At 52.0% G+C, this 551,980-nt stretch overlaps 30 protein-coding genes, 1 long non-coding RNA gene and 1 other non-coding gene across 82 annotated transcripts in view; 11 read left to right on the forward strand and 21 right to left on the reverse strand.

Annotated features, from left to right (window-relative positions):
- Positions 1-1,627: 1,627 nt before the first annotated feature.
- On the reverse strand, positions 1,628-11,670 carry CKM (creatine kinase, M-type). The gene is made up of 8 exons (XM_055552419.1): positions 11,517-11,670; positions 9,014-9,227; positions 7,853-8,007; positions 7,380-7,512; positions 4,890-5,061; positions 3,266-3,389; positions 2,659-2,848; positions 1,628-2,153 (listed from the first exon to the last, which is right to left on the reverse strand). Exons 2-8 carry the CDS (start codon positions 9,204-9,206, stop codon positions 1,975-1,977), a joined length of 1,146 nt encoding a protein of 381 aa, XP_055408394.1. The 5' UTR covers positions 9,207-9,227; positions 11,517-11,670; the 3' UTR covers positions 1,628-1,974.
- A 7,482-nt stretch (positions 11,671-19,152) lies between these two features.
- Positions 19,153-28,575, forward strand: KLC3 (kinesin light chain 3). The gene is made up of 13 exons (XM_055551903.1): positions 19,153-20,032; positions 23,809-24,074; positions 24,594-24,824; positions 25,115-25,184; positions 25,633-25,852; positions 26,218-26,305; positions 26,383-26,484; positions 26,741-26,914; positions 27,526-27,616; positions 27,691-27,731; positions 27,816-27,922; positions 28,054-28,117; positions 28,358-28,575. Exons 2-13 carry the CDS (start codon positions 23,817-23,819, stop codon positions 28,427-28,429), a joined length of 1,518 nt encoding a protein of 505 aa, XP_055407878.1. The 5' UTR covers positions 19,153-20,032; positions 23,809-23,816; the 3' UTR covers positions 28,430-28,575.
- On the reverse strand, positions 28,200-44,521 carry ERCC2 (ERCC excision repair 2, TFIIH core complex helicase subunit). Of its 3 annotated transcripts, none has more exons than XM_055551901.1 (23): positions 44,400-44,521; positions 43,963-44,062; positions 42,128-42,205; positions 41,983-42,045; positions 41,686-41,799; positions 39,341-39,457; positions 39,142-39,258; positions 38,701-38,824; positions 38,514-38,610; positions 38,284-38,417; positions 38,024-38,192; positions 35,940-36,058; positions 33,562-33,631; positions 33,402-33,471; positions 33,207-33,308; positions 32,153-32,216; positions 31,533-31,654; positions 30,093-30,185; positions 29,923-29,995; positions 29,645-29,715; positions 29,401-29,544; positions 29,155-29,298; positions 28,200-28,782 (listed from the first exon to the last, which is right to left on the reverse strand). In XM_055551901.1, exons 1-23 carry the CDS (start codon positions 44,402-44,404, stop codon positions 28,690-28,692), a joined length of 2,283 nt encoding a protein of 760 aa, XP_055407876.1. In that variant the 5' UTR covers positions 44,405-44,521; the 3' UTR covers positions 28,200-28,689. The 3 variants fall into 3 exon arrangements, 2 of the variants coding, with proteins under 2 accessions (XP_055407876.1, XP_055407875.1); XM_055551900.1 differs by lacking the exon at positions 44,400-44,521 and adding an exon at positions 44,259-44,277; XR_008703904.1 differs by lacking the exons at positions 28,200-28,782; positions 44,400-44,521 and adding an exon at positions 44,259-44,369 and having other exon boundaries at positions 29,160-29,298; positions 29,645-29,833.
- A 6,664-nt stretch (positions 44,522-51,185) lies between these two features.
- Positions 51,186-61,355, reverse strand: PPP1R13L (protein phosphatase 1 regulatory subunit 13 like). The gene is made up of 12 exons (XM_055552705.1): positions 61,106-61,355; positions 60,861-61,006; positions 60,008-60,512; positions 59,802-59,900; positions 59,637-59,728; positions 58,891-59,341; positions 57,267-57,721; positions 54,943-55,074; positions 54,720-54,853; positions 54,461-54,627; positions 52,641-52,840; positions 51,186-51,778 (listed from the first exon to the last, which is right to left on the reverse strand). Exons 1-12 carry the CDS (start codon positions 61,158-61,160, stop codon positions 51,740-51,742), a joined length of 2,475 nt encoding a protein of 824 aa, XP_055408680.1. The 5' UTR covers positions 61,161-61,355; the 3' UTR covers positions 51,186-51,739.
- A 6,147-nt stretch (positions 61,356-67,502) lies between these two features.
- POLR1G (RNA polymerase I subunit G) lies at positions 67,503-70,221 on the forward strand. The gene is made up of 3 exons (XM_055551600.1): positions 67,503-67,709; positions 68,197-68,338; positions 68,512-70,221. Exons 1-3 carry the CDS (start codon positions 67,676-67,678, stop codon positions 69,974-69,976), a joined length of 1,641 nt encoding a protein of 546 aa, XP_055407575.1. The 5' UTR covers positions 67,503-67,675; the 3' UTR covers positions 69,977-70,221.
- Positions 70,055-119,979, reverse strand: ERCC1 (ERCC excision repair 1, endonuclease non-catalytic subunit). 5 transcript variants are annotated; one of them, XM_055551601.1, is made up of 12 exons: positions 119,691-119,979; positions 118,985-119,057; positions 90,658-90,797; positions 83,930-84,041; positions 82,444-82,659; positions 78,961-79,064; positions 78,006-78,105; positions 76,940-77,016; positions 72,039-72,138; positions 70,751-70,822; positions 70,452-70,520; positions 70,055-70,163 (listed from the first exon to the last, which is right to left on the reverse strand). In XM_055551601.1, exons 1-12 carry the CDS (start codon positions 119,828-119,830, stop codon positions 70,110-70,112), a joined length of 1,257 nt encoding a protein of 418 aa, XP_055407576.1. In that variant the 5' UTR covers positions 119,831-119,979; the 3' UTR covers positions 70,055-70,109. The 5 variants fall into 5 exon arrangements, with proteins under 5 accessions (XP_055407576.1, XP_055407577.1, XP_055407578.1 ...); XM_055551602.1 differs by lacking the exons at positions 90,658-90,797; positions 118,985-119,057; positions 119,691-119,979 and adding an exon at positions 84,537-84,691; XM_055551603.1 differs by lacking the exons at positions 90,658-90,797; positions 118,985-119,057; positions 119,691-119,979 and adding an exon at positions 84,396-84,531.
- A 198-nt stretch (positions 119,980-120,177) lies between these two features.
- On the forward strand, positions 120,178-127,493 carry FOSB (FosB proto-oncogene, AP-1 transcription factor subunit). 2 transcript variants are annotated; one of them, XM_055551607.1, is made up of 5 exons: positions 120,178-120,506; positions 122,434-122,754; positions 123,003-123,110; positions 124,118-124,282; positions 124,423-124,560. In XM_055551607.1, the coding sequence occupies exons 1-5, from the start codon at positions 120,381-120,383 to the stop codon at positions 124,423-124,425; spliced, it is 723 nt and encodes a 240-aa protein (XP_055407582.1). In that variant the 5' UTR covers positions 120,178-120,380; the 3' UTR covers positions 124,426-124,560. The 2 variants fall into 2 exon arrangements, with proteins under 2 accessions (XP_055407582.1, XP_055407581.1); XM_055551606.1 differs by having other exon boundaries at positions 124,118-127,493.
- Positions 127,494-129,356: 1,863 nt separating this feature from the next.
- TRNASTOP-UCA (transfer RNA opal suppressor (anticodon UCA)) lies at positions 129,357-129,443 on the reverse strand. The gene has a single exon. It is a non-coding gene; the product is annotated as a tRNA-Sec (tRNA).
- A 3,353-nt stretch (positions 129,444-132,796) lies between these two features.
- Positions 132,797-141,442, reverse strand: RTN2 (reticulon 2). Of its 2 annotated transcripts, XM_055552746.1 has the most exons (10): positions 141,290-141,442; positions 139,388-139,432; positions 138,794-139,264; positions 138,429-138,686; positions 135,802-136,009; positions 135,301-135,439; positions 135,080-135,149; positions 134,906-134,952; positions 133,574-133,632; positions 132,797-133,296 (listed from the first exon to the last, which is right to left on the reverse strand). In XM_055552746.1, exons 1-10 carry the CDS (start codon positions 141,321-141,323, stop codon positions 133,215-133,217), a joined length of 1,413 nt encoding a protein of 470 aa, XP_055408721.1. In that variant the 5' UTR covers positions 141,324-141,442; the 3' UTR covers positions 132,797-133,214. The 2 variants fall into 2 exon arrangements, with proteins under 2 accessions (XP_055408721.1, XP_055408722.1); XM_055552747.1 differs by lacking the exons at positions 138,429-138,686; positions 138,794-139,264; positions 139,388-139,432; positions 141,290-141,442 and adding an exon at positions 137,729-137,846.
- Positions 141,443-142,002: 560 nt separating this feature from the next.
- PPM1N (protein phosphatase, Mg2+/Mn2+ dependent 1N (putative)) lies at positions 142,003-147,131 on the forward strand. 3 transcript variants are annotated; one of them, XM_055551545.1, is made up of 5 exons: positions 142,003-143,495; positions 144,707-144,824; positions 144,922-145,006; positions 145,091-145,151; positions 146,691-147,131. In XM_055551545.1, the coding sequence occupies exons 1-5, from the start codon at positions 142,752-142,754 to the stop codon at positions 146,757-146,759; spliced, it is 1,077 nt and encodes a 358-aa protein (XP_055407520.1). In that variant the 5' UTR covers positions 142,003-142,751; the 3' UTR covers positions 146,760-147,131. The 3 variants fall into 3 exon arrangements, with proteins under 3 accessions (XP_055407520.1, XP_055407518.1, XP_055407519.1); XM_055551543.1 differs by having other exon boundaries at positions 142,024-143,666; positions 144,901-145,006; XM_055551544.1 differs by having other exon boundaries at positions 142,031-143,495; positions 144,901-145,006.
- Positions 147,132-150,277: 3,146 nt separating this feature from the next.
- On the forward strand, positions 150,278-163,303 carry VASP (vasodilator stimulated phosphoprotein). Of its 3 annotated transcripts, none has more exons than XM_055551104.1 (13): positions 150,278-150,632; positions 157,728-157,899; positions 157,984-158,149; positions 159,212-159,305; positions 159,796-159,845; positions 159,965-160,206; positions 160,345-160,445; positions 160,976-161,027; positions 161,192-161,225; positions 161,440-161,485; positions 161,637-161,727; positions 162,261-162,318; positions 162,446-163,303. In XM_055551104.1, the coding sequence occupies exons 1-13, from the start codon at positions 150,628-150,630 to the stop codon at positions 162,481-162,483; spliced, it is 1,149 nt and encodes a 382-aa protein (XP_055407079.1). In that variant the 5' UTR covers positions 150,278-150,627; the 3' UTR covers positions 162,484-163,303. The 3 variants fall into 3 exon arrangements, with proteins under 3 accessions (XP_055407079.1, XP_055407078.1, XP_055407077.1); XM_055551103.1 differs by having other exon boundaries at positions 160,348-160,445; positions 161,189-161,225; XM_055551102.1 differs by having other exon boundaries at positions 150,279-150,632; positions 161,189-161,225.
- Positions 163,304-164,146: 843 nt separating this feature from the next.
- On the reverse strand, positions 164,147-231,202 carry OPA3 (outer mitochondrial membrane lipid metabolism regulator OPA3). 3 transcript variants are annotated; one of them, XR_008703746.1, is made up of 3 exons: positions 230,209-231,177; positions 195,404-198,064; positions 193,639-194,110 (listed from the first exon to the last, which is right to left on the reverse strand). XR_008703746.1 is itself a non-coding variant. In XM_055551105.1 (2 exons), the coding sequence occupies exons 1-2, from the start codon at positions 230,633-230,635 to the stop codon at positions 164,585-164,587; spliced, it is 861 nt and encodes a 286-aa protein (XP_055407080.1). In that variant the 5' UTR covers positions 230,636-231,202; the 3' UTR covers positions 164,147-164,584. The 3 variants fall into 3 exon arrangements, 2 of the variants coding, with proteins under 2 accessions (XP_055407080.1, XP_055407081.1); XM_055551105.1 differs by lacking the exons at positions 193,639-194,110; positions 195,404-198,064 and adding an exon at positions 164,147-165,018 and having other exon boundaries at positions 230,209-231,202; XM_055551106.1 differs by lacking the exon at positions 193,639-194,110 and having other exon boundaries at positions 194,206-198,064.
- A 3,042-nt stretch (positions 231,203-234,244) lies between these two features.
- GPR4 (G protein-coupled receptor 4) lies at positions 234,245-235,700 on the reverse strand. The gene has a single exon (XM_055552580.1). It carries the CDS (start codon positions 235,473-235,475, stop codon positions 234,387-234,389), a length of 1,089 nt encoding a protein of 362 aa, XP_055408555.1. The 5' UTR covers positions 235,476-235,700; the 3' UTR covers positions 234,245-234,386.
- A 168-nt stretch (positions 235,701-235,868) lies between these two features.
- On the reverse strand, positions 235,869-274,621 carry EML2 (EMAP like 2). 3 transcript variants are annotated; one of them, XM_055552577.1, is made up of 21 exons: positions 274,422-274,621; positions 274,206-274,329; positions 273,917-274,024; positions 271,812-271,840; positions 271,481-271,613; positions 267,248-267,397; positions 266,432-266,501; positions 266,206-266,316; positions 264,856-264,951; positions 263,826-263,960; positions 262,939-263,038; positions 262,013-262,167; positions 261,564-261,689; positions 259,032-259,163; positions 256,585-256,652; positions 256,225-256,313; positions 255,893-255,990; positions 255,272-255,359; positions 254,738-254,833; positions 253,263-253,393; positions 252,548-252,961 (listed from the first exon to the last, which is right to left on the reverse strand). In XM_055552577.1, the coding sequence occupies exons 1-21, from the start codon at positions 274,612-274,614 to the stop codon at positions 252,836-252,838; spliced, it is 2,358 nt and encodes a 785-aa protein (XP_055408552.1). In that variant the 5' UTR covers positions 274,615-274,621; the 3' UTR covers positions 252,548-252,835. The 3 variants fall into 3 exon arrangements, with proteins under 3 accessions (XP_055408553.1, XP_055408552.1, XP_055408554.1); XM_055552578.1 differs by lacking the exons at positions 252,548-252,961; positions 253,263-253,393 and adding an exon at positions 235,869-236,333; XM_055552579.1 differs by lacking the exons at positions 273,917-274,024; positions 274,206-274,329; positions 274,422-274,621 and adding an exon at positions 272,376-272,446 and having other exon boundaries at positions 271,481-271,610.
- Positions 274,622-286,713: 12,092 nt separating this feature from the next.
- GIPR (gastric inhibitory polypeptide receptor) lies at positions 286,714-295,838 on the forward strand. Of its 2 annotated transcripts, XM_055551373.1 has the most exons (13): positions 286,714-286,929; positions 287,369-287,468; positions 287,959-288,066; positions 288,744-288,847; positions 289,677-289,780; positions 289,968-290,112; positions 291,560-291,719; positions 291,931-291,991; positions 292,326-292,395; positions 292,514-292,602; positions 292,682-292,820; positions 294,747-294,788; positions 294,882-295,838. In XM_055551373.1, exons 1-13 carry the CDS (start codon positions 286,858-286,860, stop codon positions 295,086-295,088), a joined length of 1,401 nt encoding a protein of 466 aa, XP_055407348.1. In that variant the 5' UTR covers positions 286,714-286,857; the 3' UTR covers positions 295,089-295,838. The 2 variants fall into 2 exon arrangements, with proteins under 2 accessions (XP_055407348.1, XP_055407347.1); XM_055551372.1 differs by having other exon boundaries at positions 294,747-295,838.
- Positions 295,839-298,919: 3,081 nt separating this feature from the next.
- Positions 298,920-301,840, reverse strand: SNRPD2 (small nuclear ribonucleoprotein D2 polypeptide). Its single transcript, XM_055551385.1, has 3 exons — positions 301,684-301,840; positions 300,132-300,311; positions 298,920-299,181 (listed from the first exon to the last, which is right to left on the reverse strand). Coding segments are annotated over exons 1-3 (357 nt in total). The 5' UTR covers positions 301,686-301,840; the 3' UTR covers positions 298,920-299,006.
- Positions 301,841-302,402: 562 nt separating this feature from the next.
- QPCTL (glutaminyl-peptide cyclotransferase like) lies at positions 302,403-310,285 on the forward strand. 4 transcript variants are annotated; one of them, XM_055551382.1, is made up of 8 exons: positions 302,403-302,473; positions 302,765-302,986; positions 303,459-303,602; positions 304,333-304,614; positions 306,247-306,399; positions 306,500-306,599; positions 307,127-307,243; positions 307,675-309,554. In XM_055551382.1, exons 2-8 carry the CDS (start codon positions 302,777-302,779, stop codon positions 307,818-307,820), a joined length of 1,152 nt encoding a protein of 383 aa, XP_055407357.1. In that variant the 5' UTR covers positions 302,403-302,473; positions 302,765-302,776; the 3' UTR covers positions 307,821-309,554. The 4 variants fall into 4 exon arrangements, with proteins under 4 accessions (XP_055407357.1, XP_055407359.1, XP_055407358.1 ...); XM_055551383.1 differs by lacking the exons at positions 302,403-302,473; positions 307,675-309,554 and adding an exon at positions 310,152-310,285 and having other exon boundaries at positions 302,578-302,986; XM_055551381.1 differs by lacking the exon at positions 302,403-302,473 and having other exon boundaries at positions 302,583-302,986.
- Positions 310,286-311,973: 1,688 nt separating this feature from the next.
- On the reverse strand, positions 311,974-327,549 carry FBXO46 (F-box protein 46). Of its 7 annotated transcripts, none has more exons than XM_055551378.1 (3): positions 327,442-327,549; positions 326,619-326,693; positions 311,974-314,918 (listed from the first exon to the last, which is right to left on the reverse strand). In XM_055551378.1, the coding sequence occupies exon 3, from the start codon at positions 314,839-314,841 to the stop codon at positions 313,024-313,026; it is 1,818 nt and encodes a 605-aa protein (XP_055407353.1). In that variant the 5' UTR covers positions 314,842-314,918; positions 326,619-326,693; positions 327,442-327,549; the 3' UTR covers positions 311,974-313,023. The 7 variants fall into 7 exon arrangements, 3 of the variants coding, with proteins under 3 accessions (XP_055407353.1, XP_055407354.1, XP_055407355.1); XM_055551379.1 differs by having other exon boundaries at positions 311,974-314,999; XR_008703795.1 differs by lacking the exon at positions 311,974-314,918 and adding an exon at positions 317,717-318,173.
- A 1,580-nt stretch (positions 327,550-329,129) lies between these two features.
- MEIOSIN (meiosis initiator) lies at positions 329,130-350,409 on the forward strand. Its single transcript, XM_055551175.1, has 14 exons — positions 329,130-329,449; positions 330,792-330,864; positions 335,970-336,060; positions 340,460-340,571; positions 341,807-341,941; positions 342,968-343,213; positions 344,868-344,976; positions 345,833-345,933; positions 346,641-346,796; positions 347,202-347,272; positions 348,201-348,365; positions 348,458-348,699; positions 349,550-349,639; positions 350,244-350,409. The coding sequence occupies exons 2-14, from the start codon at positions 330,794-330,796 to the stop codon at positions 350,407-350,409; spliced, it is 1,755 nt and encodes a 584-aa protein (XP_055407150.1). The 5' UTR covers positions 329,130-329,449; positions 330,792-330,793.
- Positions 350,215-355,169, reverse strand: SIX5 (SIX homeobox 5). The gene is made up of 3 exons (XM_055551484.1): positions 354,322-355,169; positions 352,554-353,350; positions 350,215-352,295 (listed from the first exon to the last, which is right to left on the reverse strand). Exons 1-3 carry the CDS (start codon positions 355,122-355,124, stop codon positions 351,679-351,681), a joined length of 2,217 nt encoding a protein of 738 aa, XP_055407459.1. The 5' UTR covers positions 355,125-355,169; the 3' UTR covers positions 350,215-351,678.
- LOC129630908 (uncharacterized) lies at positions 354,987-360,010 on the forward strand. The gene is made up of 4 exons (XR_008703808.1): positions 354,987-355,116; positions 355,379-355,452; positions 357,134-357,223; positions 357,937-360,010. It is a non-coding gene; the product is annotated as an uncharacterized LOC129630908 (long non-coding RNA).
- Positions 355,587-365,838, reverse strand: DMPK (DM1 protein kinase). 11 transcript variants are annotated; one of them, XM_055551486.1, is made up of 15 exons: positions 365,454-365,834; positions 363,222-363,313; positions 362,882-362,965; positions 362,696-362,791; positions 362,254-362,402; positions 362,033-362,126; positions 361,529-361,735; positions 361,199-361,447; positions 360,406-360,491; positions 358,982-359,090; positions 358,080-358,237; positions 357,894-357,991; positions 357,687-357,733; positions 357,279-357,364; positions 355,587-356,145 (listed from the first exon to the last, which is right to left on the reverse strand). In XM_055551486.1, exons 1-15 carry the CDS (start codon positions 365,611-365,613, stop codon positions 355,851-355,853), a joined length of 2,010 nt encoding a protein of 669 aa, XP_055407461.1. In that variant the 5' UTR covers positions 365,614-365,834; the 3' UTR covers positions 355,587-355,850. The 11 variants fall into 11 exon arrangements, with proteins under 11 accessions (XP_055407461.1, XP_055407460.1, XP_055407468.1 ...); XM_055551485.1 differs by having other exon boundaries at positions 361,184-361,447; positions 365,454-365,832; XM_055551490.1 differs by having other exon boundaries at positions 355,991-356,145; positions 357,279-357,368; positions 361,184-361,447; positions 365,454-365,827.
- Positions 365,839-367,353: 1,515 nt separating this feature from the next.
- Positions 367,354-373,908, reverse strand: DMWD (DM1 locus, WD repeat containing). Of its 2 annotated transcripts, XM_055551496.1 has the most exons (5): positions 373,432-373,908; positions 372,027-372,209; positions 368,734-370,002; positions 367,873-367,947; positions 367,354-367,512 (listed from the first exon to the last, which is right to left on the reverse strand). In XM_055551496.1, exons 1-5 carry the CDS (start codon positions 373,870-373,872, stop codon positions 367,465-367,467), a joined length of 2,016 nt encoding a protein of 671 aa, XP_055407471.1. In that variant the 5' UTR covers positions 373,873-373,908; the 3' UTR covers positions 367,354-367,464. The 2 variants fall into 2 exon arrangements, with proteins under 2 accessions (XP_055407471.1, XP_055407473.1); XM_055551498.1 differs by lacking the exon at positions 367,873-367,947 and having other exon boundaries at positions 373,432-373,907.
- Positions 373,909-375,848: 1,940 nt separating this feature from the next.
- RSPH6A (radial spoke head 6 homolog A) lies at positions 375,849-395,762 on the reverse strand. The gene is made up of 6 exons (XM_055552150.1): positions 395,104-395,762; positions 387,993-388,227; positions 382,311-383,075; positions 380,715-380,859; positions 379,826-379,943; positions 375,849-376,193 (listed from the first exon to the last, which is right to left on the reverse strand). Exons 1-6 carry the CDS (start codon positions 395,760-395,762, stop codon positions 375,956-375,958), a joined length of 2,160 nt encoding a protein of 719 aa, XP_055408125.1. The 3' UTR covers positions 375,849-375,955.
- Positions 395,763-396,106: 344 nt separating this feature from the next.
- Positions 396,107-429,402, reverse strand: SYMPK (symplekin scaffold protein). 5 transcript variants are annotated; one of them, XM_055552145.1, is made up of 28 exons: positions 429,222-429,402; positions 425,474-425,630; positions 425,217-425,341; positions 425,027-425,092; positions 423,707-423,760; positions 423,539-423,612; positions 421,553-421,679; positions 420,682-420,931; positions 419,187-419,357; positions 417,744-417,983; positions 415,848-416,002; positions 413,355-413,505; positions 411,991-412,195; positions 411,004-411,154; positions 409,822-410,057; positions 408,726-408,807; positions 408,459-408,572; positions 407,113-407,260; positions 405,890-406,050; positions 404,300-404,408; positions 403,875-403,975; positions 403,171-403,261; positions 402,005-402,106; positions 398,401-398,588; positions 397,320-397,496; positions 397,012-397,107; positions 396,500-396,826; positions 396,107-396,332 (listed from the first exon to the last, which is right to left on the reverse strand). In XM_055552145.1, exons 3-28 carry the CDS (start codon positions 425,319-425,321, stop codon positions 396,195-396,197), a joined length of 3,819 nt encoding a protein of 1,272 aa, XP_055408120.1. In that variant the 5' UTR covers positions 425,322-425,341; positions 425,474-425,630; positions 429,222-429,402; the 3' UTR covers positions 396,107-396,194. The 5 variants fall into 5 exon arrangements, with proteins under 5 accessions (XP_055408120.1, XP_055408121.1, XP_055408122.1 ...); XM_055552146.1 differs by having other exon boundaries at positions 425,217-425,380; XM_055552147.1 differs by having other exon boundaries at positions 425,217-425,392.
- Positions 429,403-430,283: 881 nt separating this feature from the next.
- FOXA3 (forkhead box A3) lies at positions 430,284-436,825 on the forward strand. The gene is made up of 2 exons (XM_055551176.1): positions 430,284-430,352; positions 435,137-436,825. Exons 1-2 carry the CDS (start codon positions 430,284-430,286, stop codon positions 436,121-436,123), a joined length of 1,056 nt encoding a protein of 351 aa, XP_055407151.1. The 3' UTR covers positions 436,124-436,825.
- A 6,879-nt stretch (positions 436,826-443,704) lies between these two features.
- On the reverse strand, positions 443,705-448,227 carry IRF2BP1 (interferon regulatory factor 2 binding protein 1). The gene has a single exon (XM_055552410.1). It carries the CDS (start codon positions 446,357-446,359, stop codon positions 444,605-444,607), a length of 1,755 nt encoding a protein of 584 aa, XP_055408385.1. The 5' UTR covers positions 446,360-448,227; the 3' UTR covers positions 443,705-444,604.
- A 38-nt stretch (positions 448,228-448,265) lies between these two features.
- MYPOP (Myb related transcription factor, partner of profilin) lies at positions 448,266-457,848 on the reverse strand. Of its 2 annotated transcripts, none has more exons than XM_055552412.1 (3): positions 457,654-457,848; positions 456,179-456,729; positions 448,266-450,711 (listed from the first exon to the last, which is right to left on the reverse strand). In XM_055552412.1, exons 2-3 carry the CDS (start codon positions 456,675-456,677, stop codon positions 450,002-450,004), a joined length of 1,209 nt encoding a protein of 402 aa, XP_055408387.1. In that variant the 5' UTR covers positions 456,678-456,729; positions 457,654-457,848; the 3' UTR covers positions 448,266-450,001. The 2 variants fall into 2 exon arrangements, with proteins under 2 accessions (XP_055408387.1, XP_055408386.1); XM_055552411.1 differs by lacking the exon at positions 457,654-457,848 and adding an exon at positions 457,487-457,562.
- A 6,390-nt stretch (positions 457,849-464,238) lies between these two features.
- NANOS2 (nanos C2HC-type zinc finger 2) lies at positions 464,239-465,684 on the reverse strand. The gene has a single exon (XM_055553427.1). The coding sequence runs from the start codon at positions 465,682-465,684 to the stop codon at positions 465,268-465,270; it is 417 nt and encodes a 138-aa protein (XP_055409402.1). The 3' UTR covers positions 464,239-465,267.
- A 21,834-nt stretch (positions 465,685-487,518) lies between these two features.
- Positions 487,519-514,270, reverse strand: NOVA2 (NOVA alternative splicing regulator 2). Its single transcript, XM_055551870.1, has 4 exons — positions 514,113-514,270; positions 503,435-503,578; positions 498,155-498,321; positions 487,519-489,274 (listed from the first exon to the last, which is right to left on the reverse strand). Exons 1-4 carry the CDS (start codon positions 514,195-514,197, stop codon positions 488,192-488,194), a joined length of 1,479 nt encoding a protein of 492 aa, XP_055407845.1. The 5' UTR covers positions 514,198-514,270; the 3' UTR covers positions 487,519-488,191.
- Positions 514,271-530,630: 16,360 nt separating this feature from the next.
- The window catches only part of CCDC61 (coiled-coil domain containing 61), a 22,121-nt gene continuing 771 nt past the window's right edge, over positions 530,631-551,980 (forward strand). Inside the window, exons 1-15 of one of the 9 annotated variants that reach the window (XR_008704011.1) lie at positions 530,648-530,924; positions 538,958-539,116; positions 539,368-539,450; positions 542,288-542,445; positions 543,020-543,181; positions 547,442-547,652; positions 547,731-547,813; positions 548,545-548,714; positions 548,831-548,906; positions 549,210-549,346; positions 549,421-549,499; positions 549,675-549,729; positions 550,452-550,530; positions 550,645-550,902; positions 551,237-551,349. Coding sequence is in view for 6 of the 9 variants with exons in the window: in XM_055552323.1 (XP_055408298.1) it covers positions 538,969-539,116; positions 539,368-539,450; positions 542,288-542,445; positions 543,020-543,181; positions 547,442-547,652; positions 547,731-547,813; positions 548,545-548,714; positions 548,831-548,906; positions 549,210-549,346; positions 549,421-549,499; positions 549,675-549,729; positions 550,452-550,530; positions 550,645-550,742 (1,539 nt within the window). In the remaining 3 variants the exon portion in view is untranslated. Of the gene's footprint in view, positions 530,925-533,187; positions 533,287-538,957; positions 539,117-539,367; positions 539,451-539,527; positions 539,700-542,287; positions 542,446-543,019; positions 543,182-547,441; positions 547,653-547,730; positions 547,814-548,544; positions 548,715-548,830; positions 548,907-549,209; positions 549,347-549,420; positions 549,730-550,451; positions 550,531-550,644; positions 550,942-551,236; positions 551,350-551,980 lie in introns of those variants that run through there. The other 8 variants (XM_055552323.1, XM_055552325.1, XM_055552326.1 and 5 more) reach the window with 8 other exon arrangements.
- The window catches only part of PGLYRP1 (peptidoglycan recognition protein 1), a 2,108-nt gene continuing 1,648 nt past the window's right edge, over positions 551,521-551,980 (reverse strand). The window contains exon 3 of the mRNA XM_055552329.1: positions 551,521-551,780. Coding sequence (XP_055408304.1) covers positions 551,599-551,780 — 182 coding nt within the window. The 3' untranslated portion in view covers positions 551,521-551,598. The remainder of the gene's footprint in view (positions 551,781-551,980) is intronic.

The following is a 551,980-nucleotide window of genomic DNA, read 5'->3' on the forward strand; positions in this document are numbered from 1 at the left end:
TCTCTTCCGTTCCCATAATCTCTCTGGGAACTCTTGGGGCCATCCCTAGACCTCAGTTTCCCTTCTGGAAAATGGAGAGATTGCTTGATCTCTAAGGGCCCTTTACCTGTGTGACTTAAGGATGGAAAAAATGTCTCCTCCAGGTCCCTGGCGGGCTCTGTCTTCCTAACTTTGCCTCACATTTTCTTCTAAAACCTTTGTCTCCTTGGGAGCCCACTTGCTACCCGCTTGATAATGAAAGCCTCATCCTATTGGGTCAAGTAGAAGTGGTTGACGTGGCTGACGCCCAATATGTGTTCACATGTTTCTTACCTTCCATTACCTGCTTCTCCCATTCCCAACCCCATGACCACTTCCTGTTCGTTCATGGAACCAAGCTGTCCAAAAGGCCCGTCCTCAAAGACTTCACAGGGATGCTGTGACCCAAGCTCCAGCTTGGAGGAGGAAACAGCCCGGGCAGACATTAGGGTGGGAATTGCACAGTGTAAGGAATGGAAAAGTGTATAGAGGAATCAGGAGAAAAGAACCGGGAAGAAGAGCCTTCGGCAGATGGTGTGCATTTGTTTGACCTTGAACAAGCACATGTAGGAGATGTGGGAGACCATGGCAGGTGCTTGAGCAAAGCAAGGGAAATTGAAAAGACTGGTAGCAGCTATAGAGGGCTGTGTATGTATGTGTGTATATACACACACACACATATGAATGTATATATATATATATATATATATATATATATATATATATATGGAGAAGGCAATGGCACCCCACTCCAGTACTCTTGCCTGGAGAATCCCATGGACGGAGGAGCCTGGTGGGCTGCAGTCCATGGGGTCGCTAAGAGTTGGACACGACTGAGCGACTTCACTTTCACTTTTCACTTTCATGCTTTGGAGAAGGAAATGGCAGCCCACTCCAGTGTTCTTGCCTGGAGAATCCCAGGGACGGGGGAGCCTGGTGGGCTGCCGTCTATGGGGTCGCACAGAGTCGGACACGACTGACGCGACTTAGCAGCAGCAGCAGCAGCATATATATATACATTCAGATCTGAAGTCAGATTGCACAGAAAGAGGGTCAGGAAAAAGCATCATGGAGTAGATAGTGATGAGATGCATGCAAGGTTTCAAACCAGAGGCCCCGAGGGCAAATTCAGATATTTCGTTTGACCTCCGTTTCTCCCTAGAATGGATCCTGTGTTTGAGATCTGAGCATGAGTGATTGGCAGCAGAGGTTGGGAAGGGCCCAAGCTCAGTGTGTGACACTAGACCACAACTCTCTGGATCGCAGATTCCCCATAGAGCCTTGTAATGTTTTAATTAGATGCTGTACCCTGAACTTGCCTCATTTTAGAGATGGGAAAAAATGAGAAGGGAATGGCTACCCACTCCAGTATTCTTGCCTGGAGAATTCCACGGACAGAGGAGCCTGGCGGGCTATACAGTTCATGGGGTCGCAAAGAGTCAGATACGGCTGAGCGACTAACGCTTTCACTTTAGAGGTGGGATAAAACGTGTAGCCCTAGGACATGCCTAGAGACACGACAAGCCACCTTGAGGTCACACAGTAGCCAACTGCTGGAGCTTTTTCCTCCTTCTCCCCCTTCAGTACTAATAACCATCAAACACAACGCTAAGGCCACCATGGCTTTTATTTGTTGCTTTGAGTAGAGAAAAAGCAACAGCTCCAGGTGAGCTCTATTAGCCAGAGCTCTCGATGGTGGGCGGAGCTTGGGGAAAAGAAGAGGAGACCGTAAGGGAGGTTTTTCATTGGCCAGAACCCAGAGACTGGAGCCCATTGGTTGGAACTCTGGTTGGAACTGGAACTAGATGGATGGCTAGAGCCCCAGGAGGACCAAACGTTTATAGGCTGGGCTCCAGGAGGAAGGGGCGGGGCAAAGGATGAAGGGGCGGGCCTCCGGTGGGCTGGGTCCTCCCTTGGGCTGGGGCTCCGGCAGTCGGCGGCGGGCTGGCTGTGCGCCTACTTCTGGGCGGGGATCATGTCGTCGATGGACTGGCCCTTCTCCAGCTTCTTCTCCATCTCCACCATGAGCTTCACACCATCCACCACCAGCTGCACCTGTTCTACCTCCGACGAGCCCAGCCGGTCGGCGTTGGACACGTCGAACACTGAGCCCACGGCAGCCGTGTCCACACCACCTGCGGGAGTAGGAGGCAGGGGCTAAGGAGCCAGCAGAAATGCTGGAGCGGGGCCTGGAACGCGGGCCGCAGTGCCAACCGCGCAGGCGGACGTACTGGGTGAATGCCTACTGTGTTAAATTCATGTAGTTTCCTGAGCGTCTGTCTATTCTCGGGCTGGTTTTAGGTACCTCACCCCTCAACCATCCAACACTGTGTGTAACGGAGTTGAGCTCAGGAGCCGGGCTGCCTGGGGTCGAATCCTGACCATCCTCCCCTTTACAGATGGAAAAGTGAGGCCCCTAGGCGCCCAGGGACATACACAGTGTATATTAACCATATAACCATGATGGTATATGGACTTCTCTGAGATAAGGCGTGCTGAAGCCTATTTTCAGAGGAAGAACTGAAACTCACAGAGGAGCAGCCCTTGCCGACCCCCAGAACCCGTGGGGATGCCGCCGCTCCCCTTCAGCCGCCGCTAAGGGACAGCCCTGGAAGCCGCAGGAGGGAACTTGGGCCGTACCTGTGCCTCGCTTCTGCAGGCGCAGGCGAGTGAGGATCTCCTCGAACTTGGGGTGCTTGCTCAAGTGCGCCAACTTGACATGCACGCCTCCACGCAGCCCGGTGCCCAGGTTAGATGGGCAGGTGAGCACGTAGCCCAGGTGCTCGTTCCACATGAACGGGTGGCCGGCTTTCTTGAATATCTCCTCAATCTGAGGTAGGGGGAGAGGACCCGCGATCAGCGCTGCGGGTGCCCCCAAATGCGCCCACAACCCGGGCAGGGATCCGAGGGACAGGGGGTAAGAATGTCGGTGGGGGTAGGACTCCGAGAAGGCGGGTCTGGAAAACCTGGAGGCACGCGATTCTTGGGGCAGGGGCCCGACCGCACAAGAGATGGCTGGATTCTGAGGGGGCGGGGCTTGAGGACGCCTTGAAGGCCGGTTCTTGTCCGCGGGGCTTGAGGATAGGGGTGGGGCCGGCCTTCCAAAGGGCGGGGCTTTGGAAAGCGAGACGGGAGCACCGGTGAGGGGAGTAGCTTAGGTTTAGGGAGGAGCCGGGTTCCGAGGGGCGGGACCCCGGCAAGCGGCTGGGGGGCGGTCACTTGGAGTCACGCAAGGGCAGGCACCCACCTTCTGCAGCCCCACGCAGAAGCGGCGGAAAACCTCCTTCATGTTGCCCCCTTTCTCCATGGAGATGACTCGGAGGTGGTCTTCCTCGTTCACCCACACCAGGAAGCTCTTGTTGTCATTGTGCCTAGCATCGGGCGCAGCAAAAGGTCAGGGAACCAGCTCCGCGGGACCCCCGTTCCCCTCCCTCTTGCAAACACACGTCCACCGCTAGGGGGCAATGGGCCTAAAGGGCACGAGGCCTGAGCGTCTCACAGTCTCAGGAGCTTACACTTTTAAATGTCACTGCTGCTGCTAAGTCGCTTCAGTCACGTCCGACTCTGTGCGACCCCATAGACGGCAGCCCACCAGGCTCCCCCGTCCCTGGGATTCTCCAGGCAAGAACACTGGAGTGGGCTGCCATTTCCTTCTCCAATGTATGAAAGTGAAAAGGGAAAGTGAAGTCGCTCAGTCGTGTCCAACTCTTAGCGACCCCATGGACTGCAGCCTACCAGGCTCCTCCGTCCATGGGGTTTTCCAGGCAAGAGTACTGGAGTGGGGTGCCATCGCCTTCTCCATTAAATATCACAGGACTCGTGAAATCTCGAATCGTGGGATCAGTGGCTTTTAGGGTCTTAATTCTTTGCACAATATTATAGACCGAGAATCAGAATTGATAAACCTTCCATGACATTGTGACATCGCAGAAGGAGTCTTAGACTGGAAAACTTTAGGATCCGGAAATGTTTGAAACCATTGAATCGCAAAATCTGACATTAGTGGAACCTGAAAACACTTAAAGTCTTACAACCTATACTCTCCAAACTGTTTGAAACCGAGGTTCTCAAAATCTTTTAAAACCTTTGACTATCAGAATCGAGGCAGGGACAGTTTCCCTGATAGGTCAGTTGGTAAAGAATACACCTGTAATGCAGGAGACCCTGGTTAGATTCCTGGGTCAGGAGGATCCACTGGAGAAGGTATAGGCTACCCACTCCAGTATTCCTGGGCTTCCCTTGTGGCTCAGCTGATAAAGAATCCGCCTACAATGTGGGAGACCTGGGGTTCTGTCCCTGGGTTGGGAAGATCCCTTGGAGCAGGGAAAAGCTACCCACTCTAGTATTCTGGCCTGGAGAATTCCAGTCCACAGGGTCACAAAGAGTCTGACACGACTGAGCAACTTTCACTTTCATCAGAATCGGGGATTAAAAAATTAATAGAAAGCCCAGCTAACAACAATAATTAGCAATAAATATCATGCCAATGGCCAGTATGGATACTTACTATATACCAGACACTTTCCCCAATACTTTGCATAAATTAATTCATTAATCCTCATAAGAACCCCAAGAGCTATGAATTATCATGATCCCATTTTATAGGTGGAGATTTGGTGCAGAGAAACATTAAATTACATGCCCAAGATCACACAGCTAGTAAATGGCAGCCCTGGGATTTGAACCTAGGGTGTCTGGTTCAGATCTGAGTTACAAGCTTCTTAAAATATGACATGCAGACCACAGGGAAGGCAGGAGTGGAGGGCAAGATCACCCTGGAGAATTGCTGTTATGGTCTTGACTCTGGTGGAGCGTCATGGGACGACTAGAGAAGGCAGGGCAGAAGGGGGGCATTGGGCAAGGGGCCTCACCAGATGCCACGGGCATCGGGCCAGTCTCGGGCCATGCCTGAAGCCAGCAGCAGCGGGGACACGGGCTTGTCGAACAGGAAGTGGTCATCGATGAGCTGCTGCTGCTCCTGCTCTGTCATGCTCTTCAGAGGGTAGTATTTCCCCTTGAACTCGCCCGTCAGGCTGTTGAGGGCTGGTGAGGGGCCACAGGAAGGAGGGGTCAACAGCCTGCCCTACAAGTGGGGTGCAGAGGCCCTGGGGACCCCACACTGCTGTCCCTCAGGGGCCTAGGCCTTGACCCTGCAGAGGTTCTAAAGGTGTCTAAGCCCCCCACCCCCCAAAAAAACATGCTCCTCCGCTGTCTGCCCAGGCCTGGGGACACCCACACTATGTGCTCAAGACCAAAAACGTGGATTCTCCCTTGCCTGCCACCAATTCTCACGTCCAGTCAGTCTACCTGCGGGCAGTAGTGTGCTGGTGCCCATCCTGCTGGCTGGTAGGACAGAGTCAGTCTCAGGAATCTGGGAGCCATCAGTAAATAATAATATTATAGTATAGTATATATAGTATTTGTGTATATTCATAGGTATTCATAATACACAGTATGTATTATGTGTTGGAGAAGGAAATGGCAACCCACTCCAGTATTCTTGCTGGTAAAATCTCATGGACAGAGGAGCCTGGCGGGCTACAGTCCATGGGTTTGCAAAGAGTCAGACATGACTGAGCAGTTGAACATACACACACACATGTATATTATGTATATACTACTACTAAGTTGCTTCAGTCGTGTCCGACTCTGTGCGACCCCAGAGACGGCAGCCCACCAGGCTCCCCTATCCCTGGGATTCTCCAGGCAAGAACACTAGAGTGGGTTGCCATTTCCTTCTCCAATGCATGAAAGTGAAAAGTGAAAGGAAGTCGCTCAGTCGTGTCCAACTCTTAGCGACCCCATGGACTGAGGCCCACCAAACTCCTGTGTCCATGGGATTTTCCAGGCAAGGGTGCTGGAGTGGGGTGCCATTGCCTTCTCCATATATTATGTATATAATAAATATATAATACATATATGCATTTGTATATATTCATATCTTCATAAGACATGACAAATATGTATTAGGTGTATAATGTATTTCTATAATACACATCTTGTAGAATATGTTATACATATTTGTATAATATACTATATAATATGTTCTATATCATATACTACATACTATGTTATATTGTTAAAAATAAATTACAAAAACAAATAAATAAACTATATTGTGTTGGCCAAAAAATTTGAGTTTTCCTATAACATCTTTCAGAATGAACTTTTTGGCCAACCCAGTATTTAAAGTGAAGGTGGTAAGTACTCAGAATTATCACTTGCTAATTACTTGACTACACTTACTATTTTCTATGTTCTTGAAGTCACCTGTTGTATCTGTATGGTGGAAATTCTACATAATGACATGCTACTGCACATCTCTTCCCATTACCTATCCCTGTATGATGTCACGTGGTTGGCTCAACATGGGCCTCTGTAGGAGAATTTACACCAGAGCAATTGGCAGTTGCTGGCAGCAAATCAAGGCTGCTGCTGCTTTTTTTTTTTTTTAGAGCCATTGTTAATCATTTAGCAGAATGACACTGCCTGCCAGCCCTAATGCTTCTACCTCCAAACACACCCATTCTTTCTCCCCATCCCACTGCTCCCCTCACTCCCCGGCCCCGCCTGGACCCCTGCAGTTGCCCTTCTCAGCCTCTCCCACCTCTGCCCACCGACTGTTCCCCACCAGGGGGATCCATGTAAGTCTGAACCTGTCCCTTCTCTACTCACCACTCTCCCACGGCGTCCTCTTCCCACAGGGTCAAAGCCAGAGTCCTCCCAGCAGCCCACAAAGCTCTGTACAACCTGGCCACCCCAACACCCCTCTGACCTCACTTCTTCCCCTCTCCCCATCACCCACTCAGCTCCAGCAACACTGGTCTCCTTGCTATTCCTCCAACATCCTTCCCACTCCAGGACCTTCGCACTTGCTGTTCACCTGCCTAGATTTCTTCCCCAGGTTGGCTCCTTCTTGTCAATCATGTCTCAACTCCTTTCCAACATAGCTACTCACAGTCATTCTGTGCCACAACCCTTGTTTCTTGGCTTCAGGGCATTTGGGGATGATCTTATTCTTCTGTTGGTTTCAGTGATTCCTCTTATCTCCCCACCAGGCTGACAGCTCTGTGAGAGCAGTGACCTTGGTCCATCTTATTCATCATGGGAACCCCGGCTCCCCACACAGGGCCAGAACAACCGTAAATGTTTGCTTGGTGGATAGATGGATGGATGAATAGATGGATGAAGGTCAGGACCCTGGTGCAGTTGGGTGTCAAATCTTGACAGCATCCCTTAGACCTCCCCCAGGGGTAATACTGCCAGCTGTCACTCACCAAGCACCCGTGATTATCAAGTTCTTGCAGTGTTTTGGCAAATGGGGGCACAAGGGGGTCCAGAGCTGGGGTGGGGGCTCTCACCTTCCACGGAGAGTTTCTCCACGGCCCGGCGCTCGCCGCGGGAGCAGTGGGGGGGCAGTGCATAGCCCTTGATGCTGCGGCCCGTGCGGACACGGCTGCTGAGCACGTAGTTGGGGTCCAGATCGTCTCCACCCTAGGGAACAGGTGGGAGTCAGGGCTTGGAGGACTATCCTGTGTGTCCTGCCCCCTCCCCACCAAAATCAAATCTCCCCCGCAGGCCCTCCCAGCTCTCTTGGGCTCTCAGCTGCTTCCTTTGGTTCTTCCCTCCCCACTGGCCTCTCTCCCCTTCCCTCCCTGACTCTGTCTCTCTTTCTCTCTCTCTCCCCACCTTGGCTGTCTTCTGTGTCTGCCTGTCCATCTCTTTTCCCATCTCCCTCTGTGTTTCTCTCCGTCTCTGTCTCCCTGTCTCTCTGGGTGTCTCCTCACGCCTCCTCCCCCTCCCCTCACCCCACCCTTCCCCTGGGGCAGCCGACCTTGAGGTTCTCATGGTTGAGGTCAGTCTTGTGCTTGTCAGTGGGTTTGAAGCCCCCGTGCCGGTCCTGGATGATGGGGTCAAAGAGGTCCTTAAAAACCGTATAGGACTCCTCATCACCAGCCACACAGCCCACGGTCATGATGAAGGGGTGACCTGGGGGGTCAGAGGGAGGTCAGAGGTGCTTGTCACCCACGGGGAAGACCTGGGCTCCTGGGTCCAGTGTAGACTGTGTGTGCACACATGGGTGTGTGTGTGCATGCGTGTGTACAAGCAAGGGATTTCACTGAGCACCGCGGGTCAGAACTGAGGAGGCTGAGGGTGGGTAGGAATCAGGAGAGAAGACTGGGGGAGATCGAGGGGGTATCTGGGGGTGGGTGGTGAGAAGAACGTTGAGTGCAGGGCAAAGGAGAAAGGAGAGTCTGGGGGGCGAATTGCTAAAAATATTACCACGTAGAATCCCCAAATCAAGGGATCGTCCCTTAAAAAAGTTCAGAACCTTAGAGACTCTCAACTCCCACCTATAAGAAGAGGCTTGAAAGACCCTCTTGGGCTTCCCTGGTGGTCCAGTGGTTAAGACTCAACACTTCCAATGCGGAGGGCCAGGGTTCAACCCCTGGTTGGAGAACTAAGATCCTGCATGCCTTGTAGCCAAAAACCAAAACAAAACACCTTCTTATTTCTCAAGTGGGGAAACAGAGGCCTGAAGAGAAAGGGCCTTTTCCCTCAGTCATGAGTTGGAGGCTGAGGCTGGAAGCTGGTCTCCTGCCCAGTTCCACCCGCCCTGGTGGGGTGTTCCTGGAGAAGGAACCCCCTGTCAGAGTCAGAGCGCCCACTCGGTGCCAGGAGCCACTCCACGTGCGTATGTTTTCCCAACCTGGGTGCCCATTTTTCAGGTGAGGAAACTGAGGCCTGGAAGATGCAATAGCTTCCCTCAGGGGAGTCTCACATGATACTCATACACATTTAGTGAGTGGTTTGCCACCTGCCAGACCCTGTCCCAGGCCCTCCCACATTCAGCAGCCCCATGAGTATGGTCCCCACTTTACAGATGGGAAAACTGAGGCTCAGGGAGGTGGGGCTGAGGCCTGGCAGGCAGCCTCCAGGCCACCCCCCTCCACACCGGCCCCACAGTCCCTGGGACGCTCCCCAGGAGGCTTACCAGGGTTGTCCACACCTGTCTGGATGACATCATCCAGAGTGAAGCCAGAGGGCGTCTCCTTGTCCCGCAGCTTCTTGTAAATCTCGAGGGTCAGCGCCTTGGCCATGTGGTTGTTGTGCTTGCTGAGGTCTGGGTATTCCTCCTCAGCCTTGAAGTTCAGCTTGTGCTTGTTGTGGGTGTTACCGAACGGCATGGTGGCGGTGGTGTGGGGGGCCTGGTGGGGAGGCGTGGAGGGGGAAGTTAGGTCACATCCATGGGGACCAGCAAGAGAGCAGAGCCAGGCTCTGGGGTCAGGCAGGCCTGAGGGCCAGTCCTGAGTCCTGGGCCGTGTGACTTGGAGCTAGAGGGATCTCTTCTCTGAGCCCCTGCATCTCAACAAGATGTATCATCAGTCTGGTGTTGGGATCTTAGCTCTGCCTGATCCTGCTGGTGACCCCAGGCTAATAACATTGCTAGAGACTCAGTTTCTCCAGCTGGAAAAATGGAGGGGAGAACCCCTCAAGCCTGTGATAAGACATGATAACTGATAGATAAGAGTGTAGGTTCTAGAATCAGGCAGCCTGGCTTTGAATCCCAGCTCTGCTGTGTGACCTTGGGCAAGTTACTTAACCTCTCTGTGCCTCAAAGTAATCACCTGTAAAATGCAGGTAGAAGAGCATTCATCTCATGGAGGTGTTGGAAGGATGCGATGAGTTCATTATGTGAAGCACTTAAAATCGTGCCTGACACACACTCATCACTATTTTGCTGAGGCTGCTGCTGCTGCTAAGTTGCTTCAGTCATGTCCAACTCTGTGACCCCATAGACGGCAGCCACCAGGCTCCCCCGTCCCTGGGATTCTCCAGGCAAGAACACTGCTATTGTTATTATTGTTGTTTGGAATAACGAGGAGCTGGTGAGGATGGAGGATGTTGCTGGGAATGAGTGTGCGAGCAGAGAAGGGACATTCTCTCTATGAAGATTCCTGGGTGCTCAGTCGAGGGAGGAGGGGCAGCGTGGGAGGGAGGGCTGGGTGCCCGCCCCCACCTCTGTGTGCTGGCACCTGTCCTGCAAGGCACAGTTAAGAACAGCTCAGCCTCTGAGGTCGACAGAGCTGGGTTCAAATCTCATCCGTGCCATCTCTGGGCTGTGTGACCCTAGGTCAACTGCTCAGTCTTTCTGAGCCTCTGTCTTCTGTGAACTGAACTGTTCCCATGGGGTTGCCAGGAGGATTCTTTGAGCTCCAGCACAAAGCCAGTTGAGCACAGGCCCTGGCATGGAGCTGGGGCCTTATAAAGAACCTGCCTGCCAATGCAGGAGATGTAAGAGATGAGATCTCAATCCTTGGATCAGGAAGATCTCCTGGAGGAGAAAATGGCAACCCCTTCCAGTATTCTTGCCTGGAGAATCCCTTGGACAGAAGAGCCTGGTGGGCTAACAGTCCATAGCGCCACAAAGAGTCTGAAGCAACTGCACACACACCTAGAGGGCTGGCTGCTGTGCTGTTATTACTTTTATTCACAAGACCCAGGAGGAGGGAGGACCCTTTGGTGGTGGTGGTAGGGACGAGATGCTCATTCCCAGCTCCAGGAATGGGAAGTGGGCAGGACGGTGGGAAGGAGATGGGCACGAGGGTGAGCTGAAGGCCGAGGCATCAGGCCAAGGGGGATGGAACCCACGAAAGCCTTTGGAGTTGATGTCCAGGGTGGGGATTTATTTTTAGAATCTGGCAGACTCCTCTCCCCACCCCCAGCTGCTACCCCACCCCCACATTCCAGGGGCTCGGCTTGCACCACGTCAGCAGGCCAGAGACAGGTGGGCCAGGGTGGCCGGGAGCACATGCATTCAGGCTTTGGGGCTCAAGGGCTTTCAGCCGAGAAAGCCCCCTTCAGAGCATGTCCCCACCTCCATCACTTCTGGGGGCAGGCCGGGAGAGGGCAGGGAAGCAAGGTGGGGGAGCCCAAGAGACACCAACAGACATTACCCAGAGCCCCTCATGCACACACCCGCATGCACCCCCAGGTCGCACAGGTAAATGGGCCCACACGTGCACACCTCCCAGCTCAGGGACACCGGCATACAGGGACTCATGCAGGAGCCACGGAAAGTCAGACAGACACAAGGTCACGCTGTGCAGAAGGCAAGGTCACCAAGGCAAAGCCCCTGACAGGTGATACACAGACACCTCCCACGGCTCACGGCGCCCAGTTCTGGCGACAGACCATCATGAACAAGGCCTGGCCCGCAGCCCCTTGCAGGGGGGCAACAGCTGGCCGCTGTCAAGGCTCCTTTCCATCCTGGGGTCTCCCCCCAGGACGCTTGCCCCAGCGATCACAAGGCATGGCCGGGAGTCAGGGGCTCCCAGGTGGAGGGGACTCTTTGACACAAGGACCACCTTGCCACACACTGACCTGCCTGCACGCGGGGTCATGTGGGGGGCAACATGCAAGGTCCCTTCTAGAGACAGCTCGACCTCTGGCCCCTATGAAAGACACCCCACTCTGGACCCTACCCCGCGCAATACCTGGCTGGGCGGTGCTGGAAGGGGCTGTCTGTATCCCGGAGGCGACACTGACCCAAAGGAAGGGCCTGCAGCCCTGGCCTTATATAGGGGGGGCCTGGGCTGTGTGATTGGCTGGGAGGGGCTGCCCCTTGGGAGCGGGCTGGAGGGCAGCTGAGCTCTTCACCTCACTGCCCAGGCATCGTGCCCACCCCGAACCCAGGCATGCCTCGCGCCCAGCCTATGGCCTTGTATGGGCTGCGCCAGGGTCTGGGCCCATATCCCCCCCGCCACCAAGCTGGTCCCCCGACCAAGTGCTGAGTCGGGCTGGCGGGGACAGCTGGAGCCCCGCCGGGGCCACGGGACAGTGTCAGGAAACGTCCCAGGCACGTAGAAGTCACCCTCCCCTGGCCCTCTGCTAGGCCACTGGCCTCCCCTGAGCCCCCAGTGGCCTTGACCCCAGCACACAGCAGGTCCTGAGCTCTGTCCCTGGGGAAACCTTGCAATGGCCCCTGGGGGTCAGGTCTTTGGTTTTCCTGCAGAGGAAAGGGCCCAGAGAGGCTGTGTGACTTGCCTGCTGTCACCCAGCTACAGGCAGTGTGTGACCAAGGCCGAGGCGGGAACAGGAGACGGCCTGACCCCAGAAGCCTGTACTAGGATGCACTTTCCTCCTCGGGAGTGCAAAGGAGGGAAACTGAGGCTGGGCCGAGCTAGGGCGGTTCTCACTCAAGGCCAGGTTGAAGGTGATGGTCACCCTTTCCACTCCAGTCCACCAGCCCAGTGACCCAGGGAGATTTCTGCTGTGGAGGGGACAGGGAGGGACAGCCTGCTGGGAAGGGAGTTTATTTTTAGAGCTCACTGCTCGCGATCTCCTCTGGGAGACCCGAGGTGCTGGGGCTGGGGGGGCGCGGGGGCAGGTGTTGGTGGGGTGAGGTCGCCACGTGTCTGGGTTAATTATAACCCAGTGTCTCGGGTGTCCCTTGGCCTCGCCTCCTTACAAGGGCAGCTGAGAGCTCAGGGAGGCCACCCCCAGCCATGGCAGAAGGGGGCTGGGCGGCGGCTCAGGTCAGGGACACGCTCAGATCCAGGTTCGATCAGGGACCACAAGGGCTGAGGAGGAGATCCTGCAGAAATGGGACATCACAGAGGGAACGGCGTCCTCGGCCTAGAAGACACCAAGAGTGCAGGATACAAGGATCAGGCAAGTCCAGGGAGCAGGAAACCAGGGAGCACCCAGCATTGAAACAAAGAAGAGAATGTTCCTTTCCCTCTGGAGTTCCTCCCTCCTCCTGGGTCTCCCCCCTCCCTTCTTCCTAGGCAGGGAGCACTGATCTAGGGAAAGGGGGGACCTTTCTGCCTCTCCCGATGTCCTGGTGGGAGGGGGGCTGTTTAGAAAACTTTTCTCCTTGGGGCCTAGTCCCTGATTGCTCCCCTCACTGTCCTGTCCCAGCAAGGTCAGTGTGTCAAAGCGCTCCTTCATAGTTAAGGAAACTGAGGCCCAGAGAACCTAAAAGGAACTGGTCTAGAATCGTTATGCATGTATCATGTCAACAATTATTTATTAAGCACTTACTGGGACCCAGCAGAAGATAACCCAAACCCCTGTCCTCATGGAGTTAATGTTTTAGTGAGGGTGAGCAAGTTGTTATACATTTTAATGTTGGGTACAATGGGGCTTTGAAGGAAAGAGACAGAGGGTAAAAGATGCAAGTGACAGGACACAGCGGAGGAGATCAGGTCAGACCTCTCTGGGGAGGTGACATCCATGCAGAGACCAGAGGGAGCCAGCCATGTGGGTATCTGGAAGGGGGACAGCAGGTGCAAAGGCCCTGAGGTGGGCGTGGCTTGGCATGTCAGAGAGACAGGGAGGAGGCTGGAGCAGATGGAGGGGAGAGTGGGAGGAAGAATGTGAGGTGGAGGGGGGCCAGGAGCAGATCTGTAGGGTCCTAGGGCTCCGATGGGAGTCCCTGAGGGTTGTGAGCAAAGGAGAGACAGGATCCAGCCACGTCACACACAGCCCAGCCCCCAGGGCCCCTAATAACCCCTTGTGTGACATCTGACATTCCTCTTGGACACACAGCATCCGAAGCCCTTTCTATATTGAGGGAGTTCTCCACCCTTTCACCACCTCTTTTGGAGAAGCCCAAATGTTAGAAACTCAGTTTCCCAGAATCCTTTGCGGCAATGGGTCGGTCATGTGACATGTGCTGAGCCAATCAAACCCTCCAGCAGGACTTTGCAGTCGTGTGACCTGGCTGAGCCAATCAAACTCTCCAGCAGGACCTCGCAGTCATAAGCCCTACCTCCTTTATCTTGAGTCTCTCAGAAACAGTTGGCCTTGGGGTTGGCCTTGGGGAGCGCTGTGACCCTTATCGTATAGCTTCCTCCCACCCCTTGAGCCCCTCAGCCTCCAAGGCTTGTCCCTCCCCCGTCCCATACCTCAGGACCTCCACATTCCTTCCTGCCCTAGCCTCCTCGCTGGTCTCCTGACCCAGTCTTGGCCCCTCCATCAACTTCCCTGCTGACCTCTTCTGCTCAGAACCTGCCATGGCTCCCCAGCGCTCGCAGGAGAAATGAGTGTTTGTTGACCAAGTAAATGATAGCCTTATCAATCAGTAGGAAACCCCTCCATCCAGCTTAGGCAGAAAGGGCTTTCCTACCAAATGCTTACAAAATTGTTACAAGGGCTGAAGGAACACCTCTTGCTCTCAGAACTATGCTTCCTCTGGGAAACTGGACATGCTAGAAGGAGGTTAGCGTGAAGGTTAAATGGCCTCTCCGCTTTCTGGGAAAGATTGAGGGTAGGAGGAGAAGGGGGCTATAGAGGATGAGATGGTTGGGTGGCATCACTGACTCGATGGACATGAGTTTGAGCAAACTCTAGGAGATAGTGAAGGACAGGGAAGCCTGGCGTGCTGCAGTCCGTGGGGGTCACGAAGAGTTGAACACGACTTAGCAACTGAACAACAATTAACTCTCATGGAGCACTCCTACATGTCAAGTACTAGGCTAACTGCTTGACATTTACCAACTCATTTGCCATTCTGAGCCTTACCAACAATAAGGCTCAGAGAGGTTAACTGACTTGTCCAAGGTCGCACAGCTGGGAAAGAGCAGAGCTGGGAATCCAACTGGCACAGGGCTGCTGAAAGTGGGTTCAGGGTTTGGTGAAGACAATTTCCAGGCTTCTCAGCAAGGTGAGACTATATTGTCAGCCCCAGAGTCCCTTTCTAGGTCTTCAGGCCCACATCCCCTTGCCCACTTCATCACCCTAGCAGTCTGACTTCAGGTTTCAATCACTGTATGTATATTAACCAGTTTTAGTTTTCCAACAGCACTATGAGGTAGGTCCTGAAAATTTTACACAGCAGGAAAGTGAAGCCAGAGAGTCTGAGTCACTTGCCCAAAATCACCCAGCTGGAAAGTAGCAGAAGCAGACTGAACAAGGTAGTCACTCCCTTCCTCACTTCACCTCTTTATGCTGAAGCCTCATTTTACAGAGAGTGGATGCTGAGGCTGCAAACGGGCCAGGGATTACAGATTTTCTTGCAGTATTCTCAGGAGGCAGAAGGTACAAGGGCACTTTATGGGTTCTCTCTTATAAGGGCACTAATCCCATTCATGAGAGCTCCACCCTCATGATCTAATCACATCATACTAATACCAAAGGCCCAACCTATTAATACCATCACCTTTGAAGGTTAGGATTTCAACGTATGAGAAAATACATTAAAATCATAGTTGTTTGTAGTTGTTTAGTCACGAAGTTGTATCGGACTCTTTTGCGACCCCATGGACTTTAGCCCACCAGGCTCCTCTGTCCATGGGATTCTCTAGGCAAGAATGCTTAAGTGGGTTGCCATTTCCTTCTCCAAGGGATCTTCCCAACCCAGGGATCAAGCCCAGGTCTCCTGCATTAGCAAGCGGATTCTCTACCACTGAGCCACCAGGGAAGCCCTTAGATCATAGTACCAAAGATATATTGCTAAAGTGAAAGTGTTAGTCGCTCAGTTGTGTCTGACTCTATGCAACCCCATAGACTTTAACCCCATGGACTTTAGTCAGCCAGGCTCCTCTGTCCATGGAATTCTCCAGGCAAGAACACTGGAGTGGGTAGCTATTCCCTTCTCCAGGGGATCTTCCTGACCCAGAGATCAAGCCAGGGTCTCCTGGATTGAAGACAGATTCTTTACCACTTGAATCACGAGGGAAGCCACCTAAGTGAGGGAAATTCTATAACCTATTACCACAAAAATACAGGGAAACAATCACCCCAAAATGCAGGAGCTTAAAAGCGGATGTAGGGCTGGCTGAGAGTTGGTTGATTTGGGCTGGGTGCAACTGGGAAGCTTTGTTCCATATCATTATGTTAAAAATGAGACAACAGGCTCAAAATGCTAAGACCCATGTCATAAAATCAAGACTTAATAACAGTTGTGGCTCTCCCGGAGATTGACTCTTAAACCAGCCATTCAGATCAGCTCCAGTTAGGTAATCTGCCCAGATAGGTGCCTGCCGTCCCTAAAGGAAAGTGACCTCACAATAACCAGTCTGCTTTTTTGCCTGCTTTGTTGCTCCAGGAACTTTCTTGTTCCTGCTCCCTTCCTCCTATAAGAGTCTTCCATTTTGTTTAGTTCCTCGAAGCTCCTTTCTGTCTGCTAGATTGAGTGCTGCTCGATTTGAATCGATTTTAGATAAATGCAATAAAATGTTAATATGCCTCAGTTTTTCTTTTAACAATATAGAGATGTTGTGGTAAGAGGGAACACGCAGGGGCTACGTCATGCCTCCACCTGGACACAAGAGGAAATCTTCAAAGCCCCTGAGATCTAAGCTCAGAACTGGGAGGACTGTTACTTGTGCCCCTCTGCGATCGGCCAAAGCAAGTCACCACACCCAAAGTCAAAGCCATCATTACCCTCCAGGGGTCAGGTTTTTCTCATTTGCGTTTTTCTTAAATGGTCACTCACGCTCAGTCCCACACAATTCATTTCTGTGGACTAGTTCAGGAGGATATTAGAAACTGGTAATCATGGCTACCAAAATCACTGCAGATGGTGATGGCAGCCATGAAATTAAAAGACGCTTACTCCTTGGAAGGAAAGTTATGATCAACCTAGACAGCATATTAAAAAGCAGAGACATTACTTTGCCAAAGGTCCGTCTAGTCAAGGCTATGGTTTTTCCAATAGTCATGTATGGATGTGAGTGTTGGACTGTGAAGAAAGCTGAGCACAGAAGAATTGATGCTTTTGAACTGTGGTGTTGGAGAAGACTCTTGAGAGTCCATTGGACTGCAAGGAGATCCAACCAGTCCACCCTAAAGGAGATCAGTCCTGAGTGTTCATTGGAAGGACTGCTGTTGAAGCTGAAACTCCAATACTTTGGCCACCTGATGCGAAGAGCTGACTCATCGGAAAAGACCCTGATGCTGGGAAAGATTGAGGGCAGGAGGAGAAGGGGACGACAGGGGATGAGATGGTTGGATGGCATCACCAAGTCAATGGAGATGAGTTTGGGTAAACTCCGGGAGTTGGAGATGGACAGGGAGGCCTGGCATCCTGTGGTCCATGGGGTCTCGAAGAGTCGGACATGACTGAGCGACTGAACTGAACTGAACTGAATCATGTCTGCTTCTTGGAAGAGTATCTGGGGATCAAGGAGAGACAAAGACCTACTTTTCACTCTGTAATCTTTTGTTCTCTCTGAGCATCCTTCTGACACCACTTTTTTTTTTCATTTTTATTTATTTATTGGGCTGCATCGGGTTTTTGTTGTGTCATGCAAGATTTTTCGTCGCAGTGCGAGGATTCTAGTTGTCTCACACGGGCTCAGTAGTTGTGGTGAGTAGGCTTGGTTGCCTTTTACAGGGATTACTCATTAATCCCCACATCAGCCTCACAAAATAGGTTACCCTTGTGAGTCCATTTCTACAGACCAGGACCGTGAGGACCAGAGAGCTTGGCTCCTGGCTCAGGGATTGCACAGCCAACAAATGACGGAGCAGGGATGTTCCCTAAACCATCTGACTCGGTGCACTGCTTTGGAGTGAGCGTGTGGCAGTTCCAGAACCAGTGAGCAGTGTCCTGAAGCCAGAACAATCGGGGACAAGGGCTCAGCTGCCCTCTTCCACCCTGTTTCCTAGACATACCTGGAGAAGTAAGAGCGTGAGTGTGAGTTTTATTTTCCACCAGCCAGTCAACAGCCACTGTCAGTGCCTTCTCTGGGTTCAGGCTGTGCTGGGGAATGTGCCTCGGCGCTGTCAACCTCCTGGTGTTCCAGTCACCGCGAGGGAGGGAGACATGTGATGACCTAGAGTGGGCAGGGTTGGAATGTGGGAGCCCAGACGGTCGCAGGAGCCCAGGAAGGTCGTATCCTCCAGCGAGAGGTCAGAGAGGGCTTCCTGCAGGAGGGAGCATCTGCATTGAGGCTCCGAGAACAAGGGAGCGGCGCCGTGGTCTGGTGCCTGGTCCGCGGGCCAACATCGCCCTCTGCTGGATATATACTATAGTGCAGTGACCGGGATACTGCAGGGTTTGGCAAAGCTGGCGATCATGCTAAAATCCTGTGCGCCTAGCTTTGGCCAATTTATGTTTCTAGGACTTGATTTATTGAGTAAGTCACTCAACAGGTATTTATTGAGCACCTACTTTGCACCAAGTTGTTCTAATGCTAAAGATAAAATGCTTACAACACAGAGCCCTGCCCTCAGGGAGCTGGCATTCTAAGGGTTGTTGTTCAGTCGCTCAGTCATGTCCGACTCTTTGAGACCCCATGAACTGCAGCACGCCAGGCTTTAGAATTGACTGCTTGGCTATCCTTGCAGTCCAAGGGACTCCCAAGAGTCTTCTCAAACACCACAGTTCAAAAGCATCGGTTGGTTCTTCAACGCTCAGCTTTATTGTCCAACTCTCACATCTATACATGACTACTGGAAAAACCATAGCTTTGAGTGTATGGACATTTGTTGGCAAAGTAATGTTTCTGCTTTTTAATATGCTGTCTAGGCTGGTCATAGCTTTTCTTCCAAGGAGCAAGCATCTTTTAAATTTCATGGCTGCAGTCACCATCTGCAGTGATTTTGGAGCCCAAGAAAATAAAGTCTGTCACTGTTTTCATTGTTTCCCCATCTAGTCACCATGAAGGGATGGGACCAGATGCCATGATCTTAGTTTTTTAAATGTTGAATTTTAAGCCAGCTTTTTTACTCTCCTCTTTCACTGTCATCAAGAGGCTTTTTAGTTCCTCTTCGTTTTCTACCATAAGGCTGGTGTCATCTGTGTATGTGAGGTTATTGATATTTCTTCCAGCAATCTTGATTCCGTCTTGTGCTTCATCCAGCCCAGCATTTTGCATGATGTACTCTGCATAAAAGTTAAATAAGCAGGGTGACAATATACAGCCTTGATGTACACTTTTCCCTGGGCGAGAACAATAAAGCATGTGTGCTGAGTTGCTTCAGTTGTGTCCAACTCTTTGTGACCCAAAGGACTGTAGCCTGCCAGACTTCTGTGTCCATGGGATTCTCCAGGCAAGAATACTGGAGTGGATTGCCATGCCCTCCTCTAGGGGATCTTCCCAAACCAGGGATCACACTCGCGTCTCTTATATCTCCTGCATAGGCAGGTGGTTTTTTTTTTTTTTTTTTTTTTTTTTGCGCCACTTGGAAAGCCAAACCAATAATATAACACCACAAAATCAGCAGCTAGTATTTGCTAAATGCTTCCAATCCATATATTAAGGCATTCAGTCCTTGTAGCTTTTGACTAATCTATTACAGATCAGGAAAACGGAGACAGAGAGGTTAAGTTACTGTCCAAAGCCTGCACAGCCAATAAATGGTGAAATAGGATGTGAACTCAGAGCCAGATTTTTAGCCTAGCCAATAACGTGATGTAACATCAGATCAGATCAGTTGCTCAGTCGTGTCCGACTCTTTGCGACCCCATGAATCGCAGCACGATGTAACATAACATAGTAATTATAATGTTACATAATTTTAAGTCCTGAAAAATTTTATTAACGAAATCAAGCAGATAAATGAGGTTGTCTTTCGGTGTATTTTAGAAGCGGCAAGGAAGGCCTCTCGGAGGAAACGGCCTTTGAAAAAGGACAAACGTCGAGATCTGTTTGGAGAGATTTCCAAAGCGGGCGCACAGCCGAGGCGAAGGGCCGGAGGCTGGCTTTGCAAGAAGGCCATCCGTCTGGGATGCAAAGTTTCTAAGATTCCGAGTTTCCAAGATTCTAGTTTCGCGGAGACTCGCATTTCCTGAGCGCCTGCAATCATCTCGGATTCGACGTGCCGCAGAGACTACCGGCTAAATGCGCGCACACGGCTCTGCTATTCCCGCAGCGCTGGGGCGGCTGGGCTTAACTTTCCAGGAGCGGTGGGCGGGGCCGGTCTCACCTGCGGGGCGGGGCTCCAGGCCGACCCGCCCCCCGGAGGAGCCGCCCGTGGCCGGAGACTCCGGGCGCAGCACCGGGCGGCGGGCGTGCGTGCGCAGCGCGGAGAAGCGGGACTTGGAGCCGTTCGCGGTCAGGTGGGCGCCGGGAGTGCGGGGTGGGAGTCCCGGGAGCCGAGAGGATGGAGGCGGGGGCAGAGAGTGTGGGCTGGGCCTGGCACACCCCTGGGACCGCTGGCCTGGAGACGGGGACGGGCCTTGGGGTCCCTGGACCCCCCCTGTCCCGCCCTAGGGCTCTCCCGGGTCTGGAGGCCCCGCTGGGGCCGCGCCCCCTCTCTCGGGGCGCAGGTAAACAGGCGCGAGGACGGGGCGGGGCCTGGGAGAGGGAGGGGGCCCTTGTGACGGCCCGGCCGGCTGGCAAGCTGGCGGGCTGTGAAACCGGGGTGCGCGGGGCTCAGCCAGCCGGCCAGGGGTAAGTTGTGTGGTTTGGGGAGCGGGCCATACACTCTCGCTGCAAGTGTATATGTGCGTGGATATTGGGCGTGAGTGTGCACGAGAGATGGTGTAAAAAGCTCAGGTGTGTGTGATGGTGTCAAACGGTGCATACAGATGTGAGTACAGGTTGGTACAGGAGATGGCCTGTCCGTTTAGCCCTGCGAGGGCACCAAAGGACCGTGTGAATGATGTGAAACTTTCAGTGGTGTGAAAATGTGGGCGACCTCTGATGGTGAGTCTGTAATGCTGTGTGTGTGTGTGTGTGTGTGTGTGTTTGGCAGAGAGTTGAACCGTTTATAGGATTAGGTATGTGACCAAGAAAATTGCATGGCCGTGGTTGTCTCTCTGATGGTAAGACTGGGGGGGAGTGGCAGGGAAGTGTGTTCTGTGGGGTACGGGATGGATGTGTGGAGTGTGACTGTGATTATCGTGGTCAGCTGTGTGCTTGTGCACACGGGGCTGAGCAGGTGAAGGGAAGTGTGCCGTTTGGAGGACGTGTGAGTGTGGGGGACGTGTGAGTGTGGGAGGCATGTCAAGGACACAGTCCGAGTGATGCATGGCTGTGGTCGAGGTGTGCGTGTCGCTGTGAGCGGTACTCTGAGGCCATGTCTAGAACAGTCGACTCAGCTGTTGGAGGTTGTGCTTGATGTTGTAGGAGGTTGTATACGTGAATAAGGGTCGTGGTTGTCAAGATGACTTAATGAACTGGCGTGGTTGTGAGTTTGATCGTTTATAGGACTTGAGTGTAAGGTGTGAAGCTGTTAATAACTCTGATGTGATATACGCACACACATGTACAGCGTACATGGAGATCGACGTGTGTGTGAACACACATACATGGGGAAAGAGGGAGATTCGGGGTGGGGAGCCTGCAGTGTGTAAAACCCCTGGGGTTACACACCTGTCCTTGCTCTGTGTCTGAGTGGATGTGATTGTGAGCATGTGTGCAGGTGCGAAAAGCACTGGGCTGCTTTCGGGGATGCCACGGCTGGAGTGAAGTCAGCCTGCGAGTCTGTGCACGAGAACATGGAACTCCGTGTGTCTCCACCGCCGTCTGTGCCGTAGGCACCCGCTTGTGAAGGTGTAAGAGCCAGCATCGGGTCATTTGCACATTCGCGTATGAAACTCTAGTGTGTGTGGCTGGGCAGGGGCGGTGGAGGAAGCGGGGAGGAATGATGACAGGTCCACTGCGAGTCCTGGGAGCCAGCAAGGGAGGGAGGCGTGGGATGGAGGGCTGGCTGCTGGCAGGATGCGGGGGTGTGGGAGAGGGCATGTGTCAGGGGCGCAAACGTTCAAGGAGACAGTCCGCATGGGAGTGACTTGGGATTTGGTTACCTTTTCGCAAGTGAAGAGGGGTGAGGGAGGAGATGTTTTATTTGTGTGTTGGCTTTTATTTTTTAAATTTTTATTGATTCACAGCATTGTGTTAGTTTCAGGTGTATAGCAGTGATTTGGTTGTATTTTATCTTTATTTTTCACATTGTTTTCCACTGTAAGTTATTATAATATATTGAGTATAGTTCCCTGTGCTATACAGTAGATTCTTGTTGGTTATTGATTTTACATATGTATATGTTAACCCCAAGCCCCTAATTTATCCCTCCCCTCCCTCTGCCCCCTTTGGTAACCATACGTTTGCTTTCTGTCTGGCGTTATATTTCTCTCTTTTATCGTTTTGTTTGTTTTGGGGCTGTGCTGGATCTTCCCTGCTGCGTGGGCTTCTCGTCGAGGTGGGTTCTCCTGTTGCAGAGTACAGGCTCTAGGCGCTTGGGTTCCATAGTCTCAGCTCCCCGGCTCTAAAGTGCACGCTCAGTAGTCGTGGTACACGGCTTTTTGCTCTGCGGCATATGGGATCTTCCCGGACCAGGAATTGAATCTGTGTCTCCTGCCTTCTCAGACGAATTATTTACCACTGAGCCTCCAGGGAAGCCCATGGCTTTTATTTCTGAAAGGAAAATGTACCTGTGTGTTGGCTTGTGTTTTTCAGAGGGGAGTGTATGTGTGTTGTTTATTTTCCTTTTTTTTTTTTTTAATGCTTCTTTATTTGTGTGGCTGTGCCGGGTCTCCATTGCAGCACCTGGGTTCATTAGTTGCAGCACGCGAGATCTAGTTCCCTGACCAGGGATTGAACCTGGGCCCCCCGCATTGGGAGAACGGAGTCTTAGCTACCAGGGAAGTCCCTACATATGCTGTTTCTGGAAGAAGAATATATGTGTGTGTGTGTGTGTGTGTGTGTGTGCCTGAGTTAGTGTGTTGTACTAGGTTGTATTTTGAAAAGAAAACGTGGATGTGAGTGGGTGTGTTGAGTTGTATTTTTAAAAGAAACTGTGTGTGTGTTGTATTTCTGAAAGGAGAATGTGTACTGTTGTATTTCTGAGATGGAGTGTGTGTAGAGGCATATTTCTGAGAGTGTGTCTTGTGTTATATTTGAAATAACGAAGAGCGTGTGTCATATATTCAAGGGGAGAATGTGTATAGCGTGGTTTTAAGACAGGAGGGTGTGTGTGTGCTGAGGTCTGTTTCTAAGAGGGGAGTGTGTGTGTGTCCCAGAGACATCGTCCCCAGAGTCGTTGACCTTGTCACCCCCATACAACCCCATGGGAGGGTCCCATGTGTGAGACCCTCCCCCCCCACCCATTAGCATCTGGGACTCAGACGCTCAGCTGTCACACAGCCCGTGTGACACCCCTGGGCCATGCCTTCCACACGTGTGTCCCTGCACGCTTTGGGCTGGCCGGGCCTGTCTGCAGTGGAGGGTGGAGCTGGTTTCCTCTGGTCTGTCAGCTCCTCGGGTCCCCAGGAGTCGCCACACGTGGGGACCCTCCCTGACCTCCCCAGTCCCCAGGCCTCCTCGGCTTCCTGCACCCCAGCCCGGTGGCCCTCTCCTCCGCCCCACCCCACCCCCAGTGGTCTGACTGGTTCCCAACAAAAACACCCCGAGAGTGAGCTCACGGAGGCTGCCGCCTCCACACGTTCCGCCCCACACGCCCAGCAGGGGAGGGCACCTCCGGTCCGGGTCACACAGCCGGACCGGCCGGGCCAGGGGATCCGGGGTCCTTGGGGTCAGGAGGGCTGACCAGGTGAGCTGAGGGCAGGTGGGCGGCCGTGGGATGGCTGCTTGGCCGCCTGGGTTAGTTCCACACGGGAAGGTTTGGGAGTTGTCCTCGGGGCCAGGCCCCGGGACTGAGGACAGGCAAAGGAGACCAGAAAGTTTCCAGCTGCGGGCTCGCCAGGATGGGTGTGGGACAGGTTGCTGGCTGCAGTGAGCAAAGCATGGAGGCAGAGGGCTGGCCGGGATGGGCGGATGGGGCGATGGCTGGGAGGGGACCTGTGGCCCAGCGATGCGGAGGCTGAGGGGTGGGCTTGCCCGGCCCCGGCCGTGACCACCAACCCCCCACCCTGGTCCCGGTCACCCCCAGGAGCAGCCATGTCCGTGCAGGTGGCGGCCCCAGGAGGCTTGGGGCTCGGCCCGGAGCGCCCAAGCCCCGAGGAGCTGGTGCGGCAGACGCGGCAGGTGGTGAAGGGGCTGGAGGCCCTGCGGGCAGAGCACCGGGGCCTGGCCGGGCACCTGGCGGAGGCCCTGGTGGCCCAGGGCCCGGCGGCTGGCCTGGAGCTGCTGGAAGAGAAGCAGCAGGTGGTGAGCCACTCGCTGGAGGCCATCGAGCTGGGGCTGGGCGAGGCCCAGGTAGGTATGAGGGGCGCACTGTCAGGGGGCATGGCTCAGGCCTGGGGGGTTGCCCAGGGGTGAGGGGCCAGGCGTGCTGGGGAGTGGTCTGGGCAAAGGGGGGCCTAGGGGCACCTGGCCCGGGACAGGGAGCCTCTAGTCCTGAGATGGGATCCCTAGCCTGCAGTTGTTGGGGGCGTTCCTTCTGTGGTGGCAGAGACTCCTGAACCAGGTGGGGTCCTTCCATAGAAGGGTGGGTCCTGGGCAGACTTGGGGGTTGCCTGGGTGGGATATGACGTGTCCCTGTGTGTCATCTGTGTGTCTGGGTGAAATGGGAGGGAGGGGTCCCCCCAGCAGGATCGAGGTGTGGCCCCGGGACTCGCCGAGCATCCCTGGAGCCACATCGGAGGGCTGCCTGTAACCTGGGCACCCTGGGGAGAAGGGGGTGCTCTGGCTGGATCTGAGGCCCTGGGCTGGGTCAGGGCCGTCTGGCAGGGTGGGGGCCAGGCCTCTGACTTGCCGCCCCCCCACCCCTGGCAGGTGCTGCTGGCGCTGTCGGCACACGTGGGCGCGCTGGAGGCGGAGAAGCAGCGGCTGCGAGCGCAGGCCCGGCGGCTGGCCCAGGAGAACGCGTGGCTGCGGGAGGAGCTGGAGGAGACGCAGCGGCGGCTGCGGGCCAGCGAGGAGGCCGTGGCCCAGCTGGAGGAGGAGAAGAGCCACCTGGAGTTCCTGGGGCAGCTGCGGCAGTACGACCCGCCCGCGGAGAGCCAGGTGCGGCCCGGCCGGCGAGACGGGGGCCCCCCAAAGGACCCCCTGACCCTCTGCAGAGCCCCCACCTTCAAAGGTTCCCTGGAACCTCTGAAGAACCCGCCACAAATCTCAGACCCACTGGAACTTACTTAGAAGCCCGCCCCACGCCCAGATGCCCCACAAAGCCCCAAGATGCTCCCAAGCCCTCAGGAGACCCCTGCCCACCACCTCCCTCAAGCCCTGGGGTTCAGGACCCCCGTCTCGGAATCAGACTCCCAAGCCCCGTGACACCCCACTTTCCTCCTCTGCAGCAGCCCGAGTCCCCCCCTCGCCGGGACAGCCTGGGTTCCCTGTTCCCCAGTGAGGAGGAGGAGCGGAGAGGTAGGTGCAGGCTCAGCCATGGAGGACCGGAGGCCAAGGCTGAGGAGGGGGCATCTGAGTCGCTGGACCCCGAGGTCTCTGGGGAGGATGGGGCAGGCCAGGGCCGGGTGTCAGGAGGGTGAAGCAGGTGGCTATGTGTGTGTGGCGGGGAGGTGGGGTGGGGGGGCGGTAACGGGGCAGGTGAGGCTGGAAAAGCTGGAAACCAGGCCTGTCATGGTGACCACAGCTCCAGGAACCAGGCGGCTCCCGTGCGTCCCATCCCACAGGCCAGGCCCCCTCCTACGGGCCAGTGAGATGCCTGGGATTCCCATCTCGGGAGTCAGTGCGGGGGCCTGCAGTCCCAGGGGCCAGCGAGGCAGCAGGGGCTTTGGCGGGGGCGTGTCCCCTGGTGTGTGGGCTGGGGGGACAGGAGGCCTGCAGTGACTCGGTGCCCCGCAAACACCCCCAGGTCCCGAGGCAGCGGGGGCCGCGGCGGCCCAGCAGGGTGGCTACGAGATCCCAGCCCGCCTCCGGACCCTGCACAACCTGGTGATCCAGTACGCGGGCCAGGGCCGCTACGAGGTGGCCGTGCCGCTGTGCCGCCAGGCCCTGGAAGACCTGGAGCGGAGCTCGGGCCACTGCCACCCCGACGTGGCCACCATGCTCAACATCCTGGCGCTGGTGTACCGGTGGGGGCCGCCGCCGCTGTAGGGCAGAGGGGGGACGTTGTTGGGCAGAAGTGGGGGGCCCTGGTGTCCTGCTCTACAGCACAGGGTACCTGCAGGGGTGGGGCGGAAGGGGACGGAGATCTGGGGAGACGAGGGAGACCCAGGCAGAGAGGAGTCGGCATGGGCAAGAAACCCCCAACAGAGTGGGGTGGAGGCCTGGGGCAGCAGAGGCTTGGCAGCCACCTGGGCATGCAGGGACCCTGTGCTAGATCTGGGAGGGGTGGGGACACCCATGCTCAGTTCAGCCAGGACCTGGCCTGCCGGCGTCAGTCCAGCCCAGGGCCCCGGCCCTGGCCTAACCACCTCCCCCCGGGGCTGCTCCACAGAGACCAGAACAAGTACAAAGAGGCCACAGACCTGCTCCATGACGCCCTGCAGATCCGGGAGCAGACGCTGGGCCCCGAGCACCCTGCGGTGAGTCGGGGCCCGGGAGGGAGGGCGGAGGGCTGTGGGCTGGGCGCCCCTCCCCTGACCCCCTCCCCACCCTCCAGGTGGCCGCCACCCTCAACAACCTGGCCGTCCTCTACGGGAAGCGCGGGCGTTACCGGGAGGCGGAGCCCCTGTGCCAGCGTGCCCTGGAGATCCGGGAGAAGGTACTCCCCGTCCCACACAGCCCTTCCCCTCTGACTCTGTGGCTTTTGCTTGACCCTGATTTGTTCTTGTGACCCCGGACCTTTTGTGCCCTTCCCATGTGATGTTGTGAACCTAGAAACAATTTGAACCTAGAGTTCCCAGTCCCCTGACTCACCACCCTTGACTCCAGCTACCAACTCATGAGCCTCGTCATGACGGCTGCTGGCAACACGTGGCCCGCCAACCCCAGATGACTTGTGACCCCATGACCCCTAGGTTCTGGGCACTGACCACCCGGATGTGGCCAAGCAGCTCAACAACCTGGCCCTGCTCTGCCAGAACCAGGGCAAGTTCGAGGAGGTGGAGCGGCACTACGCCCGGGCCCTGAGCATTTACGAGGCCCTGGGCGGACCCCACGACCCCAACGTGGCCAAGACCAAGAACAACCTGGTGAGGGCACCTGGGGGTGCAGCGGTCTCAGTCCTGGGGCCCCAGCACTGGGCGGGCACCCATCGTTTGACGGGGCCTTGCCCTGCAGAGAACAGGGGCCCCATCTCTGCCCAGCCCTTGAGGGTGCCCCATGGGGCTGGGCTTCCACAACATTGAGGCTCCCCAGCTCAGAGGACGTGGAAGGGTCGGGAAACTGGCAGGTTGGTGGGGGCCAGAGAACAGCTCCGGGCAGAAAGACGGCCGGAGACACTGGCCGGGAGCAGAGAGCGTTTGTTGAGCCAGGCCCCCTTCTCAGGACTTTCCCTGGACTGTTTCCTCAAGGGCCCTGTGAGGGAGGTGCTCCCACTGCCCCATTGTGCAGATGAGGAAACTGAGGCACAGAGAGGGCTGTCACCAGCTCAAGATGGACTGGGGAGCAGGCCCCTGCTCAGAGCCAGCAGGTCACCTGCCCTGTGGGAAGCAGTGGGCTCAGGCTCCAAGCCCACTCTGCGGTCGGCCGGGGGCCTGGAGTGCGGGGTGAGGCTGGGCTGCTTCCTGGGGGGGCCAGGAAGGAGGTGCCGGGTGCGGCGCCTAGATGAGCCAGGATCACCCAGGCCATGCCCTCCCCGCAGGCCTCAGCCTACCTGAAGCAGAACAAGTACCAGCAGGCGGAAGAGCTGTACAAAGAGATCCTCCACAGGGAGGCCCTGCCCGCCCCGCTTGGTGAGCCCCTGGCCCCTCCCCTGCCCCGGGGGCTGCTCAGCGCCCCCCTCCACAATGTCCCCATCTGTCCCCAGGAGCCCCCAACACAGGCACCACCAGTGACGCACAGCAACAGGTGAGGAGGGCTTTGTGCGGGCTCCCGGGGGAAGGGGGCCCGGGGGCAGGGGAGGCTGACCGGTGTCCCTGGCGCCCTCCCCAGACCCTTCGTCGGAGCAGCTCCTTCTCTAAGCTCCGGGAGTCCATCCGGCGCGGAAGCGAGAAGCTGGTCTCCCGGCTCCGAGGCGAAGGAGCGGCGGGGGCGGCCGGGTGAGTCCGCCCCTCTCCCCATCCTGCTTGAGGACCGTGCGTGGCTCCCGCCTCCCCTGCGACAGTCAGGCCCGGTGCCCGAGTCTCCCAGGGTGGGAGCCAGACTCACTGCCGCGCCCCGTTCTGGGCAGGATGAAGAGGGCCATGTCGCTCAGCATGCTGAACACGGATGGCTCGAGGGCGCCCGAGAACCAGGTGAGGGGACCCCTCGATCGGGTGGGACAGGCCCAGAGGCCAGGGGGATGGTCAGGCTGGCATTGGAATGGACCCCCAGACATGAGCACGATGGGTTTTATTTGGGTAGATGCAGGGGGATGGAGGGGTTGGAGTGGGGTAGGGACAGGAAGATGGGCAGACAAGCAGGCCGGTGGCGTAGCCCCGCTGGGCTGGGGCAGCCCTGTGTCCCGCCCTCACCCGCCCCATGCCTGTCCCCAGTTCCCCAGGCAGCACCTGAGCGAGGCCTCGCGGACCCTCAGCGCCAGCACCCATGACCTGGGCCCCCGCTAGAGGCGACAGGACCACGTGGCTGCAGCTTCTCAGGAGGAGCAGGAGGGGTGGGCGAGGGGAGGGAGTCCTCTCCTCTCCCTGATGGCTCCCCTTGGCTTGGGCCTCCCTGAGCTCCGCTCCTGAGATTAAAGGCTGTAGATCTGGCAGCTAGAAGGTCTGCCTGAGGTGTCCTATGGGGACCTCCAGGGCCCTCCCGGAGGCCCCTCTGAGCACCGGGACTGAGGCCGGCTAAGACTCAGGCGTCACGGCCCCGCCTGGTGCTACAGCTGCTGGGCAATCTGCTCGATCCTCCGCAGCGTCTCCTCTGACTCCAGCTGCTCCAGGCTGAGCAGGGACAGGCCCAGCTGGTCCTCCTGGGAGTGAGGAGAGGGGGTGTCAGCTGGCCCCCATCCCCCTACAGGGCTCGGTAGTGACAGGAGGCGCCACCCGGGGGCCCAGGACAGGATGCTTGAATTTGAAATGCCCGGTTAACTCGGAGCATCCCATCCCTGTGAACGGAAGACGGGCCCAGGGAGGGAGGTGGAAGAGCGCCAGGTCTGAGCCAGAGAGGGCTGGCCTTCCATAGCCCCTACGAGGAGCTCGGGGCACTGCCAGGGACACAGTGGCATCAGGAGCCCTCAGCTCTCCCCCAGCTGCCAGGCAGGGGGTGGCACGCACACAAACCTCCCTGGCTGGGGCAGGGGCTCAGGGAGAAAGCCCAGGGGTCTTCCTGGAAGAGGGCTCACCCGGTGGAAGGGCTGTGCCATCTGCCTCAGGAAGTACTTGGCGACCTGGACGCCCTCGTCGACGGTCAGGTTGAGGTTGGCGTCCGTGAGGTGCTCCTGGATCCAGCGGGGTAGCTTCCCCCGCTTGTCAGCCCGAGCAAACCGCTGGTGGTGGTGGTGGGGGTGTCAGGACCCTGGTGGGGGAGCCCAGGCACCCGCAGCCTGGCCCTCCCCCTCTGGCTGGCGGGGGCCCTGAACCTGCCCCACCTTGTCGGCAAAGACCATCAGGCCATAGTCCGTCTTGCCCCTGATGGCCCGACCCACACACTGGGCAGCGTGGCGCATGGCATCAAAGGTGAGAAAGTCATTCTCACGAATCTGGAACTGGTCCCGAAGGTATTCCAACCGTGCCTGTGGGTGCAGAGATGGGGGCCAGGGCCCTTCCTTGCACTAGCCCCAGGGGAGGCCTTCACGTCTGTCCGCCCACCCGCCCGCCCCCAACGAGGCTCACCTTGAGAATGCGGCTCTGGGTGTACACGTAGGGCACCCCGAACATGATGACGGCCCGCCCGTAGTGGTGCACTGCAGGGCGAGGGGAGGCGAGAGAGGGCTGACTGCACGGGGCCCAGGAGCTCTTGCCGTCGGAGGGGGTCCCCAAGGGCCCTGCTGGGCGCCCAGGGATGGAGGGAAGGGGAGGCCCCTGTGTGTGCAAGATGGTGGGCGGTGGGTGAGGTCCCCTAGGGGAACAGAAATGGCCACACAGGGGCAGGGAGGGCCGAGTACACTCACCAAAGTCGATTCCCTCAGACACCTTGCCTCGGGCCACCGAGAGCAGGATGGCCCCGCGGCCGTTTTCGCAGGCCTGGGGAGGCAAGGCCAGGACACAGACGCGTCACCAGGGAGCTGTGCCGCCTCTGGCCCCTCTCTGCCCGGACTCCCCTTGTCCCCACAGTATCCACCTCCTGGTACTTCTCCAGGGCGACGCTGGTCTCAGCCCCATCCTGGGTCTCGATGAAGAGCAGCTTGTTCCTCTGGATGTTCTCCAGGATGCCCTTCGGGGAGGACACGGGGAGGTAGGGATGTGGGCGGTGGACGGTGGGTTCAAGGACGGGGGTGTCCTGCTTAAACTCAGCTCTGCCACCACCTACCCTGCGACAGGCCACCCCTGTCCCCTGGGGACCGGGGGAGGGTGGTGGCAGGGTTCAGCCTCACTTCTTTGGAAAACCCCGTGATCCCAGGAGGGAACCAATCCCCATCTTTTGGACAAGTGGGCAGGCACGTGGCCCGGGTGACCAATCAGGATGCTCCACCCCCAGCTTGTGATTGGTGGGGAGGCTGATGTAGGCCAGGCAGAGCCAATCAGAGGCTGCCTTGAGCGTTCACATTTGACACTGAAATAGACTCATGGTTCTGATCAAGGACAGATGCGAGACAGACCAGAGAGAGAACACAGAGACCTGTCACTGTGCCACTCAGTGTGCTGGGGGGAGCTCTTCAGTAAATGGGTCTGGAGCAACAGATTTCCAAATGGGAAAAAAACGAACCTCGACTTACATCCTACACAAAGATGAACCTGCGGTACCTCACAGAGCTTAGACGTGAAACTTAAGACTACAAAACTTCTAGACGGAAACACAGGAGACCATCTTTGTGACCCTAGGGTAGACAGAGGTTTCTTAACTAGGACACAAAAGACACTGAGGACGTGGGGCGCAAGAGGCTGACACTGTGCGGAAAGAGCCTGAGGACGACGTCTCGTCCTCGTGCATGACGTTCCCACACACTCCCTGGTGCTCACATTAGCCGCGTTCACTTGTCTCACCCCAAAGAAGCGCTTGCTCTAACTTACCCGAGAGCGGGGCTCATGGTACAGAAACATATCCTATCAGGGGCCCAGTGCCCAGCTGTGGTGAGCCCCATCTCCAGAATGCCCCATGACCTCGCCCACACACTCCCCAGAAGGGACTCCTCCAGGCTCTTCGCCCCAGTCTCTGTTCAGCCTTAATTCTCCGGAACCTTCCTCTAACAGCACAGCACCCCACTACAGTCACACCTGCTACCCAGGGTCTCCACACCACGCCGTACGAGCTGGAGGAACAGCTGGGGGTAACCCCCCCCCAAAAGAGCACAGAGGGAAGCAGGAACCCCTCAGGTGGGGTGTGGTCAGCCCTCCTGAGGGGCACGCCTCTGAGGAAGGGGCACAGTGAGGCCGCTGATGTCCTAGTTCTTAACCTGGATTTGGGGGCACAGTGAACATAGTTCTTTAAACTGTTCTCTGTGTTTTATACACTGTCTTGTCACTTACAATACACGTCACCATTTAAAACAAGAGGAAAGAAGCCAACAGGAACAAGCCAAGAGCTCAGAGGGTCCGAGCGTGGGGCCGGAGGCGGGCGTACCTGCTCGTACCAGGAGGCCACGGTGCTCTCCATGTATTGGTAGCTGGTGAAGAAGGCCACGATACCGTCAGGGACCACGGCGGACATCTCCAGCAGGAGATTTCCATAGTTCCGGATCACCGCTATGAGGGATCAGAGGTCAGACCGTCTCCTGGCCTGGGTTCTCCTCCTCACTCCCCATCAGAGCTTTCTTGTCTGAAACCTGGGGTTCCTAGAAACCCCACTGCCAGCTATTCACACGCATCCCAATTCTCCTTCCAGACTCATGGGAGGACTGCCCCTTGACCCACCAAAGTTAGGTGTGGCCATGTGACCTGCCACGGCCAGTGAAGAAAGGGCCATGTCACTTCCAGGTGAGGAGCTTTACGAGCCAGTACACAACCCACCAGGACCCCTCCCGTCCCATCTCGCCAGCGCAGTGATGTGTCCGATGGCAGAGGTTCCCAGAAGGGAGAGATTCATGGCAGGCCCCCACCAACCCACAACGGCACGTAGCTTAGGCAAGAAGTAACCTGTGTGAAGCCACTTTGATTTGTTACTGCATCCATGACCCGGCTCATGCTGACCGACCCACCTCCCCTCTTGGGACCCACACAAACCACCCCCTGTGGGAACCATACCAATATCTTCCCGGGTCTCAAACTTGGAACTGATGGCCACCTGGTCATTGCCACGGCCGATGATCTGGAGAGAACGTGAGGTCGTGATGAGCACACGGGCAGCAGCCACCCCAGTGTGTGCCCGCGGGCTGTGGGCTAGCGCTGCTGTGTGCTTTTTATAGACACAGTGTCACCGAGTGAACCCTCAGCTACCCTCTTATCTGCGGGGTGCAGACGAGTCACCTCAGGCTCACAGAGGGCGAGTTGCCCGCCCAAGGTCACCCGGCAGATAGACAAGAGAGATGGAACTGACCCCAGGTCTGTCCGTGCGTCTCCCCAGCAAGGACCCCCTAGTCTGCCCCAGCCTCCAGCCAGGCGGTTCCAGGAAGCTGCCCCTCACGCCACCGGCAAAATCACAGAAGCACCGTGTGGCGGAGGGTCCTTACCAGCCACAAGCCCTTAAGGGCAGCTCCGAAAGCCAAAACACTCAGGAACTCCGGGTGCTCAAGTCTGGCACAAACTCATTTGGTAGCAAGAGTTGCCCCGCACAGAGCCTGTTCAGCGTGCTGATGGATCTCCCTTGGTCTGATTCATCAGAATGTTTGCTCAAATATGATTTTCACTAGAGGGATTTGCTGAGACCCCTTGCGAGTGTTTAAAGTCTGGAAAATTCTCAACTCTAAAACACATCTGCCCAGCAACTTCAGAAATGCCCAGGACTGAAGGCCCATGTTATGAGGTTCATTTTACAGAGAAGAGGACCGAGGCCGAGTGGCAGGGTCACTCAGCAAGGTCACTGCCAGATGACGGGCCAGGTAAAACCCCATTAACCAAGTAGCAGGCCCTGGGCCACGAAAGCCTGTCACACTCACTGTCTCATTGAATCCCCTCAGCCACCCTGGGAGACCAGAGAGGGGGTGTTCCCATTTCACAGATGAAAAAAACTGAGACTCGGGGAGTCAAACTCAAGCCCAGGCTCGTCAGAACGCAGAATCCGTGCCCTCAGCTGCCTGAGCAGTGGAGAGGAAGGGCGGCCCTCGCTCCCACCACCCTCCCGGCCACTTCCCCCACGCACCATGGGGCAGAGGCAGACCCGGGCCAACGTCATGCTGAAGGTTGCCATGGTGACAGGGTGGAAGTCCAGGATCTTGGGGTAGATGTCCAGTGGGGACAGTGTCTACAGCGGGGACAGCAGAGGGATCTCAGCAGGACTGGGTAGGAATCAGGAGCCCCCCGAGGAGGGCTGGAGCCCAGAAGGGAGGGTCCTCACCCCGGATGTGATGATGACGGACTGGAAGCGCTCAAACACAGGTTTAATGGCCAGTGAGGCGTCCATGCAGCTGTGGGGAGCAGACCAGGGTGGTTAGGGCCAGGCTGTGGGGGCCAGGCCCCTGTGGTCCGCTGATATCCCCCCTGGGGTGGGATCTCACCTGAAGTGCAGGATGGGGTTGGCAATGGTCGGGGTCCTGTCATCGAAGGGCTCGATGATGATAGTGAAACCTATAGGGGGTGGGCGGGACTCCTTGAGGGCCAGTCATGACCCCGCCCACTCGGCCACGCCCCCCTTCTCCCTCCACTCGTCCCCCTCCCCTCACGTTCCTCAGTGAATGGCACCAGCCATCAGAAGCCCAAAGCTACAACCCAGGCCCCTGAGTCCAATATACACTCCAACCTGCCTGCCCCTCCCTTGGGCCAACACCTGTGTGAATGTTCACAGAGGATCCTGAGCCGGGCACCAAAGGCTCATCCCTCACCCTCTGAGGCCCACGGGGGCCCACCACGCCCCTCCAGCCAAAGCCTCCAGCCTTCTCCCACCAGCTTTCTGTCTAAGCGGTCAGGAGGCCAGTCAGCTCTGCTCCAAAGTCCAGCTGCCCTCTGACCGCTTCCCCTGCCCTGCCCAGACCGGCCGCCATCACCCCCTGCCTGTCCCACCGCAGTCGCTCCTCATCCCCACTCCCTTCACAGAGGCCAGAGGATCCTTGCACTCAAGTCAGGTCACATCTCTCCCTGCTCAGAAGCCCCCAGGACTCCCCATGTCCCTCCCAGGGTCCAGAACTGTCGGGGGGATCCTGCCATCCCGACCTCCTTCCCTCTGTGCTCACGGGCTTCCTGCTTGACTTTCAAAACCACCAGGGCCACACACACAAAAGAACAATCCCACCAGAGTCATTCCATCCCAGGGCCTTTGCACTTGCCCCACTATGGAAAGCTTCCTGAGGGGGGCTGGCTCCTGGTCATTCAGAACCCAGCTCAAATGTCAGCTCCTCAGGAAAGCCGCCCCGGTCACCACAGACACTGTGTGCGTGCTCCAACACAGTGACCTTTTCATTTCTTGTGAAAACTATCACTTTCTGGAATTATCTTCCTTACCCACATTTACATCTTTGCTACCTGTCTTCCCTGCTAGAATTTAAGTTCTGGGAGGTCAGGAATGAGGTCTTTCATGGTTCCTGCCATTTCCCCAGGGCTGGGCCAGGCCCATTTATTGAGCAAATAAATGAATAAACGCATCCATGTAATCAATTTCACTTAGCAAAGATTTTTTAAAAAATACCATCATGTCCTCTGTGCCGAGCCCTGCATTAGGAACACAGCAGTGATCGAGACAGCCCTGGCCTCACCCTCTCAGGACTCACAGTCCAAGGATGGGGACACAGAGCTGTCCCCAGAGTGACCACTCTGAGTAGGAAGGCTGGGACAGGGGAGCCTAAAGGAGAGGGCCTGGCCCAGCCTCAGAGCCAGAGGAGCTTCCTGGAGGAGGAGACGTCTCTCCTGAGCCAAGAACAGAGGGGTGACGGGGAAGACAGTTGGGAAGATGGGGAAAGCTGTTCTGAATGTTCTTGTACATTCAGGTACAAGAATGTGAGGTGTTGGTAGATGGAGAAGTGGGGAAGAGAGGACAGACAGACCGAGAGAGAGGATGGGATGGACAGAGGGACAGAGGCAGAAAGAAGATTCCAGTGACACTTGCTGCCCATCGGCCCCAGGGTGGGGACGGGCTATCTTCCTGCCAAGGCCGGGCCATCAGACAGGCTGACCTAGTTTGCTGGATAGAGGAGTAATCCCCGGGGATGAGACTGAGCCCTTGGCAGCTTAAAGCTGATGAGCGGGGGGCGGGACGCTCCCCTGTACCCTCCCAGCAGGCTGGAAATCTGAGCGTCCTCTCCCCAAGGCCCCACAGACCAGGCACCAAGTCCCGGCCTCTTCACCTCCCACAACTCTCTCCAGCACCCCTCCCGCCCTGGCCCAGCCTCTGCCAGGAGAATCCTCTAAAGTGCAATCTGACCCTGCCTCTCCCTGTTCAGAACCCGCCATGGCTCCCCAGTACTGCTGGAAGCAAATGACCACCCCCTCACCCACCCCTCAGGGTGAGCGCACCCCACAGAATCTCTCCCTCCTCGTCTCACGCCACTCCCCACCCCCACCCACCTCCATCTGCAGCCAGAGGGAGCCTTTGAAAATACCCACCTGAGCACAAGGCTCGCTCACTCAAGGGCTGTTCGTGGCTCCCCACTGCCCTCAAAATAAGGCCCAGAGCACTTCCCTGGTGGTCCAGTGGCTAAAACTCCGTACACCCAACACCGGGGACCCAGGTTCAATCCCTGGTGAGGGAACTAGATCCCACATGCCGCAACTAAAGATCCTGCATGTCACAACTAAGACCTGGCACGGCTAATAAATTTTAAAACAAATAAAGTTCAAACTCCAGAGCCCAGCCTGTCCAAGTCCCAGCGGTGACCCTCTAGGCCCTGCTGGATCCCAATTCCAGCTGCTGGGGGCTGGCAGAGGCAGGAAGAGGCGAGCTCACCCTTGGCATAGGTGCTGACGAGCGTGGCGAAGTTAGCGAGGAGGGTGAGTGGGGAGAAGTCAGTGAGGTCCGAGATCTCCAAGGTGTGCAGGAGGGAGCGGAGGCGCTCGGCGCAGAACCTGGTGGGGTGGGGGGCGGGCAGGTGAGGGAGGCAGTGGCTGAAGGCTGGAAAGCCCCCTCGTCACCGTCAGAGCACGTGCTCATGCGCCGTCCCCCCAGCTGCCTGGCAGTTCCAGGAGGTCAGGGTCTGGGTCACTCTGTGTCCCTACCTTGTACCACTGCCCACCACGGTGGGGGGAGGGGGGGCGGTGGGCAGCCACAGGAGGGCACACAGCAATAATCTCACAGCCCAGAGTCACCGCCCAAATTCTTAGACAGTAAGGAATCTGCCTGCAAGGCAGGAGACCCAAGCTCGATTCCTAGGTCGGGAAGATCCCCTGGAGAAGGGCATGGCAATCCACTCCAGTATTCTCGCCTGGAGAATCCCATGGACAGAGGAGCCTGGTGGGCTACAGTCCAGGGGGTTGCAGAGAGTCAGACATGACTGAACGACTAACACTCCAGAGTCACCCAGTCCTGTCACATGAGGTAACGTTCTCATACACAGGTTCTCAATCAAAAGGGGCGACCCACGACCACCCCCAGCATCCCACGGTCAGCACGTGAGCCCTGCATGGCCACACGGTCACACACTCCCGCCCAGATCTCCACAAGGTCTCAGCCACAGTCCTTCATGACACAGCATTAGAGTTCCACACGCTCCCAGACGACGGCCTCACACAGCCTCACCGAGCCTGACACAGGCTCTATCGACGGCACACACGCAAGGCCACCCAGCTCCAGGCAGGGACAGGCTGTGCGTGGAGCGGGAGCACCCAGCTTCGGCGCCAGGCAGACAGTCAAGTTTAAAACCTGCCTCCTGGGACTTTCCTGGCGGGCCAGTGGTTAAAACACCCAGTGCAGGGGGCCCAGGTTCAAGCCTTGGTCAGGGAACTAGATCTCACATGCCGGGCGGTGTGCCCAAGAAAAATAAGAAATAAAATGAATAAAACCTGTCTCCTGTATGTCCTTTCTTCCCGTCTGCCTTTCTATCCCCCAGGCTCGATCAGACGGCCCCTCTGTGTTCCTGTAGCCCCCAGGACTCCCCCCTGACCCCGAGCCCTGGACTGTCCCTGTCTGGGATGGGTCTGTCTCCCCAACTGGACTGTGAGCCCAGGAGGGCAGGGCCAGGGCCGTCTCCGGCACTGCTGTGTCCCCAGCACAGAGCAGGCCCTCCGAACACGGACCCTGTGACTCAGATCCCCTCTGTCCTCACAAGTCTCTCAGAGCAGCCAGGAGCCTCAGAGCCCCACTGGCCGGGCTTCCGGTCACAACCACACACAGCGCCGTGTGGCTTCCCCTCCTCGGGACACAGCGTCCTCACTGGCAGCACGAGGCAGGGACGCTGTGTTGAGTTCCCCGGACATGGGCTGCAAAGCGCTTGGCTCATCGTCAGTGCTCTAGACCAGGTGGGTTCCTGGGGTCGCTGCTTTGTCATTAAACCACCACAGGAACCTGGGGGTAAAGGGGCTGACCCTCTACCCCTTGCACAGAGGAGGAAACTGAGGTTCAGAAAAGACCAAAGACTGATGCACAGCAGCAAAGGAAAAGCAGAGAAAGCTCCACCCCCACTGCTGAGTCCCTTCATCACTGGCTCAGCCTCCAGACTGCACCTAGGGGCTGGCTCCTGCCCAAGGGCTGGGGGGGCAATGAGAGGCCCTGGTGGGAGGAAACAGGGAGTGGGGGGCCCACAGAATTTTCTCCCAGCTCCCACCCCGCTGGCCCTCATCAGAAGACCCTCTCCAGGGCCGCTCCCTCCATGGCCTGGAGTGAGAACACCCCTGAGCACTGACCAGGGCCCTGGGGTCTCGCCCCGCCCCCCACCCCTGCACAGTCTTCCATCACACTTTCCGAGGTCAGTTCTCTGATCATGGCTACTGACACCGGAGACGGAGCCCTCCCACGCCCAGCCCGGGGCGGGGGGTGGGGTGGGGTGGGGTGGGGTGGGGTGGGGTGGGGTGGGGTGGGGTGGGGTGGGGCCGCACCTGAGGGGCTTGCGCTGGATGCAGACGCGCTGGGCCAGGCCACTGAGGAAGGCGGGCGGGCTCTCCTGGACCACATGCTGCACCCGCAGGCGCCACTTGACGTACTCCAACAGGCGACGCAGGAAGCCCAGGAAGTGCTCGGCCGTGCGGATGGAGCCGGGCACCGCCTCTGCAGGGAGATGGTCTCAGCCAGGTGCCAGTGGGGGCGCGGGGTGGGGCGAGGAGGGGGGAAGGGGGGGCGAGGCGGGGGCACGGCTCACCCTTTAGCACTTCGTCAGGCAGCACGGGGTTGGCCAGGTGGGCATCGGTCTCCCGGGCAGCGCTGGCCTCCCGCAGCCCCTCCACCAGGCGGCGGTACTCCTCTCGCAGTCGCTGCTCGTCCGTCTCCTTGATTCTGCGGGGAGTCGGGGTGTGGGAAGAGCTGGGCCACTTGGGGGGCAGGTTGGGAGGCAGGTCAGGCGCCAGGGTCTATGGGCTGGGGGACCCCCACCTGAGCACTGTCTTCTGCAGGGTCTCCAGGTTGGCCTGGCACCGATCCAGGGTGCGGCGGGTGAGGTTGACGCTCATGGAGTCGATGCAGACGTTGTCTGGGGGCCAGAGAGAGGGCCGGGCTCAGGCAAGCAGACGCAGCAGCAGTGGAGGGGCCACCTCGCCTCCCCGCCCCGCTCTCTGCTCACCGATGTTGTGGGCCTCATCAAAGACGACCACGGCCTTGCGGGCCAGCTCCTTGGACACCAGGTCAGCAATCTTGGGGTCCAGCAGGTAATGGTAGCTGTAGACCACCACGTTGGCGTGCAGGATCTGGGGGCCGAGGGGGCAGGGTCACCCCAGCCTGCCTGCCAGGGCCCACCCCCAGGGCCCTGCCGCCTGGTGGACCCCACCAGGTCACATCTCTCCCTCCCAGGCCGGCAGAGATGAGGCAAAAGGAGGGACACAGACAGGTGGACAGACAGACACAGACATGCAGGCAGAGGCAAGGAACAAACAGAAGTGAACAGGTAGAGACAGACTGACGAACAGATGCAGGCAGACCAACAGGGAGATCTAGGCAGGCAGAGAGACAGGTGGTGGGCAGCCTGTAACCCTCCCACCCGCCCGCGGCCCCAGTGCCTCCTCACTGAGTATCGGGCCAGGAAGTACGGGCACCAGCCCTGGCGCCGTCCCACAGCCTTCAGGTCATCCAGGTTGTAGATGCCCGTGGGGAGGGGCACCTGGCGCCCGTGGACATCAAATTCCTGAGGTGAGAGGGTAGCTGGGGGTCAGGGGGCTTGACTATTGCAACTCGCCCTCCCTTGCGCCCCGCTGCCCCGCAGGTACCTCGTAGAAGCGGCAGTGGGGCAGGCTGGAGTCCCGCTGGTACTGTGCCCGCACGTACGATGCCGTGAGGCTGTGGCATTTCCCGTCCACGTCCTTCCCAAAGCGCAGGGGCGTCACCTGCGGGCCAGGGAGCATCTGAGCACCGGGACAGGCCAAGAAGCCCGAGCACGCCTGGAACCCGGGGCTCAACACCTGACGGCTGGCAGGGTGGGAGGTCATCCTGCGAGATGACCAGGGTGGGACTCGGGCGTTTGTGGAAAACTTGTCCCGAACCTGCTTCATGATTAAACAGTTAAGACACCTGCAAACTTACTGCAAGGATGCAAGAGTGGCCCAACTGTTGGGCTCTTATTCTTTTTAAAATGTTAAATCCTAGGACTTCCCTGGTGGTCTAGTGGATAAGAATCCGCCTGCCAATGCAGGGGACACGGGTTCGATCCCTGGTCCGGGAAGAACCCACATGCGGCGGGGCAACTAAGACCGTGTCCCACCACTGCTGAGCCCACGAGCCCAGCGCCTGCGCTCCGCCACGAGAGAAGCCACCGCGACGAGAAGCACGCACCGCAGTAAGAGCAGCCCTGCTCGCTGCATCTACAGAAAGTCTGCGCGCAGCAGTGAAAGCCCAACACGGCCAAAACTAAATAAAAGGAACAAAACATTAAGCCTTGTGCAATGTCAATTATACCTCAGTTTGTTTTTTTTTTAACATTAAGGCTTGAAGAACCTTCAGCATGTAGATTACGCTTTATCTTTTAAAATGCTACAACAGCCAGAAACCTTGGCAAGGTCTGAGAAGCAGAGGAGGTTCTGATCGCAGTTTGAGACCTTCCTTAGCCCTGCCCTGCTCCAAACCCTCCAAGGCCCTGTTGGCGGCACCGTCACAGCCCAGGGCTGCCCTTCCTCGCAACGAAACCGTCCTCTCCCCAAAGTGAGGGCTCTCAGGCTGTGGGCCCCTCCCTCTCCCATTTCATCAGCTGCAAAGACTGTGCTGCTTCTCTCTCTCTCTTTACATTTTATTATTATTACTTTTAAGAAGCAATACAGAGACTTCCGTGGTGATCCAGTGGTGAAGATTCTGCGCTGCCAATACAGGGGGTGCAGGTTCGATCCCTGGTCGAGGAACAAAGATCCCACATGCCGTGGGGTGCAGCCAAAAGACAATAAATAAAAATAGGTACCAGTATGTCACATGAGGCACACAAGGTTAGACGTGTCATAGATGCTCCCACAGAAAAGTATTTTAAAACTCTGAAAACTTTCGCTAGGACTGAAGCAGAGAACTAATGGCAAATCTACTTTGAAAAACTCATTTCAGTCCAGATGAAGACTACACCTATGCTGGTAAGTCCTTCCGAGGCAGCAGGCACGTGGAGGGAAAACCGAGATGGAAATACCTGGCGCAACCTCCAGCCTTATCCAGGTCACTATACAGCTCTGGAGACAACCAAGACACTGCCCTGAAATACAGTATAACACTGCTTATGCCCTTACCATGTTTCCAGAAAACCTACTCCAGCTTATTAATTCTCGACTTCTTACTATCCTAAGGGGGACAGAACCACCCTTTGCACATGTTCTGGACACAACCATGCAGCGATTTACTACACGGTGCCTCTTCATTTATGGCTCTTAATTTAAAGTCCTAAGTCAAATTCTTACTTAAAAGCAAGCATCTCAAGGGACTTCTCTGGTGGTCCAGTGGCTAAGACTCCCAGCTCCCAATGCAGGGGGCCTGGGTTCGATTCCTGGTCAGAGAATTAGACCTCACATGCTACAACTAAAACCCAGCACAGCCAAGCAAACACATAAATAAAGGGACCAAGCACAGTCGGCCCTCCTGATTTGCGGTTCCCGATTCCACAGATCCGAAGTGTCAACTCTACATTACATGACTTACACATTTTATAACTAGAAGTCTGTCCTTTTTGACTGCTTCACCCATTTTGCTCAGCCCCCACCTCCTTGCCCAATCTTATCAACAACAGTATGAAGCAGGTAATTATCCCCATTTTACAGACAGGCAGACTGAGGCCCAGACAGCAGAAATCACCTGTGCAAGAGTATATGGCTAGTACGTTTCAGTATCAGGAAACCAGGCCTGCCAGACTCCAGGAGCTACCTTTTCACCTCTCCCAGGCTGGGGGAAGTGGGAAGGCTCCCCAGAGGAGGTGTGCCTGAGCCATGAATGATGAGTTGGCACGTGATGAGTGAGAAGAGAACTTTGTGCGCGGCCCCTGCACATCTCCCTGAGAGGTCTGGTCTGGGTGGGGATCTAGAACTCCCGGTAGAATGGAAGAGTTTCCTCAACCCTGACACTTAGGGAGAGGGGAGGAATGAGCACTCACCTCGGGATGAATACACAGGTTCTTCCGGGAGCTCAGAGCCAGCCCCAAAAATGTCAGCTTCTCGCCCTCCTGTTTCTCATAGAAGCTGAGTAACTTTCGAAGTTCTTCAATCACCTATTACAGATGATGGGGGGGGGAACTGGCCTCAATGAAAGTCCAAGCCCCTGTCCAGGCAGGTTCTAGCCCCTTCCCCAGCTTCCCACAGGCTCAAAGCTATGACGGTAACCACCAGGGGGACAGATGGGTTAGGGAAGAGTGGGGGGGGGGGGGCGGGGCTTGGGATAGCCCAGGGCTCACCTTCTCAATCTCAGGCACAGTCCTCGAGCAGTAGATGAGTTTAGTCACCTCCAGGGGATACGCCTGCCGACAACCATGGGCTCAGCCTCGGCCCCCGTCCAGCCTCCTCCTCCTGCCCCCTCCTTGGGCCCAGGGAGTCACTTACTCGCTGGTACGCCATGATCAGGGCCAACAGGGACACTGTCTTCCCAGTGCCTGAGGGCATCTCCAGGACTCCATGACCCTGTTTGTGGTGGGCAGGAGGGACATGACACAGGCGCTCAAAACTCCAGGGACACAAACTCTGGGACCCTCCCCCCAGAATGAAACCATCTTGGAATAACAACATAGCAGTTAGAAATCTAGGCCTCAGGGGCAGTGGATTTGAACCCCACTTTTGCCACTTTGGTTGAGTGGTCTTAGGCAAGACCTCTCAACCTCTCTGAGGACTCTCTATCTCTAAAACTTGGCCTACAGTGGTGAAGACTCCAAGCTTTCACTACCGAGGGCCCAGGTTCAAACCCTGGTCAGGGAACTATGATCATGCAAGCCATGCAGAGTAGCAAAAAAAAAAAAAAATTAGGGGTTGGGGGTCTAATAAGCTCTTCTTCATCGCATGACTATGAGGATTAGGGACAAACTGAGGGCTAAATATTTAGTACAATATCTGATATGTATGTATGCTAAGTCCCTTTAGTCATGTCTCTTTGCGAGCCCATGACTGTAGGACTATAGCCCACAAGGGTCCTCTGTCCATGGGGTTCTCCAGGCAAGAATACTGGAGTGGGTTGCCATGCCCTTCTCCAGGGGATCTTCCCAACCCAGGAATCTCCTGCATTGCAGGCAGATTCTTTACCGTCTGCACTACCAGGGAAGTTCTATCTGATACATCGCGAGCCCTCTCTTTTAATTTATCAAGCACCCCCACAGCACTTAACTCTGTGCCTGGCACTGTTACTAAGTGTCTTACATCAGAGTATCTCAACCTCGACTCTCTTGACATTTGGAGGCCGGTAACACTTGACTGTGGGGTCTGTCCCCCACTGCGGCAGCCAATGTGGCCTCTACATACTAGAGGCCAGTTGCACCCCTACTCCACTAGTTCTGGCAACTGGGAACGTCTCCCACTTTGCTGAATGTCCTCTGGGGGTCAAAATGGTCCCCAGTTGAGAATTTCTGCCTTCCTTAGTGAATGAACCCCTGCAGCCCTCATTAATATCAAAGTGAAAGTAGTGAAAGTGTTGCTCAGTCCTGTCCAATTCTTTGCAGCCCCATGGACTGTAACCTGCCTGGCTCCTCTGTCCATGGAATTCTCCAGGCAAGAATACTGGAGTGGGTTGCCTTTCTCTTCTCCAGGGGATCTTCCCCACCCAGGGATCGAAGCCAGGCCTCTTGCATTGCAGGTAGATTCTTTATCATTTGAGCCACCTGGGAAGCCCCATATTAAGCTGCTGCTACTGCTAAGTCGCTTCAGTCGTGTCCGACTCTGTGCAACCCCATAGATGGCAGCCCACCTGAGGTAGGTACTATTACTATGGCTATTTACCAAGGTGAAGACTGCAGAGGGGAGATTAAGTGATTTACCCAAGGACACAATGCTGTGGGTAGCCAATTCCTGAGTCTCTCTATATGCTTAAGCCAACCACGGAGCAGTTCAGCCTTTGATAAAGGTCAGCTGATGCTATTTTTAATTACTATTACTTGAGATACCAAGTCTGGCAGCGCTGGCTATCACAGGGACCTCAGATTTCTAAACTCTAGACCAGGGGTCCCCAACCTCCAGGATCTAATGCCTGATGATCGAATGTCTGATAGACCCGATGTAATAATAATAGAAATAAACTGCACAAAAATGAGTTTGAATCCCTCCGTCCGCAAACTGTCTTCTCCAAAACTGGTCTTTGGTGCCAAAAAGGTTGGGGACCGCTGCGATCTCAGTCTTAAACGCGCGTGTGTCGGCCCCACCTCTCAGGTGGGCAGCGGCGGGCCCGGCCCACCCACCTTGGCATCCAGCGTGCGTTTGAGCTCCAGCATGTACGAGAACTGCTCCGGGTAGATGTAGTCGTAGGGGAAGTAGACCAGCAGCCCGTCCACGTTGAGCCTGGCGGCGGGGGCTGCCGATCAGTCCCCCGTCCCCTCAGTCCCTCTCCAGCCCCCACACTCCCCTGCCGCCGGGCCGAGAGCGGTTGCCGCCGAGCACCGGCCGGCTGGTCCCTCCCGCACATCCCCCCAGTTCTCTAGCAGCCTCCAGGTCCCTTCGGCATTCCCTCGCTGGCCCTCCCCGCAGCTATCCCCACCCCAGCGCGGCAGCCTCCCTTCGCTCCGCCGGGACCCGAGGCCTGACCACGCGTCCCCGCATCTTCCGGACCCCCACACCCCCGCATCTTCCGGACCCCCACGCCCGCTCGCGAGCCGCGAACCCAGGGTCCCCCTCTCACTTCATGGCGCCGGTCGCGGATTGAAACGGCGTCGGCCCGCCTTCCTCATGAATATTCAGGAAAGACAGGCTCCTCAGGGCATCCTCGAGGCGCTGCCCCACCTTCTTCGCGACGCCATTGGCTGAACCTGTCCGTCACTCCCCCACTGGAGCGACGTCAGGAGGCACAGTGCGCGTGCGTACGGCAATTGCGGGAGGTGGGTTCCGGGGGAGGCGGTGCCGGAGGCATCGCGGAGGATCGCCGAGTACCCAGAACGAAACGTTGATGGAAGAGAACGGAGAGAATCGATCTCATCCGCTGGGATTCGGTCTTCCCGCGTCTGTCCAGATTACCTGAGCAGCGAATGCATTATCAATTTTATTCTATTATATTCTTGGTTTTAAGAGGTACTCCTCCCTTTCCCCCCAACTTCAATAAAGTAACCAAGTCTGGAATGGGAGAACCCAGAGAGGGTCAGAGCCTGGGGGATCATAGAGGGCTTCCTGGGAATCTTCCCAACCCAGGGGTCGAACCTAGGTCTCCCACATTGCAGGCGGATTCTTTACCATCTGAGCCACCAGAGATGCCCTGTGCTGTACCTAGTCTCTCAGTCGTATCCGACTCTTCGCGACTCCATGGACTGTAACCCACCAGGCTCCTCTGTCCATGGGATTCTCCAGGCAGGAGCTCCCAATTATCATGTCCCGTGTATTTGCGCTTCCTGACTTCCGATGCACGCAGTAGTAACCGCAGCTTGCAGCAAGCAGAAGCGAGCAGAAGCTGGGAACAAGAGCTTACTTAGTTCCTGATCAGGAATTTAACCTCTGGATCTCAGAGGCCAGAGGCTAGGACCTGGATTCCCAGTGTTCGTTGCCTGCCGTGTTAAGAAAAAATTCGGGGAAGGAGGCAGAAAGTAAAGAGAAAAGTAAAAAGTTTATTGGAAAAGAAGAGTACGTGCGGAAAGACTCAGGGGCGAACTCTGGGGTTACACCTTTGGGAAGTTTAATTCTGTTGTAAGGGGGCAGTTTTCCAGATCTTGGTCTTCCTTCAGGCCAGTCATCTTGCTTTGTCCCCCCTCCCTCCCCTGAGGTGCCCACTCACCCCTCAGCCAAAATGAATCTGGAGGTGAAGTCTTCTGGGACCAGCAAGCCGCATTATGGCCTGGAATTATCCCCTGACTTTTGACACACACAGAGCCTTTCTGCCAGCACGGTGTGTCTCCCTTGTCCCAGAAAGGGTGGGGGAGGGAAGCAGAGATCCCTTAATCCTTTACTCAAACAGTGTTTTGCCCCTCTTTGTCCTTGCCATGATGATTATCTTAAGGTGTTTACAAGAGACAAAGACAGGTTATTTACCCTGTATCTGTTGTTACTTCCGTTTCTGAGGGCAAACAGGAGGCTGATTGTAAAGGCCTAAACTGGAGCCCACCTATCTCCTGTTTCAGGAAATGCTAACAGAAGGCTAGTTGTAAGGATCCAGCCTGAAGCCCACTTCTTCCTGCCCCATGAAATGCAAAAAGGAGGCCAGTTGTAAACGTCCAAACTGGAGCTCGTCTGTCTCCTACCTCATTCCCAGTTTGTTCTGCTGCATGGTCCTACAAGGAGCACCACTGCGGCACGCCTTAAGGCTGAGGATCATGTGAGCAACCTCACTAACTGGCTCAACACCCAGGCCACCGCCGCCACCATCGAGAGTTCTACTAGCTCCCTAGCCCCTATTTTCAGAGACTTTACCTGACGTTGGGAGTATATTTTCATTTGTATGACTGTGATAGAATGTCCTTTTCTTTCTTTTTGGAATTCTTTATTGGATTTGTTACAATATTGCTTCTGTTTTTTTTTGTGTGTGTGTGTTTTTTAATGTTTTGACTTTTTGGCCACAAGGTATGTGGGATCCTAGCTCCCTCCCCACACCCCCTGCCCTGGAAGGGGAAGTCTTAACCACTGGACTGCCAGGGAGGTCCCTAAATGTCCTGTGTTGGTGTGTCATTGTCCCCACTTAGGAGGTGAGGAAACTGAGTCTCAGAGAAGAACTTGCCCATGGCTTGACAGCTAGGCCAGGTGCTGCTCCCCATCCCTCCCTTAGCCCCACCCTGCCCGCTCTGGGTCATTGCTGTCTGGGATGGCTGTCTCCCCTACTGGACTGTGAGCCCCAGGAAGGTAGGGCTGAGACTGTCTTGGTCACCAACGTGTGTGCCTTTTGCCACACAGTAAAGAGTCAGACACGACTGAGCGACTACGCACAGCACAGCACCGGGCATGCACGGAGCGGGGGCTCAGTGAATATACGCTCAACTTTCATACAGTCTGCCCTCCATATCCACGGATTCAGAAGCCACAGATACAGAGGATGAACTGTCCTAGGGCATTTCTTTGCCGGGCTTCAGTATTCAGAGATTTCTGGTATCTGTGTGTAGGGGCGGGGGTGGCATCCAGACCCAGTCCCCTCCACTTATACCAAGAGACAACTGTATTTTCAGTCTGCTGTTGGTCCTCACTGACAGTGAGCACCTAGTGTATTCCATTCCTTAGAATCATCAGTACAACAAGCCCAGGGTCAAGGGGAGGGCTTACTAAAGGGTGTCAATACCAGGAGGCAGGGGTGATGGACAGCGTCTTAGGATGGCCGCCTCCTGCCTGCTCCACGCCTTTGTAGTCGTTGCTCCCTGTGTCTGGAAGGCTCTTCTCTCAGATCTCTGTGTGGCTTTCTTCCTCACCTTCCTCAAGGTTTCCCTGAATCTTCCTCAAGCATCCTTCTCTCAGCAAGACCTTCCCTGACTTCCCTATTTAAATTGCAGTACACAGCACAGCACACACTGGCTAGGCCAGATGATGGTCCCCAACCGGGTCCTGATCCCTGGAGCCTATGAATGTTCCCTCACATAAGTCAACCAAAAACAAAACAAAACACAGAAGGTCCCAAATAAGAGTTTAGGGAATTCCCTGGTGGTCCTGTTTAGGGCTTCCCTGATAGCTCAGTTGGTAAAGAATCCGCCTGCAATGCAGGAGACCACAGTTTGATTCCTGGGTCGGGAAGAGCCACTGGAGAAGGGAAAGGCTACCCACTCCAGTATTCTGGCCTGGAGAATTCCATGGACAGTCCATGGGGTTGCAAAGAGGCAGAGCAACTTTCACTTCACTGGTGGTTTAGTGGTTAGAATTCTGTGTTTCTACTGCAAGGGGCCAATCAGGGAACTAAGATTCCTCAAGCTGTGTAGCATGGCAAAAAAAAAAAAAAAAAAAACAAGTTTATTTAGGGTCTTAAGAATTGCAGTTCAGAGACACAGATTTGGGTAAAACTGAAGGAGTATTCCAGGCTTCCCAGGTGGCGCTAGTGGTAAAGAACCTACCTGCCAATGCTGGGGAGGATTGCAGTTTCGATCCCCGGTACAGGAAGAGTCCCCATGCCGCGGAGCAACCAAGCCTGTGTGCCACAAATACTGAGCCTGCACTCGAGAGCCCGCGGCCGCAACTACTGAGCCCACATGCAAGGAGCTTACATTTTTGGCAGGTGTTCTGGATCCCTAATTAAGACAATAGGTGATTAAAAGCTGAGGTTCTAGCCAGGCGGGGATGTGCAGAAGTCACACTTCCTCAGTGGTCTCCCAGCTCCGTTTTAGAGAGCTCTCTTAGCAATACTGACTGCATTTTTATTTTTCCCCTACATAAAGAGTATGCCCACATAATGGCGAAAGGGAACTTGCAAGTGTGATGAAGGTGAGGGTCTTGAGCTATCCAGGTGCGTCCTAAATATAATCAGGTGTCCTCATAAAAGGGAGATTTGACAGCAAGACAGTAACAGGGAATTGGACAATAAAGCAAGATACCATGCCTGGGCTTTGAAGCTGGAGGAAGAGGGCAGCGCCAAGGAATTCAAAGAATGCAGCTCTAGAAGCTGGAAAAGGCAAGGAAATTGATTCTCCCCTGCAGCCTCCAGAGGGAGTGCAGCCCCGGCAACACCTTGATTTCAGCCCAGGGAAACAGACTTCTGATCTGACGAACTGCAAGAAAACAAGTGAGTGTTGGGACTTCCCTGGTGGCTCAGTGGTAAAGAATCCGCCTACCAACGCAGGAGACACGGGTTTGACCCCTGCACAGCCACAAATAAATACAAAAATAGTTTTTTTAAATGTGTGTTGTTTTAAGCCACCAAGTTTTCGGTCATTTGTGACAGTAGCCATAGGAAACGAATGAATACACCTGCAATCAAGCATAATATATCCAGTTCTGCTTTAGTTTTTTTCCAAAACAGTGATCAACATCTGATGGACTATATGTTTTTTGCTTATCATTTTGTGCATGGTCTGTCTCTTCTGCTAGCATGTCAGATGTACAAAATCAGGGGCATTTTATCAGTGGTTAATGACAGGGACAGAATGAAGGGACAAAATAGGTACTTAAATAGTTAATTCCCAGTAAGGGATTGTAAGTAGAAAAATAGAGATCCCTGTAAGTTCATAATGATTCGAGAACGCTGGTTTGCTTATCCACAAAAACAAGCAGGCTTGCTTAGCAACAAAACCAGGCCACAGAAGCACAGGACACGCCCCCAAACAGTAAGACAATGGTGGCATGAGCCCCACTTCCTGCCCAGTGAGCTCAGTAAGTGAATGATGCCTAGGACATGCTCTCTGTACACATAAAAACAGTAATTTGCGGACGTAGCTTGACCACGCAGGGACAAGAAAACTCCCCTGCTCAACCTGGAGGAGGAGCTAATGATAAAAGCACGACATCTACTCAAGAAAGAAGGTCTCCACCCCTCCTCACTCTTCCTTTGATTAGAATCTGTAGCCCACTAAGTTCTCTGGGGGGAGCATTTCTCACTTCCCCCCCCCTTGTCAGCCTCACAATCGTCCTAGTCTAATAAATCCCTTCTTATCTACCATTTTGCTCTCGCTGAATTCTTCTCTGCACTGAGACCTAAAGGACTATGGTAGCGGAGCTCTCTGGACCCCCCTGAAATGACACCTATGGGTTTTATTAAGGATAATTTCAAATGTTTGATCCCTGGTCCAGGAGGATCCCACATGCTACAGAGCAACTAAGCCCCTGCACCACCACTACTGAACCTGTGCTCTAGAGCCCGGGAGCCCCGACTACAGAGCCCATGTGCTGCTGAAGCCAACATGAAGCCAACATGCCCTAAGCCCGTGCTCCACAAAAAGAGAGGCCACCGCAACGAGAAGCCTGCGCACCGCAACTAGAGAAAAGCCCGTGCAGCAACAGAGAACCAGCACAGCCAAAAAGTAAAAAGAAATAGCAAAGTCAGCATATTTAGAAACATACAAGAAAATACCAGAGGAAACAGCCAAAGCAGTTGAAAGTAGAGGTCTCTGGAAAACAGATAGGAGTAGGGAGAGGTGGCAGAGGGGACCGTTTTCCTTCGTTACACATATCTTAGTACCAGTACCATTGGATTTTTAAAGTATATTCATGAAAATTAATCGGCAGTGATAGAAAGGGTTACTCCTTATGGGGAGGAAACATGCATAGACTGAGGAGAGGCACAATGGAGCTTCTGGATGACGGAAATGTCAAACGTCATCTTTATCCAATAGAACTTTCTGGGATGATGAAAATAGTTTTCTATCTGCACAGTTCAAAACAGTACCCAGTAGCCACGTGGCTACTGAGCATTTGAAAAGTGTCTAATGTGACTGAGGAATTGAATCCTTAGTTTTGATTTAATTTAAATCAATTTAAATATTAATTTAAAATAATTTAAATACTCCTATGAGTTGTTTTGGACATTGCAGATACTGACAGGGAAAATGTTCACAATATAATGTTTATAATGTTAAATGAAAAATAACAATTACAAACCATATGCATAGTATGGCCCAAATTTTAAAATATATATCATACTGTATATGAAGTTTTAAGAAAAGACTAGAAGTATACAAAAAAATTTTTTTAAGTGGAAGCTTTATGATTTGTGAAGAAATACAAATCAGAAGAGAGAAAGGCTTGTGATTTATCAAAAATCTTCACGGAGCAGTTTATGAAATGAAGTGGGGCAGAAACCAAGGAAAATCACTCTTTGGGGTCAGAGCCTCGAAAAGAACACATGGTAAAACCCTGTTGAAGACAATCTCACAACCCATCATTTCAGGACACATGAGGAAACAAGCCATCGTGAGTGAGAACCAGCAGACACAACAAATTACAGAAGCAGACGGTCCCAAACTAAAGATGGCAGAACTATCAGACCTTGAGACCCCCTGGAGAAGGGGATGGCAACCCACTGCAGTATTCTTGCCTGGAGAATTCCATGGACAGGGAAGCCTGGCGGCTGCAGCCCATGGGATCACAGAGTCCCACAGGACTGAGCGACTAACATTTCACTGATTTCACATTCATGACTTTAAGCTTAGGTCAGCGCTCAGTCCTGCCCAACTCTTTGGGACCAAGCTCCTCTGTCCATGAGAGTTTCCAAGCAAGGATACTGGAGTGGGTTGCCATTTCCTTCTCCAGGGACTCTTCCCAACCCAGGGATTGAACCCAGGTTTCCTGCACTGCAGGCAGATTCTTTACCGACTGAGCTACAAGGGAAGTCCAGTTTAAAGATGCTTAAAAAGCAGCAGCCAGGAATTTACCTGGTAGTCCAGCGGTTGAGACTCTGCGCTTCCACTTGCAGAGGTGTGGCACAGTCAAAAAAAAAAAAAGCATAGTTGAAAGAGGGAGGATTGGATTCACACGAGAGAAATCCCTTCCAAAGGGACTACTTTAAGATTGGTTTACCAAACATATTAACAATGACAAGCACTTATTAAGTCAGGATGGAATTCAAAGAGAAGGAAGTCAATTTCTGTGCAAACTACCTTTATTTAAAAAGAAAACTCCCCGTTTTGTTGTCACACCAGCGCTATGTGAAGGCACTCGACTGGGAGAGATAGAGCAGGGATGCTGATAGAGACAAAGACGCCCACGCCTCACCTGGCCCCTGAAGGCTGCTGGTAGATATGGGGCGCAGGTGACTCCCGGGGTAATCCAGTGGCGGTGACCCACTCCAGGCTCTGCTGGGATGGTGGGTTAGCTTGCTTTGGGGCTGCGGGGGGTGGGTTGGCAGCGGAAGTAGGAGGCACTTCGGATGGGACCTGATTTGGCAAATGGGGGGATCTCTCTTGCCCCCGATGATATTCCCAGCCCCACCACGACCTCCCACAACTAAGGCAGGCTTCTAAGTTTAAGGCTGGGGTTCTCGTTCTCCCCAGGGTTTCCGGAGAGCTGTTGGCAAGGTCCCCACCGCTGCAAGGGCTTGGGGGATACAGAGATATGCAGCGGGAGGGGAGGAGGAGGTCTGGAGCGAAGGCAGCTGCTGCTTCATCCTGTCTCCCTTGGAAACGTCCTTCTCTCCAGCTACACCTTACTCCTCTGAGGCTTCACCCTGGGGAAGAGCTGAGGGGAGACAGGCTCTTCAGACGCCAGGAGCTCCCACCCTTTCGCTTCACCCCAAATGTAACACAGTCACCTAATCCACCCCCCCAAAACACGTGGGCCGTCTCCATCCTCCCATCCCTTCCTCACGGACCCTCTCAGCATCTCGCAGACCACACTGGAATCCCCCGGCAAGCACCAGATGGAGCCTTCCAGGTGGCAGCGGGCTGGATGAAATGGAGACTTCCCCATCGTAAAAAAGACGCCCGCCGCTCCCGCCCACCATGGCCGTCTGATTGGGACCCACCTGCCACCTATGCCCTAATTAAAGGCATCTTCTTGTCTCCCAGGAAAGTCATGAGACCTTCCTAGTCTCCTCCCCGTACCTAGCAGACTCTCCCTCAATCCTACCGCGATTATATTAATGGAGTCTTCCTCACCCTGCCCAGTGCAGCGTAACAAAAAGTTTCCATGCCGGTAACACACAAGTGCCCCCCCCCCCCCCAACACCAAACTGGGATTCTTCATACTCCTCTTGGCTAAAATACATTCTTCTTTACCTCTCCATGAATATAATTAGGGATAATAAAAATATTTGCTTGAGCAGAAACCAATCACATAATCGGGAAAAGAGTACCGGTGAGTACCCCTACGAAGTACTACCAGCAAGGGGCTCGTCCTCTTCTAAGAAGGGATTTTCCCTTACTTCCCCTGTTATTATAATGGTCTCTTCCTCACCTCCCCATGACAGGTAATGGACTCTTCTGACCGCCCCTCCACCCCAGTATAAAGGGCTCTCTCTCTTGCCCCTCTCCCCACCCCGAGGGATCAGCCCTTTCCTCAGACAGCTATCAGGAGACCCGCACATTTCTTCTGGGCTCACCCCGAAGTAGTTACGGGGCACGTAGCCCTCCTGGCCGTGCAGCGTGGCCCACCACCAGTCCGTCTCCTCTAGTCCGTCCCTCCGCAGCACGGTGACCGAATCGCCCTCTCGGAAGGACAGCTCGTCCCCAAACTCCGCGCTGTAGTCCCAGAGGGCGTACACCACCCCGTTGTACATCAGCCCCATGCTCTGCTCCACATCTGAAACAGGAAATCGCAGGGATGGTCAGCGCCCGGTTCAGGGCAAGCCAGGAACACTCAGGGTCAGAGCCTGAGATCTGACACCAGCCCCACCTGGGGGAATGAGCCCCTATTAAAGTTCTGTGTGTAGCCCGGTCTGGAGGGGGGCGCCTGAGCTGCATTCAGCTGCTGGGACTGGAAGTCTCTAATGGGGTGCATCAGGCCTGGCCACAAACCCCCAGGGAAGGGTCGGTGTCCCCATTTCCTCTTATACCTGATTAGGTTCCTGGACCACTCCTAGAAATACAATTGTCTGCAGCTTCCCCCCGCCCCCGCCCCCCACTTAAGAGCTTCAGTCTCCATAGAGGACTCAAGCAGTCCTTCCCAGGGTACAGCCCTACTCCTTCCACGGAAGTGGTCCCAACGCCCCCTTTCCAGGTGGTGCTGTGCACACTGCGCACTTCCCACTCAAATGATGAAGTCTCCAAAGAGGATGTAATCGTTTTCCAGATAGTATAACCCACCCGCACCGACTCCCTTAAGTGGTAAAATGCCCAAGGATTTACCCCCTTTCCAAATGGTACAGTCCACCAGGCCCCCCCCTTAAATGGTCCAGTCCACCACACTCCAGTTTCTTCGCCCCTCCCTCCCTCTCCAGGTGCGTGGTCCAATCTCTACTGCATTCTCACAGGGCTCTCGGAGTCCAGGCTAGTAGGACGCTACAATCCTCGTATCTCTAGGCTCCGCCGACCTATGACAAAGGGGGTCACAGTCCCCCCTAACCCGGAGGTTACAGCCCTTCTCCTCTTCGGTGGAAGGTCTACTTCTCCCCCTCATCCCCCAGTCCCGGCCTGCCGCCGCTCACCGCTAAGGCAGGTGTTACAGCCCCCTGGCTCCCAACTACTTTCCGCCACAGCACAGCATGCTGTCCCGTAGTCCCTGCAGGCTCCCCTCTTACACACGCTGTCCCACCCCTACGTCCTACAGCCTGCTTTACTCCAACTGTGTGACGCTCCGGAGCCCACCTTAGGCTACAGTTGACCCCTTCGCTCCAGGCCCTAGGCACATCGCCATGATGCTGCCTACCTAGCTCCTCCCCAAACCTGTTTAGATGATATGATCCCCCCCTCCCCCCACCCCGGCTCCTGGAGATACATGGTACAGTCTCCTGTCTCCCTACAAGTGGAAGAGGCCCCAAGCCCCTCCCCAGAAGCCAGGGCCCACTCACCGGTCACCTGTGTGGCACTGTATCTCCCCCAGGTAGCCCTGGGCCAGGAGACAGTATAGTTGGTACGTCCAACTCCCCCACCCCCACAGATGGGAAGGCAGATAAAGCGGCGCAATCTCCGCAACCGCTGTCGTCACCACCGGTGTCCAGCTTGAGGGGCACGGTTGCCCTACCCCCCTTTCCCTCGAAGGTGGCACAATCTGCTGCAGTCACACACCCTTCTCGCACCTGCCAGGTGGGAGGCCCCGTCCGCCATCCCCGCAGGTGGTCCCTCCCGCCGGCCCCTCCTCTGTGATGCTGTCACAGGTCCGTACAGCCCCTCACCTCCCCAGGCATCCTCTCTCGGGAGCCGCGGTCGGCTTCCTTTCCCTGCCCAGTATCTCTAGCACTGGGCCCCTCGCCCCGCCTCGCACCTGCCAGGTAAGTGGCGCAGTCGGCGTAACCCTCGCGGTAGGGGTCGCACTTCTCGATGGCGGTAGCGCCGTCACTGAGCGTGGTGGCGAAGATGGCCGCGCCGTGCTGCACCAGCGCCGTGCAGATGGCCGTGTCGTTGCAGGACGCCGCGCAATGCAGCGGGGTCCTAGGCGTGGGGAGGCGGGCATGAGCGGCCGCGCGGGGCGCCCCCAGCGCCGTCCCCGCCCCACGCCGGCCGCGCGCGCCGTCAGGGCTCACCAGCCGTGGCTGTCCGGGGAGTTGACGTTGGCCCCGGCCGCGATGAGGAAGTCCACGATGGGGTAGTTGGCGCCGCAGATGGCGTTGTGCAGGGCGGTGATGCCCTCCTCGTTGGGCTGGCTCGGGTCGTTCATCTGGACGGGCCGGGGGACCGGGAGGCTCATTCCCGCGTCGGGCCGCCTCTACCCCGCCAGCCCAGGTCTCCCGCACCCGCGGCACTCACCTCCTTCATGGCCTGCTGCACCACCTCCAGCTCCCCGGTCAGTGCGGCGTCCAGAAGCAGCACCAGCGGGTTGAGGCGCGCACGGCGGACCTTGCGCGGGGACCCGGCTTTCCGCAGCACCGAGCGCATCTCCTGGGGGACAGGGTGGGGATGCTTCAGTGGCTTGGGGGGCGGGTCGCTAATATACCCATTCCTTGGAGGGGGAAACAGAGGCTCGGGAACCCGGTGACCGCTCCAGGTCATTCACCTAGACAGGGCTGGAATTGGAACCCAGGAAGGTACAGAGCCTGAGTCCACAGGGCCATGGGGAGGAGGGTGCTCAGTTCTATAGTCTCTGGTTCCCTACAACACTCAGGGAATCCAGAGATTTGGGAATCTAGGGCCCTGAGGCTTGAGAGGAGGCCGGGAGACCATCAGGTTGATGACTATGGAAGCCAGATATTCAATTCATAGTTTCATTTCATTTAGATAATAAACATGTTTCCAGGTGTTCATTTTAGATGTTTGAAATTTGAGTATTTGTCATACTACTCCTTCTGCTTTCCTATTTGTTATTTTCAAGTGTTCTCCTACAAAATTCATTTATTCTGAGCACAAAGCATTTGTGATTCCAGCCTTTGCTGTCAATGATTTCAGGATTCTGGAATCTGAAGATCCCAAGAGCCACTGATTTCAAAATTCTCTGATGTTGTTTCCAGTATACTGTGAGTCCAGAAATGCTAAAGTTGTGCCATTTCAAATTGCTGGGGACCCAGGATGTTGCATTCTCAAAATTCTGTGATTGAGAACTTGAATATTTTATGGTTAGAATTTCATTCCAAAAGATTGGAAGGAAATGCTCAAAATGTTCATCATGGTTCTGAGTGCTTGTGATTTTGGCCTCTTTATTCTATTTTATCTATTTCTTCCTAGTTACTATGTGTTTCTTTCTAGGTGAAAATGCTCACTTAAAAGAAAATCTTGTATTATAACATATTAGTGCCCTAATCTGTGATTTTTTTTTGAATCAATAAGTCTTTCATTTTCAGTATTGGGGACTTCAAGAATCAGTACAACCAGGGTTTGTGCTACTAATTTTTTACTTCTACTGTTCGCATCTTCAGTGTCCTAGGATTCTGAAATTTCAGTTTGAGTTTGTGATGCCAGGATTTAATGATTGAATGCTGTGAGTTTTCAAGTTTCTCTGTGGCCAGGACTTTGTGATTCTACCATGAGGCAATTGGACCATTTCAAGGCGTTTTTATTCTTCCATTCTTGATTCAAGATCCTCAGCCTCAGGATCTTGGCTGAGCCAATATTTCTTGGCTCCACCCTCAGGAAGGCCTAGGAATAGGCATTTGGGGGTCCACCTGGCCCCTACTTCTTCTCTGGGAATTGTTTCCCTCCCCCTGTCTATCCACGCTGAGCAATTAAGATTATTCCATGTGACTGCTCCCCACCCCCAGCCTAGATGCAGAAACCTGAACAAGATCAGCAGGAGACTATCTCCTGGTCAAATGATAACAGTAACAATAATGGTTAACAGTTAAGTGCCAGGCACTATCCTAAGCGTTACATTAATGTATTAAATTCTCACCGCAACTCTGTAGTTATTCTCATCCCCATTTTACAGATGAGGAAACTGAGGTCCAGGGAGGCTAAATGTCTGGCCCAAGGATGCACAGCTAATAAGTACCTTGTAGCTGGGATGTGAACCCAGGCAGCCTTGCTCTGCAGCTGGGACACTTAATCACGAAACCCACAGGCTTAGAGACCAGAGACTGGTTCTTGAAAATTTGAATGGAAGAAGCTCCGACTAGAGTCAAAGGACACCATGGACTTGAACTCAGAGGTCATTTTGATTCAGGGCTGGGTGGGCCATTTCTAGCCGTGGCACGGGCTTGCTGAGGTGTAAGAGGAGAGTGGATCTCCAGAGAAAGGGGACATGAGAAGCTGTGAGGCAGCTCAGGAGAGAAATGGTGACTGCCTTGATTCCAGCAGGCTGTTCAGATCCTAGAATAAACCCTCTGTCCTGCCAAGACAAGTCATTTCCAGGTTGGAAAACTCTTAGATTCCTGAAGGGAAGCCTACGGCAGGGACAGGTTACTGGAGAGGAGCAGAGAAAGTCTCTATATGGTCAAGACTTCCAGATGCCCCTCCATATATGTTCTCTTTCTTTTGACCCTTGGATTAAAAACTATATTTTCCAGCCTCCCTTGCAGTTGGGTTCCTGGCCAGTGGAATTCGGCAGCTGTGAGGTGTGCAATTTCCAGGTTCTGTCCTAAAAGGGAAGGAACACTTCCGTATGCTAAGTGGTATACCTGGGTTCCTCCTGTATTACTTACCATGCTCTGTGGCTGCTCTGGTGGGCTGCTCTGGAGAGGGGCTGAGGGTGGGATGGGAGCCGGTGGGGCTGGAGCAGGGGGCCCGGCCCTGGCCTCAGATCCCTCAGTGATGGGGGACAGCTCGGGCTCAGGGCCCCCAGGCCCACCGTGACGATGGAAGAGGCGGCTGATGATCTGTTGGTATTGCTTCTTGTGGGTGGGGGGCAGGGCTACAGCCGGGCTCTGCTCCATGGAGCCCCGGCGTTTGAGGGGCCGTGGAATCTCTGCCAGCACCCGGGCCACCTCCTCCAGCTCCGGCACTGACTGTGCTTCGGGTGGCAGCGCTGGCTGCAGCCGTGTGGGACTAAGGGGCCGAGTCACAGCACCTTCGTCTGTGTCGCCAACCTCCAGCACGGGCGTCAGCAGCCCCTCCAGCTCTGGCTCAGGTTCCAGATCAGCAGGAGGTTTGGCAAGGCCTAGAAGGAACAAGCGCCCCATCAGAGGAGGGATCCCTGGAGCCCCTCAAGACTCCCTCTGCACAGCTTCCAGGACCTGCCACCAAGGCCTGATTTGCTCTGTGTCTCCACGGCAGTTCTTGCTCTCTCTGGGCTACAACTTCCTTGGGTTGTAAATAACAGACAACTATGACCTCCCCATTCATCACACACTTAAGCTTGTGCCTTGTGCCTTCTCCATGCCTGTCTTACTGAATTCTCACCACTACCTTGTGAAGCTGATATGACTATCATCTCATTACTACAGAAAGGGAAACTGAGTCTCAGAGAGGGCAAGTCAGTTGCCCAAAGCCACACACCTGGAATTTGAACTCAGTTCTATCTCACTCCAGAATCTCTACTCCTACTATTATGATAGACTTGACTAAGACTCTAATCATTTCCTCTCTTAACATCTCAGGCAGACAATTGCTGGGACTAGAATCCTGGTATTTGATGGTCTCATCGCTGTTTCCTGCCTCTCGATCAGTTTCTAAAAGCAGGTTGAAATATATAATGCTTGTTCTTGTTTTTCTTTTTATAATGATCATTTTCTACATGATTTCATTGAATGCCCATCATAATCTATGAAGTAAGTATTATTCATCTCTCTTCACAGATGAGAAAATGGAAGCTCGTATGGGTTAATTAATTTATCCTGAGTCACACAGCATGTTGATCGCAGAGAGGGGCTCGAAACCCACTCTGTTTAAATCTAAGCCCTGAGCTGGTCTCACACCAAAAACTATTAATAATTATTATGACTACTATGATAGCTACTGAGGGCTTAGTATCCATCAGGCCCTATTTTGAAGCCTTTATAGGGATTATATAAGCCAATACCATACCCCAGTGAGGTAGGTTCTACCAATATTCATCTTTTCCACTCAAGGAAATTGAAGTCCAGAGAGGTTATGTAACTTGCCAAAAGTCACACAGCATGCAGCCAGCCAGTCTGACTCCTGAGTCCCTGCTTAAGCACTGTGCTATGGCTAGTTCCTGAGCAAACCCCCAAGCTCATCTGGCCTCGTCTCTGCAGGGACAGTGTCTGGAAACAGATATTTGGTTGTGATGGGTCCCCCAGCTGGTTTGGTCCCCAGCCATCTGTCCTCCCTTCACCCAGCCCTCCAGAACCCCCAGCGCTGACTCACCTTCACTTACAGGGGCCCAAGTCTGTTGGGGGGCTTGGGGGGCTGGGGCAGGGGCTTGTGGCTGAGGCTGGGGCTGTGGTTGTGGCTGGGGCTGTGGTTGGGGCTGGGGCTGGGGGGGTGCCTGGGGCTGGGGAGGCATCTTAGGTGGGGGAGCTCGTGAGAAGATGGAGGAGCTCGGGAGCATGGCCCTGCTGGCTCCATGCTCCCAAAAATCATTCTGCAGCTTGAATATCATGCTGAGGGGGATGGGGCGCTGGCGGGGGGCACTGCGGGGCTGCGGGCTGGAAGGAGGCATGGGGATGCGACTGACAGGCTGCCAGCTTCGGGGCAAAGTGCCTGACGGCCCCGTGGAGCCCAGTGATCGGCGGTAGCTGCCCACATCAGAACGCCTGTCGTTGGCCAGAGGGGAGACCTTGTAATTGCGGGGCAGAGTGGCGCTGGTGAAATTGTCCTGGGGGAGAAAGAGGGAAGGAAGGAAGATAGAAAGGGCTCAGATGGGAGGGCAATAGGCTTAAGGGGACGAAAGACAGAGGAGTGGAGGAAAGGACGAGGGAGGTCAAGGCAAAAGGCAAGAAAGGAGAGAAGGAGCGGAGGGCAGAGGAAAGAGGGAAAGAAAAGAGGGTCGGGGAGGGGGTGGAAATCCAGGATAAAGCCGGGGAAGGGTATGGAAACTGTGGGAGCAGCCAGAAAGGGGAGACTAGTCCTGACCCCACAAAACCCCTCCCCAAGTTTCTCTGGCCGCTCACCTTGCCGGTGGCCCCCAGCCCATCCAGGCTGCTCTCTCTCCAGGGTAACAGCTGCAGGCCTGGAGAAGCAGGCCGCGGGAAGACATCCAGACCTGTGAGGCGGGAATCATTAGGTCTGGGGGATGCCTCTCCGGCTCCCCCATCCTCTGGCCTTCCATCACTCACGTTCATAGCTCGCAGTTTGCGAGGGCTTCTTCTCATAAGCCACGTCCAGGTCGGACTCGTTCCAGGCTTTGGGGGGCCGCCGGCGCAGCGTTAGGTCGTCTGGGGGAGAAGTTGTTCATGAGGATCCCGGGTGGGGAGTAGGGGAAGAGAGGCTGGTCCCGGGCCCTGCACCCCTCGCACCCGCCAAGTAGGGCCCTGTGGTTCACCTTGAGCGCGCAGAGGCGGGGCGAAGGCGCTGCCGCCCGCGCCCAGCAGAGGGCTCCCAAAGGCAGCCGGCGCGTCGTAAGCTGAGGTCCCGGGGCGAGGCGAGGGCCCGCGCTCCGGGAAGAAGACCTGGGGCCCTTCCGCCAGGGGGCTGCCACGCGGGGAGCCGGAGCGGCCAAAAAAGTCAAAGGGCGTGGGGGGACCCTGCTGTCGGAGCGGGCCCGGTCGAGGGGAGGGCGCCCTGCCGTGGGGGCTGCCTGCGCCATCGAAGGCGCGGGGCCGGGGCGAGGGCGAGCGGTCTAAGCTGCCATAGGCGTCCGGCTGCAGGTAGAGCTGGGTGCGCGGTGACGACGGCCGGCCCTTCGCGGATAGCGAGCTATAGGGGAGCAGAGCTGGGGCGCTCTCCGAGCGTCCGAATGCGGTGTTTGCGCCGTCGGTGGTCGCCTTCCGGGAGGACCCACGGCTGCCCAAGGGCTCGGGGACCGGGCTGGTGCTGTACCGGGGCAGCTGTGGGGACATTGTGGGGTCAAAGGAGACGTTAGTAGAGGGTTGGTAAGTCAATCGATAGCGGTGATCGAGAGCCAACCCTGGAGAGGTAGGCGGGGCTGGAGATTCAGGCCTAGGGAGCCCTGCCGTCGGGGCTGGCGCCAGCGCACACAGTGCCTTTGTGCCGCTTAGAAAAAAGCCTCTTTTCTTCCGAGGGTCCTGACAGACGTCCGCTTCCACTGGCCCCCTTTATCAGATGCCCTTAAACAGCCCACAGCCTGCCCCATGAGACAGGCTTGCCTGAACTCCTGGCCAAAAGAACCTGACTTTTTGGGTGGCCAGGGTGGGGACCAGGACCCGCGGGCTCACCCTAGCCGGCGCTGCGGCCTGAGAGCCAAGAGGCGCCGCGGGCGAGTCCGACCACAGCGACTCCAACTGCTTGGTCAGTTCGTCCACCTTGGCCGCCGCCGTGTCCAGCTCCATCTGCTTCAGGTCCATGTGCTTCATGGCTAGAGCTGGGAGGGCGGGAGTGGCAGTGAGGACCGGGACCCGTGGGCCGCGCCCCGCCCCCGAGGGCCGCGCCCCGACAAGCCCCGCCCCCTACCCCAGCTCACACTGGAATTTCAGGTCCAGAATGTCCCCCGAACTCTGGAACGCCTCGCTGTCCATGGTGCCGGCCGGCCGGAGCGGGGCGCCTGCGTTTGGGCAGGCAGGGGCGGGGGAGAGTCTGCTCAGGGCCCGCCTACAGGGAACCTGGGGCCCTAAGGAGAGCGAGGGTGCCTTTACTCTCCTTTTTCCTTCCACTGGAAGTTCTATGCCTCTCCATCGCCCCTGCTGGGAAATGCCAACTCCTGCAAAACTCTCTGGCTCAGGACAATTCACTCTCTTTACGTGACTCCTTGTTCATCTCTGTCTCAGCCTTAATAAAACTGGATCATTCCTTCAAACATTATCCATTGACCACCTACTATGTGCCAGGCATTATAGTGAACAGAGGTTGCAATAATAACTATCGATTACTGAATGGCTCCTAGGGACCAAGAGACACTGTGCTAGATGCTGGGGATCTTTTTAAAAATAATGATGGTGTTGCCTTCTGTATGTGCCTACTATGTACCGACTCAACGGACATGAGTTTGAGCAAACTCCGGGAGATGGTGAAGGACAGGGAAGCCTGGGGTGCTGCAGTCCATGGGGTCGCAAAGAGACACGACTGAGCAACTGAATGACAACATCATGTGCCAGGACCTTTGCTAGTTGCCTGAGGGTTTAATGAAATAAAACAACTATTTATTGAGAGGTCACTGTCACCTGGAATTGTACCTAGTGCTTTACACCCAATACCTTATCCCGAGATCAAAACCTCCATAGCAGGCATGGAAGTGAGGCTCAGAAACATACATTTCAGATCACCCTGCAAGAAGTCAGCATACTAGGTTTCACATCTGAACCTAACTTGACGTTCTGGGTCATTTCGGTCAGTCTGGAGGGGCTCCAGAGGACAGGGGCCACTCAGCTTCCTCTCCCCAGAGTCCCCGCCCAGAGCAGACTCAGCGTGTTCACATGGGCCCACCGTCAACAGAAGAACTGGGAGGTGACCAGGGGCCACTGAAGTCGCCAACCCAGTGGGAAGGAGCCAGGCCCCCAGGAACCAGTCTGGCCAGCACCACCCCCATCTCCATGGTAACCGCCACACCCGCCAAGTCTGCCACCTCCCTACTGCACCAACCGGCGGCTTAGCTTTGATTTGGGGTGCAGGCGTGGGCAGCAGGGCGGGCTGGGGCATGCTGATTCTGGCTTCAGTCTGGGAAGCCTCGGAATAGAACCTGTTGGGGCTGGTGGCTCATTTGGGTGTGTTAGGAGTGTGTGACCTTGGACTCTGAGTCCCCTCCACTCCTTGGGCCTCAGTTTCCCCCAACTGTGAAAGGAGGAAGCAAATCAGCTATTCTAAGGAGCCTCCTTAACCCCTCAGAGCCCTAGATTCTGAAATTATAAGGATCTTGAGGTTGTAACTAAATTCCTACAGAACCTAAAACCCTCCGCTTGAGAAGTCTATGGTTTGAAAGTTCTGAGTTCAAGAGTCTATCTTTGGAACATTCTAGAATTCTCCACTTTGGCTAGCCTAGATTTCTCTGTCTTCCTGCACCAAGTTCTACCTATTCCAGGATTCCAAGGTCCTAAAAGTCTGGGTGAACGTCTGGTTTAGTGGAGCTGCTGAAAGCACAGTTATGCTATGCTATGCTAAGTCGCTTCAGTCGTGTCCGACTCTGTGCGACCCCATAGACGGCAGCCCACCAGGCTCCCCCATCCTTGGGATTCCCCAGGCAAGAACACTGGAGTGGGTTGCCATTTCCTTCTCCAACGCATGGAAGTGAAAAGTGAAAGTGAAGTCGCTCAGTCGTGTCCGACTCTTAGCGACCCCATGGACTGCAGCCTACCAGGCTCCTCTGTCCATGGGATTTTCCAGGCAAGAGTACTGGAGTGGGGTGCCATTGAAAGCACAGTTAAGGAGGATTCAAATCTGGTAGCACCACTGACCCACTTGACCAGATAGCCTCAGTTTCCTCATCTGTAAAATTAGAATCAATAGCAGTTCATTTCAGAGGACTGCTGTGAGGATCCAACTGGCCAGAAAGTGCAAGAGGAATTAAGGTTCTGAGAATTGAGGCCTCAAAAAGTAGAGACTATAGGAACCAAAACCCGGCATCTTTTAGAATCTTAGAGATACATAGGAAACACTCTGTTAAAATATAAAAATGAACTATCTATGCTACCTCCAGGGCCAGCATTCTGGTAGCGAGTGGTTCTTTCGGGGAGTTTCTGATTCTCAAATTCTAAGACACATCCCACGCTGATATCCTCTGGGTCTAAGGAAATGCCAGGGCTGGGCGTGGAGCCGTCCCGGGGCTGACGCGGGCGAAGGGGGCGTCGGGGCCTCAAGGGGGCGCTCCAGGTCACGGCACGACCCCAGCTGGGAGAGCAGACCTCGCCTGAGCTCAGACACTGGGAATGCGCGGCGGGCCCAGGCAGGTGCAGCACCTCCCGCGGCAGGGGGGCGGGGACCGGGCGGGGCGCAAGGGTGGCAAGGGCCGCGCCTCTGCTCGCGGCCCCTGTCCTCCACACCCAGGTCCTCTCCACCGGGCGCCCCTCTCCTCCGCTCTTAGGTCTCTTTCCCCACTATCTTCTGCACCCCAGGCCAGGTTCTTTGGAATTAAAAATCAGGGGAGGAGGCGGAGGTCCTGGAGGAAGCATCCTCCGTAAGAACCGGGTCAGAGTGCTAGGCTGGACTGACAGTACCCAGGTTGGAATCCTCCGAGACAGACGCTGGGAGCCACCCCCCCACACACACATCCCCGCCTTGGGACTTGGTTTCCTCCTCTGTGGACGTCTGTGCAATGAGCTTGGGCCTTCCCAGTCTTTCAATTATTTAGCTTCTGTGTGCCTCAGTTTCCTTAAGTGTATAATGGGAGAATCAATACCTTCACCTCAATAGAAATGTGACGTTTGAATGACATAATTTATGTACAGAGTTTAGAACACTGCAGGGCACGGAGTAAAGTTCACATGGATAAGATTCCTAATTCCCAGGCCTGGGAACAGACGGAGAGCTCAAAACCCAAAGTGACTGTTTTTCTCCGAAACGGCCCATTCAGATCTTTCTGAGATTCTAAAAGCCCTGAGCTTTGACCCTTCCGTCTTGACTCCAGTCCTCGGATTTCAGAACCCAAACTGTGGCCTCTATGACTCAGCTTACCCCCTCCTCTCCACATAATGGCTGCATTGTGCAAGCCCACCACCACCAATCCCATCCCATCTTCTCCCCTGCTTTCCTGAGTTCTGGCCATCTCTAGTTCTGGCCCATTCCAGGGCATAGGAATCCCTGGAAGATTCCAGACAGAAGGTGGCAAAAGCTGAAGGTATCGCCTTCACTCCAGCCTCAGTTTCCCCAATGGAACAAAGAGAAGTCATTCCCTGGGGTGGGATCAGCAAACCCCAGTGGAAGTAAGACCTTTGGGCAATTGCCAGAGACTTCTGTAGACGGTGGGAACCATCTCTCTACCTGCCAGCCCTCAGCCTGGCATGCTGTGAGCTCTGCCTTGGCAGCCACGGTTATTATTTTTAATTTCATCCCAGGCTATCAGCAAATGCCCTTCAAGCCCAGACGTTAGGAAGTTCTTCCCTCTCTCACCAGAACCCCCTGCCTCCCCCACCCCCTTGTATAATCCCTTCACGTGACACATAGGGGTGGAGAGAAGGGGGAGTCTTGGGAGGGAGGTGCTGGGCGTCTGCCCTCCCCCAGCTTCAAGGACAGACACACACCTCCAGAATTAGCCTCTATCCTCCCTTATCTGCCACACTACCTCAGGTCAGACAGATGGGAGGGGAGGTGACATTTCTCACCTCAGGGTCAGGGCCAGGAGCCCTAGGAGAGAAGTCAGTCAGAAAACCCGGTGGGAGGGGATGGAATCCTGACGCCCAAGAGAGCTGTGTGGAAGGGGGAGGGCAAATCCTGACCCCCCAACACTGCTGCCACTGTGACCTCTATGACTCAGCTTACCCCCTCTTCTCTGTATAATGGCTGTATTGTGTCCAGCCTTGCAACCACCCCCCCCCTCAACCCCACCCCACCTTCTGGAATTCTGCCCTGGAATCTAGAACCCTCTTTGCAAATCCCAGATATTTCCCACCTTCAAGGGGTAATAGGAGGTTCCCCTCCCCCGCCAGGGGGCGCCCTGGGGCGGAGGTCCCTCTGGTTAGGCAGGTCTGACGCCCCGGTTAATGACAGGTTGGGGATCGTGCAGCGGCAGAGAGAAGGTTGGAGACCTGCCCTAGTCCTCCCCACCCCAACCCCGGTCCCCACCCCAGAGCCAGAAAGAGGGGGGAACGCCGGGGGCACAGTCTTCAGAGGGACCGAGGGTGTTAGTTCTGATTCATTTCAGGAACCCAGGTTCCACTATCCCCACCCCGTCCCTAATTCTGCTCCCAGACCTAAAGACTCGGTCGAAAAGGCAGCTGAAGGGTGGCAGGGATGGCCGCCCATTCCAGAGCCCCAGCAGTCCAAGTCTCCCATTTCTCCCCAAGAGATCCGATATCCCAATTCTACTCAAGGATTCAGGATTCCTAGAGCTCCCAATTCGAGAGACTGAGGACTCCCAGTTCCGAACCTCTCCCCAGGACTACGGTGTCCGCTCCCACCCGTCCAAGAACTCAGGCATTCGAGCCCCCTTTCCTTCTGCCCAGTAAAGCAGGCATCCAAGTTTTAGCCTTCTAATGTCCCTGGCGTCCTGCGCACTCCCAATTCCGCCCTGGGACCTGGCATCTTAGCCTCTTCAGGACCCTCCCAGGGACGCGAGTCTCGGGCTCCACCAGAGCCGCTGAACCCAAGGGGGTGTAACTCACAGATCCGGGGCAGACTTTGGCACCGGGGGGCTTCCTCCGGCTCCGGCTCCGGCTGCGGGGAGCCGAGGACGGGGCGGGGCAGGCGCCGGGAACAGGTTAGACGACGTGACTCCGACCAGAGGGAGGCGGGTCTCGGAGGGGAGGGGGAGTAGGGGGTCGCCTCGAGCACTTTGGGACTTGTAGTCCCGGAGGAGCGGGACATAGCCGGGTACGTTCCCATTCGAACTGACATAAAGTCCATTTCACAGACAGGAAGGGCGAGGTCGAAAAGCCAAGGGTGACCTAACTAAGTAAACAGAATTCATACTCTCACCTCGCTGTGGTTGCAAGAGACGAAATCCTGAGTCCCTGCCCCTCCCCTCCAGGCTCAAGAAGTTTCCCACTTCTTGAATGAAGATTTGGACACCACCGAAGAGGCAGAAAGTTACAGAGGCTGGGGGAGACACATATCCCGCCCCCAAGGCGAGAAGAGGGCCTCGCTAAAATTAGTATCCCCTCGGGTCTCTGAGCCTCAGTCTCTCTATCGGTAAAAAGAGTGGTTGGGATCTTGACAGAATTTCGCAGCTACAGCTCACAAAGTTGGAGGCTGGGACTACAACTCCCAGCAGCTTCCTCGACCGACGTCCGGCGCCACCCAGTCTCGTGTCCTCTGGGAACTGTAGTCCCGGAGCTCTCAGGGGCGGCGCCCGCCTGTCTCGCCCACGCACGGGAAACTGGAGATCCTGGGAAGAGGCAACCCGTCCTCTTTGCCTGACCCTCCCTCCGCTCTGGGTAGCCGCTGGCTCTCTGAGAAGGTGGGCGCCCCAGTTCTAAAGTAGGATCCGCAATCTCGGCAGAGGGGGCGGGAATCAGCGCTGACACACCGGTCAGGAATGCAGTCTGGTCACCCTGTCTAGTCACCGTCCCGCGGCTGCGCCCGTCTCCCCACGCGGCACGATTCCCGTGGGAAGGGACGTGGGCGTGTCCCCCAAATCTGCGTCCACGTGCCGCTGTTTACACGCGCCCAGGGACGGGGCACTAATCAGGACTTCTACTCATTCTCCCTTCCTCAAAGCCTTTGGAAATGCCCCCCACGTACGAGACTAAATCCTCGAGGGAATCGACCTGTCTCTTCTGGCCCACTGCCCCTCCCCCTAGTCCGCACCTCCTCCCCCCCTCCACGCGTGTCCAGCTCGGGAGCCCGGAGGCTCCTCCCCGGGATCCACAGGCTCCTCCCCCTGTATTTCCCGCTCCCCTGGAGCCCCGAAAGCCCGCCCCTGGCTGGTAGTTAAAAGCCCTCATTCCTCGGCTTTCCCACCTCTCCCAGTCAAGTTCTGAACTTCCGAGGCATCTGGGCCTCCCTAAAAGGGTTTGTAACACTAAAACCACAGTCCTGCACACCTGGACCCTTACCGGTCTCTTTAAGGATTTCAGACCACTCGATCTTCCTGTCTCTTTAAGAGTTAGAGCCTATGAATGTGGCGGCCCCTTTAAGGCAACGTTGGACCAAATCATTTCTGAAATACTGTGGGGATTCCCGCCGGGACCTTGTGCAGCTCTAATTCCTCCCCACGCCCCAGACAGCGAATCGGCTGCTTTTTGGAGTAGACTTTCAGTAAAAGATGATTTTTCTCGCTTCTTGGCCGTGCACAAGTGGAAATTCCCCCTAGTTATGCTCACAGAGAGAGCGGGCTCCGAGCGACACCTCCCGCGCTCCCGTGCCACATGAACGGTCACAGACGAGGCCCCACCTCTGGTTTCACGTGGTCGGCGGCGGGGCCCGAGTTGCTTGGTCTACCTGAGGCATGGGTCCAGGGATGGCGGGAACCCCGTCCGGCAGTGAGTTGCTTCACGGCGGGCCTACAGGGTGCAGAGAGTTGGCTGGCGGGAAGAGAAAGGGGCGCCCTGGAGCGTTCGGACGTAAAAAAAGAGACTTCTTCTGAGACCGGACCATGCTTCTCTCCCCAGTGGCTAAACCTGGGGGAAATCTAGAAGGGTTTTCCTAAGGAAACCAGAAATGCCTCTTCTCAGCTGCTACCCCCGTCTCACCAAAAGAATCTGACCAAGCGTAGAGTGTATCCCCCGGAGGATGGTGGGGACGGGGAGGCATTCAGATAGAGGATATTTGAGGGTCGGGGGGTTGGGGGGATACTGGTGGGGAGAACTAGGATTGGGATGGCGGATATAGGCGCGCCTCTGGGGAACAGACAGGAGAGAGGGAAGGCGTGGTAAGAGGATTGGGGCTCTCAAGAAGTTGAGACCAATGGACCGATAGGCGCGCCCTGGAGGACTGGATGGGCACAAATGACCATTTCCCCTTCTGCAGGTGCTGCTCGGTTTTCTTGTCCCCCCAACTTTACTGCGACGCCCCCAGCCTCAGAACACAGTCGTTTCTCTTTGGAGGCATTGACTGGCCCAGATACAGAGCTGTGGCTCATCCAGGCCCCTGTGGACTTCGCCCCAGACTGGTAAGAGGTCCCACGCCAATTCCGGGGAACATTTCTCACCCCAGTGGCTGAATGAAGTGGGGTACTTAAAGGGGCTTTCTTGGGGAACCCAGAAATGCTGCATCTCAACTGCTGTCCCCTGTCCCACCAAAAGAATCTGATCAAGCTTCTGCCCTCCTCTTTTCAACTTTCAGCCTCAATGGACGACTCGTGCCTCTCTCTGGCTCCCAGATTGTGAAGGGCAAGTTGGCAGGCAAGCGGCACCGCTACAGGGTTCTCAGCAGCAGTGGCCCCAGAGCTGGAGGAGAAGCAACCCTGCTGGCCCCCTCAGCGGAGGCAGGAGGGGGACTCACCTGTGCTGTGGCACCCCAGGGCAGCCTGAGGATCTTTGAGGGTCCCCAGGAATCCCTGAGAGGGACTCTACTGCAGTCCATTCCTGCAAGTCCCCCACCACAGATCCCCCCTGGCCTGAGGCCTCGGTTCTGTGCCTTTGGAGGCAGCCCGCCGGTCACAGGGCCTGGGTCCGTCTTGGCCTTGAAGTCCCTGGCCTCAGGGAAGAGGAAAAAGAAGAGACACTTTCCAGAAGCCTCAGTTCCTCAGGAGGCAGTGAATGAGCATGGGGCCCTGGAAGTGGACACAGCTTTGGGGTCCCTGGAGCCGGATGTGGGGAAGAAGGAAAAAAAGCACCAGCTGAAAGAACTGGAGGCGACAGAGCCACTGGCAACAGAGCCCGTTGCTGAGAGGCTGGAGCCTTCAGGAGCACTGTCCCCATCCACCACTAGGAAGAGGAAAAAGAAGCCCAAAGAGTCTGTAGAAATGGTCAAGCCAGAAACAGGGATGCCAGAGTCCAAAGAAAAGACGGTGGAGGAGCTAGAACTCAGGGTTAAAAGGGAGCCTCTGGAAGAGACAGTCCTGTCCCCCAGAAAGAAGAGGAAGAAGCAGAAGGAGCCAGGAGAGATGGAGCCGGTGGAGGGGACAACAGCGGAGTCTCAGCTGCAGGTGAAGATGGAGCCACAGGAGGAAGCCATCCCACTGCCGTCCTCAAAGAAGAAGAAAAAGGAAAAGAGGTACAAAGGGATGAGGGAGCCAGGGATGGAGGCGACGGAGCCAGAGGTGAAGCCTCTGAAGCTCGCAGGGGAGGTGATGGAGCCTGACCTGCCACCTGATGTGCAGGCACAGGCTGAGGCAGCTCTGGGATCCCCCAAAAAGAGAAGGAAAAAAGAAAAACAGCAAAATGTGATGATGGAGCCAGGGACAGAGGTGGTGGAGCCACAGGCAGAGGGGATGGAGCCCGAGCTGCCAGGTGCTGCTGAGCCTCAGGCAGCTCTAGCATCCACCAAGAAGAAGAAGAAGGAAAGAGGGCATCTAGCGACAGAGCCTGGGACTGAGATGACTAACCCCCAAGGCGAGATGATGGAGCCTGAGCTGCCAGATGAGGGGCAGCCTGAGGCTAGGGCAGATCCAGCATCCACTAAGAAGAGGAAAAAGCAGGGCCAGAAAAGCCAGGTGCCTGAGGCAGCACCCCAGGAGGAGATGCCAGAGCCCCCGCTGAATCCCGAGTCTGGGCAGGTGGCTCCCAAGGGACAGGAGAGGAAGCGGAAGAAGAAGCCGCAGCAGTGTCCTCCGGGGAAACCGATGACTGCAACTCAGACAAGCTGAAGGTGGCCACCTGGGCCATCAGAAAGTGAAAGCAGAGAACCCCCCTCCCACTGACCATACCAGCACACCAGCCAGAGCTGGGCCAGAAAAAAGTGCTTTATTATTACACCGAAGACCTCCTTGGCATCTGGGGTCAGTGGGGCACTTTCAAGAAGGGCTCGTGGAAGACATCAAACAGCCTTCGGGCCTGGAGAGGGGGGAAGGAAGAAAAGGAACCCGTCATTAAATGAGCCATTTGTTTGATACATTGGAGTGGGCTTCTGGTTCTTTTTCTCCTCAGTTGGAGGGGACATTGTGGGGGCGAGCAGAGAAGTAGTCAGATCTAGATTCTATTCCAGACTGGCTGTGTGAGGTTGGGCTGGTTCCCACCCTCTCTGGGCCTTCTGAAACCTCAGAACTTTGGAATCTGCAGTCCCATTTCTTTGGGGCTCCCTCCTGCCCTTAGCCCCTCAAGCCCATTTCCCCAGGCTCTTACCTTCTGGGGTCCCAGACCTGGGCACAAGGACAGATCTTCCCGGGATGCAGCTATAAGCTGTTCCAGAGACTGAGGAAGGTAGAAGCGAGTGGTCAGGGGAAATAAACCCAAAACCTCCCCTGCCCCCAGCTGCTCGGTGGGTGTACAATATTCCGGAGGGCAGGGAGATCCTGCAGGGGCCGGGGGAGGCAGGAAGGATGGGCAGGGGGCACTGGGAGGTAGAAGGAAATAGGTGGGCAGCTCCCTCGAAAAGCAAAGCAGGTAGAAATGTAAATCGGCACAAGGGAATTGTTCCTCACCCCAAAAGTGGTCAGGAGGGTCTGACTGTCCGTTTTGTTGACTGACTTGACAGTGGTCAGACATTCAGTCACCTGGAGGGAAAGGAGAGGGGGGCAGAGGTGGGAGAAGAAAGGAAAACAAGACTGAGCCTCTGAGGGCGCCACTGGGTCACTGCTGTGTCCCTAGGCTGCTCTGCATGCAGGAAGCGCTCAGTAATGCTTTGGGGGTATGTTTTTTGATTATGTGTTTTGATGATTAAAAGGTCATCTCAGAGTGATCCCCAACTAGCTGAGAGGGTGCTGGTCATGGGATGAGAAGATAAAAGTCATTTATCTTGAGCTGGTTCTGCCCCGGGGAAGACTGTAGGCTCTGAAGTTGGACCTGAGTTCAAAACCAGGCCCCACTGCCTTCTCCCTGTGAGACCCTGGGCATAGGAACTGACCTCTCTGGGCCTACATTTTCGAAAAATGGGGGTTCTCACAACACCCTGCACAAGGGTGGCTGGGGGCATCCTCCATTACCCTATCATTGGAGCCCCAGTTCAGTTCAGTCAGCAAATATTCTCTGAGCACTCCCTGAGTGTTTGGTGGTACTGGGGACACGACAGGTCTGAGACAGCCCCAGCCCTGCCCTCCTGGAGCTCCTAGTCCACTGTGAGAGGGAGATCAGTTCCAGACACAGTGACCCAGATGGGCAGGGCTGAGGGAGCCCAGTGGGGGCACTTGACCTGACCTGGGGATCCCGGAAGACTTCCTGGAGAAGGAAGCATTGGAGCTGAGATAGGGGAAAGACCAGATCAGGCAACTAATCAACAGAAGAACAGGAATGGACACAGAAGTGACAGAATGAGGAGGTAGGGGGTAGGTGGGGCTGCCGGGTCAAACAGGCAGGACCTTGGAGAGTGTGGTGAGGGTACTGGGGAGCCATGGGAGGGTTTTGGTGTTTGTTTGTTTAATATTTATTTGGCTATGCCAAGCATTAGTTGTGGCATGCAGGAGGTTTAGTTGTGGCTCTCAAACTCAGTTGTGGCATGTGGGATCTAGTTCCCCAACCAGGGATCGAACCCAGGCCCCCTGCATTGGGAGCTCAGAGGCTTAGCCACTGGACCAGCAGGGAAGTCCCCACCCAAGGGTTTTGAGCTGAAGAAAGCAGGCTTAGGAAGACCCTGCTAGCTGCTGTTGGGGCAGAAGTGACTGGAAGCTGAGGGTGGGGTTGAGGGGGGAGAGGTGTGACTTGAGATCAGGACTGCAGCTCAGACCCCCAAAGGAGCTGGGGGGAGGCCCAGGCAGGGAGGGGAGGGTGCCTCACCCGGGAAACGAAGTCCTGCTCCAGCTTCTCCATCAGGAGATCGGCTGGCTTCTGCTCGTAGGCCTTGTACGTCTCCAGGTACCGCCCGGCCTCCTCGGGGCTGGGGTGAGACATTCGGGTCAGGGGAAGAGGGCAGGAGGGTCATGTTTTACATTAATTTCATTTGCTGATGCTAGAATTCCAAACTTTTAATATAGAGAAACGAATGCTCTCAACCTTGCCTAAATGTCCCCTGGCAGTAACCCCTGCTGGGCGGGCACATCTTGACAGGTCTTTTCTAAGACTTATGGCTAAGGGCCATAGCTTGGGAGCCTGACCAGTGGGGTTCAGGCCCCACTTCCCACCTGAGTTACCCTGGGCCAACAATTTTCCTCTCTCTGGGCCTTGGTTGTCTCACCTGTCAAGTGGGGTGGATGCTAAGTTCTAAGTGTTAGTCACTCAGTTGTGTCCGACTCTCTCCAACCCTATGGACTGTTGCCCGCGAGGCTCCTCTGTCTATGGGATTCTCCAGGCAAGAATACTGGAGTGGGTTGCCATACCCTTCTCCAGGAAATCTTCCCGACCCAGAGATTGAACCCTAGTCTCCTGCATTGCAGGCATATTCTCTACCGACTGAGCCACTAGGGAAGAGGGGTGGATGCTAATGACCATTAAACAAGTCCACACGCTTAAGTGCCATGCCTGGTGCTTAGAAGCCTATTTAAGAAATGTTAGCTATTTTGGGAGGGAGGTTTTATATGCAGCACACCTTCAAAAGGAAAGTTCTAGAAGCTGACTGCTGCAACTAACCTCACAGTCACCATTCATGTTTCCATTAGGCACTGGGTTTTTCTGACATGTAATTAACTGTCTCCAAAGTAGTTGAAACAATAAATCACTAAACGGGCCTGTCTGTGTGCGGAATAGAGGAACCCAAGTTTATTCACACCAGGAAAAAGCTGGCCTTTTTCCTCAAATGTTTGTCTTGAGGCATTTTCTTAGCCTTCAAAGTCTAGCTAGAGGACAATGTTTGTTGATTAAACACTAATTTATATTCTCAAAAGAATACTCATTTTTAAAATTCTGTGTCTTTCTGTGGGCTTTGTTGCTTTTGCTCTAGTTGCAGAGGGGACTGTTATTGTTCTTAATCATTTGTCCAGGACATGCTGTATCCACTTCCTCAATTTCACTTTTGTTCCCCAGTACAATGAGGACACTCTTCCACATCAGAAGACAGAGCTCGACCCCATTTACTTTTTAAAAAATATTTGTGTCTTTATTTGTCTGTGGCAGGTCTTAGTTGCAGCAGGTAGGATCTTCAGTTGCAGCATGTGGTATTTAGTTCCCTGAGTAGTTCAGGGTTCGAACCCGGGCCCCCTGCCTTGGGAACACGGAGTCTCAGCCACTGAAGCACTAGGAAAGTCCCTCGACCCCATTTACTTAATGGGTCCAAAATATTCCCCAGTTTGGATATACAGACATGGGAAATACTCCCCGTGTGGGGGCCTAGCCGCATTCCAGACACCATTCAAAGCCCTTTATCTTCAGAAGCTTTTGGGCTCTCTTGAGAGATCTTGTAAGGCAGTTATTTTCAATCCGTGACAATGGAGGGGGAAACAGACGAGTGGGGTTGAGTCACTTGCCCAAGATCACACCGCCGGGCTCCCCATACGCCACTGTGCTACCTCCCACAGCAAAGAGAGAGCAATTTTTCATACTTGCTTCTGTTTTAATATATAACTAATACATAAGCACATTTTTCTAAGTAGTCAAAAAGTATAGCGGTGACATAGCCCTAGAGAGGACACAGAATGACACATACATGTACCCTTTGACCTCAAAGCCCATCCCTGGGGTTGGGGGCAGTAGTGGGAGGGTTGCTGTAACAGCGAAACCCTGGGAGTCAGCCCAGTGTCCGCCATCAAGGGGCTACAGGCAGAAGACTACACAGCTGGAAAAGAATGTGGATTCAGACTGTGAGTAGTAAAGTGATAGCAAATGAACTACCAAGATGTGAAAAGACGTGGAGGGGAACTTCCCTGGTGGTCCAGTGGCTAAGATTCCATGCTCCCAATGCAGGGGCCCCAGGTTCAATCCCTGATCAGGGAACTAGAGCTCACATGCAAATAAGAGTTTGCATCCTGAACTAACTATCCCCCATGCTTCAGCTAAAAGAACCTGCATGCCACAACTAAGACCCCATGCAGCCAAATGAATTAAAAAAAAAAGACACGGAGAAACCTTAAAGAAGCCAGTCTGAAAAGGCTTCTTCGAGCTAACAGAAAATATATACTGGTCTCCGTCCCTGTGTCTGACACAGAGCTCCAAACCCCTGTAAATTCCCAAGTGATAAGATCACCAAGGGCTTCTTCTGTTCCACAGAGGTGACCCTGGGTGGCTCCTAGATGGGAGGCTAGTATCTGGAAAGTCCAAGCCAGGATTAGAAGCTTGGAATTTCCCACCCCACCCCCAATCCTCTAGAGGGGAGAGGGGCTGGAAATGGAGTTAATAAGTGACCATGCCTATGTGAGAAGCCGCCATAGAATCTCAACACTAACCCTGGGATTTAGGGAGTTCCAGGCTGGCAAGCACATCCACGCCGGGAGGGTTACATACACCCAGCTCCCTGGGACAGAAGCTGCTGTGCTCAGGACCCTCGCAGACCTTGCCCGTGTACCTGTTTGTATCCTTAAGTGTATCCTGTAATGAACTAGTAAATATAAGTGTTTCCCTGAGTCCTGAGAACCGTGCTAGCAAAATAATCAAACCTGAGGAAGGGTCATTGGAGGTCTTAACCTGCAGCCGCTGTTCAGAGCACAGGTGATTCCCTGGGCTTGCGACTGGCGCCTGCAGCGTGTGTGGGCTGGGTAGCTCTGTGAGCCATTAACCTGGGGGATCCAACCTTATCTCCAAGAGAGTGTCAGAACTGAGCTAAACCTGAGGAGTGAAGGAGACTCACAGGAGGAAGAACTGCGTTAAAGAGTATGACTATTTTCTGCTTTAATCACCAGTCAAGTCTCCTGCTAACCAAACATGCAGGTGCCTATTTCTTGACGTTTTCACCAAATTAATGGGTGAAAAATAACACCTTGTTCTTTGAAAATTGACATTTCCTGACAAACTGTGTGGCTGACAGTTTTTTCATGTCTTCTTGACAACTTGCTTTAGACTTCAGGCTTTTTTTTTTGGCAGCACTGCATGGCTTGCAGGATTTCGGTTCCTCAGCCAGGGATTGAACCCAGGCCACCGCAGTGAAAGCCCAGGATCCCCTCACCACTAGGCCACCAGGGAGCTCCTGGGCTAGTTTTCTTACTGATTTGTAGGAGGTCCTTTCTATATATAAATACATAATACATGTTTAAATACATTCCTGTGAATATAAACATGTAAATTTTTTGAACTGTATAAATATAACATTTATATGTAAACATATAAATTAGGGATCTTAGGACTTCCCTGGTGGCGCAGTGGATAAGAATCCGTCTGCCAATGCAGGGGACACAGATTCAATCCCTGGGCCAGGAAGATTCCACATGCCTCAGAGCAACTAAGCCCGTGCACCACAACTACTGAGCCCGAACTCCAGAGCCCAGGAAATGCAATTACTGAAGGGCCTGTGAGCCACAGCTACCGAAGCTGGAGCAGCCCGGAGCCTGTGCTCCGCAACAAGAGAAGCCACCGCTCGCCACAACTAGACAAAGCCTGCAGATAGCAACAAAGACCCAGCACAGCCAAAAACAAACACATAAATAAAGGTTCCTTCCAAAAGAAAAGTAAATTAGGGTCTTACGTCTTTGTGTCATAGACAGCAAGTATTTCCTCTCAGTGTGTCGCTTATCTTTTAACTTTGTCTAGAGTATCTCTTACTATCCAGCAGTTTAAAATTTTAATTTTCTCACATCAGCCTTTTCCTTTATGGCTTCTGGGTTTTGAGTCTTGCTTTGAAAACCTTTCCCAGCACAAGAACATTATATAGATAGATAGAGATGAAAGTCAAACTCAGTCATGTCCAACTGTTTGTGACTGCATGAACTGTATACAGTCCATGGAATTCTCCAGGCCAGAACACTGGAGTGGGTAGCTGTTCCCTTCTCCAGGGGATCTTCCCAACCCAGGGATCGAACCAGGGTGTCCTGCATTGCAGGGGGATTCTTTACCAGCTGAGCTACCAGGGAAGCCATATATATATATGATTTCTTATATTTTCACTGTAGTTTTTCTTTTTATGTCTATAATCATCAAGACTTTGTTCTGATTATGGTGTGAGGAAGGGATCTCTTTTTCCTGTGGAGAACCAATCAAAATGGTCTTTATAAACCTAGACTGGGCAGCCAGGTTTTAGCCAGGTCTAACTCATAAGTGCCTAGCATGGTCCTGGGAATTTCATCTATGTCACCTTCTTTTGTGCCTACAACCCTGTGAGAAAGATATTAAGACCCTGGCTTATAGATAAAGAAAGTGAAGCCCAGGGACTCTCCTGGTGGTCCAGTGGTTAAGAATCTGCCTGCCAATGAAGGGGACACGGATTTGATACCTGGTCGGGGAATGAAGATCCCACATGTCTCAGGGCAACTAAGCCCGTGTGCCACAACTACTGAGCCTGTGAGCTCTAGAGCCTGTGCTCCACGGCAAAGAAGCCACTGCAGTGAGAGGCCCACGCACCACAACCAGCGAGCCGCCCCTGCTCGCTCCATCGCTGCAAGTAGAGAAAGCCCGCGTGCAGCAACAAAGACCCGGCACAGCCAAAAATAAATAAATAAATAATAAATAAAATGTCTTAAAAAGGAAATTGATGCCCAGAGAGGCAGTGCCTGGACCAGGCTCACACAGGGCATTCCTGGGAGGAAGAAGGAAGGTCTGGGGGTGGAAGGGGGAAGAACTCTCGGGATGGAGCCTGACCTGAGGGGGAGCCTCCATCTCACCTCCAGGCAAGGATCAGGGTGCAGTCGGCCAGGATGCACATCTTAGCCAGCTCCTTGAGGGCCTGCTGAGGATCTTTCTGAGAAGAAAACCAGAATGAGGGGTCTGGGAGGAAGCAAGGAGTTAAAGAGTCTTAAAGGCTGAGCACCTTAGGAAGCCAAGAGCCTTTCACTCAACTGACACTTCCTATTCTCTGATGGGGTGCCTGATCCAGGCACGGCAGTCTCAGGACCCAGCAGTGACCAGGCCAGCCCTGACTCTGTCTTCTGGGGACAGTCGATGAAAAGGACAGACCCATCCCTAGACAGTGATGACCCAGCGTGCCCAGGGCTGAGGTGGAGAAGCCAGAGGAGCATCTGTTGTGCCTGGGGGATCAGGGAGAGCTTCCTGGAGGAGGGAACATCTGAGCTGGGACCTGAAGGAGGATGAAGAGTGAGGGTAACAAAGGACAGCAGAAAAGGGAATTTCAGACAGGGAACGGTGTGTGCAAATGAAGGGAAGGCAGAGAGGGCTTGAAGAAATAAAATTCACTGCTATGGGATGGAAGGTGTGAAATGCAAGGGTGATCGTTGGAAGCTGAGAGATGAGCTGGAAGAGTAGGGCAGGGATTGGGTCATGCAGGGCTTCACACAGGGCCCTGAGGGGCTGTGGGGGGTTTGGACCCTGGGTCTTTGTGTTTGAAGAGCCCTCCGCTTGCAAAGGGGCAAAGCTGAAGGCCACAAGATGAGAAGGCTGGGGCAGAGACCCAGGCAGGAGAAGCAAGGGCCTGGATCAGGGCGGGGCTGCGAGAACAGAGAGAAAGAAACAGGTTGAAGAAATATTTAGGTGGCAAAGGGCTGGGCCTGGCTGAAGGCGGGGTGGTGCGTGCGGAAGGAGAGATGGGTAATCTGACCATCCCATCTCCCTGCCAACACAGGTTGCAGCTCAGATGCAAGAAACTCCCCACTGAGGTTCCGACTTGCATTCCTCCTTGGAAAGGACTCAACACCCACCTGGCAACCAGGAGGCCCAAGGCTCCCCATTTCACAGATGGGGACACTGAGGCCCGGGGGACTGACCCCTGCTTACCACGTCCACCTGGATGAGCAGGACCCGCAGGGCGTAGCTCTTCCCCAGGCTCTGCAGCCGCTGGTGGATGTAGTCTGGGTGGAGGTTGTGGTAGCGGAGGCTGGGGGGTGGCGGGAGAGAGAGAGGCGTTGGGAGGTCTCTGGCTGAGACACCCCAGAAGCCCTCCTTCTTCCCTCTGGCTGGAGGGCTTGGAGACTGAGGCAGACAGGCTTGCCAGGGTCTGAGGTTCAGAGAGGTTAAGTGTCTTGCCCAAGGTCACCCTTCAAGAAGGGAGCACAGGGGGGCCTGGCAGCGAGAGCTACCTGACTCTGGCTCCCTGGAAGGGTGGACCCCCGGACTCTTCACCAAGGAAGAGAAGACCTCGGGTTTCATGTAGAGCACAGAGACCCTAGAGAGCGCTCGTTCCTGGAGGGTTAGGGTCACGGGGCGCTGCACAGTTGGTCTGGGGAAGCAGGGCCCACCTACCCGCCCCCGGGACTGCCTGCTTTGGCCTCTGAGGGTGCTGTCAGGGAGGGGTGGGACAGATTTGCCACCCAGGAACAAAGGGGCGTCTCTGCCCAGTAGCTGCCAGCTCCATACCCCACAGGGAGGACAGGAACTTAAGAAGTTTCACTTCCCCTGTCTGGCTCTGTCTGAAGAAGGGCCCCCAGGAGTGTTTAATTGGTGAAGGTTACTGAAACTTTGGCTCCAGTTCTGAGGGTCTGCGGCATGAGGCCCCCTCCTCCCTCAGAGGCAGGAGTTCCGGCCCCGGCCTCTCCTCCCTCGGACCTGGGACCTCCGCTCTTGTGCTGGGCACTTACGAGCCAAGATCTCTACCTCCTCCATGGGGTCACACCGAGGCCCAGAGATGACAGAGCCGTGCCTGGGGGTCTCCCCCACACCCCCTGGACAGCCAAGAACACCCGGAGCACCCCCCTTCCAGGCCGTCTGGAGGGTGGGCAGCCCCAGCGCTCACCTGAGGAAGAGGGCACAGGTACTCTGGCCCAGCACGTAGTCGGGGAGCACATCCCCAAACTCCCAGGGCACGTTGCGCACGAACCTCAGCACAGGGTTGCCCCTCTGGGTGGACGGAGGAGTGAAGCCATTAGCAGGGGGGCCCTGGGACCACCGCACCCACCGCCACCCCAGGGCCCTCCTGCCTCCACTCCGCCCCTCCCCACCTTCCTCCTGCTTTGCACCTGGGGCTTCTCCAGCTCCACTCTCCTCCTCTCCTCAGACCCACCCCCCTCAGCCCGGAATGTTCTTGGTGCTGGAGCTCTGACCTAGGCCCCTCCTCCCGGGCCCTGTTCTTTAGTCGCTTCAGTCGTAGCTGGACAGGCTTCTCTGGTGGATTCCCAGGCGAGAATACTGGAGTGGGTGGCCAATTCCTTCTCCAGGGGATCTTCGTGACCCAGGGATGGAACTCACGTCTCCTGCATTGGCAGGTGGATTCCTTACCACTGACCCACCAGGGAAGCCTTCCCTAGCCCTCGGCCTTAACCTAAGGGTCCCTGGATCTCTCTCGGGCTCAGTCTTCTCTCCCAGCCCCAGTTTATGTGTCCTGTGGCCCAATGGACACCTGTCCCCAAGTGTCTACCTCACTGGCCCCCATACCTGCTACCCCTCCCAGCCCCAACTCAGGGATGACCCCACCATCCAGAGACCTAGGGCTTCCCTCTCCCTCCCCTCCCCCAAGTGGGACATCTAGCTTCTAAGCATCCCCCAGAAATGCTTCCCCTTCCAGTGCCACGGCTCCCACCCTACCTCCTCCTGGTCCCCTGCCCCTCCTGGCTACCCTCCAAACAGGAGCTAGACAGCTCCTCCTAAAGCACAAACCTGCCCTTCCCCTGCTCTAAGCCCTGCTCTGGCTCCCCACTGCCCTCAGGAGGAAGCTCCTCACGGTGCCTGTGACCCTCCACAGGGTTAGACCCCTGGCATCTGCTGAGCAGACGCCTCCCTCTAAACACCCCCTTACACTCTACTCTCTACCTCACACTCTACCCAAGACGGAAATACTCTGAGCAAGTCAAGCGCTGATCTATTTATAGGTATCTGAGAACCCACTTTGTGTCTAAGTCTGACCAAGAGGACACAGATCCCGGCCCCTGTGGGGGACACAGACATTAAACAAAGGCATCTTGGGGGACTTTCCTGGAAGCTCAGTGGTAAAGAAGCCTCTTGCCAATGCAGGATGCGGGTTCAGTCCCTGGTCTGGGAAGATTCCATATGCTGCGGAGCGACTAAGCGCCTGCACCACAGCGACCACAACGATCAAGCCTGCACTCTAGAGCCTGGGGACCACAGCTACTGAGCCCACGCACTCTAGGGCCTGCGCTCTGCAACGAGAGGCCACCGCAATGAGAGGCCCACGGATCCCAACCAGAGAGTAGCCCCCACTTCCCACAACTAGAGAAAGCCCGTGTGCAGCAACAAAGACCCAGCACACTGCCCTCCAAAAAAGTACCTGGAGGATGAACATGTAATCACCAAGTGAAGTGGAATTCGGCTCGAATGACGGTGTGGATCTGCTCTTGTGGGGGGAGGGGGGAGGTGGTGTGTGGTCAAAGAAGCTGGGGTGGGAAGGGTCTGCAGCCCTGGGGCATCTCGACCTGAGACACCAGGAGCCATGGAAGGGCTCTGGGTAAGGGAGAGGCAGGATCTGACTTTAATTTTTAAAGGATTGTTCTGTCCACTTCACACCCTCCTAGAATGGCCAAAATCCAAAAGACCAACAATGACAAGTGGGGAGGATATGGCAGAGATGCAACCTTCATCCACAGCTGGATGGGAACATAAAGTGGTGCAGCCTTTTAGAAGACAGTTTGGGGGTGCCTGAGAAAGTTAAGCACAGCGTTGCCACATGACCCAGCCAATCTACACCTAGATAAATACCCAAGAGAACTGGAAACATGTCCACACAAACAGTGGTACCTAAATGTTCACAGCAGCATTTTCACAATCAATGGAAAGTATAAACTCAAATGTATATACCCAGTATATACCTAGAATATAAAACCCAAATGTATGGTATATCCTAGAGGTGGAATTTCTGGGCCATATGGTAACTCTATGATTAAACATCCAAGGAACTGCCAGACTGTTTTCCAAAGTGGCCACACCATTTCATATTCCCACCAGCAGTGTACGAGGATTCCAGGTCCTCCCCACCCTCGGTATTATCTACGCTTTTGATTCAAGCCATCCCCGTGGGTATGAAGTGGTATCTCATTGTGGTTTTGGCTCATACTTCCCCGATGGCTCACAATTTTGAGCATCATTTCATGTTCTTGGATCTTACTATTATCATCGTGTACTCTCTCCCTCCAAAATGCCAGCCCCATCAATGACAGAGACTTTGTCTCCTGTCCCCAGAGCCTAGAGCAGCATCAGGTAAACTCTGACCACCTATGAGGATTATAAGTGGCTCAGAGGGGCTAGGTCACCTGCCCAAGACACAGCTACAGTGTGGCAGAGCGGGATTCAAACTTGGGCCTGTGTTCAGTAGTTTTTGAATAAATGGACAAAACTGGGGTCAGAAGATGGAGCTGCATGAATACACTCACAGCCCCAACCAGAACAGTTGGGGCAGGACTTTCCTGGTGATCCAGGGTTTAAGATTCTGAGCTCCTAATGCAGGGGGCCTGGGTTCCACCTCTGCTCAGGGAACCAGATCCCACCTGCTGCAACTAAGACCTGGTGCAGCCAAATAAATATGTATATAAATATCGTTTTTAAAAAAAGAGTTGGGGCATTATGGACTGAATGCCTGTGTCTCCCCAAAATTCATAGGCCAAATTCTAACCCCCAGTGTGACGGTACGTGCTGTGTGCTGCGTCACTTTAGTCGTGTCCAACTCTGTGCGACCCCAAGAGCTGTAGCCCTCCAGGCTCCTCTGTCCATAGGATTCTCCAGGCAAGAATACTAGAGTGGATTGCCATGCCCTCCTCCAGGGGATCTTGCCAAGCCAGGGATCAAAGCTGCAGCTCCTGCATTGCAGGCAGATTCTTTATTAGGAGGTAAAGGCTGGTAATAAGGTCATGGAGGCGAAAGTGTCATGAATGGGATTAGTGTTTCTATAAAAGAGACTCCAGGAGCTCCTAGCCCCTTCTGAAGCTGTGAGGACATAGTGAGAAGACAGCTGGCTATGAACCAGGAAGCAGGTCCTCACTAGACATGGAACCTGCCAGCCCCCTGATCTTGGACTTCCCAGCCTCCAGAACTGTGAGAAATAAATGTATACTCTTTAAGCTACTAGTCTACGGTATTTTTGTTAGAACAGCCCGAAAGGACTAGGACATGGGGCATCCTCAACCCACACACACTAGCTGAATGGATGAATGGTGCTATTGAGAGCATAACAGTTGGAACTCAGACCTTCCTTGCCAACCAGAAAGCCCTCCTTAAAAATGCATTTCCCACCAGAAAGTCCAAAGTCCCACTTCTCCATTCCCGTCCTCACCTGCCGGGGGCTCACAATGATGCTATTGGATTTTGCTCCTGGTTTGGTGGCCTGGTTGGGGGTCTCTCCTGCCAGGGGTTCTGGCCCCACTGGGCGTGTGGCTTCAGCCCTGCCTGGAGGTCCAGAGAGGGCATACTCAGCGTAGGTCTGAGGGCCTGGCGGGGGTGAGGTCTCCACGGTGGGCAGGCTCCGTGTAGATCTGAATAAAGGCTTGGCCTGTGGGAAGAGATGTGAGAGGGCACCTGAAGTCTGAATCCAGCCACTTCTTCCTACCTCCTCGGCCACTGCCACCCTGGTCCCAGCCACCGTCTTCTCTCCCTCTGCCACTGCGGTCACTTCCTCACCAGTTCCCTCACTGGCCCTTAGCCCCTCGTCTGCTCCCCACGCTGAGTCACACCATGCCCCTCCTCTGCTCAGAGCCCTGAGATGGCTCTTGCCTTACAGTAAAAGCCGAAGCTGTCAGCACAGCCCTCCAGACCTTTAAAGAGCTGTCCCTGCCCCTCCGCCTTAGAGATCTCCCTTTCTATCTCCTCCCCCTGGTTTTGTCTACTCCAGCCCCACCGGCCTTCTTGCTGCCCTAAAATGCATCAGGTTCTCTCTCACCTCAGGGCCTCTGCACTGGCTGTTTCCTTCTGCCCCATATCACAGAGCTGGCTCCCTCACCTCTTTTACATCTCACTAAAGGCATCATCTCCTCCAAGAAGCCCTCCCTTAACTGTTCTATCTAAAGGAGCTCTCCCTTCCCATCACGCTGAATATCCTTAGCTTACTTTCTTTTTCTTCATAGCACATAGGTGGCAGCCAGTACTTAGCACCAGCCAATTGTGTTCCTGTGGGGTTAAGAATTCCGTGCTGCCAGATCCTTTATTTACCAGATGTGAGATGTGCAGACTTATTTCAAAATTGCTGCTGCTGCTGCTAAGTCGCTTCAGTCGTGTCCGACTCTGTGCGACCCCACAGATGGCGGCCCACCAGGCTCCCCCATCCCTGGGATTCTCCAGGCAAGAACACTGGAGTGGGTTGCCATTTCCTTCTCCAATGCATGAAAGGGAAAAGTGAAAGGGAAGTCGCTCAGTCGTGTCCGACTCTTCACAACCCCATGGTCTGCAGCCTACCAGGCTCCTCCGTCCATGGGATTTTCCAGGCAAGAGTACTGGAGTGGGGTGCCATTGCCTTCTCCATTCAAATCGCAAAACCTTCCGATTCTTAAAGTTCAGCAATAAATTCACGCTTTTGCAGAACCAAGGTGCTGACCACGTGAAACATTCCAGAACTAGTCCCCTTGGTGCCTGTTTTCTAACTTTGCCTTAGCCCTCCTATGACATTTTACAGATAGGGAAACTGAGACCTGCGTAGGTCAAAGGACTGTCTTCTCAAGGTGACCCAGGCCCCAACATTTCCTAACCCACACGGCGGTCCTACAGGCCCCTTCCTCCTAACCAACTCCCCCAAGCCTCTCAGCGGTTCCCTCATCTCCTAGTCCTACCCCAGGAGGAGGGACCACATCCTCCTCCATAGGAATGAGGAATTTCTTCCTTGTGGGTGGGCCAGCGGGCTTGTGTACTCCCTCTTCGTCCATCGCAAGCTCCTTCTGGGGCCTGAAAATGAAGACGTGGTGTTGGGAGCCAAAGAGACATCGGCATTCTCCAGCAGGAACCCCCCCGCCACCTCCAGTCACAGTCGCCCCCCACCTCCAACCGCAAAAAAAAGTCCAGGGCTCGATAGCGTCCAGCTCCAGACACCCAGGGAAGGAGCCAAGTTCTATAAGGCCCCGCCCCAGCCAGCCACCACCTCCAGCTTGCCCCTCCCCTTACCAGTCCACGCTCTCCATTCGCCACGCCCTCCAGGGCCCCAACCTTCTTTTCTCCCGCCCTCACAGTTCCCCACCTTCCGTTTGCCAGGCCCGACCACAGTCCCCAACCATGCGTCCGTCCCGTCCCCAGGGCTCGCACCTGGATACCTTCCCCTAGCTCCACTTCCTCCATCTCTTAGACGCTGTACCGATTGACTGGCAGCTACCAATCGCCGCCGGCAGTCTCCACCCCCGACCCCTCTCGCCCTAGCCCGGAAGTCTTAGCTCCCCGAGGACCCACCTGCTTGCCCCCGGGCCGCGAGGAAAAGACCGGAGGGAGATAGAGGCTTCCCACCGCCCGCGCGGCCAGCGCGGCCCCAGGCTCGCCGCACTTCCGGCCTCTCTAGCCCTGTAGCCCGCTCCCGACGTTCCCCAAAAGAGTAGAGTAGAGGGGCGGTCCTGGCGCAGCTCTCTATGGTCCTGGAGGACTGCAGCTCTCTATGGTCTGAGGTTTGGGTTGGAGAGAGCTGTCGACCTCTCGCCTTGAGCGTCTTGGGTTGCCAAGCCGTTTGATTTCAGTGCCCTTATTGAACGCCTCCGGAGAAGGCAATGGCACCACACTCCAGTACTCTTGCCTGGAAAATCCCATGGACAGAGGAGCCTGGTGGTCTGCAGTCCATGGGGTCGCTACGAGTTGGACACGACTGAGCGACTTCCCTTTCACTTTTCCCTTTCATGCATTGGAGAAGGAAATGGCAAACCCACTCCAGTGTTCTTGCCTGGAGAATCCCAGGGACGGGGAGCCTGGTGGGCTGCCGTCTATGGGGTCGCACAGAGTCGGACACGACTGAAGCGACTTAGCAGCAGCAGCAGCAGCAGCAGCAGCAGCATTGAACGCCTCTAGTGTGCCCGGGCTCTGGGCAAGGCTTAAAGGAGAAGAGATGGCAGCATATCAAACTAGGTTCCTTCTCTCTGTACAGACCTGGGTTTGAATCCCAGTTCTGTCACTGACTTGGCCTGTTTCCCCGTTCATTCATTAATTCCACATATGATCCCAGAGCGCCTCCTCTGTTCCCAGCTCTGTGCGAGGCACTTCTAGTGACACAGTGGTGACCAAGGATAACGAGAGCCCCGCTCTGCTCTCTTGGAGCTCACAACGCATTCGGAGAGACAGACCTGTTTCCCAACAGAGGCGACCCAGAGTGGGCAGGGCTCGATAGGAGACCCCAGAGGGCCAGGGAGCAGGGTGGGGACAGGAACACCTAATGCAGCCCGAGGGCCAGGAAGAGCTTCCTAGAGGAAGGGACATCTGAGCAGAGACCTGGTTGATGAATTAGTATTAGTCATTTCCTGAAAGATTGTATCACACTGTTCCAACTTGTAACTCTCTGATTACTAAGAAGAGAACATTTTTTCGTGAGTTTATTGCCCTTAAATATTTTGTTTTCTGTGAATTGGTTGCTCATATCCTTTGCCCATTTTTAAAATGGGGTTGTATGCCTTTTTTATTACTATTAATTTGCAGGGGTGCTTTATGAATTCCAATCCTGTTAGTCACTTACATATATTCCAAACATTTCCTCCTAGTTTGTACTTTATATTTTAACTTTATCTATTTATGTTCCTCACACAGAAATTCTTAGTGTTTATGTGCACCTATTTATCAATCTAGTCTATCCTGACTTTTGGTATGTTTAAGAGGCTTGCCATACCCAAGGGAGCTTCCCAGGTGATGCTAGTGGTAAAGAACCCACCTACCATTGCAGGAGACATAAGAGACGTGGGTTCAATCCCTGGGTCGGGAAGATCCCCTGGAGGAGGGCATGGCAACCCACTCCAGTTTTCTTGCCTAGAGAATCCCATGGACAGAGGAGCCTGGCAGGCTACAGTCCATAGGGTTGCAAAGAGTCAGACACGATTGAAGTGACTTGGCATGGAGGCATGCATACCCCAAGGTCATAAATATAGGCTATCATTTTTTTAATACTTTCCTAGTTTTGATTTTCTTTTTGTGTTGAATCCACATGAGACTTATTTTTGAACATGTGTTAAGGTAGGGATTTATGATGGATATAGGCAGTTGTCCCAGTACCATTTATTTTATTATTATTATCTTAAATTTATTTCGCTGTGCTGGGTCTTAGTTGCATAATTCAGGCTCTTCTATCTTCATTGAGGTATGTGAGATCTAGTTCCCCATTCAGGGCCCCCTACATTGGGAATGTGGAGTCTTAGCCACTGAACCATCAGGGAAGTCCCCAACACCATTTATTTGAAAAGGCAGTTCTGGGAATTCCCTGGCGGTCCAGAGGTTAGGAATTGGCACTTTCATTGCTGGGATCCAGTTCCATCCCAGGTTGGAGAACTAAGATACCACAAGCCTCACTGCCAAGCAGCCAAAACAAAACAAAACGAGAGAAAGAGAAAGTCAGTCCTTTCCCCTGGTTTTTTATATTCCACTGTTGTCATCTGTCACATTCCCATATATCCACAGGTCGATCTCTGACATTTCTATTATATTTCATTGATCTCTAAATCCACTTCTTGCCTCCATGCCAAACTGTTTATTTAGATATGTTTTGATATCATATGAGGGTAGTCTCCCACCTCTGTTCAGTTTCAAATCTGTCTTTACCATTCCTGTCCCTTTTCTCTTCTAGATGGATTTTAGTGGCTGCTTTTCTAGCTAGTTCCCTGACAACTCCTATTGAGATTGGGATGGGAATTGCACTGGACTGATGAATTAATGACAAGAAGACTGACATCTTTTTTGATATCCATGAACATATTGTCTTTATCTCTCCATTGATTTTGCCTTTTGTTAGGAGCCTACTGTAAAATATTTTTTCTAATTAATTTTTATTTCTATAATTGATGCATAATTTCCTGGGCTTCCCTGGTGGCTCAGTAGTATAGAATCTGCCTGTCAATGCAGGAGACACAGGTTCCATCCCTGATCTGGGAAGATCCCCTGGAGAAGGAAATGGCAGCCCACTCCAATATTCTTGCCTAGGAAATCCCATGGACAGAGGGTCCTGGTGAGCTACAGTCCATGGGGTTGCAAAGAGTGGCTGAGCACGCATGCACCAATGACCCCATTTTAATTTGTCTCTAAGGACCTTGAAAGTGAAAGTAGCTCAGTCGTGTCCAACTCTTTGCGACCCCATGGACTGTATAGTCCACGGAATTCTCTATGCCGTAATACTGGAGTGGGTAGCCTTTCCCTTCTCCAGGGCATTTTCCCAAGCCAGGGATCAAAACCAGGTCTCCCCCACTGCAGGCAGATTCTTTACCAGTTGAGCCACAAGGGAAGTCCACAAATACTGAAGTGGGTAGCCTATCCCTTCTCCAGCGGATCTTCCCGACCCAGGAATCGAACCTTATTTCCAAATAAAGTCACATTCTGAAGTAATGGAGGTTAGGACTCAACGTATCTTTTGGGGGGCCACAATTCAACCCTTAACAATTTTGTTACTTTTTATAAAATTCTTCCTTCTGAATTAATTTGCTTCTTGCTAGAGTACATTCTCTTCTAACTCTTTCAGAGAAGGTTCTAGATAGGCAATTTCTGAGTCTTGTTCATCTGAAAATGTCTTTATTTGACCCTCACAAAAGGAACCTCAAATTCTAGGGGAACTTCCCTGATGGTTAAGACTCTGAGCTCCCAATGCAGGGTCATGGGTTCAATTCCTGGTTGGGGAACTACGCTTCCACATGTTGCATGGCTCGCCAAAAAGAAGACCAAATGGAATCTCAAATTCTGGGTTCTTAGTTATTTTAAGTTAGAAGATACTGGTCCAGACTTCCCTGGTGATCCAGTTTTTAAGAATCTGCCTGCCGATGCAGGGGACGAGGGTTGGATCCCAGGTCTAGGAAAATCCCACATGCCGAGAACAAGGCAACTAAGCCCATTCACCACAACTACTGAGCCCACACGCCTGGAGCCCATGCTCCACAAGAGAAGCCACCGCAGTGAGAAGCCCATGCTCTGCAACGAAAAACAGCCCCCACTGCTGGCAGCAAGAGAAAAGCCCGCAGGCAGCAAGGAAGACCCAGTGCAGCCAAAAATAAATAAGTAGAATAAAAAAGGAGGAGATACTGGTCCTCTATCTGGGTCACTGATGATAAATCTTTCGTCATAAGCAAGCTCATCTCTGTGCTTAATTTTCCCCAGGATTCTTTACTTGCAGTGTGACCTAGTACCAGTAACTCAGTTTCTCCATGTAGGTCAGTTTGCTCACCTCTAAAATGAGAATAACAACAGCAGAACTATTAGGAAGATGGAATGAGGTATGAGGAAAGTGCCTACATCTGTATTTGGCACACAGTATATGCAATATTCAGGTCTGTCATAAAAATAATATAATCCTTAACCACATCCTGGGCAAGCAGGGGCTGAAGCTGTTGTGACCACTGCTGTATCAAAGTGCCCAGAAACCAGAAGGGACTACTGAACCATATATTGTTTGAATGAACAAAGAACTGAAACAGGGTCCTCCAGCAAGCGACTTTACTACTGGAGCCGCTGCTTCCACATCTGTAACTGCTGAGGTTGTGAGAATTCAGTAAGACCACAGAGACACGTCTTGAGCTCCATGGTTCACTCAGTCCTTGACTAACTACATATTAAGCATCTATTGTGTGACAGATACCGGGGATACGTGCGTGTGTGCGTGCTAAGTCATGTCCGACTTTTTGCCATCCTATGGACCCCAGTCCACCAGGCTCTTCTGTCCATGGATTCTCCAGGCAAGAATACTGGAGTGGGTTGCCATGCTCTCCTTCAGGGGATCTTCCCCACCCAGGAATCGAACCCGTTGTCTCCTATGTCTCCTGCATTGACAGGCAGGTTCTGTATCACTAGCGCCACCTGGGAAGCTCAACTGGAGATACAGCTGACAGTAAATCAGACCAGGTCCCTGTACTGTGGCGCGGATGGTCTCATGGGAGACAGACGGTGAGAAAAAAACACAAATAAAAGAGTTCCAGACAGTCATTTATGCTCTGGAGGTGATTTTAAAAAAAGTGATGTGAAGTAGATGATGGAGGAGACCACCCAGTCTCAAGAAAAGGGACTTTATAAATTAAAAAAATTTTTAAATATATTACCATCAACAAGGTAACTATCAAAGTAGATTGAGCGCATACTATGAGCTAAATCCTCATAATTACCTTCCTCTTAGGGACTAGTGTTAAAGAAGTCTCTTGCCAGTGCAGGAACCACAGCAGACACGGATTCCATCCCTGAGTCGGGAAGGTCCCTTGGAGAGGAAGATCTTCTGGAGGAGTAAACGGCACCCCACTCCAGTATTCTTGCCTGGGAAATCCCACGGACGGAGGAGTCTGGAGGGCTACAGTCCACGGGGGTCGCAAAGAGTCGGACACGACTTAGCGACTGAGCATGCATGCAGGTATCGATAGTTTATTTAACAGATGAAGGAGCTGAGGCCCCAGTGACAAGGAGATGGCCTATGAAAATTTGTCTCTAAATCCAAGGGCAGAGAGGGTTCCTAGAAGGAAGCCAGCCTGGGTGGGACTCAGTTTCTCCCGAAGGAGAATGGAAATTATCAAAGAAACCTGCAACTCGTGTCTTTTCCGCCAGGGGGCGATGGCATCCCACAAGACGATTTGAGCTGTAGGGGCGCTGGAACAGGTACCTACCCTCAGGCAAGACCCCCCAGCGAAGGTGGCTGGCTGTCCCTTCCCATCTCCCGACCCGTTTCTCTCTCGCTGAAGTGCAACAAAGGCCCCGCGGAGCGCGGCTCAGGTTAACTCTGAGCCTATTTGATTAGTTGAGCGGGAGAAAGTTGCTCTCACTTCTACAGTGTATTTTCCAAGTTGGATTCCTACTTTCAGTTCCCAAGTTGAACTTTCGGATCCTGAATTCGAATCTTTCCAGCTCCCAGAGTTGAGAGTTCGAGTCTAACAGCTGTCCGTACTGTACTCATTTCCCCATCCTTCTTCCAAATACTTCAAGTTCAAAGTCCAGCCCCAACCGAAGTTCCTGGGTAACTCCTCGGAGTCCAGACCTTGAGCCATTCCCAAACCTTCCCCTAACCCCAACTTCGACTTTCCTCTGAACCTCCAAAGGACTAGGGTGAGAATGGTGAATATAAGGATACCTCGCTCCTAGTTCCACCCAAGAGACTCTGGGCGGGGGGCCGACTACCGCTGGACCGAAGGCTCTGGAAGCGGGGGCGCGGCCGAGGGGCGCAGTGACCCGGCCAGCGTCCCCACCCGCCTCTAAACTTAGCCGCGGTGACGCGCGGCCCGGCTATAGCGGCGGGGCCGGGGACGCAGGGGGGCCCGATCGGAGCGGGAGCGGCTCAGCTCCGCTAGCCTCTATTTATAGAGCCCGGAACCCGAAATAGCGCGGAGCCGAGCGGCCGGGATGACGCGGGAGCCGCCGGGGGCTGACTCACCCGGCCCGGAGCGGCGGCCCCCGGATGGGAGACAGTGGAGGCGCTGGACTCGACCCCGCGCCATCCCGGGCACCTCTTCTGCTGGGACGTCCCAGGTTTCCACGAGGCACTGTGGTTGGATACGCAGCAAAAAGGAGGATCTGCAGCACGAGAGACTGAGGTTAGATCAGAGGTGGGACTTCCCTCAAAGAGCCCAGAATCAAGGAACTAACTTTATACAAGAAGAGGGGTTGGGAAGGAGGGGAGATGAATCAGATATACACACGTATTTATCACCAGCAACAGGACTGAGGCGTCTTGGGGGCAGAAACATGGACACAACCGAGCCAAACCCCTGGGTCACAGCTGTCCCCCTCTCCGCTTGCCATGGCTCCTTGCATGCTGTTCCCACTCCCTAGAATGCCTTTCCCTGCCTCCCCAGTCTTACAAATTCATGCTCCTCAGAGACCTGGTGCTAAGGGCAATCCCTCACAAATTAAAACTCTGACCCACTGGACTGGAAGCCCCATGAGGGTAGGGCCAGGCGCTTCTCAGTCATCACCATTTTCCCAACATAAGATAGACCTCTGGAGAAATTAACTGCGTGAATAAAAACTGTTGGTAATAAAATAAAATGACGTTTCCCAAACTATCACAGCAAATGTTGGTTGTATGCTACATGCCAGGTGTGAGTTGGACAGTTATCTTCTATGGGTCTCACTACAACCTTAGGAGGGAGGTATTTTTATTATTTTCATCATCACCAACCTCATGATGTTGTCTTTTTTGTTTAGTCACTCAGTCATGTCCGGCTCTTTGTGACCCCAGGGACTGTAGCCTTCCAGGCTCTCCTGTACACAGGCTTTCCCAGGCAAGAATACAGGAGTGGGTTGCCATTTCCTTCTCCAGGGGATCTTCTCAACCCAGGGATCGAACCTGCGGCTCCTATATTAGCAGGCAGATGCTTTACCACTGAGCCATCTGGGAAGCCCAACCCCATGTTAGAGATGAAGAAACTGAGACTCAAGGAATACCTTACATGTCCTCAGAACTGTCTCCTGAACCAGGTACCCTGGTCCCAGAGATGTTCAGTTCCCAGGACACTGTGTTTAGTTCCTATTGGACCAAAAGGTAAGGGGTGATTCTCAAAGTGCAGTCCACAGAACCTTGGGGGGTTCCCCAGCACTCTTTCTTGAGCTCCCTGGGGTCAAAATGATTATCATAGTGCTGACACTTAACTCACTTTTTCACTTTCTCTCTCAAATGTTCTGTGCAACCTGCAAAATATCTCAACACACTGAGCACAGAAGCAAAGGTGAAGACTTAGCTATCTTCTGTCTGCTGCTGCTGCTAAGTCGCTTCAGTCGTGTCCGACTCTGTGTGACCCCATAGACGGCAGCCACCAGGCTCCCCCGACCCTGGGATTCTCCAGGCAAGAACACTGGAGTGGGTTGCCATTTCCTTCTCCAATGCATGAAAGGGAAAAGTGAAAGTGAAGTCGCTTAGTCGTGTCCAACTCTTCGCGACCCCATGGACTGCAGCCTAGCAGGCTCCTCCGTCCATGGGATTTTCTAGGCAAGAGTACTGGAGTGGGGTGCCATTGCCTTCTCTAGCCAGACATTAAAGTGATTTGTAAAACACTGCCCCTCTTCTTACTAAATGTTCTTTCTTTCAAGTACAGTTGGCTTTGTTGGTTGGCTTTTTTTTTTTTTTTTTTTTGCCATGCCTCAAGGTTTGTGGGGTCATAGTTCCCCGACCAGGATGGAACCTGTGCCCCTTGCAGTGGAAACTCAGAGTCCTAACCACCGTACTACCAGGGAATTCCCCCAAATATGGTGGTTTTAAGTTTAAAATATAGGATTTATGTTAACCTGATTTTTTGGAAATTATTTTTAAATGAACCAATAAATAATCCTTAAATATCTCAGCTTTAATTTCTAATATAGTAAATATGGATAGATATAATCCATATCAGCAGAAGTTCTTTGGAGTCCTCATTACTTTTTATGCATTTATTTTTAGTTTTTGCTGCGCTGAGTCTTCATTGCTATGCCCAGACTTTCTCTAGTTTCAGTGAACGGGGTCCACTCCTCACTGCGTTGCGAGGGTTTCCCCATCGTAGTGGCTTCTTTTGTCACAGAGCTCAGGCTGTAGAAGCTCGGGCTTCAGTAGCTACAGCACTTGGGCTTAGCAGTTGAGACTCGTGGGCTTAGTTGCTCCTTGGCATGTGAAATCTTCCAGAACCAAGGATCAAACCTATGTCCTCTGCACTGGCAGGTGGACTTATCCATTGGGCCACTAGGGAAGTCCAGTCCTCATTACTTTTTAAGAGCATAAGCAACCTTGAGACCAAAAGTTTAAGGATCACTGACCTAAAGACAAGATTATGAAACATCATTTTAACTGGGAGTGGGAGAATGGGAGGGCGGGAGAGGTTTTTTTTTTCTGTCAAAGAAACATTAAAGAGATCTACAGGATGACGGGCAATCCACCAGGTGAAGGGAGGGGAGCTTTCAAGGCAGTGGGAACAGTTTGTGCAAAGCCCCTGTGGTAGGAAGTTGCTAAGCCTACAAAAATGAAACACACAGAGTGAGGAGTAGAATGGCAAGAAATAAGAGGAGGCAATCAAGGGACCAGATCATGTAAGATTGCAAAGGCCATGGTAAGAACTTTGGATTTTATTCCGAGTGGAGAATGGCCAAGGATGGAAGCCGGAAGCCCAGTAGCGAAGTGATCTCAGTTGTCCAGGGAAGATCAGATAGTAGTCTAAACAAGGGTGATGGGAAGTCAAAAGAAATTCGTGGGGGCTTCCCTGGTGGTCCAGTGGTTAAGAATCCACCTTGCAATGCAAGGGACACCAGTCTGATCCCTGGTCCAGGAAGATCCCACATGCCAAGAAGCAACTGAGTCCCAATGCCACAAATACTGAACTGTGCTTTAGCGCCCTCGAGCTGCAACTACTGAACCCACGTGCTGCAACTCTTGAAGCCCCATCGCCTAGAGTCCATGCTTCTCTTGTTTCTATTATAATTTCTAGTTGATTAATGTTACTGAATATCATCAGCTGGCCAGGCAATCTGGCCTAATTCTCAGTTTAAAATAGTTTGTTGATTCTCTTAGTCTTTCTTTGAGATGGTAGCATTATCTCTTGACTTCCCATCTTTATATCTTATTCATTTTTCTTGTCCTACAGCATTTGCAAAGACTTTAAGGACGATGTCAAATGGCAAGGTTGATCGGTCCTCATGTACTCCACATCGCAGCCTTCTGAGAAGGCTTTTTTTTTTTTTTTTTTTGGCTGTATCAGGTCTTAGTTGTGGTGTGCCAGCCCTAGAGCAACATGGGCTCGATAGTTTCCACCTGCAGGCTTAGTTGCCCTGTAGTATGTGGGATCTTAGTTCCCCGACCAGAGATCAAACCTGCATCCCCTGCATTTGGAAAGCAGATTCATAACCAACGGACCGCTAGGAAAGTCCCTGAGATGACTTATCTTGTTATTCCTATTGTGTAGAAGGAGAAAGTGAGGTACAGAGAGGCCAGTCTCTTGATCAAGGCCACACAGCAAAGAAGCAAACAAACCAGGACTCCAACAAAAGCTTGTGTTCTCAACCACTGCCTTAAAAGAAAATTCAATAGGCATTCTGTATTTTTTTTTTTAAATAGGCATAATACCTTGTGAGTTTCCACAGTGGCCCCTGGATCTTGAATGAGGCTCTGGGGACCTGAGATCTGATTCTGACTCTGCCTTCTTTTTGAGCCTCAGTTTTCTCCTTTGAGACAGCATTTGAAAGCCACAGAAACTCCGTCTTCAGGGTGTAAGGGGACAGGCCCCCAAACAGACTGTATTCATTTCCTGTGGCTGCCTAACAAATTACCACAAACTTGGTGGCTTAAAACAACAGAAATTTATTCTCTCTCAGTTCTGGAGACCGGAAATCCTATTATAAATCAAAATATCAGCAGGGTCACACTCCCTCTGGCTTTTTTTAAACTTTTCTTCTTATTACTTTTATCTATTTATTTTTGGTGGCACTGCATTTTCGTGGCTGTGCTCGGATTTTAGCTTTGGCCAGTGGGGGCAGCTCTTTGTTGCGGTGCTTGGGCTTCTTATCACGGTGGCTTCTTTTGATGCCGAGCACAGGCTCTAGATCGATGACTCAGTAGTTGTGGCATTCGGGCTTAGTTGCTCCGAGGCATGTGGAATTTTCCTGGACTAGGGATCGATCCCTCGTCCCCTGCATTGGCAGGCAGATTCCTAACCACTAGACCACCCTCTGAATTTTCTAGGGGAAGATCCTTCCCTGACTCTTCCAGCTTCTGGTCGCCCCAGGCGTTCCTGGGCTTGTGACTCCATCAGTCTCATCTCTCCCTCCATTTTCACATGACCACATCTCTAATCCGTCTCTAGCTTCCCTCTGCTGGACTCTCTCTTTCTCTCTTTTAATATCTACTTCTCCATTTATTTAAGTCTTCCCTAATTTCTCTCAGCGATGTTTTATTAGTGTACAGATCTTGCACATCTGTTATTTATTTATTTATTTATTTTTGACCATGCTTCAAGGCATTCAGGATCTTAGTTCCCTGACCAGGAATTGAACCTATGCCCCCTGCAGTGGAGGTGTGAGTCCCAACCCCTGGACCTCCAGGGAATCTCCTCCCCCATACTGCCTTTCTCTTGTAAAGACACTTGACACTGGGTTTAGGGACCACTTGGATAATCCACAGTGATATCATCTCGAGATCCTAACCTTAATTATATCTGCAAAGACCCTTTTTCCAAATAAGTTCCCATTCACAGATCTCAGGTAGACTCATCATGGGTTGGAGAAGGGCACGTCATTCAACCCATTACACAGATTAAAACAGAAAAATTAGAACAGGAAAACATGTGGCAGAGTTTGGGCTGGGAGGCGCCCAAAGCTTTGTGACGCACACCCCCGTTCCAGTGGGGAATGTCAAAGCATGTGCCCTTGAGAGCCCAGAGTGGTCCCGATGTCCTTCACATGATGGTCAGAAGTCGGGTGTGGCCACCATGCTCGGATATTTCCATGAGGATGGGAAGTCTTTAAGGGAGTTTTTCATTCTTCAACTCTTAAAGTGGAGTTGAGAGATTTTCTCTTTCACAAAATTCCAAATAATAATAAAAGTCAAACATTCGTACAGCACTTAATGTATGCCAAGTCTTGTTCTAAGTGTTTAAATATCTATTCATTCATTTAATCCTCACAAAACCCGCTCTGATGTCTTGCCAATTCTCCTTTCATAGAGGAATAAACTGAGGTGCAGAGAGGCTAGAGTTTCAGTGTGGAAGTTTCAGAGCTTGAACCCCGTAGTCTGGCTTCAGTGTCTAGGTTCTTGATGTTAAGCTTTACTGTCACCTGGAGGCACACCATCTCACGTTAAATCTGAACTCTGAGAAAGCCATACTCCCTGATCCCTGGTCAGGGACTGGCTACTGCTGCAATGTCTAATACGGCAGCCATTTGGCTACATGTGGCTCTTAAGCACTTGACATATGGCTGGTCCAAAATGAGACGTGTCATGAGTGTAAACTCCACATCACATTTCATATACTTAGTGTGATAAAAAAAAAAACAAAACTATCTCCTTATGAAAACTGCTGGACTTCTCTGGTGGTCCAAGTGGTTAAGAATCTGCCTGCCAATACAGGAGACACTAGTCCTATCCCTGGTCCAGGGAGATTCCACGTGCCCTGGGCAGCTAAGCCTGTGTACAACTACTGCAACCTGCACAGTCTAGGGCCCACGCTCTGCAACCAGGGGGCTGCCGCAGCGAGGAGCCTGTGCTCTGCAACTAGAGAGACGGCCCTGCTCACCACAGCTAGAGAAAGCCCATGCGCAGCTACAAAGACCTAGCGCAGCCAAAAATAAATTTTTTTTTAAAAAAAGGAGACTGCTGATATTAAGCACATGTTGAAATAATATTTTGCATCTATCTGGTTAAATAAAATACAGGAACAAAATTATTTTCACCTGTTTCTTTTGGCTTTTGCAGGGGAGCTACTAGGGCATTCAAGCCCACGTCCTATTTCTTGTGGACAGCGCTGGTCCATGGGATTTGCTGTCTCTCCATCTGGGAGGGCATCAGATGATGGGATGCCACTTGTTCCAGGGGTCACTGAGCCTCAGGATTTCTTGTGATTGTTCCAGAACAATCCATGTCAGAAGCACATTCAAACAGAGCGACTAATGCTCACATCAAAAATATGGCTTTAAAGGACACTCTCAAATTCCTCTCTGCACCAGGTGAAGAAGCTACTTAGCCGAGAGAGACCACAGTGCCAGGCAGTATTTTGCAGCCACTCGGTGTCTGGAGTATATTTTTTATTCATAAATTATATACATGCATGCCTTTATTGGGCTTTCCAGGTGGCGCTAGTAATAAAAAATCTGCCTGCCGAGGCAGGAGATCTAAGAGACGCAAGTTCAATCCCTGGGTCGGGAAGATCCCTTGGAGGAGGGCATAGCAGCCCCCTCCAGTATTCTTGCCTGGAGAATTCCATGGACACAGAAACCTGGTGGGCTTCGGTCTACAGGGTCACAAAGTGTTGGACACCACTGCAGCAACTTAGCATGTACTCATGTGACTTTATTAAAAACATTATAAAAACTTACAAAACGGAGCTACAGGGACTTTCCTGGTGGAACAGTGGTTAAGACTCCACGTTTCTAATACAGGGGGTACAGGTTTGATCCCTGATCAGGGAACTAAGATCCCACATGCTGGGTGGCATGGGCAAAAAACAAACAAAAATAAAAACCCTCGAAACAAACAAAACAGAGATAAAATACTCAGGGATGAACCAGGCTGCATGAGATCACGAGTTCAAATCCTGACTCGGTCCCCTCCCTGGCTGGGATTCCTTCCATGAGTCCCAGTGTCTTCATCCAGAAACTGGAAGTGCTTGTTCCTGTGCCCTGATGGGTGTTGGGGGAAGTCAGTGAGGCCGTGTGTGCAAAGGGCCCAGCACACTGCCAGGCAGAGAATGAGCTACAACAGCCACCAGGTTTCTTGAGAGGCTGGGAGCTGGCTTAGGTCGGAAGGAATCATGTTAGGTTTCTCGGCAGAGGGGATCGCTGTGTTGGACCTCAAAGCACGGAGCACTATTCACTAGGTGGAGGAGGATGGGAAAGGCATTTGGGCAGAGAAAGCCAAATGTTTAAGTCAGGAGGCATGCGTGAGGCACTGGAGAAAGGCAGGCTGTTCGAGATTGTTTGAAGGTGGAGACGAGTGTTAGGGAAAGGGGTGGGGGGCAAGCGATGGAGTTGAATACAGCAGCAGGCCACGGAAGGCCTTGTAGATCACAGGACCAGAGCACTGGGGAGCCACAGCAGACTCTGAGCAGGGGGGAGATCGGAAACGAGTGGATTTGTGGTTTAGCAAAATCCTTGCAGGTGTGTGTGTGGGGGGGGGCAGATCTGGGGCAGGAAACCAGGGCTGAGTGTAGATATAAAGGAAGAAGTGGGGAAAGGGGGCCAAGTAGGCAGCTGGGTCAGAGTAAGGAAGAGGAGGAAGGAGAACATATAAAATCTTTAAAAGATAGAATGGAGGGAGGAATTCTCTGGTGGTCCAGTGGTTAGGAGTTTGCCTGCCAATGCCGGGGACACAGTTACCCGTGGTCTGGAAACATTCCACATGCCGCAGGACACCGAGGCTTGCGCGCCGCAACTACCAAGCCCAGGCGCCGCAACTACCAAGCCCAGGCGCCGCAACTGCTGAAGCCGGCGCGCCCTGGAGCCTGCGCTCCGCAGCAAGAGACGCCACCGCAACGCGAAGCCCCGCACGGAAACTAAAGACGTTGCTGCGACTACAGAAAGCCCGAGCACAGCAATGAAGACCCAGCGCAGTTAAAAAAAAAAAAAAAAAAAAAAGAATACAGGAATTCCCTGGCGGTTCAGTGGTTGGGAATTCTAAGCTTCCATTGCAAGGGGCACAGGTTCGATCCTTGATGGGGGAACTAAGGCCCTACAAGCTGCACAGGGTGGCAAAAAAAAAAAAGGAATGGAGATGAGTGATGGGCTATGGGAGGTAAGGGGAGGAAGGCGCCAAGAGGACTCTGGTCTAAGAGACAGGGTGTATGTGGGACTAAGTGGAAGCTGGGGGGCCTGGGAGAAGGGACGGACCACAGGCGTAGAAGGAAGACACTGAGGTCAGGGTGAAATTCTGTGGGACAACCAGGGGGAGGCATCCAAGAAGCTTCTAGATACATGGGTCTGGAGTGCAGGAGAGATGGCGAAGCAGAGGCTGGGAGGCAGGCAGAGCTCAGGCAAGGCTGAAACCCGGACAGTGGGAGAAAGGGGAGGGTGCAGTAGGATAAACCCACTGTCGGCCAGTGATGACAGTGGAGAGTGGTCCTGCCCGGGGCAGCAGCCTCAGAGTCGGGCTCTCATTCTGATCTACACCGGGGACAGGAAGACGAGCAGACCCAGGGCCACCACAGGGGTACCTGCCCGATGAGGGGTGGGGGCTCAAGGTGTACACAAGCAGTCCATGCCTCCGTGTGTGTGTGTTTGTGTGTGTGTGTGTGTGTGTGTAATAAATGGGTACTTCAGGGGGTACAGTTATAGAGGTGGTGGAAAGTTCCTGGTTGTGGGGGCGGTTAGAAAGCGAAAGTGAATTAATTGGGAGTCTCTCAGTTTCAAGGAGAAGGCAATGGCACCCCACTCCAGTACTCTTACCTGGAAAATCCCATGGATGGAGGAGCCTGGTGGGCTGCAGTCCATGGGGTCGCTAAGAGTCGGACACGACTGAGCGACTTCACTTTCACTTTTCACTTTCCTGCATTGGAGAAGGAAATGGCAACCCACTCCAGTGTTCTTGCCTGGAGAATCCCAGGGATGGTAGAGCCTGATGGGCTGCCGTCTATGGGGTCGCACAGAGTCGGACACGACTGAAGCGACTTAGCAGCAGCAGCAGCAGTTTCAAATGCAGACTGGTTCAGGGAAGCCTATTGGCTCACACTTTCAAAAGGTCAAGGAGTAAAACCAGCTTCAGTCACAGCTTGATCCAGGAGCTTAAACGATGATATGAAGTCACTGTCCCATATCTGGGGGTTTTATTTGATTTTCTCCTCAGGAAGACATTCCTTGAAGTAGCAAAGACAGCCCTAACAGCTTGAGGCTCATATCTCAATCTCTTAGCCACCCCAGAGGGGAGAAAGGGCTCCTGCTCAAGGGTTCATCATTCATGGTCTTAAATGGGCCATATGCTCACCTCAGACCCAATCACTGTCCTCAAAGGCCAGCCCAATTGGAATATTCTGATTGGCTGGACCTAGGTCAGGTATCCTTCTCTGGAACGGGGATGGGGTGAGCCCCCAAGACAATCAGGTGAACTGAACTTGAAAAAGGGGTGGTTTCCCAAAAAACAAGTAGAAATTTGGCAAAACCATAGATACTCATGTGGCTGGAAGCAAAGGGAGATGGGAAAACAGATTTTCTCATCTGTTAATGGGGTGTGAGATTATGATCTCACCTCTGCAGGTTAGGGTGAGGATTACATGAATTAATGCAGGTGAGACATTTAGTAGACTGCTCAGTAAAAGGTAGGTGCTGAACAAGAGGTAGCTATTATTTAAAAACCAGTAATCAGTATTACTATTATTGATGATGAATGACATCTATGTGCTGGGAGGTAATGAGCACCCAGGCTCAGGAGGAAACCAAACTGAAGCTAAGCAATCACGCAGTGAACACTCATGCAATCTACAGTGTACAAGTTCAGTCCCCAAGTGATTCTTCTCCAGGTTTCTGTTTCCAAGTCTATGAAACGGGGTAAGGGGATTGAATGAAACCAGATCATTTTAGAGCGTCACCTCCTTAGAAAAAGGCTTCCCCTGGATTACTCTTACAGTGTGTGGGTGCTCAGTCCCGTCCAACTCTGCGAACCCCACGGACTGTAGCCAGCCAGGCTCCTCTGTCCATGGAATTTTCCAGGCAAGAATACTGGAAGCGGGTTGCCATTGCCCCCACTCCAGGTGAACCAAGGATGGAACCCAAGTCTGGGTTCCATCGCCTCTTGCAAGTCTCCTGCGCCTCTTGCATCAGCAGGAGGATTCTTTTATCACTGAGCCATCTGGGAAGCCCACTTTTACCAAAGCATTCCTCTAATTATAATAGATCCTCCCATTTTATTTTCTTAACAGTGCTTACCACAATCTGAAATCATCTTATGGTCTTTGGGTGGGGGGAGGGGCATACCATATGTCATGTGAAATCTTAAGTTCCCCAACCAGCAATCGAACCCATGCGTCTGAAGTGGAAGGGCAGTCTTAACCACTGGACCACCATGGCTGTCCCAAATCATCTTATTTATTCAGTCACCCCCATTAGAATGTCAGCCCCACAACACCAAGGATATTTGAGGTCTGTCTTGTTCACTGCTGTGTCCTCATCACCTAGCAAGTTCCCTGGTACACATTAAGCCCTTGATAAATACTTGTCCAGTGACTAGCTAGATGCTGTTTATAAAAACATAGGGTGCCTAGTTTTCTGATACGTAGTGAGTTCTCCATGAAGGGAAGTGCTGGAGGTGAAACTGAACGAGCAGTACCTTGAAATTCATGATGCGAGGTCCCCAACCCAGTTCCTGTCCCGGCCTCAAGTTTCCTCATTTATAAAATGGGCGTGTGGCCGGCCGTGGGTGGTTTGTGGGGGTGTGTGAACTCCTGGCCCGGCCCCTGCCTGCGATCCCCATAGGGGCCACCAGGGGGCGCGGCGCCTCTGCCCAAAAGTCGGCCCTCAAACGCTCGAGCCCGGGTGGATGCTTCCCGACGGTCCTGGAATATTCTGAGCCGCGCGGGCTTCCAAGCGCTCAGGAATCCAAGAGTTTGTGCGGATGGGCGGGTGTCCGCGCGCCTCGCAGCGGGGCGGGCGGTGACTCAGGCGCGCGGCCCCCAGTTCTCGCGAGGGAGCGTGCGCGGCCTCGGGAACTCGCGCGGCGCCGCGTCCATTTTTACCCGAGCGCCGCTAAAAATAGTCCCCGCGCTCCGAGCGGAGCCCGAAATAGCGGCCCCCAGATAAGGCAGGACGACTCAGCGCTTCCGGGGAGCGGAAGGGGGAGGCAGCGGGGGGGGCGAGGGGAGTGGGGACGGGCTCAGCTGGGCCTCCGCGTAGCTGCGGCCGGACGACCGGCCCCCGCCGTCCCCGCGCTGCCCCGAACTGCGACCCCAAGCCGCATCCCCCGAACTGTCACCAGCCGCGAATCAGTGCCCCCTAGCCCCTCCATGCCCCGCAGTTCCCTGTCTCCTGGTCCCACGCCTCAGTTTCCCCTCTGTTCTTCACCCCTGACCGTTATCCAGCTTCCCCTTCCGTATCCTAGCCTTTATTCTTAACCCTGCCGCCCTTCCCCAAGTCCCCCGCTGACATTCGTCTCCATCCCGAAGCCCACCCTTCCCGAAGCCCTGTCCCTACTCTCTCTCGCCTTTTTGAAGCCCACCTCGCGCCCCCTCTCCCCCCACCCCCAGCCCTCAGCTCCGCTTCTATGGGGGTACGATGCAAAGGTCACAGGAAGTCACGCCGGACCAGCCAGGCAGAGGGCTGGGAGGGAGGCTCTCACTTCTTGGCTAGTTTCTGTAGTGGATCGGATGGGCTTAGTTCTGGGTCTTAGCCAGTTTCAGGGCTCATACTGTGCCAAGGGTCAGGGATTCAAGCCTGGGCCAGGGTTGGGGCTCAGACTGGGGACAGAGGCAGTCTGCTGTCACCAAAGTTGGGGTCTCTGTGTCATCAGTCAGGGCTCTGCCCGGTGCCCCACTCTTTGGCTCACCAAACCCAATTCAACTATGATTCTTCCCTTCCTTGCAAGGCAGGGACACGATAGCCCCAGGCAGTGGGAAGAGCTCTGGGCCTGGGTCTCCGCTTTGTACTTGGATCCTTTGGGGGCACCTTCCTATTCTGATATCCTGTGACTCTTTCAGTGCCTACTCTCAGAATCAGCCTCAAAGATTTTATACCAAGCTCACCTGAGGTTCAGTGCCTGCATCTTTCTAGTCTTTGAAATACCACAGAACAGAAACTGCCCTGTAGAATGATGTCTTGATGAAAATTCAGGCAGAACCCTTCGGCTGCGGATGGAAGGCACCCTCAAGTGCTGTCCCTGTCCGTAGTGGACACTGAGCTTTAGGCAGGTGCCTTGATGGTTATGTTGTCTGGATGGGACGTCAACCAGCAGGCAAAGGGACTGGGCTGGAGGATCCTTTAAGGCAACAAGAATCGTGCAGCTGGATCGAAGAATTAGGCTACAAAAGTGAGCAAGGACTAGACAACCCTGGGCCCCATGGGCCATGGTGAGGAGCCTGGACTATTTCCCCCAGGGGCACTGGGAAAGCCATGGCAGGTTCTGAGGAGGGGAAGGACCCAGGCAGGTTTGAAGACCTGTCTGACTGCTTCCTGGAGGTAGACTGAGGAAAGGAGGGGGAGAGGAGGAGCCTGGACCTAGGGAGGAGTGAGAGGAAAGGAAAGAGCAGATTTGAAAGACAGTGAGAAGGCAAGAAGGGCCAGACTTGGTGGCTGAGAGACTGTGATGGGAAAGAGGCACCCAAGATGAGGCCCACGTCTCTGCTCAGGTGAGACTGGGATGGTGGGGTCATCCCTGACATGAGGCCCAAGAGGAGGAAGGGCAGGTGTGGGTAGGGGAGGCCCAGGTAAGTTTCAAAGTTAGTCCAAAGAGGGTCATTTTTAAACTTTTTTTTTTTTTTTTTACATTTTTAAACTTTTTTTAAAACGGGGATTTAAAAAAATTGAGGGAACATATAGTGGCAAATGGGCTTCCCAGGTGGCGCTAGTAGTAAAGAACCCACCTGCCAATGCAGGAGACATAAGCAAGATGGGTTCCATCCCTGGTTTGGGAAGATCCCCCGGAGGAGGGAATGGCAACCCACCCCAGTATTCTTGCCTGGAGAAACCCATGGGCAGAGGAGCTTGGTGGGCCACAGTCCACGGGATCACAAAGAGTCAGACACAACTGAAGTGAAGCAACTTGGCACACAAGCACATTGGCAAATAAAAAGAGTATACTTTGAAAAAGTAAATTTCCCTCCTCCCTCTGATCCCCACTTCTCACTGTTACCTACATCCCCTGTGCCTTGGCCAACAGAATTCATTGAGCTCTCACAATGTCCCAGCCTGTGCTAAGCCCATCATAGAAGTGACCTTGTCCAAATCACTCATCACCCAATGTGTAAGCCAGGCACCACTGCTATATCCATTTAAGAGAAGTGTAAACTGAGGCTTTGGAGAGATGTGGGAATGTGTTCTTTCAAGGGCCTGGCTGTGAAGGCTCTTCAAACTTAAAGGTATGGGAGCAGATGAGATCAGAGGAACAAGTCCAAAGGGCCAGGGTCCGGAGCCCAAGGACCTGGAGGGGAGTGACTGGGAGTTCAAGGAGGCTGCCTGGAGGAGGAGTGAGGAAAGCTAGGAAGGTGACTTCCAGAACCTTCTGATGAGGGGTTTGGATGGAAGCAAGTCACTGCCTTTGGGGGGCTGAGGCGTCCCTGGCAGCAGGGCAGTGCCCCCTCCTCATGCCCCAGAGGTGATGATAGGGACAGACTGAGGCTTCTTGATGACAACTCAGGGACATGGTGATAGCACAGCCGGCTGTAATGACGTCGGAGTGATTCGCCAACGACCAGCATCTCTAGTCATGCCCTGTGGGGGGCATGAGGATGGGAGGAAGTGACAGGCCACGGGGGTGGGGGCCACAGGGATGCAGTCATTCAGAGACCAGGGGACCAGAGCTGAGCCAGTGTGTCCTGCCCCCTACACCAGGGAAGGTTGGGTGGGAGGATCCATGATTTGGGGCTCTTTTAGTGAAGAAGGTCTAGTTTCAGCCACCTTTGACTGGGATGGAGTAGGTCTGGGCACAGAATCAGGGGCTGCTGGGATCAGGGACTTCTGTTTTGTTTGTGGCTTGTTCCCCATCACCCAGGACATGACTGGCACAACAGTAGGGGCTCATGTTTGTTGAATGAATCGAATGAAAGGGATCAGCACTCCTTGGATCTCTTGCCTCACAGCCCGGACCATCAGGCCACCTCAGCCAGAGGTATTGCTAGGAATACCCTTCCCCACTCAGGGTCTCATCTCAGTCCCCGCTTTGAGGGGTGAGGGGGGTGAGCAAGAAAAAGAGTTCTTGCCTCTGATGGACTCCGCCCACATGTGATGTCACAAGCCGCTTGGGGATCCCGATCCCTGTCCCTCCCTTGGGATGGGGCGTGGAAAGGAACCCGGGAGTCCTAACTTCCGCCCCTCCCCGGGGCCTGGCGGTATTACATAACCCCGACGTCGCGTCCCCAGGGATGTCTCCGGACGTCCTGGCCAGGCCGGGGACAATGGGCGGGGAGAGGCCCTCCCGCCAGAAACCTGGAAGTGGCAAGGGCACCCTCTCCTCTGATTCACCCTTGTTTCCGTCCCGTTTAAGCCTCCTCCTTCTCCTCAGGGATCCGTATCTCCCCCAAGCTCTCTACCCTCACTTCTTGGTCCCCGCTAAATTTCAGCTCTGTCCCGGCCTGCAAATTTGTCTCGGCCTGCAAATATCAGCTCTCTACCCAAACTCCCCGCCCTCATACCAGTCCTTTGTCATTTCTGAATCCCCTAAACGTCCAGTTTCCCACGCCCTCCACTCACCCATGTCGAGGGCGGGGGGAGCCTGTCCCGGGTCCCTCAAATTATCCCCAACTTCCTACCCGCCCCCCGCCCTCCCAATCTCCTCCTGTGGCTTCTCCAAGCTTCTTCCATCACCTGTCTTCCCCAAACCCCTCCCCACCTCCCTCAAACTGACACCTAATACTCTTTCTCGTCCCTAATCCCAGCCCCCTTGTCTCCCGAAACTGCGCTAATATCCCTACTTCATTCCCCTCAAATCGGGTCTCCGATTCCCTCCCTACTCCAGACATCCGCCGGGCTCTCTCGGCCCCAGACCCCCGGCCACCGGCGCCCCTCCCCAGCCCGCTCCCACGCCCGGCTCGGGTTCCCAGGCTGCCCCCCCGCGGTGGCCCAGAGACCCAGTTTGCAGCGGCAAAACATTGGTCTCCGGGCAACAGGCCCCGCCCGCCCCAGGGCTGCCCTCTGCGAGCCCGGCCGCGCCGGGGCTGAGACTGGGCGCGGAGGCGGGGTGGGCGCACCAGGCTGGGGCCTTCGCCTCCGGAGGTCCGCCGGGCGCAGGGACCCGGGAAGACGGCAACGCGGAAGTAGAGATTCTGGGCTCCGGAGTCAGAAACCCCGAGAAATTCGTAGAGTCTGAAGGGAGCTGTCTGGGACTCAGTAATAGAGGCCGCGCAACCAAGGAAAGAAGGAATGGGCCCTGAAATAAATATGGGGATGATGAGGATAAACACAGACAAAGCACCGGTCAGCAGGGACGCCCCTGAAGGCAGGCAGGATAATCTACCTCGGATCGTCCGGGCCTTTGAGCTTCTGTCTTAGGGACTTCCCTCTCTGACTCTTAGTTTCCGTATTTGTGAAATGGGTAGTGCTTAGCATAGAGGGCTGTTGTGACAATAGGGATTCAACGTAAGGATTCAATGAATTCACCGACCTAGAACTCGTGGCACACTCCTGGCACGTCATTCATGCGTTCAGCCTGTTTCTCAAGCACACATTATGTGTCGGGTACTGTGGTAAGCTCTGGCAATTGAACAGTGAACAAGATTAAAGTCCCTTTCCTCCCAGAAGCTCACACTTTGGGAGTGGGGAAGGAGATGATGGAGCTTACATAGCACATTGGAAAGGAGCAGTGCTGGGGAGGTAGAGAGGAAGGGAGGGTTGAAGTTGCCAGTTCAAAGAGGGTGGTCAGAGAAGGCCGACATGAGATGGTGATTCTTTGAGCAAAGACTGAAAGTTGGTGAGAAAGGAGCCGTGGAGATATCTGGGTCAAGAGCATCCGGGTCAGAGAGAGCAGCAGATGCAAAGGCCTTAAGGAGGGAACATGCCTGGTGTGTTGGAGGAACAGGAGGAGGCTGGTGTGGCTGGAGCAGAGAAAGGGAGGGGAGGGAGAGCGGCAGAGACAAGGAGCCTATGGGCCATGGCGAGGGCCTTGACTTTTACTCTGGGTGAGTTAGACGCCAGGGGAGGGTTTTGAGCAAAAGAGGGACATGAACTGACTTTGATTTAAACACCATCCCTCCAGCTGTATGTGGGGAATGGGCTTTGGGAGGCCAGAGTGGAGGCAGGCAGACCAGCAAGGTGAGCCAGGCAATAGTCCAGGCAAGAGGTGACGGTGACTCGGACAAGGGGCAACAGGAATGAGATTCTGGAGATGTTTGAAGGCAGAGCTACAGAATTTGCTGACAGGCACATTCATGGCAAGCCCTCAATAGATGGCAGCAGTTACCATTTTGTGAAAGAGAGCTCACAAAAGCCTCACACAAGTCCTTATCCTCCCCATTTTACAGATGCAGAAATCAAGGCTCCCAGAGGTCACTCAGTTTGCCTAAGGAGTCAGCTCAGTCTGGCTCCAAAGATGGTACCCCTCTATTAGGTTGGCTCTTCCTAAGTCCACAACACCCTCGGAGTCTGGAGCTATACCCAAATTTATCCACGTGGGCCCCAGGACCCCTGGAGCTATATCCTCATTAGCCGCACCCAGTTGTCAGCTAGTTACCCATGCTGGCCCGGGACACTGGCTTAAAGGCAGGCAGGTACATGTAGAGAGGGTCCACCCAGAACCTCCCAGCCCAGCATCTGCTTCCCACACTCAGTCCCAGCACTGGACCCGGCACACCCCAGTGCTGCCTGCAGCGACCTGTTGAATACAGTCACACGCACGCAGGTAGGTACGTGGCCCTCCACCATGAAGGTGCATTTACAGGCAGTGTGCAGAAAATGCAATTTCTGGCTTTATCTCTCTGTTTCCGTATCTCTCTGCCTCTATCTTTTTGTCTCTGTCTGTCTGTGTCTTGCTATCTGTCTCTCTCCGCACCCTGACACCCTGCTCTGTCCACACTCAGGACCCTCTACCTGCAGGGGAGATCACTCTTGTCCCTGGCCATGTCTCCATGGAACCTCACCTATTATGTGGCATCAGAACTTGGCATCAGCCAACAGGGACCTATGTACAGCACCGAGAACTATACCCAATATTTTGTAATAATCTACAAGGGAAAAGAATGTGGAAAAGAGTATATAAATATGTATATATGTATATAAATATGTATATATACACACACACATAACTGAATCAGTTCACTATTCACCTGAAACCAACACAACATTGTAAATTAACTATACTTCAATTAAAAGCCATTAAAAAAACAACACCTGGCATCAGGACACGTGTGGAGGCCTCAGATAAGTTGTTCAGAATCTCTCAGGCAGACTCTCACAGGTCATAATCTCTGCCACCTCCTTCTCTGAGTTTCTGACCCACAGCTTTTGGGTGTGGGACTGAGGCAATCCACCTTTATCAAGTTGCCCAGGAGATGGGGCTCCCTGTCAATCTGCACTGCCGTGCGTGCATACTAAGTCACTTCAGTTGTGTCTGACTCCTTGCAACCCCATGGACTGTAGCCTGCCAGGCTCCTCTGTCCATGGGATTCTCCAGGCAAGAATACTGGAGTGGGTTGCCAATGCGCTCCTCCAGGGGATCTTCCCGACCCAGTGATCGAACCACATCATTTATATCTCCTGCATTGGCAGGCAGGTTCTTTACCTTTAGTGCCACTTGGTACTCCATCTGATTTTGCACAAAGAGAAGAGCAGAGGCCCAAGGAGCAGAGGAACCATCCCGACACCCACAGCACTCAGTTGGGAGGGGATTGGTGCTGTTCAGAATCAGTGGACTCTGGGAACAAATTTGGGAGTTAAACAAAGAGAATCACAGAGACACAGAGGGAGACTCAGAAATGGATAAAAACCCAGAGAAAGGGGAGTGGGAGGGAGGCAGAAACCCAGAAAGGAACTCAGGGGAACAGAGATAGAGAGTGACAGAAAAGCACAGAGATAGCATAACAGACAGAGAGATGAAGAGGGAAATTGAAGACATATTAAGAGACAGAGACTGAGACACAGCATTTAGGGGGATAGAGAGACCCCAACAGAGGCATATTTTGAATGAGGCAATATACATGATAGGCTTGACTTCCTAGAAGCAGCCAGTGCCACAGTTTGGCAATTGCAGGCTTAGCAAGCCAGGTCCCCTCCCTAGGCTCGACATGTAGGATGCACATAAAACACGTTTATATAACCTGCCCTCTGTGCAGAATCTAAGAGCTTTACATAATGTAGCCCCATGAGTCATGCTGCAGACATGGGGCAGTGACCTGACACACCCAATGACAGCAGACCCCTCACCCAGGACCGTTACCTGGAAGTGACTATGTGAGAAGTGAGAGCTCACAGGTTTCACTGAGGAGAAAGCAGAGGGTCAGAGAAGGCAAGGCACTTGTCTGAGGTCACACAGCCAGGGGCCAGTAGAACAAAAATTCCAATCACATCTGCCTGATTTCCTTGCCTTTGCACCCCAAGACACAAAGAAAGGTGATGACTGACAATGCCCTGTGATGTGTTATTTTACAGAGTAGAGGAAGTGATAGTTAAAACATCAGCACTAATATGACAGCCCCTGTGTATTTAGCACTCTGTGCTGCAGTAAGTACTTTACAAATACCATCTCATTCCAAATCCCAGTGAGGTAGGGAAAGAACTCAGTTATTAAAGAATATAATTTCACCTGTTATGTACGGAGCACTTACTATGTACTAAGTACTTAACAGGATTTCATACAGTCTGAGTTCTGGAGGTGGGTGATGCTATCACTCCCATTTCAGGAAGCAAAGATGCTCAGAAAAAAGAAGTTACAGGTCAAGGTCACAGAGAGGGTATTTGAACCCACGTCTCTCTATCGGTTTATCTTTGCCACCCACTCTCCCGTGGAAGTGCGTGCCTACAAGTGCGCCTATGCACGTGTGCAATCGATTTAACATCTTGCACTAACATCTTAAAAACTTTAGTTCAAATATCAACGGTCCCCAGCTTATATCCTTTTCTCTACTCCAGAGGGTGTAAGTCAGCCTCCGATTACCTAAATCTCCCCAACGCCTGGGCAGCGACCCTCCCCTCTCCCTGCAGAGCCTCAGTCCCCGCCGCGCGGTCCAGCCGGATCCAGTAAAATGGTCCTGCCTCTTTAAGAGAATGAACAGTCGGCCGGCGTTGCCTGGCAGCGCCTCGGCGGTCGCCAGGCAACGTCAACAAACGACTCAGCCGCCGTCTCCGTGCTCACCGCCCCCCCGCCCGCGCAGACGCGGTGACGCGACGGGCTGTGGAACGCCGTCGCTTAGCAACGTGAAGGCTGTTTGTCCCGGGCCTGGCCGCGCGGCCGCACAGGGTGCACCCAGGACCGGCCCGGGCGGACAGACGAGCAGTCCGGGAGCCTGGTGTGGGGGGGCGCTGCGGTGATGGAGCGGGGGAGAACCAGGCCCCCAAATTGCCGGTTTCCCTTTAGACAGCCGCCGTCTGCTTGTCACCCGCTCCTCCTGTCTGACCTAGGACCGCCTCCGCTGGGTATCTGTCCGTCTGCGCCCCCTCCTCCCCGGCATGTCTGTCTGTCCAGCATCTTCCGTGCGGTGGCTGTCTCACATTCCCCCAAATAATAACAACTAAAATAGATCCAAGCACACTTCTCTGGCCTTCTGCTTTTGCCTCAGACTCCCGGGTTCCTGGGTGGGCTGTTGAGTTTGGGGGTCCCAACCAGGGGAGGCTAGCAGGGCACACACACACACACACCCGGAGCCACAGCGCTAGAGCTCCCTCCCGCTCCTTTCCCTGCTCCCCTCGGGGTTTCTTGCCTGTCTTCCTCGAAGCTCTTTTCATCATACAGGCAGCCCAAAGTCCTTCTATCCTGTGTCCGGGAAGCTGTCCACAGCTGGGAGGTTTTAATAACTCATCCCCAACACACACCCCCAACACCCCCCAACCAGTAGCTTCATGTGACCAGGGCTGGGGCAAATCTCCAAGCAGAGAGAAAAAAACTGGATGTTTGACTGTGAATGGTTGTGACTGTAGGTGAGTGATTCTGTCCGTGACAGTGTCTATCTGGGGTTTCCGGTGTGAGAGCATGCTTATGAGGGCTTCATTCGTGTGTGTGTGAGAGCAACTGACGGACTCAGCGAGTGGTTTCCCCAGTTTGCACTTGTGTAACTGGATGTACTGGAGAAGGAAATGGCAATCCACTTCAATATTCTTGCCTGGGAAACCCCATAGACAGAGGAGCTTCCTGGGCTATACAGTTCATGGGGTTGCAAGAGTTGGACATGACTTAGCGACTACACCACCACCACCAACTGGATGTATGGGTATCTAAACCCTGCTGACTGTGTGTTGGGTGTGTGTACTTGAGTCTTTTTGTGTGATCGTATGTGAAATATGACTGTGTAAGTACCTATATACACAGTACTTACAGATACATACATTTGGATGTGTACAGTCTTGCTCTTAGCTTGCCTTTCTGTGTGTGTGCATGTGTGTAGTTCTGGACCTCTGTGTGTGGTCATCTGTGTGCAACTGTGCAGGTGGCTGCGTTTGTCCGTCAGTTCTCTCTCAGTTCTTTCAACAGAATTGATCAGTCTTTAGTCACATATATTTCTTTGTTTGCTGTCTCCCCCCTGGGGCTGTGTGCTCCATGAGGACGGGGCCTAGGGCTGTGGTGGTCACCGCTGGATCCCCAGCACTTCTCTGCACACAGTAGGTACTCAGTAATTACTGTTGAGTAAATGAATCTGTGACTCATGTGTCCACGTTGAGTGCACATCTGTGTAACTGTGTGCATGGTTCTGTGTGTGCCTTCTAGCTTTGTGGCTCTGGGTAAGCCATGTCCAGTTGCATAGCTCTAATTTTCAGCACCACCACACTGGGAAACATAGCTGGATTTCAGTCAGTATTTGTGGACTTGAACCGTATTAGCATTAAGACCTCTATGGACCTCAGTTTTCTCATCTGTAAAATGGGAATAATAATTGCCCACACTCATGGGACTGCCATGGGGAGTAAATGAGTTCCTACAGAGAACGTTTAGAAAGTGCTCAGCACAGAATAAACTTTTACAAAATACCACACTTGACTGTCAGCAGTATTGTTACTTCCTCTCTGTGTGTGCCCTGTAAGCATGTGTCCAGAACATGAGTTATAGGCTCAGGCGTTAGCTGTGTGGTTTAGCGTCAGTTCCCTTCCTATAAAATGGGCATGACAACAGGCCTCCTCCATGGGTGGCTGTGACCAGATGAAGGTGTATCTCTAAGTCTTGACCCTGGTATAAGGACCTAGGGAGCCCTTGGTGTCTGCTAGGCCGATCATGATCATCACGGTGAAGCTCAGGTTCTGGGGAAGCCAGTGGAGGGTAAGAGTTTGAGGCTGGGGAGAACAGAGGCTTAAATCATTCATTGGGACGGGGAACGAGGAAAGTCCAAGAGGGAAGGAGAGGCACCTGCTGCGGCAGGCTGGCTGAAGGTCAGACTCCTGAAAGGACTTCCTCCCAGGGACTGTTTGGGAGCCAAGGATTAAAAGGAACTGGAACTGTTTGGACAGCTGCCTGGAGGAACAGAAACTAACCTGAGTCTTACAGCCTGGTGGGATCTGGGGAGGGGGGATAACAATAGCAATAATAATATTATACAACTTGCAGGCTCTGATGGGGCACTGTGAGGAATTTCTGTCTTATTCTCAGTTCTATCCCCAGTGTCTGGAGAGCCTAACACAGGAGAGGTGCTGAGAACATATGTTTGAATGGTGCTTGAATGAATAAGTTAATGAATGAATTCCATCCCATAACAATCTGTGAGTCCTGGTCTCCAGGGGAGGTGGGGAGGTCCCGGTGGGCTGCTGGGGCTGGCCTGGGGTCTGAGCCTCTGGAATCTGCCTCCTGTCGGTCCCCTAGTCAGCTGTTCCCACAGCTCAGGGGTGTGGAGGGTGTGGAGGGGGCCGGGAAGGGAGCGTCAGGCTGCCTGCCGGCCGCCAGCCCTGGAAAGCTGCCCAGAGTGTCTGCAGGAGGGAGAGGGTAGCTCTGGGCCTGAGTCACACTCAGAGAAACCCCGGACGCATACCTGGCCGCTGACATCACAGACCAGGGCACCCCCGGCGACCCAGACAAGCGGACTGAATCACAGGCGGAATTCAGCCACCCCGGGTGCGGGCACGTGGCCCACTGTGACACCCCCCCCATGACACCCCCGCGTGGCTGTCTGGCTGTGGGGGCCAGGCAGGCCGCATTCAGGTCAGTGAGGGGGCACAGGCCTGAGTCAGGGATGGGGCAGCTCCAGCCTGAGACCACCCAGTCCAGCCACAGGCATCCTCAAGGTGCAAGAAGGGGAGGCGGGGGAGGGGGTCAGCCGGTGGGGAGGCCCCTGGGCCGTAAAGAGGAAACCCGCAGCGGGTATGACTGGGAGGCTGTGGGTTGCGGCTAGCAGTTAGATGACCTGCTAGGGGTGGGATGGGGTCTGGGTGTTTGCGCAGAGAACAATGGAATCACCCTACGTGTGCTCAGGCACGCACGCACGCACGCACGCAAGCACACACACACCCCAAAGTGGGGAGGCCCTGCCTCCCCCACCCACTACCCCAGAGCCCCACTACCCGTGTCGGAACCAGTCTTCACTTCACACAAACCTGCAGGTTGGGCAAGTTCCCTAAGGACTCCTGGCCTCGGTTTCCTGATCCACTGAATGGGGCTAATAATAATTATTGCCATTGCAGCTTACACTTACAGGGAACGTATTTTCTGCCAGGCACTGTTCTGGGCATTTTTACATACAAACTCATTTATTCCTCAAAATGCTAGGAGGGAGGTGCTGTTATTATCTGCATTTTACAGATGAGGAAACTGAGATCAGAGAAGTTGCTTGCCAGAGTCACACAGCTAGTGCCCTCCTTATAGTGTATCAGAAGACTTAAGAAAATACAGCGGATCTGTATGGAGCAACTGGCACATGGGTAGTTTTCTCAAGTGACTGCCAGCTATTGTTAATACTACTGCTATTTTCATTCAAAGTGCAGCTGGAAAGGTCTCCAAAACTGTTATCCTTACCACCTTGCTCGGTCCTTCCTTTTAGCTTCCTGCAGGCTCTCCTGCTTCCTCTCTTTGGTCTTGGATGTCTATAGTAGGGAGAGAGTGCTTTCACAGACTCCCTCCTTATCTAAATCTTTTCAGGATTTGACAGTAGTTGCCCAGACCCACCTCCACCAGGAAGTCCTCCTGACTTGCTCAGGCCTCCCTAAGCACTCCCATCCCCCCAGTGCCTAGAGTGGTTATAGCCAGTGATACACCATCACACTGTGTGGGTCTGAGTTGGGATGGGTGAGAGGTTGGCTCCCACAGTGACGGAGTTCACAGGGCCTCTGGACCAGGGCCTGATACAAGTCAGCATCTGAGAGTAGCCCCTGCTTAGCAGTGTCTGCATGCCCTCACACGTGAAACTGCGTGTGTGTGGCTGTGAGCATGCGTGGGAAAGAGGGTACACAGAAATGGGATCTGAGTGTGTGATGCTGTGTCTCTGTGTGCCTTGTTCTGTAGGTTTGTATGCAACTCTGAGCAAGACTGTGAAGCTTCCTTGTGTCCGACTGACTTGGAGGCGGGAACCGCCACACAAATGTGGGTAGCTAAGAAATTCTGCCAGTCCACAGCCCTGGGGGCCTCTCCGTGGCAGTGGGGGTGCCTAGCTCTGCCAGTTTGTGTGTGTAGAGTTGTACGCCTGTCAGTATCTGTTGTCTATACATTTCTGCAGTGTGTGTGCACGAGAGTGTGTGTTAAGCTGTGTGTGTGACTGTGTGTTTGTTTAGTTCTTTGTGTGCATGCACATTTGTGTTGTCTGCCTGTGTGTCTGTCTTTTTGTCTCCACAGTTTGGATTCTGTAAACCAAGCATCCTCCTTCCCACCCCTGACGGATGTGTCCACCTCAACCCTGGGAGGACCCAGGGTCACCAGCTCAGCTGGGAAAAGGCAGGGAGGACAGACAGGCGACTGTTTATCAACACTGAGAGCCAGGTCCCTACACCCGTGTACAGCCGTGCTGCCTGTCAGTTAGTCTATAGCATCTTCCCCCTTCAATCCATGAAATGGCAAAGGAACAGATATGTTTCTGTCCAAGGCAGTCTGTCAGAGTTGATAACTGAGTAAGTGAGTGGATGATGAAGAATCATTTAATCAACAAATATTTACTGAGCACCTGCTGAGTACCTGGCACTGTGCTGGGGATGTGGCTGTGACTTGGACAACCTCGACTCAGGTCTGAATAATAATACACCCCAATGAAGAAGAGCAGATTGTCCCCAGAGAGTGATGAACCCAGACAGGCATAGAGGGGAGGGGGGCTCTCTAACGGAAGGGTGCTAACCCAGGGAAGGCTTCCTGGAGGAGGGAACAGAGGAGCTGAGACCTGGAGGAAGAGAGTATGAGCTAGAGGGAGGAAAAGGGGGCATGCTCCAGGCAAAGGGAAGAGCACATGCAAAGATTTGAAGACCAGGGAGACAGACCACACGAAGAAGAGGAGGAGGAGGCGAGACTGGGGTGGTCGGCCCCAGCCAGGTCATGCCAGACCTTGTGGGCTGTGGTGAGTGAGGAGTTTGAATGCAGGATGCAGGGGTACTAAGGGCAAGCCAAGAGTCCCAAGTCTGGACTGCTCTGCTTCCCTGAAACTCCACAGACACCGCCTCCAGGGGGCCTCCAGGATTGCTCAATGGAGAGTGGGCCCAGCCAGCCAGTAACACTTACTACTTAACCCTGGGCCCGGAGGAGCCAGCAGTTACTAACCAGCTCGGCTATACCCTCTTGGAGGTCGCAGTCACTGCAGTAGAACCTACACCCACACATGTGCACCCTCTCCGCTCAGCATCAGAAACTCTCATAGACCTGTCTTTTGGATCCAGAGCCTTGGAATCACACAGGGGCTGCCTGGAAACACAAAAGACTATACCAGACATGCATCGTAACCAGATTCCCCAGCTGGTTTGATTTCACAGAAACAGCTGAAAAACCCTGTTCTCAGGTTTAACCTCCCTGTGCCTCAGTTTCCTTCTCTGTACAATGGGGATAATATCAGAACCTACTTATGGGGCTGATGTAGTGTGAGGATTAACTGAGAGAATTCATGTGAGCAGAGCTAAGTGTTTACTTCCCGTATCTTCCTCCTCTTTTTTTTTTTTTATAATTTCATTCATGTATTTTGGGCTGTGTTGGGTCTTCTGTGCAGGCTTTCTCTAGCTGTGGGAGTGGGGGCTACTCTTTGTTGCGGTGCTTGGCCTTCTCACTTGCGGTAGGTTCTCTTGTTGCAGAGCACAGGCTCTAGGTGCGTGGGCTCAACAGCTGTGGTTCCCCGGCTCTAGAGCACAGGCTCAACAGTTGTGGCAAAGGGCCTTAGTTGCTCCACAGCAAGTGGGATCTTCCCAGGCCAGGGATTGAACCCATGTCTCCTGCATTGGCAGGCAGATGCTTCACCACCGAGCCACCAGGAAGCCTCTCCTTGTCATTTTTACTATTAAATTTCAGAGCCGGAAAGGACTTTGAGAGCCCATGGCCATCCAACCTTCTTGCCCTATGGGTGGGGATTCTGAGGAACACAGTAGCAAGGGTTTTGCCAAAGGAAGAACGAAAGAATGAGGGCTCCCTTTGGCAGAACTGGGCCTCCCAGGCTGTTTACAGGATGCTCTGAGCAAACGCAGCTGTCACTGCTTCCCCACCCCCAACAGGAACAGGAGGCTCAGGGTCCCCGTGCTCCCCATCACCTGCGGAGCCCAGACTCTTGGGAGCCCGAGCAGGGGTCCTGCCCTCTCCCCTACACTCAAGTCCTCCTCCTCCTGGAAGCTCCCTGGAATTGAGCCTCATGGAGGAAGACTTGCCTTGCCCCCGCCATGCTGCAAGGGCAAGGTATGCATGTCTGCGTGTATGCTCGAGTGAGACTTCGTGAATGCGAGGGTGTGTATGTGTATATGTGTGTGTGTGTGGTATGTCTTCAAGGCCAATTTTTCCCTTAGGTGCAGAGGGCATGGTACTAGGACCTATGATAACTTTAGGGGCCCATATAAGTGCTTAATTGCCTTTCTTTGCTTGGCCAAAAAGTTCATTCGGGGTTTTCCGTAACATCTTCTGGAAAAACCCAAACAAATTTTTTGGCCAACCCAATAAAATCCAAGAAGAACTGAACTTCTAGGTCAAGTGAAATGTTTTAATATTCAGTATTTGTCTTTATACCAATGCAGTCATGAAAAAATACTTTTAAAGATGTCTTTATGGAGAAAGAGGCCCACAAAGGCAAAAGTACTCAGGACTCATGAAAACTGCAATGTGATCTGGCGTGTCTGGTGGCTTTGTTTTATTTTTTATCATTATTTCTTTTTAAAATGAATTAATTTCTTTTTTTTGGTAGCACAGCATGTGGGATCTTAGTTCCCTGACCAGGGACTGAACCCACGTACCTTGCCTTGAAAGTACAGGGTCTTAACCACTGGACTGCCAGGCAAGTCCTAGGGTGGCTTTGTTTTAAAAACAAAACAAGCCCTTCCATTGTGCCAGGCATGTTCCAAGATATTCACTTCACATAATCCTCTCACCAGCGTCATAAGCTGGGCACTATTTCTCCTCTTTTCCAAGGACAGAAAACAGGCTCCAGACTTCACCAGCTCAAGTTCATCCAACTACTAAGTGGTGGGGTCAGAATGTAAGCCCAAGGCGCCTAGTTTCTGGGTCTGCCTGTGGGCAAGGGGGCAGGGGGAGGAGGGTCGTAAATGCCCAGTGCCTGCGTGAGCGTCACCATCTGCCTGTGAATATGTCAATGTACATAACTCATTTAATAATAATTAAAAGCAGGGGCCACATTCTTATCCTAGCTCTGCCACTAATTTGCTGTGTGACTCTAGACAAGTGACTTCACCTCTCTGGGCCTCTATTTCCTCGCCTGTAAAATGATAGTTCCTACCTCATAGGAGTGTTGTGAGAATCAAATAAATTAATACAAGTGCTCAGAAGAATTAACACACAATTGTCATTGTGTGTAAAGAGCAACCACAAGTATCTATAGTAAGGATGTGCCTGTCATATGTGTTGGTAACCACGTGAAGGTGTGTTTCTATGTGTGGGGTGTGTGTGTGTGTGTGAAACCTGAATGCCCAACTATGCCCCTTTGAGGATATGCCAGCAGCTGTGTGGTCATATGGGCCACCTCGGTTGGGGTATGAAGGTCTCTGGGCAGCGAGGGTAGGCATTTATGTGTCTCTTTTATTCCGTGGGAGAGGAGATGAGGGGCTTGGACAGAACAGGAATGAGGGGTCACTCCCTGTCTGATGCTGGAGCCGAGTCACCGCCTGCTGGTGGTTGCTGTGTCATCTTCTAGTCCCCTCCCTACTCCCAGACTGGTGGCAGACAGAGGGGGCGTGGGGGAACGAGGTGTTTGAGGCTGGGCTTTTTTCTCAACCTCCCTGTATTGAGCCCATGTCCCTTCAGCCTTCCCCATCTCCCTCCCTCCTCCCCACTTTGGGGACAGGGAATCAAAAGTCTTCTGGGAATGAGGAAAGACCTAACCCCTCCAACTTGGCTTCATACCTAATGTGTGACCAGGAGCCAGCCCTCCCTCTCTCTGGGCCTGTGGGATTCAACAGTTTTAAGGTGCTTCTTCCTCTGTGCCCTGGCTGAGCCAGGCTCCAACCTGGGAGGGAAATGCCAGGAACTCAGGTTTATGAAGCACCTGGTGAGATCCTTACCAATGGGTGCTCAAGAGTTAGAGGCTGCGGGGTCTGAAATACCCTAATTAGACTCTTGAACCACATTTCCTAACTGGATAGCCAGGTAAGCAGCTTGCTCCCACCCACGCCACGCCCCCGCCGTGGCCCCCCAGCCCGACCTGGAACCTGGGTTATAATAGTGTATGCTGTGAGCAGATAGGGACAGGTTTGCAAGGCGTATCACTCCCCACCAATGGAAGCTGTTATTTAAATAATCCCAACACCCAGGTTCTTCAGGGAGTTTCACTGAAACAGGCAGCTCTCGGAAGTCAGGAAGAGAACGAGAATTCTGGGTTTGAATTTCTTGAGATGAGATCTTGGGCAAGTCGCGATCTATCCTTCTCTTTTATAAAATGAAGATTTTCCTCCCTTAAACTTCTGAAGCTGTACAAGGATTGAAAACCTTGTATTGAAAGGCTTAGTACAAGAGCCGGTATCTGGTAAATGCTAAATACGTGGCATCTATTATTATTATATCATTATTATTACTATCATTTATTTCCCACCCCACCCCGCACCGCCGTCACACATATTTCTGACTACGGATAGGATTATAAAGCAGAAAGGGGAGCACCAGCAGCAGCAGGGGCACTTCACCCCAAGTTTCATTCCCCTTCCCCCGCAAACCCGCGTACCTCCCAAACGCCGCACCTCTGGGGGCAGCAGGGTCCAAGATACACACTCTTTGTCCATCCGGGAAAAGTGAAGCTGAAGTTCAGAGAGGAAAAAAATATATATATATATATTTTCAAGATTGCACAACTAGTCAGGGCAGAAGCTTGTACGAGCCTAGGGACTCCACCCTCACCTCCTCTTTCACCGGGAGCATCAGAGTCCTACCCACCCGTCTCGGGACTCAGTTTCCCCGCCTATGTGACTACAACCACAGAGCCAGAGTCTCCTTTAGGAGATTGACCTTCCTCTCGAGAGAGGGCGCTGCACCATCAGGGGAAATGGGAGGGGGGGGCAGAGTGATATGGACCCCCCAGTTGGGGTCTCCCCAGCCTGGATCCTTTGCCGGGTCAGTCTAATAACCTATTAATACCAGCCCTCCCCCGTCCCCCGGGCGGCGCTGGACTGCGCAGGCGCGGGCGGGTTCCGCAGGCGCGCCGGGTGAGCGCGCGAGCTAGCGAGCGAGCGAGGGATTCCCTCTGACGTAATTGCTAGGATACCAAACAAACACAGCCGCGCCGGCCGAGCTCCTTATATGGCTAATTGCGTCACAGGAACTCCGGGGAGACCGGCCGGGATCCCCTCCCGCCGAGTGCTCCAGAATGCAGCCCCCAAGACCCCCAAGGCCACGAAGGTGATGCAGATGATCAGATCGAGGCTAAGACAGACCTCTTGCCGGACGGTGCGGGGCTGGGTTCACAAGGGCCGGAGATATCGAGAAGTTTGCCGAGTGAGGGACGGGTGACGTCAACAAGGGGGCCGGGCCCCAGGCATATAAATACAGGCTGGCGGCTCCGAGCTTCATTCATAAGACTGAGATCTACGGTCAAGGCTGGGACACGCGGAGCTGGAACTTGATTGTTGTGGTTCTTCTTCTTGGGGGCTGTGAAATTCGGTTTATTTTCTTCCGGAAAGTTTTTAGAAGGATTCTTCTAGATAATTCTACATTTTAATTCGGAGGATCGACTTTTTTTTTCGTCTTCTTTACTACTCCCTCCTCCCCCGTGGGACCCGCCGGACGCGTGGAGGTGATCGCACCCGAAGCAGATTCTGTACAGCAGGACAGAGCTTTCCGCCTCTGGGGGAGCGATCCCCCCTCGCCCCCGGGTCCTACGGAGCCTAGACTATCAGGAGGCACAGCGGCATCTTGTGGGGGCCTGGGCACCGCAAAGGAATTACACGGAAACTTTGCCATTGTTGGAGCGGGACGCTGCCCCCACCCTGAGTTTCCCCGAACAGCGCACTTTGGGGACGCGCTCGGCTGACCCCGGACTCGCACCTTTCTTCCCCCACCCGGCCATAGCCTTGGCTTCCCGGCGACCTCAGCGTGGTCACAGGGGCCACCCTGTGCCCAGGGAAATGTTTCAAGCTTTCCCCGGAGACTACGACTCCGGCTCCCGGTGCAGCTCCTCACCCTCCGCCGAGTCTCAGTATCTGTCCTCGGTGGACTCCTTCGGCAGTCCACCCACCGCCGCCGCCTCCCAGGTAAGTTCTAGAGGGCTGGGGTACTGCTTTGTGATTTATAAATTTTTAAAATTCAAGGGTGGAGCGAGCAATCCCCTCACCCCAAATACAACACGTCCAAATCTAGGATCTGACAGGGAGAAGGTTCACGGCGCACTTTGCAAACTGCAGAGTCCGGACGTGCTTGCAATTGGTTGTGTGCGTGGAGCGCAGGGAGGGAACACAGAGGGGTGAGCTTTGCGGGTGGGGATAGCGCGCCGTTCAGTGCAACGTGTGTGAGGTAGCAGGGCTGAGAACTTTTAGCCGGTTCGGGGACTGCCCCCCACTCAAGTCACCAACCTGAAGCCAGAGAGGTTAGGCAGGTGAGGGAAATCCCGGAGAAGCTTCCAGTAGCCGCCTCTCTTTTTCCTCCTCCATCCTAGCGCCTACTCCGGCGCCGGGTCACCCTGGACCCAGCGGGCAGGCGGGCCTCGAACCCTCGGTGGCGCTGCCTCCGCCTCCTGCGCGGAGACGTAACGGGGGACCCGTGCGTAACGGCTGACGCGCTGGAATCCTCCGTCTGACGCGGGGCACGCACGGCGCGTGGCGCCCCCTTCGTCCGCCCCGCCCCTGACGTCCCGGGAGCGTTCTATTTTGGAACGCCGGGCCACGTTGCTAAGGGAGGGGGCAGCTCAGCGTCCCGATTGGCCGCCGCGGCACGAGCTGTGGCCAATCAACTTTCGCTTCCTATTTGTAGGGCGCAGTTTCCTTCCCACAGTTCGTCCCCGGAACCTGTGGTTCTCCGGCGCTAGGGTCTCTTTCACGGGCCTCTAGAGGCACAGCGAGGGGATTCCTGTCGCCACAGGAGCGATCTTCTGCGACCCAATGAGTCCGCAAGGACCTGACAGGGATCCTGTCCCTCCGCTCTCAGGGTCAGAGCGTGTCTGTGTGCCAAGGTTCCTTTGGGAGACGTAGTGACCGTCACCCACCTCTCCAGGCACACACAGACACATTCTCACTCCCTGTGCTCCGGACGCCGGGTGCCTCCTGTGTGTCAGAAAATAGGACTAAAGCCGCTAGCCCTGGGGGATCCAGCCAGGTGGTCTCCAGGAGCCCCGCCCCCTCTGATTTTCCGGGGCGCTGATTGGCCAGTGAGCCAGCCCATCCCTCACCACGCCCCCTGCGAGAGTAGTTGAGCCTTCCGAGCAGTTCTAGGATTACATTTGGGGGTGGGGGGGTGGGGGGGACATGAGCGCTGCTTGGGCTTGGGGTCTCAGGACCTACCCCACCCCGCCTCCGCGACAGTCTGAGGGAGCCTGGCTGCTCACTTGCTGTCCTTGTCTGCCCACCGTAACCTGTCGCTTGTCAGTCTCACTCTGGGGAGAGACAATTACTTGAAACGTTGTTCTAAACTCCTAGGCCCGTCCCCCAACACTCTTTTAACTGGGACCCCCCGCCCCTGCACGGGGGTCTCATGGACCCTCTAGTCCCTTATCCCTGCGCTCAGAGGGGTGTGTATATGTGTGTGAGTGTAGAGGAAGGCTTAGCCTAAGGCCTCTCCCTCTCCCTCCCCTTGCCTCTGGGGTGGGGGTGGGGTGTTGTGGCTGTGTGTGTGGCTGTGACTCCATCCCGGGGCTTCTGTCACCCGGCTGTGTCCAGCCTCCTCCCCACCCCCCACACCTAAGAGTCACCAACCCGGGGTGTGATTCACCACCCGCTGGAACCGTGCAACCTTTCCCCGAGGAAGAAGGAGGAGGTAGAAGCCAGTTGCACAGAAATCCTCATTAACCACTGCGTCACGGTGTAGTGGAAGGGTGGGTGTTGTGGCTTTTTGCCTGTGACACACACATCCACACCCGCTGGCCCTGTGCTCACTCACCGGGTCGGTGTGTGTATGTGTGTTGGGTGTGTGTGTGTCGGTGTCTCTGTTTGTGTGTCTACGCCTGTGTGTGTATGTGTCACCCCGTAGGAGTGCGCCGGTCTTGGGGAAATGCCCGGTTCCTTCGTGCCCACGGTCACCGCGATCACAACCAGCCAGGACCTCCAGTGGCTTGTGCAACCCACCCTCATCTCTTCCATGGCCCAGTCCCAGGGGCAGCCACTGGCCTCCCAGCCCCCGGCCGTCGACCCCTATGACATGCCAGGAACCAGTTACTCCACACCGGGCATGAGTGGCTACAGCAGTGGCGGAGCAAGTGGCAGTGGTGGCCCTTCCACCAGCGGAACCACTAGTGGACCTGGGCCTTCCCGCCCAGCTCGAGCCCGGCCTAGGAGACCCCGAGAGGAGACGGTGAGTAAGGGGCATCAGAGTTTGCTCTGGGGGCTGGGGGGGAGGAAAAGAGAGAGGCAGGAACTTTCCCACTCTTGGGGTGAGGGACCACCTGCAGCCTCAATGCTGCAGAAACCCTGTCCTCCTCCCCACAGTGAGGACTTGGTCCTTTTCTGACTCCTGGGGGTTCTTGACGAAGAGGAGGTTCAGGATGGAGGGGGAGGTACACCGTGTCCCCAGATCTCACCATCTCTATTTCTCCTACTCAGCTCACCCCAGAGGAGGAGGAGAAGAGAAGGGTTCGCCGAGAACGAAACAAACTGGCAGCAGCGAAGTGTAGGAACCGGCGAAGGGAGCTGACGGACCGACTCCAGGCGGTGAGGGTGGTCCCTGGGGTGGGGTGGGCTGAGGGAAGGCTGAAGGGGGGCTCTCTCCCTATCTTCTGCTGGCCACCACCACCTATGCCTCTGTCCTGAACTGAGAGCAAGAAGTTCCACATGTGGAACTGGATATAGATGGGGTCAGCCAGCTCACACACACCGACCCTCACATACTCCTGGCCAGTCCCTGTCCTGGTTGAAGACCCCCTCACACCCCTGACCACTTGCCTGGCCTTCACTTTATCCTGAGGGGGACCTATGAGCGACCTTTTATAGAGGGATGCTTCAGTCATACCCCTTTTTTGGTCTTGGGCAAGTGATAACCCTTTTTGCCTCAGTTTTCCATCTCTTCAACTCCTCATTGAATCTCCCAGGTTCCTTCTAGCTTTAACATTTTGGAGAGTCTGAGAAACGAAATCCTTTAATCCTATGTCAATTCCCTCACCCTCTGCCCCCGCCACCTGTAGTTCGATCTTGGGCTGGAGGCCTGTGCCAAGGTGCCCCTCTATTTTCATGCCCTACCTCAATCTGAGAGTTTTCTACTTTATGCTTGTAGGGTGACCTGCTCACCTAGGAGGAAATTAGGGAAATTGTCTACTTCCCTGAGCTACCTGGTCTCTTCCCTGGGAGGCAGAGGGGAAAGGGTAATGAGGAGAATAGGGGGCATGAAAAACAAGTAAGGATGGTTGGTTCATTCAACAACCCTCCAAGTGCCTCTTGCAACCAGAGACTTCCCGTGTGTACCTGGCCCTTTCCCAAACAGCCACTGGACAGATGGGGAGACTGAGGGTCCTAGAAGGCAAGACCCCTCCCCCAAGTCCCCTGGCACACCAGGCCTCCACCTCAGGGGGTCTTTCAATTGGGAGCCGCCTTCCAGCCATGGGCCTTAGCCGTCAGAGTAGGAGAACTGGTTTCAGCCATGACCCACCTTCTCCAGTCGCTCACGGCCTTTTCCTCCTTCCTTGCTCTCCTCCGTGCTCCACCGTGGCCATTGGGGACCTCAGGAGACAGATCAGCTAGAGGAAGAAAAGGCGGAGCTGGAGTCGGAGATCGCCGAGCTCCAAAAGGAGAAGGAACGTCTGGAGTTTGTGCTGGTGGCCCACAAACCGGGCTGCAAGATCCCCTACGAAGAGGGGCCCGGGGGGCCCGGGCCGGGCCCGCTGGCGGAGGTGAGAGATTTGCCGGGGTCAGCATCCACTAAGGAAGATGGTTTCAGCTGGCTGCTGCCGCCCCCGCCACCACCGCCCTTGCCCTTCCAGACCAGCCAAGACGCACCCCCCAACCTGACAGCTTCTCTCTTTACACACAGTGAAGTTCAAGTCCTCGGCGACCCCTTCCCCGTTGTTAACCCTTCGTACACTTCCTCGTTTGTCCTCACCTGCCCGGAGGTCTCCGCGTTCGCCGGCGCCCAACGCACCAGCGGCAGTGACCAGCCTTCCGACCCCCTGAACTCGCCCTCCCTTCTTGCTCTGTGAACTTTAGACAAAACAAACAAACACACAGGGGAGAGAGATTTGGACGAGGAGGAACTGGAGGAGAGAGGGGAAGAGACAAAGCGGGCGTGTGGTTTCCCTGCCTCTCCTGTTTGACCCTCTGCTGCCGCTGCCATCGGACAGGAGGACTTCCTTGTGTTTTGTGCCGCCTCTTGTTTCTGCCGGCCCGGCGAGGCCAGAGAGCTGGTGACTTTGGGGGCACGGGGTGGGGAGGGGATGGACACCCCCCCAGGCTGCCCAGTGCTGCCTGTGGGCCGTTTCACTTGGACCCAACCTCTGGGGATGGGGGGTGGGGGCGGGAGGGATGCCCACCTTTGGGCTGGAGGGAGCGGGGTGTTGGCAGTGGGCTGTGGGGTGGGCTGGAGTTCTCTCCAGAGAGGCCCAACAAGGAAATGCCACCAAACCCCCAAAGTGTTTCTCCTACGCCCACCCTTCCAGGGGTGACTAGGCTGGTTCTCCCTGCCGCCCCCCACGACCTCAGCTTATTTATCCAACATTTCCACGTGCTTCGATCCTCCTCCGAATTGAGCCCCCCTTTAAAGGGAAGTTGATGCCCCCACCTTTGTTAATCTTCCTTCCACCCAGACCTAGTCTGAAATGTGAACCTCCCTCCCTGACCGTCCAGCTGCTCCATCCCGGCAAAACTGGCTCCGATTTTTAATTTCCCGCCTCCTAAGCCTCCCCCTACTTTCAGCCCCCAGCCCTCCTTTCTGATTATAGTATTATTCTCCCCCTGCCTGCCACCCACCTCCCACAGCCTCCCCTCCAGGCCTTCCTTGTTGGGCCTCTCTGATTCAGGCAGCAGGGGGCGTTGTGATGCCTGTCCTGCTGGAGTGTTTTATACTGTGAAACGAGTTGGCCGGATTGTGGGGGGAGCCGGGTGGGACAGAACCCCTCCGGAGGGATTGTGCCCCCCACTCCCCAAAGCCTTTCCGTGGTCTCCCCTCCCCTCATCTGCCTCCTTTCTCCCCTCAAAATGAGTTAGACTCGAGGGGGTGACAGAATCGAGAGGGGAGGACAGTTATCCATCCACGTGGCCTCTCTCCTCAGGACCCCCGTCTCTGCACCCCAGACCAAGCCCTGGCCTTTTTCTTTAAGGCCTGTCACCCTATTCCAGCCTAGGACGCCAACTTCTCCCTTGCCTTGGCCTCCCACAACCTTTCTAGAAAGAGAGCAACGGGAGATTGCCAGGGGGGCCCGACATTTTCCCGGAGAAGATTTAAAGGCTGAGGCTTTGACCCCCACCACCCCCTAATATTTTTGGACTGGCAAACTCCAAGGGGCTGGGTTCCCCAAGATCCTAGCTTCCCCTCGCCCAGCCCCAGCCCCAATTCTCGGTTTAGGTTCCCTAACCCTGCCTTTCCCTGTGTTTCCCCTCATGAGGATTGTATCATGAGGCCAATTGATATTTTTTAATATCGGGTGGGTCCTGCCGCCCTCTGTGCTGCATGGAGAACATTCCACTGCCCCGTCCTGCGGCTCCCGCCCTGAACCCAGACGCCCCCCCCCCCGAACCCAGACGCCCCCCCCCCACTTCCGTGGCTATTTATCCCTTTCTTGATTTCCGAAAGGCACTTATATCTATTATGTATAAATAAATATATTATATATGAGTGTGTGTGTGCGCGTGTGAGTGTGTGAGCGCTTCTGCATCCTTGGCCTAGGTCACGTTGGCCCTCAAAGCCATGCCGTTGAATTGGAAACACTGCTTCTGGAAACTTCCAGGCTGCCTGTCTCCGGCTGCCTCTGTCTCTAGCTGTCTCTTTTCTGGCTGTCTCTGGTTGTTTTCTGGCCATCTCTGGCTCTCTCTTTCCTGAGTCTCTCCCGCCTCTGTCTGTTCTCTGCCAGTTTTTACCTGACTCTTTCCACGTGACTGTCCCTGATTCTCCAGCCGTCTTCTGACTCTGGGTTTGTTGGGGACCTGATATTTTTTGTGTGTGAGTAAGCCTGAGGGATTATAGATTTTTGCAATCTGTATCTTTGAGAATTCTGGGTGCGAGTGTGAGGCTGTGAGCAGGGCCTGCCCCTGTAGACCACAATGTATTGAACCCCCAAACCCCTCACCCCATGCTGTATTTGTGATTCTTTTTGTATTTTGCACCTGACCCCCCGGGGGCTGGGGCTGGCTGGCACTGGGCCGCTACCCTCCTCCTCGTGGTTCTGCACTGTCGCCAATAAAAAACTCTTAAAAATGTATCCACCAAGCTTCAGGGTCTCTTTGCTCCTGACACCCATCATCTGCCTTCCTTTCAGCATGAGGGAGTGAGGTTAGATTGCTACAGGACCATACACACACACATATATGCTGGAACTCTTACTAGTGAATCAGTCAACAGCAGGATGGAGGGAGGCTAGATAGTCAGGAGGACTTCCCACACACACAGGCTGTACCTCCTCCTTGAAGAAGTAATGAGGCAGAATATTAGCCATGAGGTGTCTGATACTTAAATACTGAAGGCTCAGGGAGGTTTCCAGGTGAGGGAAGAATTTATACTTGACCATGTAATGCTCTGGGGTTGGCCTGAGCAAAAGTGAGAGGTAGAAAAAAAAAAAAACTTGAACGGTTGAAGACCACTCAGGTACATTGGGAGTCCTCAGGGTTACATGAATCATAAAACTTGGATCACTTTACAGTGAAGATGAGTTTCCTTTTGCTTTTTCACATGATCACATCTTCTGAGTGAGGAACATATTGGGGACAACCCAAGACTGACTAAACCAAAGATATTGCCACTTTGTCCACAGATACACTGAGCCATCCCTGTTGCAAGATCCAAGCCCACTCTCATTCGCATAGCAGCAAGCTCTTTGAGAATTGAAGTACTGGTCCAGAGGTTAGGTGTCTTAGTAAATGACTAAGCAGGGGGATTTGTCATGATGGAATCCCTTAATTTATTAATTAGCTCAAAAATGTACTTATTAATTTCGAACTATTACTTAGTTCAAACAAAGTCGGACGCGACTGAGCAGACGCACACAATATTATGTGCCCAGGGTTGGGGACACTGCAGAGACTGAGACAGCCTCACGCTCCCCCTCCCAGCGTTCACAGTCAAGTCGGGGACACAGACCTGTTCCCAATCAGGGATGATGTAAATTGGGCAGAGTTGGGGGAGTCCATGGGACTTGGGGGGCCCCGTGGGGGCACCTAACCTGGTCTGGGAGTCAGGAAAGACTTCTGGGAAGAGAGGATCCCTAAACTGAGTCTTAGAGGATAAACAGAGGGCATAGAAGGAAATAGAAAAAACTGAGTCAAATGAAATAGTGCAAAGAGTTGAGGGGGGAGGGCTTGGTACATTGAGAAAACTAGAGGTTCCCGGGGGCTAAAACAAAAGGTGTGAAGAGAGAGGTTGAGCAGGGACCAGATTCTGCAAGCTAAAATTCCAGATTAAGTTTAGATCTTCTCTGAGAGTATTGGGGAGCTCTGGCAGGTTTTGGCCATAAGAAATTCAAGGACAGTTTTGTGCTTTAGGGAGACTCCTCTAGCTGCCAGGCTGAGGGTAATTGGGAAAGAGGCGGGGATGAGGCAGAGGACCAGAGAGGAGGCTAGGATGCGAACACTGAGGTGTGAGGGCGTGCCTGGAGCAGCACCAGGGCTGTGGGCTGGAGAGGAGGGGAAGGTTTCAAAAGACTTCAAGGAGGCAAAACAGGCAGGGTTTGGTGAATAGCTGGCTTAGGAAAGACAGCAGGGGGCAGTGGTAAATAGTACGGGCCAAGGGTGTGAGAGCCCTGGGGTTGGAGGCCTCCCAAAGGTGATCCTGAATAAAAGGCTTCATCTTTCTGAACTTCAGTTTTCTCAGCTGCAGAATGGGCTGAAGGGTATCAGTGAGCTTATACATGCCAGCGCTGAGCACAGAGTAAAGGTGCAATTATTACCATCCTCATTCCTGTTATTACAGCCATCCTGTTTCCCTTTCTGGAATATTCTCCCCTTCTGCTGACTAATTCAATCCCATCCTTCAAGTATATGTTCAAACGTTACCCTGACACCCTACCTAAACTCAGGTATCCTTATAAGATGTCCTTATAGGTTTCACTTTCCTGCATTGGAGAAGGAAATGGCAACCCACTCCAGTGTTCTTGCCTGGAGAATCCCAGGGACGGGGGAGCCTGGTGGGCTGCCGTCTATGGGGTCGCACAGAGTCGAACACGACTGAAGCGACTTAGCAACAGCAGCAGCAGCAGCAGCATAGGTTCTGTACCTGCCTTCCCAGTAGTGAACACTTTGATAGTTGTTAATTCAATGGGGAATTAATTAATGTTTAAAGTTTGTCTCCTCCACTGGCCACGAGGTCAGGGTCAGGGTTTTGTAGTCATCAGCGTGTCCCCAAGACCGCTCAGTGCAGGGCTGGGCGTGGAGCAGTCACCCAGCAGATACTTGTTGAATATGTGAATGAATAAATGATCAAAGGAATAAATATTCGACTGTTTTATAAGTGCATGCGTGATTAAATACATGAGTGGGTAAATGACTGAACAAGTGAGTAAGCAAGTGAAGGGGAGGAATCTAGAATCACTTTCTAACTGTAAATTTCCTAGAACTGAGAGTATACACCAGTTTTTCTTCATTTTTTGGAGTTCTTTGGTTTTCCCCGGGGCGGGCAGGGATGGGGTGTGTGAATGTATTCACAGGGGAAAACTTCAGCGACGAAAAACAAAGACTGCAGCGACATCTCCAGACTCGGGTCCGAGGTCCTCTGGGCCAACTCGCATTCTAATGTCCAGTTTGGAAGAAAAAGAGAAACCACCTCGCCCGAAAGGTGGAATTGAACCACTCTGTCGCTAGACAGCTACAGGTTTGAAGCCTGCACCCCAGACCACTGAGGATCATCCGGGCAACGTAAACGCTCACCCGTACAGCTATATAAAAACCAGAAATTTATACTTTTTTACAGTTATGGTGATATAGTTTGTGAGAGTGTGAAACTGTCGATTTCAACATCTATAAACTCTACCAATATTATTACGACAGACATCCTCCCAAAATGCTGCGTTTGCCTCCTATGAATTGAATCACGTCTCTTTGGAAACTGTCTCATTTGCATAGCGCCGCGCATTCTGGGAAACGGTGGTACAGGACGTGGCCCCCTCGTGTCTAGCTGTTAAAGAGACTGAAGCCCCTTTTATCCAAGAGAGAAGTCCATTTATTTTTTTTAAACAAAAAAGATTCATAATTCGGGATTCAGAAGCTTCTTTCCTGAAAAATCTGAATTCGAGTGTGTCCGTTCCCGTTAAGAGTCTGATTTAGCCCAGCCGCGGAGACTCCGCGCTGGCGGCTGTAGGGCTGGTGCGACACCTGCTGTTCTTTTGTGGAACTTCAGCGATCTAAACCTTGGAAAAGTTTAATGAGCGCCTCTCGGTTCAGTTCGGTCGCTCAGTCCTCTCCGACCCCATGGACTGCAGCATGCCAGGCTTCCCTGTCCATCACCAGTTCCTGGAGCTTGCTCAAACTCATGTCCATCGAGTCGGTGATGCCATCCAACCATCTCATCCTCTGTCGTCCCCTTTCCTCCCGTTTTCAATCTTTCCCAGCATCAGGGTCTTTTCCAATGAGCGCCTACAGAGTCCCAGACTCAATCCTAGGTACCGGTGATGACAATATTTCTGTCCCCATTGAGCTTAAACACTAGAGATCATCAGTTTTTGCATTTGCATTTTATGGCCGAGGAAAGTGAGCCATAGAAACGGATAGGACCCTACCCTATCCACACAGCCCATCCACGTGGGAAAATAGAAACTGTGCCATCGTAATTATTATCTAAAACAAACAAAAAAAAGTGATCCTTTTATAATCCAAGTCGGTGATCCTTTGACAACAATGTCATTCCCCGACATGAATCTTCCCGTGTCTCCCTTCTCAGCAGAAAAGTCGAATCTCTTACCACAGCTTTACGATCCTGACGATTAGCCCTTTCCACTTCTCTGACCCCATGTCCTCCTACTCCTCTCTCCTCATATACTTGGTTTCTGGCACACAGATCGCTTGCTGCAGACACCAGGCATGCTCGCTTCCCAGGGCCATTGTATCTGTTGACACCCTTGTCTGAGTCTCCTTTCCTCCATGTTTCCATGACTCACTGCCTCCCTTCACTCTGGCCTCTGCTTAAGTATCACCACTTAATGAGGCCTTCCCTGACCACCCAGTTTAAAATAGCAAGCCTTGTCACTCTGTCCCCTTCTTCTCCTGGACTTCTCTCCATCACCCTGATCACCACCTACCCTTGTCTATGTCCATTTGCTTATTGTCTGGCTGCTCCCGCTAAAATAGCGACTCCATGAAACCATGGACTTTGTTTTGGTTCATTTCTGTGTCCCTGATAACTAAAGAGTGCTTGAGCACTTTCCAGATGCTGGCTAAACGTTTGTACAATGAATGCAAGAATATGGGGACTTCCCTGGTGGTCCAGTGGTTAAGGCTCTGTACTCTCATTACAAGGAGGCACAGGTTCCATCCCTAGGCGGGGAAATAAGATCTGCATGCTGTGGGGCAAAAAAAAAAAAAAAAAAAAATCACCATCCTTTTCTGAGCCTCAGTTTCCCCATCTGAAAAACAAGACTAGTGCAACTAGGGGGAATCATAACGAGCAGATGGATATAAAAGCCAGACATGGCACTGTGAGTGACTCAATTAAGACTGTTCCCATCACCAACCTGTTTCCTGCCTCCAGTGGGGGTGCCAAGGATGGGCTTGGGGACTTTAGACATTCTTGGGTCTATAATCTCAACCAGTCCCTCTTCCTCCAGCTTTTGATAAAGACAAATGGACACTTCGTCTTATGGAAAGTATTAATAAAAATATCTTTAGGAAATGTTGCTATTTTATTTGGAAATTTAAAACATTGCCCCTAAAAAAACAAAAACAAAACACTGCCCCTGCTTGCCAAATCCAGATGCAGGAGAAGCCCCTCAAGTACTCTTTCTTTTAAGCAGCAAGCTGCTGCTAGGCAACCCCTGTATACAAAATCTGATACCGTAACTACCGCTCTTATTATTATGTATCTTGTAAAATGTGACATGCCTCACTAGAGGCAAGATTTTAAGTGATGCACAAGTAAACATTTTAAATGGTAATAGTTTTGCGTTTAACTGTTGTCTTCTATTGCTGGCAAGGGATACTGACTTCCTTAGTGGTGGAGTAACATTTCATTTTAAAAGATGTTTGCTTTATTTTTTAATAAACCAATTTAGGGAATTCCCTGGTGGTCCAGTGATTAGGACTCCAAGTGCTCTCACTGCCAAGGGTCCTTGCTTGATCCTTAGTCGGGGAGTTAAATTTTACAAGCAATGTGATATGGCAAAAAAGAACAAAATAGTTAACTAGCAGAACAGGTGATATATAGATCATCAAAGTCCGAGGAACTGAGTGGGATGTAGGTAGCTTAGAGTGACAACTTTTCATTTGAGGAAAGGGAGGCTTCCTGCTCAAGGTCATGTAGTCGAAAGGTAGAGAAGCTGATTCAAGTCCAATCTATTGGCTTGTTGTTGTTTTTCTTTTCCGCTATTTTTTGGCCCTTCTGCACAGCGTGCGGGATCTTATTTCCCCCAGGAGGGATCGAATCCACCGTCCCCTCTGGGGAAGCGCAGCGTCTCAACCACTGGACTGCCAAGGAAGTCTCAAGGTCCCTGGGTCTTTACAGTCGAGCTTCCTGCCTTCTCTTGCCCCGGTTTAGTTTTGGAAACCGAGGCCCAGAAGCCACGAGGCCCTGTGTTTATTCCCAAGGCATTTGGAATAGAGAGAAGTGGGTGGATGAGAGACGTTTGAGAGAGTGAATAGGCGTGGCTTCACGACTGAATAGATGTGAGGGAGTAGGAGCCCCGGGCCAAATCTGGGTCTCCGGCTGGGCGACAACGTGGACAGGAGGGGGCTCCCGGACTTGGAAATCAGGTAGGACCAGGAAGAGGTTTGGATAGATTTGAGGGAGGAGTCCTCCATAAGGCAGCTGGATACATGGGTCTGGTACTCAGGCGAGACGGGGGCACAGCAGGCAGAGTGTGGGGATCGCCTAGTGATGTCTGCCAGGAGTACAGGTGTGGAAAGCGACTGTCAAGGCCTGACTAGCCCTGGGATCCGCTGCCTCTCGGTTCTTCTTCTGCAGAGATGGGGAAGGTTCCTTCTTGAGAATCACTTACACGCTTTTCAGGGCAGGAATATGAAAGCTGGAGGGGGCTGGAAGCACAGGAGGCCTTGGGTTTTCCACAGAAGTCTTTATTACAGTGTAAATCCAAGCTCAGGCCTCCCCTGGGCCCCATGCAAAGCCCCAACGTTGGGGCTAGTGGCGTCAAAAGAGACACCAAGCCCTCACGGCGCCTCCAGCGGTGGGGTCACGGAAGTGCAGGGCGTGCGCCCTATCTAGGCAACTACAAGTCCCAGCAGGCCCCGCGGCCAAGGTGCCTCGCTTTCCTTGGACTCCTAGAGCAGAGCCTCTTGGGAAATGTAGTCCTAGTCGCTCAGGCAATTTGCGCAAACTCCCTGGTGTGAGTGATCCTGACACCCACTGGGAAATGGCTCGGGCTGAGACTGGGAGAGGGCAGGGATGGAAGGGAGATGGAAGAGGGCAGAGGGCTACACGGGGTGGGAGCAGGCGTCCCGCAGGCAGAGACACCTCTTTCATTCGGCTTTGGCTTTGGGTCCGGAGACTGCAGCTGCTACCGAGGCAAGGGCTCCGGTCCCTGGGATCTTAGCTCGGATCCTGAGGGAGAAACAGGTGGAGTCAAGGGGTGGGGCAAGAGAGGATAATTCTGAGAACTAAAGGGAAAACTGAAGAAGGAACTTAGGGCGCAAACCATCCCCAGCCCTCCACCTACTGGCCTGCGATGGAATTGTCTCTTACCTTTTAGGAAGGAGATATTCAACCCCAGGAGATTTAGGGATAAGGAATATGGGGGCGGGGGTGCAAAGGGGGCAAGGGGAACGGTCCCCAAGTTTTCCCATTCCCCATCCCATCCATCTCCACCACATGCACTTACTTAGCTTTGATGTGGCTCAACTGATTGGTCACCAATCCCACATACTGATCAATCTGGGCCTGGGGGAATGAAGAAGAGGGGTGAAAGGAGAGATTGGAGGGGGCTCTTCTCCCTAATTCATTAAGGTGGCTGCTTCCTCCCCCCCGCCTCAAATCAGGAGTTTGAGGGAGCGGCCCACCGTGCCACCTTCAACTCTAAACCTAATAAAATACCCTTGGAAGTCAGAAGTCCAAGTTGAAGTGTCAAACTGATTGGACCGTACTCTGTGTAGGAAGGGATGATGGGTAGACACAAGAATTTGCCAGTGAGTTTGTGTCCTGGGCACTATTGTTAGTCTTTGAGATGTATGTATGTATGTGTGTTTAGGGACAGCATAAGAGCAGAGGGCATTAGTGTTGCTTGTCAAGTCCCTGAGTGGATTGATTTAAATACTAGTTTAATTCACAACATTAGCTGACTTTGTGAGTCTTGGTGATTCCAGCATGTGAGGGAGTTAGTTAGGACTATATCCCTGGCAAGGATGGGCATCACTGGGCTCTCAGCTGTGCTGAAGAATGTCAAAATGGAATGCAGTCCATCTGTCTGTCTCTGGATAGGATGTATGTCAGTTGGCCCTGGTTCTGTCAGTGTTCTGGGTAACAGACATCCCACCTGATTTAACTGAAATGTCAGTCCCTCGCAGTTTCAGCGAGTGAGGGCATCAGTCAGTCCACCTGATTGGCTGAGATGGGTGCCAGTCAGACCCAGGCTATGTGTAGGGATAGACGGCATCAGTCTGTCTGTGTGTCTGCAAATGGAATATGTGTTTGTCAGTCCCTGGTGGTATCACAGGGACAGAGGGTATCAGGCTGTCAGGAGGAGGCATTCATCTGTCTGCCTGTTTCTAACTAGGATGAGTGTTGTTTGGCCTCCTGCTGTGTTAGGGAGAGAAGACACCAGTCAGGCTCCTTCTCGGGAGCTAGGACATGTCAAGGCAGGCCTTGCATCATTGTTGGGGAGGAGCATCGGTGAGTCCACTTGCCTTGGGTTGGGATACATCAGCTAGATCCTGGCTCTGCCATTGGCTCTGTCATGGGACACCAAATCAAAATGCCTGTCTCTGACTATTGAAATGTATTAGGTAGGCTCTAGCTGCATGGAGGAAGGGCAGCAGGCAGACCACCTGTGCCTGGCACGTGTCAGATCCTGACTCTGTCAGGGTAGGAACACCAGCTGGTCCTCTCTTCTCTGGCTGGGACATTTGTCATCGACCCTGGCTGATGGGGGGCAGGGGGTGATCAGACCAGTAGTGTTTGGTTGGGGTACTGCCAACTGAAGGCCTGTCACACTCACCTGGTGCTGTCGATATAGCAGAGGGACTGTGAATACACCGATCACTCCTGCGGGCACAGAGATGGGGGGTCAGGGTCCTCCCCGGAGATTAACAGTTCCATTCATAACCCTGTCCCCCAACAAGCCCCAGCGCCCCACCTCCCCACCGTGCCCTCCACAGCCTTCCCAGCTCACCCAGAATGAGAAGAGTCAAACCATTGAAGACGGCACCCACGAAGGTCAAGATGTAGAAGAGAAGGGCCAGCTGAGGGTGAGGGTGAGGGTCAGCAGAGCCTAGAGGGTGCACCCCAGGCTGGGAACTCACACAGCAATGGCCCTCCTCCCCCTCCACCCCATCAGGGGCAGGCAGGTGAATGCTGGGGACCCAGGAGGGAGGTGGGGGTGCTTCAGGGCACCTTGAGGGAGTCCACGAGGTCTTCTACCAGAAAGAAATGCCGCAGCTGTATGGCCGCAGAGACAACATGGGAGGCAATCTGCTGGGACAAACGTTCAGTCTGCTCCCGAGTCAGGGTCAGGTCCACGTCCAGGTAGGCCCTGAGAGAACAGAGATGTGTGAGGCAACTCGGCAGGTGGAGGGGGCCCAGGCTGAGGGGGATGCCCAAGACAAGGACAAGAAATGAGGGTTGGGGAGGAGGCCAGGTGTAGAGGGGTAGGGTGGAGGTCAGGGTCAGGAGATGGGATCAAGGATTAAGGATCAGAGGTTAGGGTCAGAGGTCAGGGCTGGAAGCCAAGGGTCAGAGTTCGGTTTAATGTCAGGGTATCAGGTTGGAATTAGGAACAGGAAGAGGATGGGTCGGGGCCCGAGTGAGAAGTCAGTGCCTGATCTGAGGTCATGGGTCAGCTCTGGGGTCTGGACAGAGATAAGGGCGGGGGGGGGCCGGGCCGGGGCTTCTCACTGGAAGGGGTTGGCGCCGTCCCCCCGGTGCACGGCCTGCAGCACTTTTCGGTAAACCCTGAGAGAGATGGTGCCGCAGAGCAGCAACAGGGCCACGTGGGCGGCCACGGACACGATGCTAAAGTGCAGGAGGCTTAGCAGGGAGACCATGAGGCCTGTGAAGACCACTCCTGACGTCTTCGCATCCTTCCAGTGCAGCAGGTCCACCACTGTGGAGGGAGGGGGTGGTGATCAGGCTGGGGTGTGGAGCTGCCCTGGCTGACCTCTTGACCTCGTATTTCCTGTCTCGGGGCTGAACCATGACCTCTTGACACACCTGTGGGAGCCTTAACCCAATTTCCAGATTTTTATTTGTCTTCTTTTATTCCATGCTTGGGCTTTCCTGGTGACTCAGACAGTAAAGAATCTGCCTGCCAGGTGGAAGACCCAGATCCCTAGGTCAGGAAGATCCCTTAGCGAAGGGAAAGGCTACCCACTCCAGTATTCTTGCCTCAAGAATCCCGTGGACAGAGGAGCCTAGCCAGCTACAGTCCATGGGGTCACAAAGAATCAGACATGACTGAGTGACTAACACTTTCATTCCATGCATGCCTCCTGGAAAACCCAAGTTAACTGTCTAGCAAGTCCCCACAAGCTTACTCCTTATTATGTGTGAACAGAAGTTTGGGTGAAAAAAATCATTCTTCTGCATCATGTATATCTCACTCTACTTTTTCTCCTAGAATTCTCTTCTGGTCAACTGGAACAGCTGTTAGTTCATTCTTTTTAAGGGCTACACAATATTCCATGGTGTAGCTACACCATTATTCATTTTATTCAACCACATATCTATTACCAGACCATTTCTTTTGTTTCCTCCCCCCATCCCCTTCCTAGACAGTACTGCAAACAACAGCCTCCTGTAGATATTCTTACCTCCGGGAGGTTCTGTTTCTGAGATACAATCCCAGGGGTCAAATCGCAGGGTGGACTAATTTTGTATTTTCAAGTATCATAAATTTTATTGGATTGCTTACAAACAAGAGTCTAACAATCCTTTTTTCTGTGAAATGAAAGTGACCTTTTCCCAGCATCCTGCCCAGCAATGGGTGTTACTGTTCTTTTTATTTTATGCACCCTGAGGGGTATAAAGTAACATCTCCCTGATACCCCTACCAACACATATATCTAAGTCCTAAGTGTATTAATGACATCATTCTCCTTCCTAGGCTCTAACTCAAATTTCTAACTCACCTCCCAAGCCCAGCCTAAGCTTTGATCAGTGGCCTTTGGACTCCAACCCTCATCTCACGCATCTTAACTTTTAACAGCTCTCCCTATAATCTGCTCCCCTTTGAGCCCTGAACTGAGAGCCTGATACCCTGCCATCTATTTCTGGACAGTTTCCATCCTACCACCCTTACTGCAATCAAACTGACCCATCCCAACCAGTCCCCCTCAGAGTCTGACTCTCCTCACTTCTGCATCCTCCCTGTACACATCCTCCCATCTACTGTAACTAGGGTAGGTCTCCCCTCAACCCCTCCCCTGCAGGCTCCCCAAGGCCTGGGCCATTGGGTGGGGGAGGGGCCGGGTCGTCTGAGGCGGGGGCTAAGTTTAGGCACGCTGAGGGGAGGGAGCCTCTCCCGCAGCTGTGCTGGCCTGTCCGGCTACTGAGTGACAGCGCCGCCTGGACCAGAGGCTGGGGGAGGGGGCCTCGCTGCTCTCGGGCCCCAAAGCTCCGGCTGGAGAGAGAGGGGACCCCACACTCCCACCACGCCCTCCCTAGGTACCCCCACAGCCCCTCAGCCCCAGCCTGCATTTCTGGGGAATCTGGGACCAAGAGGAAACATTCCCCCAGAGTTGAGGGCGACAAAAGCAATCTGGGGCCCTTTCCACGGTCCCCCAGCCCTCGCGTCCCAGCGCCCCAGCCCGCCCCGAAAGCCCACCTTTACTCCCCATCTCGGCTCCTCCGAGTGAGAGGCTACAGACACCGCTGCTTCTCAGGGATTTTGCCCACTTCAGTGGAACCGGGAGGGAGGGAATAGGGGGCGGGGCCCCCTTTGTACCCAGCCAATGGCTCTCCATAGAGGTGGGAACTATTCCAAAACGGTGTGGCTCTCTTTGTAAACAGCCGAAAGCAGGGATGTCTACAACCAATCTATAGGAACCGTTCATGGAGACTGAGCATACTTTAAGGCAAGGCGGGTATATTTACAATTTGCCAATGCTAGTGGTCAGGGAAGAGGAAAGGTTTTAAAAGGCTCTGAGTTTACTTTTACGAGCCCGGTGGCCACATTCAAAAGAGACTTTTCAGGGATTTGGCCTATCCAAAATCAGCCTCTAGGGGGAGCACTACAAAAGAGGGATTTTTTTTTTTTTTTTTTTTAGCAATTAGCCAATCCCAATCCTAAACCCTCAGTGGGAGGGCTAATTTCTCGAGTGGGAGGGGCAGCTATTTAAAAAGAGCCAATGGCAATCTTAGGTAACGGGACTTTTTTTAAGGGTAGAGTTTATAATGTCCTGCCAAAAGGAATACCTGCTCCGTTTCTCTACTCTCCTCCGCTCCTTCGCGAGTTTGGTGCCTTTAAATATCAATCCTCCACCCTCCCAGTGGTCCAAAGTAGCACTTTTCCTCCCGGAGTTTACCTAGAACTTGTGATTCCAATGTGAATTCTGATTGGTCCGTGCTAGCGAGGCACTGTCCCGTGATTGGCTCCCGCTCCAGCTGCCCCCAGGGCTCTTCCTCCTTCTCGTCAGGCAAGGGCTCATCCAGCCAAGAGTTCGAATCCCGGGATCGAGGTGGGGATGGGGTGGGGGTCTGGGGGATCCCAGAGACAGGGCTGGGCTGTGGAGTAAAGACTTCCAGCGGCGAGGACTGAACGAATGCGAGTGGTAGGTCCAATTCTGTTGAGTTAGAGAGAGAAGGCTGTGAGCTTTCGCTTTGGAGGTGCCCTAAGGAAAGAAACCACCCACCCCTTGTGGCTTCAGTCTCAGCACCTCAGACATCTCACCTTTCCCAGCCTCTCCAGCCACTGATCCTTCGGGCTCCTCGTCTTCCAGTGGAGTGGAGCTACTGGTGGCGGAGTCCTCCCCAGTCCCTGCTCCCCGGGTCGCCCAGCCCAGTTGATCCAGCTGGAGCCCCAGGTCCTCTGGGGGGCGCTCAGCTGGAGGGGCAGAACTGGGGTCACCTCGACGCCCGGGCTCCGGGGATTGGCTCAGGCTGGGGATGCTTTCCAAGCTGTCGCCCAGGCCGGGCTGAGGGGCCGGATCTCGCGGCTCCGAGACTGAGCGGCCCTGGGGCCGTGGGCGGCGAGCGGCTGAATCCCTGCGAGCCCCAGAGCCCACCACACCGTCGAAGGCGATGTAGGAGAAGGTCAGCTCCCGCGGAGTGCCCCAGTCCTGCGACGTGGTCTCCTCCTCGTCGTCCTCCGAGAATTCCCGGGCTGTATGCAGCTCCCGAAAATCCGAATCATCGTTCCCTCCTGCCACGAGCAAAGGAGGGCATGAGCTCCTCTGACGAAGACCCTAACCCACTCCCCTTAATCCCTTGGCCCAGCTGTGAGCCCCCTTCAAGTTCCACCCTCACATCCTCCCTCTTTGTTTACCTTCTGTGGAGTCAGGGGTAGATGAAGCTGTAGACGGAGCTTCTTCTGCAAGAGGAAAATATTGAGGACACTTAGAAGTTTAGACTGCCTGAGTTACAGTAGTGAGCCAGTCCTGGAAACTTGTCTGAATTAAGGAATCTTATAATTTTCATCACAGGACCTTTAGAACATTCTGTATACAAACTGTAAAACCTTCCTATCCCTGTTATCTGAAGCTCAGTCTTGGAAGTTCAAATCCAGGAATCTTGATCTTAGAGTCTTCAAGCGTTGCTTCACTCGTGTCTGACTCTTTGCGATCCCATGGACTGTAGCCTGCCAGGCTCCTTTGTCCATGGGATTCTCCAGGCAAGAACACTGAAGTGGGTTGCTGTGCCCTACTCCAGCGGATCTTCCCAACCCAGGAATCAAACCCGTGTCTCTTATGCTTCCTGCATTGGCAAGCGGGTCCTTTACCAACAGCGCCACCTGGGAAGCCCTTCGGGATTTTAGGAGGCTTTTAGGAGGTTTCAATTCATTAATTCTTTCAACAACCATTATTTGAGTGCTTAATAAATTCCAGTCACTATTTTAGATCCTGAAGATACAACTGTAAACAAAGCCCCTAGTCTTATAGAGCTTACACTCTATAGGGGAGATAGACACAAATAATTAAACTTATGGTGTTGGGTGCTAAGTGTATGGAGAAAAATCAAAGTAAGGGAAGAGAAAATAAGGGGATGCTATTTCAGACAGGTTGGTGAGGAAGACTCCTTGGATGACATCTGAGAAGAAATCTGAATGATGTGATGAAGCCATGAGAATATCTAGGGAAGAGTCTTCCAGGCAGAGGGAAAAGCCAGTGCAAAGGCCCTGAGGCAAGCACTAAGCTTTGCATATTTGAGGAACAGAGAAGTATGCAGATATGACTGGAACAGGGTGACTGATGGGAAGATGATGGGAGATGAGAGCAGAGACGTAAGGTGGGGGTGGGGTGGGGAGAAGACGAAGGGCCTTCCTTTGTAAGCCCAGGTAGAGACAAGATCTTATAATGTAGGGATGATACGCTAAAACGTTGAAATAACAAATTCTTAGAATCTTGGCATCTGGACTCCCAAGACATACAAGTGGCTAGGTCAGTGTTGAAATCCCCAGTTTTCAGAACCTCGGGGGTGTGAGACAGAGAATGTTAGACGAGGACCGTTAGAGCTCTGGGCTCAGAAATCATGAGGCTTAGACAAGGCTCAATTTCAATTATGGAATTCAGCCTCTCAGAGCTAGCTTGGGGCTTTGCCTACAGGAGATGCTCAATACCTTTTGGAAATTGAAATCGCATACCCCCCGCCCCCACCTCATTTCCTCAGATGGGGAATAGGAGACCAGGAAAGAAAGACCTGGAGGGGTAAAAACAGCTAAGGATCCAGGAGTCCTAGCCCTAACCCAGAGATTGGCTGTTTCCTGGGGACAGGGGATTGGACACTTCGGGTGAGCCCGGAGCTGCCTCTGATTCTGGGCAGAAAACGGAGGTGGGATGCGAAGATGGGTGATGCGGGGGAGGGGGAATCAGACCCCTCTTCTCCATCCTGACTCTACCCCTCCCCGCCGGCTGCGGCCAGCACCAGGGCGAGGGGACAGCTCCTGGAGAGCGTCCTCATGCCCGGGCGGAGCCCCGCGGCGCATCCAAGCGCCCAGCGCGCCCCCCGTCGGCTATCTCAGTGCCCCCAACCTCTGCTCAGTCTCACTCAGATTCTCCGGGTCAAGTCGCCCCCACCGTTGCTAGAACATGGGGGACGGCAGATCTTCCTTTGTCTCCTTCACCTCCTCCTCTATCTCGGCTCTCCCGCGGCCCAGGTCGGAGGGGAAACCGAAGAGGAGCCCACCCGGGCCTCTGGGCCCCACACCAGGCCTGAGCCTCCCCCTACTCACTGCAGTGGGCGAAGACCGGCAGGACCTGCCCCATGGCCCCCCTCGGGCCTGCATCGGGACCCCCGCCCACTCCGGCCACGCCGCCTTGGGCCTGGGGCCGCGAGCGCTCATCTCCGCCGCGCCCAGGACGCCGCCGCCGCCGCCGCCATCCTCGCCGCCTCCTCCTGCCGGGCCGCTCCAGCAGTCGCCGCCGCCGCCGCCGCCCTCAGTTCGGCTCGGCAGGGGCGGGCGGGGCCGCTGGCGGGGGGGGGGCCACTGCAGCGCGAGGGCAAGGGGCGGGGCCACAGACCGGGGGGAGGAACCTGAGGGAGGGCGAGGGGGCGGGGAAAAGCGCGGGAGGATGGAGGGGTGTGGTCTTTCTAATAGAGGGGCGGAGCTAGGGCGGTAGGCTACTGGTCGAGAAGTCGTGGAAGGCGGTCTGAACGGCGGGGTCTAGCGAGAGGAGGGCGGGGCCTTTAGTGGGAGTGAAGTGGGGGCCGAGGGTGGGGTGAGGGGCTCAGCGAGATAAGGATGCAGGAGCCTAGGCGGAGAGGATGGAGGCGTGGAACTCAGAGCCGGTTCTGGTGGAGCTAGAGGTGTCAATGAAGGGAGGGTACAAAGATTCTACCGCTGGGAGGTAAAGGTACGAGCTTAGAATCTCAATGGGAGTGGGAAAGGGGGCGGGAAGAAGCTACTTGGAAACTTTTGAGGCAAGGGGAGGAGCTCAGACTTGAAGGGCCTTAAACTAATTTAGAATTATTCAGAGTTGGGCGGAGTCAGTCCGAGACAGATGAGCTAGAGGCGTGGCCTAGGGGGAATAAGGCAGAACAAAACAAGGGAGATGGTGTGGCTCAGTAGAGGAGCGCAATCTGGAGTGAGGGGGCTGGGCCTGTAGCTAAGAGGCGGAGCTAGAGTCCAGTCGGGGATAGCAAATATTTGGAGCCACTGTATGTATGAATGGATGGGCGGGACCTGGAAGAGAAGCGACTGAAACCCGGGGACTAGACCGAGAGCGAGAGGTCGAAATAAAGAAGTTAAGAGTTGAAAGCTTTTGAAACCCGGGATGGGACCACTGATATGGGAGAAGATTGGACAGAGCAGGGCTGGGTACCCGAAGCCGAGAGTTGTGTTGAGAATACAGATTCTAGAAATCGTTTCCCGATAACATTGTTTACTTCTATGACTCGGTTTCCTCTTCGGTAAACTGGAGATGATGATGTAAAATTATGTGTAGCTGTGATCAGTGCTAGATTGGCACTATTGTCATTTTCCTCTGATCCAAACCCAAAGCCTCGCTTTGAAGATGCGGAAGAGGGAAGCCCTAAGAGTTCAACCCTTTCTAGTGACTTGAGTGCAAGTCAAGGGCATAGGAAGGAGATTTAGGTGGTTTAAAATGTCACAAGGCAGGGGATTAGTGAGCGGGTGGGGCGGGGATGGTTAGCAGGTGCAGAGGGTGGAGTCTTCCTGATCCCCAGGCCGAAGGATGGCGGCCCTTGCCCGCCTGCTGGAACGTCTCCTTTGGCCAGCCCGCAAGGAAGAGGAGGCGGAGGAAGAAGAGGAGGGATGCAGGTCTCCCAACCGGCCTCAGTCCCTCCTAGACGCGCCGCGTTGCGCCCAGCGGCCGCACGGGGGTGCGGCGGCTGCGTGGGGTCTGCGCTTCGGGGCTAGCGCAGTGCAGGGCTGGCGTGCACACATGGAGGACGCTCATTGCGCTTGCCTTGCGCTACCTGGGCTGCCCCCGGGCTGGGCTTTCTTCGCAGTCCTCGACGGCCACGGCGGGGCAAGAGCCGCCCTCTTCGGCGCGCGCCACCTGAAGGGCCAAGTACTTGAGGCTCTGGGCCCGGAGCCCAGCGAGCCTCAGGGCGTGTGCGAAGCACTGCGCCGCGCCTTTCTGAGCGCAGACGCGCGCCTGCGTGCGCTCTGGCCCCGCGGCGAACCGGGGGGCTCCACCGCTGTGGCGTTACTGGTTTCCCCGCGCTTTCTGTACCTGGCGCACTGCGGTGACTCTCGCGCGGTGCTGAGTCGCGCCGGCACCGTGGCCTTCAGCACCGAGGACCATCGGCCCCTCCGTCCCCGAGAACGTGAACGCATCCATGACGCGGGCGGCACCATCAGCCGCCGGCGCCTCGAGGGCTCTTTGGCAGTGTCCAGAGCACTGGGAGACTTTGCCTACAAAGAGGCTCCGCGAAGGCCCCCAGAACAACAACTCGTTTCCGCGGAGCCTGAGGTGACCGCCCTGGCACGCCAAGCGGAGGACGAGTTCATGCTCTTGGCTTCTGATGGCGTGTGGGACGCGATGTCCGGGTCTTCCCTAGCGGGACTGGTGGCATCGCGCCTCTGTTTGGGCTTGGCCCCAGAGCTTCTCTGCGCGCAGCTGTTGGACACGTGTCTTTGCAAGGTCCTGGGGGCGGGGCTTGAGGTCTTTGAGGGAAGAACCTAAGGGCTTAGGGAAGAGGAGCTTTGATGGAGAGGCTAAAGTAAAACTAGAGGATGGGTGGGGCTCCATTAGGGGGCGGGGCCTGCAGGAACGGGGCAGGGTCAAAAGATGCAGAGGGCGGAGACTGAGGGAAGACTGGAGACAAGATGGGATGGATAGATACTCGGAAGGATTTAAGAGAAACGGCGTGGTCTTTTGGAATGGGACAGCTCTTAGGGCTTCCCAGGTGGTTCAGTGGTAAAGAATGCACCTGCAATATAGGAGATGGAGGAGACACAGGTTCGATTCCTGGGTTGGGAAGATCCATTGACGTAGGAAATGCCAACCCACTCCAGTATTCTTGCTGGGAAAATTCCACGGACAGAGGAGCCTGGTGGGTCACGGTCCATGGGGTCGCAAAGAATCGGATATGACTGAAGCGACTAAACACAAACGCTTAGGCCTAGAGGTGGGTACTGAGGTGTGATTAGTGGCAGAAGGAAGAGCAGCTAAACAGCAAAGTGCGAGGAGCTTTGGAAAAGAGAAGTTGTCGTTGCTGTAGCTCAGTCATGTCCAGCTCTGCGACCCCATGAATAGCAGCACACCAGGCTTCCCTGTCCATCACTATCTCCGGGAGTTTGTTCAGACTCATTTCCATTGAGTCGGTGATACCGTCCAACCATCTCATCCTCTGTTGCCCACTTCCCCTCCTGCCCTCAATCTTTCCCGGCATCAGGGTCTTTTCCAATGAGTCGGCTCTTCGCATCAGGTGGCCAAAGTGGTTCTCCTTGATAGGGTGGGCTAGGACAGCAAGAGAGGGCGTGGCCTAAGCAATTGGTCTTTGTGAGAGGCTTGCTTTAGAGTGGCAGAAGGGTGGGACTTTCGAGAAATGTGCATAACCAGATTGGGAAGGGGGCACTAGAACAAGGGGAATGTTCAGAAACTGCTGCCCAAGGCATAGAGCCCTGTGCTGGGGCCCTCACGCATGTTCCACCAGGCTCTCTTTCCTCCACCTTCTCCAGGGCAGCCTGGACAACATGACCTGCCTCCTGGTCTGCTTTCCGGGGGCTCCCAGACCTTGTGAGGAGGCCATCAGGAAGGAGGTACTGCTCGATGCAGCCCTGGGACGCAGAGTTGCAGGTGAGCGGTGTAGGGAGTCCAGCAGAAGGGGTTGTCTGCCAGCCGAGCACCCCCACAATTCTTGTCTCTTTCTCAGAGCTGTGTGCTTCTGCCTCAGAGCCCCCCAGCTTGAACACAGTTTTCAGGACTCTGGCCTCTGAGGACATCCCGGATTTACCTCCTGGGGGAGGGCTCTACTGCAAGTGAGTTGGGGTAGGGTAGGTTGGAATGGGAGAGTTGCTGGCCGGAGGAGGATGCCCTCCTGAAGGCCTTCCTTTGCTCTCTAGGGCCACAGTCATCGCTGAAGCTTATTCTCAGTTCTGCCAGGCCTCAAGACAGCGCTGCGTGGTAAGGACCCTTGAACGTTTTCATAGAAGCATGTAATTCAGGCCCCCACCCGATTCCTTTAAGTGATGGGGCAATTGCAGCCAGAGTGGATTTGCCAGATATATCAATAAATTCTCACGCCTGTTCCTGAAGAACTGTGATAGGTATGTGTGGGAAGGTGGCTGGTGGGATCGGAAGCAGAAGCAGATAAGAGATTGTGCTTCTTCTCCAAGAAATATGCCTCTGACTTTGCTCCATCATTGGGAAAGACCCTGAAGTTGGGAAAGATTGAGGGCAGGAGGAGAAGGGGGCAACATAAGATGAGACGGTTGGATGGCATCACCGACTCAATGGACATGAGTTTGAGCAAACTCCCGGAGATAGTGAAGGAGGTGGAAGGCTGCCTGCTGCAGCCTATGGGGTCACAAAGAATGGGACATGACTTAGCCACTGAACAACAACATTGCTCTGTGAAGCGCCATCATCCCAAGCACCACCCCCTCCATCCAGGAATAAGGCATAAAAATTCACGGAACGTTGATGACCAACCTGACTGCACTGCGGAAACCACCAGGACATCTCTGAGGGTGGTCTAGGTCTTAGAGGAGAGAGGTTGTGGATTGGGCCCAGATACCCCATTTGGGGGGCTTCCCTAGTGGTTCAGACAGTAAAGAATCTGCCTGCAATGCAGGAGACTTGGGTTCGATCCCTGGGTCGAGAAGATCCCCTGGAGAAGGGAATGGCTACCCACTCTAGTCCTCTTGCCCGGAAAATTCCATGGACAGAGGAGCCTGGTGGACAACAGTCCATGGGATCACAAAGCTTATTTGAAGATGTCCAAGGAGGTGGTGGGTGAAGCCATATAAACTAAGGTACAGGGTGGAGGTCTGGGAGGAAATATGAGAATGGAAACTGGAAGGCCTTTGCAGGGCAGAGAAGGGAGCTGGGTTATTTATTACTCTTTGGCGGGGGGTATGGATAATTTCTTAGCAGCAGAAAGGAGAACTTAGTAAGGATTCTTTTGATTTGTGAGTGCCAGAAACCTCATTCAAACTGCGAATACAAAGCAGAGAATTTACTGGTCCGTGTAATTGAAGAGTTCAGGGACTTAAGGCATGACTGCATCCAGTTGTCAAATGATGTCATGCGGTTAGTTTTATTTTCTCTGAGTTGGCTTCATTTCCTGGCAGGGTCTCCACACGACGTGGCACAGAGTTTCTGCTCCAGGCTTAGGTCCCAGGAACCTAACATCCCCAGTGGGGAGAGCAGGCGTTTCCCAGTAGGGGGCAGCCGCGGTTCCAGAGCTGCTTCTCATTGGCCACACTGGGTCAAGTGCTGGACCAGTGTCCGTGTCTCTGATTGGCCAGGCTGGGGTCACAGGTCCATCCCTTAGTGCCTGCCTTGGGGTCCCCTCGCCCTAAAACAAAGGGGTTGAAGAGATGAGGAATGTTGATTCCTCAAAGGAAAAAATAGGAACGGAGCATTCAGAACACCAGGGAGTAAATACCGAGAGGCAAGAAGGGGTTCCTATTCACCGTCTTCCACGTTTTGTTTTTACAGAAGGGGCAGAAAGGGGCTGAGGAGACCACTGGCGCCCATTCAGTCTCTGCCTTGCACTTGGAGGCTTAACAGCTGTCATCCTTTGAGGACCGTCTGCCCAGCAGGGACCTCAGCGGAATTAAGGAAGAGAACTCCCCTTCCCCAGTTATGAGACCAGCGGAAGGAAGAGAAGCTGATGGAGGAACCCCAGAATGTTTATTTCCCTTTCTCCTACTTCCCTCTCATAAGACGTCTTATGAGAGAAGGGAAATTCCACCCACAAGCTAGACCGAAAAAAAAAAAAAATCCAAACCCCCAAACCAAATGTCTAATAATTAGAGCTGACTGGACTCTGAAAAACACCCAGTTCAATAACCTTCTCTTTGCTTCCTATTTTTCATCTATTTGGCAGGAAGGTTGGGGAAAGTTTTTATGATTAAATTTTAATTACATAATTCAAAATATATTTTTCTTATTAAAAAAACATATGCATTATTTGCTCAGTCATTTGGCAAATATGTATGGGGCACCTACTGTGGGCAAAAGGCCCTGCTCATAGCCATCAACCTGGCAGACCCACTGAAGTTCCTCCCCCTGGAACTTCCTGCTGGGGGGTGTTGGGGGGGTGGGGGAACAGCAAACAAGGGAACCCATAACAAGGTCATCTCAGACACTGACAAGGGTCTTAAAAAAAAAAAAAGGAGATGGGGGATGTGATTAAGAAAACGTCTAGGGGAGCTATGTTGGTTTTTTACATTGCTATCTATGAGTAGTCAGTTCACTTGGTTTGAAATTCACAGGGCACAAAATGGTGTACAATGACAAGTCCCCACCCATAGTCATCATTCCATTTTCCACCTGGGGATGGTTGCTTTAGACAGGGGGGTCTGTGAACACCTCTGAGGAGGGGACAACTGAGTAGAAACGTATCAGAGAACTAGTCAGCCACGCAAAAACCCCTCGGGGCAGAAGGAACAGCTAGTGTGAAAGCCTAGAGGAAAGATTGAACTTGACATTTTCTTTTTTTCTTTTTTACAATTTTGCTTGCACTGGGTCTTCATTGCTGCCCAGGGGCTTCCTCTAGTTGACAGCAGTGAGCGAGGGGTTCTGTAGTTTCAGGAGCTTGGGATCTAGGGCACGTGGGCTTCAGTAGTTGAGGCATATGGGCTCAGCAGTTGAGCTCAGAGGCTCTAGAGCACTGGGCTCAGTAGTTGTGGCGCATGGGTTTAGTTGCCCTGAGGGCATGTGGAAATCTTCCCCCCTACCGTGTCTCCAGCATTGGCAGGTGGATTCTTAACCACTGGACCAGCAGGGAATTCCCAACCTTGGCATTTTTGAGATGAGGCTTGAGATTATGATCATCCAACTCTCCATGATGCCATTCACTGTCCTATTGGTAATCCCTGCAATGAGTTTGGAGTGGATTTTTCTAGACCTTTTATTGGGCAAGTACACACACGTATATGGTACCTTAAAGTGTTTCCTTGATTTTTACTCATACCCTATGTATCATTTGGTACTTTGTTTCCTTTTACTCAATAATGTATTAGAGCCTTCTTTCATGCCACTTGCACACACCTCATTCTTTTTAGCTGCCTCTCAGCACTTCAGACGAGATATGGAATGGTTTCAACACCCATCATCCTCTTGATGGCTATTTAGGTTGTTTCCAGTTTCTTACCCTTGCATTGCTGCTGCCATAAAGATTCTTGATCAGACTCCTGTGTACACATGCAAGAGTTTCTCTAGTGCAGGGGTCTCGCCACCTGTTTTGTACAGCACTTGAGCTAAGAATGATTTTTACATTTTTAAAGGGTTGTAAAAAAATACATAAAAGAGGCCCTATGTCTAATATACTTAAAATATTTACTATTTGGACTTTATTTATTTGGCTGCTCTGGGTCTTACTTGCAGCCCGTGCGATCTAGTTCCCTGACCAGGGGTGGAACCCGGGCTCCCTACTTGTGGTCTTAGCCTCTGGACCACCAGGGCAGTCCCTATTTGGATCTTTACCAAAAAATTTGCTGACTATAGTGCAAGTGGCACACAGAAGCACCACTTTCCCATTTCACAGATGGGAAAGCTGAGACCCAGAGAGGAGAAAGGACTTGCCCATGGTCACAAAGAACTGGGGTTCTCAAGTCTGTCCCCAAACGACTCACAGCCTGAGGAGACACACAGAGAAATAATAATAACCTACAGTGGATCAGGGTTTAAGGCCTTCTACTGTGGGGTAGGGGAGAAGGAAATGGCAACCCACTCCAGTATTCTTGCCTAGAGAATCCTGTGGACGGAGGAGCCTGGTGGGATGCCGTCTATGGGGTCGCAGAGAGTCGGACACGACTGAAGCGACTTAGTAGCAGCAATAGCAGCAGTGTAGGGTAGAGAAGGGGAGAGGATTACTCAGTTCTTCAGAGAAGAATTAATATCAGAGACTGGCCTAGAAGAATGAGATAAAGATCAGGGTATCGCCCAGGCAGCAGGCTCCTTTAGGAAAAAGGTAGGAAGCTTGATTTCCTCACCAAGTCAGCTAGACCCTAAGAATTGTTTTACTTTCATTAACCACTGGAGTCCTGGTGGCTCAGGCAAGAGGGCTCTAGCCCAGATTTATTCCCTGCCTCTAGACCTCAGTTTATCCATTTCTAAACTTGCAACTGATTGCCCAGACTCCTGCCCTCCAGGCCAGGTGGCGCTCTACAGGAGGGGCGTGGTCATATTGCTGGCGTCACGTGGGGGTGGAGTCTGCGGGTCCCGGTGCGGAAGCCCGGGAGGCTGTAGGGACTCAGCCTGAACCTGGCGCGTGGGGGAGGGGTCTCGCAGGAGTCGGTAGAGGGAGGGTCCCCCAACTCCGTGCCCTCGGATTGCTGCATGATCCCACCATCCTCCGCACGCGAAACTGAGTCACGGCGGGGCGTGCGTGGGTAGGGGGCCAGGAGCCTTATTCACACAGGGATCGGGAGTTCCATTCCCACCCAGGTCCACCGCTGCACCCCCACCCCCACCCCGCCCCACACACACACCCTGCGGTTGTGAGTCAGCGGCCGGCCGCGCCCCCTCGGCCCACTTCCTCCTCACCTTCCCTGGGCGGGCGGGGGTGGGGGGCAACGAGAGAGGTGGGCCCCCTCCCCACCTATCCCCCTCCTCGGCGAGGGAGGTGGATCACCCTAGTGACCCCTCATAAATTGGGGGAGGAGGGAGACCTTGGGTGGGTGGGTGGGTGGGGTAGTCCCGAAGGTAGGATTTAAGGGAGAAAATTGGAGAAAATCTATGCTTGACCCGAGGGCCCTCCTCGCCCCCCAAATTGAGAAGAATGTAAAGAAATGAAAAAAAGTCGATGAGGAGGGTAAGAAGAAATTCTGCCCCCCTGATATTCCCCTAAGAATTTCCATCGTGGCAGAGAACTCAGGATCAAGGAAGGATCCCTCCCTCTCTATCAAGCTTCCCCTCTAATTTGGGGGTGACCCCCAGAGTGCATCGCTGTGCAAAAACGTTGGGGAAGAGGGAAATAGCGGAAGTCGAAGGTTCCGCGTTGCCCTTTTAAGCGCCCTCCACCAACCCCCGCCCCCAACCCCACCGCCTTAAGGTGTCCGCGGCCCCTTTAAGGCGCAGGGCATTGTGGGTGCGGGGAGTGGAATTTTGGAACGAAATGTAGCAAAGAGAAGTACAGTAGTAAGAGTAACATTGTAGCTGCCGCCGGCCGAGGGGGCGCGCCTGGGAGGGGACGCCGCACCCTCTTTCTGCCGCACGGACCCCCCGAGCAGAACCCCAGAGGGAAGAGGCGCCCGAGGACCCGCCCCGGCCCCGTCCACGTTCCCCCCCAGGAAGCCGGACTCTATGGGGCGGGACCCTGGGGGAGACTAAGCAGAACCTAGAGCCAGCGCTGAATCTCTGAACCCCGAGCCAGGGGCGCCCCGGGAGCACCTAGCCCGTGGGCGCTCCGCCCGCCCGCCGAGCAGCCATGAGGTGAGCCTCCAACTGCCTCCAGACCGTTCCCTGGCCGGCGCGGGCTCCTGCCGCCCTGCCTTTGTCCCCTCCTCCCTCCAGCTTGGTCCCGGTTGGAATTTGGGGACTGGGCACTGGCGCCTCGGATTTGAGGCCGACCCCCCTTGGACGAGCTCCAGACACTGACCACTTCCCCATGACTCTCAAGGCTCTAGGTGGTGCCGTGAGATTCTCCTGGGAGCCCTTAGGTTTGGGGGCGCTCCGAGGACTCCCGAAATTTTTAAGACTTTTCAGAGAACCTCCAAGTTGGCAAATAATCCCCGCAGAGAAGCTAGGGGTTAGGCAGGACTCAGACTGCCCCCAAATCTCAACCTGGCCCTGAGAGGGATTATGGGGGGCCGGTTTGGGAGTCCCCTGGGACCTGGAAGAGAGATTGAGACGTAGAGCTTGGTTTTCGGGGTCCCCCTATACATGGCGCTGGAAATTCTTCCCACGAGGGACTTTGCTCATTAACTTAGGGGGTACTTAACCCCTAAATTTGGGCGGTTCATCCCCCTGTGAAGGAGGTTGATGTGGACGGATCCAGGGACCCAGACGCAGTCTGGAGGGTCTGGTTGGGACTCCCGTTCCTCGCCGCTCCCCACCCACAATGTGCTTAAAACAGGCTGTGCCTAGGAGGGAGCGAGCGCTCTGTGCCGAGGGCGCCTCCCCGGGCCCGGCCCGAAGGGCGGCCCCTCTCCCCCACCTGCGCGGCCCTGGAGAGGGAGGGGGCGCGGCAGCTGGGGGAAGGGGGGCCTTTGTCTAACTGACTCACCTGTCGAGACAGCTGGTGTGGGGGGGGGGGGGAGGCGGGCTGAGAGTGCCGTGGGCCGGCTGCTTTCCCCACCACGGCGCCTCCCCCTTCTCTCAACACCGCCCCCCCTTACCCAGCCGTCCGGAGTTGTGCGGTTGGAGGAGGGGGCGTTGGAAAGCCTCAAGGTCATAGCCCTCTCCCTCTGGGACTCAGGCTTCCCAGGGAGTTCCAGCTATCTTCCCAGGAATTTAATCCTGGGTTGGGGGGCCCAAGGGACCCAGGGATTTTGTTTTTCCTGGAGCCTCCCTCAAAACTCCTGGGCTCACCTGAGGGCGGGGCCGGTGCGGACTGGGGGACCCGACTGGCCCTCCCCCTCATTCTCCCATCCTCCCCGGCCCCCCATAATCTCTCCCTTGAGGCCTGAGCCTGACAATACTATCTCCTTTCCTCTACTCTCTCAGAGACTTCCTGCTCCAAACCCCCCAGCTTGAGGGGGAGGCCCCTGGGGGGCCGCTGGGGATTAACCCCCTGGGGCCCACATCCTCTCTCATCCGCCACATTCCCTGCCCTTTGACATCTGGGTGGCATTCCTTTTTGTGGTCATTAGAGAATCCCCCCTCCCACATTTGTTCCTTCTGCTGAAAAGGGATTGTTGGAAAATTTGGAACGATGGGGGCACCCACAGACACCCACAAGACTTCCTGCCTACCCTTTCCCCCACTATAGCAACATCTTTAAAAGGTCTGCCCGGGAGAGAGGGCAGTTTTGGGGAGTCAGGCCCTCTTCCTTCACCTTCCCGGGGGACTCTCCTCTCCCACTGCCCCCCAGCCCCGCCCCGTGCGCGCCTCCTCCCCTCCCCCCCCCCCCCACGTTTCCGGTCCCAGGCATGGTGGAAGGCGTGGAAGGCGGATGGCGGATGTCCGAGTTAGTGCTGCCTCACTCACTGAGACCGTAAAAGGGCAGGAGCAATGTCTGGGCCAGCCTCCCGCCCCCGCCTCCCCCAGTCCCAGAGGCCCTGGCCCTCCCACAAGGCCCCCTGCTACTGCGAGCCATGACCAAACCTCCTGTATCTCTTGGGGGGTGGGCAGAAGTTAGCTGATGCCTGTCCCAGCAGAGGGTTACTCCCATCTCCTGAAGGGTCTTCCCTGCTGATGGCCACACTGGCCTTCTTGGGCTGTGCCCCTACTCCCAGGACAGCTAGGAATCAAAAAGACCCACGGCCCTGTCTAGGGGCTGCTGGGGAAACTGAGGGAGGCTCAAAGAGAGAAAAGGCCTGGCCCAAGATCCCTCAGAAATTTCTAAGCAGTGTTGAGGGATGGGAGGGCACTGGGATCCCCTGATTTCTGGCTGGTTAGGCTGGAGACAGTCTTGGGGACAGTTGGAAGAGAGGCTGTTAAGATGGAAAATTACAGTTCTTTTTTTTTTTTTCTCAGTTTGACAAATATTTGTTGAGTGTCTGCCGTGTCCGGGACTCTGCGCTGGAATTCTGGGAAGTGGGGCAGAGGTCTGAGACTCTTAGGGCAGAGGAGACTCTAGAACTTGGTTCATTTATTATTGTTTTTAATAATGAGAGACCATTTGATCAAGCAACTCCTTTGTGCCAGGCATTGTACCAGGTGCCTGATTCAAATTAATCCTCACGGCAATTGTAAGAGATTGATACTATTATGATCGTCCCCCTTTCCCAGATGGGAAAATTGAGGCACTGGGGAATTAAGCAGATTACCTATTAAAGTCAGTTTGGAACTAGGCAAGACTGGATATGAACCAAGGCCTCTTTCCAGACTATTGTACTCTTAAAGAAAAGCAAAGTCAAACCTTTAGTGGCCTTAGAAAAAAACAAGTAACCTGCTTTTACTGTACAAACACTGAAGATAATGCTGATAAGCAAGAAGGAACTCAGTTACCTTCCTGTTCACTTATGGGGAACTGAGGCCTGTCAAGGAGGAGGGACTAGAGTGAACCCATACCAGCCTACAGACCCTATACTTGTGTTTCTATCCAGGGTTGCTTCAAAGATTTGTAGTTTGGAAAGGCTGTGTATCCCTGGGTCTTTGTGGGGTGGATTACAGTTTAAGGGGCTATCAGATGAAGGGGTAGAAGGAAGGGCAAACCTCTCAATGGATAAATTTCAGTAAACCAGAGTGACTGTGCTTGATTGCCTCCCATGATGAGAGGCTCTCTCCTTCCTGTATTGCTTCTTGGCTCCCTTATATGTTGTTTGTGTGCTTAGTCACTTGAGTCTGACTTTTTGTGACCCTTTGGACTGTAGCCCGCCAGGCTCCTCTGTCCATGGGATTCTCCAGGCAAGAATATTGGAGTGGGTTGCCATTTCCTTCTCCAGCGGATCTTCCCAACCCAGGGATCAAACCCATATCTCCTATGACTCCTGCATTGCGGGCAGATTCTTGGCTCTCTGAGCCATCGGGGAAGCTCTCCCTTTTGGTCCTGTGCCAAATTCCAGGTCCTGCGCTTAAGGCTTTTCTTATCTCTTTCAATCCTTACCAAACCCCAGGGAGTTATGGTTTCCAGGGCTGGAAAGTGAGGCTCAGAGAGGTGAAGCCATGCAGCAAGGGGTTGACTTCAGTTCTCCTTTACTGACCACATACTGGAGATTTCCAGAATGGGAGGGCTTGTGGGAGAGTTCTGGGCTGACTGGGGATTCAGGCTGTCTCATGTCAAATTGAGGCTGTGAGACCCCAGTGTCGAGTTGAAAGTGTCAGTCACTCAGTTGTGTCTGACTCTTTGCAACCCCATGGAGCCCGCCAGGCTCCTCTGTCATGGGATTTCCCAGGCAGGAATACTGGAGTGGGTAGCTATGCCCTTCTCCAAGGGATCTTCCCAACCCAGGGATCAAACCCGTGTCTCCTGCATTGCAGACAGATTCTTTACCATCTGAGCCACCAGGGAAGCCCCCAGAGACCACTGGAATTAAGCAGACCTTATATGCATCTCACTCCCGGCTTCCTGGCTGTGAGATTTTTCCGATCTAGCTTTTTGTCTGGTTTATAGGTGGACTTTTTTTTTTTGTGTACCTAAGTAATGAATTAATTTTTTGTAGGTAATACCAGCCCATGGTAAAACAAAGCAAAAAGAGAAGACATAATCAAGCAACTCAAGTGGGTAAACAGTGCGAACTGTCCACTTCCTGCCTCCCTTGTCAGACCCCCGGTGCCCCAGTGCCTCAGAGGCAAGCAGGGGAGGCTAGTCCCCTGAGAAGCAACCTCGCTTTTCACCACTCTGGGTGCAGAGGTATTTATATCCTCCCCAGCTTTTTTTTTTTTTTTTAATCTCTCACACCACTTTATACCTTGCCTTAAAAAAAAAAGTCAGCTTAGCTGTTTCCTCATCTTTAAATGAGGTTAAGAACATTGGGGGTGGGGAAGATCAGGACTTGGGTTCAAATATGAGCCCCTCTGCTTGTTTGCTGTATGACCTGGGATGACTGTCTTCACTCCTCTGTGGCCACAGTTCCTTGTCTGGAAAAAGGGTGTGCACTGAGGTCCCTGCAATGTTCACTGTGGCAGCTGGAGCTCAGTACCTGGAACGGTGTCTGGGACACAGACTAACCAATACATGTGAGCTGCTGTTAAAAAAAAAAAAAAAAACTTTCCTTTTTTTATAGATGGCTAATTTAACAACTCCTGGATACCTGCTAGGTTCTAGGCACGAGTCTAGGTTCTGAGAACACAGTAGTGAACAGAAAAGACAAAAATCCCCGCCCTTGTGGTCCTGACATTTTGGTGGGGGAGACAGATAGAGCCCTGACGAAACACCCAGCGGTGTTTGCAGTGAGAGCTTTTCCAGGTAGGGTAGTCAGGGAGGGCTTCTCAGAAGAGGTGACGGCTAAGCAGAGGCCCGAAGGAGGTGAAAATCCAGGTTGAGGGAGAAAGGGAGCGCAGCCCTCAGGTGGAAATGTGTCTGGCATGTTGAAGTGGGGGCTAGAACGGCTGGTGGGGCCAGTCGAGGGGAGATCAGAGATCATACAGATCATGAAGGCCGCAGAGAGAACTTGGCCAGAATAAAAATTCTGCTGGGAGCTGCCAGCGGAGCTTCCAAGAAGAGGAGAGACACGATCTGACTTGTGTTTTAACAGGATCCTTTTGCTGGAATGGGGATACTGTGGCTTGGAGAGGGACAAGACCAGTCTGGGGTCACTCAGCAAACACCCACAGCTCAGGCTAGTCCAGAGACTGAGCAGGGCAGGGGCTCTTGAAAAGAGCAAAGTGCAGCCAGGGTGGGGTAGCAACGAAGGCCCTGGGAACCTGGCCAGAGTCTGCCCTGGGTGTGGGTGGCAGGTGTGGGCGAGGCCTTAACCCTGCCCTGCCGGGGGCAGCGGAAGCCAGAAACAGCCCCTGAGGCTGCGCTTGTCTAGAATCAGCACCTGGTGTTTGGGTAGGGCCCACACAGTCCGCGGTGGTGAAGACCGTGGACTTGGGGGCCAGGTGGCCTGGGTTCACGTCCTCGCTCTGCTACCTGCTGGCTGTGTGACCATGGGTGAGTCACACAACCTCTCTGTGCCACTGTTTGCAGTCTTTGCAGAATGAGGATGAAATAGCCCACCTGGAAGAGCTGCAGTGAGAATAAAATGAGAGATCCGGAGAAAGGGCTGGGTGAAGTGCCTGATAAGAGGGAGCCCCCCTAATTATGCAAACCTGGGGGCTCAGCTCCCTGGCCTAAGAACTCGGATCTGGGTCAGCTGAGGGGCTTTCCCGGCCTTGTCTTTTATAGTGTCACTGTCACGCTCCAGCCCCTAGCCCTGGTAGAGACAGAGCCATTGCGGGGTATAATTTATCTCCCCAGAAACCTCTGACCACCAACTTCCTCTTTTTAGGAAAAACTCTGGTGGGGGGTGGGGCTGGGCAGGGACTAGTGCTTCCCCCTGGTTTGTGGGTGACCTTGGCCAAGTCACTTCCCGTCTGGGAGCCTGAGTTTCCCCACTGAGAGAGGAGGGCATTGAACCTTCCCAGAAGGACTGGTGAGGGGTGGAGGAGGGCCCTTTGGTGTCTGTTCAGAGTGCCCAGGAAAGGGATGCTGACAGTTACTCAGCACTCATGCCAGGCACCACGCCAAGCACTCTACATGCCCAGACTCTTACTTCTCCCACTGCCCTGGGAGGTGGGGTCTGTCATTTCCCCAGTTTGCGGGCAAAGAAGATGACTTCTGTGGGAAGGTTGCTCGCCTGAGTCACATGGAGTAGGTGGCCCAGCGGGGATTTGAACCTACATCTGTGGATATCAGATCCTGAACCCTGAGCTGCGTTACTGAGCCCCCTCCCCACAGGGCTAAGTCAGATGTCGTCTCCTCCAGGAAGTCTTCTCTGATCCAAAGGCTGGGGCAGACCCTGCTTCTGGGCAGCCCCAGGCCTGGTCTTGGATTATCACCATGTGCGGACAGCACAGTCCCTTGCGATGCTCTCCTGCCCTGCAGGGTGGGGCCGGGGCTGTCTGGGTCACTGCCGGACACAGAGCAGGGAGTGTCTGCTGATGGCCGTTGGCGCCAGGGGGCGGGGGAGGGCGGGTGGCGCCGGATGGATGGGGTGGGCAGCAGGAAGGGGAAGAGCCTGGGATCTTGCATCGGTCCCCAACTTGCTGCAAGCCTCACCCTTCACCTCCCTGAGCCTCAGCTTCCTCCTCCACAGTGGGGAGTGGGGGCAGGAAGGTCCAAGCCTCCCAGCAGAGACAGGGAAACTGAGGCTCCAGATGGGTCAGGCAGGGGCTTGTTCCCAGTGCTGCCCAGGACACCTGCTCTGTCCCTTGCATCCGCTTCTCCTGGGCCCCCTCCTCCAGCTCTCATGCCACATCTCTGTCTCTCGGTCCATCTCAGTCCTCTCCGTCAGCCTGTTTGTCTGCTCTCTGCCTTTGCCTCTCTTCTCCCCATTACTCCTTTCAGTCCGTCTCCCCTGTAACAATCTGACCCCCTTTCTTACCTCTCTCTCCCCATCGTCAGTCTGTATGTTTGTCTCTTCCAGCCGGTCTGACTCTTCCTCTTCCTGTCTCTTGCTCCCCATTTGACTGTCTCTTTCCTTGTCTGTCTCACATCCCCCGGTTTGTCTTATTTGTCTGTCTCTCCCGGTGTGTCTTTCGCCGTCCCACCTGTCTTTTTCTCCTCCAGTCTCCCTGTCTGGGTCTCTCCGAGGGCCTGTCCTCAGCCCTCTCTCTCGGTCTGTCTTCCTCTTCGTGGGTCCCCTATTCCTGGCACACTGGCTTCGCATCTCCGAATCTCCCAGGGGAACGAGAAGGCGACCTGCCCCTGGGGGGAGCATGCCAGGCTCCCCACAGCTAACTGGCCTCTCTCCCTTTCGCCCTCCCGCCTCTCTGCAGCGAGACGGTTGTGTGCACCAGCCGGGCCACGGTGATGCTCTATGATGACAGCAACAAGCGCTGGCTGCCCGCCGGCACGGGCCCGCAGGCCTTCAGCCGTGTCCAGATCTATCACAACCCCACCGCCAACTCCTTCCGGGTGGTCGGCCGCAAGATGCAGCCGGACCAGCAGGTGAGGCTCCCCTCCTCCTTGCCCCCTCTGCCTGCGGGACCTCACCACCGCTCACCCACTTCTCCCCTACCCCTCTCCCGCCAGGTGGTCATCAACTGTGCCATCGTCCGGGGTGTCAAGTATAACCAGGCCACCCCCAACTTCCACCAGTGGCGCGATGCCCGGCAGGTCTGGGGCCTCAACTTTGGCAGCAAGGAGGATGCCACGCAGTTTGCCAACGGCATGGCCAGTGCCCTAGAGGCCTTGGAAGGTTAGAAACAGCGGGCGGAGGGGGCCATTGAGCCCTGCGGTGGGGCCTGGGGCCGCCCCTTTACCACTTGGCCTCAGTATACTCATCTGAAAACAGGGCTCATTCACTGCTGCTATGGAGAGTTACTGGGCTGACCAGAAAGCTCATTCAGGTTTTTCCGATGTTACAGAGAAACCCACATGGATTTTTTTGGCCAACCCAATTCTGTGGGCTTCTCTTTGCCCCAGTTGCATCCACATGTCAAACGCATGGTTCCTAAGAGCCCATTTTGCTCCATGAATTTTTACACTTGCACACTCCTGTGTGACCGCCTCCCAGATCAAGATAGAAATATTTCAGGCCTCCGGGGGGTTTCCTTTGCCCTTTCTCCAGGTAACCATTAGACTGACTGACGTCATTGTCAGTTTTCAAGCCACAATGTTAAGAAAAAACTTCCAGTTGGTATTTCTTAAACTGGAATGTGCCCGCGAGTCATCTAGGAAAAAATGCAGATTCTGAATCAGGTAGGTGGGCCAAGGCCGGAGCCTCTGTGCTTCCAGCGAGCTCCCTGATGATGCCAAAGTTGACCGGTCCATAAAGAGCGCTTTGAGGAGCAACAGTTTTAGGTGGCGGCTGTGCGTCTAGGTTCGCCAGTTGTCAAATGGTGGAGGCAGTTGCTTCCAGGAGCAACTTCAGTGGCAGTCTGAAGCACAAGAAATACACGGGAGCCGGAGGCCTGAGGCTGGGTTAGGAGGGGGCTGTCAGCCTCTTCTGAGCTCTCAGGTAGGGGGGTCTGAGCAGCTGTGACTGTGCGTTAAGAGCCTGGATTCTGGAATCTGCCTGAATTCAAGTCTTGTCCCTGCTAATTCCCATCTGCAGGCCTTGGGGTGGGTGACCCCTTTCTCTGGGCCTTTGCTGTCCTGCCTGTGATCTGGGTATCCTTCCAGTGCCCACCGCCTGTCAGCTTAGTCAGGGGAAGCGGGTGCCAACCCTCCTCACAGGGTACCTGGAGGCCCCTTGGTATCGTGCCAAGGGGTGGGGCTGGCTTCCGTGTGACTCACTAGCCTTTACTCTCACTTCCAGGAGGTGGGCCCCCGCCCCCGCCACCACCTACAGCACCTCCCACCTGGTCTGCCCAGAATGGCCCCTCGCCAGAGGAGATGGAGCAGCAGAAAAGGTGGGGCCGGTCCCCGGTGGGAAACCCTCCCCCAGCCAGAGTTCTAGGTGGTTCCAGAACCCCTGACACCTAGAGTTAAGACCTCTCCAACTTTCAGTTTTCAGAATGTTCCAACTCCCAGGGGACTAGAAATCCACATCTTTAAGAACCAACCCCCCCACTTGGAGTTTGAAAAACTCCTGATGCCCAGAGTTACAGAATCCTTCAAATCTCAGTCCCCTGGACTCACAGAGTCCAGAACTGGGTTGTTTAAAGGATCTTGGGCGTTTTGTGATTCCTGATGGTCTGATGACTAGATCGCTCACATCCTGGTCTCACCCTGTCCCTGCCCTCACCACCCCACCCCCGAGCCCTTTCCTGGGCCCCTGGGGGATAGAAGAAATGAGCGGAGCTTAGGAACCAGCCCTGCCGGACACCTCTGAGAGGCAATCCGGGAGGTTGCTGGCCATCTGGGGGCCCTGAGTGATAGCCACTCGCCCTCCCTCCCCAGGCAGCAGCAGTCAGAGCTCATGGAGCGGGAGCGCAGAGCCTCCAATGCAGGTGATTGCTCAAATGGCCTCAGGGGTCAGGGGACCGCCCCAGAGGAGGGGGTGGGCCAGCCGGACAACAAAGAATGAAGCTTCTCTCTTAGCACCCCTCTTGTTTTGTTTTTCTTACAGGAGGCCCGCCTGCTCCCCCAGCTGGGGCACCACCACCGCCCCCAGGACCTCCCCCTCCTCCGGGTCCACCCCCACCCCCTGGTCTCTCCTCCTCAGGGGTCTCAGCTGCCACACAGGGAGCAGGGGGAGGCCCACCCCCGGCACCCCCTCTCCCTACAGCACAAGGCCCCAGTGGTGGAGGGACTGGGGCCCCCAGCCTGGCCTCAGCCATTGCTGGCGCCAAACTCAGGAAAGTTAGCAAGGTGAGGGGTAGGCGCAGTGGGTGTGGGGTGATGGGTCTGATATAATAATGGAATGAGGCCAGAGTTGCCTGGGAGCCTCACAGGAGGGCTGGGAGGCCCCCCCCCCGTAAAGCCCTCTCTTCTCTGTAATTTCTCCAGCAGGAAGAGGCTTCAGCGGGGCCTGTGGCCCCCAAAGCTGAGAGCAGTCGAAGCACGGGTGGAGGCCTCATGGAAGAGATGAACGCCATGCTGGCCCGGAGGTGAGCCTGAGCCCAGAGCTCTCAATGGTCGTGGAAAGCTCTCAAAACAAACCCCTCAGCCCAGCAGTTATCACCTGGAGATTCCGGTTCAGTTGGACCAGGTGTGGGGAGGGCTCAGATTCCTGGTTAGTTTGTTTTTTTGGGTGAAAGTTTATCCTTTGATAGCCAGGTTTGAGATATACTGATGGGGACTGCATTCTCCTGAGATGGCTGAGGTTTGCAACCCCCTAGGTAGCCTCTGGAATGTTCTGGAACCCAGAATTTTAGGACCTTAGATGACCTTGCCTCAGAAGCTGGGGACTCTACCCTGAGAATTTTGTGATTCCCAAATGCAGGAATCCTAAACGCCACCCCCAACCCCTCATTCGTGAACAGCACCCTCTTTAACTTCTAAAATTAAAATGTGCTTAGCCTTGATGAATTCCAGAAGCCTGCACCCTAGGACCCACTTTTCCAGAACCCTGGGAAGGGAACTGTTGAGTGGCTGAGAGAGGACAGAAGCCATCTGTTTCTGCCTTTCTCTCCCGCAGAAGGAAAGCCACGCAAGTTGGGGAGAAACCCGCCAAGGATGAATCTGCCAATGTGAGTTAAGGACCCTTCCTGCCTAATACACCTTAGGATATACCATTAGAGTAGGAATATTGGGGCGGGGGCTGTGATAGGGATTGGCTGTGTTTGAAGGTGGAGGAAGAAAAGGAGCAGAATGGCCATGTCTGGCTCGTGACAGTTTTATTTCCCACCAGCAGGAGGAGTCAGACGCCAGAGTCCCAGCCCACAGTGGTGAGTGAGAGCCCAGTCTAGTCACAGGAACTACAAGTCCCAGGATGCCCTCTTCTCATATATAACACACCTTCATGGGAGAGTCTGTACAGATAATTCTGGGGATTGTAGTCTGAGATGGTTCTTTGAACGGGGGCTGATGAGGCTCGGGAAGAAAGGCTGAGGCAGGGCATTCCTTGTTCCTGATCTTTTTGACTTATTGTTTGTCCCACAGAATCTGTGCGGAGACCCTGGGAGAAGAACAGCACAACCTTGCCAAGGTGGGCCATCAATACTGGGGCCCTACCCCCAGAAAGAGTCGGACTTGCCAAATTTGTAGGGAGGAACACAGTGTGACCCCTGGAATGGGAGGCAGGGGAGGCAGACCCTCTCTCTAACCTCGTTTCTGCCCCACACCACGCCCTCTCCCAGGATGAAGTCGTCGTCTTCAGTGACCACTTCCGAGGCCCACCCCCCTACGCCTAGTTCCAGTGACGAGTCAGACCTGGAGAGGGTGAAACAGGTAGGGGAGGGGACTGGGGGTGAGCCTCGGGATAGAAAGGAGATCTGGGTCTAGACTCTGCCACTGACCTGCTATGTGATTCTAGAAAAGGCCTTGGAACCCTCAGCTTCCCAGTCTGAGAACTGGAGAAATTGGATCGTGTCAGGGATGACAGACCCCATAACCACCTTGTCCAATGCCCATGACAGACCTTACTAATCTATCACTGCACTCATTCCTGATGAGTATCCAGAAGCTTTTTCAGCACACTGGCTGCAGACATTTATCACCAACCAGAGTTGGCAGGAGACTGGAATGTCTTATTTGCCAGCCCTGGTACTGGATGTTCTCCAGTACTTTTTTCTCTGGCTCAGAGGATCCAGAATTCTCCCCTAGAAATCTCAGTCACTTTGTGGCCTGGCCAGCGATGTCATAGTGTGTGTGTGATACGGGTCTTGACCCTCCTTCCTCTGGCCCCTCAGTCATTAAACGGGGGATTCACTTCTACAAGTCCAGGTACTCTTCCTCATTGGTTGTACCCCCATTATTTTCAGGAGCTTCTGGAAGAGGTGAGGAAGGAATTGCAGAAAGTGAAAGAGGAAATAATTGAAGGTGAGGTGTTTTCCTTTTTAAACATTTATTTATTTTGGAGGAATGGTGTCCCTTGGAAAGCCCTTGTTTTGGAAGGGAGAAGGGGAAGAGGCTCTGCCCCTGACCTCTGCCCACTGTTTCTTTCCAGCCTTTGTCCAGGAGCTGAGGAAGCGGGGTGCCCCCTGACCACAGGGCCCCAGAAAATCCAGTTTCTCCTTTCCGCACACACCCTCCTCCTGTCACCCTGCTTTCCCTGCCTCAACTTGACTTGGAATTGGCTGAAGTCTACACAGGAATGCATCTTCCCCACTCCCTATGTCACTTGGAAAATTCCAAGGGGGTGTGGCTTCCCGAGCACCACGCCCACACACATATTGGCTGCTGATTGGCTGGGGAAGCCCCCACCCTTTGTTCCCTTTGGTCCTTCCCCTCTGCCATCCCCTTGGGGCTGGTTCCTCTGCTGGGGATGTACCAAGTAACCCCACAGTAAGGGGGAAGGAAGGAGGGAATTTCACATTCCCTTATAGAGATTCACTTTAACGCTTAATGCCTTTGAAGTTTTGTTTTTTAAGAAAAAAAAGTATATATATATATATTTAGGTTTCTTGTGGGGGGAGGAAATTTTTTTTTCTCTTTGGTTTTGATAAAACGGGGTGTGGGAGTTTTTAAATGCTGTGCCCCTGGCTTGTCCCATTTGGGACAGCTGTGTAAGGAGGGTTATCCCACCAGGCTGGGGGTGCCTCCCCTTACCCCAGGGACCGACCTCCCTTCCCTCTGGCTCCTTCCCCTTTTCTATGACGAATTAAGATGCTGTAACTTTTTGGAACCTCAGTTTTTTGGTTTTTTATTTGGGTAGGTTTGGGGGTCTAGGCCATTTTTACCCCCTGGGGATAAACAAGATAAGGGGGAAAGGAATAGGGGAGGAAACCTCTCCTCTTACCTTCACCTTTAGCTTCTTGGAAACGGGCCCCTGTGGAATAAATCTGCCAGTTTTTATAAATGCTAAGATTTCTGGCGTCATTTGAATGGCTGCTCTCATGAGGATGGGCATGTCCCTCCCTCCCTCAGTAATCCACCTTCCCTCACTTTCCTCCTTCCCACCGAAACCTGCTCCTCTGCCCCCTCTCGCTTCCCGGTGCCCCTCAACAGGCAGCTTCCTTAGTCCTTTCCACCCAGCCCTAGAGAAAGCCAAGGGCATCCCTCATTGACCGTTTGCCCTTGGGCCAGACCCTTTGGTTCTCCTGGACCTCAGTGTCTCGGTCTGGAAAAAGACTCGAAGGATGACTCAGGCAGGCCTCCTCCCACCGGGAACCCTTCCAGCTTCTAATTTTAGTGAGCCTTGTACCCATTTGGCAGATGTACATTATGGTTTTCAAGACACTTTCTTAAGATGACTTTTTACCCCCAGAGCTCCTTTAATTATTATAATATTTACAGTCTTAAAAAGTAGAATTCAGGAATCAGAGGTCATACACACCCCCTTCAGTGGTTCATTGGGTGGGCAGGGGGTAGGTGTGGTAGGTAACAGCCTGGTGGAATTATTCCATTCTGTTGGAGGTAGGGAACTTCAGGGCTGAGGGGCAGACTTCACTGGCAGAAGACTTTGCATGAAGGTGGGTGGTAATTGAGTGTCCAGTTCAAAGGCAGGAAGTAAGGGGGAATCCCTGAGTACTCTGAAGGGCAGATTTGGATGTAGGAAAGGGTGGAAGGGGAGATCCACTTAAAGAGGGGAGGGCCCCAGTCAGGATACCAATGGTAGACTAAATACAGGAGACACAGAGTGACTCAGAAGAGCTGATGCATGCCAAGATACATGCTATTCCTAATCCCCTAAAAGAGTGAGGTAGATGGAAGGTCATGGGGTCAGGAAGTCCATCAGAGGTTTCTATATTTCCACTACAATGTTCTGTACCAGTGAAGAAGCGGGAAAAGGTAGATGGGGGTCCCAGGAAGAGGACCACTCCTCAGGTAGGTTGAAGATGTGAGTGATAAAATGAGAGATGGTGTAGTGGTGGGTGGGTGGGGTCCAATGGAAGACACCGCTTCTCCATTCCAAAGTGCTAAACCAGTGGAGTAGGGGGTGGAGGTTTGGGCTGGAACGTTTCACCAGTGGATGGGGGGGTCCCAGTAGAAGGTACCCCTCACTGAGCAGGTTAGTAGGAAGGTGACCAAAGGCCTGGTTGGATCAACCCCTGTCCAGGATCCCAAATGCCCCTAAAGGGGCCTGGTGGTATTAGCTGGGCCGGTTCAGGGAGGGATAGTGCAGACAGACATACCAGCCCAGACATCAGTCCTGTCCGAGACCAGGGTCTGGCGGCCCCTCATCCCTTGGTGTGGGCTCTTCCTGGGGCCCCAGCGGCAGGTCCTGGACGCAGAGCTGGGCGCGCACCTCTCGCATCTGCGCCTGCAGCTCCTCCAGGGTGCCCGGCGGCGGCGCCGCCTGCACCTGTGCCCGCAGGGCCTCCAGCACCAGAGCCACGTGGTCCACCTCGTCCCGCATCGCGTCCCAGGTGGCGAGCTGCTCTCCCTCCTTGAGACGCTGTTGCGTCTTTTGTCGCGAGTACTCCAGCACCAGGCAGCCGCAGGCCACCAAGAAGATGGTGGCCTCGCCCAGCAGCTCGGCGCCCAGCTCCGCAGCTGCCTCTTCGTTCAACGGCTTGATGGTTTCCGCATTGAAGCCCATGAGGCGCATCTTGGCCCGCATCTCGACCCAGTGGTACACTGCAGGGGAAGAGAAGGGTTGGGGATCTTGGCTGGGACCGCAAGCCTTGCCCCTCAATGCTCAGTGTTCCTGTCGGAGCAATGGGGACGCAGCAGCAAGAATCGCGAGCGCTATTGGGAAATGGGCGCCTTAACCAAGACTGGCGCCGGGCCTCGCAGTTACCTGACCAGAAGTGGCCTTGAGGGCATTATTTTGAAAACGTCCAGAAGGTTCTGGTGAACTACTGCAGATGAGAATTGCTGCCCTGGAGTGTGTGTGGAGTGTGAGTGGAGGGTGTGGGGCAGCATCTCTAGGGGGAGGTGAGTGGCCATACGTCCAGGGTAGGTGTAAACCTTGCTCCTGCCCCACCCCTCAACCCACCAGCCAGGCTCCTTCCCTCTCCCCAAAGGTGGAGCTGATGGTGATACACTCCGTCCTGAAGTGAGTTCACTGTGGGGTTTGGGGCTTTTTACACAGCTCAGGGCTGGGCTCCTGCTCTAATGTCAACTTCTTCCTTATTTGATCACTTATGTAAACAAGAGTTATCACCATTGTCCCTGTTTGTCAATGCAAGAATGGCCTAGAGTTGATATTTAAGCCTGAATCCCTGCAGTAATAATTAATATTCATCCATTGATACAAGAACTGATGGGGAAAATAAGGTTCCTTGGGCTCATTAAGGGATGAATTTCTGAAAACATTTATACTTGACCCTTGCCAACCATCCTCCACAGCAATCAGGCTGACCTAATAAGGTTTTTGTTGGTTTTTTGGTTTTTTTTTTTTGCCTTTAAGTTAGAAGAATAACATGCACGTGGTGGGGGGGATCATTTAGATCACACAGAAGTGAGTAAATTGTAAGACAAAAGTCCATCTTTCCACCTCCAGTTTTGGTCCTCCTAGTCCTCAAAGGTTAACCACTTTTTTTTTTTGGTCACACTCTGTGACTGGCGGATCTCAGTTTCCTGACCAGGCATTGAACCCAGGCCACATCAACGAAAGCATGGAATCCTAATCATCTAACCACCAGGGAACTCCAAAGGTTGACCACTTTTGATCTTTTTCTGTTAACATTTGTTAAGCAAAACATGATAAGGACTAGCCATAAAGAAAAAGTTTGACACACTGGAATGCTCTGAAATTACAAACTTTCATTCCTGTTTGATGCCCCAGAGGGCAATTCCCTGGCAATCTAGTAGTTAAGACTCCATGCATCCAGTGCCTCGGGTCCTGGTCTGATCCCTGGTGGGGGAGCTAAGTTTCCACATGCTGACCCAATGTGATCACAAAAGAAAAAAAGGGGGGAAAAGACACAAGCAAGAGAAAGAAAAGGCAAGTTCCAGACTTGGAGAAGCCATTTGCACCACACCTATCTGACAAATAACTCAGATTCAGGATATGCAAAGACCTCCTGGGGATCAATAAGAGCATGTCAGACCAGTCAATAGAAAAAGACTTGAATCACCTAAGAGGAGAAGAATTAAATGGCCACTCTGTGTGTGTGTGTGTGTGTGTGTGTGTGTGTGTGTGTGTGTGTTAGTCTCTCAGCCATATCTGACTCAGACCCCATGGACTGTACTCCGCCAGGCTCCTCTGTCCCTGGGATTTCCCTGGCAGAATACTGGAGTGGGTGGCTATTCCCTTCTCCAGGGAATCTTTCTGACCCAGGGATTGAACCCAGGTCTTTTGCATTGCAGGCAGATTTTTTTACCGTATGAGCCACTAGGGAAGCCCACTAGAACACGTTAAAAAAAAAAAATGCTGACCTCTATTACACATCAGGGAAATACTAATTAAAATCACAAAGAGAAAGCACTATACACCCCCAAGAATAGCTGAAATGAAAACACCAAACATCCTGAAGTGAAGTGAAAGTCACTCAGTCGTGTCCAACTCTTTGAGATCCCATGGACTATATTGTCCATGAAATTCTCTAGGCCAGAATACTGGAGTGGGTAACCTTTCCCTTCTCCAGGGGATCTTCCCAACCCAGGGATCAAACCCAGGTCTCCTACATTGCAGGCGGATTCTTTACCAGCTGAACCACAAGGGAAGCCCAAAGACAGTGGAGTAGGTAGCCTATCCCTTCTCCAGTGGATCTTCCCAACCCAGGAATCGAACTGGGGTCTCCTGCATTGCAGGCGGATTCTTTACCAGCTGAGCTATGACGGAAGCCTGTTTCTACACATCCTAAGTGCTGCTTAAGACAAACTGCAGTCAGACTCCGAAGAGGTCATTGAGGACACACACCCACTCAGGCAGCTGGTTGGCAGTGGACTACTAAATTTAGCATCCAATCCTGATAAACCAGCAATTCCGCTCCTGGGTGGACACCCACCAAAACCTGTCACATGTTCTCCGAAAGACATGTCCCTGCATGTTCATCTCAGTGCTATGAATAAAGGACCCGAGACAACTTGAATGCCCACCCATAATTGCAGGATTGGTTTAAAAAAAAAAAAATGTACACGGTGAAACACTCAACAGCAGTGAGAACAAGTGAACCATGACTACATACAGCAAACTGAATAGTGTTGAGAGAAAGAGGCCACACAAGCGTACACTGCTGTGTGATTTCGTTTATGTAACATCCCCCAAGAGGCAACCTCCACCCACAGAGTCACAAGTCAGGAGAGTGGTTACCATTGGCGGGCTTAGTGACTGGAAGGGGGACATGGGAGGCTTTCTAGGGGGTTGGTTATGTTGTTTCCTATTCTTTCTGTGAGTTTATCAAACTGGACACTTAGGATTTGTACACTTTGCTTTAGGTACATTATAATCCAGTTAAAAATTTTCATAACCCAAATGAATCGGTGTTGTCCAGCCACCTTCCTGGTCTCTCCCAAGTGAGTTTCACTTGCAACATCTGGAGAAGCCCAGAGAAATGCCACTGTCTGGTGCCCTGCTCTTCATCAGTCTATTCCTCCCTGTTGCCTGTGGGGGATCAGACTCGGCCTTGGCCACCTGTCAGATGAGCCTGAGACATCTAAGTTCAAGGTGCCCTGACTGCCTATTTAATCCTCTTCCAGTTGGGAAATTGTACAAGCCCCTCCCAAGAGGATTCCCAGTCTTATGATGTCCTCCAGGCTTCTGCTTGCGTGCAGGGAGCAGGGAGAAGGGTTGTGATGGAACCATGAATTCTTTACTCTCCCTGAGGTCTGTTAGAAGGCAAAATGGATTCAGAACCCAGGCCTGAGAAATTCCAGTCCCCCACTCAAAATGGGAGGGGAAGGGGCATGACTATGGCTTGTGTTAAAGGGACTCAAATACACATTCCTTTCTCTCTCTCTTTTTTTTTTTAACATTTGTAATTGTATTATTTTTCTAAAACTTTAAACTTTTTATTTTGTATTGGGGCATAGCTGATTAACAATGGTGTGACAGTTTCAGGTGAACAGAGAAGGGACTCTGCCATACATGGATACACATGTATCCATTCTCCCCCACAACCCCCTCTATCCAGGCTGGCACAAAGCACTGAGTAGAGTTCCCTGTGCTATACAGCAGGTCCGTGTTGGTTATCCATTTTGAATATAGCAGAACACACATTCCTTTCTTGTTTAAAAAACAAAATTTGTTGAGCAGTTAAGACAGGTTTTTTGTTTTTTTTTTTGGCCAAGCAGCATGTGGGATCTTAGTTCCTCAACCAGAGATCTAAAATGCATCCCCTGCATTGAAAACACAGAGTCTTAACCACTGGGTCACCTGGGAAGTCCCCAAGAGAGTCTTTATAATATACTTTTATTATATGATTTGAACCACAAGTTTAAAAAATTTTCAAATTCCACATGTCAATCACCTCCACAAATCTAGACAGTTCCTTAAAGGTAAAGGCTCTAAAGGGAATCTCAGCCTGAAATTGAGGAGGATTTTATGTCACCATCTATAACTGCAGCTATGGTTATCAAGCACAGCAGTTAAAACAAAAAAATGGTGAAATCACTCACGTTTGCTTCCCTAGCAGTGTCTTATATTCCCAAGCATATTTTTGCCAACTTAGCAACACTTCAGAGTTATTTCATTACTAATAAATAAATCTCATAATTTGCAAAGGAGCTTTATATATTTCAACACACGAGAATCTCCCAAACATAACACAGAGAGAAGAAACGCAAGTTCCAATAGATAAAAACAGTGTGAAAAAAAAACAAGAATGTGCACTAACTGTGGACACACATATGTTTAGGAAAAGGAAAATCTCACATGGAGTAACTAACACTCAGCAACTTCAGGACAGATGAGGGAGGAAGCAGGGAGAAAAGAGGCTTTTTAATGTTATCTCCTAAAAAGGGGGGGAAAACCCCAAAGCAATAGGGCAAAATGTTCATCTCTGTTAATTCCAAGTGGTAGGTACATGGGTGTTTGTTACATTATTTTCTCTATGTCTGCAATACATAATGATTAAAAGATTACAGACTTCCCTGGTGGTCCAGTGGCTAAGACTCTGAGCTCCCAGTGCAAGGGCTAGGGTTCGATCCCTGGCCAAGGAACTAGATCCCGCATGCTGTGGCCAAATAAATAAATAAAAATATATAAAAAGTAAAAAAGTATTTCAAAAAAACAACCAATTATATATATATATATATATATATATATATATATATATATATATATATATATTTTGCCATTTGGGGGCAGGGGAAGAGATTTTGATGAATGCACAGTGATAGAAATCAGGTCACTGGTTCCCTGAGGGCAGGGGTGGCCAGAGGGATGGACCGAAAAAAAAATACAAGGAAATCTGGAGGATGATGGAAATATTTTTAGCGGTAGTGATTTCATGGCAAATACCCATGATAAAACCCATCACAGTGAACACTTAAAATAAGCACAGTTTATTGCATGTAAGTTATACCTCAAAAATGTTGTTAAATAAAAAAGGAAGTTTACATTTTATACAATTATGAAAGTGAGAAGGCAAGCCACAGACTGGGAGGAAATATATGCAAATCATATATTTGATGAAGGACTTGTTCCAGAACACATAACGAGCTCTTAAAACTCAACAACAGGAAGATAAATAATTCAGTTAAAATGGGGGAAAGATTTGAAGAGACACTTCAGATCAGATCAGATCAGTCACTCAGTCGTGTCCGACTCTTTGCGACTCCAGGAATCGCAGCACGCCAGGCCTCCCTGTCCATCACCAACTCCCGGAGTTCACTCAGACTCACGTCCATCGAGTCAGCGATGCCATCCAGCCATCTCATCCTCTGTCGTCCCCTTCTCCTCCTGCCCCCAATCACTCCTAGCATCAGAGTCTTTTCCAATGAGTCAACTCTTCACATGAGGTGGCCAAAGTACTGGAGTTTCAGCTTTAGCATCATTCCTTCCAAAGAAATCCCAGGGCTTATCTCCTTCAGAATGAACTGGTTGGATCTCCCTGCAGTCCAAGGGACTCTCAAGAGTCTTCTCCAACACCACAGTTCAAAAGCATCAATTCTTCGGCGCTCAGCCTTCTTCACAGCCCAACTCTCACATCCATACATGACCACAGGAAAAACCATAGCCTTGACTAAACAAACCTTAGTTGGCAAAGTAATGTCTCTGCTTTTGAATATGCTATCTAGGTTGGTCATAACTTTCCTTCCAAGGAGTAAGCACCTTTTAATTTCATGGCTGCAGTCACCATCTGTAGTGATTTTGGAGCCCAGAAAAATAAAGTCTGACACTGTTTCCACTGTTTCCCCATCTATTTCCCATGAAGTGCTGGGACCGGATGCCATGATCTTCGTTTTCTGAATGTTGAGCTTTAAGCCAACTTTTTCACTCTCCACTTTCACTTTCATCAAGAGGCTTTTTAGTTCCTCTTCACTTTCTGCCATAAGGGTGGTGTCATCTGCATATCTGAGGTTATTGATATTTCTCCCGGCAATCTTGATTCCAGCTTGTGTTTCTTCCAGTCCAGCGTTTCTCATGATGTACTCTGCATATAAGTTAAATAAGCAGGTGACAATATACAGCCTTGACGAACTCCTTTTCCTATTTGGAACCAGTCTGTTGTTCCATGTCCAGTTCTAACTGTTGCTTCCTGACCTGCATACACATTTCTCAAGAGGTAGATCAGGTGGTCTGGTATTCCCATCTCTTTCAGAATTTTCCACAGTTTACTGTGATCCACACAGTCAAAGGCTTTGGCATAGTCAATAAAGCAGAAATCGATGTTTTTCTGGAACTCTCTTGCTTTTTCTATGATCCAGTGGATGTTGGCAATTTGATCTCTGGTTCCTCTGCCTTTTCTAAAACCAGCTTGAACATCTGGAAGTTCACGGTTCACGTATTGCTGAAGCCCGGCTTGGAGAATTTTGAGCATTACTTTACTAGCGTGTGAGATGAATGCAATTGTGCGGTAGTTTGAGCATTCTTTGGAATTGCCTTTCTTTGGGATTGGAATGAAAACTGATCTTTTCCAGTCCTGTGGCCACTGCTGAGTTTTCCAAATTTGCTGGCATATTGAGTGCAGCACTTTCACAGCATCATCTTTCAGGATTTGGAATAGTTCAACTGGAATTCCATCACCTCCACTAGCTTTGTTCATTGTGATGCTTTCTAAAGCCCACTTGACTTCACATTCCAGGATGTCTGGCTCTAGGTCAGTGATCACACCATTGTGATTATCTGGGTCGTGAAGATCTTTTTTGTACAGTTCTTCTGTGTATTCTTGCCATCTCTTCTTAATATCTTCTGCTTCTGTTAGGTCCATACCATTTCTGTCCTTTATCGAGCTCATCTTTGCATGAAATGTTCGTTTGGTATCTCTGATTTTCTTAAAGAGATCCCTAGTCTTTCCCATTCTGTTGTTTTCCTTTATTTCTTTGCATTGATCGCTGAAGAAGGCTTTCTTATCTCTTCTTGCTATTCTTTGGAACTCTGCATTCAGATGTTTATATCTTTCCTTTTCTCCTTTGCTTTTCGCTTCTCTTCTTTTCACACCTTTTTGTAAGGCCTCCCCAGACAGCCATTTTGCTTTTTTGCATTTCTTTTCTATGGGAATGGTCTTGATCCCTGTCTCCTGTACAATGTCACGAACCTCATTCCATAGTTCATCAGGCACTCTATCTATCAGATCTAGGCCCTTAAATCTATTTCTCACTTCCACTGTATAATCATAAGGGATTTGATTTAGGTCATACCTGAATGGTCTCGTGGTTTTCCCTACTTTCTTCAATTTAAGTCTGAATTTGGCAATAAGGAGTTCATGGTCTGAGCCACAGTCAGCTCCTGGTCTTGTTTTTGCTGACTGTATAGAGCTTCTCCATCTTTGGCTGCAAAGAATATAATCAATCTGATTTCGGTGTTGACCATCTGGTGATGTCCATGTATAGAGTCTTCTCTTGTGTTGTTGGAAGAGGGTGTTTGTTATGACCAGTGCATTTTCTTGGCAAAACCCTATTAGTCTTTGCCCTGCTTCATTCCGTATTCCAAGGCCAAATTTGCCCATTACTTCAGGTGTTTCTTGACTTCCCACTTTTGCATTCCAGTCCCCTATAATGAAAAGGACATCTTTTTTGGGTGTTAGTTCTAAAAGGTCTTGTAGGTCTTCATAGAACCGTTCAACTTCAGCTTCTTCAGCGTTACTGGTTGGGGCATCGACTTGGATTACTGTGATATTGAACGGTTTACCTTGGAAACGAACAGAGATTATTCTGTCGTTTTTGAGATTGCATCCAAGTACTGCATTTCGGACTCTTGTTGACCATGATGGCCACTCCATTTCTTCTGAGGGATTCCTGCCTGCAGTAGTAGATATAATGGTCATCTGAGTTAAATTCACCCATTCCAGTCCATTTCAGTTCACTGATTCCTAGAATGTCAATATTTACTCTTGCCATCTCTTGTTTGACCACTTCCAATTTGCCTTGATTCATGGACCTGACATTCCAGGTTCCTATGCAATATTGCTCTTTACAGCATTGGACCTTGCTTCTATCACCAGTCACATGCACAGCTGGGTATTATTTTTGCTTTGGCTCCATCCCTTCATTCTTTCTGGAGTTATTTCTCCACTGATCTCCAGTAGCATGTTGGACACTTCACCAAACATGATATGCAAACTGTTAATAAGCAAGTGAAAGATGCTCAAATCATTAGTCAGCAGAGAAATACAAATCAAACCCACATGAGATTCCATTTCACACACACTTTGTTGTTGTTGCTCAGACACTCAGTCATGTCTGACTCTGTGACTCTACGGACTGCAGCATGCCAGGCTTCCCTGTCCTTCACCATCTCCAGGACTTTGCTCAAACTTATGTCCACTGAGTCGATGATGTCATTCAACCATCTCATCCTCTGTCACCCCTTTCTCCTCCTGCCTTCAATCTTTCCCAGCATCAGGATCTTTTCCAGTGAGTTGGATCCTTCCATCAGGTGGCCAAAGTACTGGAGTTTCAGCTTCATCATCAGTCCTTCCAATGAATATTCAGGACTGATTTTTTTTTTAGGATTGACTGGTTGGATCTCCTTGTGTCCAGGGGACTCTCAAGAGTCTTCTCTAGCACCACAGTTTGAAAGCATCAATTCTTCAGCGTTCAGCCGTCTTTATGGTCCAACTCTCACAACCATACATGACTACTGGAAAAATCATAGCTTTGACAACACGGACCTTTGTTGGCAAACTGATATCTCTGCTTTTTAATATACTGTCTAGGTTCGTCATAGCTTTTCTTCCAAGAAGCAAGCATCTTTTAATTTTGTGGCTGCAGTCACTGTCCAAAGTGATTTTGGAGCCTAAGAAAATAAAGTCTGTCACTGTTTCCATTGTTTCCCCATCTACTCGCCATGAAGTGATGGTACCGGATGCCATGATCTTAGTTTTCTGAATATTGAGTTTTAAGCCAGCTTTTTCACTCTCCTCTTTCACCATCATCAAGAGGCTCTTTAGTTCCTCTTCGCTTTCTGTCATAAGGGTGGTGTCATCTGCATATCTGAGGTTATTGATATTTTCCCCGGCAATCTTGATTCAAGCTTGTGCTTCATCCAGCCTGGCATTTTGCATGATGCACTCTGCATGTAAGGTAAATAAGTAGGGTGATTATAGATAAAGCCTTGATGTACTCCTTTCCCAATTTTCAACCAGTCTGCCATTCTATGTTGGTTCTAACTGTTGCTTCTTGACCTGCATACAGGTTTCTCAGGAGGCAGATAGGGTTGTCTGGTATTCCCATCTCTTTCAGAATTTTCCACATTTTATTGTGATCCACAGTAAAAGGCGTTGGCATAGTCAGTGAAGCAGAAGGAGATGTTTTCCTGGAATTCCATTGCTTTCTCTATGATGCTAATTTGGATGTTGGCAATTTGATGCTGAAACTAAAACCTGACTCAGCCAAAAAAAAAAAAAAGACTGCACAAGGGTCTCATATGGAATTGGAGGGGAGGGGGGATGCTCTGGAGCCAGGGCAGGCCAGCCCCAGCCCTGCCCTATGACTGTCCTAGGCGGCAGGACATCCGCAGCTGCTGCTTCCACCCCTCCCACTCCCTGAGCCACCCTCACTGCAAGAGGAACCCGCCTGCCCATGCAGGGCACTTCAGTTCAGCAAATGGATTCAAAGAGCCCGCGTGCTTCGGGACAACTAAGTCCGCTCACCACAACTACTGAGCCCACTTGTGGCAACTACTGAAGTCTGGCACCTGGAGCCGGTGCTTTGCAACAAGAGAAGCCATCGCAGTGAGAAGCTCACGCACCGCCAAGAAGAGCAGCCCCTGCTCTCAGCAACTAGACAAAGGCTGCAGCAATGAAGACCCTGTACAGCCAAAAATAAATACATTTCTAAAAAACTCATCAAATTTACACACACTATAAGTAGAGACATTTTATATATATATATAAAAAAAAATTGTAAGTCAATTATACTTCAATACAATTTAAAAAATTTAAACCATCAAATTTTATACTTTATATACATGCATTGTATTGTGTGTCTCTTATACCTCAATAAAGCCGCTTGGACAAAAATATCCAAGAGAAGGCAGGGTAAGGACTTAGAGAAAAAGGACTGAAAGAGTTTGTGGCAGGAGACGGGGTACAGAGTGGGTGCTGTGTGGCTGAGAATTGCTGCTTTTGGTGAGGAGCCTTAGAAAATGCTTATTTATTTTTTTTTAAAGATTTAACTGATTATTTGTTTTGGCTGCCCTGGGTTTTTCGTTGCTGTGCACAGGCTTTGTCCAGCGGCGGCAAGCAGGGGCTGCTCTCCAGCTGCGGTGTGCAGGCTTCTCACTGAGGGGGCTGCTCTTGTTGCAGAGCACGGGCTCTAGATGCCCGGCTTCAGTAGTTGCTGCACCCGCTCGGTTGCTCCTGGGGATGTGGGATCTTCCTGGAGCAGGGATCGAACCATGTCCCCTGCATCAGCGGCCAGCGTCTTAACCACTGGACCACCAGGGAAGCCCCAGGAATGTTTATTCTTTAAACTGAGAATTAAAAAATAAACGTTTAATGTGATTACACTACTGAGCAACTGAACTGTGTAATTACACACACGCGTTGGCACAGACACAATATTCATGGGACCTGAGCACTGCAGCGCCTATCCTCATCCACCTGCTCTGATTGGTCTCCAGGTCTGATGTATCGCAGTCTCTGCCCCTTGGCGCCCCCTGCAGCTCCCCACCAAGAAGGGATCATCCCAGAAAATAAAAATACAATGTTAAGCCACAGCCCTCTTTTGCAGAAAACCCTACTACAGTGGTCTCTACTTGCTCACAGAAAATGTCCTGACTGCTTAAAATGGCCACAAGGCCCAATGGGATTTTTTTTAATTTATTTTTTATTTTTAATTGTTTAAAAAATTCTGGCAGCGCCAAGAAGCTTGTGAGATCTTAGTTCTCCAACCAGGGATCAAACCCCGCTCTGGGAGCACAGAGTCTTAACCACGGGATTATCAGGGAAGTTCTTTCTCTTTTTTTCACCCAAGTGTTATTCTTAAGAAGAATCTTCTTGTTGTTTAATCACTAAGTCCTGTCGGACTCTGCAACACCATGGACTGGAGACTGCCAGGCTCCTCTGTTCGCAGGATTTCCTGGGCAAGAATACTGGAGTGGGTTGCCATTTCCTTCTCCAGGGGATCCTCTCTACTCGGGGATCGAACCTGCATCTTCTGTATTGGCAGGTGGGTTCATTGGCATGCACAGAGATTGAGTCCAAGGTCCCTGTTGACAGGCTTCTGCCCAGAGTGGCTTTTGGGAAGTTCCTTCCCTTCTAGTCACCAAGGTGTCCTGATGCTGCCTTTCAGATCAAGTAGAGGTGGAGCCACTGTTTGGTGTGTGACATGTCCATCTTCTAAGCTTAAAACTCAAAGCTCATGGGAAACTTAGAAGAACAGAACGGCAAACTCTGGGGTACCTTATATGTTGTCTCTTGGAGAGGTCCCTGCAAGACTGAGCCCCAGGTACAGGAGTAACCTGCTCACTAACATATCCTATAAAGACTTTCTTCCTTTTTGGTCTCACCTCCCTCTCCAGGCACCCCTTGTACCTACCCTTCTAAGAGTCAAAGAATAGTAGTCATTTATTATTCCCATAGTTACTTTCTGAAAAGGTAAAGATGCATTTCCCTTGCATCTCCTGCATTGGAAGGTGGATTCTTTATTGCTGAGCCACCAGGGGAAAATTGTGTATATCCTGCCACAATTTAAAAAGAAAAGGTAACCTGGTAATGAGAAATTGGTTTAGGTGCTGCTCTATGTCACAGCCAACTGGTCAACACCAACTGGCTGTATTGCAATATGACCTGGATGATGATCACCCAGAGTTAGTGCAGACCCCACACTGTATGGGCTCAGTCCCAGCAGACTACCCCGACTCCAGACCTCAACCACAAGTGGGGTTCCCAAGCCATGTGCACTTCTGACTGATGGGTTACAAATCTGGGGTGCCCACAATTCTCTCAGGTTCAAAACTGTCTAGAATAACTCATAGATGCCCTAAAAACATTATAAACATACTTGCAATTACAGTTTCATTATAAAAGATGCACAGAGGGTGAGATTAGGAGAGCTTTCTGGCTCTCTCCCTGAGAATCAGAACAGGAATCAGGTTGCCACCCAGGAATCACTGTTCCATCAGGAGTGATGAAATTTTCAGCCAAGTGATTGAACTTGGCGGTCTCAATATGGCTAGTTTAAAGTCACAACCCTCTGGGGGTCTGAGGTGGGGAAAGATAAATTAGGAGTTTGGGATTCACACAGATCAGATCAGAACAGATCAGTCGCTCAGTCGTGTCCGACTCTTTGCAACCCCATGAATCGCAGCACGCCAGGCCTCCCTGTCCATCACCATCTCCCGGAGTTCACTCAAACACACTGCTATATATAAAATAGGTAAATAAGAAGGGCCTACTTTACAGCACAGAGAACTCTACTCGGTATTTATAATGGAAAAGAACCTGAAAAAAATACATATGTATAGTTGAAAATATATGTATAATTTAACACAACATGGGAAATTAACTACATACTTCGATAAAATAAAATCACAATGCTGTAAATCTTCTATCTATACCTTATTCATAGGTCTTTCTGGTGACCGGCCTAGCCTGGTTTGAGTAATCTCATTAGCATTAGCAAACACACACCCATCCTTTAGAAATTTATGGATGTTTCTGAAATGCTGTTAGGAGTTGCGAAAACATCTGCATATATTCTTTATTATTAACACTAAAGGAATTTACTTGATACATTGTCATCACTGGTGACTGACTTTGCAGGGCAGACAGCCAGAGACAGAAGCTGTCTTCCCTGGGTGCTGCTGGCCTCCGTGACATGTGGCAGCCGGCAGCGGTCAGAGGCAGGCCGGGGCCCAGGGCCAGAGTTGGCATAGGGTCCCGACTGCTCATCTTCTCAGGTACAGCCTCTCCCCACCCTCCTCCTTCGGCCCAGCTCCCCAGCCGGCCCTCACGTCTCTCTCTCCTGCAGCTCTCTTCCTCCTGCTGTTCCCATGCCTGCAAGGCTGGCCCCATGCCTCCAAAGGTGAGCAGGGGTGTTGTGGGCAGGGAAGCCCGGCTCCTTTGGGGTGGCCGGGCAGGTGGGGAGGGGCCCAGCTTCCACCTCGGTGCTCCTGCTCAGCTGAAATGCCAGCCTGAGCGCGAAATTCTGACACACTTTCCACCTTCGGGGTCTGGGGTTGCCTCTGGGAGGATCCCCTCTGCCAGTCCCCTGTGCTGGGGGGCAGGGGTCTTCCCAGGAGGGAGGAGAAATGGGGCTTGGAGGGAGACAGGGAGGGGCCAGCTGAGTCAAGTAATTGTAACTGTGCTGTGCTCAGTCGTGTCTGACTCTTTGCAACCCCCTGGACTGCAGCCCACCAGGCCTCTCTGTCCATGGGATTCTCCAGGCAAGAATACTGGAGTGGGTTGCCATGCCCTCCTCCAGAGCATCTTCCCAACCCAGGGATGGAACTCTTCTCTCATTCATCTCCTGCACTGGCGGGCAGGTTCTTTACTGATGTCCACCTGGGAAGCCCAGATGAGTCATGGTCAAAAGTCCCTTTCTACAAGAAGCTCAGCTGGGGAAGCTTCTCTATCATCACTGTCCGACAGCCACTTTCACTCTGGTAACACCCCCAAGAAGCAGACAATCCCATTTTAGGGATGGGGAAAGTGTGGCTCAGAAGGGTGAAGTTAATTGCATGAGGTGAGGGGGAAAAACGGGGCTTAAACCTTGACCCGGCAAGTCCTCTTTCCTCTACTTAAAAAAAAAACAACTTATTTTTTCATTTTCGCTGGGTCTTAGTCACTGCACATGGAATCTAGTTCCCTGACCAGGGATCCCTGACCACCCAGGCCCCCTGCATTGTGAGCATGCAGTTTAAGTCACTGGACTGCTAGGGAAGTCTTCCTCACTGTCCCATTCTCTTTCTGGAAACTGAGGGAGGCTGATCAGTACTTTTTTTTTAATGACCACTGGCTGTATGCACTTTTTTGCTGTGACAGGGCACCCAAGGTGAGTGGCTGTAACTCTGCCCACAGAGGGCCAGAGAACTCAGCAGAGAAGCCACGCCCCTGGGCCAGGAGGAAGGCAGATGGAGGTAGCGAGAGGAAAGGGGGCACGTGTACTCTGGGGAAAGAGGTGACCTGGACATTGGACCTCAGTGCTGTGTAAGGGATAAATGGATGCAGGGAAACTCAGATCAAAACTACAAGGAGATACCACTTCCCACCCACAAAGGAATGGCTATAATCAGAGACTCAGACATCATGGACTGGCAAGGATGTGGGGAAATCAGCACTCATATACTGCTGGTGGAGATGAAATGGGGCAGTGTCCAGAAGAGACAGCAAGTAGACTGATGGTGGTTGCCCGAGGCTGGGGCGTGTGGGGAAGTGGGCAGAAGACAGCAGCGACTGCTGATGGACACGGGGTTTCCTTCTAGGGTGATTGAACATCTTCTAAAATCAATCGTGGTAGTGATTGCACAACTCTGAAAATATACTGAAAACCATGCACGCTTGAAATGGGTGAATTGTATGATATGTGAATTCTACCTTTTAAAAAAATTTTTTTTTAATTTATCTATTTGGCTCTGCTGGTTCTTAGTTGCTGTAGGTGGGATCTTCATTGTCAAATGTTGTGCATGGGGGATCTTTTAGTTTGAGTATGTGGGATCTTTTTTAGTTATGGCCACTTAAACTCAGTTGCAGCCTGTGGGATTTAGTTCCCTGATCAGGGATTGAACCCCAGCTCCCTGCACTTAGAGCTTGGAGTCTCAGCCACTGAACCACCAGAGAAGTCCCTGAATTCTATCTCTCTGTTGTTGCTGTTGTCAGTTCCTCTCTTTTTTAGTATTTACTAATGTATTTGGCTGTCCGGGTCTTAGCTGTGGCACATGGGCTCTTTGATCTGCTGCTGCAGCGTGCAGAATGGCTTAGTTGTGGCCTGTGGGATCTAGTTCCCTGTTTTGTTGTTTAGTCGCTCAGTTGTGTCCGACTCTTTGTGACCCCATGGACCGTAGCCTGCCAGGCTCCTCTGTCCATGGGATTTTCCAGGCCAGATTGTTGCAGAGGGTTGCCATTTCCTTCTCCAGGGGATCCTCCCGACCCAGGGATCGAACCTGCATCTCCATGTCTCCTGCATCGCAGACAGATTCTTTTACTGCTGAGCCACCGGGGAAGCCCTAATAGTCCCCAGACCAGGGATCAAACCTGGGTCCCCTACACTGGGACCTCGGAGTCCTAGCCACTAGACCACCAGTGAAGTCCGCTGGATTCTATCTTAATAAAGGTATTCGAGAGAAAAAACACAAGGGAAGAGGGAACTCCTTGGTGGTCCAGTAGTTAGGACTCCATGCTTTCACTGCCAACGTCTGGAGAGCAAGCCAAAAAACCACACAAAAGACAAAAAACATCCCCCACCCCCAGAAATGAATGGATGTGAGGGCAGGGCCCCTGCGCCCAGGCCCTCCCGCTGAGCCGAGTCTGGCCCGCAGGCGAGGTGCTGGTCGTGAGAAAGGAGCGCTGGCGGCTCTGCGGCAGCGTGGCATTGGACCCCAAGGACCAGAAGTGGAGCTGCTGCAGAGGCTTCTACCCCTTCCACCGCCCTACGCAGAGGTGCTGCCAAACCTGGGGGAAGTTCCTGGTCATCCCCATGGACCCAGAAAAGTCAGAGGCTGAAGACTGCAGGATGTACACCCATAAAGCTCTAGGTAGGTCCTGCCCCCGCTGGTAGCCTCTCTGTCTGCTCTGGGGGTCACAGAGACCCTTTTCTCTCTCCTTCCTTCCCAGGAGCTCTGCCCTCCTCCTAGGGGCTTGTCTGCTACCAGACAAGGGGTCTGTGCCAAGAAGTTAGTTGCGTTCCAGCTCCCTACTGTGTGACCTCAGACAAGTGTTCTGCCCTCTCTGGGTCCAGTCTACCTGTCATCAGAGTAAGGGCATGCACAAGAACTTCTCTTCCAAACAGAGTCAGGGGCGGGGCCTTTCAAAGTCGTTGGAAGTGACATCAGGGGCAGTCCCTCTTGTGTTCTGCCCTCCTCTGAGCCCCTCCCAGTCCCAGGTCCCAGATCCCCTTGTGTGTGTGTGTGTGTGTGTGTGTGCGTGTGTGCACACGCATGTGTGATGGGAAGTCCCCTGGGTATCTCACAAGAATGGCCGACTCCAAACACAGGCAGGGGTGGGGGCTCCTGGTTTTTGGAAGTCGCCACCAGGTGGAAATCACCTGAGCGCCACTACACTGCAGTGGGGCCTGCTGCCTCCCGGGAGGGTCCCATAGACACTTCCAAGGTCACAGGCCCTGTCTCTGAACTGGGCTGGTGGTGACCTGGGTGTTTGTTTTTCTCTTCTCCGTGTATTACAGAATAAAACAAAGACTGATGATTAGATCTGTGTGCATTCTCAAGCAAACATGTCCTTGACAGAACAAGCCTGATACTGATGGGCACACATTCTGATCTGGCTTTGATGAAAAGCAAATCATCGTGTTAACTGGCTAGAAGTGCAGGACATTCTTCTTTTCCTTCTGGCTGATTACATTTCACGAACAGGTGTTACAGAACAGGAACAACAAGAGCAATCTCCCTTCTTGGGATCGGAACCTCTATGGATCCAAGTGAACTTCTCCCAGGGGCATGAGCCCCACCGGCCCTGTGAGAGGAGGTCCCCTGGGAATCGGGCACCAACCCGCAGTCACGTGTAGTATTCTGTGTTGCAGGACAGCCTGTCCACCTGCCTTCTGAGTCACACTTGGGAAGGGAGGCAAAAACCTTGACACCAACTCGATGCTTCGAGTGTGACTCACCACGCCCAGGACCTTAGGTCTCACTCTGCAAGATCACACCAGGTAACTCATGGCACAGAGGCTGAGCTTAAATATACAGCAAAAACGTGATGGGTGAGGGTCTGCCCCTGAGTGTGGACAGCTCAAATGAGCCATGGATATCAGTGGTCTTGGTCTCCTGCTCACCTGGAAAGTTGGGGAATGATGGGGCCATGATACATCCCTCCGCCCCCAGACCCCCTCTCTCCACTTTTGGCTGCCCTTCTCTGCTCCTGGAAGCTCAGTGCCTCTCCTCCGCTTCTGGTGAACACTGACTTTGGGCAGTGCCCTCAAGAGAGGACGGGATAGGGACCTCCCTGGTGGGCCAGTGGCTAAGACTTTGCCTTCCAGTGCAGGGGGGGTGGGTTCAATCCCTGGCCGGGGAGCTAAGATGGACTCACGTGACTTGGGCCGAAAAATCAAAACATAAAACAGAAGCAATATTGTAATAAAACTTTAAAAATGGTCCACATCAAAAAAGCTTTAAAATAAAAAATAAAAACAAGGCCGGGACAGGAGAAGGTGGAGGTGGGGCCTGTCTCCCCAGTCCCCTCTGTGGCTGGGCTGCAAGCTCTTACATCTGCCCATCTGGGTCCTGCTTCTGGTGCCCCCCCCACCTTTTTAAAGACATTTACAAATACTTATTTATTTTGGAGAAGGAAATGGCAACCCAGTCCAGTATTCTTGCCTGGAGAATCCCATGGGCAGCCTGGAGGGCTACAGCCCATGGGACTGCAGAGTCGGCACGACTGAAGAGACTTAGCATGCACGCATTTATTTATTTCTTAGGGCGGGGTCTTCATTGCTGCAGCAGTCTTTCTCCAGCTGCCGTGCACGAGCCTCTCATCGCGGTGGCTTCTCTTGTTTCAGGACGTGGGCTCTAGGCATGTGGGCTCAGTAGTTGTGGTGCAAGTACATAGATGCTCTGGAGCATGTGAGATCTTAGTGCCCGGACTAGGGATCAAACCCGTGTCCCCTGCATTGGCAAGTGGGTTCTTAACCACTGGAGCACCAGGGAAGTCCTCCTGGTGCCCGTCTGACATCGCCAGACAGTGTCCAGTCCCCAGGGACCTTAGCCCGCTGCTGGATCCCTCACCATACCAGCCCACACTTCGGTCCTGCACGGGCTTGAATAAACAAAACCAACGAACACACATGCAGGAAAAACTCGCACAGTTCCCAGGAGCTCTCCAGGGCCACTGAGGTCCTGCACAAATCTGCCAGCTCAAGCTCATCTCGCCCCCACCCTGCTCCAGCCGCTCTCACCGCTCCCTGCAGCCACCGGATACTTGCGCAAGCTGTGCCCTTTACTAGATCATCCTTCCCTCCCACACTGCTGCTAGTGCATAACAGAGGCTCACAGATCCTCCACCCTCACCTGGCCAAGGGGACCTGACGCTTTCTCCTCCAAGACTCCTTCTCGGTCACTTAACATACAGATACAGAGCATTTTATAGGATGATTCCCACTTATATTAATACATATGTGTATATCTACCAATATACATGGGGCGGCTTCCCAGGTGGCCTGAGCGGTAAAGAACCTGCCTGCCAATGCAGCAGACCTAAGAGACAGGGATTCTATCCCTGGGTTGGGAAGATCCCCTGGAGGAAGGCATGGCAACCCACCCCAGTATTCTTGCCTGGAGAATCCCAGGGACAGAGGAGCCTGGTGGGCTACAGTCCATAGGGTCACACAGAGTCGGACACGACTGAAGAGACTTAGCACACACCAATATATACACAATGCATAACTTTTTTTCTGTACACACATGCGTGTGTGTGCATTTAGGATCATGAAATACAGCTAAAAGTTAACAATGATCATCTCCGGGTAGTGGGATTACAGATGATTTTTTTCATTTCATTGTTTTTCAGTTTTCACTGCTGTTTCTATACTGAACCTGTTGTCTCCTAAATATGATTGGGAAATAACGTGATTGGAGTGAAATTCCTTTCTGTACTGACACCTTCAACTCCAGACCACCCAGTGCCCTCAGCTCGCAAGTCACGAAAGGCCATACTCTCCTTTCCAAGGCCCCAAGCCTTGTGTGATCCAGTCTCCCGCCTCTCGTCCCGCCCGCTAAGGTCCATGACTAAGCCATGGAGTCATCCCTTCTCACTCTCACCTTTGGGCCTCTGCACATGCTGTTCTCTTTGCACCTGGACTTCACCCCGTCTACGTTTTCCCTTTGTTGATAAGAATCTGTATCCTTTCACTGTAAGGCTATGTCGGCTTATTATGTAGCAAATAAATCATCAGGTCTGAGGGTGGTTTGGAGGACCCATGACACAGGGAGATTCAGGGATTCAGTGATATGACTCTTGTAAAATCCTCGCAGTGCCTGGAACCTAAGAAATGTGAACTGGAAGAGATTATGTTCTTCTGTATCTCAGTTTCCTTCTCTGTAAAATGAAGGTTATTACCATTCTGCACCCTTAGGGTGGGGATGCTTCTAACCTGGGGCAAGGACGATCTTCCCAGACAAGGGAGGAAAAGTAAGAGCCATAAAGGAAAAGATGGGAAAACCTGTTTATTAAAGTTGAAAAACTTTTTGTAAAAGGACAGAAGACCTCACAAACAAGCACCAAGGATGAGCAAAGCAAATATTCTTTTTGGGGGCGGGGAGCGGGGAGCTGTGCCCATGTGGCTTACGGGATCTTAGTTTCCTGACCAGGGATTGAACCCAGGCCCTCGGCAGTGAGAGTACGGGGTTCTAAGTACTGGACCACCAGGCAATTTTACAACACAGGCATTTCTCATAGAATTGAAAGGTCCGATAAACAGCTGAAAATGAATATGCTGAGACCACAGCCCCATGTCAGCCTTCTCACTCCAAGGCTCTAAAGAGGTTTGCCAAAAAGTATCCCCATCTCGGGCTTCCCTGGTGGCTCAGAGGTAAAGAATCCGCCTGCCAATGCAGAAGACATTCGATCCCTGGTTCAGAAGATCCCACACGCCTGGGAATAACTAACCCTGTGTACAACTACTATGCCTGTGCTCTAGAACCCTGAAGCCCACACACCTAAAGCCTATGCTCCGCAACAAGAGAGGCCACCGCAATGAGAAGCCCACACACTGCAATTAGGAAGTCCCAGCTCCACGCAACTAGAGACAAAGCCCTCGCGGCAATGAAGACCCAGCACAGCCATAAACAAACAAATGAATTATTTTTTTTAATGTCCCCATCTCAAATGAAGGGCAGTATGCAAATTCTGTGTAGAGCACTTAGAAATCATAACAGAACAGCCTAAAAAAGGGGGATGTGGTATATTAAATAGTGGGTCCCAATCCCCGGATCTTGTGAATCTTACTTTATGTGGCAAAAAGGACTTTGCAGATGTGAAGGAGTTAAGGATTTGAGATGGGGAATGATCCGAGATTATCCAGGCGGGCCCTAAACGCAACCCAAAGGGTCCCTGTGTGAGGGAGGCAGGGGGAGATTTGATCACTGGAGTAGGAGGAAGGGATGAACACACCCAAGTCCCTAGAACATGTGACCGTTGCCTTATTTGGCAAAAGGATCTTTACAGATGTGATTAAGGTTAAGAATTTCGAGGCGGTGTCATCTTAGCTTACCCAGATGGGCCCTAAATCCAGTGACAAGTGTCCTTATATGAGAGGGAAGAGGAAAAGAAAACACAGACACACAGGGGAGGGGGCTATGTGAAGGAGGGAGAGAGTGGATTGACGCTGCCATGAGGCAAGGAAAGCCTGGAGCCACCGGAAGCTGGAAGAGGTGAGGAACCGGCTCTCCCCTCAAGCCTTTGGAGGGAGCACAGCCCTGCCAACATTCCAGCCCAGTGATATTGATCTGGGTTTTCTGGCCTCGGGAATTGTTAAGAGAATAAATGTGTGCTTCTGTTTTGAACTTTTTGTATTGGGGTATAGCCGATGAGCAATGTTGTGGTAGTTTCGGGTGGACAGAAAAGGGACTCAGCCATACATATACATGTATCCATCCTCCCCCAAACCCCTTTCCCATTCGGGCTGGCACATAACATTGAGCAGAATTCCATGTGCCATACAACAGGCCCTTGTTGGTTATCCATTTTGAATATAGCCGTGTGTGCATGACCACCCCAAAGTCCCTAACTGTCCCTGAACAACCATAAGTGTGTTTTCTAAGTCTGTGAGCCTCCTTCTGTTTTGTCAGATCTAAACGTGTATTCTTTTAAGCCACCAAGTTTGCGGTAATTGGTTACAACCACCACAGGAAACTGTTATGACTGGCTGATGACTTGAACAGATCTAATTATTATCAAATAATGGTATTAATAGATGCAATTATTATCTTTGCCAAAGAAGATGATGAGCATGGCCAATAAACACATATAAAGATGCTCAACATCATACCTCATGAGAGAAAGACAAATTAAAACCACAATAATAACATGAGGAGCTCAGCTTGGTACCCTGTGATGACCTAGAGGGATGGGATGGCGGGTGGGATGGGAGGGAGGCTCAGGAGGGAGGGGATATATGTATACTTATAGCTGATTCATTATGCTGTATAGCAGAAACTAACAAAACATTGTAAAGCAGGTATCCTCCAATTAAAAAACATTAAATTAAAAAAAAAAAAAAACCAAACAGAGGAACTTCCCTGGTGGTCTAGTGGTTGAGAAATCTGCCTTGCAATGCAGGGGACACGGGATCGATCCCTGGCTGGGGAAGATTCCACATGCTGTGGAGTGACTAAGCCCTTGGGCTACGACTAGAGAAAGCTCACATTTCACAGTGAAAACTTAGCGCAGCCAAAAAAAAAAAGAAAGAAAGAAAGAAAACGGAAACATGTAATGGGAAAAAAAATGGCCCAAGGTTAGAAACAGAGTTTTGAAAATCTGGAAAAAATTAACTGCTCAATAAAATGTGAGCTAGTAAAGACATGACTACTCTTTCACCACAGACTACTAAACAAGCTATCAAAATACCCGTGTCCAGTTGAGGAATTACCTTCTCTCCAGCAACATAGAGGAAAGCCACAAGAAGTCTCTGGAAAATCCAGGCCCTCCACACCCCCAGCAAAATGAAGTAAGCTTGTCCTGTCTTTAATTCAGAGGCCAGAGTTACTCGGGATGAGCCATCAGACAGACTGTGGGAGCGGATTAACTTCCTGTGGCTCCCGTAACACATTACTATGAACTGGATGGCTTAAAACAACAGAAGATAACAAAACAAAACAAAACAACAACCACCCAGAAACTTACTCTCTCACAGTTCTGAGGGACAGAAGTTCAAAATCAGCATCACCGGCCCCAAAATCAAGCTGTGAGTGGGATCCACTCACTCTCAAAGCCTGAGGGGAGAATCTGTTCTTTTTTTGTTTGTTTTCATCATACTCTGAGGCACAGTTGTTCAATGTCCTGGTCATCTATCACCTGTTCATCAAGTCTGCATCTCCATTAAAATAAATGAGGAAACTGGGGTTCTGAGAATAACCTTCTCTGGGCCACACAGGAAAAGGGCTAGCATCAGAATGTGTTTCTCTTGCCTCACGGTGCAATGTTCACGCCACTACTGCCGCACCATGCTTTGAGATCAGCTCCCCAGATGTTAATTATAAAATAGCCCAGTGTTCATAAACAGTAAAATCCTGACTGCTTTTTTAAAAGTTCATGTTAAATATATCAACTTAAATATTTTCATCTCAAAGACCATGACAATTGTTCATGGAAGATCCAAACAGAAACTTCCTTTGGTATGAGTGAGTGAAGTCGCTCAGTCGTGTCCGACTCTTTGCGACCCCATAGACTGTAGCCTACCAGGCTCCTCCGTCCATGGGATTTTCCAGGCAAGAGTATTAGAGTGGGTTGCCTGACCCTTGATAAATACAGAAGGTCTTTCATGTGACTTGTCAACCCTAATGAAAATTATAATAATCATTTTTTTAATTGGTTCAGTAAGAACCTTTTTATTTAATTTATTTATTTATTGGCCCTGCCAGACAGCTCCCAAAATCTTAGTTCCCCGACCGGCGATTGAACCCACGCACCCTGCGGTAGAAGCCTAGAGGCTTCACCACTGGACAACCAGGGAATTCCCCATAGTCAAATTTTTATTCTACGTTAGAGAGATGCTGAATTTAAGGACACAGACTTTATATAATAAATATTTTGTGACATGCACATGAGAAAATTCAGCTAGGTGAAGGAATGTTTTCAGATGTCTTTCAGATTTAATGTTGTTCAGTCACTTAGTCGCTAAGTCATGTCCAACTCTTTTGAGACCCCATGGACTGTACCCGCCGGGCTCCTCCATCCATGGGATTTCCCAGGCAAGAATACTGAGGTGGGTTGCCATTTCCTTCTCCAGGGGATCTTCCCAACCCAGGGATCAAACCCACATTGGCAGGCAGGTTCTTTACCACTGAGTCACCTGGAAAGCCCAGAATACTGCTGTTCGGCTAGCCAAAGGGGAGAATCTATTCTCTGCCTCTTCTGGCTTCCAATGACAACTTCATTCCTTGGCTTGTGCCTTCATCACTTCAGTCTCTGCCTCCATCTTCACATCACCTTCTTCTCTGGGTGTGCAACCTCCCTCTGACTGTCTCTTATGAGCACACTGTAAAATCTCTTTCTCACAGTGTCTTTAATTTGATCATGTCTGCAAACATTTTTATGGGATGAGATCACATTTGTGGAATGCGGGGACTGGGTCCAAGGCTCTTTGGGGGCCACCGCTTGTCCACTGTAGGGTGGGAGGGCCTGGAGGCTACAGGTTGGCTGGGGTTTGACCAGGTACATTGTGAAACTCATGGATTCACTGACTCAGCAAACGCAGGAGTGTTGGTGGGTGACAGAGGTCTCATATCACACAAGACTGTGGAGACAGTAAAAAGATGAGTGCTGCAGTGGGTCAGGGTAGGAGAGGGACCAATGAATAAGTAGAGCACAGGGGGGAATTTTAGGGCAGTGAAACCCTTCTGTATTTCATAATGGTGGATGTCATTATAAATTTGTCCGAACCCATAGAATATACAATACCAAGAGTGAACCCTAATGTAAACTATGGACTTTGGTGATATATCAATATTGATCCCTCAATTGTAACAAATATACTATAGCAAGATGTTGATAATAGGGGCAATTATACGTGTATGGGGGGAGAGGATATATGGGAATTCTACATATTTTTAAAATACCTTTTATTTATGTATTTGGCTGTGAAGGGTCCCAGTTGCATCATGTGGGCTCTTCATTATGCCCGGCAGGCTTCTCTCTAATTGTGGTGTGGGGGCTTATTGCCACCAGGCAAGTCAGATCCTTGACCCCACATCCTGAGTTACAACCTAGATTCTTAACCACTGTGCCACCAGCCAAGCCCTTTCTGTACTTTCTGCTCAATTTTCCTGTAAGCCTTCTTGTTGTTTAGTCACCAGGTTATGTCTGACTCTTTTGCGACCTCCATGAGCCCATCAGGCTCCTCTGTCCATGGGATTCTCCAGGCAAGAATACTAGAGTGGGTTGCCATGCCCTTCTCCAGGGGATCTTCCCAACCCAGGCATCGAACCCTTGTTTCCTGAATTGGCAGGCAGATTCTTTACCACTGAGCCACCTGGGAAGCCCTTCTGTAAGCCTAAAACTTCTCAAAAAATAAAGTCTATTAATTTTGGAAAATGTATATCAAGGAACAGAGGTACTCAGATAAGTCTGAAAACAAGGACAAGGCTACCAGTTTGCCTTAAAGAGACCAAAAAATATATTCAAGCTCTTGGCATTCAGAAGACCTGGTGTTGGTGCGGGACGGACAAAGGTTGACAGAACGGGATCAAGAAGGAGGTACCTGTGTCTGGGAACTCAGCGGACGCTGCTGTCCAGAATCAGATGAGGCGGGAAAGGATGCGCCATTCCACGCACTCTGAGACGCCAGCCCTCATACGTCTGGAAACTGAAGATCGCAGACCGCACCCAACCTTACACTCACCAGAAACCAAAACGCAACGCAACACAAGTTCAGTGAACGACAAGCACAAAGGCAACATCAACACAAATACGAGAAGAAGGGAGACGGTGAAGATATAAACTCTTAGGGTAGAGAAGCCCTTCTCAAATAAACACAGAAACAAACAATCACAACAAGTGCCTGAAAGGAAAAAGTCTCATAGATTTGGTTACTTTAAAACGAAAAAACTTCAGCAGGAACAAAACACACCAGAAATGAACATTAATTCACAGACAATGAAAACAGGCATCTTTCAAAAGCGGTATAAATGTCCAATAAGCGGCGGAAAAGATGTTCATCCTACGGGTTAAAACAAGAAAGTGCGAATTAAAAGAATAATGAAATTCCACTGTGCACTTGTGTGGGTTGAAAATTTTTTTAGTTTGATCCTTGCAAGTGTCGACAGTTCCTCCGACACCTCACTGAGATTTTTGGGGGCATTCCTTTTTTGGCCGTGCCACGCAGCTTGCAAGATCTTAAGTTTCCCAAACAGGGATCGAACCCATGCCCCCTGCAGTGGAAGCGCAGAGTGCTAACTACTGGACCACCAGGGAAGTCCCTACGAGGCATTTTTAGATTAACTATAAATATCTTTGGCTTCCCTGGTGGCTCAGTCGGTAAAGAATCCACCAGCAACGTGGGAGACCTGGGTTCGATCCCTGGGTTGGGAAAATCCCCTGGAGGAGGGCATGGCAACCCACTCCAGTATTCTTGCCTGGAGAATTCCATGGAGAAGGGAGCCTGGCAGGCTACAGTCCATGGGGTCGCAAAGAGTCAGACACGCCTGAGTGACTGAGCACACAGCCCAGCATAAATGTCTTTAAGGGTATTTGCTTCTTTCAGCTCTGGGCATCTTCCTGAGGAAACGCTCATGCTGGCCACAGAGGCATGGGCACAGCCCTGACTGTCACAAGAGGGAAGAGGGGGACAGCACCCGTGCCCACAAAGGGAGATCTTTAGTAGACGTGTTGTGGCCAGACCACTCCCAAAAGGGTTCTTGCCAATGTGTTCCCCCCACCACCACCAGAAACAAGAATCCTTTTAGGGAGGGAACTTTGGTCTCTCTGAAGTGGCCAAACTTAAGGAAGAGACTGCAATTTCCAAATATAAATATTGAGGTACAGGGATGTGACCCCTGAGTGAGACAGCCCACTGTGCTCATGCACCCCCCAAACCAGGTCCATATGAGCCCTGACTTGGTGGAGGCGCTTCTGGGGAGCCTGGCCTGACCACTGCTATTCCAGGGGTGAGGAGAGCCCTAAGGCCAGAGTCCCAAGTCCAAGCCCGCCACCTCCAGTTGCCTCCTTCCTCCAGGGTGTCCCAAATGGACCCCAGGAGCGTCCCCTGATGGAGGCACGCTGGAGATAAACAATGTCAGTTACACAGTGTGAGAAGAGCACCCAGGCCAGCCCCCACCAGCTACAATTCAGAAAAACCAAAGCCTGCCAGAGGGCACCCAGATCTGAGACGACCATGGGGTGGGGAATGGGAATGCTATCCACATCTCCTCACACTGGTTCTCCTGCAGCCTCAGCCCCTCAGCACCAACGTGTTCCTTCTCGGTACACATAGCAAAAACCTTGAAGCCATCAGTGACTCACCATCTCCCATCCCTGAGCACATTCTGTCTGCTCTACCTTTGAAATATTAATCTGCCCAGAATCCCACTTCTCCCTACCCCCACTGTCTCCACGGCCTGGACAATCACAGTCGCCTCTTCACTGGGCTGGTGGCTTCCAGTTTTGCCCCGCGCTCATAATGTGTACTGGGCTCCTGTTAAAACTAAGCCAGCTCACATCCTCCTCCACTCAGAGCCCTCCCTTGGCTCCTGCTCACCCCACAGTAAAAGCCAAAGTCTTCACCATGGCCCAAGGCAGCCTGCTTTATGGAGGTTAGTGTAATGCATACCTATGTGTATGCTTTCCTTAAAAAAAAAAAGTAAATAGAAAGTAACAGAGTTCATCACACACCAGTAAGGGCAATTATTGTTTAGCAAAATTTTGTTCTAACAAGGTATGTATGATATTAACATTGTTGTCATCCCATCACCCAGTCATGTCCAGCTCTTTGCGACCCCATGGACTGCAGCATGCCAGGCCTCCCTGTCCATCACCATCTCCCAAAGTTTGCTCAAGCTTCACATCCATTGCTTCGGAGATACCATCCAGCCATCTCATCCTCTTACGCCCTCTTCTCTTTCTGCTCTCAATCTTTCCCAGCATCAGGGACTTTTCCAATGAGTCAGCTGTTCCCATCAGATGACCAAAATACTGGAGTTTCAGCTTAAGCATCAGTCCTTTCAATGAATATCCAAGGTTGATTTCCCTTAAGATTGACTGGTTTGATCTCCTTGCTGTCCAAGGGACTCTCAGGAGTCTTCTCCAGCACCACAGTTCAAAAGCAGTTAATTCTTCAGCACTCCACCTTATATAACACATATTAACATACATGTGTTTTATGATACGATGGATTTTATGTTTATGATACATATTAGGTATATGATACATATTTATCTGTAGTTTTTCTAAATGCAACACAATAAAACAGGAGATATCAGACTACATGGCACATATTAAGGGTAAATTACTGAAATGTTCATTGCAATGATAAATTTTACATACACACAACACACACAACATATATGATGTTATGTGACATATAACATAAAATGTTTTTATATTCCATTATATACTATGTCACATAATGCAGGAATTACACAATGTATATCCAACATGGAGGATGAGTTGTGAATTATTATACATATATATGGTGGATCATATAAAACATAGGTCTTATTTCACCTTGCCACTGTAGATTGAGATGGAGACTTTGCAATTGGAGAACGGCAGGGTTATTGAGGCATCTCCAGGAAGTAGCTCCCATGGGTGGGAACTGGAGGAGTGATGGATGCAGGCCCAGGCAGGGGGGCGTAAGAGCTGACCTGATGGGTGTGTCGGAGCTGGTTGGCCCCTCCAGAGTTGTGCCAACTGAGGCAAGGGGGCCAGCCTTTGTCCTCTGGAGCCCTTTGCCCGTCCTTCTTTCCTTGCTTAATCTGTTCCAGGGGTCAGTAAACTCTTTTTATGTAAAGGGCCAAATAGTAAATATTTGCATCTTTGAAGGCAAAATGGTATTTTTCACAAATGACTCAACTCTGTCATTGCCGTGCAAAAGCAGCCATAAAAAGACATAAACAAATGAGCGTGGCTGGATTCCAATAAATCTTTATTCCCAAAGACAGGCAGCGCCAGGCCCTTAGTCCACTGACCCCAGCCCTGTTCTCATAGCAGAGCCTCTTGCAGGTCCGGAAAGAGGCAGACCCCCCCACCGTTGCAGGGCCTGCTAACCCTTTCTCACTCTGGCGACTGCCAACAGGGCTCCTTGCGTCTCCTCCCTGACCAGCTGATGTACATCTCCATCTCCATTACTCCTGAACTCTTTCTTTTCAGCCCTCATCACCTAGACCTGGTTTAGTTTTTCTTCTTTCTTCCTTCCTGTTTTTGGCTGTGCTGGGTCTTTGTTGTAGTGCACAGCTCTCTAGCTGTGGAACATGGGCTCAGTTGTTGTGGCTCGAGGGCTTAACTGCCCCAAGACATGTGGGATCTCAGTCCCCACCCCACCCCCAGGGATCGAACCCACATTCCCCTGCATTGGAAGGTGGATTCTTTACCACTGAGCCACCAGGGAAGACCCTAGTTTTTTTCCTTTACTGTCCCTGCACTAGCTGGTGGCTCCGTGGTAACGGCAACCTTGTCTAGTTCCCGGCTGACTCCCAGCTGCTAGATAGAACAGGACCAGGAGCGCAGTAAACATTTGTCCAGTAAGCGGGTAGATGGTGCCCTCTCCACCCTTCTCTGGACATGCTTCTCCTCTCCTTCTGCCTATGGGGGCTGGGGGACCCCAGCCTGGCCCCACAGCATCACAGTGGCCAGCTCAGCGATGGGCCAGTGGGTCAGGTGGGGGCTTCAGGAAGTCCATTTTCTCCTGGGGTGGCTCTCCCCAGGCAAGGGCCTGCCCAAGGGGGAAATCAACATGGGGGCCAACAGGGCCTGCCAGGAGCTGACAGAGGCAGAGTCCTCGGAACACCGGATGAGGCTTTTGTGAGCCAGTGTTGAAGAATTTGCTTCTGATGGCTAACAGCCCTCCTCAGGAGGAGAGGAGTCCCTCCTTCCCAAACAACCACAGGGCAGATAACACTGGAAGAGAAACACTGGACTGTAAGCCCCCTGTGGGTAGGGTTGGTGCTGTCTCCTTCACAGCTGGGTCACCAGCCCTGCACAGAACACGGTGAGGAACATGGTGGGTGCCTTGGTGACAGTTTTTGTTTGTTTGTTGGTCAGGCGCGGCAACACCCAGGGATCAAGCTCCTGCCCCATGCAGTGGATGCGCAGAGTCCGAACCACTGGACCACCAGGCAATTCCCTCGGTGACAGTTCTTTGAATGAAAGAATAAACGAAGGACAGTTTTTCTAAGGTTAACAGGGATTTTTAAATGTGGGGAAAAAAATACACCAACTTGAAGACAGCCAATTTGAATTACAAATTTATTCTAACCCCTTTTCCCAAGTCACAAATAGATACAAAATTTTAGCTAGCAGGAAACCAGAGCGATGAGCCATGCTCTGGTCTTGTGCGTTTTGGGGGGATTCTTTCCCCTCACATGTGCTGACCCCACCCGCATGCAGTGGGTGAAACGGCTACATCCCACAACATCTCGCCGCACGTGAGTATGCGTCAGGGCTGAGTTCTGAGTCCGAGATGCGAGAGCAGCACTATATCAGGGTCAGGCTGGTGCAGGGGATAGGAGCTCCAACCCAGACTGCCCATCTTCTCATCCCACGTCTGCTTCTTCCCCTCCTGTGTGACCCTGGGTAGGTGACGTTCCCTCTCTGTGCCTCAGTTTCCTCATCAAGGAAACCAAGAAAATAATGTTATGCCAACTATATGAAGCACTTAGAACAGTGTCCTGCGCCTAATTGGAATTCAATAATTAACTCCACCAGAGGCTTCCCTTGTAGCTCAGTTGGTAAAGAATCTGCCTGCAGTGCAGGAGACCCGGATTCGATTCCTGGGTCAGGAAGATCTCCTGAAGAAGGAAACGGCAACCCACTCCAGTATTCTTGCCTAGAGAATCCCATGAAGAGAAGAGCCTAGCAGGCTACAGCCCATGGGGTTGTAAGAGTCGGACATGACTCAGCAACTAAACCACCACCATCACCACTCTGATAATGACCACATCTAACTGACAAGAGAGGTCACTGACATTGATGTCACTGACACTGACGTGATGTGGGGGGCAGTTACAGTCCCTGGCCTCCAGAAACGCTGATCCAGAGATGTGTCAGTGCCAGAGTGGACCCACCCCCACCAGAGGTAACCATGGAAACAGGTGCTGAGCCAGCTCACCTGGCTCAGTCAACCACTCCATCATCCTGTGGCAGCTCTGTCTCTTGCCTTCATCATTTAACCCACTCAAGTCACTTCTGATTTAAAAAGTATCCCTACCTGGGCCCACCTCCTCAGCTCCCTCTATATCAGTGGAGGCTCTTCTAGAAGGAATTAAGATGCTGTCTCAGAACCCCAGTTTCTTGGTTTCCTATCTGGGTAGGTCTTGTGTCCATGTGGTTTTCACCCCCCTGGGGAGGGGAGGTGAGGGAGGAAGGAGAGAAAGCTGGCCCCTCCCACCCCACCTGCAGCTGCTGGGAAACAGATGTGGCATGGGTCTCACCTCATTCGTCAAATGCTAAGATCCTGAGTGCAATGGGGGGCTGTTGATAGAGAATTGCACCCCCTGCTTTCGCTATTGTGTAGAGATCTCTGCCCCCTCCCTGAGTAGTCCACCTCCCTCTCATCTTTCTTCTCGCTTCTCTCCTAATTTCAATAAGCCTTGTACCCGTTTTGAAGATCAGCTCATGATTCTCAAACACATCCTTCAGCTGACTTCCTAACTCCAGGGCTCCTTTAAGTAAGCAACATCTACAGCCTGAAAGGGGCTTCCCAGGTGGCTCAGTAGTAAAGAATCTGCCTGCCAATGCAGGAGACACAGGTTTGATCCCTGGGTCAGGAAGATTCCCTGGAGAAGGAAATGGCAACCCATTCCAGTACTCTTGCCTGGAAAAGCCCGTGGACAGAGGAGCCTGGTGGGCTACGGTCCATGGGGTCGCAAGACTCGGATATGACTTAGCGACTAAACAGCAACAGCCTGAAAGACAGAATGCTGACTGGTGGGGCCCAGACCCCTCCCACTTCAGAGGTGAGTCTTGGAAGAGAAGCCACGTTGTGAAGGATGGTTCCTGGACTGTTCCTCTCACCCTTGTGCTTCCCCAAATGTCCCACGGGGTTGGCAGGAGTCCCAAAGTACTCCTGGGCTGCCTCACCCAGGAAGTTATGGGAACTTATTTGCAAAGAATCTTTGATGTAATTAAGTCAAGGATCTTGACATGAAATCATCCTTGATTTAGGGTGAGCCCTAAATCTAATGACAGGAGTCTTCACAAGAGACAGGGAGGAAGAGAAGGCCATGGGAAGATGGAGGCAGAGGCTGGGGACATGTGGCCACAAGCCAAGGGATGCCTGAGGGCACAAAATCTGAAGAGGCAAGAAAGCGTCCTCCCCTAGAGCCTGTGGAAGGAGGGAGATCTGTGAACACCCTGGTTTCAGATCTCTGACCTCCACAACTCCTGTAGTTGTGGGGGGGTGTTGTTGTTTTTTTTTTGGTTTGTTTTGGCTGCCCTGCAGCATGTGGGATCTTAGTTCCCCAACCAGGGACTGAACCTGCGCCCCCTGTACTAGAAGCACAGAGTTAATCCCGGACCACTAGGGAAGTCCCTAAACTCCTGTTGCTTTAAGCTACCGAGTTTGTGGTAATTTGTTATGGAAGTCCTGGAAACTAATAACAAAGGTAAGACCAACTGGTAGCCAAGCCCAGTGAGATGGAGGTGGGAATTGGGGATTGGAAGCAGGAGGGTAACACTGCGTGAAGAGGGTCTGCTGGACCAGAGCCCCATGAGAGGAGGGCAAGAGCACACAGATCTACAGATCTGATGGGACACGGGGATGTGGTCATCTAATCCATGGCAGGCAGTGCCCTGAGCGACGCCACTGAAGACAACGGTGGGAAGGCAGGAAAGGACACGTCAGGAAAGGCCTGGGACTCTGAGGACAGGTAACCAGGGGGCTGAGGCTGCAAGACAGGCCAGACTAGCCATTTGCAGGACCGAATTTTCCATCAGAAGTGGGAGTGGTAGGGCACTGCTAGAAGACCCTGCACAGCCATTCCAGTGGGTTGTGCCCTAGACCAAAGGAAGGGGGTGGCGGTTGGTTCTGTTGGAAAATTCCATTTGAGTGTCTCTGGGGAAGAGACCATGGATCAGGTTAAGGGGAAAGATATAATATTTGACGGATCAACTGTAAGCCAAGATCCCCCGTGTTTTCCCCTCAAAGAGAGGAGTGATGGCTAGAGGGCCCACCTTAGAAGGTGAGGGAGGCAGAAGCGCACTGAAAGACACTGCATTTCCTCACAATGGCCAGTGCCACCTGACAAAGGGAAGGAGGTATTCTGATGTCAAGGATGAGCGTCCCAGGGAAACGTAACACTGATCACTGTAAACGGGGGGCTGACAGGTTGATCTGGCTCAAGTCCGGTTCCAGGTCTTCTGCCACAGGAGTGAGCCTGCTGTCCTGCTGGCTGGGCCCTGGGTCTGTGCGGTTTGGAGTGGGCAGGAGGGGTGAGCACTGCGGACTGCACCACCTGAGTCAGAGGCTGGAGGGGCCACGTTGTAACGCTTCACCTGCTGGCCACTGGTCACAGTAGGAAAGTATCATGGGTCAGCAGCAGGGTGACCTAAGCCAAGTTCCATCCATCCACATACTGGTGGTTTCCCCTGGGCCAGCACAGGCAAGGGTAACGCAGGGAGAAGGCCACATCAGGGCACAAAAGGCCACGTCCAAGTTCAGGCTGCAGCAAGCTCCTACTTCTTGGGTGAGGACGCTGCCTGGGATGTGGACGTGGCCCCGGGGGTGGACGGCGGGTCCCCGGCGCGCAGCTGGGCGCGCACCTCTCGCATCTGCGCCTGCAGCTCCTCCAGGTCGCCCTTTGGCGGCGCCGCCTGCACCTGCGCCTGCAGGGCCTCGAGCGCCAGCGCCAGGTGGCCCACCTCGTCCCGCATCGCGTTCCAGGCGGCGCGCTGCTCCTCCTCCTTGCGCCGCTGCTGCGCCTGGTGGCGCCAGTACTCCAGCACCAGGCAGCTGCCGCCCACGATGAAGATGGTGGCCTCGCCCAGCAGCTCGGCGCCCAGCTCGGCAGCCGCCTCCTCGTTCAGCGGCTTAATGACCGTGCCCCGGAAGCCCATGATGCGCATCTTGGTCCTCATCTCCACCCAGTGGTACACTGCGGGGGAAGAGAGGGGTCAGGTTGTGCGCTCAGGGCCCCCTGCCACCCCCACCCCTCCATGCCTCGGTGTCCAGGTCAGAGAATTGGGGACACAGCAGCCAAAATCACCAGGGGGGTGCTTTAAAGAAGACCCTGCCCCTGGCCTGGTCTGAGGAACGCCAAGTCACCCCTCTTGGGGTGACCCTGAGGGCATCCTTTAAATCTCCCAGAAGATTCTGGCAAGGGGCCAGGAAAGAGAAACTGTGCCCCAGAGGGGAGGTTCTGAGACTGGGGACCAAGCTCCTGGAAGGTCACTAGGAGCTCCCAGGGCTCAAAGTCCCAGGAGGTGTAAAGAAAGGGTCAACTGCTGAAAGCTTAGCTCCTTCTGCTTGTCTCTCAAGCCACCTCCCTGGGTACCCTCACCCCACCCACTTGAGAGAGGCAGAACCCTTTCCAGATCTTTCCAAAATGCAGCGGCGGCGGTGTGGGGGGCACCTCCTGGATCCAAAGAAAGGGCAGCTGAAATGTGGGAATGGATGCTAAGTGACTGTGAGCACAGGGTGCCCGAGCCTCTGCAAGTCTGGCTCCCAGCCTAGATCTTCATCAACTCTGAAGATGGAGCTCCTCACAGAAAGGTTCTGGGCACATATCCTGGAAGAAGCTCACAACTGACTGATGCTGCTGGAACAAAAAACTTCCTTGCCTAGCTGTTTCTTTGTGAAGGAAGATTCTCAGCGTTTGAGTCTTAGAAACAAGGCAGAATGGATGCTGAACCCCGACTCACTCATATGACAGTTAACATTCATCCAAGGACACTTGGGATTATTGGGGGTGATGTCCTGTTTTCTGGCTCATCTGGAGATTCATTTTCCTTCCTCTCATTTTACTTTTAATGTATAATAATTATCCAGAAAATGTAGAACACATAAAAGGTTTTAATTAATTGTGGACTAATAATTTTATTTTTTGGACCAATAATTTTAAAGGCAATTCAAACCAGAAGAAAATATTTTAACATTTAGAACCTTACACAGGAAATTAAACAGATTCAAATTTGAATTTCTGTACATATTTTGGTTGCTGATACATCATTCATTAGACAGAATTCTTCAGGGAATGAAACTGTAAGTATAATTTCAAGGACAAAAAGGGACAACATAAAATTTGACTGTAAAAGAAGAACTTGCTCTTTTTTTTTTTTTTTTTCCCTTATAAACCGGGCAACTGCAGGCACCAAATCACAAGAGTATGTGGATTTCGGTAATACTTCAAAGAAAGGATGCTCCAGGTGTTTGAAAATGTATTCCTAACACAACAGAAATGATATCTTTTGTAGTTCCTATTGGTCCCCCAGCCACACCATAAGAGATGAGCACCTCGTCTTTCCCTGACCCCTCTGCTCCCCATTCCTACAAGTGATTTATAATATATATTTTATTCTTATATTTACACACTTCTCACCATCTCCCTTGGCTCCCAACATGGCCGAGGAGGAAGCCAGCAACCCCTCTTCCCCTCTCCACTTTGCACCCTGCAATCTCCCTAGGTCAGACCATTCTTTCTCAAGATCAAGGTTTAACACACTGGCTGTTCAGGGGCTATAGTACAGTCCCTTGCACTCTGTGCATCAGGTAAGTCAGAAAAATGAAAATAAATGGTACATACAAGGCACCCAACATGGAGACACTGTTCGGTATGACGTGACTACGCTAGAAAGGAGCCCCTGTGACGGGCTGTGTGAGGGTGGGGGCCGCCTGGTAGAGGGGCCTGGGTGCCTTGATGTGTCCTCAGGATCAGGTCAGCCAGCTTCTCTACTCTTACTCCACGGAGCACATGTCAGTTTGCTCTCAGCTGGACGATGATTTTCTAGGATGACTTGACCTTCTCTTGCATGACAGTTCTCAAACTGCATATCTCATCCCATAAGTGGGTCATGAGGCCGGTGTGGTTGCACAAACTATCATTAAAAATATAAGCAAGAACGTAATTTTTAGGGAACTGGTGACTGACCCTGGTCAGGTATGATGATAACCACTTGCATGACCTGTGTTGCAATAGGAGGTCCTGATAAGGAATGAGGTCCTGCCTGCAAATGCTAACCTGGAGGATTCAGAAGGGACCAAAGGAGAGAGGATATGCCCGCCCACAGCATGTCCTGTAAAATTAGCCCAGAATTCAGGGGGAGCCTAAGGAGGAGGTGAGTGCTAAGTCACTTCAGTCGTGTCTGACCCTTGGCAGCCCCATGGACTGCAGCCCGCCAGACTCCTCTGTCCATGGGCTTCTCCAGGCAAGAATGCTACAGGGAGTTGCCATGCCCTCCTCCAGGGATTCCCAACCCAGGGACTGAATCCTAGTTGCTTATGCCTCCTGCATTAGCAGGCAGGTTCTTTACCACTAGCGCCACCTGGGAAGCCAATGGAGGAGGGAGGAGATGATATATCCTGCCAACCTCTGAGAAACCCTCACGCTGGAATCCATCTTGGCTAAGTGATGCACGAACCACCAGGGAGGAGCCTGAGTCACAATGATTGGTCAGAGGCAACAGGGAAACTAACCCCATCACCGTAAAACCTGAGACCTCGAGCTACGTGGCAGAGCAGTCCTCCTGGTTCCCTTACCCCTCTGCTCTCCACCCAGGTGCCCCTTCCCAATGAAGTCTTTTGCTTTGTTAGCACATGTGTCTCCTCAGACAATGCATTTCCAGGTGTTACAAAAGAGCACACTCTCGGGCCCTGGAAGGGGTACCCCTTCCTGCAACATAATAGAAAATATTAGATGGACTTGGAGGCATTACCCTAGTTGGTCAGAGAAAGACAGATAACTGATGATCTCATTTACATGTGGAACTAAAACAACAAAAACAAAAAACCAAGCTCATCGATGTAACAACAACAAAAAAGAATACAAAACATCCAAGCCAATCTCATGTACTCAGGGCAAGGACTGTTTCACAAAACTTTTGTTGTTGTTTTGTGTGGGACTATATGACTGTGTGTGCGACTGGAACATGGGCAAAAGGCTGAAAGCCACTGTCCTAGACTTTGGTTGGATCCCCAAATCTCCAGACAATGTTTAGGACAGTGACATCTTCCCAACACTGAGTCTTTCGATCCGTGAGTATGGTCTCTCTCTCCACTTAGCCTCGCATTCTTTCTGCCAGCCTTGCACTTCTCTAATTTTATTTATTCCTAGGTACTAATAGTTTTGCCATTATTACTCATGGTATTTTAAACTCCATTTTCCATTTGGCTGGGGCTGGTGCACAGTGATGATACAGTTATGTAAATAACTTTCTCTCCAGTGACCACCCCCATCCATTCTTTTTTTCCCTTTTTAGTGAAATATAACTTACACAAAGTAAACAAATGTTAACTGTAGAGCTAATTTTTTTTAATCTTTATTTTGTATTGGGGTATAACTGATTAACAAACAATGTTGTGATGATTTCAGGTGAACAGTGAAGGGACTCAGCCATACATACACATGTACCCATTCTCCCCCAAGAGCTGCATAGTTTTGTAATATGTAAGCATCACCTAGGTCAAGATCTAGGACATTCCCACACTCCAAATGGCTCCCACCCTCATGCCTGCTTCCAGTCGGTACTCCTAAAGTCACTATTCTGACCTCTCATGATAGATGACAGTTCCCTGAAATCCTAGTCTGTGTTCCTCGTGATAGATCACTGTTACTCTTTCTGTTCTGACCTCTTTTGTTCAGCAATATGTGAGATCCATGGTGTTGCCATGCGTTCAGCTCATCCACTGTGTTGACTGAACAGTTCATTCACCCACACCCCACGGATGGACACTCAGAGAGCCTACAGTAGCAAGCTTTCCCAGGAATGAAACTGCTGAATCACAGGGCATTGCATAACCCAGACAATCCAACACACATCTTAATGAAGTATTTCGTTGTTAGGGGCAAGCTGACCCTAAAATTCACAGGAAATGCAGATGTCCTAAGAATAGAAAATTTTAAAGAAGATCAAAGTTGGAAGATTTACACAGATTTCAAGACTAACTACAAAGCTAAAGTAATTAAGACAAGACAGTACTGGAACAAGGACAAATAGAGAACTGGGAAAGAACAGACTGTCCAAAACTGGGCCCTCACATATTTGACTGCTTTTCAAATGCTAGACCAACCTTGTAGTCTTGGAATAAATCCCACTAGGTTATAATGTATTATCTTTCTTATATAGTGCTGGATTCTAGTTGCTAACATTTTTGTTCAGGATATCTGAATCCATGTTTAGAAGGATCTTGGCCTAAAATTTTTCTTTCTTATAACGACCTTGTTAGGTTGTGGTTATCAGTATCTCATTCGACTCATAAAATGAATAAGGAAGTGTTCCACATTCTCTATTATTTAGAAGAGTTTGGGTAATGACCTCATTTCTTTCTTAAATGTTTGGAAGAATTTATCACTGAAGCCATCTGGGCCTGTGATTTTCTTTAAGGGGAAGGTTTTAAATTATAGATTCAATGTCTCTAACAGATATAGGGCTATTCAGAGTTTCTATTTTTTCCTGTGTCAACATTGTTAATTGTGTTTTTCGAGGAAACTGTCCATTTCCTCTACATTGCCAAATTTTGGGGCTATAGTTGATCATGATATACTCTTGTCATCCTAGAGTTAGGATCTGAATTCATCTTTCATCTTTCATCCCTTTTAATGGAAATTTGTGTCTTTCCCCTTGAGTAGTATTAACATTTTCAAAGAAACATCTTTTGACTTTGTTGATTGTTCTCTATGAAATGCCTGCTAACTCCTAGTTGTTCTTCAAGGTGTGTCTCAGGTGTTTCCTTTTTCAGGACTAAGACCCCTCTGGGCATCCTCAGCTCCTTGGGCTCCTACATCCCAGCCCTGATCAATCCTGGGTATCACTGGTGACAGATCTGTCTTCCCCACTGGGTCATGAGCTCCGCAAGGGCTGGGCGCAGGCGCATTCTGCTTGCCCTTCCATCTTACGCCTGATTTCACCTCTGCCCAGGGTACCAGCCCCACACTCCTCTTTTCCCACTGTGCCCAATTCACTTTTTAGGTCTCAGCTGGAGTGTCTCTTCTTCCTAGAGGAAGACACCTCTCTGACAGCTAGGCTGCATCAAACACATCCTCTAGGCTCCCGAAGTTCCCAGGCTTCCCTTAACATGACACTGTTTATTCCAGGTTCAATTTTTTTTTTAAATACGGATGTAGAACTCCTTGCTTCTAAAATGGATATAGAAATCAGTTTCACCCAGGCTTGTCTGACCTTTCACCAAAAATGTTGGTTTCACTGTTTTCAAGTTTCTTGAGACCTTTGGCAAATTCTCCCTGCTTCATGGGGAACTCCTTTGTCACTGCCTGGAGGCTAGACTGAAGGGCAGGTTCCCAGAAATGCCCAGCCCAGCACCTGGCATCAAGAAGGCACTCAGGCAATGTTTAATGAGTGGATGAACGGCTCATCTTTCCTTTGGGTGCCCTCAAATTTACTGCATTTAATGTCACTGCTGCTGCTGCTGCTAAGTCACTTCAGTCGTGTCCGACTGTGCGACCCCATAGACGGCAGCCCACCAGGCTCCCCCATCCCTGGGATTCTCCAGGCAAGAACACTGGAGTAGGCTGCCATTTCCTTCTCCAATGCATGAAAGTGAAAAGTGAAAGAGAAGTCGCTCAGTTGTGTCCGACTCTTAGCGACCCCATGGACTGCAGCCCACCAGGCTCCTCCATCCATGGGATTTTCCAGGCAAGAGTACTATAAGTATCCAAATTTTGTCCAAACATTCTTGTCTGTTTTGAAGTTTATATCTTAAATAAAGCTTGATGTTTATCCTATCTCTCAGGAGTCAAGAATGCTGCCCTTCCCAAGCGGGAGAGAATTTCACAGGTCGCTTTAGCCAAGAGAAAGGCAGGATTGGCCTAACCTGCTCATCTGCCCTCAGTCGCTCTGCTGGAACTTTTAACATCATACCATGGTGGCGCACTGCCACCTGCAATTCTTCCCCTTTTGAATGGGGTGTGTTGATTTACAATACTGTGCACATATTATGTATTGTGAACAAGAGTTTCAGGTGCACAGCACAGTGACAGTCTTTTCGCAGATTATACTCTATTACAGATTATTACAAGATAATGTGTATAGTCCCCTGTGCTATACAGTGAATCCTTGTTGCTTATCTACTTTATATACAGTTTGTATCTGTTAATCCCAGCCCCTAATTGGTCCCTTCCCACTTCCCTTTCCTCTTTGGTAACCACAAATTTGTTTTCTGTATCTGTGTGTCTGTTTATGTTCTACATATACATTCATTTGTATTATTTTTTAGATTCCACATACAGGTGATATCAAATAGTATTTTCCTTTCTTTCTGTCTGACTTATTTCACTAAGCATAACACTTTCTAGATTCATTCATGGTGCTGCAAATGGCACTATTTACTTTTTATGCCCAAGTAATATTCCATTATATATATATATACATATATATAATATATACACACACATATCTCTCTATATATGTATGTATACACACACACACACACACATACACACACACATATTAGATATATATATCACATCTTTTTAATCCAACTGAGGCAGGAGATAGATGGGGCCCCAGGTTGAACAGCTCCAACCGGTCTCCTGGCTGATACTTGGAGATATAAGGTATCATCAGGACTACTGGGCCTTGATTGGGTAAAAGCCAAAGCAACCACATTCTTCTAATTCTTGTGGTTAAGAGGATTTCCCTGCCTGACACACTGGCAGAAAAGGTCCTCAGTCGAGGGGAGAGAAAAAGGGAGGGAGGAGACACCAGCCCATAATTTGTCCTGCCAACCTCCCAGAAACCTTCATGTTTGAACTGATCTTGGCTGAGAGATGCACACACACTGGGGAGGACCCTGAGTCAGACCAAAGATGGGCACAGACAAGATGGTGTCAGAGGCAACCCAAAGACTGCGCGGATGTAAGCGACTTAAATCTCTCCTATTGACACACAACTCACTCTGAGTTCCCCTGTGTTTTCTTCCATACATACTTTGCTTCTAATAAATGCTTTATTTTTGTTTCACAGTCTTAATCTCTTTGCTAAATTCTTCCTTCAAAGAAGACAAGGACTGAGGTCCCCCTTCTTCCCAGCAAAATCACAATCGTCTATTGATGGGCACTTGGGGTGTTCCTATGTCTCGGCTATTGTAAAGTGCTGCTATGTACACTGGGGTGCGTGTATCTTTTCAAATTAGTGTTTCTGTTTTCTCCAGATATATGCCTAGGAGTGGAATTGCTGGATCATATATAGTTCTATTTTTAAATTTTAAAGGAAATTAAGCAACATATATTGCACAACAAATGGATCAATGAAGAAATTCAAAGAGAAATTTAAAAAAATACTTTGAGATGAATGAAAATGAAATACAACATATCAAAACTCATGGGAATCAGCAAAAGCAGTTCTAAGAGGGAAAACAATTTTTGAAAATACAGTGGTAAATACAATAAAACAGAACAGTTAAACTGGGGAACAGGAACGGAGGTAAAAAAGAAGACGGTTGAGTTTTCTTCTTTTTATCATAAATCATAGATGTATTTGACTCAAGAACTCATGTTCCTTTGACAACATTAGTAATTAATGTAATTTTGAAAACACAAATACATTTAAAAGACTTGCCTAAACCAAATATTCAATCCAAAAGTCACAGAAAACACATTCTTCTCAAGTCTCAAGTGTACATGGAATGTTCTCCAATTATAGATCATGTGTTAGGCAGCAAAACAAGCCTTAACAAGAAGACTGAAATCATATCAAGTATCTTTTCTGACCACACTGGTATGAAGCTAGAAATCAATTACAAAAAAACTGGAAAATCCACAAATATGTGGAGATTTAACAACATGTATTGTGCAACCAATGGGTCAATGGAGAAATAAAAAATACTTTGAAATGAATGAAAATGAAATACACCATACCGAAACTCGTGGGATTCAGCAAAAGCACTTCTAAGAGAGAAGTTCATTGTGATAAACACCTACCTCAAGAAACATGAAAACTCTCAAATATACAACCTTACTTTATAGCTCAAGGAACAAGAAGAAGGACAAATGAAGCCTAAAGTTAATAGAAGGAAGGAGATAACAAAGACCAGAGCAGAAATAAATGAAATAGAAACTAAAAAGACAACATAAAAGGTCAATGAAACCAAGAGCCGGCTCTTTGAAAATATAAACAAAATTGATAAATCTTTAGCTAGACTGACCAACAAAAAAAGGGAGAGGAATCAAATAAAATCAGAAATGAAGAAGTTACTACTGATTCTACAGAAATACAAAGGATCAAGAGAGTACTATAGACAATTGTATGCCAACAAATTGGACAACCTAAAAGAAATGAATAAATGCCTAGAAACATACAATCTTCCAAAATTGAATCATGAAGAAATATTATCTTCAAAAACATATTTATGTTCAATAAAAGACACTGAGAAAACTCGACAACCATATGTAAAAGAATGCAACTGTACCACTATCCCAGGTGGCACTAGTGTAAGAAGCTGCCTGCCGCTGCAGGAGATAAGAGACGCAGGCTCGACCCCTGGGCTGGGACGATCCTTTGGGAAAAAAATGGCAAACCATTCCAGTATTCTTGTCTGGAGAATTCCATGGATAGAGGAGCCTGGCAGGCTATGGTCCATAGAGTGGTAAAGAGTTGGACACAACTGAAGCGACTTAGCATGCACACATCTTACACCACATACAACAACTAACTCAAAATGGATTAAATACCTGACTGTAAGACCTGAAACCATCAAACTCCTAGAAGAAACAGGTGGTAAGCTCTTTAACGTAAGTCTTGGCAACGATTTTTTGGATTTGACACCAAAAGCAAAAATAAACAAGTCAAACTAAAAAAAGCTTCTGCACAGTAAAGAAAAACCATAAACAAAAAGAAAAGGTAACGTATGGGATGGGAGAAAATATCTTCAAATCATATATCTGATAAAGGGTTAATATCCAAAATATATAAAGAACTCATTTAATTCAACAACAGAAAAACCAAACAACTCAACTGACAGAGGACGTCTGAACAGGCATTTTTTCAAAGGGGATATACATATGGCTTGCAGGTACATGAAAAGATGTTCAACGTCACTAATCATCAGAGAATTGCAAATCAAAACCACAATGAGCTATCACACCTATGAGAATGGCTATTATCAAAAAGACAGGAAATAACAAGCGATGGTCAGGACATGGAGAGAAGGGAACTCGTGGGCATCATTGGTAGGATCATAAGTTGGTGCAGCCACTATGGAGAACAGTATGAAGGTTCCTCAAAACATTAAAAATAGAACTACCATATGATCCAGCAAACCCACTCCTGGGTATTTATCTGAAGAAAACGAAAACACTGACTCACAGTTCTGATTCTAGGAATTTATCACTTTCTTCTCCAAGAAAAAAAGTATGTATGGGTTTATAGAAAGATCTGGAGTCCAGAGGAATGCATGCTAACACCCACATGCTGGGACCATTTAGCAGGGAGCTTCTTTCACCTGCTAGGCCAGGGGCCTGCTCTGCATTCAGTTACCCAGGGGTGCACCCTGGGCACCAGCCACTCCTGCGGGGCTGATCTGCAGGACCACCGGGGCGCACCAGGAGGGGACTTTATCAGTGACTATTAGGGCCAGAGGCACGTGAGTGGTGCATGACACCATTTGATGACTTGAAGTTTTATGGCCATGTGATAAGATCACTTGAATAACCTTCATGGGGAAGACGGGTTCTTGGGAAGTTAATCACAAATATCTCAGGAGACTTTGGATCTTTCTCGGGAAGCTTTGTTGCTGCAGAGTCGGTGGGCACCAGCCAGGAGAACCCCAGAGGGTGGCAGGCCCCGCCAGCAGCCGGTGTAATGGGGCCCAGGTCCACTCGAGGTGGAGGATCTGACACATCACCTTCTCCGGTAACTACCTCGCTGGAGACCCCCTGGACCCAGTCAGTCCTCACTCTTCTCTCCTCTGCCTCCTGCTGTGGCCATTCTCTTAACAGCTTGCCCTCCCTGAGCCAAGAACCCGGGATGAGTATAGGGAGAGGAGGTGTGAAGGCCAGGATCTTCTGAAGGGCGGTAAATGTGAGGTGAGATGTGGGTATGACAGCCTTCCAAGCAGGAGTTGTAAATTGCAGATCTATGATCATAAGCTGCAAAATCAATGTGGTATGTGGTAACCAGCATCTCTTTAAAGTAAAAACATTTTAATTCACATTGTGTAATTTCAATTACATAAAATTCTAGAAAATGCAAGCTGCTCTCCAACAGATCAGTGGTTGCCTAGGGATTGGGGAGTCACAGGCAGGGGCTGGGAGGGGCACAGGGATACCCTGGGGTGACGGCTATGTTCACTCTCTAGGCTGTGGTGATGGTTTCATGGGTGTACACGTTTGTCAGAACTTATCAAGTTGTATACTTTAAATACATGCAGTTTATGATGTGTCAATTATACCTCAATAAAGTCATTAAAAATTAAAAGAGGAAACCTCCCTGGCAGTCCAATGGTTAAGAATCCACCTTCCAATGCAGGGAATGTGGGTTCAATCCCTGGTTGGGGAACTAAGATCCCACATGCCACAAGGTGCGGCAAAAAAAAAAAAAAAAAACCACTAAAAGAAACAGACGAGAACAAAATAGAGTAGAACAGACTAAGCCAGCCAGGAAGGAAGAGGAGCGGATGTTAGCTGGGTGAAGTCAACAAATACCACAGGAGATGAGGGCAGTCCCCAGAAAGGGGGATCAAAGCTGAACTAGAGTGAAGAGGGGAGGGGCCCAAGACACCCCCAGGCAGGGAGCCCGCCTCCCAGCTCTGCCCAGGCCCAGGCTGAGCTGTTTCTGGCCCCCAGGCGATGTGCAGGTGACTCAGTGGAGGCAGTGTGGCCCTGGATACCAGGGAGCGCACGGAGAGGGCTGTGGGCTCCGCTGCTCCTTCCATCAGAGGTGCTCAGTTGAGATGTAGCTCCTGGTCATCTCAGAAGACAATACCAAGTCAGAATAGGACAACTGCAGGAAATACTACAGGAAGAACGTCCAGGCCCTGAGAAGGCATCATCCCCTCCCCTTACTCCTCCCCTTCCTTCCTGAACCTTCACTTTGAGGACACGGCCCGGGGTCACCAGTGGTCTCTTCTTTCCAAGATTCTAAGTTATGGACCACAGATTCCTGGTCTGGGGCTCCTTGTCTGTAAAACAGACCAAATTAGAGAGGTTTCCAGCTCTAGCTGGAGGGTGAAGGATGATGGCTAGGGAAGATGAAGCATGTGGTGGCAAGGCAGATTTCTTTCTGCAAGCAAATGAACATGCTGAGCCGAAGGCCCCAGTTTGCTGAGTTCACAAACCACAAGATGGTGCAGAAACTTCTCTCTGGACCTTCTCCTTCCTCATGATTCTCCTGAGCTGCAGGCCAGTCTGCTGGTCTTCCTCCTAGCACCAGAGAGCCAAGAGATCCAGGAGGGGGAAAGACAGGCATTCAAGGATGTTCTTTTTTTTTTTTTTCTGGCTGCACTGGCTCTTCATTGCTTTGCAAGGGTTTTCTCTAGTTGTGGCTCAAGGATGTTCTTGGCAGTGAGGTTTACAGGGGTAAACAGTGGAAAATAACTCAGCTGCCAGAAGTAGATGATTCTGTTTGTGCTGCAACAGTCCCAGGTGACTGGGCCTTCCGGTACCAACAGGCTGCAAGGTACTTCCCCAAGTGCCTGACCACGCGAGACCAGGATACGAGTTACGAGTCCACCAATGAGACGCATCACCCAGGATTTGCAAGGAGACATTACTGAGATAGGGTCCCCCAACTGCAGCTTTGCATGGGTTCTGCTGGTGAAGGTAGGTTAGGGACCTCAAGGATTTCCAAGGTAAATGTCCAGTGTCCTATTACCAACTTCAGGGGTGTGATGGCTTCTTGGCCCCTGGATGGCATTAAATCGGTGTGTTCTTCAATACAAAAGTCAAGCAGGCAGCACCAGAGGCAGCATCTCCCCTGGTGGGTCAGTTCTGTGGTGGCATTCCTGGAAGCCCAGCCAAGAGGCACTTCTTCTAGCCCTTCCAATGACTCTGCAAACCTCATCCTTTGTATTAAATTGCTTTCTGCCTACTTTATTTGGAAATGTACCAAAAATAAGACAGATTAATCGATGGATAGAGGGATGGACTAATGGGTCAAAACGTGGTAAAGGAAGTACAGTAAGATGCTACTGGGAGACTCTTTGTGGGGGTATATGGGTATTCAATGTAAACCTCTTTCAATGTTGCTGTATGTTTGGAAATGTTTATATTAATAATAAAATGTTGAGAACCATCCTTTTTCCTAAAAGAGCTGGAGTGTTTTCTCTTTCCTGCAGGTGAACCCTGAAGATGCCGTGGTCCTAGAAATGACAAAAGCTGTCTATGGCCAATGTGGAAAGGGGCTCTGAATACAACAGGTGAACTGAGCAGCTGTCTAGTTCTTGGCCGGGTGCCCAGCACGGAGGAGAAATCTCCTCTCCAGGAACAGGGACCTCAGGGGACACGGGGTCTCTGTCTCCCTCTGCTGGCCTGAGATGAAGGTGGGACGCTGTCCCTCTGCTCCCTCCTGCAGGGGAACCTGCTATTTTAAGAGCCAGCCTTGGATTCAGCAGTTCCAAGGCTGGAGGCCCAGCGATGCTCCCTGTCCAAGCCTCAGTCTCCTGCTTTATAAAAAGGGTTTAATAATAATCCTTACCCGTAGGGTGTGTGACTCCATCAAGACTGGCGCCAGCTGAAGGTTTCCATACTGGGCAGCTATTGTCGTTGTTATAATCAGGCCTGGGCTGAGGCTCCTGAATCTCAAAATTGAAAAGTTTTCACTGGGTGTGGTGCAGGGAGATGACAGAAAATACACAGGGGTGTGCTCCTCCAGGCTTGGGAGACAAGGTTGCTGTTAGCAATACCCAGCGGGTCCTCTCTGCTCCTACAAATGCCAAGACCACAGGCTGGAGGCAGGCTGGGCCTGGATCCAGTCTCCATGTCCTCGGTGAACCCCCTTTCCCTCACTGCAGTGACTGGTAAAACAGCCCCCAAGAGGGAGGAACAGTTCTTCCTACGTTAGACTTCCAAATAATAAATGGAGAAGAAAAGAAGGAAACAGAAAATCAACACTGGATAAATAACACAATAATAACTGCCACAGATAAGATCCACAGATGACGCTAAAATTAGTGGTCAGAAGTCTCAGGAGAAACAGGATATCTGTATGGTCTCAGAGTGTCTTCCCCAAGAGATTTATTTCATTTTAAAAATTTTATTTATTTATTTATTTGGCTGTGCTGGGTCTCAGCTGCAGCTCATGGCATCCAGTTCCCTGACCAGAGATTGAGCCTGGGCCCCCTGCATTGGGAGCACAGAGTTTTAGCCACTGGACCACCAGGAAGTCCCTCATTTTATTTATTGAGGTATAACTGACATAGAGTATTACATTAATTTCAATGACTTAATGACTTGGTCCTTGTATATATTGCAAAATTAGATTAACTACAAATGGAAAAATGCTAACTTCACACTGGACAAACCTAGCAGACACCACCTCAACCGTGTGACCAAGGTCGGTATGACCAGAAATCCGGCTGATATCCTGAATTTCCTGACAGAGTGCACTGAGAAGCACACACTGGTTCTGGGTTATGTTTGCCAAAAACGTGGAATTTCTTTCCAGTCACGGGAAAGCATCAGACAAACTCAGATCAAAGGACAGTCTACAGAATTAACTAACCAGTATTCTTTGAAAGGGTCAAGGAAGACAAAGACAAACTGGGAAACTGTCACAGATTAAAGGGAGCTACAGAGACATGACAACTAATTCGGGATACCGGATGAGATCTGGAGACAGAATAAGGACTTCGGTGAAAACACTGGTGAAATGGGAATGCCATGGGTGGTTGCGTTACCAGCACTGCACTTGCGTTCCTTCCCTGGGTTTGCTTCCTGTACCATGTTTAGAGAGGATGCTATCATGGGGGGAAGTTGAAGGAAAGGTCTGCAAGAACTCTGCACCATTTCACAACTTTTCTTTAAATCTACCCTGAGCTCAAAGGAACAAGATTTAAAAAAAAGAAAAAGAAGGGACTTCCCTGGTGGTCCACAGGCTAAGTCTCCATGCTCCCAACACAGGGGACCTGGGTTCGATCCCTGATCGGGAAACTAGATCCCACATGCTGTAACCAAGACCTGGTGCAACCAAATAAATAAATTTTTTTAAAAAGAAATAGCCTCCAGGTGGCGAGACTGGGAGGAAATGAACCTTGGGAACATTCGCGGCTGCCAGGGTAAATCTGTTGCAGCACCTTTGAGTCAGTAATTCCGCTTCTGGCCAGATTCACCCTGCAGGTGTGAAAGGCTTGCCTGGCACATGAGTTCTGCAGCATTGTTTATGATATAACAACAACAACAACAAAAAAAAACAGGGAAGACCCTACGAGACTATCTACAGTCTCAGAAATTACAAGAATCTGTCAGTAGCTGAGAGTAAGGAAGTTTTTTGTTGCAGATAGACAGTTCTCTCCAGGATGCCATGGAGCACAGTCAGTGAAAAGCAGTGAGGACCAGCACAGTGTCTACTGTTTGCTGAATTCACAGAAAAAGAAAGTGGGGTGGCGGGGGTGCATATCAGCATCTGCTTGGAAATGCACAGTTGTTTTTTGTTTTTTTTTTTTAATTTTCTGGAAAATACTCAAGATAACCATGGTTGCCGATGTGGAGGAGAATAGCGTGCCTGGGGAACAGAAGTGGCGGGAGACTTTCCCCTACTTAACTCTTTTGAACCTTCAACTATGTGAACTTGAAACCAAAAACTGAAGACAAAACAGATAACTAAAATTTTTTTCCCCCAAAATCAACAAACAAGCCACCCTGGACCCAGAATTTGGGGTCAAGCCTGTTTAGATGAAATACTCTGCTCTTCCCTCAAGTCCCACTAAGATGGTGATCGGGTAGGAAGAAGCCAGAAGCCACAAGAACAGAGGGGAGAGGGTGGAGTGGCCTGGAGGGAGTGAGGCGGGCACCTGTGGGTGGGGTGGGGCAGGAGACCAGGATGGCAGGCCCTGGTGCCCCTGAGAGTGGAGATAAGCTGAGGACCCTCAGAACCCCTTCCCCACCTGACAGGAAGCTGCAGAGGGTGAACCAGGAGGACTCCAGGAACCGCTGAGGGAGCGGGCGCCATGCTGAAATTTTACAGTCCTGCCCCTCTGGCCTGGGACTGGTGGTCAATGCCCAGAGGTCAAGAGTGAAGGCCAGCAGCCCAGCCGGGAGTTGCTGGGAGTGAGGCCACATCGTTCATTGAGGCACTTTTTTTTTAGAAAGGGGCTCTGCTGAGCTGTGACCTTGGCCGTCAGGGGCACAGGAAAGATCTAGGCCACTGACATACCAGTAGCTCCCAGGCCTCTCTCTTCAGGAATCCAGAGCCTCCTCCCCGCTCTTCCTCTAAAGCCCTGGTGAAGTGGGTATCTGTTGGGTTTGCCAGCCCAGCATCCACTCCTCTTTCTGGAAACTTTCCCCAACCCTCCTGTGGGGAAGCCGCTCTCCCACTGTTCCTGCATGCTGTTCAGGTAAACCTGACCCTCCCCTCATCTTCAGATGCTGGCATTCAGCCCTGGGACTTTTCCTGGAATTTCAGGAAAGAGGCCTCCTCTTTCCTCTGGGGTTGCCTGGTGAGTGGGATGTGAAACTGGAGTTACTGAGGCCATCTTGTCCCCAAAGAGAGAGACTGCCTGAGAAAGAAGACAGGACAGAGAAACACAGGGCCCGCGGACGGGACTGCGCCTTCCAGGAATTGTCTGGGTTCCTGGATGCAGCTGAGCTTGAAGCTGTACACTTCCGGAGCTTTTATGCCCCTGCTCATTAGCTTAGGATTCCGCCACTTGTAAACAGGAGTTGAGAGAGGAGTTCAAAATGAGGTCATCACCCCTTCTTGACAAATATTGAGAGACAGGAGTCTCAGGGAGCGCTGAGGGGGCCATGCCTAGAAGTGTGTGCCAGAGTACACAGGACGCTGACATCACAGACAAGAGACTAGACAGGTCTTCTGCACTGAGCAAGTGTTACTTTTATTAGCAGAAATCAACTTTCTTCGAAAAATAATAAAGCAAATTAATTGATTCCTTGCTGCCCTTCATTTCTTTTGTCACCATGACCTCCCAGACCAGGTCCAAATGTATTAACATGGCCCTGTGTGATCTGTCTTTGGATGCCCATCCGGTCCCACCGTCTACGTTTCAGCCACCCCAGCCTCTTATTCCTCTTGTTCACACCTTGACCCTTGCACCTGTGCCTCCATCTTTCCACCGTGGCTCACTCCTCCTTGAGTTCTGAGTCATCCCCTTCTCTCCAAAGCCCTCCCCCAAACCCACAGACAGGCTAAGGTCCCCTCCAGGCTTGCCCAGCCCAGCACTGACCCACTAACTACCCCTCATCATTGAGGGCTGGGCCTGTGTCCCGCTCTGCACTGGAGACTCATCAGGGCAGGGCTGTGTCCCCACCACTGCTCAGCACAGGCCCCGGTACAGAGAAGCTGCTGGGCAATGTTAATGGACGGATGAGAGAAGGATGAATACAACAGGCAGGGACAGGGTTTGTCTCACCCCTGTGTCCCCAGCATTCAGCACAGGCCATGGTATGGAGAAGATGCACAACGGGAGATATGTTGAAAGAATGAGACCAAAAGTGAAAAGTCTGAGGTGTGAAGACATATCAAAGTGAAAGTCAAAGTCGCTCAGCTGTGTCTGACTCTTTGCAACCCATGGACTCTATACAGTCCATGGGATTCTCCAGGCTAGAGTACTGGAGTGAGTAGACTTTCCCTTCTCCAGGGGATCTTCCCAACGCAGGGATCAAACCCAGGTCTCCCACATTGCAGGCGGATTCTTTACCAGCTGAGCCACAAGAGAAGCCCAAGAATACCGGAGTGGGAAGACATATCAGTGTGGTGAGAAAAAGATGCTTCATTCAATCAATGCTATTGGGACAACTGGAAAGCCAACTAGGAAAGAAAATAAGATGGATCCCAAGTGGGCTGAGGTATCGCTGGGAGGAGTTGGGTGGTGAGAGAAGCCAATATGAGAACCAGAGCCAGGGATGAAGCCTGAGCAAGAGGACAACCTCCCAAAGGCACTGAGACTTCAGGACAGAACCCATGGGGGAAAAGTCAGTGCGAAGCCTAGTCCGGGCTGGCAAAGACCTGGGCGACAAGCTGGAGAAAAGGGGTTTTGACAAGGCCTATGTGGTCCTTGGCCAGTTTCTGCTGCTAAAGAAAGATGAAGACCTCTTCCAGGAATGGCTAAAGGACACACGTCCTGCCAGTGCCAAGAAGCAGGGGACCCTGATGCCAGAGGGAGGAGGCTGAAAGCTGCTGGACGGTGTCCTCAAACCACAGTCCACATTCCCACAGACGCAGACCCAGACCCACAGACAGGCACTCAGGAATAATTACAGGGAGACACCCTTGTGTGGGAGCCAAATAAGCATCGCATTGCTCCTGTGTATTCTCAACAAATTTTGGAAGAACTGTGCACCCTCTTTATATACTTTGAAGTGGTCAGATCCATTTTTTCCATCCTAAGTTTAAATTATTGCAAAGAACATAATGAATTTTAAAAGAAATCCACTGCATCACTCTTTTAAGCATACGCAAAGGGCTAAAGAGCCATAGAAATGTAACACCTTCCAGGTTCATTTTAAAGATGCACGCCAGGCAGCTCTTCTTTAACAGCACTTTGCACTGTTTCTTACTCTTCTTTTTTAAAATTCATCTTATTTGTTGTATTTCTGGCTGTGCTGGGTCTCTGTTGCTGCACAGGCTTTAGTCGTGGTGTGCGGGCTTCTCACTGTGGTGGCTTCTCTTGTTCTAGAGTTTTCAGGCTTCAGAACTTGCAGCTCTCAGACTCTAGAGCACAGACTCAGTAGTTGTGGCATGTGGGCTAAGCTGTCCCGAGGCATGTGGGATATTCCTGGACTAGGGATCGAACCCGTGTCTCCTGCCCTGGCAGGCAGATTCTTTACCACTGAGCCTCCACGGAACCTCTAGCATGATTCATTTTAAAGATAAAACACCAAGCAGCTCCTCCTTAACAGTGTTGGCACTGTTCCCTCTTGATGGTCAATCTATATTCTACTTTCTCTACAAAATCTTATCCTAACATGACATATTTTTATGCACAAATGTCCTATTATATTTCTCTGAAACAAAAAATGTGCCTATGAATTAAGATCAAAATTTTCATTTCTTGTGATCTTAGTTAAATTTTTCTCTAAGACTGAGTCACCCTTACAATTATTATTAGTATGTGTGTGCACTAACTCGCTTCAGTAATGTCCAACTCTTTGTGACCCTGCGAACTATAGCCCCCCCAGGCTCCTCTGTCCATGGAATTCTTCAGGCAAGGATACTGGAGTAGGCTGCCATTTCCCTCTCCATATTACTGGTCTATCAGCTGATCAAGATTGCATATATGACACAACTTGAAACATATTAATAACTATTGAGCATAAAAAGTAAATTTTGACCACAGATGCATGTCTTAATAAGGTGGACTAGGGAAAGCATTCCTTCCATCAATATTCTAAATTGTTCCTTTGTTATACTGGATAGTTTTCGATATGGGGTAATGCATCAGTAGGAAGGGAGAGGAGATTCGCCTCTCTTTTCATACTTCTCCCAGAATTTCTTTTCCTGGGAGCAGAGCCAATGAAAAGGGAGAGAAGGAAGGAAAAGAGGGAGGGAGGAAAGGAGGGAACCCAGCAGATTCCTCAGGCAAGTCGGGTGAAACTGGAGCTCTGCAAAGGATTCCCTTAATACTCCCCCTGCAGGAGTGCGGGGCGTGGGGTGAATCCACATCTGCAGCCTGAAGGCCACCTGCCACGTGCCACACAGATTGCAATGCTGACGGCAGCATTCTCCGGGAGAGCCTAACCCAGAAATCACCTAATGTTCACCAACAGGGGCCTAGTACAACCATACCAAGTACCAAGTGCTGTGAAAAAGAACATGGGATAAATGTTCAAGGTACACAGTTAAGAGGGAAAAAAATAGGTCACTGAACAATGTGAACAGTACACAATCTGTTATGTGAGTTAAGTTTATACATACAATACACCTGATCACGCCCAGAACACCTCTGGAAGGTGCCTGGGGAGTGACCTTTGGAGGTTCTGACCTCTGACTGCCTCCTCTTCCCATCAACCTCTGCCCCAGCCACACAAGCCACTGTTCCTAGAACTTGATAGGCATGCTCGAGCCCCAGGGCCTTTGCACTTACTGTACCTTATGCCTGAAACACTCCTCTCCAAACATCAATACTTCCTCACTTTACTCAAGTCTCTCATCAATCAATGGTAACCCAAATGACTAAGAGAGTGGATAAACAAAACATAGGCTATTCATGTAAGTATTAGAATAAAAGAATATACACTAAAAACAATTTTTAAAAAATGAACTGATACATACAGCAACAGGAAATATCTCAAAAGCATCTTGTGAACAAAAGCTAGACATGAGCTTCATCCTGTGTGATTCTATTTACATGACATTTAACAATACATAAAGTTCATCTATGGGCTTCCCTGGTGGCTCAGTGGTAAATAATCCACCTGCCAATGTAGGAGACGTGGGTTCAAGCCCTGGGCCAGGAAGATCCCCTGGAGAAGGAAACGGTAACCCTCTCCAGTATTCTTGCCTGGAAAATCCCACGGACAGAGGAGCCTGGCGGGCTACAGTCCCAAGAGCTGGACACAATTTAGTGACTAAAACTACAACAAAGTTAATCTACAGTGAGAGGAGTCATACAGGGCAACAGAGCCGGAGAGAAAGGAATTTCTCCCAGAGTGATGGAAATGTTTTATATCTTGAATGTTGATTATATGGGCATATGCATTTGTTAATGCTCATTAAACTATACATCTTTACTAACCTTTAGATCTGTATTGCACCGTATACCATATTGTACTTCAATAAGTAATATGCAGACAAACAAATATTAGTAACTAAATGTAAGAGGAGGAGTTTGGGAGCCCGTGAGGCTTGATTTCTTATTCAGTGTTGCCTTGGGGAACTTAACGGTCTCTGGACTATTTCATCATTCACACAATCAGGACAATCACATAAACTCCCTAATAAAGTGGTTAATATAATTTGTTGAGATCACAGAAAGCATAATAAATGAGAACTATTATCATCAGTTAAGAAATTACTATTTAGAGTAAACACAGCTTTGAGCCAGTCCCTGGGCCGGCTGCCCTTTTTGCTGGCTGCCTTCCAGCCAGTTGAAAGCGCACCCCGACAGCGCTCCAGGTGTTCACAGACTTGTGCTGCCGCAAGTGGGAACCTTGTCTGGCAAACCTGGTCCCGTCCCCCTTTACTGCCTCCGGAGACAGCGGTGACGCACCAGTCACCACAGGAAACACGATTGGTTCTGTCTTTCCAGCACCTTGGCGAATCTCATGTCCCACACTCTGGGTCTAAAAAATTTATTAGAGGTTAACCCTGCCCCTCAGGCTGGCCAATCGGAGCACGGCATTCCCAGGCCACAGGGACTGGCTCAGGGCTGGGGACGTGACCCAAGCTGCACCACTGAGGCTCACCCTGGGAAGAATGACCTCCCTGTGCCCTGGAGTCACTGGGCAGGTGACTAGTACTTCAACTGTGAGCTCCGTGAGAGGAGCGTCTTTTGTCTGTTCTGTTGTTTGTCACACCTCCTAGAATAGCTCCTGGCACACAGCTGGCACTAGATAAAGACGGAATGAGTCAAGTATACAGATGCCTAATGGACTGAAGCAAGTCCTTGTCCCAGAATATAATTCCACTTCTACTCCCTGCCCAGATCTGGAGAGTCTGTACAACTTAGTACAGAAGGCATCTGGGGATGTAAGAGGCACAAGGGAAGCAGCTAACAGAAGCTAAGAGTTTAGTGGGCTCTAAGTTCCTGGATTCAAGTTCTGGATCTGCTACTTGCATGCTCTGTGAGCTTGCAGACATTTCTCAACCTCTCTACACCTCCATTTCCTCCTTTTTTTTTGTCGTTAAGGAAAGTGTAGTGTTTATTGCAGGGCACCAAGCAAGCAGTCCAGGCACAGACTCCCTGATGGCTTTCAAGGAAAGGTTTTTAGAGACAGAATGAGGCGGGGGGAAGGTGGGGTGCATGATCAGCTGGTGGACATTCCTCTGATTGGTTGGTGGTGAGGTAATCCAGGGCCAACATCATCAATCTTCCAATTCCAACCAGTCTGGGGTCTGCATGCTTGTGGGCAGCATATAGTTAACGTCTCCCACCTGGTGGGGGTTTCAGTACCTGCAAAACAGCTCACAGGACATCGCAAAGAATACTATCTATAGCCCTTGAGGGGGAACTAATGCTCCTTGACTTTGTCCATTTCCTCTTTTTCAAAATGGGGACCATAAACCCTGGCTTGTGAGGATGTTGGCACAGTCAAGGCTTGTGCATGAATGAACTGTCCAGTGGGAGATTCAGCAAGGCTGCCTGCAGAGACTAGGAATGAGGCTGAACACACCGGGTGCAAACTGGAACCAGACAATCGGGTCCCAGCTCTGGCACTCGGCACCCGTGTGCCCTTGGGCAGGTTGCAGAGCTGCTCTGCTCAGTTTCTCCATCTGTTTAGCTATGTCAGTGATAGCGATCTACTTCATGGGGCATGGTGAAATAGAGAAGGACGACAACTTTAGTGTTCACTTTGTACCATTCTTTACTGCCTTATTAACTCCATTCTCTCCTGCCGGTGGGCTCCCCTGGTAGCTCAGCTGGTAAAGAATCTGCCTGGAATGCAGAAGACCTGTGTTCAATCCCTGGGTGGGGAAGATCCCCTGGAGGAGGGCATGGAAACCCACTCCAGTATTCTTGCCTGGAGAAACCCCAGAACAGATGAGCCTGGCAAGAAGATGGTGAAGGACAGGGAAGCCTGGTGTGCTGCAGTCCACAGAGTCACGAAGAGTCAGACACAATGGAGCAACCAAGCACACTCCTGCCATTAGAGTGCAGAAGCTATATCAATTGACCACCATGACCTTCCCGATAGCTAGAGACTATGACTCAATTCTGGTCAATCAGCAGTAAGGGGAGTCCCCTGGGGGCTTCTGGGAAAATATTTTTCTCCTTGCAGGGCCTTCTCTCATTTCCCTAGAACCCCCATCCCACATATAAACACGCACATGAACACACACACACACTTCATCCCTTTGGACACAGCAGTATAAAGGCGTGATGCCTGGTGCTCCAGCAGTTCCTTTGAGGCCTTGAGGGGAGTTATTGCCTGAATGCCAAGATGGTAAAGATAGAAAGAGTCCTCAGGTCTCTAATGACATCACCAAGCCACCGAACCAACCACAAGCCACCTTCCTCCACCAACAATAAACATCCCTTAGACTTAGGTTTGGGTAAGATTTATTGGCTGGGTTTCCAATCCATCACAGATGGGCACAAACTAATTTGTGTCTTGTTCTTTCACAATAAGCATGCATTACTTTCTCAGATTTAGTAAGTCCTCCTAAAAAACTTCGGAGGGAAAAAAACCCTAAAGCTCCAAAATAAAATAAAATGTGATTCAATTTTAAAAAGAAAAGAGATAAAACACAGCACAGAATTCAGCACACACTAGGCCTTCAGCAGAAGGAAGCCACTGTGGTTGTGTGCTCATCAAAGGCAGGACCCAGGTGGGTATGGGAGCCGGAAGATCACTGAGGAAAGAGAGGGAGTGGGGGGGGGGGGTTCTGAAGAAATCTGAAGAAATACAGTGGCTTAGGGGTCTGATGTGGGGTCAGCTGGAGCCAGGGCAGTAGAAACAGAGAAGGAACCAATTAGCTACAAATGAGGGTTAAGACCCCAGTGAGAGACAGGAGCACACCCTGGAGGACGAGCCATCAGGACAGGTTTCTAAGGAACTGACCAGGGAGTCTCAAGGACAGGTGAACAAGGAGGGGTGGACGAGGACTTTCTCTGGTGCAGAGGGAGAAAATGTCAGAACTCACAGTTATGTCTGTTTGAAAAAGGAGGAAGAAAGGTAAGAAAAGGGAGAAGAAAAAGAGAAGGAGAAGAAATTAAGCTTTACTAGGCATAAAATAAATCAACCCCGAATATTCATTGCAAGGACTGAAGCTGAAACTCCAATACTTTGGCCACTTGATGCAAAAAGCCAACTCACTGGGAAAAGACTGATGCTGGGAAAGACTGAAGGCAAAAGGAGAAGGGGGTAACAGAGAATGAGATGGTTGGATGGCATCACCGACTCAATGGACATGAATTTAAGCAAACTCCAGGAGATAGTGAGGGACAGGGAAGCCTGGTGTGCTGCAGTCCATGGGGTTGCAAAGGGTCAGACACGACGAAGCGACTCAACAACCACCACCACAGGCATATAGAGATACACCCAGAAAAGGCCTCTAGGGCCCCTCCACCGGCAGGTGCCAGCTTCCCCAGGTGCCAGACCTAAAGGCAAAAGGACTGACGCGGGCGCCCTCTCCTGTCCACTCAGCGCATTGCAGCTGGGCAAATCAATTCCCAGGGACATTCTCAGGTTGCAAATCAAGTCCTCATACAGGAGTTTCTTAAAGACTCCTGCTCAGAAACCAAGGACTGCACGTCTAACAAGACCAGCAAGAGGAAATTCCAACAAATGCCTCTGCATATGAAGGGTGGGGATGCAAACTGAGCAGGGGATTAAAAGCAGCTGACAGCACACTCTTCTTTGGATCTCTGTGTCTTAGTGAGGTCTTTGCCAGCTGTGGCAGCTGTGCACAAAGAATGTCAGCGCTCCCACAGAGGCCTCATGGAGGGTTTCCAATGCATTAACAACGTCTGTACAGGAAAATATCTTTAGTGAGAGCAAAAATATCTTGGGGCTAGGAATACATAAACCAAAAAATATTTAAATATTAGTTTCATCCCTCCTAATTTTTACATGTTTTTAAATGCACATAATATATTCATAGTAATATGTCAGCACTATACATGACTCCTAGTTAACTATATATACAGTTTTATATATATATATATATATATATATCTTCATATTGTAATATATATACACACACAGGCTTCCCTTGTGGCTCAGCTGGTAAAGAATCTGCCTGAAATGTGAGAGACCTGGGTTCAATCCCTGGGTTGGGAAGATCCCCTGGAGAAGGGAAAGGCTACCCACTCCAGCATTCTGGCCTGGAGAATTCCATGGACTGTGTAGTCCATGGGGTCAAAAAGAGTCGGACATGACTAAGCAACTTGCACTTTCTTTTCACTTCACACACACACACACACACATATATACATATACACACATACATACATTCATACTAGAGGAGAACGCTCAAAATGTTTCCTTAATAGGAGAGCACGATGAAACTGTTTGGAAGTCACCAGCATCAGCCTGCTGCTGTGTAACAAAACTGATATGGTGCTCTGGAGATTATAAATAGACTTCAGGGAAGTGGTTTTCAAACACTCATGCACACGAGGATCCTTTCTGAAGAATATTAAAAATAAAAATGCCCAGCTCTTCCTTCCCCAGATGGACCCGATCAGGATCCTGGGTGGCTAAGGGGAGCACCCCACAAACCTCACTTTTTTTCCCCTTCAGGGCATCTACTTTCAGCTCATCAGTCTTCACAGCAGCTGTATTTAGTCTGGGGTTTGTGTAATCCTATTGAGCTCTGAATGTCAATTCTATCTGTCACTTCTTGGAGTTCTCTTTGGCTTTTTTCCCAACTCCCTGGTGATTTTTTATTGTACTCATTTGTATTTTTGTATCCCTCCAATTTTAGCCTTTCCATACATAAGCAGAGCTCTTTTGTATCCACATCTGACCATTCCTGTATCCACAGTGTTGGCAGGTCTTGAGCTGCCATATTTTGTATCTGCTGACTCTTGATCATGGTGCCTGCTTCTCTGTACTGCACACAATTTTTTCTCATGAGCTCATATTTGCTGGAACTCTACCTGAAGGAATTCTTCAAGGCCCAGGCAGAGAGGGGAGACCTCCTCCAGGGAGGGTGTATGTTTGTCCTGACCAGGTACTTAGGGGCACACAGACCCAGGTTCATTTTCAGCCTGCTGTTTCCAGGGCCTTTCAAAGAGTATAAATTAAGCCTCGAACCCACACAGGGACAGTCAGTGGCTGCCAATTCACAGAGGAAGACGTTTTCAATCTCTGCCTAGATCTAAGGGTGTGTGTCTTTGCAGGATGGGTTCTTTTTAGTCCACTCTTCCCCTGAGGGGTACCTTCACTGGGAGCTGGTTGTGCACAAGGTGGTCCCCTGTCCAGCTTTCCCACAACACAGCCTCTGTCCCTGAGGCCACGTGAACCTGTCGATGTCCCCAGACTATCAGGTAGCCTCTGTGCTCGCTCCCCTCCTTGGCTCTTTGCTCTTGATTTCTCCTTGCTCTGCGAGGAGTCCCTCTTCTTCCTCACAGGTACAAACCATTCATTCCAAAGGATGCTTCAAGTATTTCAGGAAGCATTGGGTCATAGGAGGTTCTCTACTCAGCCACACTGTCCTCTCTCTTTGACCTTCTCACTTTTCTTTGCTCAGAGATATACCTCCAGTCCCATCAGATCAACATAATTGCCCTGTGCTAGTTAGAAATGTTCACGGGGAGGGCCCAACTCCTCTGCCTGTGGCAAGGCTGTGAGGAATGACTGAGGAAGAGACACCAACACCACCTAGAGGCCTGAAGTACTGACAGCTCAGCCACAAGAGGCCGCCAGGGAGTGCACCCTGAGAAAGAATGCTCTAGAAAGTTTAGTATTAAGATAATGATGGGACTTCCCTGGTGGTAGAGTGGTTAAGAATCTGCCTGCCCGTGCAGGGGACACAGATTTGATCCCTGGTCTGGGAAGATCCCACATGCCTTGCGGCAACTAAGCCCCTGTGCCACAACGACTGAGAACGCCCAGCACCTGTGCTCCGCAACTAGAGAGGCCACCACAATGAGAAGCCCGCGCGCCGCAACTAGAGACAGCCTGAGCACGCCAACGAAGACCCAATGCAGCCAAAAATAATGACTAAACACACAAATAATTTTTAAAAAATTAAAAAAATACTCTAGGATGATAAATGGATAGCTGCAAGCCCCCCCAAAGGCGATGATAATGATCAAAATAGTATGGTGCCTGACATCTCCATATATTCAACAAAGAATTATGCAGTGCTTAAGAGCCAGGCATTGTTTAATGCTTTATGGATATATGAACTCATGGAATATGAATTATAATGATACAATTTATAGACAACAAAAGTACGACCCAGAGAAGCTAAATAACTTGCCTTGGGGCCACACAGAAAATGGCAGAACTGGGATTCACATGCAGCCAGACAGCTCCGCTCCAGAGGCTAGTTTTTGCCCACTCCACCCAACCAAGTTACTGAGTTCACTCTAAGTCACTGAACTTAGAACATGCCAGGCCTGTGCTAAGGGTATTCGCGTACTTGACAGATCCTCCCATCAGACCTATGAGGTGAATGCTACACTGTGCGGAGGAGGAAACCGAGGTACAGAAAGGCAGAGGGACTCGCCCAGGACACACACTGGATGGCAGAGCAGAAAGCTGAGTGCGGGAAGCCTTTATCTGGAGGCAGTGTTCGGCCTCTGGACAGTGATGCCCATGCAGGATAAGAGCAGATTATCACAGCCAGCACCAACGACCAGATCCGCACGTTCTGGACTAGGCCTTGATATCCACTAGCTCTTGGATCCTCACAAGAATCTGGGAGGTGAGTTCTGTCGTCACCCTCATCGGACAAACATGGATTTGGGAGTCTCGGAGAGGTCAAGCTGCTTGCCCAAAGTCACACAGCTCGTTAGTGGCACCAAGATGCCAAGCCAGGAGGGTCTCTCCTGGGACAAACTGCCTTTGGTGACTGTCTGTATCGCGCCCTGTGTAGTCCCCTCCCACACTCCCTCTGGTCTGTGCCAGAGCTACTGGGATAAACAGAGTGTGCTGGAAGTGATGCTGTGTGGTTCCAGGTCCTGCCCTTAAATGGCCTGCAGCTTCTGCTCCTTCTCCCATGGAAATCTGGCTCCAGCAAGCCCTGAGAGACCATGAGGGGAAAGACATGTGGAAAAGAGAGGTCTGTAGACAACACTGAGATGGCGAGAGGGAACAGGATATTCCAACACCCCAGTCGAGCCTCCTGATGACTCCAGGCCCGGCTGCCCTGACTGAAACCCCCTGAGAGACCACCAGGCCAGACGGGCAGAGGAACCAGCCAGCTGAGCCCAGTCAAGGCACAAAACTGTGAGAGAAAAACAAAACGGTCACTGTGTAAAGCCCTTAAACAGTAGGTCATGTTGCTTTGTAAGCAAAAGAAAACAAAAACCAACTCCAAAGCCAAAACTTATAAGAATGACCACAGAGCTGAGCTCTTCTGAAAAAACTCTCTCAGTCGCCTGAGAGAATTACATGGCATATTAGTTTCCTATTCCTTCTGTAAGAAATGACCACAAAAGCAGTGGCTTAAAACAACTCGCATTTGTTATCCACAGTTTCAAAGGTAAGGAGTCTGAAATGGTTCTCACTAGGCTACACTGTCAGTAAGTGAGAGCTCCTTTCCAGAGGCTGTAGGGAAGAATTTGTTTTCCTGCCTTTCCCAGCTTCCAGAGGGCACCTGCATTCCTGAGCTCACGCTCCCTCCTCCATCTTCAAATGGATGCCTTTCCTGTCTCCTTCTTTCACCTATAAGGACCTGGGTGATTACACTGGGCCCACCTGTACAATTCAGGCCGCTCTCGTACCTCAAATACCTGATTCAGTCATACACGTAATAATGTTCCTCTGTCGTGTAAGGTAACACATTCAACAGGTTCCTGGAATTAAGATGTGGGCATCTCCAGGCAGGGGAGGGCTCATTATTCTGCCCACCAGGGTAGCAAACTGGAAAAATAACCAGTGTTCTCCAAAGGTCTAAGTGGAAACACACTGGAATTTTCCCACTGCCCAGAGACCTCCCACAGCTCTTCCCACGGTGCACTTTGCAGGCATGGCCCCAACCTGCCTGGCATCACTGCCCTCTTTTATTTTCTCTCCCCAAGAAATCTTGGTTGAAAAAGATCATTGCCTCCCCAGCACAGTGCGTCACCGATGATTTATGCTTCATGCATTTACTGTTCTTTCTCAGGCAGACACACCTACTCCTCCAGCTTCTACTGTGAGGAGACGCATGGCCAGGCCCACCCTCTGTGTCTAAAGAATCTTAGCCAAAGATACAGTCGCTGTATGTGTGGGTCAGCTCGGGAGGCCTGACCCGGAAGAACACACAGTAGCCATAATGCTGGAAAACTCCGGTTGCCTGGGACAGGGGCCATGGTGAACAGCAGTTAGCAGTATGAAGACAATACAACAACATAATTCAAAAAGCGTAAATCTGATAAGTCAGTGCATTCCAACATCAAACAGCATCTCCAACCAAACCTGTCCCCCCACTGAGCTCCTGGTGCTTTCTGTTCAGCCTGCCCCTCCACCAGACTGCCTGTCACACCCCATCCACAGGAAATCCTGCTGGAGCTACCTTTCAAATAAATCTACTGCTTATTCATTACTAAGGGGAAAAAGAAAGGTTCTATTAGTGGTCACCACCTTAACCAAGGGATCCAAGTTACCACCACAAATGACGGAACAAACAGACATCAGGAGCCCCCTGAGGTGATGTCCTTAGGTGTTCTGAAGTGTTCCTGCCAAATATGCTCAACGTGAATCAAATCAGAGGAAACGATCAGAAAACCTCAGATTGCAGGACACTATGGAACAACTACCCCAAAGTCAACACCACAAGGACAGAGATACTGTTATAGAGGAGGGCCAGCAAACTTATTCTGTGAAGGGCCACAGAGTAACCATTTTACATTTGTGGGCCATAGAAATCCATCTCTGTGTCCACAGACAACGTATAACAAATGGACATGGTTCTGTTCCAATAAAACTTTATTTACAAAGACAGGCACTGGGCCAGACTGCCAAACCTGCTGTAGATTAAAGGATACTAAAGAGGCATGATCATCAAATGCTGTGGATGATTGTTGAGCTGACACTAGATTAAAAATAAAAATAATAAACAGCTTAAAAAGGACATTTTGGGGACCAGACTATGAGCTATATATTATATAGAAGCTATATATTAAACAATATTGTCACTAATATATTATTGTTATCAATGCTAAATTTCTCAGGTGTGATACTGGTTCCATGTTATATAGAAGGTCTTTGTTCTTAGAAAATACAGGCTGAAATATTTAGGAGTTTAGAACCATGTCCAAGACTTATTTACAAATTTTTCAGGGGGAAAAAAAAAAAAAGACTGTGTGTATACATTCATGTATGATGGCAAGACCAAACAAATCTGCTGAAAGCTAATAAGAGCAAACTAGGGGTTGAAGGGCATATAACCGATGACCATACCATTCTTTCTTTCAACTTTTCTGGGAGTGTGAAATTTTAGAAAGAAGTTGCTGGAGAAAGAGTGTGAGGCAGTGGGCAAGTGACTTCCCGCTCACCTGGACTCCTGTAGTCATCTCCTCCCTGCAACCACTCTCACCCTATGATTGCCAAAAGGATCACATGAAAAGTGGACTCAGATCCGGTCCCTCCTCCGCTCAGACCCTCCAGTGAGTCCCAGCCATTCAGAGGGGCCCAAAGGCCCTGCACGATCTGCCCCCTTCCCACCACCTGCTTGGCCCTCAGTCTCTACTCTATCCCTCTGTTCAGCCACACTGGCTTCCTCGATGTTCACCAAGCATGCCAGGTGCTCGCTCACCTCAGGGCCTTGGCAGGTGTGGAGACTTCGGGTGAGAAAGCTCTTCCCCCAGACCCCCGCACTGCTGGCTCCCTCCTCTCCTCATATTGTCGATGAGGTCACCCTGATAATCCTATCTAAACTTCACAACCGTCCCCCAAATACTCCTTCTGCAGCCCTGATGTTTTCTCCAGAGCAGTTTGTGCTATCGAATATATTTCACACTTTACTGCTTTCTTTATTGTCTGACTTTCCCCCAAAGCTGAGAATGTAAAGTCTCCTGAAGACAAAATGTTTTGCTTTTTCTTCTCTGCTGTATCCATAACATCTACACGACAGCCACAACTCAGAGCCATGCACTGACCTACCATTTTACATCCACTTACTCCTCACAACAACAGAATGAGATAAGTATTATTTATAGCATAAATGCATATGCAGCATATACACAAAATAGGAATAATAACAGTGTCTAACTCAGAGTAATTGGTGAGGACTTAATGCTGTGAAGTGCTTAGCACACTGCCTGGCACAAAGTGAGTGCCCATTAAATGTCACTATTATATAATACCCACTGTACAGAGGAGGAAACTGAACCTCAGAGGGGTTAGTGACCTGCCCAAAACCACCTGGCTGAGAAGGGGGGGACCCCAGTTTGGAACCGATGTCCGTTTGATTCAAGTTGCTGCTTTTTAAACCACAATACTAAGACATCCCACGGTGTCTGGGAGAAAGGCAGTGGCAGGAAACAGAAACCAGCTCTGGGAATCCAGAATGCAGGGTTTAAGTCCCGCCTTAAAGGGCCAGGGTTTAAGTCTGGCCCAGACTCCACGTGTAACCTCGGCAATTCTCTTCTGCTCTCAAGACTTTAGTTTTCTAAATAGAAAGTTTAAAAGACTTTAGTTTTTGATAAACTGCAGGGAGTCATTTCCCCTCCCTGACATGGGGACAAAACAGTGTGAGAGTCAAAAGAGAAAGCTTACAGGAAAGCACTTCAGTAACTGAAATCCAACACTTCTCCATTCGAAGATCTGCAACTCTGGCAGACAACCGACCAAACACCAAAAGATTAACAATTCCAGGCCCTGCAAAGCAAATTTTAGGCATCCAAACTTGTAAAGAAAAGAAGTGTGGTTCCCTTAACCATTTGGCCTTTGCACACGCTCCTCCCTGTCCCTCAACATTATCCCTGTCCCTGTGCTGTCTGCTGACGTTCTTCTCACCCTTCAGTTCCCAGCCCAGAGGTCTCCTCTGCCAGGAAGCTCTCCCTGAATGCTACATCAGGCCAAGTGTCCAGTGGGCTACCTTATCCAAGCTCTGCCCACTCGGGTCATCACCTTGAAGGATGGGCCTGTCCTCACTTGGGCTGGCTTGATTCCTGCTGTTTCACCAGCACTGCCCAGCACAAGGCCAATCACAGGGCAGACACTCAGAAAACACCAACTAAATGAAGTACCAGCTGGATTAATGGTGGTTCCCTGACCTAGCAAATCAGGTTAAATTTCCTTATTCTTTGCTCCCACAGGCCCCTCGCACGTATCATCTTCTCACAGTAGCCCGTATTTTAAATGTCTACTATGCCCTTCGGATCTCAGCTCAGGCAGCCGTCCTCCAGAGTCTAGACAGCTTTCCCGACCCCACGCCCCTGGGTCAGGAGGTCTCTCAGCTCTGGAGTTGGCACCATCCTGTCCGCTCTGGAGTGACAATGATGGATCATAAATGTGTCTCCCAGCCCAGCAAAAAAGCCAGCACGGCCTGTCTACTGAATGAATGGAAGAGCAAATATGGTGTATGTGTGGATTAATAAATAGACGGATGAATGTCCACTTTAGTTAAAATGACTCCTTTAGCCAGATTCCCATGTCACGACTCCAGACTTTGCCCGGAGCCACGCCCCTAACCTGGGCCTATTCCCCAGAGTACAAGTGGGACAAACGAATGACCTAAACAGATGAAAAAAGCACCCCTCACTTCCCAGGACGGGAGGGAAACTGAGGCACGAGGTGGTGTTTGAGGAATGAAGCCACACAAGGATGGTTTGGCAAATGACCCGGTCAAGTTTTTCCTCAGCGCTCCCCAGGTCCTCTCAGTCCCGGCATGCCCCGCCCAAATCACTCCCGTTGCCAACACTATTGGCTCGTCTAGACGTCAATCTTCTCGCGCTCTTTTCCTCTATTGGCTAATATTCCCAAATCAAGCGCGAGCACTTTGTACCGCCCTTCACCCATGCCCGTTCTTACTATTGGGCTACTCGTATGCCCCTCTTCAAGGAACCCTCCCTATTGGCGTCAAGACTCTACCGGTTCGGGCTGTGATTGGTTGTAAACAGAAGCCCATCTCCTGAGCAACCACCTGAGAAGGGTTAGAGAATGGAAAGGTTGGAGGGACGTGGGGTCAGACTCACGCTGAGCCGGCGGGAGGCAGATATAGGTCTTGAAGAACTCGCTTCGGCGGGCGGCCTCCTTAATGCGGTTGGCAAGCGGCTTGCTGACCTGCCGGATGCCCAAGTATAGCAGCTTCGCCATAGGGAACGCGCCCACCACCATCTTGGCGGTCGCAAGGGGAACACGCAACCTTGCTGACTGGGAGGGGCGCCTTAGATCGCTCCCTCCTCCCCCGCCCTCTCGTCGCCGCGCGTGCGTACGTACGTGCGTACGCCCCGAGGGAACCGCTGGGGCGGTCCATGACGTCACGGCGTAGACGCTGACGTTCCGACGTCCGTTCCTATGAATATGCAAATATACGGCGGAAGTGAGACTGTCAGAGGGTGGTACCGTTAAACGGTTGCTGTAGCCTATATGGGTTCCCACGCCCGCTTCGGCTGACGTCATCGCCTTCCTCCGTGACGTCGCGTACCTGCGCGGCTTCTCCAAAAGAGCAGTCTTAATTAGTCCTAGTTAGGGCTCAGGCATCCCAAATGCACCTTCTCTCTCAGTTTAGAGCTGTCACTGGTCGTGAGAAACTAGCCAGGTAACCTGTAGTGAGATCCCAGCTCTGCGGTGTACTTGCTGTGTATGGCGAGTGACTTACCCTCTCTGAGTATCAGCATTCCCATCTACAGAATGGAATCATAAGAAGGCACATTCCTTATTAGATTGTTACGAGGTTTGCATGAGAATCTTGAAGATAAATACATAATGAGTGAACTATGTTAAGTGTTTAGAATGATGCGAATCACCCAACAAACAGCCCTTATAACTGCATAGGTATTAGCATTGTTATTGCTAACTTAAGCATGAGGGTTCATTTCATCTCCAGAAACAGCTGTTTCAACCCTTTCCCAAGTAACTGACAAACAGGCCTAAAAAGGGGCCAGGGGAGTGGCACGAGGCCCCTCGGCCAGGAGAGGTTGATAACCCAGCCTCTTGGCTAATAAACTTACCCGTTCTCAAGCAGGTCCACTTCCTCCGTTGGGGAGGAGGGTCCCTAGGGAGCTGGCTCAGGAAGGAGTTTAAAGAACATGGCCCAGACTGTCATCCCTTACCCAGCGGGGAGCAAAATCATGTAAACAAGGTCGTCTGAGAAAAATGCCTGGGTGATGGAGTGCTAATGGGTAATTGAGAGATTCTCGAAGAGGCAGAGGACGAGGGAAAGTCCAAGGAGCAGAGTTGTGTACAGGAGGACACAAACGTTCAGGTCACAGAGTCGGGGGAGCCAGGGCTTTCCTCGGCAACCGCTCGGACTCCCTGTGTGTCTTTTGTCACTTTCCTGGTCCTGATGGACTCCCATTTCTCCATCTGATATAATGGTGATACTGACATGTATGAACCCTGATGTTCTAAATTACTAAGAATGCCAAGACTCCGTGAAAACAACTCCTCTCCAGGATCCCTGTTGGACTGAAGGTGTGAAGGAGCTTGGGACCTATTCCAGATCCATCACCCACTCACTGGGAACCAACCACTCCCCCATTTTACAGACTGACCAACTGAGGCCAGAGACTTCACAAGGATTTATCCAGAGTTCCATGGGTAATCAGGAGAGAAACCCCTTGGGTTTCTTGAGTCCCAGCCTAGAGTCTTCTCCTGATCCTTAGGGGTGTTAGTCTGGGGTCCAAGAACCGACTTGGGAGTGGGGCTCAGGTTCCACTTGATGCATTTAGGAAACTTTTAAACTTGTACATGATTTTTTTGTGTATAATTCACTACTGTTTCCTCAGCTCCTAGAACAATTTCTGGCATACAGTAGGTGCTCAATACTCATTGAATGAATGGAAATGAGCATTTGGTGGAGGGGTAGTGTTCAGGCTTTCATCCGATTCCCCGAGGGGCCATGTTCAGAAAGTTTCTGGGTCCCTACATGTTCATCCTGGTAGCTGTACTGCAATGAGACAGGGTGGGAAAATTATAACACCCCCCCCCCCACCAACCGCTAGATCCCAGGCCTCCCTCTTTTCTTTCTCCCATAACACCAGAGCCCCGACTTCCTGCATCTCAGTGACGCAACCCTCCTCTTGCAAAAAAGTTGTCCTCGTTAAGTTCTTTTTTTTCCCCCGTCATTCCCCTCCTCCCTCCTCTCTTTCTCTCAGGAACCTCTCCTGGGAACTTTCGGGGCAAGTGTGTATTTATGCCCGTGTGTCTGTGTGTGTGTGTGTGTGTGTACAGGCTTCACATCTCCTTAGCCTGGAGCCTCGTACACACCCAGAGGGGTCAAGGCCTGTACAGAGCTGGGTGTTTCCTCCTCCTGCTCTCCAGTCTGGTTCTGGAAGGACAGCCATTCCTGGTTGACCCCTGAGGGCCAGGGGAGGGAGGGGAACGCCATTAGCCAGGGCAGCAGCCTTGGCCACTCTGGGGCGTGGGAACAGAGGCAGAGGCGGGGAGGGGAAAGGGAACCCAGGATGGTCTCAGCACTGACTCACCGGCTGTGTGACCTTGGGCTAATCACTTGGCCTCTCTGGTGAATAGCGCCTGGGATCATTCCCAGAGTTCCTTCTAATTCAGGTCCTCTGGTCACCCTTTTCCCAGGATGGGCAAGGGACTAGGGTTACACAATCCCACAGGACCTTGAATTTCTTCCATCATTGGATTCCTTCAAGAGAAATCCCAAAGCTGACACCGATCCTTGCTTGCTCCACCCTGGCCCGGGTCCAGCTGTCAGCATCTCCTGCCTGGGCTTCTGGCTTCCGCCTTTACTTCCCATATTCTGTTCCGCACTCAGCAGCCTGGGACTCCTGTTAACATTTAAGCCAATCCCAAATGTTCTTTGCTAAGAGCCCCTCTGTGGTTCCCATCTACCTTGGAATAAAAGGCAAGGTCCTCACATGGATTCACAATGCTCTGGGACATCGGCCCCTGTGCCTACCTGTCTCATCTCCATTCTTAATGTCCTCCCACACCTCTGCTCCCACCACACTGCTGTGTGTACTTGCTGGCCCTCGAAATGCAGGCGCTCTCTTACTAGGGCTTTCCACCTGTTGTCCCCTCTGCCTGAAGCCCTCTCCCATCTGACCCCTCGCCTCCTTCAGGTCTTTTCTCAAATGCCCCCTTCTCAGTGAACCCTCCCCACTCTCCTGATCTAGATCAGACTCCATATCATTCTCTGTCCTCTCAATTGGCTTTATCTTGCTCCATTACCCTTACCAATTCCATTTTTTTTTTTTGGCTGCACCACACAGCATATGGGTTCTTAGTTCACCAACCAGGGATTGAACCTGTGCTCCTTGCAGTGGAAGGGCAGAGTCTTAACCACTGGACTGCTAAGGAAGTCCTTTGATTCCAAATTTAATATTTATCTTTATTTACTCATTTACTGTGAGCTCCATGATGGCGGGGCCTGGACTGTCTTGGTCACTGTTTATACCGGCCAGCATAGGTATAAATAAATCTCTCTTGAATGAATGAATACCCTTCTCTTGTCCTGAGCCCTGTTCCCAAGCCTATCCTGCTCCCTGCTTCTCCAGACAGTTGACCAATTGCCCTTTATTTGAGTTCTGACATGCTCCCTCCTCCTCCTCAGGCCTCACTTGGAGAAATCTGTTTATCTCCAAACTCTGAAATGTTCTGTCCTGCTCTCTCTCTACTCTATATGACCAGGGGCTTCCCAAAGACACAAGTGATTGTTCAATACTCCTTCCACTTTCCCCTTGAATCACAGACTTTTACTCCCTTGTTGGAAATAATCCTAACTTCTTTGTCTTTGCCTTCTGGAAACTTAATCTATCGGTCCCCTCCTCTAGGAAGCCCTTTCATCCCCCAGACTGCAACAGAGGCCCTCTTGGGTTCCCCCAGCCCCTGGGCTCCCCTGTGTGAACCCTGCCCACTGTGGAGCATCACCCTCCCGGGATAGATCTGTCTCTTCCATTGGAATGGGAGCCGTGAAGACAGAGCCAGGGCTGCCATTTGGCACTGCCGGGTCACTAGCACCACCCAGCACAGGGCCTGGCACAGTTCTACTAAATTATCAGGGGGTCATGGCAGAGGATGACGGCTGATAAGTGACACATCAGCCTCACTGTTTTCCTATTTTCTTACATTTTATGAATAGTAACAGGGCCTTATTTACATACAATTTGCATACACTGGGCCAGAAGGAAAGGAGTGGGGGATTAGACCGGAGGAGTAGGGGCTCTGCAGGATTCAAGGTTCACTGTGCCGGCGGCAGCATCTTCAGCTGCACCTGGTCCCCCTGGGCAAGCGGAGCTACCACCCAGCCGGCTGCCATGGCCTTGGCCATGCTGTTCCTCTTGGAAGTGAGCGGGGTCTCCAGGGTGAGTGAGGCGTTGGCCATCTCCTGAGGCTTGTCACTGGCCAGAAAGCGGAGCAGGTGGTGCAGGGCCTTGGCCACGTCACTGCGGGCGCCCTCATTGACGAAGCAGTAGAGGATGGGATCAGCCACGCAGTTGAGGCTGGTGAAGGCCAGCGAGCTGTGATATGCCGAGAAGACACGCTCCTCGAAGCCACAGTCCCGGGGGCGGCGCAGGTAGACGGCGCTCCGCGAGAGCAGGAGCATGTGGTAGGGCGCGAAGCAGACCAGCACAATGGCGATGAGGCTGAGGGCCAGCCTCTTGATCTTGACCTTCTCCTGGCGCTCGGTGGACACGCTGCCCCGCACAGCCCGCAGGATGCCACGATACGATAGCAGCATGAGCGCCCAAGGGAAGAGGAAGCCCACGAAGACTCGGTAGAGGTTCATCCAGGCCACCCAGCCCTCCATGGGGAACTTCTCGAAGCAGAAGGTGTGGTTATAACGGTCGCGGAAGAGCTCGTCATGGAACAAGGGTGCTGAGTTGGCGCCCAGCTCTGTGGCCCAGACCACGGAGCTCACGGCCACGGCTGTCTTGACACGGCGCAGGCGGGCGAACCGCAGCGGGTGGGCCACGGCCAGGTACCGGTCCACCGAGATGCAGCATAGGAAGGCGATGCTGATGTAGATGTTGGTGTAAAAGATGAACCCGAAGAGCTTACAAGAGCCAGGGCCGTGGATCCAGTTGTCGTGGTGCAGGAAGTAGTCCACCCACAGCGGCAGCGTGCAGATGTACAGCAGGTCAGCAATGCTGAGGTTCATCAGGTACACGCCCAACTCATTGCGTTGCCTCACCTGGCGGTAGGCGGCCCACAGGGCCAGGCAGTTGGTGGGCAGCCCCACGCCGATGACGAAGATGTAGAGGGAGGGCGGGAAGAGGTGGTCCACGCGGGAGTCCACGTGGCAGCCCTCCAATGTGCGGTTGCCCATCCTTGGCACTGGGTCTTTCGGGGTGCTTCCCCTGGCCCACGGGGGCTATGGGGCCACGGGGGGCGGGAGGCCATCAGGCCCCCCTGAGCCCCCTCCTTGGAGGCTCAGGGGAACATGGTGAGAGGCAGTTCACGGGGTTAGAGGATGAGGTGGACTGCGAATTGTGGGCCAGACTGGGCAGAGAAGGACAGAGGCTTCAGAGAGAAAAGTTGGAGGAGGGATAGAAGTACGACAGGAGGGAGGTTTGGGGGTGGCAGGATTAACAACAAGCTTTGTCAAGGAGGTTTTATAGACCCAACCAGAGCATAAATGGGAGAGTACTGGGGTAACACACGATTGACCAAGGGGAGTGTTTATATGGGAGATGAAGGCATCAGTGGGCAGTGGTGAAAGACAGAGATTTGTGGAGGATGTAGAAAGTTAAGCGTGGCTATGCTGAAGTAACAGTGAGGTGAAATGTACTAGAAGACGCAGGAAATGTATGGGGTAGTGTTGAGATAGGGCAGTTCACAGTTTGGAAGCGGAGGAGACTAGGCCAGATGGATGGGGGTGCTGACACCTGACACCTACTAGGACCCCAGTAAGAAATACGGAAATAAGGGAGGTAACCAAAGAGGCGAAGACTACAAAAAAAGGAGGGTGTCCTATGAGGGATGAAAGAGAGAGAAGACTCAGTCTGGGGAATGTGGGAAGGGTTTTAAAGAAACAGGAAGGTGGTGAGTAAGGGCTCTATCAGCACCGGGTTACCAATACCGGAAAATTAAAGGGACATGGGAGGGGCTCCAACTTGGTCCTGGTGGGGGCCAAGCAGTTAAGACGAGATGGCCCTGCTTCACAGTTCAAAGCTGACTGCCGTACCTGTAGGGAAAGAGAACTGTCGTGAGAGGTGTCAGGGACTTCCCTCTGCTCCCCACACCCTTTTGTAAGCTCCAGAGGGTAGGCACCTTAATGATGCTTAATCTAAGCAACAGATCACTGAAAACACAGATTTGAGATGTCAGTTATATTTTTTCCCTAATTGTTTCTTTAAAACTTTCTTCCATATAAAACTGGCACAAGTCTCATATCATGCTTTGGGAAATGCTGAACTAGTCTCACCTATCATATTATAGACATTGAGGCAGGGCCCAGGGAGGCTGGGTCACTCCCCTCAAGGATATACAGCAAGGCAGTGATGAAACCAGGCTAGAATCAGCTTCCTCCTCTTAACCCAGGGCACTGAATTCTTGACAATGATGATGATGGTGGTGATAATAACAACTAAAGTTTTTTTGAGTCCTATTACATAGCAGACCTTGTCTTTAGCACTTAATGGATGTGAATTTTAAATTTTCAAGAACCTTATGAGGAAAGTACTGTTATTCCCCCTATTTGACAAACTGAGGCACAGAGAGGTTCAGAGACCTGTCCAAGGTCCTGATAACTGGAGCGGGGAAAATCTTGGCTCTCACCTCCTTTCTCCAGCCTGAACGTCCGTTGTCACCCAAGAATAATTGGACAGAAAGGGGCCCTGGGCTGACAGCCCATGGAAGCATAGCTGCAGGGGGCTGGGGCAGGGAAGTTATGAGAACTCAACTGGCCAAGGGGGAGCCGTGGGGGCAGTGCCAGGAGTGCCCTCCCTCGGAGACCACCCCCTTCATTGTCTCTTTCCACTTCCCTCTGACTTCCCTGAGTGAGAGTCTTGGGCCTGTCACCCCCTGGTCCTGGGGAGATCTTTAAGCACAGGGAAAAAGACAGTGTTGGACCAAGCCCTGGACCACTGTCAGCCCCCAAGAGGATGGGAGTGAAGTCCTGAAGTAGAGGCATCTTTAGAGGCCATTCCATCCAGCAGTTTGCATCAGTTTGTAGGCTGTGGAACCACTTTAAAAAAAAAAAAAACATATCTCAACAGGAAACCTCATCTAAGACAGAGAAAAGGGGAAGCTACTCTGTGTTCTAGATAAAAGGAGGTGGTGGGAGGAAGTCCACCTCTGAAGAGTCCCCAGGACACATTTTGAAAACCAGTGATGGAGTCAGTAGGACAAATGAGGAGACTGAGGGGCCAAAGAGGGGAAGGGATGAGACCCAAGGCATCCAGCAGGCCCACGGGAACCTCCCAGGTGCCTGAGCAGCATCTTCCCATGGGAGAGTGCTCTGGGCTCTCCCTAACCTCCACAGTAAATTATGTGCCCACACGTGTCTCTAAAACCCCGGCCGCTGCCCACTCTGCTCCACCAAGACTGCTGGCTTGGACCTTGCGGTTGAGCCTCCCCAAGGATTTCCTGCCTGCCACTCTGGCTTCCCTCCACTCACTCCCCACATGGCAGCCAGACAGGTTTCTCTAACATGTCAGTCAGCTCTTGTTATTAATCCTTCTCTGCTTGAAATCCTCCAATAAATTCCCCATGGACTTGGGACAAAATCCCAAGTCTTCCCCCCAGGTGACAAGGCACTGCCTGCCCAGCCTTTGCAGCCTAGCTGACTTTCCTGTTCACCTCTCCCTCCCCCACCTCAGCAGGCTCAAGGCTGGACCTTCTTTCCAGCCTCACCACCTCTGTCCTTCCTTCAGATCTACTTAGGACTAGCTCCTATATCTCCATCACTTCCTCAGGGCAGCCCTCTGTACCCACAGTCCTGCCCACCCACACCCACACACTCTGTGTGGAGGAATTACAGGAATCACAGAATCTCAAGATAGGGCTCTTCTTTTCTAGGAGGTTACATCCTATTTGAGTAGAACTTCAGTTCATCCAACATCTGAGCGCCTCCTCTGTGCCCCATATAGGACTGGACACTGGAGATAAATATAAATAAGACATGATTTCTGCCGTCGTAGATGGCTGGTGGGAGAGAGGTACACATGTCTGTCAGGTGCTTTTTGTTAGTTTATTCACAGCTGGAAAAGGTTGTTGTAAAAGTCAAGGCAAGAAAGAGGACTGAGTCAGGACGGAGGCAATGGCTATGAAGTTGACGTTAAAGGGATAGACTGAATAGATTGGGTACTTGGAAGTTCAAGAAGTGAGGGAAATCTGTCATTATTCAAGGAAATTTAGAAAAGGCACAAATGCAAAATGAAAATATGCTTATCCATAGTCCCAGTGCTTCCTTGGTGGCTCAATGGTTAAAAAAAAAAATCTGCTTGCCAACGTAGGAGACAAGGGTTCCATCCCTGGGTTGGGAAGATCCCCTGGGAAAGGAAATAGTAACCCACTCCAGTATTCTTGCCTGGGGGAAAACCCATGGACAGAGGAGCCTGGCGGGCTACAGTCCGTGGGGTCGCAAAAGAGTCAGACATGACTGAGCAAGAGTCAGACACGACAGAGCGAGTAAACAACTCTCTTCACATCACCTTGCATCCTGTTTGTGTCTGCCTGTCTGTCTTGAGTGGATATCTCGGGAGGGCAGGGACTGTATATTGACTGCTGTAGCTCTCGCCAGCACTCAGGACAGGCCCAGCATACAGTAGGCACTCAATAAATGCCTTTGGCCGAGGGAACAGGCATTTGGTCAGCCCCTGCTCCCACATGGGCACCACCTCCTCTTGAGGCAGCAGCACCCCCCACTTCAAGCTCCAGCAAGTCCCTGCAGGGTCCCAGAGATAAAGAGATGAGGAAGGAAAGAGTGAAAAGGGCAGGCTCTCTCTGCTGCATAATTGACTTTGAAAGGTCAGGGCTGAGTCCCGCTTAGTAAGCCCTACCCCCTGTGGGGTCCTCCGGAAACAGAAGAGCTGCCCCCACCTCAGACTCACAGACACTCCTGGATCCTGTGGAGATGGGAGGGAGGGGGCTTGCTCCCGACTGGAACAGTACAATCCGGTCCCTCCCTTTGAACTGAACCACCCCTCCTCCAGCCCAGAACAAATCACTCAAAACACCTCTCTCTCTCTGCCCTGGGTCTCTTCTTCAGCCTGTAAGACCAAGGGAATTACTTCTCCTTCAGGAGCCTCAGTGGCACCCCACTCCAGTACTCTTGGCTGGAAAGTCCCATGGATGGAGGAGCCTGGTAGGCTGCAGTCCATGGGGTTGCTGAGGGTTGGACACGACTTAGCGACTTCACTTTCATTGTTCACTTTCCTGCATTGGAGAAGGAAATGGCAACCCACTCCAGTGTTCTTGCCTGGAGAATCCCAGGGACAGGGAAGCCTGGTGGGCTCCCATCTATGGGGTCGCACAGAGTCGGACACGACTGAAGTGACTTAGCAGCAGCAGCAGGAGCCTCAGTTTCTCCTTCTGCATGAAGGGGAGGTGGGACACAACTTTTATATCAGTTGCATCACAGATACAAAAATCTTTGGGACTTCCTGGTGGTCCAGTGGTTAAGGCTCCTGGCTTCCACTGCAGAGGGTGTGGGTTTGATCCCTGATTTGGGGAACTAGGATCCTGCATGCTGCATGGCATGGCCCCTCCCACCCCCCTCCCCCCAAAAAAAACACAGAAGAAAATATCAATTTGATACAAACTCTTACAGAAAATTGAAGAGGATGAAACATCTCCCAACTTATTCACAGGGAACTATATTCAATATCCTGTGAGAAATGAAATATTTCCTGCCGTATCAGTAAACGAGGATGTCAGTCACCAGCAAATGCGGCCACAATGGATGGTGAGCTGGTGAGCCTTGAGGGAACTCAGGAAGGAAAGAATACCTGCCATCTAGCAGCCATCAGACTGCAACCACTCCCCGTGGTGAGTCCCCCCCACCCCTAGAAAGCTCAGGATGTGAAAACACAGGATACTGGCCCCAGATAGCTGAGATGCCTATCAAAGGAATGATTTCACTGAGCCCAGACTCTGGCATCTTCCCATAATACATAGAAAAGCGCTAAATTCCTCAACTTGGGATATCTGGTTTTCTTTAATTGACAACAATCTTCCAATGTTCAGACTACCTGCCCTTTGTTGCAAAACATCTATATAACCTGGCTCCTTGGAGCATGTTTTCTCAGGGTGACTTGAGATGCTATCTCCCAGGCTTGAAGTCCTAAAAATTCCCACCCAGTAAAATGTAACTCTCAACTTTTAGGTCATGAATAATTTTTGGGGTGTGAATATTTTCTTAACTCCACATCCGTGACAAACCATAATGGAAAGAATATTTAAAAAACAAGAATGTGTATAACTGAGTCACTTTGCCGTGCAGCAGAGATTGGCACAACACTGTCAATCAACTACTGTTGTCGTTGTTCAGCTGCTAAGTTGTGTCCGGCCCTTGTGACCCCGTGGACTGCAGCACGCCAGGCTCCTCTGTCCTCTACCATCTCCTGGTGTTTGCTCACATTCATGTCCATTGAGTCAGTGATGCTATCTAACAGCGCCAAAATCAACTATACTTCGATTTAAAAAATGAAATTAATTGTAAAGAAAGAAACAAAATCCTTGGTAGAGGTGATATCATCTATAAATTGAGCCGTGTTTAAACAATTATTACTATTCCACAGGCACTGGGGAGCTGACATGAGAAATGAACCAATTCATAATGGAAGGAGACAGTGAGAGCAGAGAAATTCCCTTTGTCCCACCCTCTCAAGAACCCCCCAGTTCTGCTGAGGCTGGGGTGGGTACACAGGCCGGAGACTGATTTCCTGCAGACAAAGGAAATGCACTTCCCATTGCTAATTTCCTCCAGGGGACACTCGCCCCTCCCTCCTCCGGTCCCTCTACTTCAACCCACCTGCTTCTTGGGGGATGCTAGGCGTGGGGGGAGGGGCATTCAGCCCTCTCTTCTCCCCCACCTGAGATATGCCCAACATCAACCCCACCACATATAAAGATAGCGTGGAATGGCAGACTGTTAGAACTCCACAATGCAATAAGCCTATATGCCACAGCTGGGGGCACAAAGTTATTTGACTCCTACCTGATACAGACGGGGAAACTGAGGCCCAGGGCCACAAGGCAGTTAGCTGTCTAAGTCACATGACGTGTCAAGGCTGCCTAGATCGCTAGTTCTTAACAAAAAAGAATGTTTTCTCTCTTCCCTCCCTGCACTCTTGTAATTTTTTCTCAAGTCTTTCTGGGGTTCTCAGCCCTCTTTGAGACTCTGCTGAAAAACCCACAGACTCTCTCACCACCAGAAGGCAAGTGATCTCGGGGGTCTTGCATGTCCCTCCACCACCTGACTCCCTTGCCCAGCACTCTCTCCCCCAACCCCACACCCCCGCTCCCTCCTGGTCCCTCCCAGAAGGCCAGGGAAGAGAGACAAGTTGGGAATGTGGAGCGATAGTGGGGCGACAGAAAGGACTGTCAGACCCCTGACCCCACTTTGCACAGTCTCAGCTGCTCAAGCCAGGCTCCAGGAGCGGCTTCTCAGTCCAGCAAGGCTGAAGGCTTGGGGGTGGGGGGTTGAAAGGGCAAGAGGGAGAGGTAATACAGCCCCTGCACCCACTCACCACCAGCCTTGTCCTAGAAGCCTCCAGGTCACCTCTCTCACTCCCCACTTCCCTCCTCTGAAGGCTCCTGCTCCCCTGTCAGCCCCCTGGGGACCAGTCAGCTCCGGTAGGTCTGCTCATTAGGGGAACGAAATGTGATCACAGAGCCTCGCTCCCCACCTGGCGCCTTGGCGGCTGGCCGGCGAGAACCGGGGACAGTCAAGCCACCGAGACAATTCCACTGGCCTCAGTTTCCCCATTTCTACCGAAGGGATCCCCATCCCCTCCACATATGTCCCCCACACCACCCAGAAGGGACACCAGGGAGGGTCCTTGACTCTACTCCTCTGATGTTCTAGATTCCCAAGGCTCTCAGATCCTCAGATTCTATTGTTAGTCCACGCCATGGTTTACTGTTCTATTATTATAACCTTTTAGAGCTTTACCTTCCTTCCATTCTATTATTATTATTATGGCGGCTTTCCACACCCCTACCCTTCTAGGTTTCCAATATCCCAGGAAATTCACATTCCAGGATTCTCAAGTTCTATTGTTAGAACGCTCTATGATTAAAAAAAAAAAATTGTACAACTTTCATAATCTATTATTAAACTCTCAGTGATCATTATCTTTGCTCAGCAAACATGAATCTGTATTTCCCCTTTCTTTTTTACAGATACGGTGAACCCCACTTCCTTTTTTCTCCATTTATCTCTTCCGGTTTTTTTTTTTTTTTTTAACATTCCAGCAGCCTGAAGTTCTAAAGTTGTGCAGAATTGTAAAATACTAAGAATTCAATTTTGGCAGGGGGTGGGTAGTCACCACATTTACCTGGCCCCTAAATTCTCTCCTCCTGGTGGGGACACTAAGATCCCAGGATGCCTCTCTATACCTGGCCCAGAAACTTTGTCTCATCCCACCCCACTGGATCACATACTGGCTGAGGCTGAGTTATTATTTGTCTAGACACAAACCAAATTATAGGCCCTGTCCTGCAGGAGCAGTGGGCTTCATGGGGAGGGTCAGGAGACAGAGTCAGGGGGGAGTTAATCGCTGCCCCCTCTCCCCACTTCCCCTCTTCTCTTCCCTCCTTCTCTGAAATTCCACCCCTTCTACTCCAACCAACTCTTATCCCCTCTCCCTCTCCACCACCGTGGTTTTAGAAATATTTTCTCTCCTCTGCTTCTAAAAATGCTCCCTCCTGGGTTCCAGCCATTCACACTCACCCTGGCATTCTTCCCTGTTGTCTGTGAAGACCTCCTTCCCCACATTAATCTGAGGTAGTGGCAGCAAAAGAAGCCAGTACTTTGGATTTGGGCTTCAGTGGAACCGGAGTCCCAACCCAGCCTGAAACTGACTCACCTTGGGGACTTCTACACTTGGGCCTCAGTTTCCCCATCTCTGAAATGGGGGTTTGGTCTAGCTGGCTCTGACAGCACTTTTGAGCTCTCAACTGCGACCACTGAAAACTGCCAATATTCCAAAGCCCATCTTTTTGGACTGAAGGATTCAAATACCCCAAGACCTTTAACTTGAAGGTTTGAGCTCTCCCAATCCTCCTTTTGGATCATTCTCACATACTTGGGTCCTTTCATGCAAAGACTTCACATTCAAAACTGATGATACTCTAATTAAAAAATTAATTAAAAAAAAAAGTTCACATTCAAAACTTCTTGATGCTATGATTCCCAGAGTTTTGGAGCTCCCCCCGCCAAAAAAAAAACCATCAATCTCTCTCATTTTCTCCTACTGAAGCACCGCCCAGAGAGGACAACCTCCCCATCCTCACCCAAAACCTGAAGTCAAGCTCAACCACAGAGACAGAGTTGGGGGGCCCTTGGTGAATTCTTCCCCCGTGGTTTAGCGGTAAAGAATCTGCCTGTAGTGCAGGAGAAGCAGATGTGGGTTTAATCCCTGGAGGGGAGGATCTCCTGGAGAAGAAAATGGCAACCCACTCCAGTATTCTTGCCTGGAAAATCCCATGAACAGTGGAGCCTGGCGGGCGGGGACAGTCCACGGGGTCGCAGAGTTGGCCACAACTGAGCTCGCAGGCACACACTGGTGAGTTCAGGAGAGGTGTGGCTGGTGGAGGGCCCTGGTGGGGGGTGATGAGGGGTGCGGCCCCCCTCATCTTCATCTCTGCCCTCCAGAAAATCCCCCAGCCCTCATCCCATCTAAGTATATATGACATTCATCCCACAGTCTATGCCTCACAGAAATTCCAGAGCTGTCCTTCAGGGTGGTTGGGGGGGGGGGGCGGGGGGCGGGGGGCGGGGATGAAGCCGAGACAGGAAGGAGTTAATGGGTGACCCAGCCAAATCCTGGACTGGAGGAAGTTGAGGAGGAAGTTCACCCCCTCCCCCAGCCAGGAATTCCTGAAATTGGAGGGTGGGGTGGGTGCGACCTCCAGAGCACTGGGGTGACTCTGTTAAGGGGGAGCCCAGGTCACAGGGGTACTCAAACCACCTGCCCCAGGTGGTAATCCTATTGCCCCCTACCCGACTCCCAAGAAGACCCTCAGTCCAGGGGAAAGTTGGAGAAGGATGACGACGGAGTGAAGTTGCCAGAACCGGGTCTAAGATACGTGGAGACAGAGACAGAGGCATACAGAGAGATAGAGAGACAGGAAGGGAAAAGGCTAAGAGATGCCCAGAAACGGGGAGACGGAGGCAGAGAGATCCGTATAGACTGAGAGTTCATCAAGACCCAGGGATCCAGGCAAACGGAGTGAGAGAGAGAGACGGAGAGGCAGAGATAAAAGATATCGACACAGAGACATCGAGATGGCTAAGGAGAGACACGAGCAGAGGAAGAGGGACCGCAGATCCAGAGAGACATCAGAGACCGACAGAGAGATGGAGACAGACCCAGAGACACAGTCAGTCGCGGAGACGCAAGGAGAGCCAGCCCCAGAGAGGGGCGGGGACCGAGGCCACGCGGGAGACTGAGGCAGCGGACGGACGCGGGGACGCAAAGTCCGCGAGGGGCGCGGGGAGGAGCGGCCGCCGGCGGCCGCGGGACCTGCGCGGACCGGGGAGGAACCGGCGCCTACCTGCGCGTGGCGGCTGGACGGGGCGGGCGGCGCCTCTCCCTGCGGCTGGGGGATCCGGGCTCCGCGGCGGCGCAGGGACCCGGCGGCGACTCCTCCCGGCCCCGGGCCAGAGCCACCAGCTGAGGCCCCGCCCCGCCCGGACCGGGCCCGCCCCCGTTAACCCCTCCATTGTCGCTCCCCCTTAACCCCTTCACCCCACTAAAGCTTTCCAGCTCTGGAGAAACCTCACCTGCTGGTGAAACACCCCCGAGTCCTTCAACGTCCCCAGCGTGGAAGCCTCCATCTCATAAATTCCTTTGCTTACCCTCCCTCCAACCCCGCACTCCAACTAGATCAAGCCTTAAGCTATAGGGAGGTGGGGGACGGGGGTTTAGGGAGACCCCAGACCCAAGTCATTAACTTTTCGGTCATTGCACTCCCATCTCCCCAAGGGAGAGAATGAGGGGTCTGTTAGTTCCCCATTCCCATGGTCAGGGCCACCCCTGGAAGGAATCTCTCCTGGGGTTTCCAGCTCCAGCCCCGCCTCTTGGCCAGACTTAGGCTGGTGACCTCTGTGTGCCTCCGTTTCCTCTTCTGATGCTGTGGTCTCTCACAGTCCTTTTATCAAGAGGACGTCATACTATAAAGTCTGTAAAACATAACCCCCCCGGCCCCCCTCCACGACCTTCTTTCTCCCTGCTTTATTTGCTTTTCCCCATAGAAAGTGTCCTAACAGTCTGTGTATTCCACTTTTTTGGGTTGTTTTTCTAAATATCTGCCTTCCCACTAGAAGGAGTGTCATTTTTCTGTTGGGTTACTTTACTACACGATACATGTGCAATACACGTTGTTTTCAAGGAGTAAATACATGAATGTTAAGCGCTGCAAAAATATTTGCTGATTTTTACGTTATCATCATGTCCTTCATAAACTGATCCATTCTTAGGCAAAGCACTTTGGACAGACCTGGGATGTAACACTCAAAAGTGACAACTAATAAAAAATAAAATAAATTTTTTTTAGAAAAAGTGACAGCTAGGACTTCCTTGGTGGTCCAATGGCTAAGACTCTGAGCTCCCAATGCAGGGAACCTGGGTTCGATCTCTGGTCAGGGAACTAGATCCCATACTCAGCAACTAAGATCTGGCACAGTGTGGGGGGAAAGAAAAAGTGACAGCTATCGGGCTTGCAAATTCTCTTTTGTTTATTATTCTTTTATTATAATTATAATAATTATTGGGGCTTCCTCAGTGGCTCAGCTGGTAAAGAACCCATCTGCCAATGCCAGAGATGCAAGAGACAAGGGTTCCATCCCTGGGTGGGGAAGATCCCCTGGAGAAGGAAATGGAAACCCACTCCAGTATTCTTGCCTGGAAAATGTCTTGGACAGGGGAGGCTGGCAGGCTACAGCCCATGGGGTCGCAGAATCAGACATGACTGAGTGCGCATGCACGAGCTCTCGCTCTCTCTCTCTTTCTCTCTCTCTCTCTCTCTCACACACACACAGTGATAATTATTATTTTGGCTGCTCTGGGTCTTCATTGTGGCATGAGGGCTTCTCTAGTTGAGGTGCGCTGACTTAGTTGCCTCATGACATGTGGGATCCTAGTTCCCTGACCAGGCATGGAACCTGCTTGCCCTGCATTGGAAGGCTGATTTTTAATAACTGGACCACCAGGGAAATCCCCGTTTATTTATTTTGAGAATAAAAATGCCGGGATCTTAAGGGAGAAGCCCAATAAGTTGTGACAAACAGATACACCCATGTGACTAAGCACCCAAATTAAAACATAAACATTTCCATCACCAGCGACCACTGTTTTGTTTGGTTTTTTGCTCCTTTCCAGGGCACTCACTCTCTACTTTACCCCCAGAGACACTCCATGCCTTTTTTTTTTTTTTTACTGGAAATGAGTGTTGCCTGTTCTAGAACTTCATAGAAATGAAATGAAACAGTTCTGTTCTGCTTCGTTTAAGGTAGCTATTATAATCACTCACTGTGTGGCCTTGGACAAGTGACTTCACCTCTCTGAACCATAGTACCCCTTTCCTCTCGGGGCTCTGGAGGCACATAGAAAGTAAGAGTTAACCAAGTACCCAAGTGACCTGCAATGCACACAGGAATAAAAGCTTTTTCATTCCACCCTCCCTCAAGGGGACAGGCAGAGAGACATACAGGTAAAGTTTACCAGCTTTCAGACAAGTCCTCCTGTCAGCTCCTTGGCCATCCCAAGGTCCTTCTGCAGAGAAACTTTGAGGTGCCCTGGTGGGTGAGGGTCCCCTTCTCTCATGGACACACCCTAAGTTTATGATGTGATTCAGTTAGGATCCTGGCAGGAAACAGGTAGCCATTCAGAAAGCTTGTGTGCTGAATAGCTTCAGTAGCACCAACTCTTTGCGACCCTGTGAGCTGTAACCTGGCAGACTCCTCTGTCCATGGGATTGCCATTCTCTTCTCCAGGGGATCTTCCTGATTCAGGGACTGAATCCAGGTCTCCCACACTGCAGGCAGGTTCTTTACCGTCTGAGCCACAAGAGGAGCTATAGCTCTCGATAGAGAACACAGCCACTGGCAAAACTGCAGGGATGCAGAGAGAGGCCTGGAAAATAAATACTCCAACCTCTTCCCCCACTACTGACCTTCAGATTTCCTGTCAGTGCTTGTGACGGGAAGAACCCAACCAATAGACTCTCATGCATGGAGTCCACACAGGGCACTCTCACAGTACCCAGAGCTGGAGGAGAAAGGCTGAGTGTGACCCCTTGGGTGCACTGTGGAGAATCACCTGCACGCAGTTCAGTTCAGTTCAGTCGCTCAGTCGTGTCCGACTATTTGCGAAACCATGGACTGAAGCACTCCAGGCCTCCCTATCCGTCACCAACTCCCGGAGCTTACCCAAACTCATGTCCATCAAGTCGGTGATGCCATCCAACCATCTCATCCACTGTCGTCCCCTTCTCCTCCAGCCTTCAATCTTTCCCGCACCTGCACTATTCTCCCAGAACTTTCTAGGCATATTTTTCCACGCAGGTCTGAAGCTGGGCACAAGGGGGCGCCAGAACACCAAGACCCAGGGAAAGGGATGCTTTGATGGAGCTGGACCACTTACTCCCTAGAACTTGGACAGTAGGGAAGGGTCAAAAAGCTGGAGGACAGGAAAGGAGACTTTGATCCCAGGAAAGGAGAGTTTGATCGAAAACCTAGGGGTCTGGAGTCGGGATATGATTGCTGGACTCTGCCTATCGAATGGGAGTTGTCTGGGTGGACAAGTTCAAAAGGGTGTACCAGCAGGGAAGGAACAGCATGTGCTGAAGCTCAGAGGCATGAAATGTCACAGGCAAGGGCAAGTACTGGCGATTCAAGTGGCTGGAGATAAGAGATGGGGACAGGAGAAGATGTTGGCTTAAAAAGGAAGATCAGAAACGAGGGGAAAACAAGGGTAGCTAACATTTAATGACCACTTACTACAGTCAAAGTACCATTCTAAGCACTTTATGTGAATAACTCAGACTGGAAACTGCATCTCTGCCTCTCCTAGTTCTCCAGTTTGCTGATTGACCCAGCAGATCTTGGGACTTGTCAGTTTCCACAATTGAGTGAACCAATTCCTTATATATATAAACCCCGCTGGCTCTGTTTCTCTGGGATTTTCTTTGACTGATATACTACTTCAAAACTGAAACTAGATGTTATCAAGCAGGATATCCTATCACTAATCTAAGGACTTCTTTAGTATATCGTCCCGTACCTCAAGTATGTTCAGCCCAGATGACAGAACTCATTGTACTTATTAGGGCTTGTTAACTAGCCAAAGACCAGAGAGAAAATATACTTATATATAAACAGCAGGTATAATTTGGAAATACTGTAGAAACAAAAGGGAATTTATAACCTTTTCTTCCTGAAAAAAAATCCATACATGTGATAAAACTGCACACACACACATACACACAAGAAGACGTATAAAACAGGTTAAATCTGAATAAGGTCTGTAGATTCACCAGGGCCAGTTTCCAGGTTTGACAGTGTAGAATAGTTGCACAAGATGTTACCACTGGGGGAGACTGGATGAAGGGTATAGAGGACCTCTCTGTACTATGTTGGCAACATCATCTGAGTCTATAGTTATTTCAGAATTGTTTAGGTAAAACCGCATACACACAGAGGTTTCTCAAAAAGTTAAACATAGAATTGCCATATGGCCCAGTAATTCTACGCCTAGGTATCTACCCAAGAGACATGAAAACATATGTCCAAATAACATCTTGTATGTGAATGTTTGGGCTTCTCAGGTGGTGGTAGCAGTAAAGAGCACGCCTGCCAACACAGGAGATGTAAGAGACATGGATTCAATCCCTGGGTCAAGAAGATCCCCTGGAGGAGGGCATAACAACTCCAGTATTCTTGCCTGGAGAATCCCATGGACAAAGGAGCCGTGTGGGCTACAGTCCACAGGGTCGCAAAAAGTCAAACGTAACTGAAGCGACTTAGCACGCATGCATTAATGTAAATATTTATCACAGCATTGTTCACGATAGCAGAAGATGGATACTACCCAAACTTTCATCATGTGTGGATGGCTAACACCAAACTATGAGTCATAGAAAAACGGTTGTGTTTTAAGCAATTAAGTTTTTTTTAACTCTCCTTTGAACTCTTTTTAAGAAAGTATTTTATTTTTAAATATTTGGCCACACTGGATATTAGTTGGAGCATGTAGTGTCTAATTCCCTGACCAGGTATCGAATCCAGGCCCCCACCATTGGAAACATAAAGTCCTAGCTACTAGACCACCAGGGAAGTCCTGCTAAAACATTAAACTTTGAAAAGCTTTGTTCTGAAACAATGGATACTGGGAATAGGGGTCTTCAAACTCCCAGAAACGTTGCTGACCCTGCCCTCTGATGTGTCACTCACCTTGACGTAAATAGGCTGAGGTGGCCGGTAACCTCCATCTCCTGCTCACGTGCTTCCCCACCTCCCTTCCTCTGAGAGAACTCCCCCCAATTCCATGAGGCTGGTGGGGCTGTCAGCCCCAGGCATCATACATTAACCCCTTCCTAAGCAAAGAGATGGGAAACAGATTGGTAAACAGTGGAAACAGTGTCAGACTTTATTTTTTGGGGCTCCAAAATCACTACAGATGGTGACTGCAGCCATGAAATTAAAAGACGCTTACTCCTTGGAAGGAAAGTTATGACCAACCTAGATAGCATATTCAAAAGCAGAGACATTACTTTGCCAACAAAGGTCCGTCTAGTCAAGGCTATGGTTTTTCCTGTGGTCATGTATGGATTTGAGAGTTGGACTGTGAAGAAGGCTGAGCGCTGAAGAATTGATGCTTTTGAACTGTGGTGTTGGAGAAGACTCTTGAGAGTCCCTTGGACTGCAAGGAGATCCAACCAGTCCATTCTGAAGGAGATCAGCCCTGGGATTTCTTTGGAAGGAATGATGCTAAAGCTGAAACTCCAATACTTTGGCCACCTCATGCGAAGAGTTGACTCATTGGAAAAAACTCTGATGCTGGGAGGGATTGGGGGCAGGAGGAGAAGGGGATGACAGAGGATGAGATGGCTGGATGGCATCGCTGACTTGATGGACGTGAGTCTGAGCGAACTCCGGGAGTTGGTGATGGACAAGGAGGCCTGGCGTGCTGCGATTCATGGGGTCGCAAAGAGTTGGACACGACTGAGCGACTGAATGGAACTGAACTGAAGCAAAGAGATGAGCAAGTGACCCAGGCCTGGCCAATCACATGACCCTAGCCCTTAGGCCAGGGGTCCCCAACCTCTGGGATCTAATGCCTGATGGTCTGAGGTGGAGCTGATGTAAAATAAAACACACAGTAAATGTAATGCATTTGAATCACCCCCAAACCATCCCCCTACCCTGGTCCATGGAAAAACTGTCTTCCACAAAGTCAGTCCCCTAGTGCCAAAAAGGTTAGGGACTGCTGCCCTAGGCCATGGAGACTGGGCACAGGATCCAAGCTGAGCCCATCTGATTCCTCTGGAGACAGGAACACTATGAGAGAAAGACTTCCTCTGGCTTTGCTATCATGTGGCCTGGCTGAATGCCTGCAGCCACGGTGTCTGTGTTCTCAAGTGTAAAAATAATCAGCTAACATTTCTAGAAGGCTTTTTATGTGTCAGGCCCTGTCCTAAGCTTTCTGCGGGTATTTAAGTCATTTTCACAGCACCCCTACGGGGCAGGTGCTAATATTAACTTCTATTTTATACACCAGGAGACTGAGGCCTTGAAAGGTTAAGAACCCGGCTCCAGGGGAGAAGCCAGATCCAAAAAGAGTTCATACTCTATGATTTAAAGCAAAAGTGGGCAAACTATCAGTACCACTGTGGACCAAATCATATCTACTGCCCATCTTTGTATGGCCCATGAGCTAAGATGGTTTCACACTTCTAAATACAATGAGACTAAAACAATAGTATCTCATGACACAGCAAAAATGTTTCGAAACTCAAGTTTCGGTATCCATAAATAGCTTTATTTGAACACTGCCAAGCTCATTCATTCACGTGTTGTCTGTGGTCACTTTCACACGGACAAGGTCAGAGTTACTTGGGACAGAGACTGAGTGGCTTCTAAAGTCTAAAATATTTACTAACTGGCTCTTTCTGGGAAGTTTGCTGACCTCTGATTTAAAGTTCAAAAATGGGTAAAACTGTTCTATGGTGTGAGAAGTAGGGTAGCGATTATTGAGGGGAGAGGGGAGCAATGACCAGGAAGGGACTCAAGGGGGTTTTCTGGGGGCTGGGGATGTTCTATGTCATCACCTGGGAGATGGTTGCATGGATGGGATCCGTTTGTTTTTGTACATTTATGTTGAGTGTACTTTTCTGAATGTAACGTATCAACACATCAATAAAAGGTTAAAGTTCAAAATTTGCTCAAGATTACAGATAAAAAATTGAGAAATCCCCAATGGGAGAAACCCAATCACCACAGTCCAGCTAGACCCCTCCTGGACTACTCAGATCCATGACCTGGCAATTGCTTCTTATCGTTTCAGCTGGATGAAATTAGGTTTCTGTCTCTTGTAATGCAGAACGCTCATACCTCATCCACCAGATCTCTATAGTGTCATCAGTCCACTTCTCTAAAAACTTTCCTTGCCTTATTTCAACCCTATGGTTCAAGTGAGGCTTCCATGTTTTTAATGATTCCATCTTCTGGCCACAATCATTGCTCCAGGACTGGTCAGCACCTAAGTGGAACTAACCAATCACAGTAGAGCAACCAACAGTCCAAGTTGATTGATTTGCAGATGGGCCAATCATAGCCCTTCTCTGGGGATTTTTTTTTTTTGGGGCTTGGGGTTCAAGCTGTTGGGTGCCATCCTTCTGTTGCGTGGAGACTGCTGTTTCCAGAGAAAAATGCTGACTTGCAGAAGATCAGAGAAGGTATGGAATACCTTGATTGCCCTCAAACCCCTCATGGGCCCTGAAAGCCAGAGAGGACAACTGCTTTTCCTTGTTTGGGTATGTTGGCCACCTGAGTACTCCTTTGGCCTAAGTTAGAGCTAGCTTGGTTTCTGTCAAACTTAAAGACCAATTAAGACCTAATAATGGTCTCTCATCACAAACACTGTAATACAAGCACACATACACATATACTTATAGACACACTCAATCTATGGATACTCCCATACACAGACCCTGACACTCCACCTCAGTGCACATGTTTTTATTTCTGGATGATATAAAATAATAAACTTAAAAAACACTCTGAACCAAACACTCTAATGGTTCCCCCAGATCAAAGTGACCCCTCTTCCCACCCTGATAAATAGAGACTTCTGTCTGTCAGTCCACCCACCCAACCCCATAACCCCCTTTACTATAGACATACTCTGGGTATATATTACTCTACTCGGCAATAGACATCTCCCGAAAATAGAATTGCAGCCTCACCACCTGACTCTACCTGGTCCCCATGTTCCTGGGAACCCCACCCTCCTCAGTTCAGACCACCCGCCACTGCAGCACGCTGGTGTCCTTGCCCCCTGTGGTCAGGGCCATGCTGTCATCCCACAAGAAGGCCACGTTTGTCACATGGCTGCTGTGTCCACCGTATTTGTGGCTGAGGGCCTGTGATAGGGAAAGAAGGAAAGAAAAGGAGGTCACCTGTCTTGTTCACTGCTGTATTCCCTGTGCCCAGGCGTATAGTAGGTACTCAATGAATATTTCTTGAGTTAACAGGATAAAAGAACCAAAGATTTCATAATGCAGATGCTCAGAGCTTTAGCACAACAGACTCAGAAATTTACCAAGTTTCGAGTTAAGAAAGGCCCTTGGGATCAAGTCACTGCCCTCTTTGTATAGATGGGAAACTGAGATCCAGAAAGGGTTGCTTGGTACCTCCACCCTGCCAGCCCCCACAGGGACTCACTCGAGGCTGACAGCAGGGGTAGCTGAACAGGTGGACTTTGCCAAAGTCATCAGCTGAAGCCAGCAACTTCCCATCATGGGAGCGGGCCACAGCATTGATGTCAGTACCATCCGCTCCCTCAGACCAGATCCCTGTGGACAAGATTGGGGGTGGGTGGTGATGGTAAGATGTCAGTTGGGGCCAGGAAACCCCAAGGCGAGCAGGCCCCAGCTGCAGCCTCCCTGCCTTCCTCTCATCTAGCCTGTCTCTAGCCAGGGATGAGAGTTGGAATAATCTTTTGGAAATATGTATCTGACCCTATCTTCCATCATTCAAAACCTTCTCATGGGGAATTCCCTGGTGATCCAGTGGTTAGGACTCCATGCTGTCACTGCAAAGGGCCTGAGTTCAAGCCCTGGTTGGGGAACAAAGATTCCATAAGCCACACAACGTGGCAAAACAAAACAAAAACCCTTCCATGGTCCAGGCTTCTCACCATGACCCCTGTGCTCTGCCAAGCCCCTCACACTGCTCCCCTCACCAGTGCTTCTCTTGAACTCTGCAATGATTTAGCCATCCTGCCTTCTTGCATTTCTCCAAATAGCAAGCTTTGTCACCTCTGGGTTTTTACACATGGCTATTGGAGAAGGCAATGGCAACCCACTCCAGTACTCTTGCCTGGAAAATCCCATGGACAGAGGAGCCTGGTAGGCTGCAGTCCATGGGGTTGCAAAGAGTCGGACACGACTGAGCGACCTCACTTTCACTTTTCACTTTCATGCACTGGAGAAGGAAATGGCAACCCACTCCAGTATTCTTGCCTGGAGAATCCCAGGGATGGCGGAGCCTGGTGCGCTGCCGTCTGTGGGGTCACACAGAGTCGGACACGACTGAAGCAACTTAGTAGTAGTAGTATTATTCCCTTTGCCTAGAGACTGCTTTCCTTCTTCACCACACTGGAATGTAACTCCTCATCCTGCAGGGCCCAGTTTGGATGTCCCTTCCTCCAGGAAGTCCTCCCTGACTCCCTCCTAGACTGGGGCCAGATGTCCTCTCTGGAGTTCTTTGCCTCCACCTGATCTATTCTGGGTTGTCTGGGGACAGGTTTGTCTCGTCCACTGGATTGAGACCCACGATGGCAAGGCCAGGGCTGTCGTGGTCACCACTGTTTCTCGGCACTGCCCAGCTGTGCAGACAGGTACTCAGGGAGTATGTGTTGAGTACATTAATGCCTGAATGAACTCATGACTGGGACACAGGCCGTGCAAATCTCTCTGGGCCAGGCGCCACCCCTCATTTGTTCTCATTTCGTTACAGCTCCAAGGGACCTGAGCAGTCATCTCACCCTCCTCTTTCCTCTGACACAAACATGGCTGCTCACATGGGTAAAGGAATGAGTTTCCCAGCCTGGTAATAAGAGGCCGCAAAAACCACCAGTCAGGGCTATTTCTCAGAACTCCTGTCCTCAGCAAGACTCTGTCCATTCCACAACTTACCAAACACCCCAAACCCTAAGACACAAGTCGCTGTGGCCCATTCCACGTTCCTCACAGTTTCAGCAGTAGTGATCTGCTTACAGGTAGATGAATCCCCTGGGGCAGAAAATGGAGGAGAGATGTTCAGAGCATAAAGAACTAGTGACAACACACCCATTTCACAGACAGTCGACACTGAGGTCCGAGACAGAAGGTTAAGGTCCCAGGGCTTATTCTAAGTCTTCAGACTGGCTGAGACGCCTAGATCCTGGATGGTGATGACACCCCAATGCCAGAGCAAGGGTATCTGCATAGAAACCTGTACCCAACCCATCCAACCAGGGAGGGGAGGAATTGGTTAAAAGCTGGGTCCACCAAGGAGGAAACCAGAAGTCAGGAGACCAGCCCAACAGATCAGCCCCTGAATACACCAGCCAGAGATGAGGGACTTGAGTGCCCTGGCTTTTCTGCCAGAACCCAGAGAAGGCTATGCAAATCGCACATGCGCAGTAGAGAGGCTGAAGGAGGCGTGCCTTTGGGTTTCAGCGAACTCACAGTACAGAATCTCGTAGTCCCCAGAGTTGGTGACAAAGCAGCTGCTGTCCTGGGCCCAATCCAGGTGGGTGATAAAACTGGAATGGCCCTGCGGGGGAGGGAAGGGGTGGGGTTAGAGCTGGAGCGGGCAGGATCCGCCCAGGATGGGGAGAAGGCTAAATACAGAGGTAGGGTGAAAACACAAGGGGTCTAGAGGAAGGATACACAAGCCTTTGGAGTGTGGGGCCAGACTACCACGGGCAGGGGCAGACCGTGATGGGCAGGGCTAGACAAAGAGGGCTTCGAACACAGGGGAGTTTAGAACAAGTGGGCCGAGCTAGACACAAAGGAGGCAGGCTTTGAATGCAAGGGGCTGGGCTATAACACAGAAGGTGTGTTTAGAATGTGAGGGGGCGGGGCTACACGAAGGGGCGGGCTTAGAATGTGAGGGGCGGGGCTACACAAAGGGCGGGCTTAAAACACAGGAGAGGGTAAATGTGTGTGTGCCCGGCTAAGACTCCTAGACGTAATCAGGGCAGTCAGTTGAGTGTTGAAGCTGTGCTCCCTTGAGGTAGAAAACTGGTTAATCCTGCACCCTTCGGACGGGGTGGCGGCGCGGGCTGGGGGCCACGGCCCACTCACCGAGCACTTGCCCAGGCGGCTGACCTTGCGGCCGCCTTGGTCCACCGTGTACACGTACACCAAGTTGTCGTGGGAGCCCACGGCCAGGTACGCCCCGTCTGGGGGAGGGGGAGGGGGCTATGAGGAAGCACCCAGGTTCTACCCCTCCTCTCTCAGATTCAGCACCCCCCACTATCCCAGACAGCTCAGTAGTCCCGAGCTCCATCCCTACCACAGTCCTGGCCCCACCCCTAGGCCAGCGCCACACAGGCTCCAACCCTTCCTCCTGCCTGTAAATCAGCTTTTCTGTTCCCAGGCCCTGCCTCTCCAGCGTCCCCAGTCGCGTTCCTTACCCGGAGAGAAGCTGACCACTGAGATCTGTTCATTCCCATCGGTATGGATGGCCACCAGGTCATGGGTCTCCGTGTCCAGCAGCAGCCATCTTTAAGGAGAAGGCGTGGTGGGGAGAGGAGGGGTGAGCTGATCTGGTAGAGAGGGGTGGCAATCTGTGGGGCCTTGAGGGAGGGACCACAGAAAGATGTAGGAGAAAGCAGACTCTCAAAGAGGAATGATGGGAGATCAAGTCCTGGCAACCAGTTGGGACCTAATTATCGTTCTCTGTAGGCTTTGGGGCAGTAGGGAAGGAGGGGGGAATCAAGGGATAGTTCCTGGGGGGAGCACAGAAGCCCACCCCAAATGCCCGTCAGTGTTACCTGCCAGTCACTGTGCCGACAGCCAGGACAGAGCCACTGGGGTGGAAGCCGGCAGAGCGGGCAGGATCCTGAGGAGGGAGAGAAGAAACGGGGCTGGAAGCTGGGGTCCCCATCCATCTGGCTCACCTTCCCGGCCTCGGAGCCTGCCTAAGGGCTCTCACTTCCCTCTGCTGCCCTCTGGTAACCCCCTGCCACAGACACTCAGAAAACATTCTCCTGCCCTTTAACATGTTGGCTCAAACAGAAAACATTCCTCCTCCTATCACTGTGGACTCTGGATCCTTTATCACTCCTGTTCGAAATTCCCACACTTTTATTTACCCAAGATGATCTCCTTAGGGACTTTTCTAGACATGAGATTGCTGGGATCAAGACTGTCCACATTTCTAAGACTTTTGATATATCGTGTCAATCTGCTTGCCATAAAATTATATCAGCGTATCACCGGGTGTGTCTGAGTGCCTGTTTCCCCGCATCTTTATCTAATCTCCAGCAAAAAAATATTTAATTGGGGTGTGGGTATGGGGGGGATTTGGTTGATTTACAGGCAACAGAGGAATCAGACCTGGGTTCAAACAGTGGCTCTGACACTTCCTAGTAATGTGACATCAAACAGGTTTCTCTGCCTTGGCCTTGGTTGTCTCAGATGGAGAACATAAACACACACATTTCCCAGGACTGTTATAGGCAAGGTGTAAAGCCCTGAGAATGGTAAGCAAGATGGCCCACAGGAAGCACTCAATAAAGGTCAGCTATGATCGTAATTACACTTGTTGATGGGCAAGTGATTTTACCTTTCTGGGCCTGTTTCCAAGTGAGGATCCATCATTCCTACTGCCTTGTGGAGGTTGGGGGGCGGAAGCAGTTAAAAAGATGATGTTATCTGCCAGCCTGGATGGGAGCTAGGTTTGGGGGAGATTGGGTACATGGATACGTATGGCTGAGTCCCTTCACTGTTCACCTGAATCTACCACAACATTGTTAATTGGCTATACCCCAATACAAAGTTGAACATTTTAAGTTAGGAAAAAAAAAAAGATGATGTGGGTAAAGTGCTAAGGCAGTTTCAAGAATGGTAGGGAGACTGCCTGAATCAGAGTAACCTAAGGGAGCTTGTTACAATCTGCAGAATCTGGGACCAAACTCAGACTTCTCAAATCAGACTTCCTGTGCTTGGAGCTCACGATTCGATTCTGTGTTTCTGACATCGCAGGTGGTTCTGATGCCCTGGATAGAGAACTGCTGTGCTGAACAAGGAACCTGGCATATAGTAGGTGTTCAGTTAGCAGCCAAGGTGAGGATTATTACATATGGCCCCAGTAATTTCTAGGACACACCATCCCAGACTCCTAGAAGTCGAAAGGCCATCAGGTGTTCCAGGATCACAGGTAACCCTGGATGCCTAGAGCAAAACCTCAAAAGGTGGTGTGAAGACTATGACAACTGACTTTCTACTCTCCCATACTGCACAGGCAGGGGAGCTTAAAAACTACATTGCCCAGAAGCCCATGCGGCTAGGGTCAGCTGTGATATGTGTCCAACAATCAGTTACACTACCGTGGGCTCTGGAAGATGCAAAGTAGAGGCCCCACTCTGCCACTTCCGCTGATCAGTTAGCTTGTGAAAACATTTGCTGTGCAGGTGAGCAGTCACTAGCCTTGAAAGGCAAGGGCACAGAGGATCTGCTTTTGGTCAGTGCAAATATAGCCAGAATTGAGTCACTCTAGATCTAGCAAGACAGTGCAACAGAACTTTCTACAATGATGGAGATGTTCTGTATCTGCACTTGCCAATTTGGTAGCAACTAGCCACATGTTTTTGCTCAGCAGGTAAAGAATCTGCCTGCAATGCAGGAGACACAGGAGATGCAGGTTTGATCCCTAGGTCGGGAAGATCCCCTGGAGAAGGAAATGGCAACCCACTCCAGTATTCTTGGCTGAAGAATTCCATGGAGAGGGGAGTTGGACACGACTGAGCAACTGAGCCTGTACGCACACATGCAGTCACATGTTTGGAATGTAGTTAGTGCAAAGGAGAAACTGAACCTTTCACTCTTACATTTAAAGTTGATTTAAGTTTGAATAGCCACATGTACTAGACAGTATAGCTCTAGAGCCAACACTTGAGTGACCTCAGGATCCTGATTCCTGGATCGCAGTTATGAGGACAGCATTTTCTTGAACCCAGTGGTTCCTGACTCCCCACCTTCCTGACTATGGAAGAGGCAGCAGCTCCTCAGGCACGTCAGGTCTGGGGTGTTGTTCTAGGCTTCCTTCCAGTCAAGAATTCACTCCCCCTTGCCCTCCCAAGCGAGTTTGTAAGCACCCAATTCCCTGCATTAAATCTCCTTCTGCTGAAAGACACTGGGTGTGGTTCCTGTTTGATCCCTGACACATTGAGACAGGTGGTCCCGTTAGAAGGGTGTATCAAGTCCCCCAGCCCCTTACCTCGATGGTCCTACTCCACAGGGGCTGGTGGGACTCCACACTCCACAGGTGCACCAGCTTATCCTGCCCACATGTCACAAACTGTGCCCGGCTGGGGTGCGTGGCCAGGCCCCACAGCTCTTCCATGTGGCCCTGGCAGGAAGGAGAGATTACAGCATGGAGACCACCGATCCAGATCTTTCCTCCGCATCCCCCACCTCTGATGCCAGAAAGAAGTGCTGGACTAGCCTCAGCAACACACTCTCCCCACAGGTGACCCAGGGACGACAGTTTGCCCAGGCTATCTGAAGGAGGCAATGATTGGGCAGATCCCTGCCCCAGTGGGGGGGCTCCAGGCAAATGTGCCCCCTCCCCTCAGACCTCTGCTTTCCAGTTTGCACAATGAGAAGCAAGAGACGTGGTGCATAGGAGCTGGATCTTAGGAGTCAGACGGTGCCCAGAAGGCTGTGAGAAACCATGGAGGGTACTCAGCCTGGTGAGTCTGACCACATCTCATTTATTGACTATGGCAGTCACCTGCGCAGGTGACTTCTCCTTGAAGGCCTGGTTTCATCTTCTTAAAATGGGTCCAATCACTGTATGTGTCTCATGGCATTCTGCTTACTCAAATTGTGGATGGAAAGTGCAAATACATGGAAGATGTATGAGGCTGGTACAAAGTGCTCATCAAATGAAAGTGGCTGACTATTATTAGTAATAATAACATATCCTATTAATATATTATTAAAATAATTAACTATGATAATCAACAGAACTATAATTATTGATAGCAGCATAATGATTAATGCTAAATAATACAATTCTAGTAATACACTAATCATATATAACTTGGGAATTCCCTGGTGGTCCAGTGGTTAGGACTCTGCTTTCACTGCTCAAGGGCACAGGTTCAATCCCTGGTTGGGGAATTAAGATCCCACAAGTGGCCCAGTGTGGCCAAAAGAATAAAAAAATTAAAAATATGTATAATTAATATTGTAGAACAGTGATGCTATTATTAGGGGTCTACCCAACTCCAGTACTCTTGCCTGGAAAATCCCATGGACCCCCCAGCCTGATGGGCTGCAGTCCATGGGGTTGCTAAGAGTCGGACACGACTGAACGACTTCTCTTTCACTTTTCACTTTCATGCATTGGAGAAGGAAATGGCAACTCACTCCAGTGTTCTTGCCTGGAGAATCCCAGGGAAAGGGGAGCCTGGTGGGCTGCCGTCTATGGGGTCGCACAGAGTTGGACACAACTGAAGTGACTTAGCAGCAGCAAGGTCCATTCTGGCCTTGGGACACCTAAGAAATCCCTCTAGCCCTTGTTTTTCTTCATCTTCTTCACACACATGTGTGTGTGCTCAGTCACTCAGTCATGTCCAGCTCTTTTTGACCCCATGGACTCTAGCCCGCCAAGCTCCTCTGTCCATGGGATTTCCGAGGCAAGAATATTGGAGTGGGTTGTCATTTCCTTCTCCAGAGGATCTATCTTCCTGAACCAGGAATTGAACCCATGTCTCCTGTGATGCAGGCAGATTCTTTACTACTGGGCCACTGGGAAAGTCCCTAAGAGCCAGAAGGGGGAATCTAAACTCAGTTGCATGGATCTCAGCCACCTTGTAAGAGGGAAAATGCATGTTGGGAATGAAGGAAGGGGAAAACCACTGAACAAGGAACAATTTTTTTTTCCCTCTTTTTGGCCGTGCCATGCAGCATGGGGGATCTTAGTTCCCAGACCAGAGATTGAACCTATCCATGCCCTCTACAATGGAAGGTCAGAGTCTTAACCACTGAACCACTAGGGAAGTCCCAGCAAGGAGCAGTTTTGGCCAAGATTCTTTGAGCACTTACTCTGTGCCAGGCATCATTCAAAATGCTGTATATGAATGGATTCACGGAATCCTTATAAAACCCTGTGAGATCAGTTGTGTTACTCTCTCGTTGCAATAAAGGCACAGAGAAGTTACTCATTGGCCTCATATCACACAGCGAGTGAGCGACAGGGTTCTTTCACTCCCAGGCAGTCACTCCCCAGAATTCATATGCTAAGCCATCCTTCTAGACCACCACTTGGTAAGTGGGCTCTTTAAACTGGATGTGGGGAAGGGTTGTGGCCTACCAGGAGGGAGGTGAGGGCATCTGAGCAGACTCCAGAGGACATTCCTAGAGCCCTGGAGCCCGAGACCTGCAAGGTGTGTGGCCCAGGGCCAGTGGGACAACCTGCCAGGGCACTTACAGAAACAGCACACCGCCCTGACCAGCAGGGGGCAGCATAGCTGGAGCAAGGTCCTGGGAAGCCCCTGCTGTGCAACCAGTTAACCCACTGCTGGGCCATGGGGTGTTCTGGGGCAGGAATTCTAGGGCAGGGGTGGGGTTATAGGTCACAAGCAGGTAAAAGGAAGGTAAGAGGTGTTAACTAGGCCAGAGGATAAGGAATGGGGCAGAGAGGTGAGGAGAAATGGGAGTGGTAAGAGAGAAGTGAATGGTGCAGAGGACAGAAGAGAGGCAGGTAGGGACGGAGCGGGGCAGGTGCAGAAGAGATGCTCACCTGGACCAGCAGCGAGAAGCCGGTGTGGACAGAGCCCTGCAGGATGGAGTTGCGGGTGGTCCCCACATACAGCGTGTCTCCCCGGCCCTCTGCCACGGTGCGCACGGGGCCGAAGTCCTCAGGGACCTGGGTGTGGGGGGAGGGGTGGGCAGATGAGTTTAGGACACATGTAGAGGTGGGGGGTGAGATGGCTGGATAGCACCAACGATTCAATGGACATGAACTTGGGCAACTCCAGGAGATAGTGACGGACAGGGAGGCCTGGCATGCTGCAGTCCATGGGGTCGCAAAGAGTCGGACACAACTTAGGGACTGAACAGCAACAACAGACGTGAGGGCAGGGTGGGGATGGGGGAGACAGGCTGGGAGAACAGGGTCTAGTGTTAGGAGCCCTGGGGGGGGTGGTGAGAGATCTCCTCACCTTTGTATGAGCCTCTCCCCCTCCTCACCTCCACCTCCTGCAGCTTGCTGTAGTCGGAACCCCAGAGGACAACCCGCCGATCGCGGCCCCCTCCGGACACCAGCGTCCCGTCCCGCAGGGCGCAGAGCGCAAACACACCACCATCGTGGGCACCCAGCACTGCCTGTGTGATTCGGTTCCCACCTGCAGGGTGGCCAGGGGCAGGGGTCAGCATGCAGAAGCTGCCCCACACTGAGCCCAGAAAACACCTCAAACTCTCACTCCACATCCAGCCATTCACTCACCTCTTCTTCTACCTACCTACCCATCTACCCAACCACCCTACCATCCATCTAATAAGCCATCTGGAAAGATAGTGTATTCATTTACTCATTCTTCTATTCACTGAGTAGGACATAACCTACATTCATTCACTGCCTTATTCATTCATTCCTTTGGAACAAACCATCTTTCCATCCATCTAACCTGGGTTAACCCATTCATTTACAGTTCAAACTTGATCACTACCATGGGGTTTGCAGAGGACCAGGGAAGGGAATACGTGAAGATTTCATGCAGGTGGGGATACAGCTGAACCTTGATGGAGGCATTAGACTTGGTCAAGTAAGGATTTAACCTGTTGTATCATACCCAGGGCTTCCCAGGTGGTGCTAGAACCTTGCCTGCCAGTGCAGGAGACGTAGGATAAGTGGATTGGATCCCTGGGTTAGGAATATCCCTTGGAGGAGGGCAGAGCATGGCAACCCACTCTAGTATTCTTGCCTGGAGAATCCCATGGACAGAGGAGCCTGGCGGGCTACAGCCCATAGGGTCGCACAGAGTTGGACACGACTGAAGCGACTTAGCACGCACGCACGCACATCATACATTCCAGCAGGGTCTGAGGAAGGAAGGCACAGCCAAAGGGAGTCAGGGAGGACTGGGTTGGGGACCAAACGGTGGGGTGACACTGACCTTTGCCCCAGACATAGAGGTTCCCCCCAGAGTCCCCGGTGACCACATCGCCACCCTCCAAAAAGGTCACACACAGCACGTACTTCGGTTTCTCGTATTTCTAAGGTGGGGGAGAAGGGGATGGTGTCAGAGGGTCACTGCAGCCGGGTGGCCTCCCCGAGCTCACCCACCGGCCAGGACCACGGTCCAGGGCACGTCCTCGCTGCTTCTAGGTGCGGCCCTGTGAGGAGCATCCTTGTCTCCAGTGCACACCCATGGAGTGTCACGTCGCCTAGCGTTTCTGACCCCACTGTCTCCCTTCCCCACCCCAGATTCCCTTCCTCCCTCCTCTCTCTCATCTTGACGTCTGTCCCAGTCTCTGTCCTCTGTTTCCCCTGCTGTCTTCCCCTCTCTGCCCCACCCCCCACCCCTGTCTGCCTCTAGGTCCCTCTCCTTGCCCTGCCCCACCTTCTTCTCAATATCTCCATTTCACCTCCATCGGAGCCTGGTATTCTCAGGGCCTCCTCTGTTGGGGTGGAAGACCCAACTCTCACCAAAGGCGGGCCTCTGGTTCCTGCTGTTTTTCTCTCTCCCGGTCACCAGGCTCCGATCTCTCTATTTATCCAGAGTATCAGCAACCACAGCAAGCCATGTGCCCAGCGCCCACTATCAGCTACGAGCTGCTATACTCTTCATTCCATTGGATCCTCACAACTGGCAAGAGTTGAGGAGGACCATCCCCTCGTATGAGTAAGGGAACTGAGGCCCCAGCAGGCAATATCTCAGCATCCCTATACATTCCAGCCTCTGGGGTGTCTCCAGCTGTTTGGGGGGTCCCTGCCAGCCTCCCTCAGGGCCAGCCTGGCACTCACCTCAAAGGGGTCCCTCCCGGGACCCCTGGCACTCACCTCAAAGAGGCCCTGCCGCTTGCTCAGGCTGCCCCCCTCCAGGTTCCAAAAGTAAATGTGGGATTTCCCACAGGTGATGAGCACGGTGGGATCTGTGGGGTGGAAGGTAGCCACCAGCACGGCCTCGTTGGAGCACTTTAAGGGGTGGAGGAGATTCAGAATGAGGACCTCAAAGCCACCAGGACCACCACACCCATCTCAGGAAGGACTGCCCTGAATACAGCTGTGTGGGTTATGTACTGCACAACTGCCTTGCCTGTATCTCTCCTATACAGGCAGGCTAAAGCACAGGAAGCAGGGCCAGTCAGTGAAGCTTTATTGCCTTCTTCACCAATCTAATGGCAGACACATGGAAAGCCCTTACTTTGCACCAAGCTCCGTGCCAAGCCCTTTATATCCATCAACTCATTTAACCCCACAGCATCCTGTGAGGTAAAGCTCATTAGTACCTCCCATTACAGACGACAAAGTGAAGCTCAGAGAAGGGAAGTCACTTGCCTAAGGACACACAGCCAGACTCCGTCTGGAATCAAGTCACTGGGAGCCCAGCCTCTCAACTACTTCTCCTTCCCCAAATCATGGGCCCCCCATTCCAGGTCTCTTGACCCCAGCCCAGAATGAGCATGTGACCTTGGGCAAGTAGCTCTCCCCTCTGCCCTCTGCCTCGGGTTCCTCATCTGTAAAACAGGCCACCAGCCAGAGATGCAAGTCAAGGTCTATCTTAGACATCGCAGGGCAACTGAAACAGCAGCCACCTTGTACTGATCCTCCTGTTTGGCCTGGTCTGCCCACCCCATATCCCAACATCAAAGCCAAATTTTCTCTACAGGGGAGATGGTACCATAACTCCCGTTTTACAGATGAGGCAACTGAAGCACACAGAGGGCAAGCCACTTACCTGAAGTCACAAAGCCAGGACTTGGAGGTGAGTCTGACTCTGGACTCATGAGCACTGAGATCTGGCCACCACAGAGGGACCCCAAGGAATGAGGATTGAAAAAAAAAAGGGGTTACAAGGGGGTTACTTCACCTTGACATCCACCACCTTGGTCTCCTTGGCCCAGTCCCACACGGAGAGCACGTGATCGTTGGATTCATCTACCGCACACAGGAGGTTGCCCCCATTCTAGGAAGAGGAGAGAGGATGGGGAAGGGGCAGACAGCTCTGGGTCTACCCCCCCTCCCCGCCCCCAACACCAATACCTTGCCTACTGGCGCATTAGCCACTCAGGCCTGTTTAAAGATTTTCAAAGGCCCTGGCCCAAGGCATATGGAACACATTAAAATACACTCTCCATCCAGGGCCACACACATTTTAAAGGCTGTTTATAGTTTTCCTTTTGAAATGACTAGTCCCTAAGAAATTCATCTAATTTCCCCTCAGTTATCATTTCTCTGAAACCAGCACACCCTCAGGAATTCTTACTAAGAACATCTAACCTGCCTCTTTATCTGTAATGACTTGTATGACTATGAAGTTAAACAACTAATAAAGTTGGGACAATGATGCTGTTTTATATCTTTAATTAGGCATAGGTTAGTTTTGATTTTGCAGAGTTTTTCTTTCTCCCAGACGCTGGCAACAAAATAGCTTTATTTCTCCAAAGGTCTCAGAAAACCTGTGAGGCTTTTAAACGGTAGGTGGGAGGACCAGTTGTTTTTTATTTCCTGATTCGCTGCAGCCACTGCTTTGGTGAAATACGACAAAAATGTAAAATATGATTTTAGGAAAAAACCACCAATCATATACTTGGATGCTGTGGGAATGTCAAATTGCTCTACAAATCCCTAAGCCTTACTCTTGATTTCTGTGCTTACCTCCCCCATATCTGCCGACACCCATGTTCTGGATGGTACTAGGAGCAGGGCTGCGCTAGACACAGGGCTTAAAATGCCTACAGATAAGGATCCTTCCAGAATGAAAGGTGGTGTGAAAAACAATGTAAAAAGCATTACCTGATCTACAAAGGATCATTGAGAAGTCTGTCTGGGGGCAGACATACTGTTTTACTGTTGTTAGTTGCTAAGCTGCGTCTGACTCTTGCGACCCCATAGACTGTAGCCTGCAGGCCCCTCTGCCCATGGGCTTTTGCAGGCAAGAATAGTGGGGCAGGTTGACCATCTCCCCCTCCAGGGGACCTTCCCGACTCAGGGATCAAACCCACGTCTACCCACATAGGCCAGCGAATTCTTTACAGTTGAGCCCCCAGAGCAGGCCGGTGAGGCTGCAACTGTGGGCACCCAGCCTGGAAGGTCAGAAGGGCCGGGAGTTTGGCCGGCAGAGTGTCCAGCACCCGTGATGTCACGAAGGCGTGGCCTCCAACTCAAAGGGGAACAAGGGGCAGGAGAGGGCCCAGGGCCAGGCCTGCACAGGACTTACAGATTTGGAAAAGCCCACACAGCACACAGCTCTGTCAAACACCCCCAGGCCCAGCACGTGTAAGGTGGAGAGGGAAACTGAGTCCCAGATGCGCACGTGGGGTGGCAGCGGCTGCAGGAAGGAGAGAGGCCAGTTACCTGGGGGGCCTGGCTCCCTGACCCCCACCCCCACCCCACACCCACAACTCCATCCCAGCCTCCAGGTCCTGCCCCCTCCACTCTGTTACCTTCCCCTCCTTAGTGGTGCCCGCCACCTGTCCAGTGGCGATGGTGACCATATCAGGGTGGACAGCCAGGCTGAGGAGAGAAGCGCAGGTGGAGGGGACTCAGGGAGTGAGGGGGGGGCAGGGATGACAGCAGCCCAGAACCCCTCCAGCAGCAGCCACAGTCATGATGCCTGATTATTCATTCCACGGGTTGGCTCAATGAGTTATTTTTAATCCAACGGTCCCCAACGTTTTTGGCCCCAGAGACCAGTTTCGTGGAAGAAAACGATTCTTCAGGTGGGGAAAAGGGAGACGGTTTGGGGATAATTCAAGCACATACAGGTATAGTGAACTTTATTTCTATTATTATTACATCAGATCCATCTCAGATCATCAGGGATTAGATCCTGGAGGTTGGGGACCCCTGAGTTAGTCAATGAACATTGATTTAATTCTTCAATAACAATTAAGGAACACTCTCTGGGTACCCTGAGTCAGAAGCAAGACTCAGACCTCTGGTCTCTAACTCAGGGGCCCACAGGGCTCAAGCCTGAACCACAAATGGCCAAGAGAACACACCCATCGAAAGGGTGGCTGCCACCACGGGATTCCAACACACTGCGGGACTGTCTGGTGTGCCTGCTTGAAGTTTTCAAAAGAAGTGAAAAATCCAGGTATCGGAGTGAATTCACCGACATCTGAAGTACTGATAGTTAATCCACGATGTTTTTCCCCCTGAATTCTGCCTGAATTCAGGCCAAGTGAAGACCTGGCCCCCCCACTTCCCCTTCGATGCCCTGTGCGGGAGATATTTGGCATCCTCCTCCCTGGCCTCACCACTTGATGTCATCGTTGTGTCCCAGGTAGTGCCGCTGCCTCTGCTCCTCCACACTGTACAGAACGGCCACGGAGGCCACGAAGTACACTATCTCCCCCGTGGGCAGCAGGTAAAGGTTGGCTCTGCAGTCTCGGCCACGGTAACCATAGCTAGAGATGCCCCGCGGCCGGTTAAGGAGTGTCTTTTGCATTGCAGCCGTTGGTTGACTCCCAGATGAAGGTCATGGGAGATAGGTTTTCCTGTTTCCACTCTTACTCCTGTAGGAGGTTGAATAACAGCCCCCGCAAATATGTCTACTGTAGGACTTCCTTGGAAGTCCAGTGGTTAAGACTCTGACCTTCCAACGCAGGGGACGCGGGTTCAATCCCTGGTGAGGGAACTAACGTCCCACATGCCGCCTGGCCAAATAATGAAGAAAAAAAAAAGTGTCCGCCAAAATATTACCACCTGGAAACTGAGAATGTGACCTTACTTGGAGAAGGAGTCTTTGCAGATGTAATTAAGGATCTCGAGATGAGATCATCCTGGATTATCTGGCTGGGCCGTCTAATTCCAGTGACAAATGTCCTTGTAAGAGCCAGAGAACAAAGAGGCACTGACACTGGGTGGCATAAGGCAGTGTGAGACTGGAGTGATGGAAGAACTGAAAGGCTTGTTAGCAGCCACCAAAAGCTAGCAGCCAGGGAAAAAGTCCCCCAGAACCTCCAGAGGGACCGTGGCCCTGCTGACACCTTGATTGGGGATTTCTGGTCTCCAGAATTGTGAGATTTTTCTGTTGTTTTAAGACACCAAGTTTGTGGGCATTTGTTAAGAGCAGCCACATGAAAGTAATCTGTCTACCCTTCTTCCCCAGAGGGATCCTGTTAAAACCTATTATCACTAAGTCACTTTACATGTGTCCTCTGCTCAGGCTCTCTACTCAACTGTCAGCTCCTTAGAGAGGCCTTCTCAGCCTCTCCCAAATAGTTCTGAGATACTTAAAACTGTAAACCGGAATTCCCTGACGGGTTAGTGGTTAGGAGTCAGCACTTTTGCTTCCGGGGCCCAGGTTCAATCCCTGTTTGGGGAACTAAGATCCTACAAGTCTCGCAGCATGACCAAAAAAACCTTGCAAACTCAAGACTTCTTGGCAAGCCAGTGGTTAAGACTTCCCCTTCCAATGCAGGGGGTTCGGGTTTGATCCCTGGTCAGGGAGCTAAGATCCCACATGCCTGAGGTCCAAATAACCAAAATATAAAACAAAAGTAATATTGTAACAAATTCAATAAAGACTTAAAAAAAAAAAATGGTCCATGTCAAAAAAAAAAAAAAATCTTAAAAAATAAAGAAAACCCATGCACCTCAATGTCCCCATCCGCCTTCCCTATTAATTTTCCTGCAGTACATTCATCAGCATCACACATGTTCCGTTTGTGTTTTTGTTTTTGCCACATCCCACGGCAATTCCCCAACCAGGGATCTAACTTGCGCCCCTTGCATTGGAAGCACAGAGTCTTAACCAGTGGACCACCAGGGAAGTCCATCTGTTTAAATTATTGTCTCCCCAACTAGAGTGCCTGCTTCAGGAGGGCATGACCTCTGTCTTTTCTGTTTACTGATGTACCCCCTGTGCCCAGATGAGGTCCTGGTACACAGTGGACATACGAGTTCAATATTTGTTGAAGGAATGTGACCCCTCTTCTGTTCAGAATTTTCTGTAGCTCCCCAGTTCCCCTAAGAGAAAGTCCAAGCTCCTCTTGCTGGCCTCGTTTGCCCTCCCCTGGTCTTAGCTTCTGTCCTCTGACGCTGGATTTCCCCAAAACACCACAATCATGACCATCACCCGGGTCTTGGCACTAACTGTTCCCTTTGCCTACTACACACTACCTGCCACCTTTCTCAGCTGTCACATCCTCAGAGCAGGCCTCAGTCTCACTTTGTCTGCTGGACTCATCCTACTCATATGATCAATGTGGTAACTGCACCCAGTCCTTGATGAGACTGTCAACTGCACGCCAGCCAAAACTGGGCTGTTTTGTTCTCTTCTGTAACTCCTCCTCCAGGAAGCCTTCCCTGATGCCCAGGCTGGGTCGGCTGCCCTCTCTGGGTTCCCCCATCCCAGCCTTGCCCACTCTAAGTTGTCATTTTCATGGATTCTGTCCCCACACTGGACTATAAGCCCAGGAATGCAGGTTGATACTAATTTGGGGACTGCTGGACTCCAGTCCTTAGTCCCAGAATGTTTGCGAAACATCTGAATGGATGTCAATATGCCTATCCCAACCCCATAGAAACTGCTTCACCCTGCAGCCATTTTAGGGCTGGGGAATGAGGCCCACATGTACTTTTGCTGTCTCAGCTGCTTTTCTTCTGATGCTCACTTATCAAGCCAAGCCTGGCATGACAGCATGGTATTCTTCAATTCCTGTGAATATTTCCAGCTGCCTTAAAGAGGTTCCGGGCTCCAACTATTCCTGCCTCCTCCAGAGAAAACACCAAGGCCAAGAGAGGACAGGGAGTGGGTCCCCAGGATGCTAACCCCAAACCTGTTTGTGTTTTGGAAAAAGCTTAGGGCTCAGAGTCAGAGTTCTGGCCACAGTTCTGCTCTGACTCCCTAGGACAGGGCTGGGACCCCTCTCATGGCCTCAGTTTTCTCATCTGGAAAGTAAGGGTAATCATTCTCAATCTGCAGGCCTTAGAGGGCTCTTGGAGAACACTGGCTGTAAAAATATATTCTGAACCCTACAAAAGAGAAGGATCATATTATTCGATGTATTTATATTGAAAGAACTGAACAGTGCCTGCTGCTGCTGCTAAGTCACTTCAGTCGTGTCCGACTTTTCACGACCCCATGGACTGCAGCCCACTAGGGCTGGACCCCATGGACGTGGCGACCCCATAGACGGCAGCCCACTAGGCTCCCCCGTCCCTGGGATTCTCCAGGCAAGAACACTGGAGTGGGTTGCCATTTCCTTCTCCAATGCATGAAAGTGAAAGTGAAGTCGCGCAGTCGTGTCCGACTCTTCACGACCCCATGAATTGCAGCCTACCAGGCTCCTCTGTCCATGGGATTTTCCAGGCAAGAGTACTAGAGTGGGGTGCCATTGCCTTCTCCGAACAGTGCCTGGCATACAATAAGCGCTCAATAGGGACTTCCCTGGCAGTCAAGTGGTTAAGATTCCACATGTCCAATGCAGGGGACATGTGTTCCATCCCTGGTCAGGGAACGAAGATCCCACGTGCCATGTGGCATGGTCAGTACATGCTCAACAGTGATTAGTCATTATTTTAATCAATCTCTGTTTATCTGGCACATATTATGAGCACATTGTTTCACAGTCTTATGAATCCAAGATCATGACACCCACTTTTCAGAGGAGGCTAATCAGGCACAGAATGGCAAGGTGATTCATCCAGGGTCACAAAGCCAGCCAGAGGCTGGGCTGGCATTTCACCCTATTTCTGCCAGGCTCCAAAGACAGAGTTCTTAACCAATGCCAACTTCTTTCATTTCTCACATTCACCAAACTCACTCTGGCCACAGAGCCCTTGGACCTGCCGTGCCTTCTGTTCTTCCTATGAAAGTGAAGTGAAACTGTTACTTACTCAGTTGCGTCTGACTCTGTGACCCCATGGACTACAGCCCACACGGCTCCTATGTCCGTGGAATTCTCCAGGCAAGAATACTTGAGTGGGTAACCATTCCTGGGGATCTTCCTGACCCAGGGATCAAACTCAGGTCTCCTGCGCTGCAGGCAGATTCTTTACCATCTGAGCCACCAGAGATGGCTGGCCCCTAAATGTTCAATTCTCAGATCAAATGCCCCCTCCTCAGAGAAACCCAGTTACTCCTCTCACTTGAGCTTAGGTTACTGTATGACCAGCATTTATTACTTAGCTGAAACTACCTTATTTGTTGACTCACTGGCCTCAGTCTCCCCCAGTTTAGAAGGGAGCTCAGGGAACCTGGCCTGTGTGTAGAAGAGAATCTGATAGTTGGAGGGCACTCAGCAAATGTTTGCTGCTCTAATGAATCATAAAAGTCACGTGAGCTAATCTGCCTCCCTCTGCTCCCTGCAGACTCCAGGCTCTTCCTGATCCCTCACGTCACAGATGCCTGAGAAGTCCCACTTTCGGTACAAAGACCCTCCCTCTAGCTGCAGTCCCACGGAAGGGCTTCTGTCCCTTCCGGATTGGGGAGGTGGGGGGGGGGGTGGGGGGAGCGGGAGGAAGAGATTAAAGTAAAAGGATACACCCAGTCCAACTTGAATCGGCGCGAAGGCAGCTCAGAGCGTGTGTCCAGGCTGTAGGTGGGGACCAGCTCCTCCGGGATCAGCATGGGTACAGGGCGGCCCCTCAGGAACATTTTCACCGAGCCCTCCTCTGCTAGGATGCATATCCCCAGAGGTCAGGTGCTGACACCAGTCCGCAACCCCGTAACCTCTCCCCTTCTGACTTCACTTTTTAAATGTTTTTTAAGTAAAAAAGGGAAGGGGTGGGGGGTGGGGATGAGGTCAAAGAGGTTTCCTGACCTCCAGCTCTGGCCTCTCACCCCAGCGAGGCCCTCCCATTCTCCCTACTTACCCATGCTGAAGATAACTTCTTTGGTTTTGCTGTCAGGAAAGGATAAAGAAGGAGGGGAAAAAAGGAAAAAAAAGAAAGCCCTAATTAGCAGGCAAGTCAGAAACTGGAAGAAACCATTTCCCCCACCCCACGGCTCTCCCGAGGTCTTTGGTAAGTAATGGGGGGGTTGGGGGCGAGTAAGGAGCGGAGCGCTGCCTCTCTGCAGGCCGTGTGCTTTGCTCGGTTGATCTTGCAGAGCCTAAGACACAGGCCCAGAGAGGCAGTGATCGCCGAAGATCACACAGCACGAAGTGGCAGTGACGCGATCCTGGAAGCGGGGAGTCACAAGGTACCCCTCCCTCCTAAGTCAGCACAGTTCTCCCAACGCTCTCCACCCCCAGTTCCACAGCGCCCCAAACTTCTAACTGAAAGGATAGAGGTGAGGGTTTAAGGGAAGGGGCGTGTCTCTACACTCCTTTTTGCTGACGGAAAGAGGTGATGCCCGCGGGTCTGGGTCCCCGGAGAAAGGGGAGACCTGGGTCCTGCTAGTGCAAGAAGGAGGGGGTGCGTGTAAGAGGGTCTCACCCAGGTCCAAAGCTACTCATGGCGGCGGCTGGCGGCGCTTCGGGGCCGGGGGTGGAGCCGGGCCCAGCTCCGCCGCTTCCGGCCCTGGGAGGCGCCCGCGCCGCCGCGCCCTGCCCCGCCCTCCACGGCAGACCCCGCAGCTGGAGGTTCGTGTTCCGGAGCTGTGGGGTCCTGACACCAGGCTCTTTTGTCGGGGGAGGGAGAGTGTTTTTTGAGAACACAGAATCGAGGACGTGTCTGCCTGAGTTCCAACCCAAGCTCTGCCAGTTCCCAGTGTTGTGAACAAGTTGCCAAACCTCTGCCTCGGTTTCTTCACTTTTCACTTGGGGATAATAAACCTCTCAGGCGATTGTGAAGCTTCAGTTGGTTAATTCATGTGAAGTGCCTTGTGTAGTACCTGGCACATAGCTCTGTGTACGTGTTTGCTGTTATTTCAGTGGGGTGAAATGTGTGGGTTTTTGACTTCGGTCCAGCCTTAGTCCACCCCACCCCCCAGCCTTGACCTCGCCCACCGCATGGGACTCCACACTCAGGTGTTTTCACCGCCCAGACATTCAGTCTGGCCCGGCCTCTGGGAACTTGACCTCGCCCAACATTCTGATCATAGTCCCACATTTCCTTCTGACCCTATCCCTGAATCGACAGCTCCCCATGGAAACTCCTATCGTCTTCAGGTCTGGTCAAGCAAGCAGACCAAGATAACCTTCACCCTGAATCCATGCAGACCTACTGAGGTGTGTCCACGTCCACCTATGACCACAGTTCAATTCAGTCGCACAGTCGTGTCCGACTCTTTGCGACCCGTGGGCTGCAGCACGCCAGGCTTCCCTGTCCATCACAATTCCCGGAGCTTGCTCAAACTTAAGTTCATCGAGTCGGTGATGCCATCTAACCATCTCATCTGTCGTCCCCTTCTCCTCCTATGACCACACCTAACCTTCAAATTCAAACCGCGCCCATTTCCACCTGGCAGCGCCCAGGCTCCCCTCCTCCCAGTTTCTTGCAGCGGACACTACTGCATATGATCTCAGCCCGTTACCCTCACCCCAGGTTCTGACTCTACCCAGTTTACCTTCTGGCCACGCCCTCAAATTCCTTTCACGCCAGTTCCTCTGATTACCCCATTTCCTGCCGAAACTCCTCTTAGAGCCCTGACCTGGTTGCCTCCCCGAGACTAAATGCGGACTCTGCCTTTACCTTAATAGCCACGCCCACAATCCTGGATCCTTCCTAACTTCTACTCGGGCTCTTCCGAGAGACTCTGACCATCCACGCCTCCTACGCGCTAGTCCAGCCTCTAAAGCTTTGACCACGCCCCTCAATGTTGGCTCCGCCTTCTCGTGCCTTTCACTACTACCACGCTGTCTCAAGATTGGTCCCTCCGATCCTCCTGCACCGTTTCCGCTTTCTGAACTAGATGACCATGCTTTAGGTTACTACCTCGTGGCCTGGGGCATCACCCTAATCTCCCCATCGTTTTCCAAGCCTAACTGAGGTTTTGGTCCCACCCTTTGCGGTACGACGCCGCTTTGGACACTTACCCTTCCTTTTTGGCGCTGCAGTTGCTGCTAGAGGATGTGGTGCGGCTGCGGGGATCCTCGCGGCGCACCGAGGCGAGGCGCTCTGGTGACAAGTAGCGCCGGGCACTGCTAATAGAGAGCACACAGTTAGGGTCAGCACCTGCGAAGCCAGCAGGCGAGTGCCGGAGGCGGGCGAGAACTTTCCAGGACCTTCCCTTGCTGATGTTCAGACACCCGAGTCCATCCCTTTTCATATAAACAGCCTCCGAGGTCTTGGAAGAGGCTGGGGATCCCGACTTCCGAGCCTCACCTGCGCCCAGAGGTCGCCTCCTTTTTGGGGGAGGATGGAGACGTGGCATAGCCGCCCACGCGCCGCGGGGGTCCCGAGCCATTGAGGGGCGTCCTGGTGGGAAGACCTTTCAGGAGCTGACACACTAGAGGGATGGAGTTAGAGGATAGAAGAGGATGAGTTTGAGGTACAGGCCCCAGCCCCTACCACCTCACCCCTCTAGTCTAGTGAAGATACCGGAGGCAGTGGTGCCTAGGCGAGGAGGAGCCCGGCCCTTGGGGGTGCCCCGCGCGCGCAGCGCTGCGCCTTGCTCTTCGCATGCCCGCAGGCGACGCAGCGCGTCAGCCAGCGCCGCCTTTAAGACCGCCAGCTCATCTTCCTGCAGCTGAAGCCGCTGCTCCAGCGCCGACACGCGGTCGTCCACCTCCATCCCGCTCGTGCCCGACAAATTGTCATCTGGAAAGCAAGAGATCGCTGGCTGCGAGGGCCACCCAGGAGCTCCAACGCCCAAGGGGAAGTGTCCCTCCCACCTGCCCGGGGCTAAGTCCCCGGCCAGCCACGCCCCTTCATCTCCCGCGACCTGGGGCTGGAACGCCTGGATGTGGGCCAAGAAGAGGGGAAGGAAATCCCCACGGCTCTCAACCCTTGCCCGCACACTCCTCTCTGCCACAGTGCCCTGGAGGCGTGACCTTAGGGAAGTCCCTTCCTCGCTAACCTTCTAAGAAAGAGTCTACAAATCAAGAGCCTCTCGACTCTGGTTTTAAGATTCTATGACTAAGATGCTAAATACCTATGAGTGATACCAACATCTTAAGGATGACATCAACTTTTTCCGAACGACACCAACATTCTAGAATTGATCCCCAATATCCTCTGACGAATATCGAGATTTTTTATCGCGGGTACTAACATTCCCTCTCTGTTTCTAAGACTTTCCAAGCCAAAGAGGTCTGTGCCTGGTCCCTCTCCGCTTTCTCTCCTCACCGAGGGGTTCGACCCCAGAGCCTGCTGCAAGGACAGAGTTTCTGCGGCCCCTGGCGGCAAGTTTGGGAGTTGCAGGTAGCTCCTCGAAGACCCGAGATTCGCGCAAGGGATCTGACACCCAAATTAACTTCCCCGACCCAAGGGTCTATCCTCTGATCCTCTTTTAAAATGTAGCTTCTTTACTCCTATGCCCCTGACTCGGCTCTCCCTCTCCATTCTAGATGCAGCCAAATAACTCCTCCTCCATCTCCCGCGGTCCTCATTTTCCCAAAGTGGGAGGGGCAGAGTACCAAAGTGGTTCCCCCCTCCCCCTTTCGTCCCAGACCACTCATACCCAGACTCATTGCTGGCAAGAACCAAGGAAGCCCTGGCTCCCAGTCCGGTGGAAGTCAAGGTGGTAGCCTTAACAGGAACGGGGCTTGGAAGTAGCATCTGCTATCCCCCGTCCATAGGATGCCCCGCCCGTCCGCTGGGCTCCGCAGTGCAGCCATCGGTCCCTCCCCTCTGTCCTCCACCCCTTGCGGCCCAATCGCTTGCCTGGCCTGGCCTGCCCTGCCCCCCACCCAGCGCCACTCTGGTCGGGTGCCTGGACCTGCATTGGAAGGTGGGGGTTAGGTCTGAGGGAGAGAGCTGTCAGGACTCGGAACTCATAAGAAAGGGAATCTCAGGGGCCTATTGGCATTGCGTTTTGCAAAAGAGGAAACTAAAAACGGAGGATGGGGGAGAGTACAGAGATCACCGAAGGTCAGCCAATAGAGGAGGTGCAGGAGGGCCTGATCACCTCCTTGTGCCAAGACCCCTCTTACTTACCATTAATAATACTACCCCTAAAAATGAGATTTGTCATAGAGAGCTTACACGTGCAAAACACTTAGCATCTCACCTGGCTCTGGTATGTGCTCAATAAATCCAGAATATAATTAAATGTTATTATGGTACCCACACTGGAGGAGGGCATGGCAACCCACTCCAGTATTCTTGCTGGGAAAATCCCATGGATAGAGGAGCCCGGTAGGCTACGGTCCACGGGGTCGCAAAGAGTTGGACACGACTGAAGTGACTGAGTACATGGTACCCAATGTCCCAGCAACTTTAGTAGCTCTAGTATTATACCCATTTTAGGAGGCAAGGAGATAGATGGGGGTTGAAGCCCAGAGAGATGAAATTACTTGTACACAGACACACAACCTTTCAGCCCCGGAACAGGTATTTGACCCAGGCTTAGGCACCCTGTCAGCCTGCCTCTCAGAGGGGCTGAGGAGGACAAAAATGAGCATTCTGGTCCCTAACACTGGGGTGTATGCCCAGAGGTAAGCCTCCAAAAGGGAGTTCCTTCTCAGGGCCTCAGAGTGAAGTGGAGGAACTGTTACCTTGCCCTTGCAACCCCCATCCAGGGAGCCACCTTATTCTGAGGCCTTGATCTGCCCACCCACCCCTCACCTACCATGACTCAAGTCCTCTGTCCCCTCCTGCCAGTTCATCCCCCACCTTCAGCTCTTTTGCTGAGAGGCCAGCCCCCATTTCCCACTTCTCCCCTCTGCTTCCAGCTCCCCTCATCCGGGTCTGACACCCACAGTGGCCTTTCTTTTTCATATCCATTTGTCTAGGGAGAAGGGATGAATCCTAATGGGCGGGAGGGGTGGGGCCTGAGGACTTGGGGGGTAGAGTGGAGGCAAAGTCCTCTGGTCATCCTGCCTGGTCCCACACCCAGCCCACAAGCCAACACCCAATTCCACTCTCCCTCAATCGGTCCCTCTGCTGAGGAGAAGGGAGAGGGTCCCGGAGGATTGAGAGGGGATGGAGAGAGCAGAGTTCCACACCTCCAGGCCTTCCCTCCTTCAACCCCAAGCTCCTAAAGGCTCTGCTCTCTTCTCTCAGTTCAGCCACCTGGGGAAAAAGGGGAGGGTCGAAGAAGGTGGGGGGCTGGGATCAGGGCTTTGGGGATCAGGCACCTTGCTCTGGGGTCAGGGTGCTGCTAGGGGAGAAAGAAGAATCTTCAGCTAGGGGCTAGGATGGGGACTTGGAAGGAGGTTGGGGTAGAAGGAGATAGGTCCTGCCCTGGGCGGGGCCAGGGTCGGAACTGAGGAGGGGTCTCACCGTTGCAATATTGAAGCAGCGAAGACGTGTCGTAGAGGCCGCAGAAGGCCGGGCCGCGCTCCGCCATCGCCCCGCCACATCCACCGCCGGCCCCCCCGGTCCCAGCTCGGGCCCGGTCTCCCCCCCCAGGCCCTGCCTCCCGTTGCCATAGCAACGCCCTTCGTTCCAGCATCCCCGGCTCGGCCCGCCCGGCATCAGGCGGCCGACGCCGGGCCTGGCACCCGGGTCATCCCCCAGGATGCCCAGAAAGGGGGAGGGGGTCGGGACACCCCCTGCCAGGCCCCCCCAACACAATCCTCGGGCCGGGATTGGTTGAGCCGAGATCCCTCTCGGTACTGTCTGGTACCGCCCACAACAGGCGCGTATTCTCTCTAGAGCCCCTCCTCGCCTGTTCAGGACCAATGAGAGCCTGTCGCGCAGGCCCCCTTCACCAATAGGGATGCAAAAGGATTGGAAGGGGCAGGGCCTTCTCTGCTTTTCAGCCCGAAGCATAGCCCCCGGCTCTTAGAGAAAGGTAGGGTAAAAGAAGACACTCCCACATCCCCCAGACCTTCCTAATCTTTTCCTGGGTTTTCGAGAAGCCCCCTTGCAAGACCAAATCCTGGAGCCTCAAATCCGCCCAGATACCCACAAGCTCCGCCCTGGAACTCTTATTGTAGGTCATTTCTTCGAGCTCTTGTTTATTCTATCTACCCCAGCCCTCAGGGCTCTTAGCTCCACCCCCCCACCCCCCCCCGAACGCCGTGGGGGGAGCTAAAGTTCTATTCCCGCCCCCAGAGCTTTTTGCACCGCCCCCTGAGCATCTAGACCCAGCCCACAGATAGGATTGGCTCCGCCTTTGAAGTTTAGAGCCCCCTACCCTAAGTCTGTTAGTCCCTCCCTCACCTTTTCTTCCACTTTCCTATTGGCCAGCCCCGGCCCTTAGCTCCTCCCCCACAGGCTTCATCTCCCACCTTATTATCCAGTCCGGGTTTTGACAAAGGCCCAGTTGAGATGCTTGGACGACTGGCGGTGTCAGTCGGAGCTGGCTCCGAAGTTGTGGGGAGAGAAAAGGGAAGAAAACCTGACAATGGATTTAAAGAATACTGGACCACTTTCTCCGAGTCCCCATTGAGGGTCAGCCCCTAGAAATGACCCAGACCATGCTTTATAGTTGGGGGCCAGATATATAGAGACATATGTATGTCAGCCAGCCAGTGCGTGCTCAGTCGTGTCAGATTCTCTGCGACCCCATGGACTGTAGTCCCCACCAGTTTCCTCTGTCCATGGAATTTTCCATGCAAGAATACTGGAGTAGGTTGCCATTTCCTTCTCCAAGGGATCTTCATGACCTGGGGATCGAACCCGGGTCTCTTGTGCCTTCTGCATTGGCAGTCTGATTCTTTACCAACTGCCCCACCTGGGGAGTGACCGTAAATCAGAAGAGATTTGCTTCTGGACACAGCCAGGCCTTGAAGCTCAGGGCTTTGGAACCAAATTGACCGGGTTTGAGTCCTGACTCCACCAGGGTCTGATTGTGACCCTGAGCCTCAGTTTACACATCTAGAAACAGCGGAGAGGAGGGCAGTGGAGGTTAAATATCGAACCGACTTCTTTTATTCATTAAAAAATGTTTACTGAGTGCCTATCATGTGCCAAGATCTGTTCTAAGTGCCAGAGTTTCAGTGATAAGCAAGTCAGCCCCCAGAATTTGCTCTCATGGACCCTGCAGTTTCCAGAGGAGGTAAACCACAATACACAAAACAAAAAAAGAGTGTTAATAATAACTAACATCTACCGAGCACTTCCTATGTGCCAAGCACTCAGTTATCTTCACCACAAGCCCCATTTTCATCACCATTTGATAGATGAAGAAACAGGCACAGAGCTTGTAAGATCATTTCAGCTCCTGGCATTAGAGAGATAAGACAGAGTGATATTGTCAAGGATGGGAGGCTGAGGCTAATTTAGAGAGTGCGGCCAGAGAAAGTCTTTCTGAGAAAGTGACATTTGAGCTGAGATGTGAATGACATGCAGGAAGCAATCACACAGGGACGGGGGAAGGGGGGTGACTTTCCAGGCAGCGGGAACATGAAGTACAGAGGTCCCGAGGTAGGCATGAGTTTGGCAACAAGAAGGCTGTTGTTGATGGAACTGTGGAGAGCTTCCATGTGAAGAGGAGAGCAGGAGGTAGATGGCATCGGGAGATAATGGGAGCACCAAATCTTGTAGGACCTCGAAGGCTGTGGCAGATGTTGGCGGCTTGTCACTGTATCCTCCATGAGCCCCAGGGAGGCCACATTGGTAAATCACACAGGAGGACAGTGCCCGGCACACAGTAGGCACATGTAAAGGGCAGCAACCCCTGTTCGTGTCCCAGTGAACAACTACTAATGTGAGGTCAATAGGGACTTACTTCCCTAAGACTCCACGTTCCAAATGCAGAGGGCTTGGGTTCCATCCCTGGTCAGGGGACTAGGTCCCACATGCTGCAATTAAGACCCAACACAGCCAGATAAAAATAAATTTTAAAAGATCAATAATAAGTTCCAAGTGATGACTAAAATAGACGTGGGCCATTATCATTCTATGATCACAGCTAATTTTCTTACTGAAGAAACAAAGCAGGAACTCAGATTTCTTGCCTTCCCAACTCCCATTTCTCCCAGCCTCCACCTCCCTGAGCTCAGATTCTAGGAAAGGGGAAATCAGACTCCTACATACAGAACACTATGCAACGGGTTGAAATGTGCAATGTGCTAAGGGCTGTTACTGGAGTGTCCCCAGAGGACAGAGGGAGCCCAAGGGACTTCAAAGCCTGCAGTTGGGGAAGGGGAGGGGAGCCAGGGTGTGAATGAAGGAACCACAGGCAGAGGAGTTTAGGCTGCTGGGCTGTTGGGGGTGGGGTGGGGCGGTGAGGATGACACGCCAAGATGTCAGGATTTCCCTGGTGGTCCAATAGTTAAGACTCTGAACTTCCACTGCACGGCACATGGGTTTGATCCTTGGTCGGGGAACTAAGATCCCATATGCCTTGCAGTTTAGGGGGGAAAAAAGCCTCTGCTGAAGGTCTGTTATGAGGATCAAGTGAGATACGTGCATGTAAAATGCCCAATATGGTACTTATTAATAAATATGGTACCTATTATTATTATTTGTTAATTAGTACTGGTAGTTCTGTGGTGCTGGAGAAGACTCTTGAGAATCCCTTGGACAGCAAAGAGATCAAAGCAGTCAATATTAAAGGAAATCAACCCTGAATATTCATTGGAAGGACTGATGCAGAAGCTGAAGCTCCAATACTTTGGCCACCTGATGGGAAGATCTGATTCATTGGAAAAGACTTTGATGCTGGGAGGGATTGAAGGCAGGAGAAGGCGGAGACTGAGGATGAGATGGTTGGATGGCATTACTGACGAATGAACATGAGTCTGAGCAAACTCCGGGTTATAGTGAAGGACAAAGAAGCCTGGCATGCTGCAGTCCATGGGGCCGCAGAGTGGGCCACGTCTGAGCTACTCAACAACCGTAGTGGTAGCAGTACCTCTATTTCTGATTTGGGACTGTGTTTGTTTTTTTTTTCTCTCTCAGCGCCTCTTTTTTTTCTCTGTCTTTCCAACTCTTTCTTTCTTCCTGTTTTTCTTTCTACCTCTCCTTCTGTTTGTTTAGGTCTATGCCTGGGCTGGGAGCTCCATGAGGGCAGGGCAAGAGCTATCTTGGCCATTGGGGTCCCCAGCATTGTCAAGCCCAGGGCCTGATATATAACAAGTACCCAATGAAGCAACCTCTTTATGCTGGTAAAGTAGTTAAGACTCTGAACTTCAGTTTTGACCCCTGGTCATGGAATAAAGATCCCACACGCTTTGCACCATGGCCAAAAAAAAAAAAAAAGAAAAAACAAGTACCCAATAAAGTAAACCGAACCCAGCTGTGTGCCGAACCAGTGTTGGGAGGTGCTGGGGACCCAGCAGTGACTGAGACAGCCCCAGCTCTACCTTCTCAGAGCTCACGATCCAGGAGAGGAAATCATTATTTGTTGAATGAATTAGCTAATTTTGAGGTGAGCTTGGAAGACTCGACCGGAATTGGGTGGAGGTATTTAAGGCAGAGAAAACTGCTGGGACTGAGGTAAGAGGGGGTGGGAAAGAGTCTGAGGAGTTGGGACGTGATGGAGAGAGGGCTGGAGAGCTCAGCAAAGGCCTGGAAAGCTGTGGAGAGGAACGTGAGCTTTCTTCTCTTGAGGGCACAGGGGAGCCATGGCACGTTCTGAGCAGAGGAGGGACCACGGCAGGTTTGTGCTTTAGCAGGACCACTCTTACAGTCTGGCTGCCCTGGGGAGGTCGAGGCGGGAGGTGATGGATGGAAGGAAGAAGGACGTGACTGGGGCAGCAGAACGGGGGGCCAGAAGTGAACTGGATCAGAGTAGGGGCTGGGGGGAGAGGGAGGAAGAGCCACCTTCTAAAAACCAGGACGGGAAATTCCCTCCGCGCTTTCACTGCCGAGAGCCCAGGTTCAATCCCTCGTCAGAAAAATAAGATCCCAGAAGCCCCGTGCGGCCAGAATAAAATAAAAAATAAATAAATAACCAGGAGGAAAGTGCCTCGGTCAGCCTGCTTTCCGTGATGCCAGAAAATGAGCTTGACGGCTCACGCACCACCACCAGGGGGCAGCCGGGAATTCAGGTTTGAATCTCCCAGCGGCTTCTCCCCCAGGGCGGGGAAAACTGCACCTTGATACCGAGGTGTGGAGAGGTTGAAGTTGTCTTCCGGGCCCCAGCTGAGAGCCCCTCTGCTTTCCTGCTCCACCCCCCAATACACACACCGATCCTGGCCTCTTGGTTCCCTGGAGCCCCTACCCCACCAGCAAGAGATTATGTCAACACAGTCCAGCTGATTCTGTCCAGGACAATATTTGCCCTCGGGATCTGGGAAGGTTGCTATGGAGACTGGGGACGTGCTGCGGGGCGGGGGGCAGGGGGGAGGGAAGAGAGGCAGGGTGAGGGGGAGCACCCTCCCTCCCGGAAGAGGGTGAGGGGAGCCGGGCGTCATCTCTGCCTCACCTCTACCTGATTGAGTCTTGGGGAGTTTATCCCATCCCCATTTATCTGCGTTCCAAGTCTTTTTCCCCCACCCTCTGCGCTCTCTCTGGACCGTCTCTTCGTCTCTGTCCCTGATTATCTCTCTGGATACCTCTGCTCTCATCTCTCTGAGTCTCTCTCTCTGTCCTTTGCTTTCTCTCTTTGGGTCTCCATCTCTATATCTCTCCACGTCTCTGTGTCTCTCTAGGTATATATCCTGTCTCCTATGTCTCGATCTCTCTTTGGGTCTTTGTCTCTCTCTCGGTCCCGTGTTTTTAGTGTTGGTCTCTCTAGGCCCTCCTCTCTGGATCTCTGTCTCTGGGTTCCTATCTTTCTCTGGGTCCTCTGTTAATCTTTCTCTCTTCGTGTGCCCCCATCTCTGGAGCGCTGTCCGCTTGTGTCTCACCGGATCCTGTGTCACCCCTAGGTCCCTCTCTGAATCTCTGTCCCTCCTTCTCTCTAAGGATCTCTATATTTTCAGCTGTGTCTTTCTCAGTCTCAGTCTCTGTCTCTGACATTCTGAATCTCTTTCTGTTTGTGCGTGTGTGTGTGTGTGCGCGCGTGTGTGTGTCTCTCTCTGGGTTTCTGTCTTTGAGGCCTTGTCTCTCCGTAGTCCTGGATCTCAGGGGGCCATCTCAGCCTCCCACTTCTGGCCTCAGTCCCTATGGGGCCCCCCCTCTCCCCATCTCTCTCTGCCTCATTTCTCCTGCACCATCTGCCAGCACTCCAGGCCCCCGCCTGCTCCCCGCAGGCTCTTCTTAGCCGGGCAGCCCCATGGGGGGAGGCACAGCCTGCCCCCCAGATTCCTCCCCACCATGGCATCCTGAGGTGGGGGGGTGGGAACACTGCCTGGTCATGGCTAGGGTGGAGGGAACAACAGCCTGGAGACCCGGGACCAGGGGACATGGAGAAAGGGAAACAGACAGAAAGACACCCTGAGAGGCGATGGAAAAGAGGGACGAGAAAGGAGAAAGCTTCAAGATAGGCAAGAAGACATTGAGCTGGAGAGTGGAGCGAGCAAGAGAAATGAGGAGGGGGCAGAAGGAAATCCGGAGGGAAGAGAAGAGAAAATACAGCCCAGCCAACAAGGGAGGAAGATGGAAAAACTGCACTCAGGCTTGGAGGAAAGGAGAAAGAAGAGATTCTTGGATCAAGGGGACTGAAGGGAGCATGGAGAGAGAAGGGCAAGGGGAGAGGTCATGACCGCTTCTTTGCCTGAAGCTTCCAAAGCCCTGAGCATGGGGACTGGAGAGGGCCCATGTGGCTACCCCTGAGGCCCTGTTGCCTCCTCCCCAGGCCCTGGGAGAATGTAAAGGCCCCCAGGAGGGCTAAGATGAGCAGGGGGCCAGTTGGGGACCCAGACACCCCTCCTCCTGTCCTCCACACCCACTCCCCCCCCCCCCCCGACACAGTGCTCTATTCTGCCCAGAGGGACTGATGAGGGAGGGGCCAGCCAGCTCATCCCCAGGCTCCCGTCCTGGTTGTCTCTCCTCAGGGCCCATCTTTCAGGCTCTCCCTCCCTCCACCCACCTCATCTCCATCTCTCAGAGTCTCATCTCTCAGTTTGTATCTCTTCTTTCTCTCTCCCTTTCTTGGTCCGTTTTGTCTTCCCTGATTTTTTCTCTCTGTCTCTCTCTTTTTGTATATTTCTCTCTACTTCTCTGTCTCTCTTGATTCTTTCTCTCTATCTCTTTCTCCTGGTCTCCCTCATCTTTGCCTCTTCCTGTCTCTGTCTGTCTCTGCTCTTTCTTGGTCCTTGATTTCTTTTCCCGTCTTTCTCATCACCTCAGTTCCTCTCCCCTGCTTCCCCCTCCCACACCCAGTCCCTCTCCTCCCCCTTTCCAGCCTCCCCCCACCTTCCCATCCCCAGCAAGTGACCCCAGACCCTCTTGGGACCAAGGAGAGGCTCCCTCCCAACCCCAGCCTCTTCCCGAGGTGTATGGCATTCTCAGACTCCTCTCCTCTCCACTCCATGAACCGAGCCTTTCCCAGGACCCAGAAGGCGCCAGGAATGTGGGGCAGAGAGCAGGAGGCCAGCTGGAGGTCAGGAAGCCAGGAGCCCGCATGTCACTCCCCCTCCCCGAGACTGGTTTCATTCCAGCCTCTAGTGCTGGATCTCATGCCACTCCTTACTCTCTGCCCCTCCTGGGGCCTCTGGGCCTCAGTTTCTCCTCTGTAAAATGGGCAGACTCACCTCTGTCCCATTTATCTTCCAGCTCCCCAGGGAGTGTGTGCTCATGAATGTTACTAGTGTAATTAATGTGCAGGAATTGGTAGTTTGCATTCAAGGGGGAAGTGAGTGCTGAGAGCCGAGATTCAGTTTCTAAGCCAAATATTTTCCATATTTTAGGCCAAAGGAAGAGACTGGAAGTGGAGACTCTGAGGAGGTGTGTGATTCAGTGGTGACTGTGACCGGGAGACCACGTGAGGCTGTGGGTTCGTGCATGGTGGTAGGAAGATAGTGTGCAATCCTGTGCACAACTGTGTGACTGCGGGTGGCTGTATATGACTTGTAAGTGCAAGTGAGGCTGTGATGGACAGTTGTATGTCTTAGCACTGGGCGTGACTGAGGATGACAATGTAACATCCAGAGCTCATGGGATGTGTGCCTTAGTGACACTTGGGGAACATGTGTTGTTGGAGTGTGACTGTGGACTCTGTTGGTAATTATGTGAAGTGTGTGAGACGTTGTGTGAGCACGTTAATGAGTGGAATTGTGTAACATTGTATATATAATTTTCAGACTGTCATTAAAGGATTGTATGACAATCACCTATAACTGTTTGCCTTTATGTCATCAACAGCCTCCGCTCTGTGCCCCAACTTGTGCTGAGTGACACTGGGGACCCAGTGGTGACAGATGCCTTCCCTGTCCTCATGGGGGCACTCAGGCTGGTGGGGGGAGACAGTATTTGTGATGTGATTTAATGATGGTGTGAACATATGCGTGGTGGACACAGTATCATGGGAACTGTAGGAAGCTGTGATTGTGTTGCTGTGTGAGTGCAGGAGTCCATGCCCAGAGTGCGTGGCTGTGTGTCACTGTATCACAGATGACTGTCAACCTGTGGGGGAGAACCTTTGGCTCACGGGGTGTGACGCTGGACTGTGGGACTATGAATGAATATGAAGAACAGGTTCAGTGAGGCGCAGTATATAAGACTCTGTGCCTCTCGGCGGCTCAGTGTATGGGATCATGTGTGACATTGTGTGCATGGCCTCACGTGTGGTGGCTGGATGGGACAAGTGGGACAACGTGAGAGGCTGTGCGCGCTGGAAGAGGGGGTCCTCAGGATGCTGACTCTGTGACTGTGCTCCCCCACGTGACCCTGAGTGGCTGTGATACTCACAGATGACTGGCCCCCTGTGCCAGGTCTCTGCCCCAGCTCCCCGCTCCTGTTCCTCGGCCCGCCCTGGCCCCGCCCCCTACCCCTACCCCAGGATGTCACCTCCCGCGGAGCCCAGGCGAGGCCGTGGAGGCGACAGCGTCAGAAGCAAGTGATTGAGAGGAGAGCTGGGAACAGGTGAGGGCTCCCCCATCTCAGCCACTCCCCTGCCCTGTGTCCCCTCACATCTCCGGAGCCCTCTTGCTCTGTGCCTTTGTCTCAGCTTCTTTGTGCCCACGGTCTATGTCCTTCTATCTATCTCTCAGTATCTCTGTCGCCACGTCGCAAATCCCTGTTTAGCCGCTAGTTCTGTATCTCCGTCTCTGTCCCCCATTCTCTGTGTCTCTCCATGTCTCTACCTCCTCTCTGTCTCCGAGCCCACATTTTTGTCTCTGTCTTCCTCTCCCTTTTGGTCTGTAGTCTCTTGCCGTGTCTCATTCTGTCTCTGTGTCTTTCCGTTTCTATGTTTGTCTCAAGCATTTTTGACTCGTGTGTTTCTGGAGCTCCAACCGACATCCTCCTGTTTTCTCCTTTCCCTGCATGGTGCCAGATGTGGTGTGTTGGGGAGTAGACTGATTTCCAAGCATCTGGGCCCCTCACCTTTCTAGTCCCTAAGGAGAGCCATTGTCCCATTAACTCTGGGTTTTATCCGCAGCCGGAAATGTTTGATAAGGTCGGGTTCCTATCCGTGACTTGAAAACCCTTTGAGCTGGGAGAGTGGGAAGTCCAAGAGTCACTTCGAGCTACATGCCCTCCTCTCCAAGGTGGTCCCCAGGTTCCCTCGAGTCTCTAGGTCTAGACTGCGGGTGACCCTGGAGCTTCCCGTCCAGCGCAGCTCTAAGGCAACCGCACCCTCTGCAAACACTCCCCTTCCATCACCGCTGCCCCAGCAACAGCCGGGGGCGGGCCGGGGAATCAGGTGTTGGAGATCGGTCTCCGCCCACTCCTCAAGACTCACCCCCTCCCCACCTGGCCCCAAATCATCCCTCGTAGTTGTGGGGGGCGCTGTCTCCGGGGTACGTGATTCCCTGAGCAGAGGGCGCTGGGGCTGGGAGAGGAGGCAGAGGCTCCTGATTCTGCCTCGGACCCCCAGACCCGGCTGCCCTTGCGTGACCGGACCCTTCGTTCCCCATGCCCTGCTGCCCACACGATGCCCACCTGTCCACCCTGGTGGCTGCTGCTTCTGCTCTCGCTGTGGGAGCCGCTGCTCCGGAGCGCAGAGGTGAGAACCAGAGGAGCCAAGGCTCTCAAGGCTTGGAGGGATGTTGGGGCCGGTTTTAAGTCGTATCCCACCGGGAAGATTGTTTCAAGGCTCCCCATCTGCCCAGATTCAAGTTTTGATGGTTGTTTCTAGTCCTTCTTCTTCCCCCACCCCCCACTTCCCTCAAATCCTCCTGATAATATCCAACCACCTCCGTCTCCTCATTTTCCTGAAGGATTTTAGGTCCCCACAGCAACTCCCCTGGTGGTTTCTAGGCACCCCTCAAGACTTAAAAGAGGTTTCTAAGCCACCCGAGACGCCTGAGCAAAACAGGACAGTCGCTTCAAGTCCCTCCAGGGTGTCTCTGGCCCTCAAGGATCTTGCTGCCTTGGAGCTCGGGTCGAGGCGCGGGCCGAGGTGGGGGTGGGTGGGTGTGGTCCTTCCTTCTCTCTTTTTGTAGGCAGGCTCTGAGGGGCAGACAGCGGGAGAGCTGTACCAGCGCTGGGAGCGGTACCGCAGGGAGTGCCAGGAGACACTGGAGGCCTCGGAGCCCCCAGCAGGTGTGACAGGGGTGGAGGACTGGGGGTAAGGAAAGGGTTGGGGCTGAGAGGGATGGGCTTGAGGCCGGCCTGGGACTGACACGCTGCCAAGGCCTGAAAGGGAAGTCTGGGTGTCTGGGGTAAAAGTGGGCCACGTGGGAGAAACCAGAGATGAGGCTTGAAAGGGGAGGGGTCTTGGGCGGGGCTTACACTCGGTGGGTGGGACCTAAAGTGGACGGCGAAGGGGGCGGGGTTTGGGGGTGGAGTCTAGGAAGGGCCTTACAGACTGGGAGGCATCTGTAGCGGGAACTTGCTTGGTGGGAGGAGCCCAGAGTAAGGCTCGGAAAGATGGGCGGGGCCTCGGGCCTGGTGGGAGGAGCTACGAAGGAGCAGGGACGCGACCACTCCAGGTGGGCGGGGCTTGGGCGGGGCTTGTGTGTGCAGGGCAGAGACTCCTTGGGCTCGAGTTACAGCAGGTCTGTCCGACCTCTGGCCCCCACGCCCACCCTAGGCCTCGCCTGTAACGGGTCCTTCGATATGTACGTCTGCTGGGACTACACTGCACCCAACGCCACTGCCCGTGCGTCCTGCCCTTGGTATCTGCCCTGGCACGGCCACGGTGAGCTGCCGGGTGGACCCCAGGCCCACCTCTGACACAAAGATCTCCCTCCTAACCCTGGTCCCAGACGCCACTCCCCCGCAGCTCCCCTGGTCCTCTTGGGCTGGGTGTCTCCGTCTGCGTGTCCCTCCACATAACGTCCCTTCTCTGTCTCTGTATCTTTCTGACGGCCACCAGGTTATTTTCTCTCCTTGTCATGAGTCTGTCTCTGCACATCTTGGTCTTCCTTGCCTAACTAGCAGTGTGACCTGGGGTTGTTGTTCAGCTGCTCAGTTGTGTCCGACTCTTTGTGACCCCATGGACCGCAGCACAACCAGGCTCCCCTATCCTTCACTGTCTCCCAGAGTTTGCTCACACTCATGTCCATTGAGTCAGTGATGCCATCCAATCATCTCATCCTCTGTCGTCCCCTTCTCCTCCTGCCTTCAATCTTTCCCAGCATCACTGTTTTTTCCAGTGAAATTTCGTTATACCTCAACTCCTCATTTGTGAATTGATGGTTATGATAGTACCAAATTCATAGGCTTGTTATGAATATTAAATTATTACATGTAAAATGCTATATTATGGTTTATCATCATCATCACTGGATAGCTCTCTCTGCCTTTGCCTCAGTTTGTCTTTCTGTCTCCATCTCTCTCTGTGTGCCTCTGATTCCCTCCCTTGTTTCCTCTCAGTGGCTAAAGGCTTTGTCCTCCGCCAATGTGGCAGTGATGGCCAATGGGGACCTTGGAGAGACCATTCTCAGTGTGAAAACCCAGAGAAAAATGCGGTTTTTCAGGTAAGAAGAGGAGAGATTTCAGGGTATGATTTCCAGGCAGCAGTAGAAAAGCAGCAGCCTCAGACAGAGCCTGAAACCCCTTGTACCATTCAGGACTCTGGGTTCCAAGTGATAGAAATTCAACTCCTTTCTTGAAGGAGAAAGAAAAAGATATTGGCTTTTGTGATTGAAAATTATAAGGTTGCAGCTTCAGATACAGCTGGATCTAGGTGCTAAAATGATGTAGTTGGGAATCTCTCTCACCATATTGTACTTCTGTTTTTCTCTATGATGGTGTCCTCTTTTTTTTTTCTGTGGGGTGGAAAAGGTGGCCCCCATCAGTACCAGGCTCACATTCCACCTGCAAGCAATGCTATAGGCAGACTGAGCTTTTTTTCTCAATAGCTCCAACTTAATGTTCCAGGATTGACCGTCATTGGCCTGATTTGAGTAGCATACCTGCCCTTGAGTAGTCACTCTGTGTGTGTGTGTGGTGTTAGATCGCATGCTTTGATTCGTTGGTCACATGCCCAGCCCTGGGGTTGAGGGGTGGAATGCCCCACTCAAAAAAGGTTGATAGATCCCTCAAAAAATTGGGGTGTGAGTATGAACAAAGAGCAGCTCCTTTATGACCTGAGGGCAGGAGTTGAGCTTTATTTCTTTTTAAAATTTATTCATTAATTTTTGGCTGCACCGGGTCTTCATTGCTTTGTGCAGGCTTTCCCTAGTTGAGGTGAGCGGAGTCTAGTATTAGTTGAGGCATGCAGGCTTTTCGGTCCGGGCTCAGCAGTTGTGGCTTGCGGGATCTGAGCTCTATTTCTGTGTCCTCTCCTCCCACCTCCACCCCCAGGACCAAAGGCTGACCTTGGAACGGCTGCAGGTTGTGTACACCGTGGGCTACTCCCTGTCTCTTGCCACACTGCTGTTCGCCTTGCTCATCTTGAGTACCTTCAGGTGGGACCCCCCAACCCTGAACAGAAGCAGCAGAGACTGGGCTTCAGTTTTCCCAGAAAGATGGGGGTAGTCAGGCTCCACCAGCAATAAGTATCCAATGGTGGTTCTGTGGGGAGGGCTGGGACGTGGTTTAAGGGACTCTGTGTGGCCAAGGACAGGCCCCCAGACTGCCTCCCAAATCCCCCAGGCGGCTGCGCTGCACTCGCAACTACATCCACATCAACCTGTTCACGTCTTTCATGCTGCGGGCAGCTGCCATCCTCACCCGGGACCGTCTGCTTCCTCCCCCTGGCCCCTACCCTGGGGATCAGGTCCTTACCCTGTGGAACCAGGTGAACAACATCCTTCTCTTTCTCAAATTGAGATTCTGCCTCCTCTGGTAGGGCCAGAGGGTTCCCATTCCATTTACTACCTCCTACCCTATCAACGGGCTTCCCTTGTGGGTCAGAACGTAAAGAATCAGCCTGCAATGCAGGAGACCTGGGTTCGATCCCTGGGATGGGAAGATCCCCTGGAGAAAAGAAAGGCCACCCACTCCAGTATTCTGGCCTGGAGAATTCCATGGACTGTATAGTCTACGCGGCCGCAAAGAGTCAGACATGACTGAGCAATTTTCACCTTATCAACCGGGCTTCCCTGGTGGTTCAATGGTGAAGAACCTGTCTACTAATGCAGGAGACATGGGTTCGATCCCTGGGTAGGGAATATCCCCTGGAGAAGGAAATGGCAACCCACTGCACTGCTCTTCCCTGGGAAATCCCATGGACAGACAGAAGGGCCTGGTGGGCTACAGTCCACGGGGTCACAAAAGACTCAGACACGACTTAGCAAGGAAACAACAAAAAGAACAATAATGTTATTGTTAATTTGTTAATCTCTCTAGACCCTTCTGACACAACTAGAGAGGGGCCCTCCCTACTCAGCCTCCCTCATCATTGAACTCTCTCATCCCTTTATCTCCTCTACTGGAACTTTTCCATTCCCTTTCTCTCGGTATCTCACCCGTCATTAGAGTTTTGCACCAATAAGAGAGGCCCCTGCTAGAGGCGAGACAGAAGTTGGGAGGATGGGAGAAACTAACCAATGGGGGGATTTGGCAGATACCAATTTGTTCCAGGGAGACAAGGTGGGAGAGACTAGAGACTAGGGGCAGGTGGGGAGAGAACCTGTCTGGCAGCAAGTTGGGCCATACCAATTGTTGAAAGCGAAGGGGGTGGGAAAGTCCATGTGCTGGTGGGTGATGAGAAAAACCTTTTGAAAGGTGGAGTAGTTGAATTCTTAGGAGATGGGGTGGGAGAGCCTATATTCAGGGTAATCTGGGGGGAACTCATGAAATTCTCCAGGCCGGAATATTGGAGTGGGTAACCGATCCCTTCTCCAGCAGATCTTCCCGACCCAGGAATCTAACCAGGGCCTCGTTCATTGCAGGCGGATTCCTTAGAGCTGAGCTTCCAGGGAAGATAGATAGATAGTGAAGTCGCTCAGTCGTGTCCGACTCTTTGCGACCCCATGAACAGTAGCCAACCAGGCTCCTCTGTCCATGGGATTTTCCAGGCAAGAATACTGGAGTGGGTTGCCATTTCCTTCTCCAGGGAAGATACCAATCGTTAAAGAGGTTAGAGTGGGAGAGCTCATGTAGGGAAAGAGAACAGAATGAGTGAGGAGAGGATAGCTACTTCATCCTTTGGTGATACAGAATGGGAAGAGAATATTTGATGACAAGAGATGGGCTTGGAGGGGACCCTGACTGCCCCCTCCCCCTGTCTGGTCACCCCCTAGGCCCTAGCTGCCTGTCGCACGGCCCAGATCGTGACCCAGTACTGCGTGGGCGCCAACTACACGTGGCTGCTGGTGGAAGGCATCTACCTGCACAGTCTCCTCGTGCTTGTGGGAGGCTCCGAGGAGGGTCACTTCCGCTGCTACATGCTCCTCGGCTGGGGTGAGCCCCGACCCTGTCCCCTGCCCTGCCCAGCGCGCTTCCCCTCCCGCAAACTACCCAGCTGGTCTGCCTGAGGGGGTCTCCTCCTCTCTCTAGGATTCTCTACCTCCCCTTCCCGGCGGGGGAATTCCGCGGGTCTTGGGCCTGGCAGGGCCTGTGCGTGCTCTGACAGCTGCGGCGGGGTGGGGGGCGGGGGTTGGGGTCTGCACAGGGGCCCCCACGCTTTTCGTCATTCCTTGGGTGATCGTCAGGTACCTGTTCGAGAACACGCAGTGAGTCGAGGGGTTTGGGGGGCGGCTCTGGGGAGGTGGGCGGGGCTTTGAGGGACGTGGGCGGTCCTTGGAGGGACGTGGGCGGGGTGAGACGGAATCTTGGGGAGGTTCTAATTGCCTCTAGGAGCCTGGGAGAGTGTCTAAAGGAACCAGTCGCCTAGGAAGATGGGTTCCAGGATTACTGCAAGGGGAGGGATGGGGGCTGGGCCTAAATAGTAGCAGGGACTTTAGGGGAATGTGGGTGTGGTCTTAAGGAAGGTGGGGAGGTTAAGTGCTCAATTCTATGAGTCTTCGGGTATTCTGGTCTATCTCAGCTCTATGCCCCCTCCTCCAGGTGCTGGGAGCGGAATGATATCAAAGCCATTTGGTGGATCATACGAACCCCTATTCTCCTAACAATTTTGGTACGACCGGTCCCATCTCCTCCAGGCTGGTCTCAAGAATTTCCCATCCTGGGAAGCCAAGGTGGCGGGGAACTGGCTCAGTCTCTCTCTCCCCCACCCCCTACCCCCCACCCCACAGATTAATTTTCTCATCTTTGTCCGCATCCTTGGCATCCTCGTGTCAAAGCTGAGGACGCGACAGATGCGCTGCCCGGACTACCGACTGAGGTGGGGACGGAGGGGAGGGTGACTGGGGGCAAGGTGGGGGACTCAGGACCCCGGCATCACTGCCACCCTCTACCCGCAGGCTGGCTCGCTCCACGCTGACGCTGGTGCCCCTGCTGGGCGTCCACGAGGTGGTGTTTGCTCCCGTGACTGAAGAACAGGCCCAGGGTGCCCTGCGCTTGGCCAAGCTCAGCTTTGAAATCTTCCTCAGTTCTTTCCAGGTGCCTAAGCGAGGTGCAGGAGCTACGCCCTTTGAGTTCAGGCCCTCCTACTCAGAGAGGATCGAGGGTTCGAGTCATCCTCTGGTGCAGCCCAGAATGGGCTGCGAAGATGGGATTTTTTTCATTCATTCTACACTTCCGTCCTGACTGGGGAAGCAGGGAGAAGGCAGGAGACCTGGAAGCCCCAGCAGTACTGCCTCCTGGTTAAGATGGAGGGCTTTGAGATCAGCCAGGGCTGGGACCAAATCTGGGTCCTCACTTCCCAGCTCTGTGACCTTCACCTCAGGGCCAGGGAAAAGGCGAAGCATATGAAGTGCCTAACATGCCAAATGGACGGAGATGTCCACTGATATTTAAGATCAACCCTGCCCGTGCTTGTCCTATCCTAGTCTCCATCCTGCTTTACCTTGTTGGGCCTCAGTTTTCCCATCCCTAAAGTGGGGACAATACTAGTTTCACTTTATTTATCAATTCAGCAAAAATTTATTGAACACTTACTATATACCAAGCACTTTTCCAGGCTTACTATGGGGATATGGCCAACCCAATGGTCCTTATCCTTTAGTGGGAGAGACAGATGCTATATAAGTAAAATACACAGAATGCCAGATGGTGAAATGTGCCTAAAGGAGGGAGGGATGAGAAGGCAAGAAAATAGAGATGACAAAGAAGAATGGGATTACGGACAGGGGTCAGGGAAGGCCTTGCCGAAAAGACACTAGAGCAGACACCCAAAGAAGATGAGGGAATGCACCAGGAAGGTATTTGGGGGAAATGTTCCAGGAAGAGAAATGCCAAGTGCAAGATCCCTGAGGTGAGAGAGAGTACTGATCATGATGGCACTCTCATGGCCAGCATGCCTGAAGCAGGGGGTGAGTGGATAGGACAGAGGTGAGGTACCCAGGTAGATCCTTGGGCCTAGAGAGGACCCTTTGCTTTTCCTCTGAGTCAGTTGGGAGCCACGGGAGCACAGGAACGTGATCAGAGTTGGATTTTAATGGGATTGTGGAAAGTGATAATAAGTAATATCTTACTACATGCTTAGTCAGTCATGTCCGACTTTGCCAGGCTCCTCTGTCCTTGGAATTATCCAGGCAAGAATACTGGAGTGGGTTGCCATTCCCTTCTCCACGGGATCTTCCCGACTCAGGGATTGAACCCGACCCTGCATTGCAGGCGGATTCTTTACCATCTGAGCCACTAGGGAAGCCCTTGTCTTGCGTTAATGTATCAATTACTTTATTAATTATAAATACATTTTATATGTATTTAAATTTCTAAATTATTATAAATATAAAACTAATTTTAAAAAATAATTGCAAATTTAATTTTTTGGATGTGCCTATTAAAGTTTATTATTATGGAATTTCTTGGCAGTACAGTGGTTAGGACTCAGCACTTTCACTGTCGAGGGCCCAGGTTCGATCCCTGGTCTGAGAACTAAGATCCTGCAAGCCCTGCAGCACGGCCAAATAAATAAATCCAATATGTCATGTAGTAAGTTATGATAAGATTTAGAAAAAGGTTTAACTATGTGCCGTGCACTATAACTTCTTGTATATTAATAATACCTTAAATCTCAGCACCACCACTGTATTATTGTTCCATTTTCCAGATGAAGAAACTGAGGCACAGAGGGGTTAAGCAGCTTGCCTCAGTGGGGAAGAAAGTGGGAAGCAGTGATCACATCCAAGCAGTCAGCCTTTGGGGTTACATGTCTTTAATCTCCAGCCCTGATGGCTCTGCAAATTGGCGAGGGCAAGGGGAGGGGGAAAGTCAGGAGCCAGGGAAAGGGTGACTGCAATAATCTAGGACCGATGTGGCGACGGGCGAGGTGGTTTGGGCCTGTAAAGGGTCTGAGTTCACTGAGGGGTGTTTATAACCCTGCCCCTGCTCCCAGTTTAACCCCCGCTCCCCCCACGGCAGGGCTTCCTGGTCAGCGTCCTCTACTGCTTCATCAACAAGGAGGTAGGGAGAGCCGCGGCCCGCCGCCCGCGCCCTCTGCCGGCCGCGCAGGGAATGGCGCGCGCGCCGCCGCCTCTGAGCGCCGTCCGGTTTCAGGTGCAGTCGGAGATCCGCCGGGGTTGGCACCGCTGCCGCCTGCGCCACAGCCTCGGCGAGGAGCCGCGCCAGCGCCCCGAGCCCGCCTTCCGGACCCTGCCCTCCGGCTCCGGCCCGGGCCAGGTCGTCGCCGGCCGCGCTCTGTGCTCGAGGACCCTCCCAGGTCCTGGGGGTGAGGCCAACCACGTCTTAGAAAGTTACTGCTAGGCAGCGGGATTCTTGGGTCCATTCAGTTAGCATGTATTTATTGAGCGCCTGCTGTGTACCAGGCTTGGCTTGGAGGGCGCTGGAGAAATGGCGGGGGTTTTGGACTGGGGGCGGGGAAGGAAACAGAAAAGCCCCTGTTTTCCTAGAGATCACAACTGAGTGGGGGAAACAGGCGGTGAGGCCAAATTAAATTATACTATGTACACTGTGGAATGGCTTAGGAAGAAAGGTTAGAAGGGGACCTAGTGTGGTCCAGGGCATCTCTGATGAAGCGACTTTGAAGTCATGCCCAAAAGAGGTGCAGGAGACAGCTTTGCAAAGAATTGGCAGGCGAGGTTTTAAGGCAGAAGGAAGAATACCTGCGAAGGTCCTGGGGCAAGGAGCTTGGCTGTGTCCGAGGAAGAAAGAGGTGACCTACGAGGCTGGAGCGGGATGAGTCAGAGCCCACAGATGGCGAGAGAGAAGTAGGTGGGGACAGAAGAGTGGGCATTTTATTCCAAATTCTTGGAAGATTCTTTGGAGTGTCTCCTAATGGAATGGGCTAAGGTGTTAAAGAGACCGCTCCATCTGCCCTTTCGGGGGATGGATTATTAGGGGCTATTGGGGCAGCTGGGAGCCCAGTCAGGAGTCTGATAATGGTGGGAGGTGATGTTAGCAGGACCGGGGTGGCAGCCACATACGGCGCGAAATGGTTGGATTCTAGAGCTAGTTTAAAGGTAGAACTGAGAGGATTTGCTGAAGAAGGAGGGACTCCAGATATGACTTCTCAGTTTGGGATGGAGAGAGGAAAGAGGGAGGGAGATGGGGTTTGAGCTGGGGAGTACAAGGAGTGCTCTCTGGACTTGTTAAGCTGGAAATAAGGGTCTGGAGCTCAAAGCAAAGGTTAGAGATAGAAATGTGAGTGGGCACTGGGGTCCAGAGAGGATTCTGTGTGAATAGAAACAAGCAATTTCATGGCAGGCATCAGAGCTGAAATCTACATCAAGAGGCCAGGCCCACTGCCACCTGGAGACATACCCACCTTTTCAGTGGCCCCTGGGAACTATGAGATTTAGGGGGGAAGCCAGCAGCCTCAATGTGGCTGGGCCACGTATATATATACACACACACAAGACTCTCACTCCTAAATTGCTCCCCATCACAGACACACACTTAGATTCAGTTAGGTGTTGTTGATTCGCTTCCTCAGGGTCCCCAGCTCTCTGGACAGATATGGCTCACAGCCGCTGAATTCAATGTCCTTTGAAGCATGTGGCCCTCCTGGGCCCCTCTTGTGGGTTCTGGGAAGGTGGGGGCCTGAGAGCTGGGTCCTTGTAAATAAAGCATGAGAAAAACAGTTGCTTTCGGGGTGGGGAAATCTTCTTGGCCAGGCCATAAGGGAGATGACAGGAGGGAGGGCAGGCTGTGTGGCCAGGTGCTGGTGGTGGCCCTGCACCCTCTGGAGAGCAGCGCTGCCTAACTTCCAAGAGAGTCAAGAGTCGCCAAGAGATCATGGATACCATGCCGCCACCATTCTCCATGCTTAAGAGAAGCCCCAACTGGGAATGTTCCTGTGATCTCCTATTTAAACCATTTGCAGTGTGTATGATTAAAATTGTGCATGCGACGATCGTGTTTTTTTTTTTTTTAATTAGTTAATTTGTGACTGTGTTGGGTCTTCGTTGCAGCATGCGGGCTTTCTTTAGTTGCAGCAACTGCGGGCTACTCTCTAGTTGCTGTATGTGGCGTCCTCACTGCGCTGGTTTCGCTTGCTGCGAAGCTTGGGCTCTAGGCACACAGGCTTCTCAGCAGCGGTGGGCTTCAGTAGTTTCAGAATCTTCCCAGAGCAGGGATCGAACCCATGTTAAGTTCAGACACAATGCAAGTGTTCCCTGCATTGGCAGGCAGACTCTTAACCACTGGACCCATCAGGGAAGTCCACAGACCCAACATTTTCTAAAAGCTCCTTCTCTAGAAAGATGGTGGAGGAATACTAATGCTGCAGGAAACAGCCTGGCTCAAATCTTAGATTGGCTACTGTTTAGCTGTGTGACTTGGGGGAAATGCCTCAGGTTCACTTCGGGAAAATAGAAATGATCACACCGACAATCCTAGGATGGCCTGAAGTTCCTAAGAGGATCTCACCGGTGCATGGAACACACTTGGCCGGTTTGCCTAGTGCTTTTCCTGCAACCTGTTTTCACTTTCACGCACTTGAATTGGAAGAGGGGATTAGAAACTACTTGGGCAGATGGCTGGATAGAGATGATCGATGACAGGCAGGGTCATCAGTTCTAGCCCTAGGCTAGAATCTTTGCTGTCAAACTGGCGAAGCAGGGAAAGGACCTGCTACTTCCTGGGGAAGACAGGAGGGACGTGCGACCGGGACTCAAACCCAGGAGTGTGACCCCAGGGCTTGTGCTATCCCAGGCTCCGAACAATCACCAAATCCAGGGGGAAGGTTTCTGCAGCAGCACCGTCCCCTCCCCGCCACGCTTTAAAGATTAGGATATCATGGCTCCATCCTGCCCCGCTTCCAGTCACAGGGTCTGGCTCCCTGGGTTTGAATTTGGCTCCATTGTTTCCTGAGTGATCCTGGGCAAGTCGCTTACCCTCTCTGGGCCTCAGCCGTCTCATCGATAAAATGGGATGGCCCTGGTATCTATCCCTCAGATGGGTGTTTCAATTAGACATGAACGTGCGCCCTTATAGCCTCACAGCCATCTCCCTGCATGTGTGAGGCCTTCTTCTACTGCAGGTCCTCAGCCCTGTTGCTGATGGGCTCTTGGGATAACTCAGGCTGTGCCTTCCAGAGCTCAGTGTGTCAGACATCTCCTTGGATCCTGACCTCATGCCTGGGAACTGCACCAGCCTGGCACGTGGCCCTCTCTGGAGAATACAGAGAGAGATGCAGAGACAGAATACAGAGAGATGCGGGTGGGAGGAGCATAATGGATATGCTTCAGAGAAAGATAGAGGGATTTCCCTTAATCCACCCACAATAAGCCAGGACCTCCTTTCCCACCTCCTGCAGCTGCTACTGCTAAGTCGCTTCAGTCATGTCTGACCCTGTGCAACCCCAGAGAGGACAGCCCACCAGGCTCCTCCGTCCCTAGGATTCTCCAGGCAAGAACACTGGAATGGGTCGCTATTTCCTTCCCACCTCCACCTCTCTACAATTGTCAGAGAATTTCTCTCAGGGCTCATGAAGCTGTGATCTGAGGGCAGAGTTCAGGGGTTAAGCCACTGGCTTAGGAGCAACAGGGGTTTGAATCACGGCATCAGCACTTGGGGGCTGGATTCCCCTGGGGAGGCACCATCACTACTCTTTGCCTCAGCCCCTGCCCCTGGAATTGGAGGTGCTGGATCACAGTGCCTGCTCAGAGGTGTGGAGACGCAGGAACAGAGCCTAGGGCCTGGCGCTGCCACAGCTCGGCAAGCGTCAGCTACAGATGCCATCAGTATTAACTGCTCTACCCTCTGCTCAGTGAGGGCAGGTTGGGGGCTTTTCTGGGCCCTGCTGTGTCCCCAGCATGGCAACACAGGGCTGGGCACAGACTGTTCGAACAAATGGGGGAAAAAGAAAGAGTGAAAAAAATTTTGAGAGAGAGTGACTTACTGAGAGGTGGGGAGGAGGAGGAGAAAGTGATGAGAAGGTAGAAAAAAGTTAAAACACAAAAGACCGTAGGAGCTCTCTCTGCCCAAGATGGGAAAATTAAGGCCTGGAAGGGGCAGAGACTGGGCCTCTTCCCCTGTTCAGAGAGGCCTGAGCCCATGCTTGGCCCCACACCTGCCACCCCTCCCTGGGGTCTGTTCCGCTCTCTCTAGGCTCTGGGAACAGGCAGAGGCCGCTAGAAAAAACGCACGATTTTATTTCAAGTACAGAGGGCAGGTCTTCGCAAAACCAGGGGGCAAGTTCTGACAGCAGGGAGGAGGCCCCTACTTGCCAGCGATGAGGGGGTTCCTCAGGACCACGATGACAGAGTCCCCGCGCAGGAACATCTTGGAGATGTAGCGGTCCTTGTTGACGGGCTTGGACTTCTTCTTGCCCTTGCCGCTCTTGGGGACCTCCGTCCACATTTCCTTCACGTTCTCCAGCACCATATTGCAGTGCCTGGTGGGGACGGGGAGGCAGCAGGAGTGAGTGAGGGGTGCGTCCTGACCCTTCCTCTGGGCAACACTGCCTCCAGGAAGGGGGAGAGCCAGGGCTCCAAGGCTCAGGCAAAGGACTTCACCTTCTGTGCCTCAGTTTCCTCTTCTCTAAAATGGAGACATTCAAGGTGCCTGCCTCCTAGGGCTGTTGTGAAAATTAAGTGACTCAACCAGTATTCTTGTTATGGGCATGTGTGATGACAGTGTGGAATGGCTCAGTCAACAAACGTTTGCAATGATTAGAGCAATGAAAAAAAAAAAACAGAAAAGAGCCCTGTCTTCATGGACTCTGCAGGCTAGTGAAGGGAGAAGAACACGAAGCAGGTAAACAGTGGTAGTCAGTGCTATGAAGAAAAATTAAAGCAAGGTAAAGGGATAGGGGGCTTCCCAGGTGGCTTTAGCGGTAAAGAACTTGCCTGCTAATGCAGGAGACATAAGAGATGAGAGTTCGATCCCTGGGTCGGGAGGATCCCCTGGAGAAGGGCATGGCAACCCATTCCAGTATTCTTGTCTGGAGAATCCCACGGACAGAGAAGCCTGGTGGGTCATAGTCCACAGGGTTGCACAGATTCAGACACAACTAAAGCGACTTAGCCCTCATGCACGCACACAAAGGGATAGACGGATATAGAGAACTTTGACTGAGTGAAAGAAAGAAAAGAAAAAAATTGGGAAAGCTCTGTATCTTGCTATATAGTAATCTATGGTGAGGAAAGCACTTCCCAAATGCTAACTAAAGGCTGCATATGTTTACTGAGCATTTATCAGGTGTTAGGTACAGAGCCAAGTGCTTTTCATACACAGTATTACTGAAGCCTCATGGCTGTTCTGGGGGATATTATTATGAAGCATATTTCACAGGTAAGGAAACTGAGGCCCGGACAGCATACCTCCCCAGACCCTGGTGCTCACCTGTCGAAGGCCTTCACGCGGCCCAGGAGCTTCTTATTGTTACGGCAGTTGATGAGCACTTGAGTGTTGTTTTTGACTGACTGCGTGAGCACGGAGAGTGGCCCCGTGTTAAACTCCTCCTCCTCCCGCTTCTGCAGCTCCTCTGGGGTCATCTCACTCTTGGGCTTGTTGAGGAGACTCCTGAGAAGACAAGTATGGAACCCAGAGGTGAGAAGGCCCACAGCCTGGGTGCTCATGGCCTCTCCCTCGGTGTCTCCCCGACACACATCCCTCTCCTCCTACTCAGTCCTGTTTCTTGGTATCACCACTTGGATGCCTAATGGATATTTCCAATCCTTGCATGTCCTAGACTGAACTCCAGACCCCCCATAACCCCAACTTATACTATCCACAGCCTTCCTCATCTCTGTCAATGGCGACTCCATCCCTCTGGTTCTTTGAGCAAAAGCCCTGCTGTCAACTTGACTCTTCTCTCACATCCTACAATCAATCTGTCAGCAAATCCTGTCATCTGCCACTAAAACCTATCAGAATCTGAATTTCTTATCTTGGCTTAAACCTCCATCATCTCTTTCCTAGAGGTCTCCTTGCCTCCACCCACGCTCCCCAACAGTTTGCCCTCCACAGAGCAGTCTCAGGGGTGGTGTCAAGAATCATCTCACTCTTCAGTACCCTCTCATGGCTCTCCTCTCAGTGTAAAAAGTAAAACCCAGCTTTTACCCTCACTCTGTTCCAGGCACAATGGCCTCTTCAGCGGTTCTTGAAGATATTAGGCAAACCTTCTTGGGCCCCTCTATTCACTTTTCCCTCTGCCTAGGTACCTCCCCAGGTATCTTTGTGGTTTGCTTTCTCACTTTTTTTGCTCAAGTATTCCCTCCTTTATGTGTTCTGTCTCTCAAAAGTGACATTCCACAGTTTTACTCTGCTCTGTTATTTCTTTATTCACAACCCTATTCCCTAACACATTCTAGAATTTACGTATTTATTACCAGCACGTTTCCTGCCTGCCTCTTCCCATCCCGTAAGATGTAGAAGAGGATTTTTTTTCCTTGGGGAAAGTGGAGTAATTCAGTGATAATAAGCTATGTGTCTAAAGCAGCCTAATACACAAACACTCAATAAATAACTGTTGAGTGAATATATAAGTAAAATCACCCCCATAACTCGTTTTCCGTACAAATGGCGGATGTGATCGAAAAGCCAATTGTCTCCAGCTAAGCCTCTTACCTTAAGACCGCTTTTCCTACAAGTCCGTACTCCTCATCTCCCAGGTTTTTAATTCGTAAAAACGCTTCCTCTTAAAATTCACTTCAATAAGATTGCTTATTTGGGAAAGCCCAGCCTGTTATCTGATAAAGCTGTCCCCTCTCCCGAGTCAGGATCCGTCAAAGGCCCCAGTGAGTCCCTTCGCAACTCATCAGTAGAAAGATACGCCACCTTACCCCCAAATGTTTGCTTCCGCCCCCATTTCTGCCTACCCCCTCCAACCGGTAAGAGGCCAAATTTACACCCTCAACCCCACTGTCGCCACCCAAACCCAGCCCGGCCTCACATGATGATGGTGACCGCGTTTTCAAGTCACTACCGTCTCCTCCGTGGTGTGCCTTCGGAACAGAGAGCCAGAGGCGGGACTTCCTCTTCCTACGGCCCACTTCCGCGCGCGCCTGCGCAAACCTAACCAGCGAGTGGGGCGTGGCCCGTTGCTATAGCGACCTCCGCCTTTGGCGGAGGCTGTAGACTAGAAGCCTTACTTAGTAAGTAGCTCCAGGCCACCATTCAAGACTGTACTGGGCAGATATTCACGACCATGGAGAGGAAAAGAAGGCGGGACTGATTGAAACCATTTTGTTGTAGAACCGCATAGGTTGAAGGAGGGAAATACTGCTGCTAAGTCGCTTCAGTCGTGTCCAACTCTGTGCGATCTCATAGACGGCAGCCCACCAGGCTCCGCTGTCCCTGGGATTCTCCAGGCGAGAATACTGGAGTGGGTTGCCATTTCCTTCTCCAGTGCATGAAAGTGAAAAGTGAAAGTGAAGTCGCTCAGTTGTGTCTGACTCTTCACGACCCCATGGACTGCAGCCCTCCAGGCTCCTCTGTCCATGGGATTTTCCAGGCAAGAGTACTGGAATGGGTTGCCATTGCCTTCTCCGAGGGAAATACTAGCCATTTCCAAATGCCCGCCCGCTCTGCCTTTGGGGGCGCGGCCTTCGAGAAGCCAATCCGCTCCTCGCTTCAGGGATGGGCACCTCCCCCTTTCCTTCGGGAACTGTTGATTTACGTGTATATTGGATTTTCTGGACCGGGGAGAGGGTCCATCCGGGAGCGGCGTGGATTTGCGCCCAGTAAGGCTAATGTTTTCGGTGATCAAACGCTTCTCATTGGCTTCCCCTCCTGCGCTGGGGCGGCGCCTACTTCTTACGCTCTCCCTTTGGGGTTGTGCAACCCGGGGGAACCAACCCCCAAAGCTCCCTGAAGGAAAGGAGCCCCGTCCTCAGGCCGAAAGTCCCATTGGCTTTACTGCTCGCGGGAGGGCGGATGGTGCAGCCGCTCTTGTTGCTCATTGGTCCAGCTTATTTCATGGGGCGGGACTTGGCTAGGCCTTAACTCTATCCGCCGTCTCCGACCCGTTTCAGGGCCAAGCTGCCATGCCTTCCGGGGGCCGCGGGCGGCCCCGGCTCCAGGTCGGGGAACGCAGCCTTTTGGAGCGACCCTCACCGCCCAAGCGCCGCCTGATACCGCGGGCACAGCTGTTGCCCCAGTTGCTGCTGGCTCTGACGGTAGCCTCGGTGTTCTATACCATTTGGAGGATCTGGCATAGCCAGACTGAAGAGCTACCACTGGGGCGGGAGCTGCGGGTGAGGACGGGCGGGGACACGGGCACTGCGGAACCCTTTACTCCTTGCCTCCCCTTCCCCAAGGTCTCATGGGGAAGACCCTAGGTTGGGTTGACCTGGCTTTGTCTTTACCATATGGCCCTAGCTGCAGGTGCCGCCGTCTCCGTTCTTAGAGCGCATACCCCTTTCCAACGCAATGAGGCTTCGGGCTTGTTTTGTAATAGCGGTTACCCCGTAAGAGAGTCTGGAGTAGTAAGACTTGGAGTTCTGGGTTCTAATCCTAAAGTCAGATATTTGGAAGAGTCCCTTCTCGCTGGGCCTAGATTTCCCCCATCAGGATTGCCGTGGGCTGGGCAGGATGGGTTTGGAGGGACTTCTAGAAACCTCTGATGCTGGAGGCTGCGACTAGGAAGAGGAGGGCAGCCTCCAGGATATGGTTGGAACGAGGGTCGTTTTCATGCTCTGCTCTTCTCTTCCCTACCTGCTTCCTCAGGGCCCTTTGATCGGAAGCCTCCCCGAAGCTCGGGTGCGGAGGGTAGTGGGACAACTGGACCCTCACCGTCTCTGGAACACTTTCCTGCGCCCTCTGCTGGTTGTACGGACTCCGGGCAGCCCGGGCAATCTCCAAGTCAGAAAGGTAAAAGGACCCCACCTCTAACCCCTGACCCCACAGCCCATCAATGAATAGGAAATAGGTATCCTGCCCAAGTGGCAGAGCTGGGGGTCTGCCTGGAGCTAATAGGAGCTCTATTCTGCTAACCACCAGACCACTGCCCTCTATACTGCTCCCCCCTAATCTTATTATATGCATCCACAACAGCCCTATGAGCCTAATGAGGTGGGTACCAATCTGATCTTCATTGTGTAGATGAGGAAACTGACACCTAGAATAGTTAGGCATTTTGCCCAAATCCCACAGCCAATAAATGGTATGCTTTCAACTCAAATGGGTTGGCTCCAGAGCTCTACATTGCTCCCCAGAAGGCATTGAGAGTCCTTTGAGCATTGCCTGACTTCAAATCCACCTCAGCCACTTGGTATGACCTTAAACTAATTTCATCTTCTCTGTGCCTCGGTTTCCTCATCTGCAAAATGGAACCATTGTCAGTCCCCACTCCATAGGGGTTCCTAGAACAAGGACTGGGCACAGAATGAGTGCTATGGAAGGGTGAGCTGTGATTAGTTTGGGCTTCAAGAGATAGGGGCACTCCATGCCTGACACTTAGTAGGTATTCAGAAGTGTCTCAAGGGAATGATTCAACCAAAGTGGTATTGGTGGGCCAACCTGACTGCTCAGAATGGTTCACATGGCCCTTCTGACCATCTCCCCAGTCCCACCCACCCTCCCTCTTCTCTATTGCCACTAGTTCCTGGAGGCTACGCTGCGGACACTTTCAGCAGGCTGGCATATAGAACTCGACTCCTTCACTGCCTCCACACCCGTGGGGCCATTGGACTTCGGCAATGTGGTGGCCACGCTGGACCCAGGGGCTGCCCGCCACCTTACCCTTGCCTGCCATTACGACTCCAAGCTCTTCCCATCTGGCTCAGCCCCCTTTGTGGGGGCCATGGATTCGGCAGTGCCTTGCTCCCTGCTACTGGAGCTGGCCCAAGCCCTTGACCAGGAGCTGGGCAAAGCCAAGGAGAGGGTAAGGAGAGCAGGGGTTAGGGTAGGGGTGGGTGAATGAGGGATGTCTCTTCCTTGGTCCATACCGCCACTCTCCCTTCCCTGGTTTTATCTTCCTCCACTCCACACCAGAGTCCAGGGGGTCTTTCCATTTCCTGAATGTCAGAATCTGTCCCTTCTCTACCTAAAACCCTCCCATGGCTCCCACATCATTCCATGAATAAGCCAGAGTCCTTCTCCTAGCCCATGAGGTGTGCCCTCTCATCTCTCTGGTCTCCTCTCCCACCCCTCATCCCTCACTCATTCCATGCTAGCCTCCTACCTCCTCTGTGGACCTCACTCTCAACCTCAGGGCATTTGCTCTTGCTGTTTGCTCTGCCTACAATGTGCTTTTCTCAGATACCTTCCTGACTGGCTCCCACCCTTCATTCAGGGGTCCACTCTGATGTCAAAGAGACCTCCCAAAGAGACCTTCCCAGCCACCATAAAATAGCTCCTTGTCGCTATCCCATGCTTCATGGGGCTTTAGGTTGATTTGTTTGTCTGTCTCCCAAGCTCGAATAAGCTTCAGATAGGTGGGCCCTTGGCTGTGTTTATTTCCTGTGTATTCCCTGAACACTGCCCAGAATACTGCCTGGCATAAAGTAGGATGTCAATAAGAATGTATGGAATGAATGGAAGCACCTCATGCCTCTATCCTGCTCAGATCCCTTCCATTGCTGAAACCCCAGTGCCCTTGTAACAGAGCCCAAGCTCCCTGGCCCTTGCTGGGCCCTAGGGCCTCTTCTCAAACCTCTCTGGCCCCTTCTATGTCCCCAGTCCTGGTCCATGCTGCTTCCTCACCAGGGAACACACTTCCCTTTGCTCCATTTTGCCAGGCCAGGTCCTCCTCAGCTTCAGTGCAAACATCCCTTCCCAGCAGACCCAACATGTTCCCCAGGCCAGGTTATCCCCCACCCCCTTGGAGGATGTTTCAGGACCCTGTTATTCTTAGAAGCATTTGCCCAACTTCATTTCATTGTTTGTAGAATTATTTATTTGTGGATCTGTCTCTTTTGCCAAATGAACTTGAGGAATAGCTCTTACAATCAAAGCTAATCCTTATTAGTTACTATGCATTAGGCACTGTCCTAGGCTGCTTTATTATTCTTGTTGTTCAGAGGCTACGTCGTGTCCTACTCCTCCCAACCCCATGGACTGTAGCTGGCCAGGCTTCCTTGTCCATGAGGTTTTTCAGGCAAGAATACTGGAGTGGGTTGTCATTTCCTTCTCCAGGGGATCTTCCCAGCCCAGGGATTGAACCTGCGTTTCCCACATCTCCTGCATTAGCAGGTGGATTCTTTAGCACTGAGCCACCAGGGAAACCCACGCTGTCTTAGGACCCGGGTTCAAATCCTACCCTATGAGAAGTGGTATTAACTCTATTTCTACATAAGGAAGTCAATGCTTTTTGAACTTAGTAACTGACCCACTACTGCTTGGCTAGTGAGCAATCCAGCCAGGATTTAAATCCAGGCAGACTGTACTCTTGGCTATCAGGTTCTACAAGTGAGGAGACTGTTTGCCCTAGTCAGCTGTGCAAACAGGCAGGAAATATGGGTGCGTTGAGGTGGCAGGCTGGCACTGAGCTGGCCCTGACCACTGGCCCCCACAGGCAGCACCAGTGACCTTGCAGCTGCTCTTCTTGGATGGTGAAGAGGCACTGAAGGAGTGGGGACCCAAGGACTCGCTTTATGGCTCCCGGCACCTGGCCCAGCTCATGGAGTCTACACCCCACGGCCTGGGCTCCACCAGGATCCAGGCTATTGTAAGACTAGGGCCCTGCTGGGTGCTGGTGAGGTGGGAGGAGGGGGGCATGAGGTTGGCAGCATCCCGCCGGGCTGCTCAGTCCTGGCTTCTCTCCCTAGGAGCTCTTTATGCTTCTTGATCTCCTGGGAGCCCCTAACCCGACCTTCTACAGTCACTTCCCTCGCACGGCCCGCTGGTTCCATCGGCTCAGGAGCATTGGTAAGGGTGAAGGTATAGGCAGACACCTGCCTGGGATGCTGGAGAGAGGACCAGGCACCTGGCCTCCGAGGGGCCATCCAGCTTTCCCTCCACCTCTCTAGCCTCTCCCTAAAGCACTGGGGCAGAAACACAAAAGATCCCATAGCAGTCAAATGAAGTGATTATAGTCAGGGGTTCTAGGGTCAGAGAGCCCTGGGTTCAGATTCTGGCTTTCCTTCTTACCAGCTGTGTGAACTTGGGCAAGTGGCCTCCTCTGAACTTCAGTTTCCCACCTATAAAATGGGCATGATGCTAATAATGGGGGTGTCTGCTTCCTTAGACTTGAAGGGATTAAATGAGACCAGGAACATTGTCAGCCTACAGTCTGGGGTAACTAACATTATCCCAGAATGATGAACTAACATTCATCCTTATTGGCATGATCAGTGCTTCACCCCCAGGCCTCCCACCCTCCTCTGATCTGTGAGCAGGGGAACCTTTGACCCTTGAGGGGCTGACCTTCTGTTTCTAATCCCCATCACATCCAGAGAAGCGTCTGCACCGTCTGAACCTACTGCAGTCTCATCCTTGGGAAGTGATGTACTTCCAGACCGGGGAGCCCCCTGGCTCCGTGGAAGACGACCACATCCCGTTCCTCCGCCGAGGTACCTGCTATGGGAATTGGGGGGCAGGGGGCCCACAGGTAGGACCTGGCCCCTTCCTGGATTTGGGGACTGGTGGCAAATTGCTTAACCTCTTTGTGTCTCAATTTCCTCATCTGTAAAATGGGGATAATTAACAGCCCCCCATCTCAAGAGTTGCTGAGGGGACTGAATGTAAAGACCTTGGACCAGTGCCTGGCACTAGCGAGTGTTCAGATCTTCTAGTCTTTTCATAAGCCATGAAGTTTTGAGTTTTTTTGATTTGTGTTATGAATGTATTGGATGTGTTTTTTTTTAATGAACATGTACCCTCACACGCTTAAAATTATTGTTCAGAGTTCTTCAAGTGGCACAATGTCGGGGGCGCGGGGAGGCAGACTTCCCCAGGCGTGGGCCTGCCACACATGGGGCTGTGCCTCCTCTTTGCCCTTCAGGAGTTCCTGTGCTCCACCTCATCGCCACACCTTTCCCCTCTGTCTGGCACACGTCCGATGACTCCGAGGCCAACCTGCACCCACCCACGGTACACAACCTGAGCCGCATCCTGGCCGTGTTCCTGGCTGAATACCTGGGGCTCTAGCCTGCCCAGGGGATGCTCGGAGGGAGAAACGCCCAGCAGGAGACAGGCTAAGGCCCTTCTGAGATGTGCTGGCTTGCCCTTTCTAACCCCTTCGGCTCTGTTTGTGCTCCGACTGGAAGATGCTCTTTCTTGATCTCAAGCTGCCACTCTTCAAAGACATGGAAGAGAGAGAGAGATCACCGTGGGGTGAGAGCCAAGGGAAGGAGCCCGGCTCCTGCCCTGAGGAAACGCTCAGGCTGCACATCTACAGGGGACCGAGTGCCGTTCGCAGTTTTAATCAGCAGACCGTGGACTGGCGTCCGGACCAGCAATACCCTCGACCAAATGAATTCTCTGTGGCTTCTGTTTTCGTGGCAGTTCGTTCTCCAGAATGGCAGCCTTGCTACTGCACCAGTCCAAACCTAACTCCTACACGGATGTGGCATGTGGGGCCCACCGAGGCTCTGCTTGTAAGCAGGAACAGAGGAGGGAGAAGCCAATCCTTGGGAACTCCAGATTCTGCCGCCTCCAATGGCTGATAGACCAGTGTTTCTGCAAAACATATTCTACACAACTAGCGTACATAGGTGTTGCATGAAAAAGGGGACCAAAGCAGGGTGAGACAACATTAAATGAATTTCTTCATTTCATGGTGTGCGCTTTTCATCCAGAGTAAGAATGCAATGTTTCCCCCAAGTATTTCACCATGGAACCCCTTTATTGGGAAGCACCTCACAGAATCTGGGTACCTCAGAAGATACGTTGGGAAACATTGGGTTTTGATAGTTCAAAAGTGCTTATGGTAGAAATGGGTCTGATCTAAAACTCACTATAAAATAGTTACACCAAACCATCCTTTCCCTTTTGGCTGTGAGCACAGAAACAAGAGATGTCATGTGTAACTGCAAACTCTAGTGATGGCCCAAGGAATTATTTCCCAGCCCTATCTAATTTTCAGATGCAAGTGGGGTGCTTTTTGAAAAATGAGGGGAATTCCGTGGCAGTCCAGTGGTTAGGCCTTGGCGCGTCACTGCTGGGGCCTGGGTTTGACCCCTGGTCGGGGAACTAAGATCCCACAAGCTGCGCAGCAAAGCCAACAACCAAAAAATAAATAAATAAAAAGCAGATTCAGAGGCTGGAACTCTATAAGCACCTGGGGAATCTTCATGATCAGCACTTTGGGACATGTTGTCCTTAAGGATATAAGTTTTGTGCATTCTAGCTGCTTAGCAAACCTGCTCCAAAGAAAGCCTACGAGAGCATTTAGGCAGGGAGTGTGGTGCTCAGCTCTGTGCCTGCTGACTTTGTGACTTTGATGGAGACTTGGTAGGCTGCAGGGAGGCCAGGCCAGGGTAGAGGGTTAGAGAGTGAAGATGGGGACCTCCCTGGTTGTCCAGTGGTTGGGACTTCACCTTCCAATGCAGGGGGCGCAGTTTCAATCCCTAGTTGAAGATCCCACATGCTTCATGACCAACAAACCAAAACAGAAACAGTATTGTGAGAAATTCAGTAAAGACTTTAAGAATGGTCCACATCAAAAAAAACCTTAAAAGTGTGAAGGTGAACATTGGCTTTCCCAGACAACTCAAGGCTGACTCAAGAGGACCTGTGGGCTGAGGGACAATTTCAGTTCTCATTTTGCAAATGAAGTGGCCGGGGCTGAGAATTACAAACTGTTTGTAGTTTACAGAGTTCAGATCCTCACCCACAGCTGTGCTCCTAAGCCCGTGTCCTACCTCTTTCTAAAAACCACCTGTGCTGGTCCAACAGATGGTTGACCAAAAAAGTAGCTCCTCCTGAGGCTTTTATTTGGCTGCAAGTTACAATGAGGTTTAGAAGGGGGGGACTAACAGCCTCTTAGAAGTGGAATTGACAGAAGTCAGAAAGGAAATTGACAGATATCAACAACTAGGGTAGTAAGAGGGTCTCAAATCAGAGAGTTCCTGTTTGTTCATTTCATGATGCCAAGCACTTAAAACTACAATGTGTCTCCTTATCATCACAGCCATCTCAGAGGTAGGTGAAACCATCACCTCAGTGTTAGAGGAAACTGTTCAGTTCTATTCTGGGCCTCCAGGCCTCCCTGTAAGTCTTTTGCTGAGTGCACCACACCCAGGCACTGGGCAGAGCTTTCCACTTGAATCTGGGGTCAGGATCATGAGCCCATTTTACAGATGAGGCTGCCAATGCTTGACAAGGTAATGCTTTCCCCAGCTCCCATCCGTCCCTGAAAGGCAGCCTCCCCCAGCTTCACATTATGAAGGGCCCAAGAGGGGTCTTTGATGGGCACAACCAGTGAGCACTCTAGTGTATCAGCCTTCTGAGGAACTGTCCAACATTCTCATTTTTCAGATTAAGAAACTGAGCTTCAGAGAAGTCAATTGCTGAAGATCACAGCTGGACACGTTCATTGCATGTGTCTAGGTATTTGTTTCTATTTATCCTGCCTATGATTCATTGAGTGTACCCACCTTTTTATCAGTCTGGAATTTGCAATCATTGTGTCTTGACATACTATCATCGCACCATTTCATTTTCTCTTCTGATTCTAGGATGCCAGTTAAATGTGTTAGACTTCCTCTATCCTCCATAACCGTTTACATTTTTTTCTTTTTGGTCTCTGTGCCACTTTTTCAGACCTTGCTCTAGCTGAATAACTCTTTCATTATGTCTAATTTGTTTAGCCTAGTCACTGGTTTTTTACTTTTGGTTACTGTATACCTTTGTGGGTTTTTTCCTTTCATTTTGGCTAGGCCATTATTCAGGTCTAGGTTCCCTGCATGTATTTCCAAGCTCTTTTTTTTCTTCTAATCTTGACTGACGGTTCCACCACCTGCAGCCTTTGTGGGTCTGTTTTTGCTCTGTGGCCACTGCTGCTGCTTTATTTCCATGTGTGTTTGGTTATTTGACTCTTACTGTTCATTGGTGGGGATTCTAGGTGTCAGCTCCTCCCACCAGAGGATTTTTTTGTTTCTGCTAGACATCTCAGTACCCTGGATCACAACAGGTGATGCAAAACCGGGTTGCAAACCCAAGCCAAGGGCCAGCCTGTGACCACAGATTATCAGGGTTCATTTTTCCCCCCTTTCCTTTAATTTTGTGTTTTCTTCAGCATTTAAATCACCTTCTCTGCAGTGTTCTGGGTCAGTCTTACCTGAGCTTGTAGTTTGGTGGGATCCCAGCTCCTATTAGATTCTTCACCTTGGGCAGGCTTTGACTTCTGCTGGCCTGTCCCAATAAGGCTAAAAATTGGAAACCCAGGGTTGTTAACATCGGCAAATGCCCTCAGAGCAAAAGTGGCTTTAGGACCCCTATGGACCTTTTCCTTAAATTTTTGGCTTAGTATATCCATAACTGTGTTTTATTGGCTATTTGAGGCTTTTCAGATTTTACTTCCTGTTTTCAGCAGGAGAGTCCAAATAACCCGGCCTTCTCTTTACAGGAATCCAAAATTCCACAAAACCAAGCCAAGTTATAAATCCAGGTCTCTTTGATTCTAAAATCTAAGTATTAAATAACTACTCTGACATAGCCTCATCTCTGGAAATTTTGATTCCTTGGTAAGAATGTCAGAGACTGTTAGCCACTGCTCAATATCCATTTTCCCCTCTTCCGTTAGTTAATAATTAGCTGAATATCTTAAAACTTTTATTACAGGGATCTTTATGAGTTTCTGGTTGGGCATAACGCATCTGGCTAAGCGTCTGCATTCCCCAGTCTCCGGTGCAGTCCTTCCACGTGGCTAAAGTTGCCATCCGTGAGCTGTGCACAGAAGTAGGGTGTAGTATTTCTGAGAGGAAGGAGACTCCCTTCCCCACAAAACGGTAATGGGTGGAGTTTCAGCAGCCATCTTGGACCATGAGGCTGAGGGCCAAAGGCAAAGAATAATGGAACAGTGGGCTTGAAGGAGTCTGGGCTCCCAGTGACTTCAGGGCCACCATACCTGCCCGACACTGGGTTTCTAAAAGAATAAAAGCTACCCTGTTTGAGTTTCTATTAATACTCTTTTGAGATTTTTGAATCCAAACTGACACAGATGAAGAGTCAAAAGTCATCTCAGTCCAAGGGAATTGGCTAAGGATTCTTTCAGCTTTTTCCATCTCACCACGAACTGGCCCATGACTTCCTTCTCTTCCAAACAGCTTCCCTTAACAACATACAAACCAGTCTGGGCCCAGCCTTATAAATATTGATTTTATAGAAAGGACCAATTCAAAATTGGTCAGATGCCACACGTTAGAAGCTTTCCAGAACCACAAGGATGAAAAAACAAAACCAAATTAAAAAAAAAAAAAAACCAAACAACAAACAAAAGTACTCCAGATCAAACTGCCTGAAAGTCAAGGTCTTGGTTCACTAAAGGATTCTTTAAAAAAATATGTGGCTGGGGGATGGAGAGACCTCTAACACCTGAACAAGTACCCAGAGTGGAAAGAAAAAAAAACAGAAATTGAAACCCTTAGTCCCTGCCCACCGGCCCCCCTACGCTGTCCAGAGTGAGGCAAAGGGTTTCACAGCTTTTTGTGTGGGGGGGGGTGGGGTGGGGGGGGGATGGGGTCATGGCAATAGCTTAAATATTGGAAGAGAAGTTTTACACTTCAACTTTTGTTTTCCTCTTGGGGACCTAGAGAGACTGATAGCTTGAGGTTACGGAGAAAACTGATTTTTATTGTTTTAATGGGGAAAATGTCTAGAAATGGCAGGTGGCCATGAAAAGTGTCAAAATGTGATCTGTGATCTGATGGCCCCCAATTCCTAAAGAGGAGGTGAGCCCTGGTGTAGCAGGTTAGGAAGGGCACAAATGCTGGGTGCTGCAGCCTCTTGGGGGAAAAGAACAACTCCAGAAAGAACTGGGGGAGGGAATGCAAGGGGGCCAGAATGGGGGAACCCTTAAGTAGTACCAAAATTAGCTGCCGTCTGCTCCCTGCTAGTGGGTCCCTGGGGTACGGAGAGTGGCAGGGAGGGCATCGGGGCTGAATGGAGAGGAAATTGAGATGCTGATTAAAAAAAACACCCAACTTGAGGATCTGAAGAGTAGAAAACCAGTAGGGGTCAATCGGAGTGCTTTCTTGGTCACCCCCATGAACCCCATCTTAGTTCTGGAGGTGGATCCATGCTGCCTGGGTTGGGGGTATGGGCTGGTGACCCAGTCCTGACCCTCGGCTCCCAGGGGGAGGGGATGGGGGTGGGCGTGGTGGGCTCTTCCCCACCCCCTCCCCCGGCTTCACCTCCCCTCCTCGCGGCCAGCCCGGCCCCCACCAGCGCCCGGCCCGTTGCAGGGCAGCACCCAGTTGTTGTCATGCAGACCCAGGCGGCAGCCGGGGGTCTCGCGATCGGCTCGGCGGCAGCACATCCAGTAGGAACGTCCGTAAGGCAGGTCGTGGTGGTAGGGCTTGGGGTGCCAGCGGCAGAGCGACACGTCGCCCTTCTCGTATCTCTTGCGGCACTGCTTGCAAGGGTCATCGCGGTAGAGTGGGTCGCGGCTCCAGCGCGAGTCTGTGGCCCGCACGCCAAATGCCTCAATGATGCCCTTGAAGTGGTGGCAGGTGCACTTGAGAGCCGCCAGGGCCCGCGTGGGCAGGAAGCTGAAGATCTTGACCAGCACGTGCTCTGGGAGCACCAGCATGTACTGCCGCGGCTCCAACAACCGCTGGATCTTGAAACGGATCTCCAGGAAGTCGTGCGACACGTGCCGGTACAGGCGGCACAGGGAGGTGTCAGCCGTCCCCTCGGCATCGTCCGGGCCTGGCGCTGTGGCCGGTGAGTCGGCTGGCGGGGGCTCAGGGGGTCCGTCCGGCCCCCGGGACTGGAGGAAAAAGAGCTGGCCTGGCGGGGGTGGCTCCTCGGGGCTGACAGTCAGGCACACCGTCTCCTCTTTCACGTTTTTGGTGCTGTCCTTGCCAAAGAAGATGCACTCGTCCACCACTCCTGTGACCACCACATCCACGTGGAAGCCTGACGCTCCGCAGTCCCGGGCAGGGGGTGGCGGGGGTGCCGGGGGAGTGTCCTCGGGCCTGGCGGGGGCGGGGGTCTCGCCCTCACTGGCTTCGTCTGCCCTAGCCAGCAGGAACTCCACGTTGCTGGGGAGGGCGTCCCTAGAGGGGCTGATGAGCTGGTATAGGTCGCAGGTGATCTTGTCCTTGGCCCGGGCTCCGGGACCTGGGCTGCCAGGGTAGGCGCAACCTGGCCGGCCCCCGCTCCCGTTAGGTAAGCTGCCATCCGGTGCTCGGGACTCTCTGCCGTTGGAGATCCGGAAGGCGATGCGCACCTCCCCGGGGCCTGGCCCAGGCCGCTCCTCCTTGCGGAGACCCTTGGCCGGAGGGTTGTCCCGCTGGGCCTCAAAGTGGGCCACTGCCTCGGCTACACGGCTGCAGTCCCCGCCGCCAGACCTTCGTTCGGATCCCAGCCCCTTGCCAGGCCCACCCTGCTCAGCTGACACGAAGACCACAGGCGCTGGGGTGCTGGGGCGCGGGTAGCTCTGCAGGGCCAGGGCGGCCCGCTGTTCCACCAGGGCCACCATCTCGGCCACAGAGAGCAGGTCCACATCCTCGCCGGCGGAGGTTGGGGCCCCCTCTGCGGCAGGGGGCCCGTCCTGTCCCCCTGGGTCGGGCGGAGCCTTCGTAGACTCAAGACAGCGCCTCCTCCGCTTGGCCTTGGAGCTGTCACTGCCCCAGTGCCCCTTGACCTTCATGGAGCTGGCCCGACTGCCCCCACCACACTGGTGGGCCACAAAGAAGGCCACCTTCTCCTTTGTATTCCCCGGCTTGATCACATACCATGTGTCCAGCAGGACTCGACCCTCGTCGCCAGCAGCCGCTGCGGAAAGGAGCGGGGCAGGCTGGGAGGCAGGAGCATCGGAGGCCAAGACCGGGGGCGTGTTCTCAGAGTGGGCAGGGCCATGTTCTGGCTCCACCCCATTGCCGGGCTCGGAGCAGGCTGAGGGCTTGAGGGCTGCAGAAGGGGGGCGTGGCTGGTTCTGGGAGTAGGTGCCAAAGGGCCGAGGGCACCAGAGCTGGAAGGGCAGAAGGCCACTTCGGTCCATTCTGGGGATGGTGGCAGACAGGCGGGGGTTCACCACATCGCAGGGCCTGGATGGCGGTGGGGGGCTCCACAGGTCACCTGGAGACACGGAAGAGGGGGTGGGGAAGCTGGGGAACAGCCGGCCCTGTCAGCTCCTCTCTGACCTCAACTTCTTCGGACCTGAGGAGACAGACCAGGCTATACCACTCAGATCCTGTTCCCGCCCTGCCCTGACCCAGATGAGCAAATGGAGAGCTGCAGAGAGGTTGGGACCTGCTTCTGTAATACCCAGAGTGTGACAGGAGCTGGCAGTTTGCTCCAACCCTCCACTACCTGATTGGTTTTACTCACGATCTACAGGCCTTCTGCTGCCAGAACTTTAAACAGAATTTAAAGTACCAACTGATGGAAAGCTCCTCCTTCTTCTATTTGCTCACCCAGTAACAAGTTCCTGAAAAGACAATTCCCAGCCCTGCCCACAGCTATAGGAGCCTGAACCCATGGAGGAAGGAACAAGGTGGGCTGGGCAGGGGAAGATTGGAGGCAGGAGGCAGAGAGGTCCTTAAGAGTGGAGCTCTTCACTCGGTTCCGGTTGTGAGGCTCTTTAAGGATCTATTATAGCTGTGGATGCTCACCCAGGAAAATGCACACACTTGCCCCAAGACTGCAGGTAATTCCTTTAAGCAGAAACGTAGACCCCTGGCATGAGAAGGGCTTTCTAGTCTAGCTTCTTCAAGTTGCTCCCAACTTGCTGAATTTGAGGCTCAGAGTGGGGAAGGTTTATATATTGCAAAACCAGGCCCTCAAACTTGGTTTCCAGATTTCTCAATTTAGGGCTTGTAATAGTGACCATTTTATTTTGCAATGACTTTGTGTGCATGACCTAATCTGGAGGCAGTCTTGCTAATGAGCCTGACCCAACTATGTTCTACTGCAGAACTAACAGTCTCAAATCCTCAGTCTTTCCCTGGGCCATCTCCCTCCAGATATCTTGAAACCAAGACACTCTTCAAATGTCGGAACTTCCACATGCTTACAGACCAGTGAAAGTTGTTTGCTGACTCCTGGTTGTACTATTTTGAGCCACGGGCCAAATCCAGCCCATTGCCTGTCTCTGCAAATAAAATTTTATCGAAACATGTTCCTTTGTTCATGACTACTTTTATGCTACCACAGCAGAGTTGAGTAGAGGTGACAGAAAACATATGGCCTGCAAAGCCTAAAATACTCATTATCTGGCCCTTTATGGAAAAAGTTTGCTGACCTCTGCAGTATATATGGTTCCTCTAAATTCAGGCAATACCACAACCACTAAATCACCATTTATTTCGTGGCCCTATAGCTTTAAGATCTAGACAGGCTGCAAGCACCTCCAAGCACTCACAGACACCACTCTTAATCCTAAGAATCCTTGCCCCCCATAATTCCCAATCCCACCTACTACTCCTAACACAGCCCCTGCTGAAATCTCTTTCTTGCTTAAAACAAAACAAAACAAAACAAACAAAAAAAAAAAAAAACACAGCCCCTAAAACCTATAGATGGCTAAGTTTACCAACAACCAACACATCTAAAATGTCCAGGAACAGGGTTTCCTTGGTGGCTTGATGGTAAAGAATCTAGAATCTACCTGCCAATGCAGGAGACACGGGTTTGATTTCTGATCTGAGAAGATCCCCCATGTCTCGGAACAAGGAAGCCTATGCACCACAACTTTGAGCCTGTGCTCCAGAGCCAGAGAGCCATAACTACTGAGTCCGTGTGCCCTGGAGCCTGTGCACCGCAGCAAGAATGGCCCCTGCTTGCTGCAACCGGAGAAGGGCCTGCACAGCGATGATGACCCAGCACAGCCCAAAGTAAATAAACAAAATTATAAATAAATAAAATGTCCAGGAATAGAAACTACCACAGCAAAAGCCACTCATTCTCTACAGATGCAAATATATCCTAACCCAAAACATCCAGACCCTCTCAAAATCTTCAACTTCCAAACCTAAAAATATCCCCTCCAGCTCAGAAAGCCTCAATCTCAATGTAGACCCACACAAATCCCATGCCTACCAAGAACTCCAACACACACAGCAATTTCCCAACCTCACAGATGACCCAAAAGACCAGTTTCCTGAAATTCTATACTTAGCTCAAACTCTCTCTAAACCTCCACATGCATTACCTAATCCCACAGAAGGCCCCCCGACCGCAAAACTTAACTAAAACATCAATGCTCCCTCACACATAAAACTAATACCAAACCATTTATTTCTCAAAGTCAAAAGAACCTCCAAAATACTCCCAAAGAAACCTCACCAAATGTTAATATGCAGACATGAGCTTATGGCACGCTCGCTTACTGGGTACTGTTTTAACAACTCCTGCTAATCCTCACTCCTCCCAAGGAAGCAGGGAGTGTTATTTGTCCGAGTCCAGATGAGGGGCAGAAAGGTTAAATCCCTGTCCGGAGCCAGACAGGGAGGAAGTCGGGAGAGCCGAAAGCGCATGCATTCTGGGTCCAGACATGGGACTCTGCTTCTAAGTCTCTCCGTGGCTCCCCAAATCCTATACCCATCAAACATCCCAAACCACATGGGCGATTCCCTACAATACTTTCGAATCTTCCACAGTACATCGGAACCCAAACTCAAATCCCAAGGCGCCACCTAAACTCAAGAGAATCCCAAAGTATCCCCATACCCACGAAAAATGTCCCCACTCCCTCCTATTACAGCTTCCCTGGAATTCGCCAACCTCTAAGGCTACTCTCGAAACCTAGACACGCCCCCTCAAAGCGCCCCACCAGCGCGCCGCGCCCCCTGCGGGGAGAAGGAGGCACCCACGCGTGCGCAAGAGAAGAGGGCCCGCCCCCTCGCTCCTTCCCTCCAGCTGTCTTGCCTGCACGGCACCTAACTGGTTTCCCTCCGCCCCTTTGTTGACAGACGTGCGCGTGATGGTCCCAGCCAATGAGCGGCGGCCATTCGGAGCCATGCCCATATAAGGCAGGCCTTGGCGAAGGGGCCCAACTTCGAAAGAGGGTGGAGTAGGCGAGAGGTGATGAACGGGGTGTGGAAACAGTCAAGTGAAAGAGAGTGTGGAACAATTCCTAACTTCCTGCTAAACGGAAGAACGAGGCCAGGACCCAAGCCATGACAATCAAGGAAAGGTTTATTACGACGTTTCCTCTAAACAGGAGCCCTGATTGACAGCTGAGATTTAAAGGGCCAAGCAGTTCAGGGATTGAGACTCCAGGTCCGGAGGAAAGGAAGGGGGCAGAAAGATCTGAAAGTGCCTAGCTTTGGTAGGGAAGCCTGGAGGGAGAGATTTCCCGCGGGGGAAACGGAGCAGCAGGATCACCTCACCCTGAAAAACAAATGGGCAGAACCGTCGTCGGCACCAAGTCCAAGCCTCTGGGCCTGGCATTCAAGGCTCAGGCCGTGTGGCCAAAAGGACCTCTCAGGCCAGCCCTTCCAACCAGGCGCCGCAAATAGCACAAGAAAATAATATGAAATACTTTAATAATTTTTTTTAATATTGGCTACCTGTTAAAATGAGACTAGGATATAAATGAGTTAAAATGTTTAAAATTGACTTCATCTCTTTTGATTTAAATGTGGCTACCAGAAGATTTTAAATTACATGTAAGGTTCACCTTGTTTCTATTGAACAGCACTTTCAGTGCCAGGCCGGCTCAAGAGACACTCCACTGCAGGCATCTGTCCATTCCCACCACCCTGTCTGCTACCAGCCATCCTGCACATCAGAGCCAGAAGGGTATTCTCAAAATATAAACCTGACCTTGTCCCTACCCTGCTCAGAACCTACCATGACTCCCCAGTGCCCCTGGGGAAAAGCTCAGATACTCTACAAATCTAGCCTCATCCTTCCCCACTTTCCCATGCCCCCAGTGGACCCAGGTAAGCACCTGCTCTGGCCTACAGAATAGTTAGAATACTGAGGCCTTCTCTGATCCTCAGGAGTGGTTATCTCCATTGTATAGATGAAGAAACTGAGGTAGGTCAGGTTGCCTAAATAGCTCAAGGTCACACATAACTGGTGGGACTTAGAGCAGGGATGGGAACCCAGGGAATCTGATTTTAGATTGCTGTGCTCTATTTAATTATATATTCTCTGGGGTTTCAACTCAGCCATCCTCTCCTCCAGGAAGCTAACCCCCTTAGGGTGGGTCAGGCTCCACCTCTGGGGTCCCACACTGCCCTCCTTGCTGGATATTCCTCAGAGTCACCAAGCCCTTTCCTCCTATGTTACCTCTGATTGGCATGCTTTCCCTCCAGAAAAGAAAGAGCGAGCCCACATGGCTCTATCCCTTCTACCATTTGGGTCTTAGCTCAAATGTAACTTTCATGGGCCTGTATCTTTAACCAGGAGGCCTTCCCTGAGCTCCCTTTCTGGAAACCTTCCACCTGCCCAGAGAGGTCCTCTGGGTTCCCCAAACCTAGCTCTGTCCATTGTCACTATCGAGGGATGGATCATCTGGTCCACTGAATAGTGAACCCATGGGAGGAAAGGTCAGAGTTATCATGGTCATCATGGTGACCCCAGCAACACTGCCCAGCAGGGCCGGAACGGATCAAAGTTCCCTGCCCTAAGGCTCCATGTCTCAAACGCCTGGAGGCCTGGCAGTGTAAACTCTCTTTCACACCCAAATATTCTATTTGAGTCAGAGGTTACTAGGGCAGAATTCTCTAACTTCCCAAACACTGGGCTCCGAACAAGGCCATACCCTAAGGCAATGCTCCGTGAAGATCCTCTTATTGAAAAACATCTGGAGCCAAACAGACTGAAAATCAAAAGATGGAAAAAGACTGACCAGGCAAATAAGAACCAAGAATCAAGAAGGAAGGCTTCCCTGGTGGCTCAGTGGTAAAGAATCGGCTTGCCAATTCAGGAGACATGGGTTCGATCCCTGACCTGGGAAGACCCCACATGCTGTGAAGTAACTAAGCCCGCGTGGGCCACAACTATAGAGCCTGTGCTCTAGAGCCGGGAAGCCGGCACTACTGAGCCCATGTGCCTTACAGGGCTGTGCTCTGCAACAAGAGAAGCCACTGCAATGAGAAGCCTGTGCACCACAACTAGAGAGTAGCTCCCGCTTGCTGAAATTAGGGAAAAGCCCATGCAGCAACAAAGACCCAGCACAGCCAAAGAAAAAAAGAGTCAAGTAGAGAAGTGACAGTGCTGATTAAAAAAAAACAGTTAACAACAGACAAAAGGAAAAAGGGATGATTAGGGACAAAGAAGGTGACAAAACAAACTGACCCATCATACACAAAAGTTCACAACATATGTGCTCCTAATACTATGGCCTCAAAACAGACAAGGCACAAAGCAACAGAATGCCAGCTTGGCAAGTCCACCACTGTAGTGGGAAACCTTAATGTATCTCTTCATAAGACAGTGGTTGAAAAGAGAAAAATCAGTAAGGACCTGAACCACACAGTCAGCACTGTTGCTGGAATACCCCCAATTAGAGAATCCAGCTTTATGTCCCTCATCTGACATTCTGAGGTCCTCCTGTGTGCTGGCCCCGGGTTGGGTGCTGGAGATACAGAGATGACACTGAGATCACCAGAAAGAGCTCATGGGAAAGGGGGCAGGCATCCAAAGAAACAGTCATGGCCAAGATGAATGTATTACAGAGGAAATGATGATCACAACAGCAGTTAACACTGGAGCCCTCACGGTGAGCCAGGCTTTGTTCTGAGTGCTTTATAAATATTAACTCATTTAATTCTCACATCGTTTTACTACTTTTAAATCTAATTTCAGATGTTAGAAAGTGGGGGCATAGAATGGCTAGGTAATTGCTGTCAGACACAGCTTTGTAGCCAAGCTTTGAATCAGAGTCTGGCTGACTCCAGAGTGCAAGCAGCTCCTTCATGGATTATACGGAGCGATTTTCCTGGATCATCTTGTTCGTCTGCAAAGCCTTTGCACTCTCTGTTCCTTCTGCCTGGAATACTCTTCCCCAGGTATCCAGAGGGCTCACCCCGCTCCTCAGATCACCTTCATGAGACCTTTCTTTTTAAATTTATTTTATTGAAGTAGTGTCAACTGGGGCTTCCCAGGTGGTGCTAGTGGTAAAGGACCTGCCTGCCAATGCAGGAGACGCAGGAGATTCGGGAGACTCCAGTTCAATCCCTGGGTCGGGAAGATCCCCTGGAGGAGGGCATGGCATCCCACTCCAGTATTCTTGCCTGGAGAATCTCATGGACAGAGGAGCCTGGCAGGGTATAGTCCATAGGGTCGCCAGGAGTAGGACATGACTGAAGTGACTTAGCACGCATAGTTGATATACAATGTCATGTTAATTTCTACTATACAACAAGGTGATCCAGTTATATATATATGTATATATACATTCTTTTCCATAATGGTTTATCATAGGATATTGAATATAGTTCCCTGTGCTATACAGTAGGATCCTGTTGTTCCTGAGAACATCTTGATTGAAAACTGCAGTCCCCGCCACAGATAGACATACACACTCTCCCTGATTTATTTTTCTCTTTAGCATGCATTACTATCTACTATACTATAAACTTTATTATTGTCAGCTCCCATCACTAAAATGAAGACTCCCCCAGACTGGTATTTTTTGCCTAGTTTTTTCTTCCCCACCTCTGCATCCCCAGCTTTTAGAATAGCACCGAGTGGTTGGCTACTATGAGTGTGGTCCTCAGAGCAGCAGCTGCAGCTGGAAGTGTATTAGAAATGTAATCTTGGGCTCTCCCCTACACCTGCTGAATCAGAAAGTACATGTCAACAAGATCTCTGGGGGATCGCACGATTAAGTTGGAGAATCTACGCCCAGGCACATTGCAGGTGTACAGCACTTATTGGTTGGAACAAACCCCTAACACTGCCTTACTGTCCGCCTTCTGCACAGATGCTCCTGGGGGCCTCTTGTGAAAAATGAGCTGGTCCAGCCAAGTCCAGTGGTGGAAATCCTGCTCCCAGGACCAAGGCAGGAGGCCACCTCCTCCAGGAGCCGTGTTGGTGCCCTCCTAAGCCACACAGGGTCTATTCCTCCTGAGACCTCCTCTGGCCACACCTGTCATCTGTCCCGACTGAGTGACAATGACCTGGGTTCGGGCCTCTCTCTCTCCCCTCCACCCTCTGGGTTTCTGGAAGGCTGGATTCTCTCCCGAAAGGTACAGCTGCTCCAGCCTCCGCACTCAGCTCCCTGGCCTGGTTTAGTTCTTCTGGCTCCATCCTTCTCATGGTAGCCAGAAAGATCTTCCTAAACACCAATCAGACCACAGAACTCCCCTGTTTAAAAATCCTTCCATGAGAGGTGCAAGTTGGCAAAACAAAACGAACGAACCAACAGAACAGGCACAGGAACCCTTTCTCGGGAAGCTGCCAAAGGATTTGCTTCACAGAAGTAAAGGAGTAAACCAAGAAAAAGGAAGCTATGAGATTAAGGAGATACGATCTAGCTCAGAAGAAAGACAAAAGGAAGGACTCCGCAGATGAAGATAAAGGGAGCTCCGGGGACAGCTGTGTACCAGGTTAAGGGAGAACCTGCTTCCATAAATGCACAGAGAAAGGAAAAAGGCTGCTAATTAACAAGCTAAGCCTTGGACTTAAGAAGCTGGAAACAGGAATCCCTGGCAGTCCAGTGGTTAGGACTCTGTGCTTTCACTGCCAAGGACTTGGGTTCAATCTCTGGTCAGGGAACGAAGATCTTGCAAGTTGGAGAGGTCAGGGTCATGCCAGGACAGGGCTGGGCACAGAGCAGTGCCCAGGGAGTGTACTTGCCCATTACTACAACAGGCATCGGTGGAAGGACCCTCATGGCACTGCTCCTGGTCTTATTCCTTCAATTCTCCACTCTCTCCACCCTGTCACCCCCGCTACAACTGTGTCCACAATCCTGATCCATCCATGCCCCTTTATTGGCTTTTTTGGACTCTGGGTCTGCTGGTCTCTCTCTTCCTCTTAAGTTTTTCTTTCTAATAGCTGGTCAGAATCATACAAATCCTCAGCATCTAGAGATCCAGGCCACAGACAGAATCCAGGCAGGGCTTCGGAGTACCCCAGCTTTCTCACTTTTAGGGCTGTGACTACAGGCAGGGTCCTTATCCCTCTATGCCTCAGTTTCCCCCATCGTAAAATACAGATAGTAACAGTACCCACCCATGGGTTGGCTGCTGATTCACTAAGATCAAATCAGTAGAGTGCTCAGTGCCAGTGAGGCACGAAGGACAGCTTCAATATGAAGGGACCAGGATTATTAAGAAAAGGTGAGACATGGACTTCCCTGGCGGCTAGTAGTTAAAGACTTCTCCTTACAATGCAGGGGGTGAGGATTATATCCCTGATTGGGGAGCTAAGATTCCATATGCCTGGGGGCCAAAAAAATCAAAACATAAAGCAGAAACAATATTGTAATAAAATCAATAAAGTCTTTAAAAATGGTTCACAGAAAAACAAGGTTTTAAAAAAATAAAAGGAAAGTAAGAAAAGGTAAGACAGGGAATTCCCTGGCGGTCCAGTGGTTAGGACTCCGAGCTTCCACTGCAGAAGGCAGGGGTTTGATCCCTGGTCGGGGAACTAAGATCCCATCAGGATGGCAAAAAAAAAAAAAAAAAAATAGGGACCACTCAAGAGTCTGACAACCACTTGATGGAGTCAAAGACTTCTTCTCTGTTTATTTTACATTCTGAAATTAAACTGGTCCTATTCCCCCCCAATAATCAAAATATGGCCATTACTTTGTTACTGTTTGGTACTGGGTCTCACCTAGTAATTAAACAGCATTTACAGAGCAGTTACTATGTGTCAGACACTGTTCTGGGCATCGGGGACATGCAGGACACAGGAGACAGAAATCCTTGTCCTCATGGATTGGAGACAGGGTAAATCTCACAGTGCTACAGGAAAACAAATATAGTAAGTGAAAGGACTCAAGAGTGTAAGGTGGGGATTATAATGTTAACCGAGGGGTCACGAGCAGGTGACAAGCCAAGTCTTTTAGGAAACCTGGGGACTTCCCTGGTAGTCCAGTGGTTAAAAATCCCCCTTCTTATGCAGGGGGACTCAGGTTCGATCTTTGGTCGGGAAACTAAGATCCTACACGTCACAGGGCAACTAAGCCCGAGCCTCAAACACTGAGCCCGTGTGCTCTGGAGCCCATGTGCCGCCACTAAGACCTGACACCACCAAATAAATAAATAAATATTAAGAAAAAGAAAAGAAAACTTGTGCTTTTAGGAATAACGAAGCTTTACCAGAGTTGCTAGCAATAGTAAAGAAAAAAAAACTATATATATAATATATCATTCTGCATGAGTAAGCAGTTCATGTGGTCACAAAGAGTCAAACACGACTAAACGATTGAATAACAACAAAGCTTCAGATAAACCCAGGTTGGAAACACATATAAGATTTGAGGAAAAGGCAAAGTAACTTGGAAAGCAGACACATTTTTTTAAGACAAACAAATAAAGGAAGGAGGCAGGGGAAGCACTGCATCACCAGGGGGCGCCCAGATGTGAAAATTGGGTTCAAGGAGAGGCTGGCAACTTTTCCCTAAACCAACGGGGTTCCAGATCATTCATTGCGACCTGGAAACAAAATGTTAAAAATCCAAGAAAGCTGGGAAAGATTGAAGGCAGGAGGAGAAAGGGATGACAGAGGATGAGATGGTTGGATGGCATCACCGACTTGATGGGCATGAGTTTGAGCAAGCTCCGGGAGTTGGTGGTGGACAGGGAAGCCTGGTGTGCTGCAGTCCGTGGGGTCGCAAAGAGTCGGACACCAATGGGCAGTGACTGAACTGAACTGAACTGAAGGACAAACAGGCAAAACTGGCATGAGGGGCTGAAAATGAATCAAGAGAAGAGTAACCCACACCAGAAAAAGGAGCACAGACGCCACCAGAGATGCAAAACTGCCCCAGTGTTGTGACAGCCACAAGCACCCCAAGGGGAGGGTGGCAGCCTGTGCCTGGGACAGGTGCCGGCAAATAGTAGGTACTTTGTCAACACGGTGGATGATTCAAGGGATGACCCTCCATTTTCCAGAACAGGAAACTGAGGTCCTGGGGGGTTAAGTGCCTTGCCCAAAGTCACAGAGCTGGGGGGTGATGGAGCCAGGATTCAAATCTTGGTGTTATGGTTCTGGAGCACATGCTCAATAAATTTTTCTGGAAAGAATAAAATTAATAAAAATGCGTCACACTTACAAGGAACTTAATATGCACTAGGCATATTATACATGAGATCTCATGAACTGCTGACAAGAGTTTCATGGTTGGAATGTGGCCCATTTTACATATGAGAAAATGGAGGCCCAGGGTAGGCTAGCAACTTGGCCAAGGACACATAGCAGCAGAGGTGGGGATGGGAACGTGGGCCTACCGGACGCTGATGCTTTTAACCATAAGCTTTCCTATTACAGCCAGACAATTTAGGGGATAAATTCCGGAAGCCTATAACAAATGAACCAAACTGTTTTAAAATGACTTACATACAAGTTGCGAGGTCCCAGTGACCAAAAAGTCAGGAGGGAAAAAAAACACAGTTGTTAGAAATATCTCCTATTCACTGAAATACCTGGAGTTGGGCCAGGCTGGGCATTGGTGAGTGAATTATTTATATTTGGCTGGGGCTAAGAATGGGAATGGGAACAGATTGAGTTTCTGAGCACCCCCTCAGGGAGTCAGGCCTGGGCTTAGGCGCCAGGGACAGAGGGTGGGGAACTAGAAGAGTCAGGACACAGGAGCAACCTGGGAGAGAAAGGAAAAGGCAGTCTGGCTGGTGTCTCCCTCACCAGTCTTTCTCTACCGCCCTCTCTCAGGTCTGCGTTTCCCATTCAAAAAAATGACAACTCACATGCATCAAGCACTTACTCAAGCACTTTCTACACTTACCTCCCTGAAATCTCTAACCTTCCTAGGGTTACTGACCCCATTTTATAATTGAGGAGAGGCCAAAAGACTTGCCCAAGGGCACAGAGAAGGTAAGTGGCAGAACTGAAGACTGGTTCAGACTTCCCTGGTGGTCTGGTTGTTAAGACTCTGGTCTTCTGATGCAAGGGCATGGGTTCGATCCCTGCTCCAGGAAGATCCCACACGTGGTGGAACAACTAAGCCTGTGCGCCACAACTACTGAAGGTGGTGCACCTTACAGCCCATGCTCTGCAACAAGAGAAGCCACTGCGATGAGAAGCCCAGGCAGCGCAACTAGAAAGTAGCCTCTGCTCACTGAAACTAGAGAAAGCCCGTGGGCAGCAATGAAGACTCAGCACAGTCAGAAGTAAATAAATAAACAAATCTTAAAAAAAAAAACCAAAACCTGAAGATGGCTTCAGTTCTCACTCTGCCCTACTCATGACATTGAACCTCAGTACAGGAGCACAGATGCTAAGTCAGGATGCCTAGGTTGGAATCCCGAGTCTACCATTTAATGCTGGATGACCTTGGGAAAGTTGCTGAACCTCTCTGTGCCTCTGGTTCCTTACTGTAGAACAGAGCTAATAACAGCACCTACAACTTAGGGGTGTGGTCAGAATTAAAGGAGTTAGCACATACAAATAGCTAAGAACAAGGCCAGGCACTTCCTAAAAAATAAGTATTAGCTGGAATTGGAATGGCTGTGAGGAAACCCTCTCCCTGCCCCCGCATGTTTCTGACCTGGGATGTGCCCAGATCAGTGCCACGTTTTGAGAAAACACCCCTGGGGCTCCATTGAAAAGGAGGGAATCCATTAGCACCTGTGACCAACTCACATTCCTGGGGTGGGGAACTTCCCACCAACTGCTCTGAGACTAAGGACTTACCCTGAGCCAGGAGGACGATCTTACGAAGACTCCTCTCTTCTCAGTGGCATGTTGTTCCCACAATAGATAAGGGCACTGAGTTTCAGAGACAGGATCATAAAGGAGTGAAGAAAAGATCTGAATGCCGGACTGCCCATAAACATAAACCACCACACTTCTCTAAATCTCACTGGAGAAATAAGAGTGCAGAAGTCGTCTCTATGGCCTCTTCTGGCCATATTACCCTATGTGGCTGTCCGGTTTATCGGGAGTTTCTGGCTGGACTAAGCAAACTATCGCTACAGGCAGGCCCCTAATCTCTTGCTCCCCACCGTACCACAGTCCTGGATCCTAACCTACACACCACTCTACCATTGATTTCTTTCTTTCACCATCTCAGCTTGCCCTCCTGCCCACAATCCGATCCAGAGGCTCCAACCCACCGCTTTCAGAACTGGCCTCTCCCTCGGAGCCTCCAGACTCTCTCATTCATCTAGCACTGACTCCCATGCCTTTCCACATCCTCCCGGCTAAAACCCTCGAAATTGCCCCCTTCTGGGCCTCTGCCTGGACGCCAACTCCCTTCTCCAACTCGGGACTCCTTTCCCCAACTCTGAGCTTCCTTACAATCAATCCCAAAGCTCGAGTCTCTCCTTACCTTCACGACCCATCCCCAGCCCCCATTCTACAATTCCCTCCGGCTCCCGTCTCCCAATCCCCTCCCCCAAGCGATCTCCCCCTCATCCAGCCCCTTCTTTAGCCCCTGCCTCTTCCCTCTCGCTACCGGGTCCCGAATTCCCGCACGGGTTCTCAAGCTCCCCCGGCCCCGGCTCGAGGTTCTCACCATCACCCCGCGCTGCAGCTCCCTCGGCTACGCGGGTTTCCCCCACTCGCTCCTCTCCAGCCTCCCCTTCCGGGTTCTCGCCCCGAAGCCCGCTGGGAATTGGAGTCCGGGAGACCCCGGACTACATCTCCCAGAAGGCAGCACGGTTAGGCGCGGAGGTGGGGAAGGTAGCAAACTGGGCGGGCTGAGGAAAAGACTGACTCCAACTCCCAGGAGGCAGAGAGGGCGCCTGACAGCGCAAGCGCACAGAGCGCCCCCGCCAGGCGCGCTGGGAGATGCAGTCCAGCCTCCTCCATTTTGGCCCGGGGCCCTTGGAAAAGAAATTGAGAAAATTGTAAAGGGGCGTTTGTGAGGGGTGGAAAGAGCAAGTTTACCGATTTCCTTAAACTGATTAACATAATAATTAACAGTGCCTCGTATTTTCTCAAACACTTTCCCATCTATTTTTACCGCTGGTTTTCTTACCACTAATTTACAAATAAGGAAGTTAGCCTTAAACCTTAGGAGGGAGGAAAGCTCCATATACTAGAAATTTGTACATATTATAGTTATAATAGAGGATTCACGAAGACAAGCACCTTTGTGTATCTTGTTCAAACACCCAGAACAGTGTAAATAAGTCTTGAGTAAATATTTATTGCATGCTAATTATATGCCTATTGAATTTGCCTACAATGCAGGAGACTCCTGTTCAATTCCTGGGTCAGGAAGATCCCCTGGAGAAGGGATAGTCTACCCACTCCAGTATTCTTGGGCTTCCCTGGCGGCTCAGACAGTAAGGAATCTGCCTGCAATGCAGGAGACCTGGGTCATTCCAGGGTTGGGAAGATCCCTTGGAGAAGGGCATGGCAACTCATTCCAGTCTTCTTGCCTGGAGAATCCCCATGGACAGAGGAGCCTGGCAGGTTACAGTCCATGCGATTGCAGAGTCGGAGACAACTGAGCAACTAAGCACAGATATGTACCAGACACTCTGCAGAGAATCCAGGCATTATCCCAAATTTATAAAAGCAAAGGCAGAACTAGATAGAGAATTTTCTCCATGGCAACACAACCAGAAAGTGATTTAAACTGAAATGTGCTGGACACCAGGGCCTCTACTCTCCTTTAGGTTGCTAGATCGCCTCACTTTAAGCAGTATTTTCCTGCCCATCCTTCTCATAGGTTGTGAGAGTGAACCTTCTAAAATGCAGAGTTTGCATTACTAAGAAACATAACTTGATGAGAGGAACTGCTATTAAGGCCTGATTCCGGTGGCCCTCTTCTTTGATTGAATCTTTTCGCAATTTATCTCTTTAATGCAGCCTCTACCTCACTAGATTCTCACAGTTTGTGAGCCTTCCCAACTGCACTAGGAAGACTGTGGCTAAATCCTCAACTTCTAGCATGGGGCTTGGCACACATAAGTCCACATTAACCCTGTGCTAAAGGGAAAAGTTGGAAACCGGACACCAGAGGGCGGAAAGGAAGATTAGTCCGATTTCCCTTGCTTCCTTATAGTTGGCAGTTGAGGAGACCCCGCCTCCTCGCTCGGCTCCTTTGGCCTCGGACCTCTGAAGTGGACTAGGGGCGTGGCCAGGAGGGGCGGTGCCTGCCGAAAAGGCGGGAAATGGGCGAGCCCTGATTGGTCGGTCTTTTGGCGCGCACGGGCAAAGACTGACAGGAGGCGCGAAGCCAGGCTCGCGCTGTGCTGGAAGACTGGGACCTTCCCCAGGCGCGCGTGCGCACGGCCACTTGTACCCTGCCGTTTCCTCTCCAGTCTCGCGCCTAGCACACCTTGGCAGGAACTGGTGGGGGCGTAGCCTGGCTTCAAGCGCTCACTTTTGCTCTTCTCTTCAGGCCTCAAGCAGGAACCTCACGCCAAAGGGGACTGCGCCCACCTCACGCCTGGGCTCGGAACGTGGTGGCCAAGGCCGGCGTGAGGCTCCCGCACGCGACCAGCCTCCGGGGGCCAGCGCGAGACACTGTCCAATCGGGCTTCCAAGTTTGGGGCTGGCGCAAAACCAGAAGGGGGGTCTCTTGAGGCGGATGCTGGAGGCCAAGGGGAATAGTTCGGGGGCTTGCCGGTCAGACCAGAACCTGGGGTCCACTCAGGAATGGCACTTCCTGGCCGTGGCCACTCTCGGAGTTTCGGGGTGGGGGGGGGCAGGAGGGCGGGTGTGCCTTGGGTGCCCAGGCTGTATGCAAGGCGGGACCTGGGCAGCAGAGCCGGAGTTTGGATTTGAGGCAGGGCCTAGGTTTCCGGGTCCAGGCTCAAGTTTGACGTATGAAGTCTCTGTATAATGTTGGGGACTTGGGGGTCACCGGTTAGGACTTGTAGTCTTGGGATTTGTGTCTGGATAGAACTAGTTTTGGGAAATCTGAAAATCTTGGGTTTTGTCACTGAAAACTTTCCTGTTGGAAACAGAGATACTAATGTGGGAATCTATAAGCCTAGAGTATAATTTGGGGGCCTGAGGTCTAATTTTGGAGAATTGAAGTCTCAATATAGATTTAGGGTTTAGAATCTTAATATAGAGTATGAGGTGTGAGATTTAGGGTTTGGAGTCCCAGTTTGGAACTTTGAGAACTGTTAAGCCCTGGAGTCCCCCACATTGAGTATGGGGCTGCAGTTTTAGAGTTTGGGTTTTAGATAGAATTCACATGTGAGATCTCAGTTTAGGCTTGGGGGCACAGTTTGGGGGTTTGAAGTGACAGTTTGAGGGTCTAGAGGTCTTTGTTTTCAGATCTGAGGTAAATTTGGGGGGGTTGAGGTTTGCTTTTGGGAGCTCGGGTTTCTTTGTTTAGGGTTTGGGTTCTCAGTATTAATGTTTCTGGTCTGTGTTCTTAATATTAGTATTGGGCTTATATTTGGAGATCAGAAGTTGACAGTTTAGGGGTCTAGAATACCTTAGTATTAGAGTTTAAGGCTTTTAGGTTTGGGAAAGTCTCCTTTTTAGGCTGTAGGTCCTCATTTTGGATGTTTAAAATCATACGGTTGCTGTCTTAATATCATAGTTTAAATATCTTAAGTCACAGTTTTCAGGTCTGCTCTCCACTGCAGAGTCTGACATCTCATTATTAAGACTAAAGCTCTGAATCAAAGTTTGGAAATCTGCTGCTTTTAGTTTTAGGTCTGGATCATTATTTACAAGCCCAAATTTGCAATTTGAGATTCATGGACCTCAGTTTAGACTTTGGACATTTTCATTTGTTCTATTGGCCTATGTTTATGGGGACTCAGGACTTTTTTGGGGATCTCTTGAGTGCTCAAAGGAGCACCATGGGGGGAAATAAGGCTGCCTATCATACTGTGCATTCTTCTTGGAATCCCAGAGGTCACTAATAATTCTTTATTTTCCCCTCTTTGCAGATGTGGGATTCCAGCAAACGTGTGTGTTCTCCTGAACAGCCCAGAACCAGTTCCCTGAGTCCCAGTGACAGGTAAGGGCTCCCCCTGGGCCACCTCCCTTGAAGCTCCAGCCACTCTGGTAGAATGATAATAACAATAGTGTTTACTGAGCATTTACTAGTTTGCCAGACTTTTTGCTAAGCTTTTTGTTTGTATACCCGTTAATCCTGACAACAACTCCAGGAGGAAGTAGGTGCAAATATTACTGCCATTTCAAGATGAGAGAACTGAGGTAGTTGGCAAAGATAATCTCTAAGCCCTTGCATGTTTTGACATTCTGATTTTTTTTAATGCCCTTCCTTCCTTTCTTTTATTTATGTATTTATTTTGCCATCAAGCCCCTACCAAGTGTCAGGAATCTAATAGAGAGGTTTTCCCAGCAGATGAGGGTTGGATCAGATGTCTCCCTTCCTCCAACATCTGGATAAAGAAGAGAGCCAAAGTTCATCTTATCCCTTATTTTCTTCCCCAGTGACTTTTCATCTACCTGTCTCTTCATTTATTAACTCCAAAAATCAGCATCCGCTTTATTTAGGTTCTCTACTTAGGAACTGTGCTCAGAAGGAGCACATGAAGACGATGAAGAATTCTCTCCTGCTTGCCTATTCTTCCTGGAATTCCAGAGGTCACCAACAGTGCATTCTCTTTCCTCCCTTTTTAGATGTGGAGTCATTGTATTAATAAAGACTCAATTGCAATTAACAGAAACTTAGCTAAAACTGGCTAAGGCATAAATGGGGATTTACTGGATCCTTTAAACAAAAAATTCTGGGGCATCAGGCTAGGCTGGTTCCAAGTGAGGGGTTAAATGACATGGCCAGAAATCTGCCTGTCTTGGCTCTGTCTGGGTTGGCTCTCCATTTGTGAGGGCAAGATGGCTCCTAAGCCCCTCCAGGTCCATGTTCTGCCAACCTGACAAGCCTGGCAGAGATTTTCTCCCCAGGATCCATTGACTCCGATTGGTCAAGCCTGTGTTACTACCCAAATCCTCAACCAATCCCTTGACTTCTTGATTAGACTTTGCTTCAGTGCTCCCTAATGGAAGGGAGAAGTCAAGTAATTGGTTCAGGATTTGGGTAGTAACCCAGACTTAGCTAATCAGAGTCAATGGATCCTGGAAAGAGAATCTATGCCAGACTTGTCAGGTTGGCAGGATGTGGACCTGGAGTGACTGAAAGGTCTCTTGCCCTCACAAATGGTGAGCCAACCCAGACAACATCAGAGCCAAGAGTGGAAGGGGAGGTTGGGTTCAGACTCTGAACGACATGGACTGAGAGTGGGGGAGGGATCATAACCCAAAGGAAATTATTACCAGAAAACAGGGGGATTGGATGTTGGTCAACCAAAAATGACAGTTTTATCAACCATAGTCATCCAATACAATACCTCCACCCTACTCTCCAACATCCCTTATACCTAAATCGTTCCAACAAATGACTGTCTACCTTCTATCTTGAACAAACCTTTCATGAGCACGCCCTTGGTGCTAAACACCTGGACAAGATCACACTTTCCAGCCAGCTCCATTTTATAAATGAATTATAAACAGGTTTGGAGAGATGAAAGCACTTGTCCAAAGTTACACAGCAAGTGGCAGAGCTGGGATTTCAACCAGATCTATTTGTGTCAAAAGCTGAAGTTTATAACCAACTGTTATACTGCTTCTTGGGACTGCCCCTTACTTTCCCTCATTTTGGGGTGGCTCTTAAATTCTTGCACATGTTAAGCAAATTAGGGTCTGGGCCTTGGATTTCACATAGCTGATATGAGAAATTTGGACTGGCTTTTTTAAAGATTTTTTGATGTGGATCACTTTTAAAGTCTTTATTGAATTTGTTACAATATTGTTTCTGTTTTACATTTGGTTTTTTGGCCAGAAGACATGTGGGATCTTAGCTCCCTTAGGGATTGAACCTGCATCTCCTGCACTGGAAGTTAAAGTCTTTACCACCAGGGAAGTCCCCTGGACTGGCTCTTGATTAAAGCTCCTTCCAGCTCCTGTAAAATAAAGGAATAGTGAGAGTTTAGGCTGATTAGCTCAGGGAAAAGGAAACCCAAGAATTAGAGTGATTTGCCACTTCAAAGACTTAAAGGCAATCATAAGACAGAATAGCATTCTTTAATTCAACAATTTTTTGTTGAGCACCTACTAAGAGCCAGGTATTATTCCAGGAGCTAGGAATATAACCAAGGCCATATATGACTTTTGTGGGCCGTAGGCAATTTTGCTTTCTTGTGCTCATTCCTTCATTAAAAACACATTAAAAACTGTCATTTATGACAGCATTGGTATAAAGATGAATGTAATCCAAGTTGAATTATATTAATTTTTTTCTCTTCTGATTTCAAAATAAAACACTTTATGAGCCCCTAAAATTATCACCAGCCTTAGGCACTGTGCTTACCTGTGCCTAATGAAGAAGTCAGTCCAGGATATAGCAATAAATAAAAGGGACAAAAATCCCTGCTCTTGTGTTTACATTTATAAGGGAGAAAGAAGGAAAGGAAAGAAGAAAGGAAAAAAGAGAGAAAGAAAGATTTTGGATGCCTATAAACGATGTGGTGATGTGACAAAGAATGTGCCTGTTTATCAGGTACTCAGGAAAGACCTTTCTGGGGTTGTTACATTTAAGCTAAAGGCTGAATGGCAAGAAATCAGCCATGTGAAACATCAGGGCAAAGGAACATTCCAGGTGGTGGGAATGGGAAAGGCCCTCAAGGCAGAAATAAACTTGGCAGTTGAGAGAAACAGAAAAAGAAAAAAGCTCCAGCCACACAGAAAAAGACCTGTGTGGCTGGAGCTGACCTGTTCTCCACAGAATCAGAGGGCAGAGCTGGGATTAGTGAGTGAAAATCATAGAGACTGTGAGGAAGACTTGTCTGAAACCAGAACCATCCAGCAAGGAAAGAAGCCCCCTTGGGAGGGAGTGCCCGATTCCCAGAGGCCCCTGTGAGCACAGCCCTGGGTCACACCTATTCGGGACTGTTGCCCAGGAGAGACCAAAATTTTGCAATTCCTAGTTACCTTTTTCCTCCCTCCAAATAAAAAATATATATTTATATGTATTATTCATATATAAATATAGACATTTATATGTATTATACATATAAATATAGACGTTTATATGTATTTATATATTTATATATAATTTGGCTGCGCCGGGTCTTAGTTGCAGCGTGCGGGATCTTTGATCTTTGTTGCAGCACCCAGGATCTTTTTAATTGGGGCACGTGGAATCTGGGTTTCCTGACAAGGGATGGAAACGGAGCCCTCTGCATTGGAAGCTTGGAATCTTAGCCACTGGACCACGAGGAAAATCTTCTTATCCTCAGCAAATTATATAGCTGGTTCTGCTCCTAGTTGCCATTTTATGTTGTTTGTGGAACAATTTGATAAATGGATCCCTGGCTGTACTGTGGGCTCTAGAAAGAGTTATTGTTTTATAGACTTTTATCCCTGTCACCAACCACACTTCCTGGCACACAGTAAGGGCTCAATAAGCAATTGCTGAATGAATGAGTGAGAATGATTCTTTCAACTTCAGAGTTTGGTTGGGGAGATAAGAGTGCCTCCCACACTGGTCCCTCATGTCCTTGAGGACAGCGAATCTATTTGTCTCCCTTTCCACAGTGTCCAGCATGGGACCTGGCAAAGAGGAGGGATCGAGGAACTTCCCTGGCAGTCCAGTGGTTAAGACTCTTCGCTCCCAATGCAGGGGCAAGGGTTTGATCCCTGGTCAGGGAACTAAGATCCTGCATGCCACACAGCACAGCCAAAAATAAAAGAGTGGGTATCAGTTCGTGGGTCTGAGTAGGAATCAGAGATACAAGTGTAATCAATGGAGTATGTTTGGCTTGATCCTGCTTTCAGTCAGGGAGAAAGACAGGGGAAGCTTCCTGGGGTGGATGGCAATTGAACCAGGCCCTGAAGGAAGATGAGATAAGGATTGGTGGAGACGAGGTGTTCCGGCTTTCCCATACGAGTAGCAGGAGCAGTGCCAGAAGTGTGTAGTTTGGGAGAGAGACGCCAATATCTTTGTGTCTCCATCTGTCAGGAGAAAGAGGTACAGGTGTGTGTACATGGATATATTATGAATTATGGATTCTGGGATTATATCCTGAAAGTTCTGCATCTGCTCAGGAGTTAACTTCTTTCACGCCCTTATTTATCTGTTCATTTAGCAAATAGGCAGTGAGTTCCCACAATGTGCCAGACCCTGTTCTGGGTGCCCCCGACTCAGCTCTCAGCCTAGTGCAGGGATCAGAGAAATTCATGAGCTCAGGGTCAGGGGCCCCTTAGCAGAGGTACCTCACCTGTCCTGTGGAGTTGGGGGCTGTTGATTGGAGAGAATGGAAGGAAGTAAGAGATGAGACCAGAATGATCAGGTGGGCCAAGCCGTGGGGGGAGGGGCGGGCATTATAAGCCATGTCAAGGGTTTGATTTTTAATAAAATCAAGGACTTGATTCTTAATAATGGGATGGCATTGAGAGGTTTGAAGTACTTCTTAGGTAACTAAGGTATTCAGTCCTACGGATAACCCTCTGCGCCTGAAAGAATATCCTCATTCATTTTGCCCAGATGAGAAAACCATAGATATTTTTGTGTTTCAGAAAGATCACTCCAGGGACTTCCCTGGTGGTCCAGTAGCTAAAATTCTGTGCGCCCAATGCCAGGGGCCCGGGTTCCATCCTTGGTTAGGGAACTAGATCCCAAGTGCCTCAACGAGAGACTAAAGATCCCATGTGCTGCCACTAAGACCCGGTGTTGTGAAATAAATACTACAAAGAAGAAGAAAGAATGATCACCCTGATGCATAGAGAGTATGATTTGGAGGAGGCCAGATGGGAGGCTGGGAGAACTATGAGGATGTCAACACACGGACTAGGGTAGGGGTGAGGGGATGGAGAGAAGGGATTGGAGGAGGAATGGGCAAAATTTGGTGACTGGGAGTTCCCTGGGGGTCCCCTGGCTAAGACTGTATGCTTCCACTGCAAGAGGCATGGGTTCAGTCCCTGGTCGGGGAACTAAGCTTCTCTGAGATGGGGAACACTGAGACAGGTGGATTGGGGGGTGGTATCAGATACCAAATTCCATTTTGGATGTCCTAACCAAAAACGGCTCTTGTCCCGAAACAGGAAGCAGAGGAAAAACCACACCAGCAAACTGCAAGAGCTGGCATTGATGCTGCCAGTGACCCTGAAGACTGGTACCAAGAAGCTCACCAAGGTAAAGGGGCTGAAGGAGAGGAGGTGAATTTGGGAGGCAGCTCTGAACATATCAGCAATTGGGCTGACCTCCCTTGTCCTGGGAAACCTAGACCGACACACAGACCCAGTGACAGTACTGAGATGGCAAGGGTCCTGCTCTGAGTGGAAATTTCTGGGAGTCTGTGATCCCATGACCAGAAGTCTGAGGAATTCTTTCCTACAAAGGAGGCAGGGGAAGGGACCTCCCTGGTGGTCCAGTGGTTGAGACTCTGAATTCCCAATGCAGGGGGCACAGATTTGATCCCTGGTTAGGGAAGATCCCACATGCCACGTGGCATGGTGACCAAAAAAAAAAAAGGAGGCGGGAGGAATTGAGAGAGGAAAAAAATAGGCAAGGCACCAGGTCAAGGTATCTCCCTGAGAATCAAGACAGTCTGGATCTGAGCCCTCCAGCTCCACACCTGCAGAACTCTGGGCAGCTCACTCAGATTATCAGCCTTTCAAGTCTCAGATTTCTCAGCTATAAATCAAGGAAAAATAACTACTCCTACTCAGAGATATTGTGAGACCAAAACAACACGATAGCCATTACAGGGCCTGAATAAATGTCGGTTCCCTTTCTGACAGCCTTCTTTTGTGACTTCATTGGGATGATTTCCAAATTTGGTTCTTCTCAGAGGTTCCAGGAGAGCATCTGTTTCCTCCCCCTTTGCCAATTTCTGCACACGTGCCAGCTCAGTCACTTCAGTCGTATTCGACCGTTTACAACCCCGTGGACTGTAACCCACCAGGCTCCTCTGTCCATGGGATTCTCCAGGCAAGAATATGGGAGTGGGTTGCCATGCCCTCCTCCAGGGGATCTTCCTGACCCAGGGATCGAACCCAAGTCTCCTGAGTCTCTTGCATTGCAGGCAAGTTCTTTACCCCTGAGACACTGGGGAAGCCTTGCCAGTTTCTAGAGGCCACTTATGGTCCTTGGTTCATGACCTTTTCAAAGCCAGAAGCATAATAGCTTCTGGTCTCTCCTCTATCTCTGCTTTGGTCAACAGTTTGCCCTCTCTGCCTTTGGCCCTCCTGTCTCCCGCTTATAAGGATGCTTGTGATTGCATTGGGCACACTCAGATAAGCTAGAATCAAGAATCATCTCTCTACCTGTGGCGGATTCATTTTGATATTTGGCAAAACTAATACAATTATGTAAAGTTTAAAAATAAAATTAAAAACAAAAACAAAAAAACTTAACATTCAAAAAACTAAAAAAAAAAAAAATTAAAAAAAAGAATCATCTCTCTATCTCAAGATCCTTAATCACGTCTGCAAAGGCTCCTTTGTCATATAAGGCAACACATGCACAGGTTCCGGGGACCAGGCCATGGACACCTTTTGGGGAGGCATTATACAGACCACCACAGTGCTCAAAAATAGCTGAGAAATTTTGCCTTCTTGCCCACTGGAGAATTTGGTGTGCATGGGCTCTTATAGCTCTTGGTAGGGAGGGTGGAGATGGCTGAGACACAGTCCCTGCGCTGGAGGAATGACAGTCAAGTCAGGGTACAGGCAGCAGCATTTCATCAGGAGCAGAGGACCACATTCCCTTGGTAGAATCCTCCCCAGGTCTCAGCCCACTGTCCCCCCTCTTCTCGTGGCTGCACTGTGCAGCTTTCCAGATCTTAGTTCTCTATCCAGGGACTGAACCTGGGCCCTCAGCAGTGAAAGCACAAAGTCCTAACCACGGGACTGCCAGGGAATTCCCTCAGCTGTCTTAAGGATCCACTCCTTTCCCATTTTCATCCTCCCTTAAATTAAGTCCTGGGCCTCCTGCTCTACATAAGGCCTTCATCCCAGTCAGTCCTCAGTCTCAATCATCAACTAAGCATTTATTAGTCAACGAATGTATCAGGCTCTATGCTGGGCACTTTCACACACTCAAATTTATTTCGTCCTAATGATACTTCTCTGAGCCTGAATGAATATCCTTGTGCCCATTGCACAGATGAGAAAACTGAGGCTCTAAGGAGGTAAAATGACCTGCTCCCAGTGCACAGCCAGTAAGTGGCAGGTTGGAGCCAGGTCTAAGCTAATAGTCTTTGGGCTGTGTCACATTGTGTGGTGTGCGTGCTCCGTTGCTAAGCAGTGTCTGATTCTTTTCAATCCCATGGACTATAGGCTGCCAAGCTCCTCTGTCCCTGGGATTTCCCTCAGGCAAGAATACTGGAGTGGGTTGCCATTTCCTTCTCCAGGGAATCTTCCTGATCCAGGGATTGAACCCTCACTGGCAGGTGGATTCTTTACCACTGAGCCACCTGGGAAGCCAAGCATCAGTAGCCATTAATCCTTAAGTAAATTATAACTCCCTCTGCGTATCAGGTTCCCTGGTGGCTCAGATGGTAAAGAATCCACCTGCAGCGCAAGAGACCTGTGTTCAATCCCTCGGTCAGGAAGATTCCCTAAAGAAGGAAATGGCTACCCACTCCAGTATTCTTGCCTGGAGAATTCCATGGGCAAAGGAGCCTGGTAGGCTACAATCCATGGACTTGAAAAGAGTCAGACACTACTGAGCGACTATTTTTTTCCCATGAATCAGATTAAATATGTTTAGTGACTATCTGTATTATATTTTATGGAAAAGTTTCACGTATGTCCCTCTTGAGACCATGCTTCCTCTTTTTAAATTAATTTTTATTGGAGTATAGTTGATTTACAGTGTTATGTTGGTTTCTGCTATGTAGCAAAGTGAATCAGTCATACATATACATATATCCACTCTTTTTTAGATTCTTTTCCCATATAGGTCATTACAGAGTATTAAGCAGAGTTCCTGGTGCCAAGTTCCCTTGTTAGTTATCTATTTTATATATAGCAGTGTGTATATGTCAGTCCCAGTCTCTCAATTAATCCCCCACTCCCAAGACCATGTTTCCTGATTTGGGGTTTGGAACATTCCTGCTGACAGTTTTGTTGTTATTCTAGGGATCTATTTAATCCAAAAAAAAATAGTTATAGGTATTCTTTCCTCACCTCCTTACCAGGCTAACTCCTTACACTCTTCGGTTTATTTTTTTTTAATTTCAATATTTTTAATTTTTTGGCCACACTGCACGGCATATAGCATCTTAGTTCCCCAACCAGGGATTGAACTTGAGCCCCCTGCACTGGAAGCACAAAGTTTTAACCACTGGACCGCCAGGGAAGTCCCCACTATTCAATTTCAATGCTGCCACTTCAGACAGACCTTTTTGGACACCCAAGTCTAATTGTATCATGCTCTTTTATTCCTAATGCTTATCACACAGTCAATAATTTTATATGAATTATGAGTTTATTAAGGTCTGCTGCCCTCCCTGTATTGTAAGTTCTGTGAAGGCAAAAAAAAGTTTGTGTAGTTCACCATTCTTGTGGCTTAGTGGCTGGTATCTTTTTTAGCTTAGTATCTCCAGTGTCAAATCAGCTTCAACTTAGTGGCTGGATGGGGGATGCCTGCTGGTGCTATGGGGGAAGAGTCATTCCTTCAGTGATAACTGGCTTCGTCACCTCTCCGTTCTGTGTGCTCAGGATCCAGAAATCCATCAGCTACATTCTCTTACTCTCAATGGGTTCAAGGTCAATGGGAGAGAATGCCACATCAACGGATAATTATAAAACAGTGTGGCAAGTGCCTTGGTGGGAACAGGCCCAGGGTGTCACAGGAGTGCTGAGGAGGGACATCTGAGCAGCCTAGGTGCGGGGTCAGGAGGTCAGGAAAGCTTCTGGAAGGCGGGGAACGCTGTGCTGAGGCTCAAAGAAAGAAGCCAGGGAGGAGGGGGGGACTGTGCACATGCCTGAGGGCCAGGGGCAAGAAGCCCAGCAGCTGCTGCTGCTGAGTCGCTTCAGTCGTGTCCGACTCTGTGTGACCCCATAGACGGCAGCCCACCAGGCTCCCCCGTCCCTGGGATTCTCCAGGCAAGAATACTGGAGTGGGTTGCCATTTTCTTCTCCAATGCATGAAAGTGAAAAGTGGAAGTGAAGTCGCGCGGTCGTGTACGACTCTTCGCAACCCCATGGACTGCAGCCTACCAGGCTCCTCCGTCCATGGGATTTTCCAAGCAAGAGTACTGGAGTGGGGTGCCATTGCCTTCTCCAGCATGTGCCCCCAAAACCGCACTGGGAGGCAGGCAGGCCTGGCTTCACACCCCCACTCGGCCACACCCTCTCTGTAACCCAGCGATCCCTTCAGCACTCTGGGCTTGTCTTCAGAGCTGTACCCGTTGGCTCCCTGGGCCACGGTGAGGACTGAAGAGCACAACAGGAACCTCTCTGCCCATGGTGGGTGGATTGCTGGGGTGGGGCCCCAGGGGTCCTGGAGCCTGACTGTCCCTGGTCCCCAGCAGCCTCACGTGATCTTGAGTGCCCGCTCAACCCTGTCTTTCTTTTGGGAGCAGAAGGAGGTTCTCTTGCACATCCTGCAGTACATTCACTACCTACAGAGCAGCATCAATGTGACCAAGGCCTTGCTCCAACTCCACGCCAACCATGGGCATGGCGAACTCGGGGGTAAGTAAGCTCAACCGACGTTCCCAGTGCCTGCTATGTCCAGGCTGTAGGGGACACTGAAGTGACCTAAATGGTTCCCATCCTCCCGGATCTCACAGCCTGGCGTGGGTCCAAGATGCTGTGACCCCAGAGGAGTGTGTCTTGGGAAGCCTGTGGGGGGAGGGCCCTTGGAGCGGGCCTTCAAGACAGCAGGGCACCATGCCAGGCAAACAAGAAACAATGTGAGCAGGAGCCCGCAGGCACAAGAAGACACAAATGGAAGGCCTGGGGACAGGCAGGTCATCAGGTGTGACTGGAGGGGCCGTGCAGCACCCAGATGATGTGCACAGGCTCCAGAGCCAGGTCCAGACTCAGACACATCCGTCTCATGACCTAAACTGCTCTGTGCCTTAGTTCCCTCATCTGCAAAATGGACCAGTAAGAGTACTTACTTTATGTTTGTTGTGAGAATTAAATGAGTTAATACACGCAAGGAGTGTTGTCACACAGTGCCCGGAACATGCCAGTTGTCCCACATTGTGTGCGCTGGGTGGTGGTGTTACTGGTGTGAGAAATACCCTGGCAAGAAGGGTAGGAGATGAGGCAGAGATGAGATTCTGAAGGGCCTCGAGAGCCTGGCTCGGGAGGGAGATAGAGAGGATGAAAACGACTGAAGGGCTGTAAGCCAGAGGAAAACCACAGTCAGAGTGGCTGTTTAGGAAGAGGTCCCTGACATCTAGTGTGGGGGTCATTAAGTAAGAAACTGGAGTCAGGGAGACCAGTGGGGACACTTCTAGGAGGGACCTGGGCAGGAGACCGCAAGCAGATGCAGCACCATGGCTGAGAGTGTGGGCTGAAGAGGGTCAATTTGGGAGATGTTCACAAGGAAGAATTGTGAGGCCTCGGGGAGAGGCTGCGGGCCACCCACCATCTTAAGGAGGTAGGAAGAGGAATTGGTTTGGGAGGGGAAGATGGGTAAGCATTTGGGAAGCACTGAGTCAGTCTTCTGTCTGGGCCAAGGCCCGGAATGGACCTGCAGATACCTGAGTTTTCACCTGTACTTCTGCCACCTGGCTGTGGAACTTCAGACAAGTCCCATCTCCTCCCGGGACCTCAGTTTCCACTTTTACAAAGTTTATCTGGGGACTGCAGCAGCCTCCCTCCCCCCCGTCCAGTGGGAAGCATTGTCCACAGGCAGGACTCAGGCTGGACGAGGGTGAGGCCATCTGACCTGCCTCCTTCTCCATCCTCTGCAGGGCTGGATTGGAACCCTGCTGCAGGCCCCCCAAAACAGAGACTCTCTACCCCATCCAGCTCCCCACACTCTCAGAAGTCCCGTCTTTGGGGAGCATGCCGGAAACCTCGGAAGAAAAAGCCTACCAGACCGTCAGGTACAAGCCTGCAGTAAAACAGGAAGCAGGAGTCCCACAGGAATGGGGCTCCTTCTCCAGGGTCGTCGCCACTCCAAGGAGGGCGAGTCAGCAGTCCTGAGCCTGGACCAGGCTCTAGATTCAGACATGCCTCGGTTCAACTCCTGGTGCCCTCCTCTTCCTAGCTCTGAGGCCTGGGGTCGGGGTAGGGGGGGGGGTCACTCTCATCCTCTGAGCCTCCGTTTCCTGGTTTGGATATTGGAGTGCCTGCCACAGGGTGGGCCTCAGGATTAGGAGCCCACGTGCACACCTCTCAGCAGTGCTTAAGTGGTGGGGCATGTGGCCAGTGCCCAGCAAATGGAATCGCTGTCAGCATTTATCATCCCTCTGTCCTGTCATCCATCCCTGGGCCAGGGCAGCAGGGCGCATGGGTGATGGAAGGACCCCTGTGTGGGAGGCGAGGGTCCCAAGTCCCACCTCAGCCATGCTACTGACTCACTACCTGTCTCCCCCTTTTTGAGCCCCATTTTCCATGTCTTTAAAAAGGGAGTTGGGGGACTTCCCTGGTGTTCCAGAGGTTAAGATTCCACTTTCAATTCAGAGGGCACTGGTTCAATCCCTGGTTGAGGAACTAATATCCTGCATGCCACATGACCTAGCTTTAAAAAAAAGTGGAGGGGGAGTCGGGCCTAATCAATGATTTCCAGCCCCAGCTGCACATCTGAATCACTGGGATGCTTTCCCTGCCTGTGCCTCACACCCAGAATGCTGGGCTTCAGTGATCTGGGTGGAACCTGGGCATCAGTATTTTTCAGAGTTCTCAAAGTGATTCTAACGCGGGCAAAGGAAGTGGGTATCCGACTAGATGGTCTTTAATTGAGGATCTGGGCTTACCTGAGAAGGACTGAGTGACCCAGCCAGGCAAAGCTCTGAAGCAGGTCACTGGGGCCAGAGCAGAATGTCTCCACCCCAACCCCAACCACCTTCTGGAGACAGTCCCCCCCGCCCCCAACAGCCCTGTCTGATGCCATCTCTCTCCTCTCCCAGAACACCAGACCCGGGCCCAGAACCCTCGTCGCTGTCTGGCCCTGGAGAAGCCTGAGAAGCTGGAGACCCCATCTCCAGACCAGAAAGGAGGAAATGTGGTGGGGACCACCACCCTTCCAAGATGCTGGGACTCCTGCAGTCTCCCCAGGGCTGAGGCATCCTCATCTCAAGGTGACAAGAAGGGAGGAAGATGCCAGTTGACATTGCTGGATGTGGCTGAGAACAGCATCCACTGTGACATCTCAAGTTAGTCTCTTTCCTCTCCACTAACTTAGCCAGTCATTTACACACCACTGATCAGGCACCTCCCAGCATCCTGGACACAGTCCTAGGAGCCGGGGATTGGACCATGGACAAGAGAGGTGCCATCTCTTGGCCTCTTTCCCAGTTTGCTCTTCCCTTTAGTCTCGGCTGTGGGTGTAAGGCAGGGGACAGGATCAATGCGGCCCTCACGCAAGGGCTGCAATTCACAGAACTGGGGGCAAGAGCCGGGCCTCCTCCTGAGCCTCCCTTCCTTGAAGCAGCCAGACAAATGCTCCTGTGAGCCAGCTTCAAAGGTGTGACACCCCCAGAAGACACAGGCACGACTGGAAGGCGAGGCCTCGGGTCATCCTCTTTCTCTGCCCATTCATTCAGCCCTTCCTCACAGAGCCTATCCTCTGGGCCAGGCCACAGGCATGGTGCTAGTGACTGTCCGGTGATCCCATACGCTCACTTCCTGGGGTCACCCATGAGTGGTGGGTGTTCCAGATCGTCTGTTAATCTTGTGACCTTGGGCAAGTTTCTTTAGAGCTCAGTGCCTCCATTTACTGAACTATAAATGGGTATTGGACTTCCCTGGTGGCTCAGACAGTAAAGCGTCTGCCTACAATGCGGGAGACCCGGTTTCAATCCCTGGGTGGGGAAGATCCCCTGGAGAAGGAAATGGCAACCCACTCCAGTATTCTTGCCTGGAAAATCCCATGGACGGAGGAGCCTGGTAGGCTACAGTCTGTGGGGTCGCAAAGAGTCGGACACGACTGAGCGACTTCACTTTCACTTTCAAATGGCTATTATAATAACCATATCCTTTGGCAAAGGGGTGCTGAGTAGTATGTAAAATGATTAAAACTGTGCTGGCATGGTAAGTACTATACACTTGTTTGCTACCATCATCTTCATCATCATTATTGCACTTAAATATTTTATCTTCTTTAGAGCTTCTAATCGGAGAAGGCAATGGCACCCCACTCAAGTACTCTTGCCTGGAAAATCCCATGGATGGAGGAGTCTGGTGGGCTGCAGTCCATGGGGTCTCTAAGAGTCAGACACGACTGAGCGACTTCACTTTCACTTTTCACTTTCCTGCATTGGAGAAGGAAATGGCAAGCCACTCCAGTATTCTTGCCTGGAGAATCCCAGGGACGGGGGAGCCTGGTGGGCTGCCGTCTGTGAGGTTGCACAGAGTCGGACACGACTGAAGCGACTTAGCAGCAGCAGCAGCAGCAGAGCTTCTAATAGAGATGTAGGATTCCAGAAACCTGGGAGTGATTCAGGGTACCCTGTGGCTCAGATGGTAAAGAATCTACCTGCAATGCAGGAGAGTTTGATCCCTGGATTGGGAAGATCCTCTGGAGGAGGGAATGGCAACCCACTCCAGTATTCCTGCCTGGAGAATTCCATAGACAGAGAAGCCTTGTGGGCTACAGTCCATGGGGTCACAAAGAGTTGGACACAACTGAGCTACTAACACCTTCACTTTCAAACCTCATTCAGAGTCCCCGCCCCCAGCCTGAGGTTTTGGCTGGAGTGGGAGGAGGCAGAAGGCTGTAGGAGACCCCAGCACCTCTCCATCTATGTCCCTGTGAGCCCTGGCATCTGGCCCAGTCACAGGACTGACCATCCCAACTTGCCCCCGTAGGCTGCTGTGTCAAAGATGATACTCAGGATTTGGGGTCTTATCCTGCTTTTGAGGCCCAGCAAGGGGTCGAGATGATCCATTTTCTCAACAAGACCCAGCCTGGTCCCAGGTAAGGGAAGCTCAGGGGATATGAGTTGGGGAGCTGACATGTTCCAGGGGAATGGCTAAGACCTGGGGAGAAATTGGGTCAATTTCCACCCTCTGCTGATATCCGGGGTGACCACCTCTGAGGGCCTAGCTTTGCACCAGGCATTGGGAGCCCAAGGGAAAGCCCTGCATCCTGTGTGCTGACCAGGGCTGCAGCCCCTCCCTGGCCTCCTGTCCTATCCTTCTAGCCTGTCAACACTAGTCACCCGTGTGGCTTTTTTAACAGAGTCCTTGATCATGTCGGGTTTTGGCTTTAGGCTGCTCCCTCTTATTGGGTAGAGCCCAGATATCTTAATTTGCATTTGAGACCCTCTCTTGCCCCAGCTCATCTTGCCAGGCCCTCCCCCGTGACTCTTATCCTTACCACTAAATATTCACCATTTTGGAAGGAGCCCCACCTGTGTCCCCCTGGGGCTTCTCATCCTTGGTTCCCTCTTCCTGGAAGCCTGTTCCCCTCGTCCACCTGGAAGGAACTACCCATCCTTCTACCTATCCTTCTAGCTCAGCATGGTTCTCTGTTCTGCTCTGCCCGCCTTCTCTCTTCCTCCTCAAACCCCCCTCACAGATCTGCACCCTGTGTCATCAGCTCTGATGACAGCTGGCCTCTCCTCACAAGCCCTGAAGCTCCTAAGGGCAGGCACCTCAGCTGACTAAGGTTTCTGCCCCCAGCACTCCCCCAGCGGCGGGCACAGAGCCATCTCCATCTTAACTCCACAGTGGGCGACACTGGGACACCCAGAGGGGAAGGGCTCGCTCTGTGTGCCACAGCATTTCCAGCCAGGGCTCCAGGTCTGCCTCGTGAATTCCACCTCTTGCAGGCAGAAGCTGGTGTTCTATGATTCTGGCGAGGAGGTGGGCAAGGAGTCCCCAAATGCTGACCCTTGGATTCCCGCCTGGACTGCAGAGGGCAGCCCCCAAGGTGACTGAAGCTCTGTCTCTCCCCCTTGTAGGCGGGTGTGGGGCCTTCTTGGTACCTTCTTTCTGAGGATGGCCAGGGAAGCGGGAGAGGGACGGGTGTCCACTAGGCATGGACACACAGTGCACTCGCTGTCCCCAGCCATCGGTTGCCATGGCGGACGTTGCTAATCAATCCTAACTCTTTCTCTTGATCCCAGAAACTGCTTCCGAATCTTTCTTAACACAGAGCTCCAGCTAGCTCATATCAGTCTATTGGATCTAGCACAACATCATATACATACATATATATGTATATATATGCCATCCCTAACATAATTCTGGGCTTCCCTGGTGGCTCAGTGGGAAAGAACATGCCTGCCAAGCAGGAGAGGTGGGTTTGATCCCTGTGTTGGGAAGATTCCCCTTGAGAAGGAAATGGGCAACCTGTTCCAGTATTCTTGCCTGGAAAATCCCATGGACAGAGGAGCCTGGCAGGCTACAGTCCATGGGATCGCAAAGAGCTGGACACGACTTAGGGACTAAACCACCACCACCACCACCTTGAATCCAGGCACCGCGGCTCTTAACTTCCTCTTCTAAGCACTCACATTGAGGAACTGACAGAGTCATCTTTCCCCAGTATGGGGCACCATCTCCTCAAAGCCAGCCGCTGTGTTCTGGGAAAGGGCAACACCTGACACACCCTCAAGCCTGACATTTCCTTTTCAGAGAGCCCACTGGCCTTGGGGCCTCCCCAGATTACCAACGGGATAGAGACAGACCCCCTGCAGGAGATCCTAGGGCTCAGCCCCTCCCTCTTCAGCTCCCCAGGGAAACTGCTGTCTGAACAGATCTTGGAGGACGGCAATGAATACCTGACCCAAGGTGAGCACCCAGGGCTGGACCTGAGGTTTGGTTCACTGAGAAGGGAAAAAACCCACAGTGATGCCCACTAAGTATGTAGCCTTTTTCTGGGCAGTACTGGATACCCAGGGGTGAATCCTCCCAAATCCCATCCCATCCCTGGAGCCCACAGCCTGGTGAGGAGTTGTTCCAGGCTAGCCTGGTGTGGGGAAGGAAGGCTCCAGGACCCTATAGTAGGGACCTACTCTGGAGGTCCCCCACAGGAGCTGGACTGTGAGCTGGACTTGGTCTTGGGCAGAAGATCCCAAAGCTCAAAGCCAGAGAAGGGCCCTCCAGCTATGGGGACGGCAGGACAGCAGCCCGGTGCCCCGAGAGAGGCGTTTCTGTCCCAGCCACGCTTCTGGTCTCCCTCTCTGTCCCCGACAGCTCTCTTTGAGGAAATACTGTTAGATTCTGCACCTTCACCTTCTGCCTGCATCCTCGAGGAACCACAGAAGGTAGGTATCTGCCCACACTGTCCACACACCCGTCCGTCCTTCTTCCCACCCGCCAATTCACTCATCCGTCCTCTTGACCCTTCTGTCATCCCCACCCCTCAACTCAGCTGTCTGTCCATCATGCTTCTCCTGGTCCTTCCAGAGACTCACCCTTCTATCTTTGCCCTAACCTATCTGCTGACCACCAGGCGCCCTGCTGTGTGCTGGGCCCTTGGAATGAACCACCTGTAAAGAATAAAAGCTAAAAGCTGCCAGGTGCCCAGAAAAGACCCCACATAATCTTAGGGCCGCTCTGTGAGGCAGGCTCTCTTGTGCCCCATTTAACCGGTGAGGAAACTGAAAACAGCAGGTGACCCCTGGGATCCTTGGTGCAAAAGAGCCTCCCTCTCAGGCCCCAGAGCTGACCTCCGCAGCACCGTTTGCTCCAGCAGTTCAGCCTCCAACTGACAAGAGGTGCAGCCTGGCTCTGGTCCCCAAATGGTTCTCCCTCCATGTGTGGGAAGGTGGCCCCTGCCTGAACGAGAAGCTGATTTCACAGTAGAAACAAAGATAAGACACCCTTAGTAGAGCTCTTATAAACACTGGCCTGGCCTGGCAGGGGATGTGTGGTAGCACCATCGTGGATGAAACTGACGCTCAGAGGAGTTAAAACTTGCCTAGGGTGTGCCGGCTCCCTCACAGGGGAATTGAGAGGGAGTGCCCCGGAATAGGAGGCAGAAGCCCCCAATCCACCTCTTCCCTGACCTGCTATGGGAACTGGGGAACCTTTGCTTGAACTTGTGAGGCTGTGTCCGGATGAGGATGTTTTGAACCTGAGCTGTTTCCGATGCTCGTGTGACATCCCAGGAAAGCCGCAAGTGGGGGCCATGAAGGGACACCACTGCCCCGCTCTGTCCCTCTCCTCCCATCTTTCTCCTTCATGCCCCAGGACACGCCCCCCAAGATCCCCAAAGACCCCCCTGACTCCCACAACCTGGGCCAGTCCTTGGTCTCGCTGGACCACTGCTACCTCTCGCTGAGTGAAAACAGCAAGGTGCCGTCCAGCCCCAGCTCGGAGGACACGGACACAGACTTGGTGTGGAGGCAGCAGGAGGTGAGGGAGACGGACAGCCATTGGCTGGGTCAGTCCAGGTCTCCTGCCGGCCCTCACCTACGCCCCCCTCATCTCTCTATGCTCCCCACCAGGACACTCAGGCTGACCTCGAGGGCCTGCAGTCCTCCAGCGACGATGGGGACTACACGTGGACCCCTACCCGGCGGGTCTTGCCCCTGCCCATGGCCGGGAGGAAGGCCAGGAAGGGCCGGGCCAGCCGGCATCCCCCCAAGTCCAAGGAGAGCAAGAAAGCCCCTGGCACCCCCCAGATGAAGAAGAAGTGTGTCAACGGCTTCATCATGTTCTGCAGGATGAACCGGAAGCAGTACATCCGGTGGGTGGGCGTCCTCTTCGACCCTGAAAGGGGCCCTGCCTCACTGTCCATCCACTCCCAGGGCTAGACCGCCCTCTGCTGCTGATACGCTCACCCACCACGCTCGCACTTGCCTCCCTTGGCCCCATGCGTTGTAGGCAGTGAAACCCGCCTCAGACTTATGAAAAAAAGGAAATTAATTGGCTAATATTAACTTATATAATTGATATAACTGATTAATATAATTAATTAATTACTATAATCTGAAAAAAAAGGCTCCACCTTCAGCTGTGGCTGGTCCTAGGACTCCTGTGATGCTCTTGGATCTTCACCCCCTTCTGGACTCTGTGTTCCTCTTGGCTTCAAGCTCCATCCCTGCTGGACCGGGTCGGGAGTGGGCTCACCCCTACCTAGGAGCTTCAGGCTCATGTCCTGTCTCCCACCCCAGCAACCCTGTGGGAAGACAGCTCTTCATTTCTAAGGTTTCAAGCAGAAGTTCTTGGAGCTGAACTTGATGGGATCTGTCAAGCGCCCAACCCTGAACAATCATTGCCAGCCTGCAGCTAGGGGTGGGGGAGGCCCCTCGCGCCTCAGTGGGGAAGAGCTGGTGTTCCTATCTGAGCTGCAGACACAGACCCTAGGACACCGGGTGGCCCCTCTCCAGCCACCCTTTAGTCCAGCTCCCTCCTCTGTCACCTCCGTTCCAGGGGGCACAAAAGGGAAGCCTTTCTGAGCAACATGGGAAGATCTGAGTTCTCAGATGAGAAAGTCAAGGCTCTGGGAGGGCCAGGGCCCCTTGTATGGTTGGCCCTTTGCCCAAGCCAGGCAGGGCTGCAGGCACCTCCTCACCTCCTCCCCGCTCCTGCCACAGAGCCTGCCCTGGGACCGCATCCACGGCCGCCACCAAGGAGCTGGCCCAACTCTGGCGGGTGATGACCCTGCAGGAGCGAAAACCATACTGGTGAGAAGCCCCTGCCCAGAGGCATGGGTGGTGGACGCTAGGGCCCTCCCTGCTCCTCTGAAAATCATCAGAGCCTTGAGCTCCATGATGTTGGAAACAGGGTGGGAGTCTCCTCAGGTGGGAGATCTGGGTGTCTCCAAAGTTTATGGAAGAGTTGGGGGAACAGAAGCAGAGGTGTGCTCCAGCCTGCCTGGATCTTAGAAGGGCAAATAGCTGAATTCTCAATTTGGACCCTCTTGGCCCTGAACTTCCTTTGTGCTCTCTGCTTTAGGGAGTTTCTCAGAGCAGGAAACTGAGTCTTAACGCCCTGTCACTTGGCCTCCTCCTCTCCCCGTCTCGACACCCCCTCCCTCCTGAAACCCCTCTTCTCCACCAACTTCAAATTGCTGCCACCTGCCCAGTCCTCAGTTGCACCCCTCTCCGGAAAAACAAGCGCGTGCACAGATCTTAACAGGTCTTGAATGAGCTAGCGCTTTCCTGGTGGAGCCGAATAAAGCCCTGGCCATCCCCAGCCCAGGCCCTGGTCACTACCGAGCCCAGAGCACCGGGGGTGGGACGAAGGTGAGACGGAGGAAACCCACCCATCCTGCCACCTCCCCCCCAGCACCAAGGCGCGCAGGTTCAGCCGCCAGCACAACCGGATCGTGAAGCAGGACAGCTCCAGCAGCGAGGATGAGGACTGGGAGACCCCCAAACCCTTCTACCAGCTGCTGGCCGAGAAGGCCCGAGGCTTCCCAGACCCAGTCTCTCCGGAGTCTCAGCAAGGGTGAGGGTGCAGCGTCCTCCCTCGGGCCCTGCTGTTGTTGAAACCAGGAGCCTGTGATAGTTTCCTGGGCCTCACCCCCTCTAGTGCAGGCCCCCCAGGTTGGCAGGTGGCGTTATTTATTGATCCCGATGCTTTGTGTTTGCCTTGTATGGGGCAGTCTGAACTTCTGCCCCAAGGTTGGCAAGTCTCTCACAGCCCCCTTCTACTCTGGGCAGGGGAATCAGAGAAGCTACAGAGAGGGTGGAAGGAGCCCCCTCCCACCCGAATGAAATGCAGGGAGGTGAAGTTTCCCTCTGCCTGTCCACTGCCCAGCCCAGAATCCAATGCTTTCCACCCTGTTCAATCTTACCTCACCTTCCTCCTCCTACCCTATTCTATTTATAGATTATTTATTGTTTTCAATGAAATAAAACTTTGTTACCAACAAGAGACAAGGCCAGCTGACCTGGGCCCTCTTCCTCAGCTCTATTCTCTGCAGACACCTCCCCAAACAGCTCCTCCAATCTGACCTTCAGGCCTGTCCCCGCTCAGGGAGCATGGATCACAAAGCCAGAAACTCAAGGTGTGCTCTCTGTACTTAAGCTTTTCCTTGGGCAAGTTGTTGGAAGGTAACCCACACCCCGGGAGGTTCTAGTTGTCTGTTTATTTTAATGGAAATGAAGGCATAACACGTCCTAGAAAAATAAAGATTTAGGATACAAACTAGACACAGGAGTCAGGGTTGCCCCGGTGGTCGGGGATCTTTGGTCTGGGGCTGGACAAGGTACCGGGGGCTCTAGTCCAGGAGGTGCTAACCGAGGACCCTGGCCCACACCCCCCACACCTGTAGGCAGGAAGGGCCCAGATGGGAGGGTCCATGAGTCTCTTGGCACAGGACTGCCCGTCCTCCACCCTGGATTCCAAGCAGTTCTGAGAACGCTGGACATCAGTGGAGCTATTAATAGTGTTTCAGGGAGTGATAGGGAGAGGGCTGGGGGTAGGGGGCAGGGGAAATTCAGCCGTTCGGCAGGGCTTTCAGCTCACAGCTAGTACCAGGTCAAGGGGGGACAGAGCCCCCAAGTCAGGATCCCCAAATCTCCCCATATAGACCAAGGAGAGGGCTGTAACAGAGGCAGCATCCTGTCCAAGGAGTGGACCTCCAGGGCACGGAGAGGTTGAGCGCCAGGCCTGGGAGGGTGTAGTGTGTGTGGGTAGACAGCAGCCGCTGTGAGGGTCCCTCCTCCCTGCCTGGATTTCGAGCACCATTGTCAGGGGAGGCCTGGGGGCCAGCGTGTCACAGTTCCAAGGGCTCTTCCACAGGCACTGACTGTAGCTGCGTCAGGACCTTGGTCTCGGCTTCCAGCCCCTCGTCCACCTCGCCCCCCGCGGTGGCCCCCAGGAGCAGCCCCTCGGGGTCAGGGTCCGGCAGCCTCAGCACAGTGTGGGGGGCCTGTGTTCCCAGCCCCTTCTCTTCCTCTAGCAGCCCCTCGGTGCCGGCGCTCAGTTCCAGCCCGGCTGGCCAGATGGGCACGGCTGCGGGCGACAGCAGCAGCCCCTCGGGCGGGGGTGCCGGGAAACCGGGCAGGAGGCCAGAGGAGTCTGGGGAGAAGGGCAGGCTGGGGGTGGAGGCAGCGGGGGTAGGGGGCGGCTGGGGTGGCTGCTGTGCAGGAAGTGCGCCTAAGGCGTGGGCATCCGGAAGAGCGGGGCTGGTGGCCACCGGGAGGGCTCCTTCGGGCACCGAGATGGCTGTGTCTGGCTTCAGGGGCAGGGCCAGGCTGGGGGCGGGTGGCAGGACCTGGGAGACCAGCATGCTGGTGGGGAAAGTGGCGGTGAGGATGATCTTGCCCTGCTGCACGGCCACACCTGTCACGATGGGACTGCCAGACACAGGGTTGGCCAGCAGGAAGTTTCCTGTGGGGAGAGGGGGGAGCCAAGGCACCCAGGTGAGGATGAAGCCTATGGAGGGCAGGCACAGGGATTAACCAGAGGCAGAAGGAGCCCCTTCAGGGTCAGTGTGAGGCCAAGTCTTTCTGGCCTGAGCCTCAGGAGGGTCTGGGACCCGCCAGGGAAGAGCTCCCCTCCCTCCACTGCAGTCCCAGGAGGCGCACCAGCAGCATTCCCCTCCCCAAAACAAGTGCACCCCACTACCCAGCCACCAGAAGGGGTTACCTGGGGTAGTGGCTGAAGGCAGCTGCAGCGCAGTCACACCCACGCCGGAGTTGATCAGGTGCACGTTGGCAGGGCCCGAGGCACCAGCCACCTTCACTGGGCTGCCTGGCCCAGCTGCCAACAGCTGCAGCGGCCCCACAGCCTGGGGCAGGGTCACCACCTGTGAGGTGGGCACCACCTGGGGCAGGTTCAACAGCGGGGAGGTGGGGCCCAGGCCAGCAGGGTAGCCAGGGGGTGGGGAAAGTGGCACCACTTGGGGAGCAGCCATGGAAGTCACTGGTCCTGGGGGCAGTGGAAATGTGGCTGCCGTAGGGGGGCCAGGCACCACTTGGGGCAGAGGCGTAGGGACCTCCTCTCCAGGGGGCCCTGAAGCAGTCACCTGAGCCCCCTTGGTCTCCGGGGCTTCAGGCTGAGCCTCCTCCAGTCGAACCTCCCCGGTCTGAGGGTCCAGGACCAGGGAGGTCTTGCCCTCGCTCGCCCCTTGGGGGCTGGGCTGTGGAGCAGGGGCACCCCCAGTGAGCAGCAGGGGGCCCAGGCCGGAGGCCTCGCCCAGGGCCAGGCTGTTGATGATGACGGGGCTCCCATTGAGGAGCACTGCTGGAGAGCTGCCGGCGGCCAGGAAGCTCCCATTCACCAGGATGGAGGAGGAGGCAGGGCACGGTGCGGGAGGGGAGGCCCCGGCCAGGAATATGGAGCCTGGCGCTGGGCCCTCGGCAGCCGCCGAAGCCGCCCCCCTCTCCAGGTCCTCAGGACTGCGGCTGGACTCGTCCTCAGTAGTGGGGTTTCCATCAGACTCGCTGGCCAGAGAGAGGATTGTGAGTGGTGGACTCATGCTGTGTTTCCCCTCGGGCCAGCCCCATTCCTGCCGGGAGCCAGCGGCAAAGTGCTCCGAGGAAGCACAAGCCGCCCACTGCCTCCCCATGTTCCCCAGCCCAAAATTTTGTGGGCAATTTCAGGGAGTTAATGAAACCTCCTCTCTGAGACCCCAGGGAGGAGTCCCTGCAAGCCTGGTCCTGATACCACTGCCCAAAGGTTCAAGCTGAACGCTGAGGGTGAAAGGGGGCCCTCCTCTCCCAACTCCTCGGCTTTAGGATCCGGGAGGCTGAGCAACCGGGCTGCCCGAAGTCTCCAGAGTCCGCCTGAAAACAGCCGAGTGGCTTTGGAGACACTAAGGAGGGATTCGCCAGCTCAGTTCCCGGTGCCCAACCCCCCCTTTCCCCTCCCCCCGGGCGTCGGAGAAGGAGCGAGAGGCCGGCGCGCAGGGTGGGAGGGGAAGGGCTTGGGTTACAGGGAAACCGGAGCTGGGGAAGGTTCACGTTTCACAACAAAGACAGACGACGGACCACGCTGTTTGGGCCCTGGGAGGGGGGGGGGGGGGGCGGGAGAGACGATGAGACAGCCGCGGTCAGGGAGGGACTGGCCGCGAAGGGGCCTTAAGAAGCCCCTACGCCCGGGAGCGAGGACAAAGGCCACTCCTTTCCCGCAGCCCCTTTTTCTCACTGCCGCCCCCAAGTCTAGCCGCGGGCGCGGATGGGATCTGGGACTGAGCTTTGAGTGGAGTAGAGGGAGGCGGTCTCCGCAGCCTCTGCGAGAGGAGCAGCGGTGTCAGGGTGGAGGGCTGGGCGAGTGCCTAGTTAATCCACGCGGATTCCTCGCGCTCGGCGGGCGCCTGAGGGTGTGAGGGGGGGCGGTGTCCGAGGACAACGGGTCTGGGAGAGGGGGGTACGTCCCCGGGAAAGCCGGACTAGCGCCGCCCCGGGCCCCTCACCTCTTGCAGGGCGCGCCGCCGCCGCCCCCGGTCCGGTCGCGCTGTCGTCGGTTCTTGAACCAGTTGCTGACTTGCGTGAGCGAGAGGCCGGTGAGCGTGGCCAGGCGGCGCTTTTCGTCCGGCGTGGGGTAGCGGTTGCCGCGATAGCAGGCCTTCAGCGCGGCGCGGGAGCGCTCCTTGAAGCAGTAGACGGTCTCCTCGCCGTCCCAGATGGTCTTGGGCAGCGGGAATTTCTTGCGCAGACGGTACTTGTCCACCGCGCCCAGCGCGCGGCCGCGGGCCCGCTCGGCCTCGTGGTAGCGCGCGCGCAGGTAGAGGTCCTGAAGGAAGGCGTGGTGGGCGGCGGGGAAGGGGCGGCTCTCGAGCAGCCGGTAGAGCTCGGCGTACTCGCCTCGCTGGAAGGCAACCAGGGCCCGAGCGCGCAGCACAGGATCGCTGCCACGTAGGCGCTCGGCCGGGGGCAGTGCGCCCAGGAAGCGGCTCAAGCGGCCGGCGTGGCCCGCCTGTAGCAGCGCCTCGCACACGCACGCCACCTGCTCCGGCGAGAAGCGGAGCCCCGTGGGCGGCTCGGCAGCGGCCTCGGGGGGCGACCCGGGGACGCCTGGGGATCCGGGGCCCTCCACTTTCACCGCCGTTTCGCCCGCCCCGGCCCCGGCCGCCGCCGCCGCCTCACCCTCGGCCGCCTGCAAAGTCTGCAGGAGCTGGCGCGCTTCCTCCTCCTCTTCTTCGGTCGCCGCCGCGGCTACCACTGCCTCCCCCCCGGCCGCCGGCCTCGCGTTCGGCTCCGCAGGCAAGGTAGCCATGTTTTGCAACTTTGGGAAGTTCCTCCCTCCTTCTCCTCCCTCGGGCTTTCCCCAGCCCCCTCCCCCGCCCGTCTCCCCTCCCCACCCCACCCCCCACTTCGTGCTTCCCGATCTCCCGCGGACCCGCGTCTCCCCTCCTCAACACCGATGCCAGGCCCAGCTCTCTACTAGGGTCTCTGTCCCAGTGTCTGTGTGTGTGCCCGTCCCCCTCCCTGTCTGTCCGTGATTCTCCCTTTGTTTTCCCTCCGCCTCAGGCCGCGCTTTTTGCCTCCCCCCGCGTGTGCCTCTGGCTCAGGGCCTCAGTTTCCCCATCGGGACAACGGAGAAGGTAACGGGCCGTCCGGGAGGGTTAAGGGCGCGAAGCCACCTCTGCCCCGAGACTAAGCTTCTGCACGCCGCCGTCTCCAGGGTCCTCCGAAGGCCCCCCTCACTCCCCATCTCGGCCCACGCTCCGCCCCTCGGAATTCCCGGCTCCGCAGGGGGGCGGGTCTGGTTGGGAGAAAGGGCGGGGGAAACGGGCTGGAAAGTTTGCAGCAACTTTTCTCGAGCCTAAGTCTCTGGAGCGGATGAGCGTGGCCCGCGCAGGCGCAGTGGTAGGAGGATGGCTGCGCTAGCTGCCAGTCCAGCCCGCCTCTTCAACGCTGTCGAATGGCACAGCTGGGCCACAGCTGGACAATGGGCGGTGCCTCCGAGGGGCCTGCTCGTCTTCTCCTATTGGCCGGCTGCCTAGGCCACGCCCCCAGCCCTACCCCCACCCGATTCGTCCGCTTCGCCTCCCGCTAGCTTCCTGCCAGGCCATTGGCCGCCTCCGCTCGCCTTCCGATTGGCCCGCTGAGCAGCCTCTTGCCCTCGACTCAAGCTGCGGACCCCAAGGAATTTCAGAATTTTGGGCAGACGGAAGGGCCTTTTATTCGCGAGGATCGGGGGTGGGGGTCCTAGGTGGGGAAAGACAATAAATATCGAGGAATGTCGGGGTCTCAGTGCATCCAAAACGTGGATTAGGGTGCTGGGGTCCTGGAGCCTGTCAGCGGGTCAGAGGAAAGGTCAATAAATACCCAAACTGCCGAGGCGGATGGAGCCGGCGGGCTCCGAGAGCAGCGCATGTGAGAAGGAGGGCGCGAGAATCCCGGAAAAAGCGGGGCTGTCAAAAACAAAGATTCCCAAGAAAGCAGGCGGAGCTCGCGCTAGACTTTCGCTGCGGAAAGACAGCCTTCCTGAGGGGGCGGGGCCTCATGCACAAGGAGGATTTGTGGTTTGCGAGCCAATGTGGGGGGGTGCCTGGAGGATGAGAAACAGATGAGCCCTGGCCCTGCTGCCTTCTGTAGGTCGCAGCTTGCCCATCCACGTCGGGGGCCTCAGCTAGGCAGGCGGAAGAGGTCCGCGATCCCCCCCCAGCAGCAGCAGCAGCAGCAGCAGCAGCAGCAGCAGCAGCAGCAGCAGCAGCAGCAGCATTCCCCGCTACAAGCCTCCCTGGAGCCGCAGCCCCGGATCCTCCCTCCCCGGCCGCCAGGGGGCGGGCCCGGATCACGGGGCTGAAGCTGGGGCGGAGACCCACGCTTGGAGTGTTGTGAACTGGGAGGCGATGGGAGGGGCTTCTGGGCCCTGCCTCGGTCACCCAACCCTCCAGCAGAGCCCGAGTGTAGAACAGGCTCGGGTTCTAGGGTTCAGGCGGAGAAGGCGGCTCCCGGGCGGGGTCAGACTGCGGTGAGATGGCCGGCGCAGGCCACCAACCCAATGCAGCCCAGGGCGGCGGCAACAGCCAGAGCAGCGGCGAACAGGAGCAAGGAACGCGCCTCCGATAGGTCAGGCCTAGGGACCTGCAGGGAGAGGGCGAGGGTCAGCGCCCAGCGACACGAGCCTCTGATTGGCTCCCGGGACTTGCCCCGCCTACGCCTAAGAGGGTCCACAACCCCCGGAACCCGCCCCGCCCCCCTCACAGGGCGGGTAGCTCTGGTTGGCCGGCTCGCAAACCTAAGTCTTGTCCGAACTCATTATTGGCTGCTTCCTAGAGACCTGTGTTGATTGGCTGCCCGAGAACCCTCCCCTCCCCACCGCTGGCCGAGCCCCGCAGAGGCGCTGCTAAGCAGAGGCGATTTCGGGTACGTGGAGCTGGGCGGGGGCGCGCGGCGGGCGGGCGTGAGCAGCCGGACGTACCCTGGCAGGGAGCAGCAGGTGGCGGCGGTGCATGGGGCCTGGCCCCACCAGCGGGCATTGGCCCAGAGCCACGGCCGGGGGGCCATCTAGCTGGAGAGAGAAGGGACAGGTGACCCGATCTGAGCCCCGCTCGGCCCGGCCGCCCTCGGCGGGGGGCGAGAGACAGCGAGGGGAGTCGAGGTCAGAGAGGTTATCTAGGGAGACCCCAAATGGGATATCCCGAATGGGGATATGGTGAGAAGCCTAAACGAGGGAGATCTGGTCGATGTGGGGTGAAGGGAGAATATCTACTGACTGCAACTACAAAGAGAGGGGAGCCCTAAATCTGGATGGGGGTATGGGGTGACAGAGACAGGGGCAGCAGACAGGGGCAGCAGGCTTGACGCAGGGGAAAAAGAGGGGTCTTACATGGGAAGGTGGATCCGTAGCCCGGGGACTGGGGACCCCCGTGACAGCTGGAAGGAGAAGAGAGAGGCGTAGGGCGCGTGGAGGGACGACGAGGGCGGTGGCGCGGCGTGCCCCAGCCTGGCCCCTCGCCCTCCCCCAGGTGTGTACACCTGCCGCGGGCCCACCTCCCCCGGGCACCTCAGGGAAGGGGGCGGGTGAGGGACTCGCCTGCGGCTCCCCCGGCCTGAAGCAACTCCATCCTCTCCTGCAGCTGCCGGACGTGCGCCTCCAGGTCGCGGTTCCGAGCCTGGGCCTCCCGGAGTTGACTGCGGGGAGGTGAGGACCGTGAGCCCTTGAGGCTCTGGCTTGAGAGGCTGCTAAAGGTGGTGACTGCCCCCGGGCCCCGACCCCGACCTGGCGAAGTTCTGGTTGGCCTTATGGATGGCCGCTAGCTCCTGGCTCAGGCTCTGCCGGGTCAGCACCTCCTCCTCCAGGGCCTCCTGGAGCTCCCGCAGCGTCACCTCCGGCTCTGCCACCGCCTCCGGAATGGTCTCCGGAACTGCCGCTTCAGCCTGGGTATGGAAACGGGGCTTAGGGTGGCCTGAGGCCTGGGGAGCATTCAAGGCTTGAGCATAGATTGCAGGACTGGGGTCCTCCCTTGACCTCTATTCCTGCACCCCCTAGATCCTTCTGGAATCTCCACAGCTCCACAGTGATCCAGACTCACTCCTTTGGAGGGGTAATGCCAGCCCAGTCCTACTCATCTCCAGCCTTTACTCTGGTCTCCTCCCATGCACACCAAAACCAAAGGGCTGTTCCTACAACACTGCCCAACTTGACCAGGTCCCTCCTCTGCTCAGATTGTCTCCAGCCCTTCAGAGCCTTCAGGAGGAGGCACACCACACTGAAAGGCCCTGTCTGGTGTGCCTGGGCTGGCCTCAGCCACCCCACTCCTCATTCTTCACCGTCCTTTCTCCCGGAACAGTGCAGCCTTACCACACTCCTTTCACATTTAAGAGCAAAATCAGCTGGTTCCCACCTCAGAGCCCTTACTCTTAAGCTTCTCTTTGCTTTTCCTCCTTCTCCGGGGCTTCCCCTCCCATAAGAGTCCCCCTCCATGCATTAGAAATTAGAACTCAGTGACCTGTTCTAATTTCTTTGTGAGGGTCACGTCTGACCGAAGTAGCCTTGTCTCTACTTGGTCTTCCACCCCTTTCTATTGAGGAAGTTCCCAGAAGGTCCAGCATTCCATGGCACACAGTATCCCTGAAGGCCTTCCCTTCTCATCCCTCACTGACTCTCCTCCAGGGACTCACCGTTTCCTCTAGCGGGGGCACTGTGGGTTCCAGGCTGGGCTCTTGCAATGGCTCAGGCAATGGCTCGGCCTCCAGTTCCATGGGCGTGGAGCCTAGGATCTCATCATCCCTGGGGAGAGGAGGCGGCCAAGGGGTGGGAGGGTGAACTGGCCTCACCCCAGAGGCTGCTAATCCCCTGGGTTTAGAGCCAGGACAACCTAGCCTATGCCCTGGGGCAGCCAGACCTGAAGTCTCTGTGGTTTAAGGAGGGGAAGAGGCAGAGTGAAGGGGACAAATTGCCAGGCTGGGGGTGGGGGGTGGGGAACAGGTCCTCCTCTTGTTAGGAAAAGGCCAGCCCCTGGCATGGCCTCAGGCCCCTGGATGCTGAGCTTCCCTTCTTTGGGAACCTGGAGTCAAGACACCCATGTTCTAAGATCTTCCCTTCCCCTCTGTCTCCATGTCCCTTTCTCAGGCTCCTCTCCTTAGGGACTTAGGAAGTGAGGGGCACACTGCCCAGCTCTGGCAACCTCCGAAGAGGTGGTCTTCAGATTGGGTGTGGGATTCCAAGACTGACAGTAGAGAGCAGTCTACGCCCTCAGACCCAGGTGCTGGGAGGAAGACAGACCCTCCCAAGGAATATGAAATTGCAATAAAAGTGATGTTCCCTCCAACTCAGCAGTCCTTCTTACGGAACTGGTCCTCAAGGACCCAATGACCCTGGACGAGGATAAAGACCTTTGCCAAGACCAATTCGTGGCTGTTCATCCAGCTTAGGTCAGGACAGAGAGGCTGGTTGACTAAGTCCTGCCGGTCCAGTTGGGAGAGCACTCCCCAGCAGGTCAGGATTGTGTGGTAGTTTGTTCGTGATAAGAAATGGCATTTGCAGTACATTGTCCAATAACAGAACGGGTTAGAATACAGCATGTTCCCACAGTTGTTAAGGAGGTGTGTGTGTGTGAGCCAGGGACCGCTGCTGCTGGCGGGCTTCATCTGATATAATTGTGATAAGCAAATGTATTATTTGCAGAATCAATGTTTTAAAAAGCCTTTGTGGTTATGTAATTCAATGAGTCTGTGTTCTTTTAAGACTGACTTAACAATTCTAAACTCCTTATTTTCTAAGACTGTGAGGTCCCATGACTGTACACTAGACATGGAAAAGTGGAAAGTGAGAAGATTCTGCAAGGCCAAGTCTGTGACTCTGAGGTTTTACAACTGAATCTAAATTTCAAAGTTCTCATGGTCTGAGAATTTAAGGTCTTGCAACTCTGGGCTCCTAAAAGTCCTTACTTCCCAAGACGATAAGGTTCCAAGATTGATCCTGCAAGTCTCCTGGGCGCCATCAGGGCAGGATGTGATAACCTGGAGCAGCCCCCAGGGCCTCTTGGGGGGCCTTTCCCCCTCCCCCATCCACTCCTTTCAGGCTGCAAAGGGGCCATGCTTACCTGAGGGCCATGCAGGAGTAGGAGTAGCCCACGAAAGGCAGGTGGACACCCAGTGGCATGCCTTCCTGCATGTCTGACAGCGTCTCCTAGGCAAGAGAAACCCAGATGTGAGGTGAGCAGCAGCTGTCAGGACTGGCCCCTCACCCATTCCCAGTGTTGGCTTAAGTGCCCACCACTCCCCACCCCAGCCCGGGGTCTATCTAAAGTGGACTCCACATAATTTTATTACATCCTGCTGTTTCCTTCAGGGCACTTGCCACAGTAAAGGTATATCTTCTCCTAACTGTAAGTAGAGGAGGGTGGGGACCAGGGCTGATTTGGTCCATGAGTGTCCCCAGTAGTGCCCAGCACAAAGGCAGTCAGACAGAGCAAGCCTGGGGGAGCTTGTACCAACAGCTGAGGGAGAGAAGGCCTAAGGAAGGGAGGGAGGTTCCTCTATGGTGCTTTCTCACCTCTCATCCTTCCAGGTCACGTAGCCCCCTCCTCCAGGAAGCCCTCCAGGACCTTTCATGCTACATCAGGAGGCACGCCCCCTGCACCTCCCCGCCCGTCTCAGCCCTGATCCCTCTGGGGCGTCACTGTCAGGGACAAGTCTGGGTCTCCCACTGGACTGTGAGTCTAGGTCACTGCTGGCTTCCCAGTACTTGGCCCCCACAGAGCAGGGGTTCTGGGGAAGCACTTATTTCAGGACCCCAGGAGGAGGGTACTCTCCTAACCTCAGTGTTATGGCGGAGGTATGAGGGGTACCTTCTGCAGAGCTGGGGTCGCAGGTACCTACCCCGCCCCCGCTCACCATGGCAGTGAGCCCGTCCTCCACCATATCGAAGTTGCACGTGTCCGTGGCACCCTCGAAATCTGGCGTGAAAGGAGGAACGCTGTCTCGGAGGCTGTCCCATTCAAGGCCAAAGAAGAAAGGATGCTTCCGGAAATCCCCTGCTCCGTTCCGGCCCAGGCGCACCTCCGGGGGACACAGCAGCTGCTGGATGAGGTCTCGAGCCTCCTCGGGGACGCCTGTGTCGGCCAGCGGGAGAGAGAGGTGCTCCTGCTCGGAAGGGGCGGGGAAGAGGGGCTGTTACCTGGGAGCCTTCGAGGAGAGGTCACGGGCTCCCCGGGCGGTGCTCACCCTGTAGTGCACGATCTTGCCATAGGTCTCGGCGGTGGAGTCGGCGTAGAAGGGCGTCTGCCCATAGAACATTTCATAGGCGAACACGCCCAGCGCCCACCAGTCACACTCGGGCCCGTAGCTGCCAGTCCCCGGCCCGCCGCCCACCGCCTGCAGGATCTCGGGAGACAAGTAGTCCGGGGTGCCCACAGCCACCAGCGACCGCACCTGAGCCAACAGGACCATAGCTGAGCTTGGCCCCGCCCCTCCTATCTCTGACTCCGCCTCCTCCTAACCTCGCCCCTGCAGCTTAGTCCCTCCTTCTGCCTGTTCTAACACCGAGCCCCCACAAGCAGGCTTAGTCCTGGTCGCCTCTTTCCCCTCCATATCTGGTCCTGCCCTCACACTGGCTCGGCCTGCACGCCTCAGGCCCGCCCCACACCCTGCCCCTCCGGTTCCGTCCTCCACCCCGACCCCACCCCTTATTGGTCGCTGGAGCTGCCCCAGGACCGACACACGGCTCACCGTTCCATCCGCCCGCAACTTGAGGCAGGAGCCGAAGTCGGCCAAGCGGATGTGTCCGCAGCGGTCCAGCAGGATGTTGTCCGGCTTGATGTCCCTGCGCGGAGGGAAGAAGGAAGGGGAGGGGGATACGCGAGCCTCTCTCTCGTTGTCTCACCAGGCCCCACCCTCTGAAGGATCACAGCTCTCCGATTCCCGCGCCCCTGGGCCCCGGCAGCGCCCACCTGTGCACGTAGCCCAGCCGGTGCACCGAGTCTATGGCCATGACAATCTCGGCCAGGTAGAAGCGCGCCATCTCGGCCGGTATCCGCTCCCCAAACTTGCTCAGCAGCGTTAGCAGGTCCCCGCCCACGTAGTACTCCATGACAAGGTACTGGGAGGGGGCGTGTTATGGGGGTCGGTACCCCGACTGGGCACCGATCTCTGACATCCCAGGACAAAGACTCCCAGAGACGCCCCATCTCTGGGCAGAGACCCCGCAGGCGCAGCCACAAGAGATTTCCCAGGCCAAAACAGACACCCTCCCCCACCCCCAATCCTCGTTCCTCCAGGATGTCACTAGACAGAAATTCATTCCCCACCAAGAGAGTCAGGGAGAAAGAGAACCCAAAGACCTTCCCCAATGTCCAGAGTATGGAACCCACAGTCGCCCAGCCTGGGGCTCACCAGGTAGTTCTCGTCCTGGAAGGCGAAGTGCAGCTGCGTGATCCAGCGCTGGTCCCCGTTCACCAACACGTCCCTCTCTTCGCGGAAGCACGACACCTGCGGGACACCCGGAGCTGAAGCGGGCGGGGGAAGGGGGCGACGCAAGGGGGGATCCTCAGTACCCTGCCCACCCAGCCCGGCCCTCACCTCGCCTCTCTTCAGCATGTCCCATTTATTCATGATCTTCATAGCATACACTTGGCCTGTCTGCTTCATCTTCACCACCGCCACCTGAAGGCCCAAACAGGGTAACCGGGCGGAGGTGGACAGGAGACACCCGGGATCCCGGGGAAAGGACTCCGCCCGTAACCCGGCCCAGGCGTGGCCCCGCCCCCCCACAAGCCACGCCCATCGGCCTCAAGCCACGCCTTAGGCTCTAAACTCAGTCATTCATCACTTTCTCAGGCCTGTCTCCTACATCCCCCTCCCACTGTAGGAAAACGCAGGTTCCAGCCCCACTGAGCCGCCTTGGCTGCTCCAGGCTCACCTCGCTGAACGCCCCGCGTCCGATCACCTTCAAAATCTCGAAGTCATCTCTCTGCAGTCGGACCTCCTTAAGCCTCGCCGCGATGGGCTCCACTGGAGGCGTGGAGGGAACCAGAATCACAGGGACTGACATTGGAGACCAGGCAGTCCCACCCTCGGTCCCCTGTCCTTGCCTCTGCCCTGAGGGCTCTCTGCCTCCGTCTTCACATAAACGTTTTGTGAGGTTTGGGGGGCCCTAAACTGCCCTCCTATGGAGAGAGGTGTGATGTCTGTGAACCCCTTTCTGGGACAGACATTAGGCCAGAGGGCTCTCCGGGGTGCAGGATGAACGGGTTGAGGTAACAAGTCTGCTGAAAGGAGTCTGTGATGAACAGAGAGAGAAGAAACAGGCCCAGTTCACAGAGCTCCTGGGGCGTCAGTCTCGACTCCCGGTGACCTGGCCCACCCCCAGCGCGCTCTCTCATTCAGTCTGTCTTGCGTTATGGCCCAGAGCCTGCAATTTAATCCAGCACCTTAGGCTCAGATACAGGTGGCTTGTGGCCCACACTTTGGGAAATCCCGAGTTTAGGGTTGGGGCCAGGAGAAGGAACAGGAGAGGGAGACGAAGCCAGCGTGGATCTACAGCCTGGGCACCAGAGCTGCAGACGCGGTCAAATGCGTTCTCTCTGTGTTCTCAACTCCAGGAGGAGGTTTTACTATCACTCCTTATCTACAGATAGGGAACCAAGACCCAAGACAGGTGAAGTCCTCTGCCCAAGGTCCTAGAGCCAGCAATGTGGCAGAGGGCAGTTTGGGAGAGAGAGGGCAGAGGGTGGAGGCAGGCGATTCAGGGGCAGGGGGACAGGGAGGCCTGGAAGAGGCTGGGAGCCTCCGAGGCAGGAGGGAGAGGGAGATGGGTATAGCTAAGGATAAGGGAAGATACTGTGGGTTACGGAGAGGGTTTGGGGTTTGGGGTTCGGGGACAGTGGGCAGGCTGGGAAGCAGCAGCCAGGGCCCAGGACGGGGGAGGGAGGAGAGAGCCAAGACATTGAGCCCTTTTAAGGCAGCGGGAACCCAGGCCCCCTCCCCCGCCCCGGCAGCCTGACAGGGGAGGGGCCGCAGGATGCTGCCCGGGCCACAAAAGGAGCGCTCCTTACAGGAGTGCTGATTCCTGTCCCCGCCTCAGGTCTCAGTTTATCCTGCAGCAAGAAGGGGGCTGAGAGAGTTACTAAGGGCTGGGGGGATGTGAGGAGAAGGTTCTCCCAGAGGCCAAGTACTTGGCCTCCACCTTCCCATCTGCAAAATGAGGAGAGAAGCAGGGCCTGGGTCAGAAAGGGATGGACACGAGAGGGAGCAGAAGGCAGAGAGAGAGGACACAGGGACGGGGACAGGGACACACAGGGTCCCAGGACCAGGAGCAGGCTACTGAGGGCCAGAATGGCAGATGTCAGAGAGACAGAAACCTGAGTGCACCAGAACCCCGGCCAGGAAGGGCTGAGGGCAAACGAAGCAGGAGGCTGAGGCTAAACCATCTTCCCTGCGGACCTGTCTCCAGGGGAACACTCAGCTAGAAGGGACTTGGTGGGGGGGGGGGGGGGGCATGCAGCATGGAACCTGCAGAGAAAGTGGGCCCTCCCAGAAGAACCCTGGTTGTTCCTCCTCCAACGAGGGGGTGCTGGGTGATGCCTGTCTGCAGAGCTGGTTCTCCCTGGGGCCTGAGTCACCGCGCCCTCCCAGGGCCTGGGCACCTGTTGGGGCAGCTGGAAAGGCTGGCGCCGAACACCTGTCCGTCGGCCGCACCCCTGGCAGCTGCCCTGTTCTGTCTCTCCTGCTCCCCCTGCACTCTGGCAGGGTGGAGGGCCATGGAGCCCATTTTGGTGGTGGTGGTGGGGAGTTCCCTAGGAGACAGGGCTCCCCAGCAGGTCCCTAGGCCTAGACTCGGGGAGGGGGTACAGGGGGACCACAAGAGGCAGCGCCCAGCCCAGCTGACCATGGCTCCCAAGTCTTGGTTCTGAGTCATGGCTACCCTGGCCTCTGCTGACCCCGCTCTGCCCTGCCCAGTGGGGCACAGGGGGAGGCACACGTCGCCCCAAGTTCTGGGCTCCTGAATGGGAAGCTCGCCCTATGTCCATCCTGCCCCCAGCAACCAGCCCAGAGCCACCTCCTCCCTCTGCCCTGCCCCCATCCCCAAACCTGGGCCGGGGGTAGGGGGTAGAGAGGGTGGAGAAGCCCCTGCAGAAAGGTGGGCACTCACCCCACTCCAAGAAGTCGGCCACATACTTGTCCTGGGCCAAGTCGGAGGCGCCCAGCTCCTGGTGGACGCCCAGGAGAAGGTCGAGCAGGGGCTCCAGCCCCAGGAAGCCGGGGTCCAGCACCAGCTGCTGGAGCCGCCTCAGCCGCACCTCGGCTGACATGTCGGGCAGGCAGCACCATGGCCCCCTCCCTGGGCCCGGGGCTCAGGGTCCTCCCTTCACGGGGCCTGAAGGGCCCTGTGGGGGCCCCGGCCGCATGTCTGCCTGTCCCTGGCTGTCCCCTGGGCCTCTCTGGCCACTTCTCTCCGCTGGCTGCGAGGGCCTCCTCCCTTTCTCCCCACCCCTCGGGCCGGCCCCCTCCAGCCTCCTGGCCTTAACCCCTCACAAGCCAGGGCCCCCCCACTCCCGCCTCCCTGGGCCCCTCAGAAAGCTTCAGCATGAGGTGGGGGGCAGTGGAGAATCTCAACCCTCAAACTCTCCCCCTCCCCCACCGAAAAGGCCTAGCACGGGTGTGACCGATGGCAGAGATGAGCCCTCCCATTCCCCGGAGGGGACCAATTGAGGTTCAGAGTGATCTGGTAACACCCCTCCCAAGCTCTGGAGCTGGGAGGGGAGAAAAAGGGGTGAGGCCTGGGAAGAGGGGGCAGGAGGCCAGGGCAGCTTTGCGGGTGACTCAGCCAAGGATTCAGACTTTGGGACGGTTTAAATTTAGCCCTCAGGCCCTGTTTTACACTGCCTTTTTTTTTTTTTTTTTTTGGCAGGAGGTGGGGAAGGGGCGGTGAGAGAATCGGGAACGGAGGCCCTCAGCAGCCAGGACCAGGGGTGACCCACTGGCCAAAGCCAGGGGAGCCAAAGGAGCCCCCAAAATAGCTCCCTGGACCCTGGCTGCACAGCCACATTCCTGCCCAGGCTAGGATTAGAAACAGAAACATTTCGGGGGGTGAAGGGCGGAGCGGGAAGACACTACTCCCTGTGGCTCCAGAGAGCCGCCAGGAGGGATTTTCGTTGTTCTTTCCAGGGTGGACAGTCCTCCCGGAGGAAACCGTGGTCTCTGGTTGGCCCTGGATGCCGGGGCCCCCTGGCCGAGCGAGCAGGCCAAGGTTTGTGCTGGCAGCAGGTCACTCAGGGGACCTCGGGGGCTCCCTGGGGACCCGTCACTTATGATTTGGACACTTTGAAAAGGCAACTTTAAAAACACCCACTGAAGACCTTGAAGGGGTCCTGGCGGCTCCCTTCCCTCTGAGAGTTTGGGGGCGGGGGCGGTGTGAGGGATCCTCCCCATCTGAAGGGCCCTGCCCCCAGCCGGCCAGCAACTGACCCACCAGCTCTGTGCCCCTGGCACCGCCCTCCTCCAGTCTTGTTTTTCCTGCCATCGAAAGGGGATTTGGGGGGAGACTGGGCCTAGCTCTTGCTCTGCATAAAGTGGACTGATTCTAGGACTGCACTGAACACACACACACTCCCTCCACACCTCCGCGGAAGGGAACAGAGACATGGTGAAAACAGGGAACTTTAGTATAAATAAGAGGTCCCAGGGGACAGGGAGGGCCCCCCCCCCCTCCCCAAGGGGCTTCCATAATTTAACACTCTTCAAAAGCACAAGGAACGGCAAGGGCAGGGCTGGGGCCAGGGGAGGGGTGGGCCACCCCCTGCCCTGCACACAGGACGGAGGGGCACACTGCAGAGCTGGGGCTCTTGTGGGGGGCGGTTTCTCCCCCAGGAGTGACCAGTCACATGCTGGGGACAGGGAGGCTAACACTGATGTCTCGGAGGAAGGGGTCATTGTACTTGGCAGTGGGTGGGGACGAGGCGGAGGCCACACAGGCCACTACATCCCCCCAGTGTCTGGGCCAGTCTGAGGGACCATCTACCCCCAAATCTGTGCAGGGCGAGGGACCGGAGCAGTCCATCTGTCATGGTTAGTCTTGTTAATACGTCGATCCGGGAGTTCGCGGGAAGGGTTACACTAGGAGGCTGGGGGCGTGGTGTGTGGGGACCCCGACATCCACGGCTTCACACCACTGTGCCGCTTGGGGAGTTGCCTGGCTGGGAGGAGATGCCCTGGGGAAGAGGAGAGGGGAGACAGGCAAGGGTTAGAGACCACCTGGGGTTCTCACCAGTCCCGCAGGGAGGGAGCCAGCCCGGTGTCTGCCAGGCTGCTGCTACCCTGGCCTTGCCCTTGAACCCACCCCAAACACCCCCAGAGAGGCCACTGCTCTGGGCTCAGGAACTTAAATCTCAGCTAGCTTCCCAGTCCCAGCAAGCGGCACTTTTATACAATAATTAAAGTCCTCGTTTGAGCCTGAGCAGAGAGGATGGGGAAGGGGTAGGGGAGAGGGAGGAGAGGGGGGAACTGGGGTCCCCTTCTGACTGGGGGGGGACCTGAGATTCTGGTGGGGAAGGACTTAGGGACAGTCCTACCTCTACCACTGACTTGCTGGGTGACCTGGGCCAACTTCCTTCCCCTGTCTGGGCCTCGGTCTCCTCGTCTGTGAACTAGGGAGATAGAGGGGTCTCTTTCAGGGCTCACCAGCTTCCCCATATCCCCATGCCCCTGCCTCAGAGACTATGCTTTAAGTTCTAGGGATTCAGGAACCTACAACTCTAAAACTCTTCCAGAGAACCAAGGCACAGCCCTCCCATCTGGCCTCCTAGCCCCCGAGCCCAAAGCCCAAGGAGACTCCTGACACCCCAGCTCCCAAGTCACACAGCACCAGGCCCCCACTTCACTCACTGGGGCCTCTCTGAGCCCCAGAGCCAACCCAGGAGGTGGGCACATCCATGTCCCTGTCCTCAGAGGTGAGCAAGGTTAGAAAGAGGCAGTGCCTCGCTCTAAGTCACACAGGGAACCAAAGTGCAAGCTGGAACCCTGAGCCTGGATCCCACAGCCCACGCCTCCAGCAGTGGGCTTGCATCCCAGGAGTCTGACACCCAGACTGCTAAGCTGGGGCCCACAGGCTTAGTCTTGCCCATAGAGCTGGACCTGCAGCATTAGAAACATCTCACCATTCCAGTAAGACCTGGCCATGTGGAGCCCACTGACTGCCCTTCAGACAGCTGGCCCCAGTCTCCACCACTCCGAGGCTTCTCCTACCTGACCTGCTGCTGGTGTTGCCTGGCAAGCGTTCTAGAAGCCACTCTAAGACCTGGGGAGCCTTTTTCTGGGACAAGATTTCCATGGCTTCTCCATACCCCAGGGGGCTGGAAGCTGTGCCCTAATGAAGCCCTCTGCCAAGGCCCGCCTCCACCTGGGTCCCGGTGGGCGGGCAAGGGGAGACTCACCGCCTTGCCCGGCCGGGCCCAGGTGCAGATGAGGCCCTCCTGGCAGGCGGTGATGATGCAGTCCTCCAGGAAGAGGAGGACCGTGAGCCGCTCCTGGGCGATCTTCTTGCATACCAGTGGCTCCAGCAGCGGTACCTCGTGGATGCGCGGGCAAAGCGCAGTGCCCAGCACCTTGGCGGGGTCCAGCCGGCTTCGGGGGGCGGCACCGCTGGGCTTGTCCCCGCCGCCCCCGCCCCCGCTGCCACCCCGGCTGATGTTGCCCAGACTGTGGTAGCGCTTGTGCTCTTTCTCGGCCCCCCGGTCCCGCCGCTCCTGCAGCGTGAGCGTGGCAAAGCGGCCGATGCTGAAGGGCGTGCCGGGCTCTGCTGCCGTGCCCGGGCCGCCCGCCTTGCCGCTGCCCGCGGGGTGCGGAAGGCTGTTGGAGCGGGACAGTGAACGGGGCAGGGGCCCGGGGCCAGGCTCGCCACCCCGCGAGCCGCTGGCGGTAGGCGGCGTGGTGCCGGGCGTTCCTGGGAGGGTGCGCGTGCGGGCCAGGGGAGGGTGTGGGTAGAGCACGTCTTCGGTGAGGTCCCACAGGCAGAACTGCGTGTCCTGGCCGGCTGAGCCGAAGCGGTAGGTGATGGAGCCGGCCTTGGGCAGCGGGGAGAGGGGGGCGCCCCCGCCCGAGCCTGTGCTCCCGGCCTCCGGCTCCTCCTCCTCCTCGCCACTCCGCTCCCCGTCGGCGCCCGCAGCCGCTGCCTCCTCCGCCCTCGTGGTGTAGGGGTCGAAGGCCACGGCGTTGACCCAGGACTTGTGGCCGTGGCCCCGGGCCACCACGCGGCCCTCGGCGAAGGACCACACGGTGACCAGGTCGTCTTCGCCCCCCGTCACGACGTAACGCCCATCGGGGCTCCAGCACACACAGAGCAGGCCCCCAAAGTAGCTCTTCATGAGCCCCCGCAGGAGCATGGAGTCGAAGTGGAAGACGCGCAGGCAGCCATCCTGGCTGACGCAGGCCAGGTGCCGGCCGTCGGGCGAGAAGGCGAACTCGTTGAGGGGCCCCTCGCCCACCGCCCACTTGGCCAGCGGGTTGCGGGGCGCCTTGCTCTTGGCGGCGTAGACGGCGAAGCCCTCGCCCTGCTTCAGCAGGCTATACTGGGGCGGCGCCGAGGCGCACGGGTGGCCGACGTTGTACAGGTACAGGTGGCCGCTGGCATGGGACGCCAGGAACAGGCTCTCTGACTCGGGCAGCCACTTCAGATATGTCACCTTGGTCTTGTCGATGAGCCGCTACCAGGGGAGAGAGCGCGGTTGGGAGAAGGCCACCCTCCCCTGGCCCACCTCCCCCCCAGCCTGGTTCCTCACATAAAGTCATCATCCCCGGCCTGGCTCTCCCGGGACAGGAGGGGCTGAGGGAAAAGGACAGACACCAGGTCACCAGAAGGCAGGGGGAGAAGGGCTGCGTGAGGGGCGCTCTGTAGTCTCAACGTCCCTGCTTCGGCAGGAGGGCAGTCCTGCGTTCCACAGCAATGTCTTCTGTCTAACCCCCTCCACCATCTTTACCGTGTCGTGCTTAAGGCAAGAAATTGATTCACAAACTATCAGCTCCCCTGAGGAAGGGACCTTTGCTTATTTGGTTCATTGTTCTGGCCCCAGAGCACAGAGCTGTGCAGGTAGGAGTCCTGGAAAGTAGTTCCTGGACTCATGAACGACAACCTCCATCCTGTCAGCTAAGCATCTTTGCTCCTTTTTGTCCTCAGCACTCTCTTCCACACCTGCAAGAAATCCTGTGGGCTGGAGCTTCAAAATTCGCCCAGAAACGGACCTGTCCTCACCTCCCCCCACTGAATCCAACCACCCTGGTCTCAGCCGTCATCACGCTTGTGATGGCCTAACCCGCCTCCCAGCCACCACCGCCCAGGTCTCTTCTCTACACCATTGCCAGAGAGATGCGATTAAAACCTCAGCCAGCAGCCTAGCACTCTCTCCCACTCTGAACACACACGGCAGCCTCTATCAGGCAGGGGTCCGGAGAGAACCAAGCCTTGAAGCCCTTAGGCATCCAGTGTCTGTAACAAATTAACTTCTTTCCCAGGTATCTAAGTGGATTCCCATTCTGCATTCTCTGGAGAATTTAGAAATCAATCAAATAGTTTCTGCGTTCTATGGCTAAGGTGAACCTGGGTGGCAAGCGTCCATGACCTTCCAGACCCTACATCTCCTCTCCCTTCCGTGCCGGGTTTCTGAGAACTCCTCTATTACTCTCCCCCTCAACGCTGCTCTGGCCACCCAGCCTTTCTGCTCTCCTGCTTTGGGCACCTGTGCTAGCTGTTCGCTCTATGCAGAACATCCTTCTCCCTAGTAACTTCTCCTGCGTCCTTCAGGTCCTTTATTTCCCTGTCACCTTCTAGCGAGACCTTTCCTAACCTCGCCAAGCACTCCCCATTCGCCTCCCCTGCTGGATTTTCGCCCACAGCTTGCTGACACACAGCATACTTAGGTATTTGATAACTGTCTCTGCCAGCGAGATGAAAGCTCCACAAAGAGAGGGCCCTCTGTTTTGTTCACTGACATATAATACTCCTAGTGCTTAGAGCAAAGTCTGGCAACGAACGCGAATGCTCAGTTAATATTTTGTGAATGCATGAGCTAGTCCATTTTTAATCCATTCCCTGTTTGACTCACTTTTCTCTGCCATTCATGCTTTCTGTATATTTGGGACACCCTCTCTGAACACAGGAAAAAGAGGACAAGAGTAATTCTGGACACAGATAAGCTCTTCAGCTGGCATTTCACCTTATGCCATGACTGAGCAACCCCCACATGTGATTTTACAACAGTCCTGTGAGGTAGGGACAGGAATCCCACTTTGCAGTGGAGGAAAACTGAGGCTCAGGAACAGGCACCTTCCCAAAGCCACACAGTGAGTAGATGATGTAGTCCAGAATTTGAAGAGCAAGGGCTCTGGCTTCAAACAAATCCCAACCAGTGACCAGCCTCAGTTTTCTAATCTGCAAAATGAGTCTCACAATCCTAACCCATTGGTTGATGAAAACGCCAGGAGTGATGTGTTCAGCATAGAGCTAACACAGCACAGGGCCTGGGCGCCAGAGGTGCACCTGTCGTCGTTGGCTGTCATCCGAGTAACTGCTGTCACCCCCCTCGACGTATCTGTCAGTCCATCCCCAGTCTCTACCTCACCCTGCCCCCACTCAGGCTGACACTGCTCCCCAGGCAGCTGTAGTCTCATGGCAAACAGCGTGCGGGTGGGTGGGATGGGGAAGGAGTTCTGAGCCATGGGGACCCATAATCACCTCCTCATTGAATAGTTTGCTGGTGTCCTTCTTGATGAGATCCAGGTACTGGACTTGACCGGCTGAGAAGCCCACCAGCAGGGAGATGGTCTCCGTGGCAGCAGTGAACTGGTTGAAGTCATGGCAGGTGGGCTGAGTGCCCTTATAGATCCGCTTGTCAATTGGCTTGTTGAGGTCAATGGACTTGAGTGGTGGGAGAAAATGAGTTAATGGCTTCTACCACTGAGAGGAAGGAAGAGGGTGTTGAGGTTGGGGGGAAAACCACAAAGAGGAAGCAGGGCTAAAGCCCTGAGGGAAGTGGGTAGGTGGATGGGTAAATGAGGAGGGAAGGGGCAACCACAGACAGGAAGGACGACCCAAAACACAAACAGAGGAGAACACCAGGCAGGAAGGTTCCCCCGCTGCCACCACATAAGACCACTAAGTGCCTCCTTCCCCAGGTTGGACGCCCCTCCCAGCCCAACTTCAGGGACTCTTGCCTAGAGTATCAGTGCAGGGTCCCCACAGTTCCTGAGCTTCTATACCTTTCTTGTCCTCCCCCATAATTTCAGCAACTTCCCTAGGTCTTAGCACCACAATATTCCAAGCAGAACGCTAAAGCCCAATGTCCCAGGAGTCTCTTCACTCTGGAGTTCCTAAATCTCAGAATTCCCATCACACAGTTCAGGAACCCATTAAATCTCACAGTCCCCCCAAATTTTAGGTGCCTTCATCACCTCTGAGCTCTCAGGATCCCCAACACTTCCAGCGGCCACCACTTACTCCAAGGGTCTCACGTCCTCTGGGACTGACATCACTTTAGAGACACCTGTCATACCTGAGGATATCACCTCCGTATCTCCCATCAGCTCCAAGATTCTCATTTCCTCCAGCACCGTCATTAATCTCCAGAACCCCAATTTTCTCTAGAATCCCATTCACCTTCATGATCCCTATTACCTCTAAGCCCCCGTCACTTCTAGAATCCTCCTTACCTCTGGGCTCCCTAAGTCCCCCGGACACCCCCAGAATGCAATATCCCCGGGTATCACTTATGAGCCTGCAATTCCCAACACCTGCAAAATGCCTGCCAGCCAGAACCCTGAAGAACCCCACAACCATCTCGGATTCTCCATCACCTCCACAATAGTCACCATCCCAGAAGCCCCACGCATAACCTGGGGATCTCACGTGATCTCAAGGCCTCCCACCACCTCCAGGATGGCCAGCACTCAGGGGGCCTCCCATCATCTTTTAGAACCCTGCATCACCTACAAGAACCTCTTCCCCTAGGACGTCCATCACATCCAGGATGCTTGTCTCCAGGCCCTCTGTCATTCAGGTACCCTCCTGTCACTTGTGAATCACCTCAGGGGTCCCCATCCTCTCAGCCTGCACCCAGGGCCCCAAGATGCAGGCCGCTCACCCGTTGGCTCCCACGGCGACAGCAGCCCGGGTAGAAATAGAGCTCGCGGCCCAAGTTGAAGCAGACGCGGTCTCCCCCGGCGCCCAGTCCCGCGGGCGTGGCGGGCGGCTCCCCGGCCCCGGCGCCGTCGGGCTCCCCGAGACGCACGAGGCTTAGGCGCACCGCAGGCAGCGCGGGCCCGGGCCCGGGGCCTGCAGGCGGAGGGGATGGAGCGGGGCCCGCGGCGCCTGGGCCCGAGGCAGATGCAGGGCCGGGCGGGGGCTGCGGCGGCTGGGGCGGCGCCGGGGTCTGGGCGGAAGCCGGACCCGATCTGCGGGCGGCACCGTCGCCGGGGAGCAGCTTGTAGAAGCCCTCGCGGGTGCGGAACTGCGACTTGATTTCCGCGCAATCCCCCATGGCGGCGCCGGGGCCCGAGCCGCCCTCCGCACCGCCCGCCGCCATCTTGGGCGCCCCCCCACCCCAACCCCGGACCCCGCTGCTGCCGGACCGCCGCCCGCCGCCGGGCCCCCTGCCGGAAGCCGGGGTCCGCACCGGAAGAGGTGGGGTCGTCGCCCGGGCAACGCCTTTTCGATTGGCAACAGGGTAGGGAGGCGGGACGAGCTCCAGCCGTCGCTCCGGTAACGGTTCTGGGTCTGAAGGCGGGGCTACAAGGTGGGCGCGGCCTTCGTGCCTGCGACCGTCTAGTGGTTGGCTGTGGGGGCGGGGCCCTCAGGGAAAGGGGCGTGGCCATTAAAAGAGCCCTAGTCCCTAGCAACGGCGCCCTGGGAACTGTTTGCCTAGCAACGGGAGTACCCTCAAGACGAGGCCTCGTTCACAACTTGTCTTTCCTATGACGTCACAGAAATGACTTCAGGTGACCCTAATGTCTCCTGAAGACTCCCAACATACACCCTCCAGTGTTTTCCACTTACATCTTAAAGTCCCCGACTGGCCACAGCATCTCCAACCCTTCCTCTCACCCTTGATGATCCTGCAAATTTCATTGATTTCCAACGTCTCCATAAAACTCCAGTGATGTCATCTGACCCAATACTGATTAATTGATTAACAGCAAAAAGACCCTGATGCTGGGAAAGGTTGAAGGTAGGAGGAGAAGGGGACGACAGAGGATGAGATGGCTAGATGGCATCACCAACTCAATGGACGTGAGTTTGAGTAAGCTCCGGGAGTTGGTGATGGACAAGGGAGGCCTGGCGTGCTGCAGTCCATGGGGTTGCAAAGAGTCGGACACGAGTGAGTGATTGAACTGAACTGAACAGCTCCACATTTTCCACCAAACTCCTATATATTTCCACAACCTCACTCACTCCTCCAACACCCACCAAAATTTGATTGATCCCTGCAATACTCTAGGTGTCCCAGTAATCCACTGGTAATCCAAAATCTCTTCTTGATCCCAACAGCTCCCTAATAGTCAGTGTCCCTCCCTTCCTGCTCCCATCACAGATCTTAAATGAAACTGACAATCTTACTTCAAACCCCACTCCTCTCCTGTGTCATTTTATGGGCAGCACTGCCATGCCTTCCAGTCACCAGGCTGCAGATTTCAGTGTTTCCCTAGACTTCTGCCATTTCTCTTCACTCCCTGATTACAATCCCCAAGTCTTTTGCATTCTGTCACCTGAATTCCTCTATTCCAGTCCATTCCTCTTTGCAGCCTCGGTCGAAACTCCTCTCCTGCTTGGACTCTCCCTGTATCAGCCTTGTCTCTGCTCTCCCAGACCCATGTCTCCCCTATCTACACTCCACTTGGGATCTAGAGAGGTCTTTTTAAAGCATAAATACGATCAGGCCCAGCCCACCACTGTTCAAAGCCCATCCATGGCCTCCCTAGGGCTCTCAGGACAGAGTTCAACCCTGGGTAATCTGTTCCTGCCAACTTTCCAGCCTTATCTGTTGTCACTGACTCCTCACACCGTGTCTCAAAAATGAGGTTTGAGCATCTACCCCAACACATCACACTCGCTCTTGCTCTTGGATCTTTTCACACCCTGTTCCCTCTGCTTGGAATGCCTTCCTACTCTGTTCTTGGCCGTTTATGAGCCAGAGCTCAGGAGCTCTGTCAGTCCTCTGGGCTCCCCCTTCTGGGTTGTCATTCCCTGAGGAAGGCATCTGTCTCTCCCGTGGAGTATCCAGCCCTGGGAGAATAAATCTTGGGTCACTTGGTCGCTGCTGTGTCCCCAGCACAGGGCTGGGCTGACCAGTGGCGGCACTTCAAGAGTTGTTTGATGGCCAGATGAATGAATAAATGAACAGATGGGAGAGACTATGCCGGGCAATGTCTGGGTTCACAGCAAAGTGCTACAGTCCTGACTCTGAGGTCCTGTCAACAGACGTGGTGAACAAATGATTGAGTGACTCACCCAAATGCCTTGGGGAAATTTTATTTAGAGCAGCTGTCTTCCTCTTCTACCCCATCCTCTAGGGTCAGAAAGCAAACCTACTATGAAAAAAAAAATCAAGCTATAAGTCTGTATAAGGGAAAACCTGCTGGCTACCTGCTTGAGGAGGGGGCTAGGGGGCCTCAGTCATCCTGGTCCTCATCCTCATCTTCCTCTTCGTCTTCTTCCTCTTCCTCCGCAGCCGCCAGGGCCTGCTCCTGGGCAGCCTTCAGGGCCTGCTCCTCCTCCACCGTGGGGTCGCTCATCTCTGTAGTGTCCGGGCCACTGGGGTACTCGTGCTGAATGGGGGCTGGCAGGGACGGGTTGAAGTTCTCAGGACTGTACTTGTGACCCCAGCCGATGTAGATGTTCTCAAATTTCCTGGAGGGGCGGAGAGGTGCTGGCAAGTCCTCCCTCAAAGACCCCAGCCTGAACTTTTGTTAAAGGTGGGACCCAATGTAGGCACAGCATGCCTGCAGAGTTGTGGGCGGTAGAGTGCAATGTGCACACCAGGTTTCCCTGTTCAATTGTTCTTTCACTATTTCCTGGGCATCTTCCTAACTGCCAGATCGTGTCCAGAGCTACAATGTCTAACAGCACACGTAGCTGGTGAGCACCTGAAACGGGGCTGGCCAGACGGAGGAACTGAATTTTGAATTTTATTTAATTTTCAGATTTCACTTGTGGTTTCTTCTTTGACCTGTTGATTGTTCAGGATTATGCTGTTTAATTCCTACATACTTGTGAATTTCCCAAATTGCCTTTTTTTAAGAGATTTTTTGTTGTTGTTGTGGACTAATTTTTTTTTTATCTTGATTTAATTTGTTACAATATTGCTCCTATTTTATGTTTTGGTTTTTTTGTCTTCAAGGCCTGTGGGATCTTAGCTTCCCGAAGGGATCGAACCTGCACCCCCTCCATTGGAAGCTCAGAGTCTTAACCACTGTGCCACCAGGGAAGTCCCTCAGATTTGCTTCTTTAATTGATTTCTAATTTGATTCCAGTGTGGTAAGAGAAGATATTTTATATGATTAATCTTTCTAAATTTATCATTTGGTCTACCCTGGGGAATGTTCCATATGCACTTGAAAAGAATGTGTGTTCTGCTGTGGTTGGATGGTGTGGATTTTATTTCATTTTAATTGATCTAAATTATAAAACCAATACTTCATTTATTGGAAGACATCCAAATATGTCTGGGAGAACCTGGGCACGTGAATCTACTTTTCAACTGTAAATGTTGTGAAATCTGGATACAGGTCAAGTATTTCTGATGAAAATTTAGTACCTAAGGGACTTCCCTGGCAATCCAGTGGTTAAGACTCTGCATTTCCAATGCAGTGGGGTGTGGGTTTGATCTCTGGTTGGGGAACTAAGATCCCACCGGTCGCGAGGTGTGGGAAAAAAATGCAGCTCGAATTGAGATCTACCGCAAGCGTAACCTTCACTCCGGATTTTGAAGACAGACTGAAGCAACTTAGCAGCAGCAGCAGCATGAACAAAATACAAAGTAGCTAATTAACAATTTTTACATTATTGATTTCATGTTGTAATAAGAATATTTAGGATATTTGGAGTTGAATACATTATTAAATGAATTTTGCCTGTCTATTTTTATTTCTTGAACGTGGCTACTAGAAAATTTTAAATGACATATGTGGCTCATATTTTATATACATTGGTCAGCACTGGTCTAACTGTGGGAGCCTAGCAGTGAACAAATTAGACAAGAATTAGAATTGCTGGCAGAAACCAAAGCAATATTGTAAAGCAATTATCCTTCAATTAAAAACAAATCAATGTTAAAAAAAAAAAAAGAATTCAAATTGCTGCCGTGGTGCCTACATTCTAGAGGGAGGAGACTAATAATAAACAAGGATGTAATTGGTTGGGTCATGGCACCCCACTCCAGTGTTCTTGCCTGGAAAATCCCATGGATGGAGGAGCCTGGTAGGCTGCAATCCATGGGGTCATTAAGAGTCAGACATGACTGAGTGACTTCATTTTCACTTTTCATTTTCATGCATTGGAGAAGGAAATAGCAACCCACTCCAGTGTTCTTGCCTGGAGAATCCCAGGGACAGGGGAGCCTGGTGGGCTGCCGTCTATGGGGTCGCACAGAGTCTGACATGACTGAAGCGACTTAGTAGTAGCAGCAGCAGCCCCACCAACTCACCTCTCCCCAGACTTTTAATGGCTGAAGCAAAGAGGAGTAAGTGGGAGAAAAGGGAAGAGACTGAGAGACAGGGAGAGAGCCAGAGAGTTTGCCCTGGGGAGCAGTTTGGATTTGACCTTATTTTCACAGCCTTGCTGTTCCCTCGAGAATCCTTTTCCTCCAGATCGCTTTGTCGGAGGCTTCAAAAATCACTGCTTCCTTGGAAACCCTTGACCTCTGCCAGCCCTGGTTCCTGGGGTCCAGGAACCAGCGCCTCACTCAGGAGGCTGCACTTGCTAGGAAGGCAGAGTCTTGGGCTCCAACCCAGACAGACCTAGGGGACCAGAAACTTCGCTTTAACCAGAGTCCCTGGTGAGTCCTATCCACTCGAAGTTTAGGAAGCTCCAGTCTAGAATGTCCTCCTGGGGAGCCCCCTGGAGGTCCAGTGGATAGGACACAGTGCTTTCACTGCCAGGACCTGGTTCAGTCCCTAGTCAGGGAACTAAGATCCTGCAAGTCTCTCGGCCAAAATAAATGAATAAGTCTGATTTGAATTGTTAAAAAAAAAAAAAAGAAGAAGAAGGGGAATGTCCCCTAGTTACTTCTCTCTTTCCCTCAAAGGTTTCAGATCAAGGCTGCTTTTCCCAGGAATCCTTCCTTGATCCCTAGACATGACAGTTGCGAGCTGTCATCTGTCCCTCCACTCTCCCTAGTGGTACTTCTCTCCATTTGGAACCGGATATTTGACTGGGGTGGGGATGGGGGTGAGGGAGGGTGAGGCTCCATGTGCCGTTGGCAGCTATGCCTCCTCTGCCTGCTCCCAGATTCATATCTGCTTTTTCAACAAAGCGCTTGGGGCCCAGCATACAGCTGGCAAACAGTGACATTCCAGAGTCTTTTATAAAGAACAAAGTGGGGATAGACGGATGCCTGATTGCGTGGTGGATGGGAGGGTGGATGATGGGTGGTTGGGGACTCCGGGGTGGAGGGATGGGTGGGTGAGACCAAGTTTGGATCTTTTGCTTTCAGAGGAATGTTGGCAAATCAGGGTGTGGCCAGAGGGGCATTGGTAAAAGCGAGTATGTCTCTTCCACGCTTCTGGAGGCGAAAAAGAAATTGCCAAGAATGTGGATAAATTATGAAGATTACATCAAATCCCACCTTTCCTTGTGAATCCCAGTAGCGAACCCCATGCAGGTTCATCATTGAGACGGGAAAGGAAACGCTATGAAAAGTCGTCGTGCCATCTGGTGGACAGCGCTGGTAAGTGCATGCCCAGGGAGCAGAAAAGCTGGAGAGAGGCGGAGGGACCGCCTGGAGTGTGTAACTGAGGTGAGAGGATATGGAAGTGATTTTGGCTTGCAGACCTTTTGGAAATGACCGGTGAGGGAATCCTGGTGGGGAAGATTTCTGCCCATAGAGAGAAGACCCTCCAGGAGACTTAGGGAAGCAGTTAGCTTCCCCAGAGACGAGACTCTGTCCCTCTAAAGGCCACCCCAAAGGGGACATCTGAGTGCTCTCTGGCTCCATGCCTCATACAGCACGGAACCCTGGGCCAGGTGGGTCAGATATCCAGGTTTGAATCCTGCAGGTGCTGTGTGACCCTGAGTCAATTCCTTCCCCATTCTGATCCTCCATTCTGTCATCCCAGAGGTTCACACCCTCTTGGTTTGGGATTTCTTGGTCTGGGATTTTAATCCTCGTGGGACTCCTGGATTCTAAGTGAAGACATTAGCCCCTAGGGGCTTCCTTAAGGAGCCTATCCGATCTTTGCCCACCCTAGTGGGTTGCCCCAGCACGTCACTCTGAGGAAGTTGTAGGAGCGCCCTCTGCTGGGGAAAACTAGAAGAAGACCTACTTGCCACTGGCGTAGGCATAAGCCCCTGGCCAGAGATTGGAGCGCACGACCGCCACGGAATACTGCGGGCTGAGGGTGCAGGACAGGCGGGCGGTCCACGGTGCCATGTGCATGATTTCTGTAGGGGAGCAGAGAGCACCAGGGAGGTCAGAGACTGGGCTGCAGCCCCCTGCCCCCCTGCAATGCACAGCCCCCGAGAAGGGAAGGCGGCGAGAAGGATGGGAGGGAGCAAAGAGGGAGGAAGCGGAAGGGCATGAAGGGAACTGTGGAAACCAACAGCTCTGGCTTCCGTGTTTGAACCCTGGCTCTGACCACTCTTTCTGTGTGGCCCGAGGAAGCCACTCCACCTCTCTGAGCCTTAGTGATCACACCCAGGCAATGGAGACAGTTATCTCACTTCCTGTGCAGAGTGGCATGAGCCCTGAGGGCCCCTGACAGGGGAGCCGCTGTGATTCCCCTTCTACGTTGGCCATCAGTTTGAACCAGGGTTCAGAAAACGGCCTACAGGCTCCAGACTCATGGAAATCTGCATTCACATCCTCACTCTGTCTGCTCACCCACTCTCAGCCTCTCCTCCTTCCTCCCATCAGGTACCTGAGGTCCCAACCTCAGGAAATTCCTGTCCAGTCTTCCAATATCCAGCTCAAGTCCTGCCTCCTCTGGGGAGGCCGCCCTAGCTCTCGCTCCCTTTTTCCAAGCCCACAGGGGACTCAAAAGATCATGTGTCACCATCTGGGCCATTGCATGGGCCAGATACGGCTCACAAGATGGACACGCTCCTATAACCCCATGGGTGCCCATTTTATAGATGAGAATTTAACAGAGGCTCAGAGAACCGCTTCCCCTCCCTTTCTCCCAGCCTCCACCGACCTGTGTGTGGGGCTGTTACCTGCGTCTTCTGAGAGCGGGGTCAGCAGCGGGGGCCCGACCTCCTGCTCCACTTCCTCTACGCCTTCATCTGCCTTCTCTTCCTCCTCCCCCAACTCCTCCTCCTCTTCTGTCTTCTGCAAAGGGTTCACCCAAGTGCAGCGGCCCTGCAGGTGGGGAGGAGGAGGTCAGCTGGTAGCCCCAGGGAACAGCCCAGGCTCTGTTCCCTGGGAGGCGGTGAAGGGCCAGGCAGGATGCTGGGGCCCAGTCCTATTCCCAGGGACCCAGGTGTGGGTAAAGGTCAGGGTGAGATGCACAGGCAGGAGGGCGGGGGAGAATGGGCCGAGAAAGCTGCTGTGGTGAGACGGGAACCCCTCCTCTCTCAGCCTCTGTGGGCTCTGTTTAGGGAGCCATCCATCCATTCATTTATTGTATATTTAAGGAGCACTTACTATATAAATGCAGTGCTCCTGGTGCTGGAGTTACGTCCTTGAGAAAAAGAGACCCCCACATCTCTGCCCTTGTGGAGTTGACATTCAACAGCCCATATGGCGCTCTGTTTGCTCATCTGTGAAATGGGGGTGTCATGGATGCCTCTCTCATTGGATTATTGTTGGGTTGAAGGAAGTACTGAAGAGTTAGTAAACGTCTGTTGAATGAATGAGTGAACCTAAGTGCAGAGCATATAGCAGACCTCAGTTTCAGCAACTGAATGGGAATGGCCATTATAGCAATCTCAAAAGCGGTTATTCGGAGTCCATAATCAGTGTTTATCGAATAAATGAATGAATAAGAAAGTTCCTAGCACACAACAGATGCTTCCTTGAATGGACAAATAAATGTATGTAAAGTTTACACAAACTAGGCATTCAGTAAATGCAGGTCCACCACCTCTTATCCACACTTTCAAAATTTGGAAAGCTTTGAAAACCAAGTTTTTTCATGAGTCATTTGGCTGCAATCCTGACTGACAGATGAGAGGCTTTTCAGTGTTGCTGCAGAAAGTGACACCTTTAAAAATGGGCTGCAGCCCCAGTGCCTCCTTGACATGTTATGTAATATATGGTATGTGTACTGTGTCATCTTTTTATTTTTGTGTATTTTTAAAGTACTCTTATTTTTATAAGTACTTTTTGCTTTTTTTGCCATGCCACTTGTCTTGTCAGATCTTAGTTCCCTGACCAGGGATCAAACCCTGGCCCCCAGAAGCCTGGAGTCAGCAAGAATACTGTAGTTGGTTGCCATTTCCTCCTCCAGAGGATCTTTCCCACGCAGGGATCAAACCCAGGTCTCCTGCTTGCAGGCAGATTCTTTATCGCTGAGTGACCGGGGAAAGCCCCTCCTAACCCCTGGACCACCAGGGAATTCCAATATCACCATTTTTAAATCTGAAAAACTCGGGATTCCAAGAGGCATCTGGTCCCAAAGGTTTCTGCCTGGGGACTGTCAACCAATATCTGTTGAATGAATGGATGGATGGATGCATGGAGGACTATTACGGAGCACAGATGCCTTGCTGCCAGCAGGTGCTTGGCATAGCTAGTTCCGGAGTCACACCTGGTTCTACACCCCCCCACCCCCCACCCCCGGGCCTGGGCGGCTGGAGTCCCGACCTCACCTGCGGCAGGATGTGCTGCGTGTGGTGCACCCAGTTGGCCATGGAATCCACCAGCTCGAGGACCGGGATGCCCTCAAAATCGGGGTTCTCCTCGTAGGAGTCGCGCCCGGCTCCACCTTCCTCCTCTTCGTCGCCCTCCTCCTCGCCAAACTGGTAGAAGCCAAGGGGACTGATGTGCGTGGCGGCCGAGATGCGGGCGATCTGGGCCCGCAGGTAGTTGGCCTCGTTGCCCGGGAAGGGCGGGTAGCTGATGACTGGCGCGTCCAGGTAACCCGTGAAGAACTTCCTGATCTTGCGGGCCTGCACGATCTGGATCGGTGTGACGTGGGGCAGCCGCATCCACGGCCGGCCCGGCTCGTTGCACACGAAATACAGGTACCTGTTGGTGCCGGTTCGGCTGTCTTCCTTGGGGATGACGGGCGGCGGCTTCCACGTGGGCTTGGGGATGACGTCCGTGGCCTTATCCTCGTCCTCGTCGCCCTCCTCCTCGCCATGCGCCTCCATCCCCTCTCCGCCCTCCGTCATCTCCTCCACCTCCTCCTCCTCCGCCTCCTCTTCGCCCTCCCGGAATTCCACCTCGGCCACCAGGTAGCTGCGACTGAGCCCCAGGATCTTGCCCCAGAAGCGGCAGGTGTGGATGGGCTGCTGCTCCACCAGCTGCTTCAGGGCCATGAAGATGCGGAAACTCTCATCGGAGCTCAGGCCCACGCCGGCCTGCTCGAAGTAGAAGGCCTTCTCCATGATGTTTGGCACCGCGGTCTCAGCCTGCAGCGGGGTAGGGGGCGGACGGCAGAGGGAACCAGGTTGAAGCCCTGCTCCCCATGCTGACTCTCCTGGAGTCCAGAGACTTAAACTACTCGGTAACCCAGTTGCTCAAGCAACCATTTCTGGCCACTGATGGAGGGGTATCTGTGCCAAGGAACTATGACGCTTACTTAAATTATACCTGTGTGAGTATTCAGTTGCTCAGTTGTGTCTGACTCTTTTGCAACCCCCACGGACTGTAGCCCGCCAGGCTCCTCTGTCCATGGGATTCTCCAGGCAAAATACTGGAGTGGGGTTGACATTTCCTTTTCCAGGTGATCTTTCCAAGCCAGGAATCCAACCTGCATTTCCTGCATTGGCAGGCAGATTCTTTACCACTGAGCCACCTGGGAAGCCCTTAAATTGTATAGTTGATGTAAAAGATTTGGGGACAAATGTATTGCATTTTTTTTCTTAAAGTTGTATAGTGCATTTCCATTTTCTTTAAAGCTCCATTTGTGAGCTCAGTGTTATTAATAAAAGGAACAAGAACTGCATTTGCTTTCTGTGAACGCTAGACTGGTTCCTTATTCACAAATATTAGAAGTCCCTCTCCACAGGGGGATTATACATTCCCACCCCCACCCCTGCGCATTCAGGAGTGGTCATGTCACTTGCTCTGACCACTCGAAATGGGAGTGAAAGGGACACAGGTCACACCCAGGCAGGAGCTATAAGAACCCGTGTGGGGTTTGCTATGCCTTGTTTTTCCTGCTCTGCAACCGTGGGAGCCTGAGTCACGGCAGCATCTCCATCACCGTTCATCTCAAGTGGCTGATGAGCCGAGCTTCCTAGCCCAGCCTGGATGGGTAGGAAGTGTGAGCGAGAAATAAACTGTGTGACGTTAAGCCGCTGTTTGTTATCTCAGCTCGACATGGCACACCCTGACTAATACGCTATAGGAGGAACACCATGATTTTGAAAGTGATTCTGGCAGTTTCCCACAATCTAAAACACAGGGCAAAAGCTTCTTTGCCTAATCGACATTTACACCAGCAACTTGGTGGGACAGAGTCAAAACTGAATCCCCAGACTCACTGTGCTGCCGGCAGGGAAGCTAAGTGAATGAGCAAAGGAAACCCTCTTTGGAGTGTGTGCCTGGCCCATGAGCCAGTGGCCATCACCCTCTTTCTGGGAATGTCTTCCACCCACTTGGCAATGGAGTGGCCTCACCAACCATGATCAGATTATGTCACCCTGCCCTCTGGTCACTGTTGATTGGAGCAAGTGAGGACAAAATGGCAGCTCAGGCTCTCCTTTCTCTCCCTCTGCAGTTTGTAACTGGGTGGAGAGAAAGTACAGCTGGTGCCCTCCAGCCTAGAAATGACTTCTGTGGGTTGGCTGGGTTTGAACCCGGGTTGGTCTGGCTCCAGAGGCCATAGTCTTAGCCCCTCCTCTGTAACTCTTCTATTAACTGTGGAAGCTTCCTCTTTCTTTCTCCCAGTTTCCAGAAAGATCCTATCTATGATCTGAAGGAAAAGATTTCCTACTGGCAACTGGATGGAATTTAAAAAATTAGGAGCAGAGGGGAATCTCTGAATGCCAGCTTGGCCTGGGGTCCAGCTACATTCCTGCCCTTGGGTTCGTTGGGTTCAGTCCACCGAATCAGGACCATCCTCAACCCGCTTCTCCATTGCTTGCTTTCTCCAGGCTGGAGAAGTGGAGAAGTTCCACAGTCACTTTCCCAGCCTCCCTTGCAGCCAGGGATGGTCATGTGACCCAATCTGGACAATAAGATGCAAGCAGATATTTTCTGAGGGGCTCCTGATTGACTGATTGATTTACTGGACCGTGCTGCCCAGCTTGTGGGATATTAGTTTCCCAACCAGAGACTGAACCAGCACCCTCAGCAGTGAAAGGGCCAAGTCCTAACCGCTAGACTGCTGGGGAATTCCCTTGCTTCCTGGATTTTTAAAAAAAGGGGGTCAGTGGGAGGGAATTTATTGGTGGCCCAGTGCTTAGGACTCAACACTTTCACTGTCCCTGGGCAGGGAATGAATATCCCACAAGCCGCATGGCTCAACCGAAAAAAAAAAAAGGTGGGGGGCATACTGAGAACAGCTCCCCACCCCCCTTTCAGGGCACTGGTGTGGAAATATGACGTCTGAGGCTGTAGTAGTCATTGTTCAAACATAAAGTGATAAACGCAAGGTACCAAGTGTCAACATGATGATAACCGAACAGAAGGGAGGGAAGCGCTGGGCCTCTCCATGATCTCACGGAAATGCTGCCCCAACTGTACCCACTCTCAGCACAGTGAAGCAATGAAATGTTCTGCTGGGATACTTGGGCCAAGTCCCTGCAGCCCAAAGTGAGCTTTACTGACTGCCTTGGTCAGAGATAGGGTTTATGCCCAAATTCCTATGATCCTGAAAGGTGCTTTCTTGGTTTGGATGGAGTAAGGGCGAGGGATGAGGGGGAGAGTGGGGAGAAGATAGCCCTCAGTATCCCTTCTCTGGGGAGCCACTTTGCCAGCCGTAGACTGCTTGCCCCTGACTGTTAGGTGTGAGAAAAACTATCTTGTCTAAGCCACTCATCTTCATTTCTGTGACATCTATTTCCTGTCTTAAAGTGAGCTCTGTTGACAAACAAGTACAAGAATAATACTAAAGTTTCTTTAAAACTATAAACGTGAGACTAGTGAGGAACTTTTCAAAACAGAAGTGCAGTGATGGGGAGCCAAATCTGCTATGCAGCGGTTGTACACAACAAGCAGGAGAGTCCCAGAACAGAAAACCATCTACAGAGCAAGGCACAAAGCAAGGACTCCAGAAACAGACTGGAGTCCACATAGGTGTAAACGAATGGTAGAGGTGGCATTTTCAAAGCGGGGAAAGGACAGTTTTTCCATAAATGCTGTTGGGGATCATAAAAGAAACAGAAATTCTTTCCATTTGAAAGAAATAGAAAATGAGAGGAATGAGAGGCCCTCATACAGAAAAAATAAATACAAAATGCTGAATAACAAATTCGATTTTCTTCCTAAAATCATGCACAGGCCACTGCTGCTGCTGCTAAGTTGCTTCAGTCGTGTCCAACTTTGTGCGACCCCATAGACGGCAGCCCACCAGGCTCCCCCGTCCCTAGGATTCTCCAGGCAAGAACACTGGAGTGGGTTGCCATTTCCTTCTCCAATGCAGGAAAGTGAAAAGTACCCGCAATAATTTTGCCCTTTTACAAACCTCATATTAAAAACTCTAGCTCCAAAAGCAAACATCAAAAAAACAGCGACCAAAGAAACCCCGCCTCCAAGTTCTAAGGGGTGGGGCCTCTAGTGACTTGGCTTCGAAGAGGGCAGAGCCTCCCTCAGGATTATATTTCAGGGGGCGGAGCCGAGGGTGGAGCCTCCAAAGGCACAGCGTTCTAAGGAGGCGGGGCCATCAGGGACGGGCGATAGAAGTGGGTGCGACCTGGAGGAGTCGGGGAGGAAGAGTGCAGTTCTAAGGCGGTGTGGCCTCCTTAGAGACTTCGAGACTGCTGATCTAAAATTTAAAACCGTGTTTTCAGGTAAAAACTGTTCGTGTCTAAGACTTGGATTCCCACCTGCGCTCTGCTCACCCAAGGGCTCATTCATTCCTTGGTCAGATGGTCGTTCCCGGTTCTCTCAGCATCTCACCCCATTGTGGCCAGAATCCTAGAATTTCAGAAGCATGAGACGTGAGCACAGACCAACAGCATCTGCAGAGATGGCCGAGATGATAGCCCAGGCTTTGGAGGACACAGCACTGCCTTCTTCGTCCCGGCTTTTCTAGTTTTGAGCCCACTAAGTCCTTCCTCCATGAATAGGAATAATAAATGGCACTTGCCTTAAGGCTGCTTCAGGGATGAAATGAGCCTACACTCCTAAGCCTAGGAGATGTCAGAATTCTCGTAAACAGAGAGTTCCCAACAAATGTTTCTTTATATTTCTTTCTTTTTGGCTGCACCACAGGGCTTGTGGGATCTTAGTTCCCTGACCAGGAAAGGAACTTGTGCCCCCTGCATTGGAAGAGTGGGGTCTTAACCACTGGACCACAAGGGAAAGTGAAAGTGAAGTCGCTCAGTCGTGTCCAACTCTTTGCGACCCCATGGATGTAGTCTATCAGGCTTCTTCGTCTATGGGATTTTCCAGGCAAGAGTGCCAGAGTGGATTGCCATTTCCTTCTCCAAGGGAAATCCACAAGGGAAGTCCCCCCAAAATGTTTCTTAAACCAGTGAAAGAACATTTGAGCCAAATTTTAAGCCATCATCCAATGCTGTATCCAATGCAGGAGATACCATCCAATGCAGGAGATGCAGGTTCAATCCAAGGGTTGGGAAGAGCCCCTGGAGAAGGAAATGGCAACCCACTCCACTACTCTTGCTGGGAAAATACCATGGACAGAGGGGTCCGGCGGACTACAGTCCATAGGGTGACAAAGAGTCAGACACGACTGAGCGACTGAACACAATCCTGGAAAGAAAATCATGGAATTAAATATTCTGAGGGAAAAAATAAATAAATAAATAAATAAATATTCCGAGGATAGTAGAATGTTCATGAATCGTGGGTGGAAGACTTGTTAGCAGGTCTCAATTTGCAAAAAAGGAAACTGAGTCCAGGGGATAGAAGACACCTTCAGTGTTGAAAAACTCCAGAAGGTAGGAGGTTTCACAGAAAATATCCACGAAGCAGTTATTTTGCAGAAAGGAGGAAAGGATGGCAGGAGAAACCAGCCTCTACCTCCATGTGGCGCTGGAGTCAGGTACAACTTTCCCTCTGCTTCAAACCTTCTGGTGGTGCCCCAGTGGCCTCAGGAGAAAGCCCAAACCCCTTAGCCTGGCGTTCAAGGCCCTGAGTGGCTGGTCCCACCACTCCGGCTCTTTCTGCCACTCACGCCTCCCCACTGGCTCGCTCACCGTCTCCTCCTCCATCTCCTGCTCACCCTCGCCGCTGCCGCTCCGGCCGAACAGTGCCTTCTGCCTCTCGGCCATCTCGTAGGTGGGCTGCATCTCCGGGTCGTCCCAAAGTGTATCCAACTTGGGGTGGAACCATTCCCACTGAGTGGTGCGGTTCAGCGACTCCAGGAGGAACAAGGGGTCCTCCGGCCTCTGGTTCAGGATCTTGGTCAGCAGGTTCGCCAGGTGCTCATACCTGCCTCAGGGAGAGGGGAGTAGGAGGTGGGGGACACTGATCACTCAGCTTGCTGAGCTTGCTGCTGTGTATCTGGCCCTGTCCCTGGCACTAGGGACACCATAGATAACAGAAAATGTCCCTGCCCTGATGGACCTGACAGTCTTGCGATAGAGACAGATATTAACCAAATGGGTAAAATATACAAAAGTGTGTAGTTATAGGGAGGTAAACAAAGCAGGGAATGGGGATTGGGAATGCCAGGGATAGGAAATGGTTTGCAGTTTTAAATAGGGACGCCAGGGGGAGCCTCACTGAGGTGACCTTTAAGCTGAGATCTGAATGATCTTATTCACTGAGGGGGCGTACTGTGCAAATATTAGAAGGAAGAGTGTTTCAGTTGGAGGGAACAGCATATGCATAGGTCCTGAGACATTTCATGAGTCTAACATAATCTTGATATCAGAACTCAGGGAAAGTAGGAGGAAGGGAAAGTCCATGCCAGTCTCATTTAGAACTACATATGCTGAAATCCTAAGCAAGTGGTACCTAGCATTCTTAAAAGGATGTTGTTGTTGCTGTTTAGTTGCTCAGTCCTGTCCGAATCTTTGCAACCCTATGGAAAGCCTGTAGGGCGCCAGGCTCCTCTGTCTCCATGGGATTACCTAGTCAAGAATACTGTGGGATTATTCAAACAGTTCCAGAAGTCCTAGCTACAGCAATCAGAGAGGAAAAAGAAATAAAAATAATCCAGGTTGGAAAAGAAGAAGTAAAGATCTCCCTGTTTGCAGATGACATGATACTGTACATAGAAAACCCTACAGATAGTATCAGAAAATTACTAGAGCTAATCAGTGAATTTAGCAAAGTTGCAGGATACAAAATCAATACACAGAAATCACTTGCATTCCTATATACTAACAATGAAAAATCAGAAAGAGAAATTAAGGAATCAATCCCATTCACCATTGCAACAAAAAGAATTAAATATCTAGGAATAAATTTGCCTAAGGAGACAAAATAACTGAACACAGAAAATTATAAGACACTAATAAAGAAAGGCAATGCCAAAGATTGCTCAAACTACCACACAATTGCACTCATCTCACACGCTAGTAAAGTAATGCTCAAAATTCTCCAAGGCAGGCTTCAACAATATGTGAACTGTGAACTTCCAGATGTTCAAGCTGGTTTTAGAAAAGGCAGAGGAACCAGAGATCAAATTGCCAACATCCACTGGATCACAGAAAAAACAAGAGTGTTCCAGAAAAAACATCTATTTCTGCTTTATTGACTATGCCAAAGCCTTTGACTGTGTGGATCACAATAAACTGTGGAAAATTCTGAAACAGATGGGAATACCAGACCACCTGACCTGCCTCTTGAGAAACCTGTATGCAGGTCAGGAAGCAACAGTTAGAACTGGACATGGAACAACAGACTGGTTCCAATTAGGAAAAGAAGTACCTCAAGGCTGTATATTGTCACCCTGCTTATTTAATTTCTATGCAGAGTACATCATGAGAAATGCTGGGCTGGAAGAAGCACAAGCTGGAATCAAGATTGCCAGGAGAAATATCAATAACCTCAGATATGCAGATGACACCACCCTTATGGCAGAAAGTGAAGAGGAACTCAAAAGCCTCTTGATGAAAGTGAAAGAGGAGAGTGAAAAAGTTGGCTTAAAGCTCAACATTCAGAAAACTAAGATCATGGCATCTGGTCCCATCACTTCATGGCAAATAGATGGAGAAACAGTGGAAACAGTGTCAGACTTTATTTTTTTGGGCTCCAAAAACACTGCAGATGGTGACTGCAGGCATGAAATTAAGACACTTACTCCTTGAAAGAAAAGTTATGACCAACTTTTTAAAAAAAGCAGAGACATTACTTTGTCAACAAAGGTCCATCTAGTCAAGGCTATGGTTTTTCCAGTGGTCATGTATGGATGTGGGAGTTGGACTATAAAGAAAGCTGAGTGCTGAGGAATTGATGCTTTTGAATTGTGGTGTTGGAGAAGACTCTTGAGAGTCCCTTGGACTTCAAGGAGATCCAACCAGTCCATCCTAAAGGAAATCAGTCCTGAATATTCATTGGAAGGACTGATGTTGAAGCTGAAACTCCAATACTTTGGCTACCTGATGCAAAGAACTGACTCACTGGAAAAGATCCTGATGCTGGGAAAGACTGAGGTGGGAGGAGAAGGGGACAACAGAGGATGAGGTGGTTGGATGGCATCACCGACACAATGGACATGAGTTTGAGTAAACCCTGGGAGTTGGTGATGGACAGGGAGGCTTGGTATGCTGCAGCCCATGGGGTCACAAAGAGTCAGACATGACTGAGCGACTGAACTGAACTGAATGAAAGAAATCAAAGGTGACATAAACAGAGGGACAGATATTCCATGTTCCCGTGTAGGAAGAATCAATATTGTGAAAATGACTGTACTACCAAATGCAGTCTACAGATTCAATGCAATCCATGTCAAATTACCAAAGGCATTTTTCATAGAACTAGAACAAAAAATTTCACAATTCATATGGAAACACAAAGATCCCGAATAGCCAAAGCAGTCCTGAGAAAGAAGAATGGAGCTGGAGGAATCAACCTTCCTGACTTCAGATTATACTACAAAGCTACAGTCATCAAGACAGTATGGTACTGGCACAAAACCAGAAACATAGACCAATCAAACAAGACAGAAAGTGCAGAAATAAACCCATGCACCTATGGGTACCTTATTTTTGACAAAGGAGGCAAGCACATACAATGGGGCAAAGACAGCCTCTTCAGTAAATGGTGCTGGGAAAACTGGACAGCTCCATGTAAATGAATGAAATTAGAACACTTCCTAACACCATACACAAAGATAAACTCACAACGGATTAAAGACCTAAATGTAAGACCAGAAACAAACTCTGAGAGGAAAACATAGGCAGAACACTCGATGACATAAATCAAAGCAAGATCCTCTAGGACCCACCTCCTAGAGTAATGGAAATAAAAACAAAAGTAAACAGATGGGACCTGATTAAACTTAAAAATTTTTGCACAGCAAAGGAAACTATAAGCAAGGTGAAAAGATAACCCTCAGAATGGGAGAAAATAATAGCAAATGAAACAACTGACAAAGGATTAATTTCCAAAATATACAAGCAGTTCATACAACTCAATGCCAGAAAAAGAAACAGCCCAATCAAAAAGTGGGGGAAAGACTTAGACATTTCTCCAAAGAAGACATACAGATGGCTAACAAACACATGAAAATATGCTCAATATTGCTCATTATTAGATAAATGCAAATCAAAACCACAGTGAGATATCATCTCATATTGGTCAGAATGGCCATCATCAAAAAGCCTACAAACAAATGCTGGAGCAGATGTGGAGAAAAGGGAATGCTCTTGCACTGTTGGTGGGAATGTAAATTGATATAGCCACTAAGACAGTATGGAGATTCCTTAAAAAAACTAAGGATAAAACCCCATATGACCCAGCAATCCCACTCCTAGGCATATACCCTTAGAAAACTAAAATTGAAAAAGACACATGTATCCCATTGTTCATTGCTGCACTATTTACAATAGCTAGAACATGGAAGCAACCTAGCTTTCTATTGACAGATGAATGGATAAAGAAAATGTGGTACATATACATAATGGAATATTACTCAGCCATTAAAAATGAATGCATTTGAGTCCGTTCTGATGAGGTGGATGAACCTAGAATCTATTATACAGAGTCAGAAAGAGAAAGATAAATATCATATTCTAATGCATATATACAGAATCTAGAAAAATGGTACTGAAGAATTTATTCATAGGACAGCAGTGGAGAAGCAGACACAGAGAAGAGGCTTATGGACATGAGGAGAGGGGAGGAGCAGGTGAGATGTATGGAAAAAGTAACATGGAAACTTACATTACCACATGTAAAATAGATAGCCAACGGGAATTTGCTATATGGCTCAGAAAACTCAAACAGGGGCTCTGTATCAATCTAGAGGGGTGGGATGGGGTGGGAGATGGGAGGGAGCTTCAAAAGGGAAGGGATATATGTACACCTATGACTGATTCATGTTGAGGTTTGACAGAAAACAACAAAATTCTGTAAAGCAATTATCCTTCAATAAAAAAATAAATTAAAAAAGAATACTGTGGGTTGCCATTTCCTTCTCCAGGGGATCTTCCCAACCCAGGGATGCAACCTGCGTCTCCTACATTGGCAGGCAGATTCTTTACTATTGAGCCACCATGGAAGCCCCTAAAGGGTGACACACCATGATTAAATCGGGATAACAAGAATGCTAGACTGGACCTATATTAGAAAAATACAGAAAAAAATTAATCACATTAACATGTTAAAAGAGATTATGAGAGATCACCTCAATAGGTGCAGAGAAACTAACATTCAATATCCACTCATGATGTTTAAAAACCTAGGATACTAGGAATAGAATAATATTCTATAATCTCATAAAGAGGAGACGTGTGTAAGCTGCAGTACACACCAAATGTAATGGTGAAAGACTGAATAATTCCCCTATGAGATTGGAAAGGTAGGAGCCTTCTTTTACCATTTCTATAAAATGCACTGGAGACCCCAGCCAATGAAATATGACATGAAAAAGAAAATGTAAAATTTTAGAAAGGAAGAAGCAAAACTACCATGGTTTGCAGATGACATGATTGAGAATGGAGTGTAAAGACCTTGAGCTGAGGGTGTGCCTGGCATGTTGGAAGAATATTGAGGTCATTGTGGCTGGAGCAGAGTGAGGAAAAGGGGTTGAGATAGGAAAAGGAGGCTGGAGTGTTAACAGTACCAGCATGACTTCCATTCACCTGAGTCAGGCACTATGCTGGGCCCTTGAAAGCAATGTTGAATTCTCACCACAGACACCTGAGAGAAAATTATGATCCTCACTTTCTGGATGAGGAAACTGAAGCTTAGAAAATTTGAGGTCATGCGGTCACCCAGGGGTAGCACAGCCTTGACTGAAAACCAAGTTGGCCTAATTTCTGAGCCACCTGGTGGCTCAGACGGTAAAGAGTCTGTCTGCAATGAGGGAGACCCGAGTTCAATCTCTAGGTGGGGAAGATCCCCTGAAGAAGGAAATGGCAACCCACTCCAGTATTCTTGCCTGGAAAACCCCATGGACAGAGGAGCCTGGAAGGGCTACAGTCCATAGAGTCACAAACAGTCAGACATGACTGACAGCTCCACTTTCACTTTCGCTTGGCCTAATTTCAGCTCGTGTACGTCTAAGCCTCTTCAGCGTGCAGCCATTCGGCAGCAGTGCTGGGTGTGGTTGAGCCACCATTGACTTGGGAAGGGCAAGAAGGAGAGAGAGTTTTTCAACAGGGGGCTTGAGGGAGCTCACTGGAGCTCACTCTAACCTACTGGTCAGAATTCAGGCTTTCATTGCTATGGCCCAGGCTCAATCCCCAGTCAGGGGACTGATATTCTGCAAGCCATGTGGCATGACTGAAAAAAAAGAAAGAGAAAAGACCCATTAAGGGACCTTGAAACTCCCAAGGGCTGAGTGCTGTTGGGGCAGAGCTGTGGGTTATTTATTTATTTTGAGGTTAATTTTGACTAGATTCTAGGATCTGAGGTAGGAGCTGACTAGAGATGACATTTGGAGAGGGAGGAGGGGTTGAATTACATAGGACCTTGAAGGCTGTTCTGAGAAGCAGGAACCTTCTTCTGAAGGCACTGGTGAGCCATGGCAGGCTCTGAGCATGGGAGGAATGGGGGTCAGCTTTGTGCTTGAGCAAGACCTGCTACTCCTCCCAACTCTTTTCTCATTCTCCTGCTTCCTCCCTTGGTTCCAGTTACACCAGCCTCCTTGCTGTTCCTCAAACACAGCAAGCTCCCAAGCCTTTAAGCTCACTGTGGCCTCAGTTCAGTTCAGTTCAGTCGCTCAGTCGTGTCCAACTCTTTGCGACCCCATGAATCGCAGCACACCAGGCCTCCCTGTCCATCACCAACTCCCGGAGTTTACTCTGTGTCCTATGTCTGGACAATTCTTCCTCCAGTTTACCCACATGGTGCTCTCTCTCACCTCTTTCAGGTTCCTGATCAAATGTAACTTCCTCAGAGAGGCCTTCCCTGACCTCGTACGATTTAACATCCACTCCCATCCCCCTTACTCTGCCCTATCGCTCACCTTAGCTGTTATCACCTTATACTTATTGTCCATTCCCCCACTAGAGTGTCAGCTTCATGAGGATGTGATGGGGGCCTATGACTGCATCTACATGGCCTTGGCAAATGCCTTTCTCAGGCAGGAAATGTTAGTGGATAACAGGGCCTCAGGAGCCAAATCACTTGTGCTGAAATCCTGGATCTACCATAGCTAAGCTGTGTTATTTTGCACATGGGATCTAATTCCTCTGTGTCTGTTTCCCTCCCTGGGTTAGGCAGTAACTAAGTACTGGCTTAGACAGTAAAGAATTCGCCTGCAATGCGGGAGACCTGGGTTCAATCCCTGGGTTGGGAAGATCCCCTGGAGAAGGGAATGGCTAGCTACTCCAATATTCTTGCCTAGAGAATTCCATAGACAGAGGAGCCTGGCAAGCTACAATCCATGGGGTCATAAAGTCTCCGACTGGACTGAGCGACTTTCACTTTTCTTTCAAAATTGGAACAGATGTGCTAAGCTCAGCCATGAGAACCAGCTGTTAACCTGTGAATTGCTGGCACAGTCTGGTAAGTAAATGCTAACTAGTGTTGTTATTTATTCCCTAACTCCCAGTCTGAGTTAGATGCCCCCAGAGTGGTCGCTGGTTCTCAGTGAAGAGCAATCTCGTCTAGACGAGGAGGTGGGGGCTTGGCTGAGGTCTCTCCCTGCCTGGGTCCCTCCCTCGCCCCACTTCCAGGGCCCTCTCTCACAGGCTGAGGTCGCTGTTGACGCTGGTCTGCAGCAGGTAGGCCTTGGCGTTCTGCACGGCCAGCTCGCGAGGTTCTGGCTCAGGCAACTCCATATTGAAGGACATGAAACCCAGCTCAGAGGGCGAGAACTGAAGAGTGGGGTCATCCCTCATGTAGGGCCCATGCTGGGTATCCTGGCTGAATGGCAGGTCTTCTCTCTGGTACATGGTGAACTGGCCTGGGAGGTCTGCCGGCGGCCCCTGGTAGGCAGACTCCAGTTGCTGGAATAGGTTGCCTTCACCCTGCTGTAGCTGCTGCAGCATTAGGCTGGCGTTGTGGCTGGCCTGCAGCCTGCCCTCACTCAGGTAAGTTTGGGGCTGCACCTCTGCGGAAAAGCCCGGATTCACATAAGGGTCCTCGGCCTGGAAAACCAGGTTCTCGTTTGGGGTCAGGCTGGCCCTCTGTGGCCAGCCACGGAGGTTGCTCTGATTCGACAGTGCCTCCTGACTGCCGCGCAGGATCTGGGGGTCAAGCGGTATCTGCTGCAGCTCCTCGGGGACCAGGGGCGAGACCGGGGGCCTGGTGCGTTCCCGACTGCGCCGCCGCTCGGAGACCTGTGAGCTCCTACGGCTGGAGGTAGGCTGAGAAGGGGGCTCTGGGTCAGATGGAGGGTCCCCCATAGTTCAAAGGGATCGCAGACTTCCAGGAAGAAGGCTTGCAGATAGGCAGGCCAGATCAGTCGCCCGTATTGTGAGCACCCAGCAGCCGCTGGGCTAGCTGCGCAGGTTGCTAGGGACGGAGGGGGCGGGCCGTTACCAGGACAGGGCGCGCGGGGATGCGCGGCCAAGAAGCGGCTTTTCGCGCAGGCGCAGCCCCATGCCAGAGGGGCTTGCAGTCTTCCCCGGCGGGTTGGAGGGCCTCCTGGGCACGCCCACCAGCCTCTGCACAATCCCACAGCTGACACGGAGGCAGGCATCAGAGACGACACGCATACCCCAGACCGGAGATCTTTTTTACTTTTTTAATTTTTAAAGGCAAAGCACCGTCGGCCAAGCCCCTCCCCGGCCTCCCTGAGCTCCCAGTCCCACTCCCCGGCCCCCCAACAAGCTCCGTCAGCTATTCCCCTTGGTCTCCGGTTCGCCCGCCTCCTCAGTGGCGGGGCTGGGAGTCTGCACTGTGTCTTCTCCAGCAGCTGTGAGGGGCTGGGGGCTCCGCTCCTCCTTTGAAAGCAATCCACCTGCTGCAGTCTCCTGGTGACAGAAGCGGGGGCAGGTCAAAGACAGCGTTGTCGCATCTCCAGTACTTCTTCAGGCCCTACCCTTCCCGCCCCCTCCCTGCCTTGGACACTAGGCACACACACTTAACCCCGGCCCCTGGTTTCTCTCATCTTCTGTTGCTCTGGGGCGGTCATCCCTACCTTAGGTAGGGGTCCCTCAAGACTAGAGTCCAGCAGTGCGGCCTCAGTCAGCCCCGAGTCATCGTCCATGCTGATGAAGATGGCCGGGGTCTCACACTCAGGCCCCTCCTCCCGGAAATCAATGGCTTCCTCTGGCTGGGGGGGGCCTGGCCGCGCCGAGGAAGAGGACGAGGACGAGGAGGGGGCTCCCAGTCCCCCAGGCTTCAGCTTCTGTTCTTCCTCCAGTTGCCGCTTTAAGGCCTTCTCCTGGGCCAGCCGCAGGCCGATGAGATCTTGAGGGGGTCGGGGGGCAGGAGGTGGTGCCAGGGCCAGAGGCTCTAAGTCATCCTGGAGGTGCGGGGCGACACACAAAACCGCAGGGATGGCTGGGACCCAAGACCCAGGCTGCTCTCAAGGGGATGGTGGGGTAAAAGATGGAAACCACCCTGAGGCAGACAGCAGAGAGGGCTGGTGTGGGTAGGAGGAGGGGCGCAGGGCACTTCTGGCTTGGGGAGGGGGCTGCAGACCCTCACCTCTTCCAGGGGCCCGGCAGGTGCTTCCTTAGTCTCTGGCTCCTGCTTGCCGCTGGCCTCCAGGATGGCCATGATGGAGTTGGGGATGTGCGCTTGCTAGGGGAAAAGCAGATGGGGGCGCTGTGGAGAGCTCTGACCCGGAGACAACCCCCTTCCCCAAGTCCCACTCAGACCCTAGGTGTCCTTGACTCTCCAGACCCCAGGACCTTCGTGACACTGCCGGGGTGCCCCTGCCCGCACCCCCGCCCCCCCGCCTCAGTCCCCCAGGGCTGGACCCATGGGGCCACCCACCCCACACCCGGGGGTACCTGGTGGGGGGTGAAGGAGCGGACGTGGGCCAGCAGGGGCTCCCGGAGCTCTGGGCACTTGTCAAAGACGGCCCCCAGCTGCTGGGGTGGGAGCTGCAGGATGACCTGGAAGCTCTGGGGCTTGGTGCGCTGACAGCACTTGATGAAGCCCTCCCACACCTTAGGATACTTCCACACCTGGACCGGGCAGGGAGGGAGCAGTCGTGAGGGGGCCTGCAGGAAGCCAGACGCCCCAGAAGTTGGGACAAAGACGTAATGCAAGAAGGCCATGCCTCGCTGCATTCTCACCGCCACCTCTAGAGGGCGACGTTAGCCCTGCTAAAGCTAGGAGGCCCAGGGAGGTGCGGGACTCGTCTAGGGTCACACAGGTCCCAAGGGCAGAACCAACCCCCAGATCTGCCTGCATCTGCACTTAACCTCTAAGCCAGATGTTGCAAAGTGGCAACCTGTGGTCTGAATCCAGTCTGAAGGCTTGTGGATAGAGGGGTTTTTTTGTTGTTTCATAAAACATTTCTAGCTTCTCTTGAAAACTGGGGCCATCTATCAGCTCAAGATGCCTCTTGTCTGACTGAGTGTCAAATGATGGGGGGCAAGGGGCAGCCCTGGTGGCTCAAATGGTAAAGAATCTGCCTGCAGTGTGGGAGACCCAGGTTTGATCCCTGGGTCAGGAAGATCCTTTGGAAAAGGGAATGGCTACCCGCTCCAGTATTCTTGCCTGGGAAACCCCATGGACAGGGAGCCTGGAGGGCTACAGTCTAAGCAGCTGCAAAGAGTTGCACACAACTAAGTGATGAACACTTTGAAGGGGGAGCCACACCTGCTGGATGAGCACCTCTCGAGTCTGCTCCTACCACCCAGCAGCCTCACTCGCCGCCCTGCCGCCATCTGACGCAGTGACCCCTAGAGGGCTGTACTGTCTCAGCAGTCTGCCCGGCGTGGTAGAGCGTGTCTCTGCATGAGCGCTCCCTTGGGACAGGGGCCAAACCGGCTGGAAAAGCCTGCGGTTCTGCCTCAAGTCTGTTGGCAGCACATCCTGCGGCAGTCCCCTGCCTGGGAGACCAGGGTGGTCAGGGCAGATTACCTGCTTCATGATGAGCCGGGACAGGATGTTCATGACGAAGCCCCCCAGGCGGGGGTACATAGTCAAGGACTGGATGACGGTCCTCATGAGCAGCATGGGCAGGGGGCTCTGCTCCATCAGTTGCTGCATCACCACGGCCAGCACCTCCGACGTGTACACGTTTCGCTCCGCAAAGCACAGGTTGGTGGCTGTGAGGAGGCGGAGAGGGGACCTGTCCCCTTTGCCCAGCAGCCCCTGGGAAGTGGGAGTCCCACCACCCCTTAGAAAGCCTCAGCCCTGTGATCTGCCCGCATGAGGTGAGACCCAGCCCCAGCTCCCTGAAGCTCCAGGCAAGACAGATTCCCTCCCACCCAGAAGTGGACACTGTGGTCTGATCCTTGGAAAGCCTGGGAGCTGGGGTAAGGGAGAGGACACGTCCATCTCCTGGAAGCCCCACGGGGCCATGGGAAGACATTGGTCCTTTCTCTTGGAGAACAACGGCCAGAAAGGGTGAGGGGAGAAAGATATGTTGCCTACCCCTGGGGCCCCATTGTGGCTGGACTGGGATGGCGTGGCACCTCCACCTCTACTGGAAGGAAGCAGCTGTGACTTCCATAAGCAGTCCCTCAGGGGACATGCTGCTCATGGTCTCCATGAGCAGACTGGTCAAGAGACTGCTTGCTCTCAACCCAGTGCACTAGGCTCGTGCTGGTGCTCGGGCGCTACCAGGCCTGGGGGGATATGGAGGTCACAGTCCACAGAGTCACGAAGGAGGGGCGAGAGGAGGAAGTCTGGGCATACGATGAGCACCAGGAAGGGCCTGAGAGGGGCTGGTGCAGCACAAGCACCCACAAGGACAGGCCCCTCAGGAGCACGCTGTGGGACTCCAAATCAGTGAGATCAGTGGTGCTCGGATCCACTGTTAGTGGGGAGACTCCGGGAATTGCCTCTGAACCCCTTCTGCCCCAAACACCACTTGCCAGGTAAGTCTGTCAACCAGGAAGTCTTTATTGAGCTAGAAGAGAGGCCCCCCAATCCTTGAGAGGCTAATGGAGAACAGAGGTGGGTGCCTATAAAGAATGTGGGCTGGGGAGCTCCTGTAAGGAAGAGAGGGAGGCTGGAGGCATTGCAGGCAGATAGGCAGGGAGGAGGCTGGAGGTGGGGTAGGGAGGGCACCTAGGCTGCAGGGAGCACAGAAGGTGAACAAAGTGCAAGAGGACCCGCCCGAAACAGAGGCTGTTCCTCCTCCTCGTCCCGTCTAGGTAGCTGTTGGCTTCTGCCTGCTCTGCCAGAAAGCCTCCAAAATCAGCCTTCTTCCCTCTCCTCCCCTTCAGTTCCACTCCAGCCTCCTCCTGGGCCTCCCACCCACCCTCTAATCCACCCTCCATACAGCAGCCTGAGAGGGTCTTTCAAAAGCTCAACCTGACCCTGTACTGCCACAGGCCCTCAAGAGAGCAAGTCTGAACTTGAACTTGGGTCTATGAGAGACCAGCTGTGCGCAGGGCCTACACCATTACAGCCCGACTCCATCCCCCACCACCATCCTCGACCAGATCCAGCTGGGTCTGCTCTGCAGTTCCAGAACCAGGCCTTGCTAGCAGGGATCATCTCTCCTGTTCATCCTGTTCATTCCTCACCCCTGTTCATCCTGCGGTATCAGCTCAGGTGTCCCCTCCTCCAGGAAGCCGTTCCTAACATCCCACCCAATGGAGAGTCAGGGGGTCCCCTGCCCCAGTCCTGCTCACTCTGGACTGTTACTGGAGGGATGGCCTGTGAGCCCGGGGAGGGCAGGGCCAGGACTGTCCCCATCCCTGCCGTATCCTCAGCAGGGCCCAGCACAGGGCTGAGCAGAGGTGTGCAGTGAGTCTTAATCGCTGGGCCAGTCCACTGGGCAGGTCCAGCTATAGAAAAACTCATCAGAGAGGGTGGTTTAAGGGAAGTGAATGCCAGTGATGACTGCTTATACTGTCAGACAGTGGGGAGTCCAATGGGGCACAAAACAGGACCTGGAGCTAACAGTCAGGCAGGGTTACTGGTGCAACGGAGAAAAGCATGGGTGCCTCAGCAGAGAAGCGTGCTCTGGGATGAACAGCCGGTACGGAGACCAGCTGAAGGGCTGCTGAGAGCGCAGCAATACAGAGGCTCCGCGTGGGCCTGGGTTTAGGGAGAACCACGCGGGGCGTTGCCAAAATCTCCAGGGCCTGGCTGCTGGCTGCGCGGGTGACCTGTGGTCAAGCCCTTTCCCCCTGGGCCCCGGCTCCCTTGTGTGAGATCAAGGACCAAACCCAGGTCTGTGAACGGGAGTCACCGGAGTGGTGGGCGGGGCCCGACGGTTCCAGCCTGACCTCCTTTCTTGACCAGACCCCCGCCCCCAAACCACCAGATCCAGCCAGGGGCCGCTCTGCAGTTCCAGAACCAGGCCATGCTAGCACAATCTGAGTCCCCTCAAATGGTACACAAGGTCACGTGTGGGTACTGTCCTTGGGAATGGGCTCATGACTTCCAGAGGTCACCTAAGGGGCCAGGGCGTGTAAGACGACCACTCCCGAGCCTCAGCTTTGAGACTCTCCACCGCGTCCACTAGAGGCCTGAGTTCCCTCAGTTGTAGCGTGTGTTTAGTATTTTCAGAAGCTCCTCTCTTGACCTAAAGGTTTCTGAGAGAATCTGCTGAGGAAGACTAGGAAATATGTCACTGAAGCTACTTCAGGCAGGACAAGACACTAGCAAGGAGGGAAAAACCCCCTCCCTGCTTTTAAAGGAGAGAGGAGGAAGCAAGGCCAGCTGTCTTCTGAGAAGAGCAGGGAACAGTAAGGGCTCCTGCCTCCGTGGGAAAGCACGGTTTCTGGACCAGCAGCCATGGAGGACGTGGAGGGGAGCATGGAGGGAGGGAGGGGAGCATGGAGGGAGGGAGGGGAGGGGAGCGGAGGGAGGGAAGGGCGCGCTGAGGAGGGAGGGGAGGATTGCCCTGGGACCCAGGAGGCCATATGCAGGCAGAACCGGTTTCGGACTCGGGTCCCCCAACTTCCGATTCTGTTTTGTCCACTACACCACTTAGCTTCTGGGTGGCCCTGAGCAAGTTACTTAACCTCTCTGGAACCTCCACTCCGACTACAAAACGGAAGTCAGCATACTTACCAGGAACAGAGGGGTGCGGCTGGGTGGGTGGGCCTGTGAGGCGCTTGGGAAAGCACGGCCCAGACTAAGTGCTAGGTGAACAGACAGGCTGTCATTAGGGAACTGTTCACTGTGGGGGGCTGGCCAGGTTGTCACCTACTGCCTCGGGCCGCTCTCCAGGCTCAGCTCTCCCGTTTGTCACTCCTCAGGCCCCTGGGGGCTGGGGAGGAGAGCTCCCCCACCCTTCCTGAGGACTGCTCTGTGCTGGTGCACAGGGGGTGCATCAGTTCTTTAGATGGGACAGGGGAGGAAGGAAGGAGAGGAGGAGAGGAGGAGGGATGGAAAGGAGCGACGCTGGCATCCGGAGCTCTGAGACGGGGCTGCGGGGGGCACAGTCTCCGACTTGGCTGATTCCACAGGGGGCTGACTCCAGCCTAAGGTTCTTCCCCGGGTCCGCAATGGCCAGGCCACTGAAGAGGGGGTCTGGGCGGGGTGGGGGGGTGTGCCTCACCTTTGATGATGGACTTCATGTCACACTTTGCCGAGTCAATGTTGTGTAAGGCGATGAGCAGCTCTCCAGGGTTCAGGGGGGACAGGGCTGAGTTCCCTTCACCTGCAGCACGGGGAGCGGGGGGAGGAGGAGGAAGACAGTATGGAGGCCTGAGACAGGTCCAAGCCCCCCTAGACTGGGGGAGCGGCAGAGGAAGACAAGGCGCCCTCTGGGATTAGGGGTACAGAGGGCTGGAGCGGCGGGAGGAGACTGAGAGCACCAGGAGGCGCCCCAGTGAGGCGGCGGCTGGTGACCACTCCAACCAGAGGCCTTCAGGCCTGCACTGGGCCCCCCCGCCCCCGCACTGGGCCCCCAGCACCTCTCCTGCGACTCAGCCACTCTCCCCTGTCCCGGCCCAGGCTGTGCACCCACAAGGGCAGGGAGCGGACGAGCTCATCCCAGGTCCCCAGCACAGCAGAGGCGCAGGGGCGCCTGCTAGACAGGACAAGAGGGGGCCAGGCAACAGACTTGCACACAGCGCTCGGGCTGAACGCCACAGGGCACGAGGCTGGGGGAGACGGCACTCTTCTGCTGGGGTGTCGAGGGTCCCAGACACTCGCGCATGTGTTTTGAGCCGCCAAGTCACGTGCGGAACAGACAGCTTCCACCCTCCCTAGCTCCAGCCCCTGGGGTGAGGGCTGAGGAATCTACCCTATGCCATCTGGTAGTCTGTCTAGGTTGAAAGTTTTCTTTCTTTTGGGCCAGGGCGAGTCCAAACTCGAACAAAAGGCCCCTCACCCACAGCTGGAGGGGTTCAGGCAAGACCTGAGGAAGGGCAGGGATGGAGCCCGTGTTTGAGGTCCTGGAAGGGAAGATGCTTATAGAGAGTCAGCCCTCAGTCCCACAGTTTTGTCCCCAATGTGGATGAAACCATCACCCAAGTATCATGGGAGGGTGGCCTAGGAGCTTTGGGACAGATGTCAAGATGTCGCCAAGTCTGAATGGCAGCCTCAGAGAGCAAGATGAACACCCCCCACCAAAAGGTGGTGGCATCCCTCCCCCAGCTCTCACCTCCCGGACCCCTTCCTCCTGCACCTGAGGTGGGGTCTCCTGGGGGAACTGCTGGGGAGGGAAACGAGGGCCAGGGTTGAGCTGGCCCCTGGTGGGGAGGCGAGCACATCACCTACCGTGCTGGGTGCCCAGCAGGCGATTGAAGACCTCTTTCACCACGATGGGGTTAAGCTTGATAAGCTTTGGCAGGGCCTGGATCACTTCCTTCTACAAGGGCAAGACAGAGGAGGGCAGATCAGATGCACCCCCTGCCCACTCCAGATAAGCCTGCCCACTGCTCGCCCTGCGGCGGTGAGGGGCAAGCTCTGGCCTCACCTAGCCGCCCAGTGCCTTCCCCTTCTCCCTCTCTTTGGTCCTCAAGGTTTAGCTTTCCCAGCTCACTGGGCCTGACCCAGCCCCAGCCTTATCACCCCCAGGCGAGCCCCTGGGCCGGCTCGATGGCTCCTCCTACAAGAGGAGATGGAGGTTCACCCGAGGTCCCACAGCCTGGGAGGAACAAGACCGGGGCAGGGGAAGCACACGCTCAAGGGGAGGTGTCCCCTGCCCTGCTTCTGTGGCTCCACTTGGTTCTCAGGACGATCGTGTGTACAGGGTGGGGCGAGAGGGGAGGAGAGGGGAGGAGGGCGGCGGTGGTGGATCACTGGGATATTCACTCACAAGAGGAAGAAGCTGAGGCTCAGAGAGGGGCGGGGCTTGCCAAATTGAGACTGACCCAGACAAGACCCAGACTGTGCTCACAGGGTGCCCGGGAGCCTCCCTCCTCCCCGCCCTGCCAGGCGTGTCCCCGTGGGTGGGGGCATCCAGGCGTGCAGCTCCGTACCTTCTCCAGCCCATTGAGCACTGGGATGAGGAAGCGGACATCTGGCAGTCGCTTGTGGTAGAGATCCCTGACCCGCTTCACCAGCTCTGGGGACGGGGGCACTGCAGGCGGAGGAATAAGCAGGAGGCTCAGGGGCTTGGGGTGGTGGGGTGGACATTGAGGAGGAGAAACGAATGGTGGTGGGTGTGTGGCAGGGGCGGGGACTGCTCCATTTCAGAGCAGAAATCCCTGGCCCCTGGGTTTCTCAAATGCATTTTAGCAGTGTACTCTTGTGCACAGAGAAATTGAGGCCCAAGGATGGGGAGAGACTCACAAGAGGGCCAAGCGTCTAGGGACCCAGCGGCTCTGATCCCCAGGTCCTGAGAAGGCAAATGGGGAGGGCCTGGACAGGAGAAAAGGAAGGAGGATGGGGTCCCGGGAGGCACCTTTGTCGGTGAGGCTGTGCAGACAACGTGTGACCAGTGTCTCCGCACCCTTGGGACAGTTCTCCACCAGCAGGAGCAGCTCTGGCGAGTTCATGCCCATCCCCCGGATCTACAGGCGAGAGATGAGAGAGGAGACGTTGGGCGGTGTGAGGGCATGGGGGCCCAGGGGGAGAGCTGGGGAGGCGTCAGAGACCAGGCAGCTGGCGGGACGCTGGGACTCTGGAGGAGGAACTGGCAAGAGAGGGCGGATCTCAAATATTCTCGTTAGAAGAAAAGCAATAATTCTTTGAGGTAATGGATGTTAATTAAACTTATGGTAATAATCATTTCACAATATATACATGTATCAAATCACTATGTTGTAGACCTTAAGCTAAGATAATGTTGTGTATCAGTGGTATCTCAATAAAGCAGAGAGAGAAAAGAATGGGTGTCAGGCTTCAGAGAAGTGGGGGAAATCTGGGGAAGGTGGGCAGGGCTGGCAGAAGTGTCCAGGTCTCTTCCACCCGACCTCATATACACACAGGCTCCTGCAGCGCCTTCCTGCACTCTTATCATGCTGCCCTCCCAGCAGGCAGGCCAGGCCTGGCCTCTGGGACTCAACCTGACCTTTGATGCCCAAGCTATTCTTCAATTCTTTGGTGAAGACTTTTTTTGCTTCTGCAGGCATAAGTGACCCCTGCCCACCTCCCTGTGACCACCCGGGTGCCAGCTTTGCTGCTGGCTCACATCAGGGCTTGACCTGTTGCTGCGTCTGCAGCCTCCCCCTAACCCCTCCACGGGCACCGAACACAGGGAGCGGAGGAGAGCCAGGCGTCAAGGGCTCGTCCCTTCCTCTTCCCAACTGCAAGTGGAGCTGAGAGTCGTTGCCCTCCAGGAGCTCACAGTCCCGTGGGCTCACCGTGACAATGGGGAGAAGAATCTGCTTCCTCCTCACAACTAGATTACTACCTCCACGTTACAGGTAAGGGCCCACTGACTCCGGGAGGCAGGTATGTGGGAATTAACCTGCCACATTTTCTCTTTTGGTTTACGGTGGAATTCTCAGTAATAAAATGTCAGGAACAGAGATAGAGAACAGCAGTTTCAAATCTGGCGACAGAAGGGAAGAACAGACATTCTGAATTTCACAGGCCAGCCTGTAACTTCGTTGCTTCTCTTGTGTGTGACCCTGTGGCTCCAGAGAGGAGCAGGAAGGACTCGGGCCACGACAAGTAAAGATTCCTGTCAGCAAGGCAGGGGAGAGACGGCTCATACATGACAACAGGGACACAGGTATTCACGAGCATGAGGTCACAGAATCGCTCCAACAAGCTTGCTGGTCTGAATTATCTGCTTGGTGCAAGGTCACGCACTGAGAAGGGGAGAGATGGAACGTGAACTGAGGTCTGTCCGACTGGAAGCTCTTAACTACAGGGCTACCCTGCTGTCTTCTCAGGAGTGGATGGAAGTGGGGGGTCGGGGGGTGATGACCCTTAGCCTCAGCACTCAGCAGGGGGAGGACATCCAGGGGAGGGGCAAGGGCGGGGCTGGAGTTGTTATTCGGCTCCGCCCACCAGTGGGCGGAGCCTGGCGGGCCAGGGGCCTCACCGGCTGTTCGATGACCCTCAGCACTGTCCTCTTGATGTCAGCGATGGCCTCCGTGTACACGGCCGCCAGCTCGTGGATCAGCTTGTGGTTCTGAGGTAGGAGAGCCAGGTAGAGGTACAGGCACTGCTTCACCGTCTCCTCGGTCCAGGGTGCGGCCACCTCTAAGAGGGCAGGGGTGTGGGGGGTGAAGATCAGATGGGCCCCACTCCCCCTCGCCCCTGCCCAGCGCCTGGCTCTTCTTGGGGGGCGGCAGGCACAGAAGGGAGTGGGAGCTGGGCCTGGGAAGCAAACTGTCCCAGGGCAGGAAGCTAGTCCTTTGGGAAATGGGGTGCAACCAGACCTGCTCCCCTTCTAGAAGTTTCTGCCCTACATTCCCATCTGGTCTCCTCTGACCACCAACCCAGATGGATCTTCCCAAGAGCACATCTGGCCCTGCCCCTCCCCTGCTCAGCGCTCTCACCACCATCCGGGACCCTCAGGGGACGCCTGCCTTGCTCTCCCTGCCAGCTCCTGTTCAGGGCTGCCCTGCCTCCGGGGGTGTGTGCTGGGCTCACAGCCTCCTTCTGACGCTCCCTTGGGGCCCCCACTTTGGAGCCTGTGCACATGCTGCTCTGTTGCCTGGAACCTGGTGCCCAATTCTTTTTTATTTTTAACCTCACTGTGTGGCAGGATCTTAGTTCCCCAACTAGGGATCGAACCTGTGATCCCTGCATTGGCAGCATGCAGTCATAACTACTAGACCACTAGGGAAGCCCCCAGTTCCTCTTTCGGCACCACCTCAGGGTCACAGAGCCAGCACACCTCCTGGGAAGCTGGCCCGGCACCCAGGCTGCACTGGGGCTCCTGTGCTCCTAGAAGCCCCCTGCTTTCTGCCACAGCCAGAACCTTTCAGTTTAATGGGCCCTTCCCTGGGGGCCTGGGTCTCCCGGTCTGCAATGCTGGAGGACCCGGAGCTCTGCTAAGGGAATGGTCTGCAAAGAACCTGCCTGGCCCTTCCTGGAGTCCCATCACTGGCTCACTCTCCTGGTCCTCGGCTTCCAGCCCAGCTGGCCCCTCTTTCAGGACACTCTCCCTGACCCCTCAGGCTGGGCCAGGCACCCGTTCTGGGTTCCCACAGGCTCCTGCTTTCACCACCTGAGCGCGTTCAAGCTCTTGCTGTCTGGCTGTCTCCCCCAGCAGGCTGTCCCCCAGCTCACTGCACCTCTGGAGAACCTGTGCCAAACCTGTGTCCTTGTCGGCTCCAAACAGTACCGACGGCGGGTTGGGGTGGACCAGGAGCTGCAGGTAGTTGAGGGCAAACTTCTCCACGTACTCTCGCAGCTGCTCCTTTTCGTACATGCGCTTGATGAACAGCAAGGCCTGGGAACGCACCTGAGGAGCAGGGCGGGGGAGGATGACTGCTCTGAGCTTGGCGGCATCGGCGTGAAACAAGCCGAGGTCTGAGAAAGGCCCGGCGGGGCTGAGCTGCCGTGCCCAAGGCTGGTTACCAGTTGGGGAGAGAGGCTTCTGGACCAACTCAAGGCCCTGTACCACCCCACCGTCTACCTGCCCCATCCCATCTCTTATCGTTCATTCTTGTCTTGCTTGCTACACTCCAACTGGAAGCAGCTTTCCTTAGTTGCTCGAAAAAGCGAAGTCACTCAGTTGTGTCCGACTCTTTGCGACCTCATGGGCTACAGCCTACCAGGCTTCTGCGTCCATGGGATCTTCCAAGCAAGAGTACTGGAGTGGGTTGCCATTTCCTTCTCCAGGGGATCTTCCCAACCCAGGGATCAAACTCAGGTCTCCCTCATTGCAGGCAGACACTTTACTGTCTGAGCCACCAGAGAAGCCCTCACTTTTTTAAAAGTGACCACATTCTCCCCAGCTCTGAGACTTGGCACAAAAGGTTCCCACTGCTGGCATGCCTGTCACTGGCTAGATCCTGTTTCGCTCAGACATCCCCTGCTGGGGGCCATGTGAACAGGGCCCGCTTGGGCACCGCTTTGTCCCCAACAGTACCACGGGGCTGAGCCAGCAGGGAGGGCTTGCTGAGTGAATGGCCATGAGATGTCAGGAAGGAGCTGGCGGCAGGCAGGAGCAGGGATGGACCGAGAGCCTCTCAATCACACGCTGACCCTCTGTGCAGGGCACACTCGTCCACTCAGTGCAGCTCTTGGCTCACACCACCCTTCCTCCAGAAGTCTTCCTTAGAGCGCTTCCCTTCCCTGGCTGCACACCCAACTCCACTCCAGGCACTGAACTCGCTATGTGATCACAATGGCTCCCCTCCTGGTCAGTGCCCCCCCAGGTCCCAGCACAGCACCAGGCCTTAAGAGGGGGTGCACCAACATGGGCAGACCAAGAGCGAAATGGACTGCCATTCCGGCTGGGGGGGGGGGGGGGGTGTCTATGTACATTCTAAGCAGCCTCGTGCCATCAAAAATGGAAAAGCCGCCACCACCAAGTTGTCACAAGAAGGGCAGCAGGCCCAGAAACCTTCAGGGGCATGTGGAAAAGACGGGGCTGGTTACTCGGGACAGAGGACAGGCTGAGTGTAACCCAGCACAGAGCAGGGGTGAGGGGTCACCTTGTCCTTCTCGTGGGAGCTGAGGTCTAGCAGGACATGCAGGTACTGGAACTGGCGGGATGGGCGCTTGAAGATCAGGTCTCGGAGAGTGGACATGCCCAGGTAGGTGCGACTCTGCGGCAGGAAGGAGGGGAGCCAGAGCTCAGGGCACCCGCAGTGTGCCTCTGGGGTGTCTCCCTTGCCTCAGTCAGATCGCGTCCCTCACAGAACCCCCCCAACCCGACCCCAGGCTGCAGCGAGCATGGCCCCAGCCGCGCCCATTCTCACCTCGTCCTCGCAGTACTTGCGGATCACCTCCAGGGCGCTCTCGGTGATCAGCGGCGCCTCCAGCACAACCTTGGTGAAGATCCTGCCAGGGTGGGGGGTACGGGGTACAGCTGCAGAGGAGAGGCCCCTGGGCTTCCCCCCTCTGCTGACTGCAGCTCAGAGCTGGCAGGATCCCTGACAGAGCGCTCACTCAACCCCCTGCGGACAGAGCTACAGAGCTCTGGAAGCAACAGAGTAGGGTTCAAATGCTGCCTGGGGAGGGGGTGGTGATATGGGCAGAGACTGCCTCTCTGAAACTCAGTTTTGTCCAATGGGGATTCCTAGCTTGTTTAAAACAGCAATAGGAGGGAATGATAGAGGGGAGTTGGGAAGGGTGTTGTATTTCAGACACGGTGACCACCAAAGGCTGCTTTGAGATGCTTTAGTCAATGCTGGTAGATAAGAAATAGCTGGCCATACAAGGAGTAGGTGGAGAGGACCCCAGGTAGAGAACAGAGAAGTGCCAAGCTTGGCATGTGAAGGCTGGTGCGGCTAAAGTTGGGGCAGGGGGTGGGGGGTGGGCAGGGAAAAGCAGAGAGGCCAAAAAAGCTTGAGAGAGTTGGTGGCGACTAGATTATACAAGATCTCACAAGGCCTATTACGGAAGTCGCATTTTATCTCGAGAACAGAAGGTTTTTAGTGGGGAAATAAGAGGCTTTACATTATCAAATGTCACCTGTGCTGCTGGAGAATGGATACGCTGGAGGTCAAGAACAAGGAGGAAGCTACAGAACCAATTCAGGCAAGAGATGGGGGTGGTGAGAAGCTGACCCCCGGAACGGGCCTCTGGGGCAGGCGCTGCCAGCACACCATGGGGGAAAACGGAGGCCCAGAGGTGAGTGCCGCAGCTCGGTCAGAGAGCAAGCAGCAGAGCGGGGCACAGGCGACACTGCAGAGACCTGTTCTGTGCGTGGGGAGGGCGGGGAGAGGTGGCGGCTCGGGGCGGGCGCGTGGAGGACCCACTCGGTGCTGAGGAAGAGCTGCTCGGAGCCCAGAAAGCAAAGGCAGGACACGGCCAGGGGACCCGAGGACGGCGGGTGCAGGCCCGCCCCCTCACCCGTCCTTCTGGTCCGGCTTCTCCTGCAGGCCGGAGAGCAGGCGGATGAGGCAGTCCTCGTACTTGTCCAGGGCGCCCTTGACGCCAGCTGCGAGGTAGGCGTTGTACTCCTGGTAGAGCCAGGCGAAGGCCAGGTCCAGGCGGGCCCGGACGTCCTCCAGGATGAAGGACAGGACCTCGGCCTTCAGGCCTGAGTCGAACTGCGTCACCAGGCTGGCCAGGATCTTTATGCGCACCTGAAACGGGAGTGAGGATCTGTGGCGGCGTGGGTGGCCGGGTGGGGGCGGGCAACGCCAGGCACCCCCCACTGTGCCCTGCGTCTGCTCCCGCCCAGCCTCAGGGAGCCAGCGCAGACCCGGTGTTAAGTGAGGAAGGAAAGCCGAAGAACCGTATTTTCAGGAGGTCTCCTTTATATGAAGAAAAAAACTGCAAAGGGAGAAAACAGTAACAAAACTAGGAGTAACAGCTAGAATTTCTAAGAGTAATATCTAAATCATAGATATATAAAATTACAAATAGCTACATTGTATCTAAAGTGCATCTAAAATAGAAATATCTAAATTTTTAGGAGTATTATCTTGAGTTCACAGAAAATGATCCTGAAGGACTCCCCGAGTATGATTGTTGGTTGCTTCTGTCAGGGGGATGGCTCGCAGATTGGGGGCCAAAGAAGACTTATGGTCCCTCTATGGCCTGGAAATAATTTGAACAGAAAGCATATGTTCATATACTATTTGGTTAACTAAAACTAAACTTCAAAAATTGGGGAAACAGCCTCACTTGACTGAGGCTGCAATCCCAGCAAACAGCAGAATCCGACTTTAAAGCAGGTGTGGGTGTGTGAGTGTGTCTGCGGCCAAAGAACAAGAATGCTGTGAACCGCAGCAAGAGCAAGCACCCTGAGAGCCCGCGCGCAGGCGGCTCTTCCTTGCAGCCACCCTGTGCCGGGGGACAGAGCACGCGTGTCCACACGTCTTCTTCCACATTGCCTGTGAGGAGCTGCTGCTAGCATATCTGCCTTACGGGAGGCCAGAGTGAGGCTGGGAGAAGCGGCCGGTGAGCGGCAGTGCTGGGGTCTGGAGCCAGGGAGGGTCAACCCGGAGGCCCGTCTCTCTGCTGGGACGTGCGGCAGGCTCTTGGAGAGAGGGGCTGGGAGGAGGCGCTGGGAGGACGGGGGCACACCTGGGCGGCCCCGCTGCAGGCCACGGCCTTCTCGGCCCGCAGGATCCGCTTTACAGCGCCCAGCTTCATGGCCTCAACCTGTGCGTCCGTCAGGGGCTTCAGCACGTCACTTAGGCGGAAGATTTTCTTGCGCCCGCCGGCACCCGCCAGCCTATGTGCGAGAGTAGGGACAGGGACTTGGTGACTCCGAACGTCCTTTCTGGAACCCGGGCCCCACCCCAGGCCATACAGACAGAGACAACCTCACACTGTCCCTCCAACTCCCCTGTGACCCCGAGGCACTGCAGGGCAATGAGAAGGCAGAGGATGCTGTTCTGTTTGGTACATGGTATCTGAGGGGAGGCTGCTATAAGGAGCAGGCAACGGATGACAACATGAGACCTGAATGAAGTGAGGGAATCAGACCCGCAAGTGTCTGGGGATGAGCTCTCTAGGCAGAGGGAACAGGGAGTGCAAAGGCCTCCAAGTGGGGACATGCTTGGCCGACCAAGAGGTTGGTGTGACGGGAGGAGGGAGCAAGGCGAACAGAGAGCCTGGAAGGGCAGCAGGTCAGGCCCTGTTGGCGAGCCTGGGCTGGGGACAGGGCAGGGAGAGGCTGGATTCTGTGGTCTGTAAGGCAGGTGATGATGGGGACAATGATGGGAACAACCAGGAGCACTTCCTACGTGCTAGAGACCACGCTAAGTGATTTTTACCTCATGATCACTGTCCACCCAAGAGCCATCTGATTTAATCCTCTAACCAGCACTGTGAACTCATTTAATTCTCTCTCATCCTCAAAGACAGAGAGATATGATCAGCCCCATTTTAGATATGACAGTAGTTTTATATACAAGAAAACAGCAGATAAGGTTCAGTGGTTACGGCATTGACTCTGGAATCTGAGATCCTGACCCAGACTGATCTCTGTTTATCTGCCTCCGTCTGTCACATACACACCAAAACCAGGCCCCAGTTTCCTGCACCAGCACCTGTCAGGGGACTCACCGGGGCTGTGTGACGGGGATAATGGGCTCCGGCCTCCTCTTGGCCTGGGGTGCCTCCTCCTCTAGGGAGGACATGGAGCTCAGGGAGCCCACTACCGAGATGGCCTGGCCCTGGGCTGGCAGGCGCCGCTTGATCAGGACGCTCTCTGGCTTCACCACCTTCTCCTCCTTGGGCTCCTCCTTGCACTGCTTGGTCTGCTCCACGCCTGAGGGGGAAGGCAGCAAACGGGCTCTTGGTGTGTCAGAACCACCTGCTCCCACCCAAGGGCCTCCTGTGGGCCAGGTTCCACTCTAAGCCTTGCACACCCGAAACTCATTTCAATCTGTAAAGCGTGGGTTGGATCCCTGGTTGGGGAATGAGGATCCTGCAAGCTCTGTGGCATGGCCAAAAAAGCAAAAACTTAGTGAAAAATAATTCTGCAAAATGCTTTTCTGGAGCAGGAACATTTTTCATCCCCACTTTGCAATAAAACGATTGAGGTTCAAACAAAAAACGTCATTGTATTTTGGTCGGAGTAATACCAGGTATTGCCACTTTAGAAAGCTGATGAGCAGTTTCAAACAGCACTGAACACGCTCCAAATCAAGACCCAACAATCCCACTGCTTCGTATAAACTCAACACAAATGAGGGCACAGCAGCTTTACTCATAACAGCCAAAAACTGTACAAAGAGCCCACAGGTCCGTCAACAGAGGAGTGTGGATAAACAAATGGGGGCCTGTTCACATAAAGGAAGACTAATGAGCAGTAAAAAATAAATGCTTGGTTTACACAGCAGCATGGATGAACTTCAAAAACATGCTGAGTTTAAAGTAAGCCAGAGGCTATGATCCCACTGATATGAAGTTCAAAACTAAAACAACTCACCTATGGAGACAGAAGTGGGGACAGGGGATGCACTGAGTCTCTACTGGAAAGGAGCAAGAAGGAACCTTCCAGAGTGCTGCTGACAGTCCTTCCCCACCTGGGTAGTGCTTACACTGGCGTGTTCACTTTGTGAAAATCCACTAAGTTGTACACTTTGAGCTGTGAGTTTCACTGTACATAATTTATACCTCAGCAGCACTGTGAGAATGGGAACCCACCCGAGGCTTGGAGAGGTTAAGTAACTTGACCAAAGACACAGTTACTAAGTGGCTGAGGTAGTCTGGGTCCTCTCAGACCTCAAACCCAGGTCTGCTCGACTTCAAAGCCCAGGGCCTGAAAATATTGAGCACTCTATCTATGGGACCTGTGACTACTGACATCTAAGATCTCATATGGTTTTCCATTTGCACTTCGACAAAGAGGTGCTCTTCTAGTAAGGAGAGCCCAGTGGCCACAGTGCCAACTCCGGCCCTGGTCAGCTCCCTGTGGCACTCACCTGGCCCCAGTCCTGCGGCCGTCATCTGCGTGGCCATGAGCCGAGCCAGGTGCTTGATCTGGGCTTCGGTGCCTGCTGACTCCACTGGGGTGTAGATTGCTTGGAAGGAGGCAGGCATGGTCTCGGGCAGGTACACCATGCTGATGAGGACCTGCGAGATGCCAGGAACCTTCCTTACTTATTGACCCAACGGACGCTGGTTCCACACCCAGGCCAATGCTGGCAAAATGGCAGTGATGCGGACAGGCCTGGTCCGCCTTTCATGGAGCAGATTCTTGTGCGAGTGAGAGAGAAAATGAGTACTGATGCAGCGTGGGTGGCATACAAGAGAGGGAAAGGGGGCGTCACCCCAGGAAAGCCAAGGACCGCTCTGGCTCCTCTGGGCGGTGGCATGTAGGCTGGGAACTGAGAGGTGGGCCGGAAGCAGACTGACACAGAGTGAGGCCTTGCAGCGGTGGGGGCAGGTGGGTGGGGAAATTCCAGGTATGGGCACGGCATGGGAGAAGGCTGAGAGGCACCAGAGCTGGTACTCTGCCCAGAGAGTGGAAGGAGGTTCAGCGACAGAGTATAATAACGAGCCAGAAATTGATTTAAAACAAACAAACACAAAATCAGTACCCTAATAGAACAACATATCCACGTCTGTCAGGAATCGGTAACAAAAGATAACTTCAACCCCCTACAGGCTTGGAAGTTTGAATGCATGCTCTTAAATAATAACTACAAGAGAAAGATAATGAAATAAAAGATGGAAGATACAGCTACAATGGTACTTAAATGGAAAATTGGACCCTCAAATGCTTACATTGGAAGAAAAGTGAAAGTGAAAGTCACTCAGTCGTGGCCAACTCTTTTGCTCCAGGCCAGAATACTGGAGTGGGTGGCCTTTCCCTTCTCTAGGGGATCTTCCCAACCCAGGAATCGAACTGGGGTCTCCTGCATTGCAGGCGGATTCTTTACCAACTGAGCTATCAGAGACTGAACATTAATAAGCCAAGCATCTACCTTTGGGGAAAAACACTGAAAGAAAGTAACATTAAAGAAAGAAAGCCAGCAGAAACAAAGAAAAAAGAAAAAAAGACAGCAGAAATAAAACAAAAGGTTACGAAAGATGATCAAAAACTTAAGAGCCAGCTCTTTGAAATGGCTTAAAACAAGCAAATCTATGGCAAGAATATACAAAATAAAGAGGAAGGACACAGTATCAGGGACAAAAAAATGGCATGTTACTACAGAGACAGCAAGTATTACGAGAGTAAAAGAATCCTATGAACAACTACATGCTAATAATTTGAAAAAGACAATTTCCCGAAGTGTGACGGGGATAGATAAGATACAACAAGTTGATGGAAGCCAAATCAGACAGGGCCTAAGGCAAGTTGAATTTAAGTTTTATCTGGAAGGAAGCAGAGAGCCCTGGCAGGGATCTGAGCAGGGGGGCTTCATGACTTGTACTTGACAAAGATGCCTCTGGCTGCCGCAGGGAGGGTAGAAGGCAGGGCCAGAAGTGGTCCTCTGTGGGAAGAGGGCAGGGCCTGGACAGAGCAGGGGTCAGTCACAGGGCTGGGGAAGAGGGGAAGGGCTGGGGGGAGGCGGAGGCAAAGAGTTGAACTTCCAAGTTTCTGGTGTGGGGACGAGAGGCATGTGTGCTAAGAACACAGGAGGGGCCATGGGCCTGTGCTGGAGTGGGAGGAGAAATTTCACAAGTTGAGTTTTGACATGTTAAGTCTGAGGTGCCTGTAAAACACTCAAGGAGAGAAAGATGCAGGTGGCCAGACACCCAGGCCTGGAGCTCACCAAAGAGATGTGAGCTGGAGAGTAAACTCCTTGCTGCCCCAACTGCCCAGCAACTAACCCCCTTGGAGCCTCTAGGGAGAGAGAAGGGAAAGCTGATGGTGACTGCTGTCGAGCATGGGAAGAGATATTCTCCAGGAGGGTCCAGCAAAAAGGTCTCAGTGCTGCTACAGCCTGAAGACTGATGTGAGGACCACCACCCTCCCACCTCCTCGCCCCTCCCCCATTCCAACTGCCTCATCAGCTAAAACCAATGGTTCTGTTACTTCAGAGCAGGACATCTTTGAAAATCTAAAAATAACACTGGTCATCCCACCCCACCAATGCCAATCCCACACCAAATAATGAACAAGTCATGGGGCTGATGCTCCAGTTAATAGACCTAATAGGCCCTCCCTGCAAAGGAAAGGAGAGTGAGTGGGTGGGTCTTAGATTGAGACTTAGAAAACCTGAAGGGGAACTATGACTGGGGGGTGGGCGGTGTGACAAGTGACCTCTTGAAGGAATAAAGATCATCTTAGAAGAGGTCCATCCAAGGTGAGGAAGGCCCAGTGGACCACACCCTCCTAACCCTGAAAACAGAAGTGTTTCAGGTCTGATGTTATGTGCAGAAGGTGGGCAGCATGGAGCGGAAAGGCAGGGAAAGACTGGAGACCCTTCCTCCCTGCCTTGTGGGAGAAGGCCCCTACGTGTCCTTACCAGATTGGCCACGTTGTCAGGTGTCAGCAGAGGCTGGAGGAATTCGGCTGTGATGTCTGTGTCTGACTGGCCTGAGATTTGGGCTGAGGCCTTCGAGGTTCCCGAGGGGCCTGGCTCCAAGTCCTTGTCTTCATCGTCTTCCCCCAGGTTGGGCTCTGGGATGGAGGAGACGACAAGATGCTGGCTCTCTGGAGGGAGCACCAGGCCCTTCTCTCCTCTCAGGTACCCCTGGTGGTCCCTGCCCCGAAGCAGCTTCAGCAAACAGGAGCAGTGTGGTCACGTGACCCTGGGGAACCACCCACCTCTCTCTAGGCCTCAGTTCTCTTCATCTGAGAAATGGAAACACCAGCCTGGCTGATCACACTAAGCTCCAAGAAGACAAAAAGGTTAACTAATAAGCTCACAGAGCTTTATTGTTTAAAAACACCTATCTTTGAAATAGTCTTCAGCCTCACAGGAAATCAAGAAAATGTAAAACATCCTAATAAGACAACAAATTTGCCTATATGATGGACAAAAAAAAAAGTAGTGACAGTTGTTAGCGGGGGTGCTAACTGTGGAAGTGTAAACTGGTATGGCCTTTGGGAAGGGCAGTTTGATAGTACGTCAAAATTTTAAATGTGTCTACCTCTTCAACACAGCAGTTCCACTTATAGGATCTACCCTAAAAACTTACAGATACAGCTAAAGTAAAATGTATAGCAAATTCACAGCAACACTGACAGTACAGAGATACAGCATATAACTTCTATCAAGAACAGGCTGGGTGAATACAAGTACAGAGGTTCTAGCTCAAGGGAAAAAACTAATTTAGTATGAACCTTAGAGAAGAAGCTTTGTGTCCAAAGATGTTCCCTGAAGCTGTAGTTATAAAAGTGGAAAAGCTGGAACATTCAATAGAATGATTTAAGTAGATTAAGGCAAAAATATGACATGTTACACAATCTTGTCAAGTCTGGAACACATGTAACAAAGAGCTGATACCCTGCATTAACCAAGGGCACCTCCAATTCAATTACAAAAGGCTGAACAGCCCAATAGAATGGGTACTTCACATAAATGCAAACAGCTAATAAATGTAAAACAATGCACAGCCTAACTCCAAAACAGGCAAGAAAGCAAATTTAAACCAAGGATACCATTTATACCCAGGGTTTACCCAGTGGGGTATCTGGCACTCACACACTGCTGGGGTGGCATACACTGATGTGATTTTTTTTTAGAAAACTGCTATCAGAAATTTACAGAATTCCCTGGAGATCCAGTGGTTAGGACTTCCTGCTTCCACTGCAGGGACTGTGGGTTCAATCCCTGGTCAGGGAGCTAAGATTCCACATGCCACAAGGAGTGGCCAAAATAAAGAAAAAAAAAATTAGGTGGATAGGTGGAGAAAAACAGATAGATCTCTACCTCAATCTTCATACCCAATAAGTTATTTTTCAAAATGAAAAAAACAAAAATAAAATTCCATCCTTTCTTTTTTTTTGCGGGGGGGGGGGGGGGGGAGGAGCATCATGGGATCTGTGTATTGCAGCACAGCCGACCCCACCCCCTCGCAAATTACTTCACAGGAAAGGAGAACTCTACACGTCAAAGGCATTTCTGAAAGAAAACCTAAGTGTTAATACTTGTGGTTTTGTTACTTTTGGGGAGAGGGATGAAAGGGAGACTATTTTCATTTTACTCCTTTCTGTATAACTTAAGTAATTACTTTTGCGTATATTATATTCTTTAATAATTTTACTTTGACATCACTTATTATATGTCATCATATTTATACAATATAATCTATCATGTAAATTAAGCTTACAGTTTCCTGTAAATAATTCGACATTTTGGACATGGTCAGTCCCTGCCACCACCTCCTGCCAGGCCTGACCCGGCTCCTCAGCTCACCCAGCTTCATCTTCTTGAGCGTGGAATCCGAGTCGTCTCGGGGCCGCTTGCGGGCATCCTTGCCGCTGGGCATGTTGCGGGCGATCTCCACCTGAGGCGTGCCCAGGTCCACCAGGAGGGTGGTGATCTGAGCCTGGAACTCCAAGGACGCTGGGTGCTTCAGCACATTCAACAGGTGCAACTTGAGATTCTTACGCACGCTGCTCACCTGAGATTTGGCCAGCGTTGGGGGCAGATTGGCTGCGAGAAAAGTAGCAAAAGCTTTATGCTGTGGACAGAGCTCATGGGGCCCTGCCCACCTGACTTCCTAAGCCCCACTTTGGGCAGTGGTGGCGGACATCTCCTAGCAGAGCTCCTTCACTCTCAGATCTACTGTATGGCCTTCCCCCTGTACAAGCTGATATTCCCTTGAGAGGTCTCCCTCAGTATTAGTCAACCTTAAAACAGAAAACCCAGCCTCCCTTTTATTAAACATTAAGTCTCATCTCCCTCTACCTTTGGTCTGGAAATTCCAACGCACCTGTCCTAGGGAAAGCAGTAATCACCTGCAGAATGTTTCAACTGAGCTGCCACAACAGTTCATTGTTGGTCCCTGACACCAGAATGACCTTCAAACGTCGTAACAATCACCTTGAGAGGTGAGTCTCCCCTGTTCCACAGCAAAAGAGGATGCCTGCAATTGTGTCTGCCCAGCATCCTTTCCCACTTCCTCAGCCAACAACACTCCCGTTTTCCTTTGAGGGAACCACCCTGGCTCCATTCTCAGTCCAAGGGGGCAAGAGCCTCAGAGCCAGTAAGAACACTGCAATCCCTTGGCCATTGTGACTGGTTGGGGGAGAGGCTCACAATGTCTTCTTGGCCAATCAGAAACAATGAGCCCTTGGACCTCTGTTGGAATGGCTGGGAAGGAGACATTCGCTTTCCCATGGGGTTGCCAAGTAGATGGAATGGAAGTCTGGAACAACTGGGGGCCATCTTTGCTACCCTAGGGAAGAGACACGTAAGAGCCAGGAGAGGGAGAGGGACTCCTGATCTTCACACACTCACGCCTCAGCTTCATACCTTTCAGTTTCACACATGCACAGAAGTAGAGAGACCAGGGTAATGAATCACCATGTAGCCATCAACATTTCGCTGATCTTGGCACATCTATCCTCCCTGCTTTTTTAGGGGAGACGGGAAGAGCTGGAGTATTTTAAAGTACTTAGACACCAGGTCACTTCACCCACACATACCTCAATGTTAAAGCAGCTCTGAACCACGTGTCTGTCACGTGCAATCACTGAAAGATATGTGTCTCATCTAGAGAATCCTTCCTTATGTCCATAACCTACTAGACTGATGATGATGAAGGCTTTAGGGGCCTGCTGTTTAGCCCACATTTTCTCAGAAGAGAGGAGACTGGTCTGTGGACAGGGGAAGTAGGGGAGGGCACCAACCTACCGTGGAGGGTTTCGTAGGCCTGAATCACCTCTGACATGAACATGGGCCTCTGGCGGGCAATATTGGCCAGGGAGCCCAGGGCTGTGGTCAGGTTGATGGAGGAGATAGCGGGGTGCACCATGAACTTGAGCAGCTGCTCCAAGGCTGCCTTGCCTTCTTCCCACAGCACATCTAACGAGGGAGAGAAGAGGACCAGTTAATAGGGGGCTTTCTCCCTGGCTTCCAGAGAGAGCAGTCTTTGGGACCAAAAGGAGAAAGATCCTCGTACATGGATGGCTGTGACTGGCTGAAAAAACTCAGGAGATTTAGTGCGTGATGAGTCTGACTATAATACTATTAACAAAAATCTAGAGATGACGCTCAAAGCATGGGCTTGCAATCCTGACAAAGTAGAAATAATTTAAAATATCCAACTATAAGGAATCTGTCTGAACTACACTAATGTAAAACTTTGAATATGTACACATGTGACAACCCACAGGTAGAGGACTCAAAATTCTCTGAACCACCAGGGTCCTTGATCCGCTCACCAAAAGTGAACTCTGAAACTGTGGCAAATATCTTTCCTGACATTTCTTATGCAAAAACCTACTGGATGCGACATTATACAAAACAGTGAATAAAATACAGAATGTAATGTAGCCATTCTAATGGAATATTTTGTAACATCTGAATATGATATTGTTTGGAAAAGATGCAACTTAATTTTTGTTGAGTTCAAAACGTGGTCAAACAATACAGAAGAACAGCTAATATCTGTGGAATGCTTACAATGCCAGCCATATAAACTCAACAAAAGCTCATACTAACACCCTAAAGTAGATGCCATAGTAACGACTCCGGATTTACCAATGAAGAAACAGGCTCAGAGAGAATAGGTCGGGTGCTCAATGGCAGAGCAGAGATTCAAACACAAGTCATTACACTTCCATGCCTCTCAGCTGGAAGTATTAAGCATGGCCCTGTTTTCTATAAACAACAAACCCAACAAACACAGAAACTATGAATATACACATATAAATACCTATCTTTGCATAGAAAAGGTCCGAGAGGAAACTATACTCTTGGCAGTATTCATCTCTGAGAAGCAGGACTGGAGAAGGAAGGAATTTCCCTTTCTACTCTTCCATATTTATTGCTTGACACTAAAACGGGCATGTACTACTTTTATAATTTGCAATCAGAAAAACTGCAGAACTAGCTGGTATTTACTACTGAGTGCTCACATTCCCATGGAACAGCACTACCAACCTGGAAGGGTACTGCCACTTTCATTTTACAAAAGGAAGACAAGGTTCAGAAAGAAGTAATTTGCCCAAGCGCACGTAAGTAAGAGGTAATGCTGAGATCTGAATGTGGCAACAGGGCTCTTAAGCACTGTATCAAACTGATTCCAGAAATGAAAAACTACAAAGAAAGGGGGAAAGGGGGAAGGAGGAGGAGAAGGGAGCCGGTGCAGTGGCAGGCCAATGGCACCAGCTGACGGGGCACTCACTGTACTGGATGTAGGGGTGGTCACGAGGGATGCGGTCCAGGCTGATGTCGTGCTCCTGGCGTCGGGGCACCTCCGAGTCAGCCATGCGAGGTGAAAGGGTGACGATGAGGCCCTCCACGAACTTGATGGCATGGGTACGGATGCCGTCGTTGTCAGAGTCCAGCAGCAGGATGATGTCCCCAGCCATGGCCGACACCATATCCCAGCAGGCCTCCTGGAGCTCACTGATCACCCGTGACTTCACCATCCACTGTGTGTGGGCCGGGGAGGGGTGGACAGACAGGCAGATGGGGACAAGACGCCAATCACTGACTCCACCACAACTCAGAGATCCATCAAGGATGATACATACACTCACTGGGGACACGGTCACTGAGTTACAACTCCGTCCCTGGCTCTGGGCTAGGTGATGCGGGGGACAGGACCCAGTGGTGACCAAGCCAGGCCTGGCCCTGCCCTCATAAGGTTCAGAGGTAGTGACAAGGCTGAGGGTTGAAGGCTCAGATCTTAAAGAAGCCAAAAGAACAACAATGCCGACCTCACAAGGTGGTGGCAGAGAGCAAATGGATTTCTTCCTTTCGATAATGTGCATGTACATCACACCAGTGTGGACCCAGCTGGCCCATTTGGTCACAGGACCTGGTTCTTGGGGAACGTTTGCAGAACGCATAAATGGATGGATGGATGCAGGGAAAGAGGGGTTAATGGCAACTCCTGGGCTGTTAGAATTTAGAGCCCCTCGTTATCTGTTCCTAAAGGTCGACAGCACACCTTGGCCTTGAAAGATGTGATCTGACGCTGGTTTTGAACTCTAAGAGACGAATGAGACCTGTCAGGCTGGGACAGCCCCCGGTGGGCAGGGAGCGCCTACCTGCAGGGCTACCTTGTACAGCTGGGTCATGGTGAGGATGGCCTTCTTCACCACATTCACATTCTCGTCTCTCAAGAGCATGTTGAGGTTCGCGATTAGTTTCAGCAGCAGCTCAATGTCTCGCTTGCTGGGGATGGAAGAAGAAAGGCAAGGTCAAGGTGGCCTTTGCGCAGGTGATGGGAGCCTGCAGCCTCCAAGGAAAGGGAAATCAGGGCCGATGTGTCAAAAGACTGGAATGCAGGTGGGCACCTGTTGTGTTTGCCAGCATCTGGTACCTTTGGACATATGTGCGCTCGAAAACGGTCCAGGTTGGTCCTACGACGCCCACTCTCTCGTACTATTAGGGCCCCACAGTTCACCTAAGAGGCAGCAGTGCCAGACCACCGGTGTGAATCTGAACAACCACCTTTGTCTCATTTTGAATAGTTCCTACCTGGAGGCTTGTTGTGAAAACTGCAACAATACATGTAAAGCTCTTAGAAGGGTATAAGAAAGCATTCAACAAATATTAGTCATTAATATTTTAAAGCACTCTGCCTTACGTAATCATGAGTCTTGTTTACTAATTTTTTTACCTAAGATGGAGGGCTCTGAAAGTAGGGGATTCTTTACCATCTAAGTACTAGCAGAGTCTCATTTTTTGTTGAAGGAAAGAATGAAAAGGCCTTCAATAAATATTTGTTCAGTGAATGAATAAATTCAAGGCTACACCTAGAGCTCAGAATGTGAATTTTCACATCAGGTTACAATCTCAAGTTAAATATTAAGCTAATCAGTCGAAAAATATGAAACTCAACTATCAGCTACATGAAGGCAGAAACAATATCTGTTTTTATCCAGTTCTATTTCTATAGCCTGACACAAATGCCTGGCACACAGCAGTCATGTGATACATATCTGGAACAAAAAGTGTTTTGGCAAACTCAGAAAATGTACCACAAATTGTCCCAGTGATCTATGAAAATTCTGAATCACTGTTACTTATCTGAAATTAATATATTATAAATCAACTATACCTCAAAAAAATATTACTCTTCTTTTTTGCTTGTTTGGAAAAACAGTTAAAATTTTAAAATCAAAAGTGTTATATATGCTGCTGCTGCTGCTAAGTCGCTTCAGTTGTGTCCGACTCTGTGCGACCCCATAGACGGCAGCCCACCAGGCTCCCCCGTCCCTGGGATTCTCCAGGCAAGAATACTGGAGTGGGTTGCCATTTCCTTCTCCATATGCTTCTCTATATATGCTAACATGTTAAAAAAAGACAAAACTAACATTTATCAGTGTGGAGAGGGAATGGGGGAGGGGCAAAATGGGGTAGGGGGATTAAGAGGTACAAGCTACTACATACAAAATAGATAAACTTCAAGGATATATTGTACAGCTCAGAGAATATAGTCAATATTTTATAATAGTTGAGTGGAATATAATCTATAAAAAATTTGAATCACTATGTTGTATATCTGAAACTAATATATTATTATAAATCAAGTATACCTCAATTGGAAAAAAAACTCTCCCAGTAAAAGATGGGAAACTGAGAATCTGGGCAATGGTGTTATGGACATGGGTTACAATCCCAGCACTGCCACATACTGGCTGTGTGACCTTCAGAAACTCACTTCACCTCTCTGATTCACAGTTTTCTCTTCAGTTAAATGGGCCAAACAAATAATCCCATGTATGAGGATCGAATAAAAAAGTATTTGGTACAGCAAGGGAAGTGGTTGAAAAATGGTCAGATGTTGTTTACAGCTTGAAGGCAGAGTCGACAGTCCTTACTGATGATGTAGATGTGAAGTGTGGAAGAAGCAGAGGAATAGTGGACGATCCAAGATTTGGACCTTATTAAATATTTGCTGGGGAATCAGGAGGGGAGAATGGGTGTGGGCAGCAGAGGGCAAGACTCTCAGGGCAGGGCCAGGCCAGGAGCCCGAGAGGCCGACTCCAGTAGGGGTGGCCCCACGGGTACCCTGCAATGCCCCGTACCAAGCCTCCTCGATGAAGCCGATGACAAATTTGCGCACTTCAATGGACTTGTCTGCCTGGAAAGCGATGATCTCCTGCCAGGGTCAAGAAGAAGGTGGGTCAGAGTTGTACCAGGATCACCTCCCTTATCCCCACACCCATACCCCTTCTCTCCTGTTGGCCACTCACATCCAGGAAGTTGTCCAGTAGTGTGGGATCTTTGTTGATGATCAGTTCCTGCACCTGGAAGCAGATTGAGAAAGAGGAGGAGGACACACTTATGAAACCAGGGGCCGGTCAGTACAGACAGGCGTGCGCAGGAGAAACCAGCATGGGGGAGCAGCAGATACGTTCAGTTCAGATTCAGCTTAACTCCCAGCATGGCCTAGGGAAGCGGCTTCCCCTGAGTCTCAGTCTACTCTTCTGTAAAATGGGAACCAGAAACAACAGCTTGTAGGGCTACTGTGAGGCTTCAGTAAGAAGATGCTACAAGGCGCAGGTCCTGGTGGACCAGTGAGTATGTGAGAGGTACCATGGGACTCCTACCTTCCTGAGGCGCATCCAGCAATTCTCTCCACGCTCCTTCTGTTTCTACTCCCCATTCAACTGCCACAATTCAGCAGGCATTTTATCCCAGTGAGAGCCCACTTCCTGAGGCCCTTGTGTAATACCTGCCAGGCTCTTTGGAATAAGCCCTTCCCAAAGACACTCTCACAGAAGCTCAGTGCCCACGAGCCAAGGCACTATTGGTGAACAGCCCTGACAACCACCCCACAAGGGAGGCCCTGTCAGAACCCCACTCACTGCTGAGGTGGCGTTGGCTACCCAAGGCCATGTGCAGAGCAAGCAGAGCTGGGGTCCCCTGAACTCCATCTGCCTCCTGTTCTGAACCACACTCAGCACCCCCTAATTCCCCATCCTCTTTTGCTTCTGTACCAGCTATTCTGCCCTCTGCTCAAGACACTATCCCTGTCTCCCTTGGCCTGGTTCTCTCCTTCTCCTCCAGGTCTCAGCTCAGACATCCCTCTTCTAGGAAGCCCTCCTTAACTGCCCGCCATTAGGCTGGGTCAGAAGCCTCCTCTGGGTTCCACACACCCCCAGGCGCCTCCATCTCAGCCCTGCCCACTCTGGGTCCCCACTGTTGGGTCACCTGTACGTCTTCCCTACTGGACAGGACTCTGGCGGAGAAGAAACTTGAGGATCAAGAGCATAGCATTTGGAGTCTGAATCCAGCATTCAGGTCCTAATTCTGTCAGGTCCTAGCAGAGTGACCTTGGGCTAATTTAAGCTCTGAGACTCTACTTCTTTCTCTGTAAAACAGAGAAGAAATTACCCTGCCTCAGAGAGCTTTTGTGAGAATTAAACGATGGTGTGGCCGAGCAGCGCTGCGTGCCGTATCCCAAGTGCTTGGACGTGAATGCTAGCGTTAGTACCAGTGCCCTCTTTTCTGAGGCTCCCATCCCGGCTCCTCTCGTCCTGCTTAGCCCAGCGTCACCCTCTTCCCCTCACCTGTTTGAGCACTGTGATCTTTGAGTCGTTGGTGATCAGTGCTGCCTGGTTCAAGAGATCTACCACCTGGAAGGAGGGTGAAAGGCAGGTCAGGCCAGCTCCTACAGCACTCCTGAGATCTTCCAGCTAGGGGCGGATCACCCGAGAGGGCCTGGGCCTCCCCACTCCACACCTCTCTCTCCGTACTCACTCTCTCTGATGTGGTCATGCCATCGATGCCCGGCCCCTCCTCTTGAGTGAAGAACTGTGATGCCACGCTCCGGCGTGTGACGCTGTCCCCACTGCTGGCTGCCATGGCTGGCGGCCCGGTACCCGCTGGAGAGGATGGAGCAAGCTCGGCCGTTACTCCACTATCTGTGAAGGGCTCTGTATTTGTGGGGTTGTAATCTGGGGGAGACTGATGTCTTCTGGCTAAGAGGCTGTACCCCGTGGAGAACCAAGCCTCACCTCCAGTACTTTTCAGAGAGCAGGCTGACCACAAACACCTGCTGGAGGACTGAACAGATGCACGCAGAGCAGCCGCCTCTCTCTGGTCTCAGTGCCCCTCGTCTCTTGAGCTGGGTCCTCCACACAGTAGGTAAGTACTCAATACATCAGAGAAGACCTAATCAAATAAATTATACTTCTGCCATTTTCTGGAATATTATGACATTGTGTTTCAAAAGAAGTGGGGGATATTTCTGGACATCTCTCCCAAAGTCACACTGGCAAAAATCAAGAAATAAGAAGGATATCAATTACAGCACCATTCCTAATAGCAAAAAACTGCTGTCAACCTGAGTCTTCTAAAATAGGGAGACGGGCTGCAGAACTGTGATACATCCACAAAATAAAATAGTACGCAACTGTAAAAAGGAATGGGGCAAATCTCTCTGCTGATAAACAGTGGGCTCCAGCACATATTAAATTAAAAACAAGCAAAGTGAAGGCAATGTTTACTGTATGTTCCCTTTTCACAAAAGAAAGGAAAAATATACGTATTTGTTAAAAACATCAAAAACGAGTGGAAGGAAAAACCAAAAAGTAGGAAAGGGAGGAAATAGGAAAAAAAAGGATGGGTCTCAAAGAATTATCATCATGAAAAGATGACAGTGAGAGTCTGCTGCCTCACAGAGGAAGGTATACGATTCAACTGAGTTTTGTCAAGTTTGTGTGTGTGTACACAGAATGACCTGAGGCAAGAAACAGCTGGGGCTCAGCTGTCTCTTCTGTAAAGCAGGGATGGCAACAGTGGTGATCTCCCAGAACTATTCTGAGGATTAGATGAATTAACAGACATAGTAAACGTAAGTATAGCTATTTTCACGTGCAGGGAAAGAGATCTGAAGGCTATTGCATAAACTGTTAATAATTTGAGGAGGTGAAAAAGATGCATCTTTTGAAAGAATCATAATATACCGTACACAGCAGTTTATACTCAACAGGTATCTGCTGAATGAATGACTGTCCAACAGCCTCCTTCCTAGCCTCCCTGCTGCCTGTCACCCCCACATCTTGCTTCGAGTCAAAGCCAAGTAAGTCCTCACCAAGGCCGGGCAGACCTTACATGATCTGGCTCTGCTGTCTCTGCTCTTTCTCTTGGCTCTTTCTGCTCCAGTCACTCTGCCCTCCTCGTCATCGCACCAACATACCCCTTCCTCTAAGCCTCTGTGCTTCTCTTCCTGCTACCTGGATTACTCCTCCCTTCAGATACTGCCACAGCTCCCTTCCTCCTCATCTCCTTCAGGTCTCAGCTCAGATATCCCAGCAGCGAGGTCTTCTCTGACCATCTGATTTCAAATTTCCATTTACTCTCCCTCACCATCTGTGTCGCCTTGTTTTTCTCCATGGCGTGGATATAAACACACTACATATTTATAAGCTCCACGAGGGAAGAGGTGTGTGTGTTCACTTTATCCCCAGCATGGAACAGCGCTTGGCAGCAAGTGAAGAAGGAGCAGAAGTGAAGTCACTCAGTTGTGTCCAACTCTTTGCGACCCCATGGACCAGGTTCCTCCATCCATGGGATTTTCCAGGCAAGAATACTGGAATGGGTTGCCATTTCCTTCTTCAGAGATCTTCCCGACCCAGGGATTGAACCCAGGTCTCCAGCATTGTAGGCAGACACTTTACCGTCTGAGCCACCAGGGAACTCATCTAGTAAGCATTCAATAAAAAGCTGCTGAGTGTGACTTCCCTGGTGGTCCACGGTTAAGACTCTGAACTTCCAATGCAGGGGACACAGGTTTGATCCCTGGTAGGAAAATAAGATCGTACATGCCACACAGTGTGACCAAAAGATTAAAAAAAAAATCTTTTGAGTAAATGTCAAAGGGCTTCAACAATCACTGGGCTTAGTATCCCTCAGTATCCCTTAGTATGCCCTTTGGCTCTGGGAATGCTTGAAAAATAACAGCTAAATATTTATTGAACATTTAATATGTCCTGGGCACAATTCTCACACAGTAACTTATTTAAACCTCACAACACCCTGTAGCCCATCAAGCGCCTCTGTCCAGGGGATTTCCCAGGCAAGAATCCTAGAGTGGGTTGCCATTTCCTCCTCCAGGGGATCTTCCCAACCCAGGGATTAAACCCGAGTTTCCTGCACTGCAGGCACACTCTTTGCCACCGAGCCCCAAGGGAAGCCCCAGTTCTCATGTTACAGATGTGGATGTTTGAAGTCCAAGGACGTAAAATCACTTGATCAAAGGCTCACAACGTGTAAGATGCAGACTCAGCAGCCTGGCTGCAGAACCTAGCCTTCTCAGTACCACGCTGGACTGCCTCTCTAAAAAGAACTGCTTCCCCTGCCCCCCCGGCTCTGTTCATGCAAATTAAAGGTCATGGCCACCCAACAATTCAGTATACTGCTGTTTCCCAGAACACAATGAACGCTTTCATGATGAACTTTTCTTCTCTTTTCATGAGAATACACTGAGTCACCCAAACTTTTTACTTGGTGTCCTTCCTCTTCCACTTTTTTTTTTAAATGTATATCCGTATGCCCTGTGGTGTTCCGTTGTGGCTCAGCTGGTAAAGAGTCCACCTGCAACGCGGGAGACCTGGGTTCGATCCCTGGGTTAGGAAGATCCCCTGGAGAAGGGAAAGGCTACCCACTCCAGTATTCTGGTCTGGAGAATTCCATGGACTGTCGCAAAGAGTCGGACACAACTAAGCGACTTTCACTTTCAAGTATTTCCTTTACTTTTGTCAAAAGGAAGTATACGATAAACACTGTTTTTCCATTTTGCTTTTCCCTTAATATATGCTGCAGTCCATTCTTTGTCTCTGGTTCCTTTTTTACCCCCTTCCCTCATTCCTTTTTACAATTCCATGATATTTTATTTTCTGAAGGCTATCCGTTTTTTTCCTGCCAGTCTCCCTACTAAAGAACATCTGGGGCTGTCTTGCAGTCTTTTGCTATCACAAATAATCATCGTTTCCCCTTCCGTCTCGCTGTGCTCCTTATAGAGTCCTGCCGCCCCACTCCCACCTGGAGTACGACGACTGCCCTTACATTCACAGAGTGGCCCCCTGAGAATCTTTCATTGATTCAACGAACCTTAACTGGAGTTTTCAGCGCGATTCCGCAGTGCTGGGAACACAGCGGAGACCGACACACATCCAGTCGCTACCCACCGTGTGGCTCATGGTCACAGACAGGACTAACAAGCCACACAAATAAAGGTTCAATAACAAGTGAGACCCCCCCAGTGGCATGAAGGAAAGGAACAGCGACCTATGAGATCGTCCAACAGGCGGATTTCGGGACGGAGGGCGGGAAAGGAGGGCTTCGCAGAGGAAGTGACGTTGGTGCCAAGATCCGAAAGATGAATGGGAGTCAGCCAGGCGGAATGAGTAAAAGGATGTTGCAGACAGAGGGGTCGGCATGTGCAAAAAGCCTGAGGCGGGAAAGCGTATGGCGAGTTTGAGGAAATCGAAAGGGCAGTGCAGCTGCGCGAAAAGAGGGACCAGCAAATTGGCAGAGCTGAGGCCGGGGAGCGCGGACGCGCCTTGGCGGCCACGTTGGAACTTTGCCCTGAGGGTACTGGGGAGCCACGGAAGGGTCCAAAAGCTGGGAAGAAACTGGGGTCCCGAGCGTCACTGCTCCCTTCTCCTCTCAGTGTCCTCACTGGCCCCGACAGCGCCCCTACCCTTTCAGAGTCCTTCCTCCCTTCGTCCCTGGCCCCCACGCTGCTCGCCCCCCGCTCACCGCGGCTCCGGCTTCCGTCCCCCTCGCGCCCCCTCAACAGCGCCTCTTCACAGACGCCGCCGCCATCTTCCGCTCGCCGCCGTGACACTACGCAATCACTGCACTCGGCGGGTCGCTGGGAAATGGAGTCCACTCTGTACCAGCGCCTCCGCCCCTGCCGCGCGAGCGGCCTTCCGCCCTCCCCCTCTGCGAAGCCCGGGCAGCCCTTCATTTCCGTCTTTCGGGCGCCATGCCTCTTGGGAAATGTAGTCCTGTGACCGGGGGAGTGGGGGTGGGGGGGAACGGAAGGGGGCTGGAGGCTTCTGGGAAATGGAGTTCACGCAGACTCTGGTTCCCTGGACGGCTGATGTTAGATTGAACAGAGTCGGATAGGCGAAGCTCCTAGGTCTTGCGGGTTATCTGCAGTCTCAGCGGCATATGAGCAGAGGCCCCGATCCCCTCCACCTTTTGTCCTGGCCATTTACACAATCTGGAGCACTTCCAGTTATCAGACGCTCAGTCTTCCAGTCCGTCCAAAGGGAAATGTGGTTTCGAGGGTCTCCTACCGGTCCTTATAGTAATAGTAACACAACGGGACCTCTGGAGACCACTCGGCTCTGAGCCCCCTTTCCACTCCAACAAGTCTTGCTGGCTGTTCGCCTGCTCCAATTGAGATGATGAAAACCCTAAGTAGAAGGGACCTAGAGTTCTGCCCTCGAGGCTTTTAGAATGAGCAATTGTTTCCCAGTTATAGCTCCCTCACTCTTCAGCCGTCCCCAGCTCTCTCGTCCCCGGGCTGCGGATCCCGGCGCCTGAGGTCTCTCTCCTCGCAATCCCGCAGGGGGCGCCCCAATCCGGGCGCACCGCCCTCGGGGAGGCGGGAGGGGAGCCTAGGGCGGGCGAGGGCGGGGGTGTCCCGGCTATAAAGCGTGGCCGCCTCCCGCGGCGCCCGGGACGACTGGGACCCTGGGCGGTCGGACGGACGGGCGCGGGTCGGAACTCGGGCAGTGCCGGCCGAGAGATCCGAAACTCTCGGTTCTCCCCGGGCCGGAGAGGGGGTGGGTGGGGGCGCAGGCCCGGGGGATGCTGGGCTCGGTGAAGATGGAGGCCCACGACCTGGCCGAGTGGAGCTACTACCCGGAGGCGGGCGAGGTGTGTCCTCGGGGATGGCGGAGCGGGAATTGGCGGGGGGGGGGGGGGGGGGGGGGGGCGGGGGGGGCGGGCAGGAATCAGGGTGCGGGGTTAAATGGGGGTAAGGACCTGGGTGTGGACTCAAACGGTGGCCCCAAATAGACCTGGGAGCGGGGGAACTGGACACACGGAGACCAGGTGTAAGGAGTCAGAGACGGGGGACAATGCATGGGAGCGCGGTTTAGGCAGACTTGTCGGAGTGAGGGCTTAAATGGGAGTAAGGAAGATTCTGCCAAGGGTCAAGTCATAGCTCATACGTGAGGGCTGAGTGTCAGGGACCCAAAGTAAAAGGAATTAAAATGAATAAACCAAAGATAGGAAATCAGAGCTGAGGGATTAGGCAACGGAGTTCAAAATTAGGGGGAAATATAGTGAATGAGAGATGGGAGAGGGAGGTCACCATTAAGAGAAGTCTGAGCTGAGAGCTCAGGGTTAGAATTTAGTGTTAAAGATGGGGGTCTGAGGTAGATGTAAGAATTGGGGTTCTGGGATAAGGATTGGGGTTGAGTTCTATTTTAAAGTTAGAAATAGGGGTAGGTGCTCAAGGATAAGAGATGAAGGTGGTCAGAGATGAAGCTTGGTTTGGGGAGTGTGAAATAACAGGTGATTTAAGAGCTGGGGCTCAGATAGATAAGGGGCCAGATGCAGTCAGAGTCGGGATCCTGAGAGCAGGGGGTAGGGGCAACAGCATTGGCAGCAGAGGGGGTCAGTCTCCACCTAGCAGGTCCCTACTATTGACCCTCACCCCTCCCAGCTGAACTTCAAGGGTCTAAGTGTTACTAGAGAAACCCTCAGCAGGGATTCTCCTTGCTGGAGTCTGGAGAGTTTCAGATTTCGCCCACCCCCGACCCACCCCACCTTCCACTGATCTCCACAAACTGCTAATGTACTCACCAGTCCCATCTCGGACAGGACAAGACTTCCCTGGAATAGGGGGCAGAGAACAATAATTCGCTTGCCCTAGCTGATGGAAAGTCCTCCCCCAGGTCTAACTTGCATTCCTGTTGCTGCAAGGACTCCGTCTTAACCTGCTTACTCTCTAGTCAACATTATGAAGTGGAGGGGGGACAGGGTCCTAGCCAGAAGGTTATGGGGGTCTGGATACTTGGGTTTCTAACCTGTATGGGGACTGTGGGCCTGAGGTGGGATGTGGGACTGCAAGGGTTGAGTTCTCCAAAGACACTAAAATCTGGGGTTTACATGGGCCCCAGCGTGCCTGAGTTCTGGGTCTGGGGTTTGAAGCTGTAGGGTGGGACTCCTGGATACCCAGGCCTGCAAGGCTTGGCAAGGTGCCCAGGAGGGGCCAGTCCTGGGGCTGTGGAGGTGTGAGGTGCACGTGGGGTGGGGCAGGGAAGGGGTTGGGAGCATTGAGAGGTGGAGGCAATGTCGGTTCTAGGGTGGGGAAGGCAGAGACCAGGTTGGTGGTAGAGGCTCCCAGGTGGTAGGAGAATCTCAGCTGAACGCCTTGCATAGTTCAGATCCTGGGGGTGTGCTCTAAGGATACCAGCTACAAATCAGTGTTTTGGAGGTGTATCTTAAAAAGTAAATTGTGGGGCTCTAGGCTGAAGGAGTCATTATTCGGGGCACAGCCTGAAGCTTAGGGGACAAGGTGTGTGGAAATTGTCTCTGAAATTGAGGGACAGTCTAGAGATAGTCAGCATTTGGGGGCATATTTTGGAAGAGATGACATGTAGGGGGCTGGAAATGGACATACTGTGTGAGGGTCTCCTCAACCTTCCCATCAACAAAACCACCTCCTCCACCTGGGTCAGAACAATGAGAGGAGAAACTTCTGCACTCACTCAGCAACTGAGCACTGGGGGGAACCCCACACTGCTTCTTGCCCACCACACCCTTCTGCTGGGGTGATGGCACCCCCCTCCACCAGGCTGACTCTTTGTCTGGAGGGAAATTGGAAAGTTATAGTCCTCAGGCATCCCCCCCAGACCCCCGGTTCTCACAAATCAGCTGGTCCAACTGCTCCCCCTCCCCCCATTTTCTAGATGGAGAATCTAAACCCTCTCGGAGTGTAGGGGCCACCTGAGGTCCTAGGCTGGGACCAGGATCAGAAACTAGCTTCTGGCTTCACACCGCCTCCCTGCGCTCCCTGTCACACCCTCCTCCAGAGACAATAAGGAAATGAAAGGGGAGAAATTCCAGCCTCCTGGGGTGGGGGTGCAGGTCCCCTCAGGGCTTTCCCCCCAGTCTCAGCCCCGCCCTCGTAGGGGAGATCCGGTTCAGACCCGGACACTGGGGGTTCATCCCAGCCCCGGGGCGTGTGAAAGCTGACGGTGGATTAGGGCAGCTGGAGGCTTGAGGTCAGACCTCAAGGAGGACTTCCGTGTGGGTGGGGAGCCAGAAAAGAATGGCTCTGGGGTCCCAGTCTGTCTTCCTCTGTGATACAAGAGTCTGACTGAGCTGGAGAAGCATCAGGAGTCATAGAGGGATTCAGGAACTCTCTGTGGATCCCCCTGAGTTCCGACACCTCCCCTCTCTCTGAAGGACCCTCTTCCCTTACTTTTGGTGAGGGACCAGAGCCAGCCAACCATAGGGGAGACCAGTGCATGGGGGAGGGGAATAGCTGTGGTTCCAATTTCAATGTGAGACTTCTAGAGAGACGGTGGTGCCCAGGGAAGGGGCAGAAAGATGCAAAGATGTACTGAAGGAGGAAGAAAGAGAGGGGTGGGTGGGAAAGGAGCGGGGTAATCAGATAGAGAGTTCCAAGGACTGGAGAAAGAGGTGTGAGAGAGATGGGCAGGGGCAGAGGAAGAGAGAGATGGGGGCTGTGAGTGTCTTTTTGTGCGAAAAGAAAGGCAGAGGAGGGAGAGAAAGAGATGGAGGAGAGAGAGACAGAGATAAAGGGAGAGAGCGTGGGGGCAGGGGGAGAGACAGAGGAGGGAGGGAAGAGAGGGAAGGAGTGTAGAGGTACCGAGACAGGGAAGGAGATGAACAGACACATATAATGCCAACAGGGAGAGTCAAAGAGACATAAGAAGAAAGAGCTACCTGGATAGACACGCGAAAAAAGACAAGGGAGAGTTTCTCTACTGGAATGCAGACCTGGGGTTGGTTATCACCTGTCTCTGGCTCCCTGAGTGATCCTGGCAGTTCCTTTTTCTCTCTGGGCCTTGGTCTGTGCAGACACTTAAGTGACGGGGCGGGGAGCGGGGGTGAGATGGGGCACACCGACTCAGTGGTGGTTCCCATCAGAGCTAGAGCAGCACCCCCAGTGCCATGAGACCCACCCCGCCCCCCGGCGCAGGAAGCAGGACAGACAGATGGAATATTGCCAGAGAATGAATGGAAGGCTGGATGAAATGCTCACAGAATGAGAAGTCCCCATCCACCACGCTTTGTACTTTCCTTACTTATCTTGTTCACTTTCTGCTAGACTGACAGCTCCCTGAGAGCAGGCGTTTCCGAGTCTTGGTCACTGCTTTTATAGCTGGATCCAGAACACCCGTGTGGAGCCAGACTGCCTGGATTCAGGATCCCAGTTCTTCTCCTTCCTTGCTGTGTGACTCCTGGACAATCTCTCTGGGGCCTCAGCTTGCTCAGCTGAAAAATGGGTGTCATGATAGCACTTCCCCCCTAGTGTGGTCACAAGGATGAGAGCAGAACTTTCCTGGGAAGTGCCTGGAGTAGTGCCTGGCACACAGTAGGTGGTCAGTTGAATATTTGAGAGACGAGATAGTTACTTACAAAGACATAGCAATGTCTACCTTATTTCACTGAGCTAAGATGCATGTTTTCCCCCCATTTCAACCTTTCTGAAAATGGAATGGGTTTTACAGTCAGTGGTGTCTGGAGATTATAACTGACAATGTTTTTTTCCATTCTTATTGACACTTAAAATACTACTGAAGCTTAGATTTGATGACATTTAATAAACAGATGATGTATATTAGGTGGAAATATGTGATTTCTGATTTTCAGGTGCTTTGACTTATAAAGCTATAATTTTATAACCTAAAAGATGGATAGAAAGTACATACGTAGATTCCATTATTAGATAAATCAGCATTTCTCAATTTTTTTTCTTTTTGGTCTCAGGACCTCGTCACACTCTTAAAATTATTGAGGACCCCAAACAGTTTTTATTGATCAGGGTTATATTGGTTGTTACCACATTCAAAGTGAAAACTGAGACATTTTAAAAATAGGCATTCATTCATTTAAAAATAGCAACAATGTGTTAGTGTAAGCAGTGTGTATTTTTATTAAAATAACTGTATTTCAGAACATCGAAGGAGAGGAGGGGCACAGTGACATTTTTGCCTGTCTCTTTAGTGTCTGGTTCAGTAGAAGCCAGCTCGATTTTCCTAGCTGCTCCTACCTTTGGTCTGTTGCAATATTCCATGTCATGTGGACGCTGGAAAACTCCACTGTAAGCTTGTGAGAGTAACCAAGTGAAAAAGGTTAGTCATATCTTGGCATTATACGAAAATGGTTTGACCTCGCTGGTCCCCCAAAAAGAGTCTCAGACAACTCCCCAGGGTCTCCTGGACCACACTTTGAGAACCACTTAAAGCCTGTGCACTCCAGGACATGAGATGTGGGAGATGGGGAGAGGGGTGCGTGAAGAGGGGGCAGAGAGAGACTTGAAGAGACAACCATTTACAGAAGCAGGTAAAGATGGAAGAGCAAGAGGCACAGACAGAGGGACCCAGAATGGGTCCAGCCACGCTTTGCTTACCAACAGAGTAGAGACTCACCACTTGCCATCTCTCCTTCTCTCCCTGTAGGTCTATTCTCCAGTGACCCCAGTACCCACCATGGCCCCCCTCAACTCCTACATGACCCTGAACCCGCTGAGCTCTCCCTACCCCCCAGGGGGGCTGCCTGCCTCTCCGCTGCCCACTGGACCCCTGGCGCCCCCAGCCCCCACAGCGCCCCTGGCGCCCACCTTCCCAGGCCTGGGTGCCAGCACTGGTGGAGGTAGCAGCTCAGGGTACGGGGGCCCGGGCCCGGGGCTGGTCCACGGGAAGGAGATGCCGAAAGGGTACCGGCGGCCCCTGGCCCACGCCAAGCCGCCCTACTCCTACATCTCGCTCATCACCATGGCCATCCAGCAGGCGCCGGGCAAGATGCTTACCCTGAGCGAGATCTACCAGTGGATCATGGACCTCTTCCCGTACTATCGCGAGAACCAGCAGCGCTGGCAGAACTCCATCCGCCACTCGCTGTCTTTCAACGACTGCTTCGTCAAGGTGGCGCGCTCCCCGGACAAGCCGGGCAAGGGTTCCTACTGGGCTCTGCACCCCAGCTCAGGTAACATGTTTGAGAACGGCTGCTACCTACGCCGCCAGAAGCGCTTCAAGCTGGAGGAGAAGGTGAAGAAAGGGGGCGGCGGGAGCTCGGCCTCCAGGAACAGTGCGGGGTCGGCCTCCGCGGCTGCCGCCCCTGCCGCCACTGTGGCCTCCACGCCGCAGCCGCAGCCCCCGCCCCCTGAGCCGGAGGCCCAGGGTGGGGACGAGGTGGGGGCTCTGGACTGTGGCTCGCCCGCTGCTCCCTCCACACCCTACTTCACTGGCCTGGAGCTCCCAGGGGAGCTAAAGCTGGATGCGCCCTACAACTTCAATCACCCTTTCTCCATCAACAACCTGATGTCGGAACAGTCGCCAGCACCCCCCAAGCTGGACGTGGGATTTGGGGGCTACGGGGCAGAGGGTGGGGAGCCTGGGGTCTACTACCAGGGCCTCTATTCCCGCTCTCTGCTTAACGCATCCTAGCAGGGGTGGGGTGGGAGCGTGCTGGGTGGGATATGGCTGTACCTCATACCATCGGGCTCTTGGGGCCTGACCTTCCCCGGAGACACCTTGCTCGCCCAGTCTGTCAACATCTTGGTTGGTCTACTGCTCACCGTGGTGACTGCCATCACTGTGGGCATCATGTTGATCCACTGAGTACTGATAGCTGCCACTGACATCGTGGTAGGCCCACTGAGTACTGTGAAGACTGCCATACTGATTGATGTGATGAGGTTGACCTGTTGGGTCTTCAGATGGCCACCCTCTGGGATGACTTCTTGGTTGGCCCCTTGGGTGCTGTGATGCCCAGCCTCTTGGCTGAGCCTCTGGATGTGATGGTGGCACCGTTTTGGTTATGTCTTTGGCCCATTGGGTGCTACGATGGCCACCATATTGATGGTCTGCCATCACCCATGTACCGCTGTGCAACATAATGGCCACCACAGCCCCGGTGTTGGCCATGTCATCCCTGTCTCTGGTGTGAGCTGAGTGAGAGGTAGAGATGAGGATACTCCTTGTTTGTTGTTGTTGTTGTTTTTTCCTGGAGCCCATTCTCCCTCTGATCCAGGAGAAACCAAAAAGGACTGGTTAGGGTGTGGAGGATTTCTACTAAAGTCTGGTTCTTGCCGGGGAAGGGGGATACTGGCTGTGTTTGACCATTAAAGGCACCATTTCTGCCTCTTATTGAATGTATCTTTTCCTTAGCCAGTGGGCCCTTCGAGGCTGAAACAACTGAATTGCTGTGTCCTGTCCCCTCTCCTTCCTGCCCCCAAGAGCCGTTTGCCTCTGGGGGAAGGGCTGGGGGAGGCATCGACCTGACCTTTGGCTCTTTGCTGTCCCTGACCCCAAGGACAGTTTGCTCACAGATAGCAGCCCCCGCAGCCGTGGGGCTGGGGCAGCAGGCGGAGGTGGCTCTGAAGTGACCAAGGCCATCTCCCCACCCCCACTCTCTCGACACATGCCTCTAGCACTGAGGTTTAGAGAGCCCTGGGACCACTCAATTTTTGGTTAAGCTGGAGGGGAGGAGGAGGAGGAGGAGGGACAAATGAGGTGCCAACTGAAGGAGACTGTGTGTGTGTGTGTGTAAACGCGCGTGCACGTTTGTGCGCCTGTGCTTCTGTGGGTCATAGGGTATCGCTACAGCCATTGAGGTCCCCGTGGTCTGCTGTGGGTGTTACCTATGGCTTGTATCCCGTAATTGTGTTAGTTTCTATGTCCGTCCTCTGTGTGCTTACTGTAGATGTCTCAGGATACCAGACTGCTGTGCGTCTGCCTTGTTTTGTGTGTGTGTGGTTCTCTGACACACCTATCCCTGGGACCCTCTGGGTCTCACACTGTTGGATGTGTGTGTCTGTACGTCCCTTTGTCTACTTGCCTGCTGCCTCAAGGAGTCTGCCTGTGCCTACTTCGGTGGTGTGGGTCATTGTGTGTTTCATGTGTATTTCTGTGAGTCAGCATCTGTCTGTATGTCTTCTAAAAAGTTATGTCTCTGTGACTTATGCCTGGCTTTGCCACCTCCCTGTCACTGCTGTGGCTGTGTGTGAGTGTATATTGGCTGGCTCTAGTGTGTCTGTGTCTCTTTCACATGCAGGTGTGGGGAAAAGGAGCTGACTCTTCCTTTGGGCGCTGGGGGCCTCTGGGTTTGGGGTCTAGGGGCTTCTATTCATCTAGGTCTCTGCCTAGGCCCTGAGTCTGGTATCTGTGGCTCCGATGTCCCTGAGGGCATGGCTCTCTGAGAAACATAGGTGTGTTTTTCACGGCCCTTATTTCACAGGGTGGAAACTGAGGCCCAGAATGGGAAAGGCCGGGGCCGAGGTCATGCCGCCAGGCTGGCTGGAGCAGGTGTCTTTTCCTTAGTTTGTATTTGCCTTTCATGGCTGTTGGCTCTGTAGCCACTCATTCATTTAGTCAGTCCATTCAAAGACCAAAAGCTGTTTCTTTACGTGTGTGTGTGTGTGTGTGTATGAGAAAGTGACAGAGAGACAGACGGAGGACAGAAGGGAGAGGGATGTTTCTTCCACTTCCTGTGTGTCCATCTGTCTGTCCCCTAGTGTCATCTATGTCCCTACTTGTCTCTGTGTCTTAATCTCTGTCCTTTGGTTTGTGGGCAGCTCGCACATCCTCTGTGCATCTGTCTCTCGAATGTTCTGCCTTGCTCTCTCTCTCTCTCTCATCCTCTCCATTCCTCTGAGTCTGTCCCTCCCTCCCTGTCTGAATGCTCCCTCCTTCCCTTGGGGCTCTAAGTCTTCCCCTCTTGGGGTCTGCCTCCCTCCACTCCCTTGGTTCTCCGGCCTCTCTCCTCCTCCTTTGGCCTCCCTCTCCCGGCTCCCTGAGTTTCCGCCTCTACCTGCCACCTCTCGGGCCAGGCCCTCTATTTCTGTCACCATGCCCGCCCCGCCGGCTGCGTGTCACCCCCCCGCCCCCTGCCGCGCTGGCTCCCCGTCAGCCGTCCCACCAGCCTCGCTGTCCTGGGCAGGCTGGGGAATTCCTCCTGGTTCCTGGAAAAAACAACTGGTGCCGAGAGAAAGGCCCTCAGTCTCCCCGGGTGCCCGCCCCCCTCCCTCGGGCCTGGGGGTCTCTCCCGGAGTCCGCCGGCCTGAGGCAGGAAGCCCTGCGGTTTCTGGCTTCTCCCAGGCGGCCTCCGGATCTGGCCCCCGCCCCCCGGCCAACAGCCCAAATATTATTCCGCAGGAGGAGTCGGTGGCGGCCGGAGGAGGCCCAGGCTGAAAGAGGCTTTCAGGGCGGCCAGGCCTGGGGCTTCCTGTCCCCAGGCTCAGGCCTCAGGCCGCCCCAGTGGGGACCTCAGGTGGCCGGAGGGGCGGGTGTTGTTGTAGGGTCCTGGGGGGGAGGGTGGGGCCGTCCGTCAGGGTGTCTGGTGGCCACTGGCTCGGCCGGCGTGGGCAGGTGTGACCCCCACCCCAGGGACAGCCGGCGGGCGGCCAGCATGGAAAAGTACCACGGTCACACATGGGACGCACGGACAGACATGAAGACGCTGGGGGTCAGGGACGGAGGGACAGCACGGGGACACGGAGAAGCCTGGGCTGGGACAGACGGACCTGGGCACGGCTCGTGGCTTTGGGTGACGTGGTCCAAGGGAGGAGCCCGTGGGTGGGGAAACAGAGGGCAAGGCAGGGTCCCTGCTGTGAGCAGAGAGCCACCTGCCTCAGAAAACGTGAGACGATGATGGCGAAGAAGAAGAGAAACGAAACGATAACAACAGTTACTCAGGCGCACCACGTGTCTGGCATCGTGGAAGCACCTGACAGTGGAGCCAGTCCTTCCCACCACCCATTTTATTACTGGGAAAACTGAGGCATGAAGAAGTAACTTGTCCAAGGTCACACAGGTGGTGAGTGGGGAGCTAGAACTTGAACCCGGGCCCAGAGCTGGGGCCCTAAATCAGGGCGCTGTTCTAGAGGGGTAAGAGCAGCACAGCGGGGCCCTGGGGTCCCAAGCCCTCCCCCATGCTCAGCCCCACTCACACCCCGCAACCAGAGGCCGAGGGGGCACCCCAGAAGCCAGCAGTCCGGGAGTCAATGTCAGTGTGTACCTTGGTGTCAGCGTGTCACTGTCATGGCGTCTGCAGGCCTCCGTGTTACTCCGTGATCTGTGTGGTCAGTGTGTGAGCGAGTGCTGCGTGCGTCCGTGTGTCTTGGCATCAGGGTCTTGTTGCTGGGTTTCCGTGGGTGTTTGTGTCGCGGTGTCTGCATGTGTGTCCCTGTGCTGCTGTCGTCTGCAGTGTGTCTGCCTGTGTTCCCGGTCTCTGTGTTTTGTCGCCATGTCTCTGAGCTCACTGTGTTTGCCCACTGCTGTGTCCTGGTGCCTGTCACCATGTCTATTACAGCGTGTCTCTGTCACTGGCTTCTGTGGGTCTGTTTATGTCTCGGACGCTCTGGGTCTGCCTATATCTGTCCCTGTGTGTCACTGTGTCTGTCCCCCTATGTGTCACCATCTACCCAGGTGTCCCATGGGTTTTACTCACCACCCAGGCCACAGGTGGGCGTGTCAGGCCCACTGGTGCCCAGAGCTGCAGCCCAGCCCATCCCACCCTCGCCCTGCCATGGGCCAGGCTGGGCGCCTGTTTGCAATGCCTGCCCCAGGTAAACACCAAGATCCGGAACACAAAGGCCACCTCCCTCATCTCCGCTCCCTGCCCCTTAGCCTGCCCTGGACTGGGCTGGCCCAGAGCCCCACAGGCGGTGCCCCTAAACTGTAGATGTGCCCTGACCCTTCCCCCACCCACGGTCCCCCACCTTCCCAAGCCCCCAGCCTTGGCCTTTGCCTGCCTGCTTCTCTTTGTCGCTCCCTGGCTGTCTGCTGGCCTCTCGGCTTCTTTCTGTCCCTACTTCCTCTCACCTGCATTTCTCTGTGGTTCATTCTCTGGAATGACCCTTGTCTTCATTCTGTCCCATCTACCTTGGACTTTTTTTCTGTCTTTTCTCAGGGAAATCTGATCTCCTTTCCTATCTGTCTCTGATTGAGCCCTCCGACTCTCTCTGGCACCTGGATTTTAACTTGGGGCCACAATCTGCCAGCCTCTTCCTATTTCTCTCGAACCTTGTAAGTCCCTCTCACCCGGAACCGCTCAGTCTTGGTCACTGTCTCTGAGGCCCCAGACCCCACAGGAGCAAACCTCTGCTCTACCAGGGTCCTTAGGGGGGTACTGTGTGGCCCCTAGCCTCCCACCCCAGCTCACTGGTAGATATATATATATATATAAAGGTATATGTACATATTATTTATATCTGTACCCAGGGGCAGGAGGGGCAGACACTGGAGCCTTTGTGTAGCCGCTGCCCGCTGCCTGCCCGCCCGCCACTCCTCTCTCTTCGTCCCTGCGCCCGCCCGCCCTTACTCCCCCCGCACAGAAAGCTTCCTGTGGGGCCTGCCAGCTTCCTCTGCCTGAGGTGTGAGTGGGCATGCCACAGGGCAAGGCGGGCAGGGGGGACTGGGGGATTTTTCCAGCTCCTAGGAAGGTTTCCGGGTGGGGAGGCCTCTGGAAGGAATGGGACTTCTCAGCTGGGCTGCTGTCTGTCTGTCTGTGTCTGCCTGTCTGCTGTCCCTGGGCGTCCTGGGTCCTTAACCTGGCTTCTCCCTGGGAGTTTGTCCATCCAGCTCATGTCATTCTGACTCTTTTCTCTGTCAATCTGCCTCTTATTCCCTCCTGCACACACTGTCACTGGGCGTCTATACTAGGCCCTCTGTTGAGCCCTGGACACAGAGCTGAACAGGATGCTGTCCATCTCAGCTGATTCCTTGCTTTTTCGGTCCCATTCGTTTCATCTCTTCTCTCAGGGCTTGAAACCCTCTACTTGTTCCCATTAAAAGAAAATCCAAAGTCCTTCCTGTGAACCACAGGACCCTCCATGTGCCCCTACGATCCCGCTGACCTCAGTTGTACGTCTCTCCCTGTTGCCAGAGCTGCACTGACTGCCTGGCTGCTTCTGGAGCGAACCATGCAGGTGCCCACCTCAGGGCCTTTGCACATGCTATTCTCCCAGAGTGTTCCTGGCTTTCTCCCTCATCTCCTTTAGTTTTTAGTGTCATCTTAGAAAGCCCTGCCTCCCTTTTTAAAATACCAATCTCTGGCACTTCCCTGGAGGTCCAGTGGTTAGGACTCTGCACCTCCACCACAGGGGGCATGAGTTCGATCCCTGATCGGGAGCTGAGATCCACAATTTATGGGTCAGTATCTCCCACCTGAACGTCAGCTGCATGAGAACAGAGATGGCATTCTGTTCCCTGCTGTATCCCCAGCACCTACAGCAGGGCTGGTCACACAGTGGGTGCTGAATAAACATTTCTTGAAGGAAAGAAATCCATTAATCTATCCATCCTTTAAACAGCCAGCGCTGGGCAAGACTGGGGATTCGGTGGGACTGAGACAGCCTTGATTCTGCCCTTATGGGGCTTGCAGTGCAGTTCTATTAAGATGTAGAATGCTCAGGGCTCGGATAGGGGAGCAGGAACCCAGAAATAGCACCTAACACAGACTGAGGGTCAAGGAGGGCTTCCTGGAGGACATGTCAGCAGAGTTAAGACCTGGAAGGTGAGGACTGAGCCAGGTCTTAATATAGGGACCAAGTGACTGACAGACCCAGCCCTGCCCTTCTTATGTATTAACTCTTTAGTTCAAACCTGTACCTTTTCCTGATTTCACAGCCTCCCCCCTCCCTCTCTCCTCTTTATCATCCTCTTTTTGACTCTCTCTTCTCTCTCCTTTCTCTATTGTTGGCATTTCCTCAGTGTATCTCAGCCTCTCTTAACCAGTTGGGATATTTCTCCTTTCTGAATGTTTGTCTCTGTTTCTACATCTCCCTCATCTCTGAGGGTCTTTCATTGATCTCTCCTTTTTTCTCTCTGGGTCTCTATCTTCTCTCAACGAGTCAGTCTCTACAGCTCCTTCATCACCTCTGTGGCCTCCATCTTTCCCTCAGTCTCTCTCTGTGTCCCTGTCTCTCTTTCATGAAGCCCCTTCATCCACTCACTGATCCCCAAATCACTCCAGAGCCTCTTGGCTCTGGCCCCACCCTGGCCCTGAATGAAGAGGGGCTGATCCAGCCCCCCACACCCACACAGTTCAGGCTGTCTGCTCTGTTAATAGTTAACCCAACCTCTATCTAGAATACACACTGGCCAGGCTGGGGGTGACTCCCCTGCCCCCCACCCACCCACCAGCTGTTCTTAAAGGACCAGGTGTCCTCCACAGGTCTTTAGCCTCCAGGGGCATAGTGCCCTGGCGTCTGAAGTCCTCTTAACTCAGGATGGGGGCAGGGGGAGCTACTCAATACTTGGGTCTGCAGAGCTGGGTCAGGGGAGGCCACAAGATTGCCCAGGAAGGGTGCTCAGGCTTGGAGCTCCATCCAGCGTCTCCCTTGCCCCACACTTATCGCCTTGGTGTATTTAATCAGGGGTGGTTTTCCCAGCCCTGCCCAGAGCCCAGGCTGGCAGTGCCAGGGGTGACAGAACACCTGAGACCTGGTGGCTGGGGGGAGGGAGGGGACCCCCCAGACCAAGAACTGAGGGTGCTGCAGCTACGGAGGACCAGGCCCCAGGGTCCCTAATATTTGGGAGCTGGGACTTGTGGGTGGGACACCTGGGTAACCAACATGGGTCTGGACGTTAAGGCCTTCCAGAGTTGGGTGATATAACAGCTGGGTTCCTGACACCTGGGGCAATCTAGGGCCTCACAGCCGTCTGACAGTCACTCCCCATCTCTCTGGCCACCTGCTGGCCTTTGCACCCCGCTTTCCCCCTTCCCGGAATCTCCACGTCAGGGTCGCGCGAGGGGCGGGGGGTGGGGTGGGGAAGGCCGCTGGGGTGGGGGCTGGGCTCTTGGGGCCGCCCCCTCCCCTTAACCCCTGCTTTGCTGCAGCCCGCTCAGGCCCCGCCCCCTGACGCCAGCGAGCAGGAAGTCCTGGTTAATAATCAGCCGGCCGGGACAGGTGCGGGACAAGGCCGCACACATCAGAGGTGACCGCGGGGGGAGTGCCTTCCACCCGGCCAGTCACGGTGTCTCAGGGAGGCCGCCCTTGAGGCTGATCTCGAGATGGGCGCGCAGTTCAGGGCACCAGCAGGCGAGCAGCACTCACCGTCTTCCCAGGGACCCTGTTTAGTGCACTTCAGGAGGTAAATGTCCTCGCGCAGTTCCCCCTAGCAATCTGGCCTAATTTTCTCCCTACCCAGCAAGAACTCACAGCTGGTCCCTTCTGGGAAGCCTCTTTCCACCCCCCCTCGGGGGCACTGTGTCCTCTACCTTCCGGGGATGGGCCAGACGGGAAACCTAATTCCCGAGCTTGGCTGTGGCTACTATGCAAGAGCCATCCCCTTCCCCCGCCCCGCTCCCCGCGTAAGCCTTAGTTCTGGCATCTGGAAAACGGGCTGATGACTAGAAGGCTCGGCCAGCCTTTGTGAAAACAGCCGGTGAGCCCACCTGAGTGAAGGGCGCCACCTGGAGGCTACAACGCGACGTCCTCTCCCTTGCAGGTTCAGTTTAGTCCCAAAGGGGGCGCAGCATCGCACACAACTAAGGGACCAAGAAGGAAAAAACCCATCTTTCGGTTTATTGAAGGAGGAAAAGGGGGTAAGATGGGGGGGGGGGGGCAATAAAATGCTTTTGCTTCATTTATAAAGAGCGAGATTTCAGGAGGCCCCTTCTCAAGGAGGAGGGGGCCACCTCTCCCTCAACTACAAGCAGCAGCAAAGCCAAGCCAAGGAGGGGAGAGGGAAACCAGAGGGGTCAGGGGACCCCAAACACCCCCTCGGACAGAAGCTTTCTCCCCCCACCCTCAATGCATCTACCCCAAGGGACCCATCTGGGATAAGGAAGTGGGTATGTACACAGGTGAGGGAGGCACAGGCCTGGGTAGGGGAGGGAATAATTTATCCGCAGCAGCGGTGGGTGGCAAGGGGTGGAGGGGGGCGGGGGTGGATGGGCAGTAGACTGGTGGCAGTGGTGGCCTAGGGGTCCCGTTCTTTCTTAACCTTGATGTCTCCAGCAAGGATGGTGGCGATCTCTCCCTGCATGAAGGCCCAGGGGACAGAGGAGCCCACTAGCGGGCACTTGTCTCCGCTGGGGCAGTATACCTCTCCAGCAGGGCCCTGAGCCTTGATGAACTCGCGGGAGCAGGGAAAACAAAACTTATGTCCGGGCACTGAGGGGCACTGGACGAAGTGGGTGTCTTCCAGACGCTCCCGGCAGAGAGTGCAGCACAGGGGGGCCCCAGGGGTCGCCCCGGCGCCACTACCACCCCCGCTAACAGCTTCCGCCCCTGCTGTGGGGCTCACTTCTGCCTCACCGTTGCGGGCCACTAGACGATGCTGGGCTGGAGGCGGGGCCGTGGAGGAGGCGGCGGGGCTGGCACCCCCGGCGCGCACAGGGCCCCCACTCCCGGCAGGGTCCTTGGGGGAGTGGCCCAGGGCCTCCGCCACGTTCTTCAGGGCGGCAATGGGGGAGGGCACACCAGGGGTATCAGCGGAGAATGGGCCGCCGGGTGCCACCCAGTGCCGCTGCTGCTGCTCCTCTGTGGTCATCTTCCCAGCTGCCTCGCCCTCGGGCTCAGGGGAGGCCTTGCGACGGCGTGGAGTGGGAGCCAGATTCCGGGATGGGGCTCGTGGGGGAGGGCCGCAGAGGGCTGCAGGGGCCGGCTCTGGATACTGCTGGGGCAGGGCCTCCGCGGGAGCTGGCTCGCGGAAGCTGCGGACCCCATCCGTTAGCAGCTCCCCCAGCTGGCGCCATTCCCCAGAGCCGTGCCGGCGTTCATATTCGAGGTACTTGAAGCCTGATGAGGCCAGCGCCTTGCCCGGCTCGCGCAGAGCATCATGAAACATCTGGCGAGCGACGGCCAGGACTCCCGCGTACACGTTGCCAGAACCACAGGGGTATTCGGTGAAGAGCTTCAGCTCGAACTCGTAGCCTGGCGGGCGGGCAGTAGCATCGAAGGCGAACACGCGTCCCACCAGCCCGTGATCCTTCTTGAAACGGACATTGAAAGGGGCGCAGGCGGACAGCGCCAGCAGTTGTTCCCGGACGGCTTTGGGGCGCCCGTGCCATTCCTCTGCCCGGCCCCTCATGGCCTCGTTCAGTTCTGCAAGACAGTCCGCATTCCTCTGTTGCTTCTCCTTCTCGAAATCGGAGCCGAAAGCTGGACGGGCAGGACTCAAGCCGGGTGCCAGCGTCAGGCCTCGGCTTCCCAGGCCAGACACTGCAGCTGCTAGCAGCCCGGGGGGCACCAAGCCGGGCATGGAGCCAAGCAGGGCCCTTCGCGCCCCCTCCGCCACAGCCTCTTCACGGCCCAGCCCATTGGCCAGGCGGGACCCCAGGGTGTACTCCAGGGCGGGCGAGGGCAGGGGGAGGCGGCCCGACGATGTGGCCCTGTCATAGCGGTCCTGGCCGGAGACAGCGCCGCCTGTCCCCGACGGCTGGGGCTGAGCCTGTGGAGGCGGCAACTGAGGGCCCTGTGCGGCGGCGGCAGCCAGGTCCTTAGTGGCCGGGTGCTTGAGGGCCGGGGGCCCCGGCGAACGGCCCTCGGGGAGCACGTGGCTGCGCTTGAGCTGGCGGGCGGCATCAATGAGCAGCTCGATGCGATCCGCGCCCTCGAAGTTCACGCATCCGCGGCACACGGCTTCACTGAAGTCCCACACCATGGCCCACGGCATCTTGGGCAGGTCGCACAGGTAGCACCACTGGCGGCGGGACGCCTGCACGGACGCCATAGCCCCCGCACGCGCCCGTTCGGGCTCTCGCCTTCCACCCGCCGCCGCCGCCGCCGCCGTTCGATCCGCGCCGCCGCCGTTTGATTCGCGTCCCCGGGACCGCGCGAGCCACGGCCAGGCCTTTCGCTCGGCCTCCCCGCGGATCCAGGCCCGGCCCCCCTTCCCCGCCCCCTGGGCCCTAAGCCTTTTTCCTCACTCCCGCCTCCTCGAGAAGACTGGCAGAGGCACGTCGGCGCCCCCGCCGGGTCCAGGCTCCAGGCCGCGGCGCACAGCTCGGGCCCCGCGATGGGCCGCGGGCGCCGCCGCCTCGGGCTCCCGCCTCTCCCGCCGCCGCCGCCGCCGCCGCCTCTTTCTGCCCCAGAGGCCGCTTCGCAGGGAAAGTTACATAACGCACCGGCAAAGCCTTCTGGGAAACGTAGTCCCGCCGGGCCCTGTTCTTAAAGGGGACCGCAGGCTGCAGGATGGTTGGGGCTCGCCGCCTCTCCGTGGCGCAACCGTGATTACTCCTCGCCGCGGGGCAGGGAGTTTGTTTGGTCGTGCCAAGCAGCTGGAGACAAAGGTTGGGGGCGGGGATGTGATACGAATGGTGAGAGCCACCGGGGATTCAGAAATTGCGGGAGGTGGACAGGCATCCGGTTTCTTACTCCGACTTGCTGTGCAACTTTAGGCAAGTCTTGCCTTCTCTGAAATTCAGTTCCCCGCCCTTCAAAAGGTGGGCCGGCTACCGGTTACTGAAGGCAGCAGCTCGTGGGACGGGGGCGGAGGGGCCTTAACTGGAAGGTTTCAGGGTAGGGGGGACAGGAAGCTGGCGACTCAAGTGTTGGGTAGGGCTGTCCACTTGGCACTTCGTCTTGCCCAGCTCTTGGATATCAGACTCTTAACTGGGGCAAGCGGAGAGGAGAGGACTGAAGGTCTCCGCGTCAGTTGCTTTATCTGCCAAAGGGAGTGGTCGAACGCCCCTAACTGTTCCAGTTCCGCCGGCGCGCTCTGGTCTCCAAAGGGTTACACCGTCAGTTTCTGCGCACCCCGCCGAACTTCACTACAATTCCCGAAATGCTCCGCGGGGTGGACAAACCGACGCACTTCCGCCGCCTGAGAGGTTGATCGAGGCCTTCTTGATTCCCGCTGTCTGTCCACAACCCACCCCCCACCTCAATTTCTGGGGTTTCTGAGCGCCGGGTTGAGAGGAGCTCTCGACCTCTACGGCTCACTAATTTGGAAGGAGAAAATGAGGCCAGATAGCAAGAGTTGGAGGTGGGGCATAGTTTCTGGGGAGCGCAAGAACCAGACCTCGTTTTTCCAACCTTGAGTGCTTACTACCTGATAGGCAAAAGCAGGCTTTTGGGACCCTCGTGCTTCCCGGCGAAGGAACGCTGCAGGGCATGCTTGGAGAAGGGGCGTGTGGAGGAGAGACAGGTTTCCAGATTCTAACCGACATCAGCCTCTTTTCTCTAGGCCTGGGTCTGTTGTTCAGTCGTTAAGCCTTGTTTGACTCTGGCTACCCCATGGATTGTAGGCCGCCAGGCTACTCGAAGAAGTAGGCACGAAGACTGGAGTGGGTTGCCATTTCCTTCTCCAGGGAACCTTCCTGACCCAGACAGGCATCGAACCTACATCTCCTTAATTGGCAGGCAGATTTCCTTACCACTGAGCCACCAGGGAAGCCACCGGGTCTCGTTTGTGCTCCAAGTATCTTAATGACTTGCCAGGGTTGCATTCATTAGCAGTTTTCAAACTAATCAGGGAGCGCCTGCTTCCCCTCCCCTTCATCCCGTTGCAGCCATAGCAGGTCTGTTTCTGTTACCCAGACTTCAGTCTCAGCTGCACAATTTTGTTTACCACTGTTATCATTAACATTTTTCTTGAAGTTAACTCCTATGAAAAAAGGCTATTTACTTCTGCCTTATCCTAAGCGGTATGTGCATAATTACAGGTTTTAAGTACTAGGTTCATTTTTACAAAATAAAACTACGTGCATATAGAGCCATTAAAAAGGCCATCTATGTATCATGTAAAATCATCTTTGGGTTATTCTTTAGTAAAGATTAAAGAGAGTGGGATTCAAGAGTTCCAGCCAGACCGGTGAACTGCATTGGGCCCTGACAAATTTAGGGCAAGCTTCTAAACCTTCTCAGGAGAAAATGGAGACTCCTGCTTTTCATTGGGTACCTTCAGGTTAAAATGCACATTCATATTAATGCTGAACATGGAGCCTGGCATAGAAAAGGAGCACCATAAATGAAAGTTGTTTTTAAGCTCCTGTTACTTCAAAGACAACCTGTGGTGGGCAATGCTGAGGACACTGACTCAGATAGCTCAGGCCTTGCCCTGACAAGGCTCACCTGGAGGCAGACATTGAATTTAAATGTACTCAAATGATTATTCAACTCCCTTTCTTTTATAACTGCTGGGGGAGAAAGGAGGTGTGAGGAAAGGCTTTCCTTGAGGGGGTGATATTTGAGCTGTGACCTGAAGGATGAATAGGATGTAGTTGTAGCCGGTAAAGACAGCTAAATCTTTATGCCCATATTACAGATGAGGACAATAAAGGCCTGTAGTTACACAGCTGGCTGGGCAGCACCAGGGCTTGAACCAGGTCTGAGTCCAGGGTGATGGCTATTACCTACTTAGCTACCAGGTTCTGCAGCCAGTTTGGGAGTAGAAAAGAGAACCAGCTCCTCGACTTCATTAAACTATAGGGGAAGCAGGCTTTAAATAGATAAAGGTATGTGTTCATTTAGGGACCACAGAATGCCGAGGGAAAATCTAAGCAGCAGACCCATCCTAGCCCAGAAAAAGGAATCCAAGATGTCCTCCTAGAGGTCACATTTAGCAGGGGGTGTCTGAAGGATGAAAAAATAGGGTAAGATTTCAACACAGGACTTGATGGCTTTAAGGAAAAAAAAAAGTCTAGAAAACTACCAGCCTCCAACTTCAAGGGGGTGTCACCTGCCCACAGAAAGATGGGCCTGGTATGCTGCTCCTTGTATAGGTGGTGCAATTCCAGGCCTGTCTCAGGCAGAGCCCCAAGTAATTGTATTAAAAAATAAGTTTATTGATATCTAGTCACCACTGGGGAGAACGGAGGGGGTTAAGCTCTGGAGGTCAGAGACCTGCAGTGGGAGGCAGAAGGCTCAACCTCCATCTCCCCAGTGAGAACTCCACCCCCTCCTCCCTAGGGTACAAACTGCAGTCTCCTCTTCATCCTGATTTGTCTTGCAGCCCCCACCCCCTCCAAAGTCTGGGTTGGGGAGGTGGGTCAGTTCTCTTCAAGTCAAGGCCAGGAGTTGTTAGGGGCAGGGGCGGGGGTGTGGGGTAGTGCAGGTTTCCCTCCGCAACCCACCATATTATTATGTTATATAATAAATAACATAAAATCCATGGCTTAGAAGTCAGGGTTGGGGGAAGCAGCCAGGCAGACAGCGCTGTACTGGAGAAAGGGCTGGGGGGCCCATCCAGGAGGCCTCCCCGCCCTAGAATCAGGCACTAACTAGTACAGGGGGTGGGGTGCTCGTGCCCCTGCAGCAGGGAGCCGGGGTGCAGCTGGGAAGGGAAGGTGCATTGCCCTCCCCCACAGGGCTAAGGTTGGGGAGGAGGTGCAGGCAAAAGGTGCGTAGACAAGCTGGAACCCCATGGCAGATTTCAGGGAGATTTCCATCGCCCCCGCCTCTTCCGTGTAGGGAAACTTTTCCTCCTTTTGTGTGGGGGGGAGTCATGGGGTGGGAGAGGGGCAGGGGGCGGCCGGGGGGCCCCCTCTTCGCTCCTCGGGGCAATGATCACCCCCCTGGCTGCCACCACCGCCCCATCCACCACGGCTGCCACCACAGACACCGGCTCTGGGGTGACCTCCACCTTGGGGGAGGGTGGGGGCAAGATGGGCCTGGGGGGTGGGGGCGGGGGTGGGGGCAGAGGTGGGGGCAGTGGGTCAGCAGGGGTTCCTGGCAGAAGGGGCAGCAGGGCACTGAGGGCCTCGCTCAGTTTGGCCAGTCCCTGGCGCAGGGTGCCCGCCAGCTCCCGGATGGCATTGGCAGTCTCCTGCTGAGCCCGCAGGAAGTCCAGGGAGGGGTCTGGGGCCGAGGGTGGAGGCAGCGGAGGGGGTGGGGGGCTGGGGGGCGAGGGTGCCACTTGGGCTTGCTGCGGTGGCTGGGGGGGCGGGGGTGGTGGCGGCGGTGGTGGAGGGGCTGGGGGCGGTGGAGACAAGGCCAGGCGGGGCAACTGGACGGTCTGCAGGGCTGGAGGGGGCGAGGACTCACGCTCCTTGGGTGGCTGGCAGCCCCCTTCCTGGGGATTGCAGGAGGCTCTGGCCCAAGGCTCTGGGCTGCTGGAGCCCCCTTTGCTGTGGGCTGGTGTGTCTGTGGAGAGAGAGATGTAGGTAAGATGGGTGGGACCTGTAACACTGTCATGATTTCCCCTTTCCACCTCCCACCCAGCCTGGCCCCAAAGTCAGCTTTTGAAAACCTAAGTTGGATCATGCCTTGGAGCAAAGCCCCATGACCCAGTGGGGAGAAACAATATATTTAACAATAACCTGGTGGCCGATGCCAGCCTTAATGGCTCAACAGGAGACCTCCAAGACCCAGTTTCCATTAAGGCTGGCATCGGCCACCAGGTTATTGTTAAATATATTGTTTCTCCCCCCTGGGTCATTCAGAGTAAGAACCAACATTCTAGAAGGCTCTGAACTATCCAGACAGAACCATCTCTGGCCACATCCCTGGATCCTGGGGAGAAGGGAGGGAGTAGGAGGGCCTGGAAGAGAGAAGAGGTGGCTGGAGCAGGAGAGGGGGACTTCTGGAGTAATAGGGGGTCTCTCCAACCAGGATGGCAGGATGGCAGTCTTAACTCTGGCCTGTGCCAGGTCAGCTGCAAGCCTGCGGGGCTTCCTCTTCTCACCTGGGATGTCATTCATGCTCGTGGACATGAACAGTCTTCATGCACAGGCTCCCAGATTTCCCAAACCTCTCTCTCCAGCTGTGTCGCATATCCCCTCCAATAATCTCATCCAATAATGCCTCCAACTCACTTGCCGGATCTGAGCTCCTGGTTCTCCCCTATACCTGCTCCTCCCTCAGCCACCCCCATCTCAGATGATGGCAGCCCCATCCTTCTAGCTGCTTGGGACAAAGTCAAAAAGTCACTCTTTCTCTTTCCCAAGACACCACTCGTGTACAAATAACCATTTGTACAACATCTGTCTGACTCCATGACGCCCATCCTGGTCCAACCGCCATCATCTCCCGACCTGGGACTATTCACTGGGCTCCCAGCCCCACCTCCACCCCTGAAGAGTCTGTTCTCTACCAGCAGCCCTCAAGGGTCCAACTAAAATACAGGACAGTTATGCTACAGGAAAGTAGCTACTCACAAAGGACCTCATTAGCATTCATTTACATGGAATGCCCAAAATGGACAATCTTAGAGAGACAGAAAGTGGATTAGTGGTTGCCCAGGGCTGGGCAGAGATGGAGGGACACAGCAGGGTTGATGGCTAAGAGGTATAGGGTTCCTTTTTGGAGTGATGAAAGTTTCTAAAATGGACTGTAGGGATGGTTGTGCAAGTCTATGAATATACTAAAAGCCCCTGAATTGTACACTTATTAAATCAGTGGGTTGTATGGTCTGAAAATTCTCCCTCAATAAAGGTACAAGTGAGATCTGTCTTTTGTCTGCTCAAAACCCTCCTGTGGCTATTTTTCACAGTAAAAGCAAAGTTCTTAGGTCCCCACAATCTGCCTCCGTTGCCTCCCTAACCTCACGTCTCACTCCTTCTCTCTCTCGTTCATTTGGTTCCAGCCACATTGACCTTCGTGTAGGTCCTCATACACTTTTTGTTTGTTTAAATTTTGGCCACACTGGGTGGCATGTGGGATCTTAGTTTCCCAACTAGGGATCAAACCTGTGCTCCCTGCATTGGAAGTGTGGAGTCCCAACTACTGGACCGTCAGCTAAGTCCCAGATCCTCATACGCTGTAGACCCACTCCTGCCCCAGGGCCTTTGCACTTGCTTCTCAGTCAGCCTGGAAAAGATCTTTCCCCAGTCACCTGCCAGGCTCCCTCCCTCACCTCCTTAGGCTTCTGCTCAAACATGGTCTTCTTGGGAAGAACATCACAACCCTCTGTCTGATGCAGCTCTGTCCTTTTCTCTCTCCTAACCCTCCCTGATTTGTTTTATAGCACTTATCTCCACCTGGCATGGGATCGCTCTGTGTTTGTGGTCTGTCTCCTCCTCCTTATGTCAGCTCCATCAGGCAGGGCTTTGTTTTGTTCACGGCTGTTTACCCAGCGCCTAGAACAATGTCCAGCACAAAATTTTGTCTTTAATGAGAAAAGGACCGGGGCTTCCTAGGAGTCAGTACTGACTGGGCACCAGGCCCCAAGTACTGGTAGCAACCCTCCCACAGCTCCCAGCACCCAAGGGGGACAGTCCAAGATTTACTCTAGGGCTATAAAGTCTCAGCTTTTGCCCCTTTCTATTCCTCTTCTTTGCCTCAACCCCAGTGTACATACTGTTCCCTCTACCAGGATCACCACCCGCTCCATCCTCTTAGGCCAGGCAGCCTGGACAGGTGGGAGAGGCTGGCAGAGCACCAATAACCAGAGCTAAAGGTGGTTGGACATCTTCCTGGCCAGCCCTGAGTAAAGTGGCTAGGTTCTCCTCTTATGTTATTTCACTGAGTCCTTCCAGCCAGTCACTGGGGTAGGTGCTATCATTATTAGCCCATTTTACAGATGAGCTGACTTGAAGCCCAGAGAGGTGTCACAGAGCTGGTGAATGGGAAAAGAGGGCTTTGAACCTAGGTAGGTTTCAGAGCCTATGCTTTTAACCATTCCTTGGGCCGGCGCTATGGGATCCATGGTGGCAAGTCTTCATAAAGCACATGGGAATTGCAGCCACTTGGAAATAATATATGACTTTTTTAGTCTAGTAAAGGAAGAGCTTCCTAGACTTTTCTAGTCTAGAAAGATCCCCTGGAGGAGGGCATGGCAACCCACTCACTATTCTTGGCTGGAGAAGCCCATGGACAGAGGAGCCTGGCAGGTTACAGTCCATAGGGTCACACGGAGTCAGACACGACTGAAGTGACTTAGCACAAGCACAAAAATAACAGAAAGGGGCCCAGCCTTCAAGCTCACAGGGGTTATGGAAGGACCACTAGGAGAGTTAAAAATCAGAGTTATTTGCAACCTTTGGGCCTCAGTTTTCCCACCTGTAAATGGATGCCTGTGAACACAGGACCAAGTAATCCTGTAACAGAACATCTCCCCAAGGGTGGTTACAGATGTTAAGTGAATCACCATGGGTACATGGCGTAGGCCAGTGCCTGGCACAGTTAAGGTCTCAATGTTGTTATTGTTACTGCTCTTCATTCAAATATTAGGTCACAAGATAAACGATCCTTATCTGACCTTGCAGTGTCAGAAACGATTCCTCAGGCTGCCCCAGGCCCTGCTCCTGTCCTTCAGTCAGAGCGGTTCCTCTTTTCAGGGTTTCACACAGTGGGTAATCTCTGTGTGAGATTCTAATCAAGGATACTTTAAGCACATACCTGCCTCAGGGCCTTTGCACCTGCTGTTCCCTCCAGCTGGAGTACTCTTCCTCCAGATAGCCACTTGGCCCAGTCTCTATTCAGGTCTCTGCTCAAATTTCACCTCCAGAGAAGCCCTTCCTGACTCCCATCTGCAGCGGCCACCCCCCTCCCATTACTCACTATCCTCCTAACATGCTTTGTTTTGCCTCTTTTACCACTTCTTCGTGTAATTTGAGGGTTTGCTTTGAGGGTTACTTGTCTGTGGTTTGTCTACCATAGCTAGAATGTCAGTTTCATATGGAAAGGAAAATTGTGTTTTTCTCCCTAGTGTTCGCAGCACCTACCATGGTGCCTGTTGAATAAATGAATGAATGGAGGGGTTGCACAGCTTTTGACGTAATAAGTTTGCCATCTTTGTGCTGGTTCAATGGGGCCATTTCACAGAAACACTGATGTTTGCTTCATACTGAGGACGAGGGTCCCAAGTGATGGTGTCTTTCTCCTGCTTAAGACACTGTCTGCCTCCCAGATGCCGTCAAGATAAAATCCAAAGTCCTGACCTTTATTTACAAACCATGTGTGATCCACTTCCTGCACACTCATTAACTCTCAGTCAATATTAATTGTCATTGTTGTGTGTTGTTGTTGTGGGCTTCCCAGGTGGCTCAGCAGTAAAGAATCTGCCTGCAATGCAGGAGCCATGGGTTTGATCCCTGGGTCAGGAAGATTCCCTGGAGAAGGAAATGGCAACCCACTCCAGTGTTCTTGCCTGGGAAATCTCATGGACAGAGGAGCCTGGCAGGCTACAGTCCATGGAGTTGCCAAAGAGTTGGACTTGACTTAGCAACAAACAAAAAAAAACAATATGCATAAACAACATGTGTGTGTGTGTATATATATACACACACACACATGTTGTTTATGCATATATACCAGGTGTGTGTGTGTGTGTGTATATATATATATATCTGGTATATATTATATCAGGCCGTCTAGTCCAGTGCATAAGTTAAGTTCACGGACTTAACTTGAGTTGGACACAACCTGTATTCAAGTTCTTACTGCTTACTTGCTGTGTGATCTTGGGTGAGTGAATGCACCTCTTGAAATTATAATACATGATCCTGAGATGCCTTGTTGGATCACACATCCCCTCTTTCTCTAAACCCTTCAGTGGCTCCCCACAGTACTTAAGATAAAACTGAACTCCTTATCTCAGCTTAAAAGAACTACATGGTTTGACCTTTGCTGACCTCTCTGGCCTCATCTCAAAAATATGTTCTTTCTTCCTCTCCTCTCAGAAGGCAACATCTCTCAGTTTCCTAAAGTGGCCAAACTCTCTTGCCTCCAAACTATTGTACATGCTCTTCCTTCTTCTGGAACACTTTTCCAGCTCTTCTTCATTCTCACTCTGTATTGCAAGTCTGATGCCTCCTACTCCGGGAAGCCCTCCTTGACTGCCCAGGCTGGATCAGGTGCCCCCATCAGAACTCCCACCACCCAGCCCTGCCTGCTCTGAGTCATCACGGTCTATGCATGGATCTGTCTCCCCCACTGAACTGTGAGTCCAGAAGGGCAGACCCGAGGATGTCTCAGTCACACCTCTGTCCCCAACCCTTGGGGGCAGTTGCCTGGGGAATAGCTGTAGAAGAAATAATTATCCAGAGTCAAGGCTGCAAGGGAAGTTTTGTACTCCACTCTCCTGGGTTCCTCTACTCTGGGCATGACCTTGGGAAAATTACCAAACCTCCCTAAGTCTTTGATTTACAAAATGGTGAAACAGTTGCTAATTAACAGTGTTGGTAATTGTACCAGAAACTACAAGGAGGCAACGTGCTAAGCAATTTACACATATTAGCCCATTTAATTTGCCCAGCAGCCCTGTGAGGTGGGGACAATCTTTTATTCCCATTTCACAGATGCAGAAACTGATGAGCAGTAACTTATCCCAAATAACACGGCTGAGTGGCAAAGTAGTAAGTGGAGCCCAAACTGTCTGCCTCCGGAGTCACTCCCTACACTACAATTAGTGAAAAGCGTGGGCGAGCTGATGATCCCAACTGTGGATTTCTGGAGCCAGATCTCCTAGGTCAGGGTTCCATTCTTGTCTCTGACAGTCGCCACACTTTTCTGAACCTCAGTCTCTACAGGTGTAAAATGGGGATTACAGCAGCATGCCCTTTACATGGTTGTAGTGAGGACCTGAAGCGCCATAGAAAGGGCTCGGAACAGCGCCAGACACAAAGTAGAATTTGGTTGCTTTTGCTAAGGTGATGCTGAAGGAACTCACCCGCGCGTCGATCCTCCCTGCGATCCTCAGACAGCACATAGCGTTGGGCGCAGGCACTCGGGGCTGGCGGCTGTGAGGAGGCAGCGGCGGGGGGCTGCTCGGCCCCTGCACTAGCTCCTGACCCCGCCACACCCGGTCCCAGGATGGCAAAAATGGTCTCCTCCTCAGCGGAGAAAGCGTCCTCGGCGGCAGGCCCGGCGCCCTGCGTGGAGTGCGGCACGCGGGCCAGCTTCTCTTTGGTGCGGCGCTTGAAGTCGTTCCAGCGCTTCTGCACCTCCTGGCCCGTGCGCTTCCAGCTGGTGATGCTGTTGATCTTGGCGGCGATGCCGTCCCACACTCGCCGCCGCTCGGCCACGCTCACCCGACGGCTCTGAGCGCCGTAGAGCTGCGGGTAGTGGGCGCGCACCTCGCGGATCAGGATCTGGTTCTCTTCGAACGAGAAGCGCGGCTTGCGCAGCCGGGTGGTCTCTTCCGCTTCGCCCGCCGCCGCCGAGGCCATGGCGCCCCCCGACGCCGCCGTCCGGCCGCCTGGCGCATGGGGGGCGCCGGCGCTGCGGGCACAGGGCGCATGGCGCTGGCATGGGGTTCAGCGGCCCCGCGCCTCCCGCCCCACCCCGGCCGCCCGGACACCGGCTCCCGGGTCCCCGGGGACAGGGTTAGGGGCGGAGGGCAGACGGAGGAGACCGGCCGCGGGGGGCCGTCAGAGTGCCAAAGAATAGATGACACCGACTGAGCGCTCGTCTCGTGCCAGGCGCGGCGCAAAGTGCCAGGCCAGGGAGTTGATGAAAATGGGGGGAGGGTCTGGAGGAGTGGAGGGAAATGAGGAAGAGCGGAAGAAGAGGGGGTGTCTGCGGCAGTTAGAGGAGAACTGGGGACATAGAAGAGTGGGAAATGCAAGGAGAATGGGGGTGTCTCGGGGGTCGATGAAACACGAGAGTGATGGGGATAAGGAGATCCTCAAAAGGAGATGCAGCAAGAAGGGGGAGAACTGGATCAGTGGAGCGCTCTGGGGGTTCGGGGGCAATCGGACGTCTGCAAGACCAGTAACAGAAGTGGTCCTTAGAAGGGCAGTCCAGAAATAATGGTGAGTTGGGGGCTCCTAAGACAGTGGAGGAGCCGGGAATATAACTCTTAGGGATTAGGGTCTGCGGGGATTGTGGGGGCTCTGGGGATTGCCACGAATCAAGGGGAGCCCTAAGGGTTATGGGGGTGCGGGATTGGCTCGCGGGGCAACGGGGGCTAAGGGAGACTCCAGGAAGAGTGAGGGTCACGGAGGGTGGGGACCGAGTCGAGCCGCGGATCACTCACCGGCGCCGCCGCAGCCCCCGCCTGCCCGTCGGTCAAGGCTCGGGCTTCTGCGGCCTCTTCCCTCCCCCTGCCGGCTCTCTCCCTCCCTTTCTGGGCCCCGCCCCCGGCCGCCCCGCGAGCCAAGGCGCAGGCGCACCTAGCGCCGGTCGGTCCCCCAACGCCCTTACCGCTTGGGTTTCACGCCCCCCGCCCTAGCGCAAGCGCAGAATTGCCCTCCACCGGCCTCCGTCAGCGGGCTGCAGTTGCGCAGGCGCAAGGTTAGCGTGGCGCTCCTTCCCCTAGCTCCCTGATACCACCAGAGCGCACGCGCAAAACCCTCGTACGCATGCGTGCCTCTCTCCCCGCGCGCCTTGGTACCCAGACTCTGTCTCCTGCGCAGGCGTAGCAGTCCTTGGAGGATCAGGGAGTGACAGTGGAGAGCTATGGGACTGCATAGCTTCTCAGCGTTTCGGACAATCTTCCAGCCCACTCAACCTTCTAACTTTGTCTGTGTGTCTCTTAGAGAAAGGGGAGGGAGATGGTGCTGGTAACGCTTCGTTTCCATGACAACTGCGTGGGTGGGGTGGGGAGCGTCAGAAAACTAGGTTTGCAGCCTCATACACCCGTCCGTGCGCGGGGCTGCTAAAAATCTGCAAACCATCTATTACCCGTAGGGGCGGGGCACCCAGGGGATATTCCGCCGCAGGCGGGTGCAGTAACCATAGTAACTCATCTACCTTCAAGCCCTGCCTGGGGGGACCCTGTCCACTTACGTCACGACTGACCCGCGCGGGGAGGGAGATCAGAGTGAGAGCTTCTTGGCTGGTAAGGGGTGATCCCGGCACAGACATGACTTTAAGCAAATGCGTGGAGGCAGAAATGAAGCTAGAACACGGGTTCTAGCTGGGAGGCAGGATGCTGGAGTTAAGTCCACGCCGAGAAATTTGTAGCGTACATCCTGCTGGAGTCCTCAAGGTCATTCAACAAACAGTGCTTCATTGATCATTCAAACAAATGTTTATTGAGCGCCTGCACAATTCTAGGTGCAGTGAATACAAATGACAAATTTTATACCTTCATGGAGTTCACTTTTTACTGGGGAGAGTGAGACAATTAGCAAAATAAGATATATAAGTGAAAAAGTGGTAAGTACTATGAAATAAATAGAAGTGGGCAAAGGGGTTGGGCAGTGTGGTGTGCATGTGTGTGTCTGTCTGTAATTTTAAAATAAGGTGGTTGGGGAGGCCTCTCTGAGAAGGTGACATTTGAGTAGATACATGAAGGAGGTGAGGGAGCAAGTGCAGTCAGAGGTGAGACTATAGCAGGAGGCTAGTGGACTGGAGAGGAGGGAGCCAGCAGGCAGGGTAGGGTGAGGAGACAGAGGTTTTCAGGGCCTTGGGGGTCACTGTAATGATTTTGGGTTTTACAGGAGGTGAGAGCCATGAGCAGAGGAAGGACATGATCTGACTTGTGTTAATAGTAGAAACTGACTTTAGGGAGCATGAGTGGAAGCTGAGGGCCCATGAAGAGGTAGTGGCTCAGGTGAGACGTAGTAGTAGGTCCAACCAAGGCAGTAGCTGCTAGCGTGAGCAGAAGTAGAATTGGGTAGAGGAAGTGAAAGAGGAGTTGAGGATGACTCCAGTGTCTTTGGCCTGAGTAACGGAAGGATGGAGCTACCAGAAGCAAAGACTGGCAAAGGGCTACAAGAGGATTAAGAGTTTAAGTGTGCCCAAGTTGAATATCAGGTTGGCAGTTGAATATTTGAGTCTGGACTTCAGGGGAGAGGCTCAATCTTGAGACAGGAATTTAGGAGTTGTCAGTAAATAATGATATTTAAGACTGGGAGAGGCTGGCGAAGAAACAAGTGTAGATAGAAAAGAAGTCCATGGCCTTAAGGCTGGGCACTCAGATGTAGAGGGCTGGGATCAGCCAAGAAGACTGAGGAAGAGCAGTCAGGGAGTGAAAGGAGATCCAGGGTGGTCTGCTGTCCTGGAGGCCGAGCGAGAAGTGCAAATAGAGGGCTTTATGGTTCAGTCGCTAAGACTTGTCCAATTCTTTGCAACCTGATGGGGCTGTAGCCTACCACGCTCCTGTGTCCATGGAATTTCCCAGGCAAGAATACTGGAGTGGGTTGCCATTTCCTTCTCCAGGGTATCTTCCTGACCCAGGGATCGAACCTGTGTCTCCTACATTGGCAGGCAGGCAGATTCTTTACCACTGAGCCACCTAGGAAATCCAAGCAAGGAGGGAAGGGTTAACGAGGCCAAATGCTGGCTAGAAGCCAAGTTCAATGAAGTCTGAGAACCGATCGCTGGGGCTGGTGACACAGAATTCATCAGTAATCCTGGAAAGGGCAATTTTGGAGGTGTGGTGGGGGCAGGAGCTTAATTGGGTGAGTTCAAAGAGAGGTTATAGAGAGAGCCAGTGTAGATGATCCTTTCTAGAGAGAAAATGGAATGGTATCTGGAAGGAGGCTCAGGATCTCAAGAGGTTTATTTAAGATGGGAGATGTTGTGGTATGTTTGTGTGCCTATGGGGTGATCCAGAGAAGGGGAGATTGATGCTCTGGAGGAGAGAGGAGAGAATCACGGCCTCATGTCCTTGAGTGGGCACGATGGGTGGGACTCAGGGCACAAGTAGGGGTTGGTCTAAGGGGCCTGGGCTGTTCGGCCACAATAAACGGGGAGGGGCTATATGGGCACGGAGACAGGCAGGTGTTGATGTAGTGTCAACAGTGTTGGGAACATGTTCTCTCCTGGTTCCTTCTGTTGTCTCAGTAGCGTGGGAAGGAAGGTCAGGGGTGAAAAGGAGGTGCTGAAGTTCTCGGAGAGAGAGGAGAAAGCATGAAATAGTGAATGGCTAGGGAAATGGAGACAAATAGAACCAGTTACTTGAGGTCATTGGATATAAAAGTGTTGAGTCCCCATGATTGTGTGTTCTTCTCTGTTCATATTTTTTTCTGAGGGGGTACAGGCGCAGAGTGGGGTGGCAAGCTGACTTTCACCAGGGCTGGGTTTAGATGAGGTCCCACCATATGCCCCATGAAGGATCCATGAATCAGAGGCAGCCCATGCAAGGACCTTATGAGCAATGTTAAGGAGCTTGAATGAGTCAGGATGGGCAGGGTGTGATGTGTGCGTTGGAAAGAACCCCGCTGTGGTGTGGAAAGTGGGTGGGAGAGGATGAGATTATTGGCCAGAGTAAAGGGAGAAGTCTGGGGGGAAGGGCAAAGAGCGGGTGGGAGAGCCTGGGCCAGGGCAGGGACGGTGGAAATGAATTGGGAGACATTTGAGAGGCAGGATATGCAGAGTGTGGTGACTGTCAGGTTGGGGACAGAAAGGGAGGTGTCTAGGTGACACCCAGGTCTCCAGCTCAGGTCCCAGTTGGGGGGATGAGGTCAGTTAGGACCTGGTGAGTATAAGGTGATCTGTGGGTTTTAACTGTGTCCCCAGCCCCCCCCCCCCCCAAAAATATTGAAGTCCTATATGCAGAGTACATCAAGAGAAACGCTGGACTGGAAGAAACACAAGCTGGAATCAAGATTGCCAGGAGAAATACCAATAACCTCAGATATGCAGATGACACCACCCTTATGGCAGAAAGTGAAGAGGAACTAAAAAGCCTCTTGATGAAGGTGAAAGTGGAGAGTGAAAAAGTTGGCTTAAAGCTCAACATTCAGAAAACGAAGATCATGGCATCCGGTCCCATCACTTCATGGGAAATAGATGGGGAAACAGTGGAAACAGTGTCAGACTTTATTTTTCTGGGCTCCAAAATCACTGCAGATGGTGACTGCAGCCATGAAATTAAAAGATGCTTACTCCTTGGAAGGAAAGTTATGACCAACCTAGATAGCATATTCAAAAGCAGAGACATTACCTTGCCAACAAAGGTCCGTCTAGTCAAGGCTATGGTTTTTCCTGTGGTCATGTATGGGTGTGAGAGTTGGACTGTGAAGAAGGCTGAGCGCCGAAGAATTGATGCTTTTGAACTGTGGTGTTGGAGAAGACTCTTGAGAGTCCCTTGGACTGCAAGGACATCCAACCAGTCCATTCTAAAGGAGATCAGCCCTGGGATTTCTTTGGAAGGAATGATGCTAAAGCTGAAAGTCCAGTACTTTGGCTGCCTCATGCGAAGAGTTGACTCATTGGAAAAGACTCTGATGCTGGGAGGGATTGAGGGCAAGAGGAGAAGGGGACGACAGAGGATGAGATGGCTGGATGTCATCACTGACTCGATGGACGTGAGTCTGGGTGAACTCCGGGAGTTGGTGATGGACAGGGAGGCCTGGCGTGCTGCGATTCATGGGGTCGCAGAGTCGGACATGACTGAGCTACTGATCTGATCTGATCTGATCTGAACCCCTTCTTCAGAATGTGACCTTATTTGGAAAAGGGGTCCCTGCAGATGTAATTACTTAAGGGGAGGTCATACTGGAGTAGGGTGGGTCCTTAAGCCAACATGACATTGTCCTTATAAGAAGAGAGAGACACACAGAGGGAAGAAGACAGCCCTGTGAAGAGAGAGGCAGAGATGGGAGTGAAGCTGTCAGAAACAAGGAAGGCCTGGGGCTACCAGAAGCTGGAAGAGGCAAGGATCCTGCCCTAGAGCCTTGGAAGAGAATGCAACACTGCCAACAGCTTGATTTCAGATTCCTAGCCTCCAGAACTGTGAGAGAATGCATTTCCAGTGTTTCAAGCCCCCCAGTTTATGGTCCTTTGTTATGGCAGCCCTTTTAAGTGAATATACTGCGCATCCAGGGCAGGCACCCAGGATGCTGGGGCTCCATGAGTGTGTGGGCTGAGCGGCGAGTTGGGTCTAAATCTGGTCTGGAGCTTGTGCAGAGGCTGCTGGTAGGGAGCCATCAGCAGAGCAGTATGGAGCTCTTCAACAGTGAGGTGCTGGGGGAGGTTAAGGTCAGGGGACATTATTCCTCTGGCTCCTTGTGTCCTCAGCTCTTGTCAGAGCTCCCCTGCCACTTAATTATCTGCTGAATAAATGAAAATTCATCAAAAAACAAAACCAAACTTTGGTCACTAATTGTCTGTCTCCATCTTCTCCTCGGAGCCCCAGATCAGGTCTCCTGGACGCTTTCATCTTGGATGTCCCCAGGCACTTTGTATCTATCCTCCATCCCAGACTGACCTGAACATCTTCCTCCTCTCACTTCTCTGGTCTAAAATGTGGCCCTCCACCTGTCATCATTGCCCTGAGTACTATCATCCCTTTGTTGCTTTCCATAACCCTTGCCCACCATTTGCCAGAGTGCCCCACTTCCTCCAAGGCTCAACCTGCCCGTGCAGGCACACCACAGCTCTGGGGTTAGGGCATCCCTTCTGGCTGTTGTTTGAGGGATTTGGGGATCTCTGTTGTGGGCAGATCTGCATTTTTTGAAAGGACCTGTGAGCAGAGGTCTCTAGTTTTTTCTATGTAACTAAAGTATGTGAGCGGAGAAGGCAATGGCACCCCACTCCAGTACTCTTGCCTGGAAAATCCCATGGGCGGAGGAGCCTGGAAGGCTGCAGTCCATGGGGTCGCTAAGAATTGGACACGTCTGAGCGACTTCACTTACACTTTTCACTTTCATGCATTGGAGAAGGAAATGGCAACCCACTCCAGTGTTCTTGCCTGGAGAATCCCAGGGATGGGGGAGCCTGGTGGGCTGCCGTCTATGGGGTCGCACAGAGTCGAATACGACTGAAGTGACTTAGCAGCTTAGCAGCAGAGTATGTGAGAGCGGAGCCCAAGATGAATTTCAGAGTGCAAATGCACAATGAAGGTCAGATTCTCACCAAAGTCTGCAAGATTCTGAACTCTCTGCCTACCCTTTATGCCTCTCTGATCTTAACTCGGCTGGGTTCCTGCTTCTTCTGCAAAGATTCAGTTCGACCTTAGGGCCTTTGAACTTACTGTCACCGATGCATGGAATGCCCTTCTGGTTTCCTCAATTTATCTGGACTCTGCTGAAGTGTCACTTCCACAGAAAGACCTCCCCTGACCACCTTCCATACAAAACAGCCCCTCCTTCACTCTCCACCCCTTTGCCCTGCCTCTTATCCTTCACTGCGCTTATCACCCACCTGATATTATGTTGGCTAAAAAGTTCATTCCGGTTTTCCGAAGATCTTTAGAACCTGGACGAACTTTTGATTGTCACCTCACCCCCTTCTCCACTAGAATGTCACCTCCATGAGGGCAGGAGCCTTGTCTGTTTTGCTCATTGCTGTAACCAGCAATGTCCAGAACAGCGCCTGGCACAAAGTAGGGGCTCAATAAATATGTGTGGGATGATGGGAAGAAAAAAAGCGCTGGTGGGAAGAAAAAAAGCGCTGGTATCATATGCAACGTTTTGTGGTATGTGTGTTTCCCCCAGAGCAGGGAGCAGTCTTTTTGGTCACCTCTCCGATGGGCTCTGGGAGCCGAGTTTGAAACCACCACAAAATAGGTCCTGGATGATCTGGGTTCTAGCAAGGGTGGGAGGGCACCCTGGACAGAGCCCGAAAAAAAAGAAGACGAAGAAAAGGATTCTAGGGTCGAGGTGGAGGCTGGGATTTAGGGAACAGTCCACAGGTGACCTGTGTCGGAAGATGTATGGGGAGGCACGTTCGTGGGAGGGACCCGGGTCTCCTTCCTGCTCCGCCTCCTGCTTCCCACGTTTTAGGACAAACTCGGTCTCCCCACCCTCCCCCTACCCCCAGCCTCGGAGGAAACAGACGTAGCGATTTCAAAGACAACCAGAAACGCGTTTTATTTATTCACTAAAGCTCAACACCCGGGCCCAGCCCTGAGCTAAAAACCAAACAACTTAAAAATCTGGGGCTTTTCTTTGCCCCTAAAATAAAATCTAGGCGGTTGCCATTCCCCTCCGGGCATTAAAACCCCTTTTCTTTGGGAGCTTCGTTTACTAAACTGTTGGAGGTTGAAAAAAACAGGGGAGGACAGAAAGGGCCATTTTACAAACTGTGGGCATTTGTGGGGGCGGGTGGGAGGTGGCGGAGAGACGCCCTCTCGCTACGGAAAAGACCCATCGGTGATTTGCCATCACCGTGGGGGCAGGAGCGCAGTAAAACGGAATGAACGATGGGAAGAACAACGAGGGGGGGGGGAGTTCAAGGGTACTGGCTCACCCCAAGGCTCTCCAGCCCCAGACAAGCTTGCGAAGACGTGGTGCCCCTCTGACGTGACCCCTCCTTCCCCCAGCTCTTGACGGATACGATGCTGAGGGCGGGACCCATCCGGTGCCATCCACGATGAAACGGTGTGTCTGCCGGTGGCCCCAAGGAGGCGGAGAAGGCTGATTTAAGTCAGAATCCCATGTTGAAGTTCTTGTGCTGGAAGGTCTACGCCAGCCTGTTTACTCTCTCGAGATTCTCAGGGGTGTCCCTGGGAGAGCACAGCGGAGTCCTGCAAGCCCAACGGTCCAAGAATTCCCCAAGGAATGGGACCCTGAGGGCTGAGAAGTCAAAGAGGCAGGGCAAGTGTCCCAGAAGAACTAAAGATCCATGGACTGTGGCCCAGGAGGAGCCACAGGGCTGTGTGGTCCAAGGCGTAGGGGATCCCGCTGCACCGGAGAATCCACAGACACTCCCAGACAAGAGTCCGGAGAGCTGAGAGTTCTAAGGGGCGGCGGAGATGGCCTGGCTTCCCACTGCGTCCGTTGTTCCAGGATCCAGCAGGAATCGAGTACTGAGAGTCAGACATTTCAAAGGGCCGAACGAGTCCAGAGATGGGGAGAGTCCAGGGGCTTGGGAGGGCTGAACCAGGGAGGGTTGGGGCTGCAGCGGGTGGGTACCTGACGGTCTTCAGCGCTTGACCTTGCGGCCGGCTGAGTTGCGCCCACTGCGGCGGTAGAGAGACTGCTGCCCTCCGTTAAGTGGGCAGTACTTGAGTGTGTGGGCCTGGTCCCCGGTGGCCCCGCACAGGGGACATATGTAATGCCGCAGGATGGGACACACCACCACGCCCTCCGGGGTCTTCAGCTGGTGTGAGGAGTACACGTTGCGAGACTCTCCATTGTGTTTGCAAAAGTTGCACAGGGTGGCCAGGCCCCCGCCGGCCCCGCGTCCGCCCTGCCCCTGATCCTGCTCCACATGGGGCCCGGGTCTCGGCTCCCCAGTCCCTTGGGTCTCCAACCCTTGCCCCCGACTCTGGATCAGTGCCAGCACCACCTGGCTCAGGTTGAAGTAGTCCTTCCACATGTCAAAGGGTGGCAGCTGCATGGCACCCGGGGGAGTGTTGGTGGTAGGTGGCTGGAGAGAAGTGGGCTGGGGGCCCGCAGACAGGAGCAGCTGATGGTTTTCAAGAGCGGAGAGGAACTGCACCCCCTTTTATAGTCCCAAAGACCCTTCTAAGCAAAGGTGGAGCTTAGGATTTAAAGGGCCCACTCCTCACCTTTGATCCCTTCTGACTTTAATTCCCCATGGAGATGTGGAAGGGGGTCTTTCCTGTTGTCTCTGGTGCTTGCTGGGCCTGCAAGGTGCTCTCTGACCTCTGGAAAGACCCGTCTCCCTGGGCCTCAGTTTTTCTGTCCTTTCAACAAAACTTCATGTCTGCAAATGCCCCCTCCCCCATCCTTTCTTGTTCCAGGGCTGGGGGCCTGCTCCCTCCTTACACCCCAGAGCCATTCCTAATCATAACAACATAACCCCTTACGAGGAGCCAGACACTGTGCTGCACAGTTACATTCACAATCTGATCTTATTTTCACAGCAATGCCAGGCGGGTAACACACTTATGATCCCATTTTATTGACAAGTCACTAAAGCTCAGAGAGGAAAATTCAGTGGTCCAGAGTCACATAACAGGTATGTGACAGAGCTGGGGCTTTAACTCAAGGCCATGTGACTCCAAAGCTAAATGCTCTTCCTACCTATTTGGGGTTAAAATTTCATTTTTTATCACATCTGGAACTAGGAGCTACTTACTCACCAAATATCTACTAAGTGCACACTAGAGTGTTCAATGTTTTACAAAAATGATCTCTTTGAACCTTGTAACCACTCAAGGAGGTGGATACCATCATTTCTATTTTATAGAGAAGGATATGAGGCTCAGAGAGGTTATGGAGAGTACTCAAGGTCACACAGCAGGAAAATTGCAGAGTAGGGATTTGCACCCAGGTCTGCCCCCAGAGAATGACACTGGGAGTTGATCTGAGAAGCAGCAGAGAACCTTGGTATGGCATAGTCTCCCTTAGAATGCCCACCTTTCCCCCTTGGGCTGGTATATTGTCCCAGATCCTTCCTGACCTTCATGTCTCCTGCCCATGTCACCTCCAGGAATATTTCCTCCATCTGTGGTTCCCAGTTGGTCCCCTTGATCACTCAACACATAAATCATTGAGGCCCCTTATACTGGGCTCTAAAAACTCGGCAGCGACCACAACTACTTTGTGCCTGTGTCATGAACAAGCAGTCCAATAGGGGAACAGCCAGCAAATGAGAATCAATAGACCATAAAGAGTCAACTATTAATAGATAGCCTGGACTGGGAGAGGGGGCCTGGAAGCTGAGACCACACGGAACAATCTTCCAGGAAAAGGAACACAAGCTCTGAAGGCATGAAGTTTGGGGACAGCAAGGGGGACGGGGTGGCTAGAATGGAGTGAGGGTCCCAGAGGAGGCCAGCTCAGTGTGCAGGGGCTGCTATCAGACTGTGATCTCCCCTAGGAGATGTTTTGGAATTGACGGGGGTGTTTGGGAGTTTGATACAGTGATTGGAGGTGTGATTAGATGTAAGACCCAAGGACCAGGAATGCTGAATGTCTCAACCATCCGTTCAACCAAGGTCTGTCTCCGATTCCATTTAACTTTCCACTGTCCCACTGGCTCAGGGGTAAAGAACCTGCCTGCCAATGCAGGAGACGAGGGTTTGATCCTGGGGTCAGGAAGATCCCCTGGAGAAGGAAATGGCAACCCATTCCAGTATTCTTGCCTGGGGAATCCCATGGACACAGAGGAGCCTGGTGGGCTGCAGTCCATGGGGTCACAAAGAATTGGACATGACTGAGTAACTAAAGAACAATTACATTCCACTGGACACCCATGTGTGTAGGAAAACCCATTTATGATGAACTGAGTCTAGAGCTCAGCTATGTTCTACATATAAACACTAAGTGCTTCTGGAATATTTTAAGGTACACTGACCTTTCCTGGAATGCAATGTCTGTGTCCATCATGGCCTGCCTGTTCTTGATTTGCTGAGAAATTGACCCAGAGTTGTTCACTCTTTCTAGAAGCCACATCACCCCAGGTGCTGTTAACTGTGGTGACTGTCCAAACAACACGCAGATTATACCTGTCTCATTCGTGGTGAGTCTACGCAGAGATGCTATCTGCCTAAAGAGCTGCTTTTTAGAGTGGCCATGCCTGAGCATCTCTAGACCAAAATAGACAATTATTTGATTATAAATTGTTCCCTTTTTATTAATAGTTAGCCCGGTGGGCTACAGTCCACAGGGTCGCAAAGTCAGACATGACTGAGCGACTTCACTCACTCACTTAGGACTATTTTGGAAAATATTAATTTTGGTATTAATTTAGATATTAATTTTGGAAAATAAAATTTATGTTGGTGGGCTATATTATCTATGAGTTTAATTTCAGAATACCAAAGGGACATCTTAAAATGTTAGATATAGTGGATGTCAGATCTCACCTGGTTAAGAACCTGTGGGACTTCCCTGAAGGCACAGTGATTGGGAATCTGCCTGCCAATGCAGGGGACACAGGTTCGATACCTGGTCTGGGAAGATTCCACATGCTGCGGAGCAACTAAGCCCTTGTGCCACAACTACTGAAGCCTACACCCTCTAGGGCCAGTGAGCCACAGCTAATGTGTCTCTGAGCCACAACTACGGAAGCCCATGTGCCTAGAGCCTGTGCTCTGCAACAAGAGAAGCCACCACGAGAAGCCTGTGCGCCGCAACTAGAGAGTAGCCTCCACTCTTGGCAACTAGAGAAAGCTTGTGTGCAGCAATGAAGACCCAGTGCAGGCAAAAAATAAATAGAGTAGTGTGTACATGTAAAAAAATTACAAAAATAATGCCCCTGTTATAAGGACTGAGACCATCCCATTGGTCTTTGCCTGCAGAGCAATAGGGAACCTCTGAAGGGTACAGGCAGGGGAAGGACATACGAGAAATATGTTTTAAGATGTTCCTCTGGTTGTTGTCAGTTGAACAAAGGCAGTGGGGTTGTTCTCATTAGCTTGTATCATATCAGTCTAGTCAGAGAGCCAAGTCCGAACAAAGTCTGTTGAGGACCTCCTTTTGGCAGACACTGTATCTTACCTTTAGAAAGAGCTTATGACTCCCCTTGGTGGTCCAGTGGATAAGAGTCTGCCTCCCCAGGGCACAGTCTGCGACTGTTTGTAAACAGCACAGTTTGGCTGTGGGGTATGCATATTCAGTGTTGTTGCTGCTGTTTACTCGCTTAAGTTCTGTCCAACTCTATTGTGACCCCATGGCTGTAGCCCGCCAGGCTCTTCTGTCCACGAGGTTTCCCAGGCAAGAATCCTGGAGTGGGTTGCCATTTCCTTCTCCAGGGGATCTTCTAGACAGGGATCAAACCTGTGTCTTTTGCATTGGCAGGCGGATTCTTTATCACTGAGCCACATGGGAAGTCCTATTCAATGTTAGCCATGATAATTAAGACAGAATTAAAGTAATAATCTCTCTCTTTTTTTGAGGGGGGCATGCCACACAGGGCATGTAGAATCTTCGTTCCCTGACCAGGGATTGAACCCGTACTCCCTGCATTTGAAGAGCAGAGTCTTAACCACTGGACCTCCAGGGACGTCCCTAAGCTAATAATCTCAAGGGCACTTATTTACTGAGCATCTTCTTAGGCCCTAGACCATGCTCAGGACTCTACCTGGGTGCTTTCCTTGCTTCCTCCCCAAATCCTGTGAAGTAGGGTCTAACAATGGCCCCATTTTACAGATGAGCAAAGAGAGGCTCAGACAGGCTCAGGGCTTGTCCAAGGCTGGTGAGTGGTAGGCTGGAACACAAACCCAGGGCTCGAAAAGCAAATCGAGCAAGACGAACTTGCCAGGCTCAGGGTCAGAATGAGGTAGGAAACTAGAAGGGATGGGGTGATTGGAATGACAATGAACTGTCAATCATTGATGGACTACCCCAAGGCAGAAGAGCCCCGGCTCTGCCTTGTGGAAGAACAAGGAGGCTCCTGGAGGAAGGAACCAGCACAGGTGTAGGGGTCCTCTACACTAAGCGTTCTCCATAAAGTTACAGCCGAGATCTCCAGCTCGAGAGGTGTAAGTTCCCTGTGTCCAGCAGGGCCGGACCCAGGGACCCAGTCACTCTGGTCGCTGCAGCTGTGGTATCTGGAGGAAGTCTGAGAATCAGTAAGGATTCTTATTGATTATAACCTTGGGGCAGCAGTTTTGTGACTCCCCTAACAACCTCACCTATTGTTTGGAAACTCTTCATATTCTGTTTTTTTTTTTGGCTGCCCCAGGTGGGCAAGCAGGATCTTCGTTCCTCAACCAGAGATCGAACTCTTGCCTGCTGCTGTGGAAGCACAGAGTTCTAACGACTGGACAGCCAGGGAATTCCCAGTACTTTTTCTTTATTATTTATCTTCGCCCAGATTGTTTTCTTCTAGGACTTTGTTACTGGGGCTATGACTATCCTTACTCCACCCCCACCCCACCCCACCCCCATCCCTTCTCCAACCCCTACCCCCGACCCTGCCATGTTTTATGGGATAAGTAACTGAAGGACATCGCTCTTCAGACAAGTCGCTTTGGGTGTGGTTGCTGTTGTGTATTGAGAGAAAGTCAAAGATGATACTGATGAGAAATTCATCAGTCTGTTGTTTACTTGATCTAACCTCCACCCCCACAGCTCCGCCTCACCACTCTCAACAGACCAGACTCCACAGCTGCCCTGTTTACTTGTGAGTTTCCATCTCAGGCTCATGTCTGCCAGAAACAGCTCATGGAGTGGGTGGAGGGAGGTTCCAGAGAGGGGTGGGCAGGAACAAGGGTAAGTCAGGAGAAGAGAAACCCTGAGAAAGAGGGGGAGAGACACAGAGGGGCAGCAAAGAAACTCAAAGGGACAGAAGGACACACCTGTGCAGAGACCAAGATGGGGGAGATGAAGACCTGAGTGAGATGCCCAGAGACCAAGGAGGTCACGGCCATCGTCCTCATGCTCTCCACTTACTGGGTGATGGCCTGTGCAGTCTCAGGAAACCCTCAACACAATCCTGTCAAGTGGTGTTGTAGTATTCCCAGTTTACAGAGCAGGAAACTGAGGCCCAGGGAAGTGACATCTCTCATCAATGTTATCCAGTTAGCCTGGACTCGAATCCAGGTGTGCATAAAAAGGCACATATTCACCCTCACAGGGATTGAGAGGGACAGAGGTTCCAGGAGAGAGAGATGGAAATGAGAGGCAGGAAAGGAAAATAAAGTGTTTGGGTGTGTGGCCCCTGTGGCCAGAGGGCTTGAGTTAAATCTTGGCATGGCTGCTTCCAGATGTGTGGCTTTTAGCAAGTGATGTCACCCCTCTGGACTTCCGTTTCCTGCATGTCACAAAAAGGAAGAGCATTGAAGACCCCCTACTCTGAGGCTGTTTTATGGAGGATGGCCGACAACACAGGTGAAGTTATTAGAACAGGTACACAGTGAGTTTTAGCCATCATTTAAATTTTTATTCCCTTGCTAAAGATTTGTAGAAGAGTTCTGGGCAGAGCAGAAGAGATTGTGCAGGCACTGAGAGATGGAGGAATATTTGCTCATTCATTCAACGAATATTTACTCACTACCTAACTCATGTCTGGCCCTGTTCTAGGTGCCAAAGATAAAGCAATGAACAAGAAATACAAAAATCGTTGCCTTTAGGGAGCTGGAATGTTCTAGAGAAAATGAATAAGATAGACAAGTAAAATATATCTCAGGTAAGGCTGTGTGCTATAGAAAAAAAAATAAGAGGGGTAGGGACACAGAGAGTGGTCAATGGGGACTTCCCCGGTGGTCCAGTGGTTAAGACTGCACACTTCCACTGCTGGGGGTGTGGGTTCCACCCCTGGTCAGGGAACTAAGACCTAGAATGCCACATTGTACGGCCAAAAATAAAATAAGTAATAAAAATTATTTTTAAAAGTATACATGTTTCAAATGTCCTAATCATCCCAACTTTCCAATAATGTCTTATAGCAATGTTTGATTTTTTCCCTTTATATCCAGGATCCAATTTAGAATTCATTTAGTTGTATCTCTTCAGTCTCTTTTAATTGACAACAATTCCCCTTTTTTTCTTTCATGATTTTTTTTTTTAAGACAGCTAAGTAGTTGGTAGAATGTCGTTTAATTTGGGTTTGTCTGATAACTTCCTCATAATTATATATAGGCATTTGGAGCAATCATAGTACATAGTGCTAGCCTGTCGTCTGTGCTAGGAGGGCTGTCACATGGGGGGGACACAGGACATCAGGGTGTCCGTCACTGGTGATGTCCTAGATCTCACCTCTGTGTACACTCCCTTTCCCCTTTGTCATTACCAAGTATAATAATTGATGGGCTAACCCTAGGAGGCTATGTGAAGATCCTGTTTAGGATACATTTTAACATTTTTTAAAAGTGCCTACCATCAGATGGGAGACAGAAATTCTCATTCTCACCAAGCAAACCTTTTAGCTGGGAGTGAAGTGGGAGGAGGAAGACAACAGACCAGCAAATAAGCGAATAGTTACGATGTCAAAGGTGACCCCTGGTGAAGGCAGGGCGTGTGTCTTGTTTACTGCTGAATCTGCGCCTAAAACAGCATCTGGCACATACACTCAGTAAAGACATATTGAAATGAATGAACGAATGAATAGCATTAAGTGCTATGAAGCTTTGTAAAACAGACTGTTTGTTAAAGAGGGGTGGGGTGAGGCAGAGTTTGAGGTAGAATGTTAGGAGTGTCAACCTCCCTGTACTTTATAAATGTTATATATATATAGCCAGTGCTGGGTCTTCCTTGCTGTGATCGGGCTTTCTCTAGTTGCTGCGCATGGGAGCTACTTTCTACTTGCGATCCGTGGGCTCAGTTGCGGTTCATGGGCTCCAGAGTGCAAGCTCAGTTGTGACACAGGGGCTTAGTTTCCCCGTGGCATGTGAAATCTTCCTGGACCAGGGATCGAACTCATTTCCCCTGTATTGGCAGGCAGATTCTTAACCACTGGACCCCCAGGGAAGTCCCAACATCTCTGTGCTTTTGAGTAGGAAAGAAGGGGGAAAGCAAATAGAAAAGGTTCTTGAGACTAGACAACATTTGATATATTTGATGAGCAGAGAGAGTGCTGGGGGAGGGAATGGGGGCTCAGGGGAGCAAGTGAGGCTGAGTCCAGGTCCCCTCTAGATCAGGCTGGTGGGCTGGTCTGTGTAGTGCGACTCTGCAGACCACGTGACTAGTGAGGACTTTTAAGTGCGAACCTCTGAGGTGGGAGTGGGAGTTGTAAGCAGAGAGTGATATCATCTGAGGTCCCTTTCACCCTTGCTTAGATAGGTCATGTCTTTGTCTTTACCTCTGTGCTTCTCTCACCATTGGGGAATCTTATAAAAACTGTATTGGAAACATATGCAATTTTGTGTGTGATTTCAGGGGGTTCACACCTGAAATGCTCAGGTGCAGACTGGTTGGGTCTGTGCCGCGCCCCTCACACAGGTCACTGGAGGCTCACGGCTAGTTATACTAACTCTCATCTACAGAGGATTTAGTGTGTGCCGTGCTTTGCTCTGTGTGCTTTAGGAGCACGAACTCGGTGTTCACAACAACCCAAGGAGGAACGTCTTGGGAAGGTGCTTCGTGATCCTCGTTCTCCAGAGAGGAAAACTGCCTTTCCCACCATCACGCAGGTAGTCAGAGACAAACCTGCAGTCTGTGGTTTTAGCCATTGAGCCAGGAATCCCTCCAAGTTAATCTCGGTGATCCAGGACCCCGCGGGAGTATTCGAGTCTTAGTAAATCAAAGCGTTGACTCGAGAAGAAGATTGTCTGGCTTCACCTCCAACCTCATGTCTCACCAGTTGGGCGGCTTTGGGGAAGTTAACTTAGCCTCTCTGTGCCTCCTTTTCTGTAAAATGGAGATAATCATAGTTTCTACTTCACAGGGCCTTGGAATTATTCAAGGAAATGGTGCTTGTCAGGTGTCAGGCATTGGGCTCAGCTTGTGGTGGGGGTTCCTCAATGTGGGCGGCCTATTCGATTCAGTGTGTCATTATGCAGTGTGTTCTGGGTGCTTCATCGTGTGCCAGTTGGATGTTATTATGTTCATCATCCTGTGCATTCCTGAGAGGTTGGAACCGCCACCTCGATACTTTCCGGATCTTCCACTCCCCGGACTAGTTACAAAGTGGGTTGCCATTGCCTTCTCCGAGTTACAAGATTAACCCTCTGCAACCTCTCTCCGATTCCAGCACGAGCCCGGCAAGGCCCGGAACCACGCCCCCTCCTCAACCCCCCAATCCCAGGGCTAAAGAAGTCAGCTACCTCCCCTGTCCTGAAGTCCTGCCCTCCTTAGTCAAGCCCACAACCATTTGGCCACGCCCCTCATCGCTCCTCCAATTCCAGACATAAACTCGTTAAGTCACGCCTCCCTGTCAATTCCAGGTCTGGGTCCGCCCAAATCCGCCCAAGGAACGCCTAACCGGTACCTCTCCCAGTCTATCACCATCTCCTGTCCTCTTGTGTTTTACATCCCCACCGTCTCTCCAGGCCCCTCATTGCCCTAGACCTTGAGTAGTCACTATTTTGGATGGATGTGGGTCCTGGAGACTTTATTTGCCCTTGGAAAGGCGTGGCTGTGGGGGGTTGGCGAGGTACACCATTTCCTAGAGCCACATGAATCTCGGGGTCTTGGAGTGGTGTACGCAGAAGTAGTGAAGGTCACGCGCCCCCTAGACCTCTGTCCACCTCCACCGCCTTGTCCGTAAGTGACCTTTCAAAAACATCTCAGGAATCGACCTTCTGGTGGGCAGAGAAGAGCTACAGGCACGTGGGGATGTGGGGATAACCCTCACCAAAGGACAAGTGTCTGCTATATTCATCCTCAGAGTTCTACCCAAACCCTGGGATCCATAGCAAGAGAGGAAAAGATTATGATTGTTTTGTTTTTAACGAGGTGTGGTCAGAATTGGGTAGGCTCCTTCCCATTGCCTCTAAGATATAGAACAAAAAAAGGAAAAAACAAAAAAAGAAAATGACAATTCATCTATTAAACTCGACAAGTGAATTACATATAGACATTCCTCAGAACCACTCAGAGTGTGTGTGTGTGTGTGTGTGTGTGTGTGTGTAGGGGGTATGGGGGCAGTCAGACCTTAATAAAAAAAGAGAAAAATTGAGGGTGAGGAAGGAGTTTCTGGGCTCCACCTCTAACCACTCCACCCTGGATTTCTCTGTTTTTGGTTTTTTCTCTCTGGGTCTCTATCCTCCACCTTTCTGGGTATCTGCGGGCTCCCTCATCTCCCTCTCCCTCTGACTCTCCATCCCCTCCCTCCATCTTTGTTCTCATCCCTCTCTGGATCTCAGTCTCCTCCTGTCTCTGGTTCACTTCTTACCCCTACTCAGTCTCTGTCCCCTTCTCTCTAGGTCTCTGTCCACTCTCCTGGGGTCTCTATGCTTCCCTCTTGGTCTCTCTCTCCCATCTCTCTGTTTCCCCTTGTCTCTGTCCTCCCTGCATCCTTGTTCCCTTGTCTCTCTTAAGTCTCTATCCCTTAGTCTCTCTGAGTTCTCCCCCAATTCTCTCTGATTTCTGATCACTTCTGTCTGTCTCTGGGTTTCTCTTTAACCCCAGTTCAGTCCTAATCTTAGCATAATCCTAGCTTTAACTGTGATTTTCGCTATAACCAGAGTCTTACCCCTAACCCTCATCTTTACCCTTATTGTACACACTTAAATCCTAACCTTAACCATGATCATAACCCATACACCAGGGCTAGTTGTCGTCCTTACCTGAGTATTAACCCTGTTTTCAAACCCAACCAAACTCCACCAATATTGATTGCTGCTGCTGCTGCTAAGTCACTTCAGTCGTGTGACCCCATAGACGGCAGCCCACCAGGCTCCCCTGTCCCTGGGATTCTCCAGGCAAGAACAGTGGAGTGGGTTGCCATTTCCTTCTCCAATGCATGAAAGTGAAAAGTGAAAGTGAAGTCGCTCAGTCGTGTCCGACTCTTAGTGACCCCATGGACTGCAGCCCACGAGGCTCCTCTGTCTATGGCATTTTCCAGGCAAGAGTACTGGAGTGGGGTGCCATTGCCTTCTCCGATATTGATTGCTACTGATCCTTAACCTTAGGCTGTAGCCTGACACTTATTAATATTCCTAACCCTAACTGGAACTCCAATCCTAAGCACTTTATGTGACTTGGAGTCCTCCCTGACTTCTTTTTCTTTCACTTCCCAAATCCAGTCTACCAGTAAATGCTGTCAGTGCTACTTTCAAATTCTATCAATATCCAATTGGGCTTCCATGGTGGCTCAGTGATAAAGAATCCGCATGCAATAGAGGAGATGTGGATTCGATCCCTGCGTTGGGAAGATCCCCTGCAGTAGGAAATGGCAATCCACTCCAGTATTCTTGCCTGGAAAATTCCATGGACAGAGGAGCCTGGCGGGTTATAGTCCATCGTTTTGCAGAGTATTGGATATGACTGAGTGACTGAGCATGTATGAATGTGCTATCCAATTATTCCTCTCCATCTCCAGAGCGGGCATTTGATCCAGCCACGTGGACTATAGCAGTCACCTTCTCACTGGGCTTCTCCTGTTTATTTTACTCTCTTACTCCCCATTCCTGCAGAATGTTTCCCACATGATGGTCTGAGTGATCCTGTTAAAACCTGAGTCAGCTCACATCCCTCTGGTCAGAACCCTCCCATGGCTTCCTTCTCACTAGGAGTCAAAGTCTTGCATTGACCCACAAGACCCTAAATAACATGGCCCCCTTTATCTCCTCTCTGACCCTATGTCCTTCCACCCTCCCCTTGCTCACTCTGTCCCAGCCACTCTTGCCTCCCTGCTATTCCACACCTTCTCTAAGCACATCCTACCCCAGGACCTTTGCACTTGCTGTTCCCACTGCCTGGAATGCTCTTTTCCAGAGAGCCACAGACCTGCTCCCACCTCTCCTTCAGGTCTTTGATCACATGTTGCATTTTCCATAAAGCCTTTCTATTCACCTTATTGAAAATCACAGTGTCCCTCCCAGCACTTTCTATTTCTCTTCTCTGCCTCATTTTTCTTTATGACATGTGTTATCATCTCGTGTACTGTATAATTTGGTTATTTATCCTTCTTATTGTCAATTTCCCCCAGTAAAGTGTAAGATCCTCAGGATAGGGAAATTTGTTGTGTCTTCTATTGCCCAATGTCTGGTGCATAGTAGGTACTTATTAAATGTTTCTGGAATGACTGTGTGCCTCCTGAGAAGGATGTAGCTCCATTTCCCTGCAGTTCTAAGATCATTGGGTAAGAAGAACAGTGAAAAGGTAGAAGGTGGAGGCCGCCACAGTTTCCAGGAAGCAGGTTGAGTTGTTAGTTACATCTGACCCACTGAAGACTGGGCTGTATTCTATACCCCTGCAGCCAACCCAGCTGGGAATTGACCAGCTCAGGCTGGGAATTCACCAAACTCTTTCAGTTCACGTTGCCCACCTGTGGGGGCTGGATTTTCCCACCTGCAGGGAGAGCAGCTGAGAAATTCCATAACTCGGGCCCTCTTTCTGGCTTGTCTGTTGAACTGGGGAGGGAAGGGCACCCATATCTTCCCTCCCTACAGTTCTGAGCCTCCACTTCAACGTAAATAGGGTGCGGGTCAAGAAAGAAACTCCCTTAAACTGGAGCTGGAATGGGGGAAAGTGGTGAAGGGGAGGCGGGGAAGCCAGCAATGAAGAAAGAGAACAGAGAACGGGCTGAAATAAAGTCAGACGGTGTAAAAGAAGCAACAAACACCCAAACACAAAAACCAGATAAGAGACAGAAAGACTGTTAGAAACACATGCACATAGGAACAGAGACGGTCAGAGAGAGTGGGTTCAATAATGGGGACTTAGTAGACCCCCTCAACATCTTTTCCACTTAGTTTTAGCTATTTCATTCTGCTGTAAATAATCTGCCTGCAATGTAGGAGACCTGGGTTTGATTCCGGTCTTGGGAAGTTCCCCTGGAGAAGGCAATGGCTACCCATACCAGTATTCTTCCCCCCCCCTCCCCCCTCACTTCAGTATTCTTGCCTCAAGAATTCCATGGACGTAGGAGCCTGGCGGGCCACAGTCCATGGGGTCGTAAAGAGTCGGACACAATTGAGCGACTAACATACATAACGTACATACCGCGCTTTCTCGGGATTGCAAAGGCAGGCAAGCTAAAAACTACATTTCCCAGAATGCCATGTGGTTGGGCGTTCCGGACGGAGGTTTAGGTTTCACCAATCAGATGCCTTCGCGGGAAGCTTGAATTTCCAACCAAGGTAAGTGGGGTGAAAGGCAGCCACGAGGCCCAGGCCTTGCCAGTGTATGTCTTGGAAAGCTGGTGTGGTTGTGGGGCCAGTGGCCGGCTTCCTGATCGCGGAGAGGAGAGCAGTTCCTGCCTGGAAGCTGTTTCTTCTGCCATGCCCTGCCTGGGTCCCTTGTGTGTGCTTAGTTGCTCGGTCGTGCCCGACTCTTTGCGACCCCACGGATTGTAGCCTGCCAGGCTCCTCTGTCCATGGGGGTTCTTCAGGCAAAAATATTGGAGTGGGTTACCATGCCCTCCTCCAGGGGATCTTTCCAACCCAGGGATCGAACACAGGTCTCCTGAATTGCAGGCGAATTCATCATCTGAGCCGCCTAATAATCCTCTTTCTGCTGAATTTTTTGGCTGTTACTGAGCAATAGCAGGTACAGAGACAAGGTAGAAAGAGAGCCAGACACAGGCAGAAACAGGAAAAGTGATCAGAGAGGCACGCTGAGACCTCGTCTTCTAGCAGAGCCTAGGAGAGAGACAGACCTTTCAGGGATATGATGGGATGAAATGAAAAGGAAAAAAGAAAGAGCGATGGAAAGGAGGAAGATGTGCTGAGTGAGACAGACATCCAGAGAAATACTGAAGGTAAACTGAGGCAGAGAGGAGCATAAGCAGAGACAAGGACAGGGGAGCAGAAAGTGACACAGAGACCTTCCCTGAATGCTGGAGTGGGAGTGTTGGTAGAGAGGACCCATTAGCAACTAAACGCGGGAAGGCATGGCAGTTGGAGGCAGGAGGATGGAGAGGATGCTGGAGAGTGAGGTCTCTGACTTGTCGGAATCCCCAAGGCCCTTCCCACCTCCCAAGTTTCCCAGAAAAATGATGGAGCATTCTTTTGACAGAAGGTCTCTTTTCCCAAAGCCTAGACCCAGCAAACTTCAACAACCCTGCCCGAGGAAGGAGTTGTGACCCTAGATGCAGTCCTCAGGTCTGTCACTTGTCCCTCTGGTCTTACCCTGAAAGACCAATCCCCTGATGACTTGGGAAAGGGTGACAATGGCGACGTAACCACTTTTGATGTCTGAGGCAGATTCCTGAGGGTAGTGGAAAGCTGAAGAACTAAGAGGAGTGGAGGCATCAGAGGGAGGCTTGAAGAGAGGGAGGCTTTGGGAAAAAGAGGGGGCCTTAGAGACAGCGAGTTAAGGATAGTGAGACACAGAGATGGAGACCCAGGGGCACAGAGAGGCAGCGAGCCAGGCATGCTGGATTTAGGATTCCAGGCGGTGGACTTGGATAACCCAGCTCCTCTGAGTACCTCTGGTTTTATTGTGGTTACTCAGATCTCTCTCTGTTCTCCCTCTAGGGTTGCCAGATAAAAATACAGGATGCCCAGTGACACTTAATATATTTTAAAAACCCTTCTGATTTAATTAACTTGGCCACACTGCAATGTGGAATCTTCCCTGACCAAAGATCAAACCTATGCCTCCTGTAGTGGAAGCGCACTGGACCACCAGGGAAGTCCCTTGAACTAATATTTTAAGAACTAATATTTTAGTAGATGGATGGCCCCAATATGGCATGGGATATACTTATACTTAAGAAAATTAAGGTTTTTTTTAATTTGAAGTTTAAATCTCACTGGACATACAAGATTTGTATTTGCTACATCTGGCAACTCTGTGTCTCCATCTCTGTTTCTGCCTTGTTTCCGCTTCCGCTTTAACTTGGTTTCCCTCTCTGCCAGTCCACCTCTGCCACTGTTCACTCTCAATGACCTTGTAATGGCCTCTCAGAGCCACCTGATACCTCTCCCCCACATCCCCACGCAGGCCCCCTCCTCCCTCCATCCTCCCATCCCAGCCCTGTCTCTAGGGCCATCTCTCTCCTCCAGGCAACTCCTTCATCTTCTTTCTTCATCTCTCTTCTCATCGAGGTTCCTCCCCTCAACTCTCCCCCTCCCCTACCAGAGGAGAAGATCTAGAACCTTTGGGGAAGTTAGGAATGCCCCCTTACTCACCTTCATCCTGATTTCATCTCCTTTCTTTTCCATCTCCTGGACCAGAGAGGCCATGATAGTTTTTCCAAGTCACACAGCAGAACTGAGACCAAACTCCACCTCCCCAACCCCCAAGGCCTTCAACCCTTCCAAGTTTCCAGGTTCCTGGTGGGAAATTCCTTTACTTTTCCTGAAAATGGGCCTGGCTTGGTGATATTTCTGAATATCAGATAATCCTGGAGGGGCAGAGGCCAGGACCAGAAGTGCCTGTGGCACAAGGGACCAGAGACTTTTGAGCATCTATACTATGTGCTAAGAGTTGGGGATATGATGCTCAGCCTGTACACACAAGAGCTATGACTTACCACAGTCATTGCCATGTCCCCAGGACTGAGAACATAGTAGGTGCTCAATAAATGTCTGTTGAATGAATGAATGAAGAGTGAGTGAATGAAAAAACACACCCCCAAGCAGTTGAAGATGCCTCTCCATGTCTGCCTTGCTCCTCATCCCCATGGATGTCTCTTACTTTGTCCTAGCCTCTCTCCTTTTTCCTCCCATCCTGTCTCTTGGTTTCTGCCCTCCTCTAGAATCATTTTTATTGTTATTTTTCAGCTGGAAGGGATAATCCAGTGAATATGATGTGCTAAGTACCATGTATCAGGTACTATGAAGTGATTTGCTTTTGGAGTCTTTCTGGAATATTCCCGAAGGTAAGTACAGCTTGATTAGGTGTTTTCCAGATGTGGAGATGGAGACCCAGAGAGAGGAAGTGAGGTGCCCTGATTGGTCACGCCACAATTACAGCGTGTGTGTGCTCAGTCATGTCCTCCTCTCTGCGGCCCCATGGACTGTAGCCCGCCAGGCTCCTCTGTCCATGGGATTCTTCAGGCAAGAATACTGGAGTGGGTTGCCATTTACTACTCCAGGGGATCTTCCTGACTCAGGTAGAACCCAGGTCTCTAGCATCTTCTGCATTGGCAGGTGGACTCTTTATCACTGCGCCACCTGGGAAGCCCCTAAACCCATCTCTTTGTCTCTCCACCCCAAACTTCATCTTTCCTCTTGCCCAGCACATCATCACCTGCCAAGAGGCATCTCTGACAACTCCAAGGTGTAAGGATGTTAGCATTAAATATTTACAACATGGGTTGCAAACAAAAATGCATCCAGGGGCCAGGTGTGGGACACAAATGAGCAGTAAGGGGGCTGAGACTACCTGCCCCAGATGTGGGGGTGACTGCCTCACCACCCATCATGAACAGGTGACAATCAGCACTCAGACCACATCTGATTTCTCAAGAGGGGCCCATCTGCAGGAGAAGTCTCCCAAGGTTTAAATGCTGGCACCAAATTCACAGGAAATCCTCTTCAGGCTGAATGAGGTGATGTGCGCACCAGACCTGCCTGCAGGCCAACGGTTTGCAACTCCTGAATTGTTCTCAGGCCCATGTGCCGGGCTCTGGGCTAAGGAAGAATTCCAGATCCCAGTAGGAAGTCTGCTCCAGGAAGGGAGAGCTATTTTAGAGTCTCCTCTGCTAATTGCTTTATCTTCAGCACCTAGAACAGTGCCTTTCTCACAGTAGATGCTCAGTAATTTTTTTTTAGTGAATTCTAGCATAAACTACTAGAAATAATATTTTTAAGAAATGTTAAACGGAGGTTCAGCACCTCAAAGTCCCAAGGTGACATAGCAGCACTGGGATCTAAACTCATCTGACTCCAAAACCTTAACCCTGGGCTCTCCTGACTCTACTTGGGGTTGTGCCTTTGCTATGCTGTGTGTGTGTGTGTGTGTGTGTGTGTTGGTGGTGGTGGTGGTGTTAATCCTGATTGGACACTGAGGTCCTGGGAGCTAAACCTGTATCACTGGCTCCCTTCAGACACACTTGATCTGGGGGCTCGCCCAGTCCAGAGAGAACAATCCGTCCCTCCCCTCTCCCCTCTGGGGCCCATCCTCAGGGATCCCCCCACCCGCCTCCCTTAGATGCCCAGAGCCCTGGGGGAAAGGGGGAAAGAATTCAGGATGAGGGTGGAGGTGGGGGGAGGAGGGAGAGGGAAGGGGATGGGTTAAGAAGGAGTGTGTGATGTCAAGCAAAAAAGACAACATTAGACACAGATGCTGAGATGGCGTTTATCGCGGCAAAAAAAGGTGAAGTCGCCGAGGGAGCAGGGGTGGGGGAAGGGGGTGTGGTGGGGGCTGGGGTGGGGCCATGGAAGCTAATACATGGTGCACTAGGTCACACGACGGACACTGGGGGAGTGGGTGGGGAGGTGGGGGGTGGGCATGGCCCAGGCATGGCAATGGGGGGAGGGGAGAGGGAGGGCAGTGGGCTCCAGCCAGGAGCTTCTGAAGGTGGGTGGTGGGTGGTGGGGTGGGCGGCGTCTCTGGTCGCAGAGGATGGAAGGAATCAGTTAGAAGGGGTTGAATGGAGGCACTGGAGGCGTGGCCACATGGCAGATGGTCTGGGCCCAAGAAGCGGAATGTGGGAATTGGGCAGCAGGCAGAGGACCAACTCTGGGCTTCAGGCTTTGAATCTAAGGATTGGGGTTATCCCAGGAGCCTTAGAGGTCCTCCAGTTCCCCCCACTTTTCAAGACAGGGAACAAGCCCGGGAAAGCTAGCTTGAGGTCCTAACAAGCATTTAGCAATCAGCTCTCCAAAGATAGTCCTATCGCCATCCCCAGTCTTCTCCTCCCCTATCTGTCCCAGAGAAAGGGGAAAGAGATTCTAACTCCTCTGACTCCACCAGTATTTCATGCAGGCTCCTTACTGAACTTGGAGGATGAGCCCACTTCATAGATGGGGAAAACTGAGTCATCTTTTCCACACCTCTCCCACCTCCCTGCCAGGGGATCTGTGCACCCCATCCCTTTAGGAGTTAATACTGATATATTGAAATCCTCAGCACTGGGGGCAGGTGAGGGGACACGTCTTGGGATTCTCCCAAATCAAACTGGGATGTGGGCCATGCCTCCAGTGGCCTGAGATGCCAACACAAAGAAAAAAAAATGACTCCCCACGTCCCCTGGCTCAAACCAGTACAAAAGTGACTATTTACAATGAAGGGGTGGGGAGTGGAGGGGGCCACAGAAAGCGGTGGGGCCAGAGTAAGCTCTCCATTCGGAGGCAGCCGCTCCCCGACCCTGCCTTTGAAAGGGACGAAGCCAAACAGCATAGTATTTATAAAGGGTCTCTATCCCCAGGCTGGGGAGGACCCTAGGGGTGAGGGGTGGGGGTGGGGCATGGGATGGGGTGCGGGTGGGGTGGCAAGGAAGGTGGGAGGAGATGGAGGAAAGGTAGCCATTGCCCCTCGCCTCCCCCCTATCCCCTCGCCGGACACACAGTTTTCCGTGGGATGAACACAGAAAGGGTTAATCAAAAAGAGTTCGATGAGCGAGTCTGACGGTCGAGTGGGGCGGGCTGGAGCAATGAAGCCGCAGGTCCCGGTGGCCGGTGGTGATGGAGTCACTTAGAAGATGAGAGGTTGGTGGTTTTGGGGGTGGGGGAGGGGAGGAGAAGGGGGAGGGGAGGGGGATAAGGAGGTTCCCCCCCGCAGTTATCTCTGGGAGAAAAGAGTGTCCTGGACTGGCTGAGAAGGGGTTAAAAACCAGCCGCCTTCACCACCTCCACCCCCACCCCCCACCGAGACTGTCCCCAACTCCCTCCCTGCCACCCAGCAATCCCCCACGCAAGGGGCAGAGGGCACTGACACCATACACACACCTGCAGCGGCACCGCGGAGAGAACACCCCCGCCCCCCGCCCCCCACCTCCACTACGGCGTCCAGGCGGCTGACTGCAGTGGAGCGGAATCGCGATAGCGGGGCTGGCTGTCGCGACTCCACGAGAGCCAAGACCAGCCTCCCCGGCCATGCAGCGACCCAACTCGGGCATCGCGCTCCGGTTCTCCCCACCGTAACATCCAGTTCAGGCTTTCGAGACAACCAGCTTTTGGGGTTCCTGACGGCAGGGCGGCAGGTGCGTGGCCAGCAGCGAAAGCCTGCCTGACTGTGGTGATCGGTGTTCACCCAAATCAGCAGCCTGGACGCCCCAAATGCCAAACTCATCGCTTAGTTAACACCTTTTTCCACCGCTCAGTCTATCACAGCCTCTATTCCTGGTACTGAAAGAGCAATACTCAGCGCGGGGGAATCCTCTCACTTTCCAAACGGCAGGCCACCAATCAGAAACAAAATCAGGAGGAAGAGGGATGGAGGAACAGGCAGTAGAAAGAGAACAAGGGGATACTGAGTGATTTCAGGTTAGGAAGGGGGAGAAGAAATACCACTCTGAGAAAAGTGGTACTGTATTCTTCCGAGTATAGGTCCCCCACTGTCTATTAAGTCGACTCTTAGCAAACTCCATTTGGGCTACCCATAATTCCCACCTACAAGGCATTAGGGCAGATAAAGATGGCACGATCTTTGCCTTCTGATCCCTTAATAATTATTGCAGTGAAGCCTCCTTGCCCATGCAGAGATGGCCGGGACAGGGTGAAAGAAGGTAGCTGGGACAGGTTGGCTCAGAGCCCCCTGGGATGGGGGATGAAGGAGGTGAATTTGGCACATTGAACCCCTTCTTGTCATAAGTGCTTTGAGGTCCTTCTCTCGAATCCAGTTGGCACCATCCCTCAGGCCAGCAGAGGAGGGGTTGAGCTTGTCTCCCCCTCTCCAATTTCTACGGATTTGCCTGAAGGAGGTGAGTGGGGTTCTCCCCGGCTGGTGGAAATTGGGGGATTCAAAAGATTAGGAGTTAAATGAAGGGAAGTTTTTTTTTTTTTCTCTCTTTTGTTTTTTCTTACAAAAGATTCTAAGAAAACTTGGGGGTGGGAGGGGTGAGGAAGGGAGACCCAGTTGAGCTAAGTGTCCACAGACTTTTTTTCAATGCCTCTTAGGGGCCTCCTCAAAGAGAGATGGTCCCATTTCCTCCCCTCTATCTGAGGTTCCCTCCCCCCAGAGCGGCTCAGTTCCAAGGAAGTTTGGCACTTTTTTTTAATTAATGGGAAACAGAGGAAAGGAGAGGGTTGAGAGTTGAGGAAAAAGACAGACATAGACAAAGATAGAGACAGGACAGGTAACAATGGGAACCACGGGGAGAGAAAGTGAAAGACTTAGGGAACCAGAGCAGGAGGAAAATGCTGGGTGGGGTGGGTGTTGGGGGCTGGAGGGCAAATAGGAAAGAACAAGGAAACAATTCAATGCAGCAAACACTTACTAAGCACCTCTTGGGTGCTGAAGAGCAGGGTGCAGGAAGGCCACTCAGAGTCTCTCAGATCTGATTGGCTAACAGGGAAGGTGGGGGAGGGGAAAGGTGATGGATTTTTCAATGATTCCCCATCGCTGACCCCACATCTGCGTCCTCTCTAGACAAACTGCAGCACAAAAGATTGAGGTCAGATTGCAGAAGGGACTTTCCAGGGATGAGGAAGACAGTGGAGTGGTAAAATGGGGAAAGGTGTGTGGCTCTCCACTCACCAACACAGTGAGTGAACTAGCTGACTGAGCTAGCAAACTACCTTTCAGATAGCCCTGGCTGGCGGGGTAGGGGGTCCCCGAAAAATGTGAACAGGGAAGGGGCTGTCACACAGATACCCCAAGGGAACACTTTTCAGGAGGCCCAGCCTCCAGAGATGTGTCTGTGTGAGAGGAGTGCTGGATCCCACTGATTGGGACCCAGAAATAGGTCTACAGAAAGCATCTAACAAACTAGAAGGGCAGCTGAGGATGCAAATGATATGCAAATGAGTGCTTTCAAATCCCACCTCCCCACTCCCAGACCTTACTTCACCTCTTCCTGGCTCCTTTCCCTGCTTATGGGGGCCTGGGGAGTTGTAGGGGGGGATATTCCAGCTCGATACTGCAGTCTCCACATGTGGGTGGAGATGCTGTGAAATACTGTAAGGTCTTTTGAGAGGTGGAGGGGAGCAGTGGCCCATAGGACCACCTCCACCTCCTACCCCAAGAGCCCCCAACTGCAGAAGATATGTACAAGGTTACATCAAGAATTGTTTTGGCACTCAAATCTCCATCCGGGTTTAGTCTGGAGATTAGGGGTGACGGCAGCAGCGATGGGAGGTGAAGGATGAGGAAATGGGGCCTGCCCCCTACCCTGGAGATGAAGAGGGCATGGAAAAAGTCACCCTAGTGCCCAAGCTACAGCCTCCCATCAAGGCTGTGGTGGGAAATTCAGTGCAAGGTACCTTGAAGGCTATTGCTTTCTAGGGATTTTCACATTTTGATTTGGGGGTGGCTCTCTAGCAAGGGGCAGGGGTCTTCCAGGCTTTAGGGGTAGGAATTGTCTCTGGCTTTTCTCCTCTCCTTTTTTGGGAGAGAGACGAGGAGGCCGGATTCCCCCAAAGCCATGGAGAAGAGAAGGGTCTGGAAGACCTGTGAGGGGGAAAATTGGGGGAGAGGGTGGGCAGGGGGTGCCCCTCCCCCAGAGATGCTGATGATGGAACCAGGGCACCAGGGTCCCTGCTTTGGGCTGGAGGAAGTGGAGGTGGTCTCCATGAGGGAGGGGGAGATGGATGGGGTAGAGATGGGTCTCAGCTCTCCTAAGTCCATAGGGTTGTCAGGCCCTGAAATCTCAGCCTGCCAACAAGGCCTTAGAGCTGACCACAGCCGCAGTGCCCAGGGAGCCACTCTCAAACCAACTCTCAGGGCTGCCTGGCTTGGCAGACTTCATCAGAACATTCTAGATCCTCAGAGCCTACGGTGAGAGCACCAAAACATTCCGATCCATCAGAGACCACCAAAGTACTCCAGTTTGCCGGAAACCACAAGTCAATCTAATGCATTAGACCACACAAAGCATTCCAGCTCAAGGGACCCTACCATGGCTCATTGCATTCTCCTGGGCCACCGTGGCCTGACAGAGCCACCATACATTTGGCTCACCAGACTTAATGAAACAAAGCCACGCAGACACAAGCATGCACACAAAAGGCGGGGGTGGGAAAGAGGGTCTTTAACAGTTTTCACCAGCTCCATCTCCCACCCCTCCCTGCCAGGTGAGTTCTGACTTGGTGTGTTTGGATGGAGGTGACCCCAGAAATAGTGGGTCTTTTTCCTTATAGTCCTCCAGATTAGATCCAAGTCCCACGCCTTATTCTTCTTCTAGGAAGACCCCCAGGCCAAGACCCACCCCAGAGGGGTGTGGGTAGAGAAGGAGGATCAATGACTGGCCATGGCCTGATACAGGAAGTACATGCTTCATCCCAATGATGTCACAGGAAGTAACCTAGAGACACCACAGGAAGTGCATGCCCCTATGACATCTCGGAAGTAACCTTCAAGGAAGGCTCATTGAGACATCACAGGAAGTACCTGTCTCTCCTATCATCACAGGAAGTAACCTCTGGGGAACTACTTCCTGGGACATCATTCAAAGTGCCAGAAGCACCCCAGGAAAGTACTTGACTCAGTGACATCACAACAAAACCTCATACCCATTATTCTAGGAAAAGCCATAGGAGATGCCACAGGAAGTTGTTCCAGCCTCTTGCCAGTGCCAGTCTTGCCCACCGGACTGGCCCAATCCCAGAGCCGGCCTTATTCCCAGCAGCACCGCACCCCTCCCCCACCCCCCCATACAACCTGACAACAAAAGAGTTGAAAAGTCCCACCTAGGAGGGGCAACTCCAGCAGGGAGGGAGAGTAGCTGAGAAAATCTACAACTCTGGGGTCTTTGCTCCAAATACCCCATTTCAACTCACACTCCTCTGCTACCTCTGCTTCCATCATGTCCCTCAGATCCGGAGCTGAAAGCAGGAGAGGCAGGTGTTGTTTTGGGGAGGCCCCTCATTCTAGGTGACCCAGAGGCTCCTCCCCTCCTCCCATATGGAAACAAAAAGTTTATAAAGGGGGGAGGGGAAATCCTTATCAAAGGAGGGGAAAAAAAGGAGGGAAAGAAAAGAGAAAATAACGCTTTGTTTTCTATTAAAATCAACAAAATGCAATATATACAGATATCACACAGACCTGGGCCCTGGGAGAGGAGGGTCAGGCCCAGTCAAGCATAGGGAGGAAGGAAAGAAGGGGTCAGTTCAGGGCTGGGGAGGGAGCTTCTTGGCCTCATCCCCAGCCATCACTCAATCCTGCCTATGACTACCAGAAAAGGGGTGGGGGGGAGTGCAGTCAGGCCTACCCCAGCCCCATCCCAAGAGGAGCAGGACTATACCGAGCTGAGGTCAGGAGTTGGGGAGGGGGAGGAGGAGAAGGAAGAGGAGGAGGAGGAGGGGCAGGGAGCCAGGTGGGAGCACACACCGCAGGCCTCATCCCACTTTCTGGGGGTTTGAGGCCCTCACTCCCTGCTCGTAGGTGACCCGCTGGCTGATGAGGTATTGAGCGGCTTGCGTGGCCGCGGGGCTGCCCGTGATGGTGACCCGCCGGTTCCGCGTGCCTGGCAGGAACTCGCCCTTCTTGGAGATCTGGATGCGGGCGCCTGTCAGCTCCTGGTACTCCACCAACGTCTTGCCCCCCTTGCCCAGGATGGCTCCCACCAGGTTCTCAGGCACCGCAATCTCCACCAGCTCCTTGGCACTCTCGGCGGCCAACTTCTCCGCCGTCAGGAAGCCCCCAGCCGCCCCCGCTGCGGCCGCAGCGGCCACCAGCGGGCCGCCCCCTCCCCCGGCCCCGCCGCCCGCCCCGGCCCCGAGGTAGCCATTGGCGGCCGCGGCCAAAGCGAAGGACCCCAGGGCTCCCGGCGGCGGCGGTGGAGGCGGAGCAGCCCCTCCGGCTGGCCCGGCCCCTGCTTCACCGGCGTAGGACGCCAGGAGGTTGGCGGCCGCGGCGGCGGCAGGGTTGGCACCGGCGGCCACGGCGGCCAGGACCCCGGAGGCTGCGGCCGAGTTGAGCCCCAGGCCGAGGGAGTTGGTGTTGTAGCCGTAACTGGCCAGCGTGTTGAGTGCCGTGCTGATGGCCAGCAGGTCGGTGCCCGAGAAGGCAGGCAGGGCGGCCGGAAAGGCCCCCACGCCCGCCAACCCCGCCGGGCCCAGCAGGCCCGAGGCGGCGGCGGCCGAGGCGGCGGCGGCGGCGGGCAGCACGTCGGCGGGGCTGGCGTACGGCGAGCCGGTGGGGTTGGAGTTGGCCACTGGCCCAGCCACGTTGGCGTAGCTGATATTCAGGCAGCTGCTGCTCTGGGGATCTTCCTGTACCTTCTGCACTATGGCGCTCACGGCCTTGTGCACCTGCTCAGGTTCGCCGCTGACCGTCACCACGCGCTCCTGCAGGTTGATGCCCTCCGGCTTCTGGGACAGCTGCACCCAAGCCCCCGACTGTTCCATCACGGCCTTCACGGTCGCGCCCCCCTTGCCGATGATCAGACCCGCCGTGCTGTTGGGGACGATCAGCTTGGCCTGCGTGGGGAGCCAGAGGGAGGGTCTTTAGGGGCGGGGTCATCGGAGACTGAATGGCAATATTCGTCTAAGACTGGCTGTCTCAAGGTACTTCTCACCGCTGGCTCTCAAGTGTCCAAAATCAAACCCAGCAAGCCCCCTGGATATGCACCAGTATGGTCCTACCGGTTAGGAAAAAAAATTTTTTTAATTTAAATTTATTTTTTTTGGCCACACAGCATACAGGATCTTAGCTCCTCCATCAGGGATCGGACTTGTGTCCCCTCCAGTGGAAGCATGGATTCTTAACCCTAGACCACCAGGGAAGTCCTAGGTTAGAAATATTGACTTTCTTGGTGGTCCATGGTTAGGACTCTGCACTTCCACTGCAGGGGGTACAGGTTTGATTAGTGATGGAGGAACTAAGATCCTGCACACTGTGGAGCACAGCTAAAAGAAAATAAGTAAATAAAAATAATAGTGCAGAAATACTGAAATATTTCCATATTTATTAGTTAAAAGAAAAAAGGAGCTAGTACTCCAACTCCCCTTGGTAGCCTCTCAGCCACCCTGTCCTTGGGACCCCTGGGTCCTCCTTACATCCAGCACCTAAAAGTTTAATGGCTGACCAAGTGGGAGCCCACCAGGACCCCGCCCCCAAGCTTGCATTGGTGCCCATGTCCTTCAATATCATTAAGTACTCTGACTCCCAGCCTCAGAAAAGGCATTATTAGTTTCACTTTACAGATGAGCCACCCGAGGCCTAAGAGGTGAAGGGACTTGCCCCAAGGTTACCCGGAAGGAACTGAAGTGCAGCCTCATGGATTACTGTTCCATTGTGCTTTCCACCCCATGATGTGGTCACCTGGATTAACCTTTCTGTTGTTATGGATTGAATTGTTGCTCCCATCCATCCTAATTCACCTCTTGAAGTCCTAACCCCTAGTACCTCAGAATATGACTGTATTTGGAGATAGGGTCTTTAAACAGGCCTTGAAGGTTAAGAGAGGTCATTAGGGTGGACCCTAATCAATATGGTTGGTGTCCTTATAAGAAGAGACTAGGACACAGACACACAAAGGGGGAGGGCCATGTGAAGACAGGAGGAGTTCTCTGGTGGCCTAGTGGTTAGAATTCCTGGCTTTCACTGCCAAGGCCCTATGGGCTTTCATCGCCATGGCCCGGGTTCAATCCATGGCTGGGGAACTGAGATCCTGCAAGCCATGAGGTATGGCAAAAAAAAAAAAAAAAAGAAGAGAGAGAATAAAAGCCATTCACAAGTCAAAGACAGAGGCCTCAGAAGAAACCAACACTGCCAACACCTAGAGCTCAGAATTCTAGCCTCAAGAATCGTGAGAGAATGAATTCTGTTGTTTAAGCCACCTACTTCGTGGAACCTTGTTATTACAGCCTTAGCAATTAGCCTTAGCCTTAGTCTTATACAGTTGTCTTATCTGTGAAATGATGGTAACAAAGCTTACATCAGAGAAGATGGAGAAAACTGGTCATGTTATATGATGGTCCCCCTTCTCAGCTGTAGAGCAGCCCATCCTTTGCAGCTACAAATTGGATCAATCTTAACACCAGTGGGGATATTTCAAAACCAAATGTCTCCTTTCACATCTCCAAGAGCATTTCTACAGTGCTTCTCCTTTCCAGTGCTTCTCACATCCCCCCAGACCTGTGGGTTCAATCCTTGGAAGCTCTCATCTCTGCCTCTTTGTTTTAACCCCTAAACCTGACCCCAGTGGTGTCTGGGAAATTGTGGGAGTGGTTTTGGTTGCCGAAACAACTGGGGGCAGATGTGGGCATTCAGTGGGCAGGCCCAAAGACGTTTGCACACAGTAATGTGAGAGTCAGTTCCTCGAAATGAAGAACTGTCACAGGTTCTATATGACTTTTGAATGTCCCCCTGGACATTCATGTTGGTGAAAAGCCTGTTTATAAATCTCCCAACCCAGAACTGAATTTCATGCTACATGTTAAGTACCAAGTATTTTTTTCTTTTGCACAGTTTTAAGATCTATTGAAATTTTCAGGAATGTAACTACAGTATCAGTAAGTCAAGATAAGGCTGTATTTTGTTTTGTTCTGAATTTACCAAGAGTCATTCATCATTTTAGAAAACTATGACATCATGCAAACTATTATATATAGAACGGATAAACAAGTTCCTACTGAATAGCACAGGGAACTATATTCAATACTCTGTGATAAACCATAATGGAAAATAATATGAAAAAGAAGGTATATATATGAATAACTGAATCATTCTGCCATACAGCAGAAATTAACATAACAATGTAAATCAACTATACTTCAATTAAAAAAAAGAAAACCATGACATTGGTAGTAATGCCATCTGTATCATTTAACTCTCCATTACTACGCTCTGGATCACCATGTTTCTTGCTGTGTCACTCAAGCCATGTTAGGTGTGAGCAGCTATTTCATTATTTCTTCTACTGTGGCCCTGCCTGAGCATTTACATATTAGAATTGATCTTGTTAAGTGTTAGCTGCTCAGTCATATCTGAGTCTCTGCAACCCCATGGACTGTAGCCCACCAGGCTCCTCTGTCCATGGAATTCTCCAGGCAAGAATATTGGAGTTGCCATTCCCTTCTCCAGGGGATCTTCCCCACCCAGGGCTCAAACCCAAGTCTCCTGCATTGCAGGTGGATTTTTTACTGTCTGAGCCACCATATTAAAACTCATTTTATAACAAATCACCTTCCTTTCATTTCTCCTTTAGGAAAAAATATTTAGGGATATAGGAAATGTACATCTGTACAATGGAAAATTACAGTCAATTTAAACCAGTTGAAGGACTGATGCTTGCTACAACATGGATAAGCCTAGAAAACATTATGCTGTGTGAACAAAACCAGGCACAGAAGACCACATATTGTATAATTCCACTTATATGAATGTTCAGAACAGGCAAATCTATAGAGACAAAGGAGATTAGTGGTGGCTTAGGGCTGGGGTGGGGAAGAGCTGGGAGGATTGAGGGGTGGTAGCTAAAGGGATCAAGATTTCCTTTTGAGGAAATGAAACTTCTAAAATTGATTGTGATGATGGATGCCCGACTCGGAATACAATAAAGCCACTGAATTGCATACTTTAAATGGGTCCAACGTATTTTTGTGGATTATATCTCAATACAAGTGTTAAAGATCTTAGAGATATAGATATGCTTTCTCTTTATATAAATAGGCTCATTGTATATATAATTTCAGAGAGTAAAGTGGGCATGGTAAAATATTGGGTTGGCCAATAAGTTAGTTCCAGGTTTTCCATAAAATGCAATGGAAAAACCCAAACGAACTTTTTGGCCAACCTAATATATCCAGGAGAAAGCGGACATTGGGTCCTTCAAACAATCAAACAGGGCTGAGAACTGATGCTCTACATGCTGTGCTCCCTGTTGATCTCTCTGACTTCAGTCTTTCCTCCCTCTCGCTAACTTCGTTGCAGACACACCAGACTCCCTGCAGTCCCTCCAACTGGCCAAGCTGTGCCCAGACTCAGGGCCTTTGCACCTGCTGTTCCCGTACCTGGAGTGCTTTTCCTCGGAAAAGAGGGCTTCTCACTGTCTTCATTCATTGCACAGATGCACCCCCCCAGAAAGCCCTTCCCTGCCCACCCAGATTATCAAAGCTCATGTGTGTTTATTTTACGTCTCCATCATAGATACCTTCAGATTCGTAACTGCTAATTTCACATCTCTCGTATGATGTTGAGTGGACCCCTCAAAAGTCCAAAACGAAACTCATCTTCCTCCTCAACTGTGTTTCTGCCACGGTCTTCTTCATTTCAGCACACGGAAAATGCATCCTATCACTACTTGGTCCCAACCTTTTGGAGTCCTCTCTTTCCTTTACACTCAACATCCAATCAGCAATTTTGTTGGCTCTGCCTTCAAAAATATATCCTAGATTATGCTAGATTAAAAGAGATTAAGGAGGTATAACAGCCAAATGCAGCGCATGAACATTGACTGAATCTTTAATAAAAATACTCTATACATGTAAAAGACATTTTTGACAATCTGAACGCGGACTTTTTATTTAGCAATATTATGAATCCAGTGTTAATTTTTCTAAGTGCAATAAAAGTACTATAATAATATAGGAGACTATCTTTGTTTGGGGCAGCTAGACACTGACGTATTTAGGGGCGAAGAGTCATAAGATCTACAACTTATTTTCAAATAGATCAACAACAGGGACTTCCCTGGTGGTCCAGTGGTTAAGACTGCATGCTTCCAATACAGGGGGCACAGGTTTGATCCCTGGTTGGGGAACTAAGATCCTGCATGCCTCTCAGTTTAGCCAAAAAAAAAAAAAAGTCAAATTGATCAACAACAAAAGAACCCCAAAGTCAATGTGTGTGTCTGTGTGTAGAGATAAAGCACATGTTAATAACTGGTGAGTCTAAGTGCAGTGTATAGGGAGTTCATCGTACTGTTCTTTAAACATTTTCCAAATATAAAGAGAAAAAAGGTACCCATACTTCGTTTCCTTTTTCTCCATCTTGTCTTCATAGTACTTTTCACTCCCTGACATCCTATACATTTTATTTATTTGCTTCTTTTCTGATTTCCCAGGGGAGAATTTAAGGTCCACAAGGGTAGAAATTTTTGTCTTTATTGCTTACTGCTGGGTTCTCAGTTCCTAGACGAATGCCTGGCACATACTTAGCCAAGGGTGGGTGAACGTACACATGCAATGATTGTTATCCCCAGGGGCAGACCTGTATTTAAATCCCACATCTGTGGCACAGCCACCTAGGAAAACAGTCTCGCAGTTCTTCAAAAAGTTAAACGTAGGTTTTATCATATGACCCAGAAATTCCACCCTACATATTTACCCAAGAGGACTGAAAAAAATCTCCACACATTTGTTCATTAGCAGCATAATTCATAATAGCTAAAAAGTAGAAACATTCTACGTTTCTATCAATTGATGAATAAATAAACAAAATGTGGTACATCCATACAATGAAGTATTATTTGGCCACAGAAAGGAATGAAGTTTTGATACACACCGCAGTATGGATTTGAGCTCCCCAGGTGGCCCTAGTGGTAAAGAACCTGCCATCAATGCAGGAGATGTAGGAGTTGTGGGTTTGATCCCTGGTCAGAAAGATCCCCTGGAGGAGGGAAAGGCAACTCACTCTAGTATTCTTGCCTGAAGAATCCCCATGAACAGACGAGCCTGGCGGGCTACAGTCCATAGGATCACAAAGAGTAGGACACGACTGAAGCGACTTAGCATGCACGCACGCACAGTATGGATGAATCTTAATGACATTATGTTAAGGGAAGGAAAGCACGACTCAGCATGCCACATTGTATATCATTATGTATCTTTCAATTTACATAAACTATTCAGAATAGGCAAATCTATAGGCACTAAAAGCAGATCACTGGTGAAAGGGGCTGGGGCAGAGGCACTGGGGAATAGAAAATGACTATTAATGTGTATGGGGCTTTTTTGGGGGTGGTGAAAATGTTTTGAAATTAGATAGTGTTGATCAATGCATGACTTTGTGATTATACTGAAACCACTGAATTAAACACTTTAAAATGGTGAACTTTACAGTATGTGGATTATCTCTCAATACAGATTTTAAAGAAATCACTGGGAAAAGAGAAGTCTGACAAGTCAAGGGGATAGAACAGAAGAATGTGCAAAACCAGGACTAAGAGTAAAGAGGGATTTAGTATGTGATACAGCATTGCAGAGCAACAGGAGAAGGATCAAAACTTTCCATCCAAGAAAGTGTGTCCACCAAGGAATGGTGAAAGCAAAAGCCTTCACCTCTCTGTGCCTCCGTTTCCTCACTGCTGACATTGACATTACCACAGCTGCTCTATTCAGGTCTTGGGGATACTCAATGACTAAGGTTATTCCATGGTGGTTGGCACAGGGAAGCCCTCAGAAAACAGTAGCTGTCCTCACAATAGGCCCAGATTGCAAGACCACAGCACCTTAGATCTTCAGATGCAGTTCTATAGAATCCTGGATGTTAGAACAGTAGAATGTTAGAATAATATATTCCTCGAATCTTGGAATCACAGAGCCGTAGAATTGTAAGTGTCTCAGAGCCAGAAGGACCTCAGAGACCATCTGCCTCAGATGTTTGCAAGTCTGGAGATTTAAAAACAACAGTAACAATAACAGCAGCAGCAGCAGCAGCAGCAGCCACTAATAACTGTATAAAGTAGGTACTATTATTAGCGCATTTTATAGATTGGGTGGCTCAGATGGTAAAGAATCTGCCCACAATGCAGAAGGCCCAGGTTTGATCCCTGGGTCGGGAAGATCTCCTGGAGAAGGAAATGACAACCCACTCCAGGATTCTTGCTTGGGAAATCCCATGGACAGAGGAGCCCGGTGGGTTATGGTCCATGGGGTCGCAAAAACTCAGATACAGCTGAGTGACTAACACATAGATTGGGAAAGGGAGGCACAGAGAAGTTAAGTAAATTGCTTAAGGTCACACAGATAGTGACTAGTAAAGCCAGGATCTGATCTCAGGCCAGAGTTCAAGTTCAGATTCCCAGGACTTCTCCCCAGAAATTTGGATTCAGTGGTCCCAGGCTGGGACTCAGGCATCTGTGTTTTAACCTAGATGATTCAGATACCAGCCAGGGCTGAGAACCACCCATCTAACCCAGAGGTGGCAAACTGGTGGTGCTCAGGCCACAGCCAGCCCATAGCCACAGAGTGTTTTAAAAACTGAGCCAACCTTGAAAAATCAGTTGATTTCAGATATGTTTGACTTCATTTGAAAAATGTAGAAGATGTTATAGGAAAACTCAAACAAACTTTTGAGTCAACCCAATAATGCTCCATCCTCATTCCCAAAGGGTAAGAATCAAGTGGAGCTGAGCAGAAACTACCCACTTTAGGGATACCATGATACCTCTATGATAAGGGTACATCCTCAGTCCTTTATGTTCCCTTTCTGAATTCTGGAAGCACTTCAATTTATAATCCCCAGTTTGACCCTGCTTCCCCACTGTAAAGAAAGGGAAGCTGAGCATACATAACGGAAGAAGACACAGGGCAACACAGCAAGTCCAAGGCAAAAAGGGAACAGACTTGCCTCCTGACTCAAAAATCTCATAGTAACAACAATAGCAAACATTTTTGGATAATTGCTTTTCAAACATTAATAAACACTAGCCACTACCCTTAAATAGGTACCATTATGAATCTCATTTTACACGGAGAAATCAAGTCACTTGCTCAAGGTCCTGCCGGTAGGAACTATCAGAATAGAATTCAACTCAACATCTGACTCCAGAGTCTGAACCTTTAGCCATTATCTCTTTCATTCTTTGAAGCCCCTGCGTAACAAGGCAGAGGAAAAAATCCTGGTTCTATAACTGTTAGACTCCACTATTTCAGAGTTCCTGTGGCTTAGGGAGTGGAGTAAGACGCTCAGGTGCTAATGATGCTGACCCCATTTTCCCTGCAACATGTACAAACTTTTGATGAACCCTGAGCCCCTAGCGGCCACGACCAAGCCGGAGAGAAGAGGCAGTACCTTTGCTTCCTTGCAAACTGTGGGGAAGCTGTGGCCTGCTGGTGGGAAGGGATTTAGGAAAGGGCCGGCTGGGAGCGAGGGGCGGAGTTGCTTCAGCACCAAGGACAGCAGCCGCGCTCCAAGCCTCAAACTCGCAGGTTTTGGGGGGATCGCTCTGATCCGCAGTATTCTACTAGGGTTTACTGCCCACCGTTTCCCCACGAACCCGTAGAAACTCAGACCCGTGGTCTTTCCCATCTCAGGGTAATAGGATTTCCCAGGAATCCCAGATTCCTTTTACCGAGGCTCTCTCTCTTATCTTTGCTTCCAGGCAGACGTCTGTTCAGGAACCCTCACAAGTGGCCTGTCCGCCTGCTCAGGGCTTCTGCCCTTTTGCATTGTGTGCACACATATAGGGGAGTGGAGAGAGGGAGAGCAAATGGGGAGTTTACCGCAGCCAACCCCAAGCTCTGCTTCTGCTCGGCCCCCTACCCAGTCAGGGCCATGTTGCCAGGGGCTTTACAGGAAGCCCAGCTGCCCAGTGTGCACAGTCCCACGAGGCCCAGGAAGCAATTGATCCACTCTTGCCACATCCCTATGCCACGGCTTCTGATAATGCAGGCAACCGAAAGGCTCTGCCCTCCTTCCATCCCTCCTCAAGAGGGCTGTGTAGGAAAAAGACCTGCCTCCTCGCTTCCTAAGCAAACACCATTTTCCCAAAATGGTGGCTAAACTCCTATCCAGTAGCTATGAACAGAGCGGGTACTAGTGCTGAGTTGCCTATGGGTGGGGTGGTTACTTCTGGTGAGAACAGGAAGTGGGAAGCAGGTGGTTTTGAGAGACAATGGGATGAGGTGGAAGAGAGAAGGGGATCTGGTGAATCCTAGGAGGGAGGGGTAAATAAGGGGCTCTCGGTCAGATTCTCCCAGACCTTCATTCTCCCTCTGAATCAAATCACTCCAATAAGAGGTCTGGCGTCCTTAGGCTCTCTTTATGAACCACTACCGTGTATTTGATTGATAAATGTTTTTTAGCTATTATGCCATTGAAGCAGGCTTCCCAGGTGGCTCAGTGGTAAAGAATCGGCCTGCCAAATAGGAGATGCAGGTTCAATCCCTGGAGCGGGAAGATCCCTGGAGAAGAAATGGCAAATCACTCCGATATTCTTGCCTGGGAAATCTCCTGGACAGAGGAGCCTGACGGGCTACAGTCCATGGGGTTGCAAAGAATTGGACAGGACTTCACAGCCAGAACACCACCACCATGCCATTGAACCCTCATCGCAATCTGGTTACATGGAAGAAGTGCTTTCTCTCAAATCCCACCGGCTTTACGAAAACCCAGCCTCTATCCCTGCTAACCTGTTTGGCTCTGTCAGGATTCATTGTGGTTTGGGGTTGAAGGATATTGACCACCTCAGGCTTGGTCATCGCTTGTGGGATTTCTCGGACCTTCTCAGCAATAAAGCTGTGCACAGCATTCAAGGCCTCTGCTGTGCCCTGTACCAGGCATACTCTCTCTGTGGTTCCTGTTGAGCAAGGAAGAGAGGGGTCACACTCATCAGAAGGAGAGTGAGTGGAATTCCTGTTTTATTATCTTCACTTCCTCTCCCTCCCTTAAAACAAACCCAGGGAATGGAAGAATGATGCTTAAGTGCTTTGCTATGCCCACAACAGCCCTGGGCAAGGGAGACAGGGCTCAGCTGCCTCTTCCCAGTCCTTGCTGGCTCTCGGTTGCTTTGGCAACCATTCACTCACTGCCCCCCCCCCACCTTCTAGAAGCCGAGAGCTCAGGCCTGCAACGGTTGCCACAGTAACTGGAACCCCCTTATCGGTGTGGCTGGCCGGGTCCTCAGCCCACCCCCAGGGGGATGAGGGACGAGGCCCCGTTGCCTTGGCAACCCCTGAAAGCCTGCAGCGACGGCCTCTGGGCTTTTGGAGAGGATGGGGAAGGGCTGGGGGATGGGGGAGACAGCAGAGAGGCCTGAGTGCCTGCCTGGACCCACCAGATGGAGGGCTGAGGGGTGGGGGAGGGCAAGGGTGGGGAGAGGGGAGAGCAGAGTGGGTCAAAGACAACTCATGGAAGAGTGGAGATGGAGATGCAGAAAGGACGGCAGGGTGCCTCTGCTGGCGATTCTCCAGATATTTGTGGCGGTTCTGACCTGGGCATCCTTGGGGGGTGTGTGTGTGTGTGTGTGTGTGTGTACTGGGATGGGTAGCAGAGAGAAGAGGTGCTAATTCTAGGTGATGGTGGGATATATATGTATGAGAGAGAGACTCTGGGTGACACTGACCAATGCAAATACATCTGTGAGGCTGTTTGGGTGCGTGGTGCGTGTGTGTATGTGCCTGTATTTTCTTGGGCAGGACTGGCTCAAATATCTGTGTATGTGTGTAAAAGAAAGAGCAGGAGAGACCAGGATACAAACAGACTGCATGACATAGTGATTTCAGTAAAGACGTTTGTGTGGGGGGGAAAGACTTTGGATGTCGCTGTGACGTTCAAGGTTATGTACACTATTTACAAGACTGAGCTGGGTGTGCACGAGGGTTTGAGAGTAAGAAACAAAGAATCCAAGGAAGTGGCATTGACGTTGTACGATAAATGCATAGCACTTGGAGATTGTATGACAGTGCGCGTGTGTGTGTGTGTGTGTGTGTGTTTACGTAAGGGAAAAAGATATCCGGACACCTCTGGGTGTTCAAAAGACTACCTGGACAAATGGTGTGTGGACTGCAAATGTATGTGCAAAGGCGCATGTACAAGTAACAGGCAAGACACTGTGAATGATGAGGGTGAACATGAGGAAGAGAAAGAAACCGACAGGCAGACCCAGGTGTCAGTATGTAAGAATTGATATTTGGAGAATTCATGTATTTGTGTGTGTGTGTGTGAGGGTCTGAATTACAGCCAGACAAAGAAGACTCCACCAGGACTGGCTGGGGTGAAGCTGTGAGTGCCTGGATGACACAGGCAAACTAGGTGTGGTGTGTGTGTCTCCCTGGGAAGGACTCCTTTTGCAGGACCAGTTAGCTCCCTGGATCTAAATTGGGTCCTGAGTGCACCAGGCTCCATGTGCCTGCGTGTCTGGGACACTTGGGGGTGAGTGTCCAGTGTCCTGTGGGTATACCAGTGCAGCACGCTGGTGTTACACCCCGATCCCTCGCTTGCCGTCGCTCAGCCTGGCATGCCAGTCTCGCCATGTGTCTGGGTGTCCCCGTCCTGGGTCACTGGTGTAGCTGACATCCTCCATGTCCTCTGGGCCGCTGTTCCTCACTCTTACTCCCCTCCACCCCAGAACAATGGCTTGGTCTGAGCCAAGCGTGAGTCAGCGCATAGGCTGCCTCCGTCTGGGTGTAAATAGGAAAGGGTGTGGGTCAGGGTGGGAACTTGGGGGGTGGGGTGGCCCCAGGGAGAGCCTGGCTGAAGTGGCCCGGCTCTCCATCTCTGTGAGGCTTCCTTCCAGCTCAGGGAGTCTGTGATCTCACACCCCCTTGTAGTTCTTAACCAGGATCCACAGGGGCTTTGGGGGACTCAGTTAAACCCTGAAAGAATACCTAATAATAACAGCTGGTGCTTACATAACACCAATTGCCAGGCATCATTCTAAGCACTTTATATGTATGTATGTGTATATATATATATATATATTTGTTCACTTTAATATATGAGGCAGGTGATATTATTATTCTTGATTTATTGCTAAGGACATTAAGGCACCTGGGTTTTGTCCAAATTCATTCAGCCAGTAGTGAAAAATCAGGGTTTTGAACCCATGGGTCTGGCTTCAGAGTCTGGGCTTTTAAACATTAAGCCACCCGGTGCTAAACTTGGTGTGAGTGGAGTGTGTGCGTGTGTCTGTGTTGGAGGGAGGCATACAATGATTGCAATTTTGCTTTGTATTTTTGATGGTAAAAAAGAATACGTAAGATGTTAAACTCAGCTGCAAAGATGTGATAAATCAATACATTAAAAAAAAAAAGTGTCTGTATCTGTTTTTCTTCTGGGGTTAGGGTCCAGGGCTTCAGGCAGCTGTTTAAAATCTGAAGGAATTTTAGAATCAGGAGAGGTCTGGGTAAGCTACACAGAAGACTGCGCGGCTTGGGGCAGGTACCTGCTTCCTTCAGGGTCTAAGTTTCTCCATGTATGACTCGGAAGACTTGAATCTGGAGCTTGGGGGTTCCTGTACCAAGGAGGGGGCACCCTTCGTGTGTTCCGCCCCCCGTTTTGGGTTAAGGGCCACACAGATTTTTGTTTCATGGAGTAGATACATAAGTGCAGACATACATGTGCGTGTGCGCGTGTGTGTGTGTGAGCTAACTAGGCCCAGAGGACCCTTTCAATTTCTCCATTGTCATTTCTCACCTGCCACACTGAACAACTAACCCCCACCCCGCAGTCTTTGAACATGCTCTTTCATCTCCCCTCATCACACTTTACTGCTCTTTACCTAGCCCACTCTTTTATTATTCTGGCTTCCTCCTCCAGGAAGCCCTTCCTGATCATCTCAGTCTGGGTCAGGTGCTCTGTCTGGGCTCTCTCCATTTGGGCTTCCCCAGTCCCAGCCCTGACCACCCTAAGTCATGATTGGTATTCAGTTTATCTTCCCTACTGGGATGTGAGATCCATGAGGGCTAAGCTGGGGTGTCTCAGTCACTACTGTGTCCCCATCTCTGTCTGGCATGGGACTGGCCTGGAGAAGATGCTCAGAGAATATGAATGAATGGAAAGTATCAGCCAGAAGCAGAGAAACACATGCGAGAGCAGTAGCATCTCCATGTCCTACGTTCCTCTGGGTCCTGGGAAGTCCCAGGGATTGGACTGGGATGTAGGGCTATTCCTGCATCTCTGAGCCAGGAGCCAGCACATGCTGTACGATCTGCAAGTTCCCAATGGGGGTGGGGGGTGGGGAGCAGGACTGGCTGCATGTCCAGGGGCTGGAGAGAGATGCTTAGCTCACGGTGCTTGTTTGAACAGTGTCTGGCCCAGGAGCGAGTCAATGACTGGCCCATCCTTTGGGGTTCTCAGCTGCCTAGCCAATGGGGCATGTCACTGCGTTGGGAGGGGATGATGTGTGTTATGTCACAGAATGAGATCCAGGGGCAAGGAACCAAGTGTCCTTGGATGGGTGTCCTAAGCAGAGGTCTCATCCGTACCTTGTGGGCTAGAAGGGTAAGGGGAAAACTGGGCCAGGGTGGAAGAGAAAAGGGGGTTGTGCCAGGTTCCCTGGACTGTTCTCTAAACCTCTTGCCAAAGCTGCTTAGTGAGATGGGAGGCAGAGGGCGGGGTGGAGAGAGGAGAGAGAGAGACAGGGAGAGAGAATATGAAATTGTCCTGACCCTGGGCTTCAGCTCTGGTGTTTGACCTAAAAAATCCATGGGGATTAAGGATGAACTAGAACCAGCGCTGGACCAAAGATGCAATTCAGGGGACCTTGCCTGGATTCCTAGATGTTGAAGCTCAGGCATTGGTCTTGGGAGAGAATTATGAAGGGGGTGAGAGATATTGAAGGGGATTAGTGAGAGGGGAGGGGCTTGGACAATTTATGATTGGAGGAAGGGAGATAGAGCTGGAGAAGAGGCAGAAAATGGGCTGATTGTGGAGAGAGAGGAAAAAAGAAACGAGGCAGCTGAGACTTAGGAGAAAAAGAGGACTGTAAGGGGAGAGATGGGCAAGCAGGTGTGAAAGAAATGAGGAGCAACCCCCTGCAGAGAATGAACCCATTGAGGGGTGCAACTAAATACTGGTTGAATGGGTGACTGGAAACAGATAGCTGGAGAAGAAAAAGTGAGACTAAGAGGTAGAGGAAAAGGAAAATATGGGGAGAGAGATGGGAAGACAGAAAGGGAAGGGAAGAGGAGGTGACAGAAAGGGAAAAGCAGAGACAGACAGACCGGCTGGGCGGCTAAGAGAACAGAGATGGGGGACCTCCAAAGGGAACCAGAGAGACCGAAGAGAAACAGGGCATGGGGAGACAGAGAGAAGCCGATGGGAGTGGAGACTCAGGGAACAAGAGAGGAGAAAGTCAGAAACAGAATGGGAAAGGGACTGCCCTGGCGGCCCAGTGGTCAAGACCCTGCGCTTCCAAAGCAGAAGGCGCGGCTTCCACCTGTGGTTGGGGAACTAAGATCCCACATGCCGTGTGGCTCAGCCAATGGGCAAGAAAGAAAGATGACAGAGACAGAATGAGAGACATGGAAAGAACCACACAGATGGAGAATCAGTGTGACTCAGATCGGGTGAGATGGGGTGACAGAGAAATCCAAAGGGAAAGACTAAGGGTCTGTGTAACACGGATGGCTGACCCCCCAAGCCTTGAGGGACACCCCAACACCTGCCTCCTTGGCCACCCCCCCCAGCTCCTCCAACAGACCCAACGGGGCAGGTGTGTGGGAATGGGTACATCTGCCACATCATGCAAATGAGTCATGAATATGCAGCAGTCCATTGTCTTGCCCTGCCCCCACCCCCATCTGCTCAGGCCTGGCCCCTGGGGCCCAGGGCTGCTCAGTCCCCTTAGGGGGAGGAGGAGAGGCCCCCTACCACTCTCACTGCCCCTAGGGGAGCCTTCCCCACTCCTGGAGGGCCCAGATGAGAGGGATGGGAGGCCGGAGCAAGCGTGCCCCGGGGTTGGGGCTCACCCGGATAGAAGTCTTTGGACTTGGAGAGCTTGATGGTGGCTCCCGTCTCCTTCTGCAGCTGCACGATGGTCTGCCCACCCTTGCCGATGATAGAGCCCGCAGCGTAGCTGGGGATCAGCACCTTCAGGAAGTATTCACCTTCCTCTGCAGGGGCACACAGCAGGGAGGGGAGTCAGGAGAGAGGGGTCTTCACCTTTGGATAGTACCTCCTGGGAGGCACTGGTATGGGCTGGGCTAGAAAACCCGCTGTGATCACAGTAACATATAGGAGCAAGGACTCAAGAGAACAGCAATAGGGAAATAATACACGTAATGATCCTCATTCACTCATTCATTCATTCATTCCACCAAGAATTCCTGAGCACCTGCTCTGTGCTTGGCACTATTCTAGAGAAACAGCCATGAAGAAAACAGACAAAGATCCCTGATTTCGCAAATAAGGTCAAAAGAGTTTTAGTGATTCAGCCAAGAGCACACAGTTACATTCTTCTAGAGCAGGGGAGACAAGACAGTGCATTTCATGTTGTCGGATGGCGGTAAGTACCAAGGAAACAAAAAGAGGCAGGAAAGAGGATGGGGAGTGTAGGTGCTGGACTGTCAGATCCGGTGGCTAGGAAAGCCCATCCCAAGGATACAGCATTCTTTGTCGAACAGACACTTCCATAGTACCTAATACATACTAGACTCTGTTCCGAGTAATTTACAAATACCATTTTCACACTGATGCTAAGAGGGAGGTACTTAAAAAAAAAAACAACAAAAAACAAACATTCCAGAGACAAGGAAACAAAGATGAAGGGATTTCTCCCACTCACACAGCTAGTAGATGGTGTCACATATGTGCTCAGTCGCTTCAGTTGTGTCCGACTCTTTGCGACCCCGTGGACTGTAGCCTGCCAGGCTCCTCTGTCCATGGGATTCTCCAGGCATGAATACTGGAGTGGGTTGCCATTTCCTTCTCCAGGGGATCTTCCCAACCCAGGGATCGAACCCACATCTCTTGCATCTCCTGCACCAGCAGGCGGATTCATTACCACTAGCAACATCTGGGTACCCATCAGGTACCGCCTGGGTAGTGCCACCTGGGAAGTGGTAGAGCTGAAATCCGAATCCCACCTGGCTCCAGAGTCCCTGCTCTGAACCATTAAAATACATTGTCTCCCGTCTGTGGAGGAGGGAACAGACCAGAACCACGTGGCCATGTGGCGGAAGGGCAAGTGCAAAGGCCCTGGGGTGAGGGTGTGCCTGGGCTGTGAGGGTGAGATGTCTAGTGTGGCTGGGGCTGAGTGAGACAGGACAGTGGGAGGAAATGAGGGCTGAGAGAGGTGGGGATGGTGGTGGGGTGTTCAAGCTTGTGGACCAAGGTGGTTTTTCTTCCAGGTGAGATGGGAGCTTCGGGAAGGCTCTGAGCAGAGGAGCTCATCATTCAGTTGTGTCCGACTCTTTCGTGACTCCGTGGACCATAGCCCATCAGGCTCCTCTGTCCATGGGATTTTCTAGGCAAGAGTACTGGAGTGGGTTGCCATTTTCTTCTCCAGGCAATCTTCCCGACCCAGGGATCAAACCCGTGTCTCCTGCAAGTCTCCTGCATTGCAGGCAGATTCTTTACCGCTGAGCCACCAGGGAAGCCCCATGTGTGATGTCTTAGGTTTTAAAAAGATCCCCCTGAGGCCCATGAGTGGAGCAGACTGTGACAAGCACAGGTGGAAGACCCCAGTAAAGAGGCAACTGCAATAGTCCAGGCAGGAGGTGACGGTGGTCTGACTGGTGGAAGCAATGAGGCGGGAGCGGAGCAGAAGGCTGGACTCTGGAGAGGCTCTGGCACTCATTACTGACCTGGTGCTGTGTTGAGAGCTTTGCCAGCTTGATCTCACCCATTCCTCACAACTCCCAGTGAGGTAGGGAAAATGCGCTCCATTTTATTTTATTTTATTAATTTTTCCATTGCAACATGTGCTTTGTTGCTCAGTCATGTCCGACTCTTTGCAACCCCATGAAGCCCGCCAGGCTCCTCGGTCCATGGGGAGTCTCCAGGCAAGAATACTGGAGTGGGTTGCCATACCCTCCTCCAGGGAATCTTTCCAACCCAGGGATCAAACCCAGGTCTACCACAGTGCAGGCAGATTCTTTACTGTCTGAGCCACCAGGGAAGCCCAAGAACACTGGAGTGGGTAGCCTATCCCTTCTCCAGGAGATCTTTCCAACCCAGGAATCTGAATCGGACTGGGGTCTCCTGCATTGCAGGCAGATTCTTTACCAGCTGAGCTACCAGGGAAGCTCCCTCATTGCAACATAGTTTATATATATGTTGTTGTTTAGTCACTAAGTGGAGTCCGACTCTTTGTGACCCCATGGACTGAAGCCTGCCAGGCTCCTCTGTCCATGGCATATCCCAGGCAAGAATACTGGAGTGTGTTGCCATTTCCTTCTCTATTATTTTTTTTATTATTATGTTTTACTTATTTTTTATTTTTATGTTTTGATATGGGCCATTTTTTAAGGTCTTCATAGAATTTGTTACAATACTGTTTCCGCTTTAAGTTTTGTTTTTTCCCTGTTTTAGCTCTCCAACCAGGGATTGAACCCACAGCCCCTCCATTAGAAGGCTAATTCTTAACCACTGGACCGCCAGGGAAGTCCCCTCCATTTTTACATAAGGGGAAACGAAGGAACAGAGGGGCACAAAGAAGTTAAGGTACCAGCCCAAGGGCACCAAGACAGTTTCTGGGTTGAGATTCAAATGCAATTCTGATTCATTCTTGGTCCACCCATGCTTAACACTCTTCCCTGCTGGCAGCTGAAGACCAGTATGCACCAGGACAGTCTCCAAGACCTTGAGGTGGGAGGCGGCACCAAGAGTCCTTAATAAGGCTTTGGTCATTCTTTGTTATGAACCAATTTTCTTGGTCATGTGCAAAGCGCTTTGTTAATGCAGTCTCAAGGCAACGGCCTAACCTCTGCAATCTTCTAATCAAACTGTTGCCCCCGTGTCCTCCCAGGGAAAAAGTCAGGAACCTTCTGAGTCTGATTTGTGATTTGGCCCCGCCCTGTTTTCCAGCTTCACATCCTTATCTTTCTCCTGGCACACTAGATCCACCTTCCTTTTTGCTCCTCAAACTTCCCTTCTCCCTCCCACCTCAGCGCCTTTGCACATTCTCTTTGCCTAGAACTCTGCTCCCCCAGGTGGCTCAGTGGTAAAGAATCTACCTGCCAGTGCAGGAGGCACGGGAGACACGGGTTTGTCCCTGGGTTGGGAAGATTCCCTGGAGGAGGAAATGGCAACCCGCTACAGTATTCTTGTCTGAAGAATTCCATGGACAGAGGAGACTGGTGGGCTACAGTCCACAGGGTCACAAAGAATGCCCCTCCCCCAATGAATTCCTTTTGTGCTTCAGGTCTCCCCTCAAATGTCCCATCTTGGAACTTTCCCTGGAACCCTAGGGAGGGGATGGATCTCTGTTTCACACCTTCAGAAGGATGTACCATGGTCCAGTGTGGGCCACGTCACTGAAGCTCTTCCTCATGTCCAGGGACTCACAAAGCACCCAGCCCATAGTAGGCATATAATAAACCTTGCGAAGGGCTTCCCTATTGGCATGAGTGGTAAAGAATCTGCTGCCAATGCAGGAGATGCAAGAGACACAGGTTCAATCTCTGGGTCAGGAAGACCCCCTGGAAGAGGAAACGACACCCCACTACAGTATTCTTGCCTGGAAAATTTCATGGGTAGAGGAGCCTGGTGCGCTACACTCCACAGGGCTGCAAAGAGTGAGATGCGACTGAGCAACTGAGCTCACACAAATCCTGGGAAAGAGAAGGGACAAGCCAGGCCATTTGGTTTCCGAAGCTTAAGGTCTCAGAACATCATCCCCCAGTGGCTTTCAACTTTTAAGCAAAGGAAATGTAGTTTCAACATCTCCAGTGAAACTCCAACATCCAGAGCAGATAAAAGAGAAACTGCTCTGTTAGAAGCCTGGGGCAGTGTCCTGGGGGCTGGGAGCCCTGCCCATCTCCACTTGGTCCCTTAAGATTGAAAGTTCTGGGTTCCCCGGCAATTCCCTGGTGGTCCACTGGTTAGGACTCTCTATTTCCACTGAAAGGGGCACGGGTTTGATCCTTGGTCTGGGAAATAAGAACCTGTGCATTGTTGCACGGCATGACCAAAAAAAAAAAAAGGAGAAAGAAAATTCTGGGTTCCCTGCCATGTGAACACGGAGCCACAGGGGCGAGGGGCTAGATGTGGCTTTTCAGGCAAGGGAAGGAGGTCCAGAATTAAGGGGTTTCCTTTAGCCCAAGGCAATCCTCTTAAATGTGCCTAATCAGATCATTAAGCCTATTAGGTAATTAGCCCCCCAGGGTGCCTCTCCATCCATCTTCCTAAGCACCCCCCCAACAAATGACTTCCTTCCCTGAGCTCACAGAGGTGGCCCCTTGCCTGCTCTGCCCCTCAACCTGACACAGAGATGGGGCCGGTTCTCCATCTTTGGCAGGTTTAGAAGCACGGGGAGGGTTTCTCACAAGAACTCCATCCTCTTTCCTTCTTTGATTTCATTCCCCATCTTTTCTCCAACCAAGGCCACTTCCTCAGCTTCCCTCTTGAAGGCTGTTCTGCAGAAAACTGGGGACACCCTCACTCCCCTCGCTCACACTTCCTCAGGTTTCATCTGAGAAGCTCTAAATGAAATGACAGAAACAGCCCTCGACTAAGTGCGGACTTCTGTCACTGACGGGAGGTGTGGCCTTGGGTGAGTCACCTCACCTCTTTGGGCCTCTGTTTTTTCATCTCTAAAATGGGGACAGGATAGCGCTGTCTTCTGGGGTTAACTGTCATTCATTCGATGCTCATTCGTGGAGTACTTAGGATGGTCTCAGGCATGTAGACCACTTTAGAAATGTCAGGTGTCATCATCAGCATAATCATCACTTTCACTATCACCTATTTCATGAACACAGGCGAAGCTCGTATTACAGCGTCTGGCGCACACTAAGTGCTGTATCAATGCAGAAATGCGCCTCGAAGGTTTGGGGTTTTGTTAGAAAATAGGAGGATGGGGGGATACCACTTCCTTCATCACCTCTCCTCAGGCTTCTCCCTGCTTTTTGGAGGAGGAACGTGTTCTCATTGATAAGAAACCAGGCTCTGCTTCCACTCACCTTCCAGCATCTACCTCTCTTTCTGAATTGTTGCATTCCTCTGTACTATTATTTCCTTGCTTTTTCTCTCCCTCCCTTCTTTTCTCCCTCCCTCCCTCCAACAAATCCTTCCTGAGCATCCACTACGTGCCAGGCCTTGTTTTAGATCCTGGGGACATAGCAGAGAACAAGACAGACAGTCCATGCCTTTTAAGTCCATTCCCTCTTAAAATGTAAATGCATCTATTTAAAGAGGACATTGAAAAAAATTATTGCTAATAGAGTTTGAAGGACTGGTTATATTTTTTTCCTCCCAAAGCACATTCATCTAAACCCAAAATGATTCCCCCGAAAAAGTCTGTCCATGGAATCCCCACTTAAACCACCTTGTGGGTGCCTGGTGGTCCCTATATCAGACTAGTGGAAGTTTGGAGGCCCCTCCTCAGAGGTCAGGGTCCTACAGAGAGTGACCAGCCGAGACCTCCCACCTGTAGAAGCTCAGAATTCTAAGGTCCTGGAGTCCCCATGGCAGCCCACAGTCTGCTCTACTGCTCTTCAGATTCTTCTTCATTTCCCATCGTGGGATGCTCACCTCCTCCAGGAAGGAGCCAGGCTTCTATCTGCCAGCCTGCCTCGAAGCAAAGGGCAGACACGAGATGTCAGCTGAACCCGGAAGCCCCCAGATCTCACATATCCCACCCTGTTTGAACCACCAAGGTTCTGCCTGTGAAAAAGTTCTTTCTACTGAAGCAAAATGCCAGAACTTTCCACCCACCCACCCTTCCCCAACCCCCTTAAGCTTTTCCCTTGGGGTCCAGATAGTTGCTCCCTCTACACAGGACGGCAACTAAAGATGCCAATTTCAGCTCTCCTGGTTCCCCTCTGCTGCAGTTTCAATATTTCCACCTTGGGATCGGGCTGTCTTTCCTTCTTCTAGTCATTCTGGGTTTCTGGTCTCCTCCACTCCCATGTCCCTGATCCTCAGGAAAGCTTATAAAGGCTTCCAACAGGGAACCAATACTCCTCTACCTCCATAAATAATGTTGACTTACCCAAGAGATTTGGGGTGCTATGTATGGGGAGAGTGGCCCTCTTTTTCTGTATTTTTTTGGCTGTGTTGTATGGCTTATAGGATCTTAGTCCCCTGACCAGGGATTGAACCCGCGCCCTTGGCAGTGAAAGCACAGATTCCTAACCACTGGACCACCAGGGAATTCCCAAGAGTGGCACTTTTTACTCAGCATTGACGCTTAAAGATGGTTTGGGTGCAGGACAGGGCTGTTCACTACACAGGTAGGACAGAAGTGAATGCGGCAGAGGTGGGGTTTTTGGTGACCGTGTTTTGGGGGAACCAAAGTAGGGGTGTTGTACTCATGGTACCTGCTCTTGTGTGGGGGTAGGGGTGGAAGTATCAATGTGTTCTGTGAGGTCTGAGGAGGCTGGGGTGGGATGCTGATATTGTCACTGGGAGTGTGTGAGGAAAAGCTGGTGGTGGAAAAGATGCCAGGGTGTGGTCGGTACCACTGAGGAGGGGCGGGACATTGGTGAATGATGGTGCTGCCCGTCCTTGCGAGAGATATAATACAACCAAGACATGCTTCTGAAGGGATGAGCTGCTGAGAGGTGCGATGCTGTCTTTGAGCTGCGACACTCTCTCCGACAGCGAGATGGACGGGGCGTGATTTCCTTTGGGCAAATCACCAGTGGATGGTGAATCAGGAACGTGACATTCTCCAGAGCAGTAATAATAATAACGATGGCTATTGTTTATTGAGAGCTTACTCAATCTGCCAGATTGAGTATCTGCCAGACCTGATACTGTGTATCAGGCATCTTGCTGAATTCACACAACAGCACTGAACCCACATACACAATCTCACTGAACCCACATGACAGCCTGGAGTGGTGGAGGTGGATATTATAGTTCCCATTTTCCAGATGAGGAGACTGAAGCTCGGAGCAGTGAAAGAATGTGCCCAAGGGTCACACACCAAGCACATGGCAGTGACGAGAGGAACCCAGGAGGCTCTCACTCTAGGGCTAGTAACCTTGGTGATAACTGTGTTAAAGATCGAGGATCTCAGGAGCAAGGCCTGGCTGGTGTCAGCTATGACTGGGGTGTGAGGTCTGTGTGCGTGTGTATGGGGGAGTTGATGTTTCTGTAAATGTAGGGGTGACGGGGATGGGAATACAGTCAGGTGTATAGGGGGCAGTCCAATGGCGCCTTAAGAATTATCATCTGTGGGACTTCTCTGGTGGTCCAGTGGTTAGGGTTCCATGCTTTCACTGGCAGAGCCTGAGTTCGATCCCTGGTTAGGGAACCAAGATCCCACATGCCTCATGGTATGGCCAAAAAAAAAAAAAAAAAAAAAAGAGTTATCGTCTGTACTCAAGGGGGACATTCTTTGTTACTGTGCCACCAGACCGAGACTATGTTTCTCTGGTGAATTCCCAACTGGAGCCTCCACTCAGTCTCCTCGTTCACGCCTGCCTGTCCGTAGTGCCCAGAAGCCGCTTTTAACAGCCACCATCTCCTCTACAAGCCCTTAAGCTGGCCCTGTGGGCAGGAGTTCAGTCTGCTGGGACTTACTGTGAAAGTTTCTTACCCCCGAGCCTCAGTTTCCTTGACGGAAAATGGGGTTCACTATAGTGTCTACTCATCCAATGGACCCAGCCTCCCGAGTTCAAATACCGGCTCTGCCTCTTATTCACTAACCTTGGGCAAGTTAATTAACCTCTCTGTGCCTCAATGTGTCACCTATAAGATGGGTAACAGAATTGTAAGGATTATTAAATGATTGAGTGCCAAGTGTTTTCCATAATACTTCTGATGTACTGTGGCGCCATAAATGTCATTGTTACAATTTACTATTATCATCATCAGATCATAGAGTGTTAGGAGAATTAAATGAAATACTGCATGTAAGGTATTAAGCAATAAAATTGGTAGCTACTATCATCATTCTGATTATTTTTATTTCCCCATTTGGCAGATGGTAACACTGAAGCTCAGAAAAGGAGTGAGGTTGACCCAGCACCCCACAGACATGAAAGAATTATTGGAAGGAGCCTTCGATTTTGAGATGAAAAGTCCTGGACACTTGCCCAGCTCTGCCCCTGAGCATTTCTGTAAACGGAGGACCGTCCTTTCGTATCTCCTGGCCTCAGTTTCCCCTGGGCCAACAGACGGGAGGTGGACGAGTCGGGAGGACAGGGTCTCTAAGGGTTCATCTGTTTCCCCCCTGCTGGAGGAGGGCTGAGCACATGGGAACCGGGCAGCCCAGGGTTGGAGAGATCCCAGTTCCCCCACTTATGAGCTGTGTGACTTCAGGCAAGTGGCTTCATTTTGCTGAGCCTCAGTTTTCCTCATCTGAAAAAGCAGCTCAAATCATCTCCCCTGAGGATTGCATTGGGAGATTACTCCATGTTTCAGAGCCTGAGTCGTAGTAGGTGCCAAACGCTAGGACTTCACCGTCCTTGGCAGCATCACTGTTAAATGGTGCCGTTTTGCTCTGACTGCTCAGATTTTGAACATCTCAGCCCCTTTAAGAGAAAATAGGGATGAGATCTCTTCCCTCCCCCCAGCAGGGGTGGGGCTGGACCACCGGACTGGGCTCAGGACTGACCGCCTGGGTCCCCAGACCCTCTCCAGGACTGGGAATGGCAGTGAGGCAGGAAGGAGGCAAGGAAGTGGCCGGGACACATTCATGCGTGTGCTGGGGGTGGGGGAGCAGGAAGAAGGACAGGAAACTCCCTCCCACCCCTCCCCCAACTTCCCTTTCCTCCAATTTCTGCTGGACACCCTCAAAGGCAGCCAGGGGTTCCCCGATTCCTATCTCACCTGGACAGGGTTGGCAGGGGGCTGGGATGGGAAGAAGAGATTCAGCTCCCCGTCATCCAAGGAGAGGAGGTGGGAGGTCCCCACCGCACCCATTAAAAGAGTTGCACTCTGCCCCAGGCCACCCCTTTCCCATCCAGAGGAAGAGGCCAGAGGAAGCGTTAAGATTTTGGCCAAGGTGACCGCTGGGAGGGGCATGTCTGCTCTGGGGTCTCCCTCCTTCCAGGGAGTTAATGGGCTGGGCTCTCTGAGTCCCCTGACAAACCCTACCCCACGGGCAGACATACACCTAGAGTTTCCAGCTCGGCTTTTATTCTCTGGTCCACATACCTCTTCACACACACGCTGTGAGGGTCCCTCTTGTCTTCTAAACACACCCTTAATGTGTTGTCAAACATTCAGCCATCACGCACATACACACACACTCTCCCTTGTCATACGTACAGAGAATCATCCCCACGCCAACCATTTCACACACAACCCCTTGTTACACATATACACACACTCAGGTGTCACACACAGACCTTCCCTTTTCACACCCCTTAGGTGTCACATGCACACGTTCCTGCTCCCTGTCACATGGGCCCCCATCCTTCCCTCTCCTTGTTACACACCCTCCTGAATTTCACCCAGCCTCTCCCCCGTCATACACCCACCTTCCCTGTTGCACACACCCCCTCTGATGTCACCGTTGCACACCTCCATGTGTCACACCCAGCCACAGCCTCTCTGGAGTCACACCCACACTCTTTTCTTGTCATATACCCTCACCAGCTTCTCCTGGTCCCACCCCACCCGGGACACTCCTGTGTCACACACACTGAACTGCCTTCTTCTCATCCACAAGGCCTCTCATGGCTCATACCCAGAGCCGGCCCATTCGGCAGCCCACACACACCCCCTTGCATGTCACACAGACCCTCTCACTCATGTGTCACACTCTTCCACAGTCCCCTCTGGGGTGACATGCACACACTTGTCACACATACCCTTCCGAGGGTCTCAAATATGAAGCCCAGCCCCTTTCATTTCTTACACACACAAACACACACACACACCCTTCTTCCTGTCATATCCATGATCCCTAATGTCACACATCCAGGCCTTACAGGGCTCACACGTATACACATGAACACACACACACACCTGTCCCGACCACACATTCTCTCACTGAGCTTTCCACACCCACCCTTTCCCCCATGTCACCCAACACACCCACCCAGCTTGTCCCCAGCACAATCCCGCCCGTGGCCCACACATGCCTCCCTCGGGCGCAACCCTGGCTCAGGACATCCCCAGGGAGGCTCCGGGTCCACAGGCCTCCTCAGCTCCTTCCCCTCCCCCCGCCAGGACACGCCAGCTTGGGAACACCCCTGCCCCGAAACGGTCACATCACACACCCCTCAAGGACACAGAGACACCCGCTCGGAGGGACCCACGCCCCCCATCCTTTGCGCGCCCCCAAGGACACTTACCACCCCCTCCCCCTCAGACCCTCTCATCGCAGACAAAGCTCCCGGGCCCCGGGCCCGCGGCGAGAGGGGGAAGGGGGCCGGTTCCCTCCCCAACTCCCCTCTCCTTTCCAGTCTAGGGAGGGGCGCCCTTCCCCTCCCCTGAGCCCTTGCACCTGCCGTTTGCGGGGGAGGGCGGTGGAGAAAGGCGAGGCCCCCGCCCGTTCCCCCGCGCCGAACCGCGGCCCCTTCTCACCTCCCGTGTTGCTGCGCTTGGTGCAGACCACCTCGGGGGGCGTTTCGAGGGGCCTCTTGCGGGAATCCGGGGCCTCGGGCTCCATGGGGGGGGCCTGGGGCGGCGGCTGCTGCTGCTGCGGCGGCTGCGGCGGCGACGGCGGCGGCTGCTGGGGAGGCTGGGGCTGCGGCGGCGGCGGCGGCGGGGGCGGCGGCGGCTGCGGGGCCGCGGAGGCCGTGAAGAGGCCGTGCACCGCGCCGGCGGCCATCATCCTCATGGTGGGGGGGGGCGGGGGAACGGGGGAGGGGGAGGGGAGGGGATGTGGGAGGGGGAGGGGGCGGCGGCGGCGGGATGGGGGAGGGGGAACCCCGGAGAGGGGAGGAGGGAGGGAGCTGGTTCTGGGGGGCTGACAGAGCCCGGAGAGCGGATGTGAGCGGGACGGGAGGGAAAAGGGGGTCTCGGAGAGGACCCGGAGAGAACTGAGGGGTGGGGTCTGTCGCAAGATCACAGAGGCCGGGGACTGGCCACGCCACTGGAGGGGACGGGACCCCCTTCTTTGCTCCCCGGGCAGAGGGCCGAGCCCCCCAGACCCTGCCCGGGGCGGGGGGCCGGAGGAACGGGGCCGGAGGTAGGAGGCGGAGGCGGCCGCTAGTGGGGACCCGGGGGGCGGCGAGCGCGGGCGGCAGCGGCGGCTGGGCTGGCGGTGGTTGCTGGCCCGAGCATCTTCTTCCCGGAGACTCCCACAGCGGCCTGGCCCCGCCCACCCGCGCAAGGTCACGCCCATGCAGGTCAGGGCCACGCCCTTCGGCGCCCCATTGGTCTGCCCTTGAAGCCTGAACCACGCCCCCTGGGTTGACCACGCCCCTCCCCTCAGGCACAAGAGGGACCAGGCTACAATAAGGACCCTGAGCTCCTCCGCAAGTTCCCCACCCCTCGCCGTAATGAGCGTTTATTGAGCACTTACCGTGTGCCAGGTCCGGTTCTCAGTAAGCACGTCACAAACATTTAACCTTACAGCAACCCACTCTGTGAGGTATTCCTGTTATCTCCATTTTACTGATGAGGAAACTGAGCCTCAGTCACCGGACATCACTTGGTAGCGATAAGAAAGCCTGCTTCATATGTCTCCCCCCCTGACAGCAGGAAATTGTTTCTCAAATCTTTCTTCTCTCACTTGACGAATCAACAAAGTTAACTGCAAGGGCTCAGGGAATTGAGTCAATGGACACCTGACTCAAAACATGGAGCGCTGATCCTAGTACCCAGCTGACAGTTCAGTCGGTAGCACTTAACAAACCTTCCAAATGCCAGGCACTGTCCCCAACACTGGGATACAACAGGGAACGAAACAGTTTTGGCCCTTAAAGAGTAAGTATTACTATACATGGCATTAAGAAAACCTGATTTTCAGATGACAAGATGGAGGCCCAGGAACTTGGAGTGTGTCTTGTCCAAGGGCACACAGGTAGATAGAGGGAAAACTGGGATTAAAGCACAGGACAAGCTTAATTTCAGAGCCCAAAGTCACTGTAAGTAGGGGGCCCTTTCTGAGAATGGATCATTGCTAGTATTCGATTATGTCTGATACATGAAGATTTTCTTCTTCCTGGATTTCTGGTCTCCAAGGATTCTTTTTTCTTCCTAGGTCAGCCAGAGGCAAGATTTGGCTCAGAGGGGGCTTGAATGGGGGTAACTGTGGCATCTGGGGGCCTCCTCCTTCTGCTCCGTCCCACTCCTGTCCCTCCTCTTCCACGCTCTCAGGTCCCCAGGATGAGATGGGGAAGGTAGCAGATGGCCTGGGGTGGATGGGGTGGCCGCCCATCTGTCCCCTCCCCCTGCATTGTCCCCAGAGCCAAGGGGGATGGGAGGGGGTCGTGGTCCACTGCAGTCTGGATCCTCCCCTTCCATCTTCTTGGAGGGAGCTGAGGAGCTGGTTGCCATGGAGACAGGGAAGAGGCAGGGGGATGCAGGGAGATACTGGGGTCAGGCAGAGATCCACACTTTCGACCCTTCAGGCCACATATACTCACATCACACAGGTATATATACCCCAACATCCATGGAGTCAGATGTGAAGTTCCCCCCAACACAGAGTCACACGGGGCCCCTCTGCAGACACACAGGTGCACACTCAATAGTTTGACACAGGCACACTGATATATGAAGACTCACAGGAGATAGGCATACACTAGCGCACTGACACACAGATGCCCATAATACATAATGTGCATTCACTCGTGTGGACCCAAAGCCACACCACAGGCTCTCATGCACAAAAAGATACATATCTAATATCTGAGTGTGTCCCCAGTGCCCCTGTTCAGAGCCAAAACAACTCCACACTTGGCCACACACACACTGAGAAGTTACAAGTATATGATCAAAACCACAAGACATACACAGCCTATGTTACATAAGGCATACATGCTAGTGACATGTGATATACAGACTGACAGGCTCACTTACGTCTTCTACACTAATTGGGGAATCACACACATTTAGATACGTAGCCCATGTAGACTAAAGCACAAAATGCACGGGACTTCACAGGCTACTCAGCAACACTCGTAACACACACGAGTTCTGTGTGCTGCTCAGCCCCCACCCTCAAGTCATGCCTGCAGCCCCAGCTCCACACCGCACCCCCTCACAAGCCCTCCCGTTTGGACACATACAACAGCACGGTCGGTCACGCACTCACACTCACACACAAACACAAACCTCCTCCTAGATATTTTTAAACCCAGGCTAGTTCTGCTGCTATGGCAACCGCCCCAAACCCATCGCCATAGCAACCTAACGTCAGCTTTCCAAGCACCAAATCCTGGGGGATTGCAGGGCCCCAGTCAGAGGCTGGTGGAGGGGGTTGTTGCACCCTCTACCATCATCTGTGCCACCCCAGTAACCTCACCTTAGACCCTTTAGGGAAGCACTCACCCTAGGCTGTAGAAGGAGGGCTATAAGACCCCTGGACGGAGCTGCAGGCGAGGGCAGGTCTCAACTAGCTTTGTCCTCCTGCCCCATCAGAACTTTATGGAAGGGCTCATGGGACAAAGGTCAACCTGGGCTGGACACACACAAGCCTAGCTTTGAAACCTGACTGCCATTTACCTGCTGTGTGGCTTGGGCATGTCCTTACCCTCTCTGAGTCAGTTTTCCTTAATTTGGAAAATGTTCTTGCTGCTGATGCTCACATCCTGAAGGACTATTCTGACTTAGTGGTTAGAAGCTCAGGCAAATTTGCATCCACATTCTGACTCTCCCACTTCCTAGCTGTGCTAACTCAGGCAAGAACCTCCTCTTCTCTGTGACAAAGTTGGGGGGCAAATAGCAGTCAAATTTCACAGGGCAATTGGGAAGATTCCCAATCAAGGTGTGTGTCCACTGATCTAAGAACTCTGCACAAATCCCAATGTATTTAAGTCTTAAGCATGGCTTCATGGGTAGGTATTATTATCATTCCTATTTTGCAGAAAAGGAAATTGAGGCTCAGCGAGCTTGCCTGGGATCACACAGCTACAAAGTTTTGAAGCAGGTAATTTGAAGCCAGGCAGTCAAAGATGCTTCCTTAGCCATTTATCTCTCCTGACTCAAAAAGAGTGGATTCTTGGAAATGCTTTCTAGCCCCAGTTTTCTAACCTGAAAAATGGGGGTTCAAACAGTACAGCTGGATGGAGTGTTGAAGAATTTGATGGGCTCTGGAGATAAGTTGTTCTTTGGGTTGGTGGGGAAGAGACTGGGAGGGGCAGGGTAAGAGGGCAAGTGGGCAGGCTCAAGAGGGAGGTTGGCTGGGACCCGAGCCCTGCTCTCCTTCTTCCCAGCCTGGGGACCTCAGACTTGAGCGTTCTCCAGTATGAGCCTCAGTCTCACCATCGGTCAACTGGGAGTCTTAACAGTGCTCCCAGTGTGGCTCAGAGTCCAAGACGAAAGCAGGTAAAATCACTTGGCATGGGTCCCAGCAAAGAGAGAAATCTAAGCTGATATTAACATCATCCATCCAGTCTGTGCATGGGATTTACGAGAGGCAGTCTGTGTAGTGCAGGGTTTGGCAAAATATTTTGACCCACGGTAAGAAACACATTTCCATCGTGATTCCAATGCATGAAACACTGAGACAAAAGTTTCTTGAAATCATACTTCTCCTGTACCTTCATCCATACTATGTCTATACTATGGTGCCCAGACTCTGATCCATTCTAGACTATTGAAAAATGCTGGTTGATTCCATGGTCCGCTCACTGCATGAAAAACCCTGGTGGGGAGGTTTCAAGGTGGAAATCCTGGAGTCATTGGAGGATTTTAAGCAGCGGAGTAACATGGGAATTAAAAGGCCAGTGGAGGGGAAGGGGCCAGCCTGGGGTCTGTTTGAGCCAAACAGACCCTAGACAGGAGGGGCTTTTTGCCTGAATGCCAGTAGGGGCAGGGGAGGTGGAGGGGTGTGATCTCTTTGCAGGGACACATGCCAAGTGATTTTACCTGTTTTGATCTTGGACTCTCGGCCACACTGGGAGCACTGTCAGGGTACATAGAATAGTTAATGTGGTGGATTGAACACAGTGTATTGTGGTTATAAGCATCAAACCGAAAGGCAAATCTTCACTCGGTCCATCCAACAAAGAAATTTTTGAGCGCTTACTACATGTTGGACATTGTTCTAGGCACTGGAGATGGGGCAGTGAACAAAACAGACACCAATTCCTGACCTCACAAGCTCATGTTTCAGGGAGGTAGAGGATAAAAAGCAAAAGAAGTAACATATAGTTTGTTGGATGATATTAAGTGCCACAGAGAAAAATGACACCAAGGAGGGATGAGGGATTGGGGTGCAGGGGATGGGAGGGAGGCTGAAGTGTTTTTGTTTTTTTTTTTTTTTTGAATGAGCCAAGCAGCTTATGGGATCTTAGTTCTCTGACCAGGGATTGAACCCGGGCCCTTGTCAGTGAAAGGGCAGAGTCCTAACCCTGAGACTGCCAGGGAATTCTCTACAATTTTAAATTGAGTGAGTGACAAGGAAGACCTCGCCAAGGAGGTGACCTTGGAGCAGAAGAGGAAGGAGGTGAGGCAGCGAGCCATGTGGGTCTCTGGAGGAAGATAGGGTGCAAAGGCCCTGAGGCTGGAGTGCACCTGGCCTGTTGGAGGAAGAAGGAGGCTCCCAGGGAAGCTAGAGAAGAGTTGGGGAGGGGAGAGCAGGAGGGGTCAAGGCAGAGAGGAGTTAGAAAGGGAACACTGTGTCTGCCTTGAGGGCCATTGTAAAGACTTGGCTTTGACTTCGAGTGAGATGGGCACTGTGGGAGGATTTGGAGGAAGGATTTGAGTCAACTTACAGGGTTTTTTTTTTTAAACTTAATACTAGCAATGACTTTCTTTTTCTAAAAAATTATTTGTCTGGCTGTGCTGGGTCTTAGTTGCAGCATGTGAACTCAATTGCAGCTTGTGGGATCTACTTCCCTGACTAGGGATCAAACCTGGGCCCCTTGCATTGGAAGCCCAAGTCTTAGCCACTGAACACCCAGGGAGGTCCCTGAGTTAGGTTTTATCACAAGCTCTTTCTGGTTGTACATGAAGAATACTATGTGGGGGGCTGGGGTAGAAGTAAGGAGCCCAGGGAGGAGACGATGGTGACCATCCAGGTGAGAGGTGCTGATGGCTGGACCAGGGCGGTAGATAGCAGCGCAGCTGGGGAGACAACGCTGGAGTCCCTGTTCGCCCGTGTGACTTTCGACTGATCATTGCACCTCTCCAGAGCCTCTGCTTCCCGGTTTACGGATGGGAGTGATAATAAAGCACCCGCCTCTCAGGGCTCCTGTCTGGTCTCCGTGTGATAGAGTGTGGACAGCCGTTGGCACAGCACCACAAACGTGGCCTGCCACTGTCATCGACATTATCTGCATGGTTCCCGGACCAGGGAGGGTCTGTGTCCTGTCCAGTGGAGCAAGGATGGGCTTTGGGAGGCAGGATGAAGACAGGAGGTCTGATCTTGTGGGATTTGTGTTTACCTGAGTCAGAGAACCTTAGAGCAAAAATTCTTGTGCTAAGAGAGACTTGAAGGTCTTTTATTCCTCATAGCTGTGTGTGTGTGTGTGTGTGTAGGATGAGGATGTGAAGACCCAGAGAACAGCTTTATCTTGCTGGGAGCCCACGGTGAGTTGGAGGCTGAGCCAGGGCTAGAGTCCATCCCCACCTGTGTTCCCCATCCTGGGTGCCTCTCTGGTGATCACGCCTTCTGACCACATCTCTCCCTCCCCCTCTGCCCCAGCCTCAACATCTTCCTGGGACTTCCTACTGCCTCTGGGATAAATTCCAAACTCTCCCAGTCTCTCGGGCCAAAAACCTTGCATTCGCCCTTGGCGTCCCCTCTTTCCCTCACACCCACATCCAATCTGTCAGCAAACCTTGGCTGTAGCACCTTTAGATTTCAAATCTGACCTCCGTCTCGCTGCCTCTATCAACACGACCAAGGTCCATACCCCCCGTCTGGGTTCTCAACGGGAGCCCCTGTCCTGAGCTCCTCACTTCTGCCCATCCTCGCCTCTCCTTTTGACAGCAGCTGGAGCCAACCTTTAAAAAGGCAAGTCAGGGACTTCCCTGGGGGTCCGGTGGTTAAGACTCCAAGCTTCCACTTTAGGAGGTGCAGGTTGGATCCCTGGTCTGGGAACTAAGATGCCATGTGCTAAGCACCCAAAATTAAAGGCAAATCAGACCACACACTGTGTTGTATGCAAGAGAAATAAAACTGGGGCTCTGTAAGAACACTGAGGAGCAATATAGAATTCTTGCCTTAAGCTTGGTGGAGGGAGGCGAAGCTTTTTGTGCCATCTCTCACATGCTGTGGATAGGGAAACCGAGAAATGAAGTCACTTGCTGCAGAGCTAGGAATTGAACCCTGGCAGCCTAGCTGCTGAAGTCACCCCCCACCCCACAACTACTGCTTCACTCTACTCTACTACTTCTCTCCCTCATGAGTCCTTCTCTTCTCAGTCAAATTTTCTAGGTACATGCCCACCCCCTCCATCATCTCTCCCCTCCCTGGGAACATCTACGATTCTCAGGCTTAAAACCACAAGTGCCAAAGACTGAAGCTGATTTCTGCACAATCATCTTTGGTGGGATTTAATTTTAGTCATTTCCCTTCCTTGGTCTTCCTCCTCCTGTAAGCACCCACTCTAGTGTGCTTAATTTTTGGCCTCCAATCTTTCTTCTATTCTTTTACAAAGATCCCTGTGTATCCTTAAGGTCAGTTTTGTTATCTGTGTTTTAAATTTGCAAAATATCACTGAGTGATGAACCTCATTATCTTTCTTTTCTGAGAGCTCTAATGTGTCTGTGCTTATTTCCAGCTCCTGCGGAGTGAGTCTTTTTTTTTATTATTATTATTAAAAAAAATTTTTTTTTGGCTGTGCAGCATGTGGGATCTCAGGTGCCTCACCAGGGATGGAACCCACATTCCCCTGCGCTGGAAGCATGGAATCTTAACCACTGCACCACCAGAGAAGTCCCAGGAATGAGTCTTACAGACTCTGAAGGGGCTGTCCGGGTTCAAGTCCCAGCCCAGGAGCCCACTAGCTGAATGACCTGGGGCAAGTTACGAACCTCTCTGTGCTTGTAAAATGGGGGTTGTTAAATCATGGTGGGCTTCCTTGGTGGCTCAGACAGTAAAGAATCCATCTGCAATATGGGAGACCTGGGTTTGATCCCTGGGTTGGGAAAATCCCCTGGAGGAGGGCATGGCAATCCACTCCAGTATTCTTGCCTGGAGAATCCCCATGGACAGAGGAGCCTGGCAGGCTATAGTCCATGGTGTTGCAAAGAGTCAGACATGACTGAGCGACTATGCACAAATCATGGTACCTTTCTCACTAGATTGTTGCAAGCTGACATCTTAAAGCATTACTAGGAATGGCATGAATGTCAACTTCTACCTCTTTCTATGGGCTGTCCCAGGATATATTTTATATTCTACTTTAAAAAATTATTTTATTGAATTATAAATGATTTACACTCCACTGCTTGAGATTTTCTTGGTGGCTCAGATGGTAGAGAATCTCCCTGCAATGTGGGAGACCCAGCTTTGATCCCTGAGGTGGGAAGATCCCCTGGAGAAGGAAATGGCAACCTGCTCCAGTATTCTTGCCTGGGAAATCCCACGGACAGAGGAGCTTGGCAGGCTATAGTCCAAGGGGTCAGAAAGAGTCAGACTCGACTGAGCGACTAACACTCTTGAGACTTAATGATGGGACATGAAAGTCTTTCCAACTCTTTGCTACCTAAAGTCCACTCAAGGCTCATACTCATACCCACCTCATTTGGACGTTAGGGAAATCAGATTGTCTGGCATTCTCAGATTCAATTTCTCAAAGTATTGCCAGATTATTCTCTAGAAAGGATACACCTATTAATACTTCAGTGCCCAATGACCTGTTCTTCCACATACTTCTCCAGAGCTTGGTGTTCTTAGACTGTCTTATTTTCAATCTAATGGATTTGAAAGTATCGCTTTATGTACTTTCTTATGTAGATCAGTTAAGCCTCTCTGGGTTGCTTTAGTTTTCATCTCCACCTAGAATAACTACAAACTTACCTCTGTGTGTGTGCACGTGTGTATCTTTGAGTATTAACACTTTAAGGTTTTAGCCACCGTCACAACAAGGCAGCATAACAGTACCTCCTGCGACTTCCCTGGTGGGCCACGGGCCAAGACTCTGAGCTTCCAATGCAGGATGTGCAGGTTTGATCCCTGGTGAGGGAACTGGAATCCCACATACCACACGCCATGGCCCAAAAGAAGAAGAATAGTACCTCCTTTTTAGTATCATTAAGAGGATTCAGGGTGATGATAATAGCCACTCTTTATTATGTGTTAACTACATAGCAGGAGAAGGCAATGGCACCCCACTCCAGTACTCTTGCCTGGAAAATCCCATGGACGGAGGAGCCTGGTAGGCTGCAGTCCATGGGGTCGCTAAGAGTCGGACACGACTAAGTGACTTCACTTTCACTTTTTACTTTCATGCGCTGGAGAAGGCAATGGCAACCCACTCCAGTGTTCTTGCCTGGAGAATCCCAGGGATGGGGGAGCCTGGTGGGCTGCCGTCTATGGCGTTGCACAGAGTCAGACACGACTGAAGCGACTTAGCAGCAGCAGCAGCAGTAGCAACTACATAGCACTGTGCTAAGGATTTTACCTGTAGTAACTCATGTATTCCTCACAAAAACACTACAAGACGCATGCTCCTTGTATCACTCTCATTTTACAGATGAGAAAACTGACACACAGAGAAATTGACTCGAAGGAGCAGAGCTGAATTCAAACCCAGGCAGACACGCTCATTCACCACCTCATTGCCTCTGAATGAGTTGATGCAGGAAAGACACCTAGGGCTTAATGAAGGCTCTGAATTATCACAGCTGTAATCATCACACAGGACAATCCAGAGGGGGTTGGGGGATGTTTGCTAATTGCCTTGGCAAATTGGATAATGGATTCAGCTTTTGGGACATTTTACAAGTATAGTAATAATAGCATCTCGCATAAAAAAAAATCATGTTAGAGTGTGTGAAACTTGAAAGAGACTCACAGGGACCTCTGATCCCCATTTGTAAAGGGATAAAGTTTGACAAAATCCTGATCCCTGTTCTTTTCACAGCCCCTCAGTTTTCCAAAATCAAAGCACTTACAACGATCACAGACGCCTTCCTTCCCAGCACTCACCAGGTACCAGCTCCTGTCCCTGGCTTTTATGTGAATGAGATCGGCAGGCAATTCTCACCTAACTCTGGTTCTCATCTGCCGTGTATTTGCACCTGCTGAACATGCCTGGACAAAAACACACACTTCAATGAATCTGGATTTACCGTAATTTCCTCCCTGGAAGCCCTGCTTATGTCCATTCATTCTCCCACAATCCTGGAAGCATATTTCATATATTCTTCTCCTTCCTTCAACCTCAACATCTCTTCTCTGGCATCACTCTCACCCTTGACCCCGTTCTTGTTTTAAATCCATCAGAAGAGAATTTCTACATATTCCTAGCAACTACCAGCTAGGAAGCTGGTGTCGCAGCTACCAGCACCAGGGACCCTGTTCTCTCCCTTCCCTCCTGCTAAAGCTGGGAAACCCTCCTTGCCAAGAACAATTCTCATCCCCTCTTGCTACTGCTGCTAAGTCACGTCAGTTGTGTCCGACTCTGTGCGACCCCACAGACAGCAGTCCACCAGGCTCCCCCATCCCTGGGATTCTCCAGGCAAGAACACTGGAGTGGGTTGCCATTTCCTTCTCCAGTGCATGAAAGTGAAAAGTGAAAGCGAAGTCGCTCAGTTGTGTCCAGACTCTTAGCGACTCCATGGACTGTAGCCTATCAGGCTCCTCCGTCCATGGGATTTCCCAGGCAAGAGTACTGGAGTGGGTTGTCATTGCTTTCTCCACCTCTTGCTACTCAGGGCTGTAAATCAAGCAATTCTTTCCTCTCCTGCATCATCAATTCTCCCTTCTCTTCCAGATCATCTCATTGGCATAAAAACACGCTCTAACACAGACAAGCTTTTTAAACCCCATTCAGCTATAGCTCCAGTGGTCTGCTGCCTTTTACAACAAAAAAACCCTCCAAAAAAGTCATCTGTACCAATGTCTCCAATTCCTTTTCTCCAATCCTTGAATCGTTCCAGTTAGGGTCTGGCTCCACCAGTTGGCCAGATCAACTCTTGAGGTTACCAGGAACCTCTCTCTGTGATTCAACCCAATAGTTTAGTGACCTGCCTGCATATTACTTGAGCCTTCTTGTGGTCAGTCACACCCTCTTCCTAGGTTTATTTTCTTCCCTTGACTTCTAAGACACCCCACTCTCATGAATTCACTCCTAGCTCAGCGGCTGCTCCTTTTCAGACTCCTCTGTTGTTTCTTCCTCATCATTGGGGTCTTTAAACATTTGAGGGTCTTGGGGGCTCAGTCCTTGGTTCTGTTCTTTTTTTTTCTTTCCACTTACTCCTTTGGGGATGGCTTCCCAAATTCATTCATCCATCCATCTATCTATTGATTATCTATTTATCAACTGTCGCTCTTTCATCTATATTTCTATCTAATATTTATCCTATTTATTTAGCTATTGATCATTCATCTATCAACTATCTACCTATACTATCTATTGATCATCTTATCAACTATCTATCTGTATCTATCCTGCTTATCTATTTTATTTTATCTATCTATCTACTTAGGTTAGACCTCATCCTTGAATTCAGACTCATCAATTCAGCTACCCTCTCAACACTTTAACTTGGAAATCTATTAGGTACCTCAACACATCTAAAGCCAAACTCCTGATCCCCGTTCGCCCCCTGCCTCCCCCACCTGTTATTCATCTAAACTCAATAAATGGGAACTTCATCTTGGCAGCTTCTCCGCTCAAAAACCTTGCAATCATTTCTGACTCCTCTTTATCTCTCTCCCAACACCCAATCCATCAGCAAATTCTGTCAGCTCTACCTTTAGAATAGATGCAGATTCTAACCACATCTTTCCACCTCCACTGCTACCACCCTCGGAAAAGCCACCTCTCATGTGAATGATTTTTTTGTAATCTTTTGCTTAAAAATTGTTAAAAATTGTTTTATTGAGATGAAAGCCACATACCATTAAATTAACCACTTAAAAAGGCACAGACAAGAGGCTTTTCATACATTCACAGTGTGGTGAAAGCATCATCTCTATTTAGTTCCAAAGCATTTTCATCATCCCCCAAAGAGACCTCACACCCATGAAAGTGACTCCCCATTCCCACCCCCACGCCCCAGCTCCAGACCCTGCCTCCACTAGTCTGCTTTCTGTCTCTATGGATATGCCTGTTCTGGATGGTTCCTGTGAGTGGAATCATGCAATATGGGACCCTTTATGTCTGACTTCTTTCACTCAGCACAATGTTTTCAGGGTTCATCCACGATTGTAGCACGGATCCGTACCCCATTCCTTTACACTGCTGAATCATATTCCACTGTATGGACAGACCACATTCTATTTATCTTTTCATCTATTGATACACATTTGGATTGTTGCCACCTTTTGGCTATCATGAATGATACTGCTATGAAGATTCTTGTAAAGTATCTGAACACAAGTTTTCAATTCTCTTGGGTATATATACCTAGGAGTGGAATCATTGGGTCACCTGAGAATTCTATGTTTAACTTTATGTAGAACCACCAACATGTTTTCCACAGGCTGTACCATTTTATCGCATTGGAATTATTTTAACAGACTATTCTCTCTCTTTTTAAGAAATAGTTACTAAAAAAAAAAATTTACTTATTTATTTGGCTGTGCTGAGTCTTAGTTGTGGAACACAGGATTTTTTTTTTTTTAATTGTGGCACGAGAACTCTTAGTTGCAGCATGAGAACTCTTAGCTGTGGCATGTGGGAACTAGTTCCCCTGACCAGGGATCGAACCTGGGTCCCCTGCATTGGGAGCAGGAGCAGTCTTAGTCACTGGACCATTAGGCAAGTCCCTTAACAGCCTATTCTCAACACAGTGAGACCACTCAAGATGTGAGGAAAATTATGACCCTGCTGCCCTCTCCCTTCGACAGATCCCTCCTAACTCAGAGCCAAACCCAAAGACCTCACAATGACTTTTAAGACCCTACACCACTTGGCTTCTGGCTCTCTCCCAGACATTATCTACTACATTCCCACTCACTCAGTATTGACCTCCTCACTGTTCTTTAAATGCATCAGGCAAGCTCTCAACCTCAGGGCCTTTGCACTCACTGTTCTTTTTCCTGGAATGCTCTACCTCTGGACCACAAGGATGACTCCTACACTTACTTCGGGTCTCTGGTCTCAGCCAGCTTCTCAGAGATAACATCTCTGCCCATCCTGTCCACTTTACTCTGCTTTTTGTTTTTCTCCATAGCACTTTTCACCACCTAACATTTATTTATTCATTTTTTTTAAAGAGACAGACACCTCTTTCTCTTTTTTTCTTTCCACCTTTTTTAAAATATTATTTATTATTTAACTGTTGGCCACCTGTGGCATGTGAGATCTTAGTTCCCTGACTAGGGATCAAACCCACACCCCCTGCATTGGAAGGTGAAGTCTTAACCACTGGACCACTGGGGAAGTCCCTATTTATATTTTATAAATATATTTATATAAATAAATATTTATTATATTTTATTTATATGTTTTCTTTTCACTAGGGCATAGGCTTTTTCTGTCTGTTCACTGAGGTTCCTACGCTCAGCACATAGTGCCTGGATTATAGAAAAGTGCCCCAAACACAGCAGGTGCTTAGTAAACGGGTGACGAATGAATGAATGAGTGAATGCATTGAACTCCACTATAGATGAAGCCAGTGAAGCTCAGGAAAGATGGATGCATGGCTTATCTTGGTAGTCCCAAGATGGTAAGATGAAGTCTTGAGATTTTTCTCTTTTTTTCATATACTTTGGGATTCTAATCCAGGTCTTTCTGACTGCAACACTCCCAAGTTCTTAACTGGACTGTCTAGTGAACTTTATGTCTGGGCATAATAACCCCAAATGTTATTTTTTAGCAATACTCAGTCTACAGGTGGAAAAACTCACACTCAGCAAGGGAAGGGGCCCTCACAAGCAGTTGGTGGCTGTGTCAAGACTAGCTATGATGCTTCAGGGCAGGATTTCTGGCACAAGCCTCTGGAACACAGTGAATATTCAATTCAATAGATGCATGAAGACTGGTATTAAGAGTGGATTTATCATAAAGCTCACATAAGCTTCAGGGCCCCTGGTTTACATAGGCCTTTCCACGGCTCCAGTAAGGTGTCCCTGCGGTCTGACGTTTTTGAAAATTTTGCAAAAGTAAGATATTTAATGGAGAAGGCAATGGCAACCCACTCCAGTACTCTTGCCTGGAAAATCCCATGGGCGGAGGAGCCTGGTAGACTGCAGTCCATGGGGTCGCTAAGGGTCGGACACGACTGAGCGACTTCACTTTCACTTTTCTCTTTCATGCACTGGAGAAGGAAATGGCAATCCACTCCAGTGTTCTTGCCTGGAGAATCCCAGGGACGGGGGAGCCTGGTGGGCTGCTGTCTATGAGGTCGCACAGAGTTGGACACGACTGAAGCGACTTAGCAGCAGCAGCAAGATATTTAAAGTGCAGTTGGTTAAGAGACTTTCCTGACAGTTCAGGGGCTTCCCTGGTGGCTCAGTGGTAAAGAACCTGCCTGCCGATGTAGGAAACATGGGTTTGATCCCTGGGTAGGGAAGATCCTCTGGAGAAGGAAATGGCAACCCACTCCAGTATTCTTTCCTGGGAAATCCCGTGGGCAGAGGAGCCTGGACAGAGGACTACAGTCCATGGAGTTGCAAAGAGTCAGACATGACTCAAAGACTAAACAACAGCTGGTGGTCCAGTGGTTAAGATTTCATGCTCTCGATGCAGGGAGCCCGGGTTTGATCCCTGGTTAGGGAACTAGATCCTGAATGTTGCAATGAATATTACTTGTGCCACAACTAAAGATCCTGCATGCTACAACTAAGACCTGGGGCAGCCAAAATAAATAAACAAAAATTTTTTTAAAATGCAGTTGGTTAAGACGATTGACTTCTCCTTGTTCTGTGTCCCTGTGTGGCATTTCTCTCTACCATGCATGGTGTTGGAGTCACCTTGGTTACTGATGAGATATAGGTGAGGGGAAGGTGAGTTGAAGGTACTTTTAGGTTGGGTTCTGTGGGATATTTTGATATGGTTCATAGATGTGCGTGCATGCTAAGTTGCTTCAGTCATATCTGACTCTTTGTGACCCTATGAACTATGTAGCCCGCCAGGCTCCTCCGTCCATGGAATTCTCCAGGCAAGAATCCCTGACCCAGGGATTGAAGCTGTATCTCTTATGTCTCCTGCATTAACAGACAGGCTCTTTAACCACTAGCGCCACCTGGGAAACCCACAGTTCATAGACACTTTGAACTATACTTGAATTACCCATGGACTGCAAGGAGATCCAACCAGTCCATTCTAAAGGAGATCAGTCCTGGGATTTCTTTGGAAGGAATGGTGCTAAAGCTGAAACTCCAGTACTTTGGCCACCTCATGCGAAGAGTTGACTCATTGGAAAAGACTCTGATGCTGGGAGGGGTTGGGGGCAGGAGGAAAAGGGGACGACAGAGGATGAGATGGCTGGATGGCATCACTGACTTGATGGGTGTGGGTTTGGGTGAACTCCGGGAGTTGGTGATGGACAGGGAGGCCTGGCGTGCTGCGATTCATGGGGTCGCAAAGAGTCGGACACGACTGAGCGACTGAACTGAACTGAACTGAATTACCTAACCAGTTGTCCTGGTGTCTCGAATGGCTTCCAGAATGATCCTATTGTCCAAGGTGCTAATTCACTAGGTACAAGGCCAGTTTGTTGTTGTATTAATGGTCCTCAAGAGATCTACTCCAGAAGCACCTGCATAATGAAAGTGAATCAGGAATTAAAAGGACTGAGCCAGAAGTTAGAATGTAGAAACATTTTCCAAAATGTGTAGCTAAGATGAGCTGAAAGTGAAGTTGGCTCAGTCGTGTCCAGCTCTGCTCTTTGCGACCCCGTGGACTGTAGCCTACCAGGCTTCTCCATCCATGGGATTTTCCAAGCAAGAGTACCAGAGTGGGTTGCTATTTCCTTCTCCAGGGGATCTTCCCGACCCAGGGACCGAACCTGGGTCTCCCACATTACAGGCAGACACTTTACCCTCTGAACCACAAACTTCATGAAACTTTCCCCATGTTTCCAAAATACTTAGATGACATCACCAATACTGTCTTGTTAACCTTTTCCAAATGACAATGACTAAAAAAAAGTTCCATCAAGTATGCTAGAGGAAAGATAATTTACTTTTCTCTCTCTCTGTAAATGAGGATATTATGAGGTAAGGATATTATGAAATAGGGACATGCAGCCAAAAAAGTAGGAAACATAACCAGAGAGGTGTGTCAGGCAGTAAATTAATAAAAAACATTACGTTATCTTCTGGGATTTTGCAATGTTTGTGGTATTTGCCAGCTCTTTTAAATATGTAATATGTTATTATTTCACATTCTAAGTAAATTTTCACATCCATACCGAATTTTGTGTTAGCGATTTTGTATTCCTTTTCTTAAAGAACGCTCCCCTCCCTTACTCCCCTATTAAATTCTGTAAGCTATATCCACCCTGTTGATAACTCTTAAACCAAAATAGGGGTAGTTTTCAAGCTGTGTGATCCCGGGCCAGTGGCTGTACCTCTCTGAGCCTATTTCCTTAGTGACAAGATGGGAATTATAATAGCTCCCACAGTGCAGGGTTTTTGCTAATTTTAAATAAGCCAAGGCCTGCAAACTGCTAAGTGCAGGCTTGGAACACACCGACCGACGATAAATCTCAACCAGTCTTCACGCTAAGAACATTTCCTTAGCGTCTTAACCCGAGGCGAAGACCTCCCTCTGCGCATGTGCTTCGGACGCTTACCCGTCCCGCCCCCGCCCCTCCATATGGGCGTGGTCTGCTCTGCCGCAGGGGGTTGTGGGCGGAGTCAAAGAGCTACTTCCGGGATTTCCTCCCTCTCCGAGGAACAACCTTCTTTCTATGATTGGCAGTAGTTTCCAGCCAATAGTGATTGGAGAGGAGACTGACGCTCCGACACATTTCGGAACTTCTCTTCCGAGGTGACCAAGCTCTGGAGGGGGCTGAAGTGACGGGCGTCTGTTTTGACTAATGAGAACTTGGCTGCGAGCAAGCCAGAACCAATCAGCAGCGAGAAGGCCGGATCCTGGGGCGGGGTTGGAGCTTCGGCAGTTGAACCGCTCGCGAGGAGGGGCGTCCCTGGAGAAGGTGAGAGATGGCTAGGGTTGCGGGTGCGTGGGTCGGGGTAGCGATCCTGGGGGCGAGGGGGTGCTCTGAAGGGAGAATGGGCTGAGCAGGCATCTGACCTAGTAGTGTGAGACTCGGGAGGGGTTGCCTTTAACACGGGTAGGCGCTTTCGTGAGAGGTTGTGAGACAGAGGGTAGTATGTGAGTCGGGGGCTGTTTTCTGTTTCGCATGAGGCTCTTGAACGGGGAAAGTGTGTAAAGTAGGATACAGCAGATGGTGAAACGTAGAAATGCCCTTGTAGGACAGACTTGCAATTTATTGGGAGGTTTTAAGACAGAGGGTTATTACAGCGCGATGTGGAGTGGTGGAGGTCCCTGCCGTCTGTTAACAAGCTTTGATTTGAGTGGAGGGCAGATGAAGAACAATATTGTGGGAAGGAATGAGTGAAGACTCCAGGGATGAGAGTGTGTTTTGATGACTTGTGAAGGCTTTTGATACACGTAACGTTTACTGAGGGCTAACTGTGTGACAGGCACCTACCAAATGTTGCATGTGAATTAACTCAGACTTCTTAATAACGCCACGGGTGGTTAAGAGTGTGGGCTCTGGCATTGGGTTGCTTGAGTTTGAACGTTGGCCCTGCCACTGGGTGAGTTGTTTAACCCTCTGTGCCTCAGCTTCATCACCAGTAGAATGACCTTCTCTCTTCTCTGGCTGTACCATTCACCTGGTGGCCTCACCCAGCCTCTTGGTTTCATATACTGTTTATGTAATGATGTTTCTAAGTGTGTATCTCCATTTGGAGTCTCTACCCTGAACTCAAGGCTCATATATGCAGTGGCTGGCTCTTCTCTACTTGGAAGTACAGCTGACACACAGACTTCAAAAACGTGTCCCAAACTAAACTTGGAGTTTTCCCCTTCAGCCTCCAAACCTAGTTGATGACAGTTCCATCCTTCCAGGTACTCAGGACAAACCTTGGAGTCGGCCTTCACTCCTTTCTGTTCTCTCACCCACGTACTATCCGTCAGTCAGCATATCTCATGGATCAACCTTCAAAACACATGGGACTTCCCTAGTGGTTCAATGTTAAGACTCTGCGCTTCCAATGTAGTGGGTGCCGGTTCGATCCCTGGTTAGGAAACTAAAATCCCACATGTCACACAGCATAGCTTAAAAAAAAGAAAAACACCACATCTAGAATCCAGTCATATCCCACCACCTCCTTTGCTACATTCTGGCCTAAGCCATCACCTGTTCTTACCTGGTCTGCTGCAGTGGCCTTCTCACTGACTTCCCTGCCTCTACCCTTGACCCCACAGTCAAGTTAGTTCAAAAGTCAGATCATGTTGCTCCACTGTTCATAACCCCCCCATGGCTCCCATCTCATGCAGTAAAAGTCTTCGCCAAGCCTACGAGGCCCCACCTGATCCAACTCCCCCTCCTCCATGCTCTCAAATCCCACCAATCCCACTTGTTCATCCTGCTTCAGTTGCCCCAACCTATTTGCTGTCCGTCAAACAGCAATAAAATCTCCACTTGGGAAATGTACTTGCTGTCCCCTCTGTCTGCAATGAATTCCCCCAGGCTCTCACTGACAACCCAAACCAAAATAGCTCCTGTCACCCTCTGGCTTTATTTTTTTTTCATAACACTCACCACTACTTGACGTAGATTAGTGTTTGTTTATATCCACCGGGCTACTTCGACGTCCCTCATTAGAGTGTGGGCTCCAAGTGGATCTAGAACTCAGCAACTGGAAACGTACATAGTACTTAAAGGTGTTTCTGCTGCTGCTGCTGCTAAGTCGCTTCTGTCATGTCTGACACTGTGTGACCCCATAGACAGCATTCCACGAGGCTCCCGTCCCTGGGATTCTCCAGGCAAGAATACTGGAGTGGGTTGCCATTTCCTTCTCCAATGCATGAAAGTGAGAAGTGAAAGTGAAGTCGCTCAGTCGTGTCCGACTCTTAGCGACCCCATGGACTGGAGCCCACCAGGCTCCTCTGTCCATGGGATTTTCCAGGCAAGAGTACTGGAGTGGGGTGCCATTGCCTTCTCCACTTAAAGGTGTTATTTGTACTGTTTCACCATTACATTTCTTGAGAGGTCTCCTGTGATATAGGGCAGGACTGTTAAGCTTTGGGAGGGTGTTGGGTTGTGTGTTGGGGTCTAGATGGGGTCATAAATTGGGCAGAATGTGGTGGTCAGGAGCAGAAGATCTCAGCTCTAGTTCGTGCTGGGGAAGCTTGTGGGAAATGCAGATTCCTGGACCCACCTCCAGAGATTCTGCCTCTAGCTTTGGGACCACGCCCAGAACACTGCCTTGTCACCAACTCCCATGTTGAAGCTGAAGGTCTGCATTCCTTACTTTGAGAAACAGGTAAGTTCAGAGCTCGGGGTGGAACTCTTCATCAGTCAACTCCCCTTTGTAGTTGGCCTGGTGCTGGCCGGGGTTGGGAACCCTGAAGTGATTGAGGCAGTCCTTACCCAGCTTGGGAGTCAAGGAGGGCTTCCTGCAGGGGGGAACATTGGAGCTGAGACCTGGAAGATGACAGGAGTGAGCTGAGAGGAGAAGACCTTGCCTGTATCTCCAGTTCCTTGAACCCTGTCTCCTGGTATTGAGCATGAATTCACAAGCAGCTGCTGATCTGTGCCAGGCCCGGGGTGCTGAAAATACAAGAATGGTCAAAATGGCTGTGACTTCATGGGCATCTGGCTTGCCAACTTATCATCAGCTAGTTGTACAGATGGTAATAGCTGACCAAGTGCCAGGCACTATTTGAAGCATCCTATATATACTGACTAATTCAGTTCCCACAATAATCCTATGTGAGGCGGGAGTTCTTATTATCCCTGCTTCACCAATGGGGAGAGGTTGGGAGAGGCTAAATGACTTGCCTGGGGTCATACTGCGGGTTAGGATCTGAATCCTGGAGTCCCCAACTTACATTGTGTACTGTGCTTAAGGTGTGAGGCCCCATTTAGATTTGTTCTGGGAGGGAAAGGAGCAGAGGGTTAGGGGAGGAACTGGAAGGTAGTCAGGGAAGGGCCACTGAGAAATGAGTAGAGGGTGAATGTGCCAGTCCCTCACTGCAGGATTCCAGGCAAGTCTCAGTTTCATCTTCTACAAAATGGGGGATGGTTACAGTACCTACCAGAGAGTGAAACTAATGGTGAATCATTGGTTGTTAAGTGGGCATGGTGTTTATCTAAGGCAAAACACATTTGAAGGATGGCAGGGGAGGGAGAGTCTGATATCCCAGGGGGTGATGATGGGCTTCAGTGTGCACTATGGAGGTCTGGATGGTGGGGTGTCTTAAAGGGTTTTGGGGTCTATACATTCAAAGGGGATAGTGTGGAAGACTTTGGTCTTTTGGAGTGCAGGGCTAAGGGAGAGGGGGATCTGTTCGGCCCTAATTCACCCATGTGATGGGGGGGAGGCGGGGGGGCAGGGGCCATGAGCTTGGAATGGGGCTAGGAGGAGTTACTTAGGCCAGGCCGCGCGCGCAGGCGCGCGCACGTGTGTGTGTGTGTGTGTGCATGCATGTGCACACTAGGTCATGACTGGCTGGACTGTTTGGGGGTGGCAGATAGTGGGGAAACAACCATCAAGGGTGGGGACTGCCAGGGGTGGGGATTTACCCATGTCTGGTGTGGGAGGTGGTGATTTGGATTTGTTTTGGGGGAGCCCAGCGTAAGGATTGTCAGCTTTCCTCGGTCCTGTGAAATCTGAAATATCCAGGGAGCACAGTTTGGGAAGAGGAGCTGGGGTGATAATGCAACATTGAAAATGCACAGGTGGGTCACTTTAGCGAAAGATGGGAGGGCTGGGAGTTGGAAAATGAGTGTGTGTGTGTATGCGCGCGTGCACTCATGCACTAAAACCATGATGTCATGAGGCCAGAGAAATGGGGTTAGGTGTGTGGCCCAGAGTGGGGCGCTGGAGAGTCCACACTTAGTGCACGAAGTGGAGGTTCTGACGTCACGGGTTGACGGGGGTGGGGTGGGGGGGCGGCGCCTCAAAGGCAAGGCATCCCCGCTGGGTTGGGGAGGGGGGACGTGTCAGAAAGCTGAGGTGGAGAGAAGCTAATAGAGACCTGGTACTGGAACAAAACCAGCAACCAGGATGGGCCACTGGTCGGCGGTCACAGAGCACGGATGGGGGATGCAGGTAGAAGGACAATGGGGGTGGGGTCGGGCGTGAAGGAGGGAGGAGGGGCTCAGGGTCTGGAGGATCGCAGTGTCCGGGCGTGGTGATCAAGGGAAGAGAAATGGAAAATGTGGGGGGCGGGCGAGAGAGGGAGTATACATAGAATTTGAGAGGGGACGGAATCCAGATGAAATACAAGGGTTATGGAATACAGGCTGAAAAATGGGGTGTGTGTGGAGTAGAACCTTGGGCTGATATGCGGATAGAATCCAGGCGGAACAGCGTAGGGGGGACAAAATTCAATTAGAATGTAGGGGGAGCCCCAGTAGAACATGGGGGACTGGGAGAGGGGGTAGTGGCCAGAATATAGGGAACGAGTGTTGGGGAGCTGGGGTCAGGAGGGGGCGAGTCGAACTGGCTGGCGAGTGTGGAGGTTATTCTGTCTAGAAGAGGGAATGGAGGGAGGGGAGCGGGTAAAGTTTGTGCAGGTGAAGGAGGCAGGTGTAAGGAGAGGATTGAATTCGGGCAAAATATTCAGGGGCTTAATATCTGGGGACTGAGGTGGGCGGGTGTGTCATCAGGACAATTGGATGAGAAAGTCCCTGTTAGCAACTGAAGGGCTATGAATGGGGGGCTTTTGTGCGGGATGGGTAAGGAGGAGAGCGGGGCCGGGTTAGCAGCCGGGATCGGGTGGGGCAGGCCCTCTTCCTGCTCTGTCTCCCGGATCAGGTACCACGAGTACGTTGGTGAATTAGGGGCGGTTAGGCTGCGTGGTTCGTCAGGTGTTCCGCAGCTGTCTTTGACTCCTTGGTAACCTGGACGGCGCGGCTGCTGATTGGCTTGCGGCGTGGGCGGGGCAGAGTGGGTAGACGGGGTTTAGAACACCCGGTGGGGCGGGGCCAGCGCTGCCTGGCACCCGTATTGAGGGCCAGGGAATGAGGGATATGTTGAAATGTGTAGCTGTTTGTTTGCCAGTAGGTCAGGAATTATTAACCCCCATTTCTGAAACTCCGGAGAATGAAAGTACAGTTGTGAGAGTGTGAATTTTCCGAGGGAAAGTGGTCTCCAGATTTCATCAGCACCTCCAAAGAACCAGAGACGCTGTCCCCAAATAAAGTTAAGAGCCTGGACCTAGGGTCAGAGAAGCCTCTCAAGATGTCTGGGGCTCAGGCAATTGTCCTAGGGCCTTTGAGAAAAGGGCTCTGTGGATGGGCTTCAGGAGTGGTATTCTGGGAGGCCCTGAAATTACTTAGCAAAGGTTTTGGATCTATTCATTTATCTGGGGAGACTTAAGAGATCTCATTAGATTTGCAAAGGCTCTAGGACTCTAAAAAGATTAAAAATCACTGACCTAAGAGATTCAGGGCTCATTTTTTTTTTTTTAATAGTGGCACTTAATTTTACTTATTTATTTTTTGGCTGCACTGTGCCTGGCTTGCAGGATCTTAGTTCCCCAACCAGGGATTGAACCCAGGCCCTCTGCAGTGAAAGCAAGGAGTCCTAACCACTGGATAAACAGCGAATTCCCAGGGCTCGTCTTTTTCTCAAAATATTAGATTTTCTAATATCAGACTTCAGGAAGGACTAAACTGGGAAAAGTGTGAGGACTAAAGAAACTAAAGAGAAGGAAGGACTAAAGAGAAGGAAGTTAAGCACAGGAGGGGTCCCTGTGATCTGAGTGGGGGGCAGCTGTTGGTGGCTGTGTCTTTGGAGCACCCGTGGGACTCTGGACAGAGCTCTTTTTCTCACGGAGCCACAGTTTCCCCATCTGTACACTGGGGAGAGAATGGGCTTGCCTTGTCTTTCTAGTCCCTTTCAAGCTCAGAAACAGCCGCAAAGTAGTAATAACAAGAATAATGATGGTCAGGTGTGGGGATGAAATAGATGAAGAGGATTAAGAGGTACAAACCTCCAGTTATAAAGCAAGCCACATCATATAGTCAATAATACTGAAGTAACTTTGTACAGGGACAGATGTTTCCTCGACTTATCGTGGTGATCATTCCATCATGTGTGCAGATGTCAAGTCACCATGTAGTACACCTGAAACTAACATAATGTCCATCAATTACATTTCAATAAAAAAAAATGATGATGATGCCGATCCGTCCGTATTGAATGCTTGGTGTGTGTCACATGTGGCTCAATTTTGCTGAGGACTTTTACATGATTAATTCATTTAATCTTTACGCCAATCCAGGGAGATGAATGCTGTTATCCTCCTATGGGCTTACAAAGACCTGCAGGAACATCATCTGGCCCGTTACATCTCTGATCTCCTCACTTTCCCCTCTCCCTCCCTCACGCTGACCTTGCTGTTTTCAGAACAAACTAGGAACATCCCACCTTGGAGCCTGTGCCTGGCTGTTCCCTCTACATGGAGCTTATTCCTCAGATATTCACCTGTCTCCTCTCTTCCATCCAGGCCTCTGCTCAGTGGGGAGGGGGTGGCCCTTCCTTGGCCCCCTTAGCTAAAAAGAGCAACCCCCACCCCCTAGCATCCTCTTTCTCCTCTTCTTGACATTTTTTTGTCTCTAACTATTGCCACCTTCTTGAGGGTAGGGATAGAATCTGGTTTCTCATCATATCCCCAGCACCCCGGATAGCATGTGCTTTATTTTTTTATTTTTAAACTGGAGTACAATTGCTTTACAATGTTGCGTTAGTTTCTGCTGTACAATGTGAATCAGCTATAAATGTACATATATCCCCCTCATCTTGCGCCTCCCTCCCACCCACCCTCCACCCCACCCCTCTAGGTCATCACAGAGCACCAAGCTGAGCTCCCCGTGCTATATCTATTTCACGAGTTAGAGTGTATATATATATCAGTGCTACTCTCTCAATTCGTCCCACTCCCTCCTTCCCCCTGCCTGAATCCTTAAGACCATTTCCTACATCTGCATTTGTATTCCTGCCCTGCAGGTAGGTTCCATTCCGTACCAAATGGTTCCCAATCCTTACCATTTATCTAGATGCCATATATATGTGTTAATATACGATATTTGTTTTTCTCTTTCCGACTTACTTCACTCTGTATGGCAGGGCATGTGCTTTAAAGGTAAGGAATCTGGCTCCAGGAGAGGTTAAGTTTCTTGCCCATGTACATGCCCAGAGCTGAACCTGGTTATGAACCCAGGCAGCCCGGGGCTGGCATTCTGAATGACTCCCTAGACTCAGGCTGAGGATGGCGGCCTGACCCCCTCCTCCAGCTTCTCTAGCACTAACAGTGAGTAGTAGTCCTGTTGGCTAAGAGAAAGTACTTATACTTGCAGTGGACTAATGAAGAAGATCAATGATTAATTCAGTTTAAATGCTTCAGGTGTCTCATGGAGAATCTGTTAGCCATGCACTGGCTCTTCTCTTGACTCGGGCCACTCTCCTTAGGGGTAGCCACATGGTTTGTTCCCTGACCTCCTTCAGTTCTCTGCCCAAATGTCACCTCCACAGAAGGCCTGCCCTTGACCCCCTATTTAAAATCCCTGTCCAGCCTGATCTCAATGCTCCATCTTTCTTTCCAGCTTGACTTTTCTTCACAAACGTTTGAATAAATGAATAAGTAATAAATATATAATGCATATAAGGATTAATAAATTAATAATAGTATTAATCATGATTCTCTTATTGGAAATCATATATTCTATTAATCAGCATATATTAGGCATAATAACGTGCAGAACACAGTTCCCAGGGCCTTTATGTGTATTGTTCAATTTAATCCTCATGACAGCTCTATGAGGTAGGTGCTGTTTCTGTACCCATTTTCCAGATGAGGAAACTGAAGCACAGAGAGGCAGAGTCTCTTCCTAAGGTGGTGCATGGTGGGACCAGGATTCTGGCCTCCAGCTCCTGAGCCTGGGCTCTCAGCCCCTCTGGGTCTCTGTCTCATCCACCTCTCCAGCGACTCTGGCCATGGACCAGCCTGCTGGCCTGCAGGTGGACTACGTCTTCCGGGGTGTGGAGCATGCTGTGCGGGTGATGGTGTCTGGGCAGGTGCTAGAGCTGGAGGTGGAGGACCGGATGACGGCTGACCAGTGGCGGGGCGAGTTCGATGCCAACTGTGAGTGTGCCTGCCTGGGTGGGCTCGCCTGTCCTTCCCCAGAGTCAGTGTCTCCCAGAAGATGAGGCCAGTCTGGATGCTGCCCACCTGCCCCTTCTACCTGACCAGAGCTCTCTAAGGTGGGGAGGGTGTGTAGGACTCATCCCTCGGGCCAGAGGCACTGGTGTTGGGGGAAGGTGGAAAGCTTGGGTGCATTGCCCTTGGGCTGGGCAAGTGGTCAGAGCTCAGGAAGGACTTTTCTCTCTACCTAGTCATCGAAGATCTGACTCACAAGACAGGGAACTTCAAACAGTTCAGCATCTTCTGTAACATGCTGGAGTCGGCCCTCACCCAGGTAGGGGCCAGGGTTGGGGGAGGTTTTTGTCCTCTGGGTCCCTGGCAGGGTAGATGCCCGTCTGATGTATGCAAGACCTTCTACTTCTCTTTCATTGAAGAAATAGGGCTGTCTTTTCTTCTTTCCCAAATGTACACGGCGTATTCTCATTGTAATTGTGGTGACGGTGGTTCTCATGGAGAAAATCCAAGTCACAGAGAAATGCAAAGAAGAAAGTAAAAATCACGGCATTCCTCATGCTCACTCTGGGTAATATTTTGTTAGTATTTTGATGAAAATCACTCCAGCCATCTCTCCATTTCTCTATTCACTTGTGAACATGTGTGGTGTGTATATTTGCAGATCTCTAATTTTACAGAGTTGATAAATTTCCCAAGGTATTCTGTAACCTTTAAAAAAGATCCAACAGTATTTCATAAAAAATTTAGTCATATCAGTGGATGTAGCTAATCATTTCATCTACTGGGAATCTGTTGTGTGCCAGGCACTGGGAATACAACCCTGAACAAAAGAGACAAAATCTGCCCTCAGGAACCTGACATTCTAGTGCTCCCACTAGACAGATAGTTGAAAAAAATATATATGTCAAGTAGTTGAAAGTATTAATAGGAAAAAAAGAAGCAGGTTGGAACGTAGATACTATTCAGACATCATTTGAAAACTGTGAACTGCATTATTTCTCTGATTATGGATAAAATTACACTCATAAAATTGTGATGATATTAATGTGTGTGACTTAGAAAGTGAGAGTCTTAATTCCCTTTCTATCCCCCACTTTAGACTGTTAACATTTTGGTGTCTATAAGCAGAATAGCATAATGGCCAAGATTATGGATGCTAAAAGTGAGACTCATCACTACCGCTTACTACTTGGGTGCCCGGGGCCAATTACTTCCCCTCCATGTCTTAGTTTCCCTATCCGTAATGTGGGGTGATAGTCCCCTTTTCAGAGTGTTATGCAGGTTAAATGAGTTATATGTAAAAGGCTTAGAATAGTGCCTGACTCACAATAAGCACTAAACAGGTGTTGTCTGTTTTTATTATTATTGTAACTTTTGAGTTTGTCATCCTTGTTAGTGGTTGCTTAGCATTCAAGTGTACCCATGCATCATGATTTATTTAACCCAGAGGTTCTTAAACTTTTTGGTCTCAGGACCCCTTTATATGCTTAAAAATTACCAAGGATACCAAACAGCTTTTGTTTATGCCTGTTTCATCTAGCAGTATTTGTTTGCCATGTCATAAATTAAAACTGAGAAAAATATAAGGTATTTATGAACTCATTTAAAAATAACAATAACAAACCTGTTATTGACCTAAGTAATATTTTTATGAATAGTAGTCTCAAAACCAAAATTATTTAGAAAGAAATGTAGTTTTTTTAAAAAACATTATTGCAAATCTCTTTAATGTCTGGCTTAATAGATAACTGCTAGGTTCTCATGTGCTTCTTCAGTCTGTTGTGATGTGTCCTGGTTGACATACATGCAGGAAAAAAAAAAAAAAAATCCTTCTCAGGAGGATATGTAGCTGGCAAAGGGAGTCCTTTAATAGTTTTTTCGGATAATTCTGCTCACACATTAAAATCAGATACATGGTAGTTTCTGAAAGGTTTCTTGCAATGTGGAATCTGAGACCATATCAATGAATTTTTCCTATTCTGTCATATTAAAATCTATTGGCATATCTTGTACTTTGCAAGTATCTTTTTACCTATTTTGTAACATCATGGATTTGTAATATCACTTGTAACATCAGGAGTTGGTCATTTGGGAAATATTGCTTCATGGAATTGTGCAGATCTTTCAGAGGTTGACACATTTCATTATACAGTATCAGGAAGTCACATTTGTTAATATCTCACTGATCTGGCCAGGAAAATCTTTCAACATTGAGAAGCTGTCAAGCCCGCAGTGGCAGGCACAAGTTTTCTAAAATTTGAATTTTCACTTTAAAGGTTGAATTTTATCATTGCCAACAAATACTGTTAGCTGTTCTTCTTCAAGTGACAGGCTCACTTTGTTCATTTTTGAGAAAATGCTTGCCAAACATCAAAGACTAAATAACCATGGTTTTGTCTGTCAGTACCTTTTCAAGTAAAAATAGTGTTCCATGAAAAAGTGGCTAATTTAGCTCCAAATTCAGCCCCACAAGTGCTTTTCTTAGAAAGTGTCATACTTGGATCTGCAGCCAAATGTGGACTTTCTGTTTTGTCACACAGAGTAGTAAACATCTGTGTGCTCAAGGGTCAAGATTCAAAAAGATTAATAAGTTTTGCAGGTTCATCAGGGACATTCGTAGGTTTCATTTTGTTTTTATTTATCTATTTCTTTGTGTGTTTCTCCCTGCCTCCCCTCCCCCATGGAGACTGTGTGGCAGCTGTGGAATATATAGCAGTTGCTAGTACATTCGACGCCCCTGGCTTGAATTCTGCTAATGGGCACCAGCAGTTTTATCCACCATGACTTTTGTACCATCAGTGCGCATGTCAGCACAGAAAGAAAAGGCAGATGACATCTTAGTTATTATTCTGCAAGTTGTTTTGACTGCATGTACTCCCCTAAAAGGGTCTTGGGGACCCCCAGGGGTGCGCAGACAACACTTGGAAGTCACACCACTAAGCTGTCTCCTGTGGCTGAGAGTTGCGGTTCTTTCCAGTTTGTCCCTCTGATGATTTCCTGCGCCAGAGGGCCATCCTGACCCACAGCCTACCACGGCTGGGTAGGCAAGCCCAGCTAGCCCAACAAATGATCAGGGCATGGCCCGGGTGTGTGGGTTGGGTGCTCTGGGTGTGGCCATGTTGAGTCTTTTGGCAACTCCTCCATTCTCTCCAACAGAGCAGTGAGTCGGTCACCCTTGACCTGCTCACCTACACAGATCTGGAGTCCCTGCGGAACCGAAAGATGGGGGGCCGCCCAGGCCCCTTGGCCTCGAGGTCTGCCCAGCTCAACTCCAAGCGCTACCTGATCCTCATCTACTCTGTGGAGTTTGACAGGTGGGTACAAGGGTACCCACCAGGCTGGTAGCTGGTGGTCAGGTGGAAGAGGATGTGGCTAGGACTTAGGAACCGCTGGTACCCAAGGCGAGGTGGGGATGTTGCTTAAGCCTTGCCTTTGGAATCTTCAGTGTTGAGGTTTATGTCGTTTAGTATTGTGTTTGGCTGCAAGTATCAGAATAACCATTACCAGGGCCTTGAACAATAGTTTATCACATAACAAGATGTCTAGGTAGGTGGCTGCTACTCAACAGCTTCATTAGGGACTCAGGCTCCTTCTCTTTTTGTTTTTCTTTTGTCATCTTTGATGTATTGGCTTTTTTTACCTCATCCTTATCTCTTCATGGTCACAAAAGAGCTGCCAGACCTCCAGACATTGCATCTGTATCAAAGCAGAAGGAAATGGAACAGAACTGTGCTTGCTAATTGTATCTACTGTTTTCATCAGGAAAACAAGTGTTCCCAGAAGACTCTCAACCAATTTCATGTAGTAGTGTTTGGCCAGAAATGGTCACCTGTCCTTTCCCAGGTAGATTCTTGGCCTCTGAGATGCCATGGTTCTAATCCTTCTCAGGATTCACTACCCGCTGCCCCTCCCGTACCAGGGCAAGCCGGACCCTGTGGTCCTGCAGGGCATCATTCGCTCACTAAAGGAGGAGCTGAGCCGCCTTCGAGGGCTGGATGGCCAGGACACTCGGGACGGCCGGGAAACTGAGATCTGGCACCTGCGGGAGCAGTGAGTCTTGGGGGTGGGTGGGCAGTGGGGGCTGGGGGAGGAGACACATCCCATCATGCACTGCAGGACCCAGTGCTTAGCAGTGTTGGAAAGATGGCCCTCCCTCATTCCCCAAATATTTATTCTGAGCCCCTCCTTTGTGCCTGCCGTGTGTTAATGGTGCTGGGGACACAGCAATGACTGAGACAGTCCTAGTCCTGTCCTCCTGGGGCTCCCAGTCCAGTGGGGGAGACAATGTCTGCAGTCAGAGAAGATTCACCATGGATGAGGGAGTGCAGAGGGAGACCTGACCCTGCCTGGTGAGGGTGGTGTTCCAGACAAAGGGCAAGGCAGGTGCAAAGGCAGGGTGTGAGGCAGGGCTCTATTCAGTTGAATCCACCTTCCCCGAGTACCTCTTTTTTGCTGACCTTTCCCTAACCATGATGTAGTGCCAGCCCAGGGGGCAGAGACTTTGATCACATACCCACCTGAGTATATTGCAAATAGAGATGGGATGAGACAGGAAAGGGAGCCTCTGCTTTGGGAGGCTGTAACAGGAACCTGATAGGTTCTTGGGGTGGGGAAGAGTGTTTTAGGCAGAGGGAACAGCATGTGCAAAGGTGGGAATGTTTTGAAAACAAGGGGACTTAAAGAGTGAAGTGAGGAAAGCAAGGGCTCCTAGCATATTTACTGAGTGCCTGCTGTATGCTTGGGACTTGGTCTCCATCTGGTAGGGGTCCTACACATTCAGTTCAGTTCAGTTCAGTTGCTCAGTCATGTCCAACTCTTTGAGACCCCATGAATTGCAGCACGCCAGGCTTCCCTGTCCATCACCAACTCCTGGAGTTCACTCAAACTCAGGTCCATCGAGTCGGTGATGCCATCCAGCCATCTCATCCTCTGTCATCCCCTTCTCCTTCTGCCCCCAATCCCTCCCAGCATCAGAGTCTTTCCCAATGAGTCAGCTCTTCGCATGAGGTGGCCAAAGTACTGGAGTTTCAGCTTTAGCATCAGTCCTTCCAAAGAACACACAAGACTGATCTCCTTTAGGATGGACTGGTTGGATCTCCTTGCAGTCCAAGGGACTCAAGACTCTTCTCCAACACCACAGTCAAAAGCATCAATTCTTCAGCGCTCAGCTTTCTTCACAGTCCAACTCTCACATCCATACATGATCACTGGAAAAACCATAGCCTTGACTAGACAGACCTTTGTTGGAAAAGTAATGTCTCTGCTTTTTAATATGCTATCTAGGTTGGTCATAACTTTCCTTCCAAGGAGTAAGCACCTTTTAATTTCATGGCTGCAATCACCATCTGCAGTGATTTTGGAGCCCCAAAAAATAAAGTCTGACACTGTTTCCACTGTTGCCTCATCTGTTTGCCATGAAGTTATGGGACCAGATGCCATGATCTTAGTTTTCTGAATGTTGAGCTTTAAGCCAACTTTTTCACTCTCCTCTTTCACTTTCATCAAGAGGCTTTTTAGTTCCTCTTCACTTTCTGCCTTAAGGGTGGTGTCATCTGCATATCTGAGGTTATTGATATTTCTCCCGGCAATCTTGATTCCAGCTTGTGCTTCTTCCAGCCCAGCGTTACCCATGATGTACTCTGCATATAAGTTAAATAAGCAGGGTGACAATATACAGCCTTGACGTACTCCTTTTCCTATTTGGTACACATTGGGGAGGGCTAATACTATTTTTAGTATTAATAATAATAGCAGTATCTAATGTTTATTGCGGAGAAGGCAATGGCAACCCACTCCAGTACTCTTGCCTGGAAAATCTCATGGAAAGAGGAGCCTGGTGGGCTGCAGTCCATGGGGTCGCTAAGAGTCGGACACGACTGAAGCGAGTTAGTAGCAGCAGCAGCAATGTTTATTGAGCACTTAACTGTGTGCCAGGGACTCTGTTCAGTGCCATATGATTTAATTCATTTAATCCTCCCAGAGTAGGCACTACTATCATTTTATAGAGGAAAACTGAGGCCCAGAGATTTTAGAGAATTTGTCCCATACACAGTAAAGTACTATGGCCAGGCTCGACCTTGCATCCAAGCATTCAGCTCAAGCCCCTTTTCCTCCTCAGCCACTGTGCGCTGGTGGCAGGACTGAGCGCTCAGGAAGCACCAGACCTCTTTGGGCTGGAGAACCCTGTGATTCTTCCTCGTGTGTGCATGTTTCCTAGACTGGCCACAAGACGGCGCACTCTGCTCTGAGAGCCATAGCCAGGCAATTCTTACCTTCCTCTTCCCAACTTGAAGTTAGGGAGTTTGGAAAGAGGCCAAGATTCATTAATTCACTCATCTAACATTTAATGAGTTCCTACGGTGTGCCACGTACACTTCCCGGCCCTACTTGATGTTTATTGAGCCATCACTCAGTACTGGACACAGTCTAAGCACTCTTCATAGATTCCTACAACCTTATCAGTAGGTGTTATTATTATAATCCAACTTCACAGAGATGTGAAGTGAAACTGCCCCAGGTCACACAGCTTGTAGGAGCTGGAATAGAGTTGGGTACAGTCAGCCTGGCCACAAAACCCGGATCCCGACACCGGGTTTGACCCGAGAGCTGGAGGAAGGATGCAGATAGAAAACAGATAATCACGCTGATCAGTGACTGGTGTTGGGAAGGAAGTGTACAGAGATCCGGGGGGCAGAGACTAGAGGGACCTGACCTCACCCCTGGCTGGGGTGGGGGGCCAGGCAGGCTTCACTGGGGTCTTGATGTTTGGAGGATGAGTAGAGTCATTCCTGCCAGGAGGAGGAGAGATGGTTTAGGAGGAGGGAACTGCATTTGCAAAGAGCATCGTGGGAGAGGGAGGTGGGAGGAGAGGAGGGGAGAGGGGAAGTCAGCTGGAAGGGACCAGATGAAGAAGCTCCTTGGAGAGTGTAGGGGAGCCACAGATTTTTAAAAAACGTTTAATTAGGAAAACTTCCAAGCATGCACAGAACTAGTAGTATAACACACAGGTACTTGTGCCCCAGCTTCAATGGTTATCTAAAACATTTTGCCCATCTTCTATGATCTACACCCTTTCCTGTCCTCTGAGAAGCAAATCCCAGATATTGGATCTCCTCTGTAAACATTTCAATATTTATCTTTTAACATATAAGGTTATTTTTGATAAAAGCAACAAACATAAGCGGCATTATGACATCCAACAAAACTAACAAAAATACCTTAATGTCATCTGATACCCAGGGTGTACAAATGTCTTTTTGTAATTTGCTTGTGTGAATAAGTATTCAGATATGGCCCCACATTACAGTTTGTTGTTTTCTTAAGTCTCTTAATTTATTACAGCCCCCTTTACTTTTTCATGCTGCTTCTTTGTGGAAGAAGCCAGGTTATTTATACAGTTTCCCACATTCTGGATTTTTTCTCTTTTTTGCCACATGGCTTGTGGGATCTTAGTTCCTCAGCCAGGGATCCAACCCCTTCCCCTCTAAAGTGGAAGCAAGGGCGAAGTCTTAACCACTGGACCACCAGGGATCTTGTTGATTTTATCACTGTGATTCATGTTCAGTTCAGTCGCTCAGTCGTATCCAACTCTGCAACCCCATGAATCACAGCATGCCAGGCCTCCCTGTCCATCACCAACTCCTGGAGTTCACTCGGACTCATGTCCATCGAGTCAGTGATGCCATCCAGCCATCTCATCCTCTGTCATCCCCTTCTCCTTCTGCCCCAATCCTCCCAGCATCAGAGTCTTTCCCAATGAGTCAACTCTTGGCATGAGGTGGCCAAAGTATTGGAGTTTCAGCTTTAGCATCAGTCCTTCCAAAGAAATCCCAGGGCTGATCTCCTTCAGAATGGACTGGTTGGATCTCCTTGCAGTCCAGGGGACTGTCAAGAGTCTTCCCCAACACCACAGTTCAAAAGCATCAATTCTTCGGCGCTCAGCTTTCTTCACAGTCCAACTCTCACATCCATACATGACTACTGGAAAAACCATAGCCTTGACCAGACCTCTGTATTTCCCGTGAAGTGGTGGTTAAACCGCTAGGCTAATGAGATGCAGGTTTCTGGGACGCCTTCCCCCGTGGTGCTGTGTATCTGCCTACAGTCAGGTGATGTTGGGACTGGTGGGTGTGGATGTTGAGCGCTGGATCCCTGTCTTAAAAAGGTCCTGTCAACCCAGCATCTCTTGGTGGTTTTTATTTGCATTTCTCTAACGCAAGCGGAGCGTGCCCACCCGGGTGGAGAAGGGCAGAGTATGGGACCGTGCCCCTCACCCGGCCCCGGCATTCGCCTTCTACCTCCGTCTCCCAGGGTGTCGCGCTTGGTGTCTGAGAAGCGCGAGCTGGAGGCCCAGCTGGGCAGGTTGCGCGAGGAGGCGGTGGCCGGGCGGGCGGCGCGCCAGGAGGTCGAGTCTCTGCGCGGGCTCGTGCGCGGCCTGGAGCTGGAGCTGCGGCAGGAGCGCGGCCTCGGGCACCGCGGGTCCGGCCGTCGAAGCCAGGATTGCCGCCGCCTGGCCAAGGAGGTGAGGGGGCGGGGCGGCTGGCGGGGCCCGGACTTTGGCTTTAGTCTGGACCTCCACGCCCCTCTTCCCTCCCTGCAGCTCGAAGAGGTGAAGGCGTCGGAGCGGAGCCTGCGTGCGCGGCTGAAGGCGCTGAACACCGAGCTGGCCCTGTACAAGAGGGGGTGAGGGGCGCGCCCGGGGCGGGGCCTCGGCGCTGCGGGCCCGCCTGCGGGTGGGCTCCGGGGCGAGATAGGCGGGGCGGAGCCCAGGTGACTGGGCGGGGCCTGGGCGACGGGGCGGGGCCCAGAGAGGTTGGAGAGGACCGGCCGGGCCTGAGAGTGGGCGGGGATGGAGGGATGGGAGGGACCTAATGGGCTGCCAGCGGCTTAGGAAAGGAGTCAGTAGTTGAAAACGGTGGGCGGGATTTGTAGAGAGATGGGCAGGCCTGAGGCGGCATTCGGGAGGCCGGACCTGGAGCTAGGGACCGAAGAGGGGCGGAGCCTGAAGGCTAGTTGAGTGAGAGGGCGTGGCTAAGCAGGTGGGAATCCGGGTGATGTTTGCTGGCCATGTATTGGGGTGCGTGTTGAAAAACTGGGAATGATTTCCAGGGAGCTTGGGAGACCTCTGGGAGAAGGGTCTACTGAGAGGATGTGTTAGAATGTAGGGAACTGACAGATGGTTTTTTTTAGGGGGGTGGTTGGGGGGTTCTGAGCGGGTGAAGCCTGGGGAAAGAGGTCTGTGAGGACCGTGTGTAAGAAGTGAATGTTAGAAAAAAAAAAGAAGTGAATGTTAGGAGTTGACGGCGGGGTCGGGGGGGTGGGGGTTGGGACTGAAGGTTCGGAGATGGTGCAGTCCGGGAAGAGTGTTGTCACCGGTGGGAAACTTATTAGAGTGGGTTGGGTCGTGCTCCCAGGAGACGGACCCCGCCGGTGGTGCCGCCCTCGGCGCGGGAAGATCGGGCTTCCACGTCCCGGGAGCGCTCGACGTCGCGTGGCCGTGGCGCCGCCCGCTCCTCATCCCGGGAGAGCGGCCGCGGAGGCCGGGGTCGAGGCCGCCCTGCCCGCCCCTCGCCCTCGCCCACAGGTCCGTGACGGCCCTCCCTGCCCGTGGGAGGAGGTGTGTGGGACTAGAACTGTGGGGGCGTGAGCCGGTGACCCCAGCCTCCTCTTCTCTCCACACCCACCCCCACCCGGTCCTAGGTGGTCGCGTGCCCCGTTTCGACCCAACAGCCTTTGTGAAAGCCAAGGAGAAGAAGCAGAGAGAGATCAAGATGAAGTTAGAGCATGTTTCCTCCTCACCTGCCCGTAGCCCTGCCCCTTTCCCTGCCGCTCTGAAGCGTGCCCTCATCCAGCCCCTTCTCCCATCTCCATCACCTGTCGCCTGCTCCTGCTTCCCGCCCGACCTACATCTCCTCTCCTGATCGCCAGCCTCCCCTCTCCCCCTGGCTTGTCTCTCGCACCCCTTCCTGGTCTGTGTCTCCGCATTGTTTTCACCTATTTAGCTGTGACCCGCAGGGGCGCAGCTACGCCCTTCCCGGGACTGGGCACACAGGTGGACGTCTTATTTCTCGTTCCCCAGGCAGCAGCGGAACCGATTGGGCAGCGGAGGAAGCGGGGACGGCCCATCCGTCTCCTGGTCTTGCCAGACTCGGCCGCCGGCAGTGGTGACCGGTCGAGGAGACGCGGCTAACCGCTCCCGAAACCGCAGCTCCTCGGGTAACTGGGCTGGCGAGCGGGCTGGGCGGGACTGTGGCCCGTGCGGGAGGCTCACACTCTCCGTCTCCCCCCAGTGGACAGTTTCCGCAGCCGCTACTCGTCCGCCAGCTCCTGCAGCGAGTTAGAGGATTTCTCTGAGTCCCTCCCTAGAGGGTAAAACTTGGGCTGGGGTAAAGGACCGCCTCCAAACGGATGTCTGGGGAGATTCAAAACACTCTTTTGAGGGGAGATTGGGTGATGGAGGCTGGAGCCTTGAAACCGACGAAGAGTGCGAGATGGGAGGTGCCCCAGACTTTTCCCATTGGCCCTGATCACTCCCTCCTCTCAGCGTTCGCCGCAGGGGGAAGGCGCCCAGCCCCACCACGTGGAGTGGGTTCAATACGGTGAGTGTCTTTCCTCGGGCTTTGGAGAAGGCGGGGCAGCATTAAACCACCAGAAGCTCGCGCTCTTTTTCTCCCGTGATTCCATTCTAGTGGGTCGGGTTATAAAGGGCGATTCGGAATTCCTCTGGAGGCAGTGTTTGAGACCTTTGGGTTGGAGGGGAGAATGACGGTGCGGTGGAGGGTGGCTGTTGTTTAGTCACTAAGTCGTGTCCAACTCTTTGCGACCCCATGGATTGTAGCCCGCCAGGCTCCTCTGTCCGTGGGATTTCGCAGGCAAGAATACTGGAGTGGGTTGCCATTCCCTTCTCCAGGGGGATCTTCCCGACTCAGGGATCGAACCCGCACCTCCTGCATTGGCCAGCAGGTTCTTTACCGCTGAGTCACAGGGGAAGCCCACCGGGAGAGCAGGGGATGCCGATTAACAGCGAGGCTCTGGCCTCAAATTGCCAGGTCTTAAAACCTGCCTCCGCTTGCTATAACCTGTGTGATTCAGGGAGTTACTTAGCTTCTGTAGCTATCAATAGTTGCTTTATCAGCTAAATGGGAATTGTAATGGTATTCACCTCAGAAGATTCTGGTGAAGATACAAGGAGCTTGTTTTGCATAAGTGCTCAGCAGATGTCACCCCTTATTTTTATGAGGTCCTTTGGTTCAGAATTTCTGGTGGGATTTGGGGGGTGCCGGAATAGAGGGTGCCTGACCCCCTTTCCCGCCATCCCCAGCAGCAGAAGTCCACCCCCCTTGAACGCGGTCACCATCAGAGACGCCTGGCCAGTTCAGGGGGCTGGGTTCCCATCAAAGGTGAGCCTGGGACTCAACACCTCCCCCTCTGCTGCCCCAGAGCCCACTAGGATGGTACCGAGGGCAGGATTTTGGGCCTCTTACAGACCCCCACACCCACGCTTGCTCTCACAGAGTACAGCTCGGACCACCAGGCAGCTGACATGGCCGAAATAGATGCCCGCCTGAAGGCCTTGCAGGCATACATGAACCAACTGGACACGCGGTCGTGACCTCGGATGCTGGCTGGACCTCCAACCCCACCCACCGCTGGATTAGGCGTGGGGGCGGGGCCGGTGTGTCCCGGCCCTGCCCCTCCTGGTGCTCTTGGGGGGGGTCTCAGGCGTGTGAGGCCCCACCCCCTCCCGCAGGCATGGCATGCTGGGAGGGAGGGTAAGTGAGTTTTGTAAATAAACATATTTGCCTTTGGGATCCCTCAGTTTATGACTGAAGGGTGGGGGTGGAGTGGGGAGAAATGAAGATCTGGTGGCTGGGATGGCAGGGTGTGTAACTGGGACCTGTGTGTATTTCTGGCTATGACTTGGGAGGCAGATGGGGCTACAGGCTCAGGAAAGACTCCCGCACTTTCTAAAGCGATGAAAGAGGGGGACCCAAGGGTTGGGAGTGAGCAGCTCATCCCCACAGCGATCCGAGCAGAGATGCTGCACTGAATGTCTTTGGTGGTGAGGTAGAGAGGGGGTATCTTGTAGCATGGCTCACTGTCCAGGAGGTGAGGACTCCTGAGCTGCTGGTGGTGACGTCTCAGCGGACTTGGTGCTAATTCCTGGCGCTCTGACCTGAGACCTCCGGGTTCTGAGCTGTGATGCTGCTTCCCAGCTGGAATCTCTGGGGTCTTGGTTCAGGGTCGGGACCTCTGGGTTCTGAGCACCAGCAAGGTCAGAGCGCTGGGAGGTGGGGGGGGGGGTGCGGGGGGCGGGGCGGGGAGTGTGGCTGAGGTCTGTGGGAGGAAGAGAGAAGAGGCATATGGCAGGGCACAGGAATACAGTTTAAGCTTCGCCTTTATTGGGGCAGGGGAAGGCGGTGGGGTTTCTGATGGGATGGGTGGGGTGTGAGAAGACGGACAGGCCCTCACACGCTGCGGTAGTGTGGCCACTGCTGGATGATTTCATAGAGCTGGTCCCCTGGAGAGAGCGTCTGCTGCACATCGCGGTGTCCTTTGACCTCGTAGTTAGGAGTCAAGTATCCCTGAGCTGCGCCGCAAGCCAGCAGACTCTGGGCCGCCCTGAGAGCGCGGGCCGGGGGCACCCGATCTGGGGGAGGAGAGGCGGGAGTTAGGCTGGGGCTTCCTCCAAGGGCCGAGGGAGTGTGGCAGTGCTGTAATTTTGCACTCCGAGCTGGCCCGCTTGGGCCCAGAACCCGGCCTGCCACTGCTCTTTGTGCTTCAGTTTTCTCGTCTGTGAAAGGGAAGAATGACAGCACCTGCCCACAGGGCTGGGGGACGATAAGATGA

The sequence above is a fragment of the Bubalus kerabau genome, chromosome 17 (genome assembly GCF_029407905.1).
Source record: "Bubalus kerabau isolate K-KA32 ecotype Philippines breed swamp buffalo chromosome 17, PCC_UOA_SB_1v2, whole genome shotgun sequence".
Lineage (NCBI taxonomy): Eukaryota > Metazoa > Chordata > Mammalia > Artiodactyla > Bovidae > Bubalus > Bubalus kerabau.

Coding starts and splice junctions, on each gene's coding strand:
- GPR4 (XM_055552580.1), bottom strand. CDS start 235,475: ATGGGCAACCGCACATTGGAGGGCTGCCACGTGGACTCCCGCGTGGAC.
- ERCC2 (XM_055551901.1), bottom strand. Junction 38,611..38,700: donor TGATGAGGCCCACAACATCG/GTGAGCAGAGAG, acceptor TCTGGCCCCCAG/ACAACGTCTGCATCGACTCC. Junction 29,716..29,922: donor GTCTGAGGGAATCGACTTTG/GTGAGTGTACTC, acceptor CTCGCCCTGCAG/TGCACCACTACGGGCGGGCC.
- NANOS2 (XM_055553427.1), bottom strand. CDS start 465,684: ATGCAGCTGCCACCCTTTGACATGTGGAAGGACTACTTCAACCTGAGC.
- CKM (XM_055552419.1), bottom strand. CDS start 9,206: ATGCCGTTCGGTAACACCCACAACAAGCACAAGCTGAACTTCAAGGCT. Junction 3,390..4,889: donor CCCGATGCCCGTGGCATCTG/GTGAGGCCCCTT, acceptor GCCCGATGCTAG/GCACAATGACAACAAGAGCT. Junction 2,154..2,658: donor CCTGCAGAAGCGAGGCACAG/GTACGGCCCAAG, acceptor CTACTCCCGCAG/GTGGTGTGGACACGGCTGCC.
- IRF2BP1 (XM_055552410.1), bottom strand. CDS start 446,359: ATGGCGTCCGTGCAGGCGTCCCGCCGCCAGTGGTGCTACCTGTGCGAC.
- ERCC1 (XM_055551601.1), bottom strand. CDS start 119,830: ATGAATGAAGCTCGGAGCCGCCAGCCTGTATTTATATGCCTGGGGCCC. Junction 90,798..118,984: donor AGAGGTGCGGCGTTTGGGAG/GTACGCGGGTTT, acceptor CTCGTGCTGCAG/ATCCTCCTTTTTGCTGCGTA. Junction 79,065..82,443: donor TCATTGTGAGCCCCCGGCAG/GTGAGGACGGGA, acceptor CCGTCCACCCAG/AGGGGCAACCCTGTGCTGAG.
- DMWD (XM_055551496.1), bottom strand. CDS start 373,872: ATGGCGGCGGGCGGTGCGGAGGGCGGCTCGGGCCCCGGCGCCGCCATG. Junction 367,948..368,733: donor GGGCCCGGCCGGGCAAGGCG/GTGAGTCTCCCC, acceptor CTATCTCCCTAG/TTCACAGACGAGGAGACCGA. Junction 367,513..367,872: donor CCAGCAAGTCAGTGGTAGAG/GTAGGACTGTCC, acceptor CCTCTTCCCCAG/GGCATCTCCTCCCAGCCAGG.
- QPCTL (XM_055551382.1), top strand. CDS start 302,777: ATGCCTTCCGGGGGCCGCGGGCGGCCCCGGCTCCAGGTCGGGGAACGC. Junction 304,615..306,246: donor TGGGCAAAGCCAAGGAGAGG/GTAAGGAGAGCA, acceptor TGGCCCCCACAG/GCAGCACCAGTGACCTTGCA. Junction 307,244..307,674: donor CATCCCGTTCCTCCGCCGAG/GTACCTGCTATG, acceptor TTTGCCCTTCAG/GAGTTCCTGTGCTCCACCTC.
- GIPR (XM_055551372.1), top strand. CDS start 286,858: ATGCCCACCTGTCCACCCTGGTGGCTGCTGCTTCTGCTCTCGCTGTGG. Junction 290,113..291,559: donor TCCTTACCCTGTGGAACCAG/GTGAACAACATC, acceptor GTCACCCCCTAG/GCCCTAGCTGCCTGTCGCAC. Junction 291,720..291,930: donor CTACATGCTCCTCGGCTGGG/GTGAGCCCCGAC, acceptor GGGTCTGCACAG/GGGCCCCCACGCTTTTCGTC.
- KLC3 (XM_055551903.1), top strand. CDS start 23,817: ATGTCCGTGCAGGTGGCGGCCCCAGGAGGCTTGGGGCTCGGCCCGGAG. Junction 25,185..25,632: donor TGAGGAGGAGGAGCGGAGAG/GTAGGTGCAGGC, acceptor AAACACCCCCAG/GTCCCGAGGCAGCGGGGGCC. Junction 26,915..27,525: donor CCAAGACCAAGAACAACCTG/GTGAGGGCACCT, acceptor CCCTCCCCGCAG/GCCTCAGCCTACCTGAAGCA.
- FOXA3 (XM_055551176.1), top strand. CDS start 430,284: ATGCTGGGCTCGGTGAAGATGGAGGCCCACGACCTGGCCGAGTGGAGC. Junction 430,353..435,136: donor ACTACCCGGAGGCGGGCGAG/GTGTGTCCTCGG, acceptor CTCTCCCTGTAG/GTCTATTCTCCAGTGACCCC.
- MYPOP (XM_055552412.1), bottom strand. CDS start 456,677: ATGGCCTCGGCGGCGGCGGGCGAAGCGGAAGAGACCACCCGGCTGCGC. Junction 450,712..456,178: donor CAGGGAGGATCGACGCGCGG/GTGAGTTCCTTC, acceptor CTCTCTCCACAG/ACACACCAGCCCACAGCAAA.
- FOSB (XM_055551606.1), top strand. CDS start 120,381: ATGTTTCAAGCTTTCCCCGGAGACTACGACTCCGGCTCCCGGTGCAGC. Junction 122,755..123,002: donor GGAGACCCCGAGAGGAGACG/GTGAGTAAGGGG, acceptor TCTCCTACTCAG/CTCACCCCAGAGGAGGAGGA. Junction 123,111..124,117: donor TGACGGACCGACTCCAGGCG/GTGAGGGTGGTC, acceptor TGGGGACCTCAG/GAGACAGATCAGCTAGAGGA.
- FBXO46 (XM_055551378.1), bottom strand. CDS start 314,841: ATGGACCGAAGTGGCCTTCTGCCCTTCCAGCTCTGGTGCCCTCGGCCC.
- PPP1R13L (XM_055552705.1), bottom strand. CDS start 61,160: ATGGACAGCGAGGCGTTCCAGAGTTCGGGGGACATTCTGGACCTGAAA. Junction 60,513..60,860: donor AGGCCGCAGCGCCGGCTAGG/GTGAGCCCGCGG, acceptor ATGTCCCCACAG/CTGCCCCGGTACAGCACCAG. Junction 55,075..57,266: donor CAGAGCAGCCACAGAGCATG/GTAAGTAATACA, acceptor CCTGTCCCCCAG/GAGATGCGCTCGGTGCTGCG.
- RSPH6A (XM_055552150.1), bottom strand. CDS start 395,762: ATGGGGGACCCTCCATCTGACCCAGAGCCCCCTTCTCAGCCTACCTCC. Junction 383,076..387,992: donor AGGAGATGGAGGAGGAGACG/GTGAGCGAGCCA, acceptor ACCCCGCTGCAG/GCTGAGACCGCGGTGCCAAA. Junction 379,944..380,714: donor CCCGCTCTCAGAAGACGCAG/GTAACAGCCCCA, acceptor GCTCCCCTACAG/AAATCATGCACATGGCACCG.
- NOVA2 (XM_055551870.1), bottom strand. CDS start 514,197: ATGGAGCCCGAGGCCCCGGATTCCCGCAAGAGGCCCCTCGAAACGCCC. Junction 503,579..514,112: donor CAAGCGCAGCAACACGGGAG/GTGAGAAGGGGC, acceptor GTGCCCCTGCAG/AGGAAGGTGAATACTTCCTG. Junction 498,322..503,434: donor GTCCAAAGACTTCTATCCGG/GTGAGCCCCAAC, acceptor CTTGCTCAACAG/GAACCACAGAGAGAGTATGC.
- OPA3 (XM_055551105.1), bottom strand. CDS start 230,635: ATGACGTCAGCCGAAGCGGGCGTGGGAACCCATATAGGCTACAGCAAC. Junction 165,019..230,208: donor CTGCCTCCCGCCGGCTCAGC/GTGAGTCTGACC, acceptor CTTCCCCTGCAG/TGTACCACTGGGTCGAGATG.
- SIX5 (XM_055551484.1), bottom strand. CDS start 355,124: ATGGCTACCTTGCCTGCGGAGCCGAACGCGAGGCCGGCGGCCGGGGGG. Junction 353,351..354,321: donor GGCGGCGCGCCCTGCAAGAG/GTGAGGGGCCCG, acceptor CTCTCTGGCCAG/CGAGTCTGATGGAAACCCCA. Junction 352,296..352,553: donor GCCTTCAGCCACTACCCCAG/GTAACCCCTTCT, acceptor CTCTCCCCACAG/GAAACTTCCTGCTGGCCAAC.
- SNRPD2 (XM_055551385.1), bottom strand. Junction 299,182..300,131: donor CGCGTGAAGGCCTTCGACAG/GTGAGCACCAGG, acceptor CGTCCCCACCAG/GCACTGCAATATGGTGCTGG.
- SYMPK (XM_055552149.1), bottom strand. CDS start 425,321: ATGGCAGCCAGCAGTGGGGACAGCGTCACACGCCGGAGCGTGGCATCA. Junction 420,932..421,552: donor TGTACAAGGTAGCCCTGCAG/GTAGGCGCTCCC, acceptor GCCCACACACAG/TGGATGGTGAAGTCACGGGT. Junction 410,058..411,003: donor CCTGCAGCGGGGCCGCCCAG/GTGTGCCCCCGT, acceptor CTCCCGTTTCAG/GTGCGCATAAAGATCCTGGC.
- POLR1G (XM_055551600.1), top strand. CDS start 67,676: ATGGGTCCAGGGATGGCGGGAACCCCGTCCGGCA. Junction 67,710..68,196: donor GGCGGGAACCCCGTCCGGCA/GTGAGTTGCTTC, acceptor CCCCTTCTGCAG/GTGCTGCTCGGTTTTCTTGT. Junction 68,339..68,511: donor GTGGACTTCGCCCCAGACTG/GTAAGAGGTCCC, acceptor TTCAACTTTCAG/CCTCAATGGACGACTCGTGC.
- DMPK (XM_055551485.1), bottom strand. CDS start 365,613: ATGTCAGCCGAGGTGCGGCTGAGGCGGCTCCAGCAGCTGGTGCTGGAC. Junction 363,314..365,453: donor GGCCGACTTCTTGGAGTGGG/GTGAGTGCCCAC, acceptor CCACGCCTCCAG/TGGAGCCCATCGCGGCGAGG. Junction 356,146..357,278: donor ACCTGCTGCTCCCTGCCAGG/GTACGTCCGGCT, acceptor ACCCGCTGACAG/GCTCCAGGACCCCAGCACCC.
- EML2 (XM_055552577.1), bottom strand. CDS start 274,614: ATGGAGGTGGACGACCGCGTGTCGGCGCTGGAGCAGCGGCTTCAGCTG. Junction 266,317..266,431: donor GCACCACTAAGGAGGGGAAG/GTAACAGAGTGG, acceptor TCCTTCCTGCAG/CCGCTGCCACCCCACGTGCG. Junction 256,653..259,031: donor TGTGGAGTAGGACCATCGAG/GTAAGGGGCTGG, acceptor CTCCCTCCTCAG/GATCCTGCCCGCTCTGCCGG.
- MEIOSIN (XM_055551175.1), top strand. CDS start 330,794: ATGTGGGATTCCAGCAAACGTGTGTGTTCTCCTGAACAGCCCAGAACC. Junction 330,865..335,969: donor TCCCTGAGTCCCAGTGACAG/GTAAGGGCTCCC, acceptor GTCCCGAAACAG/GAAGCAGAGGAAAAACCACA. Junction 345,934..346,640: donor TGCAGAGGGCAGCCCCCAAG/GTGACTGAAGCT, acceptor TTTCCTTTTCAG/AGAGCCCACTGGCCTTGGGG.
- RTN2 (XM_055552746.1), bottom strand. CDS start 141,323: ATGGGGCAGGTCCTGCCGGTCTTCGCCCACTGCA. Junction 139,433..141,289: donor GCCGGTCTTCGCCCACTGCA/GTGAGTAGGGGG, acceptor TTCCTCTTGCAG/AAGAAGCTCCGTCTACAGCT. Junction 139,265..139,387: donor TACCCCTGACTCCACAGAAG/GTAAACAAAGAG, acceptor TGCTCGTGGCAG/GAGGGAACGATGATTCGGAT.
- PPM1N (XM_055551543.1), top strand. CDS start 142,752: ATGGCGGCCCTTGCCCGCCTGCTGGAACGTCTCCTTTGGCCAGCCCGC. Junction 143,667..144,706: donor TGGACACGTGTCTTTGCAAG/GTCCTGGGGGCG, acceptor CACCTTCTCCAG/GGCAGCCTGGACAACATGAC. Junction 145,152..146,690: donor CCTCAAGACAGCGCTGCGTG/GTAAGGACCCTT, acceptor TTGTTTTTACAG/AAGGGGCAGAAAGGGGCTGA.
- VASP (XM_055551102.1), top strand. Junction 157,900..157,983: donor AGATGCAGCCGGACCAGCAG/GTGAGGCTCCCC, acceptor CTCTCCCGCCAG/GTGGTCATCAACTGTGCCAT. Junction 159,306..159,795: donor GAGATGGAGCAGCAGAAAAG/GTGGGGCCGGTC, acceptor CTCCCTCCCCAG/GCAGCAGCAGTCAGAGCTCA.